This window comes from Tribolium castaneum, chromosome 5 (genome assembly GCF_031307605.1).
Source record: "Tribolium castaneum strain GA2 chromosome 5, icTriCast1.1, whole genome shotgun sequence".
Classification (NCBI taxonomy): Eukaryota; Metazoa; Arthropoda; class Insecta; order Coleoptera; family Tenebrionidae; genus Tribolium; species Tribolium castaneum.
This window is the reverse complement of record NC_087398.1, coordinates 2,958,063-3,506,893: the sequence shown is the minus strand read 5'-3', so window position 1 is coordinate 3,506,893 and position 548,831 is coordinate 2,958,063. Positions and strand designations below refer to the sequence as shown.

General features: G+C 36.4%; 79 protein-coding genes, 4 long non-coding RNA genes and 1 other non-coding gene across 153 annotated transcripts in view; 42 read left to right on the top strand and 42 right to left on the bottom strand.

Annotated features, from left to right (window-relative positions):
- LOC103313241 (protein vein) overlaps nt 1-21,309 on the top strand; it is a 30,218-nt gene extending 8,909 nt beyond the window's left edge. Inside the window, exons 2-8 of one of the 5 annotated variants that reach the window (XM_015980169.2) lie at nt 16,621-16,774; nt 16,874-16,888; nt 16,994-17,268; nt 19,574-19,679; nt 19,772-19,827; nt 20,796-20,815; nt 20,931-21,309. In XM_015980169.2, coding sequence (XP_015835655.1) covers nt 16,621-16,774; nt 16,874-16,888; nt 16,994-17,268; nt 19,574-19,679; nt 19,772-19,827; nt 20,796-20,815; nt 20,931-20,969 — 665 coding nt within the window. In that variant the 3' untranslated portion in view covers nt 20,970-21,309. Of the gene's footprint in view, nt 1-16,620; nt 16,775-16,873; nt 16,889-16,993; nt 17,269-19,573; nt 19,680-19,771; nt 20,484-20,795; nt 20,816-20,930 lie in introns of those variants that run through there. The other 4 variants (XM_015980172.2, XM_015980168.2, XM_015980170.2 and 1 more) reach the window with 4 other exon arrangements.
- Nucleotides 21,310-21,435: 126 nt separating this feature from the next.
- On the bottom strand, nt 21,436-22,326 carry mad2. The gene is made up of 3 exons (XM_962653.4): nt 22,145-22,326; nt 21,950-22,096; nt 21,436-21,900 (listed from the first exon to the last, which is right to left on the bottom strand). Exons 1-3 carry the CDS (start codon nt 22,218-22,220, stop codon nt 21,506-21,508), a joined length of 618 nt encoding a protein of 205 aa, XP_967746.1. The 5' UTR covers nt 22,221-22,326; the 3' UTR covers nt 21,436-21,505.
- Nucleotides 22,327-28,381: 6,055 nt separating this feature from the next.
- Hsp83 (Heat shock protein 83) lies at nt 28,382-31,170 on the top strand. The gene is made up of 2 exons (NM_001313877.1): nt 28,382-28,489; nt 28,828-31,170. Exon 2 carries the CDS (start codon nt 28,828-28,830, stop codon nt 30,991-30,993), a length of 2,166 nt encoding a protein of 721 aa, NP_001300806.1. The 5' UTR covers nt 28,382-28,489; the 3' UTR covers nt 30,994-31,170.
- A 50-nt stretch (nt 31,171-31,220) lies between these two features.
- On the top strand, nt 31,221-32,578 carry PIG-S (Phosphatidylinositol glycan anchor biosynthesis class S). Its single transcript, XM_015980173.2, has 3 exons — nt 31,221-31,352; nt 31,401-32,385; nt 32,438-32,578. Exons 1-3 carry the CDS (start codon nt 31,307-31,309, stop codon nt 32,541-32,543), a joined length of 1,137 nt encoding a protein of 378 aa, XP_015835659.1. The 5' UTR covers nt 31,221-31,306; the 3' UTR covers nt 32,544-32,578.
- TM9SF4 (Transmembrane 9 superfamily protein member 4) lies at nt 32,568-35,186 on the bottom strand. 2 transcript variants are annotated; one of them, XM_008196009.3, is made up of 8 exons: nt 35,029-35,186; nt 34,593-34,981; nt 34,385-34,540; nt 33,840-34,336; nt 33,373-33,790; nt 33,143-33,326; nt 32,859-33,098; nt 32,568-32,792 (listed from the first exon to the last, which is right to left on the bottom strand). In XM_008196009.3, exons 1-7 carry the CDS (start codon nt 35,038-35,040, stop codon nt 32,859-32,861), a joined length of 1,896 nt encoding a protein of 631 aa, XP_008194231.1. In that variant the 5' UTR covers nt 35,041-35,186; the 3' UTR covers nt 32,568-32,792. The 2 variants fall into 2 exon arrangements, with proteins under 2 accessions (XP_008194231.1, XP_968061.1); XM_962968.4 differs by having other exon boundaries at nt 32,568-33,098.
- A 23-nt stretch (nt 35,187-35,209) lies between these two features.
- On the bottom strand, nt 35,210-36,915 carry CstF50 (Cleavage stimulation factor 50 kD subunit). Its single transcript, XM_008196010.3, has 3 exons — nt 36,704-36,915; nt 36,080-36,656; nt 35,210-36,022 (listed from the first exon to the last, which is right to left on the bottom strand). Exons 1-3 carry the CDS (start codon nt 36,787-36,789, stop codon nt 35,372-35,374), a joined length of 1,314 nt encoding a protein of 437 aa, XP_008194232.3. The 5' UTR covers nt 36,790-36,915; the 3' UTR covers nt 35,210-35,371.
- Nucleotides 36,916-37,101: 186 nt separating this feature from the next.
- Pink1 (PTEN-induced putative kinase 1) lies at nt 37,102-40,998 on the bottom strand. The gene is made up of 5 exons (XM_963274.5): nt 40,526-40,998; nt 38,899-40,018; nt 38,747-38,845; nt 37,314-38,694; nt 37,102-37,264 (listed from the first exon to the last, which is right to left on the bottom strand). The coding sequence occupies exons 1-4, from the start codon at nt 40,810-40,812 to the stop codon at nt 38,488-38,490; spliced, it is 1,713 nt and encodes a 570-aa protein (XP_968367.1). The 5' UTR covers nt 40,813-40,998; the 3' UTR covers nt 37,102-37,264; nt 37,314-38,487.
- LOC103313242 (zinc finger protein 346) lies at nt 37,715-38,309 on the top strand. The gene is made up of 3 exons (XM_008196011.3): nt 37,715-37,854; nt 37,898-38,069; nt 38,113-38,309. The coding sequence occupies exons 1-3, from the start codon at nt 37,783-37,785 to the stop codon at nt 38,253-38,255; spliced, it is 387 nt and encodes a 128-aa protein (XP_008194233.1). The 5' UTR covers nt 37,715-37,782; the 3' UTR covers nt 38,256-38,309.
- A 207-nt stretch (nt 40,999-41,205) lies between the features above and the next one.
- LOC100141529 (protein brambleberry) lies at nt 41,206-44,814 on the top strand. Of its 2 annotated transcripts, XM_064356589.1 has the most exons (6): nt 41,206-41,330; nt 41,394-41,531; nt 41,583-41,809; nt 41,860-42,514; nt 43,825-44,214; nt 44,268-44,814. In XM_064356589.1, coding segments are annotated over exons 2-6 (1,632 nt in total). In that variant the 5' UTR covers nt 41,206-41,330; nt 41,394-41,530; the 3' UTR covers nt 44,627-44,814. The 2 variants fall into 2 exon arrangements, with proteins under 2 accessions (XP_064212659.1, XP_001810287.1); XM_001810235.4 differs by having other exon boundaries at nt 41,207-41,330; nt 41,394-41,809.
- An 86-nt stretch (nt 44,815-44,900) lies between these two features.
- On the top strand, nt 44,901-52,291 carry LOC656064 (glycerol-3-phosphate dehydrogenase, mitochondrial). 5 transcript variants are annotated; one of them, XM_008196019.3, is made up of 9 exons: nt 44,902-45,083; nt 47,003-47,120; nt 47,168-47,550; nt 49,514-50,565; nt 51,169-51,378; nt 51,432-51,631; nt 51,687-51,785; nt 51,829-51,930; nt 52,034-52,291. In XM_008196019.3, exons 2-9 carry the CDS (start codon nt 47,019-47,021, stop codon nt 52,166-52,168), a joined length of 2,283 nt encoding a protein of 760 aa, XP_008194241.1. In that variant the 5' UTR covers nt 44,902-45,083; nt 47,003-47,018; the 3' UTR covers nt 52,169-52,291. The 5 variants fall into 5 exon arrangements, with proteins under 5 accessions (XP_008194238.1, XP_008194241.1, XP_975782.1 ...); XM_008196016.3 differs by lacking the exon at nt 51,687-51,785 and having other exon boundaries at nt 44,901-45,083; XM_970689.5 differs by lacking the exon at nt 51,829-51,930 and having other exon boundaries at nt 44,917-45,083.
- An 8-nt stretch (nt 52,292-52,299) lies between these two features.
- Dlic (Dynein light intermediate chain) lies at nt 52,300-54,456 on the bottom strand. 2 transcript variants are annotated; one of them, XM_963435.4, is made up of 6 exons: nt 54,264-54,456; nt 54,027-54,217; nt 53,317-53,956; nt 53,158-53,269; nt 52,926-53,105; nt 52,300-52,712 (listed from the first exon to the last, which is right to left on the bottom strand). In XM_963435.4, the coding sequence occupies exons 1-6, from the start codon at nt 54,311-54,313 to the stop codon at nt 52,458-52,460; spliced, it is 1,428 nt and encodes a 475-aa protein (XP_968528.1). In that variant the 5' UTR covers nt 54,314-54,456; the 3' UTR covers nt 52,300-52,457. The 2 variants fall into 2 exon arrangements, with proteins under 2 accessions (XP_968528.1, XP_008194237.1); XM_008196015.3 differs by having other exon boundaries at nt 52,956-53,105.
- Nucleotides 54,457-54,532: 76 nt separating this feature from the next.
- LOC103313244 (sentrin-specific protease) lies at nt 54,533-58,005 on the top strand. Its single transcript, XM_008196021.3, has 4 exons — nt 54,533-54,792; nt 54,843-54,922; nt 54,974-55,724; nt 56,942-58,005. Exons 1-4 carry the CDS (start codon nt 54,704-54,706, stop codon nt 57,801-57,803), a joined length of 1,782 nt encoding a protein of 593 aa, XP_008194243.1. The 5' UTR covers nt 54,533-54,703; the 3' UTR covers nt 57,804-58,005.
- A 93-nt stretch (nt 58,006-58,098) lies between these two features.
- Nucleotides 58,099-59,006, bottom strand: LOC103313245 (hypothetical protein). Its single transcript, XM_008196022.3, has 3 exons — nt 58,841-59,006; nt 58,435-58,794; nt 58,099-58,384 (listed from the first exon to the last, which is right to left on the bottom strand). The coding sequence occupies exons 1-3, from the start codon at nt 59,004-59,006 to the stop codon at nt 58,119-58,121; spliced, it is 792 nt and encodes a 263-aa protein (XP_008194244.1). The 3' UTR covers nt 58,099-58,118.
- Nucleotides 59,007-59,050: 44 nt separating this feature from the next.
- Nucleotides 59,051-60,049, top strand: LOC100141816 (androgen-dependent TFPI-regulating protein). Of its 2 annotated transcripts, none has more exons than XM_064356592.1 (4): nt 59,051-59,157; nt 59,204-59,368; nt 59,413-59,765; nt 59,824-60,049. In XM_064356592.1, exons 1-4 carry the CDS (start codon nt 59,149-59,151, stop codon nt 60,005-60,007), a joined length of 711 nt encoding a protein of 236 aa, XP_064212662.1. In that variant the 5' UTR covers nt 59,051-59,148; the 3' UTR covers nt 60,008-60,049. The 2 variants fall into 2 exon arrangements, with proteins under 2 accessions (XP_064212662.1, XP_064212661.1); XM_064356591.1 differs by having other exon boundaries at nt 59,413-59,777.
- Nucleotides 60,050-60,427: 378 nt separating this feature from the next.
- On the top strand, nt 60,428-63,314 carry Mo25. The gene is made up of 5 exons (XM_963660.5): nt 60,428-61,045; nt 61,098-61,266; nt 61,317-61,481; nt 62,023-62,127; nt 62,173-63,314. The coding sequence occupies exons 1-5, from the start codon at nt 60,657-60,659 to the stop codon at nt 62,353-62,355; spliced, it is 1,011 nt and encodes a 336-aa protein (XP_968753.2). The 5' UTR covers nt 60,428-60,656; the 3' UTR covers nt 62,356-63,314.
- A 41-nt stretch (nt 63,315-63,355) lies between these two features.
- On the top strand, nt 63,356-64,763 carry LOC657265 (GTP-binding protein Rheb homolog). Its single transcript, XM_963733.4, has one exon. It carries the CDS (start codon nt 63,672-63,674, stop codon nt 64,215-64,217), a length of 546 nt encoding a protein of 181 aa, XP_968826.1. The 5' UTR covers nt 63,356-63,671; the 3' UTR covers nt 64,218-64,763.
- Nucleotides 64,764-70,496: 5,733 nt separating this feature from the next.
- LOC100142493 (leucine-rich repeat-containing protein 15) lies at nt 70,497-102,605 on the top strand. Of its 2 annotated transcripts, XM_064356816.1 has the most exons (5): nt 73,485-73,594; nt 73,656-73,848; nt 100,266-100,866; nt 100,936-101,704; nt 101,752-102,605. In XM_064356816.1, the coding sequence occupies exons 3-5, from the start codon at nt 100,267-100,269 to the stop codon at nt 102,129-102,131; spliced, it is 1,749 nt and encodes a 582-aa protein (XP_064212886.1). In that variant the 5' UTR covers nt 73,485-73,594; nt 73,656-73,848; nt 100,266; the 3' UTR covers nt 102,132-102,605. The 2 variants fall into 2 exon arrangements, with proteins under 2 accessions (XP_008194245.1, XP_064212886.1); XM_008196023.3 differs by lacking the exons at nt 73,485-73,594; nt 73,656-73,848 and adding an exon at nt 70,497-70,671.
- Nucleotides 102,606-133,341: 30,736 nt separating this feature from the next.
- Nucleotides 133,342-181,631, bottom strand: LOC657495 (protein artichoke). Its single transcript, XM_015980557.2, has 3 exons — nt 181,508-181,631; nt 143,970-144,567; nt 133,342-138,167 (listed from the first exon to the last, which is right to left on the bottom strand). Exons 2-3 carry the CDS (start codon nt 144,564-144,566, stop codon nt 137,028-137,030), a joined length of 1,737 nt encoding a protein of 578 aa, XP_015836043.1. The 5' UTR covers nt 144,567; nt 181,508-181,631; the 3' UTR covers nt 133,342-137,027.
- A 4,424-nt stretch (nt 181,632-186,055) lies between these two features.
- LOC657653 (uncharacterized) lies at nt 186,056-209,199 on the bottom strand. 5 transcript variants are annotated; one of them, XM_015980559.2, is made up of 2 exons: nt 209,108-209,199; nt 186,056-187,305 (listed from the first exon to the last, which is right to left on the bottom strand). In XM_015980559.2, the coding sequence occupies exon 2, from the start codon at nt 187,295-187,297 to the stop codon at nt 186,098-186,100; it is 1,200 nt and encodes a 399-aa protein (XP_015836045.1). In that variant the 5' UTR covers nt 187,298-187,305; nt 209,108-209,199; the 3' UTR covers nt 186,056-186,097. The 5 variants fall into 5 exon arrangements, with proteins under 5 accessions (XP_015836045.1, XP_008194252.1, XP_015836044.1 ...); XM_008196030.3 differs by lacking the exon at nt 209,108-209,199 and adding an exon at nt 198,439-198,526; XM_015980558.2 differs by lacking the exon at nt 209,108-209,199 and adding an exon at nt 187,441-187,568.
- Axs (Abnormal X segregation) lies at nt 196,702-205,756 on the top strand. Of its 7 annotated transcripts, none has more exons than XM_008196025.3 (10): nt 196,702-196,839; nt 197,021-197,185; nt 199,835-200,046; nt 200,731-201,124; nt 201,558-201,733; nt 204,020-204,178; nt 204,223-204,430; nt 204,478-204,698; nt 204,743-205,357; nt 205,530-205,756. In XM_008196025.3, the coding sequence occupies exons 2-10, from the start codon at nt 197,038-197,040 to the stop codon at nt 205,596-205,598; spliced, it is 2,202 nt and encodes a 733-aa protein (XP_008194247.1). In that variant the 5' UTR covers nt 196,702-196,839; nt 197,021-197,037; the 3' UTR covers nt 205,599-205,756. The 7 variants fall into 7 exon arrangements, with proteins under 7 accessions (XP_008194247.1, XP_015836040.1, XP_008194246.1 ...); XM_015980554.2 differs by having other exon boundaries at nt 196,706-196,899; XM_008196024.3 differs by having other exon boundaries at nt 196,706-196,923.
- Nucleotides 209,200-212,293: 3,094 nt separating the features above from the next.
- On the top strand, nt 212,294-222,473 carry LOC657966 (uncharacterized protein). Its single transcript, XM_964385.5, has 4 exons — nt 212,294-212,594; nt 220,081-220,761; nt 220,975-221,460; nt 221,514-222,473. Exons 1-4 carry the CDS (start codon nt 212,423-212,425, stop codon nt 221,816-221,818), a joined length of 1,644 nt encoding a protein of 547 aa, XP_969478.1. The 5' UTR covers nt 212,294-212,422; the 3' UTR covers nt 221,819-222,473.
- A 26-nt stretch (nt 222,474-222,499) lies between these two features.
- Nucleotides 222,500-223,364, bottom strand: LOC658045 (uncharacterized protein). Its single transcript, XM_964458.4, has 4 exons — nt 223,140-223,364; nt 222,971-223,092; nt 222,820-222,924; nt 222,500-222,768 (listed from the first exon to the last, which is right to left on the bottom strand). The coding sequence occupies exons 1-4, from the start codon at nt 223,320-223,322 to the stop codon at nt 222,561-222,563; spliced, it is 618 nt and encodes a 205-aa protein (XP_969551.1). The 5' UTR covers nt 223,323-223,364; the 3' UTR covers nt 222,500-222,560.
- A 796-nt stretch (nt 223,365-224,160) lies between these two features.
- Mct1 (Monocarboxylate transporter 1) lies at nt 224,161-230,524 on the top strand. Of its 2 annotated transcripts, none has more exons than XM_964537.4 (6): nt 224,161-224,448; nt 225,755-226,044; nt 228,218-228,337; nt 228,388-229,569; nt 229,616-229,816; nt 229,868-230,524. In XM_964537.4, exons 2-6 carry the CDS (start codon nt 225,924-225,926, stop codon nt 230,014-230,016), a joined length of 1,773 nt encoding a protein of 590 aa, XP_969630.1. In that variant the 5' UTR covers nt 224,161-224,448; nt 225,755-225,923; the 3' UTR covers nt 230,017-230,524. The 2 variants fall into 2 exon arrangements, with proteins under 2 accessions (XP_969630.1, XP_015836006.1); XM_015980520.2 differs by lacking the exon at nt 224,161-224,448 and adding an exon at nt 225,528-225,682.
- Nucleotides 230,525-232,410: 1,886 nt separating this feature from the next.
- On the bottom strand, nt 232,411-237,450 carry Tcjhe (juvenile hormone esterase). Of its 9 annotated transcripts, none has more exons than XM_064356526.1 (10): nt 236,396-236,489; nt 236,166-236,191; nt 234,473-234,690; nt 234,278-234,421; nt 233,689-234,228; nt 233,468-233,642; nt 233,145-233,338; nt 232,934-233,096; nt 232,756-232,885; nt 232,411-232,709 (listed from the first exon to the last, which is right to left on the bottom strand). In XM_064356526.1, the coding sequence occupies exons 3-10, from the start codon at nt 234,680-234,682 to the stop codon at nt 232,499-232,501; spliced, it is 1,767 nt and encodes a 588-aa protein (XP_064212596.1). In that variant the 5' UTR covers nt 234,683-234,690; nt 236,166-236,191; nt 236,396-236,489; the 3' UTR covers nt 232,411-232,498.
- Nucleotides 237,451-238,959: 1,509 nt separating this feature from the next.
- LOC658430 (uncharacterized) lies at nt 238,960-254,234 on the top strand. The gene is made up of 18 exons (XM_008196033.3): nt 238,960-239,414; nt 239,664-240,003; nt 241,537-242,517; nt 242,988-243,114; nt 245,490-245,498; nt 246,461-246,598; nt 246,644-246,757; nt 246,799-247,943; nt 249,608-249,741; nt 249,789-250,254; nt 250,420-251,773; nt 252,079-252,207; nt 252,268-252,408; nt 252,457-252,765; nt 252,819-253,025; nt 253,086-253,238; nt 253,290-253,534; nt 253,587-254,234. Exons 2-18 carry the CDS (start codon nt 239,665-239,667, stop codon nt 253,914-253,916), a joined length of 6,321 nt encoding a protein of 2,106 aa, XP_008194255.2. The 5' UTR covers nt 238,960-239,414; nt 239,664; the 3' UTR covers nt 253,917-254,234.
- LOC658358 (uncharacterized protein) lies at nt 243,271-244,775 on the bottom strand. Its single transcript, XM_964755.4, has 2 exons — nt 244,583-244,775; nt 243,271-244,488 (listed from the first exon to the last, which is right to left on the bottom strand). The coding sequence occupies exon 2, from the start codon at nt 244,478-244,480 to the stop codon at nt 243,365-243,367; it is 1,116 nt and encodes a 371-aa protein (XP_969848.1). The 5' UTR covers nt 244,481-244,488; nt 244,583-244,775; the 3' UTR covers nt 243,271-243,364.
- Nucleotides 248,284-249,495, bottom strand: LOC135266371 (uncharacterized). 2 transcript variants are annotated; one of them, XR_010334380.1, is made up of 4 exons: nt 248,979-249,495; nt 248,768-248,914; nt 248,585-248,692; nt 248,284-248,528 (listed from the first exon to the last, which is right to left on the bottom strand). It is a non-coding gene; the product is annotated as an uncharacterized LOC135266371 (long non-coding RNA). The 2 variants fall into 2 exon arrangements; XR_010334379.1 differs by having other exon boundaries at nt 248,284-248,692; nt 248,979-249,494.
- A 590-nt stretch (nt 254,235-254,824) lies between the features above and the next one.
- On the bottom strand, nt 254,825-256,112 carry LOC658503 (dnaJ homolog subfamily B member 13). Its single transcript, XM_964886.4, has 4 exons — nt 255,979-256,112; nt 255,711-255,932; nt 255,176-255,670; nt 254,825-255,131 (listed from the first exon to the last, which is right to left on the bottom strand). The coding sequence occupies exons 1-4, from the start codon at nt 256,044-256,046 to the stop codon at nt 254,879-254,881; spliced, it is 1,038 nt and encodes a 345-aa protein (XP_969979.1). The 5' UTR covers nt 256,047-256,112; the 3' UTR covers nt 254,825-254,878.
- An 86-nt stretch (nt 256,113-256,198) lies between these two features.
- LOC135266285 (uncharacterized) lies at nt 256,199-256,608 on the top strand. Its single transcript, XR_010334189.1, has 2 exons — nt 256,199-256,340; nt 256,385-256,608. It is a non-coding gene; the product is annotated as an uncharacterized LOC135266285 (long non-coding RNA).
- Nucleotides 256,609-256,688: 80 nt separating this feature from the next.
- On the bottom strand, nt 256,689-263,278 carry Hk (Hyperkinetic). The gene is made up of 8 exons (XM_015980583.2): nt 262,354-263,278; nt 260,433-260,785; nt 260,291-260,387; nt 260,113-260,240; nt 259,844-260,056; nt 259,251-259,603; nt 259,069-259,199; nt 256,689-259,023 (listed from the first exon to the last, which is right to left on the bottom strand). The coding sequence occupies exons 1-7, from the start codon at nt 262,440-262,442 to the stop codon at nt 259,098-259,100; spliced, it is 1,335 nt and encodes a 444-aa protein (XP_015836069.1). The 5' UTR covers nt 262,443-263,278; the 3' UTR covers nt 256,689-259,023; nt 259,069-259,097.
- A 6,148-nt stretch (nt 263,279-269,426) lies between these two features.
- On the bottom strand, nt 269,427-275,194 carry LOC107398000 (uncharacterized). Its single transcript, XR_001574994.2, has 3 exons — nt 275,170-275,194; nt 272,925-275,110; nt 269,427-269,615 (listed from the first exon to the last, which is right to left on the bottom strand). It is a non-coding gene; the product is annotated as an uncharacterized LOC107398000 (long non-coding RNA).
- LOC658730 (uncharacterized protein) lies at nt 269,874-272,240 on the top strand. Of its 2 annotated transcripts, XM_015980498.2 has the most exons (8): nt 269,874-270,046; nt 270,098-270,235; nt 270,301-270,415; nt 270,613-271,334; nt 271,383-271,494; nt 271,541-271,697; nt 271,751-271,865; nt 271,946-272,240. In XM_015980498.2, exons 2-7 carry the CDS (start codon nt 270,202-270,204, stop codon nt 271,853-271,855), a joined length of 1,245 nt encoding a protein of 414 aa, XP_015835984.1. In that variant the 5' UTR covers nt 269,874-270,046; nt 270,098-270,201; the 3' UTR covers nt 271,856-271,865; nt 271,946-272,240. The 2 variants fall into 2 exon arrangements, with proteins under 2 accessions (XP_015835984.1, XP_970185.1); XM_965092.5 differs by having other exon boundaries at nt 269,874-270,235.
- On the top strand, nt 273,329-278,941 carry LOC658798 (uncharacterized). 4 transcript variants are annotated; one of them, XM_008196037.3, is made up of 10 exons: nt 273,329-273,461; nt 274,222-274,634; nt 274,697-274,780; nt 275,886-276,055; nt 276,103-276,276; nt 276,328-276,745; nt 276,799-276,871; nt 277,147-277,210; nt 277,655-278,467; nt 278,621-278,941. In XM_008196037.3, the coding sequence occupies exons 1-10, from the start codon at nt 273,349-273,351 to the stop codon at nt 278,714-278,716; spliced, it is 2,418 nt and encodes an 805-aa protein (XP_008194259.2). In that variant the 5' UTR covers nt 273,329-273,348; the 3' UTR covers nt 278,717-278,941. The 4 variants fall into 4 exon arrangements, with proteins under 4 accessions (XP_008194259.2, XP_970249.3, XP_008194261.2 ...); XM_965156.5 differs by having other exon boundaries at nt 275,871-276,055; XM_008196039.3 differs by lacking the exons at nt 273,329-273,461; nt 274,222-274,634; nt 274,697-274,780 and adding an exon at nt 275,215-275,631.
- Nucleotides 278,942-279,125: 184 nt separating this feature from the next.
- On the bottom strand, nt 279,126-281,852 carry LOC100142561 (zinc finger protein OZF). Its single transcript, XM_008196040.3, has 9 exons — nt 281,697-281,852; nt 281,327-281,647; nt 281,073-281,207; nt 280,876-281,025; nt 280,687-280,830; nt 280,295-280,633; nt 280,011-280,168; nt 279,390-279,725; nt 279,126-279,339 (listed from the first exon to the last, which is right to left on the bottom strand). Exons 2-9 carry the CDS (start codon nt 281,462-281,464, stop codon nt 279,147-279,149), a joined length of 1,593 nt encoding a protein of 530 aa, XP_008194262.1. The 5' UTR covers nt 281,465-281,647; nt 281,697-281,852; the 3' UTR covers nt 279,126-279,146.
- Nucleotides 281,853-282,360: 508 nt separating this feature from the next.
- Nucleotides 282,361-289,499, top strand: LOC657772 (hydroxysteroid dehydrogenase-like protein 1). Of its 5 annotated transcripts, none has more exons than XM_008196043.3 (7): nt 282,361-282,486; nt 288,190-288,374; nt 288,427-288,549; nt 288,608-288,718; nt 288,763-288,983; nt 289,029-289,256; nt 289,301-289,499. In XM_008196043.3, the coding sequence occupies exons 2-7, from the start codon at nt 288,197-288,199 to the stop codon at nt 289,403-289,405; spliced, it is 966 nt and encodes a 321-aa protein (XP_008194265.1). In that variant the 5' UTR covers nt 282,361-282,486; nt 288,190-288,196; the 3' UTR covers nt 289,406-289,499. The 5 variants fall into 5 exon arrangements, with proteins under 5 accessions (XP_008194265.1, XP_008194266.1, XP_015836027.1 ...); XM_008196044.3 differs by having other exon boundaries at nt 282,406-282,491; XM_015980541.2 differs by lacking the exon at nt 282,361-282,486 and adding an exon at nt 283,430-283,546.
- On the bottom strand, nt 289,403-292,974 carry LOC659014 (uncharacterized protein). The gene is made up of 4 exons (XM_008196042.3): nt 292,620-292,974; nt 292,501-292,572; nt 292,091-292,454; nt 289,403-292,038 (listed from the first exon to the last, which is right to left on the bottom strand). The coding sequence occupies exons 1-4, from the start codon at nt 292,679-292,681 to the stop codon at nt 289,501-289,503; spliced, it is 3,036 nt and encodes a 1,011-aa protein (XP_008194264.2). The 5' UTR covers nt 292,682-292,974; the 3' UTR covers nt 289,403-289,500.
- A 1,675-nt stretch (nt 292,975-294,649) lies between these two features.
- On the top strand, nt 294,650-307,117 carry LOC100142155 (uncharacterized). Its single transcript, XM_008196045.3, has 5 exons — nt 294,650-294,857; nt 297,940-300,334; nt 300,517-300,612; nt 300,666-304,593; nt 305,279-307,117. The coding sequence occupies exons 2-5, from the start codon at nt 297,958-297,960 to the stop codon at nt 306,699-306,701; spliced, it is 7,824 nt and encodes a 2,607-aa protein (XP_008194267.2). The 5' UTR covers nt 294,650-294,857; nt 297,940-297,957; the 3' UTR covers nt 306,702-307,117.
- A 627-nt stretch (nt 307,118-307,744) lies between these two features.
- Nucleotides 307,745-309,739, top strand: LOC659178 (uncharacterized protein). Its single transcript, XM_008196047.3, has 7 exons — nt 307,745-308,056; nt 308,128-308,193; nt 308,250-308,357; nt 308,412-308,690; nt 308,744-308,880; nt 308,926-309,169; nt 309,218-309,739. Exons 3-7 carry the CDS (start codon nt 308,274-308,276, stop codon nt 309,452-309,454), a joined length of 981 nt encoding a protein of 326 aa, XP_008194269.1. The 5' UTR covers nt 307,745-308,056; nt 308,128-308,193; nt 308,250-308,273; the 3' UTR covers nt 309,455-309,739.
- Nucleotides 309,740-309,772: 33 nt separating this feature from the next.
- On the bottom strand, nt 309,773-311,908 carry LOC657937 (cdc42 homolog). Its single transcript, XM_961595.4, has 4 exons — nt 311,617-311,908; nt 311,276-311,352; nt 311,005-311,227; nt 309,773-310,387 (listed from the first exon to the last, which is right to left on the bottom strand). The coding sequence occupies exons 2-4, from the start codon at nt 311,338-311,340 to the stop codon at nt 310,100-310,102; spliced, it is 576 nt and encodes a 191-aa protein (XP_966688.1). The 5' UTR covers nt 311,341-311,352; nt 311,617-311,908; the 3' UTR covers nt 309,773-310,099.
- An 86-nt stretch (nt 311,909-311,994) lies between these two features.
- On the bottom strand, nt 311,995-316,129 carry mnd (minidiscs). The gene is made up of 4 exons (XM_965572.5): nt 315,574-316,129; nt 312,936-313,425; nt 312,556-312,880; nt 311,995-312,503 (listed from the first exon to the last, which is right to left on the bottom strand). The coding sequence occupies exons 1-4, from the start codon at nt 315,821-315,823 to the stop codon at nt 312,108-312,110; spliced, it is 1,461 nt and encodes a 486-aa protein (XP_970665.1). The 5' UTR covers nt 315,824-316,129; the 3' UTR covers nt 311,995-312,107.
- A 1,984-nt stretch (nt 316,130-318,113) lies between these two features.
- Nucleotides 318,114-323,847, bottom strand: Tat (Tyrosine aminotransferase). Its single transcript, XM_965638.4, has 3 exons — nt 323,572-323,847; nt 318,328-319,319; nt 318,114-318,276 (listed from the first exon to the last, which is right to left on the bottom strand). The coding sequence occupies exons 1-3, from the start codon at nt 323,744-323,746 to the stop codon at nt 318,166-318,168; spliced, it is 1,278 nt and encodes a 425-aa protein (XP_970731.1). The 5' UTR covers nt 323,747-323,847; the 3' UTR covers nt 318,114-318,165.
- Nucleotides 323,848-325,638: 1,791 nt separating this feature from the next.
- LOC103313224 (uncharacterized) lies at nt 325,639-331,759 on the top strand. The gene is made up of 2 exons (XM_008195970.3): nt 325,639-325,798; nt 328,463-331,759. Exons 1-2 carry the CDS (start codon nt 325,796-325,798, stop codon nt 331,364-331,366), a joined length of 2,907 nt encoding a protein of 968 aa, XP_008194192.3. The 5' UTR covers nt 325,639-325,795; the 3' UTR covers nt 331,367-331,759.
- Nucleotides 331,760-332,402: 643 nt separating this feature from the next.
- On the top strand, nt 332,403-332,728 carry LOC135266269 (uncharacterized). The gene is made up of 3 exons (XR_010334169.1): nt 332,403-332,459; nt 332,507-332,563; nt 332,613-332,728. It is a non-coding gene; the product is annotated as an uncharacterized LOC135266269 (long non-coding RNA).
- Nucleotides 332,729-332,786: 58 nt separating this feature from the next.
- LOC659390 (cGMP-dependent 3',5'-cyclic phosphodiesterase) lies at nt 332,787-335,645 on the top strand. Its single transcript, XM_064356595.1, has 8 exons — nt 332,787-332,856; nt 332,957-333,294; nt 333,392-333,579; nt 333,625-333,802; nt 334,128-334,259; nt 334,310-334,396; nt 334,442-334,614; nt 334,668-335,645. The coding sequence occupies exons 1-8, from the start codon at nt 332,787-332,789 to the stop codon at nt 334,861-334,863; spliced, it is 1,362 nt and encodes a 453-aa protein (XP_064212665.1). The 3' UTR covers nt 334,864-335,645.
- On the bottom strand, nt 334,706-336,383 carry LOC659463 (purine nucleoside phosphorylase). The gene is made up of 3 exons (XM_965767.5): nt 336,224-336,383; nt 336,080-336,174; nt 334,706-335,618 (listed from the first exon to the last, which is right to left on the bottom strand). Exons 1-3 carry the CDS (start codon nt 336,283-336,285, stop codon nt 334,867-334,869), a joined length of 909 nt encoding a protein of 302 aa, XP_970860.1. The 5' UTR covers nt 336,286-336,383; the 3' UTR covers nt 334,706-334,866.
- A 1,210-nt stretch (nt 336,384-337,593) lies between these two features.
- LOC659522 (uncharacterized protein) lies at nt 337,594-339,441 on the top strand. 2 transcript variants are annotated; one of them, XM_965821.5, is made up of 2 exons: nt 337,594-337,959; nt 338,014-339,441. In XM_965821.5, exon 2 carries the CDS (start codon nt 338,026-338,028, stop codon nt 339,304-339,306), a length of 1,281 nt encoding a protein of 426 aa, XP_970914.1. In that variant the 5' UTR covers nt 337,594-337,959; nt 338,014-338,025; the 3' UTR covers nt 339,307-339,441. The 2 variants fall into 2 exon arrangements, with proteins under 2 accessions (XP_970914.1, XP_008194272.1); XM_008196050.3 differs by having other exon boundaries at nt 337,595-337,959; nt 338,007-339,441.
- Nucleotides 339,442-342,255: 2,814 nt separating this feature from the next.
- On the bottom strand, nt 342,256-343,399 carry sicily (severe impairment of CI with lengthened youth). The gene is made up of 4 exons (XM_965936.4): nt 343,259-343,399; nt 342,976-343,207; nt 342,671-342,903; nt 342,256-342,612 (listed from the first exon to the last, which is right to left on the bottom strand). Exons 1-4 carry the CDS (start codon nt 343,354-343,356, stop codon nt 342,264-342,266), a joined length of 912 nt encoding a protein of 303 aa, XP_971029.1. The 5' UTR covers nt 343,357-343,399; the 3' UTR covers nt 342,256-342,263.
- Nucleotides 343,400-343,402: 3 nt separating this feature from the next.
- On the top strand, nt 343,403-349,559 carry Wdr59 (WD repeat domain 59). Its single transcript, XM_008196051.3, has 7 exons — nt 343,403-343,538; nt 343,588-343,738; nt 343,834-343,969; nt 345,442-346,141; nt 347,484-348,489; nt 348,640-348,754; nt 348,806-349,559. The coding sequence occupies exons 2-7, from the start codon at nt 343,632-343,634 to the stop codon at nt 349,334-349,336; spliced, it is 2,595 nt and encodes an 864-aa protein (XP_008194273.2). The 5' UTR covers nt 343,403-343,538; nt 343,588-343,631; the 3' UTR covers nt 349,337-349,559.
- TyrRS (Tyrosyl-tRNA synthetase) lies at nt 349,452-365,996 on the bottom strand. 3 transcript variants are annotated; one of them, XM_015980258.2, is made up of 4 exons: nt 365,863-365,996; nt 350,765-351,426; nt 349,839-350,502; nt 349,452-349,794 (listed from the first exon to the last, which is right to left on the bottom strand). In XM_015980258.2, the coding sequence occupies exons 2-4, from the start codon at nt 351,411-351,413 to the stop codon at nt 349,542-349,544; spliced, it is 1,566 nt and encodes a 521-aa protein (XP_015835744.2). In that variant the 5' UTR covers nt 351,414-351,426; nt 365,863-365,996; the 3' UTR covers nt 349,452-349,541. The 3 variants fall into 3 exon arrangements, with proteins under 3 accessions (XP_015835744.2, XP_015835743.2, XP_015835742.2); XM_015980257.2 differs by lacking the exon at nt 365,863-365,996 and adding an exon at nt 351,703-351,853; XM_015980256.2 differs by lacking the exon at nt 365,863-365,996 and adding an exon at nt 351,644-351,800.
- On the top strand, nt 352,249-365,770 carry kkv (krotzkopf verkehrt). Of its 2 annotated transcripts, none has more exon segments than NM_001039402.1 (10): nt 352,249-352,439; nt 357,625-357,721; nt 358,050-359,791; nt 361,125-361,761; nt 361,812-362,076; nt 362,518-363,236; nt 363,283-363,586; nt 363,994-364,170; nt 364,815-364,982; nt 365,038-365,770. In NM_001039402.1, coding segments are annotated over 9 exon segments (4,677 nt in total). In that variant the 5' UTR covers nt 352,249-352,439; nt 357,625-357,626; the 3' UTR covers nt 365,608-365,770.
- Nucleotides 365,997-366,000: 4 nt separating the features above from the next.
- On the bottom strand, nt 366,001-368,262 carry LOC659857 (histone H4 transcription factor). Of its 2 annotated transcripts, none has more exons than XM_008196053.3 (7): nt 368,125-368,262; nt 367,813-368,072; nt 367,606-367,762; nt 366,992-367,477; nt 366,745-366,943; nt 366,562-366,697; nt 366,001-366,514 (listed from the first exon to the last, which is right to left on the bottom strand). In XM_008196053.3, exons 2-7 carry the CDS (start codon nt 367,948-367,950, stop codon nt 366,014-366,016), a joined length of 1,617 nt encoding a protein of 538 aa, XP_008194275.1. In that variant the 5' UTR covers nt 367,951-368,072; nt 368,125-368,262; the 3' UTR covers nt 366,001-366,013. The 2 variants fall into 2 exon arrangements, with proteins under 2 accessions (XP_008194275.1, XP_971217.2); XM_966124.5 differs by having other exon boundaries at nt 366,992-367,459.
- Nucleotides 367,953-368,686, bottom strand: PolZ2 (DNA polymerase zeta subunit 2). The gene is made up of 4 exons (XM_001812215.4): nt 368,674-368,686; nt 368,335-368,614; nt 368,125-368,290; nt 367,953-368,072 (listed from the first exon to the last, which is right to left on the bottom strand). The coding sequence occupies exons 1-4, from the start codon at nt 368,684-368,686 to the stop codon at nt 367,953-367,955; spliced, it is 579 nt and encodes a 192-aa protein (XP_001812267.1).
- Arl5 (ADP-ribosylation factor-like 5) lies at nt 368,677-370,397 on the top strand. Its single transcript, XM_966188.4, has 4 exons — nt 368,677-369,448; nt 369,501-369,709; nt 369,760-369,995; nt 370,049-370,397. Exons 1-4 carry the CDS (start codon nt 369,403-369,405, stop codon nt 370,095-370,097), a joined length of 540 nt encoding a protein of 179 aa, XP_971281.1. The 5' UTR covers nt 368,677-369,402; the 3' UTR covers nt 370,098-370,397.
- A 54-nt stretch (nt 370,398-370,451) lies between these two features.
- Nucleotides 370,452-373,326, bottom strand: LOC659985 (MPN domain-containing protein CG4751). 4 transcript variants are annotated; one of them, XM_015980255.2, is made up of 7 exons: nt 373,133-373,326; nt 372,881-373,009; nt 372,596-372,736; nt 372,211-372,542; nt 371,983-372,152; nt 371,687-371,935; nt 370,452-371,545 (listed from the first exon to the last, which is right to left on the bottom strand). In XM_015980255.2, the coding sequence occupies exons 2-7, from the start codon at nt 373,007-373,009 to the stop codon at nt 370,620-370,622; spliced, it is 1,947 nt and encodes a 648-aa protein (XP_015835741.1). In that variant the 5' UTR covers nt 373,133-373,326; the 3' UTR covers nt 370,452-370,619. The 4 variants fall into 4 exon arrangements, with proteins under 4 accessions (XP_015835741.1, XP_971342.1, XP_008194277.1 ...); XM_966249.4 differs by having other exon boundaries at nt 372,211-372,548; nt 373,133-373,323; XM_008196055.3 differs by lacking the exon at nt 372,881-373,009 and having other exon boundaries at nt 372,211-372,548; nt 373,133-373,320.
- A 284-nt stretch (nt 373,327-373,610) lies between these two features.
- On the top strand, nt 373,611-380,493 carry Bub1 (Bub1 kinase). The gene is made up of 9 exons (XM_008196056.3): nt 373,611-373,864; nt 373,971-374,175; nt 374,230-374,454; nt 374,507-374,633; nt 376,061-376,261; nt 376,319-376,474; nt 376,524-377,400; nt 377,598-378,211; nt 379,661-380,493. The coding sequence occupies exons 1-9, from the start codon at nt 373,737-373,739 to the stop codon at nt 380,299-380,301; spliced, it is 3,174 nt and encodes a 1,057-aa protein (XP_008194278.1). The 5' UTR covers nt 373,611-373,736; the 3' UTR covers nt 380,302-380,493.
- Nucleotides 380,494-381,882: 1,389 nt separating this feature from the next.
- Nucleotides 381,883-387,471, top strand: LOC660112 (collagen alpha-1(I) chain). Its single transcript, XM_008196057.3, has 11 exons — nt 381,883-382,197; nt 382,360-383,096; nt 383,147-383,452; nt 383,572-383,868; nt 383,916-384,545; nt 384,592-384,943; nt 384,990-385,861; nt 385,932-386,625; nt 386,685-386,857; nt 386,907-387,128; nt 387,180-387,471. The coding sequence occupies exons 1-11, from the start codon at nt 381,990-381,992 to the stop codon at nt 387,324-387,326; spliced, it is 4,638 nt and encodes a 1,545-aa protein (XP_008194279.1). The 5' UTR covers nt 381,883-381,989; the 3' UTR covers nt 387,327-387,471.
- A 45-nt stretch (nt 387,472-387,516) lies between these two features.
- Nucleotides 387,517-393,584, bottom strand: Srrm1 (Serine-arginine repetitive matrix 1). The gene is made up of 8 exons (XM_008196058.3): nt 393,274-393,584; nt 393,087-393,176; nt 392,914-393,036; nt 392,694-392,864; nt 392,305-392,642; nt 390,520-391,044; nt 389,081-389,299; nt 387,517-389,022 (listed from the first exon to the last, which is right to left on the bottom strand). Exons 1-8 carry the CDS (start codon nt 393,286-393,288, stop codon nt 387,645-387,647), a joined length of 2,859 nt encoding a protein of 952 aa, XP_008194280.1. The 5' UTR covers nt 393,289-393,584; the 3' UTR covers nt 387,517-387,644.
- Nucleotides 393,585-394,117: 533 nt separating this feature from the next.
- On the top strand, nt 394,118-397,993 carry LOC100142362 (hypothetical protein). Of its 3 annotated transcripts, none has more exons than XM_008196059.3 (5): nt 394,118-394,386; nt 396,478-396,626; nt 396,692-396,846; nt 397,433-397,602; nt 397,652-397,993. In XM_008196059.3, the coding sequence occupies exons 1-5, from the start codon at nt 394,357-394,359 to the stop codon at nt 397,856-397,858; spliced, it is 711 nt and encodes a 236-aa protein (XP_008194281.1). In that variant the 5' UTR covers nt 394,118-394,356; the 3' UTR covers nt 397,859-397,993. The 3 variants fall into 3 exon arrangements, with proteins under 3 accessions (XP_008194281.1, XP_015835781.1, XP_064212974.1); XM_015980295.2 differs by lacking the exon at nt 394,118-394,386 and adding an exon at nt 396,049-396,246; XM_064356904.1 differs by lacking the exon at nt 394,118-394,386 and adding an exon at nt 396,366-396,401.
- Nucleotides 397,994-398,039: 46 nt separating this feature from the next.
- Nucleotides 398,040-402,229, bottom strand: Nopp140. Of its 2 annotated transcripts, none has more exons than XM_008196061.3 (4): nt 402,069-402,229; nt 400,247-401,857; nt 399,565-399,645; nt 398,040-398,502 (listed from the first exon to the last, which is right to left on the bottom strand). In XM_008196061.3, exons 1-4 carry the CDS (start codon nt 402,168-402,170, stop codon nt 398,350-398,352), a joined length of 1,947 nt encoding a protein of 648 aa, XP_008194283.1. In that variant the 5' UTR covers nt 402,171-402,229; the 3' UTR covers nt 398,040-398,349. The 2 variants fall into 2 exon arrangements, with proteins under 2 accessions (XP_008194283.1, XP_001812538.1); XM_001812486.4 differs by lacking the exon at nt 399,565-399,645 and adding an exon at nt 398,891-399,432 and having other exon boundaries at nt 398,326-398,502.
- Nucleotides 402,230-402,276: 47 nt separating this feature from the next.
- On the bottom strand, nt 402,277-406,760 carry LOC100141954 (sorting nexin-13). 2 transcript variants are annotated; one of them, XM_001812523.4, is made up of 14 exons: nt 406,616-406,760; nt 406,421-406,566; nt 405,815-406,374; nt 405,618-405,770; nt 405,335-405,507; nt 405,172-405,288; nt 405,005-405,125; nt 404,113-404,955; nt 403,701-403,843; nt 403,437-403,655; nt 403,223-403,390; nt 402,964-403,178; nt 402,802-402,914; nt 402,277-402,652 (listed from the first exon to the last, which is right to left on the bottom strand). In XM_001812523.4, the coding sequence occupies exons 2-14, from the start codon at nt 406,531-406,533 to the stop codon at nt 402,429-402,431; spliced, it is 3,162 nt and encodes a 1,053-aa protein (XP_001812575.1). In that variant the 5' UTR covers nt 406,534-406,566; nt 406,616-406,760; the 3' UTR covers nt 402,277-402,428. The 2 variants fall into 2 exon arrangements, with proteins under 2 accessions (XP_001812575.1, XP_008194284.1); XM_008196062.3 differs by having other exon boundaries at nt 406,621-406,753.
- A 140-nt stretch (nt 406,761-406,900) lies between these two features.
- Nucleotides 406,901-409,220, top strand: LOC100141738 (uncharacterized protein). The gene is made up of 7 exons (XM_008196063.3): nt 406,901-407,185; nt 407,600-407,753; nt 407,803-407,959; nt 408,005-408,098; nt 408,145-408,234; nt 408,285-408,668; nt 408,716-409,220. Exons 1-7 carry the CDS (start codon nt 406,992-406,994, stop codon nt 409,002-409,004), a joined length of 1,362 nt encoding a protein of 453 aa, XP_008194285.1. The 5' UTR covers nt 406,901-406,991; the 3' UTR covers nt 409,005-409,220.
- On the bottom strand, nt 409,183-419,359 carry LOC103313250 (uncharacterized). Of its 2 annotated transcripts, none has more exons than XM_064356903.1 (3): nt 418,991-419,359; nt 409,910-410,297; nt 409,183-409,626 (listed from the first exon to the last, which is right to left on the bottom strand). In XM_064356903.1, exons 2-3 carry the CDS (start codon nt 410,285-410,287, stop codon nt 409,243-409,245), a joined length of 762 nt encoding a protein of 253 aa, XP_064212973.1. In that variant the 5' UTR covers nt 410,288-410,297; nt 418,991-419,359; the 3' UTR covers nt 409,183-409,242. The 2 variants fall into 2 exon arrangements, with proteins under 2 accessions (XP_064212973.1, XP_008194292.1); XM_008196070.3 differs by lacking the exon at nt 418,991-419,359 and adding an exon at nt 410,470-411,027.
- LOC659140 (actin-binding Rho-activating protein) lies at nt 409,710-415,044 on the top strand. 4 transcript variants are annotated; one of them, XM_015980296.2, is made up of 5 exons: nt 409,710-409,851; nt 414,120-414,262; nt 414,317-414,488; nt 414,540-414,632; nt 414,683-415,044. In XM_015980296.2, the coding sequence occupies exons 1-5, from the start codon at nt 409,801-409,803 to the stop codon at nt 414,815-414,817; spliced, it is 594 nt and encodes a 197-aa protein (XP_015835782.1). In that variant the 5' UTR covers nt 409,710-409,800; the 3' UTR covers nt 414,818-415,044. The 4 variants fall into 4 exon arrangements, with proteins under 4 accessions (XP_015835782.1, XP_064212977.1, XP_967136.1 ...); XM_064356907.1 differs by lacking the exon at nt 409,710-409,851 and adding an exon at nt 413,077-413,178; XM_962043.4 differs by lacking the exon at nt 409,710-409,851 and adding an exon at nt 413,359-413,518.
- LOC100142428 (mitochondrial glutamate carrier 1) lies at nt 415,371-418,914 on the bottom strand. Of its 2 annotated transcripts, XM_015980294.2 has the most exons (8): nt 418,646-418,914; nt 418,176-418,223; nt 417,958-418,057; nt 417,753-417,902; nt 416,793-416,926; nt 416,558-416,743; nt 416,353-416,509; nt 415,371-416,303 (listed from the first exon to the last, which is right to left on the bottom strand). In XM_015980294.2, the coding sequence occupies exons 3-8, from the start codon at nt 417,969-417,971 to the stop codon at nt 416,162-416,164; spliced, it is 783 nt and encodes a 260-aa protein (XP_015835780.1). In that variant the 5' UTR covers nt 417,972-418,057; nt 418,176-418,223; nt 418,646-418,914; the 3' UTR covers nt 415,371-416,161. The 2 variants fall into 2 exon arrangements, with proteins under 2 accessions (XP_015835780.1, XP_008194286.1); XM_008196064.3 differs by lacking the exon at nt 418,646-418,914 and having other exon boundaries at nt 417,958-418,092; nt 418,176-418,439.
- A 557-nt stretch (nt 419,360-419,916) lies between the features above and the next one.
- Nucleotides 419,917-422,595, bottom strand: LOC100142226 (sodium-coupled monocarboxylate transporter 1). Its single transcript, XM_064356901.1, has 13 exons — nt 422,166-422,595; nt 421,963-422,122; nt 421,849-421,914; nt 421,749-421,800; nt 421,633-421,700; nt 421,427-421,581; nt 421,240-421,380; nt 421,082-421,190; nt 420,742-421,035; nt 420,598-420,684; nt 420,355-420,551; nt 420,085-420,307; nt 419,917-420,037 (listed from the first exon to the last, which is right to left on the bottom strand). The coding sequence occupies exons 1-13, from the start codon at nt 422,423-422,425 to the stop codon at nt 419,996-419,998; spliced, it is 1,854 nt and encodes a 617-aa protein (XP_064212971.1). The 5' UTR covers nt 422,426-422,595; the 3' UTR covers nt 419,917-419,995.
- A 1,577-nt stretch (nt 422,596-424,172) lies between these two features.
- Nucleotides 424,173-425,971, top strand: Cyp4bn11 (cytochrome P450 CYP4BN11). Its single transcript, NM_001130522.1, has 6 exons — nt 424,173-424,366; nt 424,459-424,845; nt 424,890-425,233; nt 425,283-425,351; nt 425,404-425,749; nt 425,796-425,971. The coding sequence occupies exons 1-6, from the start codon at nt 424,210-424,212 to the stop codon at nt 425,969-425,971; spliced, it is 1,479 nt and encodes a 492-aa protein (NP_001123994.1). The 5' UTR covers nt 424,173-424,209.
- A 3-nt stretch (nt 425,972-425,974) lies between these two features.
- LOC103313251 (hypothetical protein) lies at nt 425,975-429,174 on the bottom strand. The gene is made up of 2 exons (XM_008196072.3): nt 429,041-429,174; nt 425,975-428,509 (listed from the first exon to the last, which is right to left on the bottom strand). The coding sequence occupies exons 1-2, from the start codon at nt 429,095-429,097 to the stop codon at nt 426,038-426,040; spliced, it is 2,529 nt and encodes an 842-aa protein (XP_008194294.1). The 5' UTR covers nt 429,098-429,174; the 3' UTR covers nt 425,975-426,037.
- Nucleotides 429,175-430,394: 1,220 nt separating this feature from the next.
- Nucleotides 430,395-435,032, top strand: LOC100141602 (probable tubulin polyglutamylase TTLL2). Of its 3 annotated transcripts, none has more exons than XM_015980667.2 (11): nt 430,395-430,568; nt 430,645-430,742; nt 432,872-432,988; nt 433,033-433,136; nt 433,180-433,357; nt 433,405-433,681; nt 433,726-433,928; nt 434,107-434,264; nt 434,312-434,475; nt 434,522-434,592; nt 434,638-435,032. In XM_015980667.2, the coding sequence occupies exons 2-11, from the start codon at nt 430,662-430,664 to the stop codon at nt 434,929-434,931; spliced, it is 1,647 nt and encodes a 548-aa protein (XP_015836153.1). In that variant the 5' UTR covers nt 430,395-430,568; nt 430,645-430,661; the 3' UTR covers nt 434,932-435,032. The 3 variants fall into 3 exon arrangements, with proteins under 3 accessions (XP_015836153.1, XP_015836152.1, XP_001812872.1); XM_015980666.2 differs by having other exon boundaries at nt 430,395-430,589; XM_001812820.4 differs by having other exon boundaries at nt 430,396-430,589; nt 430,641-430,742.
- A 42-nt stretch (nt 435,033-435,074) lies between these two features.
- On the bottom strand, nt 435,075-452,660 carry Zasp52 (Z band alternatively spliced PDZ-motif protein 52). 4 transcript variants are annotated; one of them, XM_015980516.2, is made up of 17 exons: nt 452,445-452,657; nt 442,398-442,549; nt 442,157-442,319; nt 441,975-442,108; nt 441,619-441,719; nt 441,086-441,269; nt 440,819-440,905; nt 440,662-440,763; nt 440,507-440,612; nt 440,309-440,443; nt 440,081-440,231; nt 439,964-440,002; nt 436,558-436,684; nt 435,809-435,995; nt 435,638-435,758; nt 435,472-435,587; nt 435,075-435,420 (listed from the first exon to the last, which is right to left on the bottom strand). In XM_015980516.2, the coding sequence occupies exons 1-17, from the start codon at nt 452,547-452,549 to the stop codon at nt 435,343-435,345; spliced, it is 2,088 nt and encodes a 695-aa protein (XP_015836002.1). In that variant the 5' UTR covers nt 452,550-452,657; the 3' UTR covers nt 435,075-435,342. The 4 variants fall into 4 exon arrangements, with proteins under 4 accessions (XP_015836002.1, XP_015836003.1, XP_015835999.1 ...); XM_015980517.2 differs by lacking the exon at nt 441,086-441,269 and adding an exon at nt 441,389-441,524 and having other exon boundaries at nt 452,445-452,655; XM_015980513.2 differs by lacking the exons at nt 436,558-436,684; nt 439,964-440,002 and adding an exon at nt 436,052-436,478 and having other exon boundaries at nt 452,445-452,660.
- A 362-nt stretch (nt 452,661-453,022) lies between these two features.
- HisT (Histamine transporter) lies at nt 453,023-458,787 on the bottom strand. Of its 2 annotated transcripts, none has more exons than XM_008196076.3 (8): nt 458,536-458,787; nt 455,857-456,149; nt 455,262-455,486; nt 454,981-455,119; nt 454,730-454,935; nt 454,578-454,681; nt 454,422-454,529; nt 453,023-454,376 (listed from the first exon to the last, which is right to left on the bottom strand). In XM_008196076.3, exons 2-8 carry the CDS (start codon nt 456,115-456,117, stop codon nt 454,112-454,114), a joined length of 1,308 nt encoding a protein of 435 aa, XP_008194298.1. In that variant the 5' UTR covers nt 456,118-456,149; nt 458,536-458,787; the 3' UTR covers nt 453,023-454,111. The 2 variants fall into 2 exon arrangements, with proteins under 2 accessions (XP_008194298.1, XP_001812950.1); XM_001812898.4 differs by having other exon boundaries at nt 455,857-456,140; nt 458,536-458,786.
- Nucleotides 458,788-461,116: 2,329 nt separating this feature from the next.
- LOC100142227 (myb-like protein D) lies at nt 461,117-462,351 on the bottom strand. 2 transcript variants are annotated; one of them, XR_010334322.1, is made up of 3 exons: nt 462,189-462,351; nt 461,243-462,058; nt 461,117-461,188 (listed from the first exon to the last, which is right to left on the bottom strand). XR_010334322.1 is itself a non-coding variant. In XM_001814019.4 (2 exons), exons 1-2 carry the CDS (start codon nt 462,211-462,213, stop codon nt 461,316-461,318), a joined length of 768 nt encoding a protein of 255 aa, XP_001814071.1. In that variant the 5' UTR covers nt 462,214-462,351; the 3' UTR covers nt 461,117-461,315. The 2 variants fall into 2 exon arrangements, 1 of the variants encoding a protein (XP_001814071.1); XM_001814019.4 differs by having other exon boundaries at nt 461,117-462,058.
- A 911-nt stretch (nt 462,352-463,262) lies between these two features.
- LOC103313253 (uncharacterized) lies at nt 463,263-463,923 on the top strand. Its single transcript, XM_008196077.3, has 3 exons — nt 463,263-463,478; nt 463,527-463,606; nt 463,667-463,923. Exons 1-3 carry the CDS (start codon nt 463,379-463,381, stop codon nt 463,889-463,891), a joined length of 405 nt encoding a protein of 134 aa, XP_008194299.1. The 5' UTR covers nt 463,263-463,378; the 3' UTR covers nt 463,892-463,923.
- A 7,374-nt stretch (nt 463,924-471,297) lies between these two features.
- On the top strand, nt 471,298-471,997 carry LOC103313254 (uncharacterized). Its single transcript, XM_008196078.3, has 3 exons — nt 471,298-471,415; nt 471,603-471,813; nt 471,861-471,997. The coding sequence occupies exons 1-3, from the start codon at nt 471,407-471,409 to the stop codon at nt 471,905-471,907; spliced, it is 267 nt and encodes an 88-aa protein (XP_008194300.1). The 5' UTR covers nt 471,298-471,406; the 3' UTR covers nt 471,908-471,997.
- Nucleotides 471,998-474,222: 2,225 nt separating this feature from the next.
- On the top strand, nt 474,223-474,930 carry LOC103313256 (neuropeptide-like protein 31). 2 transcript variants are annotated; one of them, XM_008196080.3, is made up of 4 exons: nt 474,223-474,372; nt 474,437-474,584; nt 474,636-474,716; nt 474,779-474,930. In XM_008196080.3, the coding sequence occupies exons 1-4, from the start codon at nt 474,367-474,369 to the stop codon at nt 474,787-474,789; spliced, it is 246 nt and encodes an 81-aa protein (XP_008194302.1). In that variant the 5' UTR covers nt 474,223-474,366; the 3' UTR covers nt 474,790-474,930. The 2 variants fall into 2 exon arrangements, with proteins under 2 accessions (XP_008194302.1, XP_008194301.1); XM_008196079.3 differs by having other exon boundaries at nt 474,437-474,716.
- A 3,254-nt stretch (nt 474,931-478,184) lies between these two features.
- Nucleotides 478,185-479,284, top strand: LOC100142095 (uncharacterized). Its single transcript, XM_008196081.3, has 4 exons — nt 478,185-478,311; nt 478,389-478,437; nt 478,650-479,087; nt 479,139-479,284. Exons 1-4 carry the CDS (start codon nt 478,306-478,308, stop codon nt 479,156-479,158), a joined length of 513 nt encoding a protein of 170 aa, XP_008194303.1. The 5' UTR covers nt 478,185-478,305; the 3' UTR covers nt 479,159-479,284.
- Nucleotides 479,285-501,932: 22,648 nt separating this feature from the next.
- On the bottom strand, nt 501,933-502,907 carry LOC100141884 (uncharacterized). Its single transcript, XM_001812972.3, has 4 exons — nt 502,768-502,907; nt 502,658-502,706; nt 502,147-502,509; nt 501,933-502,090 (listed from the first exon to the last, which is right to left on the bottom strand). Exons 1-4 carry the CDS (start codon nt 502,771-502,773, stop codon nt 502,065-502,067), a joined length of 444 nt encoding a protein of 147 aa, XP_001813024.1. The 5' UTR covers nt 502,774-502,907; the 3' UTR covers nt 501,933-502,064.
- Nucleotides 502,908-504,212: 1,305 nt separating this feature from the next.
- On the bottom strand, nt 504,213-507,692 carry LOC660177 (hypothetical protein). Of its 2 annotated transcripts, XM_008196083.3 has the most exons (9): nt 507,553-507,692; nt 507,454-507,498; nt 507,375-507,404; nt 507,116-507,328; nt 506,900-507,070; nt 506,649-506,852; nt 505,706-506,602; nt 504,410-505,576; nt 504,213-504,356 (listed from the first exon to the last, which is right to left on the bottom strand). In XM_008196083.3, exons 1-9 carry the CDS (start codon nt 507,605-507,607, stop codon nt 504,310-504,312), a joined length of 2,829 nt encoding a protein of 942 aa, XP_008194305.1. In that variant the 5' UTR covers nt 507,608-507,692; the 3' UTR covers nt 504,213-504,309. The 2 variants fall into 2 exon arrangements, with proteins under 2 accessions (XP_008194305.1, XP_001813059.1); XM_001813007.4 differs by having other exon boundaries at nt 504,410-506,602.
- LOC660238 (dynein regulatory complex subunit 5) lies at nt 507,563-511,235 on the top strand. Its single transcript, XM_064356687.1, has 8 exons — nt 507,563-507,703; nt 507,756-509,426; nt 509,477-509,832; nt 509,879-510,031; nt 510,210-510,313; nt 510,361-510,542; nt 510,592-510,848; nt 510,911-511,235. The coding sequence occupies exons 2-8, from the start codon at nt 509,255-509,257 to the stop codon at nt 511,184-511,186; spliced, it is 1,500 nt and encodes a 499-aa protein (XP_064212757.1). The 5' UTR covers nt 507,563-507,703; nt 507,756-509,254; the 3' UTR covers nt 511,187-511,235.
- Nucleotides 511,236-512,129: 894 nt separating this feature from the next.
- Nucleotides 512,130-514,707, bottom strand: RpL4 (Ribosomal protein L4). Its single transcript, XM_008196084.3, has 5 exons — nt 514,548-514,707; nt 513,699-514,250; nt 512,849-513,219; nt 512,517-512,676; nt 512,130-512,347 (listed from the first exon to the last, which is right to left on the bottom strand). Exons 1-5 carry the CDS (start codon nt 514,548-514,550, stop codon nt 512,219-512,221), a joined length of 1,215 nt encoding a protein of 404 aa, XP_008194306.1. The 5' UTR covers nt 514,551-514,707; the 3' UTR covers nt 512,130-512,218.
- Nucleotides 514,314-514,386, bottom strand: LOC135266421 (small nucleolar RNA SNORD18). The gene has a single exon (XR_010334482.1). It is a non-coding gene; the product is annotated as a small nucleolar RNA SNORD18 (small nucleolar RNA).
- Nucleotides 514,708-515,202: 495 nt separating the features above from the next.
- Sec63 (Secretory 63) lies at nt 515,203-518,063 on the top strand. Its single transcript, XM_966596.4, has 6 exons — nt 515,203-515,504; nt 515,578-516,080; nt 516,133-516,565; nt 516,616-516,909; nt 516,961-517,625; nt 517,674-518,063. Exons 1-6 carry the CDS (start codon nt 515,384-515,386, stop codon nt 517,905-517,907), a joined length of 2,250 nt encoding a protein of 749 aa, XP_971689.1. The 5' UTR covers nt 515,203-515,383; the 3' UTR covers nt 517,908-518,063.
- A 314-nt stretch (nt 518,064-518,377) lies between these two features.
- On the bottom strand, nt 518,378-520,990 carry CycB3 (Cyclin B3). Of its 3 annotated transcripts, none has more exons than XM_008196085.3 (7): nt 520,842-520,981; nt 520,339-520,411; nt 519,778-520,286; nt 519,497-519,728; nt 518,962-519,348; nt 518,737-518,911; nt 518,378-518,684 (listed from the first exon to the last, which is right to left on the bottom strand). In XM_008196085.3, exons 2-7 carry the CDS (start codon nt 520,354-520,356, stop codon nt 518,521-518,523), a joined length of 1,485 nt encoding a protein of 494 aa, XP_008194307.1. In that variant the 5' UTR covers nt 520,357-520,411; nt 520,842-520,981; the 3' UTR covers nt 518,378-518,520. The 3 variants fall into 3 exon arrangements, with proteins under 3 accessions (XP_008194307.1, XP_008194308.1, XP_008194309.1); XM_008196086.3 differs by having other exon boundaries at nt 519,497-519,713; XM_008196087.3 differs by lacking the exon at nt 520,339-520,411 and having other exon boundaries at nt 520,842-520,990.
- A 96-nt stretch (nt 520,991-521,086) lies between these two features.
- Pex1 (Peroxin 1) lies at nt 521,087-525,847 on the top strand. Its single transcript, XM_001813170.4, has 14 exons — nt 521,087-521,418; nt 521,470-521,691; nt 521,741-521,855; nt 521,929-522,816; nt 522,864-523,128; nt 523,174-523,336; nt 523,388-523,535; nt 523,580-523,761; nt 523,809-524,008; nt 524,054-524,113; nt 524,185-524,371; nt 524,419-524,586; nt 525,583-525,692; nt 525,740-525,847. Exons 1-14 carry the CDS (start codon nt 521,329-521,331, stop codon nt 525,804-525,806), a joined length of 2,865 nt encoding a protein of 954 aa, XP_001813222.2. The 5' UTR covers nt 521,087-521,328; the 3' UTR covers nt 525,807-525,847.
- Nucleotides 525,848-537,821: 11,974 nt separating this feature from the next.
- On the bottom strand, nt 537,822-543,051 carry LOC660601 (Sox21a). Its single transcript, XM_966817.4, has 2 exons — nt 542,591-543,051; nt 537,822-538,878 (listed from the first exon to the last, which is right to left on the bottom strand). The coding sequence occupies exons 1-2, from the start codon at nt 542,800-542,802 to the stop codon at nt 538,362-538,364; spliced, it is 729 nt and encodes a 242-aa protein (XP_971910.1). The 5' UTR covers nt 542,803-543,051; the 3' UTR covers nt 537,822-538,361.
- Nucleotides 543,052-548,831: the final 5,780 nt, after the last annotated feature.

Here is a 548,831-nt window from a genome sequence, read left to right as displayed (position 1 = left end):
GCCCCGGACGCCAATATCTTTATTTTGGTTAAAAAAATTGCTCGTAAATAGACGGGCTGCATTTTTTTAAATCAATTGATCAGATTTTTAATTTTCGTCGATTTTTTTTTACTTCTTAAGTTGCTAATTGTTTGGTTAAAAAGTTTTAAGTTGTTTCTATTCATATTATAGAAAATTCACGATGAGTAATGGTAGAAAAAAATGTAAAAATGGCTACTTTTCTGAAAAATTAAAACTTTGTAAATAAATACAGGCTGATTTTTTAATGGATATCTTAGAAAATAAAGAAGATATTTAAAAATCTGGTGGTGACATTACAAAGAATTTTTTCAGGTTTTTGAATTTAGTTTTCAGAACTATCTTGCATTTTTGGAGAATTCGTGTTAGAACTGTTATTTTGATCAAATAATAAACTGATTGAAAAAAAGTTAAACATATTACTGAATTATAGAGAAAATCAAATGACAAAAAATGAAGTTAAAGCAGATACATACAGGGTGACCCAGGGGTGTGTAATCAGTCACTTCACTTTTTTACTATTGAAAATATTGCCGTGCCGTTTTTTCTATCCGATAGATCAACTTAAAGTCCACAAACTAAAAATATTTTTATCGTCTACAGGGTGTTGCGTACAGAGTGCTGAACCAAAGTTATATATTTTTTAATGGAACACCCTATATATTTTTGCATAATTAGATTCTACGTGAAAAAATAATAGAACTTATAAGCTATTATAGGTCTATCTCTTTCTGTTCCGGAATTATTCAACTTTTCGTTCAAAAATCACTGTGAAGATCAATATAAATATTTTCCGACAAATTTGCAACAAAAAAAACTAGAATACTTTGTAGTTTTAGCAAATAGTCTATTAGTTAAAGTTCGCCGATAATGTACAAGGTGAAAATATTGAAAATATTTTTGTAGGTTCTCCAAAAAATATATTTTATTACAAGAAAATTTGTTCCCTTGTCACAACAACAATTTTCCTTTTTTAAGGTCTGTAAATTTTTCGTTTCCTTTTCGTTTTTTTTTGAATTAACCAATAGATATTTTTTTTCGAAAAAATGTTACAGACAGAGACGGTAATGGACCTAAATACGCCACTGCTTAGACTGTTTTGGTTATACTACAGTCAAACCTCTCTTAACGGACACCTCCGAATAACGGACGCCTCCTCACAACGGACATTTTTGTATGAACGTAACAAAACGTATATTAAAATTTCCACCTCCCATTAGCGGACAATTAAAGTTTCCCCATCGGTGTCCGTTGTTGTGAGGTTTTTGTAAAAAATCAAACATTTTTAAATGAAAAATTGTAATGATTGGAGCGTTTGCTGGTTTTGCAGACGCGGGTTGTGTAAGTAGCGTCGCAAACACTAATAAAGTGCACATTTATTGCCTTTCAAGTGGCACTAATTGAAAGCCTCGCCACTTAATTACAAGTTATTACAATTTAATCGGGCGTGTTAAACTTTCCCACCTACTCCCATCTCTTGATCAATATAATCGAGAAGAGCAACATTGTAATCTTCTGTCACTTGAAATAATAAACATGGGGATTATCGCCCATATGATACCCACTCCACAACCATGTGTGTTTATTTGTCAATTAATAACGTTCACTTAAAATAAACTCCAGTTACGCAAAAACGTCTCATTTGAACATCCCGCCCCGAAAAAACAACGAAACGACTCACAAATCTATTTCAAGTGCCAAGTGAGTCATTGTTCAGGTGCTGAAAAGGGCACCACCGCACTTTCGCCCAAAACTGGGCTAAATAGTGAATATTACGGCGATAAAACCCGGATTTATTAGTCGAGTCAGCAAACCCGCCGTGCAGTCTCGCCGATTTTGGCGGCAAATTCGACTTTGACGAATCTAATTATCGGTTACAACCGTAACGTTGTGTTTCGGTTTACACACAGGGGCGGCGCTTCTGTGTGACGTTGCGCACCATCGCGCGTGCTAATTCGATGGCGCCACCCGCAAACACCCCGTTCCTGGTGCTTGTTTTTTACCATTCGGCGATTTTCTCTGCGAGGTCCTTTGTGGACGACTCACATCGCGCTATTCCCTCTGGTCGGGTGGCTAAAGCGTCGCTTTTTCGACTATACCGTAAATCCAGCCTTTATCACTCGTAAACATAATAAAGTTGCGCTTTGACACGCTTTGCTCATCGGTTGGCAAATGAGCTAATAATCGGACACATGCTGTATGTGGGGTCCGGCGATAAATTCCGATTCGGAACTTGTTGAGTGGATATTGTTTGCTACGAAACTAGGTCCTTGTGCAATGAACAACGCTTCCGTAAAGTGGAGATTTGAGTGCTTTGATTCAATGCTGCGACCTATTTTTGCGCTATTTGTATTATCTACAAGTTCCATTGAAAGGTATTGCGAAATCGGATTTTGGCTTCCTAGAAAACGTCTACGCAAAAATTTAAACTGACTTTTTTACTTATTTGCAATGTTGTGGGTTACTTTTAAATATAAGTTAATTTAATTTTATTCCGAAATTTGAGAGGTCATTGTTTTTGAGTAATGACAAAACGGCAACTTTTCTTTAACTGTTTTTCATAGTACATCCTTTATATTTCTGGTAATTCACAAAAAAAACAAATATTATTTTTTTAATAATTAGCATGACAATCTTATTAGATTTTATTCTGAAATTTTTCTAACGAGCTGTTAGAATTTAACACTGATGGTTAAAATCTAGAAATTTTATTGATTATTGCTATAGAAACAACTATTAAAGCCTTAAAACAGTTTGAATAGTACATCAGTCTTATACCTAATAAAAAATAATAAAAACATGGAATTAAAAATAAAAAAATAAATTTAATAAAATAAAAAAATAGCGACAATTAAACATAATGGGCTTTATCTTTTTTTCCTTGACTTATTTTATAAGCTTTGACTGAGTGATTTTTCAATAAACAAAAAACCATTACCCAATATAAAATAAATCAAAAATGAAAGGTAAAGCTCTTTGTGTAATAATCTCAATAACTTTTTTTATTATATTTTCTTCTTTTCTGATTTTTTTTGCTTAATTTTTTTGTTTTTTTTTATACTTATCTGAATGATAAAAATGTGTACTACCTAAGAAGCTTATGAAAAATATCAGTTTCGATTTAAAAAAAATAATAATGGCGTCATGACATTAGAAACGTCATTATGGTGTTAAAATGTACTTTCGGTTCACTTTCATAAAAACCATTGTGGTGGAATTGACTAACCTGTTACCATGACAACTCATATAAAAGTTAATACCAAGAGTACCTAATTTCCACCACAATGTTTTTTATGAAAGTGGACCGAATGTAGCAAGAATCAGTCTGTTCGTGATTTTTTTGAGAAAAGACATAACAAAGCTATGAATTTTGTGCTTTACTTTTGGTTCAGTCTGTATAAACTTTGTCTATACTTTTAATATTTAAAAAATATCAATTCGTTGAAACACTATCTACCTAATAAATCTGCATACGATAACTACAGTTTTCACTTTTCCAGGTATTGATATCGTTGAATGTTTCAGAACAATAAATAAAGTTTGTTTTTTGCTAAATGTGAGTTATGTTGTCACTTCATTTAAAAAACTTTTAAGGCTTTGACGAAAAGTAATCTAAATCGAGAATCGAGAACATTTATTGTTAATTTATTATTTGTTCGAGTTTATTAATACATAGTTGTTCTGACCATGAAACCAACAATAGGTATCAGCAACACCGAAACTTAGAATTTTTACTTTGTTCAACATAAAAAAAAATCCGAACTTTTAACTTTAAGCTTCTAATTTGAACGATAAATGCAAACTCGAAGGTTTTAATTTTAAGTTATTTTCAGCAGGAAATAGTAGTTTCAACCGGTAATAATTCTAGAAAATGATAAACGAGGTTTTACATCAAAAACAATAATCTCTAGAAAAATAACAAATGATTTATTTTTTAACAGTCGATGATTTTTTCGTTTAATCTTGAATTTTTTGATGTAAAATCTATCAAAAGATCAAAACAAGGACAAATTCGGTATCGATAACGAAAAATTGCTCAGAAGAGAAATAAAATAACAAAAAATCAGGGTGTTCAGGGGCCGAACATTTAAGGAAAGAAAATTTTTAAACCAAGGCTAAAGGAAAGCTTAGCACATGCAATCAATTTTTATCAATAAAATTTCTGTTTAATTTTCTTGCTGAATTTATAACTTTAAATTATTGATTCTAATAACATTCTGTAGGACAGGTAAGGTTTAAACAACCAGATTTTTTTGTGTTTTTTGACTGCTATGTTTTACTATTTCAACTCTGCCAATACATCTTGTGCAGACTTTACTTTTAGTTTGACGATCTTCGCTGTTTATCAATTTTTGTTAAATTATTTTGCAATTTTCGAGTGGACCTAATTGTAAGCACCTTTTTATCAATCCTAGTTCGGCTTTTATCTCGAAATCTGATAAGAAGTTTGGCTTATGATGTTGGTGGGATTTCCCGGGCAGTGACTAGAGTTATTTTTTCAAGTAAAGTTCAATGCGAAATTCCGCATTTGAAGCAGCAAAGAGTCCACCTGCGCCAAATAAAGCGCTCTGTGCTGTGTATGGCGAGTCGAGAAAGCATTCGAGTCCAATTACGAAATTAGAAAATATGTTGTGCGCGGTTCTCATCGATTTATTGCGATCAAACCGATGTGATCGCTTCCTCGCCAGCCAGCGACACAGAAACGACTGATTGTACAAAATTTTTTCGTTTTACTGCAGACGTAAACAAATACACGGACGAAAATAAAGCAGTTGATCGTTTTATATAAGCGATAATTGCCCGGTCGTCACTCAAAATCCAACAAGCACTCTCTGTAAAAGAACCACTTAAAAATAAAACGGCAGTTAAAGCCACGGAAGTTTGATACATTACGACCGGGAAAGCTTCCTAGTGCACACGGATTCACATTCCAGCTATTTGTTGGGTGAATTAATTCGCCCACGTAATGAACCTATCTGGGATTATCTCGAGTATTTAAACTTGAACTTATAAAAATGACGAATTGATCTAAAGCTGCGAAAAGTTCACTGTCCCGGCAAGCACTCGCTGACGTCAAAAATGCGAGCAATTTCTAAATTTCGCGGAGTCTTGCATGCTGTTTATTATCCTAGCGCGGGAATTTATTTATAAAAATTATGACCGACTTGAAAAAATCGGCGTTTTCGTGAAAAATATTTAAATTCCGAGTCAACGCTCCTGGCACCGAAATTTCGGAAAAATATTAACGAGCGCTGAGTCAGCGCGTCTCTGTCCCTTGCAAAATCATAAACACGGGATCGGTTCTGGCGCAAATTTTTCGCTAATTTATCTCGGATGCAGTAGGTTGAAAAATAGCCGCAGGGGTATGTGGGCCGTCTGTCTCCGGCATTCATTCACCGGCTGAAAACTGAAATAAGTCATTTGTGGAGTACGTCACATTTACAAACACTTTCAGGAACCACTTAGCCACCGTTTATTTTTATTTAGGCCCGGCCGACTTTTCGCAACCGACGTCCAAATAATTATTACTACACCGGTTTTATGGCCCTTTCGGGCCGTGTTTGAAACTTGTTAAACAATCTCGTTGGATAAATAAATAAATATATTAAAATTATTCTTGCGCAAGGACCAAAGTGAAACCGCGGAGGACAAACAGGGAGGGCGCCACACGAATGCTGCTTAACACGCCTCGAATTGCTTTCGAGAGGTTATGGTTTGTTTGTTTAACGAAAAATAAACACAGCCACTTTGGAAAATGATTTGTGGGGAAGGAGACTCCCGCTGGATAAACGCCGCGACTGGCTCCAAATTCAAACCGTTTTACAATTAGAAAACTAACAAAAAATCAATCTCGCTCACAAATGTTCCGATACATGTTAACTATTGCCATTTTTACTGGTGCTTTTTTCAGGTTTTCAATTTAATTGTGTTTGACTGTAATTTTTTAGTTCGAGTTTATTTAAATTTTTCTTATCCTAGCAACTAAACTTGCGAAAAATATCAATTCGATCTTGCACTGAATCCTGTGTTTTATTGATATTTTGTGTTTTGTTAAAGACGAAAGTACGATAATGTTGAGTTCTTCAAGATTTCGAGTTTTTTGTTTTATTTAAGCAGGTTTATTTAAGTTTTTAAAAATTCTAGATATTTCTATTTATTTGCCCTACTGAACTGTATTCAAATTAAGAAGAGAAAAAAAGGATCAATAGAAAAATTAAAAAAGAATAGCTAATCTGAAACTCAAAAGCCTGAAAATTACAAATCTGAAATAAAACCTACACACTTTAAAATATTGAAATATCAGAGCAACAATCTTACTTCAAAAGCATTTAGTTTAGGTTTTCGTGTTAGTCCTTATTTTTTTTAGTTCTTATGAATAACCTTGTTAGTAAACTTGCGTTTTTGTTTCTTAATTTCTCTCTTATTTTTTAGTTCAAAGAACTCGTATACATTTCAATGTTACTACATGTTAATAATTCTATCATAGCTCAAACATAGCTAAACACTATTAGATACAGGATATTTTAAATATTTTTGCAATTTATTATTATTATTATTATTATTATTATTATTATTATTATATTATTATTATTATTATTATTATTGATGAAAAAGGTTATGGGAAAGTATATGAAATGTTATACCCAAAAATGAGCTTCTCATTACAAAACTTGAACAAAAAAGGCCGTTCGTAATTTTGCGCGCATTGATTATTATATAAGTACAATAATGTTGGGTTTTTCAAAAGTTTGAATTTTGCTTTTTAGGTTTAATTTTTTGTTAAGATTTAATTGGAATTCTCCTGCCTACGAATTTTTAATTTTTAACATTTTTTTTTAGTTTTTCAGAATTTTAAGTACCTACTATAAGGTTTTTTTGCCTTAAGTAAGTGATTCGAATTCATCGGGTTTTAATTTGATTGTGTTTATTATTTGCCAATTTCCTTGGTTTAAAGTTAGTTTTTCAAAATTTTCTATATTTCTGCTTTGTTCTATTTTTTTTATTTGCTCTACTTCCTTGATCTTATACGTGTACAGACAAACTAAACTACAATGTTGTGTCTGAGGTAAAAGTTAAAAAGAGAAAAAGTCCAAGTGTCATAAACTCCTAATAAAAAGATTAAAAAAAGAATAATTAACGAAAAACATGAAAAATACAAATACAAATACAAGACAATCTTACCATGACTTGTAATTTTGCTCTTATTTTTTTAATTATTGCATCTTGATTGGGATTGAAGACTGAAATAACGAATTTCCTTCATTTCTTTATTTATTTAGCATATAGTTTTGGTCTTCGAGTTAGTCTTATATACTGTTTTTATTCTTATTTGGTAGTAAACTTGTGTTTTCATTTGTTAAATTCTCTATCATAGCTAATTATTATTATGTAAGTATAGAATGTTTAAAATCAAGGACCTACTTATTATTATATAGATGGAAAAAGGTTTAATACAAAAAATTTAACGTAAAAGATCGTTCTTTATTTTGCGAAGAATGTTCTAACAATGAATTTTGAAGATTGGCATTAAATTTTGTTTTATTTGAAATATGTTTTAGGTTTTTTAAGTTCTTCAGCTTCTTAGCAACATTTTCAACTCTTTTGACAATAGAATCCAAAATTAGAGAACGGTTATCATGACTTTCAAATTTTCAAAAACTGTTATGGGAACCGAACTTTTCCTTTCCCTCTTTTGTGTTCTTGCTTCTAATTATTCTAAAACGACTTTATTTATATGACGTTTAACTTTTTTTTGGAAAAAAAATAAATCAAAAGATGAAATGAAACATCTTTTATTAAAATGACCATGAATAAATTTACTAGTGGTGGCACTAAAAGTGGAACCCTGTTGTATTTTCTTATAAGTAGAGGTGCATTCTTGTTAGTAGCCCCGGCAGACACCAGACAATAATCTGATGTAATAATTTTTTTAAAGAAAAGAATACATTAACTTCCTTATTTTATTAAAAAAATTAGTAGTGACCAACAATTTAGTAATGACTCAGAAAACTCAAACGTTTTATTCTATTCTTGGTAACTTGTTCTCAATAATAGATATCCGAAGAAGAAGAAAAGAAACGTGCAAGTCAAAAAAAAAACAATTTTGACTGTTATTAAATTTTTCTAAGAGTAGTTGAATAGTTTTCTTTTTTAACTTACCAACAACAAAAGATTGTTTTCAAAAATAAACTTAATACAGACATACCTACCTCCATAACACCATGTCACAAATCAGTTGTCAATAATTTTAGCGATGACTTCAAAGAAACTTAGAAAGTAGAACCAGAAATTTCGTAAGATTTCTATAATATCTATAGTAAACTGCTCTTGCATACACAAAATCATGGACATATAATACTTGCAAGAGATGGGATATTCGAACAAGAAGTATATTTTTTGGAATAATTAACGCAAATTAGACCAGATCTGTTGGCACACTTATAATTTTTTTTGTGTCGTGGTGGTTGTGCCTGGATGAGCGGGCTTAGGACGGCCATGGGCTCGCCCATGTGGGTCCTTTGGTCCATATGTCCAGGTAAAGTGTGTCAGTGACATCACCGTTTTGAATAATTGCATCTGCATCTCACGATTTTAATGATTCCGTCGCTATTAAAACATGTGTTTCGAAGGTTGATCCAGTACATTAAACTCGGAGCACTATTTCGAGCCACTACTATCATTTGCGACAAATGGATTTTTACAATTCTGATGCGCCGCATGAAATACGGCCGACTGATGCCGACGAGATTTACGGCCACATTGCGAAATCTCAAATTTAAAGGCCACCGGCGAGGAAAACTTGGAAAAAATCCGCTGCAATTTTTCCGTGTGCTGCTGCTGCACGCATCTGCGAAGAGATGCGCTGACGGGTTTATGAGGTCGGCGAGATTGCTTTCCGCGTTCAGTTTTCCAAAATTGTAAACAATGCCGTTGGCGCCAGGAAATTTGCGCAAAATGTGCGAAAGAAATTATTTATAACCTTGGAATCGGTGACAGATGTGGCGAAGTGCGTTTTAGCGATTAGCCAACGACACCGTATTGTGGAAATGCATGACTGTTTCACTTCGTGGTGGGTTTTTTGGGTCAATTTTTGCCCCAGTACCCTTAGAGCCCATTAGGACGGGTCTATAAGAACAGGCAGCTAGGCACACGCTGTCTTGTGATATTTCCAGAGATCTAAAAATAGTGGCGTTGCAGCCGGCGATCGCCCCTCGACGGGGAAATCATGTTTCATAATGTTATCAAGCGGCGAAAGATCAATCGACTTCTTGTATTTCTAGAGTTAGTGGTGCGAACGTGATAAGTGCCACTTTGCAGCGGAAAATTTTCACCTATTTTTAAAGCGATTCTGACACGCTTTTTTCACTAGAATGGCATAACACCGAAACCACTTCTAACAAACGATGATTTGTTACGATCAAAATAAAACAGGACATTTGGAATACATAAATTTTTGACGGGAACTAGGGCTTTGTTTTGCAAAACATAAAGAGAAATTTTCTGACCTAAAAAAATATTTTTCTGAAATCGACTTCCTAAAATAACCCAAACAAGGTGTAATCTTGGTTTCTGAAAAAACGTAATGAACACTTCAGCACTGGATGAAGTTACTTTCTGATAAAAAATTCTATTTTAGTGTCCTGGCACACAAATAACTGTTCACTCGTATTTCAAAAGTTTGGGTTTCAAAAGTTTTGAATTTGTTGTTTTTTCATTTTTCTCCTTCATAAATACAGATTTATTGTATTGATTTTGTATAAAAATCATCTTTGCGAATTAAAATATCCTAAGAACGACTTTCTTGCGTTATCTCTCGATTTATTTCCCCGATTTTATTTTTCGGAGAAATTCGGAGGTCAGATAAAGATTGTTTTCCGACCGAAACTTTTCAACACTGAGAGGGCCTTATTGTCCATATACTTTCTAATAACTAAACTAATACTTTACACGCAAAATAATAGTTTTGATCATGGTTTCGATATTTTCAAGACAAGAACAAGACAAAAGCTCGTAATTATTTCAGGTCCAGACGAGAAAGAATCAAGAATTCTTGTTAAAAAATCTTAAAATTTTGATTCTTTCTAGGATTTGTGAGTTGTGGCTTTAATCATGTTGCTAAAAAGATGGCCATTATGCAGAAATTAAATTTAATAGTTAATTGCAATTAACTCTAACTTTGCGAATAAAATTTAGTTTTTTACATTTTATTAGTTTGAAGTGATATTAACTGTTTTTCTGAGCACATTTATTTAGCATTTTAGCATATTCTCATCATCACTTCCATTTTTTTCTAAATAAAACATTTATTTAATTATATTAGACGTCATAATTTTGTTAATTTATTTTGTATCTTCTGTTTCTGCATTAAATAAATAATAAAGGTTTTTACAAGTTTAACATTCACTACCTTCCATCTTCTTCATAGTTTTTTTAACACTCAGTTAGTTTAAAGGTTACAATTTTATGTCATTTTCTACGTATTATTTGAAAAACTATCTAAAACCACAGCTAATACCAGGTATTTTAAAATGATTCTCATCTAGTTAACTCTGAAATTAGATTACATGTAAAAAAATTGTGCCGCTCTACTGAAATGAATCCACCGTCAATAAATGTCAAAATTGTCAGTTAATTGCATTCAAAAGTTTCATTAAAAAAACACTTTTATTATCGAAGTTTTCCAAATTAGAAATTAATAAATTGAGAATGACAACATTCGCTGATTGAATGCCTGCCATTAGTTTTATAAAGCGGCATTTCTGATTTTTCATGAGAAAATCACAGGCGACTACATGAAAATTATTATAACACACCTTGTACTAATTGTAGATACGTTGATATAAAACAAGTGATTGCAGAAAAAAAAAGTTATTTCGTCTTTCCTCTTAATCCATTTCTTGGTAAAAGTTTTGAGCGTTTTCGCAGAATGAAGATTTTCTCTTCATTATATTAGAAATGAAGAAATTTTGAACTCTAAAGTTATTAGCAAAAATTTAAGTTGGTGGCAGTGGTAAATTGTGCAAATTGTTCGTGGGGAATTTCTAGGGACTTCAGTGTGACCAAACGTGTTGGAAAACTTTCATCACAGCGGTATTTATGGAAAGTGGCAAATAATTGAACCCGATCTTGAACCCATTGAAGAAATGCAAACAATTTTTCCTCCCTTTGTTAAAAAAGCGCATACATGTATATTACGAGCTATGTGGGTATGCAGGCATACATTAAAAATAATAATTTCTATTTCAATCTGTCCTCGTTTCTTTCCGCTCCATTATATCATCTCCCCATACCTGCCTTGCATTAATTTTTCCGTTCATTGTCTGCGCTAATCGCTCGGTCCCTCCCAACCTTGCTCTGTTTAAAATTTCCCCGTCGCTTCACCTTGAAAGAAAATCCAAAAATCGTGTCGCGTTTCCGATGTAAACAGAAAAATCGGCCGTCCCACCAAAATTGTCTCGCGCAACATCTGGAGAGAGCGGCTCGCAGCCAGCGCGCGTTATTTAGTCTGAGCTATAAATACAACTATCAATTAATTTAATGATGTTCAAAAGTCACCGAAACTTTTAAAAATGAGGTTATTTCACCGGAACGTTCAATTTATTTCGGCTCATTTTCAGCGAGAGAGGTGACTAAGCGTCGCTTCTTTGGCGATATTTTCGGCGTCGCGCGATTTGTCGACGTCCGAGCGGAGATTCACTCCGATCACGGCAAAATTAAAGCCGCAAAGGAATGGTATTACGGCCCTGCTAAGGGTGATTAAGCGGCCAGATGGGACGATGGGCTCGGAAAGGACCGAGCGCTGTCTGAGCCCGGTGGACGCGAGCCAAATGAATCACGGCGTCGCGACGCCAGGCGAACTGCCAACCGATTCTGGAGTGCACCTGGACGCGAAACGGGGGAGGCGAAAGGTGATTAAAAGCGGGAAAATGGCCAAAAGATGGGACTGATCATCCGGTCCACTTACACAAAATACGGACGCAAACTTTTCCATTTCGCCAAAGCAACAAGTGCAACACGCACTCCAAAAACAAACGCCAAAAACGCCCCAAAACTTTATGATCCATAAAATGATGTGGAAAATTGACGAATTTTTTATATTTATTAACAAGCAGTGTAAGTGTAAGAGCCCCGACAGAGAACATTTTTGAAATTAATTCTAAAAAACTCGATAAAAAAATTCTGAGAAACAAGAGGCGCTTCGTTTGATCTTAAACCTTTATCAGGAAAAGTAGAGTAGTGTTTTTGATCAAACCACAGTATTTTAGTATGTTATCTTTCATCCCAATAACACCAAAATCTCCAAAGGGTCTTATTAGTGGATCAGAAATAATTGAAAGCAAATATTTTTTATTTTAAAATTCATGAGATATTTTGTTACAACTGTTACAACTTGACAAAAAAAAATACATTTGGATAGACGGACGTTTAGGTAACTAATGTACCATCATCACCTACATTTAAAAATTATATAGATAGGTAATTTTCACATAGCTGTAACTGATGATATTACGATAGTTACCGAAACGTCTGTCTGTTCAAATGTAAAAATTAAAAAAAAACGATTAGATGAGAATCATTTAAGAACACAATATAAAATATCCTGTTCATGCTTCATTTCAATTTATAAAATTAATTTAGATTTCTTGATGTCAGTTTTCTTACAAGCGTAATTGGCGCAGTCAGCAGGATACACCTCTTCTGAAAATTCGAACGATTTAACGTGTAATCTGAAGGCTCTAGGGAGTCGACAGTGGAAGAAGTTTTATTTCCTTTTTAACGAGAAATTAAACTAGATTCCATGGTAGAAAAAAATAGCATTTCCCAAGATTATGCGAGTAAAAGCCAATTTAAAGGGTGTTTAAGTGATGCCATAACAAAGGAAAAAATGAAAATAAAATATTTTTGTTGTATTTATTTAAGGTAACACATTTTAAAAACTAGCAGAAAACGCATCAAGGTTTTCCTTTTGTCCTATATGGATGCAAAAACATTAGAAACCTTCCCGTAAAAAAACTGTGACTGGAATATGAATTTCTTATTTAAACAAAAATAATTTTATACAGTGTTGGTTAAAAGTCTAGAACAAAAAATCTTATTTTTTTGGCGAAGTTATGAAAAAAATCCTAGATTTTTCGTTGTGTCTAATCTTTTTTACCCTAAATTTTTCTTAATATAACTCCGAGTAGTATGTTTATGTTTTTTATTCGTTCAGTGGCGTAGATGTGGAGGTTCACAAATATTTTTTATAGTACAAATTAAGCCATTAACAAAGTGCTAGACTCATATTTGAGCCTGTGATTAAAAAGACTTTGTTGTTTTTGATCTACAGAATACAGGAAACCAGACGTATTTTTTACGTGTTTGCCGTAAGAAAATTATTATGAAAGAGAAACTGTCATAAATAATGTAAGCATGTTCTGCTGAAATTAAAGTCTTTCTGAAAAAAAAAATGTTTTACGTTCGTTAACAACTGAAAAAAACAACTTTTTAATCTTATTTTCATATTTTTATACATAGTATTTTACCATTCATTCATCTTTTAAAACTCTATTTTGGCGTAATTTCTGAAAGTAGCAAAATTAGAAAAGTGTCATCCACATATAAAAAAATCTATTTTAACATAGATTATTTTGGTATACAGGATGTTTGCTGTAGTTGTAAAAATAGGTTCAGCAATATTTAGGAACAAGTTAACAAAAAGACCTGTATGACGTAAAAAGTCATAAGATATTTAGGATGTATATAGTAGCCAAGATTTTTTTTACTTTACTCGCACACACTTGTAAAAAATAACACAAGTAGGTAGGTATGAGTACATCACACTTTTTTAAATCCAGAGTGAATGAGTTATTCATTAATTCACACAAAGACTATCTTCTGTAAAATCACCACTTTAGTGGAATCTCTACAGACAACCTTTTTTGTGAGTTAATCCCTGGGATTCTTATTAGAATACGTCACAGTTGTTTTTTAAAAATTGTAATTCAAAATTTTCAAAAAAAAAATTTTCGCTGTTCCTGCTCCAAGTCTTCAGTACGCCTTTTTAGTTTTTTACCAGAAAAATTTTAGTTTAATTTTTGTAAAGTACTAATCGTGGAATTAATAAATTGTAAGGAGATGCCACTGAGGAAATAATTTTTGCACAAATAACTTTCCCGAAAACTTGGATCTATAAAAAAAGGCAGTTTCCCCTTGAGTTATCCGCAGATCCAAGCTTTTGTGCGGTCAGTTGGTATAATTTTTTATGCAGAAAAATGCCGAAAAGGGCATTTTCCTGTGTTGGTCCTCCGTGGGCTTTGTTTTATTTGCGGGCGCCTGTTGTATATTCGTGTCGGTGCTAGTTAACATTCTCCCGTGTCCATCGGTTGATTTACGTCTTTTCGGCATCTTTTCCAAAAATGCGTCCTTCTAGTCGTTCGCGGGGAATCCGTCTCAGCTTCTCGGAATGCATTTTGAAGAGTTCGAACGCGTGCTGAATATTAACTTGGAAACAATGCCGTGGAATTCGCTAATAGTTTCGGGCAAACATGCCGAAAAATACGGTCCGGGATGCTCCACCGGATTATTGTATTTTAATTTCCGTCGAGCGGGTGTAATAGATGGTGGCCGTGCGCTGATTTTTTCCTTTCTTCGCGGCTTATTTATGACGATCACGTTCCAACTAGACGAAGGCCAGACGATCTACAGTTATCCGAAAGGAATTTCGGAAATTTCGGCAAACAAAGCGAATTTTCGCGGCCGAAAATGGCGACGAGGCCGGGACGAGGTATTTCGGTAGCACAGGTAAATGCAAGCGAGAAGTGGAGTAAGGACTTGTATAAATAGGATTTCTCCAGTGGCGTGCCCGAAAAATAAACAACGACTAACCCAATTTTTTAAGGGGCTAAGTTTAGGTGGCACCTGTTGGACGCCGAGTCCAACAAAAACTCATAAAAAAATATTTTTATTTGCGTGATTTGTGAAAAAATAAGGGAAAATTTGCGCCGGCTCTACAAAACACCACATGCACAACAACTGAAAAAGTTGAACTCGGTTTTGCCAAGATATTATTTCACAAGAAATTTAAATTTAGTGCTGTTCACAGTTCAGGATAATTCGGTACACATTTGTTTGCCTTTGAGGTCCGGCAGTGGTAATCGGCAAAAGCAAGGAAAATAAGAAAAATGGAACATTAAAGAGCTTAGCACGTTTTTTGCACAAACAAACTGGTGTTCCAGAAATCGAAATATTCCGGACTTGATTGAAAACTGATTCTTGTGGAAAAGTTTCTCCTGACTTCAGATGCAAAGGTCGTTTTTTGATTTAAAATTAGCTTCATTATGGAAAAGTAGTTTTAATAAAAAAATTGAAAAACTACGACTGGGCAAATTTTATTTTTACGTCCTCATATCTCCTTCCTGGAGGTAGTTAGAATTTTTTTTAGAAAAAGAATGAAAACAGAGAATTACAGTTTACTTTTGAATGAAAATATGAGTTTTTGTATTTAACTCAAACAATTCGTGTTTTTAGGTTTGACGTCGAAACAAATTTGGTTTGGATTAGTTTATGTTAGATTTATCAAACTGTTATGTGGAAATTATAATTTTCAGCAAAAATTGCTGACTTCTCATTGTGGTTAAATTTTTTATAAAAAAATACTAAAAAGTTGAAAGAAACTAAAAGATCGTGAGATTGAAATTGTGAAGAACTAAGTGAAAAACTGAAAAAACTATAGAACTAGAAAAGAGAAAAACTAATAAATTGAAACACTTATATTCTAAATAAAAAACCAATTCACTAAGTGACTGAAAAGCTGAAATACTAAAAAAAAACTAAAAAACAGAAAGCTTGAAATTGTGTAGAACTAACAGAAAAATAAATGAGCGAAAAATTCAAAAAAAAAATTTATCACCACAAAGTTAGAACATTTATGAAACTGTAAAACAGAAAATAAAACTGTGAAAAATTTAAGAAGTAAAAATAAAATACCAGGAAAATAATAAACTATAAAACTGATATACTTACTGAGAAACTTAATAACTGTGATGGAAACATTAAAAAACTATACGATTGAAAGACTGGATGCCCGAGGAACAAAAAATCTCTAAATGTGAAATTAAAAAATCTGATGTAAATATTAATAAAAAACTGAATAAATGTATTATTTAAAATAAGAAACTTTAGGATGTTTAAAACACGTTTAGGATACGGGAAGTTGGTCGGTATAGGAATTTAAGAGAAATAAAAATTGTGTCAAATATTTCTAACGAAGCAGGTTTATTTCGAGTTTCAAGAAAAGTCCTCAAAAATTACGGGTTAGGGAAGTTTTTTAAAATCCGGTCTTTAATAATGAATAATAACGATTTGATAACAAAAATATTGATTTATGGATCGGTTTAGAAGAACGTCATTAATTTAATCCGCAAGTAAATGCCTGATTAACTGATGACGTGACCAAATTGAACCAATCAGAAGCTCTCATTCACAAAGTTAACTTTTAACAGCTTATAAACTAAATTAAAAAAAATAACAAGAACATTTTTTTGGTTGGGTCCAGGTGATCCCTAAATTGATGGGAATAATCAAGAATTTTGTTGTAACATTTCCTTTGAACTTTTGCAGCTCCGAAGCCTGTCAGGATCAACGAGAGCGCCTGCCACGCCAGGCACCGAAAATACACGTGTAGAGTCGAGGGATTCCCCTTGCCCACAGTCCAGTGGAAGCACAACAACACGATCCTCCACAACAGGGACCGCGTCCGCATCATTCAGAAAAAGTAGGTAAAGTTACTTCCCGTTTCGGGAGCTTCTCGCTTTGTAAAACCCCATGAAAAACCCGATTTTAATTGGCATTTTTTCCCGCTGTGTCGTCGCAGTGAGGGGAACGATAGGTGAGTGGATGAGTGAGCCGAGCCACCTCATGATGAAATTATATCGCTTGCATGCGCTTTTGCTTCCGCTTTGCTCCTTCCAAAGGTGATTCTTGCGTTTTCCAGGCGAAAAAGTATTCTGGTGGTCGACAAACGCTCGGATACGGGACAGTACACCTGTGTGGCGATTGCAGCGACTGGAGAGGAGGTTTCCTATGTCGTCCGCCGCAACTCGTCGCCGTCGAAGTCCAAGACACACAACTCCAAGCACAAAATGCACTCGACCTCCAGGCCCAAGACGCACAGGATCTTCAGGCCCAACACACACACGACCTCCGGGCCTTTACAGACACCTGGTACCTATACAAGCGATATAGATTTAGCGACACCAGCGCCTGATAGTGAGTTCGCGGGATACACTTGCTTTAGCTGTACTCACGAAAAAATCAACAACTTATCAGAAACAGTCTCATCTATTTAGTTAAATCGACACAGCAGAACGAACTAAATTTACCTTTTTCTACACAAACACAATATAACAAATTAAAATTGCCTTTTTATCCTACAAAGGATGTTACAAAACAATTTGATCAAATTTCGCGCTGATAAACTGTTTTCAAAGCTGTATCCATACTTTTTTTAATTGGCGGTATTAGATAAAGTGTAGACTGCAGTTGTGTTTTCAACCTAAAATTAAAAAGCAGCGAACTTCGGATGCACCAAAAAGTACAATATTATACAATAAATAAGAATAAAATTTGCAGTCATTTCTTAGTTTTTTAGTTTCTCACAGTTATAATTTAATAATTAGGTGCTGTATGTATAGTTAAAACATTAACTACCAGAAAAAATCAAGTCCTACTCTAAGACAAAAAAATAATTAATAAGATGAGCCGGAAAAACAGGCCAAACTTTTCTAATCGAACCTAAAATTGTCCATTTTTTAGCAAATGCGAGACAAATATTTCAGCAAAACCCAAGTAACTTTAAAATTTCTACTACAAAGATTCGAATTGAGAGTTTAGATACATTTGAAATAATAATTATGTAATTTAGCACAAATCGTAGTACGCAAGATTACTAAAAATACTACTGGCACTTTTCTCATGTTTTCATAGGTTTTTTACCCAGGACAGGTTTTTCGATGTCTTGTCCTGTTGTACGTTTATGTCCTGCTTTTTCATAAACAAACCCAAATGTCCCGATTTTGAGATTTTACTCGGAATAAAGGCATTTTATTCAGAAAATAAATATGCATTTATAAATTGAATCTAATACAGAATAATAAGATGTTTCGCTAAAATACTAGAAAGTTTTTCATCATCCTTAAAATGATCTTTAATTTTATGTCAATATGTATTTTACATTTTATATTTTCATTATCATTAACATCTTAATTTTGAGATTTCTGAAGTTGGTCTCTTTAACTTCCAAAAGTTTTCGAGACCATTGTTTTATTTATCGGTCATTTTCAACGGAATAAATCAAAAAAACTTTGTCGTATAACTGATTACATCAACTCTAAGTATCTTCTTTCACGCAATTTTAAAAGGTTTGCACCTAATGTACGGACCTGAAGGACATAGATATTCTACTGTTCTTCACAGCTACTCTTCGTTAAAAGTTTTTTGCGCAAAATTAATGTTATTTATTCATTAACGTAGATAACATTGTGATTCTGCTAATGAACATTTTTAAAATCTGTCTAGTTTTTACCTTTTATCTTCGTTGTAAAAGTTGGTCAACACATTATTATTGTCACATAACATCAAGAAATATTAAGAACTTAGAAGTATCTAATAAAAACAAGCACCATATGAAATAAAGAATATAGAGTCACATTTCCTGCAATACGATGTTACAGAAAAAATTGTGCCTAGAGTTAGGGTAGGTAAAAGTATTCTAATGTTTTATAAAGGCGTTTCAAAGCTACTTAGTTACTTTACTAATGAACCAGAAATACAAACCAAATCGTACCTACCATTTTTTATAGTTCGTCCAAGCTGGGTATTTTTGCAATAATAGTTAAAATTAACTCTCAATAATTATAGACGGCTCCATTCCAGAAGTAAGTAATTTTTTTTCAACTTTTTGGAAAATTTTTGACCCACTCGTTAATTATCTAAAGGCCGAATTTTTACAGCCCTTAGAACTCAAAGCCTTTTACAGCCTTATTTTGGAAAAAAAACGTCAAAAAATTGTTTTGTTTCTGGAAAACTTTTGACCCACTCGTTATTTATCTAGAAGTCGAATTTTCACAGCTTTTAGAACTGAAAGTCTTTTTTACAGCCTTATTTTGATAAAAAATATTGTCAACAAATTGTTTATTTTTGTAAAATAATGTCAAAAAAAACGAAGGCACGTAAAAAAGCACGTACTTGCGCTTAATTAGTTATTTATTAGATTTAATTTGTCGCTCGACTTATAATAATACGATTAGTGATTGGCACAAGCGCAAAAAGGCGCGAGCAAAGTGTTTGGTCCTTTAATGCGCGCTCGGCTGCCAAAAGTGCATCGCATCGCGAAAAATCCGTGAATAATAATCTCGTCAAGCGCCACCCGTATTACACAATCCTATTGGCACTTTGACAGGTCGTACACACTCCCATAAACAAAATCGGTCGTGTGTACGTTGCCAAAACGCTGCTTTCCTAACGCTGGGTCATCTAACGCTTTTATGTAATCGCGCGAATTTTCTGGTTGCAGGAGAACCCTGCAAGGAAGACATGCGAGAGAACTTTTGTCATAATGGGGGCACTTGCTTTGCCACGAGAATCACAGGCGGCAAAGTACCGAATTCCTATGATTGTGTGTAAGTATTAAGGCGGCGGACGGACAACACCGCCGACAGATGGCGCCAAGCGCCGCCGCCGGCTCGAATTACACGGACTTTTCTGGTTTCAGGTGTCCTCCCGGGTACACGGGTCATAGATGTGAGGGGAAAATGTCCGATCAATCCAGTAGGTATCGACAGACACCTATATTCACTTGTAAGATAGGCCTCTTTACGAAATACGATGATTGCTAGAGAAATTATTCCATTTTTACGAGATGAGAGTTCGTGCTAGACTTGCGTCCGGGAATTAAGCGATTTTTAGTGGATTTTTTAACATCGACGCTGTGTAAATTAACTTGTTACCGTTTGTACATACACCTATGAGGGATGAAAAAAACTCCACTGTATATTTGTAAACTATCCTAATGTATAAGACTGTTGAAAAGCGTACGTTTCTTCTGTTTTTTTGGACAGTCATCGAGCAACCACTAGATAAATAAATGTCCACAATGATCTACGTGGAGTTTCACAGCGTGAACAGAGTTTCATGACTAGAAGTGACGAGCAAGCCGTAGATTATTATCGACATTCATTTACCCACTTTATACCTGATATCGAATTCGTCTAATAAATTTGACCGAAACTCGATTTGGATTTCAGGTAAAAAGCAATGTACCTATAAATATCAGGGACCGACATTTTACTTAATTTTTGTATAAAGTCATGTAGATATATTTATTTATTACATCTATACTCACAACAAAATCTTAAGAATCTTTATTACAAATTCTAAAAAAATAAAAAAATTGTTGTAAACTTATTAATAAACGATGAAAGGAAGGACGTAGTTTTTTTACTATTGGTTTGACCCTATCTGGTACATTGGGGGACAAAAGGACTCTCTATTGGATAAAAAATTATAAAATTAGGTATGTAATCAATTTTGCCTGCTCTCTGTATTAACCAATTCTTTAATAACTGTTTACTAATAACTCTCGAAATTTAATCGACTGTTAGATTTGTTGTGAGTTTCAGATGTCTCTAACTCGCATGTCCCTCTCAAATAGCAATACGTAGACGTAAACCTTAACACAAACCTCTCAACTACCGGGGAAAAACCGACTCTTGTACACGTTCCCTTTTATGTTTCAGGCAAAAAAGCGACCGATTCGGTAAGGTAGTGTTGACTTTGCACGTTTTCGCACTAACACTGTGTAGTTTAGAGGGTGTGTGGTTTCGAAACTCCAGTTGCTAATCACTCAGTAATAATTGTTTGATTTGTTCCAGTATTGTGAGGGAGCGGAAAAGAGCGACAAGGCTGGATAACCCTATACCAAAGAAAATTGCATTACAGAGGATGTAGATACTCGTTTAATTTATTTGATTTGGAGAAAAACGCACAATGTAGTAGTCGATGTGTAATAATTTTTTTATCATGTTAGCAACAATGTTATGTAAATCTCAGTGTTGTTAAAGATACTCGCATATTGTGATAACGATAAATGGCGCTATTAGTTGAGTGAAAACTTAGAAGTTTAGGTCGAAATCTCGAACCATTTGTCGTGACTGTAGTTAAGTTTTATATGCTTGAAAAATAAAAGAAATGTTACTTCTTTTATAAACTTTATTAATTATAAATATATTTAAATAAACGCAGAAAACGTTATCTTTGAGTGAGTTTGCCCCAAGTCCTAGAATACTTCAATGAAGGTTGTTACCTTCAAGTCAATAAAAAAACACAAATGTAAAATCATAATCCTTTTTTTCGATCATTGGTGTTGGAATAAAAATCTTCTGTGTAAAAAAATGTAAATTTATTAAACACACTGAACGCAAAAATCGCTTCCACTTTACACTTAAACCTAGTCCTCATTCTTATAGGTAACGACAGTATCCATCTTATGTAAATTGGTTGAAAAGGACCGCATTTTAACCGACTGTGCATTTTTTACATGGGCTGCTTGGGCCTCAGTCCACTCTCCCGGCAAATCAACATCACTTTTGGTATAAATTTGAATATCAAAGCTACATAAACAGTCCAATAAAGGCAAATAGGCGACCGACGACGCGATTTGTTTCAACACGTCCCTAATCTCGTTTTTAATAGTTTTTAACGGTTTTTCCGACACGGCCCCCCCAGGTTCATCCGCATTCCCCTCATACTCAACATAAAAATCCCAACGTTCCATAACCTCCCGCGTTTTCACGTTCGTTATGATCATTGCAACCCTCGTAACGCACCTTTGTAGTAACCACTCTAAAAATAATACAAAACTAGTCAAAAAAAACTCGCCGGTAACCCAAACCTTTTAATTGCGATAAAGTCGTCGAGAGAAACTCCTTGATCTTGTTGTCGGTAGACATGAGAATCGTCAGACCGTAGTTTTCCACACTTTGAAAGTTCTCGGGTGGGTACAGCCCCCGTTGGAACAAAATCGAGTTGATTCCGAAATCTGCAAGACAGCCATAACCTCATTTTATACAATTGGGGGCAAAATTACTCAAGTAATCGCAAACGATTTCGGCGGAGCCTTTCAGAGTGATCGCTGATTTGTTTTTTGGAGCCACTGCGGCCATTGCGGGGCTGTCTTAACACACACAGATAATTTAGCGGCAAAAAAAGTAACGGTAAAAAGTGAATTCAAACTTTCAAAACTGTCAAACGTCAAGTGGCAGGTTTGCCAATCTCAGCGGATGTAAACAATTTCGAGAACCTTTCCAGAATTTCTACCGGGAAGAGAAATTCGCTGTGTTCCAGAATTTTCCAGGATAACTGTTATGGAAAATTACGCAATGATTTACTAATTTATCGCCAAAAGAACGTTGCTAGATAGGAACCCCAATAAATGACTAAAATTGAGAATGAGACGACAAAAAAATATAAGAATGAATCATCTTTTGCACCCTTTTGACTATTTTTCTAAAAGAATATCTTTGTTTTTTATACTGTTAGGGCGAAAATAATCATTATTATGCATTCTCAATCGAAAATAGATGGAAATCATCCACGAATTTGTTGGAAAAACTAATTTTTGTTAAACCCACGTGTTTTTTTCATAAAACGTTGCTTAACCGATTTATGAGGGAAACAAGGGCAGTAAGACATTTTATAAATTAATTTCCATCTAAATTCAATCAGATTTAGCCCCAAAATTTGCCATTAAACAAAAAGTTTAAAAAATTGGATAATATCTGTTGAATTCACCGTTTTCATCTTTTTTCGTCACGAATTATAACCATTCGCACCCAATTTTTATCAAATCAAATGATATGAATTCGTAGAATTGTAAGGGATGCTTGGGAGGTCCGAATGGTTAGTGTGTGTGAGGGCTTTTAGGGCGAGTGTGAAAGATGGGAAACATGTGTTAAAGATGAATGCCGAATGTCTGGATTTTTAGAAAATAAGTTAGTCTGTAACTGGCTTTTGTAGAGTAAAGTAAAATTAAAAGGTCCTGTTGAGAAGATCGTAGTTTATTTACCCTATAATCCTGACGTAATAAATTATAAACTATAACAATTTATCAGAAGTGGGATCGTGAAAAAAAAAATTATTCGTGGAGACTTAGTTTGGTTTTATTAGTGTTAGTTTGTTAGTGGTCAAAGAAATAAAGGAAAATGACGGACGATAAGAATAAAGAAAGCCCGAAGGAAATCATCCCTCAATCAGGACAGGAATTTTTGAACTTAGAGACAATTTTACAATTAGTGAAGGCAGCGGTGAGCGAAGCGTTACAGGCTCAGACAGGGACAGTGGCGGCGGCGGCGGCGGCGGCGGTTGACCAGGAGGTAGCAGGGTCGCCAGACATACAGGAGTTGTCCAGAGATAAGGAGGCGTCGGGGACGCTGGGGTCGTCTGGAAACGGGGTGGTGTCGGAGACAAGTGGCCTGCAGAACAGTCTTCCGTTGGGCCGGGTGGAGGCGCCTGGGGCGTCGAGAAACATGGGGTATTGCGTAATGCCCGATTTAACGCAAAGTTTACGCGTATTCAATGGAAAAGGAGGTGCATCAGACGCATTACAGTGGTTACAGGACATCAAAACCATGGCGGGACGTCAATTTTGGGGTGATGCAATTTTGTTGGAGGTGGCGCGTCAACACCTCGTAGATAGCGCGTTGTTGTGGTATCGATATCACCAGGATACCTTAACAACGTGGGCAGCGTTTGAGATGCGATTCCGCGAAAATTATACGGATCGAAGAACGCTCGCCGAAAGGTTTAGAGAGATGTCGGAGAGAAAACAAAGAACCAGTGAAAGCGCGGAAGATTATTTTTACGCAAAAATGGCGATGTGTCGCGATTTAAAATTGTCGTTCGCGGAAACGAAAGAAATGCTGCTCACGGGGTTGAAGTCCAGGGAAGTTGCGAGATCTCTGCTGACTGTTCGACACGACGATGAGTGGCAGCTTCTTCGTGATTTGAGGAACAATGAACGGTTGGATTTAATTTCGGTTCCAGAGAGGCGTATTTTGCCAGAGAAGAGAAAGTGTTTTCGCTGTGGAGCAGAGGGCCACATTTCTAAAAACTGTAACACTCCGAGAGTGGAAAATAACACCAAATGTTTTCCGTGTTTTAAGTGCGGGAAAATGGGACACTTCGCGCGCGAGTGCCAAGTACCGGGTCGCGATTCGCGAGAAAGACAAGTAGTAGGGCGAAACGAAAATTCGCAACGGGGTGCTACTGCAAACGAAGTGGCGGCGCAAGTAAAGACAATAAATGCTCAGTCGGACAATCTAAAGTATTTTAAGGACGTGAAAATTAACGGGGTGGAAGTTAGGGGTTACGTGGACATGGGAGCGGAAGTTTGTGTCATCCGGGATGATTATGTACCCAAATTAAAACTTATGTGTGACTGGGACAAGAAGAAGGACGTTACGGGCTACGGCGGTGCAGTTACAAGTGTTTTAGGAGCCGCACAGGTGGATGTAGAAATCGACGGCATCAACGCCCAGATCGAACTCCTGGTGGTGCCGAGGGAAACCCAGGAGATTCCAGTGATAATCGGGCATCCATACACCGAACAGCCGCACATCGAAATTGTAAAAACACCTCACGAACTTATAATAAGAAAATGTGAAGAGAACGGTGCGAATAATGCTCCAAGAACGGTTTTGTGGGCGAGTGAGGCGTCTGTAATTCGAAATAACTTCCTGGGGCACATCACAGTCAGGACACAGACACCAGAAAGTACCCTTTGTGTCGAAGGTGGACTACGCGAGTCGGGAGAGTGGGTACCACGATGTGTAATAAGCACAGACAGGAACGGTGACACGGTGTTACCCATTTTAAATATAAGTGGAAAGGACATAAAAATTGTTGAAAATCAAAGTGTTGCGCGAGGGGACGTGTGTCGAGAATATACACATCGGCGAGATGTTAACACGGAACCTATTGACGCGTGTGAAATCAACACTGATTTGGCCGGGAAAGACGCGGAAAAAGTGTTGGAACTTATAAATGATTATCGAGATTTAGTGGCCCGAAATGTTAAGCAAATTGGATGTACGAATCTAGTAGAAATGGACATTGAATTAACAGACGATAAACCAGTTGTCTATCGACCGTATCGTATGTCGTTTTCCGAAAAAGAACAAGTGCGAAATATAGTGCGCGAATTGAAAGAGGCCGATATAATTGAAGAAACTGATTCTCCATTTGCAAGTCCGGTAATTCTCGTAAAGAAAAAGTCCGGGGAAGTGAGGATGTGTGTCGATTATCGAGCGCTCAATAAGAAAACAGTGAAACAGCACTACCCCTTGCCGTTAATCGACGATCAGCTGGATCGACTTCGGGGCCAAATCTACTTTACCTCAGTGGATTTGTCCATGGGATACCACCAGGTACCAATGTCGAGGGACGCGCGAGGTAAGACGGCTTTCATTACCCCTGATGGGGTCTACTGTTTTAAGAGAATGAGTTTTGGGTTAGCGAATGCGCCCTCGCAGTTTCAAAGATTAATAAACATAGTTCTTGGGAATTTGCGATATGACACTGCGATGGCGTATTTGGACGATATTATTATTCCGTCCAAAACTGTAGAGGAAGGATTAGCTAAGTTAAAATTGTTATTTAATAGATTTAGATACGCGAACTTGACGTTAAACTTGCGAAAATGTTTTTTCTTTATGACAAAAATTGATTATTTGGGTTTTACAATTTCAAAAGAGGGTATTGAACCGGGAAGGGATAAACTTAGGGCAGTGGCTGAGTTTCCGGTACCTACAGACGTACACAAGGTCAGATCGTTTTTGGGGTTGGCTAGTTATTTCAGGCGTTTTGTCCGGAATTTTGCAATTATTGCCCGTCCTCTCAGTGACTTATTAAAAAAAGGAGGTAGTTTTAAATGGGGGGTAATACAGCAAAACGCGTTCGAGTCGTTAAAGAAAGCATTAATGAACAAACCAATCCTTTGCGTTTTCGACACGGGCGCCTATACAGAACTTCATACAGACGCGAGTTCAACGGGGTTAGGTGCCGTGCTTCTGCAGAAACAGAATGACGGAACATTGCGACCGGTGTCATTTTACAGCCGAAAAACGACACCCGAGGAAGCGAAATACCACAGCTATGAACTAGAATGCTTAGCAATTGTAGCGGCACTAGAGAAATTTCGCGTTTATTTGCTAGGGATTCATTTTGTAATTCGTACTGATTGTAACAGTTTAAAATTGTTGGCAAATAAAAAAGATATGCATCCAAGAATAGGGCGTTGGTTTATTAGGTTGTCAGAGTTTGATTATACCGTTGAGTACCACCGGGGCGAAAACAATAAAGTAGCAGACGCCCTTAGCCGAAATGCGGTAGAGGCTGGTCGGGCCGTGCCAGTGGGTGGACTTCCAGATGTCATGGGGATAAAGATAAATACGGATTGGGTAGCGGCATTACAGCGTACCTGCAATGAAACTAAAAGCGTTTTACAGAAATTAGAAGAGGGCGATCAGGCAACGCACTCTAAATTTACGTTATGCAATGGTCGTGTTTATCGGGTAAAAGATGGAAAGTGGCGATTGTATGTACCTGTCGATTTAAGATTTGATATAATTAGTAACGCTCATAGAGAACTTATGCATTTGGGAATAGATAAAACGTTGGACAAAATAAAAGAGAGCTACTATTTTCCAAAAATGCGGGAAGAGGTAGGAAAATATATCAATCGATGCATTAACTGTTTGTATAGTAAGACACCGCGCGGGAGGCAACCGGGAATGCTGCACCCGTTAGACAAAGGCAGTACTCCGTTTCAGGTGGTGCATATCGACCATTTGGGCCCTTTTCCGTCAAGTAAAACAGGAAACAAATACGTATGCGCTATTATAGACGGCTTTAGTAAGTACACAGTATTAAAAGCGCTGCCGGATGTAGGAGCCGAGGGAACTCTTAGTTTTTTGAAAGAATTCGTTTCTAATTATGGAAAGCCCAATAAAATAATTAGCGACAGAGGTACAGCGTTCATTTCGAAGTTGTTCGAAAAATTTTGCGGTGATTGTGAAATCCAACACGTAAAAATTGCAACAGCAAGTCCTAGATCGAATGGACAAGTGGAGAAAGTAAACGACGTGATAATAACATGCTTAAGTACAAGTACGGATGACATAGAAGGTAGTGATTGGGACGAAAAATTAAGCGAAGTACAATGGGCTATTAATAATGCAACCCATTCGGTCACTAAAAGAACGCCTTTTAGTTTGGTCCGGACATACACGCGAGACGGGTTCACTAATAATCCGTTAGCAGCCGAAATACGCGATTTAAATACACGCTTAAATACGGAAGAAGAGCAAAATTTAGTTGCGGATCGGCTGAAAAGAAATGCGGATCGTATGTGCGCGAATTTTAATAAATCGCGGCGTCAGGCTAGGGTTTTCAAGCAAGGGGATTTGGTGTTGGTACGGGCTGAGGTACCGTCGACCGGCCAAAGTCGTAAATTGAGCCCTAAGTATCGAGGACCCTATGAGATTGTTAAATTTATAGGGAATGATAGATATTTAGTGCAAGATATAGAAGGCGAACAACAAAGTAGTCGCTTCTATAAAGGAATTATTTCTGTAGACAGATTAAAATTAGTTAGTAATTTAGAGGAGTAATAATTAAGATAAAGTAGGTTGTACAAGTGTTAAGGGTAATGTTAAATTTTTATCGGAATTTTATTATTAGAAAAATTTGGGGACATAAGTAGAGTGTTTAGTTTCGTTATTTTAAGTTATGGTAAGTGTCATTAGGGGAATGAGTGATTAGATGGTTGGGATGTGTTCTCGAGGACGAGAACATTGTCAGGAAAGGCCGAGTTGATATGAATTCGTAGAATTGTAAGGGATGCTTGGGAGGTCCGAATGGTTAGTGTGTGTGAGGGCTTTTAGGGCGAGTGTGAAAGATGGGAAACATGTGTTAAAGATGAATGCCGAATGTCTGGATTTTTAGAAAATAAGTTAGTCTGTAACTGGCTTTTGTAGAGTAAAGTAAAATTAAAAGGTCCTGTTGAGAAGATCGTAGTTTATTTACCCTATAATCCTGACGTAATAAATTATAAACTATAACACAAATAAAACGGATTTTTCTAGAAAAATCAATAACGGTATTGCAGATTTCGAATTTCGCGCCCGATTTAGCGGAAGCAACTCATGTTCTGTCCTTGTCTATGGAAGGTTTCGAAGCGTCGGAAAGCGTCTAGATTCTTCTCGAATAATCTAGAACGCAGAAGGCTATAAAAGCAACCGAACAAACACGAATCGCTCAGAGTTGAAAAAGCAAGCGCTAAGTGAAGAGCTAAGAAGCGACAAATTTTCCAAGTGATAATTTTCCCAAAGCAATTTTCAAGTGATTTGTTCGTGTGTGCATTAATTTAAGCAAGGTAGGTGCAAATTTTCCGATTTTCCGGCCGTTTTCAGTCAAGGTTATGTCACGCCGGTGTTTGACCCCCAAGTCTGGGAAATCGTACGTTTTTCGCTAGGCTGCGGTTATTTGAGACGAGTTTATTAATCCTTTGACTATTTTTTCGAATTTGAAGACCGTTTTAGAGTTTTCCCGTTTTTTGTGTGGTTTTCTGCCAAGGTTATTCAGAGCGGTCTTTGACATTGCTACGAAATTTAATCAAATTTTCCGGACTTTTCCACGTTGTTCGGTGTCCGATTAGTCATTTTTTAGTGATTCATGAGTTCGGTGAAATTTCAAGGTCGAATTTAATTGCAGATGCCGGAAGAAAACCAAAATGGAGATGTGGAAACCTTCGCCTTCCAGGCGGAAATCGCCCAGTTGATGAGTCTGATCATCAACACCTTCTACTCGAACAAGGAAATTTTCCTTCGGGAGTTGATTTCCAATTCGTCAGATGCGTTGGATAAAATCCGTTACGAGTCCTTGACCAACCCTTCCAGACTCGATTCAGGCAAAGAACTCTACATCAAGATCATCCCTAACAAGAATGACGGGACCTTGACCATTATTGACACCGGGATCGGGATGACTAAAGCCGATTTGGTCAATAACTTGGGCACCATCGCCAAGTCCGGCACCAAAGCCTTCATGGAGGCCCTCCAAGCTGGGGCTGACATCAGCATGATCGGTCAATTCGGTGTTGGTTTCTACTCGGCTTACTTGGTAGCAGACAAGGTCACAGTCGTTTCGAAGAATAACGATGATGAGCAATACGTTTGGGAGTCGTCAGCTGGTGGTAGCTTCACTGTAACACAAGACCGTGGCGAGCCTTTGGGCCGTGGCACCAAGATTGTCCTTCACATGAAAGAGGACCAAACCGAATTTTTGGAAGAACACAAAATTAAAGAAATTGTAAAGAAACACTCGCAGTTCATTGGCTATCCCATCAAATTGGTCGTGGAGAAGGAACGCGAGAAGGAGTTGAGCGACGATGAGGCCGAAGAAGAGAAGAAGGAGGAAGAAGGCGAAGACAAGGATAAAGATAAGCCAAAGATTGAGGATGTAGGCGAGGACGAAGATGAAGACACGAAGAAGGAAGATAAGAAAAAGAAGAAGACTATTAAGGAGAAATACACAGAAGATGAAGAATTGAACAAAACCAAGCCGATTTGGACAAGAAACGCTGACGATATCAGTCAGGAAGAATACGGAGAGTTTTACAAATCGTTGACTAATGATTGGGAGGACCATTTGGCCGTCAAACACTTTAGTGTTGAGGGTCAATTGGAGTTCCGTGCCCTCCTCTTTGTCCCACGTCGCGTTCCATTCGATCTTTTCGAAAATAAGAAGCGCAAGAATAATATTAAATTATACGTGAGGAGGGTTTTCATTATGGACAACTGCGAAGAACTCATCCCCGAATATTTGAACTTTATCAAGGGTGTCGTCGATTCGGAAGACTTGCCTTTGAACATTTCCCGTGAGATGTTGCAACAAAATAAGATCTTGAAGGTCATTCGTAAGAATTTGGTCAAGAAATGCCTAGAGTTGTTCGAGGAGTTGGCCGAGGATAAGGACGGCTACAAGAAATTCTACGAACAGTTCTCGAAGAATATTAAATTGGGTATTCATGAAGACTCGCAAAACCGGGCCAAATTGTCCGAATTGCTCCGTTATCACACTTCTGCAAGTGGCGATGAGGCTTGCTCTTTGAAGGACTACGTGAGCCGCATCAAGCCTAACCAGAAACACATTTATTACATTACTGGCGAAAGCAAGGAGCAAGTGGCGAATTCGTCGTTCGTTGAGAGGGTCAAGAAGCGCGGTTTCGAGGTCGTTTACATGACTGAGCCCATTGATGAATACGTCGTACAACAAATGAAAGAATTCGACGGCAAAACTCTCGTTTCGGTCACAAAGGAAGGTCTCGAATTGCCTGAAGACGAAGAAGAGAAGAAGAAGCGCGAAGAAGACAAAGCCAAATTTGAAGGACTTTGCAAGGTTATGAAGAGTATCCTCGATAATAAGGTTGAGAAGGTCGTGGTATCGAACCGTCTAGTCGAATCTCCCTGCTGTATTGTTACGTCGCAGTATGGCTGGACCGCCAACATGGAACGTATCATGAAAGCCCAAGCTTTGAGAGACACCTCCACTATGGGCTACATGGCGGCCAAGAAACACCTCGAAATCAACCCCGACCATTCAATCATCGAGAATTTGAGGCAGAAGGCTGAGGCTGATAAGAATGACAAGGCTGTTAAAGACTTGGTTATTCTTTTGTTTGAAACCGCTTTACTCAGCTCTGGGTTCACCTTGGATGAGCCTCAAGTCCACGCATCCAGGATCTACAGGATGATCAAGCTGGGTCTGGGTATTGATGAGGAGGAAGCCATGATCACCGAAGATGCACAAGGAGGCGATGCACCCTCTGCTGATGCCGCCGAGTCCGAGGACGCGTCGAGGATGGAGGAAGTTGATTAAGTGTTCGAATGTTAGGACATGTGTTCTAGTATGTTCTAATTGTCATTCCTAGTGTTTTTTTATATTTCTTAATTATTTTTATAAAAAATGAAGTATTATTTTGGCGGCCTACCGCCGCCGTGTTAACACCTGTAAAAGTCTGAGTTCGTTTTTTGTGAATAAAATTGATTTAATTAATTTCTTGGTTTTATTTGAACGCCTTTAACAAATAATTGTTGAAAAGCAAAAAATCCATCACAAATTGGGCTTGGCTTCGCAAAATCAAGTCACGTGACACATTTGACAGATGTTTGAGTGAATCTTAACCTTAAAAATGGAACCGGACGAAAAACACAAGAGCCAAAAGCCGGCCCCTACAGGTAACACGCTCCCAAAGTGAGACTTTTAGTCCAATTTTGCGTTTCTAGACGATCCGGAATGCATTTATCGCATTTACAACGTCCTCTCTTACTTCATCGTCCTCGTAGTGATCGGAATCCCGGTCTGGTGGTACACCACCCGGGTCTACAGGGCGAGTCTGCCCCTGGACCGCATGTTCGACGTGACCCTCGCCAACAAAACCGACAAACAGTTCGGAATCCCCCTTAGCCTCGAATACGACGTCCTTATCACAATTGTAAACCCGGACCCAGAAAACCTACACGTGGAGCTCGCCGGTGAGGACCTTGACGCGAATCTCCAGCCCTTCCTTTCCAAAATATCCCCAATCGCGGATTTCATCGTCAAGTCGCAGTGGCTGTATTTGACCGAGCTGGGGGCCATCCCGCGCAAAATCATCGACAAGTACGTACTGTACGAGGAGCAACTCCCGCACGTTATAACCCCCTTGGAGAAGAAACTCTGGTCGCATCTATCGCCCCGACCGTGCTTGAACCTCGTCTTGTACGTCTCGCACTGCAATGTGCCCCTGTTTATACGAAACAGTCGGGATGAAGACACCGCTAACGCGTTTTTCAGCCCCAGGTGGGGCGGCATTTACATCATAAACCCGGATCAGAATTCTTGCTATGTTAAAAACTTCAAACCCGATGTGCAACTCATCACGGCGACGTTTATATCGCAATTAGGGAAGATGCTGAAAATGGGGGGCACCACAGAGAGGGATGTTCAAGATTTGATGAGACGCAAAGCTGAAGATATGGTCGACTCGACTCGCAGGACGTTAAAATCACTGGCACAGCTTTTATCGGAAATAAACAGTATTGTGATAAGCGATGACGTGGCGCTGAAAATACAAATTGCGGTGGATAATGCTGACGTTGCTGAAGACTTGTTGGGGAAAAATGATGTTGAAAATGCGCTAAATTTTGCCAAAGTTGCGTTTAAGAATGCCGAGGCCGCGTTCAGTGACCCGTCTTTACTGGCTTTGCTTTACTTCCCTGACGATCAAAAGTGAGTCGATTATCTCGACTGTTTGCTCTAATTCATCGTTTTTTGCTTTCAGGTATGCCGTTTACATCCCTCTGTTCTTACCTGTAATGATCCCAGTGCTGATGTCTTTAATAACTGTGAAAAAGTGGTACAAAGAGAAGAAGTTAAAGACTGAATAATTTTTTATTTTAAATAAAACAAGCTTTACACAAAATCATTTTATTAATTTTTATATACAGTTATTACAAAAAAAAAAACACTAACGGAAATAATTACCGTCTGTACAAGGTGCCAATTGACCTATAAAAATATTAATTTCCGGTGTGATAATAAATTAAGACTAAATTAAGTAAGTAAAGTATGTTTAGAATTGCTGAGAATGCCCAACGAATTCGACTCTGAATGTCCCCAGCTATTCGTAACGTCCACTAAAGTGAAAAGATAAGACACAAACTAAAATAATTCGTCCGCGGTGGGTCCATCAAGCCACTCACTTAGTCGATTTTAACAGCTGAATAGATTTTCCGGACGAATGCATAAGCCGCAAAAAATCCGATCGTTCCGGTGAGCAACCAAAACGTCAAAACCATGAGTCCCGTGTATCCAAAATACAACAAAGTCGGTATAAATTCGGTTATTTGTAGTTTCGTTATAAAATAAAACAAGGAATAGCCCAAAATGTGCAAAGCCGAGCCACCGGAAACGATGAAGCTTCGCCACCACCAGTGATAATCCTGCAAAAATTGTTAGGACTTGCATACGATATTTTCTCCATTACCTCGCCGCACAGTTGGAAATAAACCATAACTATGGAGATCTGAGAGCACGAAATGACTAATATGATAAACACCAAAAATAAAAATCCAAACAGGTAGTAAAATTGGTTCTCCCAAATTGCCGTAAATATGAAAAATAGCTCAATAAAGACGGCACCAAAAGGTAAAATCCCGGCCATTAAAGTGCTGAAAAATCAATTCGGGGGATTTATTTCCACTTACCGCTACTTACCACAGAATCGGGTTCATGTACCAATGCTGGTCCGGCACTTGTCTTGGAATTTGATTGGTCCGGACCGGGTGTTGGTAAGGTTGTTTCCTGTACCCGAAATAATACCCCAGGTATACCAAGGGCAGAGAAATGAAACACCACATCGTCAGTAGCGAAATCATCGTCGCAAAAGGGACAGCCCCGCTTGAGGCTTTGCCCCAAATAAAAAAATTCAAGAAAAAGCAGGACGTGGCCACGATAGCTGGGTACAGGGTGGCCGTGAGAAAAGCAGCCCGTTTCCATTCGCGCCCCTTCATGGTCTTGTAAAGACGCGCCGAAAAATACCCAGCAACCAGACCCATGAACATGTAGAGGAAAATGGCAGCTGTGGTTAAAGCCCCCCTAGATGCGGGCGATAGCATGCCCAACATGGCGAAAACTGTAAAAATCTACTTAAAAATCATTAAGTTATGGGTTAGGCATCGTACAAAGAGTGATCAAAGCCATTAGGAAAATCTGGATTCCGGATCCGACAACGGCAGCAAACAATCGCGAGTTTTTCGGTGGCCGGAACACGTCTCCATGGACTAGCTTCCAGCCCGTTTCCTCAATCGTCTCGTCAAAACTCTCATCAGCGTTGTACTTGGCGATGTCTCGCCGCAAAGTCCGCACCATAATCATTGTGAGAATCCCAGAAAGGAAGAAAATCACAACAATGGAGTTTATGATCGAGAACCAGTGGATCTGGACGTCGCTCATTGCAAGGTATGTGTCCCAACGTGACGCCCAACTAATTTTCGAAGGCTCCCACTGGACCTCATACGTGAAAAATAGCTGGGTGCCAGTGGTGGTGTCCACAATTTGGGGGTCAATCAACTGGGGTATCGGCTTTTTGGGGAATGAGCACGTCTTATCGACAAATGTGTACTCATCTATGTGGATCGACTTGGCCTCAACGTGGAACCCAACCACGCGGTAAATCTCCCTAAATACATTGCCTATAATTGGACAATTACCCCTGATGATTACTCACGGGGTCGGGTTGTGGTACAAAAGGGTGAGCTTGAGGTGATTGTTGATGTAGTTGCGATCACCGACCGAATTACCCAGCCTGTAGCCGTGCTCGTACTGGATTTCGTTCGTCTCGGGGTTCAAAACAGGCGTAGCAGCCGGGAGATTGTCCACTAGTCTGGAAACACGTTTTAGGAACACAGTCATAGAAAAAATTAGTGCGGACGTACAAATGCACGAAGTACTCGTGTTGGATCCGATCCACCACAATCTGGGACTCCCCCACGCTCCAATTAATCGGATTTTTGGGGGTATTACACAACAGCGTACAGGGCGTATTCACTGCCATTTTCACGTCGTACGGCGTGTTGACAATCCTGTCACCCCTTAGTACTTCCCCGAGGTTCTCCGATTTGTAGTGTATCGCGTTTAGACCACCTTTAGGTAAACAAAACGGAAGAGAGTAATACTCGTACGGCAATTGCGTGTGGATACTCGTCATTTTCACAGCCTTGACTTCGATCGGATCACCGGCTTTGAAATCAGCCGGTGCCATCCCCGGAACATAAAACGAATAACATCTCGAAACACAGAAACTTATCACAAACAGAAAAAATTGCTAAAAAAGTAAGGTTAGGTCACGTCACTAAACTACCACCCAAATACCGTGCAATTCATTTTGGCGCCACGTAACCGGTGAAATGTGGTAATTCTCAACGTCTGAAATGCTAAAATAGTGTAATAATCATTGTTAATCAATTTAAAACCGTGCCATTAACGCCAATCAACCACCAAAAGTTGTGACAAACGTCAACTGCACAACTGGTTGCCCACACAAACAAAATCATCCTTTTTATCTCTTTATTAACACAAAAATTGCCGCAAATTGTTGTCTCACAACATGGAACGTAATGTTACGCGCAGCCTTAATTAGTTATAATTAAAAAATAAGATTAAAATAAAAAATGCCCGCGCATTATTGGTTGCCTATACAAGAAAGTAACACTTTTTATAATGTTGGGGTTCTTCTGTACCAAAACCTGGCCCGAAAATCGTCCGAGCAGGTCAGAAAGGCGGCCTGCGTGGGGCTGTGCGCTATGAGTCTAACCGCCCCATTGTGTCCCAAAGACATCAACTGCTTCCTTGAAGCATTCCTCGAATTCCAGGCACACAAAGACGTCGTTGCCTCGTCAGGAAACAGGACGTAATCCTCAGTGTGATTAAAAACAGCCTGAGCCTCATATTCCTGCTTTCCGGTCGTCCCAGCTCCCGTATAAGCAATCAAACACCGGCTTGTTGTCAGTTCCCACAATTTGCAAATTGAGTTTTTCCCCGACGATAACAAATATTTGCCGTTTTTCGAAAATACGACCGAACAGACTTCAAGTCCGTCGTGTGCTTTCTGAAACGTGTTTATGCAACGGTTCGAGACCGCGTCCCAAAGTTTAATATTGCCGTCTTTGCTACAAGTGGCAAAAACTCGCGCGTCTTGCGACCATTTGAGACAAGTGACGCTCTGGGTGTGTTGGTGGGAGGGGAAAGCACAGACGTAGCATTGGAGGGTATTGACGTCATACAGTCGGACGACGGGGTGGTTGGTGGCGACGATCATGTGGTCGCCCCCGGGGTGGAAAGACATGGCTCTGATTGGTTCCGACTCCTGGAAATATTTTATTTTTATTAAAAAAGGGTGCTTGATCCTGAATTTTTAACGTACAGATATTGTTTTAAACGCCTTCTTGACGCTGGCTTTCGAGATATCAAACATCTTAATCGTGTTGTCCTTCGACCCTGACACCAAAATGGGCTCCTTAGGGTGGAACTCCAGACAAGTGACCTCCTCCATGTGGTCATACAGCGTCCTAATGACAGGATGCCCCTGTTGTTCGCCCCTTGAGGGATCCATCTCGTCCGGCGCCGACTTGGCCAACATTCTATCAACATCCAGAATCTTAATACTAGCGTCCACACTCCCTGTTGCAATTAATTGCCCATCACTTGAAAAACACCCAGCACGACAATTCCCTTTATGTGACGTCACGTACGCAGTTTCATACAATGCGGGTTCGGGCGCTGGGATATTTGACTCAGTCTCAAATTCGAGATCAAGCCCCGGACCGATATTATTGTTCCCTATGCCGGGGTTTTGGGGTCTCTCCTTACGGTCAGGCTCATGTTCTAACCCGGCCATGACAATATGAAAAAGACGGTCACTGGGGGCACACGGAGGGTCCGCTTGGACTGCGGCCGTGAGATTAGTGCCGATGCTTTGGTGGCCGTCATAGAAGAGTTGGCTTGAAGGGAAAAATTTAGGTTAGGTTGCCGGTTTTGGGTGTTTTACCTAATAATGAGGCGGTAGAGGAACTCGCGACTCTTGAGGAGGTTCGTCGTGTCCACGTCTTCGTCCTTAATGCTTGAGTTAGTCATTTTATTGAGGTTTTTTAAATATTCCCTTTAACAACAAATGCGACCCAAACAAATCTAGAGGTTTCGGATTTGTTACATTGGTAGTTTGCTGTAGTAAAAAATTATTTTTTTTGACCAAAACTCGATAAAAAAATTAAATTCGAGTATTTGGAATGTAACGTATTACTATTTACCTTGATTTAGTTGCTTGGAAGGCAACAAATTATTTGTGAAAATTTCTTTAGGGATATTTTTTGCGTTGGCAAAAAGGAGGCAATTTAAAATTAGCCTTGAATTTTTTCAATGAAAGAAGGAACGTAAAAAAACTACGACTGAAATGCTGAATTCGAAACCTTTATTGAAAAACTCGATAGGCACAAAAATCGTTATTCAGTAAGAGCCATGGAATCGCCGTCTCCGGACCTCCTGCTGCCCAGGTCGTCCGTAGTTGAGGGTTCCGTTTCAGTGGAGATGTCCGGAGTCGAAGCCATGGCAGCTGAAACTTTTAAATTTAGATAAAATTTCCGTTTTTTGTCGTTTCTCACCTAAATCGCCCCCATCCATCAACAATCTGTTGAACTTGGCCCAATAATCGACTCTCAAAAAGTGCAAAATCTTCACAAACTCTTCGACTTGCAGTTCAGGGACCCTCACAATATCTCCGTAGATCAGGCGTACGACTTTTCTCATCACATCCTGGCTGAACTCTTCTAAAGTAATTTCCCTGATGGCTACCTGGTTCTCCAACAACTGGCGAAAATAGAGGCTTCGGGTCATTAAAATAAGTTTATGAACGCACACACTGCCGTGGGCGCAGAGAATCTCAAAATCGAACAATTCTCGACTGAGAGGATCGTCAAAATGGAAATTTTGGACTTGAGCACCGTCGGCGTAAAGACCTGCGTTCATCTTGACCGGCTTTGAAACACTGACGAGGTCGAGGAAGATAAAGTCGGAAAAAAAGTTTGAAAAAGTCAGGTGATAGCGTTTGCGGCGGCATGCGAACGTGCGAAAATGTCCGAATTCCATAATTCGATCGAAGAAGTGCAATTAAACGAGAAAAATGAAGAAAACAGCGATAAAAATGTGAGCCAGTTTGAGGGAAGCAAATTAGTGATTGATTTTTTAGGCCCTTTCGTGCGAATTATGTAATGTTAAAGTCACCAGTGTGAAGATCCTTCAGCGCCATTTGGAAGGGCGAAGGCACAAAATGAAGGAAGAGAGACAAGGAAAAACATTCGTTTGTGAATTGTGCGATGTCGTCGCAAACAGCGAAATTCAGCTAAACATCCACTTGAACAGTAAGTCAAATGTTGAGTTTCGAAATGATGAGAGACGTTACAGGCATCAAACACAAGAACAAGCTGATGAAAAAAGAAAACTTCATTTCGGACGCGACAGGAACCGCTGGCTTGTGGATCTTACTCTTCTGTGTCGTTTGTATTTTTATTAACTTATTGTTGTTGTTTAAAGTGATTTGCCAGTAATTTTGTTCATTGTTACCAAATTTCTATTACCATTAAATTGTTGAACGATTGAAACGACTTTTCTTAAACCCAAATATATATTTCAGTGAGTAATAGCAGTAATGTACAAATCAAGTGTTTTTATTTCTATAAAACCGAATCTATAGAAAGAAACACTAACCATAATCACAATCTAGCAGTCTCATGTGTCTAACTAAAACAGCCCTCGACCTCGCAATAAATAGCCTTAAGTTTAATCAAGTTCGGGAAGATTTTCCTGAATCCAGTGAAGCGCATTTCTAACATTTGCTAACTTAGCTCTACACAAAAAACTAGAAATCAACAAATACTCGGGATACGTCCTCCTCCAATTCCTTGTAAATTTCTCCCCAAAACTCTTATTATTGATTTTGCCCTCGCACAAAACCTTCGTCGTCAAACTCAACAACCACTGCAAAATCTAAAAACAAACGAATGACGATTGCTATTTTACCTAAACAAAAGACAATCACCTCGCCACTTGTTGGTACTTTCAAGCCCGGCTTTAGCCACGTGCTAGGTGCCCACAAAAACAACTGACAAACGTTGGCCGCAACTTCCGGATCGAGACGCTATTTTGAAAAATAATTTACCCTTAATGAAAAACAAAAAAATCATTACCAACCTTATTGGGATTGCGCTTCAGGAGATTGGCCACCAAGGCTTGAATCACAGTTGGCACCTCGTCGGGCAATTTCGGTAAATCCCCCTCCTTGTAATTAAAGTTTTTCAACCGACTTGGGCCATAAAATGGGTTATGACAGTTGAAAATCTCGTAAGCTATGGCTCCTACGGCCCACAAGTCGGCTTTGGAATAATTCAAGACGCTGAAAGTGCCCGGTTTTTGGCAAATAATTTCGGGGGCCATCAATGCAGTGTTGCCACCCTTATCCATCTCATAGCTCGTGTAAGGGAGCGACAACCCGTTGGTTTTATCAGCAAGACAACACCCAAAGTCGCTGATGACTAAAATGGGGCTTTCGGGTTCGCTGGTGTCGAGTAACAAATTATCGGATTTGAGGTCGCGGTGTGCTATGCCGTGAGCTGTCATATGAGCCACGCCTTCTAGCAACTGGGCGAGTAGGAGGAGCGATGTGCGGGTTGATGGAGCTGTTGAGAGGAAACTTTGCAAGTTGCAATCGTAGCGTTTCATAAGGAGGAACAGCGACATGTTCCGGCCTTCGCCCTCGGGGTGGAGTCTCGGGGGCAGAGCCGCGGGGTACAAGTCCTTACTACCCTCCAATTCTTGGATTAAATCAGTAAAAACGGAAAATATGGCAACGATATTGGGATGCGGTGGCAGATGTTTCCGCCGATTGGCCAACTCGATTTCCCAATTGTTCAAATCGTGGTTGCTGTAATACATCCTCGCAGGAACCGTTTCGCGATACATGGCCTTGAGGATTTCCATAGAATTTGATTGGATGTCGTAGTTGAACATCATTTTCAGCGCGAATGGGTATTTGTTGTCGTCGGTTTCGTCGTCTTTCACTTTAGCTGAATAAACCACGCCATTGGTGCCTTTGGCTATCGGTTTGCCCAATGAGAGATCGTTTAAAGTGATCGGGTTCGATTCGAATCGGCTTTCGTCGATGTCGTAATACTGCCATTTGATTTTCGAGATGGCTTCGCGAATTTCCCAACACACACCTTCAAGTTCCTCTTCTTTGGTTAAAATTCCGGTACCGGAAGCTATGCTCACGCCCACTAGGGCAAAAAACGGGGCGGAGTCGCCGAATAAGATCCTGGAAAATGAAAAAGTTCAGACACGCCCACCGTGACCACGCCCACATATAGCATTATACATATGTATAAATAAAGCGTGATTACATAGCACGTTTGATTGTTGCATCAAAGATAAAATTAGCTTGAATAAAAAATTAAAGCTCAAATTCCTAATACAAGTCTTATCAAAATTGTGTTTACTGAAAATGTAATTAAGTTATAACAATAGAATTTTATGTTATGTATCGACGTAACTATTAAAACAAATGAATTACCAGCAATTATCCTAAACTGAATTAAAATCAAAGAAGGCCTTGAAGCCATCCTGCGTTAAATAAAAACACAAAAAAGCACCACTTTTAAATGTGGTTTTTTAAATGATGATAATAAATCACAATTAAATTAACACTCTGCCTTTCGTAAATTGCTAATAATTAAGAAAAAAAAGCAAAAATTCACATTTTTGTTTATGCAATGTCACTGATTGTCACAGCCAACTTTGATTTTTTTAATATTGTTATCCTTACCTTCTGGTGGCCTTCTTCCTCAGCTCGGCCGAAAGGCTGTTGGTGACCCTATTAAGCACATTATCGATCAGAATCCGCCTCGCCTGCAGCCCCAACTGGACCCCCACATTTCTCAGCGCAAAATTCTTGGGTATCTGGGTTTTGGGCAACGAAGACGGGGCTGCTGTTGCTTGTGAAACGGCATTAATTTTGTCGCCAATTGTGGTATTAAGGTCTCTTTTACAGAATTGTTGGATAAGACTTCTACCATGTTTAAATAAGCGGCTGCCGACGGCGCGTACGGACATTTTGTACCGCGTGGAGGGACGGCACCCTCAGCAGGGCACTCGGAGAAGAATCAACACAAAAAACACACGGGAAATTTGATTTTTAGAGAAAAATTCCGCACTTTGACATTTCGCCCCCTTGAGGCACGACTGCCATCTTTATTTTCAAACTCGGGAAATCTGGCCCAATCACCAACAGGCGTCTGCTCAGCGTCTTTGTCTATTTTATAAGCTAAAAAGAGAGAGACGAACCGACGCAAGTCGTAGATACGCCACAATTGCATAAAATTTATTTTTAAACTTTTTGCGTCTTAAGTTATGACTTTAAGATAATTAAAACTTTACTCAAATAAGCCAAATTGGTGTTATGCTTCGGAAAGTAGGGTAATTTATCATAAAAATTATATACTTGATGAAACTGCAAGTCTCGCCCGTAGATGGCGCGTTGATTGTTTGAAAAAATAGTGGTCTATAAATGTTTAGTTTAAATAAATATACACTGTCCTAGTTTTAAATTTAGCCTAAGTTATTAGGAAGGGGTAATTTTAAATAAATAATTGCGTAATAAAAGTCGCACAGTGCCTTATTTTCATCTGTTCTAGATGTCAGCACATGGAAAAAAAAAGAATCAACGGTTATTATTGACAGTTGACACCTGTCAACAATGAATTTAAAATCAGTGATAAAAAGCTAAATTTCGCCAAATACAATCACTTTCCGTTAAGTTTTCCAAATCCCTAGTCATTATTTATTCACCATGAAGTTCCCCAGTTGTACTAGTTTTATTTTAGTGTTAATTTTACTTTTCTTCAAAACTTGGCAAGTTCAGACAGGTTTCACCGATTATGTAAAAACAATAGGAAGTTATTTTACGTTCACCGAACCCGAAAGTGATTCTGTCGGTGAATTCGTCCAACGAATTCCCTACGAAGTGTCCACAGTCGATGAAAAATTCATATCAGAGGCAGCCAAGCTCACAGGTGTAGCTTTATCAGAGCTAGATTCATGCCAGCAAAGAGTAAATATGGTTTTTTGTATTTGCAACCCTTACTAACTTATCTAGAACAGGTGGTACTGAAGCTACGCTCTGATTGCGATAAGATGAACGACGAGCAGCTGGCTAAAATGGCAGTACATCTCCTAAACTGCCAATCGTACGTTGAAGGGCGCCCTATTTTTCCTTGCACCGATGACATGAGCATCCGCGACTGCACCGGAAGCATGGACTCGGACACGTGGACGAGCTACCACCTCATGAGTAACCGTGCAAGAGCCGTCTGCTACACCATCAGACAAATGCAGTTCCGCGGAATGGCAGAACACTCCATAAACAGACTCATGGACACGGCCCGAGACCAACTCAAAACCCTCGGGAAAATCGCGGAAAATCAGCAAGATCTGCACGACATTGCTGAACAAACGCTCAGTTCGTTAGCGCAAGGTCACGAGATTTTGACCAATCAGCAGCGAGATATCCAAAGAGCCCAGTTCCACGGCCAGCTGGTCTTGGAAGATAATATCCGCAAGCTATCACAAGAGAAAGAGTTGATCGTTGATACTCACAACCAATTGGTGCAAATGACGCACAAGATACAGCGCCGGTTGGAAGATTCAAGCAAGAATCTTGAAAAACAAAGAGGCGAGACCCGCCAAAACCACGAGGAGTTGCTAGACGATCTTGTCAAGATTCAAGATAAGGCACACGCCATTTTTGAACGAATCGGTAATTACGATTTTTTAATTGAGTATATCTAGACCTGTGTCCAAAAGAAAGATACCAGAAAATGAACTGCTGAATCACTGGAGCAAACCGTTTTGCTCTACGACTTTTAATTTTTGAGTCATGAATTTTTTTGTTGAATAAAATTTTTCACTATGGAAAATGGCTTAAATTTTTTGTGAAAAATCGATATAAAATGTAAAATGAGTCCTAGAACACGGAAAAATCGAGGAAAACCGGAATAAAAAACTACAAAATGGCACAGGTTTAAAGGCAAAAATTTTTTCAGTTTTCAAACGTCGATTACGGTCAAACTAAAAGAGTTAGGAGAAAACGCTTTTTTTCATCGTAAAGAGCACATCAAAATCTATAAGATAGGATCGGTTTTATTTGGTTTGGAGACCCTTTTATAATTAGCCATTTTTAACGGGGGGGTGTTTTTAAACTTTTTTTAATTTTTTTAAATTTTCTCAATTATGGCTAAACTATTCAAAAAAGTGGAACTTTTTTGATCCTTGCCTATACAAAATGATCCGGGGAATCGATTGGCATCGAGAAATTTGCGAAATTTCCAACAGTTTTTTATTTATGAATTTTTTTAAATTTTACCTATTTTTGCTTTTATTTGCAATTTTCTCAAAAACTATTAGTCCTAGAACAAAGATCTTTTTTGAAAAGTATAGAAAATTAAAAGAGCTTTCCAACGATAATACACTATGGGGTTATCTCTAATAGTTCCTGAGTTATTGCTCGATAAATGTTCCGGATTACCGAAATCGACCAAAATCGCGAGAAAAATTGGAAAAGTCAAACATCAAAAAATCGAACATATGGACTTTTTTTGGACATTTAACAACTCGAGAAGGTTGTAAAGGCACATACAAGTCCATACAACTATGTTACAACGAGTTTAAAAAAACATCTTTTTTTTTTACTTTTTTGAAGGTAAGTGTAAATTTTTGCAAGACAATTCATAACTTTAAATTTTGTGAAAAGCTGGTATAATACAGAAGATGAGCCGCTGAATTCACTGGAACAAACCGTTTTGCTCTACGACTTTTAGTTTTTGAGTTATGATTTTTTAAATAAATAACTTGGCGCATCCACCATTTTTCTTCATGTAAAAATAAGCTTTTAAATGAGTTCTGAAGTAAACTGGTGTTGTAAAAACAGCGACATAATACGTAAAATGAACCGAAGAATTAGCTGGAACCAACCGTTTTGCTCTACGACTTTTAGTTTTCGAGTCACGTATTTTTTAGTGAAGAAGTGAAGCCACATTTTTATCTCCGAGTTCCCCGTGTTTGTTTCAGAGGAGTCTTCGCGACTACTCTTCGAACAGAACCAAAATTTTAAAACCCAGTACGAGGAAACTCTCAGAAATCTAGCCGAAGTCAACCGAACAGTCCACAATTTAGTCACGTTAGTGGGGGGCACCCGCCAGGCGTTAGAGGAACGTCTGATGTGGCTGACCACAGCCCTGGGGGGCACCGATCTGGCCGTGGAGCGCCTTTATCTCATCATATGGCATGCCGCTTTTATCCTAATCTCAATGCTGACTTGTGCTTTTCTCTCCGCACGCCTCACCACAAGATTAATAGTCGCGACTTTGCCCCCCGTCAATCTGGGCCTTGCCCTGTGGGGCAGCCCCAATCAGTTGGGCCCCTTGACCCTTCTAGCCACAATTTTAAGCCTAGTTTTGGGTAAGTCCTCACGTTTTGTTTAAAAAAAATGCGATTTTGTGATATTTGAACAGGTCATGTTGTCATGTTTTGGGCTCTAGCGCTCAAGGTGAACGTTCGGGGGCGCCTCCCGTGGCGCAAGGAGCCGCAGAAAAAGCCGGAGCAAGTCCCCGAGTTTGATTTAAGTACAAATTTAGAATCGGAAGAGTTGGATGATTTTAATTTGAATAGTTTGGGGTCACCGACGCCCCCACATTCCAGGAGCGGCTTTTACCGCCCCAGGTCTCGGAGTAACACTCCTTTGGTTTTAAATGGGAGTGCTAGGGGCGTTTGTCACGCCAAAACAAGGGTTGGCACGCCTTGTAAGTTGGCGAGTCTGCCGGGGCGGGATTTTTGCTACCGCCACCAAACCGGGGATTCCGTCATGGGCTAATCCCAAAATGTGATAATTTCATTTCTGATCGTCTACTTTTAAGCCTGATTTATTCAATATTATTTAATTAATTGTAGTGTACAACAAGTAATTCTAGTCTAGAGTAGGACTGATTTATCGTTTTATTTGTTTTATTTTTTTAATTTCCAAGAGACAGAAGGAAATAAATTATTCTACCAGTCACGTGACAGGGGCTATAATTGTTGCAAAATTTGGCCCAATTTCAATAGATCCGGCGCACGTATTGCCAACGTGAATTAACAATTAACTCTGGAAACGGTTTTATTTCCATGCGTTTCGTCCGTGGAAGTGATAAGATCGATATCGCGCAAGCTTTTAAATTCGCGACGTACGCCACTGGTGTAGTCGTCGCGCAAGTGTGAGACGGTGTGTTCGTTTTTCACCTTTACATAACCTACGAGCGAATCGAGGGCGAAATGGACCGGATTTTTGAACAGTAAGTTTGCAAATTTTGTTTTTTTTTTCGGAAAGTTAGCGTAAGGCGCGCCTTTTTTTAGAACGCTGTTCGAATATTTTACAAATGTGTGGGTGCGCTCCCGCGTGCTTGCATTATCAATGTTTTGCTAAATTGTGTAACAGTTTCGTAATTTATCGGCCTTGGCGCGGGAACAATTAAAGAGCATCAGGTTGATGCATTAGAATAGGACTGCAAAAATAAAGCGGGCCTAAAGTTGCATTTTTGGGACTGGACCCCAAGGCGAAAAAGTTTGCGGGGTTTGCGTAAGCGAAACGTGATTTTAGAATGTAATTAGGTGACTTACAATCTGTAAGTTGATATTAAATAGTGATTTCCGGTCTTGGATGGGTTTTTAAATGGAGTTTTACCGGTGATTGTGATGTTTTATTTAATGACGCACGTGTGTTTACTTGGTTTCCAAGAAAAAAATAGATGAGTTTAATTTTTTTTTTTAGAAAATGTCGCTGTTTAATTTTATGTAATCAATAGTGATTCGCATAGTTTTACTATGTCGCGACCTTGAGATTGTTAGAAGATTGTTACTAACAAAAATTCAGACATCAAGGGAATTCTGCTCTTATCATAATTACAACTTTGTTGATAAAATTAATTAAGTAATAATTCAGGAAATGTACTCATCTTTTTAGATGGAATATTTTAATTTTACGAAACACGACACATATCAAAAATTATTTTGTAAAAAATGAGCAAAAAATCTTCCATTGTACTTACGAAAATAAACTATTTTTAAGAAGTGTTATTTTATTAAATAACCCATTATTTAGATATTGCAGAATACATTGACGAAATTACATTATTGTTTCTGATTAGTTAATTCAAGTACAAATGATGAAACTGAACAAATATCAATTATTTTTTGTCATTTACTGGAATAACTTTCTACAAGTATGGCGAATAATTTAAGATTGACTTCTGAGTGATCACAGGTGAGTAATAATCAAAACGTTGTACGCATTCTAGGTTTTAATTTTTTTATACCTTATACAGAGGATTGGTGTTAGCTTTCCCTATGCCTAATTTTTTGAAAAATTTTGGTTTTAAAATTTTTTTTTCACTTCAAAAATCGATAATTCTGCCCTTTTTTAGAAATCGAATTTGGACAATCAAAAAAGAAAGTCTCTACCTTTCCTTCAAAAAAGTTTGCAAACTCCAAAATTTTTCCTTTTCTACTAATCATAAGATATAGACCTTTTCTTTCAAATAAGCCAAGAAGAATTTCTGAATTTAAAAAAATGCCAGAGTTATCGAATTTTGAAATCAACGATTTTTTTTATTTTTCAAAAAAACCCAAATATTTCGAAAACGACCAAATTTAGGTAAAGGGAAAGCTTAAAATAACTCCGGTAATTCAAAAATGATTTGTTTCAAATTGCGGGTGTCGTTGTTATTGAAATCTGGAAAAATGTTCGACTGATTTTACTAATCCCTTTATTAGGCATTATCTAGCTTTGTTATTTAGATTACATCATTTTCGTCATTGCAATAACATTTCAAATTGTTTTCGCCGCAATCAGGCTTTAGGGATTTTGCCAATTTTTTTATCATTTCGTTCACTCGTGGAAATCATATCTTTTGATATGTTTTCGCAGTGACGTTAACTTATGTTATCACAAGTATATAGAAAAATGTTGAGTCATAAAACATGATAATAAAACAAGTGGTGACGTTGAAGTGCCTTTTTATGAATCCCAGACAAGTCTCTTGAGACACAATCCCACCTTGATTACACCAACGGATCAATGATAGTATTCTAGGTCATTCTGAGACAAATATTTACATTAAACGTTTTTTCCCCAATCAAATAATCATCCGTCACCCAACAATCAAACCCGCCCTTTGAAAAATGTCATTTTTCATCGCTTTATTTCTCCTTCTAGTTTGTAAATTGGAAAAATGGCCTCAACCCTTGGAAAAATCGCACTGGGTGGCCTCACCACCACGCTGGGTGCCGGCCTAGCCTCTTACCTCTTCCTCACAGACGACAAAGACAATCGAGTAGGTATTATGTCTAGTCCCAAGCCAATTCGCTAATTTTTTTCAAGTGGGGCGCCGTTTACGCCCAACACAGCCCCCCTAAGGCCAAACGCAACCTCCCGAGCCGCGAGGAACAAATAAAATCGTTGCAGAACGACTCCTTCGATGTGCTTATCGTCGGAGGTGGGGCCACAGGGGCTGGATGTGCGCTAGACGCCGTCACCAGGGGGCTCAAGACGGCTCTCGTGGAGGCCGACGATTTCGCAAGTGGGACTTCTAGTCGCAGCACGAAGCTGATCCATGGAGGGGTGCGCTACCTCCAGAAGGCGATCATGCAGCTGGATATCGAGCAGTATAGGATGGTCAAAGAGGCGCTGCATGAGAGGGCGTCTATGTTACAGTCAGCCCCACACTTGGCGCATCCTCTGCCCATCATGCTCCCCGTTTATACGTAAGTCCGAGGAATTCACTAATTATTTGGAAAAATACAGGAATGTTGAGCTTGCATTCTCATTAAACTGGGGAAAACTGCCGACTATTTTTTTATTTCAAAATGTGAATGCTGTTGAAAATACAAGAAAAATGGTGGACAGCATAAAGTTTGCTTTAAAATAATCCGCGAGACGATATTTCAGCTGACAGGTAAAAGTGCCATGGATTTTTTTTTGGGCGTTCTATGAGTAGAATACGCAATTTTCTCTCGAAAATTTTTAAGGAGTAGAGAAAAAGTCCATAAATTAGTTCAAAAATAGTAGTTTTGGTTTCGTTATTAACGTATCAAATAAGTCAAAAATTAAAAACCAAAGATTTTTTATATTCTCTTGCAAAAAAAGTTGATCGAAAATGATGTTCTTACGCAAAATTTTTAGTTTTCTTTGAGATTTTGCTAAAACAGACTGAGAAGTCACTAAGCCAAGACAATAAATACACAATTTTTTGCCTTTTTCGAGCGTTTTTTGAGCTTTTTACAGCCAGAAACGCAATTATTTGGCAACGTTTAGTTAAATTCATGCGGTCATTTGACAGTTTTTCATTAAAAAAAAAATGCTAAAATTGTCTAAAAATTCATGAAATTTTACTCGTTTTACTCAATTTTAGTTGCTTTTTAATTAAAATTTCGTTAAAAATTTACCGAAAAAACATAAAATTTAATAGAAAAATGTCTTTTCAAACGTCTAAGCATGTTATTTTTAATGAGATTTTGTAAGATTATGCCAAAAAAAGTGAATCAAATGTGACACTAATTTTGTCTTTTTACGCAGAAAATCGGTAAGTATTTTTTTAAAACACTAAATTCTGATGAAAAGTTTGTTGTTTTTACTTTTTTCGCTTGTTTTAAACCGTTTCTGAGTTAAAAACATAATTATTATTTATAAAAATTTCGCTAAAACTTTGTCCAGCATGTAGATAATTAAATACAATGTTTAGTTTTGAAATTAAAACGAAGATTTTTTTACATACATTGTGAAACAAATAAAAAAAAACTGATCGAAAATGGTGTTTTTATTTGAGATTTTCTTAGAATTGCATGAATCTTGTTAAAAATATGCGAAAATTACAATAATTAGCCAAACATATGTCATTACTTTTGTTTTTTTCATTACTATTTGAGTAATTGTTTATTTAAATTTAGCTAAAATTGGCCAAAAAACACGATATTAGATCGAAATTTGTGCCATTTTATTTATTTTTTTCATTTTATTTGGTAGGTGTATGATTGAAATTGCGTTAAAAAAATAAGTCGAAATTGTTTTACTTTTTCAAAGTCAAAAGATAACTAAACCCTATTTTAATTTTTTGGTAAGATTTTTAGATCGATCGAAAAATCACCAAATCGAATCAAAAATTACCTTGATTTTCTCTTTTTCGAGCATTTTAACGACTTGATCTCGAAATTTTGTAAAAGATAAGCTAAAAAAATCTATGAATTAGTTCAAAAATAAAGATTTTGTTTCAAAAAATCACTAAAATCTGTTGGGAATTACATGATTTTTACCTTTCTCTTGTGTTACGAGACACGTTCGTTAGTTAGAAATACAATTATTTGGGAAAATTTTAATAAACATGGGCCAAAAATGTATAAAATAAAAAAATAAAGAAAGCTACACTAAAAAGTAAAAAATTATGTTTTTGTGTCACAGGAGAATATATTAAAATCTGAACAACTCAAAAATTTTAAATGAAATAGGTACCCAATTTTTTATTTCTTTCCAAACATATCAACATTTCAATGTCTCCTACAGATCAGAACAGTTATTTAACTTTCAACATAAAACAGTTTTTCTAATTGGTAAATAACTGGTCTTTGCTAATAATCCTTGAAATGTTCGAATTTTTCAAATGATTCATTTTCATTTGTTTCATTGATATAATATGTTTTTTGTCCGATTTTTTGAGCCGGCCTCCATTTCCAGGTGGTGGCAAGTGCCATATTACTGGGTTGGCATAAAAATGTACGACGTTGTCGCTGGTCGGAAGACCCTCAAATCATCGTATCTCCTCTCAAAGAAAAACGCCTTGGAGTTGTTTCCAATGCTTCGAGGAGACAAACTTTGTGGTGCTATAGTTTATTACGACGGCCAACAAGACGACGCCCGAATGAATCTCGCCATTGCTTTAACAGCCACCCGTCACGGCGCCACTGTGGCAAACCACGTTTCTGTGACCGGCCTCCTCAAAGAAAAAGATTCTTCCGGCAAAGAAATCGTGTGTGGCGTCAGTGTCAAGGACGAAATCACCGGAAACAAATGGAATGTCCCGGCAAAATGTGTGATAAACGCCACTGGACCCTTCACGGACTCCATCCGGAAGATGGACAATCCGGAAGTGAAAACGATTTGTTCGCCCAGCAGTGGCGTCCATATCACTCTTCCTGGGTATTACAGCCCGGAGCAGATGGGTTTGCTTGACCCCAGTACCAGTGACGGTCGCGTGATTTTCTTCCTGCCGTGGCAGAAGCAGACCATCGCTGGTACGACGGACCTCCCATGCGACGTCACCCACCATCCCAAGCCCACCGAGGACGAGATTTTATTTATTTTAGAAGAAGTTAAGAATTATTTGAATCCGGATGTGGAAGTGAGGCGAGGTGATGTCTTGTCGGCCTGGAGCGGTATAAGGCCACTCGTTTCCGATCCGAATAAGCCGGACACGCAGTCGCTTGCCCGTAACCACATTGTTCATGTTAGTGATAGTAAATTGGTAACGATAGCTGGGGGTAAATGGACCACGTATCGTGCCATGGCTCAGGAGACTATTGATGCGGCGATTGCCGCCTGTTGTCTCAAGCCGGTGCATAAAGAGTGTCAGACTGACGGGTTGTTGCTGGAGGGGGCGCACGGATGGACCCCCACCATGTACATTCGGTTAGTGCAGGATTTCGGCCTGGAGTGCGAGGTGGCGCAACATTTGTCCAAGTCCTACGGCGACAGGGCGTTCACGGTGGCCAAGATGGCAGCGCTGACAGGTGCGCAAAAAATACGATATGCTACTATTTATTAATTTTTTCAATGATTTTGAATCCATTAAAATTTGATATAGTATGCTTAATAGTTATTAATAATACTTAAAAAAAATATCGAACTAATTATATTTTGAAAAATGTTATTTTTTTGCCTCTTTGTCGTCTGAACTTTGGTCAAAAAATAAGTAAATGTTAATAATAATTGTTAAAATAACACTTTAACTGCAAAACCGTTCTAAAAATACTTAACGGTATCCATAGTATAATACGATCCGGTATTGTAAAGAAAATGGACGTTAAGCTAATGCATGTTTATTAAAAAAAAATGATATAAATCAAAGAAATACATTTATTCTGTAACTTATGATCTCTATAAAGACTACTTTAAGGCGCTTAATTATTAACATAAAATTAAAGCAAAACAAAAAAACAGGAATATCTGACATAATTGTTTTGACAAAATAAAATAATATCTTTTTAAAAATTTGCAACATTTTCTTTGGTTTTAATGACGTTTGGCATACCCTTAAAGAATCTGTCATAGTGTTCTGGCTTTTTCTTGTTTCAAACATGTTTAATTTTTTTTTTGAAAATTTTGTGCGTTAGGGAAGCGGTGGCCCATCATCGGCAAAAAAATCCACCCCGAGTTCCCGTACATCGACGCCGAGGTCAGATACGGCGTCCGAGAGTACGCAGTGACTGCCGTCGACATGATCGCACGAAGGCTTCGTTTGGCTTTCCTCAACGTGCAAGCCGCTCAAGAAGCCCTCCCTGAGATTATCACAATCATGGCCGAGGAGTTAGGCTGGTCTGACGGTAATAACCCTCGCAAAAACCCCAACTGTCGCATCTACAGTTAATTTTCGCAGAGGAGAAGCAAAAGCAGCACAAAGACGCCACAATCTTCCTCCAGAACGAGATGGGCCAGAACGTGAACCGCGCCAGCAGAGACAAAATCCCGATCAATTTGAGCAAAGAAGAGATACAGTTGTACATTAAGCGGTTCCAAATTATCGACAAGGACCGCAAGGGATACGTCTCGATCAATGATATAAGGAGGAGTCTCAAGGTAAAATTTCCCGACTTGTGTGTCCGTAGAGCCTTACTCACCCTTTCTAATAAAGTCTCTAGGTATGAAACTAACCGACGACGAAATCCACCACCTCTTATCCGATATTAACGTAACTTACAACGGCCAATTGGAACTGGCTGATTACTTGCAGGTGAGCCCCTTTTCGATTTTTCTAATTCGGTTCGTTTTTACAGCGGGATGATGGAAAGGAGGTTCCTGGTGAGGAGCTCCACGAAATCCTTCGGGAGATTGATACGAATATGAATGGACAAGTTGAACTTGACGAGTATTTGCAGGTTTGGCAAGCTTTGACGTTCACTTGTTTGTTTTTTTTTTATTTAATTTATTATTATCTTTGTGGTGAAAATTCGCACCCGTAACAATCTTTTTTTTCTCTAGATGATGTCTGCCATCAAGTCAGGCCATGTGACGTATTCGAGATTCGCCCGAATGGCTGAACTCGAAGAACAAAAACACGAGAAAGAAATGCTCAAGAAGAAGATTTCGGTCGAGCGCAGCGGTGGCGGCGTGTAAATTAAATTTGTGAATAAAAATTGTGTCAATTTGCTACTCAGGTGATTTTGTCGTATCGTTTGAGTTAATTTATTTTGTTGTAGCTCTCGTTTTAAATAAAATAAAAAGTACCACAAACAGAAACACAGTGAGACTATAGATACGTTTATTACACTTCTTTGAAGAATTAAAGCATTAGAAAATTGATAAAACCGGACATAAGGCCCGGTTTTTTTTAATAATAAGTTATTCGTAATAGTACAGTTAGTTAAATTATATCGCAGAACAGTGTAAAAAACAACAAAATAAATTAACAATCGGAAGCGTTAAAATCGACTCCGCTTCCACTGGCGGGCCCCGACTTCTTGCCCCCGCGGGCCAGTCGGTCCAGTTCAGCTGCAGCATCGGAGCGCATAGTCGCCTTATCCAACGACTCGGGCCCCCCTGATTTATTCACTAGGGAATTCCCCGGACTCGACCCGGTTTTCTTATGCAACAACGAATTAAAGAAATTCGCCAACACCCCTTCCCCACCCGGCGTACTGACGACCTTGGACCCATCCAACTGCAAACAATCGAGTCCAGTTTGCGAAAAAACGCCCCCTTCTTATCCCCCCAAACAAAAAATTCACAAAACAGTACCCAAAAAACTCAACAAATGAAAGCGAATTTACCAGTGGTATTAGTCAACCAATTCCCCCAGTCATGCGGCACTTGTTAAAAACGAAATTAAAAACAGAAATGGACACAGAAATTTTGTTGAATTGTGAATTTTTACCTTCTTTGGGGAGCCTTGACTTGTTCTTACCGTTGCTTTTCCGAGCGGTGACGACCGTATGGGGGTTTCCCCGAGACGCGGCCCTTGGAGGTTGTTACCGCCAGCGAAGAGGATTTGCTGTTGGCGTGCAAGGAAAGCCTGCTCGTCTTCGGCCAAAAGCTCGGTTTCGCGGTTTATTGTCTGGAAATTGAATTGGGGGGTTTTGGGGATTGACAGTTGGCAGAAGGGCTACCTTTCGGGTCGCAGGCTGCACGATTATGTCCCGGAAGTAATCATCAGGCTTGCAAGTGTGCAAATTCTCGTACAGGATTCGGATTTTATTCATGTTATCCCAACCGGCCGGTCTAACAATTAATTTTTTTATCAGAAATTAAAAAAAAACTCGACTTACATAAAAACTGCGTCTTTTTCCACAACTAGAGCTGGCGTCCGGAACGGAAAACCGTAAATGCGATGAGTCAGATACTTGTATAACAAATCGCAGTTTTTATCCTCCTTTGCGCTCGTATAGAACAAAGCTGCTCCATACTGAAGACAAAACTTCCTAATCCACTGTTGCATAAAATCCAAATGCTCGTCCCTATAATCGTGCTCTTTTTCCAAAGTTTGAATATAATCAGTCTTTGTGACCACAACCACAATATCCAATCCCAGATTATTGGTCAAGGTGCCTTCCGGCAACGACGTTTGCTCCTCCAGACCGTCCTCCCCGTCCCCAAAATTCCGGGAGCTCCGCTTCATAGGGGAGGCCGGGTCAAGTTCGTCCCCCGGCTCCACGTACTCTTGCCACATCTTCACGATGTGTTGACGCCGGTTTTGGCGCAAGTCAACGTCCAGTTTTAACTTATCAAGATGGTCGGCTAAGACAGATGCCCAGTGTTGTAGCTGCTCGAGGATGCTCCAGGGCGCTGTCATGGTCACAGTGAGTATCACGAGGGTGTGCTGGAATGTCTCTTCATTCAGGGCGAACTTGAGGAGATCAGTGTGCCCCGGATCGCCGTCCAGCACCCATACGCTGAGACGGGTCTGATCTGGAAAAAATTCGAAAATTCAATAAAAAATGACCGGAATCGACACAAAAAAGGAGTAAAAAGTACAAACCATCCCTGTAATCATCCCGGACGTCAATGTAGGCGTACTCCAGCCCTGACCCCTTTTTGGGGTCCTCCACCCCTTGCAACTTCGCAACAATCGTGGTCTTGCCACACTCATTGTCCCCCAAGACCAGAACTTGCTTACAAGAGGGCAATTTCGGGTTACCGTTGTTCTGAACGTCACTCAAAATTTGGGACCTGGAAAGTTGGGTTAAGACGGTTCGTCACTGTCTGGACAGCTTGCCATAAGTTCTTTTTGCTATCATCGGTCGGTTTTGCAACTTCTTCCGGCATTTTCAACACTTTTTCCTTAAAATTATAACGGGTTTTGCTTGCAATGAACTGTAAACCGACTTGACAAGCTGACGTTAGTGTCCTTGAGGGATGACTCACTTGACAAAAAAATTTAATGCAAAAAACATTAGCGTTTAATTAAAAAATCAAAGGAAAAAGGTAATTTTTGTGTAAAACCCACATTATTTATCGTAAAATACATTTAATTCTCTGTGTTTTAAATCGTGAATTGCTGATGGCGAAGTGCTAAAGTGAAAGTAACCAGATTTTTGACAATTGACGTAGTGCGTACGATTTTTTGTTTGGTTAAAAATGTTATCGGGTGAAAATAGCTTTCGTGTGTAGTTTTTCAGTTTTCAATGTATTTACGTTGCGTACTTTTTGCTAAAAATGATTCTTGATGCACTTTTGGAGTACATCAGGGCTTGGTTTCCTCGAGACGAGTTGCCCCGCTCGGGTGGCTCTTCCCGCAAACGCAGGTAAAACAGCCCCATTGGTTTCCACCCCAGGCCTAAATCCCCAATTTCAGAGGTTCTGACACAAACAGTAACTTTAAAAGCCCCAAACAGAGAAAAATCCTTTCACCCATGGCCAGTAACATTTTGGAGGGTAAGTCCCCCGACAATTTGTTGTGGTTAAAATGACAGGTTTTGATTGAAGACGAGATTTTCACCCCGACTTTGCGTCCAAGACGGCACGAAACCGTGGTTTTGGACGACGAAGACGACATTCACGTTGCGAGTAAACCCATAGATATTAAAACATCGCGGAGAGCGAGCGAAAACCGGTGGGAAACCAGCACAGACGACTTGCGTTTCCTCAAAGCGATCAAGAGCACGACTGAGAAAAAATACGACGCGAAAAGGAACAATATGGAGTACATCACGCGGTTTTCCTCCAGTCATGAGCCCCACAACGGGGCTAAAAGCAAGTCGAGAGTGTCCTCCCCGAGACACAGGTCGGGCCAATCGACCGCCAATAACAGTTTCTCCACTCCTACCCTGAACTATTCGTTTAGATTAGACGATAAGAAGCGATACGAATTGTTGTTGGATAATGTGGCCAAGTTACAAAATTCCTGCTCGTTTAATAGCTCCTCCGCTTACGGGACTCCAGCCGGGTCCTTGTTTAATCGGTCACGGAGGCTGGTCGAACTGGCTAAGTCGCCGAATAAAAAGCCAGTTGAGGTGATTGATTTGACCGAAAATAAGAGGAGGCTTTCAACCAAAGATACAGTGATTAAAGTTTTGGATGATTTCGAGAGCGAAGTTATTGAAGATTCCGATTCTGATGTTGAGATTTTGCCAACTCCGCCGTCACCGAAACCTGATATTAAGGTGTCCCCAGTTAATAGCCTCAAAACTGTTGTCGATACGTCCAAGACAACAACGTCCAAGTGGCTACAGGATTTGTAAGTGTTTTTTTATTTAAAAAAATTGCGCTATTACATCAAAATTTTTACAATTTATTAATTCGGACGAATAATTTCATCAGATGTAGAAATTTCTTCACGCGATTTTCTCGGCATATTTCAATTATTTAAAATTTTATAAAAATCGCTTTCTTCATTAAGAAATTATTAAAGACAAACGAAAATAATTTTTGAACTTAAATGCTTCCTTACTAGTGGTAAATTTTTTAGTTTAGGGTTTCTTTTTGTCCCGATCTTTTCGCTACACTTTACTATAGATTTCAGATTTTAAATAAATCAATTTTTTATACGTGTACACGATTTTGCTATTCAAAGACACATTTTTAAATGTTTAGAATCGTATTTACCAACAATTTTATCGATTACTATGCGTTTACACAACCTCGACTTTTTTCTGTGAATTACACAGTCTGAAATGCTTTCCAAACATAATGTATCAAAATTAAAATAGTTATGTAATTACATTGTGTTTGTTATTATGTTATGATTAGCTGTAATTCTGCAGCGTAATCGTACTTATTGTTATTGCGTCTTTAAAATTTGCGAATTTCAAGTTCAGAGCGTTGTAGAAAATATTTCAATAGTCTAAATATAAAAACAAAATAAATATTCGGGGCTTCCCCATAAAGATACATTGTTTCAAGGTGCACTTCAGGTGCTTTTTGAATTGCGTTTTCTTCAAACACATGCTAAAAATTTCAGTGTTTATTGATATTTATCGTGTAGATCATTCTGCAACACAATAATGTGAAATAATGTCTCGAAAAATTTGCTTTATTGAAACGGCAAATTAAAAAAAAATAGAATTTTTTTGCTCCAAAATAAAGCTATTTTTTAAGAAATTGTTTTATATTATTATTCTCCACAAACATCACTTGATAAATAACAATAAATACTGAAAATTTAAGCTTGCATTTGAAGAAAATTCAATTCAAACTCTGATAATTTCCGAGAAAATCGCGTGGGGAAATTCGATTCTTTTAGATGTTATTTTTGGTAGTGGTGATATTGTTGTCCTGTCGCATTCTATATGTCAATACGCGCAGACAGTTTATTTTTTTTACAACTTTTTGGTGCTTTTTTGTGTCAGTGTCTCTCAATCAGTTCGCACGATGGGTAACATCTTCAGTATTTTTCTGTACTTTGGCCCCTCTCTCTGCTTTCCCCTAACCCTCTCTCTTAATTGTTTCTTCCAGTACCAAGAATCATGAACGCTTCCTCGAAGACAAATCGAAAGAGATTGAAACGTACGCGCAAAACTCATCCGCGCTGAACGAAATCAATCGCAATTTATTGATAAAATCCCTAACTAAAAAAGTCCAAGACTCGCTTGCCATCAAAGATGCGATTCTTCCGGTCGAGGTAGAGGAGGAAGAAATCGAGTTGCCGCCTTTGAGCGAGGAGCAGCTCCGTTTGGTAAAGAAGGCCTTTTCAGGCGACCCGAACGAAGTGCTCACGAAGAAATTCAACCTGAATGTGACCCGACGAGATATGCAGACGTTGTCCAACTTGAATTGGCTCAACGACAATGTGATCAATTTCTACATGAATTTGATTATGGAGAGAGGGACTGACTCGAAATGGCCGCGGACTTACGCCACCAACACGTTCTTCTACCAGAAGTTGTCAAGAAGTGGGCCGGATTCCCTGAAACGGTGGACGAGAAAAGTGGATATCTTCTCGTATGAGTTCATTTGTGTGCCCATACATTTGGGGATGCACTGGTGTATGGCGATAATCAATCTCAAGGAGAGGACGATCAAGTATTACGATAGCATGGGGAAATCAAATAATCAGTGCTTGAGCGCGTTGAAGAACTATCTCGAGTTCGAACATATGGACAAGAAGGGAGAGCCCTTCAGTACCGAGGATTTTGTCCTAGAGAATGTACAAGATATCCCGCAACAAATGAACGGGAGTGATTGTGGCATGTTTTCGTGTACCTTTGCCGAGTTTGCGACGAGGAAAGCGAGGTTTACTTTCCAGCAAGAGGACATGCCCTACTTAAGGAAGAAAATGGTAGTTGAAATAATGACTGGACAGTTGTTGATACAGTGAGGATCTTTTTACTTTTGTATACTTTTAGGCTTTAGATTGTTATATACAATTCACTTCATTTAATTAAAACTATAATTTATTGCCGTATGTTTTTGTATGAATGAACGAATGGTAAGTCTAAGTTTTTCAGTTATAATTACCTAAACCTATTGCGTAACTGTAAAGAAAATCTGTTTTTTAAATGAATAAAGTGTAGAAAATGTCTGTTCTTTTGATACCTAAATCCCGGAACAAGTTTAAAATACAATTCTGCAAGATTTTATGCATAAAAAAATGGTTTGAGGGGCAGAAAAAATCGTGTTTTAAACGTTTTATTCAAGAGTTGAGAAAAATGGTCAACTTTATTACAAGCTTATCATCATGTAGGTAGTTCCTTTCTTGCAATTTCGCGTAGGGAACCTTGTACAAGGCCTCATAGCTGCCCACGCCACCAAAAACTTGCGAAACTATATCCGTACTCCCATCAAAATGGTCCAAAATTGCGAATTTGTGTTTCTTGAAAAAATTGCTGCTAGGTCTGAGCTGAATGGCCAAATAATCGGGTAGGTGATTCGGGTAAAGCTGCAGACACAACTGGTGGCCTGAAAAAATCAAAATCACGAAAATAAATCAGAAGAGTGTGTGAAATAACCCAAAACGTAAAAATCGGCACTTCTGATGTGGACACCATTTTTGGGCAAGATAGAGTCAATCTCGGGGATTTCCCAATAATAAACGAACAGTTTTTCGCCTTTGTGGACATGAATGGTGTTGTTTAAATGATCGATTTCTGTACGAACCCACGAGGAGGTGTGGAAGACCTGTTCGGTCACACTTGTAATAGGATCATCGGTGGTGGAAACAGGGCCCCCAATTTTAAGACTTCTCTCTTCATAGTCGTAATAATCGTTTGTCCTGACTGTTTTACCGTCGCCCTCCAGTAGTTGCTTAATTATGCCCAGCTCAGCCAAAAGCTTTTCCTCCAATTCTTGGAACTTTAGTTCAATTTGCTCTAGAAAGCGCTTCTGATAGATTGCAAGAAAGTGTTAGAGACTTACTATAAGTGCAGACGCCCTTCAATTGCCTCTTAACCGTGGCATTTGCCGTCGTTTGCACCTCAGTGCTGTTTATCTGGCAAGTGGCGAATTGTGTGTCTTCGACCACATCGTCTTGGGTGAAAATGAGCGAAAAAATCGCGCTCAGAACGACAATACAACGGATCATTTCAGACTAGTGTAAAGTCCGGTGTTTTGTAATTTCCACCTAAAAATACCCCAGTTTGTTATCTTTCGAGTCTTCGTGGCCCAATTCCTAATATAAAGAGTGTTGCGTCAGGCGATTATGTCACTGTCAAAATTCCCGTGGGATGGACGAAGTTGAATCAGTTGAGATTTTAAACACAATCACATCGTATTTTGCAGCACAAGAAAAAATTTCTGGGACTGGGTGTTTACACACCCGTCTGGCTGTTCTACTACTACGTCTCCAAACAGTACGATTACGTCTACAGTAACAATTCATCAAACTATGAGGCTTTCGTTAATTTGAAACGCTTTGGAAGCTTCTATTTCACCGGCTGGAATTTTGTAAAAAATCAGACGAGTTTTCGAGTTTTTACCGATTTTTTCAGTCGGCTCAAGTTTATTTTCTGGTTATTGCAATCCTAGACGAATTGGCGCATTTGCTAGGAATCCCCCAAAGTGTGGATAAATATTTCGGGCTAGTTCGCCACTACCTTTTCACTGCCATTGTCTTCCCCTGTTCCATGATGGTTTCAGTCATGTTCTGGGGCCTGTATTTCGTAGACCGCGAGCTGGTTTTTCCCCGAACTTTGGACGAATTTTACCCGTCATGGATGACCCACAGTGTTCACTCTTTTATTATTCTACCCATCGTGACCGAAATTAATCTTCCAAAAAAACACGGTTACGAAATTACCGATTTCAATCACGCCTTTCCCGTGCTCACAGCTTTTATTGTCTCGTACGAAATCACGTAAGTTAGGAAGAAAAAAAAGTTTGATTTAAACACTCATTTGCAGATTATTAACCATTTATTTCGTATACGGGGTCTGGTTGTACCCCATTTTTAAATACTTGACGTGGCTGCAAAGACTTTCTTTTCTGGTAATCGTTTATGCGATTACAGTTTTGCTCCTCTATTTGGGAATTTTGATCCAAAATTTGAAAAAACCAAAGAAAGTCAAGATTGGAGACGGGGTTTAAAGTTTTGTATTTATTAAATAAAGTTTTTACTTTAAGATGTGATATATTTTGTTTGGTACTTTTGCCGATTTAAAAAGTAAATCGAAAGTAAAACAACAATTTTATGGGTGGGCCAGCGATTTTTTTGGTTGGTTCTCGAGCCCACCCCTAGTTCCGCCACTGTTGCAATGTTTTTTACTCCGTGCAAAAATTAAAGCTAGTGTTTGAAAGTGAACTTTATTTCTTATAAAGTACATGGAAATGGTAAGTTTTTTGTAATTAATGTGATTTAAGGCCGTTTGTTCGGTCTAATTGGAAAGAAAAAGAGGTCCAGTTGCGTATTTTTTGTTTGGGTTTGAAATGTGCGGGTCGCTCTGCCGGTAACGCGGTTTGTGCAGAGTCGCCACCACAATTCGGGCAAAACGTAACTTTTCCCCCGCTTTTGCGTCACACTTGTGTTGGCACCCTTTTCTCGCCCTCAGTCCATCCCTTATGACTGTTTCGTTCTGTCAAATGTGTCTAAAAGTGGTCTGAATTTCTCAAAAATAAACACTTTTGTGATGAGTAGTGTAAAGTTTTGCTAGTCCCCGGTGAAGGCACGCTCGACAACCTCAAAAACCGCCTCTTGACCTCAAAAAACCCGCGAAATCTGTCACTGTTCACCCAAAAAATGCCTCTGTTTGGAAAATCGCAAAAGAGCCCCACCGATATCGTGAAAGCCTTGAAGGAGGCGGTGAATGCGCTGGAAAAAGGCGAGAAGAAGGCGGAAAAGGCGCAAGAGGAAGTCAGCAAGAACCTGGTGCTGATCAAGAACATGTTGTATGGGACGTCCGATGCGGAGCCCCAGACGGACATAATAGTGGCCCAGCTGGCTCAGGAGCTGTACAACAGCAACTTGCTGCTGCTCCTGATCCAGAATCTGAATCGGATTGATTTTGAGGGGAAAAAGGACGTGGCCCAGGTGTTCAATAACATTCTGCGAAGGCAGATTGGCACGCGGTCTCCGACCGTGGAATACATCTGTACCAAGCCTGAGATTTTGTTCACGCTGATGTCAGGGTTGGTGTCCAGCGCCAAGGGGGCTGTTTGAGTGATTTTGCCTTTTTTCCAGGTACGAGTTGCAGGAAATCGCCCTGAATTGCGGGACGATGTTGCGCGAGTGCGCCCGCTATGAGGCCTTGGCCAAAATCATGCTTTATTCCGACGATTTCTACAATTTTTTTAGATACGTCGAAGTGTCGACTTTTGATATCGCCTCAGATGCGTTTTCTACGTTTAAGGTTGGCGTGTGGTGGGTTTTTTGGCGCGTTTTTCTCATCTCTGATTGTAGGAATTGTTGACGCGTCACAAAATCTTGTGTGCGGACTTTTTGGAAGTTAATTATGACAAAGTTTTCAGCCATTATCAACGACTCTTAAATTCCGAAAATTACGTCACTAGACGTCAAAGTTTGAAATTGCTCGGCGAATTACTTCTGGATAGACATAATTTCACTGTGAGTCATCATTTTTTTTCCGACTTTGTATCTTATCGTTTTTATCGGAACGAGTGCGGATTATGATATCAATGGATGAGTTTGTGGGTCAGTTTCTCCTCAATATAGAACGCAGTGTTGCCAACGTGCGATTTCTAACGCAAGTCGACCATGAAAAAGCTATTGATGACATGAACGGTTTTTTGCTGTTTTTAACTTAGCTTCTGCTAGAAGCCAAAGCACTAATGCTTGGTCATGAGATTCCAATGTAAAAGATTTTTTTCCAACATTTAAAACGTGTTTAAATCCCAGAACTTACAAAAATAATATTTTTGAGATAATTTTGTGATTTATTGGCTCACTTTTTAAGAAACTGGGCGCAATCATTGAGTTTTCCAGTTAAGCAAATGTTATTTAAAGCCAACAAATTTCCAAAACAATTTTTTCCTATGTCTGACTGCTCTTAAGTATGTTGCTTATCTGTATTTACTGAAATTGGTCTAAAATTGTTTATTTTTTTTTTTGGGCAAAATGCTGGTGTTTGGAAGTGTTGTTTTTGCAGGTGATGACGAGGTATATATCCAATCCAGACAATCTTAAACTTATGATGAATATGCTTAAGGAACGATCTAGGAACATCCAATTTGAAGCCTTCCATGTATTTAAGGTAGTGTTACACTTGTTGGGGGCCACTGACTGTTTCCTTCCGCAGGTGTTTGTGGCAAATCCCAACAAACCCAAGCCAATTTTGGACATTTTGCTCCGCAATCAAGACAAATTAGTAGACTTCTTGATGAAATTCCACACGGACCGGGCGGAAGACGAACAGTTTAACGACGAAAAAGCGTACCTCATTAGGCAAATTAAAGAACTAAGGCCGATGGCCGGGCATTAACAATTTTCCTATTAACATTTTTATTAATTATTATTGTTAAATATATATTTTTAATTTCAGCCGTTACCAAGATTTAAGCCCCAAGGACTCCCGTATCATTTAATTTCATTGACGTCCATTTTATTTGATTCTTTTACCTGAGCTGAGTTTCGCGCTCAAGCGATAATAAATCGAGTGATTTCGTTTGTAGTTGAGTTTAGGGTCGGTAAAAGTATAACTAAGTGTATTTATAATAATATATTTATACGGAGGAGATGTTAAGTGTTTAGTTTGGTAGGGAGCAGAACACGAACTGACTTTGCCTAAATCAAACCTGATGTTCTGCCGGTTGTCGTTTGTTTCGTTCCCCTTGCCCCCTTTTGTTGGCTTGTAGCAATAATTTCCGACTTAAGTGTACTTTGTTTTTATAAAAATAAGTCTAGTGGTTAGTTAGTTTAGTAATGAATTCTGTAAATCTATTAATTCAATTATAAAAACATAGTGGGGTGCCTATAAATGCTTATGGGTAGTTTTAAACCAATTAATCTTATTAGAAATTAAATGACCATCCATTGGGGAGTGGGCCGATTTTCGCCGGTTTTCGCGTGGGAAAACCGGGGAAGTGGCCAACGGCACTTGTGTAAATTAATGGAGGGCTGTAATTACTAATAGGATCTATTCTTAGCATACTTAAACTTAAAAAATGAAAATGATAGGATACCTAATACAATTCTAAATCTTATTGAAATTGAATAGTTTTATAAAAGAATTTCTATTCGAGGATAAAATTACTAAGGTGGATTGTTGTTTCGTTCCAGGAGGTGCGTTAGCGTTACATTTAGGCACTTGTTCAAATGTTCAAACACGAGTTGCGAAAGCGAAATTCTCTTTTTTCTACACGTTTTAGTTATGTATGTTATTGTATTTATTTTAAATTATATGATTTACACAGAAATTGGAAATACATTCTTTTAGATGATCGTGGTTTGAACTCGGCGCCCTTGTCACGCCACTACCAACCTGCGCGCCGCAACCTCCCAAGCACGCGTTATTTGCGTCGTTTAAAAAACAACAAAAATAATTCACGTGTTTGCCCAAGTGGGGCCCAAAAGCCGCGTTTTGTGCGCCCTCCTAATTAATCCCAGCGCTGATTGTGTTCGTAATCCCGTGTTTCGTCCCAGTGTTGTTAAATGCGTAGCAGGCCGTGAACTTTGCTCAGCAAATGGCTGTCAAAAAATCGCACCATGTTGTGAAGAAATAAAAACAATAATAATTCCGATTGCGTAACGCGTTGCGAAATAATCGTGTGAGTCCCGAATGCGTGAAAAGACGTGAAAATGCCTGCCCCCAAGCAGAGGAAAATCGCGCTGATGGGCTACCGCTCGGTGGGCAAGTCCTCGCTCAGCATGCAGTTCGTCGAGGGCAAGTTCCTGGAGTCGTACGACCCCACGATCGAGAACACGTTCAAGAAGTCGCTCCGGATCAACTCCACCGAGTACGAGCTCATCCTGGTGGACACCACCGGCCAGGACGAGTTCTCCATGTTCCCCTCGCAGTACAGCCTGGACGTGCACGGCTACGTCCTGGTGTACAGCATCGAGAACATGAAGTCGTTCGAGGTGGTCTCGGCCCTGTACAACAAGCTGGTGGACATCACCGGGAAGACGTACTTCCCCTCGGTGCTGGTGGGGAACAAGTCGGACATGTTCCAGTGCCGCGAGGTCTCGGCCGAGGAGGGCCGCAAGCTGGCGGAAAAGTGGAAAGCCACCTTCTTGGAGACCTCCGCCAAGCACAACATCGCCGTGGCCCAGGTGTTCCAGACGCTGCTCAACGATATCGAACGGGCCGACGGCAACGAGAAGCCCAGCTGTAGCATCAACTGATTAGCTAATTCAAAGACTGTTGTTATATTTTTAAAGTGGCATAGTTTTCTATCTATTTTTTTATATATACACTAATCTGGTCTGTGTTGAGGTGCACACCTGTGAGATTTGTCTATTAACCGATTTTTTTTCCTAGTTTAAGCGTAAGTGATGTAGGTTTTTAAGACGAAGTTCCCTTCATTCTATTGATGTACAAAATCATGTTTCGCAGATTTGGCGCCATTTATTGGGGGTGAATTATTTGTAGATTTTAAGTGTTAGCTCTGTTTGTATTTATTTCCGTTTATTCTAAGTAAATGAATTTTTTACGGTTTGAGGTTGACGTGCAATTTTCGGGACCTCAAAGATTTACATTTTCCCAGTGCTTTGCTTTTGTGCAAGTTGGACAAAGTTGTATTGGAAGGGCCGGGATTTGGACGACTTTGCGCAAAATGCAAACTAATTATCACTTTTTGTATAAATATAATTTTCATCTGTTACTGTGGTGTAAACTTAATTGTTTGTATTAATGTATGAAATACAGATATAAATGAATTGGATACTTTATTTCACGTGGGTTTTATTTACCAGGTCAGTCGTGACCAATTGACCGGAAATGACCTAACTTTAGGTAATTTGCTCACATCTAAATTGATTCGACTAATGATTGCACAATTGTGAGCATTTCCCAACTTTAAACTAGAAAAATAACATTTCCTGGCGATTACCGTTTGGCTAATCAATGATTCCATAAATTTCATCGCCTAAGTAGAAAAAACTGGACGAGTTAATTTAACAAAGTAAACACAAAGAGCGATAATAAAACTGATTTGTTGTCTCATTTAGGTCAGGCTTTATTGACGATTAAACCAAAGGTGATTTCATTAGAACCTTTTTATCGCTGACAATCACTTCTTAAATTCTCAAAATTCGTCTCAAATCATAATTTCAAATTAATAATACTTTGAAAAAGGGATCTACGTCGTTAAGAAGTGAGATTCTGGTTAATACTGCGCCGATCCACACTGAGATGGCGCCGCAAGTCAAATTTATTTGAATATTTTCGGAAAAACGCCAAAACACACGTTGCTTTGCTGGCACGATTGTGAAAGCATATTAAGCGCTAGATAAATGATGATATGCAAATAAAATCGTCCTAATTAATGCAATTATCCCCCCGACACCAATTTCCATAAGCAGCACTAAAATAAAAATTAATTAGACCGAGCGGCAACAAGCAAAGATTCCCTCCGTAATATGTTGTCCGTTATCGTCCCACGATCTCTGCTTTAGTGCTTATCTCTCCTCATTCATTTTTACAGCTGAGTTGTGAGTGTCCATTCATTACGCATTTTTCCCCTTTATAAAACGTAAAAACCGGTCACTACAGGGCGCAGATCCGGTCCGGGGGTTCACTGACTGAAACTCTTCTTCCTCGGAGGATCTTGTTATGCGTGCGGCGATTCGCACGTTTCCTGTTCGAAATGGTTTTATAATCAGCCGCATGACGGAGCGATCTTTAATTGGACTTGGGAAGCGCCGCTCTTTTTGCGAGCGATCGCCTAAGCCATAAAATTGGAAATTTATTTGCACCTCTTGCCTCGCAAAGAAATTTCCTGTCGGCTAATATCAAGTTTGTGCTTGTTTAGTTAAGGCTTGTTTTGTATGCACGCTGATCAGTCCGAAATCCCCGTTCCCGAGGGGCTGAACTGGCCCTCTACCGCAACCGACACGTGCGCCTGACGGATGCAGCTGCTCCCTGAATTTTTTTCCTTGCTCCTTGGGTTGCAGCAACCGTCAAATGCCGACATGGTAAAAGGACGTGATGCTTGTTGTTCGCAACCCCTTTTGTAGTCTGGCACGTGCGCGAGTGCCGGGATTCAAGGGCATTGGATTAGATCAAGACGCAGTAAAACAAGTTCATTTTATTTTGGAAAGTCCGGAGGTCAAATAAGCAAAGCAAATGAGCGGTTTAAATATTCTTTTGGAAATACAACACAAAAATAAACATATTAAAAAATAGGCGAATAACGAAATTGTTGTCTTTTCCTTGTGTAAATAAAATTATATAATGGAAAATATATTACAGAGTTTCAATATACTATCTACCTAATAATCCTTTAAGAATAAGTTTTGCAAATAAGTTGCAGTGCATTTTTTGTACTTAGTTTACACTGAACTCCAAAATTACGCAAAAATGCACCCGATGCAACCTAAAAGACACTTATTTGCTTAAATAACTTTATGAAATCGAAAAACATTTATATTTAGAAGTTATTTCCAGTGTAGTGAACACATAATACTATAGAATTAGTGTGACGTCAACAAATCCCAACGATCAATCACTTTGTTGTTTTCCTACTCAAAATTCATTTTATCTTTTAGACATGCAAGCAGTTTTAAGGTTAAACACTGCTGGAAATTGTCAAAAAATGAACAGTTTTTACATTCGAAAGGACAGATTTTGATGAGTTAAACTACAACAAAACAAACAAAAAAAATAAAAAATAGTATATTACACTCGTTTTATAAGACTTAATTGTGGCACTCATTCTACTGGAGTACTCCTTCGTCGTGCTCCAAAACCATTCGTGCCACAATAGAACGTCTTATAAAACATGTATAATAATATACTATTTCCTATCTCTCTGCTTTTCTTAACTGAAGCCAGACAACTTCTGATAATTTAAATTAGCTTCAATCTTCATTTTTTTGCCACACAAGATGTAAAGTTCAAAAAGTCTTCTAATTTTATTGAATACACATTAAAAGGAGGATTTTTTACAATTTCTAATAAAATTAGCCCAGTCGTTATATTAAAAAATTAAAATTATTTGCCTTTGTCAGATTTTATGCATTGTTTCGAATAGAAAGTGTCTCAAATGTTCACTTTTAATTACTATTTATTTAAAAAAGTGGACTTTGTTGCTGTTGATACTCTCAGGTCAGGTCAGGTCATAACAATAATTTCTGCAAATATTATTATATTATTATAATATCTGCAGTAGAAATTTTGTCGAATTTTTTTTGTATAAAAACAGTAAAGATAATTTCTTTATTTAGGTAACTAGTTAAGTAATTACTGCAAATTAGTTTAGATCAGAGGTTTGTCTAATTCATCGAATGTGTTGCTCATTTTAAAATAGGTAATGAAAAATCTTGCAGTTTGCTAGATTTTATAAGCATTGTTTCAATTAAAAAGTGTGTCAAGTGCTGACTTCTAATTATTAGTTATTTTTTGGAAAAAATGACTTTTTTTACGCCATATTTTTCTATTTCCACCTTATTTCTATTTCTTCATTCCTTCCCTTCAAAGGATCTTTAAAAAATCGTGTTTTTCTATTGGAAAAAGATTTTTTCCACACTTTTAAAAAAGCAGTGATTTCCGTTTTAAATTTATTTCAACTATCAGTACTAGAACAATTGTTATTCTAATTTATTGTTTGGGTTGGGTAAGTTCGGGAATGTTTATTAGGTCTATTCTATGTAAACGAACTTTTTCGAGATAAGTTGTGAAAAATGTGTGGCATCTGCAACTTGTCGGCTTTTTCCTTGCGCTCCAAAACTCGATCCACTTCACAAGTGGCAACTCGTGTTTTACACGTTTAACATAATCATGACTTGGGCACTCCGTCATTCGATCCGCCACCAATTTACGCAACCTTATACTTGATCCAAACTTGTCACGGATCCGATTTCCCGATACATCCAAAAGTCAATAATTGCAATCCAGCTGTCGACAAGTCAGGGGACACGCCACTCGCTATAAATCTGATTGGAGATGCCAGCAGTGAGCAGCTGCTTGTTCCAGCCAAAAAGCAACGACCGGAACGCTCCCAAATTATTCCTCCAATATTTTAATTGATTTTTTCTTCGGCTCGTTAATAATTCATTGTCAGCGGTAAAAACAACAGTTCGTGATAGTGTTTGTGGAGCTGTTATTATTGGTCCGGTGATTTGTTGTGCGGCTCGTACGCCTTGCATCCGGGCCCCAATAATTCCAGTTTGCCTCCTGAGGTTTCTGAGATACGACCATAAATACATACTGAAGGGTTCCTATACTATCCCTCCATTACTTATTTAAGTGGCTTCCAGCATCGTACGTGTCTATATTAATAATAATCTCGGTAAAAACACGCACATTTCCTGTATTGTCGGCTAAATTTAGACGTTATTGAGTGATAAAGACCCACTTGAGGCTCCAACAAACCGCTCGACCATAACACGAATCGTTCAACGTCACTGGCCGTTTCACTGTTATGGAAATTGCAGAGGGAGTGCACCGGAGATAGAAATTAACCGTCGATGGCCCAAAAATTCGACACTTGTTTTCATATTCAAATCAACCGAAAGGAAAGGAAAGTACTCCGGCGGTGAATATTCATGCCGGAGCTTAGAGGAAAGCAAGAGAACCGGAGATTTATTAGCGAGGAGATTTTTACGACGAATCAAATTGTGTTGCACAGTGCGAGCTTTAAACGAGTTAAACTAACTTTTTAAATCGAATCTGTCGACTTAAATGAAATCAAATTGGGGGCGGTGCAAAGGTGCTGAAATCGGGGGCAGGGGAATCCCCGGGGAAATATAAGGTGCGGCTAGTATGTCTCCCGACTTGGCGTTTAGTGGGTTTTAAGAAACAAGCTGCTCCCACTCTCAAATTGGGGAAAACACCGGGATTTATTTTATTATTTCAGCAAAATAGTTTGGATCCATATTTTATTTACAAGGTGAAGGAAGATGATTTATAATAATCACCTTGTACATAAATTCAGAAAATGAGTGTAATTTCTTTTCATTTTTTCGGAAAGATAATTTTTGGCGGAGGAATAAAAAAAAATAAAAAAAAACATTAATTTTCAATTCACTAAAACTTTATTTATCTACTTCTTAAACCAAAATTTTAAATCTCCAAGGCATCTTCATTTGTTTACAGTAAGACCTGACCTGACCTGACCTGACTTGGCAATTTAATTTTCCATATTCCAATGATTATTATTAATTATTATTAACAAACTTTTGTATGGTCCTAAAAAAAGTAATTAAATACAGAAATAAAGTCAGATTTTTTTCAAACTACTTTTCTATATATTTTTTAATTTGTTTTCTTTGGCAACGGTATCGATTGTTACTCTTTTGTTTCCTGAGATAACATTACAACACATTAATTGTTGATTTTTTAACAGATATTTAACTAATGTTGCAAGAGCTCTCGTTTCCGCTAACTAAAAAAAATATTATACGAAGCATCAAAAAATTAACTTAAAAATTTAACTCAAATAATTTTTTCTCATAGGAAATTTTAATTTGCTTTCATGTCTTTTACCAGCACCCAAGCGATTGTACGGTACTTTTGAAAATCATCCTGTATATTTTTTTTTCTTGAATTAAAAAAAAAAACTCTGACTTTATTTTTAAGCTTAAGGACATCTCTCATACGTGAGTTGGTCTGACACTTGAATAAATTATTATTTTTCAACTAAAACGCTTTGTCGCAGCAAACTGCTGTTCTCAAGGAAACAATTTTGTTTTCAACAAAAATAAATTCAAACGTCGATAAAACTGCTTTGTGTAAAAATGGATACAGAAAATAGTAAAAATGAAATAACACTGAACTCTGGTAGCATTTATTCTCTCCTTGTCAACCATATAAGTCTGAAAAATATAGTTACAGGGTGAATCATAAAAAATAATTTTTATTTGATTTATTAAGAAATTAAGCTAATTTCGTCCGACTGCTGTACAAATATTAAAATTTGAAAGAAACCATGACTGTTTATTTACGTAAGCACCATACATGTGTAATACTGAAACCATGGCAATGACACATTAATAACCCCACTCTTTGTAAAAACATTAAAACAACAAATCCCCTTGACTGTCGAAACATTTGCTCGAGAGGACGATCTCAACCCTGAATCATAAAAATTTGCCTCCCCTTTATTAGTCACTGCTTAAAATGCGTGAATCCCCTAATTCAAGGTACAAAGTTTGAGTGTGGGCCAAAACTTTTTTTGAACGTAGCATTGGTTACAATTATTTTTCCCTAAATTATCCTCCAGGTTTTGTCAAAAAAATATTATTAAAGACCGGTTTTTGATTTTTCGTTTGCCAACTTATCAGGACTGCGTCCTCCGCACCCACCTTTTAGCCCCCACATTGCCACCCTTGCAAAGGGTTGCAGATTAAACACGTCAGCGTCAATTTAAAAGTGCATCTCGCCCCTTGAAAAAAACTCCGACAATTGAAAGCCCGCAAAAGCTCGTACGCGTGCGCTCCGGCATCGAGCGGGCTTTGAATGCTGCATGCGCGCTTCGAATGTCTTCCAGTGCTTACTACGATGCAAAGCGGTGTAGTGGGTGTTTTTTTTTTAAATTAGAAGTGCACGTGGTTTAATTTCGTGGCCTAGTTGACCTCCACTAGTGTACCAAGTGTTGCTGAATGATTTTTGCTTAATTACCACCCGTTTCCGGTGTAGGTAAGTGTCGTCCGTTTCCGTTTTTCGTCGCGAATTTTTTGCATTTGTCCAGGATCATGTTATCGTCATAGCAACAAGGGATGCTGGGCGCTAATGGGTGCGTTTACCTGTTGCCCTCGGCCTACCTGGACCGAAAAAAAATCAAGGGGTGTATGCCCCAAGGTGCCACTTTCGGCACTTGCTTCGCGCTTTAATTAGAAAATTTCATTATCAAACAACGGAAGTAATTTCATTAATTTAAACAAGCTCTGTTTGGTGTGCAACCAAAATAAACTAGGGAATTATTAAGTTTGCTAGTTTCAACTTGCTCTAACATTATTGTAAACATCCGCGGAACAATCAGTCGATGTTTAATTGAGTGTGAAGTCGGAAGTTTGGGGAAAAAATTGCTTTTCGCTTCATTTTCGGTTCAAAGGAACAATGAAAGGTCACACTGTGATACATTTTGCTTTTTTAAGAGAAATTTTGAAGCAGCGTTGATTGAATTGCTGCGTCATATTCATGTAGGGTCCACGAACCCAGCGAGGGTTGCCAAAGGGACGTGGTTCTTCCCCTAGCTACTGGATTCTTTTATCTGGGCGGATTAACATTTTTGCACACGTGGGGCTGTACTAAGAGCGATTTGAAACTTTATAGAGGATCAATTGTTGATTTTGCAAGGATTAAGCCACAATAGGGAGAAACCTATCTGATCGGTGACGAATGGAGCTTCTAATTTTACCTTTAGAAAGCTTAGTTTTGTTAAAACTTGCATTTTAATTCATTATTCTCCTGAAAATATAAATTGCAGACCCTTAATGCCGAAATATACAAATTTAGCAACAAAAGTTTTTGCCACTCCTACTGACTGCGCCAGTTGAATTAAATAAAAAGCTTAATTTGTTAATTAAAAAAGTAAAACAGAATAAAACAATATGCTCGAACAATGAATTTGAAAAAAAAATATTATAAAAACTAACTCATCTATTATTATTATTATTATTATTATTATTATTATATTATTATTATTATTATTATTATTATTATTATTATTATTATTATTATTATTATTATTATTAATATTATTATTATTATTATTATTATTATTATTATTATTATTATTAAAAAGTATAAGAGCATTACACAGGGTGATTTTTTTAGGGTCTACGTTAGGAACTTTTTAACTTTAAAATTTTAAATGGTAACCACCCATTTTTTGTTAATTATTCGTTAAAAGGCGAATTCAAAAATGAAATAAAAATACATAAAAAAAGTTCAAAGATTTCGCCAAATTTCCATACTTAGTTAGTTAATCTCAGAATAGTCGATTTGGGTTCAGTACAAAATTTTAAAGCTCTAGCTATATTAGAAGTTAAAAAGTCTCTAAAAAATCAGTTTGTAATTCAAATAATTTCAGTTGTTATTTGTGGTATACGAAAGCTAGTTTTTTCATTGTAATAGAAATATCACTCATATGTCAGACTGGAGTAGTTGGCAAAAATAAAAACCCTTGCTCGTCTTTAGGGATTTTTTTCCAGTATTGACAGTATTCCCGGCCGAGTTGAACGAATAAAAATAAAAGCATTTCATGAAAGATACACAAATGCAAAACCGCAGTAAAAAGTTGAATTTCGATCTAAACAGCGAAAAAGTTTTAAAATTAAATGTCCCTAAGGCTGTTTGATAGAATGGAATAAAACACAGTTCGGTTGCTCTTTATTTTAATAAATAAAAAGTACATGGTGGCGAATTGGCTGACCTGACAACTGTAACAAAATCCCCTAATTAATTAACACTGACAAGGCTAAGATTTATAGTTTGGTTTTTCGTAGGCTGGTAATCATTTTAATTTGACATCGCCAAGTCGTTATTCTTCATTGTTTCGATGATTTGGAATAAAAATCGCTCATTCATCCTAATTGTAAAACCCTCTCATTCATCCCTATTGTTTGTCCTCCCCAATCGTTCTAAAAAATCTCCGGCACCATATGCACTCACCTGGCCCTAACGCAATTAACTTTGATTTATTCCTTTTGGCCTCTTCTCAATCCGGACAAAAACCCGAGCTCGAATCGGACCCAACATTCATTAAGATCCATCAGATTTATTATAATTAGTCTTGTCCCACCTGTGTTATCATCCGGTGGCTCACACATGTTGTGTCGTGAAAGATGAGCTCGAGACGCGACAGATTCACCGGAGCTTGAAGTTGCCCTTAGCCGGGGTCGCGACCTTTAATCACTTGGACCTGGAATTATAATTGTGGAGGTAGCAAATGTCGGAAATAATTGGTCAATAACCCGCAGACGTGTATTCCAGCGGGCAGTTAGGATGAGTTAGTGGACTTGTGCGGTTCCGGGGCAATTTAGCCCGGATTTTCCTCCGGCGGTGATTTCCGGACGTTTTTTCGGGGAAAATGCGTGCGAACGCCTCGCTGTTTATTAATCAAGCGATGCTGAGGCCGGGGAATTTAATCCCGGACAAGAGCATCTCTATCGAAATTATTGCTGAGCGAGGCCTTCGCGGAATTATGGCGTTGAGCAGATACATATGTGCTTTTAGCGAAATTTTTCCCACCCGGCTTGGCTAAAAATAGCCGCGAAAATTAGCACATTGTCACCAAGTGTCAGTGCGGCGTTTTTGTTGGTGTTTTTGTTATAAATGTGTTTTCACCCATTTTTGGATGAATGCCGTGTCAAAATCGGGCCCCCGAGGAAAATCTGCTGATTTGTTCCATTTGTACCTGCCATCCGTGGCAAATAAATAGCGCCTCTTTCTCCACCAAAACAAAACACTTACATATAAACATCAGCATTAAGTAATTTTCCGGCTGGTGAAAGCGCGCCCCATCAATCACAACCCCCGTAATTAAATACCTGGCAGTTGGCGAGCGTATTCTTTCCAAGGGTCGCAGGACACGTGCTTGGAAAGCGTGGGAATATTTGTATGTTTTAGTGTTAATGGTATGTTTCCTGTGAATATTAAAAATGGAAAGGGATGTTTAGATTGGGCCGACACCCTCGCTCTATTTCGATCCGATTTTTTATTCCGGAGAGGTAAAGTGAACATGTGCTGCAAGTGATGGCGAGATTCGAGCAACTTTGTGCGGTTGTTGTCAACGCAAAACTGTTATTGACACTTTGCACAAAGAGATGGCGAGCTCTGAGGGGAGAAGAATACAAAGAATCCATGCAAAAGGTGAGCATTTTGCATGGTGGTAGCGAACAAAGACACGTCAAGGTTGCTTTGTGCCAAAGTGTGTAGTTGCCGGAAAGCAAATAAAATTAATTTTTTTATTACGACAATTACAAGCGACGGTTTTGGAACAGAAACCTCGTTTGGATATCAAATAATAAAGAACACTCAAAGTAAAAATTTAACCCGGTCTGTGGATTTCAGTTAAAATTACAATTAATTTATTAATTATTTTTCGCTCAGAAACGAAAAAACCCATAGAAAATACAGATAAATTTTACTTTAGTTTTTGCCTTAATTTAGGTAAAAACGATATATTTTAGACAATTTTTGTTTTAAATTCAGACAACTTTGTAAATGGTAGCTGAAAATAGCTTACTTTGGACGGAAACACCAATTTACAGACAATTTTTTGCTTAAAAGCGAGAAAACTTTTAAAGAACACACAAAAAAAGCTTTATTCTAGTTCAAAAAAAGACTTAAGTTTTGGCTTAGAAGGTAATGAATCTTTTTTGACAGTTTTTCTAAGTTCTGCTTAGAAGCGAACAAATTTTATGGGAATTGCCCAAAAACTAATAATATCCGAAATATGTTTTCCTTTTATTATTATTATTATATTATTATTATTATTATTATTATTACGTGTACAACTGTAGTGGAGATCGCAATGAAAAAAAATACATGTAAAGTTACTAAGAGTAAGAAAGTGAAACTGAAGAAACTTGATAGATATTAAAGGTACAGTGAAGAAAAAAAAATTAAAAAAATATAATTTTGAATTCCAGCGAATTGACTGTTGACCCCTAATTTTAAAACACATAATACAAAATTAATAAATATTAACCCCTTGTCTATCTAAAATATTCCCTAGGCCTTAATAAAATTAATTTTTTTATTACGACAATTACAAGCGACGGTTTTGGAACAGAAACCTCGTTTGGATATCAAATAATAAAGAACACTCAAAGTAAAAATTTAACCCGGTCTGTGGATTTCAATTAAAATTACAATTAATTAATTAATTTAATTTCTGCTAAAAATGGCCTATTTTCGTCGAAAACTTCAATTAACTGACGATTTTTCGCTCAGAAACGAAAAAACCCATAGAAAATACAGAAAAATTTTACTTTAGTTTTTACCTTAATTTAGGTAAAAACGATATATTTTAGACAATTTTTGTTTTAAATTCAGACAACTTTGTAAATGGTAGCTGAAAATAGCTTACTTTGGACGGAAACACCAATTTACAGACAATTTTTTCTTAAAAGCGAGAAAACTTTTAAAGAACACACAAAAAAAGCTTTATTCTAGTTCAAAAAAAGACTTAAGTTTTGGCTTAGAAGGTAATGAATCTTTTTTGACAGTTTTTCTAAGTTCTGCTTAGAAACGAACAGATTTTATGGGAATTGCCCAAAAACTAATAATATTATCCGAAATATGTTTTTCTTTTATTATTATTATTATTATTATTATTATTATTATTATTATTATTATTATTATTATTATTATTATTATTATTATTATTACGTGTACAACTGTAGTGGAGATCACAATGAAAAAAAATACATGTAAAGTTACTAAGAGTAAGAAAGTGAAACTGAAGAAACTTCATAGATATTGAAGGTACAGTGAAGAAGAAAAAAATTTAAAAAATATAATTTTGAATTCCAGCGAATTGACTGTTGACTCCTAATTTTAAAACACATAATACAAAATTAATAAATATTAACCCCTTGTCTATCTAAAATATTCCCTAGGCCTTAATAAAATTAATTTTTTTATTACGACAATTACAAGCGACGGTTTTGGAACAGAAACCTCGTTTGGATATCAAATAATAAAGAACACTCAAAGTAAAAATTTAACCCGGTCTGTGGATTTCAATTAAAATTACAATTAATTAATTAATTTAATTTCTGCTAAAAATGGCCTATTTTCGTCGAAAACTTCAATTAACTGACGATTTTTCCATCAGAAACGAAAAAACCCATAGAAAATACAGAAAAATTTTACTTTAGTTTTTGCCTTAATTTAGGTAAAAACGATATATTTTAGACAATTTTTGTTTAAAATTCAGACAACTTTGTAAATGGTAGCTGAAAATAGCTTACTTTGTGCGGAAACACCAATTTACAGACAATTTTTTCTTAAAAGCGAGAAAATTTTTAAAGAACACACAAAAAAAGCTTTATTCTAGTTCAAAAAAAGACTTAAGTTTTGGCTTAGAAGGTAATGAATTTTTTTTGAAAGTTTTTCTAAGTTCTGCTTAGAAACGAACAAATTTTATGGGAATTGCCCAAAAACTAATAATATTATCCAAAATATGTTTTTCTTTTATTATCATTATTATTATTATTATTATTATTATTACGTGTACAAGTTTAGTGGAGATCACAATGAAAAAAAATACATGTAAAGTTACTAAGAGTAAGAAAGTGAAACTGAAGAAACTTCATAGATATTAAAGGTACAGTGAAGTAGAAAAAAATTAAAAAAATATAATTTTGGATCTCAGCGAATTGACTGTTGATCCCTTATTTTAAAACACATAATACAAAATTAATAAATATTAACCCCTTGCCTATCTAAAATATTCCCTAGATCTTTTGCAAAGTAAAAAACACCGTGCTGTGGGAACTATTTGTACAACAAGATGGGAAAAGTGAATTTTATGAAATCTTATGCTGAACTCATCACGAAATCATTCACAACGTCTTGCTCTAACAAATCTCACGTCAAGAAAGTAAATAATAAATAATAAAAAATTAGTGAATTTTCCACTGAATATTATTACAGATACTTGTAAGAAAATCTGGGAAATAGCCAACTAAGAGAAAAAATTTAACTACCTATTGTTTTCCGTAGTATTATTTTTAGCAGATCTCTAGACATCTATTTGAGATTCAAAAAAAAAAAACTGCTGGACCTTTACCTTCCTTTGAACTGAAAAATTCAGTTTCCAACTCTCTCTTTTTTTGATCGTTTGTTAATTGGGTTATACCTATTTCTCTCATTCTTTTTCGGAAAACAGTGAAAATTTTATAATAGATTCAAAAAAAAACTGCTGGACCTTTACCTTCCTTTGAACTGAAAAATTCAGTTTCCAACTCTTTTTTTGATCGTTTGTTAATTGGGTTATACCTATTTCTCTCATTCTTTTTCGGAAAACAGTGAAAATTTTATAATAGATTCAAAAAAAAAACTGCTGGACCTTTACCTTCTTTTGAACTGAAAAATTCAGTTTCCAACTCTTTTTTTGATCGTTTGTTAATTGGGTTATACCTATTTCTCTCATTTTTTTTCGGAAAACAGTGAAAATTTTATAATAGATTAAAAAAAAACTGCTGGACCAAATTTACCTTCCTTTGAACTGAAAAATTCAGTCTCCAATTGTTTTTTTGATCGTTTCTTAATTGGGTTATACCTATTTCTCTCATTTTTTCTCGGAAAACAGTGAAAATTTTATAATAGCAGTGAACGCAAAAAACCTTACGAATGCAAACATTTCTGTGTTTCCTGCAACCAAACGCCGACCAGGTGCTGCACTATTATTACATACCTAGCGTAATTAAACACAACACAAAACAATCAGAGTAAAGAGTGATGAGTTGAGACACTTTTCCAATTAGGTATTCCTGTTTCGTTGTCAAAAATCGTCATCTCCCGGCAGGCCCAGTAATTCAAAGCCGTCAATTAGTCTTGCGGCCTTTGTTGCCCTCGAGCCGGATATTAAACACGTAAAACATGAATTTCTATTATAACAACGGCCTTCGGTTAAACCGCCACAAAGTATGTCGTGTACATATTTTCCGTGCCGCCCCCGAAGAGACACCTGCCCCTCTCGACAAACACGGGCCTTTATCGCGATGGGCCACCTCCTGTAAATACATTAGCTCGGTTAGTGGGTTTCCCTTGCGGTTTTTGTTGTGTCAACCGTGGATCGCATTTCCAATAATTGATCGACAAGGCCTGAACGACACTCGATACTTATGGGAAATCGCCGGACACGCCCAGGAAAATCGCAGGAAATGGGAATTAATTGCCACCTCTCCGGGGGTGGCGATCAAATTTGCAAAAGCCCGCTATAACTCAGTTTTATTGTTCTTCAAATAATAAAAACTGGAACGAATCGAACTAAAGTAAAATTGATGTGGAAGCGTTCGTAATTAGTTTAAGTGTTCAAAGAGATGTGGAGCTTTGCAAATTTACTCTCTTTATTTAAACACTCGACGTTTCAAACACAATATTGCGGCGGAGGAAGTCTGTGGTCATCCTGAATTGATATCAAGGAGAATAGTAGACGAGGAGTAGTCGGAAATGGAATTATTGAAGCAATATTGAATTTCTCGCCTTCGAAAGACTTACAATAAAGCCATCACGGACCCTTTATTAAAATTATAATAGTTCTCTCGAGGGAAATAAAGCTGGAGACTGGATTTCGCCTATTTTGGGACAAAACATAAATCAAACAGCGCGTCCGTCAACAACGACGCCTTTTTCACCTTTACTATTTTTCAAAAATGCCCAATTACTACGGAAGTAGTGAAATAGGCCTCAACTAGTTTGTGGGGTAATTTTTACCACTACAAAATAGTTTTTATCAATCCGTGATTATAAATCATAATTGAGATTTTCACAACATTATAAACTAATGGTATTCAAACCGCTGGTAGAAAATGCTACGAGCAATACTTTACTTCCAGTAAAAATACGCGGATTTGAAAATTGGCTGTAAAATGACCAAATCGTGGTGGAATACATACGGATTTTTCAATTTATTTCGCAAAATATGGAAACAGAAATTAATGTAAACGACTTTTTACTAGTTATAATTATCTGATTCTGAGCAAAATGTGCTGACAATTTAGTCAAAATTGTGCAAATAACTTTGTCAAAATTTTTACTTTGTTACCTATTATTAAAAAAAATGCCCACCGTCCAGGCACTGATTTGAAACTCAATTTGTATGAAAAATAATACACAAAACATAAAAATACTCTGTATTTTAAATTCTGTCTTAAACATTCACCAAAAGTCTGTCTAACTACGAGCTACAAGTGTGTTCTTTTCCCGAAAAAGAAAAAAAATCCACACCTGATGTACCTACCTTTATTTTTACTTTAACGTGTTCCTCACAAGAGTGAGCGTTTGAAACTCATTTTTTAGGAAAAATAATACACAAAACCATTTTTTTACAATTGGATGATGTTCCTAGGTTCTCTTATTACCTCACAGAGTATTTCTCATCTTGATTTAAATATTTGTAACGGGGTAAACAGAGTAATAATCTTAATGTTTTTATGGAAAAACCTAGAGTTCAAATGGCATGAAAAAAATATAGAATTACAAGACCTATACAAAAAATTATCAAAAAACATAGTACCATTTTTTAATGAAAAAATAAAATGGCTAAAAATTGAGGTTTTTTAATTTTATTTTTAAATGACACTAACAATTTTTTTCAAATTTATGTATATTGTTGCTAAGGTTCTCTGAAAATCACCGTATTTTTTTCAAGCAATTTGAACTTACAGTTTTTTTAATAGAACAACGAATTAAATCGACTTTTGAATGCGTTTAAACTCGGTTACAAATACTTAAAATGAAATACAAACTGACCTGTGAGGTAGTGACTGAATTTAGGAACAATATACAATTGTAAAGAGAGCATTTTGTTTATTACTTCTCTTAAAAATCCAATTTCAAATTTTGCGTTCACGCGCTTGCTCTTCGGACGTTCTGAGTACAGTTCAACCTTAAGGAGAACAAGATCTCAGATTACCTTCTTACCAGCACAGGCTTTTGAAGTTGTGCATAATATTTGCTTTCTTTGATTAATCACATTTCTTATTAATAGCTTAGTGAAACCCAATTCTCCGTTTTTGGTCATTTTTTTAAGTTTTCGTCTCTTTTAATCCTCCTCAAAATTCAGCTTTGTGATAACTTTCCCATACAAATATTTACGCAACGCTAAGAAAAATAAACCTTTCCTCCACACATGTTGGAGGAAACCGGTCGCTTTATCTGCCAGCATCGCTCAAGATTTGAATTGTTTGCTGAAAAGGCGACGAGATTAGCGCATTTGGAACGTCCCAGCTTCCATTATGCCAGCTTTGTGCAATTGTGACATTGACCTAAACCTGGCTTAATCGAGTTTGATGAGGGCCGATTCTAATCTCGTTGTCGGTTGTTCGAAAAAGGTGGAGCCTTGAGGACTATCACTGGCACGTTTCCGTATGCAGGGCACGACTCCTCGCAGGAAACCGAGTCCATCGACTTTAATTGCGCCTATTAGACGACTCAAAACGCATCTATTATGAAAAAATCTGGCCCTTGCTATTAATTAGCCCGCGCGCAATTTGTTGCGTCCTTTTACGGCTGCGACCCTTGATTATGGGGCAATTATGCTAATTTTATTTGGGCTTAAACGGCGGAGTTTTTCCCCGAACTGGGGGCAAATTAAAAACGTCTCTTGCCACACGTGTGATTTATCACGCCGTTCTCACGGTGACCCCAAGACTGGCTTAATCGATTAATTAGACGAGAATACGGCCGTTTAATGCCCTTTTATTTGACGTAATTGGCTCTCGGTGATAATTTCGTTGAAAGGATCAGGGCATAAAAAATACATCTTGTAAACTGTGGGAGAGACAAACAAGGCCACATGGGCGTTTCATGGCGATTGATGAAATGTGCCTGTTTCGACTTTTGGAATTTTTTGATTAACGACAGGATTCCAACAGGAAAGAAATTGGGTTTGTTTGAATGCGAGGCTTTTAATCAATTATTACGTGTGGAATACAATGGAACGAGGATGAAAGGACGGGAGAGATTAAACAGCCGCAATACACTAAACACGATTACAGATGAATTATGGATTAAAAGAAACTGATCGGGTACAAAACCCATAAATTACGGCACTGACAAATTAGAATTTTTTCTTTGTTCAACGTATTCACGTTATTCTGTGTTTTGTTGGATAAATAGGGTAAAAATTAGGAGCTTGCTTGAGGAATTTAATATTTTAATAAATGTAACACACGCTCCAGGACTCGAGCATCTGCTGCACACAAAAATGTTGTTTGTGCAAACTTTTCAAAACCCGAACTTCTCAGACAATTCTTACTTAATTTGCAGTTTTTCGAGGTGGAAACTTCCCCGGAACGAAAACAATCTCCTTTGAAACAAAACAAAACCATAATAGTTTGTATAAAAGATTTGTGTTTAATTTCGAGCTATTTATTCTTTGCCGTCTTCAAATTTATGAAGGAGCGCCGGTTTCTGTTGATTTTTAATCGAAAGGATCGCCGGATCTTCTTATCCCAACAAATCTCGACCGGGCACATAAAAAGAGATCGAATTTTGCGCATTATTCGTTTTTTTTTTGGTTTGAGCAAAAATGGGCTTTTTCCCCGATCCGAATTTAATTTGCCTTGGGTTGTTGAAACGGAACCAGTAAAACCGCTTATGGAAATGCGATTAAATTAATACTTGCCGCACTTGAAATCTCAGCAACTACATCTCTCTTCGGCTCGGCAAATATTGTCCGAGCAAACAGATGTTTGTTTATTTTGGTGGCGTTCGATGGGTGGCTACATGGATTTATTGGGCCGTGCAGGTGCCCAACCCAACGCGAATTTATGCAGATTTACGGCCGAAGCCGCGATATGAAAAGATCGACGCGCGAGATTGCATCGAGGTTTTAATTTTCGAGTTGCGGTGGATGCAGTTTGAATGCGAATTGATTGATTTGGGATGAGGGAAAACTTCAATTAAAAATGGAACACACATCCAGGGGCGGAGTGCTGGCGGGTGATTTGCGAAGGCCATTTCAAAGATGCAATATCGGGAAAAAAGTTTAAACTACGGATATTTGAATGTTAGGATAAATAAAACGTTCCCGGTCGCGATAGTTCTGTTAGTGGCGCCAGAGAGCGCAGTTGTTCTATTACCGTCTAAGTTTTCAGAGCAATGACTGAAAAAAATTGTTGTATTAGTATAACGGCTAACACGTAGCAAACAAAAAAATTAAGGCAAATAGAGACTTAAATTCTCAATAGTAAGACATAAACATAATAAAAAATATTATCGTAAACTATATTAAAAAAATTTCAAACTTTTTCCAATTTGCACTCTGCCCCATATTTTTCAAAACGCTGAGAATACGGTTACAGATACAAGAAAAATTTTAGAAAGAAAGTTGCAGAAAATTAAATTTTCTACAAAAATGTTCGCGAGACCATATTTTTATCTTCAATCATTTAGGCTCTAAAGCCGTTCAAAGGCGCTCAAGCGACGGATTTGCTTCAATATACCGGTGGTCAAGTATTGAAAAGTTAATTTGTACTTAAGCCGTGGAAGATAGAGACATGGTGTCGCGTACTTTTTTGTAGAAAATTTAATTCTCTACAACTTTCTTCCTTACACTTTTTTTTGTATCTTCAACCGTATTCGCAGCGTTCGTAAAATATAACGTGGAACGCAAATTAATAACTCTAAGCGATAATTCTTTGCGCACCGTCGTATATTTATCAAAACGCTGGGGATACGGTTGAAGATAAGAAAAAAAGTATAAGAGACAAAGTTGTAGAGAATTAAATTTCCTATAAAAAAGTCTGCGACAGCATATTTCTATCTTTTACAGTTTAGGTATAAATTAACTTTCTGTTACTTGACCACCGGTAAAATGAAACGAGTCCGTCGCTTTAGCGTCTTTGAACGCCTTTGGGGCTTAAACAGTTAGCGATAGAGATATGGTCTCGCGGACTTTTTTGAAGAAAATTTAATTCTCTACAACTTTCTTCCTAACATTTTTCTTGTATCTTTAACCGTATTCGCAGCGTTTTGAAAAATATGGAACGAAGCGTAAATTTTTAATTGTTAAATATTTTTTTTCTCATATTTCTTATAAAAATCTTAGCCGTTAGTTTTTCTCAGTTTCTTAAGAGTGCAAACCTTAATATTTCTGCATTTTTTCTAAGTAATTAGTGAATTGGTTGGATTTATATTAATTTAAAACGGTTTGGCGTTAACGGTATATCGCTCCAAGCGCCCCCATTTTTACTCTGTCGCACTATTTTTTTGGGTTCAGAAAATCCTGCTTGTTTCGCCTTCTAAGTTATAGTCCTCCGTAGCTCCAACTGCATTTTCTCGTGTACAATATGCTGTTTTTCTTGTTATTTTGTTTTAAATTTAATATTTGAATAACCTGAAAAAGTTAAATGGAACACCCAATTTTTTGTTTTTGCTTTTAAAAGATTATTAGATTGTCTAAATAAAAACATAATTCATATATTTCAAATGCCCAGGTTAATAAATAAAAAGATATAAAGATTTTTGACTCACAGTGTTGTAAACAGTCTAAATATTTTTTTGCTGAATGAGTTTTTTGTATTGACAGTGTTGACTTGATTTTTTTTTTTTGATTAGTAATTCAAGAAAGGTAAGTTAATTAAGTAATTATGTAGTTTCTGTGTGGGGAGTTTTATTGCTTTGGTGGACACAAAAATACTTTCGGAAAGGTAAATATCGCCAGGCGTGTTTTGCGAGTTCAGTGCGGCATGAATTTTTATCTTTCGATGTAAAACTATTTCGCCTTGGAAGTTTTAATGATGGAAAGTTTCCCGGTGGCAGAATAACACATCCATGTAAAATTCGCCGGTGAAACCAGGTCGATCGAGTCCCCGTTTCCCATTTATCATCTCCGTTTTTCCTCTCTTCTATTTGCGGCTAACGTAATAAAATCCCGAAGTGGTCTGCTGGAGATGCTTTATAATTCACCGGGTCAATATGTGGTTTAACTTGTAATAAATAGTAGATCTTTGGGTATCAGTTCCGGTCCGGTGCTCATCAGCCCGTGCGGAAGGAGGCAAAACTCACCTCTTCCTCGTTTCATTACCTAAATGGTTTTTAATTAATCATCTCGGGGTTTCACGGTCATCAATTCAAATTACGAACCTCCCCACCGATTATTCTAATCATCCCCTCTTCGGCAGTTAATTAATAAATCGATGCGCTTCATTTTTCGCGTCAGTGTTTGTCATACTTGTCAAAATTCCTGTAATGCCTGTGCAAGTACTAACAGTCCAACCGTTGCAAAATGACCAAGACCTCGTCTCACTTATGGAGAATCTCAGCTCGTTAGTGACAGCTTTGACGGGGCTTTGCCTCAACTTGCAAAAATCGATCGAGAAAAAGGTTGCAGGACGACGCAGAAAAAGCAAATGTGGATGTGGACAGCGCAAAGCAAGTCAACAACAAAGCGTACCACAAACTAAAACAACTCAACCACAAAACGTGCCGCCAAATATACCACAAATCGTTGTGACTGATTTCGATGAAGAACAGAAACAGAAGGCGGAAACACCGGCGGCCGAAAGCTCCAAAAGTGCACCTGAGGTAGCAGCAAGCAAAAGCAAGGCTCAAGTCTGCCCCAGAAGGATGAAGGAAGAAGGGGGCGATCCCGCGGCATTGGAAGGCAAAGACTTTTCCTGCAACTGCAAAAAGAACTGAATGAAACCTGTAACATTGAAACGAATAAAGGAATTTTAATAGTTCTTTCTGGGTTGACTGTAGACTGGAATTAAAATGAGCAAGAGTAAACAGTAATTTTAACATTTAATGCTGCCATTTTTGCAGTCCTGTGTGTATCTTAAGGCAAATACAGGCGTTTTTTTTTCATCGTAAAGAGCACGTCAAATTTTTTAATTTTTTTATTTTCTCAATTACGGCAAAACTGTTCGAAAAAGTGGAATTATTTTGATCCTTGCTTATGCAAAATGATCCGGGGAATTGATTGGTGTCGGGAAAATCGCCAAATTCGCAATAGTTTTTTTAGTTATGATTTTTTTTTAATTTTACCTATATTTGCTTTTTTGCTTTTATTTGCGATTTTCTCGAAAACTATTAGTCGGAGAACAAAGGTTTTTTTTGAAAAAGATAGATAACTAAAAGATCTTTTCAACGATAATATACTTTATGGGGTTACCATTAATAGTTCCGGAGTTATGGCTCGATAAATGTTTAGGGTACCTGGGAATTGACCAAAATCGCGACAAAAATTAGAAAAATCAAACATCAAAAAATCGAACATATGGACTTTTTTGGACTTTTAACAACTCTAGAGAGTTGTAAAGGCGTATGTAAATACGAAAAAGTATGATAAAACGAATTTAAAAAAAAATTTTTTTTTTAATTTTTTTGAAGGCATGTGTATTACTCAGGAAATTTTAGCAAAAAAAATAAATTTTTTAAATCTCATGAAAAGTTCGTATAATACAGAAAATGAGCCGCTGAATTCAATGGAACAAACCGCATTGCTCTACGACTTTTAGTTTTTGAGTTATGAATTTTTTTGTTGGATAAAATTTTCCACTATGACAAATGGCTACCCTAAATTTAGGCAAAAAATTTTAAATTTTTAATTCTTGTGAAAAATCGATATAATATGTAAAATGAGCCGTAGAACTCAATCGAACAAACCGCAATGCTCTACGACTTTTAGTTTTTTTTTTATGAAATTTTTTAGTGAAAAATTTTGATCGCTTCTGTAGCCGGAACCGTTACCCGGAGCGGCTCCGGGTTTAATCGAAAAAATAGAGAAAATTAAGCGCTATCAGATGATTTTTTGTTCGTTGCTCTAAGTCTTACAGTTTCCGAGAAAAACGCAAAAAAAGGTTTCCATTTTCACTTTTTTTCAATTTTCGATCGCCAATTACGACGAAACTATTAAAGATATCGAGAAACGGAAAAATGGAGGATAACCGGAATAAAAAACTCTACAAAATGGCATAGGACTCAAAGCGATATCTCGCAAAAAAAATTTTCAATTTTCAAACGCCGATTACGGCCAAACTAAAAGAGCTAGGAGAAAACGCTATTTTAGATCGGAAAGAGCACATCAAAATCTATAAGATAGAATCGGTTTTATTCGATTCTGAGACACTCTTAAAATTGACCATTTTGTAGGGGGGGGTGTTAACTTTTTTTTAATTTTTTTTATTTTTTCAATTACGACTAAACTATTCTAAAAAGTGGAACTGTTTTGATTCTCACCTACGCAAAATGATCCGGGGAATCGATTGGCATCGAAAAAACTGCCAAATTTCCAATAGTTTTTTAGTTATGAATTTTTTAAAATTTTACCAATTTTTGCATTTATCTGCAATTTGTTCAAAAACTATTAGTCGGAGAATAATAATTTTTTTTGAAAAAAATAGATAATTCAATGAGCTTTCAAACGATAATAAACTTCATGGGGTTATGTTTGATAGTTCCGGAGCTATTGCTCAACAAATGTTCCGGGTACCCAAAATCGACAAAAATTCGACGAAAATTGAAAAAATCAAACATCAATAAATCGAACATATGGACTTTTTTTGGACTTTTAACTACTCTAGAGATTTGTAAAGGCATATATAAATACGAAAAAGTGTGATAGAACGAATTTAAAAAAAATATTTTTTTTTCATTTTCTTGAAGGCATTACTCAGGAAATTTTAGCAAAAAAAATATTTTTTTTAAATCTCATGAAAAGTTCGTATAATACAGAAAATGAGCCGCTGAATTCAATGGAACAAACCGTTTTGCTCTACGACTTTTAGTTTTTGAGTTATGATTTTTTAAATAAATAATTTGGCGCATCCACCATTTTTCTCCATGTAAAAATAAGCTTTTAAATAAGTTCTTAAGTAAACCAGTGTTGTAAAAATGGCGAGATAATACGTAAAATGAACCGAAGATGTGTTGGAACCAACGGTTTTGCTCTATGACTTTTACTTTTCGAGTTGTGAATTTTTTTAGTGAAGAAACAAAAATGTCTCTGGTGGCGGAACTGTTAGCCGCAGCGGGTCCGGGTTTTCATGAGAAGATAGATAATTTCTAAAAGTTCTAAATTTTTACATCTATTGTTTAGGTTTTAGTTGCTTTTGAGGCACATTATTATCAACAATTTAACAGTTTTTCTACAATTACTAGTCAAAAGTTTTAGTAAACACCCAACTTTCTCATAAGTTTAAAAAACAATGAGTAGCGTTAGTGTTACGTCTCCCCTCTACTCGTTGTGTTGCTGGTTGCCTGCCGGCAAATCGTGTCATGTGTCCGTAAAACGTCTATTTCCGCCGCATTTTGAGGGATTACCCTTCGATTCGATTTTCCCTGTCGTTTCATTTTTAATACTTGTTAGCTTGTCAGGGGTCGGCGTTTGATGCTGGCGTTAAAAATGTGCTTTGTGCGTCCGTTAATTAATTAAACTGAATCTGGTCGAGACAAAGTTATTATATTTCACGTTGCCGATTGCTAACCTCATCACACGAAGCTGTCGTCGCTCCACTCGCTATATAATTTATCTCGAGAATGATGAGTTGCCAACAGACGCAACAATGAATTATTGTCGTGATACCGGTGTATATCACCACCCATCCGTTTATGCTCATCTTCCCAGCGTCTTACAAATTATAATTAAACGACCTTTCACGCCGCCACCAGCTCGTAAATTATCAAAATTTTTCTCAAGAGTATCTAGTGAAAAAGCAAGCGACGCAGCAGTCCATTACTGCTGATGCACCACCGCAAATAAATATCGCTGCAACGAATTAGCTAAGGAGCAATTACCGAAATACGTGTCCGTGTCGAAACGAGCTTTTAACATATGGGAGTCGTTGGCGGCGAGGTACGCGGATAAATCAACGTAATTAAAGGAATAAGTGAAAAACACGCAAAAATAAAACTAGGGGAAATACACAAGCAGCTATCGACGGATTTCGCACGGGATGTCTTCATGTTTTATGCATTAGCGTGGCCGCTCTGATTTGTATTGTGCGAACGAGCCAACAGCAAATCAGATGTTTCGGTGAATAAAACCAACGAAAGACGAGATTTCATTATTCCAAAGAGGGAAGATCTGTCACTTATTGCGCGTTTTAGTTGATGAAAATCATCATCGTTATGTGCACTCCGCAGATTTGTGAGTCAATAGGCAGTAATAGACTGTGAGAGAAGGGGAAGCGCTCAAGTGTCCATACCCCTATCAAGTGGTTGGGATTAAGATTTTTGACGCTCGATTAGCAAATTTTACTGAATTGTGCTGAACACTGAGTTTTTCAGAATCTAATGTTTGAGTTTATTAGTTTTTATCTTTTCCAGTTTTATAGTTTTTTCAGTTTCTTAGATTTTCAGTCGCTTAATTTTTCAGGATTTTAGTCCAAATATTTGGTCCATTTTGTAGGGGAGGGGGTGTAACTTTTTTTTTAATTTTTTTTTATTTTTCCAATTACGACTAAACTGTTTGAAAAAGTGGAACTGTTTTGATCCTCACCTATGCAAAATGATCCGGGGAATCGATTGGCATCGAAAAAATTGCCAAATTCCCAATAGTTTTTTAGTTAAGAATTTTTTAAAATTTTACCAATTTTTGTATTTATCTGCAATTTGTTCAAAAACTATTAGTCGGAGAAGAATATTTTTTTTTGAAAAAAAATAGATAATTCAAAGAGCTTTCCAACGATAATAAACTTCATGGGGTTATGTTTGATAGTTCCGGAGCTATTGCTCAACAAATGTTTCGGGTACCCAAAATCGACAAAAATTGCGACGAAAATTGAAAAAATCAAACATCAAAAAATTGAACATATGGACTTTTTTTGGACTTTTAACAACTCTAGAGAGTTGTAAAGGCATATATAAATACGAAAAAGTGTGATAGAACGAATTTAAAAAAAATTTTTTTTTATTTTCTTGAAGGTAAATTTGTATTACTCAGGAAATTTTAGCAAAAAAAATCAAATTTTTAAATCTCATGAAAAGTTCGTATAATACAGAAAATGAGCCGCTGAATTTAATGGAACAAACCGCATTGCTCTACGACTTTTAGTCTTTGAGTTATGAATTTTTTTGTTGGATAAAATTTTCCACTATGACAAATGGCTACCCTAAATTTAGGCAAAAAATTTTAAATTTTTAATTTTTGTGAAAAATTGATATAATATGTAAAATGAGCCGTAGAATTCAATCGAACAAACCGCAATGCTCTACGACTTTTAGTTTTTTTTTTATGAATTTTTATAGTGAAAAACTTTGATCGCCTCTGTAGCCGGAACCGTTGCCCGGAGCGGCTCCGGGTTTAATCGAAAAAATAGAGAAAATTAAGCGCTATCAGATGGTTTTTTGTTCGTTGCTCTTAGTCCTACAGTTTCCGAGAAAAACGCAAAAAAAGGTTTTCATTTTCACTTTTTTTCAATTTTCAACCGCCAATTATGGAGAAACTATTAGATTTATCGAGAAACGGAAAAATCGAGGACAACCGGAATAAAAAACTTTACAAAATGGCATAGGACTCAAGGCGATATCTCGCAAAAAAAATTTCAATTTTCAAACGCCGATTACGGCCAAACTAAAAGAGCTAGGAGAAAACTCTTTTTTCTATCGTAAAGAGCACATCAAAATCTATAAGATAGGATAAGTTTTATTCGATTCTGAGACACTTTTAAAATTGACCATTTTGAAGGGGGGGGTGTTAACTTTTTTTTAATTTTTTTTATTTTTCCAATTACGACTAAACTATTCGAAAAAGTTGAATTGTTTTGATTCTTACCTATGCAAAATGATCCGGGGAATCGATTGGCATCGAAAAAATTGCCAAATTCCCAATAGTTTTTTAGTTATGATTTTTTTAAAATTTTACCAATTTTTGCATTTATCTGCAATTTGTTCAAAAACTATTAGTCGGAGAAGAATATTTTTTTTTGAAAAGAATAGATAATTCAAAGAGCTTTCTAACGATAATAAACTTCTTGGGGTTATGTTTCATAGTTCCGGAGCTATTGCTCAACAAATGTTCCGGGTACCCAAAATCGACGAAAATTGAAAAAATCAAACATCAAAAAATCGAACATATGGACTTTTTTTGGACTTTTAACAACTCTAGAGAGTTGTAAAGGCATAGATAAATACGAAAAAGTGTGATAGAACGAATTTAAAAAAAAATAATTTTTTCATTTTCTTGAAGGTAAGTATTATTGCTCAGGAAATTTCAGCAAAAAAAAATTAAATTTTTAAATCTCATGAATCTTTCGTATAATACAGAAAATGAGCCGCTGAATTCAATGGAACAAACCGCATTGCTCTACGACTTTTAGTTTTTGAGTTATGATTTTTTAAATAAATACTTTGGCGCATCCACCATTTTTCTTTATGTAAAAATAAGCTTTTAAATAAGTTTTTAAGTAAACTAGTGTTGTAAAAATGGAAACATAATACGTAAAAGGAACCGAAGAATTTGCTGGAACCAATCGTTTTGCTCTACGACTTTTAGTTTTCGAGTTGTGAATTTTTTTTGTTGAATAAAATTTTACACTGTGACTTTTTAGTTTTTTGTGTTTTTAGTTTCTCAGTGTTAAATTTTTTTGTCAGTAGATTTCAATTAATTGTGTGGAAGTTCTACTTTTCTAGGGTTCTGTGTTTTTGTGTAATATAAAAAAAGTGTTTTTTTTGTCAAAAAAAAACAAATTATTCAAAAAACTAAACAGAATCAACCATTTTATTTACATCTAAGGCAAAATTCCGTTCTGTGAGAAAGATCGGATCTAAAACCAGTTCACTGGTGTCTCATTTGTCCTAGGAATTGACCAATAAAAATCTAAAAATCACCTCCTACTTGTTTATCTCATGCACAAAAAATTACAAGCCGAATAAAGCATTTGTCATTGGACATGGGAAGAATATTTCACTCCCAACTGTAAAACAGACCAATCATAAAGCGTTGTTTGATTATTTTGTAAATGTCGGCAAAACCAACAGGAATTTTGCTATTTTCTAGAGAAATTTCAAGTTTTCTATTACACTTGGGTTCAAAAATCGTGAATAAATTTTATTTCCGAGTGTTTCTCTGAAGATTTACAAGCTCTTGCAAATTCAAAATTAGCAAATTTTAGTACCTAATTTCTATTTATGCCAACTTTTTTTGGCACCTAAATAACAATGGGAGAAAAGTGCCCTTTCCCGCACTTATCCTCCGCGTATGATAATGAAGTTTTTGGATGCAGACGCTGCGAGATCTCTGTTGCAGCAATATTGTGTGAAAGCTCGTTCCGTCCTGTCATATTTGCAGGAGTAAGCTCCATTTTCCCTTAAAAGGTCCACCATTCCGGACGATTCGTCATCCGAAATCTCGTTATAATTTTGCAGGGGATGTCCCATCAAACGAAAGAATGCCATGATCATGAAATAGATCGGGCTGGGTATCCGTTGCGCTTCCTTTCCTTCAGGTAGCCATTAGAATGTAATCATGGGACCTCTCGACTTTTCCACATATCCCTTTGAGCCTTCGTCTCAAAGGAAAATTGAATATGGCCACATCAAGACCCGCCGTGGACGCTTAATCTAATTCTTGTCGGCACTCGCAGATATAACACATTACGAGCGGGTTCTTAAAACCGCAATTTGTTTGAGGGAAAAATCGGGTTTTCTGTTTGGTGCGAATTGAAAGTACAATGGGAACGGGGCACCTGCATAACAAGGGAATTCAAAACTGATGAAATTGATCGTGTGTAATGGAGGAATTTCTGTTGATTATCTGAATTAGGCCGTTCCCAAATTACTTCGGGTAATTGATGGTCCACATTGCTTGATTTATAAAGGAAACGGATAGATAATTCCAAGTGAAGAAGTTTACGACGATTTGTTAACTTGGTGGGGGCGCCTTTCGGGAAAAATTGGGCCATGGGCTGGAAACAAAGGCCTTTGTTTTGCATTGGCAAATAATCACGATATTAATAAAATTAATTACGTATGAGTTGAGTAAATTGTGCTCGAGGTCTGATCAATAATGTCCCATTAAATTATTACGCGTCATTATTTAATTTTTAAATTACCTAGCTGTGGAGCCCAAAGCGGAAATTTTATATATTAGAACAAAAGAACAAACAGCTTTTGTTACATATTTTTCCTTTGACAACAATTTTAATAAAAAAAACTGGAATAAAAAATCGAAAAATTTAGCAAATTGGTCAAAAATGTTGATGTTGGTATTTTATATTCTCTTCGTATCATCTGCATTTTAAGATTATTTGTTTCTTCTTTAAAATTTAGCAGGTAATTAATATTACGTAAGTTTTTTTAAATTGTTTTGGGCTTGTAACAATTCTAGAGGGTTGTAAAGGCATATAAAAGTCTAAATAATTATGTTAGAACGAGTTTAAAAAAATATTTTTTTTACTTTTTTGTAGAAATTTTAGAAAGAAAACTTAAAATTTTGCGAAAAGCTGGTGTAAAACAGAAGATGAGCCGCTGAATTCACTGGAACAAACCGTTTTGTTCTACGATTTTTAGTTTTTGAGTTATGATTTTTTAAATTATTAATTTGGCGCATCCACCATTTTTCTTCATGTAAAAATAATTTTTTAAATGAGTTTTCAAGTTAACTAGTGTTGTAAAAATGGCGACACAACACGTAAAATGAACCGAAAAATCTGCTGGGATCAACCGTTTTGCTCTACGACTTTTAGTTTTTGAGTTATGAATTTTTTTTGTTGAATAAAATGTGGCCAATTACGGCTAAACTATTCGAAAAAGTGTAACTGTTTTAATTTCTACCTATGCAAAATGATTCGGGGAATCGATTGGCATCGAGAAATTTGCCAAATTCTCAACAGTTTTTTACTTATGATTTTTTTTTAATTTTACCTATTTTTGCTTTTATTTGAAATTTTCTCGAAAAATATTAGTCAGAGAACAAACGCCTTTCTTGAGAAAGATAGATAATTAAATGAGCTTTCCAAAGATAATACACTCTATGGGGTTATTTCTTATAGTTTCGGAGCTATTGCTCGACAAATATTCTGGATACTCTGAATCGACCAAAATCGCGACAAAAATTGGAAAAATCAAACATAAAAAAATCGAACACGTGGACTTTTTTTTTTTGGACTTTTAACAACTCTAGAGGATTGTAAAAACATATATAAGTTCAAAAAATTATGATAGAGCGAGTTTAAAAAAAATCATTTTTCTTGAAGGTGTTAATTAATCAGGAAATTTTAGTAAAAAAAATCAAAATTTTAAATCTCGTGAAAAGTTGCTATAATACAGAAAATGAGCCGCTAAATTCACTGGAACAAACAGTTTTGCTCTACGACTTTTAGTTTTTGAGTTATGATTTTTTAAATAAATAATTTGGCGCATCCACCATTTTTCTTCATGTAAAAATATTTTTTTAAATAAGTTCTTAAGTAAACTAGTGTTGTAAAAATGGCGACATAATACGTAAAATGAACTGAAGAATTTGATAGAACCAACCGTTTTGCTCTACGACATTTAGTTTTCAAGTTGTGAATTTTTTAATAAAAAAACAATTTTTTTTTTAATTTTTAAAACTCTTAGTTGTGAAGCCTAAAGCGGAAATGTTATATATTAGAACAAAAGAACAAACAGCTTTGACAACAATTTTAATAAAAAACTGGAAACTAAGTTCGAAAAATTTTGCAAGTAACTAATATCACTAACTTTTTTGTGATCTTTTTTTGTTTTTTTATTCTTCCTAATTTTTAATTTCACTCCATCATTTACGAAACTCTGGTTGAAGATTTATGAGAATTTTTTATTTCATTTTCGTTTAAAAATGAAACACGTGAGAAGCAGAAGAACAGTTTAATGACAAGAACATTATGAACATGTGAACTGCCTTGACCTAGTGTATCCCCTAGGCGGAAGTCCAGAAATCGTGTTTTTTCTGGTCTACACCGAATGATGATTTTTCCGGGTCCGTCTGTTGAATCCATCATTAAATCCGTGCGATTCCCATCAGCCGCGTTTTAATAACGCGACCGACGCTGCCTGCATTTAAACAACAGTCGCTTTCAATAATTCATAGTGCACATTATCCGGAAACGTCCGTTTTCCGGAAGTCAGGTGAAACGTCACAGGATGATACGTTTAGTCATGCACCATCATCGAATCTGATTTCGCCAACTCTCTCCGGCTTTAATTCCAGATTAATTAACTCGAAAACTTGGCGCTCGCATCAATCTCGGGTAAACAAGCTCGTTTTCATGGAAAACGAAAACTTTTCCACCTTATTAATTTTTTTCTTGTGGATCCGAGTGATTGGTCGGGTAATTAACGATGCCGGGAAAAATTTAACGCTGCTCTGCGATTTAATGAAGCTGCGACGCCCAATTTTCGAGCGATAAATTATGGAAAAGGGCACCGGAAAGTTGAGATTTTATCGAGATTTCTTCGATAAATAACGGAGTGTCAATTAAAAGTACACGTGTTTTGAGCAGTGGAAATGTGCGACGCTGTGCCAGACTTGTCGTAAATCACTTTTGTTGGATTATAATATGAAACATGCCAGACGCGGCGAATGAAACAAATTCTGGATGCACATACAGATAATTTTTCAGTGAGGTTTCGCTAGTTATTGATCATCATGGGCCGAAAATTCCATCAACATTTTTTAGTTATGATTTATTTTGCGTCTTGTCCCACCTCTAACCTGCGGGTTTTTAAATTTGCGAGCTGTCCGAAAGTTGTATATTCCCTTCCTGGTATCAGTATTTTCTATTCGCTCGGCGCAATCGAACCTTCATCTTGATTTACGAACCCGAGTTTCTTTGTATTCCTGCGATTATCCGTCGAATTTCGTTATCTTTTCCCCGACTAGCAAATCTTCTTATTATTAGGAAACTTTCCGGCCAGAATCGCACAAATGTAACGTTGGCAAAGTTTTTCTCCGTGACCTATTGAATTTTTATTGGTGTAAAATTCTCTTCTGCCATATCCCGGCCCGTTTAATTCAATAGTGTGGGTATTAGGCAAAGCTTCGGCGCGTCCTTACGTTAATCCGACATTATTAAACGTCTAAATTAACGGCAAGAGTTTCTTCCGAAACTTGCAGCAAGCCAGAGGATCAATTTTGTGGATTCCGGGACGTGGAGGCGGTCATCTAGGCCGCAGTGCATACTTGTAGAGTAATATTCATGAGCGTAGGTAGATGTTATGTCATGCATCTGTAATTTATTCAACGCCATGGCTCGGGCTGTATGAATGAAACGCACAGAACAAACAGTACAGACGTTAATAAATGTCTATCGCCATAACGGGATCGGCGCGCTTTGAATAAGCGATGCCGACATTATCCCGGATTTTTAGGGGATTTACACAGACAGCGATTCGCGCGTCTTTGGCCATAGGTGTGAATTTATAATCGGACCATGAATGGTAATTAGCGCAGTGGCGTAGCCACAAATGCGCCAAAAACCTAAGAAATGTAACTAAATGAGTATTGAATTCTTTAAACCTTTACAATTTTCCAATATCACGTCCATTGTCAGGTTGGAATTGGATTGTAAACCTGAAGGTGAATTATATTTCTATTCACAATTTCTGAAAGCACGTACAATGGAAGTAAATAAAATCGTTAATTCGTGAGCCATTCCATTTTAACGGACGGGACACTTTGCACATTTTCTTGACAGTTTTTAACAGTAGTGTTAAGTAGAAGTGAATTTTTTTATGGGAACTTAGTACCAGTCGAACTATTTGCAACCTACATTTTTAAATATGAGAAGGAATTTAAAATACAAATTGATGACGGACGGGACACAAAAAAGAACTCACATTTTCATCGTTGAGCAATCGTAAAATTCTGTTTATTGAAAAGGCTCTAATTCTTACAACAATTTTGTTTACACATAACGGATGGGACAAAAAAATTTTGTGCGCGGAAGTAGCTCTATTAGAACTTTACCAATATTAAACTTTGACAGTGGAAATTAAAAATTCTTGGTTTTGTTTAGCAACGTAAAAACTAAGAACAAGATTTTATGTTTGCGATAACGGACGGGACAGCAAAAGTTGTATAGATAAAAAGTAATATGTATTATTCAACAATTTATTTACCGATTTCTATTTTCTAAACTTTCAGAAAGTAGAAATACACTCAGGAAAATGAAATACAAATTGATGACGGACGGGACAGAAAAAAGACCTCACATTTTTATCGCTGAGCAATCGTTTTAAAACTGTTAATGTAAAAGGCTCTAATTCTTACAACAATTTTGTTTACACATAGCGGACGGGACAAAAAAATCTTGTGTGTGATAATAGCTCTAAAAATTTATTCAGGCAGGTTTTAATTATTAAAAACTTTACCAATATTAAAATTAGACACTGTAAATTAAAAATTCTTGTTTTTTTAGCAACGTAAGAATTAAGAACAAGATTTTAACGGACGGGACAGCAAAAGTTGTATAGATAAAAAGTAATATGTATTATTCAACAATTTATTTACCGATTTCTATTTTCTAAACTTTCAGAAAGTAAAAATACACTCAGGAAAATGAAATACAAATTGATGACGGACGGGACAGAAAAAAGACCTCACATTTTTATCGCTGAGCAATCGTTTTAAAACTGTTAATTTAAAAGGCTCTAATTCTTACAACAATTTTGTTTACACATAGCGGACGGGACAAAAAAATCTTGTGTGTGAAAATAGTTTAAAAATTTATTCAGACAGGTTTTAATTATTAAAAACTTTACCAATATTAAAATTAGACAACGGAAATAAAAAAATTTTGGTTTTGTTTAACAACGTAAGAAATAAGAACGAAATTTTATGTTTGCGATAACGGACGGGACAGCAAAAGTTATAAAGACCAAAAGGTAATATAAACTAGAAAAAACACTTCAGTTTAAATGATTATCTTTTCTCAAAAACTTTTTTGCTGCAAAATACATTAATATAAACCGAAGAAACTTAAACACTACTAAAATCATTTTGAAATTTCGGGATGAGGTTGCATTTTTCCTGTTAAATGAGGGATTTGCTGAACTGGTGTTAACACTTTTCTCGGGTGCGCCACTGGTTGTAAACGCCATAAAATATGCGGTATCTTGTTTTCATCACGCGGCAATTTCGCTCGAGCTCCATTATGGAAAGAGTCCGAATTTTGAGTCATGTTATACACAATTATGTGATCCCCGGAGTCGCGACTTCAAAGCTCCGCTCCGGTTAAGTGTTTCAGTGAAGTTAATCGAAAATTAACGAGTGCATAATTAATAATATCTTCGCGAGAGGAAACTTCAAGTGTGGATTGCTTTATTCCAAGACGATGTAAAGACCGCAACATTGTGGCAACTTGTAATCATATTATCGCGCCTCTTTCCTGTGTATTCCTGCTAATGGTAGAACCGCTTCTGATCGCTGCTTTATTAGATAATTACGCCGCTGGTGACTCGAGATTTTTTACCTTTGCCCTTAATTCAATATTCTAAACATGCCTCTAAACAACAAAATTTGACGCATGGGCCTGGCACGTAAAGAGAACAAAGCCGGAATAAAATATTTGAAGCTTCCGACTTAATATTCGTGTCAAACACTGAATTAAATACCATCCTCGATCGATGACTTGTGAAAAATGACGCTTGTATGCAAGTCCGGGAATCGATTTCCGGAAACCTGCAAATGACTTATATAATAACCTGAGCTTCCGACAACAGTCCTGTGTTCTATGGCTTGTAAATAACGTGCTCCTGACGTTACGATAAATCGGACAATGATGGAAAAATTGTCAATTAAGGCGGGGCTGTTTAAAGTGCCTTTAATAGAGCGCTCGTGACGGATTTGGTGTTTTATGGGGAAGTTTGCCGTTGTAAAAATATCGCTTGTTTACTGGGTAAACACCGGGAGTCGAGTTGAGTAATTTTGCAATAATAATAGAGCGAGTTTGGGGAGGAAGAAAGTTCCAAGGCTGTTGTGGCAATTGATTTTCCGGGTTGGAAATTCCGTAAATTTTTTAAACGTTGTCTTTTTGTCGTGCTTCGAGAGTGTGCATTTCCATTCCGCCGACTCGGCACTCTCGAATTTCCCAAATACGCCATCTTCATATTTCCCTCGCGGCGTTATTTTTAACAATAGGTTAAATTTACGATATCCTGCCAGATATTCAGGGTGCAGTCGACCGGTTTGTAAGGAAGTCTCCCGGTGTAAATAGTCTCGTTGCAGGCGACGCACGAACACAATGGCGTATTACAAGGGCGTCTTGTTACTCCCGTGACGGCTTAATAACATTTTTTCAAACCTCCCGGAACGAATCAAGCACCTGACGATAATTTATGGAAATGGATTCGGCACTGTTTGCAGGCGTGCAATAAATTACAGGATTAAACGACGGTTATCTCAAGAATTTCGCGATAACAGCTATTGTCATGTCGGATAGTTGCTGCGAGTTTCGGCCAAATGGAGCGCTGGGGATGAGCCAAAACGGCGTAATGACAGAGTTTACTTTTCAATTTTCGGAGAAGTTAACGGAACTGCACCGAAACTGAAATGAAAGCGCGCTGAAAGCACTAATCTTCAAAGACTTAATCAAGATGAATTCAGACGGGCTAATGGAATCTTGGACTTATCGCAATTCAAATGATTAAAAGTCAAATTTTTATTTCTTCAAGGTGCGATTAATTAGTGGGATGCCAGACAAGCCTATTTGGTACACAGGGTGTCACACCTTAGGAGATATTTTTCAAAGGATTTTTATGATTTTTTTTATGAAAGACGTAGGTTTTTTTTATTTTTTTCAATTACGGAAAAACTATTTGAAAAAGTGGAACTGTTTTAATCCTCAATCTGCAAAATGATCTGGGGAATTGATTGACATCGAGAAATTTGCCGAATTCCCAATAGTTTTTTAGTTATGAATTTTTTAAAATTTTACTTATTTTTGCTTTTATTTGCAATTTTCTCGAAAACTATCAGTCGGAGAACAAAGGTTTTTTTTGAAAAAGATAGATAATTAAAAGAGCTTTCCAAAGATAATACACTTTATGGGGTTATCTCTAATAGTTCCGGAGTTATTGCTCGATAAATGTTCCGGATACTTGAAATCGACCAAAATCGCGACAAAAATTTAAAAAATCAAACATCAAAAAATCGAACATAGGGACTTTTTTTGGACTTTTAACAACTTTAGGGGTTTGTAAAGGCATTTATAAGTACGAAAAAGTATGATAGAACGAGTTTTAAAAAAAAATAATTTTTTCATTTTCTTGAGTGTAAGTGTATTTATTACTCAGGAAATTTTAGCAAAAAAATCAAAATTTTAAATCTCGTGAAAAGTTCGTATAATACAGAAAATGAGCCACTGAATTCAATGGAACAAACTGCATTGCTCTACGACTTTTAGTTTTTGAGTTATGATTTTTTAAATAAATAATTTGGCGCATCCACCATTTTTCTTTATGTAAAAATAAGCTTTTAAATAAGTTTTCAAGTAAACTAGTGTTGTAAAAATGGCGACATAATACGCAAAATGAATCGAAGAATTTGCTGGAACCAACCGTTTTGCTCTATGACTTTTAGTTTTCGAGTTGTGATTTTTTTTGTTGAATAAAATTTTCCATTTTAGAAAATGTTTACCTTAATTTTTAGCAAAAAATTTTAGAATGTTAGATTTTGTAAAAAGTTGGTATAATACGGAAAATGAGCTGCTAAATTCAATGAAACAAACCGCATTGCTCTACGACTTTTAGTTTTTGAGTTATGAATTTTTTTGTTGAATAAAATTTTCCACTATAGATATTTTCTATCTTAATTTTCATAAAAAAACTTTAAAAGTTTACATTTAGTTAAAAGTTGGTTTAATACAGAAAATGAGCCGCTGAATTCACTGGAGCAAACCGTTTTGCTCTTCGACTTTTAGTTTTTGAGTTATGATTTTTTAAATAAATAATTTGGCGCATCCAACATTTTTCTTAATGTAAAAATAAGCTTTTAAATAAGTTCTCAAGTAAACTAGTGTTGTAAAAATAGCGTCATAATACGTAAAATGAACCGAAGAATTTGCTGGAACCAACCGTTGTGCTCTACGACTTTTAGTTTTCGAGTTTTGAATTTTTTTAATGAAAAAACAATTTTTTATTTAATTTTTAAATTACTTAGTTGTGGAGCTTAAAGCGGAAATTTTATATATTAGAACAAATTATTCCTTTGGCAACAATTTTAATAAAAAAACTGGAAACTGAAATGAAAGTGACGTGTTTTGTCCTCACTTTATTTAATTCACGTATGTGTCTTCAAATTATTGCCGATCATGAAGGCTTCATCAATTGTTGGAAAAGGTGACTGCTTTAATACTTTCAAAATTTGAATCAAGTTTTTAACAACAAAATCTAATTTTTTCTTTGAATCAGCCGAGCGATTCGGTTAATCTTTTGAGTGGCCATCTAATTTGAAATAAAAGAAACGTGTTTTAAAAATATATTTTTTATTTGCTTTTAAAATATGTGCATTGTACATTTCGTAACAATCCGTTGAAAAATAACACAGATATAAAGCTTGAAATTCTTAGATGAAACGCGCTGTATAATTTAGTGTCGACGTTTTGCTACATTTTTTTTATTTTTATTTTTTTCTTTGTTTGTTGCAGCATGGTTTTGGGACTGTTGATCCTCGCGTGCCTCTGGGGGCCCTTGTCGGCGCTGTGCCCGTCGCAGTGTAGCTGCTACCTGGACCCCAGGGGGCGCAATGCCGTCCTGTGCAAGGACGGCGGTATCGTCGGCCCTCTCGACCTCTTCAACATGAGCGCCGACACGGAAGTGCTGAAAATAACGGCGCCGGAAGACAACATGAATCAGCTCACCATGAGCCCCATCTTCTCCAACTACAAGAACTTGGAGGAGATTCACATCACGCGCTCCAACATTCCCCAATTGGGAATGCACTTTTTTCTCAAATTGAAGAAGCTGGACGTGCTGGACCTGTCCCAGAACAACATCACGCAGCCGCTCGATCACAACTTCAGGGGATTGATGAGGCTGAAGGAGCTGTACTTGGACGATAACAGGATCAGCTCGCTGCCGAGCGGCACGTTCCGCTTCTTGGAGGAGCTGAAGGTCTTGTCCATTCAGAGGAACAGGATTGCGGAGTTGACGCCGAGGATTTTTCTAGAGATTGGCAAGTTGAAGGTGCTGAAGCTGAGCGGGAATCACCTGCAGGAGCTGAATCCGGTTGTCTTCGAGGACGTGAGGGTAATTAAATTATTGTCAGTTTGTTAAGTAATGAATTTGTTGAAATAATATTTGTTGGGGATGTTCCAGGAGTTGAAATCTCTGGAATGCCGTTCTTGCGGTTTGGCGCAAATCGATAAGCAAGTGTACGAGTTGTTGCCGCATCTGACGCACTTAGATCTGGGTGATAACTTGCTGACTTCAATCACACCCGAGGAGTTTTCGCCGTTGACTAATCTGCGGCATTTGAAATTGGACGGGAACCGAATCACTGCCATAAAAAGCTCAGTATTTCCCAATCAACACGAGTTGAAAAGACTGACTCTCGCACGCAACCGCATCACGAAAATATCTCGCAACGCTTTCGCCAATTTACATAATCTCACCGAATTGGACTTGAGTCACAATAAGTTCGAGAATCCCGAAAACGGCCTGTTAGAACCTGTTGCTGCCACTTTGGAGGTTCTTTCACTCAATGGAAATCATTTAAGTGTTCCCACCTTGAAAAGCTTGCTAAATGACCTCCGAATAAAAGAACTACATTTAGCCGATTGCGGCCTCTTCGAGCTGGGGAAACTCGTTCCAGACACCGTTCAAGTACTAAGTCTCGGAAACAATTACATTTCCTCGTTAGCACCGGAAGCGCTCCCGGAAAGTCTCGCCGAACTCGACATAACCGGAAACAAATTCGTCGGTTTGGATAACGACCTGTTGGCCAGACTTGACCACTTGAAGCGCCTCGAGCTGGACGGCAACCCTTGGGCCTGCGACCTGTGCCACATCGTGCCGTTGCTGGAAAGGGCCAACCGGAGCTCCGCCGTCCGGAACCTCCAGTGCGCCCAGCCCTACTCCCTCAAAGGTACGCTTTCTGCGCTCCCTACGCTCAAATAATTTTTTTTGTCCCAGGCATGAAGCTCGGAGCCTTGCACTTCCACGAGCTGACCTGGTGCACCGTCCCGTCGACGGCCAGCGACGCCAACTTCTTCCTCCTCGGCGACGACGGCCGGCTGGGGCTGATCGCCGCTGGAACGTCGGTGGCGCTCCTCTTCTTCACAGTGGTGGGTGTGCTGGGGGTGCTGCTTTACTCGCGCCGGCACGCCGCCAAGTACTACACCCACGAGGACAAGCTGGCCATGGACGGAGACTCCATCTTCGAGAATCACAGTCCTCTCTTTGGCGACGAGCGCGAGCTCAGCTTCAAATTCCCCCTGGACGGTGAGCGAAAAGTGTCCGTGGCGACCATCGACGAGATAAAAAAAGAACATGCAATCAGTAACGGGACGTGAAAGACTGATAATTCCGTTCCGTAGTGTTTGTGACGAGAGTTTCCTCTTTTGTAAATATCATTTCGACGAGTGGTGCCCAGTGAATGAACGGCTGTCTTCCTTTTTTCGGAAACGTTTGAAACGAGCTGTGAATCGTGCTAAATTAATGGAGATGGAATATTTTTGAGAAACAACGAGTCTGTCAATTTTATACGGCCTATTTTGTGTAAAACACTGCTTTTTTGACATCGTCAAAATAATCATTCCTGGCTGCATTTTGTGTAAAGTCGCGTCAGTCCTGTGACTTGTTCCTGTCACTTTCCTCGATGCGTCGCTAATAAGTACTTAATTTAAGTTAACGTGTGATTTGTCTTAACAATGATATTTTGAGTAAGAAGCTTTTACAATTTATATAATTTTAGATGGTATATATTTATGAACCGCACTGTACAAAATGTGAGATTGTTAATTAAATTAAAATTAATGTTTCGTAAAGCTTGTTTTTCTTGCCCTCCTTATTACACGCTTGATGACTTTTTTACGTGCAATTAAGACGGAATGATGGAAGGGTCGAAATCTTATAAAACTTCCGAGTGCATAATTCAGGCAACGGTTACACTCCAGGACCCGTGATCCAAAAATGGTAATTCCGGGTTTGCTTTGAAAGCTCGTGACTTGTCTAAGGAGTCAGCTGTTAACTGTTAAACAATCCCTCGTCGGTTAAGCTCTAAGGATGTGTCAGTGTCACGGATCGCGCCCTTGATTTATTAATCGGCCGGCTTTTGATGTGCTTTGACAAAACGTGTAATTACAAAGATCAATTGTAATAAATTCGGAATGGCCGGGTTGTCTAATTGTAGGTAATATAGGAGGAATTTGTGTTGTAGGCGAAATCCGGCGCACAAAAGGGGCCCCGAGCGCAAATTTACGTGTTACATATTTATTAGTCTTAAAATAACGACTTTAAGGCATGAATGCGCCGTTAATGAAAATTGTGAATTAGTCAAGAAGGTGCGTTTTGTTCAATAAATAGAGCGATCAAATTAAACCGTAATTAGTTATAAATGTTAATAATGGCGCTATCGATCGGAAGCGCGCTTTAAAACTCCTGCATTAACTTTATATGCGCTTTAACGTAAACGTCGACGAATCTGGAACGATACCCGTATAAACTTTGCTCTAATCTTAAAAGAACGAAGCTTTCGAGCTTAAAGCTTCGATGTTTCAAGCTGTTTGATGTGAAATATTCTTGCCGAATTGCGCTTATCTTTATTCATCTCGTTGTGACATGCTTCCCGGATTCGCCGACCGGAAGTAACGGCGGTTTTACATATTTAAATGATTTATTGTCCGTTCTCTTAACGGCTGTTCCAAGTTTGACCCGACTTGCCACACGGTTTTTATCGCAACTATTAATTAGTCGGGACTTGCAGCCACATAATAAAGTAATCTAATTTTCGACGGCCAGAAGTTGCGAGCTAATTATCTACTTCAAGTTTAAAGGCTGCGGACATTGTAATTACCGAACAAAAAGGACCCAATCTTTGCTGCTCCAAGCCACAACAAGAACAGACCAAATGTAAAAAATTCACGGTGACTACGTTTTCGGCGTTACACCTGCGATTAATGAATATCTTGCGAATTTCGCAGTTACAGTAACGGCATGTCCTCAAGGAGTTCCTCCATCGCATAAATCATGGCGCAAAACCAGCCAATGCGGTATTCCAATCCAGCGACACTACTTGCCGCATCAATTAATTCCGTGTAAATGGCCTTCAGGGGGCTAGTTTTCTTGTAATAGCTTTAAACGTGTTTACTTCTTGGGCGTAAACAGCACGTTTAAAGGTGGTATAAGTGCGAGATTTACCCCGGGAGTGAATAATGGCAGTCACGTTCAGGTCTGGCTCCTTGTTTAAGAAGTGATCACCTAACACATTTTGCTAATGTACTCCCAAAGTTAATGACTCGCTTTCGGAGACTCGTGAATTATTTTTAACTTTGAAAATCTCCAGATCGCTCTTTCATGCTAATTCGAAAATAGCGCCCGATATTTCAGGGTGATTAAAGATAAGGATGCGATTTAGCGGATGTTTTCGCTCAATGCGGCCGTAAATTCGGAAAACGTTGCTTCAAATTCTATTACCGTTGCTATTGTGAGGTGGAATTGCCTCGAAAGTAGCTTTGTTTAGCAATTTCGGGCCGCAACATGCAAATTAAAAGTGTAAGATTTGGACGAGGCACAATTAATTTGTTTGCCGATTTTTCACGCCAATTAGCGCCGAAATTAATTGGCCCTAATTGTCGCCCTCGATCGGGCATTCCAATTAGACAGTCCGGTCTCGTCAAAGCCGTGCTTTCAGCCGAAATTAATTCAAACTCGTCTCAGATTTGTTCCATGACATTCAGGCACTGGTCTTATCTCGGCCATTGTTTCATCTTTTGATGTCACTGTTTATTAAATTAAATTCCGGACGTTCTTATTACAAACACCTGGGACCCGACTTTATTAACTTTTCTGCGGCGGCTTTTAATTTAGATCGGTTTACTCACCCTAATTGGGGCCAAAAATTAGACAACAAGGCGCAAATAATTCTGCGAATATTGAAACGGAATCGTAATTGGATGAGTTTTTTATCTCTCTCCCGGCCTGACTGACGAAATTACTTTTATCCCATCATGTAAATTTGAAGAGCGGTAGTTGGTGCTCTACTCACTTATTTTACAGTTCATAAAAGGGAAAACCGAACGTTTCCGCAACGAAAACAAATTTGCGAAATGGCGTACACTGGGGCGAGTTTCCAGACGGAAATCTGGGATCGAAGGGTGTCATCTAGTGCCCTTCAGAGATGGGAAAAAGCGCCACCTAATGATAGGGTTTATTACGATACGACACGGAAAAAATCGCGTATCACTTTTCATGCCATTTGAAATTATTAGCGAGCGGTTTGCGGAAACGTCGCCGTTTATTCAAGAGGGTGGACGAAGAAGCGCAGGGGCGATATTAAGTTTCAGTTAGTCTAATCCTTTCATTCATGCCGCTCTAATTAAAAGCGAATCGAATTACTGCAAGGTTCGACCGGGCGTCTTTTTCCGCGAGATAACAAGCAACAAACTTTGCGAAATAAAAGGTTTTATTTTTGCTGAAGCATTTTTCCGATTCGTTTTGTTTTTGCGTTTCGATGACTCGGCCGAAGCCTGATTGTAATTTTCCGCTAATCCGGCTCTGCCATTATGAAAAATTCCTGGGGAGCAGGTTAAATCTTAGATAAGTAGTCGTTTCATTAGTGGCTGTCTAAGTTTTAAGCTGGGGCACAAACAAGCCTCCGGGCCCGGAACAAACGTCAACTTGCGCCGCTATCCATTCATCATCGTGTTGCTTTCGAAGATCGAACGAGTTTTCGATGTTTCGTTTTCAAAAATTCACGCATTATTGAAGTGGACGTGATGGATCACTGCGTTATAGAAACTTGATTTGCTTAACTCGGGAGTTCAAAAACTGGAAAAATGCAATTTTCAGACTGTATTCAGTGTAATTAGATTTGGGCTCGCGATTAAAACTGAAAGCGGGCTGTGTTGCTCGCTAGTGAAGTGCTTGTAATCTTAAAAGAGACACAAAACAGGTGCATCTCCATAATCACACTGTATTCTATAATACTCGTTCAAATTTTAATTAATTTAATTTTTAGTCACGTCCAAACTGCATTAAACAAATTGGTTTCAGCACTGGGAGCGCAACAGCACTGTAAAAATGTTAATGTTGTTCAAAATATTTTATCTACCGAGTTTTAAATTAATATAAGGATGATTACATTTCTATGTGTGTGAAAGAGAATTCATAATAAAATGTGATTCGTCAACGCGATGCTTTTTATGACTTGAAAATAACAGTTCTCACTGTTTTTTGATGAGTTCTGTCTCATCAGAATTCAATTATGCATTTTTTCAGTATTGAATCAAGCGCCTGGTTTTACTCAATTTTGAAATCCGCGTGGATATTACGGGAAAATTCTAATGTGTGAATTCAAATTTTGCCCCAATAAGTTGCCACTTGCATCGGGTTTGAGACAAAAAAAAAACATATTTATTGGATAATTCAGAAAATAAGGAGAAATTTCGAAAAAGACAATTTTTATTGAGCTTTCAAAATCTTAAACAGTACCATTCCTCTTAAAAAAATACAAATTATGTCACAGTTTGAATGAAAACGGCATACTTCGGAAACTTTTTGCTTAAAAACGAGTAAACATTTGTAAAACTAACTGAAAACGCTTAGTCTGTCTCTTTAGACAATTTTTTGCATAAAAACAAAAAAGTTCTTGAGAAGTGTCTATACAAGCGGCGAACATTATCTGAAATGTATTTTATTATTATTATTATTTTTTTATTATTATTATTATTATTATTATTATTATTATTATTATTATTATTATTATTATTATTATTATTATTATTATTATTATTATTATTATTATTATTACTAAAAACCGATTATAACTTTCGTAAAGTGAATGATTTATGTACCAATTTAGAAAAAGTGGCTAATCTTAGACAATTTCATGCGTAAAATTCAGAAAATAACTTACTCTGACAGAAAGTATCAATTTATAGATGATTATTTGTTTACAAATTAGAAAACACTCATAGAACAGACAAAAAAAGCTTTATTCTAGCTCAGAAGAACGATTTAAGCCTTGGCTCAGAAGAAAATGATTCATTTTAGACAAAGTTTTGTTTATTAAGAAAAAAATGTTTTGAAAAAAAACTAACATTATCTGAAATGTGTTTTCCTTTATTATTATTACTATTATTATTATTATTATTATTATTATTATTATTATTATTATTATTATTATTATTATTATTATTATTATCACTATTATTATTATTATTATTTTACCATCTGCTGTTAATTTCATTCGTTAGTTGATTTTCTATAAAATTCAGTAATATTCTTAACTTTTTTTTATCAATTTATTTGAATAGTAAATGCAGTTCTAACACAGTTCCCTAAAAATGCAATCTAGTTCTGAAAATTTATTTAAACAACCCGAAAAAGTTCTTTGTAATGACACCAAACATGCAATAGATTTTTAAATGTTTGTTTTTTTCTAATATACTATTAATAAATTACCCCATATTTATTTAAAAAAACTTTTTTTTATAATATTACGTTGGCGTCGACTTTTTCAAAGAAATTTTTCTGAATTTTTGCACAATTTCCTATAATATGAAATGAAACAATTAAAAATGCTTACAATTTATTAACCAAATAATTAAGAACTTAAGAATAAAAAATATTACGAAAACTTATATGATCAATTGATTTAACAAAATGAAACTCGTTTTATTTAATAAATATCGGATCAAAACTAAAATATCCCAGGATTTCCGTCGGAAAAACTGCGCGTGTTTTATCCATCGGTCGAATTAAATCCGCGGCCGTTTGATAAAATTTCATCTGGTGAAAACCCCGCATGCCTTTTGTTTTTGTTGGCGTCAAAGAGTGGCTCAAATCTAATTTGAATGAGAATGAAATGTAATAACGTCAGGAGCGGTCATACGCAATGATTTAGATTGAATTCTGCGAGATGACACATCGCGTTATGCCGGACAAGAGGGATTTAGGGAGTAATTCCAACAAACCCTTTCGTGTGACGTCTATTTGAGGACATTGCATTACCATATGTTTGCGCTAATCCCACGTTAAAATGGGCGTTTTTCCCGTCACTCATGGGGTGTCACAGAAATAGGTGCAGCAGTAATTCACTCTCTGCCACTTTTTCCCTGTTCACGTATCGAATCCGATTTAGTCGTCGGCACGTGACGCCATTATTGGCTTAATTTAATCGCGACAAACGCGCATCTACTCCCCGTAAACTCATTAAAACTGGCCCCGAACAATGAGCAAGAAAAACTCTCGTCGTTAATCAAGCCCGAGTTGCGGCAATGTCTTAAGTTTATTGGAAATCGGATCCGTTTCGCTGCAGGTGATATATCACCGGATCTTTTTTGAATGATGACTGTTTTGAATACCTCCGTATAATATATTTTAATCAAGCTGTGTGATTTAGAGCGTGTCGCTTATGCGACTCCGGGACGTAAGTCACCGGAGTTTCTTCCAGAAGACGTCCTGCATTCATAATGAAATCCCGGCTTTGAAGTGCTCAATTATAAATAAAGCAATATGCACTTCATTACTACAACCTTCGAATTTACGATAATGAACTCGCGACGACGAAAGAAAACTCTTTTCGCACCAAAATGGCTTCATGCGACTACACCGGATTTTTCCGAGGTTCACACGTTTTTAAGCGAAACACATCAATCATCGAGAAAGCTCATTCTTAGCGCCAATAACGACACAATTTGCCTGAAATGGCCTCATTTAACGCAAAGTCGGGGACAAAATTGTAGAAAAATTTCAGTCATTGGACAGTTAAGCAAAAATCTCAACTGAAAAAATCGTTATCATCTTCAGAATAAGGATATAATTGCGTGATTCTAAACTCTAAAGACTGAAATGTGTAGAAAATGAAAAATTTTTCCTCAGCATTTATATACTTATCAAAAACAATAATTTATCCACAGTTTTTGAACCTAACTGTAATAGAAAACTTGTGATTTTCTTAGAACAGCGAAATTTCAGATGGTTTGGCCGACATTTACAAAATAATCAAACAACAGTTTTTTGCTCAGTTATGAACGCCTTATGATTGGTCTGTTTTACAGTTGGGAGTGCGATATCCCTTCCATATCCAATGACAAACGCTTCAATCGTCTTCTAATTTTTTGCGCACCAGATAGACAAGTAGGAGGTGATTTTTATATTTTTATTGGTCAATTGCTCTTTCCTGGGACAACTGAGACACCAGTGAGCCGGTTATAGGGCTGGTCTTTGTCACAGAACGAACTTTCACCTTTTAGATGCGAATAAATTGGAAATAATTTGGTTTTTTTTTGAGTAAAATACCATTTTTTGTATTTATTACGCGAAAAAAGCTGTGTTTAAAAGTTCGTTCAACGCTCACTGTCCAATAACTTTGCACTTTACTTCATTAGCAAGCATTTCTGTAATATGCACAGTATTGAGGATATGAAATGGTTTCTCGCTTCGCACTTTTGTAATAAGATTTTAGGGGCATTTCTGCGGTTATGCTCATGTCGGTGCAGATGTGTGAATAAAAGATCAGCCCTCGTGCAAGTTTATGCTTGGTGTGGCGTTGTTATAAATATTCATCAGCCGGTTGGACATTTACCGTTCGAATTGTTCTTTTTACTGGTGATTCGGGTGAGTTTACCTGTAATATAGGTACCCTTAGCGTCATCTCAAGTCTGCTCGTCGCCAAACTGGTCCATCGGGGAGTCTACGTGCTCTGAATGCTCCACTTTCCACGCTCTATCGGCTAAAATGCATAAGTTGTCCGCTTGGGCAATTAAAATTCGTCGTTTCTTTCCCCGGCCGTTTGTTTGCTCCCGACTCACTATATGATAATTTTTCTTTTATTAGCTCCCATTCGGGTGCAATATCCGCGCTGACAGGGTGCGTGCGGAGCCTTAAAGGAAGTAAGAGTCCTTCGGTGGAAACTCTGCATACACAGCAGCCACGCACCGAACTGTTCTAAAGTATCCTGAGGGGGTTTCTTAACAGCTGGATTTCTCCGGGAATGTTTGTTATATCTCTTTTATTCCGAGGATATTGTTTCGGATAATGCTCCAGAAAAGAATATTTCTGGGATTTGCATATGTTGAGCGGTCCGCGAGGAGCTTCCAGGACTGGGGACCGTAATGGCCGTAATAATAACAATAATTTCATAAACTTGCCAGTGACGCTTTTTTACAACGCAGACCTGAATTTTATACTTAATTTCGCTTTAAATACGAAAGCACGGACAATGAAGCTTGCCTATTTACTAAATGCAGGAACGGAACTGGGCTTTTTTGGATTAAGCTGTGACACAGGAAATGCACAACTCAGCTCTTAAGCGTATCACATATACATGTTTGCAACATTCTAATTCAAACTGACGAGAATAAGTCTACATTTATTTAACTTTTTCTATGAACTAAACTTAAAAATTTTGAAAAATTGGATTGTAATATTGATTTATTTAAAATGTTTGTGTTAAAATATTTGCAAAATACGGTCAGTACCTGGGGCCTCGTGGCCCAGTGGTATAAGCGCCACTTACGACGGGGGAGGTCGCGGGTTCGAACCCGGATCAGGTGTAAAAATTTTTCTGAGAAAAAAAGTGTAGAAAAGGTAAGTGAAACAACAAGTGAACAAAAATAAGAGAGTGAGAGAACACATAGACGTATAAAACGTAAAGTGGAGTATAAAACTGAGAGAAATAAGAAAATAATGCGGCAAAAATGTAAAAGTACGTAAAGGCACCAAATTGTAAACGTACTTTTTGTTTTGAGAGAAAAAGAGATGAACGTAAAGGTGAAATATAACATCAAACTTTAGTTGACTTATACGCCCGGTATCTTTTGATGGAATCTGGTGAAAAATTAGAGAATTAAATTGAAAAAAGTGGAAAAAAATGCTTTTTTGAGCTAATTCGCCGACTTTTGAACTGAAAGTATTTGCGTTTTAGGTGAATTATTGCAATTATATAGTTTGTAATGTTGATTTATTTAAAAAGTTTATGTTAAAATATCTGCAAAACACGGTCAGTTCCTGGGGCCTCGTGGCCTAGTGGTATAAGCGCCACTTACGACGGGGGAGGTCGCGGGTTCGAACCCGGATCAGAGCAACAATTTTTCTGAGAAAAAAAGTGTAGAAAAGGTAAGTGAAACAACACGAGAACAAAAATAAGGGATTGAGAGAACACATAGACGTATAAACGTAAAGTGGAGCATAAAACTGACAGAAATAAGAAAATAATGCGGCAAAAATGTAAAAGTATGTAAAGGCACCAAATTGTAAACGTACTTTTTGTTTTGAGAGAAAAAGAAATGAACGTAAAGGTGAAATATAACTTCCAACTTTAGGTTTGGCACTAGGTTTGGCTTTTTAAATTAATATTGAAGTGCTGTGTGATCACTATGTTTAATGTAATAAACTAAGTACTTTACTATCAAAATTTTTTTCAGGCTCATTATTTCTTGTGGACCAGTTTGTATTTGTATGGTAAATTATTTATATGTACATTTTTGTTTAAAAAGCAATTTGCAAAATGTATTTTCTAAAAATTTTATTGATTATAAATTATGAGTTGTACATTAAGGCAGTCGTATTGTCCAAATTATGTAATAAATATTTTAGATTAATTATGATTATTGTTTGAGCTAATTTGGGTCTGAATAAAGCAAGCGTTTATTTCTTTTTAATTTCCAAGACGGTGTAAGCGGCGAGAAGCCTTAAATTCGCCCTTATGAATAATTCTCGGACTGAGAAACCGCAACAAAGAAACTGAAATCCAACAATGCATCCCATTATTTTTTCGTTGCCATCACGTCGCTATAATTCTTTTTGTTTAATTGAATTTCTTGTTAATTAAATTAGACGCTCGTAGATCCGGCAAGCGCGAGATTTATTAATTCTCTGTTTGATTGTTTTGTTTATCGGCGTGCATTTTCCCGAATTAATTAAAATTTTACGACCGGAAGTTTATTTTCAATTTCCTTAGCGCTGGAAATTTTTCATAGCATAGGTCCGACTTCATTTGCAACAAAAAGCCGCCCTCGCGCAATAAAGCCCTAGTGTTTTTCTCGGGGGTAGTTTTGTTTATTGTCTCGGTTAAAAATCGCCGGCCGCAGGATCAATCATCCTCTTTTGGGACACTGTCGGTGTCTTTTTTTTCGAATTTTTTCACAACTTGGCGAGTTTTCGAAGAACACAATTAGGGGGTGATTTATGGCCGGGTTTAAAGTAGGTCATGTCGCGGGATTAAAAGCTTACAACTCTTCGATTTGCATGGGGTTTTTTGCTTCGATTAACTTACTAGGTAACGATTTGTCATGTCTGTCATTTTTTATTTGCGGTAATAATGGAAAGGGAGGTTTCTTGTTCCGCGTAAACAAAAATATGAACCGAGGGGCTGTAAATGATGATGTATCGGAAATAGAGAGCGCTTCAGACACGTATACAAGGGAATTGAAACGGAGCAGCGATTCAGAGACCTACGGCAACAACGGAAAGGTTTGGCTTGTGTTTTTCAGCGATTTATGGAACGTTCGGGCGGTTCGCGTGTTTGCCCGATTGTTCATATCCTGAAATCGATTATCTGCTCCAATTAAGTCCTCCGGTAAACACAAGGATCCCGTTACAGAGACATTCCAGAGCGACAAGTGATGGGTTATTTGTAGAGCTTCCGAAATCAAACACAGATGAACTTCCTACAATATCCCGATTGAGTTTGAACTCCAATTCAAACTTGACGCAAACTATCCGATGATGAATGTGGCACGTCTCGCTATCTGACTGCCAGATTTTCACATTTCTTTCGCTCGTTTTAAAGGATTAAATGAGATTTTCTTCCATTCATTTTAAAATCAACGATGACAAGAAATACAACGCTCCCTCCCTTTCGAGATTTATAACCTCCGTTTCTGTGTGTACTCCAGAATACAACATGCACTCGGTATTATGTCCAATTTCGAGCGTGTGTGCCGAGGAAATTTATTAAGGCATTATTTGGGTACAGCAGGCAAACCAAATCTGAGGCGCACTAAAAGCGCAGAAAAGCACCCAAATTGCCCACCGAGTAGCAAACTATTTTTACCTCTTATTATCTCTTTGTCACGACTGCAATACTTATTTACCTAACGAGTTTCAAAATTGCATTACAAGTCCGTTTCTAGCTATCTACAGGGTGATCCACGAGTAATAATGAGCCTGAAAAAAATTTGGAATAGTGAAATTATTGGTTTATTTCATCAAACATAGTGACCACACAGCGCTTCAATATTAATTTAAAGAGTCAAACCTAGTGTCAAACCTAAAGTTTGAAGTTATGTTTCACCTTTACTTTTATCTCTTTGTCTCTCAAAACAAAAGGTATTTTTTCTTTATTAGGATGCGCTCTTACGTTTACAATTTGGCGCCTTTACGTACTTTTACCCTTTGTCGCATTATTTTCTTATTTCTGTCAGTTTTTTGCTCCGCTTTACGTTTATACGTCTATGTGTTTTCTCACTCTCTTATTTTTGTTTACTTGCTGTTTCACTTACCTTTTCAACACTTTTTTTCTCAGAAAAATTTTTACACCTGATCCGGGTTCGAACCCCCGACCTCCCGCGTCGTAAGTGGCGCTTATACCACTGGGCCACGAGGCCCCAGCTACTGACCGTCTTTTGCAGATATTTTAATACAAACTTTTTAAATATATCAACATTACAAACTATATAATTGCAATAATTCGCCTGAAACGCAAATACATTCAGTTCAAAAGTCGGCGAATTAGTTCGAGAAAACATTTTTTCCACTTTTTTCAATTTAATTCTCTAATTTTTCACCAGATTTCATCAAAAGATACCGGGCGTATAAGTGGATTCTACAATTTTAAAATTGTTTTTACCTTTTTTGTGACTTTCAGCACGTTTTTGACCGAAAATGGACATCATTTCTCCAAAAATCACAAAGTTTGTGTATTTTTTAGTCTAAAATAGTGGACGTGCGCAAATCCTATTAGATTTACAGTGGTCATAATTTTTATTAACAATGTTTTTCAGGACTTTACTAAACAAACTTAGTTAACTAAAAATTTTTAGAGATAAATTAAATATTTTTGTTTATTTTTTTTTATTAATATAATTAATATAATTTAAGAAGTAAGTCATCTAAGGATTCAACGCTAAAGTTTGAAATTATAATTTACCTATACGTTCATCTCTTTTTCTCTCAAAACAAAAGGAATTTTCTCTTTATTACGTTTACAATTTGGCGCCTTTACGTACTTTTACATTTTTGCCGCATTATTTTCTTATTTCTCTCAGTTTTATGCTCCGCTTTATGTTTTATACGTCTATGTGTTCTCTCGCTCTCTTATTTTTGTTTACTTGTTGTTTCACTTACCTTTTGTACACTTTTTTTCATAGAAAAATTCTTACACCTGATCCGGGTTCGAACCCGCGACCTCCCGCGTCGTAAGTGGCGCTTATACCACTGGGCCACTGGGGCCCCAGGTACTGACCGTGTTTTGCAGATATTTTAACACAAACTTTTTAAATAAATCAACATTACAAACTATACAATGTTTAATTAATTGAAACCAACTATTTTACTATCCACGTAATCTATGAAATGAACATTGGCTGCTTCAAAAATATTTCCAGGCTCATTATTTCTCGTGGACCACTCTGTAGAAGCTATGAGTACAAATAACTATTTTTTATTTTAATTTTTCGTCTTAGTCTTAGTTGTGAGCGGAGTCGGAAAATGTGCCATTTCCTCTTTCGCGTCTTGAAAAGTGCTCATGCTTTGTTTTCTCTCGGGATGTAATGATATACTTTCCGCATTAAAATTGTTCTGGAGTCCGAGATTAAACTCCCAATCCATTTTTCCGGCATTCTTTTTTCTCTTGCGGTTTGTTCTCGTCTCGGGGTCATGCTGCTAAATCCAGGTGTTCTTAATCGTCGCTCCGTCTAAACTTTTACAATTCCAACTCGAATAATAATTTAAAAATTTCCAATTTAACTTTAAATACCCCGAGTCGTTTAATGCAAAAACAATCCCCTCGGTGTTAAAATTCGTTTTTAATTGTGCAGCGATTGCGTTCATTTCATATTTATATTAATTATCTCACAACAAATGGCTTTCCGCTTCCGGGCCTGGCACGTATCGAGGAACCATTCTCTCCCATTTTTCCGCAAATGCCCGCGGGAATTCACAAAATAACGCGCTAATTAGAGGGAAAATGAAGCGATTTTTGATAAATGCGCGGAATAGAATCGTTGTCAACACGCACATCAATTCCGGAAAGTTTTTTCACGACAAAAGTTTTATTTTGTGGGAAAGTTTCGGCGCTTTTATGGCACAAGACACGCTTGGTTCCAGATATGTAGACGCTTATAATCGCGCATTAGGGGCTCTGATTCCTCCCCAATCGGACGAATTTATAATGCTTTTTGTCTATTTGCTCGGAATTGATGAGAGAATTAGTAAGTTTGTTGGAACAAACACCGGGGAAATAAAACATCGGATTTGGAGCTCCAGTTGTTGATTTTCCCGGAGTGAATGAAATCTGTTTTTATTGGGGACGCCTCGATCAAGCAAAACAAGTGTCACCCCGAAAAACCAATCCGACGAAATTGTAAAGTTTCGTAAATAATTGACTTTTTAAGTGTTGCAAACCGAAATAGCACGTCGAATCTATAATAAATTAGGTGTTTGCCCGACCGGACATAAATTCCACTTTCCAAGGTCATAAAACGTGGGCTCTAAACCGTGTTTCAAGACAAGGCAGGTGATAAAAACTCGAAATGTAGACGTACCGAGGTCATGAAGACGTTAAAGTCCGCGATATTAACGAATATTTGATGGAATTACGAAATTACACGGCTTGGAACGGCCGCATCTGTCATACTTTATGACGGAAGAGAGGATTGAAATCGATCGGTTCGAACATACGGCTAAATAAATTTGATCGCAAAAATCGGACCGCAAAAACCGCGTTACCATCTAATAAAGTGGCTTTTAAACAAGAAATCAACGGCAAGGAACTGTTTATTATTGGCTCTTCAAACACGGTTTGAATGCAACCAACAATACGGCAAGTGGGGTTGTTCAGGTTGAATCAGACTGTGCAAAAATCGCGGCGCAGATAACGAGCAATTAAAAATAATTGCATCGAAAGTTGCGTCGTTCTTACAACAGATACACGAAAAATGTTTGTAGGTGCTCTATCCCGGCGCATCCGCCAATATGCGCTTAAACTCGGTTTAATTCCGCCTAATCTAATATCGCAATTCGTGAGTTAGCAGAACCTGTAAATAGCAGTGATAAAACCTGTAATCCGCGCTAAGCGTTCTCCGTGTCGTAAACACAAGTCGTGAAAGACCACACAAGTGTCGAGTGCATTTGCGAAGTGTTCTCCAGTCGATTTAATTAAATTATGCAAAATTTCCCAGCGGCCGTATTTTTTGCTGATATTAAATTCCGGTTGAAAGGGATCTATTTTTGTAGTTGAACAGTCAGACCTTCGGCTTATTTGACCGCTGAAATACGTGCAGCGAATTCTTGAAATGCACAATTGATAGCGCACTCCGTCGAGCCTTGAAATATTTCGACGTATACATTTGTCGATTTGACACGTTATATGTGCTCCGGTGGAAAAACCGCCAACATTCCGCGCCGGAATTTACTCGTCGACGAGAAAAATCGGGGTCTTAATCAAGTGACAACGGCGCATATTGGGCGGAATTTCGGGCTCTAACGAAGGGAAAAATAAAATCGAGGCGAGACGGACGATGGTTTATGCAACAGGAGTGCATACTGCATTCGTATATTACTATTCCACGGGAGTGTTAAAGTTTGCCGGAATGGCTGCGGAGGCGAGGGAAATGGCACTCTTTAACCAAACATTTTGGCACAAAGTCGACACGGGAATTTGATAAAGAGACGAGACACGTCTGCCGCAACGGCCTAACCCGATTTGGCCAAAGTGGAAAATGGCTTTATAGGCTGGGAGACAATAAGCACAATTTTGATTGCGTGCTGAGAGGTGTTTTTGAAGAAAAAATAAGAAAATTCACGGCTAGCCTCGAGACTATTACTTGCCCGGCGCATCCACCAAATTTACACTAAAGTTACACCAATGCGTTTAGCAGTAGAGGAAACTTTTTCTGAGTAGATATAAGTAAAATTAATTTTTAAAATTCGTCGCTTTATGGCTTTAGCGCCCTCCCGAGTTCGTTAGGTTCGATAGTAATTTATTGATAAGTCTGAGGTACGTATTTTTGTTGGTAATTTTTCACTGTTGGCGCGTAGGCCGGGCCATCCCGTATCAAAGCGAAACAAAATTCTTTTGATCGTAGCAAGAAGCTCGCTTTGTTCGCTTCCATTCCTCCATCCATCTCTCGGCTTCCTTTTTTAATAAATTTATACATTTCGCATAAAATATTTACGCAGTACTTATGGGTGCGCTTCCTCGAGCACGCCACTTAAGCCCCGTGTTTGACTTTCGCCTTAAAGGAAGGAACGTCTCGGTAATATACCGGGAACAAGTCAGCTATTTCTTAATCGAGAGCGGAGCCCCGCCTATCGGCAGCTGCATATCGTGCATAGTTGAGATTCGCGAGCAAATCTATGAAATTGGACGCATCGTCTGGAAAATAGCCTGGCACACTAACCTCCATAAAGCCCCATCAGGCGACAGCAGCGCGCGTAAAGTCTCGTGAGTGTCTTTCGGCGTTATGTTTATGTCATCCGGCGGGATCATCGCGCCGAATTATTACTTGTAGCGGCGGTTTTTCAATTGGATTAGAAGCCGAAACGCATAAATCAAGAGTTTTTAACTGGAGACTTGTTGGCCCGGTCGGGGCGAACTGTGACAGCTTTATTCCAGGTCCTAGGTCAGGCGAGGGCGAGAAACTCAATATTGCTTCAATAATCCCATTTCCTGACTACTTCCCGTCTGTTCTTCTTCATATCCATTCAGGATGACCGCATTACATTTTATTTCAAAAGCGCACTATTGCTTTTCGAAATATTACATTTCGAGTGCAAATGTATGGACGGGGCATGACAGGAGTGCACAACCGACGAATTCAAACTATTTAAAACGACACGTGACCCATTTACACGGAGGCTAATGCGACTCAACTCGCCTGGAAGGGGACACTTCTTTAACTAACTACTTGGAGAGTTTACTTGAGCCTTCTTAGAGCATTTTGCGGATTAACTCGACCGTAAAACGTACAAACCCTAGTAACAATCTAAAAGCCGACTCAATTTATAGACGTTTCCAACATTTTTAACCCCTACATACAGGAGCAGCGCTCACATCAATCCGGATCGGAACCATGTGGACATTTTTAAGAACTCGAAGCCGAACACACAGTTCAATTACGTACCCAGAGAAAGAATGCTTCCTTCAAAAATGGTCAAAATTTAACTGAATGTTAACAATGACCTAATAAAAAAAGAAAATATTTCGATATGCCATAGCACGTCTCAAAAGTTAGGCAATCTCAGTGGTTTTGTTTGAAAAGTGGCTTCAAAAGCCTTGGCTTTTATGTAGTTTTTTGGCTAATTCGTGAGAGAGCTGCATCCTGGATAAGACGCGTTCTGGGGTCATAATAATGTTTATCTCAGCGAGCGCTGGAGTACAATGACGAGTAAAATATATGAAACGCTGAAGGCACCGCCACTAGCTGTCAGATTAAGTCTGGAATCCTGAAATACAATATTTCAGTGTCCATGACGTGCACTATTCGCATTTTGTTTCATTTCTCGCGTTAAATATTTTAAGCGCGTTATCAAGCGCAATTTTTTCTTTTGCCACCCCGATATTCTTTATTTTCGCCTTCATGCCGGTTTTTTATCAGCCTTCGCCACTAAAAACATGATTGATAGCGTTTCTTTGAGCTTATTGACAGTTCCGATTCGAACGTTCCTTTGACTAAACCGTTCTGATAATCTTGTTAAAGTTAAAAGTTTGATAAATATTGTACGGTTTCAGGTCGTTGTTTTCAGCGGAAATGTCATACACGTGAGAACAGGCCAAATTGAGACGTTGTTTGTGGCGGAATATCGATGGAAATGCGCGAGCGAATCGAGTTGTGCTAAAAATAAACGTATGTCGAGGTAATTTAAAAAGCACGGACGAAACTAAGAAGTGCTTAAATTGATCGATGAATGTAGACAATTTCAGACGGCTTTTAAAAGTTTTAATTAGAGTTTTAGTTCGCGTTTTGCCAAGAATAATTTTTCCTAGACCTCATTAGGAAGGTAATTCTGCTAAATTTCCACTAGAGCATCCGATGAGGCATTATTGTGCTACTCTATCCATTCTGTTCTCATAACAACTGACGTAATTAAGTCATTTATGCAAATATTAGGTTTCAATACATGTTCGATGCTTGTGTGTATGATAGTTTCGGGCAAGTTTGATGAACACTCACATTTGCTTTCCATTAAATCTCGCTTGGGAGACCTAATTTTTGAGAAAATTTAGTTTCAGGTTTTGAAATTGCAATCGATTAGCGTCGTCTGCTGCTCTCCAAGCCACAACAAGCGCTTTTTACTTCCTCATTTTGTGCGTCTTTGTGTCGGCTCCTCTCCAAATAATAAAATTCTTGAAACAAAGAAATTTCTATTACATTTTCGGTGTCGCATGTCCATCGGCCCCAAATCCCGCAATAAATCTCGGAAAATTTTAATTACCACCCTCCTTAAGCCCTTGAATAAGTGGCCAAATAGCGGCGCTCCAACTGCCACCTAAATAAACTTCTAATCTCCGAAGTGTAATTTTTCGCGCGTCTCTTCTGAATTGGTGGCACATTTTAATTTCCTTCTGTATCGCGTATAAAGAGGTTAAAAATGAGTTATTGTCTCCGTGCTCCGGGTTGAAAGCTATACGGCGCCTGTGTATCCCATTATGGTAAATAATGCAAGCCGCCGTACTGTCGTAAATAAGGACCTGCTCGTGATTTACCGGAAATATCTGATTTTTTCCGGTCGCCAGCGATAAATCGGACATGCACATGGGGGTGCAGCGGCAGCGCTGAGACGGCGTTTCGGCCCAAGCCGATTGCGGACGACTAAATTTTTAACAAATCTCGCCGACACTTTGCCTAAATCTTTCACAAATCGCCCCCGCACGGACAAATACCTGAAATAAAGTCGGACAAAGGGAACAAATCGGACAAGCTCACACAAATCCAGGCAAGCCTGGAGCACATACATACAAGAAAAAAAAATAAGTAAATTAATTAAGCATTTTTTTATTGTCAAACATTTCTGAAAAATAGGGTTATTTATTATACAAGTGAAAAAAAAGTTTATTATCTATGAGTAAATTATATTTTTTTTGTATTTCGATTTTTTTTCCTCAAATAAATGACGAAATAAAATGAACGTAGTTATAATATAATTTTTAGAAAAGGTTGTCCGCCTGCAGATTCTTCAAATTGTCGTTCTTCTGTCCACTTATCATCTCTTTTCTTGCCACATCCCCGATAATTTTTTCCTCAGTCGGGCCAAAGAGTTCATGGAGCCCTCGCCTATATTTGTGTGTCTCCAATGCAAGAAATATCTGTGCTCCAGCCCCCGGCGGTGCTACTGGTGCGGCCAGGACGTGTGCTCCGCATGTGGGGCGTCGGTTCGCGTGTGCCCCGGCTGCCTCACGGGCGCCTTCTTCATCGAGACCCACGACAAGGACGAGCTCCTGGCCAGCGTGCGGCTGCCGTGCCGCCGCCAGGGCTGCTTCTACTCCAGCACCTGCCCCCGGCTGCGGCGCCACGAGGAGGAGTGCCCCCACCGGGTGAAGCTGTGCCCGCTCAGGCGGCGGCTGGGGTGTCCCTGGCAGGGCGAGAGCAAGAACCAGCTGGTGCGCCACTGCCAGAGGGACCACCCCGAGAGGGTCATCTCCGCGAACTGCCACATGTTCCAGTGTTTCAAGTTCAAGGAGAGGATGGGGAGCGGCGTCAAGGACCATTATTATTGTTTTTTCGACGCCTTTAACGAGTTCTTTCATGTTTATCAGTGTTTTGATTATGTGGAAAGTTTGATTAAGTTGAAAGTGTGTTTTAACGGTGACAGGAGAAGGACTAATAAATTCACTTTTGAAATTTGTTTCGCTGATCCTTTTGTCGACGAGGACAGACTCGTTTTTCAAGCAGCGTGTCAGCTCGTCAAAGACCAGGAATTTTATTATGTGGACTTTCTTAAAGTGCCTTTTAGCGCATTCCTGCGATATTGTATAGGTACCCATCTATTTTACAAGATAACAATAAATTTCGCATGATTTTTTATCGCACTTGAATTTTTTTGGCCTTTGTCTTTAGTTTCCAGTCGATTCCGGCGGCGTTTCCGTAACGTCGCCCATTTATCCCTTTGTGAACGCGCGAAGCGGCGCCTTTTAGTCTCTTGGACCCATCGCGAAAAATTTATTTCGAATTTATTCGATTTTTTGTGTTTGGAGTGCTGGCATTCTCTACAGACAGCCGTTAAACGGGAGCACAGCTCGAATTTTAAGTTTGCGTTTTACAAGGTTCGCTGTTAATTAGTTAATTTGGGAGCTTTGAAAACGAGCTTCGTTCCGACTTAAATATCTGACTGTGTGTTACTGAACCGAGGCAAAAACGTGCAAAATTGCTTGATTGGCCTTAAACAGGGGACGACTGCATAAGGACTACTCGACCAAGTTTTTGCTCGATCATGTAAGAACAGTGGCAAGGAGATAAGAAACGCGCACGGAATTCCACCACGATTCCGGTTTTATGGGGAAAGTTAAGTGCTTTTTCATTTTTGAAATGTTGGAAACTGGATAATTATACCGCCTGGGAACACACACAGCTCTTGGGCAGAACGCAAACAAACAGAACTAAAATTTTGCAACAAATTCTGACTTAATAATATTTTTTTAAATTTTCTTGATCTGACCATTTTGTTAATTTTTTTTTAATTTTTTTTATTCACCCAATTACGATTAAACTATTTGAAAAAGTGGAACTGTTTTAATTTCTAACTATGCAAAATAATTTGGGAAATCGATTGGCATCGAGAAAACTGCCAAATTCCCAATTGTTTTTTAGTTATGAATTTTTTAAAATTTTACCCATTTCTGCTTTTATTTGCAATTTTCTCGAAAACTATTAGTCGGAGAACATTTTGTTTTTAAAAAAAATTGATAATTTAAAGAGCTTTCCAACAATAGTAAACTTTATGGAGTTATCTCTGATAGTTACGGAGCTATCGCTCAACAAATGTTCCGGGTACCCAAAATCGACAAAAAATGCGACAAAAATTGAAAAAATCAAACATCAAAAAATCGAACATATGGACTTTTTTGGACTTTGAACAACTCTAGAGAGTTGTAAAGGCATATATAAGTCCGAAAAAATATGATAGAATGAATTTAAAAAAAATAATTTTTTCACTTTCTTGAAGGTAAGTGTTACTCAGGAAATTTTAGCAAAAAAAATCAAAATTTTAAATCTTGTAAAAAAGTTGGTATAATACAGAAAATAAGCCGCTGAATTCAATGGAACAAACCGCGTTGGTCTACGTCTTTTAGTTTTTGAGTTATGATTTTTTAAATAAATAACCTGGCGCATCCACCATTTTTCTTCATGTAAAAATAAGCTTTTAAATAAGTTCTCAAGTTAACTATTGTTGTAAAAATAGCGACATAATACGTAAAATGACCCGAGGAATTTGCTGGAACCAACCGTTTCGCTCTACGACTTTTAGTTTTCGAGTTGCGAATTTTTTTATTAGAGGGATAATAAATAATAATTCCATTAAGCAAAACTAGGTGGGTAATAAACTTAAAAATGTGTTTTTTAAGTTCATGTGGCCAAAGATTAAAAATATCTCAAAAGTAATCACTAATCACACAAGGCAAAAATGCAGGAATGATTTTTTTTTAAATTCTTTAATTTGTTAACAAAAATAGTCCAGGAGTTAAGGCCAGAGCGCTCGCTCCCTTTAAGTACCTGAAAGTAAGTAGCTTTGAGTAATCTGGCGCGGTTTCTGTCGTTCGCTAATTAATTAATAATTTCTCGTCTAATTCTTGCGTAAATGAATTTCACTAGAGTGCGAGTTAAGCCGTTTCATGCGTGCCTCCTTCGGGACATTTGCGATTCCTTTTAACAATCCCTTTTGATCTTAGTTCTCTATTAAGAAGAATGGTTTGTCGCATGAGCTATTAAAGTCCCGTCACAAAGCGAATCGATCCGAATCGATGAAAATTTAATAGTCGATACTCGCGCTAATAATGAAAAAAATATGCACAAGTCGGAGATTGAGTTTTCTTGTCGGAAGAGGTTGAATCAATATTTGCGCTCTCTTCTCGTTTATTAATTCTTTTGTGACGGAGAAAAGCTCCGAGATAATCTGCGATCGTCTTAATTCGGGAAAAAGGTCAAAACGGCGGCAAGGATAAATCATGGGCGCGTCGGCAGTGGCCGTACCATTGCGATCGGATAGGGCTTTGGACCGGTGAGTTATGGGGCTAGTAGCGGGTCGACTCCCCAAAGGGGATCTGTCAATTTTATCTATTTGCACAGTGCATGTTCGGAATTAGCTGTAAGCCATCAGGACGGGCCGCTTCTGCGAGAACTATCTTCGGGATATCCGACGAATGTTCACTTAATTCGATTAATTGCAGCTTTTAGTAGAGCGGATTCGACAAATGCTGACCAGGGCCGGACTTTTAATACTTTCCCAATAAAACGGCCTTTGACACAAAGCGGTGCATCCGACAACCGCCTCCAACACCCATTAGTCAAATCACAATCGAATCTATCGCAAATTGGACGCCGCCAACCTGCAAAATTCCCAAGAACAGCCGAAATAAAATAAATAAAATAAATAAACTGTTACTCAGAAAAAATGCAATAAAAATATTTTTTCAACTGAAGTTTATTTATGTTAAAACTGTGTAGGAATAAGAAACACTTCACTAACGATTTGCGTATCGTAATAATTACACTAAAAACCAGGCTCATCTGCCAAAAACATTCCCTAAATTTCGAAATTAATTTTTTTGGTATAAAAAGTGCAAAGTAGGAAAAATACTGTATGATATCTCGTTTATAAGGCATTTTGGCGCACTTATTATATTCTGCGTGCGATAATATACTATTATTTTTCCAATAAAAAATTTCAGTCATTTTAAAGGATGATAAACGAAAGATCAGACTTCTCTCAAAACAAGTTTACGATTTCTGGTGATTTATGTCAGCGGTTAGATAGTTGGGACCTTGTAAAGGCGCTGAAGAAAAGGGCACCGAAGGTGGACTTTGAGGCCGGCCCTGGCCAAGACCGGCGGCTTGTTTAGGGTTGTACATTAATTGATGGGGGAATCTCCCAATAACACTCCTCCATGAATATTTATGGGGGAATTATTTGCCAACTACTAGACTGATACAGCCTGCATATAACTCGAGAAAATGATCAAATTGGAGACATTTATGTGTTTGCTTGCTCTGCGCCAAATCTAATTGGAAACTGCTTGATAATAACTTGGAGAACTAATCACACATCAGCGAATTTTCATGCCTGCGCGTGAATTGAATATGCCCTTCATCTACGCGTAATTTCCCGTAAATTGCGCCTTTGTGGCGTGTTATTGGCACGAAGGCGGAAAAAATTAAAAGCGGGTGGGGTGGTAATTTTTAATAAATGAGTTTGGATTCCGTGGTAATCAAAGTTGTTATTAGTCGTCAATATTTACGTTTAATTGGGCGGGTTAGTGCCGGAGATCAGAGGAAGTCGATGCGTGTTCAAACATCGTTTTTCCGTCTGTAATTCGCAATCGCGTAAAATCTTCGAGACAATTTACGCGTTGGAGAAGTAATCGACTTTTATTAGGTTGAAAAGATTTCTTGTATTGCGATTTTCCGTCGAGGAAATGCGGTTTTGATTGAAAATGTCACAAAAGAAAGAGATTTCCCGTAAGAAAACATCGGTTCGTAGGTACGTCAGATGCAATCTTAAGAAAATTTCCCGCGGCAAGAATTTGACAAGAATCTTGTAATTCCCGTGATCCACTTTGGGCTTTTGTCGAACAACAAATAGGTAAAGTACCGTTAAGATTTATCCCGACGTAAACATGTCAAGGAAGCACATCTCGTTATCTCCCAAACAAACTATGCTAATATCCTGCAAATGTTAATCTGCGCATTCCTGGCGGAAGTGTGTCTCTCGGCATACGTTCCCAAAATTCGACACCGAGATTTTCCAAACGGCTGACTTAAGAAGAATTTTATTTGGTGGTGTATGACGACGACTGAATACGAAGCAGGGCCGCGTCCAAACTTATGAAAAACTCATACTGCGGCCGGAATACGAATTTTCAGTTTCGCGCCGATTGGGTTTTATTGCGATGCATACGACGGGAATTAACGCAGATTTCTCGGCAGTGGGGCGATCGAGGGCAATTATGGGGGTGAGGCTTGGAGCAGTCACCGGGGAATCATTGGAGACGGACGGGAAGGTGACCACGGGATCACTTAGGATGGGGCTCTCACGAACCGACTATTGATTACATTCATATCGAATTACTCGAATTGAGTCTTTAAGAAACATCAAGCGGATTATTGCGCTCCAACAAATTGAGATCATTCAGGGGTTTAACCACTTGGTTAGGTTTGTACAGAATCAGAGCGATGTACAACACAGGAGAGGAAAAAAATACGTTATCTCAACGAAATTACGCATTAGCTAATTTATTTATGTTAATTTTAATAAAAAAAGATTTTCACTAAACGTTTACAATTAGAAAATTTGGGAACGAAAACATTGTAAATTTAGGAAATTTTAAATAAAACGTGTTAAAAAACATAAAAGAAAACAATCAGTTCTATACTTCTTGTTGGATTTCCTTGGCGTGAGTTTATATTCTCACCTGAGGATGACCACATTGTGGTTGAAACGCGTAGTGTTTTTAAATAAAGGTTTGGTGTGTCGGGATTTTTAAACTTTGTTTTATTTAATCAGTTCTATAATTTTTACCAAGAAAATCACACAAATACAAAATAATCATGAATGAGACAGAAAACAATAAATAACGCCGGTGTCTAGTTACACCGCATTTGAGGAAGGAGCTAGAAATGAGACAATAATTTGAACCAAACGCTTAAAACATGCATCAACTTTGAGCTCATTTTAATTAATTGCACCAAATTTATTGCTAATCTTAAAACACCTTGTAATTCTCCGCAAATTAACTATTTGCTATATAAACGCTCTTTTTTTATTCAAATTTTTGTAGCGAAAAGCTAAAAGTAAGTACAGTTTTTTCCCATGATTGGAGACTGTCTAACTGTCTGAGGACATTTAGAGAAAATAGTATAGAGTATTTGGTTTTATTTGTGTTCGACAACAACGCTTTCAGTTGAAAAAAGTACATCGAAAATTTATAATAGTAAAAACTTTGACAAAATTTTAACGTAAGAACGTGGCTACAGAACAGTCTACTACTTTTTTCTTTTCTCTTTTCTCTTAAAAAATAAGATTTACTTCTATTTTTTTAATGCGATTTCTAAACTTGATTCTATGTTCTCTACATACGTCCATTATTTTGGCAGTGCCAATGTGTTTTAAAGAGAAATTATTTTTTTGCAGTAATTCGATGATCTGGTAGCAATAATTACTGTTAAAGGTGGCAACAAAATTAAGAGCAGTTCTTATCTGGCCGTTTGTAACTTTTGCGAACGATCGTTTTACTGACATTAAATTTTGTTTAAAATAATGACAAGTCAATATAAATTTATCAATTAAGAATAAAATTTAGTGATCACTTTTATTTAGCATGTATTCTGCATGCAATTGTAAATATTTGCATTTACTATTAATTTGTTTAAATTATGGAAACAAATAGGAAATATTTATTTAATTGCTCTAGTTTACAAAGTTTTTTACTCATAGATGAAACCAATGTGTGTCGGTAGAATAATTAGCCTGATACTGAAGTCGAACAAAAATATAAGTAAGACGTCAAGTTTTTAAATATTCCTTATAAAAGTATCAGTATTTGAGAATTTTTTTATAATTAAAATGTAAATCTTGGTGGAAACGTTTACCATTTCTTCGCTTAAGTTTTCCAGGTTTTATTAGGACAATTTTACCACAAACAAAAAAGTGTTTGGGCTTAATTTACATTTATTTGACAACATTTTAAAGCAAATAAAATGTTTAACAATTAGTTGATTATAGAAATAATAAATGTCAATCTAGACACCAAAAAAATTTCGAAACTGAAATGGGATATATTACACTGTTTGTCTTTAAAAAATTATAATAAAATACTTAAGATGAAAAATAATGAACAAATTATTAATAATAATAGTAATATGTCTATGTACTTCGTCCTCAAAACTCATTACTGTTAAAATCACAACTAAGTAAATTTTAGAGAAAAAATGCACGCCAATGTTCTTCATTATCTTAACCAAGTGGGTATATTTCAAAAGTCTTTTATGTCACTGTCAGTTCGCCACCAGATATGGAACAGCCTGTATCTCTGGATAAAAGAGATTTTTTTGTAAACTATGTCATTTGTTTAATAATGTAATCGTACTACTAGTACTATAAACAAGTTACTGGACATATTTTTTAAACTACGTTAATTTTTTTTAATTTTTGAAAATATTTTTTTTCTTAAAATTAATAGCAAATAAGCAAATTTTGGTCCAGGAAAGTAACATTTTCAGAAATTACTCAAAACAAGTGGGTTTTTTAAGTAGGTATGTGCTCAGTATTATTACAGGGAAAAAGTTGGTACTGTGTTGGTTCCAAAAAGTTGGAGTTAAGCGAGAATATTATTACTTATAAACAAAGCATTGCGTCAATTTGACCTGCAGTACTAACAATCGTATCAAAAACTCATACTTGTTACAACATTTGCTCTGTTTTGTGCAAAACTACTGAGTGAGGGAATGATCCGATCTGCTTGCATATTCGGGATTTCCCGGACGTGCGATAAAGGCGGATGTCGTACACACCTGCACAGGGACGTAATTGGGTTAATTAGCCTTCGACTGTGTAATTTTTAATGGTGCATCCGTGCACGTGTGCAAATTAAGACACCTCAGTGTTTTTGGCCACTTATTGCCACAATAAGTTGGTTTATCTTGAAATTTAGTAAGCTCGTCTGGGGGATAACAACGTCAGACGTCAACAAATTTAATTAAATATTGCAAACTTCTCTAATTAAACTAGTGTAAAAGCGTCAGTTCCGTGCGATTCTTTACAATTTCTAGCTTCCTTTTGGGTGTTATTGTATTTCTGCCAAGCGCAACCTCCGACTAAAGCTAATCAACAGCCGCAACTTGGAGAGTTGTAAAATTTTTGGTAGCCGAGAGGCTTTAAATAAACGTTTGACTTGAACTGAAATAACAAAAGGGATCCACCTGCTTTCAATTAAAGTTGAAATGGAAGTGCTTTTCGGGGATGTTTAGGAAACACTGGAATGAACGCAAACGCAATTATGCCGCTCTTGACTACTCTATGCAAGAATGCGAACGCGTTTTATTTATTCGAGCAATATTGTTAATTTTCTTCGAGCGATAGAGATCTCGGGCGGCTTATTTATGCCCCTGCATCATCTGGCGCTCAAGATAAAAGCCGCTGCATTTGTTGTGTTGTCAGAGGCGAAGACAATCGATACTGATAAAATTCAGGGACACGTCGGCATGGCAAAGCCCGATAAAAGCTCGCAATTTTTCGCGAGTGGGCCCGTCTTCGATTAGTACGTTTGCCGAGTTATTATTTCCTCCTCTTTTTCAATTTTCTATTGGCTTTCGCGAGACCATCTTGTTTCGCTCGTGCATTTGCAGCGGGACCTAAATCAAATTTTCGAATACGCGCTGTTTCCTTGCGGATGATGTATGGCCGAATTTAGATGTATCCAGGATTTCGCGACTGCACTCCGGAGAGCTCAATACGGTTACGCGAAATGAAACGGATTGGGCTGCGAAAAACCCGTTTTCGAAATTAATTTTGATTTATTCGGGCTTATCTCTGTTTGCCTGCCTGAATCAACATTAGCGCGCTTTAGGCCTCCTGGAGCGGATGCGCCCAATGCAATTTGAGAATTGTTTGGTGACCCCTATTTGACACACACCGAAATTAATTAGCGACGCTCAAAGACACGTTTGCATCTGTGTTGCGGGTGTGGACATAAATAACGCGGCGCAAATGCTGCTCGTTCCGTGTTCTGCATTAGTTTAATAGAATCAATACAGTCATAAATCAAGATTCAATTTTCTTTCGATGTTATTAAGTTCTCATGCATGGTACGGTCGGTCGTTATCTCTTGCGCCCAACTCGAGGATCCCACAAATGTTTCTTGTAATTGTGGGACTGGAAAACGATTCGGTCGGTTTTAGATTTGGATTTCAAACCAACTCCGGATTTAATCAAATGGGACAATACGCAATGTTTCGATAACATCCGATCATTGTCAGAGATTATTATAATGATGGGGAGGAGAATGAAAAATGGACGACGAGCTTTGGGCACGCGAATTTCGAATTAAATTAATGCGACAGAAGAACTAATCGCCGATCGATCGCCAGGTTTTAATTGCACATTTGTCGCGCGTCCGCTTATGGCCCAAGATAAAGATCGAAACTTTACACTTACACAAAAGCGTACAGAAATAATACAATAGTAACCAAAAAAAAGTCGCTTGCACTTTTGCCATTGTTGTATGGTTAAGCAATTTTGAGCAATGAAATTTTAGCAATAATAATTATTTTGATTTAAATTATTTTTGGACAACAAAATACTTTTCAAAACGCTACGAGTAAAGTTTAAAAGTTCACAACACCATACTCCACCTTCAATCTTTAATACGTCCTAAGGTTGAACTATACTCAGAACGTCCGTTCAAGCAAGCGCGTAAACGCAAAATTTTAAATTGGATTTTTAAGAAAAGTAATAAAGAAAATGCTTTTTTACAATTGTATGTTGTTTCTAAATTCAGTCACTACCTCACAGGTCGATTCAATTTGTTGTTCTATTAAAAAAACTGTAAGTTCAAATTGCTTGAAAAAAATACGGTGATTTCCTGAGGACCTTAGCAACAATATAAATAAATTTGAAAAAAAATGTTAGTGTCATTTAAAAATAAATTTAAAAAAATCTCAATTTTTAGCCATTTTATTTTTTCATTAAAAAATGGTACTATGTTTTTTGATAATATTTTTTATAGGTCTTGTATATGACTTACTTGTAATACTATATTTTTTTCACGCCATTTAAACTCTAAGTTTTTCCATAAAAACATTAAGATTATTACTCTGTTTACCCCGTTACAAATATTTAAATCAAGATAAGAAATGCTCTGTGAGGTAATAAGAGAACCTAGGAATATCATCCAATTGTAAAAAAATGGTTTTGTGTATTATTTTTCTTAAAAAATGAGTTTCAAACGCTCTCTCTTGTGAGGAACACGTTAAAGTAAAAATAAAGGTAGGTACATCAGGTGGAGATTTTTTTTCTTTTTCGGGAAAAGAACACACTTGTAGCTCGTAGTTAGACAGACTTTTGGTGATTGTTTAAGACAGAATTTATAATACAGAGTATACTCCGTAAGTGCAATTATTTTAACCGCGGATTAAATTTTTTTCCAAAAAACACATTTTTGTTTTAGTCGTAATGAGTATCGGTGAATATTTTTAAAAGATTATTTATGGGAGGCAATTTTTTGTTTTAATGGTTTAGTATATTTGTTATATTTAATCAGGGCTTTATTTCTGGTAATTACGACTCAATTAAAGTGGCCCGGACCCTCGCGTAATTTTAAAACCGTCCAATTTGTTGGAAAATAAAGCGAGATAATTGCGTCAAGCAGAAATTTCTTTTCATGAAACAAAGCCGGCGATTTATGCCCTGTTTTAAATCGTGGATATTGTCCCTTCTTGGCTCGATGGCAATTAATAAATCGCGTCCAACGACGTCTGTTCCGGATTTTTATTAGGGTCGGGGCCCGGATTAAAATTCGTTGCAACATTCTTACAACTCGTGTTATGATGAGGCGAAAAATAAAACTGCGGCGTTCGTCTTTTTATTATCGAGTCGTGCTTGTACAGAGATTTATCCGGAGATAAGTTCGGTACATGTTATGGCTTGGCGAGATTGCATCCGCGCGATGTCACCAGCTCAGGGGGCGAAAGGGGACTTTGTGAATTGTGCCATTACGCGTTTAGATGCATTCGCTAGTAGTTTATTTATAGATGCAGGAGCGACGCGAGGGAATTGCGCCAGATGAAAAGGCTTTTTCGAATTTTGTTCGGTTTAACGAGAGATTCTCTCTTAAATAAATTTCTGAGATATGGATCATCTCCAACAAGGTGCTCTCGTTTTCTGAAGGGGTTTTATTAGTATTGTTGATGCGACAAAATTGCAAACTCGGGCTTTGATCTCCCGGCTCTTTCACGGCTTGAAGTAAAAAAATAAACCAGGGAGGAACGCATTTCATTCTACTTATTAAAGGACAAGATGCACCTTACTGATTGCAAATTGGAGGAAAGTCGGGAAAATAAAGCATCACCAGCTTTTCAAGCACTGTTCTAAATTTATTCAAGCTTCAAGAATCTGCAAAAGTGTAAAATGAAATTTCATAAAGTTCATTAACTCGCATACAAACTTTGAGCCAATAATGAACTTATATTGTTTACTACTTTGCGATGCAAATTTCAGGATTAGCTCTTAATCTTTGTTAACAACTAAATATTGAAACAAAAAATCATAAATTAAAAATAGTTAAGTTTGCTTTTAAAAATACCAATTCTTTAAAAGCACAAGAAGAGAAAGGAGGAAAAAAACAACAAGCAGACTCATTCCAATTTTATTTACATATTTATCTCTTTTATCTCTACATTATAAAACGGTTCCGTGACTGATTGACTGACAGACAACGCACAGCCTAAACCACTGAACCTAGAAACATTAAATTTGGAAGATACGTTCTTTCAGAGGGTGTAGAGATCCACAAAGAAGGCATTTTCGAAAATTAATCACTAATAAAGAGTGTGTTAAAGTTTGACTAAAAATTTGTCGTTATTAAAGAAATATTAAAGTTATATCCATGAAAACTGGCGTTTTGCCTTTATGAAGAAACACGTGTTTCCTGAAGGAGGTTAACTGAGGTGTTAACTTTTAAATAAAAATTTGTATATCTAAAATTATATTCATGGGATTTGTTTTAAAGGTGAAAAACGTTTTTTTAGAATTTGGAAATTCCATCTCTAAGAAAATTAAATAAAAAATTCTGATATTTTTAAACTTGTATTTATAAAAATTGTTTTTTGGAGTTTCGGTAAAAATAAAAAAAAACGTGTTTGACGATTTTTTGAAATTCCACCTTCATTATGTATAAAAATCTGTCTTTTTTGAATATATCCATGACAATGAAGAAACACGTGTTTAATGATTTTAGGGAATTTTTTACTCAGAAAGGGTTAAATATAAAAATCCGTTTTTTTGTAGTTATCTTTATGAAAATCGAGATTTAAGTTTTCAGTTAAAAATGACTAAGAAAGGCGTGTTTCAGTTTTCTCGAAAGTTCTAAATGTTAAAATTAAATTTGGGCTTTCGGCTTGAAAAAATGTAATATATGTTTTAAGATTTTTTGAAATTCTATCCTCATGAGGATTGAAAAAAAAAATTGTATTCGTGTAAATTGATATTTATAAAATTTTTGGAATTTTGATCGGAATGGGACTAAGTAGAGGATGAAAATGTATATAAAAATCTGTAAATTTATGTCACACAGGATATTCCCCAAATTGAGACAATGCTTTTAAAATGTGATGGTATTCATTGTTCTTAGTAGTTTTAACTTCAAATATCTTAGTAAAATGTTGATAAATGTTGTTATTTTTAATTAATAAAGCTGGTTCTAATCAAATTTGCAAAATTACAAAAAAAATAGAGGGCCATTAGTGATAAGCACGATCATCTTAATAACAGTTGTCGTTTCTGGTGACCAAAAATTTTACGATTTTCCCAACTTTTACCGCATTATTTGAAGAATATAAGGTTTTAATTTGTGTTTTACATTTTTGTACTTACCTTAATTATGCTTTTGCTTAAAAATAATTTTTATTCGAGAACTCTTTGCTAATTCGGCTCAATATTGCCTACTTTTTCATCAGCACATTTCTGTTCTAATTAAATTTGGGCCACATCTATATAAAACCAAAATCGGCCTAAATATCCTAGAATCCTTGCTCTCGTGGGCCATTTCGCCCCATCCTCTCAATATTTTCGGGCTCGCACCGTCTGTGACAATAATAATTATAAGTTCTAATAAAGCTGATCCTGGCCGGGGCCCGATTAGTATGCATAGTCCGTGGTCTTCTGGCTTGAACGCCCCTAATGAAATTGTCACCAATGTTTAACGGCTGCAAACCCTTTTCCGGACACGAAACTTTCCGCTCCGGTCGTATCTAAGAAGTTCCGGGCCGGAAATATCATTTATATTCCCTCGGCGCAAAAATCGCGATTGTTTCAATTATTCTCCATCGCTGCTTTGCATTACGTTAATTGCGCGGATTTCAGGTGAATTATGGCGATTTTTCCGGTAATTAGGGGATGATAAAGTGCGAGTCATAGTAACAGTTTATTTCGGCTCGACTGTACAACTTATCTTACAAATGACTATAGAAAACGATTTTACAACCAACATCGAATACAAACAAATAATGGTCCCGTTTAAACAAATCGAGAGCAACAAATTTATAAATACTCTATTTATTCTGTTTATTAAATTATAAACCATGTACGAATGCGTCCAATTCGAAATCATTTCATGTGTGATTGGACGTGATTTACGCCACATCAAAGGTCATTACGCGAAATTTAATGCATTGCGATATTTTAATGCCGGAAGTTCGGGCTTTAATTATTTATACACTTAAATTGCACGCTGGACGTAAAACACCGCTGTGTTTATTGACAATAAAAGATAAATAAAATGCTATCCATCTGGAGAGCGCCCCTGCACTCGTTTTTATTTTTCTTTCGAATTCAGGACATTGAATTTTTATCGCCTATAAAGGTATTTAGGACTTTCAAACTGTGGCCTTAAAACAAAAACATCAAACGCCGCCGGAAACATCACTCCATGTCGTAGATTAAACTAATTCGGACTAATTTCAGTAAAAATGTTCCAAAAATTTTGATTTATTTTAGTTTGAGTCAGACGTGCCTGCTAATCAATATTTCAATAAATGTATTAGAAATCAGCAGCGCCGTAGCAAAGTCACGTCTCAGATTGATTCAGACACGTCCGGCCTGTCACTTATATCAATCTGGAAGTTGTGAGTTGATCGCAGCTTCGTTTTTGCACTTTATTCGGGCCTTTTCAGGCCAGCGCCAATAACCGTCTGATTTAATCAAGGAATTGATTTTTTTATTTGATTTGTTGCGACAAAAGTCTTGGATTATTTCAAACTAATGGTTTGATTGGCATTTGCCTTTAACGAATTGGAGTGCTCTCAGCGACCCCAACCCGGAATAATGTTTACAAGTCTCGTTACTTTTACCATCGACGTTCCGTCAAGCCCATCACCCGGACCTTTTTCGTAACACAACCCCGGAGTCGGCAAATATTGACAGTTGTTGTCGCCATGTTGTGCGGCTTCTTTAAACTCGCGGATCAAATCTAAGAAAGGCAAATTCGTTTTTGTGAATGAAAACGTTCGCGAGAGCAAAAACACGAGTCTCTTTATAACGCAGGTATCTTGATTAGACTTCTTATCGGCTTTCGCTAACCGGAGCGCGCCCGGATAATAAAGTGGCGTAAATCCGGCCGTCTCACACTGGTTTGTGCGTGGATACAAATGCGAGTTCGTACATAAGCGACTTTGTAACACAGTTGGAGAACATTGATATTTTTTATTTACAAGTAGGTACTTTGCGATTATGCAAAAATATAGGGGAGGGGCGGCGCCCAAAGTCCGGGTTTATTGCACGTAAAAGGGGAATTTACCAAAATACGTGCCCAAATTTTACTATTTAATGCAATAAGTTGCGTAGAGGAACGCTACTTTTATTTTACGACGAGGATTTAAATTTTTTTCAGGTAAATAAAAGCAGGACTGCGGGTTTTTCAGGTAATATTGCTGAAAATTGCACAATGAGAGGATTCAGGGCACGTCTACGACGGCCGGGTTTATGTTTATCCAATTTGGACACTAAAAAATTAAAAATATACACAGGATGGCCCATACAAAATTTTTCAGTTTCAAGATCTGTTATGATTTAAATTAATCGTAAAAAAATTGTTCGTCTTGTAAAAGACCTTTTTTCTACATTTAATTATGTGGTTGAGAAACTTGAGAAACACAATAATACAAAATAACTGAGCTTGTTAGATACAAGAACAACAGTAATTACACCGTTCTGTCCGTATCCACAATGAATTTAAAAAGTCTGGTAAATTTGCGTTAATAAAAGACAGTAGAATTGATTTAAAAACAAAAAATTCCGACCAAATGTTTTCACTGCTAATTAATTCTTTTTCTAGCCAGTTAGCACAGTAATGTAAATTGTTTACTCTTTCAAGGGGTATCGATTGATGGTTTAATAGCAGCCATCTATTACAGTCCACAGTAATTATCAACTTTCGCATAAATTTTGGTGATTTATTTCTATGAAAAATCTATTAATATCGCTCCATAATATAATTTTTTAATTAGTAATTCTGCTTCTTTTAACTTTTGCATTCAGTAAAAAGATTAGTTCGGAATAAACACGTTCAAAGAAAATGATAATTTATTAATAATATTAAAGAACTACGTGCTTTCAAACTGAAAGTAGTGACGAATGTTAAGCCTATAACTGAAACACGATCCAAAGCTTATGACAAAATATTTATCACTGAATTGTTCTGTTTTATAAAAATGGTGTTCTCTTTTTGATACGTAATTTTTAGTAGTACCTTATTTTTGTTAGAATTTTTGAATTATAATAAAATATTTACATAACATAATTTTTTGTGTCCTGTCCGTAATTTCACTATTTTTCATTTTCGTTATACAACCATAAAAAAAATTAAGCACCTCCAACTTATTTTTGTTCTTTCGAAAGTATTCACAGATCATTTTACTCATTTTAAACTCAATTTTTACTAAGCGCATTTGTGTCCCGTCCGTAATCAATTATTTATAACAATTTTGGGGAAGTTGAACACATTGGTTCTTTATGGATGTTTAGATTAATATTAGTTTAACTATTACTATTTTTTTTAAAGATAAGCTATTTTAAAAATAAAAGTTGGCAGAATTATGTCCCGTCCGTAATCATGAAATGACAGTAGTACGAAAAATCATTTGTAAAATTTTAAAATCATGTGTAGATATTTTAAGAAAATAAGGAAGATAAAGAAAAATTCTAACAAAAAATGGATGTACAAAATTTAGGTTGCGGTTAACCTCAGGGTTTAATTTCAACTTTTTCACTGAGACTAGAAACCAAGCTTTAGAAAAAGGTTTTTTTTGTTTCTATTTATGACTTGTGGACAGGACTTCAAACGTAGAAATTGAGTTCGTACACAATTTTTTTTTGCATCTTAAAACGCAAAAAATTAATTAAATTCTAAAACGTTAGTATATTTTCTAAATTCTAAAACGACAAATTAAACCTTTTTCGTCCTATTGTTCTATTGTTTTTTTTAACTATTTTTTCTGTGATGTTATGACCTATTTTTCTATTAAAATGTCCTATTTTATGTCTTTACTGTCTTTTTAGGGTTCTTTTGTAGCATTTTAAAGTGCTAAAATCCTGTCTTTACAGTAATTACTTAACAAAATGTTGAGTTTTAAATTCTAAAGCAGCACGACTCAGCCTACTAAAATTTTCGCTAAACAGAAAAAATTAACAAAAGAAAATCAAACAGTTGGCTACTTAACGAATAAATCGCTGAAATAACTTGACTAAATTTTAAGCTAATAGGTAAAAAAATAGGTAAATAGGTAAAAATTTGACTTTGAATTGGCTTCAAATTTTTTAATCCAAAATCCAAGAGTTTTGTTTTTATCAAATAGCAAAACTGAAAAAGGTCTGTACTAACTGCATTTAAATTTTATTTGGGCCATTCTACAGGGTGCCAAAAATTTGGTACAAACCGTATCGTTTATCAGTGATTGCAACAATCCTTCGGGCTCATTACCCCGCCCCTCCCTCAGGCACTATAATTCACTATATCCGTTTGATATGGTCTCGATGTGAGCACCTCTCGATATGTTTTCCCCGCGTTCCCACAGACAACACCCCATCCCTCCCATCAAGCTTCAAATTCCCGTTCCGTTCGGCAAACTCTGTGTATCTTTCTTGATCTCGTCGATCGTCGAGACTTCCACTTTCCTCTCGGTCAAATCCAGCGGAAACTTAAAGCTGATCTCGCCCTTGGCGAAAATCGCAATCGGTCGATCCAGCGCGTTCTCCTGCAGCTCCGCGAGTCGCTTCTGCTCCTGGACCGCGTCCCTAGCCCGCCTTCTCATACACGAGCACACTGCGAACGTCACACAAACCAGCGAAAACGAGACCAAACTCGCGAACCCCACCACCAGGCCCAGCCTCCCCGTCTTGGCGGCGTCCTGCGACGGCGGCTTGCACCCGGGCAGGTCCTCCAGGTGCAGCGCGGAGATCTCGCGCCCTTGGAGCGGCTTCGGCGCGGCACACGTGACGTTCCGGAAGAGATTAGTGCGGTTTAGGCGGAAAATTATGGAGCTTAAATCGCACACTCGGCACGACCAGGGATTAGAGCCGAGAGACACTGCATGCAAATCCTCCAGCTTCAAAATGAGGCTCTCGGAGAGGCGCTGCAAGTCGTTGTGACTCAAGTCGAGCTCGAGCAGCTGCCGGGGGAGGCTCCCGGACTCGAGCTCGGTCAGATTATTCGCCGAGACGTTCAATTTCCGGACGCGCTCCGGGAAAAAACCCTTCGGGATGTGGCGCAGGTTCATGTGGGCCACCCCGAGCTCGCGCACGTTGTAAACTGTGTTCAAAATGTTGCGTATCACATTAGGACCGAACGCGTTGCCGCTGATTACGAGGCGCTCGAGGGTGTCGGCGACGGGCTGGAGGGCCTGCATCTCCAGCCGGTCGAGCTTGTTGTAGCCGATGTCCAGGTCGGCGAGGCTTGAGAGGTTCACGAAGGCCGTGTTGGTGATTTTGGCCAAGCGATTGCGCGCCAAACACAGATACTTGAGTTCTTGCTGGCGCACGAAGGTGTGCTCGAGCACCACCGGCAGCTGGTTGCCGTCCAGCTTCAGGCTGTGGAGACGCTTCAAGTCGCGGAACTCGTCCGAGGCGATGAACTGCATCTGGTTGTCGCCCAGATCCAGGTGGGATAAATAAGGCAGCAAGTGGTAGATTTGGGTGTTGATGCGGCGCAGGCCGCACTCGCGACATTCCAGGACACGCAGTTCCTGCAAAAAGGGGGCTGTAAGGAACGGGACTCGAGCTAGCAGTAAATTCATCAATAGTTGCCGGAAAATCGGTGTGTTATTGCTGCGGCGGTAAATCACATTTATTGGCCGATATATGGGGAAACGAATTTATATGGCTTACCGATGAAATTGTATATTTTGGTTATGGGGGCCATTTGGTGGCTGGGGACGTAATTAAGAGAAACAGCCCGAGGGCAGAGGCGGCCTAAAATATTTGGTGCCCTTAGGCTACTAACAACATCTTATAAGAAAAAACTAGTACACTAGCAAATAAATTGCCTTAAAAAGTTTAGAGACAAAACTAAGGATTTTAAAAATTTAAAAGGTGTACAAAGAAGTCAAAAAAACACCGTTTAAGCCAAAAAAGCAATAATAGTTATATAATAATGATAATATTTACTATAAGAAATTGTAGAACAAAAATCGAGTGCATAGAGATACAGAAAAAAAAAGGTGATTGAGACAGAACAAAGAAAAATGACAAAATTCGTATTTTGATAACTTTCTCGTAAACAAATTAAAAAAAAATACATTTGTGATTAGCAAAAAATAAAGATTCGTCGCACTTAAAATATTTTTTATTATAAAAGTTTTAAATTTTTTTTTTTTTTTCAAAAATATGCCAAAGGATATAAAAGTGTTACGTTGACGCAAATGTAATTACGATTTTATTATCAAAACTTTTTTTTCGTTTTCCATTAATAAAAAGATAATAAAAAATAAGTTCCGCACCATCTGACGACTTAAAAACACACTAAAATGTGTTCCTCTTTGACCTTAAGTATTCTTCGAGGTATTTGTGAAAGGAAGAAAAACTATCTAACCGTAAAAAAATATTGCTAATTTCCCTGAATTTTTCTATCTTTACGTGATAAAAGGTATGCTTACTACAGTGAAACCTTTTTAAGTCGAAAATTTTATAAGCCGAACGGATTGGCTGGTCAACGTCATTTTTTATTTAGAATTTTCGAAGTGAAAAATCAACTTATACGCTTAAAAAATTCCAGAATATTGTCTTCTGTACATTAGTTTGGTGTTTTTTTGATAAAATTTAGTAAAAAACTAGAGAATCAAATTGAAAAAAATGCAAGAAAAAGTTTTTTCGCTAAATTTGCCGACTTTTCAACTGATTTGTATAAAATATTTGCATTTTAGGCAAATTCAAGAAATTATAGTGTGTTATTTAACTAAAAAAATTGTGTTAAAATATCTACCAAAGACGGTCACTAAAAAGCTCCAAAAGCTCAAATAGGTAAGTAAAATATATGATGTAAACTCAGCAGAAATAATAAAAAACAACGTAGTAAAATACCTTTCAATCAACGTGATTATCAAGTAAATATAAGAAAAAAGATACAACTTAGAACAGAAACGTAAACTCTAAAATAACTTTCTTCTTGAATTAAAAAATTATGGAGCCACAAATGACTTAATATTTCATTCCAAAAAAAAAAAATATTTAAACTGAAAAAAAACTTTTTTTTAATACAAGATATTAGCAAATTTCTCTCTTTAAATTTTTCGAAATCAATCTTAATAGGTAGCTCGATTTTTTTTATGGCAACAGGCCTTACAGAAGTTCTACTGTATATCATTATTATTACTATCATTTTTCTTTTATAGATAAACCTATCGGTGCAATTTTTTAGCACTAATTGGGTCATTGTTATAATTATAACTAGTACAATGGTTACTATAAAAGTAACATTAAACGACAACTTCGGTATAACTATTAAAGGCCAATAAAGGTCTGAATACAGTAAACTTGTTCTTGAAGAACACGAAAAGAAATTATTTTTAACAAAATGTATTTCAAAAAAACAGTGAATTTTGTGGTGGCAGTTATTGTTTGGACTTGCATTTTTTATGTAGCTTCTGCAGTCCCAGCCAAAAGTATGTATTATATCCAATATTATAACATTAATTTTGAATCGGACTGTTTTGTCTTTGTAGGAAGAGCCCCTGTCTAATTCTCACATTTGTTTGGTATCATGTTCACTTACCTGCGGCTTTAGTAAGTTGACATGTGTTAAAGGAAAAATACAAAAGGAAAAATCTGTTATAGTAAAAACAGCGTATTTTTCTACCCCACTTTAACACCCAAGTCTATTCATAATAGGGCAGTTTGGTAAAAATCCGCCAAATTTAATTATTTCAAAAAATTAAATTAATTAAAAGACAAAATTTTGACTTTGCTAGTTTTGCTTAAAAACAGTTACATGGTTTTTTATTACTTTGTTGTTGTGCACTGTCGAGCAATAAAGCCATAACGCCAGCAACGCAACCCAAATGTTGGGCCATTATTGTTGTGATTGAAAGCTGTCCAATTTATTTTTAATGCGCATCCATCGATGACGAGCTGTTGGCAAACTGAACCCAGTTGTAGAACATTCGAAACACGTAGTAAAAATGCATTTGCAAGTTGTGCGGCGCCGATACAATTTATTACTAATTTAAAGTTCCACCGCAATCGATTGAAACAAGTTGGAGCGGCCACAGAGTCGCAAAATTTGCTCCGTATCGAGCGAACATGTCAATCACTAAGAAAACGACAAGGGAAATAACTTAGACGTCACAAAGAAGTTAATGTCGCGCTTTGTGAAGCGTTTCAACGCTCGCAAACAACGTGACACATTTTTCGAAAAAAGTTTGTTTTAATTGATGGAAAAGGGTCAATATTTCCATTGTGGCGTAGATCCTCTTTGATCGGTTGAAGCCGGAATTCATTCGAACACACGGCGTTTGACACACTTGTCCTTTGGAAAAAAGTGCGGCTGATTCAATTTGGAGCGTTTTATCTCATTCCGCCCCAATCTCTTGGCTAAAAGCCGCAAATTGGAGATATAATACACAAAACCGGCATTAATAAAATAAATTGAATCGCTTCTGTGCAATTTATTACGAACAAAGTGCGCAACGCTTTAGTGTTGAATAAATCAGAGCTTCTCGACGAAAAAACTTCCAACTCGCCAAATTGCTCGTAAGTCACGTTAATATTTTCGTAAATTTTTCGATTTCTCCAACTTCCTAAATTGCGAAAGCCACAAGCAATAAAGATAAAGTTTGGCCCGCGGCCCGGAATTAACCTTTGTCTTATTAAATATTAACCCGTATGTACTCTCTCAAGAGCGATTGTTCACTTCCTAGCCCGTCCCAATCGAAAAGACGCCAACATCCAGTCATTAAAAAGACGTGTTTTATTCATCGGCGTGAATTAAATATGTGGCACGTGGAATTCAAAAATTAATGCGATGGATAGGCTTTCCCTTCCGCCCATGTAAATGAACCTTTCTAATTATTACTTAAAGCCCTGGTTATATGGAGTTATTAAGTTAATGCAAGTTATAAATTCTGGCGGCCATCCATTTCCCCACAACACTTTAAACGTAATTGTAATAACAGATGATCTCTATCTGTACGGAGTGCTTCGTCTACTCCGGATTATTCCGCAAATGCGGTTCGCTAACTTACAGAGTTCTGCAATTATGGAGATTTTTTTTCATTTGCCGAATTATGTATCGCCCACCAGCATGAATCTCGCACACTGAGTAAACAGTTTATTACCTTTTATGAGCGAATTAAACCAAATTAGGCGGAATTCTGCTTCCCTTTCACATCGCAGTTCTGAAGATTGTATTTTTTTCATTTCAAACAACATGGTTTTAACAAAAGTGCGAGCGCACAAAAACAAAAACCAAAACATTTTATTTAGTTAATTAAAAACTGATTTCCGCGTAAAATGAATTAAAAATTGTAGTGGTGTTTTTGGTGTATATCAAATAATTTTCACCTAATTTTCAAAACAAATTTAAATTTCAATAAAACATTCTGAAAAATTAGTTAATTAGCTCAAAAATTAAGTAGTTTAGAGCTGAAGTTTCAATGACATTACTTGCGTTTTTTCCACTAAAATCGCCAGAACAAATCACTAATAATGGTTGAAGGTAACATTATTTTGTCTTTTTTCGTTAGTTTTGTCTTGTTTTTGAGCAAAAAAATTACTCATTTTACAAAATCGTCAAAATAGAGACCAAATACAAGATCGAACTTGACACACTTTGTTAGTTTTGCTAAATTTCCACAAGACAGACCGAAAAAATAATTACTTTAGTGGAATATTCCACATTTTTCAAAGAACGTTTAACGAATCACAGAATAATTTTGTAAAAATAATCTATACTATTGCAGTAAAAATTACATTATTAAAGGAAAAACATCGATGTTAAAGTATTTATATAAAAAAAATTACGAACAGAACAGAATAATGAAGAAAATAAATTTAGTAAACTAAGAATATCAGAAGTATGAATAAAATTGTTGAGAACATTAAACACAAAACAAATGAAAAAGTAAATTTTTCTAAATTCCAACAATGTAAACCCAAATAACTTAAACTGTGAGCGAAATTGTAAAAAAAATTCCACTCTATAACGTTAAGAAATTTTTGCTGTTCAGCCTTAGTTCACTTGATGTATGTTTTATAGAAAGGTTGCCATAAAATGAAACCCTACTCTAATATAGAGCGAAGAAGTAACAAACAAAGTTTTTAATATTGGAATATTTTAAAGAAATTTCCCACATCTTTTAATAGAGTTAAGAACTTTATTAGCGTTTGAGATAACATTTTCATACTAATAGTTAAATGGTAATTTGTTGTCCAAATTTTATTTTATAAAACTTTATCCTAAAAAAACAAAAAAATTAACATTACAGTTTGTACCAATAATCGAAATGGGCTTAAAAGAAAATTAAAAATAAGGTTCAAAAGTTGAAACCTCGAATAAAACATTGAGAATATTTGGCATTAAATTTAAACATGTTAATTTAACGTAATGCCTAAGTGTTGAGAACTGAATTAGGTAATTAATATCACTTCAGATACAAGTACCCACAGATTTTAGGTGAAGTAGTATTTCTACCTGCAAGTTACCACTAATTGGAAACAGTTTTCAAGCAATTTATCTTTTACATAAATACCAAACAAATAAAAAAACAAAAATACAAGAAAAAAATTCCAAATGAAACAAATTTCCTAAAAAATATTAAAATATCCAGCTTTAAAAAACGGTTACGAAAACCAAGAATAAACTATCTAAAAAATTTCTAGGCTTCAACAACGACGCAGAAAGTAGAAATTCTTAAGTTTAAATAAATGTGGCTTTGAATATTTATGGTTTAAAGATGCATAAAAACAGTTCAAAACTAATTAAAAACCACAGAAAATACTTTTAAAAAATTCTCCAGACTTATAAAAGACAACAAAAAAGGACTCGAAAACTTCGCAAAAATTGACCTCAGACAAAGAGAAACTGGACTCTGAAGCTTCAAATTCAGCTTCATTTCAAAAAAAAAAAAAAAGAATTCACTTGAAGTAAAAGAAATGCAAATACAAAAATGCTTACAGGATGCCAATGATATTGAAGACTAACAAATATGTAATTTTTTTCTTTAAATTTAGTTCTTATCTAAATATGGCAGCCTTTTGCAAAATAATTTCATTAATTAATTCAATAATTTCAATTAGGGATTAATTTAAATTTTGTTACTTAGAATAACAGTACAATAAAAAACGACAAATTCTGAGTGTTAATTTTCTTTTGCTTTTGGCTATTAGTGCATTTCATTAAAAACTTTTTTTTTACATTTTTTTATTGTTTGAGGGTCGGTTTGTACTTTCTCTCGAAACACCCGACTTTTGCAATAAACCTTCCCGCGAATAAAATCCGGGAAAACATAATAATCCTCGCATGAGCGAAGAGAAGATCCTTGTCGGCAACTTACTGGAATATCCTTGAACACTTCTGGATTAAGTTCATCGAATTTATTCCCGCTAAGTTTGAGCATGTGAAGTTTTCCGAGTTTTAAAAACAGCCGAGGCACTAATTCGTCGAGCAAATTCCTCTGCAGAGTCAATATCCTTAGCTCGGTCAAATGCTTAAAAACCCCGCTTTGCAAACTTGTTATTCTGTTATCGTCCAAATTCAACTCCACTAGATTCACCAAGCCGCGGAAGTTATGATCGGCCACACCACTGATATTATTCACCGTCAGATCGAGCAGTTTGAGCGAGGGCACGCCCCAGAAGGGGTGCATGCCGACCTGGGTGAGGCCGGAGCGCCGGATGTGCACCTCCTCCAGGCGCTTGAAGCGCTGGAACGTCGGCGAGATGCTCAGCGCGTTCCAGTCGCCGGCCGGCGCCGAGATCTCCAGCACCTCGGTGCCGGCGTCCATCTCGTGCGTGGGGATGGCCTCCGTCATGCCGCCCTCGACGCACTGCACCTTCCGCCGGCCCTTGGACGTCACGCCGCACTGGCACATGGACGGGCAGAGGGCGACGCCGCTGGTGGAACACAGCCCCAGCAACAGCCACCACAGCATCCTGCAGGAAACAGACAATTCAGTCCACAAATATTTGTGGGAACGCCACACCTGACGCAACATAATCTGCCCAACCTGACATTATTATTAACAAATAAACAAGAAATTTTAAACACTAGCCGGTTTTACTTATCTATACACCATTTTCAATTTAGTTAAATCCAATTTTTCCATTTGAAAGCTGTTTTTTCAAAGCTTTTAAACGCTGCGAAAACTGAAACTGTTAATTACAATAAATGGAATAAATATTTATTTTTAATGGAAATTCATTCAGAGCGTTTGAGCACGTACTGTGGCTTATTTGATTTTTAAGTTACACGCTGTACTAAAAGGGTGTTTCCGGGCAAATGGTCCGAACACTGAAATTAAAACTTAGCGAATTGGGTCAATCGGTTCCGCTTTAAAGTTGGTCTTTGCCAATAGTGACTGCAATCACAGAAGTTTTCACATTAGACGATTTTATTAAAAGACGTTTGTCTTCTCCGATTGATTTTTTATCGTTAATACAAAATGCTTCGTAAACAATTAGAGTGGTTGAAAAAACACCAGTCCGGCGTAAGCCCTTAGAACGCTCTTACAGATTTTGACCGATTTTTGACAAATAAACAACTTAAATCTAAGATATCAGTTGTTGAAGTAAATGAAGTGAGTAACATTTGCAATAATTAGTTTAATTAATGACACTTAACTCAATGACGTCTGAATTAGAGATATGCCAGAAGAAGGCAGAAATGTCTTGAAAGTGTTGAGAAGAGTTTCAAGAAAATAGATTTTCTAGCATAATTGGAGCTTTTGGCGGCTTGCTTAAACTGGATCTGTATTTACAGAAGACCTCTAACTTCTATTCAGAAATCGCGAAAATTCAGAAGTTAGTTAATTAACACAAACTTAGTTTTTTGTAATTAAAAAAATAAACTTATCAAAAAAATCACAATTTGTAGATGTGCTAAAACTGGGAATTATTTCCTAGGAAACCATTATATAATTATAATCGTAGCATTATAAAAACACACAGTTATAATGGTTTATAAAATAATAATACTAATAATAATAATAATAATAATAATAATAATAATAATAATAATAATAATAATAACAATAATAATAATAATACTCACTATTTAAATATTGCATACAGGTTTACTCCAGTTCAGGTCAACAGATCGTAATTTGTGTTCAATTCAATTAACTAGACAGAAATTGTGCTAAAGAACCAAAAAAAAATTCTAATTAACCAAGTTTTCAACGAAAATATTGTCTTTTCTATTCATGTTTTCCTGAAATATTTTTTGCACCAAGCTTGATATACTTGTAATAATTTTATGCTAGTTTTTTTGACATTTAATAAAAGTTATTAAATTGTAATTAACTCAAAATCGACTTTCATTAATCCAAAAATTTCATTTTTGAACAAATGAGACCACTGAGGAAATCACTATTACCCTGCTTGTTTCGCAAAAGTAGTTAGAGAATTAAAAAACAAAGCACTTCATTTAACATTAAAAATTGTAAAATATAATATTTGTAATAAATCAAAAGTCAAAAGTTTAAAATAATTATCACATAATAATGCTTGCAGAATAATAGAGAGCAGACTGCTATTATAGGTAGAGAAGGTCAATAAGTTCTTACAAAACAATTAAAAAACAATTAATTCAATTTTACTATTCAACATATTATTCTTCATAAAATTAGTTTTTGCTTCGGTAATAACTTTCTTTCAAAGTTCAAAGTTCGAGTTTTTATTCTCCGACTTATTTCTTCAGATTTGGAAAAAAAATAAAATAGAGAATAGAATAGAGAATTGAATAAAAAATAGAATAGCGAATAAAATTAGGAATAGGCAATAAAATAAAGAATAAAATAGAGAATAGAATAGAGAATAAAATAAAGAATAGAATAGAGAATAGAATAGAGAATAGAATAGAGAATAGAATAGAGAATAGAATAGAGAATAGAATAGAGAATAGAATAGAGAATAGAATAGAGAATAGAATAGAGAATAGAATAGAGAATAGAATAGAGAATAGAATAGAGAATAGAATAGAAAATAGAATAGAGAATAGAATAGAGAATAGAATAGAGAATAGAATAAAGAATAGAATAGAGAATAGAATAGAGAATAGAATAGAGAATAGAATAGAGAATAGAATAGAAAATAGAATAGAGAATAAAATAGAGAATAGAATAGAGAATAAAATAGAGAATAGAATAGAGAATAAAATAGAGAATAGAATAGAAAATAGGAATAGAACAAAATAGAATGGAATGGCGCTGAACATGTCAAAAAATGTAAAACATAAAACGTAATACTTTAAAAAACAGTTCCAAATATAAAATATTATAACTTAACTAATGTTTTTGCCGTTTTAGTATTTTTTTAAATAATTTTCAGTCTATTGCCTCATAGAAAACATAAACTAAAATTGTTATCTCACAGCGTTCGTTTTTCTCGCCACCCGGTGTTTGGTTGCCGCTGGTTGTACGCATTATTTCCCAATCGGCTTATCAGCCAGCTGTCGCCCCACATTCCGATCCACTTTTCTCCAAAATAAATTTGCTTAATCAAATCCGTGTTGACACGCCCTAGTTAGCACCTTATCATTGCAAATCGCCGCATTCCATCCAATTGACACCCTTTTTATCGCTTGCGCCGTCCTTTGTTAATCCTTCCGTAAGCCCTCGCGCATTATTCCCCGAATTTGCTCATAAAAATCCCCGGCATTGTTCTTGTCCATGTTTACTCGTCCGAATTAGACATTCATAATCCCCGCTGCGTCCCAGATAAAGCGCCATACAAATACCCTGCATGCCTCGCCGAGCCACAGTCATGTCTTTGATCGGCGTTTTACTGCTCACCTGTCTGGTATTTGCCGCCGACGGCGAGCATACCTCCGGAGTCAGAATCCGGGTCTCCGGAAACGAGACACTGAAGGACACCGCACGCTACGTCCCTCCGGACCGCGGCGGAAACTACGGAGATCTGATCTACAGGACGAGAGAAAACGGCGACGGTTTGCTCCTGAGGGAGTTGGTGGTCCTTGGGGAGTTATCAGCGTACGAATTGGAGGTTCAGTGGTACGCCAGAGTGGACGCACATCGAGTTTCCTCAGTCAGGGTCCTGAATTTGGGGAGAGAAAGGGCCTTCTGCGAAAGGGTTGATGTGCTAGGGGCGGAGGTGCAAACGTGGCTGAGGGTGGCGCCGAGGTATGATCCGAGGGTGCTTATTGAGATTTACGGCTTTTAAATTGTTGCTAATAAAGGTGGCTCTTGGAAACGATCTACTCTTATTATATCCCGTTCTTGAGAATAAAAGAAATAGGAAGAGGTGGATTAGGGCGTTTATCACAATTTGTGTCTGCTTCGGTGTGATTTCAGAGATTTTTTACTTTCGGAAATGGAGAGGCTAAAATCAGGGTGAATTGACAAGAAGAAGGATAAATAATAAGCTTTTACTTTCTCATATTTGAAATGTGGAACTTGAAATCAATAGTGACCAGCACGATAAGACACGCTGTATAGAATAATATAAACAAAACAAAAATACAAGGTGTTTCAGCTTTATAAAATTGTCGATGCGTGAAAAAAATTGTCAAAATCTCGAATATTAATTTAATTACAAATTTTTAAAAATTTCAATTATTAATCGGAGAACAAAGATGCGAAAAAAAATAATTTTTTCACTTTTAAGAAGGTAAGTAAGTGTAGTATTATAATTCAGGAAATTTTAGCAAAAAAATCAAAATTTTAAATCTCGTGATAAGTTGGTATAATACAGAAAATGAGCCGCTGAATTTACTGAAACACACCGATTTGCTTTACAACTTTTTATTTTTGAGTTATGATTTTATAAATAAATAATTTGGCGCATCCACCATTTTTCTTCGTGGGGAAAATAAGCCTTTAAATAAGTTCTCAAGTCAACTATTGTTGTAAAAATGGCGACATAATACATAAAATGAATCGAATCGAATTCCAACGATAATGAACTTCATGGGGTTATATCTGATAGTTCCGGTGCTATTGCTCAACAAATGATCCGGGTACCCAAATTCGACAAAAATTGCGACGAAAATTGAAAAAATCAAACATCAAAAAATCGAACATATGGACTTTTTTTGGACTTTTAACAACTCTAGAGAGTTGTATAGGCATATATCAATACGAAAAAGTATGATAGAACGAATTTAAAAAAAAATTAATTTTTTTACTTTCTTGAAGGTAAGTGTTATTTACTTAGGAAATTTTAGCAAAAAATAATCAAATTTTTAAATCTCATGAAAAATTCGTATAATACAGAAAATGAGCCGCTGAATTCAATGGAACAAACCGCATTGCTCTACGACTTTTAGTTTTTGAATTATGAATTTTTTTTGTTGGATAAAATTTTCCACTATGACAAATGGCTACCCTAAATTTAGGCAAAAAATTTTAAATTTTTAATTCTTGTGAAAAATTGATATAATATGTAAAATGAGCCGTAGAATTCAATCGAACAAACCGCAATGCTCTACGACTTTTAGTTTTTTTTTATGAATTTTTTTAGTGAAAAACTTTGATCGCCTCTGTAGCCGGAACCGTTACCCGGAGCGGCTCCGGGTTTAATCGAAAAAATAGAGAAAATTAAGCGCTATCAGATGGTTTTTCGCTCGTTGCTCTAAGTCTTACAGTTTCCGAGAAAAACGCAAAAAAAGGTTTCCATTTTCACTTTCTTTCAATTTTCAACCGCCAATTACGGCGAAACTATTAGAGTTATCAAGAAACGGAAAAATCGAGGACAACCGGAACAAAAAACTCTACAAAATGGCATAGGACTCAAGGCGATATCTCGCAAAAAAATTTTCAATTTTCAATCGCCGATTACGGCCAAACTAAAAGAGCTAGGAGAAAACTTTTTTTTTCATCGTAAAGAGCACATCAAAATCTATAAGATAGGATAAGTTTTATTCGATTCTGAGACACTTTTAAAATTGACCATTTTGAAGGGGGGGGTGTTAACTTTTTTTTAATTTTTTTTATTTTCCCAATTACGACTAAACTATTCGAAAAAGTGGAACTGTTTTGATCCTTACCTATGCAAAATGATCCGGGGAATCGATTGGCATCGAAAAAATTGTCAAATTCCCAATAGTTTTTTAGTTATGAATTTTTTAAAATTTTACCAATTTTTGCATTTATCTGCAATTTGCTCAAAAACTATTACTCAGAGAACAATAATTTTTTTTGAAAAAAATAGATTATTCAAAGAGCTTTCCAACGATAATAAACTTCATGGGGTTATCTCTGATAGTTCCGGAGCTATTGCTCAACAAATGTTCCGGGTACCCAAAATCGACAAAAATTGCGACGAAAATTAAAAAAATCAAACATCAAAAAATCGAACATATGGACTTTTTTTGGACTTTTAACAACTCTAGAGAGTTGTAAAGGCATATATAAATACGAAAAAGTATGATAGAACGAATTTTAAAAAAAATTAATTTTTTCACTTTCTTGAAGGTAAGTGTTTTTACTTAGGAAATTTTAGCAAAAAATAATCAAATTTTTAAATCTCATGTAAAGTTCGTATAATACAGAAAATGAGCCGCTGAATTCAATGGAACAAACCGCATTGCTCTACGACTTTTAGATTTTGAGTTATGAATTTTTTTTGTTGGATAAAATTTTCCACTATGACAAATGGCTACCCTAAATTTAAGCAAAAAATTTTAAATTTCTAATTCTTGTGAAAAATTGATATAATATGTAAAATGAGCCGCTGAATTCAATAGAACAAACCGCATTGCTCTACGACTTTTAGTTTTTGAGTTATGAATTTTTTTGTTGGATAAAATTTTCCACTATGACAAATGGCTACCCTAAATTTAAGCAAAAAATTTTAAATTTTAAATTCTTGTGAAAAATCGATATAATATGTAAACTGAGCCGTAGAATTCAATCGAACAAACCGCAATGCTCTACGACTTTTAGTTTTTTTTTTATGAATTTTTTTAGTGAAAAACTTTGATCGCTTCGGTAGCCGGAATCGTTGCCCGGAGCGGCTCTGGGTTTAATCGAAAAAATAGAGAAAATTAAGCGCTATCAGATGGTTTTTTGCTCGTTGCTCAAAGTCTTACAGTTTCCGAGAAAAACGCAAAAAAAGGTTTCCATTTTCACTTATTTTCAATTTTCAACCGCCAATTACGGCGAAACTATTAGAGTTATCGAGAAACGGAAAAATCGACGATAACCGGAATAAAAAACTCTACGAAATGGCATAGGACTCAAGGCGATATCTCGCAAAAAAATTTTCAATTTTCAATCGCGGATTACGGCCAAACTAAAAGAGCTAGGAGAAAACTTTTTTTCCATCGTAAAGAGCACATCAAAATCTATAAGATAGGATAAGTTTTATTCGATTCTGAGACACTTTTAAAATTGACCATTTTGAAGGGGGGGGTGTTAACTTTTTTTTAATTTTTTTTATTTTCCCAATTACGACTAAACTATTCGAAAAAGTGGAACTGTTTTGATCCTTACCTATGCAAAATGATCCGGGGAATCGATTGGCATCGAAAAAATTGTCAAATTCCCAATAGTTTTTTAGTTATGAATTTTTTAAAATTTTACCAATTTTTGCATTTATCTGCAATTTGCTCAAAAACTATTACTCAGAGAACAATAATTTTTTTTGAAAAAAATAGATTATTCAAAGAGCTTTCCAACGATAATAAACTTCATGGGGTTATCTCTGATAGTTCCGGAGCTATTGCTCAACAAATGTTCCGGGTACCCAAAATCGACAAAAATTGCGACGAAAATTGAAAAAATCAAACATCAAAAAATCGAACATATGGACTTTTTTTGGACTTTTAACAACTCTAGAGAGTTGTAAAGGCATATATAAATACGAAAAAGTATGATAGAACGAATTTAAAAAAAAATTAATTTTTTCACTTTCTTGAAGGTAAGTGTTATTTACTTAGGAAATTTTAGCAAAAAATAATCAAATTTTTAAATCTCATGAAAAGTTCGTATAATACAGAAAATGAGCCGCTGAATTCAATGGAACAAACCGCATTGCTCTACGACTTTTAGTTTTTGAGTTATGAATTTTTTTTGTTGGATAAAATTTTCCACTATGACAAATGGCTACCCTAAATTTAGGCAAAAAATTTTAAATTTTTAATTCTTGTGAAAAATTGATATAATATGTAAAATGAGCCGTAGAATTCAATAGAACAAACCGCATTGCTCTACGACTTTTAGTTTTTGAGTTATGAATTTTTTGTTGGATAAAATTTTACACTATGACAAATGGCCACCCTAAATTTAGGCAAAAAATTATAAATTTTTAATTCTTGTGAAAAATCGATATAATATGTAAACTGAGCCGTAGAATTCAATCGAACAAACCGCAATGCTCTACGACTTTTAGTTTTTGAGTTATGAATTTTTTTGTTGGATAAAATTTTCCACTATGACAAATGGCTACCCTAAATTTAGGCAAAAAATTTTAAATTTTTAATTCTTGTGAAAAATTGATATAATATGTAAAATGAGCCGTAGAATTCAATCGAACAAACCGCAATGCTCTACGACTTTTAGTTTTTGAGTTATGAATTTTTTTGTTGGATAAAATTTTCCACTATGACAAATGGCTACCCTAAACTTAGGCAAAAAATTTTAAATTTTTAATTCTTGTGAAAAATTGATATAATATGTAAAATGAGCCGTGGAATTCAATCAAATAAACCGCAATGCTCTACGACTTTTAGTTTTTTTTTTATGAATTTTTTTAGGAAAAAACTTTGATCGCCTCTGTAGCCGGAACCGTTACCCGGAGCGGCTCCGGGTTTAATCGAAAAAATAGAGAAAATTAAGCGCTATCAGATGGTTTTTTGTTCGTTGCTCTAAGTCTTACAGTTTCCGAGAAAAACGCAAAAAAAGTTTCCATTTTCACTTTTTTTCAATTTTCAACCGCCAATTACGGCGAAACTATTAGAATTATCGAGAAACAAAAAAATCGAGGACAACCGGAACAAAAAACTCTACAAAATGGCATAGGACTCAAGGCGATATCTCGCAAAAAAAATTTCAATTTTCAATCGCCGATTACGGCCAAACTAAAAGAGCTAGGAGAAAACTCTTTTTTCCATCGTAAAGAGCACATCAAAATCTATAAGACAGGATCAGTTTTATTCGATTCTGAGACACTTTTAAAATTGACCATTTTGAGGGGGGGGGTGTTAACTTTTTTTTAATTTTTTTTATTTTCCCAATTACGACTAAACCATTCAAAAAAGTGGAACTGTTTTGATCCTTACCTATGTAAAATGATCCGGGGAATCGATTGGCATCGAAGAAATTGCCAAATTCCTAATAGTTTTTTAGTTATGAATTTTTTAAAATTTTACCAATTTTTGCATTTATCTGCAATTTGCTCAAAAACTATTAGTCAGAGAACAATAATTTTTTTTGAAAAAAATAGATTATTCAAAGAGCTTTCCAACGATAATAAACTTCATGGGGTTATCTCTGATAGTTCCGGAGCTATTGCTCAACAAATGTTCCGGGTACCCAAAATCGACAAAAATTGCGACGAAAATTGAAAAAATCAAACATCAAAAAATCGAACATATGGACTTTTTTTGGACTTTTAACAACTCTAGAGAGTTGTAAAGGCATATATAAATACGAAAAAGTATGATAGAACGAATTTAAAAAAAAATTAATTTTTTCACTTTCTTGAAGGTAAGTGTTATTTACTTAGGAAATTTTAGCAAAAAATAATCAAATTTTTAAATCTCATGAAAAGTTCGTATAATACAGAAAATGAGCCGCTGAATTCAATGGAACAAACCGCATTGCTCTACGACTTTTAGTTTTTGAGTTATGAATTTTTTTTGTTGGATAAAATTTTCCACTATGACAAATGGCTACCCTAAATTTAGGCAAAAAATTTTAAATTTTTAATTCTTGTGAAAAATTGATATAATATGTAAAATGAGCCGTAGAATTCAATAGAACAAACCGCATTGCTCTACGACTTTTAGTTTTTGAGTTATGAATTTTTTGTTGGATAAAATTTTACACTATGACAAATGGCCACCCTAAATTTAGGCAAAAAATTATAAATTTTTAATTCTTGTGAAAAATCGATATAATATGTAAACTGAGCCGTAGAATTCAATCGAACAAACCGCAATGCTCTACGACTTTTAGTTTTTTTTTTATGAATTTTTTTAGTGAAAAACTTTGATCGCCTCGGTAGCCGGAATCGTTGCCCGGAGCGGCTCCGGGTTTAATCGAAAAAATAGAGAAAATTAAGCGCTATCAGATGGCTTTTTGTTCGTTGCTCTAAGTCTTACAGTTTCCGAGAAAAACGCAAAAAAAGGTTTCTATTTTCACTTTTTTTCAATTTTCAACCGCCAATTACGGCGAAACTATTAGAGTTATCGAGAAACGGAAAAATCGAGGACAACCGGAATAAAAAACTCTACAAAATGGCATAGGACTCAAGGCGATATCTCGCAAAAAATTTTTCAATTTTCAATTGCCGATTACGGCCAAACTAAAAGAGTTAGGAGAATACGCTTTTTTAGATCGGAAAGAGCACATCAAAATCTATAAGATGGAATCGGTTTTATTTGATTCTGAGACACTTTTAAAATTGATCATTTTGAAGGGGGGGGTGTTAACTTTTTTTTAATTTTTTTTATTTTCCCAATTACGGCTAAACTATTCGAAAAAGTGGGATTGTTTTGATTCTTGCCTATGCAAAATGATCCGGGAAATCGATTGGCATCGAAAAAATTGCCAAATTCACAATAGTTTTTTAGTTATAAATTTTTTAAAATTTTACCAATTTTTGCATTTATCTGCAATTTGCTCAAAAACTATTAGTCGGAGAACAATAGTTTTTTTGAAAAAAATAGATAATTCAAAGAGCTTTCCAACGATAATAAACTTCATGGGATTATCTCTGATAGTTCCGGAGCTATTGCTCAACAAATGATCCGGGTACCCAAAATCGACAAAAATTGCTACGAAAATTGAAAAAATCAAACATCAAAAAATCGAACATATGGACTTTTTTTGGACTTTTAACAACTCTAGAGAGTTGTAAAGGCATATATAAATACGAAAAAGTATGATAAAACGAATTAAAAAAAAATTTTTTTTTTCATTTTCTTGAAGGTATGATGTGTTTTACTCAGAAAATTTTAGCAAAAAAAATAAAATTTTTAAATCTTATGGAGAGTTCGTATAATACAGAAAATGAGCCGCTGAATTCAATAGAACAAACCGCATTGCTCTACGACTTTTAGTTTTTGAGTTATGAATTTTTTGTTGGATAAAATTTTACACTATGACAAATGGCTACCCTAAATTTAAGCAAAAAATTTTAAATTTTTAATTCTTGTGAAAAATCGATATAATATGTAAACTGAGCCGTAGAATTCAATCGAACAAACCGCAATGCTCTACGACTTTTAGTTTTTTTTTTATGAATTTTTTTAGTGAAAAACTTTGATCGCCTCGGTAGCCGGAATCGTTGCCCGGAGCGGCTCTGGGTTTAATCGAAAAAATAGAAAAAATTAAGCGCTATCAGATGGTTTTTTGTTCGTTGCTCTAAGTCTTACAGTTTCCGAGAAAAACGCAAAAAAAGGTTTCCATTTTCACTTTTTTTCAATTTTCAACCGCCAATTACGGCGAAACTATTAGAATTATCGAGAAACAAAAAAATCGAGGACAACCGGAATTAAAAACTCTACAAAATGGCATAGGACTCAAGGCGATATCTCGCAAAAAATTTTTCAATTTTCAATCGCCGATTACGGCCAAACTAAAAGAGCTAGGAGAATACGCTTTTTTAGATCGGAAAGAGCACATCAAAATCTATAAGATGGAATCGGTTTTATTTGATTCTGAGACACTTTTAAAATTGATCATTTTGAAGGGGGGGGTGTTAACTTTTTTTTAATTTTTTTTATTTTCCCAATTACGGCTAAACTATTCGAAAAAGTGAGATTGTTTTGATTCTTGCCTATGCAAAATGATCCGGGAAATCGATTGACATCAAAAAAATTGTCAAATTCCCAATAGTTTTTTAGTTATGAATTTTTTAAAATTTTACCAATTTTTGCATTTATCTGCAATTTGCTCAAAAACTATTACTCAGAGAACAATAATTTTTTTTGAAAAAAATAGATTATTCAAAGAGCTTTCCAACGATAATAAACTTCATGGGGTTATCTCTGATAGTTCCGGAGCTATTGCTCAACAAATGTTCCGGGTACCCAAAATCGACAAAAATTGCGACGAAAATTGAAAAAATCAAACATCAAAAAATCGAACATATGGACTTTTTTTGGACTTTTAACAACTCTAGAGAGTTGTAAAGGCATATATAAATACGAAAAAGTATGATAGAACGAATTTTAAAAAAAAATAATTTTTTCACTTTCTTGAAGGTAAGTGTTTTTACTTAGGAAATTTTAGCAAAAAATAATCAAATTTTTAAATCTCATGAAAAGTTCGTATAATACAGAAAATGAGCCGCTGAATTCAATGGAACAAACCCCATTGCTCTACGACTTTTAGATTTTGAGTTATGAATTTTTTTTGTTGGATAAAATTTTCCACTATGACAAATGGCTACCCTAAATTTAGGCAAAAAATTTTAAATTTTTAATTCTTGTGAAAAATTGATATAATATGTAAAATGAGCCGTAGAATTCAATCGAACAAACCGCAATGCTCTACGACTTTTAGTTTTTGAGTTATGAATTTTTTTGTTGGATAAAATTTTCCACTATGACAAATGGCTACCCTAAACTTAGGCAAAAAATTTAAAATTTTTAATTCTTGTGAAAAATTGATATAATATGTAAAATGAGCCGTGGAATTCAATCGAATAAACCGCAATGCTCTACGACTTTTAGTTTTTTTTTTATGAATTTTTTTAGTGAAAAACTTTGATCGCCTCTGTAGCCGGAACCGTTACCCGGAGCGGCTCCGGGTTTAATCGAAAAAATAGAGAAAATTAAGCGCTATCAGATGGTTTTTTGTTCGTTGCTCTAAGTCTTACAGTTTCCGAGAAAAACGCAAAAAAAGGTTTCCATTATCACTTTTTTTCAATTTTCAACCGCCAATTACGGCGAAACTATTAGAATTATCGAGAAACAAAAAAATCGAGAACAACCGGAACAAAAAACTCTACAAAATGGCATAGGACTCAAGGCGATATCTCGCAAAAAAATTTTCAATTTTCAATCGCCGATTACGGCCAAACTAAAAGAGCTAGGAGAAAACTCTTTTTTCCATCGTAAAGAGCACATCAAAATCTATAAGACAGGATCAGTTTTATTCAATTCTGAGACACTTTTAAAATTGATCATTTTGAAGGGGGGGGTGTTAACTTTTTTTTAATTTTTTTTATTTTCCCAATTGCAACTAAACTATTCGAAAAAGTGGAACTGTTTTGATCCTTACCTATGTAAAATGATCCGGGGAATCGATTGGCATCGAAGAAATTGCCAAATTCCCAATAGTTTTTTAGTTATGAATTTTTTAAAATTTTACCAATTTTTGCATTTATCTGCAATTTGCTCAAAAACTATTAGTCAGAGAACAATAATTTTTTTTGAAAAAAATAGATTATTCAAAGAGCTTTCCAACGATAATAAACTTCATGGGGTTATCTCTGATAGTTCCGGAGCTATTGCTCAACAAATGTTCCGGGTACCCAAAATCGACAAAAATTGCGACGAAAATTGAAAAAATCAAACATCAAAAAATCGAACATATGGACTTTTTTTGGACTTTTAACAACTCTAGAGAGTTGTAAAGGCATATATAAATACGAAAAAGTATGATAGAACGAATTTAAAAAAAATTAATTTTTTCACTTTCTTGAAGGTAAGTGTTATTTACTTAGGAAATTTTAGCAAAAAATAATCAAATTTTTAAATCTCATGAAAAGTTCGTATAATACAGAAAATGAGCCGCTGAATTCAATGGAACAAACCGCATTGCTCTACGACTTTTAGTTTTTGAGTTATGAATTTTTTTTGTTGGATAAAATTTTCCACTATGACAAATGGCTACCCTAAATTTAGGCAAAAAATTTTAAATTTTTAATTCTTGTGAAAAATTGATATAATATGTAAAATGAGCCGTAGAATTCAATAGAACAAACCGCATTGCTCTACGACTTTTAGTTTTTTTTTTATGAATTTTTTTAGTGAAAAACTTTGATCGCCTCGGTAGCCGGAATCGTTGCCCGGAGCGGCTCCGGGTTTAATCGAAAAAATAGAGAAAATTAAGCGCTATCAGATGGCTTTTTGTTCGTTGCTCTAAGTCTTACAGTTTCCGAGAAAAACGCAAAAAAAGGTTTCTATTTTCACTTTTTTTCAATTTTCAACCGCCAATTACGGCGAAACTATTAGAGTTATCGAGAAACGGAAAAATTGAGGACAACCGGAATAAAAAACTCTACAAAATGGCATAGGACTCAAGGCGATATCTCGCAAAAAATTTGTCAATTTTCAATTGTCGATTACGGCCAAACTAAAAGAGTTAGGAGAATACGCTTTTTTAGATCGGAAAGAGCACATCAAAATCTATAAGATGGAATCGGTTTTATTTGATTCTGAGACACTTTTAAAATTGATCATTTTGAAGGGGGGGGTGTTAACTTTTTTTTAATTTTTTTTATTTTCCCAATTACGGCTAAACTATTCGAAAAAGTGAGATTGTTTTGATTCTTGCCTATGCAAAATGATCCGGGAAATCGATTGACATCGAAAAAATTGTCAAATTCCCAATAGTTTTTTAGTTATGAATTTTTTAAAATTTTACCAATTTTTGCATTTATCTGCAATTTGCTCAAAAACTATTACTCAGAGAACAATAATTTTTTTTGAAAAAAATAGATTATTCAAAGAGCTTTCCAACGATAATAAACTTCATGGGGTTATCTCTGATAGTTCCGGAGCTATTGCTCAACAAATGTTCCGGGTACCCAAAATCGACAAAAATTGCGACGAAAATTGAAAAAATCAAACATCAAAAAATCGAACATATGGACTTTTTTTGGACTTTTAACAACTCTAGAGAGTTGTAAAGGCATATATAAATACGAAAAAGTATGATAGAACGAATTTTAAAAAAAATTAATTTTTTCACTTTCTTGAAGGTAAGTGTTTTTACTTAGGAAATTTTAGCAAAAAATAATCAAATTTTTAAATCTCATGAAAAGTTCGTATAATACAGAAAATGAGCCGCTGAATTCAATGGAACAAACCCCATTGCTCTACGACTTTTAGATTTTGAGTTATGAATTTTTTTTGTTGGATAAAATTTTCCACTATGACAAATGGCTACCCTAAATTTAGGCAAAAAATTTTAAATTTTTAATTCTTGTGAAAAATTGATATAATATGTAAAATGAGCCGTAGAATTCAATCGAACAAACCGCAATGCTCTACGACTTTTAGTTTTTGAGTTATGAATTTTTTTGTTGGATAAAATTTTCCACTATGACAAATGGCTACCCTAAACTTAGGCAAAAAATTTAAAATTTTTAATTCTTGTGAAAAATTGATATAATATGTAAAATGAGCCGTGGAATTCAATCGAATAAACCGCAATGCTCTACGACTTTTAGTTTTTTTTTTATGAATTTTTTTAGTGAAAAACTTTGATCGCCTCTGTAGCCGGAACCGTTACCCGGAGCGGCTCCGGGTTTAATCGAAAAAATAGAGAAAATTAAGCGCTATCAGATGGTTTTTTGTTCGTTGCTCTAAGTCTTACAGTTTCCGAGAAAAACGCAAAAAAAGGTTTCCATTATCACTTTTTTTCAATTTTCAACCGCCAATTACGGCGAAACTATTAGAATTATCGAGAAACAAAAAAATCGAGAACAACCGGAACAAAAAACTCTACAAAATGGCATAGGACTCAAGGCGATATCTCGCAAAAAAATTTTCAATTTTCAATCGCCGATTACGGCCAAACTAAAAGAGCTAGGAGAAAACTCTTTTTTCCATCGTAAAGAGCACATCAAAATCTATAAGACAGGATCAGTTTTATTCAATTCTGAGACACTTTTAAAATTGATCATTTTGAAGGGGGGGGTGTTAACTTTTTTTTAATTTTTTTTATTTTCCCAATTGCAACTAAACTATTCGAAAAAGTGGAACTGTTTTGATCCTTACCTATGTAAAATGATCCGAGGAATCGATTGGCATCGAAGAAATTGCCAAATTCCCAATAGTTTTTTAGTTATGAATTTTTTAAAATTTTACCAATTTTTGCATTTATCTGCAATTTGCTCAAAAACTATTAGTCAGAGAACAATAATTTTTTTTGAAAAAAATAGATTATTCAAAGAGCTTTCCAACGATAATAAACTTCATGGGGTTATCTCTGATAGTTCCGGAGCTATTGCTCAACAAATGTTCCGGGTACCCAAAATCGACAAAAATTGCGACGAAAATTGAAAAAATCAAACATCAAAAAATCGAACATATGGACTTTTTTTGGACTTTTAACAACTCTAGAGAGTTGTAAAGGCATATATAAATACGAAAAAGTATGATAGAACGAATTTAAAAAAAATTAATTTTTTCACTTTCTTGAAGGTAAGTGTTATTTACTTAGGAAATTTTAGCAAAAAATAATCAAATTTTTAAATCTCATGAAAAGTTCGTATAATACAGAAAATGAGCCGCTGAATTCAATGGAACAAACCGCATTGCTCTACGACTTTTAGTTTTTGAGTTATGAATTTTTTTTGTTGGATAAAATTTTCCACTATGACAAATGGCTACCCTAAATTTAGGCAAAAAATTTTAAATTTTTAATTCTTGTGAAAAATTGATATAATATGTAAAATGAGCCGTAGAATTCAATAGAACAAACCGCATTGCTCTACGACTTTTAGTTTTTTTTTTATGAATTTTTTTAGTGAAAAACTTTGATCGCCTCGGTAGCCGGAATCGTTGCCCGGAGCGGCTCCGGGTTTAATCGAAAAAATAGAGAAAATTAAGCGCTATCAGATGGCTTTTTGTTCGTTGCTCTAAGTCTTACAGTTTCCGAGAAAAACGCAAAAAAAGGTTTCTATTTTCACTTTTTTTCAATTTTCAACCGCCAATTACGGCGAAACTATTAGAGTTATCGAGAAACGGAAAAATTGAGGACAACCGGAATAAAAAACTCTACAAAATGGCATAGGACTCAAGGCGATATCTCGCAAAAAATTTGTCAATTTTCAATTGTCGATTACGGCCAAACTAAAAGAGTTAGGAGAATACGCTTTTTTAGATCGGAAAGAGCACATCAAAATCTATAAGATGGAATCGGTTTTATTTGATTCTGAGACACTTTTAAAATTGATCATTTTGAAGGGGGGGGTGTTAACTTTTTTTTAATTTTTTTTATTTTCCCAATTACGGCTAAACTATTCGAAAAAGTGAGATTGTTTTGATTCTTGCCTATGCAAAATGATCCGGGAAATCGATTGACATCGAAAAAATTGTCAAATTCCCAATAGTTTTTTAGTTATGAATTTTTTAAAATTTTACCAATTTTTGCATTTATCTGCAATTTGCTCAAAAACTATTACTCAGAGAACAATAATTTTTTTTGAAAAAAATAGATTATTCAAAGAGCTTTCCAACGATAATAAACTTCATGGGGTTATCTCTGATAGTTCCGGAGCTATTGCTCAACAAATGTTCCGGGTACCCAAAATCGACAAAAATTGCGACGAAAATTGAAAAAATCAAACATCAAAAAATCGAACATATGGACTTTTTTTGGACTTTTAACAACTCTAGAGAGTTGTAAAGGCATATATAAATACGAAAAAGTATGATAGAACGAATTTTAAAAAAAATTAATTTTTTCACTTTCTTGAAGGTAAGTGTTTTTACTTAGGAAATTTTAGCAAAAAATAATCAAATTTTTAAATCTCATGAAAAGTTCGTATAATACAGAAAATGAGCCGCTGAATTCAATGGAACAAACCCCATTGCTCTACGACTTTTAGATTTTGAGTTATGAATTTTTTTTGTTGGATAAAATTTTCCACTATGACAAATGGCTACCCTAAATTTAGGCAAAAAATTTTAAATTTTTAATTCTTGTGAAAAATTGATATAATATGTAAAATGAGCCGTAGAATTCAATCGAACAAACCGCAATGCTCTACGACTTTTAGTTTTTGAGTTATGAATTTTTTTGTTGGATAAAATTTTCCACTATGACAAATGGCTACCCTAAACTTAGGCAAAAAATTTAAAATTTTTAATTCTTGTGAAAAATTGATATAATATGTAAAATGAGCCGTGGAATTCAATCGAATAAACCGCAATGCTCTACGACTTTTAGTTTTTTTTTTATGAATTTTTTTAGTGAAAAACTTTGATCGCCTCTGTAGCCGGAACCGTTACCCGGAGCGGCTCCGGGTTTAATCGAAAAAATAGAGAAAATTAAGCGCTATCAGATGGTTTTTTGTTCGTTGCTCTAAGTCTTACAGTTTCCGAGAAAAACGCAAAAAAAGGTTTCCATTATCACTTTTTTTCAATTTTCAACCGCCAATTACGGCGAAACTATTAGAATTATCGAGAAACAAAAAAATCGAGAACAACCGGAACAAAAAACTCTACAAAATGGCATAGGACTCAAGGCGATATCTCGCAAAAAAATTTTCAATTTTCAATCGCCGATTACGGCCAAACTAAAAGAGCTAGGAGAAAACTCTTTTTTCCATCGTAAAGAGCACATCAAAATCTATAAGACAGGATCAGTTTTATTCAATTCTGAGACACTTTTAAAATTGATCATTTTGAAGGGGGGGTGTTAACTTTTTTTTAATTTTTTTTATTTTCCCAATTGCAACTAAACTATTCGAAAAAGTGGAACTGTTTTGATCCTTACCTATGTAAAATGATCCGGGGAATCGATTGGCATCGAAGAAATTGCCAAATTCCCAATAGTTTTTTAGTTATGAATTTTTTAAAATTTTACCAATTTTTGCATTTATCTGCAATTTGCTCAAAAACTATTAGTCAGAGAACAATAATTTTTTTTGAAAAAAATAGATTATTCAAAGAGCTTTCCAACGATAATAAACTTCATGGGGTTATCTCTGATAGTTCCGGAGCTATTGCTCAACAAATGTTCCGGGTACCCAAAATCGACAAAAATTGCGACGAAAATTGAAAAAATCAAACATCAAAAAATCGAACATATGGACTTTTTTTGGACTTTTAACAACTCTAGAGAGTTGTAAAGGCATATATAAATACGAAAAAGTATGATAGAACGAATTTAAAAAAAATTAATTTTTTCACTTTCTTGAAGGTAAGTGTTATTTACTTAGGAAATTTTAGCAAAAAATAATCAAATTTTTAAATCTCATGAAAAGTCCGTATAATACAGAAAATGAGCCGCTGAATTCAATGGAACAAACCGCATTGCTCTACGACTTTTAGTTTTTGAGTTATGAATTTTTTTTGTTGGATAAAATTTTCCACTATGACAAATGGCTACCCTAAATTTAGGCAAAAAATTTTAAATTTTTAATTCTTGTGAAAAATTGATATAATATGTAAAATGAGCCGTAGAATTCAATAGAACAAACCGCATTGCTCTACGACTTTTAGTTTTTTTTTTATGAATTTTTTTAGTGAAAAACTTTGATCGCCTCGGTAGCCGGAATCGTTGCCCGGAGCGGCTCCGGGTTTAATCGAAAAAATAGAGAAAATTAAGCGCTATCAGATGGCTTTTTGTTCGTTGCTCTAAGTCTTACAGTTTCCGAGAAAAACGCAAAAAAAGGTTTCTATTTTCACTTTTTTTCAATTTTCAACCGCCAATTACGGCGAAACTATTAGAGTTATCGAGAAACGGAAAAATTGAGGACAACCGGAATAAAAAACTCTACAAAATGGCATAAGACTCAAGGCGATATCTCGCAAAAAATTTGTCAATTTTCAATTGTCGATTACGGCCAAACTAAAAGAGTTAGGAGAATACGCTTTTTTAGATCGGAAAGAGCACATCAAAATCTATAAGATGGAATCGGTTTTATTTGATTCTGAGACACTTTTAAAATTGATCATTTTGAAGGGGGGGGTGTTAACTTTTTTTTAATTTTTTTTATTTTCCCAATTACGGCTAAACTATTCGAAAAAGTGGGATTGTTTTGATTCTTGCCTATGCAAAATGATCCGGGAAATCGATTGGCATCGAAAAAATTGCCAAATTCACAATAGTTTTTTAGTTATAAATTTTTTAAAATTTTACCAATTTTTGCATTTATCTGCAATTTGCTCAAAAACTATTAGTCGGAGAACAATAGTTTTTTTTGAAAAAAATAGATAATTCAAAGAGCTTTCCAACGATAATAAACTTCATGGGATTATCTCTGATAGTTCCGGAGCTATTGCTCAACAAATGATCCGGGTACCCAAAATCGACAAAAATTGCGACGAAAATTGAAAAAATCAAACATCAAAAAATCGAACATATGGACTTTCTTTGGACTTTTAACAACTCTAGAGAGTTGTAAAGGCATATATAAATACGAAAAAGTATGATAAAACGAATTAAAAAAAAATTTTTTTTTTCATTTTCTTGAAGGTATGATGTGTTTTACTCAGAAAATTTTAGCAAAAAAAATAAAATTTTTAAATCTCATGAAAAGTTCGTATAATACAGAAAATGAGCCGCTGAATTCAATGGAACAAACCGCATTGCTCTACGACTTTTAGATTTTGAGTTATGAATTTTTTTTGTTGGAGAAAATTTTCCACTATGACAAATGGCTACCCTAAATTTAGGCAAAAAATTTTAAATTTTTAATTCTTGTGAAAAATTGATATAATATGTAAAATGAGCCGTAGAATTCAATCGAACAAACCGCAATGCTCTACGACTTTTAGTTTTTGAGTTATGAATTTTTTTGTTGGATAAAATTTTCCACTATGACAAATGGCTACCCTAAACTTAGGCAAAAAATTTTAAATTTTTAATTCTTGTGAAAAATTGATATAATATGTAAAATGAGCCGTGGAATTCAATCGAATAAACCGCAATGCTCTACGACTTTTAGTTTTTTTTTATGAATTTTTTTAGTGAAAAATTTTGATCGCCTCTGTAGCCGGAACCGTTACCCGGAGCGGCTCCGGGTTTAATCGAAAAAATAGAGAAAATTAAGCGCTATCAGATGGTTTTTTGTTCGTTGCTCTAAGTCTTACAGTTTCCGAGAAAAACGCAAAAAAAGGTTTCCATTTTCACTTTTTTTCAATTTTCAACCGCCAATTACGGCGAAACTATTAGAGTTATCGAGAAACAAAAAAATCGAGGACAACCGGAACAAAAAACTCTACAAAATGGCATAGGACTCAAGGCGATATCTCGCAAAAAAAATTTCAATTTTCATTCGCCGATTACGGCCAAACTAAAAGAGCTAGGAGAAAACTCTTTTTTCCATCGTAAAGAGCACATCAAAATCTATAAGATAGGATAAGTTTTTTTCGATTCTGAGACACTTTTAAAATTGACCATTTTGAAGGGGGGGGTGTTAACTTTTTTTTAATTTTTTTTATTTTCCCAATTGCGACTAAACTATTCAAAAAAGTGGAACTGTTTTGATCCTTACCTATGCAAAATGATCCGGGGAATCGATTGGCATCGAAGAAATTGCCAAATTCCCAATAGTTTTTTAGTTATGAATTTTTTAAAATTTTACCAATTTTTGCATTTATCTGCAATTTGCTCAAAAACTATTAGTCAGAGAACAATATTTTTTTTTGAAAAAAATAGATTATTCAAAGAGCTTTCCAACGATAATAAACTTCATGGGGTTATCTCTGATAGTTCCGGAGCTATTGCTCAACAAATGTTCCGGGTACCCAAAATCGACAAAAATTGCGACGAAAATTGAAAAAATCAAACATCAAAAAATCGAACATATGGACTTTTTTTGGACTTTTAACAACTCTAGAGAGTTGTAAAGGCATATATAAATACGAAAAAGTATGATAGAACGAATTTTAAAAAAAATTAATTTTTTCACTTTCTTGAAGGTAAGTGTTTTTACTTAGGAAATTTTAGCAAAAAATAATCAAATTTTTAAATCTCATGAAAAGTTCGTATAATACAGAAAATGAGCCGCTGAATTCAATGGAACAAACCCCATTGCTCTACGACTTTTAGATTTTGAGTTATGAATTTTTTTTGTTGGATAAAATTTTCCACTATGACAAATGGCTACCCTAAATTTAGGCAAAAAATTTTAAATTTTTAATTCTTGTGAAAAATTGATATAATATGTAAAATGAGCCGTAGAATTCAATCGAACAAACCGCAATGCTCTACGACTTTTAGTTTTTGAGTTATGAATTTTTTTGTTGGATAAAATTTTCCACTATGACAAATGGCTACCCTAAACTTAGGCAAAAAATTTAAAATTTTTAATTCTTGTGAAAAATTGATATAATATGTAAAATGAGCCGTGGAATTCAATCGAATAAACCGCAATGCTCTACGACTTTTAGTTTTTTTTTTATGAATTTTTTTAGTGAAAAACTTTGATCGCCTCGGTAGCCGGAATCGTTGCCCGGAGCGGCTCTGGGTTTGATCGAAAAAATAGAGAAAATTAAGCGCTATCAGATGGTTTTTTGCTCGTTGCTCTAAGTCTTACAGTTTCCGAGAAAAACGCAAAAAAAGGTTTCCATTTTCACTTTTTTTCAATTTTCAACCGCCAATTACGGCGAAACTATTAGAGTTATCGAGAAACAAAAAAATCGAGGACAACCGGAACAAAAAACTCTACAAAATGGCATAGGACTCAAGGCGATATCTCGCAAAAAAATGTTCAATTTTCAATCGCCGATTACGGCCAAACTAAAAGAGCTAGGAGAAAACTCTTTTTTCCATCGTAAAGAGCACATCAAAATCTATAAGATAGGATAAGTTTTATTCGATTCTGAGACACTTTTAAAATTGACCATTTTGAAGGGGGGGGTGTTAACTTTTTTTTAATTTTTTTTATTTTCCCAATTGCGACTAAACTATTCGAAAAAGTGGAACTGTTTTGATCCATACCTATGCAAAATGATCCGGGGAATCGATTGGCATCGAAGAAATTGCCAAATTCCCAATAGTTTTTTAGTTATGAATTTTTTAAAATTTTACCAATTTTTGCATTTATCTGCAATTTCCTCAAAAACTATTAGTCAGAGAACAATAGTTTTTTTTGAAAAAAATAGATAATTCAAAGAGCTTTCCAACGATAATAAACTTCATGGGATTATCTCTGATAGTTCCGGAGCTATTGCTCAACAAATGATCCGGGTACCCAAAATCGACAAAAATTGCGACGAAAATTGAAAAAATCAAACATCAAAAAATCGAACATATGGACTTTTTTTGGACTTTTAACAACTCTAGAGAGTTGTAAAGGCATATATAAATACGAAAAAGTATGATAAAACGAATTAAAAAAAAATTTTTTTTTTCATTTTCTTGAAGGTATGATGTGTTTTACTCAGAAAATTTTAGCAAAAAAAATAAAATTTTTAAATCTCATGAAAAGTTCGTATAATACAGAAAATGAGCCGCTGAATTCAATGGAACAAACCGCATTGCTCTACGACTTTTAGATTTTGAGTTATGAATTTTTTTTGTTGGAGAAAATTTTCCACTATGACAAATGGCTACCCTAAATTTAGGCAAAAAATTTTAAATTTTTAATTCTTGTGAAAAATTGATATAATATGTAAAATGAGCCGTAGAATTCAATCGAACAAACCGCAATGCTCTACGACTTTTAGTTTTTGAGTTATGAATTTTTTTGTTGGATAAAATTTTCCACTATGACAAATGGCTACCCTAAACTTAGGCAAAAAATTTTAAATTTTTAATTCTTGTGAAAAATTGATATAATATGTAAAATGAGCCGTGGAATTCAATCGAATAAACCGCAATGCTCTACGACTTTTAGTTTTTTTTTATGAATTTTTTTAGTGAAAAATTTTGATCGCCTCTGTAGCCGGAACCGTTACCCGGAGCGGCTCCGGGTTTAATCGAAAAAATAGAGAAAATTAAGCGCTATCAGATGGTTTTTTGTTCGTTGCTCTAAGTCTTACAGTTTCCGAGAAAAACGCAAAAAAAGGTTTCCATTTTCACTTTTTTTCAATTTTCAACCGCCAATTACGGCGAAACTATTAGAGTTATCGAGAAACAAAAAAATCGAGGACAACCGGAACAAAAAACTCTACAAAATGGCATAGGACTCAAGGCGATATCTCGCAAAAAAAAATTCAATTTTCATTCGCCGATTACGGCCAAACTAAAAGAGCTAGGAGAAAACTCTTTTTTCCATCGTAAAGAGCACATCAAAATCTATAAGATAGGATAAGTTTTATTCGATTCTGAGACACTTTTAAAATTGACCATTTTGAAGGGGGGGGTGTTAACTTTTTTTTAATTTTTTTTATTTTCCCAATTGCGACTAAACTATTCAAAAAAGTGGAACTGTTTTGATCCTTACCTATGCAAAATGATCCGGGGAATCGATTGGCATCGAAGAAATTGCCAAATTCCCAATAGTTTTTTAGTTATGAATTTTTTAAAATTTTACCAATTTTTGCATTTATCTGCAATTTGCTCAAAAACTATTAGTCAGAGAACAATATTTTTTTTTGAAAAAAATAGATTATTCAAAGAGCTTTCCAACGATAATAAACTTCATGGGGTTATCTCTGATAGTTCCGGAGCTATTGCTCAACAAATGTTCCGGGTACCCAAAATCGACAAAAATTGCGACGAAAATTGAAAAAATCAAACATCAAAAATTCGAACATATGGACTTTTTTTGGACTTTTAACAACTCTAGAGAGTTGTAAAGGCATATATAAATACGAAAAAGTATGATAGAACGAATTTTAAAAAAAATTAATTTTTTCACTTTCTTGAAGGTAAGTGTTATTACTCAGGAAATTTTAGCAAAAAAAATCAAATTTTTAAATCTCATGAAAAGTTCGTGTAATACAGAAAATGAGCCGCTGAATTCAATGGAACAAACCGCATTGCTCTACGACTTTTAGATTTTGAGTTATGAATTTTTTTTGTTGGAGAAAATTTTCCACTATGACAAATGGCTACCCTAAATTTAGGCAAAAAATTTTAAATTTTTAATTCTTGTGAAAAATTGATATAATATGTAAAATGAGCCGTAGAATTCAATCGAACAAACCGCAATGCTCTACGACTTTTAGTTTTTGAGTTATGAATTTTTTTGTTGGATAAAATTTTCCACTATGACAAATGGCTACCCTAAATTTAGGCAAAAAATTTAAAATTTTTAATTCTTGTGAAAAATTGATATAACATGTAAAATGAGCCGTGGAATTCAATCGAATAAACCGCAATGCTCTACGACTTTTAGTTTTTTTTTTATGAATTTTTTTAGTGAAAAACTTTGATCGCCTCGGTAGCCGGAATCGTTGCCCGGAGCGGCTCTGGGTTTGATCGAAAAAATAGAGAAAATTAAGCGCTATCAGATGGTTTTTTGCTCGTTGCTCTAAGTCTTACAGTTTCCGAGAAAAACGCAAAAAAAGGTTTCCATTTTCACTTTTTTTCAATTTTCAACCGCCAATTACGGCGAAACTATTAGAGTTATCGAGAAACAAAAAAATCGAGGACAACCGGAACAAAAAACTCTACAAAATGGCATAGGACTCAAGGCGATATCTCGCAAAAAAATGTTCAATTTTCAATCGCCGATTACGGCCAAACTAAAAGAGCTAGGAGAAAACTCTTTTTTCCATCGTAAAGAGCACATCAAAATCTATAAGATAGGATAAGTTTTATTCGATTCTGAGACACTTTTAAAATTGACCATTTTGAAGGGGGGGGTGTTAACTTTTTTTTAATTTTTTTTATTTTCCCAATTGCGACTAAACTATTCGAAAAAGTGGAACTGTTTTGATCCTTACCTATGCAAAATGATCCGGGGAATCGATTGGCATCGAAGAAATTGCCAAATTCCCAATAGTTTTTTAGTTATGAATTTTTTAAAATTTTACCAATTTTTGCATTTATCTGCAATTTGCTCAAAAACTATTAGTCAGAGAACAATAATTTTTTTTGAAAAAAATAGATTATTCAAAGAGCTTTCCAACGATAATAAACTTCATGGGGTTATCTCTGATAGTTCCGGAGCTATTGCTCAACAAATGTTCCGGGTACCCAAAATCGACAAAAATTGCGACGAAAATTGAAAAAATCAAACATCAAAAAATCGAACATATGGACTTTTTTTGGACTTTTAACAACTCTAGAGAGTTGTAAAGGCATATATAAATACGAAAAAGTATGATAGAACGAATTTTAAAAAAAATTAATTTTTTCACTTTCTTGAAGGTAAGTGTTTTTACTTAGGAAATTTTAGCAAAAAATAATCAAATTTTTAAATCTCATGAAAAGTTCGTATAATACAGAAAATGAGCCGCTGAATTCAATGGAACAAACCGCATTGCTCTACGACTTTTAGATTTTGAGTTATGAATTTTTTTTGTTGGATAAAATTTTCCACTATGACAAATGGCTAGCCTAAATTTAGGCAAAAAATTTTAAATTTTTAATTCTTGTGAAAAATTGATATAATATGTAAAATGAGCCGTAGAATTCAATCGAACAAACCGCAATGCTCTACGACTTTTAGTTTTTTTTTTATGAATTTTTTTATTGAAAAACTTTGATCGCCTCTGTAGCCGGAACCGGTACCCGGAGCGGCTCCGGGTTTAATCGAAAAAATAGAGAAAATTAAGCGCTATCAGATGGCTTTTTGTTCGTTGCTCTAAGTCTTACAGTTTCCGAGAAAATCGCAAAAAAAAGTTTCTATTTTCACTTTTTTTCAATTTTCAACCGCCAATTACGGCGAAACTATTAGAGTTATCGAGAAACGGAAAAATCGAGGACCACCGGAATAAAAAACTCTACAAAATGGCATAGGACTCAAGGCGATATCTCGCAAAAAATTTTTCAATTTTCAATCGCCTATTACGGCCAAACTAAAAGAGTTAGGAGAATACGCTTTTTAGATCGGAAAGAGCACATCAAAATCTATAAGATAGAATCGGTTTTATTCGATTCTGAGACACTTTTAAAATTGATCATTTTGAAGGGGGGGGTGTTAACTTTTTTTTAATTTTTTTTATTTTCCCAATTACGGCTAAACTATTCGAAAAAGTGGGATTGTTTTGATTCCTACCTATGCAAAATGATCCGGGAAATCGATTGGCATCGAAAAAATTGCCAAATTCCCAATAGTTTTTGAGTTATGAATTTTTTAAAATTTTACAAATTTTTGCATTAACTGCAATTTGCTCAAAAACTATTAGTCGGAAAACAATAATTTTTTTTGAAAAAAATAGATAATTCGAAGACTTTTCCAACGATAATAAACTTCATAGGATTATCTCTGATAGTTCCGGAGCTATTGCTCAACATATGTTCCGGGTACCCAGAATCGACAAAAATTGCGACGAAAATTGAAAAAATCAAACATCAAAAAATCGAACATATGGACTTTTTTTGGACTTTTAACAACTCTAGAGAGTTGTAAAGGCATATACAAATACGAAAAAGTATGATAGAACGAATTCAAAACAAAATATTATTTTTTCACTTTCTTGAAGGTAAGTGTTATTACTCAGGAAATTTTAGCAAAAAAAATCAAATTTTTAAATCACATGCAAAGTTCGTATAATACAGAAAATGAGCCGCTGAATTCAATGGAACAAACCGCATTGCTCTACGACTTTTAGTTTTTAAGTTATAATTTTTTAAATAAATAATTTGGCGCATCCACCATTTTTCTTTGTGTAAAAATAAGCCTTTAAATAAGTTCTCAACTCAACTATTGTTGTAAAAATGGCGACATAACACGTAAAATAAATCGAGAAATTTGCTGAAACCAACCGCATTGCTCTACGACTTTTATTTTTGAGTTATGAATTTTTTTGTTGGATAAAATTTTTCACTATGACAAATGGCTACCCTAAATTTAGGCAAAAAAATTGAAATTTTTAATTTTGGAGCAATTCCGGTTTAATTTTTCTCTTACACTTTGATTGAAAATGAGGCAAAAGCTTCGACTGTGAAATCTCTTTGAGATAGTTAAAATTTATGTGGCCTAATGATCGCGTTAAATTCCCAGCTTGAGCTCCCGTGTCAGATTCTTTTGATCCATTGACGTGAATTGCGGCCTGCACAGCTCATCCTTTCCAATTCCTCAAATTACAGCGAGCGTAATTTACGAGGCCATCGTGTGATCGGCGACTCGAAAATGCACTTTCATCGCCCAAATCCCGAAATGCATCAGCGTGCCCTTCCAATCTCCGCACATTTTTGGCAAATTGAAAACAGGACCGTTTAAGCAAACTCTCATCCAACTTCCCACGTCAATATTTATACGCAACTATCCGCCTGAAGCAATCGAAATCAACTTGTTTACGCCGACACGAAACGATAAATTTGCCCAAGTAATTATTCGAGAGTCGCGAAAATAATCGCCGAATGTGCAGCACTCCCTTCGGAGCGCGCGCTTTAATTAACTTAGTTTTATGCAAGAGATTAAATTTTATGACTTTGTTTTAAACACTCTCCTATTATTTTAAATTGTAATCGGGCCATTAATGATGTTTCTTGTAGACTCGGAGACTCGTTAGCGAGCACAGCGAGCTTGGAATTCAATAAAATTGAAAAAACTAGAGTCGGATTAATCCCGACGAATAAAAGTCACAGCAGGTTAGAGTGTTTTTATTTCGACCAGTGTTTGCCGAAGAAATCGATGGTTAATGCTCAAAGTTCAAAATTTGCAGAATTGGGTCAATCGCAGTCATTTGTTTCTTTGATTGCTAACAGCAGTGCACAAAGCCCCGGTTTTAAAGACACTGCAGTCGGGATCGCCCAGTTTTCGATTCGATTTAAAACAGGCAAAAGCTTTTAATTTGCCGAACAGCATGCAAGAATTACTCAAAGCCAGCCCATTAATGCAAAAATCGGAAAATAAATCGAGTTGTTCGGCCGCCGAAAGACTTTTGTCCACTTAATTACCATTTAAATTCGTTTGAATCCATTCATCAGACCGTAATTTATTGCACTATATCTAGGATTAGCTCGCTTTGTTTACGCGAATCGGTAATAATGACAAACACAAGCGTATGAAAAATGTAATCCCCGAATATTCAAAATTAATTGAAATTCGGGACTCTACAATAAATCTCGTCCGAGTCCGCCTCATTAAACCCCCGTTTGATTTTTCACGAAATCGCTCGCTGAAAAACTGACGATTAAATAACGTTTTTTCCGCCGATTACTTCCGCGGCGTGTTTTTCACTGATAATCCGCATTTTGATAACCGTGACCCACTTCATTAAACGACTTCATCGAGACTTGTGCAAAGAATCGCAGAACAACAGCAATTAACGGCCGCACCTCGAAAATTTCAACCAAATCGAAACGTCCTGTTTACGATCCTTGATCCTAGAGGAAGACAAAGGCGGGACTATTCATCACCCGGATTCAGTTTCATTGGAATTATTTATCGTCCGAGTAATGCACGGCTCAAACCGCCCCGGGCTGTTTTTCATAACGTTTTATTTATTTGGGTACAAAGCTTTGAATTTTATATTCGTCGAAATAATTTTTAATTCGGAATTTTTATTGGATCGCTTGAAGCCGGACGGGCGTTTTTTTCCAGCTTTCTTGTGTTTTTTGAATTAACGTAATATATGAATTTTATGACGAGACGAGGGAAGTAACGGCCGGCGCATCCGCCAGCTTTACTGCACTTTATTTATGAAGCTTCTCCTGCAGTTTATTGGAAAACCCAACTTTTGATATTTATTTATTACTGGCAGTGTTTTCTTCTTTGATTTGGCGTGGTTTAGCGCTTCGGTAAATGTTGATTTTGAAATATAAATGGCCTTTGGCTGTACTAATTTTATTCCATTTAGATGGAAGAAAAATATTTTAAAATATAACACGCGCAATGTTTTAAAACTAAATGGATATCGATGGGATTTGGGCAAAAGCGGCCGCATATGCGTGCATTGTTGGACCGGCTTTAATTTTACATAAATAATTGCAACTGTGTAAATATTTTTCTTTTTGAATACTGCGTTCCGGTAATCAAGTTGCAAATTAGTGATAATTATTTTGTCGGCGCTTTAATTGAAATTTCTGGAATAATACAATGTTTTACAATACTGAAAAATCCTCGTCTCGACTCTCTATTTCTGTTAAATGTAATACAGTTTGCATTTAGAGTTTTAGTAGTGAGAAAATGAAATTAAATAGTTATCTCGGCGCCTTCACCATTTTGCACTACAATTACACTAATTGTCTTACGTAAGTTTAGAGAGAAATCGTGGCAACGATTCAACGGCTATTGCTCTCTTTGACAAAGAAGCGACAGTTTCGACACAAAGTGCCAAAATATATCCACTTTTTGTCAAAGTTTTATATATCACAGATCGTAACTCCTATTTTTAAATGCCTATTTGCAATGTAACGAAATAAAAATTTATTTAAATGAAATAAAATTAAAGGTAAAGTTAAAGATATTGTTGATAGTAACATTAAAGCAAAAATTAAAAAAATACCTATTAGGATTTTTTTTTATTTTTGGAAGAGTCTAGAGAAGATGAACGGTTTCCTTTTAAGAGCATATCCAACAAGCACACAGACGTAGATCTACGTTTTTTTAGCGTTACACGTTAAAATTTACAACGTTGTTAATTGGTTATATAATTACGTTTTTTTAACGTTTATGTTACATAGTTTAAAAACCATCTTATTTTTTTTATTTTCAACGTTTAAAGTACGCCTTAACTTAAACTTGTCTTTAGGTAAAAATTGTAAAAAACTTAAACGTTATTAATAAACGTATTTAGTAACGTTTGTCTTAACCGTATTATTAACGTATCAAAGAAACTAAATATGGTTTCAATTTGGTTAACCTTTTAATTAAACGTTATATAAACGCCGTGAAACGAAATATAAATAAACGTAACTAATTAATTGTATAGAAACTTCAGAAAATATATACTATAGTATATAGTATATATATACTATAGTAATAATTACTCTTCCATCCATTTTTGACAATTACTATAAAATATAATAATATAAAAAATTTGAAAAATTTACAAAAAAACAGTAAAAACAGCCTTTAAAAAAACGTTATTTTTTACGTTTCAAATAACGTTATTCAACAATCATTGACGTGTCTTTCTATACGTTACTTTAACGTAAGTTGCTTATTAAATAGAGTTTTTTTTGGTTTTGGGCACAATTTTCTAAAAAGAACTTCTTTGCGTTCATTTGGGAAACAGCATATTGTTTGCTGAGTCGTTTTTATTTGCTTAATGGCGTGTAGCAAAGTAATTTATTGAAGCTTAGTTACAAGATCTGAAGTTTGCTGTAGTAACAATACTGTCAGCTGAGGTTTAATTAAGCTTTATTATGGACTAAATAAAGCTGGAATAATTCGTTTTGGGAGAAAATTAAGTTATTTAGGTGTACTTTGAATTTTTGATTTAATTTAAAAAAAAATTTAAACGTGAGGAACAAAAATGTAAAATATTTTTTCAATATTAGAAGTAATTTATTATTTTTTGTCATTTGGCGGTCATTTGACCAAAAGTCTGATATTTAACCTTGTTTTCGTTTCCATTTAGTGCAGGAATTATTAATGCAATGCAAAACTTTGCGCGGTTCCAAGCGGTTTATAATTAATTAATTTTTCGTGTTTTTGTTTCGTTTGGCATTCAGAGTTGGTGCTTTCGTTTTGTTTGACGAGTTTATCTCGAAATTGCAGATTTGAGCACTCACTCGACAATTTCGAACCAATACGAAACTAGACGTATTTTTCTATAACAGCCCTCGAGTTGGTACAAGAGGCCCCCACTGTGGGAGCACTTTGCCGCCCAATTAGTCACGTAAAATGGAAGAACCGCACAAGCTCGAGATGCGTACGAGAGCTTTAGATATTCTTAAGGTTTCCCGTAAATAGCGGATAACTAAAATTTCATGGGTTCTACACTCGGTGATAACTTTTTTATTACGTTTCGGTATTCTCATGTAAAATAGCCGGGAATCTGCATAAATGCATTAATAAAATTCTTCGACGCCAACGCATCAACTTTGCGATCATATGAAACTTTTATCGTAGTGATGAAAACTTGCAAACGGGTTTGAATGAATGGCGAAATTATTTAATTAGTAGGAATGGAGTGCACGGAATATTCCGGGAAAAATGGGAGCGGTATTAAGTTGAAGCTTTTGAAGCGTTCTCGTTACTGTTTATGAATGTTAACTTGCAAAAAAGGAGGGCTTAAAACTGTAAAACCAACATTTGAAATATATCATGATCCTTTACACACACTACTAAACGTAAATCCTGAAAAGGTCAAATAAAACCTTTTACAACTCACTCGAAAGCGAGCTTTATGGTACTTAAAAATCATCTTAGTCACGTCATATGCGCTTTAATCAAAAATCGCAACTGCAAATACCAAACGGAAGCTAATAAATTCCTAAATACAAATTTTCCTCCACAAAGTGCTCCTTTCATGCCGAAACAATTTGATGGCGAATTATTTAAATTTAAATGCTACATCAGGCTGAAAAAAGCATCGAGATCGCGAAAACCGAATTTAAAACATCGTCATTTTTCAAACCCCATTAGAGAGAGATATGAGGGTTGTTTACTAAATTTTCGCAATTGCAAACCCGGAGCGTTCCGGTAAATTATAGCAAATCGGTCGAGAGATTATCCCCGAAAAAAGATACTTCGGGTTTGTTGATTCTACGCTCGATAATAGCAATGAATGTTAAAAAGGAGCGCCCGCTTGCCACGAAGAACCAGCTAATCATGTATGCCTCCAGCTGCCTTAATTGGACGTGGAAAGTTTTAATCGGGTTTTTAGCGAGCATTTCACTTTTTCCGGATTATTTTTAATCTAGTGAAAACACCTGGTAATAAAATTTTACACGCTCGCCGACGACTGTCACGACTGTTTTAAATATGAATTTGTCGCATTCACCACCGACTGAAAGATTATTGCGGGCCTGAGAGAACCAACAGATCGTATTTAGTTTTCTAGTGGATCGGGGGCGACATCGGCGGCGGTAATGGACGATTTAAAGCCGGTGTAAGGCTATTGAAGGCGAAATGGCGGCGGCGCCACCACAAAAATAACTACAAAAGGACTATTCAACACAACATTTATAAAAGATGCGGAGAAATTTATTAAGTCTAGTCGCAGGACTCGATGTTATTGCAGTGCAGCTTCTCGTCTCAATTTGAACAATTTCAGCTAAACAGAACTAAAAATAGATTTTTCAGTAAAAATAATTATTCATATTGTGGTATTTCAGAAAGTAGTAAATGCGATACTCAATTCGCTTCTAAATTTTTAAAACAGTACTGTTTTGTCCAAAATTATTGGACCAAACCAAAGAAATGCCAAAAACTTCTTCTTTAACAGGATAATTTGACGACCAAAATTTATGGCTTGATCAAGATTTAATTTTAATTTAATTAATTAATTTTTAAGACTTATTGTTTCATGCATCATGTCACCGTTTTATAACATTTTGAAATTTCTAGCCAATATTTTTTAATTTTCACATATAATGTAACTAAATCATATGAACTTGTAGAAAAATTAAAAGGTGCTGTTATTCTACCGCAGTATTTTATTTTGCTATTATTATTATTTTATATGCTTATTTTTTAGCCAGTTGATGGTTATTATAAATAAATAAAACGTTGTCAATTTTTTTCTTGTTTAAAATCTTTTTTTGGGAACGTTGGTGTATCCTCGTTAAATTTTCTTCCAATCAAACCGGGGATGATTGCGCTGAACGTAATAAAAAGAAGTTCCCTTTTCCAAAACCGTATTTCCCTAGAAGTGGAAAGTGTGTTTCCGCTTGCCGCTGATCCCCGCTCATCCAGCGTCGAAAAAACGCAATTCTCGCTTTGAAAACGCACTAACACTATTTGCAAATTTCCCATTTCGCGTCGCTAAAATTTCCATAAGAAGCGCTTCACACCGTTGAATCTGCGATCGACGCAGTGTATCGGCGTTAAGGAGCTGTTACGGCAATTTAATTTTCTTTGAACGATGAAATCGTTATCAAAAATCAATGTGGCACGTCGAGGCGAATAGATACGTCCCGGAAAAGATAAGACCACACGCCGCACTATCCCTATGATGGATTATACGTCCCGCGAGTCTGTAATTCCCTTATCGAGAGGACATCTTCCAGCGATCATATAAAACTCGAAGAAATAATGTTGAAGGATAAAAAAGACCCAACTTTATTCTCTCTTGTAATAAAACAGACGATTTTGCTCACGAGAGTTTTCTTCGGCGACGCCTTATTCGACTTGTCACTGTTATTCCGCAAGGAGGGGCTTAGAGTTACGTTAATATTGGCATAATCGGCTTGCATGCATTATGCATAAGGGGGAATATTATTATATAACATACGCTCGATTGCGTGGGAATGAGACGAAACGGTTGGAGGAATTTTTTATTACTCGGAGGAGAAGATGAGACGCGAAAGGGCACTAGAGGAACGGATCATTCCGACACCCACAAACTGTTTTCACTGACAAACTTAAACGATTCAAATTGTTTTTACACCAAGATAATAAAACACTAACAAAACTAGCCGAACAGACGAACCCAAGGCTCAACCAAAAACCTGATCAACTTTAAACTCTTTAAATAAACACAAATAATTTGCTCACACCTTAAACTCGCATTCACTTCAATTCCAAACAACTATATTTTCTTGCAATTTGTTTAAACCTAACCTGAATACCAGTAAGCAAACTAACGTAAAAATAACGTAAAGAAAGAAACATTAATTAGGTTGCAAAAACGTTACTTTTATCGTTAAATCAACGCAAAATTGTCCACAGAAATAAAGTTATTTGTAACGTAAAACATTAACGTTTGTTTTGGTAACTATTAAATTTTGTAACCAAAAATCAAACGTAAAATTATAGAAAATAAAAAACCAAGAAATAACGTCAACAAACAGCGTTTTGAAAAAGTTGTTTTTATTCATATATTTTCCCCAAACAATTGCACTTTTCCAAAACAACTGCACTTTTTTCTATTTTTCGAAAAATCAATAATATTTAAAAAAGGTGTTTTTTTCGTTTTTGTTTTTAATTTTTTAAATAATTTATATTTTCTAATAATTGTCAAAAATTTTCTATACAGTCAGTGACGCTTATCTATATTTCAATTAAAAGGTTACATTAAAGATAGACAGTTCCAGATTCCGTTTTATTGAAACGTTAATTATACGTTTAAAACAAACGCTAATAAATACGATAGGTTACGTTTACGTTTGTTTTTTACGTAAATATAACTTTAAGTTAGAACGTGCTTCAAAACTTAAAAATTAATAAAAAAGTAAGATAGTTTTTAAACTACGTAAAATAAACGTTAAAAAAACATAAACAACCAAACAACAATGCAGTAAATTTTAACGTATAATAACGTTACATCAACCGTTATAACTTAAAAAAAACGTTAAATCTACATCTGTGTGCATTAAACTTAACTAAATTTAACTAAAGCCGATTTAACCACCTTAAGTTACCTGCATTCTGTTAAAAATCAAAGTTTTATTTTATTTTCAAAAAACCAAACAAAAATTTTTTGCTAGAAACACAACCTACAAGTAGTTATATTTTACCATATTTTACGTAATAAATAATTTCAAATCCAAACGTACTAAACATTTTTCTAAAGATTCCACAAGACCTAAAATAATTTTTAATTGTAGGTTTGTGTAAATTTCTGGAGAGTTCACTATTATTCTGGTGTTTAAAATGTACATGAAACACTGAAAATAAATATTTCTAAATACGTTTCTAACTGTAGTTTCAATTAACATTGCCAAGTAAAATAAATACAAAATTGTTTTTATATTAGCCAGCACATAGATTTAATTGAGTTTTTTCTATTTTAAAGTCCGAAGTGTGATCAATAGCGGCCATCAGACGCGAATTAGTCATTTAAATTTTTATTAAGTTGAGTGGTTCGGCCCGGAACCGGGTCGTAAAACTAATTTAAACAAATTGCAAGTGGAGGCCTGTCCCAATATTTCAAAAATTCTGCAGCCAATGTAATTACTTCCAGCAGTCTCGGATTGACTTGATTTCAAAGAACAATTTTCATTCCAATGCTTTAAACGAATCATTCCTTTTGCCCCGATACGAAAATTTAATATTAAAACCGCCCGGGAGAGGCTCATTTTTTCATCAGACACTGCACAGATCCGGGCGAAAAAATTTTAACGGCCTCCAAGTTGTAAAACCGGCAAATTACCAACTTGAAGCTTAACACATGTTTAGTCATTACCGTAAACTATAAAACGGTCTTGATGAAGACGTCGCGCCGCACGAATCACAAACACTATTCCAAAGTTAAACTCGGGTCCAATCGAAACTTAATGACAGTCGTAAAATACAATAATGTGCTTTTAATTAATGCCTGAAGTTTTTCAGCGGTGCATATTTGATTACCCGAGAGTCGGGCGAAAAATTCGAACGCTTCACTGGCGTTTTTCAACAAATTGATTAATTTAGTATAGTACATAATTTCAAAACTTGTGCAAAAATTGAACAGGCTTAAGCCGAATTAAGCTCAGTACACAAAACTTTACATGAAAAGTGTATTAGGCTCAGCAGAATAAAGTTGGAGGTTTTAAGTGCTGATTCGAGCAAGATAAATCTACAATTGAGCAGATGGAGAACTTTTTAATAAAAATGTTAAAAGCTCGCACGGTTTTAATTCTATGGCTTTTGTGTTTTTATTTGTAATACGATATTCATAAAAGTACAGTTAGTGGGATTTTGTCCCGGCGCATCCACCATTTTTGAAATTTGTAAAATTATTGTTTGGAATTTAACCGAATGATCTGGCTGTTTTGGCCACTTATGCTCGCTCTAACTGGCAGTAGTTTATTGCAAACATAATTTATACTAAAACATTACATGCATAAATGTAAATTTGTTCTTTAATATTCTCTGTTATGGTAAACTATGTTAATTTTGGTAAAGAATGGTAAATCTAAAATAAATAAATAAAAAAATAAATATTTATACTTGCGCTTGGGATTGTACAAAAAATCTAATTAATTTCCTTTCTTAACTCGAGGAATTATTTTCGGGCGAAATTTGCGATTAAACGTAAAATTGCTTTTTGATTACTTTCTCTTTTCAGCTTTAGTGGAATCAACAATGCAGTGTAAACAGAGCGACATTGGGCCGAAAATAAAAAAAGTTTATTTAACAATATTATGAAATAATTTCCGATGTTCGAAACCCTCTAACCCGTCCACAATCCTCTTTATTAATTCCGAGTTTTCGTTGATTAAATTTCTCTGGAGCAGACAGACTGCCAATATTTATTTTCCAAAGAAATATCGAAAGCGCTGAAGATTTTATGAATTCCGCTTCCCTTGGAGCTTCTCATTATTCGAGCAAATTCTTAATTGGGCGTTAGTTAAAACGATAATCATTTATTAACGCCGATTCTGGCGAAAGAATAACAACATTCAGGCGCTGCATAAACATTATTTACTCGCAGGATATCACACCGAGAATCCAATATTCCCTCCGAACTCTCCCAGTAATGAAGCACCCGAAAACTTCCAAAGACAAATATCGCAGATGGAGAGAAATGGAAATCATTCAGGCCCGATATTCGATCGGCCTAATTGCAAACAAAGTCGCAAAAATGCAAACAACCCGAAATTTTAATTAAAACCGAAACTTTGCAAACTTGGGCAAGTCTGACTGCGTGTGATTTTATTATTTTTGTCAAGAAAAATTGACCGACCTTCCGGCCGTGGTCCAGGGTCAGCCCCTGGCTGCAAGTCGGCACATTTTCACATCGTTTCAGCTTCAGCACCAGCACACGCGACTTCGCGTGACTTTTTCAGCGGCACATCGAACATGATTCGCGTTTGCGACGACACTGAAACTCGGCCCATTTCAAACCTGAAACTCAAGTTTCAGGGCGCATGTTACCTGCGCAGTGCGCGCGACATTTTCCGGATTTTTGGCGCTTTTTCGAAACGGAGCTCATTAGCTGATTAAGCTCTTGTTTATTCGCCTCGCGCGCAAATCGGATCGTTGGCAGCGGGATTAGCGAGAGACTTCTTCTACATCTGCAATTAGGCGCCGAGAGGGATTACGCTAATTTATGGCAAGTTGCGGTTGTCTTCGAGCGGGTTTTTACGAGAAAGTTTGCTTGTTTTTAAAAGCTTAACATTGTTTTCGGTGTAAAGTTGGGGTTATGGGCTGATAAAACCGATTTTACGGCCGGTTTTCAATAAAGTATATCTTGATTTTAAATTTATTAACTCCTAAAAGCTCACACGGGCGAAGCTCTCAATTTAAAAATGAAGAATGTTCGCTGAGTTAATTTAGCCTCTCGCTGGATGGATTAAATTAAACTTTATTATGGAGTTCCAATGCCGGGTTGTTGTAAAAGAAGTGTTTTAAAACGTCTTCATTTGAGAGTAACAAAAATTACGTAAGACGGTTTTAGCTGGAGAAACGAGATTATTCTGACAGCAGGCGAGCCAACGCAACAGGTGTAATGTTCTGGTAAGTTTAATTTCACACAGTATTTTATTACGAGGAAGAAGAATGCCAGGAGTTAATAACGTGTTCTTTCTGTTTTGCCCTATTTTTCGACGTTTCAAAAACTTAATAAAATGCAATTTTGTAATTCCAGTATTCTAATTTCAGCAGAAAGTAGCAACAGACAAAGGATAACAAAAACATTGTAAAAAGCATTTTTAGTTATTGTGCTTCGTACACTTTCATAACTGCAATATTTTTTAATAAAAAACACACGTGCTAATAAAGCAAGTAGTGTTATTAGACCGTGGCCGAGTTTAAATAAATGCTCGTCCACATTTATAACAATTTCTAGCAATTGCAAAATCTAGTTAGATTTTTATTCTTAGCTTAAGATTCTAGAAAAAAACGGCAACTTAACTCAAATACTGCCAAACTTGACTATAAATAAAAAAATCTAAAAATATGAAATAAATTTAATTATTTCGAGTTATAACAACACAGTACGACGAAATCTAATAAAGTCTAAAAAACTAAATTTAAATTTCTGATTTGGCCAAACTTAGTTAAACCTAAGCTACCAAAATTATGCAGAGTTATTACAGTTACTAAAAAAAATAAATATAAAAAATATATTTAGTAATTAAGTTGCTTGAAAAAATTTGCCTGTTCGTTCTTTAGTTTTCTTTTTATTCCAGTTTTTAAGTTTTTAGCTTTTCAGTCTCCTACTGTATTGGTTTTTGATTCAGAATCTAACGTTTCAATTTGTTAGTGCTTTTCTTTACCAGATCAATAGTTTTTTCAGTTTCTCAGTTTTTCAGTCGCTTAGTTCTTCAAAATTCCAGTCTCAATATTTTTTAGTTTTTTGTGTTTCTAGTTTCTCAACGTTAAAGTTCCTTTGTCAGTGTTTAGACTTTTAATTTTTTTTATTTTAAATAATTTATGTATCTTATAATTTTTCTTGATTTTGGAATAAAAAATTATTTAAGTAAAAGTATCAAAATTGCAGTGTTCGCCAATTTTTAATTTTAATTAAAAAAAAATTATTTAATATTATTATAATTGTAATTATTTTTCTGAACCGACATTGTAAAAGTCCTACATTTTTAGAATTCTTAGTTTTTGTGTATTCAATTTATAAAAAGTGTGTTATCGACAAAAAAAATAAAATTGTTTCAAAAACTTTGCAGAATTTTATTCGTATCCGTTCTGTGAGAAAGACCGGATCTAAAACCGGTTCACTGGTGTCTCATTTATCGCAAGAATTTTTCAACCACACAGTTTTATGTTTTATTGTCAGTATTTCAGCTTATTAGTTTCTTAATTTCTGATATTTCATATTTATTACCTAATTTTTTAAGTTTTTTGTTGTTTCACAATCTTATAATTTCAGTTTTCCAATTTTTTAATGTTATAGTTCTATGGTTTTTTAAAGTATCACTTTTTCGTTTCCAGAATTTTGATCCTTTTTTTTTATTTTTTTTTGTATACCATTTTTTATTTTTTTTAGCTTTTTAGTCTCTTAAAAAAAATTCTAACACACTTATAGTTACATTATAGTTAGTTTAACTTGATCGATTAACGTTAATTTTCCGTTTTGAGTAAATTATATGTTTAAATGGCAAGAATTTCTGATACTTCCCTTGGCTTGTCACCAATTCGCGTTCACCTGTCTAAAGTGTGAAATTTCCTGCCACTGCATTGCAGCTTTAAAAATTTACACAGCTCTCATCACCCGAAAAATCTCAGTCCCAAAAATGTAAACCTTCTCCAATCTCTCCTGATTTTATTATTCTCATAAATAAACATCGAGTCCTTTCATACACACTCCTGATAAATCCAACAAAAGTTGATAGATCGCCTCATTTATTCAAAAAAAGTGAAATAATTTTCCTTGGCGCATTCTTATTTCGTATTCTTATCTTAATACGCTGTGACAGCGCCATTTAAAAATTAAAACAAGCTGCTAGAACAGGATGACGTGGTGTGTTTCACGTCGCACGCAAATCCCTTCCGCAGGAATGATTTTAAAATTTACTCCCAACTCCGAGGCCCATATCCATTAACTTAAACTCCAATCTAACTTCGTTAGACGCCATTAATATTTATAGATGTTGTACAATGGATTCGATTAATGCCGAAACACCGGCACGAAAAACGAAAGACATTCACTCGGATCGGAAAGAGTTAACACGGCACTTAATTAGACACGTTCGTTGACGTTATTTCCTTTAATCCCAGAGCACAAAAACCCGATCAAAAGCACGATCTTCGCTTTCTTACACCGCTGCGAAAATTACCACTAGTTTTCGATTTTCAAACAAGGATGCGACGAAATAATTATTCGCATTCCAAATTTCCGGCCGCAAGCGCTGTCATCTGCCACTTTTATTAACACTACTTTAGGATGCGACAAAAGTGAATTAATTGTAATTCACTTATCTGGTGAAAATTCCGGGAGATTTGTGGATTAGTGGAGGTTGGAATTAATTCGGTTGGAACAGCGGACGGGCTTGTTGCTAATAATTGGCACGCAAATTCACTGCACGCGAAAAATTACGTCTAGGCACGAACGCGCTTTAAAAATGACACTAAATTAAACGCATTTGGTTAAAACATTATCGCTGGGTCAAGATTCTAAATAAATAATTTGCTGAAACCCAAGCCTAAGCCGGAAAAAGCCGGCCCAAAAGTTTGCCTACACTCTGATAATCTAAATTAAAGCGCGTTTTTAATTCAATATGAGCTGGTTTTTCTGGCAACCAGAAGCAGCCAAGAACTGACTCGAAAATGATCTGTTAAATTTTTTTTGAATTCAATTGAAAGTGGTGTTTAAATGTTATAATAATTTTAATTATTATTGATGTGTGCACGAATTTTTTATAACTAACAATTCATATTGATAAATGTTTTATTAGTCGTAATTTATTAGAACGAAATAACGTTTGAAAATTTAGTGCAGACAAGCTTAAAATTAAAACAAAATATTCAATTTTCAACAGAATTAAACCTTTAAAACGCTTTTAAAATTGCAAAATTGCTATAATATTTTGTATTTTTAGAAAATTTTTATGTTCATTCGAACTATCCTACAGAGTGTTCTCTCTAAGCCCCACATTACAAATAGTGAGAGTTCTAATAACGATAGTCATCTGAAAATATAATCTCTTATGTCCTGCTTAATGAAAATATTTTCAAGGTTGCAACACTTATAGCTATATTTTTTTATACGTTTTTAGATTACTAGAGTTATTTTAAGGCAGTTTACGAAATATTAAAAAAAAATCAGTAAAAAAATCGATCTCTTTCATTTTTAAAAATCTGAAAATATTTTTTAGCTCATTTGAAAAAGAAAGCCTAAAGTGCTTTCAAATTTGTAAAAAATAAAAACAAACTCCAAATTTTTAAAGTTAAGTTTGTAGATATTTAGGCACGTATATCTCATTTTTTTCAAATAAAGTGCCACAAGTTTTATTTCACTAATGGTGAAAAATTTAATTCTGTATTTAATCTTATGAATAGGAAAAAATCTGATTAAAACTCCAGAATATCTGTATTAGAACCTTCAATACTTCTAATGTGGGGTTTAGACAGAACATCCTGTGTACCATTTAAACCTCCACCGAATAAATTTCGTCCTGGACGCCACCCAATCCCGCAATTATTCGTAATTTGTTCCGAGGCAAGAGTAATTAATTTATCCGACTTCGCGCCACTATAAACCCATTAAACCTGACACCGCCTTTAAGAGAAAGTCATCAAGCCATCAACTGTGACGTCCGTACCACAAACCACAAAATTCTCCTTAAAACATTTATTCCAAACAGACTAATACATCATACTACGCGAACAACATATCCCTGAGTTCGAGCACGTCCTCGTACAACATATTTTTAAACTTCTCGTCCTTATTATAAGACTCGATAATCCATTTCCCCCGCTCCTCGAACAAGAACTTGCGAAAACTTTCCTCCGACTTCAACACATCAACGTATATTTCATCCGCGACGAAAGTGAAGGCATGATCAACGACTGCGTGCATTTTCCCAACAAGCATGTAATTGTCGCACGACTGCAGGAAATCTCCGCTTGGGGGAAGCCCCTCCGGGCCCAAACACTCTTGCAACTTTTTGTAGTAATATTCGATCAAAAATTTCGAGTTTTTGCCACGAAACGCCCGACTTGTGCTCGTCATCAAGAATTCAGCAACGTCCTGTTCCACGAAACCGGACTTGATAGTCTGGAAGTCCAAAAGTTTGGTCTCGACTGGCTTACCGTCCTTATAATGGTGCAAAAAATTGCTAGTCCAGAGGTCCGAGTGCAAGATTGTTTGGATCAGTCCTTGGGGAGGATCACCCAGCTCGAGAAACTCCCCAAGTTTTTCTTTAAATTCATTATGTGAGATGTGGTTCTCAGGAATCACATCAATCAATTGAAAGAGACCTTCGATTGAGGCTTGGAGCCAGTTTAATGCAAGCGAGTTATGTTCCAGTTTGTCTTCAAGCAAGTCCCGGTAATCGTCACTCAGGCGATACTTTTGGCCCAATTCTTTCGACTTGATTCGTTCGTAGAGAATAGTGGAGGCGTGGAATTTGGCTAAAGCCTCAAGTGAGGTGAGACAGTGGTCAAAATCAAGCAGTTCTCTTTTTTGAGTTCCTTTAAACTCGCTTGATAAGTCCTCAATCACTGTGATGTAAGGCTTGAAGAAAAACCCTTTCGGGGCGAAGGAAACCTCGATTTGGTGTCTCTCGAACTGCTCCAAGAGCCCGAAAAAAAAAGCTTCCTTCTCGTACACTTGCATGCTTTTCGAAAATTCGGCCATGTAAGGGTTGGAGCTTAAAGTTTTGACGAAAAAGTCCTGGCTCCCTTTTTTATCCTGAAAGACGTAAGCGACCCTTAACGTGAAATGTTCGCCAATCAGGCCTTGCAAAGGGTTCCGAAAACTGACAATTTCGAACGAACTTAACTCGAAATTGTCGCTTTTGAGGAATTTCCTCAAAACTTGTAGACAGTCTTCTTGTAATAATTCTTGCCCAGCCATGTCTGCAACTAAATAAATTTTCATTTAAGTGTTTTACTATTTAACTTACCTTTGCGCAAATAACACTAATCTACTTTCGAATACTATTGATACAGTGATAATCTAATCTTGGTGAAAGCGTGTACTAGCGATGTTCGTTCTACCTGAACTGTTTCGGTCAAAATTACACCAACAATTCCGATCATAAACTTTATTCACTTAGTACAATGCGAGTTAATGAGCAATGAGTGTTTAGTTTGAGTCATTCAGCCAAGGTAACGATCCAAGATCGTGAAATATTTTATCAGAGATGACTGGGCGAAAAAAACCTTTATCGCAGAATTATTGGCGCATCCTGTAAACATTTTATTATCAGAATGTCTATCGGAAAATTTAATTTGTGAGCGAGCCTGTGGCGAAAGCTCGTTATGCTTCATTTAGTCCGAAAAAGCCAAATTTTTCAAGCCCTTAGATTTGATCTGGGTCTCGTTCATCCGCCATAAATCCCGTATAGATTATGAGATAAATAAGGATATAAACACAAAGCAATCGTGTACATTAACTTATAGCCTGAGGATATTAATTAGCGTTTAACGTGACTTTAATAACTGAGATAAAGCGTGTAGAATTCGCCCAACTCGAACGCGCAATACAGCGCCACTTCCGATAATTCCGATCGCCCGCCCCCAAAAAATATTCATGTGGTGGCATAATATTTATTCAAACACACGTGTTTCATCAAACTTTCTCGTTGTTGTCAAAAATTCGCATACATAAACTATTGTTATTTAAGGGATGATAGAAGAATAGTTATTTATTTAATGAGTTTGAGTGTAAATCGGACGCTTAATTTCACGAGTGGATTTTTAAACCACGAGTGAAAACGAGGCGAAATAAATGAACCGATTTACACAAAAACGAGTTGAATACAACATTTTATTTCTCGAAATAGACTCAGCAAGGCTTAAAATTTCCAATGCCCTAGTTGATATATAAAAAGATTCTTAAAAATTAAAAATTAAAATTAAAAATTAAATTGAAAATTTTTGACCTAATTTGATTCATTTCTGAGTTTTGTGAGAGAATCTAGCGAAACAATCGAGTTTTTGCTGAAAAAATTGCGAAATGTTTGAGTTTAAACAGGAACTAATTGCGTAAATCAACCTTTAAATATTTAATAAACTATTATTATTATTGTTATTATTATTATTATTATTATTATTATTATTATTATTATTATTATTATTATTATTATTATTATTATTATTATTATTATTATTATTATTATTATTATTATTATTATTATCAAAAACAAATCAACAATTTATCCACAATTTTTGAACCCAAGGATAATATAAATCTTGAAATTTTCTTAGAAAACATCGAAATTTTTAATGGTCTAGCCGACATTTACAAAATAATCAAACAACAGTTTTTTGCTGAGTTTTGAACGCTTTATGATTGGTCTGTTTTACGCTTGGGAGTGCAATCTCCCACCTCATATCCAATGACAAACGCTTCAATCGTCTTGCAATTTTTTGTGCACTAGATAAACAAGTAGGAGGTGATTTTTATATTTTTATTGGTCAATTACTCAATCCTGCGACAAATGAGGCACCAGTGAGCTGGTTATAAAGTTGGTCTTTCTCACAAAACGAAATTTCGCCTTAGATGCGAATAAAATGGTCGATTCTATTTAGTTTTTAAAATAATTTGATTTGTTTGACAAAAAAACACAAAAAAATCTGTAGATTTAAAACAATGAAACTGCAAAATAAGAACATTAATAAGGTAAAATAGCAATATCACGAAAAACTGAAAAATTGAGGATATGAATAACATGGAATAATATAGGGAAAAAATTCGCATACATAAACTATTGTTATTTAAGGGATGATAGAAGAATAGTTATTTATTTAATGAGTTTGAGTGTAAATCGGACGCTTTATTTCACGAGTGGATTTTTAAACCACGAGTGAAAACGAGTGGTTTATCATCCACGAGGCGAAATAAATGAACCGATTTACACAAAAACGAGTTGAATACATTTTATTCCTCGAAATAGACTCAGCAAGGCTTAAAATTCCTTTAAATTTGTTAAAAATAATCTGACGTTTCGTACTGAGAAATGCCAAACAGTTGTCAAAACTTCCTTACACAGGAGAAAAACCGCAAATTTTGACAGTGTCGAAGAATAAAATTTCTTTAAAAAAGCAGTAAGTGGAGGGGCGCTTTTAACAAACTACTTTTAATTCTGGAGATAATGGCGGTATTAAGAATGGGAATCTTTGGGTTCGTTGTGTGCGCATCATATTCGGCAGTGAATCTTTCACGCTCCAGAAAGAAGAGCGCCTCCTGTGAACAAATGTTTTATTTAATTTGAAAAGTTTTGGGCGTTAAATCGCTGCAAGTGCGTACAATATCGCAACGACGATAAAATTACAAACTTCCGACATTTACACGTCATAATCGGGGACAAAAGAGACGGGAAAATTAAATCAGACGCCGGCGGTGTTAGCGCAGCCACGACGAGATATTTTCGGGTATTAGGTGCGATGAAGAGGAGACAAAAGACGGATTGTCGGATGCAAACGTCGTAGGTATGTAATATCAGCACTGGTTTATTATTGTCGGTGAAACAATGTTCAGTATGCTCCAATGACCGCAGACGATATTACAAATGGTATTAAACGGACAAGTTCACGTGTGCTATTGTTATTATGGCCACAAACGCAATCAAGCCGTAATTGCCATGCATTCTTCACATATTATCGGGGGATTGAGCCGATTGGACTTTGTTGCGCGTTGGAAAAAAGGGTGCTTTCGTGTCCTTGTGGTGTTATGAGGTGGCGGGGTGGCCTCTGGTCCCGGAATATTATTCATCAATGGTCATTATTGAACAATTTCATTTACATTTCAAATATGGTCGTATGTTGTGTTTGGCGGCAAAGTTTGCTAGCCACTATGTTAATTTAATCGTTCATGTTAATTTCTATGAAGTTGGTGTCAATGGTTCCGCATTGCCGAGGTTTCAAAGCATAACAAAAAGCTCTACTGTTCCAAACATTAAATCATAAAGTGCAAACACTAAAAAAGCTCGCAAAGTTACAGTTCCTGACAAAGTTCGAAAAATCGCTCCCATCGACCACCGACCACTAGCGAGATGAAAATATTATTAAAGTAAAGCAAAGATAAACAAATAGGTAAATCAAGGAGAGCTTAAAACTCGTACTTTAACGTTTGAGAATTTGTAAAAAAAAAATCCAAACATTATCTATTGTTATGTTTCGGGAATTTCTCTTCTTTTTATTATAAATGTGTAAAACGATTTGTCGAGCACTTCATGAAATACTAAAAAAGTAGTAAAGAATCAAAGTGTTCACAAAATATTTATGTCCTGTTTAATTTTGGAAAGAGTGAAGCCAAATCAGGTTCTAAAAATGTTATTTCGTTGCTTGTTCAGCTTGATTTGGATTGATTTTTAACGAAAATCACTCACATTTTGTAGAACTAATGGAAAGAATCACGCAATTTTGGGTTTTTGCTTCTCAAAGATAATTAAATTGCCTAAATAAAAACATAACTCATAAATTTCCAATGCCCTAGTTGATATATAAAAAAAAATTGACCTAATTTGGTTCATTTTTGAGTTTAGTGAGAGAATCTAGCAAAGTTTTGCTGAAAAAATTGCGAAATGTTTGAGTTTAAACAGGAACTAATTGCGTAAATCAATCTTTAAATCTTTAATAATTTATTATTATTATTATTATTATTATTATTATTATTATTAATCAAAAACAAATCAACAATTTATCCACAATTTTTGAACCCAAGGATAATAGAAATCATGAAATTTTCTTAAAAAACATCGATATTCTTAATGGTTTGGCCGACATTTACAAAATAATCAAACAACAGTTTTTTGCTGAGTTGTGAACGCGTTGTGATTGGTCTGTTTTACGTTGGGAGTGCAATCTCCCACCTCATATCCAATGACAAACGCTTCAATCGTCTTGCAATTTTTTGTGCACTAGATAAACAAGTAGGAGGTGATTTTTATATTTTTATTGGTCAATTACTCAATCCTGCGACAAATGAGGCACCAGTGAGCTGGTTATAAAGCTGGTCTTTCTCACAAAACAAAATTTCGCCTTAGATGCGAATAAAATGGTCGATTCTATTTAGTTTTTAAAATAATTTGATTTGTTTGACAAAAAAAACACAAAAAAAATCTGTAGATTTAAAACAATGAAACTGCAAAATAAGAACATTAATAAGATAAAATAGCAATACCACGAAAAACTGAAAAAATGAGCCTGAGAAAAAAAAATTTTAGATGTAAAATAAAATAAATATGACATAAAAAAATATTTAATGATTGTAAACTAAATACTAATAAAAAAAATTTTTAAATATCTTATTTTAAATTACGATGCAATTCAGTTTAAGAATTTAAAAAAGTAAAAAAGGTGTCAGATATTTTCATTTTTAACGAAACAAATTTATTTCGAGTTTTAAAAAAAGCCCTTAAAAATTGCGTGTTAGGAAAGTTCCTAAAATCTGGTCTCTGATAATAAGCAATAAGACGTACATATAAAATAATATTTGATTTGTTTACAGGTAAACTGTATGAATTTAAAATGTGTGCTCAACTGATAAAAAACCTAAACTACAGGTGCCTATTTATTGTCTTACTTTGACGAGAAAAAATTTCATATTTAATTTTTAATTCTGTTCGAATATAAACGCAGCATATTGTGATGAAAATTGAATTTCGTCAAATTAGGTTTTGCGATAATTTCTCAGGAGGTTTTTCCTACTTTGGCTTAATCCTAAGTTATATCTAAAACTGTGTCACGACCCATTTTCTGCAACACATAAATTCATTTGATAAATCACATTTTGTTAAAATGAAATTCTGTCCAATTGCTACACATTTCTGTTACAATGTGATTGAAAAAAATGGAATTCTATCGCTTGCTCTGGGCAATAAAGACTCAATCTCAGGCATGTTCTCGATCAATTAAATATTGAAATAAATTTTTTCTTGTCGCTCTTGACACTCGCCGGCAAAAAATCTCTTTACTTTCTCTTTAGCCAAATTGGCCCAAATGGCAATCTCGCCATCTTTGCGAACATGCTTTAATAATTGATACTCGTCTCTCGTGTCGAACAAAATAGGGGAAAATATTCAGCGGCGTTAAGCCTTCTTGAATAAGATGTAGCTGGAACATCTATTAAGGTTTATCTGCGTCTTTAAAGCTCGACGGTAGTTTGTTGTAGCGTAAAGTTGTGGTAATTTTTCCGAGGTTTACAGTTACAAACGTAAATCCGACGATCTCGTAGGCGTTTCAACAACGTTTTAGCCAAACAAAATATATACGACGTTCCTCACACCGTCTCGAGCGCTATTTGAATTTAATGCCGAAACTTGCAATTGTTAAAGTTTCTCGCTTCTCCTCAACTCGAAGAAAAACACAATACCGACCGCGATTAATCATTGCTAATGTCACCACTGTAATTGGACAAAAAGCGAAACAATCCCGCGAAAAATTCCATTTGATGCCCGCTTTTTCACTGAATTAATATATAAATCCGTTTACGACTCCTCCTGCTGATAATATTTGCCTTGGGGCTTTTTATCGGGGCACAAGACCAGTCATTCGAATCCGCCGTTTACTGTTTCCAATGAAATCAGCCGGATTTGACTTTCTCGCTCCCTGTCTTTTTTACGGCGGGTTTATAGGGGCACACATCTCGTATAAATTTGACCTTTCGCGATAAATCACGGAAAAATACCGAATTTTAATTAAATAAATTAATGCTTTTTCCAGATTCAAAGAACTCAATCCTTTCAGTACTTGACACGATGTAAAGACATTCTGCTTTGACCATTTTTCATTTGAGATAAAGACCCGATTTGAAAGAAGCGCGCGCTCAAAGCGACCAAACAAATGCTTCCAAGACGTTTTGTTTAAATAATTCGGCGGTCGGCTCAAACAGTGCTAATCGTGGAGACAGGCCGGCATAAAACACAAAGTAATTAGAGTCCTGAAAAAATATTTGCTTTCGTTTTCCGGATGTTTCAAAATGCTGAAAATTTAATTCTTGGCAAACTCCATAATCCTCAATACAACAGAGAAATTTGATGAAATGAAAGCTCGCAAAATACCCACTCGGGCAAAAAACTTAATTGATACATCAATTTTCACGTCGGCGCTGTATTAATCTTCAATGTCGCTGTAAAAATTCAATTCATTTCACTGATTGGAAAATTTATAATATTGATCAAAGGGGAAGCGGTTTTTGGCAAAATGAAACCGAACAAAGCTCGTAAAATATTGATAATGGATCAGAGGAATTGCGTTTTTTCAGGTGCTCGCCAATAAAATTTTTATTATTACAGCTAAGTAATCCCAATACCGGCTTTAAAACGTGGCAAAACTCCATAAATAAAACAAACGGCAAGTGTTTCGAGTTGAAGTTGGGAGACGGAAAATCCCTAGAAAAAAGTGCGCCCCCATGAATAATACATCGGCTTTTATAGTAACCGCACCGTTTGTGAAAATCTCATTTATTCAATCACTTCTTCTCGGCCTGAACTAGCGAAGACGCTTCATTTTCGGTTTCTATGACCGCGAATTACGGATTGATATGGTTATGGGGCGAAGGCTCCACAAAAGCCGTGTCATTTAACTGCGTTTGAGACAAAGCGGCCTTATCTCATTTTTAAAGAAACATATTACACATTGTCTCTCAACAGCCCTTATCATCCACCTCCGCCGTGTGTAAACAGCCAACAATCAATCTTTTGTCCCCGCTTATCAGCTATTGTCACGATGCGGACGTTAAGCTCGTAATATCTTAGAGGTCAAGCAACATTCAGATCGATAACGGCCCCAGTTATTAGCATTTGCCAAGTTTTGACAGTCCATTGTGCCGATTAATACAACAAGAAATACCAATCAGGCGAGCTTTTACGTTTTTGCAGGATTATAGTCTCTGATGAGCATGAGCAGTGGAGATGTAATGAGGATTTCTACCGACAACGAGGCAATTAATTTCGCTCCAAGCACGACAGCTGAGCCATTTTTTTATTAATTGGCTTTTTTGGAAACGATCGCACTAATCGCCCGTTTTGCAAGAGGCGGCTAAGCCGGCTAATACCACTCCAAGAAAACGAAACAACTAATTAAATAATAACTAAACTACGGAGGACTATAAGTTAGGAGACAAAACTGCACCCAAAAAACAGTACGGCAAAGTGAAAATGAGGGCGCTTTGAATGTTATACAGTCTCGGCACCAAATGGTTTTAAATTAATTTAAATCCAACCAACTTACTAATTACTTGGAAAATAAATGCAAAAATGTTGAGTTTTGTATTCTTAACAGAGTGAGAAAAACTGACGGCTAAAATTTTCATAAGAAACATGAAATAAAAATTATTGAAAATTTAAAATTTGCGCTTCGTTCCGTATTTTTCAAGACGCTGCAAATACGGTTAAAGATATAAGAAAAATGCCAGGAAGAAAGTTGTAGAGAATTAAATTTCCTTTAAAAATGTCTGCGAGACTATATTTCTATCGTAAACGGTTTAGGCCCTAAAGACGTTCAAAGATGCTTAAGCAACGGATTCGTTTTATTTTACCGGGGTCAAGTAACGAAAAATTAATTTATACCTAAACTGTGGAAGTTAGAAATATGGTGTCGCAAACTTTTTTATAGAAAATTTAGTTCTCTACAACTTTGTACTTAACACTTTTTTTGTATCTTCAACCGTATTCCCAGCGTTTTGATAAATATGCGACGATGCGCAAAGAATAATCGTTTAGAACTATCAGTTTGCGTTCCACCTTATATTTTTACGAACGCTGCGAATACGGTTGAAGATATAAAAATAATGTAGAGAACAAAGTTGTAGAGAATTAAATTTTCTACAAAAAAGTCCGCGATACCATATCTCTATCTTCAACGGTTTAAGAATAAATTAACTTTTAATACTTGACCACCAGCAAAATGAAGCAAATCCGTCGCTTGAGCGTCTTTGAACGAGTTTAGGGCCTAAATGGTTGAAGATACAAATATGGTCTCGCAGACTTTTTTGTAGGAAATTTAATTCTCTACAACTTTATTCCTAACATTTTTCTTGCATCTGTAACCGTATTCGCAACGTTTTGAAAAATACAAAGCAGAGTGCAAATTGGTAAAGTTTGTTTTTTTTAAATATAGTTTACGATAAAATCTTTTTTATTATGTTTATGTCTTACTATTCAGAATTTAATGCTCTATCTGTATTTTTTTGTTTGCTGTGTGTCATTGCTCTGAAAACTTGGGTAATGAAACACTGCGCTCTCTGGCGACATTAGTGGAACTACGAGGACGGGAACGTTTTATTTGTACGTCGTTTCCTAGCCTTTAGTTATCCGTAAAGTAAACTTTATTCGTAGCCATTTGAAACCTTGGTTGCATTACTGTTTGAAAAAATTAAAACCGTTCGTGAAACGTAGAAAAACACATTTCTTTTTATATACACAATAAAATAAACCCCGGAACTGTCATGTACACAGCTTCAATAATTCACGCGAAATGAGTACACATTTTATCACTCTCTATTTTACATATCTGATCTCATTTCAGCATGGCTCCATTTTCCGCTGAATTTTAAACACTTCTTTCGTAAAAAAAGGAGACTCATTATTTTCAAACAATACGCAAAGTGCATACTTTCCCTTATACAATTAGCATTTTTGCGTTTTATCAGTTAAACAACTTATGTATCGCAACATAAATCTGTTTGTTCTCCGACCTCAGCTCAGTTAAATTACATCAAAAATCTAACTTTCTTCAAATGAAATTACGAGCTTCGCCCCATTTTAATAAGGTCGAGTCGGATTCCTCTTTCAAATTCATTTCCTAACCCTATTATTCCCGGAATTATCTCAAAGTTTAAATTCATTGATCTGGAGTTGGCTCAAGATGAAGAATAGATTAGCCAACAAAACAACTTTTAATAAATCAAGATGAAAAGAAAGAAAATTAATGTAATGGAACACCCTTTCCCCCTTTATTTATGGAAATAAAAAACGCCATGGATAATTTCACTCCGTCATCACAGACGGTTAATTTTTTATTCTTAAATTTACGATTTGTTTACACAACTGCGACTTTTTCCACAATAAAATAAATTCCTCGAACTTCTCAACCCCCACGTCCAAAATCCTGTTGAACAAATCTGAAACGGATCAGTTACCCCACATTTGGCCCAACAACAATTACCCAAAGCGCTCAAATAGACAAGCAGCGAACACATGATAACAAAATAAGAGAAGAGGAAAACGAGCCAATGGCGCAGACTGAACCACTCTGAAAGCTCCATCCCCAACGAAAAATTTCGGTGACGTTCCGGTGACGCCTGAAAATCCCGCTGCTAAGCTACACCGTTTGAGTTTTGTCAAATTTTTAAAGCTCGCACCATCTCAGCGCGAGTCTCCGCAGCAGGAATCCGTCCACTGCAGGAAACTAGCAGCTCCGGCACGTGGCGCCCTCCCGGACCCGATCCAGGTCAGCACTCTTTGGTTAGGAATTACAAGTGCAGCTCCCAAATTTCGAATTTTGCCTCAAGTATGTCGTAATTCGAATAGTTGCGTAAGTAGTTCCCAAGTTTGCGACCCTAACAATTTCATCATCCCGTACTAATAATGGGTTTTTTGGCCGGCTTGGGATCTAACCTCCCCTCTTCCAGAATCCCGATCCTCGAGCATGACATCCCACACTAATCGCTCGAATCTGTCACTGCCGGCGCAACAAATGCCTCCAGACGCGGAATTCGATGCGACTTGGGCCGAAGAGGACGACCCCCACATACACAAACTGTGGGCGATACACAGAACGATCCACACGCTGAGAGGTATCGTTTCCCTCACTTGAGCTGTTTTATCACAACGCTGATAAAAATATTTGTTGAGTCGGCGATTATTTATTGAGTCAGTAATTGGTACAATTTCAAATAGTTCGAAACTTATTTTTAACTCTTAAATCACGAAATGCGACAAGTTATTTTATTTATAAACGACGGCGAGAGGTAAGTTCGCTTTTGGTGGCACTGCTTGAGTTTTGTTTGAGTTTCAAGTTAAGATAATTCAAGCGTTTCGGTCCAAACTGTGGATTCTAAGTTTTAGTTATGCTAACAAATATCGTAACTACTTAAACTGTATTTTTTGAAACCATAATTTGTAAAAAAATTAATTGAAAAATTGCTACGTCGTGACAAAATGCTTGGAAATGAGGCAGAAACATTGAGCATTTTAATGCTTAATATGCCGAAAGAACTGATGACTAAAATTTTTACGACAAACATGAGAAATAATATTAAAAACTTAAAAATTTTCAAAAAATGCAAATACGGTACAATAAAAAAAATATAAGGAGAGTTGTATTTCCAAAAAAAAGTCCATATCATCCCAAATACGTTTAAAGAAAAGTTTAAATGAAACTAGACAGTTGTAGACAAAATTAAATGTTTATTTTTTGGAATAGGCTTATTATTACATTTTTCAAAAAACAGACACAAAAATCTCTTGACTGAAGAAGATACAACAAGGTGTCGAAACGTCAGGACAAATTTGGAAATTATTTTAATTTAATTTTAACCGATTTTTACAACAAAATCTACAATCATTTCAAGGACAAATGTCAAAATAAAAGTATGGCCTTGGGGACTTTTGAATAAAATTTAATTCTCTTCAGCTTTGTCCTTTACACTGTTTTTGTATCTTTAATTATTTTGAAATATTTGGTAAGTGCATATTTTTTGAGTATGTATAGTTTTTGAAAAAAAAACTGCATTACCTTTATCTTTTATCATTAGTTTGTTGCGCTATACTGTAATTTTTTCTTTGTCTTGTACATAGCATTATTTAAATACAAATGTTTTTTATTCCAATGCTCTTAACTGGAACGGGAACGTTTTATTATTTGTATGTCTTGTCGGATTCTTGTATTTAGGTATTTGTATAACTCCTGTCCCTTTCATCCTGTTAACTAACCAACCAATACATCGTAAATTTATAAACATAGTTAATATAACATCATTAACATCACTGTATAAACTTGTATTGCACAATAAATATTTTTCTAAAGTGTGAATATTTTTTGGCTTACCTTTGACAAATTAATTATCCTTTTCCGTACTCTTATCTCACAGAAACACCAAAGAATGTTCAAAAACAAAAAATATGACATCATTATTTGAATGAAAATATCGAAAGGTTATCAAATAATACATGATTTGTAGAACTCAAAACAAGTATACAGTAGTTATTTGCATACCGAGACACTAATAAACCTGATTTTTTTCACGAATATGGAGTTTTATTCAATGTGGCTTTAGATGATTTCAAAAAAATAAATAAATAGTGGAAAGTACTGTTGCACAATTAATTGGATTAAACTAATCAGGAAAAAAATCCTAAACTATGATTTTCTAATGGTAGGTTTATAAAAGCGTCATTAATTTAATCCGCACTTAACTTTTAACAGCACATTAAATTTTATTTGAAAACAGTTTTGGACAATATTTTGGATTACAGTACCCTTTCAAAAACGAAAAAATAAAAAAAAATCGAAAAATGGAGACACTATTTAAGACAATTGACGCTGTAGGTTGTACCTAATGAGAATTTCTGCAAGACGCAGTGCTTGTAGCTTCAAAATCGAGAGCCTTTTCTCGCCTGGAATGAAATCCAGTGCGACAATTTGGTGGACTTTTTAGTAAAAAACGCAAATAAATCGGATTCTTCGATCGTCTGGCTCCACATTCAAATATTCAGCGTCGTATCTCCCCTGCTTTGTATGTATTAAAGCTCCAGTGGCCTCAGCTGCTTACCAAAGCACGTGCTCGTTGCCTAATCCAAACTTTGGCCGCAAAAAGCTCGCCTTTTTCCAGTCAATAGCGCGAATAATCGCCTGCCAGCTTGCGTTACGTTGTGTTTACGGCCTCGTAAATCACGCTTCAGGTGATAAATCGCGTGTGAAAGCGGCTTTACACCTCGTAAATAATTGAATCGACCCGAATGAATAAAGGGACAAAAGATCGAGACACATTGATTCTAATAAACCCGGGTTAAGTTCGAGGTCGTCAATCATGAAGCGATCTTTTTTTCTTTCGCTATAGTTTTAACATGGTTTAATGGACAGTCGAGGTGCAGGACGCGTGATGTTTAATCGTTGGTTTGCATATTTCAGCGCGTTTTTACGATTATGTGAATAAGTAAAATATTTGGTCGGCGAGCGTGCACGGTTTAACGTTAAAAAATTTATGTCTTGACAGGTCCAAAAGGTAATAAGCGGGGCTTGTGGAATGTTCGCCAGGTTTATTGGAATGACCTGCGTAATGGGGGCTGTCTATGCTTGTTTTTTTCACGATTATAATTTCTAAACGGAACCAAACACTCAAATCCACAAGTGCGAAATGTAATGTTATCGCTGATAACGAAAACACAAATCAGTCATTTTCATTATATCAACCAAATTTAAATCCCGTTTTATCCCTGTATAGGTAAAATGAGTAAACAACAATTGGACGCTTCAGACGTGATGTCGGACGAATTCGACGAAAACACCTCCCTACCTCCCACTTATATCGTCATAAAAATCGCCTCGGACATCAAAGAAAACACCCTAACGTGGCTGATTGACAAGATTAGAGGTAAGCGTCGCGACGGCGGCGCCGAACTCATCGTCATGCGACAACCGAGCGATCCCGACGATGTAAGTGCACTTTTCCTCACAAGGGTAGAAATTCTAGAATTTGCACATCGAAGATTTTTGAACCTAGGTGTAATAGAGAAATTGAAATTTTCTTAGAAATCACCAAATTCCGGTTAGTTTGGCCGATATTTACAAAATAATCAAACATTTTTTTTGCTCGCAATTGCAAACGCTAATTGCAATTTTTTGTGCACTAGTTAAACAAGTTAGAGTTATTTTTATTGGTCAATTACTTATTCGTGGCACAAATGAGCCACCAGTGAACCGGTTTAGGGCCAGGCTTTCTCAAAGAACGAGATTTCGCTTTTGATGTGAAAAAAGTGAACGATTCAGTTTAGTTTTTGAAATATTCTGATTTTTTTTGACGAAAACACCCTTTTTTTACTTTATTACTTTATTCGAAAACTAATACTTTCACACAATCAATCAATAATTACAATTAGAAAAATTAAATAAAATAAATTTTTAAAATCAAAATTAACAATTGGCTAAGAGTGCAATTTTGTAAGTAATTTTTTTATTCCAAAATTAAGGCTGATACAAAAATTTTATAAGATTTGATATTCACGCTAATAAATAACAATTCGTTTCAAAAAAATGCAAAAACTTTCATTTACGACATCATTATTCAGAAAAACTACTAATATCTCTAGGCTTTGTGGGTTTAAATAACTGGTAAAATAGGGTTGGATTTTGCACTTGTCGGCGTCTAAGATCAAGTTCCTCGAGACGGCCGAAGAGATGGAGCTGATGAAAGAGGACAAGAGCGGAATGATGCGTGAGTTCACCGTGGGCCAACTGGAGGATTTCCTCCCTGAAGGAATGCACGTGGACGATTTGTTAACCCTTGCCGAGAAGCAGACGATCGTCCGCCACGAACTGGAAAATATCCGAGCATTGGCCGAGGACGAGCACATTCCCGGCTACCCCACGTACACACTATACGAGGGCCAATCGATATTTCAAGTGTGTCTCAAGTACAAAATAATAATGAAGGTTTATCCGTTGCACGATCAAGAGGCGCTGAAGAAGCTGGGGCGGAAGTGGTACATGTCGTTATTGGGCAAGCAGCCGATCGGTACGTAATAATAAATTCGGGGGCGGAAAGATAAGGGCTGATGGGTCGATTAGTCGTCGACATAATGACGTGTTAACACGCGTGAGCTATCGCTATATGAGGCGCATAACGTTCATTAAAGCGGCAATTAGAGGGCGAAAAGGAATGGAGCGTGTCGCGGTTGTAAATGGCGATCTTAGTGCGGGAATTACCGCCGCCAACGACGCCGCCACCAACCCTTCCGCAACGATAATGCTAATGAAAGTGGCCGACTCAGGGGGCAATTAGGCGGGACAGCGAGCCAATTCTCGGGCTGAGTGATGAAGAGAAAACGGAACAAAGGCCGGAAAAGCTCCAAATTCTATCGAAATTGAGATTTCTATCTCAGTGTTAAAATTAAACGCTACCAAGAACGAAGAGTTTCGCTAGGAATAATAGTGGTTTTATTTTGTAGAAGAAATCCGGTTGTACTTTGGTGAAGCTATAGCCTTGTATTTTACGTTTTTGGGCTTCTATACTGCAACTTTGGTGGTGCCCGTCTTCGTGGGGCTCCTCCAGCTGATGATCTACTCGGAGACGATGTCTATGTTTTGTGTCTTCAATGTGGTATGGGTTACACTTGTCTTAGAGGTAAGTTTTTCGTGCTGAAGGCACCTTCAAAATAGTCGGTTCTAAACGATGGAATTATACTTTTTGTCCCTTTAGTTTCAATTTGAAAATTCCGGATATAAATACAGAACGTTTTATTTATTTTTTACGCCAGTTTCAGTGGCACTGGACTTTTTTCACTAGTTTTCATAATTCCGCCGTAATTGCCATTTAGGCCGCGAAAAAACTTAAAATTGCAAAAATATCTTTGCCTTCTTACTGGAATTGGAATCAGGTCATCAACTACTCAATAATTTTATGTAAATTTATTTGGAAGCCAAAAAAAAACTCTGAATGCAGTTGAATTTAGTGGCCCTATTTTTTTTCACTCAAAACGAAAAATGACTAAATAACATTATTTATGATTTTTTGAGCGTTTTAACACGTCATTCGGTGTGAAACGCAATGACTTTCCTCAAAAATAAGTCGGAAAGTTAATTAGTTCAAACCTTGTATTTTTTTCTATTTATAAATAGTGTTGCAGTATTTATTTAAAGCATTTTTTATAAACTGAAAAGAATTAACTGTTATTTTTATTCATTTTTTATTTAATTTATTGTAGTTGTTATAGTATGGAATAAAAAGTCTTTAAAGAGTCTTTATAAGTCCATGGGTACACCTAAGCTTAAGTAAGAATTGAGATATTAAAAAAATATGAAATAAAACATATCTTATTTACGACTACTCAAGATTTCTGCTTTTTTAACAAAAAAATTGACTCATTTAGTGCTTATTATACTGGTCTGCAATAAAATTCTCTTTTTTATGAAGATGAAGATTTATATATTAAACCTGCTGAATTAATATCTCCTTTCAACATTTTGCTATCACGTACCAATCGATTTTTTAATGATTTTTCTAATTTCTCAAAATTTTATGTGTTTTTGCGTTTTGTTATTGCAGTTACGCTACTTTAATCCATTTGAATCGTATCTACAAGTATACCTACCTTCACATATAAAAAAAATAAAAAAAAGGTTTTTTTAGAAAAAAGCTTTTAAAAAGTAAAATAAAAGGTTTTTCTATCAGAAAAAATATTTTTGCTTACAAATTAAGATTCTAAAGTCTATAAAACCTTTGCTCAATTCAAGAAAGTAATTCTGTAATGCCCTATAGTTATGACTTATGAGCTTATAACCGTTCCCAAAACTTTTATAAATTTTTGAATCCTAATTTATAAGCAAAAATATTCTCCTCCGATGGAAAAATAATTGTACAAATGTACAAATTTAAAACTCCCTTGTGAGCATAAGAGCATAAGATTAAGTAAGTATGCAAAATTTCAAATCATTCCGATAACAAGAACCAACCCTTCGAAAATATGAAACAGGCAGACAGACAACAAAGCAAGTTAAAAAATAAAAAACTTTTAAAAAGATTTCACTTGATGGGAAGGTAAATAAGCTGAGAACTACCAGAAAATCATTCGAGACTTTTTGTAAAGGTCTGAAATATGCGACATATCATTCGTTGTTTTAACTCTGTTAGATTTCTTTAAAGAAAATCTAAGCACAGTATCGATAAACATTAGGAAAAGTGTCATCAAGATAAAATGTAAAGAGCGAGAATATCGTCAGGAGCAACGATTTTTGTTGGTTGAAACTTCAAAGGAAAATATGGAAAGGAATAAACAAACAAAAATGCTATTAATATGCAACGCGTTCAATTTTTTTAATGTTTTTTTGGGTTTTGGAACTAAATATAACATTTGTTGTCAGTTATTATCGCAATCAACGATTTATTATTATTTTTTTGTTATTAAATTTCGGTTCAGAAGAACTGAATTTATAATAATTGTCAGGAATAATTTTGGATTGATTTTCCGCTCTTATCGCGCGTTTTTCGCCGCCGTAACCTTTAATATCCTGGAGGTAATCCCGTCGTCCGTATTTTCGCTTAATGCAAACGTCGTGTTTCGAATCTTCATCCCTCTAGTGGTTTGAATAAGGTGTCTCGACCCCGAATAAAACGGAAAGTGATCCATTATGGAAAGTTTCGAAATGTGACGTTACGCCGAAACGAATCCCATTTATCTCTAGCGCGCGACGTCATCCGCCATCGCATTGTATTCGTGCGACGAAGTCTTTTTGTATTTTCGGCCTCTCAGTTTCGACACTCTTATTAAGCCTCGACAAAGACGCCTTTCCGATGCAGCCGTGGCTCGAATTATTTTCGGAGATTAACTCGACGCGCGAGGATTATTACATAAAGAAAGGGCGCCAGAGAGCGGATTTTTATCTCTCGAATCGATTAATAATTAATTCGCAGATATGGAAGAGAAAAAGCAACGAGCTGGCGTTTAAATGGGGCACCATCAGCATGACGAGTCTGGACGAGCCCAGACCCAACTTCCGGGGCTCGATGGGCTACGACGCCATCACGGGGAAGCTCCAGCCACAGAGCCCCAGATATCTCACCTATCTCAAGGTAGGCACGCAGCCACGGAGCCAAAAAAACAGGGAAAATTTCAGATGTATTGTGTGTCGATTCCCATCGTGTTTCTGTGTCTTGTGGCGGCTTTCGTCATGATGTTGGCCTCGTTTTGGCTCGAGGAGTATTTCAAACAGACGCGGACTTCCGACGACTTAATCATACTTCTGCCGAGTATAGTGTACTCGATTCTAGTCTACATAATCAACTGTTATTACCGAAAATTGGCCACTTTTCTGACTGAATGGGGTAGGAAATCCCACTAAAACCGGCAAACTATTCGTAAATCGTTCCAGAAAACCACCGGACTCAGTCCCAACACGACCGACATAGAGTGACAAAGCTGGTACTTTTTGAATTCGTCAACAACTTCATGTCGCTGTTTTACATTGCGTTCGTCGTGCGGGACATGGAAATGTTGCGGAGCCAACTCCAGACAATGCTGATCATATTTCAGTTGATCAGTCACGTCCAGGAGGCTGTCCTGCCACTTGCTGTTAAATATTACGGGTCTAAAGTGAGTCCCGAGTTTGCAAATCTAGTTTTAATTTGTTACGATAGTTCGCCGCGTGGAAAAAGCAACTTTTCTCGTCAAATGGTCGCTCAAAATCCAGGTTTTACAAAGTCCCGACTGAAGACCAACTAGTTCCAGTGCTAAGGTCCCTTCCCCAAATCCCCATCGATGATTACCGTCTGGACTCGGCAAACAAAGAGGGAGAGATGGAGGATTACGAGGGGACGTATGATGACTACCTCGAGCTTTTCATCCAGTTCGGTTACATTTTCCTTTTCTCGCCTGTGTACCCGGTCGCGGCCTTTTGGGCGCTTTTTAACAACATTTTGGAGATCCGAGCCGATGCGTTCAAACTTTGCAAGATCTACCAGCGGCCGATGAGTCGGCGGGTGAAAGACATAGGCGCTTGGCAGCGCTGTTTCGAGATAATCGGCGCCATGTCGATAATGACCAACTGCGGCCTTTTGTGCCTCAGTCCGGAGTTGAAAAGGTCAGCCCCGGAAGTGGGCCCGGTGGAGTGGGTGCTGTTTTTCGTGTTTCTGGAGCACGTTCTGCTCGGCATTCGATATCTGCTGCACATTACCATTTCGGATAAGCCGGAATGGGTGCGAGTGGCCCTAGCTAAGAAGAATTACGAGTCGAAACAAGCCCTCAAATTCGAGGTAAGTATCGTCAGCTGTGAAGGTTTTTTACGACTTCCTTATCGGATTTTCCCTCTTGTAACAAACTTGTTGTCATTTATCGAAGCCTGGATATAGACAAATTGAAAATAAACAGGAACGAAGTTAGTTTTGAAGTTTCGTGATTTGATTATCGGAGTTTGGTTCGTTCCAGAGGTCGCAGAAAAACAAAGGCCTGCTGAGGAGAAAGTTCAAAACGATACACGGGACACACGCCCGTTAATAATTGAAAGGGAGTTTTACGGGATCGATCCGAATGTGCGTGTCTGTTCGGACAGGACGAAAGGATAAGACACACCTGTGGAGTCGGGGTGCCACCCGCGCGTGATGTATTTTTTACAATTTTTTATTGTACAGGGGCAATAAATCGTTTCGCAACAAGTTATCTTTTTCTCATTTCACACCCATACCTGAATAAATTATAAAATCCAACAATGACTTCAGCTCTAAAAGAGTAAATAAACCCGAAATATGTACACGTATTCTGAAAAATTTCAATAAATTCGAGCCAAAAAATTAAAACAATCAAACAGAATTAAACTGAAGACCCGAGGGATTCGCTTGAAAAACTGAAAAAAAATCCGTAAAAGCTGAAATTTTGGCAAACTTTAAGCAAATCGATTATAAAATCCAGCCATGCAACTTTGACTTCAACTCTGAAAGAGTAAATAACTTGTATTCATATTCTGAAAGAGTTGATTAAACTTGAGCCAAAAAAATTAAAACAGTCAAACATAATGCAATTAAAGATCCGAAGGATTCGCTTGAAAAACTGAAAAATGTGCGTGCAAATTCCGTAAAAGTTTAAATTTTGGCAAACTTCAACCAAATTAACAAAATAATGTGAAATATTAATATACAGACTGAACCAAAGGTAACGCCCAAAATTCGTATCTTTGTTTTCAATCATTTCTCAAAAAAATTTTCAACAGGCCGAATTTTTAAATGCTCTGGTAATAAGAAAAAAAAGTCATTGAAAATTTAAAAAAATAATTTAATAAAACAAAAAAAATATTGACAGTTAAACAAAATGGCCACTATATTTTTGTTCTTGGCTTTTGACATAAAAACAGTTAATATGACACTTAAACTCAAAAAAAATAAACAAAAAAACACCCCTTCTAAAATAAAGCAAGAATTAAAAAACGAAAAACAAACTTCTTTGAGTAATACACTCAATAACTTATTCTTTTTATTTTACTTTCACCATTTTTTGAATTTTTTTATGCTTATTAGCTGTTTCAAAACTATAAAGACGCCAACGTCGCATTTTCTATCAAAATCAGCTGTTAAAAATAATGGCTAATGAAATTTATACTTTCAATGAGAGATCTAATCTTTAATAAATATCTTACAATTTTTTCAATCTTGTTTACAAAAATATTTCAGTAAAATGAGACGCTAGTGTTTTTATATTAAAACACTAATCAGAAATGTCAATTGTCATTAAAAAAAATTGTAAATGATGTCATCACTCAAAAATGAATGATGTTAGAAATGTCATTAACACCTAAAAATAAATATAAATATTTAAATATATTTATTTATTTTTTTTAACACCAAAAAATTCCCGGGATAGACAAATAATTTTAATTTAAACAAAATGTTGATTTTTGCCATTTTTAACAGTATTGACAACTTTTTATTAAAAAAAAGATGAGTTAAAATAGTAAAATTTTTGACGAACTGCAAAAATAACGAAGAAAACACGTTTAGTTTTGGTTCCGGCAAAATCTGATGCACAAGAAGGAATGAATTGAATGATTGAAGAAAACTTGGAGGGAATTAAGGATTCATAATTTCCTCCAAGAAGTCTCACAGGAATTATGACTATGTCTTTATGGTTTCCGTTCTTAGTAAGAAATAAAATAATTAAGAAAAGTTTAAAACTGTGAACAAAGCTTTTACTTGTGTACTTGTGATAGTTTTAAATGTTTATACTTTCCGTTACATATGCGGGGTTGTAGTAGTGATTCAGCAAGAATTCACTTTTCGCATTTAATTAAAACGAGATTGCATCTTATCGCTTCGTAACATGGGAATAAAGGCAAGTTACGAATTTTTATTATTTGTTTGTTAATTAAAAAGGATGACCGGCTGAATCGCAAAAAAGGCGGAACAAAATAAAAACAAGGGTGCTGGGAATAATCCTCGATTTTAATTAAAATTGGGTGGGAAAAAATTATTACGATGGGGTCTACACCTGGAGTGGGATAATTAAACCGCCCTCTATAAATTTCGAAGCTACAAAATGGTAATTTGCGATGATGCGGTGGCAACTTAGATATTCAAATGTCGGATTTGACTAGAATATGTGTATGGGAGCCACGTAATGTGGAATATGGAGCAATGACCTCGCGAAAGTGGGATTTTGGGCGTACCTACCATTTATTTTTATAAACACAATGTAAAAATGTGGGGGATTACAGTCACGGCCGATCAAGATAACACGAAAAAGATTAGCGTCTTACTAATTAACGTTTAGCGAAGATTAACGTCGCACTTTACCTTCGTCTCAAATTGTCCATTAATTTGCTTTATAGTCCAATCTATCGCCTCGAATAAATTGCTTCATTATAATTTTTCCCGAACTAATTGCAACACAAATTTCGGTGACGGGCAAACCCACCACAAAATCAGACCTTGAATCATTATTTTAAGTGCGCATTTAGAGACAATGCTTGTGAGTCACGCCCATTTAAACGCTGGAAAGCATCGGTCCCCTCGCGGATCCCTGCGTGAGTGACTGAAATGCCCATTTGTCTCGGCGAAATTTAAAAGGAGTTGTAAATGCAGGCCGTGTATATCGAAAGTTTGTCGGTTAGAAAAGTGGGGATCTAGAGGATCGTGGGGTGACGACTTATCAACTTCTTGGAAATATATATCTGTCGTAGCCGCTGGGAATGCGAATTGCAGGACCGCTGGTGAATCAGGATTTGCAGGAAATGAGCAGGAAATGACTTCTTTCGATTTTCGATTAAGTCCGCAGAATTTGTTTTAGTTAATTGTCGGCGGCTAAACGGATTATGACAGAAAACGATTTTTCTAATTTCACGTTTGTAAAATTCACTGTCCGCTGATGAAAAAGCTCACTAATATTTATTGCAAAAAAATCGAGAAATAATCACTAAAAGTCTAAATTTATGTTACTTTTGCTTTTGGTATAGATTCCCTAAACAGGCCAAAAATCACAAATAAAATTAGAAAATATAATCGTTAGATTTGTGGATTTGTGGCCAGACATCCCTTCGTAGAAACGTCGGCGGTTTCTGGACGATAACATGCGGCCTTTGTAATTCACCAATATCCAGGCCGAGTAATCGCTCTCATATTTCAGAGGTAAAAATGTAAAACAATAAGACAACGGCCGAGACCCTTATAAATTTTATGAGATTTTTCGGATGTTTATCTGCATCGCTTTATCCCAGCAAACGAAAATGTTACAGGTTATTAAATATGACAGGGGAGGAACGAGCTCAGCCACAAACTTTGATATCGAGATGATGACAAAGGAAATATTTCTTTAGGGGAGGTTTACGAAAACAAAACTAAGCCGTAGGCAGTCCTATAACTGAATTTATGGAAAAAATTGCAGTTTTAATCAATAATAACATAATCATTCTGAAAGCCACTCGATCACTGGCCATAAAAAGCCAGAGCAAACACCAAGTGTCCATCAATTAAACCGAGCGTCCCGGCAAACACGAGTCTCGTTTAAAAATTCAGACTCACCTTTGAAACAGCTCGTCTTCCTTCAAACACAAACGCAAATGTCAGTCGACTCAAATCGCGTGTTTATTTTCGCCAAACCTTGAAATAATGCAATGAAAACGCTGAAAACGCACAATTATCGAATCCCAGCGGTCCCAGCCTAATTGGTGCAATAAAAAAGGGTGATTCAGTTGCTGAAATCACCGAAATTTTCCGTCTCTTAACACTTTTCAGGGTTAACAGTTTGCAGACGCTCCGAATAAAAACTCCAATTATTCGAAATTCAAGCTTCACTAGCAATGAAAGCTCTAAATCGCCTCGAGGCCTCCATCAACCACAACTTCCGATTATTACCAAAGTTTGATTTTCCGGCCCTCGCGATAAATTTACAAATGAGGCCGTAACGCATACACTGGGTGTTAAAAGTTTAATAGATTTTTTGGGGAGACTGAGCTTTTAACATCTCCCGGAAGAAGTCATTGCTTCGATTTATGGCTTCCGATCGTAAACTTTGATTACGAAACCTTGAACTTATGTCCCGTAAACTGAATCCGGAAGCCGAGAAATTCTACGTGTCAATTGGGTTGTGGAGGGATTGAATAATTTGATAGAAAAAACTGAGAAGTTGGGAAGCTTTTAAAGGTGCAATCCACCACGAACACGAGACGAGTGTTCCTTGTATAAAAAAATCGGTAATACTCCCAAATTGCGTAAAATCTTACACTTTTTTGTAATTTTGTTTTTGTTTTTTCTTTTTTGTTTTTCAAATTTTTGCTTTCCAGTTAAATTATTATACAACACGTTATCAGAATACATTTTTAAAAAATTTTCACGAAATTTCAAATTAAATGTATTCTAAGACAGTGAAATCTCTATTAAAGGACACCTTCTACAAGCGGACCCCTCTGATAACCGGACATTATTGTTGGTCCTATTTTGAGCTAATGTATTTTAAATGGTATTGTTTCTCTTTCAATCGAACTCTCCAATAAACGGACGCGGACAATAGAATTCGAATCCTTGGAAACAAAATCTCTCCTTTAAGCGGACATCATGTCATACGCGCGTGTTTTATTAAATAGTTAACATTATGAAAATCCATCAGAAAATTCGGGGAATTACATAAGCGAATTATGCAGCAAATATTGTTAAAAATAAAGATGAATTGCCGGTGGAAACATGTGTGAAAAGCAAAGTTTTTTTTAATTTCTAAAAGATCGAAAATATTAATCAATTAACTTATAATTGATTTATCAAACCGCTTAATAAAAATATTCTACTTTCTGGATGAACTGTCGGAAAAAATCAATGTTTTAATTTGTTTTGTGCATAACTTATTATTTCTCGTAAGAGGACACCTCCATTAACCGGACAAAAATCTTGTTATCGTCGGTGTCCGCTTATAGGAGATTTCAATCTAAATATTATTTTTAATGTTTTTGGTGTATAAGTTTTTAAAGTTTTAAATTTTCTACAGAGTGTAGAAAAAACTGATTACTTTCAAATTTTATTCAACTGCTATTTTATTGAAGTGACTAAAAATACTCTTAGGTCTATAATCCGCAAATGTAATATGTATACAAGGTTGTTACGGTTAATGTGTAAATTCGGCTGTTGTTTATAAACTAGCTAGAAACTAGTTTGTAAACTAGCTGGATAATTTGTAAACTAACTAAATTTGTATGTTTTGTTTATCTGTACATATACCTACTTTTCGAAACAGTTTAGAAAAACCCTTTACTTAAAGATTATTCTTCTCCATTAACTTTTATTATAGGTAGATGAATCCGTAAATTCGTATATTTTGGAAGTGGGCAAAAAAATATTCGATTTACAAGTTCTGACTAGCTTTAATTTTTACTTTGAAGAATACTCAAAAAAACTTACTTAAAAGCGTAGAACGAATATCTATCTTCGTTTATTATTACAAATTACGAGCCGTTTAATACAGAAGGTCTAAGAACTCTAGTAAAGCACTGATATGATTTTTTTTTAATTTAATATAAGAGTAATAGTGTTATGTGAGTTATGTGATGTTCAGTAAAATAAAAATCTGCGTGTATATTTTTTATGCTGTTTTAGAGAATCAATTATTTTGACTCTTTCTTCCACAATGACAAAATTGACAACAACGGACAACTAAAAGTTCCCCATCGGTTTTGACTGTATTTTGTTTCTGATTCTTTTTGAGGAATTTTTCAAAGGAGTATTACCCTTTTTCGAATTACACAAAAACCCTTTAAAAAGTTTGAAAAAATTCCCTTTTATAGATTTTGACTTGCTGATTCGAAATATGTGCTTCATTTTCCCGTAGCAGCAATTATTGCAAAGTTGTTGACAATTTCCCTAACGAACCTCTGAGAGAGGGAATACCCTCGAAATTGAATCAGAATAACAATCTGAACCCCTCTCGGGTCACCCCGACCTAAGTCCACACGGTCCATCTCCTCGATTGAAATAACCGTCCGGTTAATATCAGTGGTAAAAATGGTGTAGATGGTCATCGCTGCGTGTGACTGCATGTACAACACATACATACCGAAGGTGTTCCACCGCCTCTGCGGATCGATTGTTGCGCGCTGAGTCCGTACTAGCGGCTAGCCCCTGCCGGTCTACAAATGTTCGCTCAGTCGAAATGTTGCGAGCGAGGTCGGAACAGTACGAACGGAGACCATAACGGACTTCTCATTTCAGCTGGGCTGGTTAAGTCTAAAGAGTTTTCTGAGTATTTTAAAAATAATTACATTAACAATCGGCATTGATGGGCATATTGGAATAGTGGTTTTTATGGAAATATGTTGCGCGTGGCTGGGGCTTCGCCCCAGTTAACTAAAAGGAAACAAACCCCACGACCAATTAAACTCGAAAACGTGGAACTCGAAACGTGGAATAGTGTTTATGTTTATGAACTGTACGCCACCCTAGCTCCATAAAAAAACACTATTCCACGTTTCGAGTTCCACGTTTTCGAGTTTAATTGGTCGTGGGGTTTGTTTCCTTTTAGTTAACTGGGGCGAAGCCCCAGCCACGCGCAACATATTTCCATAAAAACCACTATTCCAATATGCCCATCAATGCCGATTGTTAATGTAATTATTTTTAAAATACTCAGAAAACTCATTAGACTTAACCAGCCCAGCTGAAATGAGAAGTCCGTTATGGTCTCCGTTCGTACTGTTCCGACCTCGCTCGCAACATTTCGACTGAGCGAACATTTGTAGACCGGCAGGGGCTAGCCGCTAGTTGAGTCCGTCCGCCGTCTCTCAACTCCCCGTAGTTTGTTATGGTGCGCCGTCACCGACGGTTCTGTGTCAGTGAGAGTCGCGAGGCCAAGTGATGCCGACCGGCTTCCTTCTGCTGCTCTTGGCCGCCCTCGCCGAGGCCTGCCACGGACTCCTGGAGCTGCCCGACACTTCCGGCATCGACGGACAGCTCACCGCCAACCTCGGCGTCGACCACTTCTTCTCCTTGTGGCTCGTCTTCAACAACGACGACGTCAAGACCTCAGGTAATTGCGCTTCCGGTCGCCTGATGCGCGACCTTCGACCTAACCCCGCTTTCGCTCGCACAGAAGACTATGCACTATTTTTTCTCATCCTACTTTTTTTCAATTTCTTGTGGTGCTTTTGTTACATTTTCCATGGCGATGAGTGTGGCTCGACAAACACAGTTTCAAATTCCCGCAGACGGGGTTTTAAAATTTAATTTCGTTTGACGACAGTAGGCAACATTGTCTCTACTTTAAAAAGCAATTCGTTGGGTGAATTTACACCGCCATAAAGTTCGGTTTTAATTTACTTGTTGACACTTTGTCATTTTTACGGGTTAGTACATGGTGTTCAAAGAAACAGGAAATTTAATTAAAAATTGACCATTCGAAAATTTCGAGACTATCTGCACTTGCGAGGAAGTTGGGTAATTTAAATCCCTATCTACTTACCTTCTAAGCTTTGAATACGGGGAGAATAATAATTATCAAGATAATTATTCACCTTTCCTTTAAGTACGTGTAGATGAAAACTTTCAGTTTTAATGCCGCCGCTTTGTTGGTGGTGATTTACAACTTTGTTGGGGGAAATTTGCCATTTGTGCAAATTGCATCATCGGAAAGTACAAATGCAATTATTATTATCGAGGAATAAAGTTCAGCGATATTTATTTGTAGGTCCAATTATATGCAAACACCAGTCAACTTGTTCTGTTTACTTTTCAAGCGACCTTCAGTGCAAATTCTGCGTAAAATTATGATGACCTATAGGTGAATCTGGTGCTAAATTATCAAGTCCAAAAAATTTTTGGGTATTTTTTAAATCTTTAGTCATCACAAAAAATGCACTTAATTAGCTCGAACTACGGATATCTAAAGGTTAGGATATGGAACGACGTCCAAATAACACGTTCCCGTCCTCTATAGTTCCGTTAATGTCACCAGAGAGCGCACTTTCATTACCGCCTAAGTTTTCAGAGCAATGAATTTGAAAAAATTATTGTATTGGTACAATGGTTAACGCATAGCAAACAAAAAAATACAGGCAGATAGAGCATTAAATTTTCAATAGTAAGACATAAACATATAGCAAAAATTTTATCGTACACTATATTTAAAAAAATTTCTAACTTTTACCAATCTGCACTCTGGCCCTATATTTTTCAAAACACTGCGAATACGGTTGACGGTACAACAAAGTGTGAAGAACAATGTTGTAAAGAATTAAATTTCCTATAAAAAAGTCCGTGACACCATATCTCTATCTTCTACGGTTTAGGTATAAATTAAGTTCATGTTACTTATCTACATGGAAAATGATACAAACTCGTCGCTTCAGCGTCTTTGGGGCCTAAACCATTGACGATAGAAATATGGTCTCCCGGACTTTTTTAAAGGAAATTTAATTCTCTACAAATTTCTTCCGAACATTTTTCTTATATTTCTTACCGTATTCGCAGCGTCTTAAAAAATACGGGACGAAGCGCAAATTTTAAATTTTAAATAATTTTTTCTCATGTTTCTTGTGAAAATTTTAGTCGTCAGTTTTTCTCAGTTTGTTAAGAGTGGAAAACTCAACATATCTGCATTTTTTCCCAAGTAATTACTGAATTGGTTGGATTTAAATTAATATAAACGATTTGGTGCCGAGACAGTATATTGCTTGAAGCGCCCTCGTTTTTAGTCTCCTTTACTATTTTTTTGGGTTCAGAAAATCCTGCTCGTTTCGTCTCCTAAGTTATAGTCCGCCGTAGCTCTACTGCACTTTTTCGTCTAAAATATGTTTTTTTTTAATTTAATATTTTGATGACTATTTCTGAAACTTTTGCGCCGTCAGTGGTATTTCCTATTGAATTTCTGCGAAAATGTGCAAAACCCGTTGCGGAACAAAAGTACTGTCAATGTGGAAATTCCGTAATCTTTAGAATTTCGCGTCATAATAAATCAGCGCAGTTTAATGTAATCAAAAACGAAGGGCGACCAAATCGCCCCTTAACTCCTTTTAATCGCTCCTGTGTCTGGTTTGAGGCAAATTTCTTTCAAAAAATTGCACCGCCACTCCGCTTCCATTAATCAGTGTCTGGTGGCACCATTAGAGCCCCCTTCTTATGCATTTTATTTGCACTCAAACAAACCGTTCCGAAAAAATCCTTCCAAATCTATTAATCTTTTGTCACATTCCTCTCTGCCCACATCACCGTTAGTTTGCACATACCAATAACAATAATTAACGTTTAAATAACGCGAGAAAGCGCCGGATTTCCAGCAGTACGTTGACTTGGAATTATTCATATCGGCTGCAACTTGTTGCGATTTGGCTCGATTTCCTAGGCAAAAATTTCGTCCCTTCTACGCCGCCCCAGGCGACGTTACCTCATTAACGCACACTTACGCAACTCCCGAGTTTACTTACGCAATAAAATAGTGTCTGATACGGCCATGCGGCCATGTAATGAGTTACAGCTGATCTCTTAACGGATTAAATTAAAACTTCCTGGTGCTCCCGACTGAGCAAAGATGAGATGATTGATTGTGCCCGTGGAAGCGTTCAAAACGCGACTTGCTTGAGCGGTGATTAATTCATTACAGGCGAACAAAACTTGAACAAAAATGAGATTTCAAGAGCTTAAACTAGCGACGATTGCTCGAAACAATTGTAAGTTTGGAGCGCGACAAATAAATTTCCTATTAGAAGCGATCGGCTGTGAATTATTGACACTACAGTGTAGTTAAACCCTCGCCGGAAATGTCGATACGAATTTATTACGGATAAGTAGTTATCTGCTATTCTTTATGGACGCTGGAAGAAATTACGAGAGGAGACACTGACAAATTTCCAGAAACTATTTTACACCAAGAGATCTTATTAGATATAGATTTCTCAAACACATACAATCCCAGCACCAAAAACAACAATTGCCTTTTCAGAGGTGTATCAGATAAATCACACCTCTATTGTGCCTAATCCTTGTTCCTTTTTTATTTTTTTTTAATTCAAAACTGAATCCAATTCACTTTGGTATTTCATACAATCATGTAAGTAGCCTAAATTTTTAATAATGCTACAAATTATAAATCTACTAATGGATTAAGGTCAGCTGGGAGTGGTGACCAGTCATAGCAACATTAATTTTTTATTTTATCCAGTAATGTTACCGTACCAATAAAACTGAAATAAGCTGAAAGATTCGCGGTGAGAAAAAAAATTGAGAACTATATAAAAAACAAAAGTATGACAAAAAAGGGACTGAAAACATAACCGAAATTTTGCGTCTTTTCTGTTGGAATTTATGAATTGTTATTGTTGAAACTGAAGATAATAATCTGGGTTACATTCAGGAGAATGTCTAAGAAAACAAATTGAAGAAGTGAATGAAGAAATAAAAATGTAAATGGAAAAGTTGGTAAAGAAAAATGTAAGGGAAAAATGAATCAGAAAACTAATCATCCGTTCAAACTCCAAGCGCTATAATTCTCGCAAAAGGAGGGCACCCTGTACACTTGTCCCTAAAAGTTTGGTGCGCCATCTGTCGCCCCCAAGTTTATCTTTCCGCCTTAACTCTAATTTTCAACATTTCGTAAAGGCTGGCTTTGAATATTTGAGTCGCATCGACCGCTTCTAACCCTTCATGGCTCCATAAAAGTATGAATATTTTATTGCCGGGATTTTATCAACGGTTAATAAAGATGAATAAGTAGCGCGCGGGCATGTCGAGGGTTTAATTACCTCCTAGCCCTTTGTGATTAATAAATAATAATGAATTATCTCCGGCCGGCTAATAAGAAAACAATTCCACGGGGGTGTTCCATTTTTCGTTGAAACTCTCCGCTTGTGACGAGTGTTGAGCATTTGGAACGGCATTACCGGTCAATACTTGTCATTAAAAACGTCCGCTGTAATTACGGCAGGAAAGCGGGTCAGAAATGGACAATATTCGACTTTCCATTAGCATTAGTGGCGATCATCTTTATTTACGTATGAGGAATTTTTACGCAATTAAGTGACTCACGGGAATTACTCACCAAACTCGTCTTCAACTAATTAAAATATACCGTACACCGAAAAATCGAACTGCAAGTATGCTCGAGGTCGCAAATAAGCGCCTTTCCCATCATCGTATGATACGGAAAACAAAATCGAAATGGAGAAACTCGAAACGGAAATGCATGTAATTAAAACATTCCAGAGTTGCGAACAAAGGACGGCTCTAACAGCGCCTTTTGGCAGATTTGCCTTGTTCAAAACACCCCCAGAACCATAAACATGGCAAAGTTAATTATTAGCTGAACTCACACGACCAAATTGCTAACTTCTGGCAGGACTTTTTGTCGTCTTGCAAAAGGACCACGGGGACAAAGGATAGTGAGACCAGTGTTTTAGCAACAAAGCAATACTGGATAAAGGATGAAGAAAATATTTTCCAATATGTTTTAATCATTTTATTTGTGGAAAAAAGCAAGTTTATTTATTGTTTGTAAATTTATCTTGAGGACTTATCGCATTCAATTACTGCACCAAGGAAAATGTATTCGTTATAATTGTCAGTCTTTCCATTCTATTCGGACTCACCTAGGGTTTTCCAACATCCTCTATTTCTATTTTTGAGTCTCGTGGTTTTTTTAAAGGAAATTTAATTCTCAAAATTTCTTTTTAACATTTTTCTTTAACCGTATTCGCAACGTCTTGAAAAATACTGGATGAAGAGCGAATTTTACATTTTAAATAAATTTATTCTCATGTTTCTTATGAAAATTTTAGTCGTCAGTTTTTCTCAGTCTGTTAAAAGTGCACAGCTCAACATTTCTGCATTTTGTTCAAGTAATTAGTGAGTTGGTTGATTTAAATTAATTTGAAACGATTTGGTCTAACGTTCAAAGCGCCCTCCTTTCTACACTGCCGTACTATTTTCTTGGGTTCAGAAAATCTCTTTCGCTTCCTAAGTTATAGTCCTCTGTAGTGTAGATTCCAAACCCTAATTTTGTCGGAGCTTGGTTTGAAACTCTAAAATTTCAAGTTCAAACCACAGATTTACAATTTCACCGTTCTGCTAATTTTATTATCAGGTTTTTTCCTATTTTTTGGTTTCGTGTCTTCGGTACTTCCTTGAGTTTTGACTTAATAGTTCCCTAAGAAATCTGATTGAGATTATCTCGTTCAGCAGCCAGTATTCAGGTTAATAAGCTGATTAGAGCTCGAAAGAAATGAATCAATAGGTTGTGGTAGTTGTCGCTTTTTGCTGGAATTGATCAAAGCCTTGGGCGAAATCAGTTTGGTCTTTTTCCCCATGTTTTTGCCCATCGTCTGCATCGCTAGACAAGTTCATTAGCCACAAGTCGCTGTTTCCCTTTTATCAGTCGACATCTGTACCCCGTATCGCCCCATCTTTAAATCAAGTTGAAGAAGTTAATCAAGTAACCGCATTAGCGTGTCGCTCCCGTCGGAAATGAAGCGTTCCTCACGTCCTCCCATCTTAGTAGTTTCAATTAAAAGTGGCAATTAAGATTCTGCACTAGTCCATCGTGAACGTGCTAACGTGTCTAATACCTGAACGGAATTTCTCATAAAGAGGCCCCCGTTGAACGTCACTAAGAGGATGCTCGAAGCATTCAGCAAATCTCGACGACGCGATTTGAAAATTCGCGAGAATCCTCGTCATTTTTACCGCGGGACGTGACTATGCGATTTCTGCCGCGTAATTGATCCATCACGAAGGAATGCAGACGCATAATTGAAATGTGGCCGAGTGATTGATGAGAGTTTCGCAATTACGGGAGAAGATTTGTCGTATTTTTTACTCCTTTATCCGCTGACGTCAACGCGGATTCCGCCACAGTTCACTCAATTTCCCGGCAATCGCCCGGATTTTATGGACTCGGTGCGTCACCTGACCAATTCCGGACTTAAAACAACCAAACCGACAAATGTCCCTCGCGGATGATTTTTCATTTAACTTCCACCATTTACACGCCACTTTATCATTGTTCGGGTGGTGGCAAGTTTTTGCAAAAATCGATCCCAGCTCGCGCCAGAAAAAACAGCATTATACATGAAGACGAGGGGAACTCGGATGATGGGATTCCAAGTTTTAAATTCGCCGTTGTTGTTTTTTTAATACTCCGGCAAATTTCTGGCGAGAGTTTTAGTTTGCGACAGGTTCTCTCGGACTTTGCTAGTGCTTGAAACTAAAGTTTCAGAGTCGGACTGACGTCACACGTGCGCTGCTTTCACATAGTAAAGGGAACTTTAAAGTTTGTGTTGAATTTTACAAGTTAATTTCCAAGACGGAAGCAGAAACAAACTATATAGGACCGGCCAATAAATGGTTTTTCGCTTTAAAACAAACAAATGACCCCGATTTTCAAATCGCAAAGCGGACAACAAAAAATTGTTAGCGTGTCAAACATTTAAAGTATTAGATACAATAAGGTTCTGAGATAATAACACTTTAGTTGAATCATTTTTGTGCGGTATTTTTTGCATTAAACTACAGCAAGTCATGCAGAAATGAAGAAATGTAATTCTTTATTTATATTTAATGTCGACTTTAACTCACCGAACGAAACGTAATTGAAAGTAGCAGTTGGTCTTCTGAGAGTGAAGATAGTGTTGTTGCAAGGACGAAAAAATACAATTTGCGATAAAATTACTTCGATAAAATCGAAGATGGTTGTTAGCATATTGCATAAAATTCGAGACATTATCGGCCATTGCATCGAAGACGAAATTCTAGTTTAATGGGAAGGGCCAGCACCGGTTCACAGTCTCATTTGTTCCAGGAATGCGTACTTGGCCAATAAAAATATCGAAATTACCTCCAACTTGTTTATCTACCCCACAAAAAATTGCGACGTGTTTGTGATTGGATATTGGGGAACTAATGCACACCCGACCGTAAGACGGACCAATCACAAGGCGCGTAAAAAGTTGCCAAAAAACCGGTGTTCGATTATTTTAAATGACGGCTGATTTTTACCGAATTAATTGGAATTTCCCCATTTGGAACTTCAAAAATTCGTGGATTGATCTAATTGCGGAATTATTGTAATGCTTTAATTTTTTTTATTTATTTATTATTCAAAACTGGACGCCACCAACTTTTTTTTTTTAAATTGGAAAAAAATTATTTGCCGCTGTTATCCTGGTTTACACTACTTAAGAGTGCCTTTCCGACTAGCTTTTATACAGTGGGAGTGGGGAGGTTCGATTTCAATTAAACACAGTCTTTTTTGAGAAGAGAAATTTTTATTCAGTAACCATAACAATAGTAACAACAGATAAAACAAGTAATATAAATTTATTAGTTAGAAAAGCACCTGACCGGCAATTATCTCTGCTAAAAGAGTCATTTTTTTGTGGATTACCTTTATTTTAGATTGTTTTGCATTTTACATTCTACGTTCAAATACGAGTAATACTGTCGTTTAATTTGATTACAATTCGATCTTAAAAACAGTTTCATATTTCCGGCTGCTTGCCATAAAAAAGCAATAATAAATTGTGTCGCAGGTGAGCCTTTTACGATCCTCGCGCCCCAAAATTCGGCAACGAAGCGTGCCGAGACCCTGCTCCAGCAGCCGGAGCTCGTCAAGAAGCTCCTTCTCGACCATGTGGTGCTCTCCCGTCTCGACCTCACAAACCTCACCTCCGACACGTCGTTCCAAACGCTCGGAGGTCGAACAGTCCACGTCCATCGCACGAAACCCGACAAACTGAAGGCTAACGACGCCAACATCGTCCAAAAAGTGGCCGTTCCTAACGGCTTGTTGGTCGTCTTGGACAACTACCTCTTCCCCGAAGAGAAGAAAAACGCCACGCAGGGGAAACTCGTGGACGTCCCTTTCGCTGCGGAGACGCGAAACCAGTCCAACACCACGTTCGTGGAGAACGTCATGGAGGTGCTGTCGTTCCTCAAAAGCGGCGTCAGAGTGTTCCAGCACTTTTTGTCGCGGTCCAACGTCTCCAAGTTGCTGGAGGACGGGGAGGAGTACACGGTGTTTGTGCCGACGGATCACGCCTTCCAGCGGTGGCATCCGATCGATTGGGGGTTTTACCCGTTCAGTGTGCCCGAGTTCACCGAGAGCATCATAATTAACCACTTCGTCAAGGGGCGGCTTAAGCAGGACACGATCAAGGATGGACAGGCGGTTAAGACGCTGGGGGGCCGCGAGATTGTCTTTAAGAAGACTCGTAGGTATTTCCCAACTGGGCACTTGCATGTGGGGGGAAACATAGTTTGCCACTCGACACAATGTTTAATAAAATGGTAATTACGGGTAAAAGTCAGTTTTAATTAAAATTCTTTCGTGCGGAGCATCTGCACGAATTCTTAATTGAAGTGCCATTACATGCAAGTCCCCAGTGGCCCCCCTTGCGCCCCAGTCTCGATTTCCCCTCTTTCAGCGAACTTGTCGGTCAATGGGGCCATGGTCGTCAAAGGGGACACGCCGGTGTCGCGCGGGAACATCATGTTCATTGGAGAGGTGCTCTTCGTGAGCGAGTCGGTTGTCTCAAAGCTGCACCAGCAACACAGAGACAAGGAGACGCCCCCATTGCTGGCGTTCCCCTGGTTTGGGGCCCAGTTCCTCTCGCATGCCTTCCTCGCCTTGGAGAGGGATAAGCGTTTCACACATATCACCCGCTTTTTGAATCTGGCTGACTTGGCCCCGCATGTCTCTGGCACCGGATACACCTTCTTTGTACCCACTGATACGGCGTTTGAAGAGCTGGGCTTGGATAAAATGCCAGACAACTATTTATCGACCGGCGACGGCTTGCAAATCCTTCTCAATCACTTCGTCAAGGGCCGACTCTATGACAAAGACTTGAAGGATGGGACGCAGTTGACGACGTTGGGGAACAAGACGATCAGCATAAAGCGCACGAAAGGTAGGGCAAAATAATCTTTTTATTTTATTTAATTTGATTCAATTGTGTTGCAGACAAGGTGAAAGTCAACGACGCCGTCATCGTCGAGAGCGAAGTCTTCGTCTACAACCTGGGGACGATGTTCTACACGGACAAAGTCCTGTTCACCACTGCGAACAATCTTCCTTCCACGAGCACCGAGGGTGTTAAACCGACGACGGATGTTTTCACCACTGCTTCGGACATAGAGCCAGTTCCGGACGAACTTACCGAAGAGTCCGGGGCTTTACCCGACGTGCTTTTCTCTGACGGGGCAGCGACAACCGACGAAACGTTGCCAACTGATAAACCCACAACTCAGAACGCAACTATTAAATGAACCATGTTCCTAGACTAAATGAGACAGTTTTATCAGTGTGCTGCAAGATTCTGTCGAATGATGTGATTGTTTTATTACATTTTTATCCTAGATGTAGCTCTCTTATCTTATTTTACACATGTATGGCATGGCCAACGAACACGTGGCGTTTTTTTTTGGACAATTCTGGATATTTATTGGCCGACTATATAAACATAGCAACTTTTGTTCGATCAGTTTTTAGTAGGAATAATGTACAATACTATGTGTATATAGTCATGAAATATTTATGTATTTTAGAACAGTATACAGGGTGTTTTGACGAGATGAGTCGCTCTTGTCTGATCAAAATTTCCTCTATAGTTTAGCAAAAAAACTGACTGATGAATGTTAGAAGAGACAATTTGCAAATATTTTGCGAGTTGATTTATATTTCTATAAAACTAATATTAAAAAATCTGTTTACGTATCTAGTAAATAGATATATGTTGTGTATTAGAAGCTTTATATTTGGGGGTATCAATTGAAAAAATTGAATGTTTAGTGATAGGAGAAACATTCCATAGTAGGTGTAATGTTTATTCATTTGTATAAAAGTCAATTGTTATTTTAATACATAATACTGTAAGAATATGTTGTTAATAACAGGGATCCCAACATAAATATGTTTCTTTAAGACTGGGCTTTATTGAAAAAACAGACTGCATCAATAAATTAGTTTTATTAAATAGCAAAAGTATCACAACTGAACAGACTTGGAAAATCACTGAACACGGTGAGTCACATTATCTTGAAGCTTCTCATGGTCGGCTATGTTGGGTCTGGACTCATAAGTACAGATAGTGACCCCATGATGGTGCGCTTCACTATACTCCCCCCTCAGGCCAATATAATAAATCCTAGTCGTATCAGCCCCGAAATTACTTGGGAAATGTAACGTTAAGTGGTGCACGCTATTAAAGGTAACAACCCTGCAAAACAGCATTAATACCTGAAAACCCTGTACATAAAAAACAACCCACTTGGTCGCATACTCCAACAGCCCCGTATTATCGACATGCAACTGAAACTCCTGATCGGCAACCGCGCTCACATCATCGAAAGTCATCCGGGGGCGATTTTTGAACCTGCAACCCCCAATCAGCACCCCGTGATACCCCTAACCTAACTTACATCCTGACTTTATTGGGGTGTGTATCGGCGTCCTCGCCGATTATTATAATACCTTTGAGTTTCACATTGCCCGTGAAGGGAATATTGAAGAGTAATTCCTCGTCAGCGTCCGATTCTACGTACTACAAAGGCGTAAATATTGATGTTTTGGGGACTTAACCTCACTTACGACGTCGAAATTGAGACGCTCTTCCCATGGCTTGAACACAGTCTTACCCGTGCCTTCGGTGGCCTCGTTGAGACACTCGAGGTTGTTTTTGTCGATTTTGGTGTAAAGGCTGTACTCTACCCCCATTTCGGGGGTATCACGGTGCTGGTGGTCACCCTCACAGCATCTTCCATGGGGGGCCATTTTTTATTTGAAAGTCACGTGATTAAAATGGCAACCCTAAATCTACCTGTATTGTTGACTGCATAACCAATTTTTTACCAAGCCAAAAAAACTCAAAAACCGTCGAATTTTAACCCAAAAAATGGTTTTCTAATGCACTAGTGCTTTATTTAATTTAAAAAAAAATAAAAATAAAAAAAATGGTGTTTTTCTTTGAACATTACTCGTATTTCCCATCAACAATGAGTGTTTCCAGCACCGTAAAATATTTCTATTCGTGGATAATAACGGGTAGATTTAATAGAATAGATAATTGTTAAAATTGTTGTTAACATTTTTTTTCTATGGGTTATTGATATTGTTGGGATTACTGGGATCATTTTTTTCAGTTAATATTTTGAAAGTAGCAATAAATTTTGAATTCATTTTCGTGAATTTGTAGTTATTTATTTAAACATCTGGTGTCATAAAAGAGAGGTCATTTACCACCAATGAGCAATATTCATCAATTCGTTATCTAAACTGCTTTTAAAATTTTATTACAAAACGTGTGCTTTTAATAAAATTGCTTCAAGTTTAAATAAAAAAATAGTTTGGACTTGCTGTTTTCATTCAAACTTTTGGCCGATGGTGTACGAAAAAAAATCGGCGATAACTTTACTATGCATTAGAAATTAATGAGCTGCGAAGCGTAATTTTGGCCAACGTACGCGTGCGTGTGATAATATTTTCAAAAGCGTGCGATCAGCTGTGGTTTAAATTGATGTTTAGATAAGGACAGAAAAGCCAGATGCGCAGGACGATATTCTAATCTTTGATTGAGAAGTCGAAAGGGCCGACTGCACTGTACTTAAATCACTCACAAAAAATTATTTTACGAAAAATGTTTCAATCTCTAACGTACAGTTGATGTAAAAAGTTTCATCACTCAAAATGGTGGGGAAAATTAAATCGATTAAAAAATTTTCACCGCATTGAAACAAAAGTGCCCATCTCTAACTGCTCAGATTGAAAATTCGATCTCGTACCTGGCGGCCAGTCGCTCCGCGAATCTGCTTTGCAGGAATGGCTACCGGAACCCGGATTGTGGAAAATAAGGGATTATTTATTATTGATGTTTTCAAAATATTGCATCAAGGATAATCAGGTGAGTAGTGTGTGTTTTTTGTCAACCCTCATTAAAAAGGCACGATTATTAATTTTTTTTGATAACTCTTTTTTAAACAATTAAATTTACTGATGAATTTTGGCTGTTATTAAAATTTGGTGCATACGCTGACTGCTGATAACATTTAATCGATTATAATTTGTTTCGTTATCAATGGTATCTACTTTTTGAAACCTAAATGACCCCAAAAGAGCAAAATTTTATTTGATTTGTATTTTATGTGTTTATTGTAACATTATGTTAAAATTTTTCTCTCGAAAGTAGGAATAATTCAAGGATTGAGATAATGCTTTTAACAACAATTATTTAACATGATTGTTAGCAAGAACAGATAAATGCAATACATGAGGGACAAAGGTCGGATATCATGAATAATTTTAGATCAACGATTTTATGTCGTAACTAAAATAGCCGCAACAATAACATAAAATTTTACCTCCTATCAAATAATCTAAGAGTTTTTTAGATTTTTTTTGAGAATTTATTTGACGAAAGCCTCTTAAATAGTAACTCACAATGAAGGTTACTTAATCTTACATTTTCTTATCTTCTTTATTTTTTGATAAAAGAGAAATTAGCACATTGTAACAACGGAATAAAAGACAGTAATAAAGGAAAGTATTTTTCCTAAAAACTATTCATTAGCCCCTTAAAATAGGAACTAAAAGCTCGATTATAGCTTAAGTTTTCGCAGAATAAAACACACTATCTTAGGCACTTTTGACTATTCAAAAAAATGAGCGTAGCTCATTCTTGTTTCTCTACATTTCTTCTTATTTTGGTGGCTTCAGAAATGTTTTTTAATTTTTATATTCACTATTTCTTTCCAAATATAAGTATGTGTACTAATAGTAGACAGCTATTAATTAAAAATTCAATACGCAATAATAAATAATGCGTTATCCCCAATTAAATTACCCTTTTGTGAAGGTTTTATTTAAAATTTTGTAAATTGTGTGCGTAATGTGGTGCATGAGACGCCCACTATCATGATACTGCAATCTTGTCCTTTTATAAATAAACGTCAGGCTTGACACAGTTTAAAGTCAGATTACAATAATGTCCAAATTGCTTCTAAAATAATTGGAATGGTGTCATTATCGCTGTACAAACACGAAATCAGAATTTTCGAGTTGTTATTGATTCCTACAACATAATTGTAAGATAAGGACCGTACCGATAGCTTTCTTGTGTTTGGTTATCAGGCAATGAGGTATTAAACTGTTTACCTGTATCACAATGGGAATTTAATAACGAATTTAAACAATTTTGTTATTTATTTTAGATACGGCATCAGATGGAGGGGCAGTACTTTATTACCACAACGATAAACATGACAAAATTAGTAGCGGCGTCGGCAACGTCGGTATCAGAAGTAGCAGAGTCCCAAACGCGACACTTGTGTCCAGATCCACGTGCTGCGGGAGTGTTTTTATTTTAGTCCCGATTCGAAAATGTCAGTGGGTCATCAAGCGAAAAGGCAGGAAGATGAGGAAGAAAGCGATGCACCGGCACCCCCGGACGGGGGCTGGGGCTGGATGGTGGTCTTTGGCTCTTTTATGATACACATTATCAGTAAGTGTTGGAAAAAGCATAATCCACAGTCAAATAAATTAAATTTTTATTGTATCTGGAACAAAAACAGCACAATAATCTTCCACGGGATCTATCTGCTTGCGACATTGTTGTCTTATTAGAAGGAATTTGCGCAATGTTTTAATTGAACTTATCAATAGATATTTCACTTTTCCACATCTCCAACATATTTTGTATTAATTTATTGTCCCCATTTTATGCCACTGGCAACAGAGAGGTTCCCATTATCAATGATTTTCCTGGCTGTTTGTTCTATTATTAATAACTGAATTATTAATATGAGTCATGAAACCACGACCTACGTTTAGAAAATGTGCCGAAAATTAGCAGCGAATTCGCAACAATACGTGAAATTTAATTTTGGGAAAATTAAACAAAATTTGATGCAATACTGCCAATTTTCTTAGTTTATTTAGCAATTTTTTAGCACAATTTTTAAAGAAACTGGAAAAAATATCTTATTTTTTAGTAGTTTTTAAGTCATCTAAAGCTTTGCTAAAGTAACTGAATTAGCTAGTTTTGCTTTATTTTTGGACATTGTCATCAGAGTTCATGCCAAAAAAATAAAAGCCTAAGAGGAAATTTGAATAAAAAAGCGCAATAATTTTTGTTTTCAGGTTTAGAAAACATTAAGCAAATTTTTCATTTGTTTGAGAATACTCAAATTTTTTTCGTTGTACTTTATTGAAAATAAAAAAATAAAGAAAGAAAATAGTTTTGATAAACAGTTCTATTTTTCATGTTTTTTTAAATTTATTTTAAGGAGTTTGTACTTTTTGGCGCCCCATACAGGAAATGCTAGCTGTGTTTTTATCTGAATATTGGAAATTTGCCTCGTTATAAATTTTTTAAATTGGAGTATTCGGCCGCTTTTGTTTGTTTGTTTTCAAGAGTAGGTAAACCTGAAAAATTTGTTTTTCTCTCATTTTTTCCACATCAGAGATAGGTATAGAAATCTATTTATTTTTGAATAAACTCTTGGCCCAGAAAGGTATTTTCACCACTTTTATTACGAGTATAATAACAGATAGATCGCTAACTTGTACTCTTTTAAATTTCAGTTTTTAATTGGTACGAACTCAACGTGAAAAGGTCAAAGAAACTGATTTTACTACAATGGAAACACCAGGATTATTAATTTTATTCAGAATTTCGATGCAAAATTTTGTGTTCTATTTCAAATTCATGCAATCTCCAGCTTTATTTACTTTTGCAGAAAAATATAATCTTCAAAATATTTCCGTACTAATGAAGTGGTCGAATAATATTTTTCCAAAAATAGAGACTATTCAGCAATGATTAAAGATCAATAATAATATACTCACTAACCTTTTGATCTCAACGTTCATGGTACATTTAGTTTTTTACTCGGAAGAAGCGTAAAGGCCATTCAAGAATCAATAAATTGCATTTTATTTTTTAAAATAGTCGATGTTTACAATTTTATATCAACGTTCATAACACGCAATAAGTCTACATTTTCGATATTGATTGGTAAAAAAATTAGTTTGATTTTGAACGTCAGTAACTGTAGTATTAGTTATTAAAAAATGAGGAAATTTTTAGTAAAGTTTATGTGTTTAAATATAAAAGTAATTGAAGGCGGTAGCAATAAAGTTTATTGAACTTTTAGTTTTATTTTTGAGTTTTGGATTTTTTTTAATACTAACCCTTTTTTGTGAATAACTTGAGGAATGTCGAAAACAAAAAAATTCAATTTTTGTTGGAAAAAATTTTATAGTTGGACAGAAAAAAATTTATTCTCGTAACATGTACACATTATTTTTAACACCTTGTATGTATAGGTTTGTAAAAGACAAACTTGCATTTACATTAACGATTTTGAATTTTTTATCGCAATTTTAATAGCAGTTTTTGTTATCAGCAGTAGAATTGTCGCGAACCGGAAAAATGATGAGATATTTAGCTCACATGAGTGTCAAACATATTTTAAAAAAATGATGCTATTACAAGCAATTCTTACGTGAGACCCAAATGTCCCATTGAGACACTTATCCTTGAAAACTGTGATAATCAGCTTTCTAGTACTAGTGAAAAATAACTTGTTTACTTCCTTTAACAGTTTTAAGTTATGTAGTTAAAACAGAGCCAAAACGAAGTGGCAGTATATTAATTATTTTACATTTTTTAGCTGATGGGGTAACATATTCCTTTGGAGTTTTCTACGACGAATTCTTAGATTATTTCCAAGAGGGAAAGGCAGCCACAGCGTGGGTTCTTTCCATCCTAGTTGGTGTAACACTTTGTTCAGGTAAATGACAATGAAGATAACAAATTGATGATAAAATTTTGGTTTTTTAGGTCCAATTTCAAGTTCCTTTGTTAACCGATGGGGCTGCCGTCCAGTGACCATCGCCGGCGCCATAATCGGCAGCATTTGCATGATAATATCCGTATTTGCCCAAAACGTCACAACCCTCTACTTCACCATCGGCATAGGAACAGGCTTCGGTTTCGGCCTCATCTACCTTCCAGCAATAGTCAGCGTCACCACCTATTTCGAAAAGAAACGCTCTCTTGCCACCGGCATAGCAGTCTGTGGCTCAGGCTTTGGCACCTTCATTTTCGCTCCTATAATAACCCGACTACTTGTGGAGTACGGCTGGAGGGGCGCCATGTTAATTATAGCCGGCATAGTCCTGGAATGCATTGTCTTCGGCGCCCTGTTCCGGCCTCTGGAGACCGAAGAAGACAAGAACTTGAAACCACCACCAAAAATCACCCTCAAATCGATCGAAGCCAAAGTGGACTTGCACGTGTCCGAACACAACTTGCAGCAGATTTCGACAATGAACGGAAACGGGGAAATACACAGACCGCACAGTTTGGGCCACTTTTCCATGCCGCGAGGCACCAAACTCCTGGAGCCCAGCAAGAACATATCCAATGGGAAGACGTACGAGGCGTCCAGACTTGCCCTAAGCCAGCCGATGCTGGCCCTGGCCGACAGGCCCTTCCAGCACCGGTACGGGAGCCAGAATTTGCGGAAACATGGGCCTTTGGACAAGCCGGATGTGTTCTACCAGGGCAGTTTAATGAACATACCGTCGTACAGGTCGCGGCTTGATTTGAAAAATCGGGAAGAAATGGCTTTTCTGGGCCGACGACAGTCGTCAATTAGTTACAGGAGGCGACATGTGGACACTAACAAGTCGCAAACGACAATGTGTGGGTGCATTCCCTGCTCGCAAGAAACCAAAGACACGCTGAAGGAGATGCTAGACTTTAGCCTTTTCCACGACTGGATTTTCATTCTCTTCATCACGAGCAATTTTCTGACGAGCATTGGCTTTAATATACCGTACGTTTACATCGTGCCGAAGGCCAAATCGATGAACTTGTCGGCGAAAGAAGCGAGCATGTTGCTGTCCATTATCGGGTTTGCTAACACGATTGGGAGGATCGTTTTGGGGTACTTTTCCGATAAGGCTTGGGTTAATCGCCTTATGGTTTACAACTGGTGCCTAACACTTTGTGGAATAGGTAACTGGGTTACTGACCAGCGGCAGTAATAATTTCGTTGTTTCAGCCACGACTTTTAGTGCCTTTTGTCCCACGTTCTACACTTTGGCACTATTTGCCAGTGTGTTTGGTTTTACGATTGGAGCGTACGTTGGACTCACGTCTGTTATCCTGGTCGATTTGCTAGGACTCGAGCGACTTACGAATGCCTTCGGGCTTTTGCTTTTATTTCAAGGGATTGCTTCGCTTATTGGACCCCCCATGGCAGGTCGGTATGTTTGCAAAAAGTGTGAAGTGTGTTAGGGTTTTTTCCAAACAGGTGCCTTGTATGATGCAACGCTTTCGTACGATCCCGGATTCTATCTGTCTGGAATTACGATTTCTCTCAGTGGGGTCATCCTGTTCTTCATTCCTCCAATCCAGCGGTGTAAAGACAGAAAGCAGGAACGGAATCCCACTGATATATAGCAATTACTGAGGCCTCACTTTGAGGAGGATTTTAGATGTTATAATACTATTTAATTTTTTTTATTACATATCAGTCAGTCTAGACTGGATTTGATGTGCCATAATTGTCTGCAATGCAGATCGATACAGTGTAAGAGTTGATTCCGGATAAGTGTTCAGTGATTTCAGGAAAATAGTGTGATTGACATTAATGTTATGTGGATGCATGTGGTGCGAACATTTTTATAATTTAAAACTTGTTATATCCATTTACGCTAGTGTAAATATTGTAAATAATTAAAACATCGGAGACCAAATACATTTTAAAACTTAAGTTTAACACTTTGAAAATTTTTCAATTTCTTATTTTCACTATTATTTTACCTATTTTTGCATTTCTGCATTTTTTTCAAAAACTATTAGTCTCAGGACAATGTAATCTTTAAAAAAAAAGCTGTCTAAACATCATAAACTTAATGAGGTTACATCTAATCGACCAAATCGGAAAAATAAATCTTTTTAAAGCAAACCTGTTGAAGTTTTCTTGCTCTCCTATCAACTCAAGAGGCTTTCAAAGGCAGAAAAGTTCATAAAACTTTACCACAGCTATCAATAAAATATTTTTTGATTTTTTTTTGAAGCAAGTATAATTTTTGAAAAAAAATATTGGAAAAATGTACCCGCTTCGTTTTGTTTTTAACACAAGCTAAATCACAGAAAAATAAATGCAACGGCAATTATCCTTGAATCGAAAGTTCTGAGCTTCTTCAAAGCTTTAGGTGCACCCCCCAGCGAGCGCCCAATCCTTAATTATAATTTTACACAAGGGGTCCCTGCTAGAAACTTTCCTTTTAGTGGAATCCCAAACTGATAACATATGATTTTAGTTAAATTTTTTAAAGTCAAGTAATTTTATCGCTGATTAATAGATCTTTATTTGCATTCAAATTTTAATAAACTATTCGTTAGACATTAAGTAATGCAAATTTCTATACACGATGATTCAAAAGGGTCTGACAATCTTGTAAATAGTGGTATACAGCATTGAAAAAATGCGTTTTTTTATTGTCACTTGTATAATATCTAATTTTTTATATGCTGTCGCCGATAAGAAGCTATCATTTGCCTTAGTATTTTTACAAGATTTAGTTATTTTTAATTTTTTATTTTTTATTATTGTACGTTTATCTTTTAGTGTGTGTCATTAAGAAAATATAAAATAACTTTATTAAATTATGAGAAAATTAATATCCAAAAAGCAACACTTAACAACTTTGACGTTTTTTATTTGCATTTTTAAATGTAACTAAGTAAGTAGTAATTGTACTGTTCTTTTGATTGTGCTATAAAATAAAAATTGTATAAATTAATTTTTAAATAAAAGTAGTCGCCATCATTGTTCTAAGAAAAGCTACCAAACAGAATTCGTTCGAAATTCCATTTAGTTAATCCCCAGCTTAATCTTGAGATGTTAAAAACTTTCTCTTTTCAGGAGAAATGACTAAACAGATTACCTTTTTCAGGTATAATTTTGAGTCTATAAGCAGTACTGTTTGTTTCTATTTTCGCATTAGTCTCTTTAGTGTGCGTGTGTAGTGATAGTATCTGGTTATTAAGTATTCAAATTGAAATGTTTGAAATTTGAAACGGCTTTATTAGTAAGTACAGAAAAAGTAAGTCCAAATCGTTGCATAATAAATTATGTGATTAAAAAAAAAGACACATTCCCATACACAAGAAATCTACCGCCCATTATTTACCTTTACGATAAATTAAAAGTGTAAAGGCTAATAAATATTTCAAACTTTTAATTTTATTCCAAGTATTTTGTAGACGCATATGCGTAACCAATAGTTGTTTTAGTTGGTTTTTCAAAATACTTTTTGTTTAAATTCGTCACAAAATAAAATCTTTTTTTTTCAAAAACTTTGATCTCACTGCACTTACTACATATATCGTGCTAGCATTTTTTAAAAAAGTTTCGGAAATTGATTTTTCCACTACTTTATTTGTGGAAGTGTTCTTTCTAAATTTTAAAACACGTCCAAAATTAAACGGGGTGGTTCTAATGTTTCCTTCTCTGGCTCGTATTCAAATATTCCAAAATATTTTATCTCTACTGGTTTTTTAAAAATTCCAATTCACTTCTTTTTTTGTCTACTAAATTGCTGTCACGTAATTGTCTCAACAATTTCCTTTTTTTTCCCAATTTTTTTTTAAATTTTTTGGGTGTTATTACAGTATTCAGTAATTACTTGTCTAAGCCCTTTGGTAAAATACGTCTTTATTAAAGCTTCGGCGTTATTGCCATTTTCCTGGTGTCTAGTATCAGGGAGTTATTCTTATCCACCCTCTTGCGAAAACTCTTCTATATATATTTACCTAGATATTTTTCTTTGGGGGCAATTAAAAAACTTTTTTTAAAAGAATAATTTTATTGGAATTGTACATCAATAAGGTAATCAATATAAATTAAAAAAGTAAAACACACAGTAGTAAGTAATTAGCCGAAGTCAGGGAAATTTTCAAGAAGACTTTGTTTCGCCCAAAATGCGATCCTGTCAAGAATTTGGCTTTTCTCAACATCAAAAGCAATCTTGCCCGTTTCGTGGTTTCCAGTAATATGCATTATATTCAAATCCGCAACTTTGACGCCCTCTGGCTTCTCAAAATTCAAGCTATTCCAGTTGAGATTTTGATGAGGATCGGGATTTCTGAAACATATTTAAAAAACATGCCACAATAAAATAATTTTTCTACCCATAAATCGCGAAATTTGTCCAAAAAGACACCATAGTTTTGCTCATAAGAATATCATTGTCTTTCTGCAAGTTGGCGAAAAGCCCAGGCGACTTGAATAGATAGAGCAAATCATCACAGTGGCTCACACCTTAAACCAACTTATTATTCAATTTCCAATTAAAAAACAAACTCTCACCCCACGTAAAGTTTACGTTTTTGTCCGTCGCGGCAAACTTATCACCATAACTGTACTGGCCTTTGTAATTGAAATTGTACATCCAAATCGGTTTGTGTCCCTTTCTCAATTGCAAAATAACAGTTTGGTAAATGCCATAATGAAACGCCCTGTCGCCGTATAACTACGATTACAATTATTCAAACCACTGATTTCCCGGTGACGTTATTACATTGATAAATCCTTGAACACTTTTCGGGTTATTTACGTCTATGAGGGATTTCCCGCCGAGGTAAAAGTCGGTCATATTTTTTAAAAGTGAGCTTGCGTTCGCCCCAGCACTGAATTGAAGGAACAACATTTGCGTTATCAGTTTTTCAAAGTTGGAGTTAAGCGTTTGTAAAGTTTCCGGCTGTCTGATCAAAGCTAGAATAAAAATAATTAACCCTTCGAATTAAATTATTCAAAAGGTCCGATTTGTGTCCGGAGTTGATTGACAAGGGTTGGGGCGGAATGTTTTTTTCATTTTACCAAATTTTGGGCTAAAACACTCACGAGCAGCTCTGAGGATTCCTTCATCTTGGACACTACCCACCATCCAGGGGATTTTCATGAAGGCGCCAGCTTTCAGCGACTCCAGAGGATCTTGGACTAGGAAGGGGTTTGGGTTGGCGTCTGTTTGTTTTTCCGTGACCATTGAATACGGAGTCAGCGGTTCGATGGAAAAATACTGAAATATCTCACGTATAATTCGTCTAAACCAACGTTTGGCTCACTTTGAAATTGTCGGCAGTTTCGGCCAATTTGGTGGCTTCAATTTTCCTTAAACAATCAACAATATCTTTACTGCTGCCTATGTGTGCGGAACATCCGGTAAATGCAGCAAGTGCAGCGGTGACATTCGGCTGCAGGGCGTTCAGTGGTCGTGCCCACAAGTCCAAAGCAGCCCCACTTTGACTGATGGCTTGCTGAAACAAGCCTCTCGAGGCTGGACTTATTAAATGCAAGTTGACACTGCCGCTGCCTGCACTTTGGCCGAATATTGTCACTCTGTTGTTGTCGCCACCGAAGCATTCAATATTTTCGTGAACGAACTTCAAAGCCATGACTTGGTCCTTCAGGCCGAAATTTCCAGGCGCGTTGTCGTCCAGTGTGGACAAAAATCCAAACACGCCCAAGCGGTAGTTGAAAGTGACCAAGATAACGTCCTTATCCATGATGTATTCAGGGCCAATGTAGTCGCTGGAGCCCCGGCCGGCGAAAAATCCGCCCCAGTGGATGAACACCATTACGGGCAAAAGCTGGCTGCCTTCAGTCTGCAAAATCGAGTCTAACACAATTTTTATTGTGTGTTTTGAAACGTACTTTTGGGACGTATACATTTAAGTACAAACAGTCTTCGCTTCCTTCTACCTTTGGGTTGCTAAAGAAGTAGTTTTTCTGGATGCAAAATGGGGCGTCTTTGGTTCCGTTTATAGAAAAATTCCACGGTTCTGGTGGTTCAGGCGCCTAGGTGTTAAATTGGGCGTAAATATTTTTTACAAATTAAATAAATTTTACTTTAAATCGTAAGTCTCCGACTGGGGGTTTCGCAAATGGGATTCCTTTGAAGGACATGTAAGCTCTCGAGTTTCTTGAATATTCCACTGATCCGATAACAGAGCCATACTTGGTGTAGACAAGAGGATGTGAAGGAGTGTATGCACAAACATCACAAAATTTCCAGCTTGTATAGAACAGCACTAAGAAAAGGTTTTTAGGAAACTTCATGTTTTGTTCTGAAATAATATTTAAAATTAACCTTCTGCGAGCTAAGGCTTTTATAATTCTTCTTACACTGATTGTTCTGTTTTTATTTATAAATTTGAGTTTGCTCTAACTGTACTTCTTTAAATTATATCTACTTTTTTAAATTTCTTGGTTCAGATTTTTCTAAAACTGGTAGAAAAAGTTTTCTAAGAAAATTTACTGCAATAAATTTTCCTGTTTTTTTTTAAAACTTTGTTCGGTTTTTAAAACGTTTCCATCCATTTGACTGCAATTTTTGGATTGAAATTGAAAAAAAAAATACGAAGAACTGTTATGTTGCATTGTACGTTTGACATAAACAATTACATGGTTGTACACAATAAAAATAAACTAAGAATTTTGTGACTGAATCAAGTTTATATTCTGTGTACACGCAGCACCTTGACATTTTGTGTTCAGAAAATTTAATAAAATTTACTTCAATTTCAACGTAGTTTACGTTACGTAGAACCAAAAACAATTCGTGTTTTTCAGAAAAGTTCTCACGATATTAATACTATGTTTTTATGTGTTTTAAATTAGAACTTGTACAACACTGACAAAAAAGCGAAGGTCACATTATTTGGTTTTTTTGACAAATTTGTAATATTCTGTAATGGAATCGATTACAAAACCAAAAAAAACTAATTTTACTTGCCGTTATTATCTTATATTCTGCACGTGCCACTGAAAACTGGAATAATAAATTTAATCTTGTTTCACTTTAAATATACCTTATGTATGTAACATACAGCAGATTATTCGTAAATTTGTCGTTTTGTTATTGTTTGATTGTTAGATAAGATAATTTTTATGTAGAAATTGTTTTAGATAATGCACTTAATTGAAAACAGATTATTTCTCTCCGTGGTAAATGTGTTAAAAAACTACGAAAAACAGTTTTGTTTTTAATGCATTTAAGTAAAACAGTTTTTTTGACAATCTTTCAAACAATACAAAAGCCGGCACCAAGAAATCACGTAATATTTACATTAAGAATTAAAACATTGTTACTTATGCTTACATTACAACTACACAGGAATTATTTAAACACACCTTTAAACATACAGTGTGGACCAAACAAAAAATTTGTTATCGGGATAGATACAAGTAGGTAGATAAGCAAAAGGTCGATAAAATCTCAGGTGTAATTTCTGTTTTTTTTAATGACTGAAATATTATTAATTGACACAAGTAATTAAAAAAGCATCATATAATTATTATTTCGGATTGACAACAGAACAGAGATAACGTCCCAGCTATTTATAAAAATTATTTAATCCGATTGCATCTGGACAACCAAAATCGCAAATTGTTTGATTTTTTAACGTGTCCACCTACCGTTTTTTGCGATAAGTAACAATAAATAAGTTCCATTTTTTAATATCATAAACCGAAATGTAAATATTATAAAAAAATACGTGTGGAAGTTTTTTCAATAAATTGTGAAGGGTTGGGAACCTACCTTTGTGTAAATTAATAGTTTATTAGCTGAAAATTGAAGAAACACACAATTCACTTCAGACACTAAAAGAGCACACAGGTAAGTAGGTACAAAACATTTTAGCACAAATATAAAAAGAGACGATAACCTCTGATAATTCCGAGGTTTTTGTGAGCAGCGCATTTCATTGCCACTGGCAGTAAATTTATTATTGAAGCTCATTACTAATGACCCAATTATACAAAATATACCTAGGCAAACGGGTTGCTCCAACTTCACTGTTATGAAATTGATATCAGAATCTAATTTTATTTATAATTATATAAGTCTCGTGGTCTCAATCGCAGAACTTTTTTTCTTCTGTCTATTTATGAGAAGTATGAAGCAACAAATTTTGAAAATATTGATTAGACTTTTATGCATCAGATCCTAATTAATTTAAGTACCTACAAGTCTAAACTCCACGACTCCACGTGTGTCTCATAAATTTATTCAAGGTTATTCTTTACACACGTACCGATGATTATTTTCCGAGAATAAAATTAAGATGATAACAATAATGACTGTCTCTGATAACTTGATGTGATCGGCGACCTTGACATCATCGTTTTACTTTCTCCAAAACTTAATTGCAAGCCGACTTTTGCATAATTGCATGTTTATTTATCACGTGACAACGTGAAAATATTTTCGGTTTACAGTTTGCTTCTATGGGTGTCCCAGAAATTCACACACGCTTGTTCAATCTTAAAATCACTGGTCCTTGGTCCTTTCTATTTTTATTTGCCGCCAATTAAAAAAAACAAATATAAATTCATCAGATACCGAACTCAATTATCGAAAATAGTTTCTAAAGATTAAAAGCTTAACTTTTGGTCGATTGTCGCTCGATACTTCAGAAAATAAACAATATTAGCAATTTTTTCTTGCACAAACATTAATATATTTTTCACTAAAAAGATTTGTAAATAAACTTAATTTTGGTTTTCAGGACCATACTGTTCATACTTTAGTGGACGCAAAATTTTGTAATCATGACGTTTTTTTTCAAAATTCGCACATTGCCCCACATTTTAGATACTGATCAGTGTTTGTACACCAAAACATAAAATTGATTTATTCAAAATACGAGATATTTGATTTATAAATAACCAAAACAGACTAAATAACTTACGTTCTTGGAGGAAGACAAGCTAAACTAACGAGAGGGACTAGAGTATGAGCTTGTAATTTATGTGCGATTTATTAACTAGTAATCGTAACACATATTCAACAACAAAACACACAATTACAATAAAATCAGTTTTTGCTATTAACCTACAGAAATAATTATTAGTTCAGGGTTAAGTAAGAAGATATATGATTCAATAAAAAATGTAAATAAATGATTTATCAGCATATTTTTAAGCGGTTAGTAGATCATTTAGTGTTTACATCACAGAGAAAAATATTTTTTGAGATCAGAGCTTGAAAAACTGAACTGTTCTAATTAACACGACGATTTTTTGGGCCGTTATTTCAATGTCAAGTTAATATAAACTTCAGGTTAAAGTAAAAAAAATATTTTCAACCTGGCTCTTGAGTTAACTTAGACATTTTCTAACTCAGACCTAAAGTAATAATTAAAAAAGCCGTCATTATTTAACTATAAGTTAAAATTAAGATTAGCTTGACTCAGAGTTATTTGATTTTAAAGTTAACTAGATATAATTATTCAGAACTTAAGGCTCCAACACTTTATGTTGTCATAAGTAATTAACAATTTTTTTTCGAGCATCAAAACAATTTTAACTGCTTTTGTTATCCAAGTCAGGTCAGGTTAGGTTAATATTTTTTTTAACTAAGTTTCATAAAATTGTTAAATAGTTATTAATAGTTCTTTCTCTTATTGAAACTATAAATTACATTAGCTATTAATTGTTTGAAGTGCACAAATGCGACGTTGGCGTTTAGTTTTGAAACATCTAATAAATATTTAAATTACTATATTTATTTATTTATATTTAAATTAATTATTACGTTTTTCATTCATATTCAGCTAAAAAAAATGTACTATAAATTTAACTTTTTTTATTTTCTGTTTATTCCTAGTCACATGACTGTGACGTCAACAGTCCATGTGACGCCGGCCGACTGATACCGCTTGAGCGAACCTTTTATCTACAATCCTTGCTGTGATTCCCCTTGTATTGCGGCCACCAGTAAAACACTAACTGATACCAATTAATTAAAAGCTTCGATCATATATACGATATATTTTTTTTATTAATTGGGTTGGAATTGGGCAAATAAAAAATATTGTCTTTGTGTTTATTTTTTACGTTGTTTATTTTTAACGCTTAAAGAACATCGATATGTTTTGTTTAAAAAATTGTTTAAAAAAACAATACAAATATTGCAATTGTTTGTAAACATTACAATAAATAAAAAACAGTACCATTATGGGAACTAATTTCATTTCCCGCTTTTTTTGAGGTGGCCCATTATCCTTTAGTAAATTTATCGTTGTTACGTTGGCTGTTCCGGCACACTGATTCAGTAAAAAAACTAATTATTTAACCGATGGCTTTTCCCACCATGTATAGATAGTCCTGGTGAACCAACTTCCCTTATTTTCCATTGTCGGGCGCAAACCAAAATGTGGAGCAAGTTGGAGCTTTTATTTTAACTGACAGATGGCACCAGCGTAGACTGGGACTGTCACAATGTTTACAAGAAAAAAGATACACGCATTACGTTGTTAAAAATACGACATTTATGAAGAACAATTAATACCTGAAGGATGCCCGCACCGAATGGTGGTGGAGTTTTTTTTCTGGAAAGCATTTATTCTGACTTCAATGTTTCGATGTCTTTCGCGGCCGAAAATGCATCGAACCGAAGTTTAGAACTATTCAGAAAATATTATTATTTCAGCGCGAAAAAAGCAGAAGTTGTTACAAGATGACTAATTTGGGTGCTGAGATAACATTTTTTAATTTCGCATCATTTTTTTATAAAAAACAATGAAAATTTATGAAATTGTGACAGTCCCAGTCTACCGTGCTGCCATCTATCAACTTGCTCCAGCGTTAGAATCAATTATAATAGCGAGTTGGTTTACCTGTCTGTCTCTATATCGTGGCTTTTCCTTAAACCACTGCTGCTTTATCTGAAACGTCTGAAAGTACCGTTAAATCCTGTTAAACCGTTAAAAAGAAAATTCAGTGGAATTTTACAGCTGCTAAATACATTGCTGGTTGCTGGTGGACCGAGTGGTGGACCAAATAAGTATGTGGGGTTTTTCTTGTATGGTTATTGGCCATTTTGTATGATTGCTTGTGTTCTGTGTGTTCTAACGGTATTTGGTATTGTAATTGTAACGTTAAAGTGTGAGAAAGAACAACAAAAACTCCCAAGAAGCGAAAGCTCGGCGTCTCCTTAAACTATCCCTGAAGCGTTGTTTGTGTCCATTGTTTGCGTTAATAAGTTGTTTACAAATACGGTGTGTTACGCCAGTTGATTATTTTTGAGTTTTAGAATGTCAACAAAACGGAAGAAGGCGCCAGTCAAGAGAGGGCCAGCTAAAAGGAACAAGAGGAAAGAAGAAAGTGATGTGGATTCGGATATTAGCGACGCCAGCGATACGGAAAATACCACCCAACCTGACGAAGTTCTCATAGCTGGACATGGGGATGCTCTTGACGAACTCACTCAATTACCTCAGGAGTTACTTAAAACTTTAATCAAACCCGCTGGACAACTGCTTATTTTTGGTCTCATCAACTGGGACTACACGTCCAACAAGGTCCCCAAGGAAGTCAAGATTAAACTGCACCCCAATCTCTACAGCCCGCACCGGTTTCTCACAGACCAAAAGGTACGTTTTGTTAACACATTGACCATTTGAACTAACCCATTTTTAAGTAAATAATCTGATAAATTGCAGAGTTATGGAAAGAGAACTGATTCTTTTTACCAGGTGTTTGTAACTAAAATTTATCATATGTGGATTTGCTTGTGGGCATGAGCTTCTTCCCTTTGTACATAAGGACCAAAAATTCAGCTATGTGTGTTAACAAATAGTATTATATTCATTATCATATCATATTTAAATGCAGTTTCAGGTTAGTTATAAAGTATCTTATTTAGTTGAAATTGCGTTTTATGAATAATAGACAATGTTTTGCTTAGTATATAAACTAGTCAAGTTTACACTTTTGCACAAAACTGCAAGAAAAAACTCGATATATCACTTTCAGTATAAGCAAACATTAAGTAATCGTTTTATCATTCATTGGGAAAATGAGAAAGTTTTTCAATTTTTTTTAATGACCTCTGTTTCATTTGCAAATAAATGTGGTTCATAATTGTTCTTATAGGGTAACAGCATGTAAAGTTTTTTAAGAAAGAAAAGAAGATTATACTCAATGCTTTAGGTAATTTGCAAAATAAAAAAGAAAATTTAATCTGCTCTGTTGGATTTTCTTTGGGTAAAAAGAGTTAAATTCAAGAAATACAACAATGGGTATCTTGAATTAATTTTATGTCGTAGTAAGTACGACAGCTAGATGTTGAAAGTTTACTTTCTGAAATACGGTGGAAGCTCTATAAAGAATGCAATTTTTGTGAGCTTAATTCCAGTAGTTTTTGTGCAAAAATGCTTGAAAAACGGCCCAAATATGACGATGATTGGGATATTTTTTATTATTTGTGACTAAAAATACACACATTTGCTTATATTTAGAAGATTTCTGACGAAGATCGGCTAAAAATTTCAGGTTTTTGAGTCAAAAACGTACTGAAAATCATTTAAAAACGGTAAATCGAGTAATTATCAGAAAAAAAGGACTGAAACGTAAGAGTATAAGATAACATAAATAAAAAATATTTGGAGCCCAGTGTTTGTCAGTTGGGCCACGTCAGCAGGTGGTTCAAAAATTTTCGCCATGAGTTCAAGAATTTGGTATTAAGGATTAAAAGATATATTTATTTTTATATTTAAAAACTAGTGCTAATTACTGAATTTTACGAAATTAACTTTTAAATAGATTAAATTTACATCCTATTATCTGACTATTCTTGGCAATTAGTCCACAAGCATTGTCCTGATTATCCTACCTTTGACTATTTATTTCATTTCGAGAAACTGATTTGAACTGAGCAAAGAAATTTTTTTTTTAGGAAATAGCAAGACAAAACATTACAAAAATTCCAAAAAAAAATACTTAAACGTGTAATAGAATAAAAATTTATGTATGTATTTCATGATTTAATCGATTTTCTTTGGTTTGTTAATTTTATAAAAAAATTTGGAATACTAAATATCTTGTTTTTTTTTATTGAAACTTCGACTTATTGAGTATTTGGAAAACTGGGGATTTGTTTTATCGAAAGTGTATTTTTTGTGCAGGTGCGCCTGGCTGTGAGCGGATGTGTGGCCACTCATAGTGTACTTATCACCGAGGAGGGCAAAGCATTGACATTCGGTCGCAATAAGTTCGGTCAGTTGGGTCTGGAGCACACCGAAACGAAAGAGATTCCTACCGTCGTTCCGGCGTTAGAGAACATGAACGTAATCGGTGCAGCGTGTGGTCGCAATCATACGTTGTTTCTAACCGATACAGGTACTGTGTATGCATGTGGTGACAACCGCTCTGGCCAATGCGGTGTCGGAAATCTGCAACCCAATATCCTCACTCCCACTCGCATTAACTACCGAGGCCCGCCAATCGTGAAAGTGGGCTGCGGGGCGGAGTTTTCGATAATTTTGGACATAAAAGGAGGCCTGCACTCGTTCGGTTTGCCCGAATACGGCCAATTGGGCCATAACACCGACGGCAAATATTTCAAAACCAATACTAAACTCTGTTTTAATTTCGAAACTAGCCCCAAACGCATTGTGCTGTACATCGAGAAAAGCAAAGACGGTCATGTTGCTCCAGTAGATGTAACTGAGATCGTTGATTTCAGCTGTGGGCAGAATCACACCGTCGCGATTGATAGCAAAAAGCGGGCGTTTTCGTGGGGATTCGGCGGATTCGGGCGATTAGGACATGCCGAGCCGAGAGACGAACTCGTCCCACGTTTGATCAAATATTTTGACACACAGTCCAAAGGGCTAAGGTCTATACATTGCGGCTCCACTTACAGCCTTGCGGTCACCGAATTCGGTGCTTTGTTTATGTTCGGACAGACTAAGCGTACAGGCGAAGCCAACATGTATCCGAAACCGATACAGGATTTGAGCGGCTGGACCATCAACCATGTGGCTGCGGGAAATACGTCAATTATTGTCTCGGCCGATGAGTCTGTCATATCATGGGGGTCCACACCCACCTTTGGAGAGTTAGGCCTTGGGGAAATCACCAAATCTTCTACCACTCCTAAAGAGGTAAAACTACAAATGGCAATCACATTGATCTTCCGTAATTTATTTAAAAAAAATTGCAAAAAACCCACAAAGAATTTGTGCTCGAATTTCCTGGGAAGTATTCTCGCAAGTACCCGTAATTACGTATTATTAAAAGCCAGATTTTACTTGAAAACTTAACTTAAAAAAATAATTTAAAAACATAATTTTATAAAAGTTTGTTGTTCGACATCATCTGGAGTGTTTTTTGGTGAATCTTTTATTTTAAAGGAAGTCCAATAGTTTCTAAAGTATCAATGCACTTTTCGTTAAATAACACTCAAAGGGGGAAACATTTTATGTACAAGAAAATTTTAAGTACATTCCTCTTTGGATTAAACGTTGTTATCTCCTCAATTGTTTTTAAATTGGGCCCAAAAGAATCAACATTTTATTGTTAAAATCATCGAATGCTTGTGATTTTTTTTCAAAAATTGATAAACGTATTACAGGTCACGAAATTAACCGGAGTTAAAGTGCTGGGATTGTCAATGGGATTCGGACACACCTTGCTAATAGCACAGAACGAGACTCCCGAAGAGAAAACCAAACTTGAAACCTTTGATGTTTTCGAACCCTAATGTGGAAAAATACGAAATAATACAGGTATATCTTATTATGTACTAGAACTTGTGTAACACTACTGCCCCTTTCCATGTTATTTTAGCCGTTAGCATTTATACTTCAGTATTTTTTATAATAATTTATTTAGACATTCTAAATTATAATGTGTAATTAATTGTACCAGGTTTTGTATTTGTTTCAAGAAATCAATAAACATTTATATGAAAAAACTAAAACAGTTATAAAATTTATTGATTTTTGCCCATCATCCCGATTTATTAACTATTTCATTAATGAGAAAAATCTTTGCCGTTTTGTCGTCGGAAGTAGTTAAAACCGAGCCCCCATCAAGCGCCAGACACAAACTCAAGACATTAGCTTTATGCCCTTTTAACGTGTGGAGGTAACTACCGGTCCGAACATCACACAAGTAAACTGGTCCCCTAGTTGATCCAATAAAAACAGTCCCGTTTGACCCCAATTTCAAGACGGTTATCCCACTATCAAGCCTCGCTTGATGCCTTATCACGTGCTTGGCCACGTCCCAGACGCACACTTGCCCACTTAACGACCCAGTGACTAAAAGATTAAGCTCGCTGCTAAAAATGTGAGCCTCTATGTCCGTTTCTCCCTCAACCAACAAGGCACCAAGTGATTTCCCGTTGGAAATGTTGATTAAACTCGAACTTGGGGCAACGGAACACAAAGTCCCACTTGAATCGATTTCAATTGAGGTGACATTGCCTTTGGATTGATCCGCAACTTGCCATTTCACCGTCCCGCTTTTAATGTCCCATAACTTAACCAAACCATCGGCATAACCGGCAAGGATCTGTTTACCGTCCGGCAGTAATTTCCCGCAAGTGCATGACGAACCGTGAGACGTTAACACGTGACAATTGCCTTGGGGGATTTGCCAAACATAAACCTCTCCAGACTGCGTCCCAGCGATCAAAACATTGGCAAACGTGTGCCAACTCAACCACTCCAAATCGTCGCTCTCGTAGCACCAAATCAGTTTGCTGTCTTGGACGTTCCAGACTTGGATCAAACCGGACATGTCTCCAGTCGCTAACAGTTTGTTGTCGTGGTTAAAACAAACCGCAATTACCGAGTCTTTATGGCCCGTGCACGTAAGTTTAACGTCCCCGGTTTGAGTGGACCAGAGATAGGCAAAGTCGTCTTCGCCCCCTGTCGCCGCAAGCTCGCTGTTTTTGCTCAAATCGCCGCAAAACACCGATTTTGAATGTTTGGCGAACGTGGTTTTTGAGAAATCTTCATCGTCTTCCGGTTCTTCACTAAACATGTCTTCATCGGGCACTTCCTCTGCAAAGTCTTCGTCTTCGTCTAAGTATATCACCTCCACGTCGTCCTCTTCCATTATTATTGCTTCAAAACCAAAATTGCAATTGAGGTTATATGACGATATGAGTGCATAGAAACTAGATACTTGAGTACGGACATTACCAAAAAATTAACTTACTTTCAGGTTGTGCTCAATTGTAAAATTGGGGTAAATCTTAATGTATTAAACGATAAATGAACTTAAAACAATTGCTCGGTTTTTTGGTTAGGATAGCCACATGTGACAGCCGATGTTGCCAACAATTTTTATCATTGTATTGTTGGTTGTCTTCTAAGCCAGCTCACCAGAATTTATAACTTAAGATTGATAAATAGTGTTCAAAGGCGATGTGTTATGTGTGTTGAACAACAAGGTAGACATTTTCAACGGTTCTTGTAAATAATAAATAAATATTTTTATGAAAATCTGTTATCTTTTTAATTCAAAAATGTAAGGTAATGAGAGAACGAATTAATCACAGACATCCAAAATAATTGTTTTTTAATTTCAACTTTCAACTCTGGAGTTTTTTTAATGAACACTTGTTAATTAATCTTAAGCTTTTAAATTTAGCGCCACATTACACCAAATCGATTGGCATCAATCCGCCGCCTGGTGGCGCTGCCTACGCTGCGTTCTTCTTCCACTCTTGTTGTTCCATAAAATGGCGGTATTGAGCGAGTTGTGTTATTTTTAGCGCTTTAAACACCTCAAATTCGAGTAATTGGTACATGTGAACAACATAATCCACGATTATAAATCCGCTGCTTTGTATATATCGTATAAATGGAGAGTCCGGTGGACTGTTGAAGCTTTTCCAGCAACTACAAACAAAATATTAAAGTGAGTTCAGTGCCCTGTGCAAGAACACTAATGTTTGGATTGGAAACTTGAGCCGTTTGCGTGAGATATGCACCAAGTGTTAATAATGTATTAATGTGTGTTTTCATCGTCACACGAACATCCAAAGGACAGTGATTTAAGACACTTGCTTCGATGATGATAAGGTTGAAGTCTTGCTGAAAACGGCTGGTGTGACATCAAGATACAAAAGGTAACCTCAAAGAACGTGCGGCGACGATTGTAATAAATTGCTGTACAGTTATGTGCACAAAAGTGCAATAAGATGTTGGGTCTTCGCTACAGACAACAAGGACGAGTGACACGTTTTGTGTCGACTTGACAGTTTTGAGTGCTTATTTGCCAAGGAAACAATGAAATAATCGGTTTTGGTAAACATTTTTCTGTTTGCGGTAGGTTAAAGGACGATAATTTGAATAACTGGTACGAAATTTCCAAATAAAGGCAATGTTTTTGTTTACAAAACATCTAATGAAAGTTTTTTCTTTGTGAAAATAATGTAAACACCAAAGCTGCAAACTGTTTTTCCTTCTTAAATTTATACAGGAAACGTTAGATTCGGTAGAACGTAGTCTTATCAATAACGCAATATTTTTTTCGGTCGTGTAAACATTCGCTCTTCTATGGTATCGGTTGTGCCGACAAAGGAAAAAATACCAAAATAACTTTTGGCACCGCCGCCGTTTTTTTAACATTTTATTTGGAATTGGTTGGCATTGATGACAGTTGTGACAGTTTTTAAACCTTAACAGTTCCGCCAAATTAAAAATATTTTTAAAAGCTCGTATTTAACTTGCTTTGTTGTCTGTCTGTCTGTTTCATATTTTCGGAGCCAAATTTGAAAGGGTTCCTGTTGTCCGAATGTATTGAAATTTTGCATACTTACGTAATCAGCGTAATAATACAATTCTGTATGGTTAATCAGTCCTTAAAGGGGTGTTAAAGTTTTACGAAAACAATTTTTTTCTTGGGATTATGTTTGTTTATTTTTTGATTGACGCTGACAGTTCAAAAAACTGGGTCACCAACTTAATTTGAAATAAAGTCGCATTCAGCAACCAAAATACATTTGTTATCTAAACGAGCGACAGCAAACACAAAGTCCAGGTTATAGGATTTTGTGAACAAAAGGTTAATAATATTAATTGTCTTTAGGGATATTGTTGGTCACGATGTCAAACAGCGTCGTTAAGGTAACAGATTCCGATTCAACAATTGATGACAATTTACTTCTTCTTATTGGTGAAGATGGAACTGTCACACCGAGTAAAGACGTCGTCAAAGCTTATTTAAGTGAGTATTATTTAATTGTGAAGCCAGTGTTTTAACGTATTTTAGGTGGCAAATCGGGCGCCACCAACCTCCAAGTAATGCATATTAATAAATCAGATAATGAGGGCATTGATGTTGCGGTGGATGACATGTTATATGTACCGGACGCTGAAGCTGACGGTAATACTACAAACTGCTTATTAATCACGTAGTAAATTTAGACCTTCCAGATAATAAAGAGACGTCTTTTGACGACATAGCTTACAATTTATACAACATAAAGCTTGATCATGATTACACACCTCATTGTGGGTATTCTGAGGATGATGAGTTGGCGCGAACTCTTAGTATATTAGACGGGGACGAAGACAATGACTCTCCTTCCGTCACAAAACCACTAGAAAGTCGATCCCTTAGAAGCAACGCACATGAAAGCCCCAAACCCAAAACAAAGGTAGCAACACCGCTAAAAACAATCACCAAAGATCAAGCAAAAAAGATTAAAACAAGGACAAAGAGTGAGACATCGATCAAAGACGGGGAAAGTCCGTCAGATGCTAAAAAAGTCCTCAGACCGGAGCATAAACCCAAGGACAATGTTGTCAAGTCTTTGAAAACAATAAAGCCAGTCGAGCCTGAATCACCTAAAGCGGAAAAGCCGCAACCAGTTGATCCCAAGTCAGCTGAAAAGAAACAGCCCAAGAAAGATCGCAAAGTGGCGAAGCCAGTCCCAGACGATTTCGCCCTGTTTTCAACCCCTGATATCATTAGACGAGTGGGAGGGAAGGAACCAATTTCGCCCGAACTTAGCAGTCCGGATCAAAACAAACCGGCGAAAATCGAAACTCGATCGAAGTCAGTCTCAGACTCCGCTCAAGTTTCGCCCAAACAGAATCGCTTGAGTCTCGACGGCAAAGTAGTCGATAAATCCCCCAGTAAAAAACCGACTAGCGATAATAAAGCGAAGAAAATCATGTTTGATAACACCAAAACTGTGGCGGAATTGGAACCAAAACCGTGCGAAAGTAACACGAACGTGGAACCTGCAATCCCCGAGCCAATGATTGCGAATAATGAAGATAAGTCGTTTCCGGCTTTACCTCTCGAAACTCCTGATTTAAGTGGAGGTGAGAATAACATGGCTTTGGACGGGAATGGGCTCGATCTTGACCCAAGCTTGTTGGAAAACATCAATAACGACCTAATATCTGAAGATATTCTGTACCAAGTTGCGCAGTCGTTGGTGTCAAACACGGAGCTACAGAACGCGATAGATAAGAGCTTGAATGAGGAGAATTTGGGCCTCGATTCGAGCGTCCAAGAGGTGCAGCAAGACGACGTGGTTCACAATAATCAAACAGAGCAGGTGAAAATTGTTTCTTTCTTTATATATTTATATGGTAAGCTAGTGTATTTTCGAACCATTAAACGTGTTGCACAAATTTATTTTCATTTATTTGCGCGGAATTCGAGTTTTAACCCTCAACTGCACGTCTAGGGCAACGCATTGCTGAGGTTTACTGTCTTTGTGTTTTAATGCATGGTGTTTTCTTTTCCAGAACACCATCCAATAATGACACGTACACTGTCAAGGACTTGGTGAACTGGTTAAAATAAAGCGTGAAAGAAAGACATTTTATTTTATTTGAAAATAGATTTTTTATTTAATTGGAAATAAACAGAGTGTATTGCAAATAAACTGTACATTGTTTTCTCGTTCCAAACACCTACAAGGGAGATTATTATTCGTACTGAGGAACCAAATGAAGCCACTCGTTTTTGGACACTCTGATTATCACTTCTTAATGAAAATTATGGTGCAGTGAGGGCTTAAAATTGACAAAACGTTGAGTTTGTAGTAAACACGAATGAATGATGGTCTGTTGAATAAAATGCTTCATTTCTAAACCTTATCCTCAATGATTATACAACCACAAAAACCTCAATATATCTGTTCCAAAAGTGAAAAAAAATTACATTAGTTACACAATTTGTTGAAATATTCACTTTAAAAGAAAACGTTTTCGTATCTGTCGGATATGTCCAAGATGTCCGTAAGTATGTATTCTTAACTAAATATTTTGTAAAAGCGGTTACTGGATCTTGTTCCGTTACCTAAGGTGAAAAAAAAATTTCCACAAAAATTAACAAATTGCTAATGATTTTCCCTTAGATGAGAAAAATCCTTACATTTATTTTCCCCGTAACTTGTACTGATAATCAGCCTTCTCTTCAGACTTCTTTCTTGAATTCGACAGTTTAATTGTTTTTTCAGATCGTTTGATTCCCTTGTGTGAATTATGAGAATAAAATCATCTCTCACACACCCCTTGATTTCTAAATGCAATTAAAATAATTATTTATTTACGTCAAAACCTTCTCAGAAATTAAAAATACCTACCCTGCAGCACATTTTTAAGAGCTTTCACAAAATCTAAGCGAATTTACTTATCAGTTTTTAATGTCTTCTAAAAAATCACAGTCTCACTCGACCCGTCCCTAACTAATCCACAGTGATCCTAAACTATTGTTTCGGTTGGCAATTCTGAAGTTTATTTCTAAGCGGCACCACTGAAGTAGACTTCTTGCTAACAACAGTACAACTTCTCGCTAGGTTGCAGTACTGGCTACTATTTGCTAACATACTTTTAAATTTGTCACCAACCGAAACACAATTACACAATCGTACAATTCAAAAAGGGTTTACATTTATCCTAATGAATAAAATGTTGCGTAAAACAGGACTTTTTTATTTAAAAAAATAATTATTTTGCATGAAGATTTACCGGTTGTTATGCTTTACATAGCAACAATCGTTTATTTCGTAGTTTCATTGTTATTACAAAACGTCAAGACGACACTTCTTTGAACGGTAATAAAAGAACTTAAATTATAGTGTTGAAGATGCTTTTGGATTTCTAGTTCTGTCACAACATGACTACGGCTCATAATGTAAAAATAAAGTATCCATTTTTAAACGCATTTCATTCCCTAATTTTCACCAGTGAATAAATCCTTGTTTCTTCGTAGGTAACGTCATCTGTGCCACAAAAAGGAACTCAAATCGTCCGCCCTGACGGTAGGATAGTCGTAATCCCTCCAATAGAACGCCCCACAACCAGGAGTCGAAACAAGAACAAAGATGCCGATAAACCAACCCCAAAGTACAAATTTTTGTAAAAAATAAACCCCCGTTAATTTTTTTCCGTAGATTTGTCCACAAACCCTTGGATGAAGAGCACGTCTCAGGCAACGAACTCGACAGTTCTGAGGAAGAAGAGGAAGAATCGGAGGATGATCCGAACAAACTTTGGTGTATTTGTAACCAACCTCACAACAACCGGTTCATGATCTGTTGCGATACGTGCGAAGAATGGTACCACGGAAAATGCGTGAATATCACAAAAGCGATGGGACAGCAAATGGAAGCGGAAGGAAGAGAATGGATTTGTCTATTTTGTAAAGATCCACTTTTGAAGCGACCACAAGCCGCGGCCAGAAGAATAAGAAAAGCTTCGCGGAATTCGCGCCAGTCTACGGACAGCTCTGGCAGTACCAAAGTACCAGAGACACGGCCAAGTTCAGTCCCGTGTGTCGTTTGCCAGAAACCGTCAAGAACTAATTCGATTTTCTGCAGCGAAAGCTGCATTTTGGCGCACGCACAAGGCGTCGAACGAGTAAGTAATTATTAAAAAAAATCGAAATAATGTATTATTTTTGTAAGTATCTCGTATTGTGGGGTCGATATTTCGAAATAAAATATTTTTAATTTTAAGAACGTTTCTTAGAAAAATAGTTTTTGTTGTTATCTTGGATTTTTTCTTTGAAATCGCACATTTCAGGTGGTCGTGTTCGAGAGATCAACTGGAAACATGTTGACCGGGAACAAGGCCCCCAGTGCTGCCAACTTGGAGCAATGGCTCAAAGAACACCCAGGTTACGAAGTCGTTCGTTCCGCTGGTAAAATAGTAACGACAAAGCAAACGCAAAAAAGTCCGCCATCGAAAATAAAAATTTTAAAAGGTTCCGAAACACCTGCTATGCATTTCCAAAATCGAATGAAAAATTTGAATAAAACCGTACCGAAAAGTCCACAAGTGGTCAAAGTCGGTAATACATCAGGTTTGAAAGTTCTTAATCGACAAATTTCGACGGCTCAGCTGAGGGAAAAGGTCAGTAATTCACTTAAAGAGGCCGCATCACCTACCAAGTTTAAAATCGTTACAACTTCGACCAAATCGAGTAGTTCGCCGGCGAATAGAGAAAAACCCACAACACCTAAAGTACAAAAAGTGCGAAATGCAAGTACACCTCAAGCCAAACAGGAGAATATCAGAGATAATGTCAAGAAAACAGTTTACGAGCAGTTGACCAACCGATTAAAAATGGTGGATGATTTGAAGTTGTCTGAGGAGGAATTGAAAAACATTTCGCTCGAAATTGAATCTCAACTGTACAAATGCTTCGGCGATACGGGGCAGAAATACAGGAACAAATACAGAAGTTTAATTTTTAATATTAAAGACATAAAGAATCAAACACTGTGGAGGCGGATTTGTGAGAAGACCATTAATCCGTACCAACTCGTCAGGTTATCGCCCGACGACTTAGCCAGCCAGGAGTTGGCCCTTTGGCGGGAGCGCGAAACCAAACACCAGTTAGACATGATTAAAAAATCCGAGCTCGAATTACTCCAATGCAACAGACAATACGTGTTGAAGACACACAAAGGTGAACAAATTTTGGAAGACAATCGTCCAACGGACAACCTCGACAACACCGAGGTCATAACAAGTCTGACAGATAACGCAACGGGGGAGAAAACCGATCGTAAAGACGACAGAAAAAAACACAGTCATAGGGATAAAGAGCGGAAATCGACGAAAGATAAGTCCGAAAAAAGTCATCACAGTCACAGATCGACGAGTCGAGATCACGATCGCAGTCGGAAACGTTCGCGCAGCAGGGATAGGAGTTCAAAACATGTGGAGAAACGGAGATCCAGAAGCAGGGATCGACATAGGAGGTCGTCACATAAAAGTTCAAGGCATAAAAAGGAGTCGCATCGAGGGTCGTCCACTGAGAAACTCGATAAAAAATCGAAGGAGATTTTAGAACAGTTGGTTGATAATAAAATTGTGCCTCCGCTGGAAGACAGGCTGTGGAAGCATGTGCCACAAGAGGACGTTTTACCAAGTAAGTGGGCGATTTGTTGCGGGAAAAGTTAATGAAAAAATAAAAAAAAACATACTTTTATCTTTACCTTCAACGGTTAACAAATCAACCCAAAAGTGCAACAATTATTACTCATTCGTTCCACTAAATCTTGAAACTTTTAATATGGTCTTGCGAGGTTTTTGTATGAAATTTAATTCTCTATAATTTTAATTCTTATATTTTTTAACAGTATTTGCAGCGTTTTGAAAATATGGAATTTAAAATTATTAATATCTCTTCTGAAACTTGTGAAAATTTTAAGTCTTATTTACCGGGGTTTACAGATTCGGTTGCTGAAAGTGACAGTGACCACGAACCGACTTCCACTGTCACTATTCCAACTCCACCACGAAATAACAACGATTCGGATGAATTTGCGGCTGGCCACGGTTTATCGGAAAATAAAAATAATGGTGTGTATACATATTCATCAATCGCTGGGACATCTGTATTTTATTTCCATATTTATTCAGATAAATATCCTGTAAAGGAGCAGACTGAAGTGGACCACTCGATGTCACCAGTGGTTAAGCCAAAAGTTGAGGAGATTTGGCGTGGTACCATTAATATGGTAGATGTGGCACAAATCTCGATCACAGCTCACGAAGTGTCAGGTATTTTCTCCCTATTTTTGTATTTTCTTTTCTTATAGTTTTCCTTAGGCGATTGTAGTGGCTTGGCCACTGAACTACCCGCAAATTTGGACATTGTTGGTAGAATTTCCCCCGATACCGTGTGGGACTATATCGGAAAAATGAAATGTTCCAACAGTAAAATCATATCAGTGGTGCGCTTAAACGCAATCAATGTGGAAGAAAAAATGCCGTATTTGGCTCTCTACAGTTACTTATCGAGCAGGAATCGACTCGGTGTTGTTAAAAGTGTGAACAAGGCCGTGAAAGATTTTTACATTTTACCACTGGCCTCTCAGAAACCGATCCCACAGGCTTTGTTACCTCTCAACGGTCCAGGTAGTGTGTTAATATTACTTTTTTACATTTTGTATTTTTTTTAAATTGTGTAGGTTTCGAGGAGGCACGGCCTGCTTTGCTCCTGGGAATCCTTGTTCGAGACAAGAGAAAAAGGCCATATGTTGATTCAGCGTCCAGTGCCCCCAGTGTTAAAAAAACGAAAACAGAGATGCCTTCTAGGTCGTACACACCGCCACCTGTCAAAGATTCCCGGCTTAAATTACCACTTCCACCACCGATAGGCACGGACCAGGATGGAGGTAATTAAATAATTGCTAGTTTTTGCCTTAAATTTTTATTTTTTTTTTTTTTTTTTGTAGATGAGCCGTACAGTCCTGAGGACTCGGACCCCGACAGCATAATTCCCGCAACCACTCGAAGTGTTTCCAACAGTTCGACAATCTTTCTCGACGCTGACGCCGCGGCAACACAAGCCTTTCAACCGTTCGTTAACAAGTTTGAAGAGATTCCAGGTTTGTCCGACGGTGTAAACAACGTCCAGGATTTGTGTTGGTTGTTTTCAGGACTGGATAACGCAACTTTGCCGTCAAGTACGCAAGAAATCCAACGCCAAATGGAGAAACTCAACAAAGAAATCGAAATGCAAAAGTCGGAAATCAACAGTATATCGCAAAACATCGCCACTGCATCGAACGAAATCGGGACTTCGGCTCTGGCGAACATAGCGCTCCCGAGCAATTTGCAGCAAATTCTGGACAGCATTAAAACGATCGGTTCCACTTCGGCTTTAGAATCGTTGGAGACGAAGGTAGTTTTATAGATTTTTGTTTACTTGACATTATATTTCGGGCGTTTGTTAGCCGCAAGCTGTGGACGCGCTGCAGGAAAGTTCCGACTTTACGATTCCTTTGATGTTGCCTACGACGTTTTCGCGCCATTCCGCCAGTTCCGAAAATACCATTCCTTTGAATTTGCCAAGTAAGAAGAAAGTGGCAAGCGACGCTGAGAAAACGAGCGTTTTGAGTTCGCTGTCTGAGGAGGATTTGATTCGAAAGGCGGAAGAGATGCTTGAAGCGTCCGAAACAACAGACAAGCTAGCAATTCCACCGAGTGTTTCAAGTTCGTCACAAATACTGCCCAAGGTTGAGATGAAACAACCGCCAATACCTGGACTGGAGGATGATGTCTAATTTTGGCTGGCTGAAGGAGGTGTTTCACAATGTTTTCGTCATTTTTATAAGAATAGGACTTTATTTGAGTAAAATTGTTGGAACTTTTATGTATAGACTTTAGTTGAAAACTATGGATTCTTATTAATTCACTTACATGTTTTTAATCAGTTTTTTATATTGTAAATATACAATTGTTTTGTTTCTATGAGACATGTAAACTAGGAAAATACTACAGATAAGTGCAAGCGATTATTCCATGTAAATTTTGCGACCTATGTTAAATTCTGTATAGTTACTTTTATTTAGAAAACTTGAAATAAACCATTTCTTTTTGAAGCTGCCTTTTTTTTCGAAAAACCTCAGTTTGACCATCGTATTATTTAGCCGAACGTAGTGAGGCAAATAATTCAGTTGAGTTACATAAACTCACTTTAACTCCGAGTAACATACACTATTTTACACGGAAACGTTTTTTGGCTACTGCCTTTGCAATCCCAATCCCAAAAGCCCATTGCTAGATTCGTAGGATTGCCGTATTGGCAATCGTGGATTTTCAAAACCCTTAGGTTTAAAATACGAATTTTTCATGTTCAAGAAGAGTGAACACTTCGTATTCTTTTTAGTGTGAAATACAATCGTAAAAGAAAAATGCTTAGACAAAAAATTAGAGTTTTGACTATGCTATTTCAGTTCATAGTAGAATTGCAACAGCGCATTTGAATTTTTCGGAGTGAAAAATAAAACACAAATTGAGAGTTTCTATAAAAGAAACGAATTTTGTGTTAAACTAAATCCCAGCGAGATGTTTTGAGCTAAAAAAAAATCACCAGAACTCAATTTGTGCGCCATTTCGTTATTCATATTTAGTTGTCCGTAATTTTTTCTTAACACTTTATTGAGTATTTGGGTGGATTCAAAGTAAAAGAAACAGTTAAAAATATTTATTCTTCAAAAAAAATTGAAATCGTAAGTAGATAACATTATGGTGGCATTTGCTCGTTGAGATCAACGCGAAGAATTTTATCGGCCAAAACCAGCTTATTAACCGTTTCGTATTGATCAACACCACCGCCAATCTTCGCCAGCTGGAATCCTTTCCGTAACAAATGTTTACAAGCCTTTGGTAAATATTTCGGAAAGGCAATGTCGAACCGTATTATCAGGTTTCCCCTTTTGGGATAATCGTCCAAAACCGGCATTCCCTCATTCTCCACGATTTTTTCGTACCCAGGACTACAACACACATTAAAACGTGCCCACCTGTGTGAAAAACCTACAAAATGACGTCTGTTATTGGCACCCGAACTGTGCGATGGTCGATTGTGTTAACAGTGACCGTGGTCCCCATTAGCGCCTCCTCGAGTGTCACACTACACATCATAGCCAAATTATCCTCCTCCCTTTGGAACACTTCGTGGGGCCTTTCCTGAACCACGAAAATAACGTCAGCGGGAACATGATTCGAACTCTGGTCGCCTTCCTCCGGGAAAACCAGCTCTGTCCCAGGCCTAACCCCCGGCTTGATGGGAATAGTGAGGATCTTCTCCTTAACTTTGGTTTTCGTCTTTTCGTCGTTGATGTAAACCAGGCGATGAATCTTCATTTTTTTAATCCCCCCGAAGAAAATCTCGTGGAGGGTCAAGTGCAGAGGGTGGGTAATCGGCGGTTGCTTCTCACAGAAGATTTTCCCGTGCTTGGTCATGCACTCGTACGAGGGGTTGCGCAAATAATCGAGCAAATTGGCGTAGGGCGAAGTGGTACCGAAAAAATCTCTATTAAAAATTGCGCTTGAAACTACAAATCGCCAACTACTTATAAGTGCGCATGGGGTCCCCGTGGTAGCGGTAAGGCTCTATGAAACTATCAGGCCCGGGGACTCCCCGCTTCAAGCCCTCTTCGCCATATTGATCGAACACTGATCTCCGGAGAGGGTCGCTGAGAACGTCGTAAGCCTCGCAAATGAGGCTGAACACTTGCTGGGCATTCTCGCCCTGGAGTTTCTCAGGGTTGAATTCAAGAGCCAAGTCCCGAAACCTAGAGAACAGTTTTAAATTGCCGGAAAATACTCTGGGCTTTGTACGCCTTCTTGATGTCGAGGTTCGTGCTGCTCCGCGGTATTTGCAACACTCCGTAAAAATCTATCCCCATTTTTTGACAGCGATTTCGTCGAAAATTTTGGCGTTGGGACAACTCACTACTAGATGATTGTTTTGAGTAAAAAAGCGAGGCGAGTTTGAATCATTGGACAATGAAATCGGTGTTAACGTGACAAGGATCCAGCCAACGGTGAATTATGTGTTCTAATATCCACAGACTGGCTTAGTGTTGTGTCGACTTTCGTATCGGGTGCACAACTTTCTAATTGATTATCAATGACGGGCGCGATGGTCGTCCTAGCCATCACGTGTATATTTTGTGAAATAACTCAGACAAGGCCGAGAGGTAATCAAATAATTACAGCTTCAAGTGTTATCGCACTTTTCCAGAACTACATTCGAATTACTTGAAGCCAGTGAGCGCTCCTTCGATTAGCTACAAGTACGTGGTCAAGCCCATTCTCCCACAGCAGGACAGTTGGTGGAAGCGAGGGACGCACCACATACACAGGGACGACACTGGATACAAAATAATTACTCCATGAAGGTCATGCTTCCACAAATGCAAAAAACTGTCTGTGTTATTATTATTTATTAAACGTAATTAACCTCGAGGCATTTTTACTTAAAACGCCAACAATCAGTGTTAAGTTCATTGCCAAGGTAAGTGTGGGATTTGGAAAAAAACACCCGATTTACTTAAGTAATAATATTTTTTAAGAAAAAACAAGCTTATAGTTGCACAGACGAACGAGTTTAGTATCTCGAAGTAAATTGAAAAACGTAGTTATTTGAGCCGGTATCAGACATTTCCAAGCGCCACAGCGATTCACTCTTAGCTCTCACAGGAATACTTGTTCTGTTATTAATTTGTGTTAAAAAATGTGACGTGTGATGGAAATGCCTAATTAGCCTAGATTTATTTACACAACAATTAGGCCTTATTACATGCCCTTAGTTAAACTCATTCTGGTAACTACTCATGTTACCAGAGCAAATTTACGTTTTATCACAAGAATGGGACTTTCAAAAATCGCGGACTACTACAAAAATAAATCCAAGCGTTTGTAATACCCAGCAGTGGGATTTTTGAAAATCCCATGGTTAAACAATCCGAAATACTATAAAACAGTAGAAATCACAAACCTAATTGTCTCGTATTTGTTTATAAATACTCGTAGCGAGTTAGTATCGATAAAATTTATTCCTACTGATTAAATCTATAGTATAAATTCAACAATAGAGTTTAGTCTCTAAAAATAAACATTATAAATAGACAAACAGTAACAGATTCGTGAGCATTTATTACGTGACCGCAAGATGTCTATGTCCATAATAAGAAAACAGTTTCCATTAAATGCAATGTAAAGCTTGTGTCTATGTGTCAGAATGTGTTTATAGCTCTCTATAGCCGATCATGCCGAAATGACTACTTTACATCATATCCACGTCGATACATTGCTTTTGGAGAAATATTGCTAAGGTGTAGAATAGACGTATTTTGTGCATTAAAATCGTTTCAATACACAATTTTGAACGAAAATGTCTGAACAAACTGATCAAATACCGCTTCACTTCGTTGCTCCATGGGATCGGGAAATAAACGAAGCAAAAGTGGACGCTTTGTCCTCGATATGTATATTATCTCTAAATTTTTTCAACCAAAAGCTGCGCCAAAAGAAACAAAATGGAAGCGGCAGTGAAACCAAGTTCAATGACTGATGGAAGACTTCAACTGGTTCAATTTTGTAATCCGAAAGCCACTACTTCACCCATTCACTGTCTTTTAAAGTAATCTACTTACTCTTAATTGGTTATACTTGCAGAGTTATTCGAAACGAATGAACTTTGTTTCAACAAAAAAGTATTTTCAAGTTAAAATACGACTCAGCAGTCACTCCAGTATTGATTAATTTTTCTTATCCTAGTCTATAACATGATTATTATACACAATGTACAAAAGAAAGAAGTATTTCTAAAATAGAATAGTTTTCTTCCACGTTTTATTGTTACTTGTAATACTTATGTAAGTGTTGTTTGCAAATTCAAAATAATTCTGTTTTTAGTTTAAGACTGAAAAAAAAAGTAAGTGACATGCGCTCTGAAAGGCACAGTAATACCTAATCAAAGATTTGTTTCTAGTTAAAACATAAGTATGATGAAAAAAGTGCATGCACACATAATTATTCGGTGTAAACTAAAACAATTTCTGTCGCTTTAACTAATTCTTAAGACCAGCAGTGAAGCCTGTTTCGTAGAAAGATATAAAAAGTAGTTATCTCAGTGTTATCACCACGTTAAAACATTCCATTATTACTATCAAGAATCAGCTCAAAACAATGTGCCTTGCCAGCATTCTTACGCTCTTTGTTGTACTATTGTGTAGAAATAAACTCAATTTTAAGTTACTTATGCACATATGCATGAAACGAGCAGCTCCAGGTTTGCCTAACAGATCGATATTATCAGGGATGAGAACATGCAGTGTGGTTGAGTGTGCACAAAATCGTAGAAAAGGCACAAGAAGTTAATTACAATAATAGAAGTTGTTAAAACAGCAAATCAGACAACTGCCTTCCAACCAAAGTGTGACCGAGTGAAGCGCTCGTTTCAAAAAGTCGTATAAAAATCGCAAGCCGATTAGTTCCAATAAATATGGTAGCGTAATGTCCATTATTAAAACTACAAACAAATGGACTCTCAAAAATCACAAACTTCAGATAAGAATTTCACCAACATGTTTCTGTTTATTTCATACTTGCACGGGACTGGCTGTCTTTTTGTCTTTTTTCTTCGTGGAAAAAGTCTCAGTGGTGCACTTGGGCCCTTCGTCGGGACTGTAGCTCCATCTGACCTTCTCCTTGAACGGCTTCTCTTCGGGCGTTTTAATTTTACGAGTTTTTACAAACTCGGTAACTTTTTGTCACTGAATCTCGCAAAATGGTAGTTTCTGACTGTCTTTCGTCTCAGTATCTGCGTTGCTCAGGTCATCCTCCTTCGGACTGTCGGTGTTGCTTGTGCCTCCCTGACTGTAAAAACAATTAGCACTTGATCAGTCGCTGAGTGGACTTTACCCGATAGAGCCAGGGGGGCACATTGATTGTCATCTAAGCGCCAGAGTGGACACCATGGGAGGTCTAGACGGTTTATTTTCTAGGATTCGCTCTATTTCTGCTATCATGGTGGTGTTCAGTTTAGGGACCAACTGCAAGAAAACACCTCAGTGGAAATTATCATCGAGGCAATTGCTACGAACTTGAAGAGACTGTATACTGTCGTAGAGTTGCACGACCGTGCTGGCTCCAAGTAGAAGACATTGCACCGATTCGTTCTTCAGACACCACGCTATTGCTAGTTGGGATAAGGTACAGCCTAGTTTTTCTGCCACTGTGTTCAGCTCGCGGATTCGTTCGGACTGGCGGCGGGTTTCCTCAGGCTGGATGCGTTCCTTCATCCAGTTGTAGCCGTCTTTATTGGCAGTCGTTTCGTCCTCGGTCCAGGAAAACGAACTGTACTTGTTCCGGAAACTCGCCCGGGAGAACAGCTGCACACTGGCGTCCTCTTTGCCCTGCGTCAAGCCCATGGAAATGGGCGACCAAGCCATCAAACCTAGCGGAAATTTGATTAAGTCAAGTGCTTTAAAACGGTTAACACATTTCTAAAAAGACATAGCAAATGGAAAATTATTGAGGAATCAATGAAAGAAACGGAAGTTCAAAAAATAAATTGTAGAAAACTCGCTTAATTCTTTTTAATTACGTTCGTTCTAAAAAAAAATTACAATAATTCAATTTTTTTTTATTGGCACTGTGGTTGGTTAAAAGAGACTTGAGGTTGAATTTCTCTTACCAACTCCAATCTTGTTGTACAACTCCGGCATGTAGAGTTCGGTTTTTTCCCGACAGAACATGTGGTACTCGGCTTGCTCCACAATGGGGGTGACGCAGTTAAACTGCCGACAGTTGGTGTAAGCTTCCATGACCTCAACGGGGGACCACCTGGCTGTGCCCCAGTACATGACCCAACCTTGTGAAATGACATAGTGCATCGCTCTTACTACTTCTACAAGAATCTAATTATTATTGTTAAGTCTGTTTTCCAACCACCACTCTTTGTACCTTCCATTGGACACATGGGATCCGCCTTGTGGACGATAACAACATCAATATAAGAAAGTTGCAAACGGACAAGACTAGCTTTCACACTTTCGATTATATGTTTCCGGGATAAACCTCGTTCTTCCGACCTGAGACAAATAATCAATTGTGTCACAAGACTTGGTGTTGTAACTAATACCTGGTGCTCCAGTATATTTTCGTGGTTACAATGTAACACGTCCGCTTCCACCCGCGCCGTGCCAGAATCCTGCCCAGTTCCACCTCGGCTCTAGTTCCTACAATGATGGTTACATTTAATTTTATTGTTTTTAATACAATACCTGAGTGGGCTTCCGAGAGGTCGAACACGTTGATTCCGCTTTCCACAGCTAGGACGATGATCTGTTCGGCTTGCTCTTCGGTGACATTTGGTCCGAATGTGGGCCAAGTGCCTAGTCCAATGTTGGACACTCTTAAGCCGCTTTTTCCCAGATTGCGGTATCTCAGGCCGGGGGCCGTTGACGTTTGTTTGGCAAGCTGTAAAGCTGCATTTGGTGCTGACTGAGTCAAACCGCTCAGTAAAAGTTGCTCTTTTGTGATTCCGCCGTCACCTGAGCGATCGGTGAGTGCACTGAGTGCGCTTCCAGCGCTAAATTCTTCCATACAGTCTAAACTTGCTATTGGTGCCCTACACCTACAAAAATTTGTTCGGGAAAATGCTAGATTTACGTCTCCAACAGAAATAATATTCAACATTTAGTAGATATGCCACCAAGTTCCAACTTGTAAAAATGGTGGAGGCGCCGGGTTCTAACAAAACATTTACTAAAAGATTCAGGTGTTTGTAAGTCACAATTTTGAGTGTAAAAATATTAAAAAACTACAATTTCCGACAAACAAAAGTATCAGAGCGCAAAAACTAGACGGACTTGTGATTTGTAAACATTTTTTCAAAAGTTTCGAGTTCTTCGCTCTTTTACAAAATAAATTAATTTTTAACAATTTAAATTTAAAAACGATCTGAAATGTTGGAAATAATCTAAATCGTTGTTTATTTATTTATTTATTTTAAAAACATGTCCACGTTCAGTTTTACAGGTTTCGACTGTTAAGAGTAGCTCGATAATCGTCCTATTTTTGTCAAAAAAAAAACAGATTTTTGCACTTGTTTTGCTTAAACTGGTTAATTTTTGCTTGATTATTTTCAAAAAAGAACCAATAATTTGATTGTAAATAGTTTAAATCGCCTTGTTTTTTCAAAAACGACTATTTTTGTAAATATTTTGTGAATAGTTTTTGCTCAAAAACAAGCAAGATTTTAAGGCAAGATTTAAAACACTCAGTTTTTAACTCTTTTTCTTCTAAAAAAAATATTTGCCGGAAATCAACAATTTTTTTCTACGATTTTGAAAAACATAACGTTGAGTTTTTTAACCGTCCTCTCCTAAAAACGACCAAAATCGCTTAAAATAACACAAAAATCGCCCTATTTTGGCTTAAAATGTCAATTTTTGAACTTGTTTTACCTAAATACTTTACCTTTTGAAGGGTTATTTCTCAAAAATAAATTTATTAAACCATCTTTTTTTGCACTTATCGTGTTAAAATATCATCATTTTTAATAGTTTCTTGCCTAAAAACGAGCAAAACCAGTTAATAATAATTAATAAAACGACAATTTTTAAAAACTAGCAGAACGACGGTAAATAATCCATTCGGCAATTTTTGCATTTATTTTGAAAAATATTTGAGGACGTTGAGTTCGCATACCTAAGTTTTTGTGTTGCAAATCCTTCAAAAAACAATTCCTTGGATCTCTTACCAAACGAAAAACTCACTGGTTCTTAAAGTTTTTACTTATAATTTTAATTAAGTTTCACGTTTTTTAAACTGAAAATTAAGTAAGTTTTTTTTTAATTATACAAACAGTCTCGAACATGCAAAATTCCGCCACGAATTACAAACAATATTTTTTTGCAGCCGTCAAAAAAAATTAAGCAACAAGACAACAGCAATTATTTCTAAAATCTAAATCTAAAATCTAGAAAAAAGTTGCTATGGAAAAAATAATATAATTGAATAGTTTTAATAATAATTTGTTGATTTTTTAGCTGTGGAACAAAGAATTTTCATAAATTTGTTTTAAATTAAAAATAAAAATAAAAAGTGGGGTGTTCTCTGTATGAACGTGTTTGCAAGAGCGTCATCATTTTCCCCAAAAATAAATCTTGGGAAGACATTTGTGGGGCTAAAAATATTTACCTATATATGGTTGGTGGTTGACTAGAATCCTCACTAGTGTTGTCATTATTATTGTTGTTCGTATAATTACATAAAGCCAATTGAGACATTTTCGTAAAAAGAAATTGCACTACAGTTTATTATTGTAGGTTTATCACTCGTATATTATTTATGCGTCATGTCTTCGTTAATTTTGTATAAATTGTTAACAAATAATAGGCACTACAAGGTTTCCACCTTAAGGCAAGCACTTAGAAAATTGTTTTTCTTACTCTAAAAAGACAATTTCGTTACTGAATGAATAAATAACTAGCATAAACAGCTAAGAAATTGCCACTTGGCACAACATCACTCTGATAAAAATAATAACTAACCTCTAGCTACCTCGATCGAACATGCATTCGCATTTACGCCAAAACGTGTTTTAAGTTAAGACAACGGGAAATGAGCCCAGAACTATCTATGAAAGATATTTATCACACTATAATTTACGTTACGGAAGATAAATCGATAATCTAAAAATTGATATTGCTCGTTTGAAAGCTCCGTTTCTAAGCTTTTTGCACTAACTACTTCACACTACCCAGCGATCTATCTCAACTATTAACGATTATTTTAAATAAACCTCAGTTATCGTTTCGAAAAGATTTTGACTAGTCGCGGTTTAAGTGTGTCACAACCATCTTTACAAATAAGAAGCAACTAATTCGATGGGATCACAACATGTTTAGGAAACAAAATTAGCCGTTCGAAGGACGAGACGATTGTTAATATTATGGGCAGTTGAGTTTTCGTCATTGCAGGTTAAGCGGAAATTGTCGACTCGCGACGAAAGCTCTCGAAAGCTTTCAAGTTCTCGTCCTGACCGTTATCCTGACGTCAAGGATCGCAGGAAATAAATCGGACACATGCCAGCATCCGTTTCAAAACAGATCGAAATTCAGTGAAAAAGTTAGGGCTTGTTTGTGCAATTAACTCCAATTTACAAAAAAGGGTCACAGCGCTGCATTAAAGCGCTGACGGTTTTTGGGCGAAAATAGGTCACAAGTTGGGAGTTACTTACGAGTGTGAAGTAAAGTCATGTTTGTCGTCCACGAGCAGGAGTTGTTGGAGGTGGTGGTGTTGCTGTTCGGCCAACTCCTTTTCCTCGCGTTCGCGTTCGCGTTCAGAGTGTCGTTGCTGCAGCAAGTCGTTATCTAATTGTCTAATCTCCCACTGTTCTCTCTGAGAACGGTGATGTTCCTGTCAAAAAATTTCTTCAGTTGAGCACCTGTTACTCCGTCTGATACAGCACTAAAACTTTTCACTAACTTTAATTGCAGCGTCGTATTCCAATTGGCGCTGTTCGCGTGTTGCTGGACGCTTGTCTTCTTCGGTTTGTTGCTGCTTTTCTTTGTCTTTGGAACTGGAGGAGCTGCCCGCCCCCGGCGGCGGGTATGATATCCAAAACTGATGGGCCAGTTTGTTTCACTCCCAAAGAGACACCACCAAGATGTTTTACTGGGGGGAAAATTTTCGTTGTAATTTTGTCGCGACATTTGGATTCAATTTTAACTTCAAACCGTTTCGTGGAATGTGATTTTGAATAAAGCTAACTACACAAATCTCAGACATTTCTACATCGTTTGGCTAAGGGTGTAGAGTTACAAAGAGACGGCTGGAAAATTAAAATAAATATTGTGTCTAAAGCGAACCTTTCTACCCAATTTATGTAAACTCGCCCTAGTAATTGTGCTTGAAGGAATTTTTTTTTCTTTATCTCTTGACAGTATTTTTCAAATAATTTGGTAGACTGAAGTCTTCGGTAGCACAAAAACAGTGTTATTTGAATATTTTGATGCAATAATGCCCGAGTTCAGTCAAAAAGTGCGGTCTACATGCCACTCAATTTGCGGGGAACCGTCATATTTTAGCTGAAAATGACCGCCTTTTGGAAAAACATGGATTTTTTATGATCCTTTGCCCATAAATAGCCCGAGAATGGCTCAAAATGCGTTGTTTTTGCAGAAAAAACCATTTTTGTACTTAATTTGCTGAAATACGTGATTCTTTTAAGAATTAAGGGAACCAGATCGACAATTTAATGACAAATTAAATGCACAACTCGCTGAAATAGATCCCAAATCGCTTGGAAAGATATTATGATTTTGATCTGTAAAATACCTTATTTTACCTGATTACGAAAATTCACCAAACCGCTCTTAAAAAAGATTCAGTGGAACAAAAATATGTTTTATTTTTTACATTTTGGTAATTTACAATCGCTAGTTCAATGACATTATTTAATTTTCAAGAATAAATAACGTATTTGGAATATTGCCGGAAGGACTTATTTTTTTTAAAACAACTAATTACACAGATTAATTATTAAAAATTCATTAACTTCTTTATGTTAGATTGATGTGGAAATTCTCGGAAACTCTCACGTTTTATTTTAAAATTGTCGTTGGATTTAGCTAAGAGACAGAAATAAATTCTGTTAGTTAAGATTCTTATTTTAGATTTTTGCGTATAATTTTAACATTTGGCTGAAAAGTTCTGCGCAGATAAATGGCGTCTATGTTCACAATTTTTTTAAAAAGACCTTAAATCGTTTGAAGTTTTTATTTTTTTTATTTCTGAAGGTTATTTATTGTTTAGTCCCAGCATAACCAGTAGATGACTCTAACAGCTTTTCATTTAAAAACTTTCCTCATCTTTAAATATTTTGTAATCTTATTTAGGCTTTAATTCTTTTTTTGGCGTTTTCAGATTTCGAAAAAGTAACAAAACCCAAATTTTTAAGAAGAGAAGTGTCTATAACTCAATTTCTTCGAATGGAATTTCTAAAATATCGATTAGTAAATAATTTTATGAATATAAATATTATTAATTAATTAATTTTGGTTATAATAGGAATTGTAGAAAAATTCTAGAAAAATTCACATGCGTAGTGAAATAATAATAATAATAATAATAACAACCACTACCTCTGTGTGATTTTTCAGATACAGTCAAAATATGTATGCTTTTAAGAGACGCACTTTGCATACTTATTATCCATAAAAAATTGACATTGTCGTTTATTAGCTGAACGAATAAGCCAATTAATTTTACCATCCTAATAAAACTTACCTATTGCCAGTAATTAATAAATTTCTTTAAAGAGTAATTATTTTAGTTACTTAACAAACAATCTGTACTAACAAAGCACATTGTTCAACGATTCTGGAAAAATACCCCTTTTTTCTTGCCCGGCGCATCCACCATTTCGGTAGATCGCCCAATATTTGTTGAAAAATTCTGTTTCTACATTCTCTTTTTTTCTCGATAAGAAAGGCAAATCAATACTTAACATTAACGAAATATAATGTCTGTGGTAAAATAAATTAACCAAAAAATTGCAGAAAAAGCGGTCAAAATTTAGATTGAAATTTGGGAACTTTTTGGTAAATTTAAAAAACGCTCATTCCTTTTTTCTTCACGTCTAAAAGTGTGAATGAGATACAATTCCAACAACGTGAAATTAAATTATAAAAGTGTACCAAATTTGTTTGGATAAATAAACTCTCATGATGTGTTAACTACATGCGTGTTACTATGATGAGTAATAAAAATAATCAATGTTGTTTTAATAGCAATAAAACTGTCAAGCCACCGGAATAATTTAAACATGTATTTGCGAATTTTCGTACAATCATATCCTTTCCTTGTTTCCTCAATAAAATTATCATAAAGATTTGAAATTCTATTATTAAAACTAAACATCAATAAAAAGTTATAGTCTTGTCCTGATTACGCTTTCAGCTGTGCACGTCTTGAGCGACCCTTTATACGTAAATAACTTTTGTAATCTTTGAAAAGAATGTGAAACGTCGAGAAGATAGTTTTTCAGTGTAGATTAGCAAAAGCTCCGCAAAGATTCAATTCCGTTTTTGTCAGTAGAGACAAAATAAAGTACAATGGGCGAGTCATATTCAGACTGTTTTATTCATGCGATAGCATGAAAGCGTCTAGAGAATTTCATGACTATTTTTGCTCATACTGTGCTGAATTATACAGCGGGTACCAAAATTTGGGCACCTTTGTGGGTTTCAAGGTTAATGCTTATTTAGTTAAAAAACATGTTACAATTTGTTGTAAAACGACAACAGAATAACACAAATTAACGAGAAAAAGTACAAATGCAACAAAAAAATTTTTGGAATTTTTTTTAATCTTGAGTAATCATCGTTTTCTGTAGTTTTTTTTGAATAAATAAATTTTTGTAAGGAGCCATTATTTTAATTCATTAATGGATAAATTTTAATTTTCTGCCGACCATGGGTGAAAAATATCAGTGCGAAGTCGCTTAATATGTGGATATTAGACACTTTTATTGATTATTGGTATAAAACTTTTACAGACACGAAGCTTAAACGCTATCACGAGCTTTGTTGGTCTGAGCTTTATGTCGATTACCGAAACTAGAGCTAAATATAATACATCTTGAGGAGGGCCTAGAGGTGCGCTAAACTGGCGTCGGGAAGTCAATGCATAACAACGACTAAACATCTAAACAAAATGCAACAAACAGCAAACATGAAGTTTATTAATACATTAAACAATAAATACATGCCAGAACACTGCAAATGCAATGGTTAATGTTCTTAAAAATGTAATGGAAATGGGGAGGACTCGTCTATCTGATAGAGAAGTTACAACGAAAAAACACTCAACACCCATTATCTACCTTAGACTTGTCCATGACTGACTTTATAGGTTAGAAATTGTGGGTCACGGAGGGTCAAGGTTTTTAAAAATAAACACAAATTTATAACACGGGGGTGCATGGAGCACGACGCGGACGAGCTGTTTGCATCGTGGACTACAATTGATGGAGTTAGAAAAGTGGATACACTAACATGAAGTTTAAAAAAAAACGGATTTGTCTCAGTCGTGCCTCAATTCCTGCAGCGCGTTCTCGTACTGCAGGAGCTAGGAGTGCAGGAAATTGACTGGTGCGTCACGACGTCGACGCATGCCGAATGCCGCTACGGGCTTAAAATATAATTACAGAGATCGCTTTCTTCTGCTAGGAATTTGTCACTTGGCTTAACTCGATTTCACCTATTTACCGAATTAAGTGGCTAGGCTGGGAACTAGCAGTCTTACTTCTCAAAAATTCACAATGTTCCTCCCTCGAAATCTAAAAGAAGGCGTGTCTTTTTTGCGCTAATGAATATCAATTTAAAAAAAATTAAACATTTGCTCTATGAGGCTATTTTTGACTTTTTCAAATGAAAACTTTTTCAAGTTAAAATCTAGCTTTTTTACTTAACTTTTCTCAGTCAGAACAAGAAAAAAAACTGACTTCTTTTACATAAATTTGCTAAAATGGGCCCAAAAATTTTAAGATTTTAAGGGTTTCAAATTTTGGCTCTTTTGCTAGATTTATCTTGTTTATTAGCCAGGAACTCACTTATATGGAGAGAGATTTTATTAGAACACGCCGAAAAACATCCAATTACATCAAAAGTTATGTGATGTTGGTTTAAAAAGTCACTTATTTTGCGAAATTTCGCTCTAATAAGTATGGCGTAAAATTTCCATTAAAATCGAAAACTACGTTATTTCAATGTTGTTTGTTTGAGAAAGAAAAACTAGTTATTTTTTACGAACTTTACCTCACGAAGCACAAAATTGACTTAATTAAAAATTTTATTAATAATTAAAAATGAACTGTCCGTTGTTACCGTATTTCAATACGCGTATTTTTTTAAGACGTTAAAACTAAACGCACATTTCCAAAAAAATTGCTCAAAAAGATACTAATAGAGCTTGTAGACATTTTAGTTTTTCAGCTAAAAATTGCTAGAAGAAGACTTAAAGTCTAAAAATAAATTGTTTTCTTCCTTTTTATTGCATTTATCTTATTTTTAATACGAAACTCATCGCTTGTTTTACGAAATTTTGTCAAAAATAATTACAATATGGCATCTGTTTAAAACAAAATGGTTCCCCTCCACGTTACACGAACGGTTTCCTATTTATTGCCCTGAAGAAGCCCCAAAAAAGGTGGCGAAACGTTGGTAATAAATAATAGAAGCAAAATAAGCATGTCTGCCGGCCCAATAATAATTATTTACTCCACAATAATTAGAATAATTTTCGTAATCACTATGAAAATTATGAGTCCTATACTTTGTGGAATTTTTTTTAGTAATTCAGTTTTTACAAATTAATAGGTTTTAAACGACGGGAAAAATTTCGGAACATTTTTCAGCCAAAAACAAAACTTAAAAGTTCGCAAAAATTTGGAGTGTAGATAATGTGTGATTGTTGCAAAGTGGAAGAAAATACAATTTGAGATAAAATTAATTCGATAAAATCGTTTAAAAGTTTATTGGCATAATGACAAATTGTATAAAATTGGGGATATTATCGGCCATTGCATCGAAGACGAATTCAAGTTTTATGGGAAGGGCCGGCACCGGTTTACCGTCTCATTTGTTCCAGGAATGCGTATTCTACCAATAAAAATAGAGAAATTATCTCCAACTTGTTTATCTACCCCACAAAAAATTGCGACGTATTTGTCATTGGATATTAATGAACTAACCCACATCCGACTGTAAGACAGACCAATCACAAGACGATTAAAAGCTAGCAAAAAACCAGTGTTAGGTTATTTTAAATGTCGGCTGATTTTAAATGGAGTTTCGCCATTCGTAATCGTCTTGAAAATTCAAAATTGCGAAATTAAATCGTAAATCGTATTCATTTAAATTTATTAGTTGGAAAAGCACCCGACCTGCATTTGGGAAAACATTAGTTCAAACCCAAGACGTATTTTTTCTGCTTCTGATAAAAGAGTGATATTCTGAGAGTAAAAGTGACGAAACAATTCAATTTGTGTTAAAATTTACGAGCTTTTTTCAAAGATTTAGAATAACTGCAAAAATACAATGGTTACCAGGTATTAATGAAGAGAAGAAAATTTAGCGAACGAAGTTTTTTTAAAGAAAATGCAAATGCTAATGATAGAAATATTCTAATTCCAGAGCACTTTCCTGGAATGCAGGGTTATAATAAAATAAATGCTAATTATTCTTTAACATTAATTTATTGTTCTTAAACTTTTTTTCATCAGTTTTTTGGTGTTTACAATTTCTCCCTTTTTTTACTCCTTTAACTTATTTTTTTAGTCTTTCCTCTGATTTTTTCATGCTTCTCTTCTAATTTCTAATCACTTCAACTGCGGAATCCAAATCTCTGCTTTCAGATGGTTTCTAGATCCACTAGTTAGGGGTACCCAAAGACACCTGGCAATAAAGGATTTATTTCTAATAACATCTTTGCTTTGCAATTTGAGTGTATGAGAAATAAGTGGCCCAATTTTAGAAGTACTTTGTCTGTTTTCTGTCTCAAGAATCACCTATTTATAATTAGGTAACTGTATAACTTGTTTATAAATTTCCCTTTCTATTTGAATAAAGTGTTGGGTTTTGCTGGTTGTATACAACAATCGGTAAAAGAGTGCAACGAACGGTCACGAAAGACCGATTAGACCTAGAATCCACAACGCGCAACTCGTTCGACGTCAAACCTCTCAAACAGCTGCTCATCTGCTGCTCCTGGTGGTGTTGACAATGTGTGAACACTGTTGCGTAGTTCCTTTACTTTTTTTTCTACTAACAGTACTCTAAAATTTATATGACACGTCCTTAATAGTGCAACAGGTTGTCCTGTTTAGGTAAAATGACCGACAGATCCGATCGAAGATCTTCACTAAGCTCTAATCTAGACGAACCTCCGAACTCACGATTGTTTATAATCGGAAGCAAACTTCTCTGTGAAGATGACTTCCGCAAAGCTTTCGAAGAGTTTGGAAATATCGAAGAGATCTGGATGGTTAGAGACCGACAAACTGGTGAAAGCAAAGGTAATTAATTGAACCTTCCAAAAAAAAAGGGAAATATATTACTAAACTTTTTATTATTATTATAGGTGTTACGTATATTAAATACTCGAAAACTTCTGAAGCTGCCCGAGCTTTGGAAGCCATGAATGGGAAATGTATCGGTAAATTGAACAGGAGCATCCGAGTCATGATAGCTGCGAGGTAAGTCGTTGTCTCACGTTTTTGTCGATTTTACGTTAGATATTTTTTGCTGATAATCAATAATATTTTGTTTATTTAAAGTACGCAGCAGCGTGTTTAAATCCAACTTTGTGGAAAACTGGTTTTTAAAACACTTGCTCTATTTCGAGCACTCCGGCTACGCCGACGTGCTCAAAAAACTAATACACTACTTCCAGTCGCGACCAGGGCTCAAAGCGCGACTCCAACGAGGAGGAGCGCACCCTCCGCCTCTTTGTCGTGGTCCCGAAGTCCATGACCGACTCCGAACTGTACGACACCTTCAAAGAGTTCGGCGAAATCGACTACGCCACCATAATGCGAGACAAGGAATCGCGCGAGAGCAAGGGCTTCGCCTACGTAAAATACTTCAAGTTTTCGCACGCAGCTGCCGCTTTCGAAACGTGCGACAAAAAGTACAAAGCGGTTTTCGCCGAACCCCGGAAACCTAACATGAAAACCGACGAGAAATTCTCGAATTCCTGGAGCTCGCTTAACAAAATCAACTCAAGTGCCTTGCCCTTGCCCACGGTCAGCAACCCGGTCGGTTACACGAAACTGATAGCAATCGTGAGCCCACAAGTCAACCAGGACCAGTTGTGGAAGTTGTTTGATATTGTGCCAGGGCTGGACTACTGCCATTTGCGGCTGGAAGGGCGCCCCAAACCCAACAAGGGCGTCGCTTCGGTGGTGTACAACAGCGCGCAATGGGCGGCCTATGCCAAGGAGAAGCTCCACGGGTTTGAATATCCCCCAGGGAACAGGATTATTGTGAAACCGGACCATGAAGAGGGGAGCAGGTCTACGTCCTCGGAGAGACAGAAACATTCCGATATTTTCCAAATTGCGGAAACTATCGCCCAAGCTTCGAATTTGATTCAAGCAGCGGGGCTTTCACCCGGTTTGTGTTCCAATTTTGTTGGTTTTGTTATTTAAATGTTTTTTCCAGACGTTTTGCAGGCAAGATTAGGGTTAATTCCCGCGAAAGACAGTGGGATTAACTGTAGTGTTAAACTACCAGAACCCCAGCCTTTGGCCCCGAATGAGGAAACGGTGTCCAGGTATTATTATAGAATTCAAAAACAATACTATATTTTATTGCCACAGATGTTTTATTGTCTGTACGCCGAACCCGCCTCCACCTTCCGTTCTCAAAGACGTGTTTTCACGTTTTGGGAACTTAATCGATGTCTACATGTTGAATAATAGGAACTGTGGGTTTGCCAAATACGCAAGTACAGAATCAGCCGAAAATGCAATAAAGGTTTGTCCAAAAGTCTCCAGATTTTTCGTTATGAAATTTTTATTTTCATTTAGACTTTGCATGGGGCTGAAGTTTGTGGTATACGAATCAAAGTTTTGAAAGCGGAAGAAAAACAAGAACATAATCGGAAACGACAAAGAGTGGAAGAAAAGCCATAGAATAATCTAAGTAAGTTCCTAACTGATTGTGATATTTGTACCAAAGACAATAAAAAGAAAATAGTGATAATTTATCCTTTGTTTCAACAGTTTTTGTGACATGGACGAGACGGACGTGGAACTCGTAACGTTTGACAACAACTTTACCGTTTCAGTGACATGGACTTAACATTTTTCAAAAGTAGCTAAGCATCAATTACGTCTGATTTTCATTGTGTATATTTTTGATACTTGCAGCAAACTATTTCATTTTATAAAGTCAGGTGTAATTGATATTTCTCTCCCATCCTATACTTCTCGACATTAATTTACACAAACCTATTATATTTTCGTAAAAAATTTTTGTATGTATTTCCTTAGTGTGATAATATATTTTCAAATTCGTTCTAACTTGTTTTATTTAAAAAATCCATCCCACTCACCTTTCACTCCACATTAATAAAAAAAATAGAGTTAAACAAGAAGGCCAAAAAGACATTTTTAACTTAAAAAATTACACCCAAGTCTATTATATTTTCGTAAATAATTTACAAAATTAAATATACAAAAGTCATAAACACTAGAACCAAAAATACACATTTAATAATTAAATTTTTGGAAACCCATGACAGCAGTTGTCAAACTAATGACTTTTTCATTAATAGTTTTTTTTCACAAACATTTATCATGTGTTCTACCACGTCATAAGTATAATTCTAATCTATTTATCTTGATCACTAACAAACTAAAAACGTACTTTTTGGAGGGGTGAACAAACTAGAGAAGACTATCTAAATTTGTTTTCTTAATTTGTAATCGAGTTCGTATTGGAATATGTATTGTTGGTGGTATTTCACAGGCACAGTATCGTAAAATTATGTGAAACACCATATTTATTTTTAAATTTGCTTTATTTAAAAAATCCATTCGACTTCCTTCTTACTCCACAATTATTTAATAAAAAAAAATACTGAGTAAAACAGGAATGCCAAAAATGCATTTTTAACTTAAAAAATTACACCGAATTCTATTATATTTTCGTAAATATTTTTTGTATGTTCCAATATGTTAAAAAATCCATTCTACTTACCTCTTACTCCACATTTATTTAATAAAAAATTAAAAAACAGTCAGAAAGACATTTTTAACTCAAAAACTTACACCGAAGCCTTCAAGTGCAATATTATGACAAGATCGTAGCACCATTACAAACAAATCTTAAATCATCGAGAACCAGGCCAAGCAAATACGCTGCTCTGCTCCTTGATGGCTATTTCTTAACAGGTGGTTATACCCAAGTAAAATTCCGCTTCTAAAAATGTATTTATCTTGGCAAGGTCAAGCTAGGTAGATATTTACGTCACTAAAAGGTGTTGTTAAATTTCATTAGAAATCTCGTGATCATCTTCATTACAGGTAGAAAAATGTAAATACATGTCTTACGGCGAAACGTATTTGAGTTGTAGTTTAGTGCGTTAAAAAATATTAAAAAAAAAAACGAAAAATTTGAAAAAATGCCATCAGATGTTGTGACAATTGTGGTAACGGCTGGAATTGGAGTAAGTGTGGTGGCGGGTGTTTTGTCCGGAGTTTGCTACATATTAATACAAGGGAGCAAGTCACAAAGGTAAGAGTTTAAAACCTATTAGTAAATTATCGCCAAATCGTAATAATTCCTAGCCAACTCCACGTGTTTTATGAAATAATTTTACTCGATCTAACTAAATGCATTTTTTTTTTCAAATAAAGAACGTAGTTTTCCCCGCATTTTTCTTTATTTTATTTTCAAATCAATTATTCATTTCTAATCTGAAGGTAATTATTTGTTCAATCGTAAGAGATAGGTAATGAATGCTCTTAACTGGGTCAAGTAAGCCAGCAGTTAATGTTAATCGTTATCACTTGACAAAATCCAGTATCTTACCTAGAATATTAAACTAATATTTTTTTAAAACAATTTTTCGCTTTTATCACAGCAGTTGCAGAATTAGAAAACTTGGTGCTTAAAATTTGTAAACCAATGATAGGTAACACTTTCTTTGCGTACTCCTTTTAGCAATAACGTTCACTTTATACACGAGTACAATGACTCTACTTATACTATTTTGGTACGAATTTATGTGACGCATCACTCGCATGAATCGATTCTGCCTTTAAAGTGCCATCGACAGTTAGCGCACTAATATGGTACATATATTTCCGGATGAGTGGTACTCAGATTTTAAACCGTGAATCCGGTTGAAAGTGTCAGTCAACAAAAAAAGTGGCCGCTGATTAGGCAATGTTCCAGATTTTGTGCTACTTGCCCCTTATTTTAAAGAAAAAACGTAATGCATCCACATTTTCGTAAAACCGATATCAATTTTGGCGTTGAAACCCTCTTCCAGGAGCCGTAGTCCAGCCTTGCAGTGGCACTGCGCTGTATGTGGGAGCTACCTTCGTTCGCACTTAACCGAAGACGTAAAAATAGTGATATGTGTAGGGTGCGAAGAAAGGGTTTGCAAGCAGCGTTGTTCCAAGTACGACTGTCGTCGGAAGGGTTGGACGTGTTATGCATGCCTGAAAAGGCCGTCCTGGATGCAAGCCATTCTCCAGTCTCTTCCTTTACGTAATCATAACAAAGGCGTTTTGGCGGATACTGCGGTATCCAGGCGGAGCGAAAATATGGACGAAAAATTTGATCTCACGCGGAAGCGCGAAAAAATGCTCGTGCGGGATTTTATCGAAAATTTAGTCTCTTCGCTGTTGGGCGCGAGTGTGGATGATGCCAGTATTTCCAGAATATACAAAGATAAACACTGTAAGTGCCAACATTTGTGTGAAGCACCCAAACACCAGGAAACGAACGTTTATTTATTTCAGATGATACGCTTTTTACGAAATATCATCAAGAATTAAAAGACACCATCACCAACTTAAGCTCAACACTGCATTCGTCAATATGTGGTAAGTAGGTACAAAAAAAGTTGTCATACAATAAAAAAAATAAGAGCTTTGGAAACAGTTTTTAGAATATATAGAGGGTTTAGCCACTTTACAAAAAATATTTTCCCAATTAACGTTTATAAATTTATTGGTGTGTGCCCACTTTCTCCGCCACTCTATAATTTAGTTCTTCGATCACTTCGAATGTGGAGAGTCAAATTAAGCGGCTTAAAAGTTTCCGTCCAAAGTTTCCGACACAAATAATTAATTATTGTTTTTTTTTTGGGAAAAACCTCTTAATTGATTCGCAACTTGAGAATTATTCGGCCAAAAAAAATTTCTTTACCAATCCTTCAATTAGTTCTCAATAATTAGTGAGTTTAAAAAATAGAGGTCACACGAGTGCCTACCTGCCTTTATCCACCAGTTCACAATGTGGTTCACAATTAAGTCGCTCCGTAACTTATAAATAGCAATTTTCTATAACGTGTTAGAAAAAAGATAAAACATGTAATTGACGTATTTTACTATTTCATCGCAGTCAAGGCTAAATTTCTACCTTTGGCTTCTTTCAACCAGTATTTGCAAAGTTCTATCTTTTGCATACATAGCGCACTTAAAGCGAATTTTTTCATAGCAGTTGAAAACGTAGAATTAAAGTACAAAAGTGAGATAACAAGTTACTTACTGATTAGATTTTATCAGTCATTTTGTGACAATTGTTTAATTTTGGGGTCATTTCCTTTCTGGTCATCTCGATTTATCAAACAACCGCAAAATGCTCACTATTTTGACCAGTGTGCTTCTAACTTTGTGGGTAATTTTATGTGTGCTTGTTTATGGATATTATCACCTTGTCGAGGTATTTTTAGGTAAGTAGACCTGACGTCAATTCATTATTGTGTAGACACGGTGTTTTATGACTTTCCTCGGTTTAATCTACGATTTTTTACATTGGCGCCCCAGTTTTTTTAATTATTGGCACATCTAACAAAGAATTTTGGGAAACATCCAACTTCCTTTAGAGTTTTCTCTAACAGCTTGTTTATTTTATTACGAACCTCAATTTTTGCATCTTGTGCAATAGTTTACAGTTCTACAATTTTTATAGATGCTCCGTTTACAGAAGCGAGTTCGTCCTCATCTCACGCCAAATTAAAACACACGATCCAGCGCATATTTGAGGAAGCTGCCCGCTTACCATCTTTTCGAAAATTGGTGGAAAATCACGCATCTGATTTCAACGAGGGCGAACAAACCTACGAAGGACTACTAGCAACTGCTATTTTAAACAAAGTACGCAACAATTTCGTAGATTATTCCTCCAATCTCAGTAATTCTAGATAATAACGAAGCACGAAAACGAATTACCATCTACCTCAACAGCACCAACTCACACCAAAAAATATGCCTCTTGGGAAACGGAAGCTAGCGACTTGGACCTGGACTTCAGCTCCCTTTCCAGCAGTGACTCCACTCCAAGTTCCACCAAATGCATCGATCGTGTTTCGTGGACCGTTAGTTATTTATTTCCAACATAAAAATCAACAATAATCAAGCGTTTGCAGATACAGCAGAGGATTGAAGAAGAAGGTTCCACCGAAGTGCTGGACTTTGACGACCGGCCCTTGAGCCGCACAAACTCCCTGCTCAGTAACAGCGACTCGAACTGGTACCTCCAAAGGCGACAGTTTCATAGCTCAAATTCACCGGTTCCTGTACCAATGTTAGTGCCCAACTCTCTGATGAATGCCAAAGTTTTGATCGGTGATAAGGAAGCGGCCGAAACTTCGGACCTATCGGACGCTTCCTCCGACTGCGAAAATGAGGATCCAACATTAAAAGACGACCAGGTTTTCGCCAAATTGAACGAATGGCAGCAACAGGTCTCCGACGAAGACAGTTCGTTTGATTCCGGAGTACGGGAAGACGAATTCAGCGATAAAAAGTTTTATGGAAAAACGGAAATTGTCGCAGTTGATGAAAGTAAAAAACAGCTCATACTGTTTAGTTTTTTTTGAAAATATGATTTGTTACAGCCATTGGCGATGAACCGTACGAAGAATCGCCCTTCTTCGATAAATATTCTTCCCTGAGTGAAGCCAACTTACGGTTAGTAAATAAGGAAACCAGACTTTGACTTAATTATTGACTATTATCTATGAATTATTGTTATCGATATCTGGGCTATAGTACACAAATACCTCAATTATCAATCGATAAGATTTCGCCCACAGTTATCACATTCTTCTAGTTTTTGCTGAACCATCTTAAAGAAAATATTATTATGGCTAAAATTGTGGACATTTTGGAAGCCGAACGCATGAAAATTCGAAACCATAGGCAAGTTTTGACCGATTTTTCACACTTGACTTTATTTTTTACAGGTTTGGTCGAGACTATTACACTAGACAAGCCAGTTCGCCCTCCGGCAAAGTGAAAAGGGAAGAGGTAAGTCTCTCAAACCATATCGACCAGTTGGAAGCAAACTATACATATTCGAGCTTGCCAAGAAGTTTGTACACTCCTAAAAACTCTACTAGAAATTTTGTCAAAAATCCCTTGCTTTATTTTCCACAAGAGCGCAGCTCTTCTTGATTAATTGTACGATGTATTTTTACCTTCCCTAGTTTGTTTATTTTAAGTACTGAGTATTGTTGTTATTGTCAATAAACATGCCATCGAATATTCTTTGCTTACTTTGAATACAGATCTAGGTTTGTCGAGCTCAATGTCTGTACTCTCAACGGTAAGTGCGATGCTTTTCTGATAATAATCCGTACTATAAATATACCGTAGTTTGCAATACTAACAATACTCAAAGCTTTTTTAGTGTTATTTTTGCTTATTTTATGTTATTTGTGTTTTTGGTCAGCACTCATATTGTTTCCACAGGACGAAGAAAATAACAATTCGTACGAATTATTCCGCGCCGTTCCTGCAACCGCCGACAACGACCTGAACGTCGATAGCATTTCCCAACTAACGAATAATTCCGACCAAAGCCTAATCAATTATTACGACGTTGAAAACTCCAAAGTTTATTTCCGGGCACCGGACGACAACCAAAACTTTGAAGTGAAGCTCAACGAGAAACAAGCCTCAAACGAGTTTGAAGAAGAGGCAGCGACAGAAACTATCATTTTAAGCGAGCCTAAAGTGCGGCTGCCTGAGTCAAGCCCGGTTAAAATCGAAGACAAATCGCCAAAAAATAACACTGAACCTAGTGTTAAAACGGCCAAGAAGTCGGACAACACCTGGATAAAGCAGATTTATTCCAATCCGACCGTTCGCAATTTCGCGCTCACAAACCGGGAAAAAATCCCGTTTGAATATGACAATGACGAAACTAAAGTTGCTGCAAAACCCAGCGATGGGAACAGTTCAAGTCATTTCTCAATTCAGAGTGCGACTGAGGACACAAACAATTTTAGTTTGGAGTTTTCGGACAATGGGTCGGTTCAAGATCAGGCTGAGGAAGTTAATGAAATCGAAATGCTCAAGGAGCAGCGACTTGTGGCTCATCGGTTAGGTGAATTTTCAAGCTCGTTTCCGAACCTTGCGAAGATCAGTTCCTCGGAGAAGAAGGCTAATAAGACTAGCTCCGGTGTTAGTGAAGTTGGAGCGGCGCCTGAGGCGGAGGATGTTTTGCCGAATACATTCATTGTCTCAGTGAAGGATTTGAGAAAAATTTTCGAGAACAAAGATGTAAGTTTGGTGCCATTTATTTTTTGTTTTAAAAACAATGAATTTGTATAAATAACAAACAAAATTATCAATGTCTTATAATGATTAAAAGTTTTAAATCAATTAGTTCGGGAAAAATATTGCAGTGGTAGTAATATTTCTGTTATTTTCCAGGCTTCAAGTCATAAGGATAAGCCAATGCATAGTTTAACAGCGAGAAGCATTTCGAAAAATACCAAAGAGAAGCTGAAAAACGTCACCAATGAGTAACTTATTGTAATTCTTTTAGATAAGATACTCAAGAAACTTAAGATTCTTCTGTATTTTAATGTAAAAAAGGTAGAGCTAAGTAATTATCTGTCCAAAGATTATAATTATGGTTTACGTAATACGTATGTTTATTAAATATAATGTGTTCTTAGCGAAAAGATTTGTAGAACTGTATTTATTGTATAAAGCAAACTTCTTAATAAAAATATCAGGTGTGCCATTCCATTTAATCTTCAAAAAAAGTATCACAGTTTTTTCAAACGTCAAAGTCAGACAGTAAACAGATATTTACGTAATTAGTTATGAAAAGATCGATTTTGTTTAACGAGCATAATCTTTGCCAAAACGAGTGAGCGCAGCTTAAAAAAAGGTCGCTTTGAAGGTTTTAACGAAATAAAAGACAGCCCAATTAAAATTACTCTTTTATTGTTTACATCAAATCTCTAACTTGCACAGTTTCAATTTTCGCAATCTCGCTTTTATCATCGACGTTCGTATGCGTCGCTAAATGCTGCTGAAACAGAACCGACTGTGTAAACCCTTTCCCGCACAATTTACAAATGAACGGCTTCTCAACCAAATGTGTTTTCATGTGAACCTTCAAGCTGCTGGACCCCGCAAATCTAAAACAAAACAAGTCACTTTTGCCGTTATTACACATCCAAAAACTAACTTCTTTCCACAGAGGTTGCAAATATGCGGCTTCTCCCCAGTGTGCGTCCTCATATGTCCCGACAAATGCCCAGAGGACGTAAAGCCTTTCTTACAAATACTGCAAACGTGGGGTTTGTGGCCCGTGTGAGAACGCGTATGAATTATCAACGTTTCATGCCGACTGAACGCTTTACCACACATGTTACACGAGTACGGTTTTTCCCCGGTGTGGATCCGCTGGTGAATTGTGAGGGTGTTTGAACCAGCGAACGCTTTACCGCAAGTTTGGCAAACGTAAGGGCGAGCGCCGGTGTGCGTCCGCATGTGGATACCCACATAACCAGACTGAGTGAAGCTGAAATGCGAGCGTAGCGAGTGGTATAAGCACACCACAGGCTGACTTTAATAGTTCTGCAGAAGTTCATTTATTAGCTGTATAGGGACAGCTAATGATAAGAACCAAAATTAAAAAAATTTAATATACCATATACAACTCTTAAAATATAAAATAATAAAATACTCCTAGAAAGTAATTTTTTCTTCCGAGTTAGTTAATTATATTCAATTTCTTAAAATTTCTGCATTACAATTAAAATCACTTTCTGCTACCAAAAGCAGTTTGTGAAAAATTGTGACTCACCCTTTGCCACAAATCGGGCACAAAAACGGTTTCTCGCCTGTATGAACTCGCAAATGCTTTTCTAAATTGCAAACTTGAGTGAACGTTTTTTGGCACACTTTGCACGTGTACGGACGTTCCCCGGTATGAGATCGTATATGAATCCTCAAACTGCGAGCCTAATAACACACTTCCACAATAGTATATTAAATTATAAGTTACAGAAGACAGCCTTCTGTCTTCTGTAACGAATCTACCCTTTCTAAACACAAAAAAACATTGTCAAAAATGCAAAAAATTCTTACCTCCACATATTGTTTGCCGCAAAAGTCACAGGATAGCAACTTATGCCCCGTGTGATATTTCATGTGTTTGGAGAGACTTGAGGCCCACTTAAAAGCTCGTCCACACACCGAACAGAGATGAGGCTTGCCGGTGATGTTGCGCAGCTCACCAGTGTGTTTCTTTTTGTGTTTGCTTAAATTTGAGCTTTCTGCAAAAGACATGTTACATTGGTCGCACTGATGTGGTTTTTTATCAAGGTGAATTTTCAAGTGGCGTTTCAAAATTCGGGCTTCGGGAAAGCCTTTGTTGCAAACGTGGCATATGTGGTCCAGGTCCTTTGGATGGGTCATCATATGGACCTGAAATAATCAATTAGGAAACTACACCCGTGAATTATTTCGCAAACATCCACCTTTAAATCCACCTTTAGAGCAAACGCTTCGTCGCATTTCGTGCACCGATATTTTAGTTTGTGCGCTTCATTGTCACTTTTCTCAATTTCGATGCCGACAACCTCATCTGGAGCTGCTTCCACTGAATACAAATCTTGTTTTACCTACATTTTACATTATAAAAATGTATTACAATGTGAACAGCTTACTTCCACTACCGCATCGTTTTCAGTGTAAGTCACAAATTCGGCTGTGATTCCCTCTTCAATAACAACATTGGCTATGTTGTCGGGAAATTGCAACTGTTCCTGTAATTCCTCTTTAGTTTGTTGTTCTTGGAGCGTTTCCGCTAACTGATGCTGAAACGGCAAAATTATGCTAATTGTTAACTGGGGAAATGGCTCACCTGAAATTCCGCACTAATAAATTGCCGTAAAATATTATCCGATTTTTCACATTGCTGCTTAAATGTGTAAGCCCTGCTGCACTGGAGGACACATTGCACGCACATTAAGTTAGGTAAGCCGTCACCCTCCTCCACCTAGGACGAAAAAACACAAAAGTGGGGTTGAAGTACACTTGCTGTCAATGTTGACAGTTTCATTGTCAATTTAATATAGTTATTGACAACGTATGACTATGACCAAATGTGAGCATTACCTGAATTGACGCAAACGAAACCAGCATTTCGTCAAGACAAGCCCCAAACAGAGGCCTCATATCCCCTTTTTCTGTCAAGCATGCTCGACAGATTTTATCTAAACGTAAAGGAGCAGTTAAATAAACACTCATATCCATCCTACTGTATTGTCCTTAGGTGAACTCGAGACTTATCACGAGAGTTTTGATTGCACTTTTAGCTTTTGCAAGTGTTTTTCAACACCAACACAATGGTGAAGCTTCATCACACACGAAGCAGTTTTTAACACCGACTAAGGCATAGCAAATTTTTTGGAACTCCTTGGTTCTCCAGCATTACATCTACAACATAAACATTAGGGGAGACGCCAAAGGACAACTAACTCTCCACCTGTCTTCTAAGCGAGGATAGTTATGTTAATCACACTTGTAGTTTCATGAATTTGTATAAATATTAATTATTTTTTAAATTAAAGAAGCACCATACACAGACCACCAACAACCCTGCTGTCAAAATTGTCACTTCTGAAGACAAAAGTGCGCCTGTGTCAAAATATCGTCAACTCCTGTACACCGGTGTATTGATGGTGGTAAGCAAAAAACTATTAATATACCGAGTGATTAAAAATTAATCAGCTTTTGTCCGAGTGAAACGTTTTTTGTAGCTTAAAATTGATGATTTGATTAGCCAAACAAATACAGACGTCATTTGACGTTATGGCGCTGGAATGGAGGTGCGTCTTATTCAAAAATTATTTAAAAAACACTAATTTTTACTCAACTTGTTTGCTTGTTATTAAATTATAACAATATTTCAATAAAAAAAATACAAAAAAAAATTACCGCTCAAATGTAAAGTTGTCCTTCATAAGTAGAGTATAAAAAGTTACTTCTGGACCAGGACATTTGGCGTCTTAAAAAACAATTTAGCTGTTTACCCAAAAGCTTTGGGTAAACAGCTAAATTTGTAAGATTCTGCCTTGTTTTTTAAGACGCCAAATGTCCTGGTCCAGAAGTAACTTTTTATACTGTACTTTTATAACGAAAATTATAAATAAAATTTGTTATCAAAACTCAAGTTGATATGTATTATCTGACCTGATTATTAAGCCAGTTATAAGTCTTTAGTGTTTTTCCTAAACAAACTACTAAACTAGATGCAAATGGAAAATTAAAAACAGGTAATGTAAGTAAATGCCACAGTGTTATCATTGTTATCATTTTCTTAATAGATACTGTAATTAAGTAGGTGCAGGTCGCCAGCCATATACCAACTCATATCACTCACTATAAGATAACACCAATCGTAAATATGCATTTCTTGTAAAGATATTAACAATGAACAACAGTTTTATTGAGTTTTAATACGACAACTTTCGAGGACACTGAAAAATACGTCAACACAAAGAAAAATTAAACAATATAATTAAAAAAATACAGAAAGGCATTAAAAATAAAAAATTACATCAACGGATGTGATAGATCAATAAGCGACTTGTTTTTACTTATTCGCAAGCTCACTCAATAAGTAGTAAATAAATAAAATAAATTTTAAGTGCTTAAACATTTGTTCATCAAAAGGCAGCTGACAAATAAAATATTTCATAATTTGACATTAATTTAGAAAGCAGGAGAAAATCGAATTTCTTTAAGCATGCAATTTCCCTGTTGTCATATTAACAGAAGAATAGTCCCATTAATTTACATAATTATTACATAAGACTATTTGTTTAAATTTTATCTTCAATTAGGTGGAGTTCTTAAACAATTTAGTTGCTGATTTCCGAGACGTCACGAATATAAAAATAATAAATGCTAATTTTTATAAAACTGAGAAGAAAGATTTGTTTATTTTTCCCTTCTGTGTTCAAGCTTTTTCTTGTGTTTACAATTTTTTTTGCCAAAAATATTTTATAATACCTGTCAGCCATATGTTACCAGTAGTATTTATTGATGGATATTAAATGTTTCCATCATTATTAAATAAAAAAAACAATGAGTGAACATAATGTGAGTAATTGCGTTACGTAATGAAAATTGATGCAGCAACAATGTAAATCTTTACAAAACGCAATTAATTGTATTTTTGCATTTTTTCGAACTGACTGGTAGTAATAATTACAAAATAAACAGCAACAGTTCATTAGTGGTACGAATCATCTGTCGAAAGGGTAATTCCTTACCACGTGTAGTCAAAGTGTGCCAGTTTTTCTTTTTTAATTATTTACCTCTATTTATTAAGTAAGTAGAAAAACGCAAAAAAATTAATTTAAAATAAATAAAATACTGCACAATCAGCAGTTTTTAATAAATATAATCATTAAGTCTGTATTATTAAAGCTTTTACGTATTGTTTGTCCTAGTGCAAATAAGATTTAACACTCGCAAAAATATGACTTGATTAGTATAGTTAATAATTAATTATCTGTAAGAGTAATATGGTTTGTCCTTGATATAGTAAGTAAAATATTTTATAATTGCTTGTTAATAACAAAAATAGAAGTAATGCTGTTTTATAGGCTGTTCCGTCTAAATCCAACATTAGAAGTATTGTGACAATTTGAACACAACACGAATCCGTAAATTAGGTTGTTTTTTATTTTTCATTATGTTTTTGGATGATTTGATACCGCGGGAGTTTTTATTTTCCTTACACCTACAAATTTATGAAGTTTTCCTCAGAGTTGTAAAAGATACCAACCTTCAGGTTTATTTTAAGGTATGTAAACAGATAGGTAAATATAATGCAAAAATAGATTGAAATTGCATGTAGACTAAATTGACTTTAATGTTATTGTTTGTATTTTTAACACATTTCCGCAAATCATTGTTATAATGCATTAGTTAATGCAGGAATAAATACATTGGTTCCTCCAATATTGCTCTCCAATTAGCGAATAATTTGGAGAGTCACCAAAGATCATGTTGAAACAAAAATAAATAACTTTCACTTTATCCCTCCACTAAAAAGACCAACCACGCGCTTTCGTCTCATTTTTGTTCCTGTGGTTCCTCATTGTCATTAGCGGCGTGTGTATTTTTAAATTATTAACCGGAGTCGCGTACAGAGAGGGGATTATCTATATGGGGTCCCGTCGTCTGTGATGGTTCCTATCAATGCGTTATTGTCGCATTTACTTTCATGATAATACGAGCCGCTTTTAATTGACTCAAACACCCGATTGGTGAAATATGTAATTGACCCGGCATTGTGTTCGAAATTATTCTAGTCGCATTGTTTTATGGGTAAGTAACTATTTTTTAATTTTAAATTGAAAAATGCTTACTTTCAATTGAAAAACTTCAAAGTTTTTTTAAATTTCATTTATTGCATTTGCTGATTACTGTGCAGTTAATAGCGCCAATTTCTTTTGCAATAATTTTCAATGGTATTGTGTTGAAAGCACGCTGTAAACAAGCAACCAAATGAAGTAATAACTAAACAAAACCAACTAAACAAACAATTTTGATAATTCGCAAAAATCTTTATTGTAATTGCAAACTACTGCCACAAAAATTTGTGGAAATGTTCAAATCAATAACAGTCAAGGTAAAATCTGATGCAAAAACTGCTAAATAAATTTGCATTTAATGAATCCAAAACCATCTAAAAAATCTGTTCTAATTTCATTCCAGAATGGTAATGGGAAAATGGTTTGTGTTGCACCAGTTGTAATGAAATGCGACCTTAAGAGCGCTTTTTTCAATAGTTATGTGAATTAATTATTTTTCCAGCATTAATTGTATTAGTGCTTTGAAACATAAGTTGTTCGTTTGGCGAGTTTAGATTGCAAAAATTTGACACGCGAGTTCTGTTACACTTGTTTATTTATAGTATAAAGAGTCAGGTTTGTTTGTAGGTAAATGATTTGTTATTGTTAATAATGACTTATTAATTAAGTGGAAGTAAACGTTCCCAGCAAAAATGACTATTTCACAGCTTATTGATTTAATATAGCAATGTTTATAGGTAAATGATTCCGAAGTTCATCTGTGAAATTAGCGGAGTTTAAAATTCGGAAATGCGCCAGACACTCGTTAACATGTAAAGCTATGTTTTTTTTCTATTTTTGTGAAAACAAAAAAATAAATAAATGTAATTAAATAGTTTTCATTATTTTTTAAGAAACTGTAAAAAACCTAATAAAATTCGCGTGCATAGAAAAAAATATGAAGTACTTATTTATTAACAGCAAACGCTGAATTCTGTGATTATTATTTTTTTAAATACAGTAAAAATGTATTACCTACTAGGTATATCTGCGATTGCGATTCATGAATCATTCAAATGATTAATAAACTAAAAAAGCTAGCTGTTCAGTGTAATTAGTATACCTAATTAGTAATTTCCTACTCATAAATTATGTTATACTGTGAAGAGAGAAACATTATTTTAATAAATTTTTAATATAGGACATTTTTTGAAAATAGATAACCTTGAAGACACATTGTTTTTTGTAAATTTATACGTAACACAAAAACTTAATAATAATACTTTAAATAATAAGGAATTTCAAACTTTAGGGCCATGAATTTTTTTTAGACCAGAGCTGTTAAAAAGATTTGAATTTTAAAAACCACATTTAAAGTATTTAGTTGAAAGTAAAGTTAAACGGACTTGATACAAGCATAAGTAGTCGAATTTTGGGAAAACTTTCATCACTTGCTCTTCTGCGCCCACATTTGAATCATCGCGAGAAAGTCACGCTGGTGATACTTTCACAAAAAATAAACAATACAATACCAAAAGTAACCCAAAGGTCTTTATGGGGCATAAATGAAATCAATGCAAACAGGTTTTCCGACCATTATGCAACCAGTCCCCGAAAGTATTGTTTTCACCAAAAAAATCGTTTTAATTATCGAAAAAGGCGGCCCAGGGCTGCTTTCACCAACAAAATAAATCCATGTAGCTCTTGGAAAGTGGTTATTAATGGAACTGATATAAAATTACTGGTGTTTTTATTTTTCGCGACATGTGTCCAGACATCTCGGTCAGGGACTATTTGCCGCAGTTTCTTACAAAACCGCACCACGCGACACTTCCTCCTAAACTATTGCATGTTTTAACTATTCCGAGCCATTACCGCACCAATAATGACTATTTGACTTCGAAGCGTAAATCGGTTACATTGTGCTTAATTGTTCTTTCAGGTTAAATGTCTGGAAAAATCTAGTAATTACATCCATAAATTAGGAACAGAAATAGTAATTTGCAATTTTACAGGCTATCAGAGCCATTTGCAATTGCTAATAGCCGCTTCCTATTACAAAAATTGGCTACTGCGTAAGCAATGAGTTCCCACCTTAATAGCTCGAATGACATTCACCTTACACTAAGCTAAGTAATAGTAAATAGGTATAATGCACTGTTATTATCATGAATGAAGTTGCGACAATGTCAAATCGCTGATTATGAAATGGCTCATTTTCAAGTAAATATGCTAACGGGACACGCAAAAGCTTATTAACGCCTTTTTCCATAAGTGGGCCTAAATTTTGTAATTGTTAATTCTAAGTATTTCCAACTGTTCAAAAAACGTAAGCATAGAAAGAAAAACTCTCGGGAAAATTTCTAATTGAAATGGTGTTTAATCTATCAGTCAAGGCCGCATTAAACAACTGGTTATGGAATTATTTAACGTTTAAATACCGTTTTTTTTAGATAGAGGACCCAACGTAAGAAATAATTGATTTTTAATGTTTGCCGCCAAATGAATGGAAACAATAATTCTCACAATTTTGATATCGATAATACGGGATGTGAAAGCGCTATTAATAAACAAAACAAGTAATGAATTGAATTTTATAAATATGTGGAGATACTTAGTGCTATTCTGCCAAGCCCAAAATAACACTTTCTTCGTTTATATTTCCATAATTTTTCTCGCGGTTGGGATTGAATTTTCCCCAATTTTTTCTCTATTTAAAAGAGTCAACAAATCACAATATTGTGCTTTTCAATTAAAATAAAGGTCGAAGAAATCGTTTATTTTGCACAGAAACAAGAAGACATTTGGTAACATTCTCGTGCAATCGTGTAACGCTTCAGATGGTCCTGCAATAAGTCTTTTTGCAAGTACCGTTTTGTTGCACTTTTTATTTTCGTACCAGAAGAATAAAACCAATCATTTTGCCATGAAAAAATTTTAATCTTCACTTAATGGAAAATTGTGTTGTTTGTTTTGTTACATTAACATTACCTACCGCACTTTTGATATTAAACAAGTAACATTAAGCACCTGTTATTTTCACTTATTATTTAATTTCGACATTGGGAAAAAGAAATAAGAGAGTGCTCGGTAATTGATCATGGATTGAATGAAGAACATTTTGAAAATTTTATTTTCATATAGGATACCTAAAAATATCTCGAAATTAAAACTCAACATAGACGTCAGCGTAATGAGAATGACTCAACAATGCAGCAATCAAAGTATGACTGTTGTTGATTTAAATTTCAAAATCCAAATGATTAATTTACCTCAGAGTCAATTTCTTATTATAATTGACTCTCTACAGTTGCAAAGCTGAGTGCAACCCGTATCTAATTATTAAACCACGAACTTTTGCACAATTTTCACGAGTGAATAAAGATGTGTCAGACTCCTGATTTCAAAGCCCATGGTGCAGAAAGTGATGAGTTAAAAAACTAAAATGCAATCGAAAAACATCGAAAAGCTAAAAATTTGCCTAGCAAGAGTCAAGGTAAAAATTTGCAGAAAAAAGTAACTGGAAGAATTTACATTTGCATCTTATTATTTTCAAACCAAAAAAATGATTATTGGGACAAACTATTCCATATTGTATAATGTTTACGCTTGATTTCAAGGTTCCTGGAGCAGAAAAAAAAATTATCACGTAGATTATTTCCATTTTTTCAGATTTGCAATGTCAGTAGAATGCAGCTTGTCCACTCTGATTTTGGCTGTGTTTGGATGTATTGTGATTTTCTTATTTTTGTTAAACACACTATGGGGACTGATGCAAGCAACTCGTGCCATATTAGCTCCGTTCTTTTTACCCCAGGAAGAAACATCACTGATTAAGAAATACGGTCAATGGGCATGTGGGTACCTGCCCAAAAAACAACCAATTTTTACCACCATTCCCTGTTGCAGTAATTACAGGCAGCACAGACGGAATTGGCAAAGCGTACGCTCATGAACTTGCCAAAAGAGGACTGAACATAGTTTTAGTGAGTCGAAGCACGCAGAAATTAAACAGTGTCGCCAAGGAATTAGGTAAATTAATGTCCACAATTAAAGCATCTCTTTTTTTAACACCTTCAAAATTTTATAGAGACTGAATATTCGATTAAAACCAAGATTATTTCCGCTGATTTTTCTCTGGGGGCGCAAGCAATCAAAATAATTAAACAAGAACTGGGCGTATTAGACATCGGAATATTAGGTGAGAAACACTGGTGTTGTTTATTGACTGAATTATTTTTTCAGTAAACAATGTGGGGAAGCAGTACGACTACCCCATGTACTTGGGGGAAGTCCCCGAGCGCGACCTGTGGGACATCATCAACATAAACGTGGGGGCTGTGACCCTGCTATGCCGTCTGTTCGTTGAAGACATGAAGAGGAGAGGTCGTGGAGCAATCGTGAACGTATCGTCCGGGTCTGAGCTCCAACCCCTACCTCTAATGACCGTTTACGCAGCAACAAAAGTACCAAAAAATCCAAAACCTACGCATCTAAATGTTCATTTTTAGGCCTACATAAAGAGCTTCACGGCTGCTCTTCGATACGAATACGCCAAACACGGCCTTACGATCCAACACCTCTCACCTATGTTTATAAACACCAAAATGAACAATTTCAGCCAAACATTGCGAGAATCCAGCACTTTCATCCCAGATGCCAGCACTTATGCAAGACATGCTGTCAGCACCTTGGGGAAAATGGACGAGTCGACGGGTTACTGGGCCCACGGAATACAAGTACGTGTTCTAGTAATTTTTTTTTGGCTAATAAATGGTTTTAGTACTTTTTCACGAGTATTCCCCCGGTGTGGATACGGATGTACATCGGTGGTTACATGAATAAGATCTTCAGGAATGAATATTTTACAATAAAAAACAAAATGTAATTTGAAAAAAGTTCTTTATTTTCGTGTTATTTGTGTTACAAACAATTAACTTAATTAAAACTGAGTTAAAATAAAATTTAATTTTACTAAAACATTCACGTTCTTCGCTTAGTCTTATGCATAGTCCTGGACCTATTGGGCGTGGACGTGCCCCCACTGCCTATATTAAACATCCCCGTTCCCACAGGAGCTGGCATATTGAACTGCGGCGTTAAACCAGGATTAAACGCTGGGGGTGGATTCCCACCGAAACCTTTCCCAGCATCGAAACCACCCGAACCTGCCGTAAAATTAAACGAAGGTTTGGGCGGTTCTGCGGAACCGAACGAAAAAACAGGCGGTTTCGTACCTTCAGTACCAAACGCAAAAACACCACTTTGTGTAACTGGAGGATTGGCACCAAAAGTAGCACCTCCAAAGGTACTACCACCACCACCAAACGGACTTGCCGCTTCTGCTGGCTTATCAAACGCTGAACTTGAGCCAAAAGTCGAGGAAAAAGTACTATTACTTGCCGAAAAACCGGACGCTGTTGTGGTAAAAACCGTTGAATTCGTACCGAAACTTGCGGTAGTCGTGACACCGAAAGCCGAACTTCCGGGAGTACCAAATGAAGGTGTTGGTTGACTTTTGGGTTCGTTAAATGCGGAGCTTTGCCCACTTCCGAACGAGTTACCGAAGGAAGAACCAGCCGTACCGAAAGTATTAGAACCGCCAAAAATACTACTCGTTGTTGTTGCAACAGCTCCGAAGACGTTCTGGCTGGAGTTGTTTGCTCCAAAAGCTGAAGTTGTGCCAAAAGTGTTAGTGGTACCAAAACTGGAACCAGTGGTTGAAAACAAAGGGCCAGTCGCTGCTTGTTGCCCAAAAACTGGTTTCGCTCCACTAGCACCGCCACCAAAATTCGCAGTAGTGTTAGTACCAAAAACTGGGTTCGAAAATGTTGAAGTGGTCGATGCCACAGTACTACTAAAACTAGTAGTCGGCTTGAAAGCGAAGGGCATTGCGGAAGTTGTCGTTACAGGAGGCAGGGCAAAGCTACTTGAAGTGGTCACTGGAGACATTGTGAATGAATTGGGGGCGGAAAAATTCAACGACGGTTTCGCGGAACCACTTAAGGCAGATTTGGGCTCAAACAGGCCGGGAGTTGTCGAGGGCGTAAAACTTGGAGCAAAAGTTGCGGTTGAAGTTGCAGTGCTTGTACTACCGAACGAAAACATTGACGGTTTGTTGGAGGATGGTGGAGGATTAAACATTGACGAGTTAGCTGTTTGGAGCGGATTCGGCGGGCGCATGAACGTACTTGTGGTTGGAGAACTAGTTTTGTTTACGGAAAACATGGTAGCAGACGGCATTAGGAAATTCTTGCTGGGGGAATCACTCGAAGTTGTTGTTGTTACACCAAACGCAGGCAAAGTAGTCACTGGGTTGGAAGAAGTGACTTGTGCAAGTTGTAACGAATTTGCTGGTTTAATAGTACCGAAAGTACTAACTGGTTTTTCCGCGGGAGCGGACGTGGTCACTGCGGGACTTTTAAACTGAAACGGTGACGATGTACCAACACTAGTAGTAGCGTCCTTTAGCTCAAACTTGAACCCGCCTTTCTGTGTTGGCACAACTGGTTCAGAGAGTTTCCCAAACGTAAAATTACTAGTTGTCACACTAGTTTTTGGTTCAAAATTTTGACTCGGACTGGAAAAGCTTGATAGAGGTGTTTTCTCAACTGTGGGCTTCACTTCAGTTGGTTTAACGGTTGGTAAACTAGTAAACGTGGTTGGAGTAACAGTACTGGAAACACTGAATGTGTTTGTGTTTCCAAAACTTATGGTTTTACTAGCTGGGGGAGTTGAGGTAACGGCAGGTGGAGGCGCATCACCTGCCGCCTTAAAAGTCATAGGAGGCACCTCTACAACACTTGCCGAAACAATCGGAGTACTTATAGCTGTAGAAGTACTAGTTACAGCTTCTACAAGTTTAGTTGGAGTGGTACTTTCACTAAACGTGACCGGGGTAGTACTTGAAACGGGAGAATTTTCCGACTGCGGGATATCAAAAGTAACATGTTTGTTACTCTTGTGGGGGCTTTTGTTAGTCGGTGAGAGGATGGAGACGAGTGGTTTTGCTGATTTCTCGTCACTTTTCGTCTCTTCTTCTTGTTTTTGATTCTTATTTTGAACTGAACCCATCAAAGCTGTGAGTCGATTCTTCCGCATTGTTTCCAGAGGTGTTTCATCGAAAATTTTGAGAGGGGACGCTTTCTTCACCTTGATTTGTGGTCGAGCTTCGTTAACACTCACATTTTCCTTTTCTTCCTTTTGTGGTATAACTACTTTACTGGAGTCTGGGGTGGGTTCAGGGATAATAGTTTGAGTTTCAACGTCAACGCACGTCTTGACGATTGGAGGGGTCTTCAAGGGGGTGACTGGTGGAACTGACAATTTTACTAAATTCTCCTTCTTCTTCTCTTCTTCTAAATATCCATCCATTGACGAATGTGACGCGATTAGTTCACTAATCGACGAATAACGACTTGAAGGACTCAAGGAATTTTGTCTTAAGCGTTTTCTTGAAGCCCCCTCGTTATCATACTCCTTGTGCAACCTTTTACCCTCATCTTTCAAGATAAAGTCCTCCTTCAAATTAATAAAAATAATTACTTTTACACTCCCTGTTTCAAATAAATACCTCACTGGAATGAATCCGTTTCCGCGAAATTTCCTTCAAGGCGTCTAAAACGCTCTTGGTGTTGGTCTCAGTTTTATGCGAAATGCTGTCATTGTTTGGACTACTTTTTATAATTTTTTCCAACAATAATCTGTTCTGTTCGGGACTGTTGAACCTCGACAGCTCAGCCGAATTCATTTGGGAAATGTTGCCTTCACTACCTTTTCTTTTTAAACTTGGTAATTCTTTCTTGAAGAAATGAACAATGGGGAAGCTGCCCAGTTTGTTATACTTGTGCTGGTGGCTAGGCCTGGATCGCCCATGCTCCTCGCTGTATTGCACCACTCGAGTTGTATAACCAGGGCTCCTACTGCCAATTTTGGTGCTAAAATACAACTTGAAAGATAAAAATTTCAAAAAAGTGTAATTACCTCAAGTGATTATTGTACAGCGCGCTTGTCGCTCTTGTTGGTGTCAGAGACGATGTGTCCGCTAACGAATACCTAAAACCACAAAATCAAGCTGGAAAAATGCGTGTATTAATAAGTACCGTCGAAAGGATGCCCGAGGTGGAGTCACAAACGAATTGTTGTTCCTTGAATAGTGTGACATTGTGTGTCTCTCAAAAGATAATCACGGTTTAACACGTTGTTCGATTAAAGTTGTAGTCGCATTTCTGTGAAGTCCTCTTCACATAACCTCCACTACAAGCGCAATAAGGCCGTAATTTTGTTACACAATTCTCAAGCAATGTGTGCAATATTGTAGCGAGAAAAAGTGACCACGACTACACAACGCACAGACTTACACCTTCCCAGGAAAACAATTTTTTTGTAAAAATGGTAAATTAGAAATTTGACGTTAGCGGGTACCGGTTTGACGCCCGCCAATGTCAAATCCGTCAAATGATGCGCTCAAAAGGCGGCACAGTCAAATAACGACGATATCAACTGGTCGTTAATTTCGATTTACGATCAAAATGACTAAAAAAACAGTTATTTTTCTGAAATCGTACTTGTTAATACTCATATGCCGTTATTGAAATAGTTATTTATTTAGCCGAAATGGTACACAAAATCTGCAATTGCGTAATGTTGGTTGCATAATATTCTTTTTAATTTTGACTTTTTTTTGGTTTACAGAACAGCTTTTATAGCTGTTTATTTAGTAATTAATACAAAATAGGCAATAGTACGTAATAGGTAATAGGTGAACAATGAACACTGTAACAGGAAAATGTTTCGTCAATTTATTTTAACGAATTCAGAGACAAATCTCTGATTTTTCCCAGAATTAATTTTTTTTTCAGCGCTAAAATGGCTTTATCTGCAATTACATTTTTTTAGTTTTATCATAGTTAAACTTATGTTAGCCTTTTCGTTTGTGCTTTTTTCTTCGGTTCCTTCTTATTATTTCATATATCTCTGAATTATAGTCAGAACTCGTCGTTTTGTTTTGAGCAAAACACACTGAAGCAATAAATGTAAGCGAATACAAAAATTTTAAATTGCAAAAAAATCAGAAAAATTAAAAAAGCATCAAGAAAATATTCATTCTATAGTAGAATAGAATGTGTATTTTTTCGTGGTTCATTTAACTGTAGTTACAAATTTGTATCTTCAGTAGATTTTTGGTATGACATTCTATTAAAAGTAAGCTTTCGTAAAATGTCCAACATATACCTAAACATTTTTTTACAAAATTAAGTAAAAATTTTTTCAGTTATTCAGTCAGATGACAAAAGTTAAAGTTAAGAAAGAAAATAAAGTAATAAGTTTATGGAAATGAGGATAAACCATCAGTAACATCATAAAGCATATTTTAAAATTCACTTTTTTTAGTGTTATCACGTCATTGAGTATCAAGATTTTTTCCTATTACTGTTGTCCCTAGTATTTTTATCAAAAAAATATCAAATTGCCAGTTTCTGTTTGGGGAGAGTACCTTTTCAGAATTAAAAACTATCAGAAATTATCTAGGAAGTAAAAAAAGAAAAACGATAAATTACATTTTATAAAAAAAAAATTGTCTAAATTATGTAATTTTTAGTATGTAAATACACAACAGATGCACTTATACAAAATTTAAAAACATTTTTGTAACGAATAGTTTTATTTTTGTATCAATATCCTAATTAAAAAAGCTTAACTGTTCGAAAAGAAAATTTGTTGTGTGGTCATTATGAGAGATCTATCAAACCCATAGAAAATGAATCACACTTTGTGGAAAGGGGTGAGGACAGTTAAATGTTTAATAAAGAGAGCCTTTGCTGGGGTGGAAGACCCTTCCTTATTATTTTATTTACAAGAGGCATTTTTTCGATAGAATTTTCAGTTAATTTCTGAACTATTGGTATTTTTTTAACAACAAATATCGCACAGAAACGTAGAATCCAGCTCATTAAAATGAATAATTCGTGTGGAGTGTCAGGAATCCCTTCTTCTCTACCTCCTGGGGTTGGACGTTGCGCTTACGTGTCTTACGTGCTTACGTTCGCGTGCTTACGATCGTTGCCTCTTGCAACGATCAGCTGAAATTTCAGGAATGCGCTTGCTCGTGTGTGTCCGCCATGGGCCGATTGTTGTTCGGGTGTTAACACTGCGCCTACGTGAACTTTGGTGATGATGCCCTGCCTTGTGCTAAATTAATACAGAGTGTATTGTTTGTTGATATTAACCTAAAACGCTTTTCTAAAACTGAAAATGAAGAAACCATTCGGTTTTAGTGCGTGCCTGGGACGCCTTTATATAGTGCTGCACAGATAAACCATGTAATAACCTCATTTCGGGTAAGTGGTTTAAATGACAGTTTTCGCTTTATGTCCTTGGCAGAAGGGTGTCGGTTTTCTCAGTTTTGGGACCGAGAAAGGCTGTCCCAAAGTCTCAGTCGTTTCCTTATACGAAACTGAGGCACTTTAAGCTGACTGATTACGAATTTGGGGATTTCGAGAGAAACGGATTTTTGCTTTTTTTGTTTATTTTTTGGATTTGGTTTCGTTTGATGTTATCGAACTCTAACAGTTTGGAGTGTGGATATTGCACACCGAGCTTTATTCGTATGCAGTTTGTTTTTCGGAGCAATTAGCATCCATTTCTGGTTTCGAATCATTTTATTTTATTGTCTAGATAACTTTCGTGGGTACAACCTTGTAAACGTTGTTTTTGTTTTTCCGAAAAATGGGTTTTATCACCAATCAAGTCGCTTGATTTTCATTTACTGGTATTTTTTCCACTGTAACTAAGGCTTTTACAAGCGAATAAATAAACGTCATACCTGTCAAAAGTAAAATTTTGTGGCGTAACGAAGGTTTTTAATGAGACATTAGAAAATAATTAAACATTGTAAATACTAGGCATGTATTTAGTAAGAGGGGGTCAGCAGAGATTGTTTGAAACTTGTTGAATGTTTAGCAGTTTGTGCAAAAAATTACGTATTCAAAAAAAAATAATAAAAGAAAAAAAGCAAGAATTTCATTTTGTTTCTAGGATTTTGGAAATAAATTATAATTTATTGAAGCCTATTCTGTAATAAAAATGTTAAGGTTTAAAGGCTGTTATTGTTGCTATAGCAATAACCAATAAAATTGCTAGGTTTGCGATTTTATCGTGTAATAAATTTTAACAGGCTTTTAAAAAAGTACTAGAATTGGTCTCATTCATTTTTTTAATGAGCTCGAAGTTAAGTTATACTTAAGGTTTTTCTACCAAAAATTGGCACATTTTCAGCTCTTTCTTTAGGTACAACTACATACCCTTTGTGGTCATTTGCTTGATAAAATTAGAGAATTAGATTTCTTTCTAATTCTGCATTTCTAAGCCTACTTTTCGGGTCAGCGGTGTAATAAATATTATCATAAATTTAAATATAAATCAAAAATCGGAACTGCCTACATTAAGACAGTTTACCATTTCCGTTTAATCACTTGTTCTCGAAATGATACTATTTGTAAAACATTTATTTACTGTCTAAATATGTAATGAAGACATCTAAATTAACTATGTGTATAATAAGTTGTGCAACAGTAATTTAAATTATGACACTCTTTGTTCAGTAAACATTCATGCCACATTCAGGCATTCGGGCAAAAATATGCCTTTCGTGTATAGTGGCCTAGAGTATTAATTGTTTATTATAAGTTTTTTTATCATTCTGTGTTTGATTAACTTTAGCTACAGGCTGGATACAAATTAAAATAAATAAATAAAAAAATAATAATAAAAACTTTCTCTCATTTATTATTCTTAGCATTAGTAAGAAGTAAAGGGGAGTTTTTTCTCTTAATTTTTTAAAATATTTTTAAAGGGTGATAGAACTAGGAAAGAGACCAATTTCTCTAATCTTCTGCTTAAACGAAACTGAAAAATATTTTAACATTGAATTTTCAGAATTGTGTTTTTTTTATCCAGAAAGCTAAAAATTGATTAGGCAACATAGTAAAAAATTTCTTTAGTTACAATGCTATCAAGTACTCAAAATGATGCCAATTTTACCAAATTGTTCTGGTCGATAAATTGACGATAGATTTTTTATTACATTTTTGGATATTTCCTGAAACACAGAGCTTATGCACTATTTTGTATACACCCTGTATTTACTTGTGAAAAAAATGTAAAGAATAAAACTTGTGGTCTTAAAATAGTTGCTTAATTTGGTGATGGATGGCTGATGCTAACGTTGTTTCCACCAAAATCTATAGATAAGAAAGCAGAAAAAACACTAGCAATGATATCGATTTTTCCGTGTTTTAATGGTTTACGAACTCTCCCCCGTTACATTCACAATGTGCATTGCCACGATTAACACCTACATAAAAGTAACGAACTTAACATAACTTTTGACGAAAAAAAGATTAATAATAATCGGATTGTAAGAACATTTTGCACAGTCTATTTTATGTAGGTTGGTACATATTTTTTGTGGAAAAATAATAAATAGAAATAAGGAGAAATGAAGGAAGAGATCACTTAAGTACTCGTTTTTTCGTTCTACGACAGCTTACTAACAGTGTAGCGTTAAATCTTTAAATAAAAAGTTAACTCAAAAATTTCAACACACCAATACATAGCGTGTTTTATCAGAGAAAAAACTTTGTATTTTAATTAATTATTGAAACATTCTTTTGTATAAAAATCTTTAATTGTTAAACTGTGGAAGGCCAACTCGCTAGGGCACTCTCTCAGTTGAAATTGTGCCTAAATCCGGCTCTGTCTGTTCATAAAAGAGCTGTGGATGCAAACGCATGGCCTGGCTTAATCACAGCTCTCGAAGTTTCTACAATCACTTTGATAAATCTGGTCTCCCTTATCCACGTGGCATTTACAAAAACAAGACTTTCCATTTGTGTGTGAATCCTGTTTTAATTAAAAAAAAGTAAAAATAAAAAACTCTTGTCTATCTAACGATTTTTCACTTCGTAACGATTTTATTATTGGAGGTTCTCTCTTAAATTAATTTCTGGATTCGCCCTCGTTTTTTTATTGAAAAAATTTATGATACTTTTTTGCACCTTGGTATCGACATGAGCAACAAATATTTTAATCAAGTGGATTCCCAACCTACATTTTATAATAAAATAATCAACTTCTGACGCAACAAGATTCTTTGAAAGTTTTAACGGGGCAACAGTAGGTAAGTTCAAAGTTGCGTTTTAAACGTAAGCTCATTTTTAAACAACAAAAAGTACCCATTTATCTGATTGTTATAAAGTTTTGTTATTTTTTGTAGATTTTAAACTTTATAAACCCTTGAACTAACAAAAGTTACGTCATTTTTTGATACGAAATTTTATTTTGAACCTTTTCTATTTGAAATGAAACGAGTAGTACATGGATAGTTTTGGAACAACCTTTTTTATTGTAACATTTTTTTAGATAACCAAGCAGCTGTATATGGACTTCACTATGGTAAACAGCAGTTCTTTTGGTTCTGAAGATGGAAACACAGCCAGTTGTATGCCAGCCCATGGCTTGCACACCAACACCCAGTCGACAAGTCCTCTCACAGCGAGCGGTGCAACTCAGTCAAAAAATGATTTTCCCGACACACTCCACGGCAGACAGCTTTGCAAGTCGTTCGCTGTCGAGCCTGTGCCATCGCAGACCGAGTTTGAAGCACCCAAAGCTGCGGACAAGATAGAAGCCAACGAATCAAGGAAAAGTTTATTTTGTAGTGTTCCACTGGAAAAAGTACAACAAATCTTACCTAAGTATACTTGTTCAAAGATCAAAACCACACGCAAGGTTCTGTGTCTGTTTTGCGAACGGACATTTGTTAACGTTAACTTAAGACAAAAACACGTCGAAAGGTGCCATTCTTTTAAACAGTTAAGACGTGTGAGTTTGAGGAAGCATCAGAATGTTCTGACCAATACGTTGTGCAATTATTGTGATAAATTTGGTTCGGCTGAACACACTTTGAACGATCTGTTCAAACACTTGATCGATAGTCACTCTAATAAATATTTCGGATGTTTGTTGTGCGAGGAGAGGTTTCTCAATGCCGCGCATCTTCTCGAGCACAACGTCAGCCAACACAATTTCGTACCCAAAAGTGAGGAAACCCCCGATCTTAACGACACCGTGTCTCAGTTAAACGACGCAAGTGTTGAATCCCGAGTCCAGGAAGAAGTTCCGGTGAAAATCACTCGGAGGAAACAGCGGACGCGGAATGAAAACGCGGGGTCCAATGACACAAATGTGAAAAATCTCCGAAGTAGAAAACTGACTGTAAAAAGTTCAAGGATGATCATAAAGCGAAGCAAACGATTGCAAGCGAAGCTAGGTGAGACGAAGAAGAAGCGCAAGGATGTGGTCGAGAAGAAGAAGGAAAGGCAGGAACAAATTACTAAGGCGCCCCCCAGTCACGTCAATCCTTACCCCGAGTTTGATCACTTCTATCAAGTGAAAAAAATCACCGATCATTCAATAGATAATTTAAAAATCAGTTCGCTCACCTTTGACGACGTGTTCGACAAGGCGTTTTTCAACAGGATCAAGTGCAACATCCAGGAGAACTTACTGCATCACATTGATGGCAAGCTGTTCAAGAACGAAGAGTCCGAAAGCCGGATATCAAACTTCGAGAAGATTTCAAACATTCCCCAGGAAGTTCACAACGTTAATTCGGAAAACTACGGTTGCGAATTGTCCATAAATGCCATAGCGCCGACCACGACATTACTGTCGAATCAATTCGGTGACGATCCCGAGTCACAAATCGAATACGGGTCTAAGCCTTCCAAGAAAAAAACCCAAGTGAAGAAGGACGAAGTCCACTACAAGTACTTCACTCGGCGAAAATACCAAGCGAGCATCTTGGAGCACAAGGAGAATCGCGACTTGAGCAAGCTGGACATGTGGACGCAGTACATCATCAAAAACCGCCAACAGAAGATTCTAAACGATAAGAAAAGCCCCAAAGAGATTCTCGATTACTTCACCGGTGAAGAGTATAAGAGTATCATGAGGCGGGAGGAACTGAACCGAATTTTGGACCGCCGAGGTCCTTTCGAAGATCTGAGAGAAGAAGCGAGCAAGAAGGCAGCTTTAGACAAATTAAACGACCAAAGTAGCGCCCCAGAGGACGACAATTTCGCCGAGATCGGGGAAATCCTCAACGACATTCTAAACAAAGTGTTTGAACTGGCGAAAGAGTCGCACCCTTCGGCCCAAACCTGCCCCCAAAACCCCACCACCGATTTGGACCAAAACGTCTCCGAAATTCCCAGCTATCTCAATTTGAGACCGCGAGTTGGTTCACTCTCCGACAATGAAATAGACAAATCGGACAAAATCGCCCTGATCTGTTCGTCACAAGAGACTGAAAACTTCGAACTTCCAAGTAATACAGTTAGGGGCAAGAACGAGAAAGTCGAACTGACGGGCGAATGGGCGCGTTCACGGATCTACGTGTGCGCAGCTTGCGGTCTCAAACTCCAAAATATTAAGCAGTTTTTGGAGCACAAAAGTGCGTCTCATCAGTACATTTGGGTGCAGCATTACGAGTTTGTGGGGAATCAGAGCGAACTCTACACGCACTTGAGCATACCAGTGTTGGGCAAAGTGGGGGTTTTGGAAAACGTGGTTCAGTGTAAAGTGTGGAAAAGGAGTGACGCGCGTTCGTGCACGAAATGCGGGAAACAGTGTAATAGTTTGGGGGAATTACACCGGCATATCCTCGAGTGTGGCGGGGATTGGACTTGGATGCTGGCGAGGAAGAAGTGCAAGTATAGACCGTTCGGGGCCAAGTCCAGGAGGAAAAGGAGAGGTATTTCAGTTCAGATTTTTTCGTATTATCTTTGTGCGGTCTAAGTGTCTAAAAATATTTAACCAAAATGTAAATGTTCCGAAGTGAAGTTTAATTAAAGAATGGTTTTCTGGTTTAAAGCGAGTGTGTGTACTGTACTTTACCTAAGCTATTGCCTCGGTTAATTTTTGTTGTTGTTATAGGTTTGATCAAGCGAATATATACGCAAAAAACCGAGCCCTCTGAGAAAAAAATATACAAGAAATCGTTTGATATTCCGCGCCAGAAACCAAGCGATGGTAAACCGCTGTCTCATTCAAGTAAATTTTTATACTGGAAAAATTTGTTACAGCTGACACGATTAAACGCATGTTGGCAAATTTACCTCCGAAACGAGCGACTCGCAAAGTTATGTGTCTTAAGGACGGTTTTAATACTTCCACAAGAACCAAACATATAAAACCGGCAAAGCAAACAAAGTACAAATGCGGAAAACTGATTCACGGGAAAACGAAGGAACAAAAAACGGCAAAATCCGAGAAAACTAGCAAAAACCAGCCAAACAACCACAGACGTTCGTTACGAAGCTTAAATAAAGTCCTCACTAGTAGAATCTTGGACACGAATTCGTCCATAATCGCGAGGCGGAAGTACAATCGCAAGATAAACATTGAAAAAAAGACGAAGAAAAATAACGAAACAAACCAACAACCGGAAGAACAACTTGCTAAAACCCCACAAACTGAAGAAAAGAGTGAGGCGAAGTCGAAACGGTCGTCCCCAAGGCTTGAGAAACGTGTCGAGTTCAATGGCGACAAGATGAACATCAAGCGTTTTTTTCCTGTGAAGAAGAAGAAAAACGGCGAAAATGCCGGCATAAAGCGTAAATCGTTGGAGGAATCGCCGGTGAAGAGTCAAATGAAAAAAAAGCCCAAGGCGGAAATTACCGAAACAGTCGGGAGAAAAGTAAATCTGCGCAAAAGGAAAGTCTCCGAAAAGAACAAGCTTGAAAAAAGCACAGTCAAGACGAGAAGATTGCGAAATAATGCCAACGAGTTTGATCGAGTTGATGAGTCTTCGAAACCGCACGAGAATTACACCCAACGCGACATGAAGCATTTTTTTGAAAGAATCGTTCCGAAAAAAGTACCTGATCCGCCCGAGGAACCAATAGAAGTACCGCAAACTCAAGAAATTGAGAACACGGTGGAAACGGTTAAAGATGAAAAATTGGACGAAGTTCAAGCTGTGGTTACTGTCCAAGAAAAATCGAAGAGGAAAATCAGAAAACCTGCAAGGGGTTTGAACGATTGCATCGCGATGCTGACTAGCAAACTGGGCCAAAATTTTGATAGTTTAGCCACTAATGATTTGTTTAATGAAACTCAAGAGAGTAAATGTGAGGATTCAAAAACTGAAAAATCTGAGTTTATATTGAAAGTTCCGTTGTTTAATGAACATTTTGATTTGCATTCCTCGCGGAAGGAAAATGAGTGCCTTGATAAAGCAGTACCCTTAGAAGAAGATGTAAAACCTTTGAGTTTGGATGAGAAATGTGAAGATCTGGAGAAGAACGAATCTGTGTCTAGAGTAGATGTAGAAGAAGCAGTTTGTATTCCACTTGTGCCAGAAAGTACCTTAACAGAACCAGTAGATACTAGCAGTACCACAAGAACTGTTAATAGTGATTCTGAAGATGAAATTCCGCTTTCCACACTTCTGAGTTCCGAGTCAAGTATTTTCGATGAAAGTAATTTGGCCGTTAGTACAGCCATAGAAAAGGAAGAAGAAGAAGAAGAAGAAGAAAAGTGTTACGAAACTCCAGATCTTGAGGAAAATATTTGTCCGAAATTAAGTGAAGAAGTACAGGGACCACAACCTATAGATAAGGAAGAAGTAAAGGTAGAAGAACAAGAAGAAATAAAGCCGGAGGAAGAAGAAGTGAGGATAGAAGCCGCACAAAATAAAATAATGGACGTACTGATGGAAATTAACGATAATTTGTGCGAACAAAACGAGCTTTTAAATCATGTGGCCTCACCAGAGAAAAAAGACCCAGAAATGACAACACAAGAAGTAAATACGTTAATAACTTTGGAGAAATGTTCGGAAAAACTGAATTTTTTAATTAATAACAACCTGGAAAATGTTAGAATAAATAGTAAGGCCAATTTTCTTGGCACAAATGAGACTGTCAGTGCTGATGAACCCTTGCATATCGAAGAGAATTTATCAGCGGATGATTCCTCAGAAAGTAAAGAAAATTCGGCTTCACTGGTCGAGGATTCTTTGATAAAAAATAAGTCGAAGAAGAAGCAGTCAAACAAAAGAGAATTGAAAGACAGTGTGGCAAATAAGAAAAGCGTAAGAAGTGCCAAAGCAAGAGCCTTGGAATCGATTCTGGACGAAGCCTTATTAGAGTTATCTGAGAATGAGTTTTTCGAAAATGTGAAAAAGAACGATTCGGTAATTTCCGACGTGAAACCAATCGAAGATTCCAAAAGTAACTTTCCGGAGGAAAATGAAAACGAATCTGAAAACGCCAAAGAATTGCGCAGAAGCAGACGAAATTCTAAAAAAATCACTTCGTACAATGAAGTTGATTTGGTTGATCCGCTCCTCGACGATTTGGACAGTGATAAAACAATCTCAAAAATACTGAAAGAAACGACGAAAGATATTTTCGGTATCAAACGTAAGAATCGGAAAGTGGCGAAAAAATTGACCAAAAATGGGCAAAACGAGAGGAAAATCACCGGTGATGAATTGTTCGATTTGTTGAAAGCAACACCGAATGAAAATAACGTTTTATCGAAGCCCACAGATTCGATTTTTAATAGTTTCGATGAAATATCGAATGATTTCAACGACGATAATTTCGACGTGTTTGAGGATATTTTGGAGAAGTCGATCGCCGTCATTGAGGAAGATCTATCAGAACAGGCAGTTTCCAGCCTGGAAAAATTCCCACTAAATAATACCAGTTTTCAAAATTGCGCCGATTTGAAACCGAAAGACAATAAAATGATCAATAAGAGAAAAAAGCCGAAAAGAAATAACAAACACAAGGGTAAAGTCGACGAAAAACCGAACATGCTCTCATGTAGTAGCGACGTGGAAAACGTATCGGCTTTGGAGTCGTTGGATAACGATCTGAACCCCAAAAGCAACATTTATTGCGAAATCTGCAACAAGTATTTTTCCCGAGTCGAGAGTTTAACGAAACACAAACGCACGTTGACTCACATTTCGAAACTGTCCGAACTCGAGGCCAAAGAGGCCGAATTGAAGGCCAAATCAGAGAGCGAAAAAGCAGAAATTCCCGAAAAAAACGTCAACCTTTTCGATATTTTGGAAGAATCGAAACTGTTTTCGCCCCCGTTCTCGGTCAGCGTGAACAATTCCAACCTGAAACTGGCCGATATAATCAACGACGTATTGAATAAACCGCTGTCGAAAAAAGAGGACAGTTTTTCCGACATGATGTTGCCAAACGAGGCCGAAATTCCGTCAGAAGTGCGCCGATGCAAAAGCCTAGCTGAACGAAAAAGTTTCGAATCGGAGAATTACGTGAAAAATTTGGACTTCTTCGAACCCGAAATCAACAACGAAGCTGCCGGAAAGATCCTCGAAAAACAGATCACTCTACTGGAGAATATGATCGAAAATCGGTCGAGTTTGAGTTACATTGACGAACTTTCCGTCTCTTCCACTCAATCGTCCAACAAAAAACGCAAAGATAGTGTTAAACCGGCCCTTGAGGACAGTTTCCTGAAGCCGGGTCAGTACGAAGAAATCTCCGAAGATAGCAATCTCCGGAACTACGACGAGCAAAAGTCGCGCAAAGTGTTAAACAGAGACGAGGAGTTGTTTCTGGAGTGTTGCTCGTTGCTAAAGAGCGGCTCCGAAGTATCGAACTATTCGAAAAAGTCGAATAATGTGCGCAAGGAGATGCACAATCTCGAGTCGAAATGCGATTGGGTCGAAAATAATCAGAAGGAAACCGCGGATTTTGTCGAATGTTATTCGGATAATACCAGGATGAGGACGCCGTTAGGCGATGGATTTTCGCAGGATGATTCCAATTCGGCTACGATTTCGTCGCATTGGGACAGGAATAGCTCGAGTAATTTCTCCAAGAGGAAGAATTCCAAAGGGGATGATAAGAACTTGTCTTTCGGGGAAATGTTCAACAACAATAGGGATAAAGAGGTCATATTTCGGGAGGAAGACGAAGGGAAGTCGCCTTTTGATGCCCTTGTTGAAGACACAAAGTTGAGGTACAAATTTTTTTCATAAAATCAACACTTAAAAGACGCTGTCCAACTGCGGACCATTTTTTATTTTTAAGTAATGTTACATGATATTACATACGTTTAAAATAAAATTGGTTGAGATAACGTAATTTATACCTCATTCGGCTTTTTTTTCGACATAATAAGTTAAGCACCTGAATTGATAATGAATGTGTAATAAACAAATAATTATACAGGGGGTCCAGCCCAGCTCTCGTCTTCTGTAGCTCGGTTATTATGTTATTAATAAAGGTGGAATTTTAACATTTTGTGCCCGAAATAGAGCAAGTGTTATCCACGAATACTTTACGTTATTTTTTTATTGCTACACTTTGAAATCATAGATACTGATTTTTTTAACAGTAATCCCTGAACCGATTTGAAATTTTTTTAGGGATATTTAAGAAGTTATAAGGGTATCTTAATAAGCACAAAAAATAGCAACGTGTTATTAAACATCATACTTTTTTGGGACACTATAATTAAAAATATTGTCGTGAAATGCGTCCTAGAGTATAAATAACATCTACAAATATCATCTGCAGAAGATGTAAGCTGGTATCAAAATTAATTTTTTGGTACAAAAATAAATTGTAGGCAGTCAGTTAGGCAGCGCTGTTCATAAGCACTTTTAATTGTTTGTATATGATATAAGGTCAATTTCTTTCAGAAATTTAGAAATCCAGGATGACTCATTAATTAATACATCAAATGAGAAGAGCAAAAAATGCAATGAAATTTCCACTCCTGACGGAAAGAAAATGTTAACGAAAGGCGCGATGAAAGTTTTTGAGGGTTTGAAAGTCTCCATTCCTACAGAAGAATTAAACATCGACAAAATTTTAATTTCCGGTCAATCAGCAAACACCTCAAGCAGTGACGACTTTACCAATCTATCGAATAAAAAATCGTCTTCTCTCAAATCTTCGAAAACGAAGACTAAGTCGAGTTTAAAAAAGCAAAATAGTATGCCTGTGAGTTCAAAAAGCCATGACGTCTACGACTTTGAGGAAACTCAAGACAATTCTGATATTTTTACGAAACCCGATTTTCGGAGCTTTAGAAATAACTACGAGAAGAGTAAAAAGACTGACAAAGGAAGCGATGATGATAGTCAAGATTTTATCGATGCTGTGAGCTTTGATGCATTTTCTTCCAGTACTTCGTCGGTGTCGGAACAGCTTCCAGTCACAGCGAAAACGCAACAAAACATCACGAAAAAGAAGTGCATGATCATGGGGCGAATTTTCAAAAACGCGGTCAAGTCCAAAGACATCGACGAAGACATACGAAGTATTCCCGTGATGGACAATTCAAAACTGGTGGAAGACTTTGTTTTGAGCTGTCCTGATCCCACAGAACGCAAAGTTAGAATGACAGAAGAGGAGAGGAATTTAGCCTTTGACAATTTGTTAAATAGCAAATTTGGTGATAGTAAAAATCAAGCGAAAAACACCGTAACTAAACGCAAAATCAAAACAAAGAGCAAAAAACGGCCACACGCCGGCTCAGAGTCGAGCGACGACGAATTCAAGTTGCAAAAATCGACGAAAAAACGGCCGAAAAAGAAGTGCAATAACGTGGAAGAGAGTTGCATTAACTTGGAGCAGGAGTTGCGGGAGTGCATCGGTGTCGCGAGCAGGAAAAGCCAACGAAAGTGCACCAGCGGTAAGCAGAACGTGTTAATGGAGTATTGGAGTTCGGACGAATCCTCGTTTGAAGTCGCCCTTGTGGACTCCGTTCCGAGCAATGTGATTAAAGAAGCCGAACCAGTCGTGGAAAAAATCCCCGATGCGCCTCCCGTTCACAAGAAGGTCAAGTCGCCGTCGACTTGTAGCTCAAACCGCCGGAAGAGGGCAGCCGTCAACCCGCTTTACCATTGGTCGAGTTCGAGCGAAGACGAGTCGCGGGATTTGATCGAGGTGCGGCCAATCCGGGACGAGATTGACGATGACGAAGACAGGCCGGTTCAGCATGGCTGGATCGTCGGTGATTCCCCGAAAAAGCTGGTCACGATGCTGGCCCAAGCCAAGGGGAAGAAGTGTGACGTGGACGGTGTTAAAGAACACGGGAAAAAAAGGACGTTCAGTTGATAAAACGCCACTAGTGAATATTACTGTAATTAATTGGACAGTGATAGTGTATGCAGGCATTAATTGTATTTCAAATATATACCTACGATACATTAGTCTCAACACAGAGTTATCCAAAGTCTTAGAGAATTACGACAAATTTGTAAATAAATTTGTAGTTGGAAAAGATTTCACGTATTTAAGGAAGCTTTGTAAATAGAAAATGTGAATTAAATCTCTCCGAAAAGTTCGTATTCATTTTTTAACGGTACTAACCAGTTCTGTTTCGTGTTCATATGAAGTGTGGTTGCGTAGAGATCACTTTGCACTGCCATAAGTCACTCAAGTCTTTTGTTTGTATTTTGAAAATTTTATATGTAAAATATATGTTTTGTTAAAATAATTCAATTTTACCAATAAATTAAGGAATGTGTTAAGATGTGCCTTTTTTGCGAACAGTTTGCACAGTGTTTACAGTTAAAACACTGATAAAGATTTTTTAGTATCAACTTCTACCACATTTAAATATAGAGTGAAGATTTGATATTGCGTTTCTGTGTGACAGTGTGCCACACACATGAGTACGTGATATGGATTTTTTAAAACTGAGCTGAAATAGAAGCGTCATTAATTTAATCCGCAATTAAACGCGTGATTAACTGTTGATCACGTGACCAAGCTGAACCAATTTAATTGGTCTATTCGCGTTGTTAACTTTTAACAATGCAATTAATTTTAATTGAGCCTTCTATAAACCGGCCCCGAAAAACTGAAAGCGTATTAAAGAATTGCTACAAATTTTTCTGGTGCAACTAAAAATAATAATAATGGACGCCACTGTTTTTTTCGTACAGAGATCTTAGTAACAAAACGTATTTGTAATTGTTGCCACGTAAGTGGTGATTTAATTCAGTAGAGCAGTGGACATTTTTTTTTAAATAACAGCCGGGCAATTTTATTTGATTTTTTCTCCCTATTTGTTAATTTTTAGATAGTTCATTGCCTTACAATCGTCATATTACGATTGTGAGTGTCAAATTAATTTCCTTTTTTTGTGTTTAGCCACAAAGTATCACCAATCATTTACAAAGTAGTGCAGAAGAAACCATACAACGACCAAAACCAAAAGTTGTATTCAAATGTAGCGCCTTGTTGCTGGTACCGACACATTTCACCAGGTGCCACTAGAAATTTTCTTCGAATTGGACGGGTGGCAGCACAGACAGGCATTTGTAGCAAATTATTTTCCATTTTTTGCGTATTGTTCGTATTTTTGTGCAAAGTGCAGTGATAGAAATTGTGATTACGAGCCGATTCTCTCCTTAAATAAGCGGCAAACGCAAATAAAATGAAATAATGTTAATAACCTGTCCAAGGTATGTTTGTGGAGTTTGTACTTGTCAATCATTTACATGTACTTGATATCAACCGAATTATTTTTGTCTAGTCGCAGTTATTAGGCCCAAGAAACCAACAAAGGGTCATCTTATCGGGTTACCTCATTGATGGGAAGGTTAGTAACAACCTGAAGTAACCCACTCCTAACAACCAGAAACGCGTTGTCTCTAGGTGTTTTAGGTTTCCACCACAACAATGAGTGCACCATTGTTTGCCTGTTCTCGTTGTTTCTCCCGACATCCGTTCGAGGAGTTGTCCGCGGGACAACAACTGTGTAAAGTAAGTCAGTTTGGAGGGTCAAGTCATTTGATTGTGGGCATTTTCCCCCTTTAGGAGTGTCGAGGGGCATTTCCTGTCGTGAAGTGCACCTACTGCCGCTCGGAATTCCAACAGACTTCCAAGGGAAGCACTAGCACAATTTGTAAAAAGTGTGAACAGAACGTTAAGGCATATGGAAAGCCCACCGCTTGCGAATACTGCAATATTATCGCTGCTTTCATAGGAAATAAGTGTCAAAGATGTACTAACTCCGAGATTAAGTATGGACCCCCAGTCAACTGCGAACAGTGCAAGCAGAAGTGCGCGTTCGACCGCCACGACGACGATAAAAAGGTATATTTTCGAATTGAAAAAATTCAGATTAAACTGGGTATTGTGTTTCCTAGGTCGACGGAAAGCTTCTGTGTTGGCTGTGCACGTTATCTTTCAAGCGAGCGCTAGCCAAAACAAAGCAAGGCGACGCCGAAAGGCGAGCCCACATGAAAATATCACAATTACACAAATCCAAGCACAAGGAGGGAAAGTAAGCCTTCGAGTTGCAAATTCGCGAAATAAATTTTTCCCCCAGATTACGCGGTCACAACAAGCGGCCGCATCGCGTCGACGTAACAAAGCTCCCAGCACTGGACAACGACAACGGCATACCCACGAAGGTGTCGCGCAACAACGCTAGCCCCGGCTTGATTCGGGCCGAACTTGACCCCAACAGTTCCGACCACGTGGTCGCAATGACTCAGTTGAAGGAAAAAATCGCCACGTTGCAAAAACAGCTCAGTTTGAAAGATACTCAGTTACTGAATAAAGATAAAATGGTTTGGGGTCGTATTTTGTGGGGGCTTGTTTCTGTAGTGTGATTTTAGATAACCGAACTGAAGGCGAAGCACTTCACTACGGAATCCGAACTGAGAACCAAGATGAAAAATTGCCAGAAGGAATGCGACGACAAGATTGAGGCGCTGAATAAGCGCATCACCAGTCTCTTGAAGGAGGTGGCGAGTTTGTCGAAAAGCGCCAAGAAAAATAAGTTTGTTAGCGCTTCAGCGGCCGAAAATTCGAACAACAGTGGCAGTGGCACCGACAGTCCCAGCCTTCAGTAAACGGTTTTTTAAATAACTGTTCGTAAAAATGTATAGTGCGGTTTAACGATTCGGGGTCGGCTGATAGTCAATTTTATTCTTCGGTTATTTATTACGGAAATTTTAATATTTTATGGGTCGGTGACAGTAAACGGCCCTTATTGGCTAATGTAAATTCAAACGCCCCTTTGGAATCGCACTATATATCCGTTTGTGCACACACATACATATTTAATTTACGTCTGTTATTATGTATATGTCGACCATGTGAGTCTTAATTAATTGAATAAACTAGTTTTATTAAAATCTGGTGGTAGGTTTCTCAGCCAAACAACAGTCTTATATAATAAATGATTTATTTACGTTATGCAAATTATTGCCGAAAGAACATAACAAAATGTTAGAAAAACACAAAAGTTACGAAAGTGGTAAATTCGCAGTCCTTGAAGCCATTTGGATGTAATACTGACTTGTTCCTAAAAGCCTTTACATAAGAAGAAGTAATGATCTCGAGTGTCGTTTGAGCTTCAATAAATGGAAGAAGTTATATACCATACAATTGTTTTTAATATTTAAACTGTTAACAAAAAAAAAATAAAATAAATATATAATTTTGTCCTTAACTAGTATAAAAATTGTAGTATTCCAATCGGGTTGAATTACTGATTACAAAATAACACACTTTTTACGTTTAATTGGTTCTGGTGGTTCCAACGCGGCTAGAATAGCTTCATCGAAAACATTTTTCAGACCTTTTTGCGTTAAAGCCGAACACTCGACATATTTGACCGCTTTTAATTCTTTAGCTAACTTTTCTCCCTGTTCCACTGATATCGGCTTCTGTTTGTTTTTCGCCAACTTTTCAATCGTAGCACCATCATCGCGTAAATCGACCTGCGTTCCGACTAACAGGAACGGCGTCTTCTGACAATGATGAGTTATTTCGGGGACCCACTGAAAGCAAAGCGAGCATTTCTTAACATCGTTGGAAAAACTAACGAGCATCAGTGCTCCAATACTTCCCAGTTTATTAATTAAAAAAATAACTTCAAAAACATATATTTAACTAATGATACGATGATAATTTAAATAGCAAAATGAGAATCGTGGAAAAAACGTGTGAGAAAAAAGCCATTTAAACTTATCTTTGTGGTTGTTAGAGGAAGTGGTTCTCCAGTTAACAAAACGAGATTGTTTCATCAAATTTTGTTTACAATTTACTTTACCTTTTTCTCGGGTGTCTATGCACTCGCATACGCTCGTTGGATAACGACCTATAGTTATATGGTAGCACACATTTTTTAAAATAGCCCAGGGCTTTACAAAAATTGCCTTAAAACTTGTCTTAACAAACTTGTTTTTTTATATTCTATTTGTTCACTACTGTTCGCTTGTTTTTATTTATTTAGTTATGATTTATACAGTGATATGTTTGTCATACTTTAGATTGAAAGTACGGATATTTTTCCGGTTTATTTAAGTTCTAAAAAGCACGTGCTTTAGAACCGGCTCTGGCAGAAACACGTGGGACTTCGATTGAGTTACAAGAGGCTCATACTCAAGTGACTTACTTTTTCCTTAACATTTTCAAACGAGGACGGACTCACTACAGAAAAGCACACTAAGAAAACGTCAGTCTGGGGATAACTAAGAGGTCGCAATCGATCGTAATCTTCTTGTCCTGCAGTATCGAACAGCCCCAATGTGTAGGGCTCGCCCCCTATCATGACAGTGACCGCATAGTTATCAAAGACTGTGGGCACATATTCCGATGGGAATTTGTTAGTAGTGTAACTGAAACAAACCATTACCACCTCAAACAGACCAAACAGGAGCTGTTACCTTATCAGGAGGCAGGTTTTACCCACTGCGCCGTCACCCACCACCACACATTTAATTGTTTGCATTCTTCGTCCTTGCTGTAACAACAATTAATTATTAGGACACGGAACACTTCCGAGAATTGACAATGGCGTTCCTTCGCTCTCCACGAGGCTAGGAACGGTTTTAAGTCACGAGCGGCGTTCAAAAAGCAGCAAATTAACACAAACGCCCGAATTGTTCCAGGAATAAGGATATCAATCATAATGATCTGCCATTTTGAGTTGTTGGCGTCATTTTTTCAACCAGTTGATACCACTAAGCTATTTTAACGCTAGTAAAAACGAGATTAGGGGGATTACCTATTCAGCTTGAACGTCCTATAAATGTACAATAAACCTTTATTTTTATATTCCTAGAATTTTTGGGTTGGGCTTATCCTAAAACACCACAAATCACACCAACTGACGAATGACCATAGAGTGCGCACAAGTCAACTGTCACGTTAAAAACTGGGAAAAATTAATACGGGGCGGAAAAGGACTTCCCGAACCCGAATTTTTGAACTAGTTTAATAAACGGAAAAATTGTCGATGATTACGAGAGGATTCTATTTAATTTTGATAAAAGTTGTCTCATTGAGAGCGCCACCATCGATTTAGGTTAGTTCAATTGGGATTTTATCGCGGTGTGGTTGGAGGAACTGTCCTTTTTTTGAATTTAATTTATGGAAAAAAACATCTTACAAAACATGTTTAATGAATAGTAATATACAAATAAATATTTCTTGTGTCAAAGCATTCGAAAACAATTAATACTATTTAGATCATTTTTACATATCATATGTCTAACTTTAGGACTCCTTGTCTTCGTATTCCGTAACACACAGGAAGAGTTTGGCGCAGCCGTTGTTAAACTCGTTGAAAATTTTATTCAACCAATCTGGTTTATTCTTCCAAGCGATCGTAACTAAATAAACAGGAATTCCGCAAAAAATGAAACCTAAACCTACCCCTACCTCCAGGGGACTAACATAACAGGGAAAAATGACAAGGAAGCCACAAATTAACAAAAATATTACAGGAAGAATAAAACTGATTTTAATCGGCCGGTGCATATCGGGCCTCTTCCACCTCATATACAGCAGCCCCGTCACACTTATCGTGATAAAAAGGGCCTCAACGAACGAAACGTAGTTAATAAGAACGTACACATCTTCAATCATTACAAGGGCTAGCGTAATGATGCACTGTAAATACAATTAATGTAAAATTAGTGTTTTATTACGGAATTATGGTTACCATAAAAATTAGAGATGGTACAGGGGTCAGTCTTTTCACATCAATGAGTGCGATAGCTCGTGGCAAGTGTCCAGCACGAGCCCCCACGAAGAAAAGGCGTGACGATGCAAAAATAGCACCGTTTAACGAACCAAACGTGGAACAAGCCACGAAAAACGGAATGAAAAACGAAAACGCGCCCAGTAACTTATCACCAAAAGTAACAGCAACTGCATCTGACGCCAGAATATCATCCCTGCTCAAGACAACAAAGTACGCAAGGTTTGTCACAACGTAAATGACGGTGACCACTGGCATCGATATACAAATTGCGCGAGGAAGGTTCCTGGAACAAAAACAATGATAATAAACATAGCTGTGTTAGGGATAATAAAACCCACTTGTAGGGATCTTTCAGTTCTTCGGTAACATAGTTGAGGTAATTCCAGCCCGAGTAGGAGAACAGGCCGGAATAAAAGGCCAAGGCAATGTACCCGGGCTGCCAGTTGGTCCCTTCCATGGGGTCCCTGAAATGCTCGACGTGACCAATGCATAAGTAGTACGCTCCAGCTGCCACGATAATGCACAGGGCGAAGATTTTGGTGGCGGTGAAGATGTCTTGGACCCGTGTCACCCACTTGACGTTGTAGCAATTAATCAGAGTTAGTAGACAAACGGCAGCGGCTGCCAGTAATCGCACGGCTTCGTACGGAGGGTTACAGGCGCCCCAAAGCGGTTGGAGGATGTACTGGGCGAAGGTTATGGCCGTGATGGCGTTTCCGGTCGGGACCAGGATGAAAAGGGCCACCCAGAGGTAGAGGAAGGCGGGCAACGGCCCGAAAGCCTCGCTGATGTAGGCGTAGTCGCCCCCCGATTTCGGTATCATTGTGCCTAGAATTTGAGAAAAATAAAATGTAATTATAGTGCCGAATAAATTTTGAAGGTCAATTTGTGTCTTTTTACAATCAAATAAGAAAAGAACTACTTGTCTAACAAAGAGATGTGGTTTACTCAAAGACGATTATTCTATTGTTGGGATTGCTATTTGAATCGACACAATCACCACAGTGGTTCCTAGAACCCTCTAATAGAAAAAATTAAAAGGAACGCATCTGAATCAAAATTATTCTCAAGGGCAGTTTTTTAAATTTTTTCTTAGTGATCGTAACCATTCCACGCCAAAGACCTTGGCGGTGTGATGAGTTGATGACACTTGTCAGTGCTTTATTAGTTTATTACAACCAAACACACAAACACGAAATTGTTCACAAAGCGTTATTTTTCGATAACAGCTAATTCAAGAAATATTGATGAGAATTGTTGTGGAATAAGTGGCCGTTACACCAATTTTAATTTTCCTTCCATAAAAAATAATATGCTTACGCAAATAAAACGCAAATGTTATTTAATTGTAACGGCTTGTACCTTTTTTATTTTTCATGGTAATGAAAATTAAGTGCATCGAACTGCTATGCATAATTGTGTTGTTGATATCACCTTATCGTTAAAGAGATATCTAAACACATGGTGTACATATTACCTATACGATATACAAATCGTTTTTACGGTCTCTACACGTTTACATTGCAATTTTTAAGCCGAGATATAGCGCGAAAATTACTCCCACGGTGTGATTTCCACACTTACAGTGGGTTTAAATGTCTTTCAAATAAAATAAATTATTTCGCCCAACATTTCTTATTATTAAATAAAAAATCGAGAATAAATTGGTTTGAGGTGGGTTAACGACAAATAAGTTAAATTATTGCTCGTATCAGAGAGATAAGTGTAGGTAAACAACAAACGAAAAGTTTTGAGCCATAATTTTTGAGAACAAGTGATGTAATAACGATTTACAAAATACTCCAGTTTGGTATATTATTGTAGGAGACTTAGAATAAAGAAAAAACGAATTTTACAATTTTATATTCATTAGAATAGTGTTTATCAGCTTTGTAGCGGCATGAGGAACTACGAACTAAAGTCTTATCTAGAAAATTACGGTAATGAGACACTATACAGTAATTTATACACAAATGAAGATTACAGAATTACGCGCATGTAGTCCATTGAATTATTCTATAAATAGGTGAATCATCAGTCATTAGATAAGTGTAAATAAACAAAAGAAAAGAACAATAACGTTATCATGTTTTTGTGGTATTAAGAGCATTCAGGAAAATATTTTCCTTAAAAACTCCGAAAAAATCTTGCTGGGAAAAATTTTGATTTACGATTTATTTGTTGTAAAAATCTAAAATGGAACTGTTCCTTTCAACATTTAAAACAGAAATGAAGCATTTTTGGTATTGGTATGTCTGAATTATTTTTTCAGCCTTATTCTCCTCATTATTATTCTGACTACTGTTTAGGAAAAAAATATTTATAAATTAAAAAAAAAATATTTGGCTGCTAAAAGTAAATTTTTTTCTATATCTCACAAACTCATTTACTTACAAAAAACAATTTAAAAGTTAATGCTAGCATTCACTTAAATATAAGAGATAAAAATAAAGACCTATTATTAAAAAAGCATTTGTACCTTTGAACCTGTTTTAAATTATGAAAATAGTCAAAATACAACCACAGAGAATTCGAAAAATGATGGTTATTTGTGTTTCTAAACGGAAGTAAATTGAGCAAAGACACTTCCCATATCCTGATGAATGATGATACTGTTTTAGTTAACGAAACACGTGGTGACATTTTTCATGTTTATTTGATTTTCTTTATTTTTTTTTACCTTCTTTTTTCTCTTCATTATTATTTTCCCTCTCGTTTACTGAATAAAGCGTACGTTTTTAATGAACTTCATTTTTAATGAATACATATTTATTTCAATCACAGTTATTAGATTTTTAATAATTATTTAAGTAGTAGTATTTTGAAAAAAAAAGTTGTTTTCTTTATGTTTTTTAAAAATGATGTAACATACTCCGACCCCTCACCAGCTGGCTTTTATGAACTCTTGCGTTACTACCGTAATAACTGAGTGATGCAATTTCGGTAACCTGAATGTCAGCAACAATTAAAACTCACCTAATTCAGCGTAACATAGAGCCCCGATCATGGATAAAATTCCTGAGAGGATCCATACGATGAGAGCCTGCCCCACCGAGCCGGAGTTCCGGAGCACCCCCTTGGGGGAGACAAAAATCCCCGAGCCGATAATCACCCCAACAATAATCGCAACGCCGTCAATTAACGCCAATTCCTTTTTCATTTTGACCTCAGAATGTGTGCTTTGGTCCGCCCCGTCCCCGTTATCACTTTTCTTTAACTTTGCCATTTTGCAAGAACTTGTAATTTTTTTAAAAACTCGAAACAAGCATTCCGCTGCACGCACCACGTGTTTTTAACCTGTATTTTAAAACTAAAACATTGGCCACCGTTCCGCACTTTCGTTGTGCGCCGTCTCGAACTCGCGGTACGTGTCGTACATCCTCCTTGTAAGCGACTTTGTATGATATTTACATTTCCATTAGGGTTAAGAGAACTTGAGGTAATGCAAGCTGAATGGAGCGTGTGCGATTTTAGACTAGGATAGCGACGGTGCTGTTACGATACTCGACACTTCAACAGTGCCTACCTACATCCTGTAGAAAATTATTGGAGTAATGACTCCAATAAAGACCTCCGTAAGTGTTAAACTACCGGATGGAAAATCATAACATTGGAGCAACCGAATAACAAAGGACCTCTTTGTGCGATTTGAAGCCAATGGTTACAATAAAAATTAAAACAGGAGAAAAATCAAAAAGAGAACAAATTTCGTCCTTAAATTTTGTTTTTTGTAGTAGTCTGTCTATAATATCGACTTACATGTTCTGACAACTAGAGACCGGATCTTAATAAATTTCCTATCACGCAATTTTTAAGGGATTTCTTAAAACTCAAAATAAAGTTATCTTAAATGAGTTTTAAACATCCTCCATTTGTGGTTAACCTTCCTAATTTAATATGAGATACTATTTTTAATTTTTTTATTAGTAGTATTTTTTATCAAAAGATTTTTTGTTTCTTAGGCTTTCAATTTTTCAGCTTTTTAGTTTCTGAATTTTTCCATAGTAACTCAGTTTTTCGTGGTTTTAGTTTTATTATTTATTAAAGTTCTTACCTTTCTGTTCCATAGTGTTTTAATTCTCACTCTTTCAGTCACTTAGATCTACAGAATTTCAATCTTTCTATTCAGAATGTAATGTTTCAATTTATTAGTGTCTCTTTTTCAGTTTCTCAGTTTTTCGGTCGGTTAGTTCTTTAGAATTTCAGTCTCAATATTTTTTAGTTTTTTGTGTTTTTATTTTCCCAGTGTTAAAATTTCGATGTCATTTATTTAATTCTTAATTTTTGATAATTCTATGTATACATACGAAATTATTTTTTGATTTTAAACAATTTTGTATCTTATAAAATTATTGATCAGCCTTGATTTTGGAATAAAAAATAATTTACGTAGAAGTCACAAAATTGCAATGTTCGCCAATTGTTAATTTTGATTTAAAAAATTTTTGTATTTTAATTATTATAATTGTAATTATTAATTTTTCCAAACCGACAGTGTAGATTTTAATTAGTTGTGTGAAAGTCCTACTACTTTTTTAGGATTCTTAGTTTTGTTTGTGTAATAAATTAAAAAAAAATCAATTGAAAAACTAAGTAGAATCGACCATTTTATTCGCACCTAAGGCGAAATCCCGTTCTGTGAGAAAGACCGGCCCTTAAACAGGTTCCCTCTCATTTGTCCTACGAATGAGTAATTGACCAATAAAAATCTAAAAATCACCTCCTACTTGTTTATCTGGTGCGCAAAAAATTACAAGACGATTGCAGCGTTTGTTATTGGATATGGGAGGGATATCGCACTTCCAATTGTAAAACAAACCAATCATAAGGCGATTAAAACCGAGCAAAAAACTGTTGTTTGATTATTTTGTAAATGTCGTCCAAACCAACTGGAATTTCGTTGTTTTCTATGAAAATTTCAACTTTTCTATTACACTTGGGCTCAAAAATCGTGGATAAATTGTGGACCGATTTGTTTTTGATTGATTGATTCTCGCAATTAATTCGTGTTCGAACTCAAACATTTCGCAAGTTTTTCGGCAAAAACTCAATTGTTTGGCAAGATTTTCTCACAAAACTCAAAAATGTACCAAATTAGGTCAAAAATCTATATATTTTTCTAGTTATTAGTTATTATAGCCAAATGGTGGTTTCATCTCCTTTTGTATTTTAGTACAATGTACAATCATACTTTGATAATCCATGAACTTTCCTAAATATCTCCACAATATCCTGCATTCTTATTTTTTGATAAACAATCTATCGGTCTGTTGTAATGAAATAAATAGAAAAAAAGTCGACCAGTATTAAATGATACAAAAATAATAAAATAAAATAAACAAATTGTCGAATCCTGTAGTACTCTGCACTCACCAAAGAACTTTTTACGAGCATTTTTTTATGTGCTGTTATCAGTAATTAAAGTTAGCAACTGCTGAAAATTACGTAGGTGTTGCGTCTTGTTTGCCGCCTGCTAATTCCATAAATACGATAAATGGTCAAATCATTAAGTCAAGTAATTTCAAGTTTATATTTTTAGCGCTTAAACAATAGAAACAAAATTGCAGCTTATTTTATAATATGGCGCTTGCAAAACTCAGAAATACGTTTGCAAGCTTCCAGCAGTAAGTCTTCAGGCACAGTCAGGACAATCCTTATGAATCCAGAAATCTGAAAGCACTAAAACCCAAAAATCACTAAATTATCAGTCACTTCTTTGCCAAAACTTACGTCTCCTGGCAAACAGAAAACCGACTCCTCTTCCATCATCTTAATAACAAACTGCAAAACATCACTGAAGGGAAACCTGTTGAAGCAGAGCTCCACCATCATGTACATGGTCCCCTGGGGCATGTAGGGCACAAGCCCCTCAATATTCTGCAACATACTGTAGGCCAAAATGGCATTCTTATGCAGCGTGTTGATCAAATTATCGTGAAAACTTTGGGGCGTTTTGAATAATATGGCAGGCAGTGCTCCCTGAACCAGAGTATTGCTCCCAATAATCCTCTGGCTCAGACTAATCAGCGCCTTGCGCACATTGGGCTCGAAAGCTCCACCTTCATCACAGATCGCAATCCAACCTAGCCGCCACCCTGGCGCCAAAAACCTCTTCGCCAGCCCCCCACAAATCAAGAGGGGAACCCCCGAGTTCAAAACCGCCGTCGAGTGGAACGAATTCCCGGGAAACACCAGGCGTTCGTAGATCTCGTCGGCGATGACGGGGATTCGGTGGGTGAAGGCCACCTCGAGGACGTCCTTCAGGTGCTCGGCACTGTACACGGACCCGCAGGGGTTGGACGGGTTGTTCAAGACGATGACTGCGGTGTTCTGGTCGATTTGCGAGCGCAAGTGGTCGACGTCAATTTGCCAGTTTTTTTCGGGGATTAAGTTGTAGTAGCGTACGGTGACTCCGATGGCCTCGGCTAGGGTGCGGTAGATGGAGAAGCCGGGCCGGGGCATGAGCAGGTTGTGGTTCTTTTTGGCATCGCAAAGGGCGGTTATGCAGATTTCGAGCGATGAGGAGCAGCCGCTGCAGAGAATTATGTCGTTTTTGGTCAGTTTTGAGCCGTTTTGGTTCAAGTAGTTTGCGACGGCTTCGCGGGATTTGTCGTAGCCGACGCAAGGGGCGTAGCCGTTGCAAGAGCCCTCGCGGATGACGTCGATGACGGCTTGAGTGGTTTCTTCAGAGGGTTTCAAGTTGCCGTAAACCGTAGGGTCACCTACGAAGGGATTTATTTTGTTATTTTGTCAATTACGGCAAAACTATTAAAAATTGTGGAACTGGTTTAATCGCTACCTATGCAAAATGATCCGGGAAATCGATTGGCATCGAGAAATTTACCAAATTCCCAACAGTTTTTTAGTTATGAATTTTTTAAAATTTTATCTATTTTTGCTTTTATTTGAAATTTTCTCGAAAATTATTAGTCGGAGAACAGAGGTCTTTTTTGATAAAGATAGATAATTAAAAGAGTTTTCCAACGATAATACACTTCATGGGGTTATCTCTAATAGTTCCGGAGTTATTGCTCAATAAATGTTCGGGACACCCTGAATCGACCAAAATCGCGACAAAAATTGAAAAAATCAAACATCAAAAAATCAAACATATGGACTTTTTTTGGACTTTTAACAACTCTAAAGAGTTGTAAAGGCATATATAAATACGAAAAAGTATGATAAAACGAATTTAAAAAAATTTTTTTTTTCACTTTCTTCAAGGTAAGTATTATTACTCAGGAAATTTTAGCAAAAAAAAATCAAATTTTTAAATCTCATGAAAAGCTCGTATAATACTTAAAATGAGCCGCTGAATTCAATGGAACAAACCGCATTGCTCTACGACTTTTAGTTTTTGAGTTATGAATTTTTTTTTGAATAAAATTTTCCACTATAGAAATTGCTTATCTTAATTTACAGCAAAAAATTTTAGAATGTCAGATCTCGTTGAAAGTTGGTATAATACAGAAAATGATTCGCTGAATTCAATGGAACAAACCGCATTGCTCTACGACTTTTAGTTTTTGAGTTATGAATTTTTTTGTTGGATAAAATTTTCCACTATGACAAAAGGCTACCCTAAATTTAAACAAAAATTTTTAAATTTTTAATTCTTGTGAAAAATCGATATAATATGTAAAATGAGCCGTAGAATTCAATCGAACAAACCGCAATGCTCTACGACTTTTAGTTTTTTTTTTATGAATTTTTTTAGTGAAAAACTTTGATCGCCTCTGTAGCCGGAACCGTTGCCCGGAGCGGCTCCGGGTTTAATCGAAAAAATAAAGAAAAATAAGCGCTATTAGATGGTTTTTGTTCGTTGCTCTAAGTCTTACAGTTTCCGAGAAAAACGCAAAAAAAGGTTTCCATTTTCACTTTTTTCCAATTTTCAATCGCCAATTACGGCGAAACTATAAAGATATCGAGAAACGGAAAAATGGAGGACAACCGGAATACAAAACTCTACAAAATGGCATAGGACTGAAGGCGATATCTCGCAAAAAATTTTTCAATTTTCAAACGCCGATTACGGCTAAACTAAAAGAGCTAGGAGTAAACGCTTTTTTAGATCGGAAAGAGCACATCAAAATCTATAAGATAGAATCGGTTTTATTCTATTCTGAGACACTTTTAAAATTGACCATTTTGTAGGGAGGGGTGTTAACTTTTTTTTAATTTTTTTTATTTTGCCAATTACGACTAAACTATTTGAAAAAGTGGAACTGTTTTGATCCTCCCCTCTGCAAAATGACCCGGGGAATCGATTGGCATCGAAAAAATTGTCAAATTCCCAATAGTTTTTTAGTTATGAATTTTTTAAAATTTTACCAATTTTTGCATTTATCTGCAATTTGCTCAAAAACTATTAGTGGGAGAACAATATTTTTTTTTGAAAAAAATAGATAATTAAAAGAGCTTTCCAACGATAATAAACTTCATGAGGTTATCTCTGATAGTTCCGGAGCTATTGCTCAACAAATGTTCCGGGTACCCAAAATCGACAAAAATTGCGACGAAAATTGAAAAAATCAAACATCAAAAAATCGAACATATGGACTTTTTTTTGACTTTTAACAACTCTAGAGAGTTGTAAAGGCATATATAAATACGAAAAAGTATGATAAAACGAATTTAAAAAAATTTTTTTTTTATTTTCTTGAAGGTACTCGTACTAAGTGTATTCTCAGGAAATTTTAGCAAAAAAAAAAATTTGTAAATCTCATGAAAAGTTTGTATAATACAGAAAATGAGTCGCTGAATTCAATGGAACAAACCGCATTGCTCTACGACTTTTAGTTTTTGAGTTATGAATTTTTTTGTTGAATAAAATTTTCCACTATGACAAATGGCTACCCTAAATTTAGACAAAATTTTTTAAATTTTTAATTCTTGTAAAAAATCGATATAATATGTAAAATGAGCCGTAGAATTCAATCGAACAAACCGCAATGCTCTACGACTTTTAGTTTTTTTTTATGAATTTTTTTAGTGAAAAACTTTGATCGCCTCTGTAGCCGGAACCGTTCCCCGGAGCGGCTTCGGGTTTAATCGAAAAAATAGATAAAATTAAGCGCTATCAGATGGTTTTTTGTTCGTTGCTCTAAGTCTTACAGTTTCCGAGAAAAACGCAAAAAAAGGTTTCCATTTTCACTTTTTTTCAATTTTCAACCGCTAATTACGGCGAAACTATTAGGGTTATCGAGAAACGGAAAAATCGAGGACAACCGGACTAAAAAACTCTACAAAATGGCATAGGACTCAAGGCGATATCTCGCAAAAAATTTTTCAATTTTCAATCGCCGATTACGGCCAAACTAAAAGAGCTAGGAGAAAACGCTTTTTTAGATCGGAAAGAGCACATCAAAATCTATAAGATAGAATCGGTTTTATTCGATTTTGAGACACTTTTAAAATTGACCATTTTGTAGGGGGGGTGTTAACTTTTTTTTAATTTTTTTTATTTTGCCAATTACGAGCAATCTATTTGAAAAAGTGGAACTGTTTTGATCCTACCCTATGGAAAATGATCCGGGGAATTGATTGGCATCGAAAAAATTGCCAAATTCCCAATAGTTGTTTAGTTATGAATTTTTATTAAATTATACCAATTTTTGCATTTATCTGCAATTTGCTCAAAAACTATTGGTCGGAGAACAATAATGTTTTTTGAAAAAAATAGATAATTCAAAGAGCTTTCCAACGATAATAAACTTCATGGGGTTATCTCTGATAGTTCCGGAGCTATTGCTCAACAAATGTTCCGGGTACCCAAAATCGACAAAAATTGCGACGAAAATTGAAAAAATCAAACATCAAAAAATCGAACATATGGACTTTTTTGAACTTTTAACAACTCTACAGAGTTGCAATGGCACATATAAATACGAAAAAGTATGATAAAACGAATTAAAAAAAAATTTTTTTTCACTTTCTTGAAGGTAAGTGTTATTAGTTATTACTCAGGAAATTTTAGCACAAAAAAATCAAATTTTTAAATCTCATGAAAAGTTCGTATAATACCTAAAACGAGCCGCTGAATTCAACGGAACAAATCGCATTGCTCTACGACTTTTAGTTTTTGAGTTATGAATTTTTTTGTTGAATAAAATTTTCTACTATAGAAATTGCTTATCTTAATTTCTAGCAAAAAATTTTAGAATGTCAGATATCGTTGAAAGTTGGTATAATACAGAAAATGAGTCGCTGAATTCAATGGAACAAACCGCATTGCTCTACGACTTTTAGCTTTTTAGTTATGAATTTTTTAAAATTATACCTATTTTTGGTTTTATTTGCATTTTTCTCGAAAACTATTAGTTGGAGAAGATCTTTTTTGAAAAAGATAGATAATCAAAAGAGCTTTCCAACGATAGTACACTTCATGGGATTATCTCTAATAGTTCCGGAGTTATTGCTCGAGAAATGTTCCGGGTACCCGAAATCGACAATTATTGAAAAAATCAAACATCAAAAAATTGAAGAAGTTGACTTTTTCTGCACTTTTAAGTGATAAATATGGGTTTAAAGACATAGAAAAATGCATAAAACTTTGTTAGAGCGACGTGTTTTCAATTTTTTTTATATTTTAAAGGTAAGTGATACTATTTTTTATATTTTTGTTAAAAATTGACTATGGGTTAAAAATAAATTTATTTCATCGCTTCTACGCTCTAATTGTTTTGTTGCGAAAAGTTCTACAATTTGAGCCTTCAGTTACGCCTTCAGTAAAACAACCAATAGTCTTTTGGCGATTTATTAGTCACCACTAAAACTCAAACTTTACAATTTCAATATGGTACATATTCATACTTAAGCTAACTAGAAAGTTACTTAAATTAATTGAAAACGAATCCGCGACTTCTAGAACGTTCCTTCTCCGAATTAACTATATCCGGACGCTGCATTAAATTATAATAAAAATGAAAGAAAAAAAGGATTCTGAACTTTTCCTTAATTAATAAAGATACGAACCTATGGAGAGCGCGATCACGGGCTTTTCGGGGTTGGGCTGGAGATCTAGGGTGTCTACGATCTCCCTTATGTAGTTTTTGCAATTTTTGGCTGTTGTCGAAGAGTCTACTTCCCACTTTTCGGCTTTTCCTTGAAAAATGATCGATTGTTTTTCAGCCAGTTGGTTATCTAACATCGTCACACAAGATTTTTGAAAATTTTCTGGAAACTGCTTGGTACTAACTATTCTTTATCAAGAAAAATACAAATCTGAACGACCTCGATGTGGGCAGGTATTTAAATATTATTCTGCAGAATGAGTTGACACTTTTCAATATCTATTTTTTATTCTCTAACTGGCCACTCGATTCAGTATGTTAATTTTGTTTATCTCATTTTTGCAGCGCGTGTGTTAGGACGTATATTTCTGTTTGAGAAGAACCATTACCATATGGAATAGCAAACCGGATTAATTTATTAAATATGCTAATTTATAAGCGAAAATACGAGTATCACTCTTAGATCTGGTCTAGACTTCTGGAGAATTCACATACTGTATATATTTTCTACTGCCTACTTACTAGCACCATTGCCTTCTCTTCGCTAGATTGGTACAAAGTCAAATAATAATAAAACAATTATTCAGTATTAAGCAGCGTTTGAAAAAATAAAAAATAATAAAGTTCAATCAAAAAAATTTTTGGATCTTTGTCCAGAACCAACAGTTAGAACCAATTATTTTCCAAGACTGTCAAAAAAAAAAATTAAAAAAACCCTTATTTTGTGTGCTTATTTCTTATTTGTAAAAACCAACATTTTTCGCGATTTTAAAGGTGTAGTCTCGCTGTTTATGTAAAACGCCTTAGGGAGTTCAAGTTCGGAATATTTCTGTTCGTTTGTAAATTGTTGATAAATATTTTAAAATTCGAATAATTTTATTTTTGCAATCACTTTACGTTTTTTAGCACAGTTAAATTTGAGCTTAGGTCATACTTGGGACACTTTGTGTATGTAGGTAAATGATTTTACCGTTCTGTTTGAGAATGAAAAAATGAGCGTTAAGTTTAAATTATTGCTTACAATTGCCAATTTCATTTGGGTATTTTTTTAATTAAAAAAAATGCAAAAATTTCGTTTGATTTGTAAATTGAGTTGAAATTAAATTGGTTAAAACTGAAAGTATGCAACCAAAACTTCTCACAAGGCAAAAAACAAGTTATATAACTTATTCTAATTTTTAAAATTATATATATTGTTGGTTGCAAACCAAGAAATTAAAAATCGAGTTTGGTTTTTGCAATTACAAATATTATACAAATTAGCATTCATGACTTAACTTTAAGCTGTTTGTTTTCTTTTGATTTCTTCGAAGATTTTTTTTGAAAAAAAAATAGATTCAAATTTTAATTTTGTGCGCTACTTTTGGCTCAATCTGTATTATTTCATTTGTTAAATAATTATAAGACATTTATTCTTTTAATTTTTGGTTATTTTTTTCTTTAAAAAACTTAGGAATTTTTTTGCACTTGTTTTGAACCTTTCTAAAACCGTTCTTAAAATTGTGGGCATTGTTTTTCGTAAGAAAAAAAAGACTGCACAATGACCTTTCTGGTCTCTCGGTCTCTGTTCATTACAAAAGTTTGCTTTTCTAATATAATTTTAATAGAAACATCCTAAATAACGAAAAGGTTAACCTTAATCATGCTCAAAGATATTCATATTTATACTTTTGTTAGTAATTGCAAACAAACAGTTAGTTTGAATCATCAAAGTTCAATAATAGGGGAAAGTGAGCTTTGCAAGTTTTCAATGTCTATTCTATTAGCAATTCTGATACAGGGTGCCAATCGACGAGAGTTTTTTTTAACGCAACACTTTATATTTTTTGTTTTTTTTTGGTAAATTTCTAATAAATTTACATTTTTTTAAATTATTAGGTATTTAAGCTTTAAAGTATTTTTTTTTGATGATTTGAAGAGTTGGAGTCAATTTTCACGCCACTGTCGTAGCTGTGGAGCAGTCTCCTCACATCACACGAGCCGATGAATGAGATGAGCTCCGTGAGTTCGATAACATGAAAGTGGTGGCAATATTTCGCTGAAGATGTGTCTTCACGTAGGAGGATAGTTTTGCAACTTGATTACCTTCATATAGATAATATAAAAACCCTCCTTTTACAAAATACAATTATTAATGTCTAGTGTTTAGTGCAGTATCCTTCCATGTAGCAAGACATGATCGCAGCATGGTATGGTTAAAATTTAATTAGCCCAATTTTTAATTTTCGAAAAAATTTAACTTGCGAATCCAATGTGTGCTTAATTAATTAAATGTCTTTTTCTAATTTATCTAATCGCATGTACGTAATTGTTGTTACAACAAAACTTTCTCTCTTACTTCAAATTTACTGAAATCACATCGGTGTCAAATTATCTTGTAATCATTTAGTTATTTGCTACTGTATGATTGATTAATGTTTTGTCCCCAAAGACTGACAATTTTTATTGCCTATTAATGTCATCGCGAATGGAAATTTAGGAAAAAATTGTTTGACACTGGAAAACTGTTTTTTGTCTTGAGAACAAAATTGTAGGATTTATATTTAAATTGTGCGACTATTTTAATCATCCTGAAAAGAATAAGTTATTTGCACTTCCCCTGCTGTAAACGTGCTTGCTTAGCTTGAAAACGTTATGTAACTGTAGCCATATATTGCTGAAATTGTCAGTTATATTAATTATTTAAAAATAACCTATTGATATTAACTGCTTTAACATTTAAGCTCCAAAGGTTATCTCCAGTGCAATTATTACAAATATTGAATGGGTATAACACAAAGCGACACTAGTAACTCATTGTCTGATCAATCAAAATTTTAATTAGACGTATTGTAGAAATTATTGAATTAATATAATATAATGTATGCTGCAAGTTTGTAAATTAGCATAAATATGCTGTTTTTATAATGAAGTGCTGAATGTAAATCGGCAAAGTACCCGATCGTCAGTAAATAATTGAATGAAAGTTCTTTTTTTAAAAACAAGAATGCATAAGAAAGGAGTATAATTTACAACTTCGATTAAAATAGACATAACGTATACTTAAGTGTCTTGTTAGTTTGGAATTTTTTAATTGTACTTTGAAGATTCTTCAGGGTTTACACTTTGACATTTATCGACGGGATTTTTTAAAAACCGGAATCAACCTCAACGAAAAAATTAAGAATTATATGGTCTTTACATTAAATTCGCGAGATTCTTTTCTTTTAATAGATGCTATTAAGTTGGCGTAACACATAATTTGCCTTAAATTTTGGAGTTATCGAAATAAAATAGATGGAGTAGTAGACATTTGAAAATGCAAATTTTTTTAACAAGTGTACCATCTGTACATTTAAGTTGAATTCCATTCGAAAGCGTTTTCGTTGATATGAGGGGAATCCTTGACATGTCAAGGAAATAAATTATTGCTTTATAAAAATATCTCCTGGATTATTAAAATATTTGGATGGTACATTCTGACCTTTTGTTTTTGTCTAATATATTATGCATATTAGCTCTTTTGTAAAACCCAATTTAGTTTCATTGACAGCTAACATGTTGGAAAATACAATCATTTAATTTTAACAAAAGTAAATACTTTCACGTTGATATCCTTCAATCGAACGATGTGTACATCGTTTTTTGTTTGGTGTACAAATTATTTTAAATTTTGCACAAACGGTAACCTTATTCAAATACGGTGTCAAACAAATTCTAAGGTAGTGAAAACCATGACATTTCCGCTAACAATTTAACAAGATTAGCTTAAACTTTAGCATATTTTTTCAGATTTAAATAAAATTACATCAATTCAATAATGCATAAAACAACCATCCGGAGAGTTCAGCATACGTAATGTCACTGTCATGGTCAAGGCATAAGTTAGTAATAAAAATGTTAGGTATTCGTTTTCTCAATTTATTATTTATTTTATTTGGTATTTTACCATGTTACCAATTAAAAAAGCTATGAGATCCAAAATCACTAAAGAAATAAGTTGTTTACTGTTTAAAACCTTGAGAAAGCTCTTTTTAAAAATGGTGGCATCGAAGAGTTTTAAAGTGCAATTTTATAACTCTACAATTATAAAACAATAAATTATAAAAGAAATCTTAATAACGCTGCGCTGTTATTCCACAGATGCGTTAGTTGTACAATACTTGATCAATGATTAGGTATTTGATGAAGCAATCAAAATATTTATTTGCCTTGAACCACATCTTTACCACATCACACAGTATTTTTTCACGTGTTCTACTAATTACCAATTTTGTTTACCGATAATAATTAAAAACTAATCTACAGGTGTTTTGGATAATGCAATGCACATTGTGGAACTTTTAATACTTCTAATTAGAAAATTATATTAATTTCACTAAAAATTAATTAATTAATTCGGTTAAAACAGCCATTTATGTGAATAATTTATAGCTGTTTGTGTTAAGTTCTATAGATGAAATATTAATCAAGATAGTAGTCGAAGAAGCGGCATTTTGTTGCAGGTGCTAATTAACATTTTTGCGACCAAGGTGTTGTTTAACTCATTCTGTACGACTCATATATCAATCAGTAATATATTGTCGAACAATTATGATGTAATGCTTTAGTAGTTTAGTATATCTTGAGTCTTCATCTTACATAAGAAAGAACGTCGAATGTGTAAAGTAGTTGACATTTACTTACGCGTCTGTGACCTTTTAACATTAGTATTCATTATTTATTTTATAGTTTATTTCAAGATTCCGCTACCTGTCTGTTAGCTATCGTAAAAATGACGTAAGGAATCATTTTTGGTTAAAGGAGTTTCATTGACTAGTCCCGTACATATTAATTTAATAATCATTTACAAGAAAAAATTTTTTTTCTTACAGAGGAAGGCCTTTCTCTATTTGTTAGTACCTCTGGTACTAACATCAGCACAATTTCAATATGAACAATCACCAAATGTATCGACTGCTTTAAAAAGAATCCGCCGTCAAGGGTATCAATACCCTAAACCTTCCGTCCCATTCGAGGAAGGAATTGCAATAAAACCAATTTACAAAGCACCGTCTACAACTCAGCGTCCCTACCAACCCGTTTCTGTAACGGTACCTGTCAGGCAACCAACTTATAAACCCATTCCAACTCAGCCACCCTCTTATACGATACGGCCGACTCAACCAACGTTTAGGCCGCAACCATCTCCAAGCACAACATTTAGACCAACGACAATTTACAAATCTCCGTCGGTCTCAACGACATTTGGTTATAGTTATCCGAGACCTTCCACTTCTATAGAAATTAAAAGTACGACAAGGGCTCCGGTTACGCAACGTCCTTTTACTTTTACAACTCCGGCGTATAAACCACAACCTACAACACCGTCCCGAATCTCATACACGCCAGTACAAACCCAACGGCCCTCAACTCAACCGCCGTTTAAATTTCAACCCACTTCACCACCGTCTCCACCAGTTCAAACTGGATACAGTTATCCACGTCCTTCGATTCCTTTTGAAATAAGTACTACTCCGAAACCATTTACTCAACCGCCTTACCGGCCGCAACCGACACAACCGCCGTTTAAACCACAACCCACACAGCCTCCGTACCGACCCCAGCCTACACAACCACCGTTGAGGACTCAGCCTACACAGCCTCCATACAGACCTCAGCCTACGCAACCACCGTTTAGACCGCAACCTACCCAGCCGCCGTTTAAACCACAACCGACACAGCCGCCGTTTAGGCCACAACCTACTCAGCCTCCTTTGAGACCTCAGCCTACTCAACCCCCATATAAACCTCAACCTACGCAGCCCCCATACAGACCACAACCTACCCAACCTCCCTACAGACCTCAGCCTACGCAGCCACCATATAGACCACAACCTACTCAGCCTCCATTAAGGACTCAGCCTACCCAACCTCCATTTAGACCTCAACCTACTCAACCTCCATTCAGACCTCAACCCACTCAACCGCCCTTCAGACCTCAACCCACTCAGCCTCCTTTTAGACCTCAGCCTACGCAGCCCCCATACAGACCACAACCTACTCAGCCTCCATTAAGGACTCAGCCTACCCAACCTCCATATAGACCACAACCTACTCAGCCTCCTTTCAGACCTCAGCCTACTCAACCTCCATATAGACCTCAGCCTACGCAACCACCGTTTAGACCACAACCTACTCAGCCTCCATTTAGACCACAGCCTCAAGGTGGATATGAATATCCTCGTCCTTCTAAGCCATTTATAGAACCACAACCTACTAGCCCACCAAAAGTACCTGTTTATAGACCTCCTCCACCCCCTTCTCCACCACCTCGACCTCCAACACCTCCTCCAACAAGACCTCCAGTATATACACCTCCACCAACCCCAAAATCTCCAGTATATACTCCACCTTCTCCAAAACCACCAAATAAACCAACTTATCTACCACCTCCACCACCTCCTCCGCCATCTCGGCCACCACCACCTCCATCACCAAAACCCCCAGTATACAGACCACCACCACCACCACCTCCACCAAAACCTCCCGTGTACAGACCGCCTCCGCCTCCACCACCACCACCTCGTACACCTGCACCTAGACTGCCACCCCCACCACCCCCAAGACCTCCAGTAAGTAAACCCACTTATTTACCACCTCCTCCGCCAACTAGACCACCACCTCCAAGACCTCCAGTATATACACCTCCACCGCCGCCACCACCTAAACCACCAGTCTATAGACCACCACCACCGCCCCCCCCAAAACCCCCAGTATATACACCACCACCAGTACCAAAACTGCCACCAAGCAAACCAACATACTTACCACCTCCACCGCCAACTCGGCCACCACCACCACCGCCGCCGCCACCACCAACTAGGCCTCCACCTCCACCACCAAGACCTCCAGTATACACACCGGCCCCATCTCCCAAATTCCCGGTTTATACTCCACCCCCCACAAGACCACCAACAAGCAAACCCACATACCTGCCACCACCACCGCCGCCTCCGCCATCTAGACCACCACCGCCGCCACCGGTATACAGACCAACACCGCCACCACCAAGACCTCCAGTATACACACCGGCCCCATCTCCCAAAATTCCGGTTTATACTCCACCCCCAACAAGACCACCAATAAGCAAACCCACATATTTGCCGCCACCGCCACCGCCTCCGCCATCTAGGCCACCACCGCCACCGGTATACAGACCAACACCGCCACCACCAAGACCTCCAGTATACACACCTGCCCCATCTCCCAAAATTCCGGTTTATACTCCACCCCCAACAAGACCACCAATAAGCAAACCCACATATTTGCCGCCACCACCACCGCCTCCGCCATCTAGGCCTCCACCGCCGTCACCGGTATACAGACCAACACCGCCACCACCAAAACCCCCAGTTTATACACCTGCCCCATCTCCCAAAATTCCGGTTTATACTCCACCCCCAACAAGACCACCAATAAGCAAACCCACATATTTGCCGCCACCACCACCGCCTCCGCCATCTAGGCCTCCACCGCCGCCACCGGTATATAAACCAACGCCGCCACCACCGAAACCTCCAGTTTACGTCCCGCCTTCGCCAAAACCGCCAGTACCCTCACTGCCACCACCACCACCAAGACCTCCAACAACGCCGCCCCCAGTCAAAGTCTATACTCCATCAAGAACATCGCAAGTATTCGTCCCGACCAAACCACCAATCAGCGACCGACAATACTTACCACCCAAAAGTGATGGATATTTTTACCCAAAACCAGCTGTCCCTTTCGTTTTTTAGAAACCAACTTTTTGCATAGTAATTTGTAATTGTACTTATGTAAATATTTAGGTAGCATTATTTTATTATAAGTAATTATTCTAGGGTAGGTACTTTTATACGTTATGTTGTCGATGATGAAACCTTTTCTAGTATTTAGTTATTGTCTAGTTTGTAAGTATAGTTGAATTCACTAGTACTTTATAAGATACAAAACTTAAAAACACTGTCAGATTTCAGTCTATACCGTGTATAGTAAAATACTGACATTTTTGTAAATACCTGCAAGTATTTAACACTTTACCTAAGATTTAAGACTTATTAATGGTACATTTGGTAACAACATTTTATGTCGCAAGATTTTTAGTAAGTTGCTGTACAATTTTCTTTTTAAATAAACAATTACATGAAATACACCAGCAATTTTATTTCCGACTAGTTTGCATGTTTCCATAACATCAGATTCATTTTTGTTGATTTTTGTGAAACTCGTGTTGTGTCGTCAAACCAGTTCATCAAAATTTTCAGTGATATTACTAATAGACACCAATGGAAACCCTCAAGCTGCCCCTTTTGTTTACACCGCCCCCATACTGCAGACAATTTGAAAAGCAAAAGCACGAAATTGAAGTCATACCTTCCCTAAATTTAACTGTTTCAAATCCCTCCAAACTGCTCACACTTTATGAAAAACTACACGACAATGCCAGCAAAACTATTGAAAGGAAAATAAATTCTTATGTAAGTTTTCAATCATTTGACTTTGTCATTTCGAGACGTTTACAACAATCGAATTAAACAAAATAGTGCCAATATCTTTGTTCGCTCCCACTTTTTTAGTTAATGAAAGAAACAGACAGCGCTTCCACCTTCTTAATCCACCTGTTACCAGTCCCCGAAGAAGCTCTTATTCAAACAGTTGGTGCTGAAGAACTCGAAGACACTTTCCGGTTCCCTCTCTCAAAAGACGTAATGGCGCAATTAATTCAATGTGAAAATGAAATCCTAAAATGCGACAACAGCTTAAACCCCCAAATCGTTGCCATCTTCGAGAAAATATTCGATAATACGAAACTAAAAATCATCACGGTTCCAATTTTAAAGAACCAAACATGTAAATGTTCCTTGCTTAATTTTCAATTAGAATAATCTCGTCTGCAGATTACCAATGTTCGGCTCAAAATATAAAACCGGCATTGCTTGCATGCTTTGTCGAAAGTAAAAAAGAGGACAATTTCATAGCGAAATTAGTCAATGAATTATTTAGGTTTTGTCTACCAGTTTTGTTCAATACTCTCGCAACTGAAGAAGAAGCACGTCAAAGGAAGCAGTACCAGACATTACTTGACGCAACTCGGAAATTTTACTCACACATTGACGACATTCATGAATTAATTACGGTGATAACAAACGAAACTAGACAATTAATCAATGCTAGAAAATGTTCCCTGTTTCTGGCAAACCTGGACGATCTTCTCCTAATTTCGAGAAAGTACAACACGCCATCGGAGGTTAAAAAAAGCAAACCTTGCGTGAAACTCGCTCTTCATTATGCCATCCCAGGTATTTCCAGTTTTTTGAAAAAATTAAGTTTGTGATTTTTTTCGCTAGACCACGTGGCCAACACTGGCACACTGATCAACTGCCACAGAAACCAAGAGAGTGCGTTATTCAATGAGAGTTTGATGGAATTCAACGAGTTTAAACTCCAAAATGTTTTATGTTTCCCGGTTAGAGACGAGGATAAAATAATAGGTGCCGTACAACTTTATAACAAAAGAAAAGGAAATTTCACCCGTTTTGACGAAGAGATCGCCAATATTTTGAGTGTCCATGGTGGCTTCGCCCTCAGCCAGAGTCTAAAATTCACCAAAATTGAAAATTTCAAAATCAGAAATCAACTAGCTGACAATTTAATGATCCGCCACGAACACGTAAATATGGACGAAGTGATGAAAAAAATAGCTTGTCCTCTCATACACCAATATCCCAACGTTCTCACCACGAAGTATAGTTTCACTCGAAACTACGTGTCTCGTGTTCAAGATGTTCGAACGATTGGGGTTTTTTACAACCTTTGGTATTAAAAGAGAAGTGTTTGCGAAATTTACAATGACTGTGAAAAATTGTTGCCGGGAAGTTCCGTTCCACAACTGGATGCATCTGTTTTCCACAGCGCATTTTGCGTATTTGTGCTTGACACATTTACAGTTAGTTGAAGATAAATATATTACGTGAGTAGGTTCAGGGTTTGGAAATGTGTTATGGCGATTTTTCAGCCAACTGGAGGCTCTGGCTTATTTCGTGACTTGTCTATGCCACGATGTTGACTACAGAGCGGCTAATAGTTCCTTTCAGCAAACGCCAAGTGACGGTTTGTGCACGCTGTACTCCAGTCCTGGGTCGGTCATGGAAAGGCATCGTCTCTCACAAATTTTGAGGATTCTCAATTCAGAGGTATCGGTGTACTTAATATTTTTTTCTTCATCTGATTGTGATTTAACTTACAACGTGTTAAAATAATTAAGTTAATTTCTTCGCCTAAATTATGACTTGCCCGGCGCATCCACCATAATTGCATTCCACCCTAAATAAAAATTGACGAGTATTATTGGCTTGCAAATAAGTTAATCTTAAAATTACGATCACAAATCGAAAACGGTCTTCAAAATTAAATATTAAACTAATAAAAAAACTGAAAAAAAAAATCTGAGATATTTTTGTTTCTTATTCTTAGTAATTTATTGTGTAGGTTTGGTGGGTTATTGGTATTTGTTTCTAGGGCTGCAACTTTGTAGATATTCTGAATCGAGAAAATTATAGACTGTTTTTGGATTTACTGAAAGACCTAACACTAGCTACGGATTTATCAATTCACTTTAAACACTACACGAAAAAATTCATTATGACAAAGGTAAGTCGTAACAAACGAATGTTTTATCTATATTTTCACATTTTTTGAAGAATGGCTATAATAGGAATAATCCAGAACATCGGTATGTTTTTACAAGTCTGTTAGTTACATGTGCTGATTTATCGGATCATACAAAAGTGAGAAAAATTATTTTAAAATTTTTCTAAACTTGTTTGTTTTAGGACTGGACAGTGTCCAAAGACGTGGCGATACAACTTTTTCAAGAGTTTTTCACACAGGGCGATTTAGAGGTCAATTATTATTCAAATCCTCTACAAATGAAAGACATTGAAGTGGTTTTTATGCCAGATTTGATAGTAAATTTTTTGAGAGATGTTTGCTTGACCGCATTCAAGTAAACAAAAGTTGAGTTTAGTGGGAATTGTTAGTCGTAATATTGGTTTTCAGGATGTTGGCAGTGATGTTTATAGAAATAAAAGAACTAGTTCAAGCAATTAAACGAAATATTCTTTATTGGGAGACTTCGAAACACCTCTTTTTGAAAGCATTGGACAGCGGAAAGCCCAGTTTGGAGCTCCTCCAGTCCGAGGAATTTGACAAGGACGTGGAAGCTGCAATACAATTAGTAGCAACGAAAAAATAATGTTTAGTTTTTCTTGAGCATGTGTGGCACCAAGTGTTTGAGAAAAATCTTCAAATCTTGCTTTCTTTGGCTCGCCACGGCCAAAATATCGTCACAATCGGGCTTATCCTCCGTTTCGTAGCTCATAACACCTTCGTTGGTGATCAGACTAAAGGCGAAACATCCAAGCCCGCAATGCCTGGCTGTTATAATTTCATGCACAGTGGACATGCCCACAGCATCACACCCTAGCACCTTCAAAGCCCTCATTTCGGCCACCGTTTCATAACTTGGGCCCCCAACACAACCGTAGACACCTTCATGGAAGCCCTTCAAGCCCAGTTTCTCCACCAGGGTTTTGGCGTCTTTGATGATGCTCTGGTCGTAGGCATTGTTCAGTGCAACAAATCGGGGGCCGAAGGAGTCGTCGTTGGGCCCCCTGAGGGGGCTGTTGCCGGCGAAACCGACGAAGTTGATGTGGTCTTTGATGATCATGATGTCGCCGGCTTTGTACGCAGGGTTGACGCTTCCAGCGGCGTTTGAAACAATGAGAGTGGAAACTCCGAGGAGTTTCATTAAACGCACGGGCATCACACATCGGGACAGGGAGTTGCCTTCGTAGTAGTGGAAGCGGCCTTGCATGCAAATCACGGAGATTTCGTCGATTTTGCCGAAAATGAGGCGGCCTTCATGGCCGATAACTGTGCTTTTAGGGAAGTTGGGGAGGTCAGTGTATTCGAATTTTATGGGGTCGGTCAACAGTTCACCCACAGAACCTTAACAAGAATAAAAAATCAAAACAATTGTATTTTTTTAATACCTGCCTCCAACAATCATAATTATTTTGTGAGTCAATTACGATACTCGTAAATAAGTGCTTGTGTTAGATAAACGTTAGTTATCTTGTTTACGTTAAATATACAAATTGATAAATAAATAATTATGCACACGGACTTACTATCATGAATGTGAAATTTTCGCGATGAATTAAGTAGATCAGCTCTAAATTACAATTCTATTTCAGATTTCCAGGCAAATATATTATAAAAAATTAATGCAGCTAGTGAACAAAAATATCTGATAAGGAATAATGTCAATATAATAATATTGACAGATTATTCCTGTCACCTGAATATTATCACTTATCAGTCATTCGATCCCAATTTTTGTGGGTGTGACTTTTTGAATTTATTTCAAATTTGATTTCGATTTGCATTTATCTTATCAAAGTACTCACCCAAACCTGATCCACAAATAATACCAATTTGTGGTGTAATTTTCACCCTGTCTTTCAAATAGTTGGCAATTGCTTCGATTTCTTCATAAGTGTAACTAAGAATTTTTTTTACACAACATGTATATTGTGTGGCGTAATACTTACTGTTTTTCTAACACATTTTTCTTGCACTTGCAACTAGAACTCATATTATCGCAATCAAACATTCTCTTACCGCACCTAATAACGGTAATAACGATTATTTGGTCAACGCCAGGTTTTATACCGTGAAAACTTATCAGCGATATTGTTGCTGGGACCACTAAACACACAATTAATCAAACTGGAGAACTATTTTTTAATGAAAAATAACAAGCACCAAAAACTAATGTTTAGAAAGGTCAGGCATTAAAAAGGTAAAACAGTTCAGTAACGAAGACGTTGGGAATATGATTTCACAGAAAGGAATTTTTTAAAACTTTGAACATAGGTAATTAAATAAATCTTGTATAATTTGTTTCCTTTATTATTTCATTGTTCACTACCCATTCAAGTAAATTTTCCGTTCACATTTTGTATTAAATAGAAAAAAAATATCATTCATTGAATAAAGGTTTTGAATTTCGTAACAAAAAAAAATTGTGAAATGAAGTAAAGGGAATTTTCCTGTAAAAAAATTGATTAATTGGATTAATGGAATTACTGTTATCACAGGTTATATCAGAAGTGAGTGTATCAATTTATTTACTTATTTATTTTATTATTTATTTATTTACAAATCTAACTTATTTTAAATACAAAGCTGCTTTTACTGCGCTTTTGGATGGTTCAAGTTATTCCGAGAGAATTAATAATTATTATAAACCTTCCCTATACCTAAGTTTAGCCGTTTACGAAAGATTTCGCGTTTTTAGAAAACTTTCTAAGCCTGATATTGAAAGTTTTTCTGAAAAAAAATCATCTGAAAATTAGTTTTCAGCGATAATCTGTTAGGTTTTGCTCCAAGGTGGCGAAACATTCTCTTTTCTGAGTGTGTTAAAAAGTGGACAAAAATTAACAAACTCCAAAACCGAAATGGGGAATCCCACAATTTTTTTTTCACTATAAATAGACAAGAACTTATTTCGGTGTTTGTGTTTCGGTTTACTGAAAAAAATCTTTGGATTGCGCCTTTCAGGAAGCGTTTTCCATAGAAAGTTGTCTGCAGTTTGAACTAAGAAATCTTTCCCCAAAGACTTTTAACGATTTTTCCGAATAAAATTTATACCTACCACACGTTTTTTTTTAAATAATTGGGATGGCTATTACTATTTTTCGTATAATTTACAATCAAGTAGGGATTTTTACCGACATATAATGTTCTAGGTATAGTCTCTTATTTACACCAGAAATAAAAACACTGTTTACTTTAACAAAGTAAAATTACTCCAAAAAATGATTTTGGTGCGGCTTTTAAGCAATGTGTGTGTCCTCTTATAGCCCCGCCATTTCCACGCTCCGCCACTGGTTAAGTCATCATGAGATCACCTTATTAAAATGCAACAACTTGTTAATTCGCAATTGAAAGCCATTACTTAAATTCTGCCGAGTTTTCCGTCGAGTTTTGCGTGAAGTCAAAAATGGCTTTACCAACCTGTTTTACCTTATACCTCCTCCATCCTCGTTAATACCTATTTATAATCCCAGTGTTGTATGCATCTCTGATATAAATACACATTCTAAATATAAAATAGTCCCAGCTTTCCGTCCGCCGTGCTCGGCAAACGACCCGTCCGCAGCATCAATCGAATAAAATTTCCTCAAGCCCCAAAGCCCTCAAAATCAGCGCTCGCACAACCGATTTCCCCGATCGAAACCATGCAACGTCAAGTGTGCGCCCCAACCTTGCTTTACCAAAATTGGTGAGTGCGTGGTCGTCATTACTCAAACATTGTAAAGTTATTTACAGTGTTTAGTGCGTGTGCGAAATGTCGCAAGGAACGCAGTTAAAACGCAGCCAAAAGACGGAGTTTTCGCCGATTGTGACCCGCGAACGCAGCTTCGTTCGCCCAAATAAAGACCCGCAGAAGAGGCGCAGCCACACGATGGCCACCATCAAAGGCAAGCCCACGATGGAAATCTACAGGCCGCCGAACGTGCGGACCGACATTCCCAACTCGGGGGGAAAACTGAACGTGCACGCGAAGGAGTTCACAATGAGCCCGCACGAGCTGCAGCCGTCGAAGTCGAGCGGGAACCTGGCCGGGAACTTCGACGCCATCCAGCTGCAGCATTCGAAATCCAGCGGGAACATCCTGAGGCACCCCACCTTGATCCCCATCATTTCCACGCCCTTGCCTCTCCCTCTGCTCCACTCGACGTCCTCCTCGCACATTTTGAACCTCCCGAGGGTTAACTACCAATTCGGGAACGAAATTCTGGCTCATAGTATCTTCGCTCCGAAGCAAACTCCCGTCCAGACCAACTGGAATAACTACCAGCAAAGCAACAATCTGGCCAATTTGAAGCGTTCCAAAAGTCTAGGCGCCTCAGATTCGCACAATTTGGCCGCGAAACTCAAAGAAATGGCGAAGGAAGACATCGATGTTGGGATTTTCCCCAGCGAGCACCAAGCTAACTTGAAACTAGCCATGGAGGACCCCAACCAGATCTCCTCCCGGGTCATGATGGACCTGGTGAAAGTGATAATGGAGCAAGTGGTGGAAGGGATGCGGTTTTGCGAAGCTGGGGCCAAGCTGTGTGTGGCCATCATCGAAAAGGAGCAAAACCAGACGTTCCTGGAATCCCTGCTGAACATGTGCCAGCAGTGGTACCAGGAGCGGGACAAAATCCTGCGGGGGGTGAAGGCCGGAGACGGCACCAGGTTCACAGCGTTCATGTGGTTCCTGACGGAGATGTGCGGCCAGCTGAAGCGGCACCACATCCGGGAGCAGTACGAGGCGCTCCAGCCCGACCTGGTGCTGCTCTCGGTGCTGGCCAAGTGCTGCCAGGCGTGCGTCAGTTTGCCCATCAAGTGTCTGGCGGAGACGGAGTGCCTGTTCTTTGTGCTGACGTCCATCGGGAGGGATCTGGAGACGGAGTTGCCCCAGCAGCTGGAGCAGCTGCTGGCAAGTGTGAGGGATGGGTTTCTGGCCAGTGCTGGGGCGCCGGCTGTCAGACGCACGCTTCTGCAGCTGATTGAGTTGCATGCGTCCAATTGGCAGCTGCCGGGATCGTCGGTTCTGTATTATTATCCCAGGATAAAGTGAAGGAGGAAATTGGCGGGACGTGGACCAAGAGATTGTGTGCGTGTGTGTGTGTGGAGGTGAAAGTTTTATTTATGTGCTGTAACATTTATTCACAAAACACTGTAAGAATTTTTAACAATAAAATTTTACAAACCACTGGCCACAAGGAAATTTTTATTTTATAGCTCCTGCAAAAGTGCACTGTATTTTTTAACTCCACTTCGGAGGCCGACGAGAGTCGGTTAAATTGTTTTGACTTTTTTTTATTTAAAATTTTAAATCGACGATCCTCGCAGGCATATGAGAGAGTTCAATTATTGCAGCTACTTAATAGTAATTATTAATTAATCCATTTTAATTATAAGGAATTGTAAAAAAATCATAGAGTATTCTCTATTAATACTTTGTAAAATGCCGAATTCTGTGTGACTGTTAGTTTTTGAGATGAAACAGTCAAGTTTTGATTGACGTTATCTCACTGTAATGGACGAAAAATAATTTAGATGTGCAAAACCTGAAATAAAGATGAAAAATAAACTAACTTTGCAAAACTAAACTATCTAAAGCAGACTGTATTTTGTATTTCCGATGTTATATTTTAAAACATTTAGTAGCTACTTGTAAAGAAAACTCATAACTGTTTCAAAACTATAAAACTATCGCATTTTACCCAATTATTTTTTTGAATAAGGTTGACAAAAATGTAAAATGGTTATTAATCATGACAGCTCTCATTTATTGAAACTACAAATTACATAAACTGTGAACTTTATTTATTCGTAGTTTTGTGTGCGAACATTACCATCTATTAATCTATTAATAAATAAAATAAAAGAGAAACAAAGATATTTAACAGTTTTAACGTAAAAACATGTATTAACCGCCGTTCTAAACCGCCGTTAAGGTTGAACTGTACTGGGCCCACCGTCCAGGCGGGCATGCGAATGCACTAATTTGAAACTCATTTTTTAAGGAAAATAATAGACAAAACCATTTATTTACAATTGGATGATGTTCCTAGGTTCTCTTATTACCTCACAGATCATTTCTTATCTCGATTTAAATATTTGTACCTGAGTTATAACGGGGTAAACAGAGTAATAATCTTAATGTTTTTATGGAAAAACCTAGAGTTCAAATGGCATGAAAAAAATATAGAATTACAAGTAAGTCACATACAAGACCTATACAAAAAATTATCAAAAACATAGTATCATTTTTTAATGAAAAAATTAAATAGCTATAAATTGAGTTTTGTTTCATTTTATTTTTAAATGACACCAACAATTTTTTTCAAATTTATTTATATTGTTGCTAAGGTGCTCAGAAAATCACCGTATTTTTTTCAAGCAACTGTAACTTACAGTTTTTTTAATAGAACAACAAGTTGAATCGACTTTTTAACCCGTTTAAACTCGGTTGCAAATACTTAAAATGAAATACAAACTGACCTGTGAGGTAGTGACTGAATTTAGGAACAACATACAATTGTAAAAAAAGCATTTTGTTTATTACTTTTCTTATAAATCCAATTTAAGATTTTGCTTTTACGCGCTGGCTTAAACGGGTGTTCTGAGTAGAGTTCAACCTTACTACCTTTTCTTCTCTCTCATGTATCTTGTCGGGATTACCTTCGCCATCCTTGGTAGTGCTCTTATTATCATCCTCATCATCAGGAGTATTAGTAGATTCAGATTTTTTAGGAGTTGTATTTTGAGGAGAAGGTTCTTTTTGAGGACTTTTAGGTATATCATTGTTTGTAGTGGGATTGCCATTAGGTGCACTACTAGATTCTTTAGGAGTAGTTTGAGATGGTTTATCATCAGGATTTTTTGGTGGATGACTATCAGAAGTATTGTTAGGCTTAGGTTCAGGTTCCTGCGGACGATTTTTAGAGGTTGCTCCTCCATCAAGAAAATTTATTTCATCTATCCAATTGCTGCCAGTGGAGTTAATCAGGTAAAAGAAACTTGGATGTATCAAATTTGTATATCTGAGCTGCACCTCAGATTCGGGCTTCAACACCCGACATTTCTTCGCACAATCGAAAACACTCACTTTGCTGCAGTAGTCTCCACTCACCTCCGACAACAGCCCCACAACGTGACCGTTGCACCGTAAAGGCAAACCGTTATCATACGGACAGACAGTTATTTTGTGGTCGGAATGGACACTGACCGTGATATAAAGTGGGTACATACGAAGCTCAGTCACTGTTTCCCCAGTCCAGGTGTCATAAATCTTGAAGTTTTTGTTTCTCATGTTGTGAGTTATCACACACGAATCGGCGTTTGGGGTCAAGGGAGGGGGGTGGAATCTGAACAGGGCCATTGTTATGCCGAAGACTTCTTGAACCCCCGCCATAAATTCGATGAGAGAAAGGTCCAAAATTTCAGTGCTGGACGAAGTGGTGTTCGTGTCGATGATGATCCTTTTCACCCCGAGACAGGTCTTGTTCTTGGCTTCTTCACTGAGGAATTCCGTGAAGTGGGCGTTCGGGAGAACGCACAGGAGAGGTCTTGGAAACAGGACAACAGGAAAGCGAGTCGTCATACAGTACGAGGTCTGGATGTAAAGGCAGTTGGATATATGCAGCATCGGCTCCGAAAAAGTGAATCTTCTCCGCATAACTGTCATCAAAGGGTTGGCCCATGCCACCCCCAAAGTGAACACAAGACACCAAATTTGGACGCGCATTTTGTACTACCAGCGTTTTCTTGTGTAATTGTTTTATTGTTTATTTACTCACACGAACTTGATAAATTGAGAAAACATGAATGATAGACACCCACTTGTAAAAAATACCAAATAAGTTTTTTTTACATTATTTCGTTATTTTCCCCTTCCAAACAAGTTCAACTGATCCCAAACAATAACTCATACCAGTTGCATTTTTACACAAAATTAGCAGTGAAAATGCAACTTGAAATAAACAACCAAAAAATGTGATAAAAGGGTCAATAAAAAACGTTTCACTTTTAATATTTATTTTTAAAATTGCTAAACCACATTTTGAACAACAAATTCCACGGTCTGGCCTTCAACTGTGGATGAAATATGTCATAATTCACATTTTCCAGTCTTTTTAAGAACGCAAACGTCGCCACCGCTGGCAACAAAACGCTCCGTCCTTCAGGTGGAACCTTTTCTTGTAAACTTCGTGCTTTCATCAAATGCTGATGAGCCCTGGTTGCTACTTCGTAAACACAGTCACTTAAAGGCTGCGACGATTTGTGCCGAAGCAATTCTTCTTGACTCACGTTATTTTTGACTAGAATTGATTGAGGCAGTGGCACAAAGTTTAAATTTTTACACTGTGGTATACACCTAAAAAATTAAGAACGCTGATGATATTTAATAAATAAATTATAAGTGGGACATTTACCGTAAATTTTGGACAATTCCTTGCGCTTTTCCTAAGTGAGAAGCTGCGTGATCTGCATTAATATTTCTTATATCGCACCCTTCCAGGATTAAGTAATACACACTTGAAACCGATCGTTCTGAGTACGTTTCCATATCCTCCAATTTATGAAAGGTGTTTAAGTTAAAATGTTCTTTCCGGGAGAGAATGAGGTTCTTTAGGTGGCGTTTAGATAATTTATTCCGGCTTATGGCCTAAAAAACAGCCGTAAAAATTGGCGCTTATAAGCGAACAGAGAATTCTTTTCTGAATTTCTTTTTAATTACGTTGAATAGTTCTATCGCGACTGGATGTCTGGGCACTTTGTCACAATTCCCCGAAAAGCATTTCTCTAAAGCGTCTTCCCAAAACTGCATCCTCATTAACCCCGTTTCTTTGGTTGAGACTTGCTCAGCCACACGAGCAACCTCAACGTTGAAACTCCTAACAGCGAATGCACATGATCTCGATTTGCCTTTTAATAGAAGTGTACTAAGAAAATTTTCGTAATCGTAACTCCTAAAATTGAAAAAACTTGGTAAACTGCAAGTGGTTCCCAACACGATTTACTTTACTAAATTCATGCAATAATTAGCGGTTGTCTGTGAGCTGCTATTTCTCACGCCGATGTTCTTCCGAGTCATACGAATCTGTTTGAGGAGATTCATTTCTTATAAAATTAATTTTTTTCATTGAAAAAAAAATGTTGGGTTAGGCGAACTTAACCTCACATTGCCACATGACACCAATAAATGACAGCTCAAAAAATAAATAATCCTCGAAAAGTGCATTTTCTATCAAATGTAAACATCAGATGTGACCCGCTATCGCCTGATTAACCCATTTTGTGGTATGCAGAGTGCCTAAGTCCATTTCTAATAACAGAGCGTGTCTTTTAGGGTGTAAATTAGTTTTGAAATAAGCATACAAATTGAGACACACCATGGCTGCGACCTGGAACAATGAGTATTACATCGCTTTGGAAGGAAGAGATTTGCAAGCAAATGCTATGGCTGTTGATAATTCAGGAACTTATGTTTTATTAGCAGGGTATGCCTCTTTCTAACGTCTAAATATGACATAAACCCGAACAATTGTAACATTATTCTTTGACCTGGTAGCATTTTTAATCTGTATTCCATTAGGCGGAGGTATATTGCAATAAGAAATTTAGATGAAGATCTGGAAGTTGTTCAAAAATTTCCAAGACAGAGCAAATATGATGTTGGAGCCGCTGAATGGAACCCTACTAATCACAACCGGGAGCTTTGTGTGATATCGGTAGGTTTTTTTAAAGCCAGAAAATGCTATCTTTTTGTTTTTGTTTTGTTTTGGGAGATTTTCCAGCCAGAAACGCAAGATTTTGTTAAATATACGCTGTAAAATCACCCAAATAGGTCAAAAGTCAAAATTTTTTAAATAAATTCTGGTCAAAAGTAATGTTATTCTGCTTTTCTTGAGCATTTAAGCACGTTTTATAGAGCTAAAGTGTCAGTTTTTTTCCGAATTTCCGCTAGAGGAGACTGAAAAATCACCTATTTAAATCCAAAATTATCAAATTTTTTTTGGCCAGAACATAATTATTTTGAAAAATCACCCACTTACATTAAAATGGGTTTTATTTTAGCCTTCGTCAAGTCTTTGTAGAGGTGAAAACTTAAGTTTTTTTTCGAAAAATTTACCTAACATTGGATGAAAAATAACCGATTAGATCGAAACTGATGTTATCTGGTCTTTAGCACAGTTTTTTTAGCCAGAAATGGAAATATTTGCAAAATTTTATTCAAATCAAACCGAAAATCAACAAAATTACACCCAAATTGAGTTTTTTCACTCAAAAAATTTCGCTAAAACTCTAGCTACAGCTGAAAAATCCCCAAATTTCTGTCAATTCAATGCGTTTTTGAGCTCGAAACTCATTTATTTTGTAAGAATTAGTCAAAAAAACGCTTCAAAATCTCAAAAATAAAATACAACTGATGTAACTTTGTTTCATTCGATTTCGTGTTTTTGGGCGAAATTTCGTCAAGAATAAGCTAAAAAATGACGAAATCTGGCCAAACAAAGGTTTTTCGTATTCTATTAAAGCTAAAACACGTTTTTAAATTTTTTACCTTAATAAACCGAGATGAAAAACTCATTTTTTTTTTATTTTGTGCATTTATATGCTTGTTTTGTTATACAGCAAAATTTAATCGCACATTAAAACTTATTATTTTGCATCAACCGAATAATTAATTAATTAAATTCGCAAAGAAACATTTTTTTTCTTCTCTCAAAGTGTCAAAACGTCACATAATAGATCTGAAAATTGTAGGAAAAAAATAAAAGAACAATTTTTGTAGATAATTGCATGATTTACAACTTTAATGTCTGACCTATTTATATGATAAGACTTACCGTTTACGAGAACAGTGCAAAAAAAAACAATACTTTTCAATTTTGATATTATAAAATTTTTAGCGCACGTAGGATGGGTGTGAATTTTTGATATTTTATTTATTATTATGTTGTACCAATTTTCTGCGAATTATTTATATATCAAAATGTTTTTTTTTGACCGGACTGTTATAATAACAACGAATAATAATGAGAAATATACACTAGTGTGTTGTAAACAGATTTTATTAACCATTTTTGCTGGTTGGAGTGACTTTATAAGAAAAAAACAACTTTTTTCATGAAAACATTGAAGTTTAATGAGCACTTTACAAATCTCCACGAATATGATAAGTTGTTGTACGTTTTCTTAGAGCAATCAGCGCTTGGAGGTCCTGACTTGGCGTTCGCAAGAGCTAATCCAGACCCACTCCCTCCGTGCCCACACTCGCGTCATAACCGACTTAAACTGGCACCGCAGCGACCCCAGCCTTCTGGCCTCCTGTTCCGTGGACACTTTCATCCACATCTGGGATTTGCGCGACGCTCGCCGTCCCTCACTATCCCTCTCTGCAATAGCAGAAGCCTCTCAAGTGCGATGGAACAAAATCTCATCGCATCTGCTTGCCACTGCACACGATGGCGATATCAAAATTTGGGATCAACGCAAAGGAACCGCTCCAGTCCAGTACGTGGCGGCGCATTTATCGAAAATCCACGGCCTGGACTGGAATCCCAACGTCGAGACGCAATTGGCGACGTCCAGTCAGGACAATACTGTGAAATTTTTCGATATGAATAATCCACGAAGGGCTGAGTATGTTCTGACGACGAATGCGCCCGTGTGGAGGGCGAGGTTTACGCCGTTTGGGAACGGGCTGGTGACGGTGGTGGTGCCGCAGCTGCGAAGGGGTGAAAATAGCTTGTTGCTGTGGAATACGGCCAATAGGTCCACTCCCATGCATACGTTTGTGGGGCACAGGGATGTGGTTTTGGAGTTTGAGTGGAGGAAGCAGAGGGCGGGGTCGTTGGATTTTCAATTAATTACGTGGTCGAAGGATCAGACGTTGTTAGGTAAGGGAATTTTTATAGGGCTCAAAAAGTCACCCACCAACTCAGTGACAGTTTGTACAAAAAATAAAAACAATTATTTTACTTAAAATCTGTGAAAACAATGGATATCAACTAAATAATATTCTAAATAAAATATTGTAAATTCTAGGTGAAAAATCTAACTGTTAAATTTTTAAATCAGATTTGCTAAGAAATAATGATACTATACTTAAAAAACGCAGTACCTAAAGCCCGTTTCAGAGTGGTCAAAAAATTTGTTCAGTGAGCGCCAAAATTATGGCAAATTTTCCTAAATCATTCTGAAAAAATCACGTTTTATTAGCACGTTTTTCACCCATAAACTCAGTTATTTTTAAAATTTTCGTCAAAAATTGACCCATAAACTCTTTTCGAGAGTTTAACCAGGTTTTTCAGTCACAGACTTAATTATTTCGCGAAATTTAGTCCAAAATTTCGTAAAACATGGTTCGTTAATGGAGCTCTTTTGTCGTTTATGAGTGTTTAAATAAGTCTCTAGAAAAAAAGCATTAATTAGCCGTTTTATTTGCACGTTTTTCAGTCATAAGTTCGAATATTTTGCGAAATTTTGGCAAAAATTAGGCGAAAAATTGGCAAATTGTGTTTCGCCATTTTCGAGAGTTTGAACATTTTTTTTTCGGTAATTAGACACTGATTTATTACGCTAGATTAAAAAAAAGTTGAATAAACACCAAATTGGCTCCAAATAAACTTAAATATTTCATACAATTTCATCAAAAATGTAAGCCAGAAAAATTCTTAAGTTTAGTCAAAATATTGTTAGTTTTGTCTTCTTTGGAGCGTTTAAACACAAAACTCAGTTATTTTGCGAAATTTCACCAAACATTAATCAAACATCGTCGAATTGGTTAAGAAAAAATTAGCAAATTTGGCAGAAAATGCTATTATTTTGCTGTCTTCCTTCGGCTACAAATTAAATTATGTAGCGAAATTTGGTAAAAAAAAAACGGAAATATCACTGAAAATGTTCTTTCAGCGTTTAAAGACACTCCATTATTGTGCAAAATTTCATCAAAATATCGATCTTCAAGCACTTAAAACATATTTTTTTGTTTTAGCACAATTATTTTTAAGATAATTCCGTAAAAAAATAAGCCGAGTCTGTTCGAAAATTGTCTATTTTTGCCAATTGCTATTGCAATTATAAACTGAGAAGTGCTTTTTACAGTTATTCTGTTATAAATATTTTATCTGAAATTTTAAAACCAGATATTTGCTAACAATCTCGACAACCACTGAGTTAGAACACGAGTTTTTGAGCGCCTTGTATTAGTATTCCAAAATTAATTAAAAAAATCATTAGTCTGGAAAATCGAGCCGTTCCTGCAGAAGTTATGCGGCCACGAGCCGGACGAACCCCGCGAAGAAATCGCCATCAGCAACGAATCGTCCGAAGTGGTCAAAATCAAGAAAAAAACCTCACCAAAAATCCAGCCCTTGCAGCAGGAATTCTCCCTTCTAAACGTCCACATCCCCAACCTGGAGGTCACAGCCATGGACCCCGTAAACCGCACTTGCACCGTCTTCGCCAACGTCTACAACTTCTCCGTTTACTTGCAAGTCTCATTCCCCAACGCTTATCCCCACGGCGTTCCTCCAACGTTCCAAATCCTGCACAACTCATCGGTGACCGAAGCTGCAGGCGCCCAACTCCTCCAAACCCTCAACCACTTGGCCCAACAAAGAGTATCAAAAAACCGCACTTGTTTGGAGTCGTGCCTCCGCCAGATGGTCACAACCCTCGAACAGCTTTCGGCGGATTCGGAAAACGACCGAATCTTTGATAATTCGTACACGGAACCGAACGTTTTCGGCGGTTATAACGACGCCTATATTCCGTTTCCGCGCACTTCGGGGGCTAAGTTTTGTTCGGTGGGGATTTTAGTGTGTTTTGGGCGCGCTCCGCACACTAGGAGGTTCTCAGGGAAGGTGGAGGCGACGACTCCGAGGGCCTTGTCGGCTCTGGAGACGGTGTTTTCCAAGAGGTCGAGTGATCATGTGACCGTGTCTGCGTATTACTACCAGAAGCAAAGGTTGAGAGTGAAGCAACATTCGAGGAATGCCTCCAAGGCGATTGTACATGTGTATGATGTTTCCGGGCTGTTACTGACGAATAGACAGTTGGCAGAGGAGTATATTCTGGATGGGGATATTGCCACGATTTGCAAACATAATGCGGCAAGTGCTGCGGTTGTGGGACGCTGGGATTTGGTTCAGGCGTGGACGCTGGCTGAACTTATTGCCTGTACAAGGAATAAGGACGAGGAGTGGTACAATCATCCGTTTGGGAATCAGCTTTCGGAAGCCCTGTAAGTAAAGAATTAACCTCAAGTTTAATAACAAATAACTTTTTTCCATAATTATTTTGTGTAATTAATTATTATTATTAGAGCCGAGCTCATGCCACATTAAATAATTGGACATTTATTAATAGGAACTTTAAAATTAAATATTTACAGAATTTCGCATTATGCCCAACACTCTGATATCCAGATGGCAGCCATGCTGTCGTGCATATTTGGGAAAAACGAAGTCAACTCTTCTCACCAATCAAAAAAATCGCTCAAATATACGGTACGTTTAATTTTTCTCGTGTTATCATCTGAGTTTAGTGTACAATTCCAGAACGACACATCCCCCTATCACGCAATTCCCCCCATGGACCTACCTTCCGACGAATGGGTATTTCCCACATTGAAGCACATGCGCTCCACATCACTGGACAATCTTCGTCTAAACGAAATCAAAAACCTTTTACCAAAGAAAAATCCGTCTTCGTCGCTACACGAATATTTCAAGCTCTCGTACGCTGAAACCCTTCACAGGTGGGGTTTCTTGTACAACCGTGCCGAAGTCCTGAAGTACATGTGCGGGCCTCCAGACAAACACGAAGGGGTTGAATTTTTCACCCATTGTAAGAATTGTCTAAAGCCGGACTTGTACGGCAAACATTGTACGTGTAGTAATTGTAAAAAATTTTCGCTGAATTGTATTATATGCCACTTGTCTGTCCGAGGATCGGCGAATTGTTGCATCGTTTGTGGGCATGGGGGACACACTAAACATTTGAAACAGTGGTTTGAGAAACGCGATGTTTGCCCGTCGGGCTGCGGGTGCAGGTGCCTTACAGAGACAGCCACGATTTTTGCCACTTAAATATTTATTTTACTTGTGAACGTAACAAGTCCATTAACTCAACAAAAACATAAAGGACTCAATATTCTTGAAAATGCCGTTTTTAATTCGAATTGGATCTTAAATGAAAATCTACTTGTTTGTTGTTCACTCATTGTATTTTGAGAGGCAGTTGTCACTTTGTAACTTATAAAATAAAAAATTGCGTACAGCAAAGTAAAAAATGCTATTTGATTAAAGTATCGGCTAGTGTTTTACTCCGTACTACATCACCCGCCTTTGAAATCAAATTACTACTTTTCCACTGCGCGATACAGTCGGAATTAGTCCGAAAATCGGCTTGCAATTTCTCCCAAACTTTCTTTTTCGGGTTAAGGACGGGTTCAGGCGTTCCATCTTCGTAATTTTCAAAAACTAGCTTATCCCCAGGACTGCAACTTTCAGGTGGGATAAGTGTTTCAACTTTTTTCGGCTCATCTCTACAAAGCAAAATTAAAAAAAATCGAGGGCTTGAACCACTTACGTTGAAGCACACAAAACCATTCCTGTGGACTCAATCCCTCTCATTTTCGACGGTTTTAAATTACAAAGCAGCACAACCATGCGATTTAGCAATTCTTCGGCTGAATAGTAATTAACAAGACCACTTATCACAGTCCTTGGAGCGTCCTCTCCCACCTCAATCTTGCTAACATACAGAGAATCAGCGTCTGGATGTTTGGAAATTTCCACAATTTTCCCCACTCTGATATCCAGAACGTGTGGTTTAATCTCATCGTCCACTTTCTTCACAACAGGATAGGCTCTTTCGGCAAGTTTTTTCAATTCGGGGTCTTCAAAAGTCTTCCTTACAGGGTCCAATAACCGATTTAGATAAATCTCAATACTGGCTTTGAGATCACCAGGGTGGACTTCTTGATTGGCAAATGCCGTTTCCAGTTGTTTAAACGATTCGAAATTAATATCGCCACCGTAGTCAGCTTTACGCGGAACCACGAATTTTTCCTCTGGCTTCAAGAGTGGAAATATTACGTGTTTGGCAAACGATAAAATCCCGTTATTTTCGATATTTCCAGGTTCGCAAAATGCTTTTTTCAGTTTCTGTTTCACAGCTGCGGGAGAATCGAGCAAATCGATCTTGCTGTCTTCTTCCGAAGACGACATTTTAACGCCCGTTAAACCTGGAACTGAAGGAAGCTTTCAGGAATATAGTGTGGAATTATTTGGACTAAGACTAGGATACGACACGACTACCGAGACGAGATACAAAATCGTAGAATTTTCTGAACGCAAAAAATAGTACGCCAGAGTAAAAATTCAATTGTTTAAAAATTAACTTTCCAATACTTGACCACTGGCAAAATGAACGTCTTTGAAAAAGTATAAAAAAGCGATGGGTTTGGATTTTGTTCTCGTTTCGGTTGCTGGTAGACATAATGGGGAACCAACCCATTGGGTTCATCAGATGTGCCCGCTTCTGGTACCCCAACTGCGGGAGGTACTTTTCGGCAAAAGTGAAGATCTTCCTCTGGTCAACCCCACCAAACTGTGCGTCCACTTTCAGATACTCTTCATCCAGGGCTTGCAACCCGGGGTACAAGAGTCCGCTGACCAAGGGGTGATCCACTTGTTTGACCACTTCAGCGCCGGCTTTTTTGGCATCGTGTTCGGTTATAATCGAGCTCAGGCGGTACACGTCCAAGGTGTATTCCTTGGACAGTTGGTAGTTGGTCCCTTTTTCGAACCGCAGCTTTTCTAAGGGAACTCCAATCGATTTCAGCATCGCTTGAATCGTGTGTTCGTAATATTGCACCCGGAGGGCTAACAGCTCCCAGGGTGCCTTCATGTTGTCTAGATAAGCATGCAGATCGGCAAAAAGAATGGTGACTTCGACACCGGCGCGCAAAAAGTCGGCGATTTTCGACATGGGGACGAAATAGGCGATGTGGGGTTTACCCGTTGTTGCCGTTCCCCAGTAGATTTTTAAGTCACGTTGCGATAAAATCGTTTTTATTTTACTTTCGCCCAGGACTTCTTGTAAATTACGAGTTATTAACTCGTATTTTTGCTCAGGCGAGAGGTGTGTATTACCAGCCATGGTGTGAAAAAATCTAAAATAATTATTGCGAAAGTGAGGTTAAACACATTGACATATTGCACAAGTTTTTATCAAATTATGCTCATATTATTGAAAAAACAGCTAGTAAGCGGGCTAAAAGGTGTAATGTAGCATTATTGGGGCCACCTTAATTCAAGAAATAGCCAAACAAACGATATACAGCAACCACTTCATGTCTTTATCAAAGGAAATTTTCATGTTTTAATTACCAATTTTTTTATGGAAGTAGTATAAGACACTGTGGGATCACAAGAGATAATTTCCTTACACAAAATCGAAGAGAATTCTTCGTAATTCTGCTTTAACATGTGCTAACACTGACAGCTGCCAAAACTGTCAGCACAACTGTCAACAGTCACCAACCACGTTTGACACGTGTTGTCGTGTAAAGTTGGTCATCTAGCCTCCAGGCGTCCAGAATTACAGCTCAAAGGTTTCATTTCTTATCATCTTATCAAACGATAAAATTAAAATTAAAAAGTATCCTGAAATAATTGTAAGGACTAACAGTATACCTACAAGGTGGCCGCTAGAAAATTGTAAAAAAATAGATAGATAAAAAACTTGTACAATGATTTTTTCCAAAAATATTTTTAGAAAAAATAGATAAATAGAAAAATAGATTTCCGTAGTGTTTGCTGTGTTGCGGCGCTTCCAGGCGCCTCATTTTTGAAAGTGCAGGAACCCACACATTCTTGGAGGTTTTGCAATTACCTGGAGGTCTTCAGCAAAAGAATGAACACCTACAAGACATTCACCCATACATGCGCTTGCGCATAACTTAAGTAAAAGGAATTCAACTTCTTGGACTGTCAGTTCTTGACCGATGGTTGTGAGGTATATACAAAAAGGGGCTCTATTTATCTATGTCAGTGTACAAAATTTCTTTTACTGAAACTTAAAATGTAACATATCATTATGAACGTGTTTTTTATATTTAGTTGATTTATGTAAAAGTGTTACTTCGTAATTGGTAAAAGGATACACCATCACCCTCAATTTCGAGTAAGTAGGAAGATTTGTATAATTTTTTCACACCTTTTTTGAAATCATAATTTGGACTAACAGTAGCTAAAATCGTAACAAAACGGCTGCGGGAAATTAAAAGAAAAGTTAACTGTGTCACGTATTAACAACTTTCTTTTACTACTAGATATCTATTCCGAAATGCGCTTTATTACAAATTGGTAAAAATTGTAACAACGTTTATATTTCATAGCCTGCGGTAGCATTGAAATCACCGTTCATCAAAAGTGAAATCCTGAAATGTTTCCCTATTTTTTGCGCACAAAATTCAGATTCTTTCACACGTTGACAACTAGAACTCAGTGAAAGTCGCCAGTTGGCCAAAAAAGCACCAAAATTTGCAAGGAGGGTCAAAGTAATAACCGCTCTCTAAAGTAGCGTGATACTAACTGAATCATGTTTAATTCATAAACTTGAAGATTAAAACTATTATAATTAGACATTACGGCATCGGTTATTATAACTGTAGGCGTATCTATAGTGTACCGTAATAATAAATTTCGTAACAGGATTTTGCGTATAGTGGGAGGATTGACAAAACTCTGCGTTTTTACAATAATAAAAATAAAAACAAGCAATGGATTATTCAATACACTTTCTTCATTATGTCATAAAGTCTTTATAAAAGTTAAGGTAGGTGTTGCGTCACCTTTTTATAAGAATGCAGCCTTGTTATTTCATGATGATCTTTATAAAGAGTTGAAAACAATTTGGAACAAGAATTTTAAGTGTTGTCGGATGTTTTTTTATATTTTTTTTAATGTAATAAAACAATAAATAGTGGCAAAACTTCAATTAAAAGTTAGCATCACGGTCAAAGAAGCTAGAGAAATCCTGTGGTGCTAGCGAAACGCTATGTATCCTGTTTCAGCAACTTTAGCTGTTTCAACCGCAATGGTTTAACATTTATCATTTATTTACGGCCAAGTAAATGGTTTGTGGTGAGCATACGAGTTAAAGGAAATATCAATACACATTTAAAAAAGTAAATATCTGAATATTACTCCGATAAAGACCTTCTTCAATGTGATTTAAACGAAAGACCCATTTTTTATTAATCAGCTTTCGAATGTACAAACTTTAGTTAATTAACTTTTCAGTTTTAGGAAATATTGTTTTTCTTTCTAAATTTAAATATGTAATCGAATTATTTTATCATCTAAGGAACTGAAAAAAATATTTGCAAAATTGGCACCAAAACAGTTTTACCAAAAGTAACAAAACAAAATAAAAAAAATATTAATACGCCTAAGTTTGTACAGCTTCAAGTAAAGTTACACTTTGATATTAGCTTGTCTGAATAAAATTTCAGTTTTTGTTATTTTTGATACAGATATTACAAATAATTCTTTTTTAGGAAAAGAGAAAACTGCAATACTTCAACGGAATATTTCACTTTCCGTACTTTCTAAAACAATGACTATTGTCCATTTTTAGAAAAAATGATTAACAGAGTATTTGTCCCATATTTGAGTTGAATGTAAACTAAAACTGTATCTACAATATCATAACAATGAATCAAGCTGAATTATCGTTACCGATCTGTATGAAATAAGGTGAAAGTGGGTCACTACTATCCGTTATAAGATATCGTTACTTTTGTTTGAATTGGCAATAACGTATCAAAACGTAAGTAGCTCAAAGCTACCAAAAATTTTCAAAATAAGTAAGCATTGGGTAAACCCAAGTGTGATTCACCTGATGACACCGCCAAACTGATTTCCGATTCTCCCAACGTTTTGGGTACAATTCGAATAATGAACCATGTAACACTTGGCTCAAACTGGCGTGGCAACGAACAGATTTTTGAAAGGAATTTGAAATTAATTTCCCCACTTTCCACGTTGTTTCTAATCAATAAATTTAAAAATAAGCACGTACAAGCCAGAAATTTTCTAATCCGTTTCCCAACACTACGTCATAAATAGTTATGTGGTCTTCAAAACCTTGCAGCTCCTGTGATTTGATTAAATCAACCGTAACACAGGAAGAATCGGATTTCTGCAATTTAAGACGTAAATTGAAAACATCAACTGGCTGTTAAAAATCTCAAAACTATGTGAAATTTTGTCCGCAAACCGCCGAAAACAATGAACATTTATCGTTGTCCCAATTCACACGAAAACTTTTTAATGATAGAATTTAGCTGTTCTCAACTACCGGCAGTGAAAAGTCCAATAAATTGTTACACTTTCAACATTGCTAAAAATAAATTCCCGAGTTTACAACTCTGCCAGTTTTGGACTAGATGCAAATTAGCAAGACAACACGATTGTGTGGTGTCACCTCCTGCGATACCAGGAGGAATGACCCCGACGAAACGACCTCAAGATCACTGCAGAATTTTATGTGATGGTCGCTGAATACGAGAATAGAATCTTTTATAGCTTAATCAAACCGATACACAAGTCCCGCTGATTTTTGCACAAAATAAAGAGAAATTTAGAAATTCTTCAATTTGTATTGACTCAACTTTCCTGGTTTTAATATTTGAAGAATTGTGATTTTGTTGAACTTTGGAGCAAAAACACCGTTCGCATCCCACATCGGACGCCCATGAGTCACTTTCTGATTGAAACAATACGAAATTACGTAATTGCGGAAACATTGATGTACCGAACAGCAATTAGATTTTTTACACATAGGCGTCCCTCTTTTTTTATACGCACATTTCGTTAAAATATCTTAACCTTGGAACGCTTGGAGCGAATGCAAAAAGGATAAAATAAAATTTGCCTTAATAATCCTGCAGCTGCAAGGATCTTGACATGTGTTATTGTAAAGATATTTAAATAAGGCACCCCATGCGGTTCAAAAAAGAGCAAGTAGCACCAGTCGAGAAGACCATAAATTAAACATGTAATCGGAAAAATAAAACACGGGATGCACAACGGGGTTAAAACGATGACTGGAACCAATTTTTTTATTAATTATCAACCGTTATAAAAAAAATTGTTGATTGAAGCGTGTTAATTAAATTTTCGCTACAATTCTAATTTGAGTGTCGAATTGTTAAATCTATTTCTTTCCTCATATATTTGCTTAAATATAGGCATGCGAGTTGTCATATAAGGTGTACTTTCACTTTTTTCTATAAATATCAGTGGTTATTGCCGTGTATCATTAACGAGTACCTTGTGGTGACGTACCGTTTAAAAGTTTTTTCATAATCCGTACGACAATAAATCTGTACGACAATAAAACTATTGTCTGTTTTCAGCATAATAACAGTGAATGAAATTAATCCGAATGACCTTTACCTTCACTGAAAAGCTGTTGACGCCCAGTTATTTAAAACAGTTTTCAATAAGAATTTTATTTTGATTCTTTTTTTAATACAAATGATTATTCAGTTTAATACTTTCATTACACTAAATCAAATTTCAATAAAAATTGAAATTAGAGTGGCTCATTATAATGTAAATTACTTATTTATTATTTATTGTAAAGAAAGTGAATTTAACATTTTAAATAGTAATTGTATTCATATGGGCCAAAGTGGCAAACAAACGTTACCCAGTTCAGTGAACTTTAGTGGTGATTGTAATTTTATTATGATTTGATACTTAATTTAAGCTTGGTAATTATACACTACAAGTTATTATACATACAAAATGTCAAATTCTGAAATAAATAAGTAAATCATTAAAACTTTTTTTTGAATGAGAAAAATACAGCAAACGATTTTTTTCTACATTACGTTATTATAATAAAAGTTACGACAAACTGACTAAAACTGAAAAATTTCTTCCAGTTTTTATTAAAACCAGAACAAAAAAATCACCAAATTTGGTCAAAAACGACCAAAAATTTACCTCTTCAAAGTGTTTATTCAGCAAAAATACAATTATTGCGCAAAGTTTCTTAAAAGTAAGACAATAAATCATAGAATTATGTCAAAAAAACATTATTTTTGCAAGTTCTGATGCTTTAAACACGTTTTTAGACCAAAAATCAAGATTTTCTTCCTGTTTTTATTAAATTAGAACGAGAAAATCACCAAATTTGGTCAGAAATGACCAAAAATTTACCTTTTCTAAGCGTTTATTCAGCAAAAATCCAATTATTGCGCAAAATTTCTTAAAAATTAAGACAATAAATCAGAGAATTATGTGAAAAAAACATTATTTTTGCAAGTTCTGATGATTTAAACACGTTTTTAGACCAAAAATCAAGATTTTCTTTCTGTTTTCATTGAACTAGAACGAGAAAATCACCAAATTTGGTCGGAAAGGACCAAAAATTTACCTTTTCTAAGCGTTTAATTAGCAAAAACTCAATTATTACGCAAAATTTCTTAAAAAGTAAGCCAATAAATCACAGAATTATATCAAAAATAAAGTCTTCAAGTCGGAAGAAATGTTTTATAAATAATACCTTTACCAAGGTAGACAAATTGCTGGCAATCAAAAATTGAGTGAGTAAGAGATAATTTACAACTCCCACATAAAAAGTAACCGCAAACAATAATCAGACATAAACTTAAAATAAAATTTATGATTTTTCCCGGCGGTACAATCAGATGTTGATTTCAATTTTACTTAACTTAGTAAAACAAACTAAAATACGAAGTAGAAGAAAAAATGCGGCGTGAGTAAATGATACTTGAGTATTTTTGGGAACAATAGCATTTAGGTTTCGTGATCTTTACACCCACATGTCCGTTATCATAATGGTATCTATCCTCGCCCACAATTTTTGTAAATTACGCAAATTATGATCAAATGGTCCATAAAAACCGATTTAACGCCAACATTGAACTTTGGGCGTTGACTGCGTCCTCGAAAATTGATTTTGTGAGTGAACAAAGACAAAAAGACACCAAAAGACCATATCCGCATTGGCTGCGCAAATTTATTTATCATGCCACTATTGGGTGCGGCAATATAGATTGCCTTGATTTCTTTCCTTCTTATAGCGTAACAAATACTTTGACCAATTCTATAAACTGTACCCACCCATATTGCCATAAATTCAAATTTTCTGTGGAAATTGACCAAAACCAGCAGGAATGTGTGGAAACACATTAAAACGAAATTATTTTCTAATTTAATTTAAAAGTTGTTTTCAAAGTCTCTGATAAAACGGCCGGCTCCTGCTGTTTTACGGCCAATACCGGGATGACTCAATTCGCAAACATTTTTATTTTTTATGTATCTTCCAGACATGACATCCGGGGGGCTGCGGAATGATACATACAGCGATGACAATTTCTCGGATGACGAGAGCTCCCCTCTCACCGAAAACATTTATGGAGGAAGGTGAGATATTGCAAAGTGCCATTTTGTGTGAACTGGTAGCGTTTCGGACATAAACTTATCCACTCGGAATATGAAATCAAAAGTAAATGCCAAGGAAAACGACAATTTCAGTGTCTGCACCGAAATGTTAACGGTAGACAGAGACACGACGTGCGAGAACAGGACCGCGTTTAACAAAAATTATGAAAGCCACCTTTCACTTTGCTATAATTAAAACTGGATCTATGAACGACCTTGCATTTCCCTGGAGGCTTTGTTCCGTGATGTGTTATTAAAATAAAGATACCAAACTTTTTACTAGCTTAATACAAAAGCGCTTTAATTGCAGCACCCGGACTGTGCAAGAGACCAAAGGATGGGACGTGTTCAGAGACCCCCCGATCAAGGAAGAGTCGGGTTCGATGGCGAACCAAAAATGCCTCGAAATCACCGTCAAAATCCTCAAAATCGTAGCGTACCTCGTAACCTTCGTGATAGTCCTCGGCTCGGGCGTCATCTCCAAAGGCACGCTCCTCTTCATGACATCCCAGCTCAAACCCGACAAAGTCACCGTGTTCTGTAACCGGGACCTGGGCCGCGAGAAACAATTCATCGTCAAGCTCCCATCGGCCGAGCGCGTGGCCTGGATGTGGTGCTTGATCTTCGCCTTCTGGGTGCCCCAGCTCGGCTCCCTGTTCCGCTCCTCCAGGATGTGCTTCTTCAAATCGTCCAAAAAGCCCGCCTTCTCCCACTTCCTCATCGTCTTCTTCACCGAAACGCTCCACACCGTCGGCATCGCCCTCCTGATATTCTACATTCTGCCGGACTTGGACGTGGTCAAAGGGGCCATGCTGACCAACTGCATTTGCTTCGTCCCGGGGGTTTTGGGCTTGCTGTCCCGCAGCAACAAGGAATCGCAGAGGTTCCTCAAAGTGATAATCGATTTGTTCGCAATTGCGGCGCAAGCCACGGGCTTCGTCGTCTGGCCCATAATTGAGCAAAGGGCCGACCTCTGGATCATCCCAATTGCCATCTTCCTGGTCTCGCTCGGCTGGTGGGAGAACTACATTTCCAGGCACTCCCCCATCCCCTTTATCAAAAAACTGGGCAAAATCAAGGAGAACCTCGAGCAGAGTCGCTACTTCATCTACATGTTCGTCTCAGTCTGGAAATGTCTACTGTTCTTTGTCTCCGTCTTGTTCATCCTCTTGGTCAAAGAAGGAGAAGTCGCGTTCTTTTTCACCCAGTTTTCCGAAGGCTTCAGCACCCACCAAATCCAGGTCCTGGAGATCAAGCCCGTGCTAGGCGGGACGGCGCTTCCCGACATTTCCGAGATTATCCCAACTGGGGACGACACCACAATGGACTCAAACGACATGACTGCGATTTACGTCCTCCTTATCAACATTTTCGCCTCGTATTTCGCCTACATTTTCGGGAAATTCGCTTGCAAGATCATGATCCAGGGCTTTTCGTACGCTTTCCCCGTAAATTTAACAATCCCAGTCTCGATTTCGCTGCTGATCGCGGCTTGCGGGCTCCGCAACGGCGATCCCTGTTTCTTCCACGACACCATCCCTCCGTACCTCTTCTTCGAGAGTCCACCGGTCGTGTTTTTGAACGACTTCATCTCGCACCAACACGCCTGGATCTGGCTGCTGTGGTTGCTGTCCCAAACGTGGATCACGTTGCACATTTGGACCCCGAAATGCGAGCGTTTGGCTCGGACTGAGAAACTTTTCGTCACCCCGATGTACGAGGGGCTGCTCATTGATCAAAGTTTGGGGATGAATCGGAGGCGCGACGATGAGGCTGATGTCAAGACTGAGGACTTGGACGAGATCCAGAAGGAAAAAGGGGATGAGTATTACGAGACCATTTCTAACCACACGGACGCTTCCTCGGCCAAAGCGGTCAAAAACTCCGACCATATCACACGGATTTATGCCTGCGCGACCATGTGGCACGAGAATAAGGAGGAAATGATGGAGTTTTTGAAGTCGATTTTGCGACTGGATGAAGACCAGTCTGCCAGAAGGGTGGCTCAGAAGTACCTCCGGGTGGTCGATCCGGATTATTACGAATTCGAAAGTAAGTAGTTTTTCTATTGTGAGTATATTCTTGAAATGCGCGTATTTATAAAGAGATAAAATTTCCAAAAAACATTTTCGCTTAGCGAAAGACTTAGCAGAATATGTAGTAAGTATTGTCGAACTTTTTATGCCACAGCAAACTCGCATTAGTAATATTGTTTTCACAAACCACAATATCTAGAGCAATAGCCGAAGTAACACTGGTTTTAAATCATCCCCAATTTTTTTTTGAATTGGAGTAGTTAAATGTTTTTCGGAATAAGTGAGTTAACTTAAGTGAAAAATATTTTTTTTGAAAAGGTTTTATGGAAAATTTAATTTTCCTGAGATTATTTGATGCATTAACCAACTAAATATAGTTTCACCCAAAAAAAAAATGATCTCTATATCTCTATCTGACTTTACTAGTTAAATAATAAAAATAATGGTCTTTTTGTTCAACTGTTGCTAAGCAAGATTATTTAATTTTTTTTTAATAATACCCGGGCAATTTTATTTGATTTCTTCTCATTACTTGTTAGTTTTTAAATAGTTTAATGGCTCACAATCGTCATATTACAGTGGTAAGTCAGCCATTCCAGGAAAAATGCAACCTGACTCCAAAATTTCAAAATGATTTTAGTAAGTCCTTTTCAAAATACACGATTTATATTTTAAGTATATTTGCAAGAAAAAAAGAACATAAAATACTGACGTAATATCTACAACTGTTGAATATTTTTTTTTTTTCTAGTTTCTCACCACAGTTATAGCAAACATAAAATGTACTTATTTCTTACGTTGTTAAACAAAGCCAAGATTTTTTTTATTTCCACTGTCTAATTTTAATGTTGTTAAAGTCTTTAATAATTAAAACCTGTCTGAAAATATTTTTAGTGCTATTTTCACACACAAGATTTTTTTGTCCCGTCCGTCATCAATTTCTTTTTTCTGCTCGTATTTCAAATTTTTATTCTAATTGAAGGTTGCAAACAATTGACCTGGACAAAGTTCCTATAAAGAGAAATTCGCTCTTTGAGAATGTTTACTATTTCTTTATAATAATTTTCTTTAGCGCGTATTTGGTAATGAAACCGTTAGAATTTAAAGGCAGTTAATCATTGCTGCTATAGGAATAACCAATAAAATTCCTTGATTTGCGATCACTTCACTTCACTTTCTTATTACTTGATTTTTTGCCTTTTTGGGGTGTTTTGCTTGGGAAAAACTGGGTTATTTTGGGTTTCAGTAGATTTATCACCAATTTCTTCCCCTTGTTTTTTTTCCCGTCTTCATTTTCAAAATTAAATGTCGAAACTGAAGAAAATACCCCAAGTGATATCATTTTTTAGCTCATATATTTTTCGACGACGCGTTCGAAATCTCCGACCACAACGACGACGAAACGCAAGTCAACCGCTTCGTCAAGCTTTTGGTGGCGACCATCGACGAAGCGGCGTCCGACGTGCACCAGACGCACATGCGCATCCGTCCCCCTAAGAAAATCCCGACCCCGTACGGGGGTCGTCTGGTGTGGACGCTCCCCGGGAAAACGAAAATGATCGCCCATTTGAAGGACAAGATGAAGATAAGGCACCGGAAGCGGTGGTCGCAAGTCATGTACATGTACTACCTCCTGGGGCACCGGCTCATGGAACTGCCAATTTCCGTGGACAGGAAAGCCGTGATCGCCGAAAACACGTACCTGCTCACGCTTGACGGCGACATCGATTTCCAGCCTTCGGCAGTATTGCTTTTGATTGATTTGATGAAAAAGAACCGGAACCTGGGGGCTGCCTGTGGACGCATCCATCCGGTGGGCTCGGGACCTATGGTGTGGTACCAAATGTTTGAGTACGCCATTGGGCATTGGCTGCAAAAGGCCACCGAGCATGTTATCGGCTGTGTGCTTTGTAGTCCCGGTTGTTTCTCGCTTTTTAGGGGAAAAGCGCTGATGGATGATAACGTTATGAAGAAATACACCACTTCGTAAGTGATTTTTTGAAGGGAATTTCGACTTGATTTTGTGTTTTATTTAGCTCGTCGGAAGCCAGGCATTACGTGCAATATGATCAGGGAGAAGATCGTTGGTTGTGCACTTTGTTGCTCCAAAGGGGCTACCGAGTCGAATATTCGGCCGCGTCAGACGCCTACACCCATGCACCTGAAGGTTTCAACGAGTTCTACAACCAGCGGAGGAGATGGGTGCCTTCGACCATCGCCAATATCATGGACTTGCTCATGGATTCAAAACGAACGATCGAAATTAACGACAACATTTCCATGCCTTACATTGGCTACCAAGTAAGTTTTTTCCATCACTCATTCTACTCCGAGAGAAAAATGGTGGATGCGCCAGGATATTACTTGAAGTAATGGTGAACACAAATGAGCCCACAGAAAAATACACAGAATAATGCTCGCAAAGAAAAAACTGACAAGAAAAAAAGCACAAAAAAAAACCCACTGATAAAAACTCACATGGAAAAAAGCTCACAGAAAAATTCTCACCAAAAAACCCACAGAAATAAACTCAGTATAAGTTCAATTTATCGATAATAAATTCATCCACGACAACAGAGATTGTTTTCTCCCTGTGAGTTAATTTTCTGTGAGCTTTTTTTTTGAGTGGGTTTTTTTCTTTATGGATTTTTCTTTATGGGATTCAAAAAAAACTTTTTGTCCCACTTTGAGATTTGCAAAAATGGTGGATGCGCCGGGATAATATCCACAAAAATGTTTCAGATTCTTTTGATGGGTGGGACCATCCTGGGCCCCGGCACCATCTTCCTCATGTTGGTGGGTGCCTTCGTGGCCGCGTTCCAAATCGACAACTGGACGAGTTTCTACTACAACATCATCCCGATCCTCTTCTTCATGCTGGTGTGTTTCACGTGCAAATCCAACATTCAACTAATCGTCGCCCAAATCTTATCAACCGGATACGCTCTGATAATGATGGCGGTAATAGTGGGTACAGCGCTTCAGTTACGCGAGGACGGGGTCGGTTCCCCCTCTGCGATATTTTTAATAGCAATGACTGGGTCATTTTTCATCGCTGCTTGTCTCCACCCGCAAGAATTTTGGTGCATTGTCCCTGGAATTATCTATCTGCTGTCGATTCCCTCCATGTATTTGCTACTGATTTTGTACTCCATTATCAATCTTAACGTCGTATCTTGGGGTACTCGTGAAGTCGCGGTGAAGAAAACGAAGAAAGAACTAGAGGAAGAGAAGAAACAGGCCGAGGAGGCCAAACGAAAAGCGAAGCAAAAGTCGCTGCTTGGGTTCCTCCAAAGTGGGGGCACTAGTGACGATGATGAGGGAAGTATCGAGATTTCCTTAGCCGGGCTTTTCAAATGCATGTTGTGCACGCATCAGAAGGCCGGCGATGAAAAAGCGTCCCTGATCAACATTGCCGACTCGTTGGAAATGCTCAACAAGCGCCTGGACCACATTGAGAAGTACTGCCTTAAAACCGGTCGTAAAGTGTCTAATTGTTTTATTCAGGACCATTGACCCCTCCGGTCACATTTCGAGGAGAAGGAGCATGTCGGCGTCGTCAAGAGGTGACCACCACCACCTTGGAGCCGTGACTGAGGAAGGGGGCGACGAATCAGCCAATGAGACTGATTCGGAAACGGTGTCCACAGTCCCACAAAACAAGCGCGATGACCTGGTCAATCCCTACTGGATTGAAGACCCCGATGTGAGAAAGGGCGAAGTGGAGTTCTTGAGCAGCACCGAAATCCTCTTCTGGAAGGATCTACTCGATAAGTACTTGTACCCCATTGACGAGAACAAGGAGGAGAAGGTAACAATTTTGGTGGACTTTAAGTGGCGGATTTACCCAATTTAACGGGGTAGATCCGCCACTTTTGCCACTTGTCCAATCCCTCAAAACTGACCGCGTTTTGCAAAATTATAGGCCCGTATAGCCGCCGACTTGAAGGAATTGCGTGATCAATCCGTGTTTGCTTTCTTTATGATGAACGCTTTGTTCGTGCTGATAGTGTTCCTGCTGACGTTGAAAAAGGACTACTTGCACATAAAGTGGCCTTTCGGTGTAAAAACCAACATAACCTATGACGAGAGCACCCAAGAGGTAATTAAAGGGGCTCCACGTGTTTTCTTTCTGTTTGTTTTTCCCCTAACAGAGCCGAAAGGAATCATGTGCGCCCCCTGTGACTATTTTACTCATTTTGTTTTAACCTTTTACAGGCCAGGATTGCAAAGGAGTTGATCGAACTCCGAAATAAGTCGGTTTTTGCGTTCTTCATGTTCAATGCTCTCTTTGTCTTAGTCGTCTTCCTGTTGCAACTTAATAAGGATCAGATCCACGTTAAGTGGCCGCTAGGTGTACGAACTAACATTACGTATATTGAGGAAACGTCCGAGGTATTTTTTTGCGTCTTCTGTCTGGATTTTGGATACTAATCAGTGTCTTGGTCGGGGATAATCATTCCCAAGCAATTCCACGGACTTGTGGCACATTATGTGTATTAATACACTTGTGGTCCTTCTGGCAGTAATAACCTGACGTGTACAAATGTTAGGTAGAGGTCTCTGTCTCTATTTCTTCTACACCCTTTTAATACGACTGTTAAAGGGTTAATTTACGTGCACTATACATAGTTACACACTGATATGGTCATTAACTACTAATACATGTTTATATTCCAGAATGTTTCCGGTCCGGTCACTATTCCTTAGTCTAGAAAAGTTTGTTCTACTTCACTCACTTTCCCACATGTGTGAATAACAATATTTGTGGTTTTATTTCTCTCTAATGTGATAATTCGGTGCTGTAAAGGCCTAAACAGCTACAGGAGTAACAAACCGTTAGCTTTTTGGTCGTTTACCACTCACCTATATTATGTATCTATGTAAATAATTATTTAATTAATTCAGTGGCGATTCGTTGTGTAAATTTTAATTTTATATTAAACACGAGCCGCCGTTGATTTATTTTCCGCTAATAACTAGTGTATAAAAAATCAACCGCAATGTTTGTGCGAACTTTAACCGGCCCCTTTCCTTAGGTCCACATTAGCAAAGAGTACCTCCAATTGGAACCGATCGGTCTAGTCTTTGTCTTCTTCTTCGCCCTTATTTTGGTGATCCAGTTCGTTGCAATGTTGTTCCATCGATTCGGAACAATCGCCCACATTTTGGCCTCGACAGAGCTCAACTTGTGTTGCACCAAGAAAGTAAGTTTCCCACCCTCTCACTATTTCCACCAAAAATTAATTTTTGCATAACCAGAAGGAGGAATTGTCCCCGAACGCACTACTCGACAAACAAGCCGTGGAAATCGTCAAACAGCTGCAAAAACTGCAAGGCATTGACGACGGCGACTACGAGAACGACTCGGGCTCAGGCCCGGACCGCATCGGCCGCCGCAAAACCATCCACAACTTGGAGCGCGCGGCTCAGAAGAAGCGCCAAATCGGAACTCTGGATGTGGCTTTCAAGAAGCGATTCGCTAAACTTAACGCCAATGGGACGAACGCCGGGACTCCGGTCCTGAGTCGAAGACTGACCATGAGGAGAGAGACGATGAAAGCGCTCGAAGTCAGGGTGAACTCGGTGATGGCCGAAAGGCGCAAATCACACATGCAAACACTAGGTGCCAAAAATGAGTACGGGAATAATAATGTGGTGGCGAGGAATCACAGGAACAGTGTCGCTAGCAGCATTCCGGCCAAGGATGTGTTCGAAAATGGACATGTGAACAAGGCGTTCGAAGAGGACAATTATGACCATCGCAGGAACTCGCTACAAATGCAACAAAGAAACAACGTTACCTGGAAAAGCAGCAATAGCAGGATGTGAAGCACTGCCAAACGACTTTGTAATACTCTTCAAATACTGCCTTTTTCACTAATGATAAGCTCAATTTTTAAGTAAAGACAGGTTTTTGCCCTTACGCTATTATTACTTTTATTTATTGTGAGGTATTGTGATATTTAAGACAATAAAGTATTTTATAAAACGGTTTTTTCGTGCTAGAATACGAGTTAGCCTCTGTGACGAGTAATTAAATCATTTGTGAGCGAAAATAAAAAATTTAAATTGAATAGAACTTACTTGGGTTAGCTGAATTTTCAGGCGTCTGGACGGCTTCATCATAACTGGACTTGAACTCTTCTTCAGCGGGTGGCCGGAGCACAGTAATTGAGTATAAAAATAGTCTAGATAAAAAATTGGGAATGAAATAAAACACCGTTGGCACACCCAACTAAACTTCATTCGTTTTGTCCCCTATAGCTACAATTTCTTTGCTATTGCAATCACTAATCTCCTCCAAATCTGCACAAATCGAATGTATCGTCTGCGACTTGACAACTTGTCCTTTCGTATCAAGATCATCGATTTGAATCAACACCTCCTTCGCGGCTTCACTCTCACTCTTTGTCTCATCTTTCTCCGAAAAAACCACCTCGAAAGTATGCAACGAATTAGAATCTTTCGCCGTTTTCTTCACCACATTGAAATTCAAAGATTCCTTCTCTGAGGGAGCTTGAACCGTTTTCCCTTTGATAATTTCCTCAGTCACGTCAAGTGTCTCATATCGGACCGTTTGAAGCCGATAAATCCCGTCCGCATCTTCCTTGTAGCGAAACCTCGAGTGACCCGACGGCCAGTGGTAATTGTGGACTTTCATCAAATGTTTAGTCAAGAAACCCCCACGCATAAATTGTTTTTTACAGTTGTGGCATTCGTACACGTTAGTTAAGTCCTTGAAATGACGAAATCAACTCAAGTCATTGATTTATGAGCACTTACTTTTCCGTGGGCTTTTTGATAATGTCGGTCCAAACCGAACTGAGACCGGCATTCATAGCCACAATCAGAGCACTTGTATTCACTCTCAGGGTCGTGCGTTTTCACATGGAAATCCAAATTGTGCTTCGAAACGCATCTAAAGACACTTAATTATTATCGTTATTTATTGTTTGAGTAACTTACTCGTAATCGCAGTAGTTACATTTAAACGGTCTCTCGCTCAAATGTTTGTATCTGATATGTTTGGCAAGGATTGATGGTTTAGGACAGGTCATTTCGCACATGGAACACTTGTAATGGTTAATATGCAGTCTCATGTGATCCCTCAATAAGCGTTCACTTGGGAAATATTTCGAGCATTGCGAACACAAATAACTTTGTACTAAAACAACACAAACAATTTTTTCACCTAATAAAAACCCAAACGTACGATTAATCGGCAACTGCCTCCGTCGATGATCACAAAACTTCGTTACATTAGAAAATAAGTTACCACAAGTCGGACACGCCACCATTTTCTCCTTTGTGTGCATCCTCATGTGCTCAGCTAACTTACACTGAGTGCGAAATTTCGTTTTATTGGTGCACCCTTTCCAGCAACAAGTGATATTGCCCTGTTTGTGGTTTTTTGGATTGTGATAAATGTGAACTCGAACATGTTCAAAGAGTTCAAATATCGTCTCAAATCGCTCGTTACAGTACTCCCACTCGCAAAGATACCCATCGGGAGTTACGGGAATTACAAAGTGCTCGGTTAGGGTGCATTCGGGCAAATTAGTGCGGTATAAGACACTCTTGCCACGACATTTTAATTTGGTATGGTAGGCGTGATAGCACAAGTGCTGGTTTAGGTCCGGTATCGAGTTGGCGACGTAAGTGCACCCCGTCCAACAACAATCTGCAAAAAACGTGCACACTTTTTTGGGATTAAGCTTGGGAGTAAACTTGTATTTTCAGCAAATCGAGAAATCCAAAAATAGTTTGAGGGTTTTAAACGAAAATTTTACAACTTAAATTTAAAAAATAGTGATTTAAAGTACACACCCCCATCTCCGACTAAACTGTAATTGTGCAAATGTTGCTTCAGATGGTCGACAAAGGGGACAAATTCCGTAAAATCCTGATAACACGAATCCCATTCACACGTCAGAAGCAAAGGGTCAGAATCTAGTTTAACAATCCGATTTCTTCTTCTTGATTTCTAACAAACAAGCGGAACGTTACGAAAAAATAACCAAGAAAAACACTTACGTAATGATCATTATGCGAACTCCAATCGGAAGCCGATAAAGAATCCTCCAAATCGCCCCTTTTAAAAATTCCTTTCACAGTTCTGCACGTTTCTAACGAACTGTTACGTTTCCGCTTCCTTCTATTACTATCACACATTTTTACGACGGTTTTTCGACAAGAATTTGAAAATGGACGAAACCGGTGTTAACACTATGCAAAGGCGCTATTACGGGAAACGAACTATTGTCATATTCGGGCGCTGCGACCCACAAAAAATTCTGTAAAATTAATTTAACAAAAAAAAAAACACAAAGCCAAAGTTGAACACACTTCATTAAGGGGGTCTTGCTTGTACTCCAAATGCGCAAACTCTGTGACTTGTAATTGAATGGTAAAAGAGGCGTCTTCTGGTAAATTATCAAGCTTATCAAGGCTTGAGTGTAGTTTCAAAAAAAACGTACTTAAATGCTGTTCCAGTTTCACAAGGAACGGATCGCTGCAATCACACGTTATGACATGAATGTGTTCCACAGACACTACCTTTCCGAAACGGCGTTAAGGTGCAAAATTTGAAAACTGTACTTCTCTAATACTCTCTGGTCTGAACTAAAGCACAGAAGGATATTTTTCAACTGGTTGTTCCGCAAATGGTAACTTATTGCCTTAATACAATTGGCAATGTACTCGTTTAAGCTAGGGTACACAGAACGATAAACAACCACCCCGTATTTACGCTTGCGTTCGAAAATTGAGTCGGGGTACAACTTGCGAGCAAACAGAACGTTGTGAATTGCGATTTCCAGGAACTCGCAAATTATGTCTGAAATGTAACGCAGTTACAACCACCTCGCAAATACCAGGCAAACTTGCCGATATTACCCGCCTCTTGCATTAAAAACTTGAAACATCACCAAACAAGTCAAATTGGAGGTTGTGTCACCAGTCAGCTGACTCAACTTGGCGCGTTTTTAAGCTCGGGTGAAAAACAATCCTAAAATGCGCAATTTTGCACAATTGACCCAAATAACACTAGTTTTTGCCAATTAGGACACTTCTTGAGTTGTTTTTTTCGAAAAAAATATTTATAATTTTCGGGGACGATTGGTGGGACTGGTTTAGGTGCCAATCCGAGTCGAAAAACCCCAACTAATTGACAAGTCGTTTGACACCAATAATTATCGTTGCAGCTGCTGTTCGTTTATTTCCTTTACAAGGCGGAATAAGTGTTAAACTAAACAATTATCAGTCGTTTTATGGTTTTTTCCTTGAGTTAAGTGTCTCGTGTGCGTCATTGTGGCTCGGACGTGACGACTCAACGCTTACGTCACTGTGAAATGTTCTCCATTCTCTCGTCGAATTTCTCCTTATCATATTGTGAGTGTTTCATGTGATGAACGAGCTATGAGCTACTATGAACTTTGGCAAGATACGGAGCAGTTCCTTTTGTTTATGACGACTACGAACCTAGTGCGTAATCTCTAGTCGATGCGTGAAGAGAAATTGCTTGTCTTCTTTTAATTATTCGTTAACATATGATTGCAAACATCGAACGTCGAGTTTCTTCCAACAATTAGAAGGAAATTACGGTACCTGATTTACTTTAGAACAATGGGTTTGTTGTTTTCCAAACTGTGGAGCTTTTTCGGTAACGAAGGTGAGTACCACAGTGCGAACATATGGGGCAGGTGTTTACTGTGCTTTTCCAGAACATAAAATAGTAATAGTTGGACTAGACAATGCAGGTAAAACGACTATTCTATATCAGTTCTTAATGAATGAGGTTGTTCATACTAGCCCCACAATTGGTTCAAATGTTGAGGAAGTTGTTTGGCGTAATATTCATTTTATAATGTGGGATTTAGGGGGTCAACAGTCATTAAGAGCAGCTTGGAGTACTTATTATACAAACACAGAAGTACGTCCAAAGCCACACCTTTGTCTCGTTTACTAATTTTTCACTTCTAGTTTGTGATACTAGTAATAGATTCAACGGATAAGGAACGGTTGAGTGTTATTAGGGAAGAATTGTACAAAATGTTGGCGAATGAAGAACTGTCGAAAGCGGGAGTGCTCATTTATGCAAACAAACAGGACGTTAAAGGGTCAATGAGTGCGTCTGAAATATCCAAAGAATTAGACCTAACTTCAATTAAACAACAACAATGGCACATACAAGCTTGTTGTGCGTTGACAGGCGAGGGGTAAATACATAATTTTGTCTCCGAATTTGTAATTTTCCATTTCTCTTCCGCAGACTTTACCAGGGTTTGGAATGGATTGTCAGTCGCTTGAAAAAGAAGTGACCGGGTTTTCCGCAAATTACTGTTATTTTCTCATATTGAGAAATGCGGTTGTGTAACATTTCTCATAATTCATGCTTGTGGTATAATTATTCGAATTTTTATTAAGGCATATTTACACAAAACTTACGTGCCACAAGTAAATTCTTGTTAAGCCACTAATAATAATAAATTGAGTATTTAAGTTTCGGTTTCATCTTTATACATATGTAACGGCAAACCATTTTGTAAACTAATTGTATTTTTTTTATAATCACCATCTAATTGTACAGTAACTATAAGGAGAATAAATTTTTCTGTTAATATTTTGTTTCATTTAATCCAAACAAACAGTCTTGGGGGAGTCAAAAATTGTAATTTACTGTTTCATGTAATTGTTGCCAATAAATTTACATTTAAATGGGATGCGGGTCCTAGTTATTGTATAAATATATAAAAAAGAAAACTTACATAACCAATCACTGGGCCAGAGTACAATTTTCGTCAATTATAGACTAGAATAAATATAGTACAAATAAAACAGCTTCAATCGACCACCAAATTGAGCGGTTTCTCTTCACTCGTCTTCTGCTCGTTCGAAATGCTCAAATCCGTGGCTTCCGCCTCCGAATTTTTCCCCGAACTCAAGTCAAACACATTAAAATCATTTTTTGGCACTTTCTGTGGCCTCTCTCCCACCTCCGCACTTTTGCTCAAATTAAGCGAATAATCCATGTCACTTTTGGGCAAATTCAATTCAGGCGCGATAAAGTCGAGCTTATTTTTCAAATTGAGCAAATCAGCCGCGAAATCGGACTTGCCCTTGATGTCTGACGGTATCTTCAAGGCGTGTTTCTGCTCTTTCGTTTTGCCCAAAATAGGGCTACTTGTCGACAACGGCTTTAGCAGTTCCTGCATTTTGAATAAATTCGTTGAGAGAAACATGTTATTTGCCGCTAGTGTGCTCTGAGCCATCGGGTCTGGAAGCCCTAAAAGACTGCTAGCTGTTGGAAATTTGCCCGAATTGAAGAGAATGTTGGAGATGTCCGTTGAGAGCATCACGTTCGAGGACAAACTGGGCAACATTTGTGACTTGGAAATGGAGGGAATGCTCAATAAGCAGTCGTTTTCCTCAGTTTGGAAGCCTAAAATCTCGCGGATGAAACGCCAGAGGGTTGTTTCGCTTTCGTCGCGGGGGAATTTCGATATCAGGGTGCTTTTCAATTTGTCGATGTAGAGATTTGTGTTCAAATATCTGTCGCTGAAATTTACGAAATCTGACTCTTTTTTGTAATAATCAACGCATTTTTTCATCTCGTCTTTGATGTTTTGGGTAATGAGAGAGTCCTGAATCACACTGTAGGACATGAGCATTGGACGGCCGTATTCGTTGGGTTTGGTCTCAGGGGGCGGTACCACCCAGTAGGCCACGATACTCGACTCCAACGAACTGTTGTCGTAATTATAAGGCGCTAAAAATAGCTATTTTCAAAAAGTAGGAATAACTCAAGAGGTAGTGAAGTTTTTGGGATCGATTTTCGAAAATGGTGTAAAAAATTATTATGTTTACTGAACAAAAAATTCAATATAAAAATAATAAATAAATAACTTACATATAATAATCCCAATGCACGGAGTGTAGTTATTATCCGAAGTGCCCTTCATCCGAATTTGATAATCTAACTGAGCGTCAACATCTCGTAAAGTGGGTGCCGCTGCTGCGAAAGGATGCGAGTGGTACCACCCGACTAAAGTTAAATTTTCTTTATCTATGGCTCGGGAAATTTCCGTTTCCACATTTTGGGCATTTTCACGATCAGATTTTGTGTTTCGGCAAGGAAAAGCGCTGGTTATTTGCAAGTCTAAGAAAGGATAAGCCATTAAGCGGTTTAATTTTTTTTTAACTTACTGTGGTTGTTAACGTCCCAATGACCGGCCAAGTATCCACACACTTCTGATTTCATTAAATGGCAATGGAAGTCCATCAAAAGTGCAGCATTTGTCGATAATGACACTAGGAATGGTTGGATTTTACCGATGTTTGAAAAGGGGACGCATTCGATTAAGGTGTTAGCATCACTGCAAAAATACAGCTTAAATTATTATCCAACTTCTAGGTTGGATTAAAAAAACGTACTGGGTCAGCGTCCTGTTGGCAATCGTGTTGTGTTTAACAATCATCCTGTGATACTGCATTGTGTTTTTTAAAGCCTTTTGCATGAAAATCTCCAATTCAGACGTTCCGTCAAACTCCTGATTCCTCTCTTCTTTCTTTTTTCTATACCATATATTCTTATAAGCGTCCAATTTTTTTCCGCGATATTTAACAGACGCCCAACCACAGCCTGACTTCTTTTCCGGATTAATAAATCTCTTGCATGCTATAGCCCAAGCGCTCGGCGAGGCAAAGACAATATCGGTCTCTTGACTCCGTATTTTACCGTCTTCTAGCAAATCACCGACAAACCTCTGCCCCTGTCCACAATTTTTAATTAAAAAAAATATTTTTTGGTGAAACGTACCAAATACTCTATTGTCATAGTCCCATTACCAGGCTGTAAGATATCAGCGGCCAAAAGCATCTGAAGCGTTACAGTGCGCGAAGTGGCCGAGGGCCCTGTGGACAGCTTTCCGCCCCGAGAGACATTCTCGCCCTCTAAATCCTACACAGTACAAAAAATTACACTCCCGCTTGCGGACACACCGAAGAGAAAAGGTCTACCATGCAGGCTAAGAATTAGTGAGACAAGCAACAGTTATGGGGTCTTTTGCATATTAAAAATTGGTGCAAGGGAACGAAAAGAGACCTCGTCAACATAATCTTCAACCTCGTCGCCGTCATCGTCGTGGAAATTGTTTTCGTCGTCATCTACAGTGGTAGAAGTATTTACATTAGAGCTGTGCCCTAAAAGGGCCGCTTCGAGCTGCGACTGCATCTTGAGGAGAAAGAGGCGTTAATTGAAGTGCAACACTCGACTAACACCTTAAAATAAAAGCCCAAAGACCGTCCCCCCAACTAAAACACCTAACCCCTCTAACCAAAATTAAGCTGGACTCACCGAAGATGCCCGCTTTCCTACAATGGTTAAACATAAAAACACTACTTCTACCAAGTTGTACACGCACTATTGTCTAATAGACACCACAAACACTTTTTTGTAAATTATTTAAAAACATTCATATAAACAAAAACTGACAGGTGACGGTGACAGTTACGAGCCCGTTTCAAACGAAAAAAATTCAAGCGTGGGCTCACAAACAATTTTCTGATCTGGAAAAAAGTGTTAGACGGAATCACCGCATTATTCAAAAATCACCAGTAATCATCATCAGGGGGTCGTAGGGGGGCGCTAATTTTTTGTAAATTTTTGGTGGTTGAAAGCCAGTTTCACACGACACTGGGCGGTCGTGGCTAAAATCCTCAAATAATTTTTATCCGAAGCAAATAGAGCCAGGCCACTGAGCGGTAACAGTTCCTGTCCGAATCATTCAACAAATATTATTTTTGCTCAAAACTCGGGAAAACATCAAGGTTTAGAGCTTGTGCCGAATTGTGCTTTGGTGGAGTGTGGCGCGTGCACGCCTTCTCCATTAATTTTGAGTTTGACAGTTGTGTCTCTTGAACTGTACTTATCATAACCGAAAACATAATTGTTCTGTTAGATGGATTTCGATATTAGTAAGGAAAATATTCAGCCACTTCGTGGCGGACGCAACGCTTCTCAGTTAGGTGTTGCTTTGCAAGCACAGACCGATATGGATCATCAAAGAGAGTTGCTGCAACAGCAAAGGTGACAAACTTACTACCTTCCCCAGTCTGTTCTCGCGTTTTTTTGAGGGAAAAAACCGCGTCTCCTGACCGTGTTTGGTCTCTAACGCCCCCACTTTGCCTTGCAGTGAGTTCGAGCGCCAAATCGCGACATACACCGGGGATGATCCTCTGGAACTTTGGTACCAGTACATTTCCTGGGTTGAGCAAAGCTACCCTAAGCAGGGGCACGAGGGGAATTTGGGCGCGCTGCTGGAGCGCTGTTTATGTCTATTTGAGAAGGATCCACGGTACAGGAACGACCGTAGGCTTTGTAAATTATTTATTAAATATGTGAGTCACTGCTTGGGAAAATTCGATTGGGGGCTCACAACTTGGCCATTTCAGATCGATCAGCACCAGAACCCCTTGGAGTTGTACCACATGATGTACGCCTCGGAGCTGTGCAGAGGGTGTGCCGACATGTACAGAGCCTGGGCGTATTATTACGAAGCAACTGGTGATTTCCAAAATGCTCATATTATATTTGAGTATGCGAAAAAGGAACTGGCACAGCCTTTTAGTGATATACTCAGGGCACATGAGAGTCTTGTTTTGGCGGCGGGGCGGCACGTGTGTTTTTTCAAACAACTTTTTATATTATATTTGATGAATTTTGTTTAAGATGATTTATGGACCAAATGAGCGGGATTTATCAGAGAAGCGGCAAGCACTGACCTCTCTGCAGACGTTCAAGCCGGGACAAGTTGGCAGTGTTCGCAGTGCCGCGAGCGAAAATCCACTCACATTGGGTAATTATGACCTTTGCATTTGTATTTCTTTCAAATAAAGAATTCTAAGAACTGCTTTCTTCAAAATAATTGATGCGGTTCAATTGATTGAAAATATTTTGCCTTCACAGGAGTTTACTAATTAAATGCAATCTTGTATCGTTAAATTTGGCTTCTGAAATTGTCAGACCCCTTATGAAAATTAAAAAAATAATGGAAATTTGCTTTTTGTTGTTTATTGAACCACGAAAACCCGAAGTTTTTCCGAGTTACAGTTCTCGTTACAAAGGCTTTTTAATTTTAAATTTACTCGAAAACGTGGTTCTAACGAAATTGTTGTTGGGGCCTCTGAAGGCACCGGCATTTTTTATAATTTTGTGCTGTAATAATAAAAAAAGGATAATTAAATTATTGTTTTTTTCCAAGTAAAAGTGTTTTTCTATTTGATACGGAAATAGTCTAAAGGTATTTCTCTGATTTTCAATGTTAACATTAATAATAAAAATACGTACCCTTTCACACTGCAATTTTAATGACTTTTAGATTTGTCTGAAATGGATGATTTTTAAATTTCCAACCCATTTTTAACCACTTCCTGCTATGATTTATTAAATTTAATTTTTAACAGGTATTTTGATTCTGATATAGAAAAGAATAAAATTTTACACACGGCAATAATTTTTCCTTACAACCTTAAATACAGCCAATATCGAAGACTTTTTACTAAAGCAAAGAGAGAAACAACATCAGTAAAAATCTTGGCAACAGTTAAAACACTTAATCGCAACAACAGAATTTTTGCTTTATGACTGCAAACTAAAGTTTCTTTTAAATGATTTAGATATGATCACTTTTGTGACGTTTGCGGATAAATATCATTACTACCATTACACTGGTCGTAATTTTTTTTGTTTTGTTTCATTTTTCTATATTTACCAAATGTTACTTTGTTGGTTTCGTTTAAGATATTTTCGTAATTTTTTTTTTGTATTTTCCGTTGATTTCGTGCATTTATATTTTTTTACTTTAAAAAATTTGGCTCCTGATTGAGTGGGGCTTATATTTATTTTCTCTTGTCGATTGACTTATCACGTAATCATGATCCTGCTCGTATTAGTATCAAAACAATGTGTCATATCACAAAAATGCATATAATCTGAATAATTATTTTTAGATTTAACCAACATTGTTTCTTATTAAATTACACCATTATCCAATCTGATTAAATGCCTCTGATTCATAAGTAATTTGCTTCGAGAATAATACAAGGTTTAATTATTATTAAATTGTAGACTATATGGGGTTGCGGAATAAGTTTTTATGACTAGATAATAAACAGAAAGTGAATCCTTTTGTTGTGGCTTTAGTTATCTCAATAAATAATAAAGTTGTTTAGTTGTGCCTGTTTTTGCGAGATTTATTTTTGAATATATTTTGATAATTCAAAGGTGCCCCAATCGCTGGTCGATCTAATGCCTGCATTCCGGTATATGAGGACAAAGGACAAGAGGTAAAAGGTGCGGAGGCAGGCCCTATTAGTATTATAGCAGCAGCAAAACGCCAAGAAGTTCCCAAAGAAAATACTCTAAAACCTGGGCAATGGACAACCGTAGTATTAAAAAGCAAATCTGGTCAACGAAATTGTGGAGGTTCGTTTCATAAACCTGTGCTAGAAATGCACTAACGTTAAATATTTTATTCTTAAGGGAATCCTGATCGAGCATCAATTCCCATATATGAAGATCAGGAGGAGGGGCTAAAGGGGGCCGAATGTAGTAGTTTTGTGTCAACTGGACAAGAACTTCCAACAGACAAACAAGAACTGGGGAAACTAAAACCTTTGGTTCAAGGAAGTGGTCCAGGTTTGTTATTAGTTGCAAGAAATAACTCAAAGTAATAAAAAAATCCCAGATTTAGTTTCAATTCTTGAGGGCCGTAAACGAACAAATGATTTCGTGAGTAAAACGTTCGAGAATTACTCCGATTGGATAGTCAGTTTGACGATTCCCGAACCGAAAGACGACCGAATAATTCCAATGTATCCCAAAGCAAAAGTCTATTCTGAAGTGAATACCGAATACAGTCTTGAAGAATTACGCGCTGTTCGGTATCTACCAGCAAAGAGTGAACCGGTTCAAAATCTCTCGTATCATGCGTCATTACAAGAACAAATGTCCTACCAGCACAATGAACAAACACAAGCTCCGGCTTTCTGTATCTGGGACTCTCCCCAAAATACCGAAAAGAACGAGCGCTCAATGTTGAACTTTGACTTGTGGAATTCCTCGAAACACGAGGCTTCGGCCGTTTCGTTGAATGTGCGAAAGTCGCCAGTACGGAAATTTTCCATTTACGAACAATCGACTTTAGCTTTGCAAGAGCAGATCGAGCCGAAAGGCAGTGCGATGAAGACGCCGTTCAAGAATTTGAACGCTGAAGAACTGGCAGAGACCGGGTCTCGGGGTGGAATGGATGTTGCGGCTGCAGCGCCGGTAGATAGCGCCAAAAGACTGCCATTGTACGATGATGACAGCAGTTCTTCGTTTGACAATATAACAGAAAGTGTTAATTTCAACGATCTCACCTGCAACACACAGATGTTTGGATTCAATTTGAACGTTATGCAAGTGAGCACTCCGCAGAGCAAACAGCCGTTTGGTGCTAATATTGAAGCCAACGCTGCCAAATTAACGCCGAAACAACTCTTCGCCGAACAGACTTTGAAGGGTGAAGGCGACAAGGTCGAGAAAAATCTCTCCACGATTTTTGAAGAAACCAAAAGCTACGGGTAAGACTTGGGCTGAGAATTTTGAGCATTAAAAATTATTAAATGTAATAATAATATACGAGACCAAAAATCAAGTTTTTCTTCCTGTTTTTATTAAACTAAAAATAAAAATGATCAAAGACTTGCTTTTTCTAAGTGTTTATTCAGCAAAAACTCAATTAATGCTTTCTTTTTTTATTTGAAAGCTTTTTGTAAAGTTCCAGTTCAAGCTCGAGCAATGCCGCCACGAAATCTTCGCTCTTCGGCAGCAATTTCAAACAGAACACCATGGCAAAAATTTCCGAAGAGCACACCAGTTACCTCGCCCAGAACCTCATGGTCAATGCGGCTTTGCGTTCGAGTTCGTTGGGCGAGTTAATGGATTTCGATCAGCATGCGAGTCCAGCTGTACCATCAATGCAAAAACCAACACCCGAGCAAGTGGTCCCAGCACCTACAAAAATCACACCGCTGGATGTTGTGCCATCTGATCCATTTAAACAAAGTCTCATTGAGATGCTGTTGCGAAGAGTGAATTTTCCAGGACCGCATAGGCACGGTTATTGTTATCTAAGTAGCATTCCGAAGTTGGTGGTCCGTAAGGAAGTGGTTAATTTAGGATTGGATAAATACGTGATTGAGAAACAGCTGGGGAAAGGGACTTATGGAACTGTTTTTCGAGGGATTGATCTCAGGACGGGGAATCCCGTGGCTGTGAAGTTTCAAAGACCGGCCAATAGATGGGAGTTTTATATTTGTAGGGAGTTGAGGTCCAGGTTGGCGCAGCATCCGCTTAGGGAACGGTTCATGGATGTGACAATTGGTTATTTTAGTAAGTATTGACAATTCTGGAGCACTTTTGTTTTTAAACAATGAACTTGCTTATTTTTGGTAATTAGTCAAAAATAACCAGATTACATCGAACTTGTTTTTTTTTTGACCTGATTAAGGTGATCTAACTGGTCAAAACACGCTGAAAAATTATGTTATTTTGATCTAAAAACTTCTCCATTGAAGGTCGAAAAGTGCCGTTATTTTCATTAAGCTTCTAAATTAAAAACTATACGGCTTTGTTCAGGTCAATGTTGCTATCTTGTGAAAATTCGTCTAAAAACGACCAACTTAGATCGGAATTGATCTTCTTGTGCTTTATTAAAATGATTTCACTATTTTTGAAGAAAATTCCATCAAAATTCGCCGAAAAAAACAGCTAATTACCTTGAAAATTACGTTATTTTGAAATAAAATCTTATTTTTTTACATCTTTTTATAAAAAGGCGAAAAAATTCCAAAGAAGCTCAAGGAGAACGAAAAACATGTTTGTGAGAAAATGCCGAACAATCACGTAGCTGAAAATGTTATCATTTTTGCTTCTTAATCGATTAATTTTGATTTTCAAGCTAGAAATTCAATTATTTTGCTAAATATCATCAAAACATGACCAAATTATATGAAAACTGATATTCTCTTAGCCTATTTTAAGTGATTTAGCTCATTTTTGAGCAAAATTTGCCGAAAAAAACATCTAGTTACCTTGAAAATTAATAGCCGGAAAGGTCGATTTTGAAGGAAATGCATCTTCTTGTGTCCTATTTATGGTGATTTCACTAATTGTTGAAGAAATTTTTGTCAAAACACTCCGAAAAAACATCTAGTTACTTTGAAAATTACTTTATTCTGAGGAAAAAAACTTTTTTACGAAATATTTTTATTAAGAAGCGACAGTTTTCCAGTGAAAGTCTAAAATTTTGGCCTGTTTGCTAGATTGAGCTTGTTTTATGAATGAAAACTGTATAGAATTGCATTGTCACGCAGATTACGTAAGTATGCAAAATTTCAATTCATGCGGACAACAGAAATTTCTCAAATTTGGCCCGGAACTACTCGAAACATATGAAGCAGACAGACAAACAACACGAAGGAGGTTAAATAAAAGCTTTTAATGACATTATTTCAGCTGCTTTTGGTCAATTAATTTTTTTTGAAGCAAAAAAATCGCCTATTTTGCTAAATTTTGTAAAAAAATGTGCCGCATTAGGTTGAAATTGATATTATTTAGGCCTTTTTGAAGTGATTTACCTTATTTTTCAACAATACTTTAGCAAAACGCGCATTTAATTACGTCGAAGTTATACGTTACTTTTTTTCTTTTCCCTGAACATTTTAGTCGACAGTTTTTATCAGCTTATTGTTCAATCAAATTTTAACCGCATAAAAATGAACGCTGTTGTGGTTATTTTCCGTTTCTTTTTAAAATTGTAATTCTAAAATTGTTCTCCAGGTGACCAGGCCTCGGTGTTGATCTCAGAATTCATGCCTTGTGGCTCACTACTGAGCGTCGCAAACACAGTGAAGCAGAAATCTGGTCGTCCTATGAAAGAATCTCTCTGTATTCATTTTTGCTTAGAAATGCTGAAAGTGGTGCAAGCGATGCACGAAGTGAAAATCATCCACGCCGACATCAAACCCGACAATTTCCTAGTACAACTAACAATGAACGACGCCATAGTTTTACAATTGATTGATTTCGGCTGTAGTATAGACATGTCCCTGTTTCCACCAAATGCGAGTTTTACTCGGAAAGTTACAACTGAGGATTTCATCTGCTGCGAAATGCGTGATAACCGGCCGTGGAACTACCACACGGACTTGTTCTGCATCGCTGCCACAGCGCATGTTCTCCTCTTTGATAAGTACATGCAGTTGCGGAAGAACGACGGTCATTGGTCGATTTTGAATCGATTGCCGAGATACGCCCGCTTGGACTTGTGGAATATGTTCTTTAGTACGTTACTTAACCAGCAGGAGGGACCAGCGAATTCGGCGGCACTGCAAGCGATGCTTGAAGACAGCTTGAATCATAAGTTCGATGACTATCACAATGAACTGCGATTTCTTACCAATCTTTTGAAAAACCGATAGCAGTTTGGTTGAGGCACTTGGATTTATTTCAGATAGATGTTTAAGTTACTATTTATTTTTAATAAAATTATGTTAATAGATTTTTTCTGTTAATTATTTGATGTTTTCTTTTGTTCACGTGAATTGTACACAAGAGTTAGGTTGTTCCGATTTTTTGCATGCTTTTTGATTCAATTAAACGATTTACTACAACATGACTTTTATTGGAAACGCCCCACGCGAAAGCGACTCAAAGTTTTGTTTGGATCCAATCCCCTTCCACAATCCAAAAATTATTTTTTTATTTACCAGAACTACTTAAATGATACGTGATACGAAGCAATAAAAAGTTGTCAATTTCGGAAACGGAGGGAGCGAAAGATTTTGAAAAAGCCACACGTATTTGTAGATGTTTAAAAAATTTGGTTACAATAATGTATTAATAGCGTTAATTTGTATGAAATCGTTTCAGTTAAACAGTGCTTATAAATTAATACTTCTAATTAAGTCTGCTGCACATCGTATATTCAAAATGTTTTTGACCTATCAACTTTATAAGAGGTCTTTATAAATTTGTCCGGGATTCTCATTATAAAGTGGTATTGCGTCATTCTCGCATCTGCTTCGAACATACTTCCTTGTTTGTAAATTGGTTTGTAATTTACATTACGCCCAGAAAAACTGTCATTTATTGGAAATGCAACGCGTTCTTTTAATAGCTCAACTCCGCTGAAACCAGGTCATTTCGATATTTTTCTTTTAAAATTGAGGCGTTTGGAGAACACGCCAACTAAGGATTTTTTAAGTTTTAAAAATAGTTTTTTTTCAAACGATATGATATTTCAACAATTAAAAAAATAAAAGAAGGCACTACTTTGCATATTATCACTTCAGTTAACTCCACGTCTAGAAGGTAATAATCCCTTCAAATAGTTTTTTCTAGTTTAAAATTGCAAGAACAAATGTATGAAAGAAGCTCGGAAACAAATAACCAACTGAAAAGTTCTTTTGTAAGGAAAATCCCTCTTTATTAAGTTAGCAATTTATGAAATACCTCTAGTAAAATTTGAGAAAAGTACCAACAAAGTGCCTTATAAAAAGTACTTGTGTTTGTTTAAACACACTGCAATAGAAATGATCATTGAGATCATTGCAAAGGTGGTTTTATATTACAAACTAAGTTGTAATTCTTTTAAATATTATTTTAAATAAAAGATAATTTTAAAGTAGTGGTAAAAAAAAGGATTATTAAAGTTACGTCGACTCGTACTACATCTATCATAAATGAATTCATAAAAGGCTATAAATTAAAAGTTAGATATTCACATTAATTTAGGCTATTATTGTAATTTATTATCATAGAGCTTGTTCCAACTACACTGTCTTTAAATTTGTTTAAATTAATTGAAGCATTCAAGCACACTCTTCTAAATAATAAAATAATACATTTCTGAAGCAACAAAACTCATAATAATTTTTCTAAAACTTTGGAATTAGTGTCAATGTTAATTTTCCATAAAAATCGGTGGTCTTATAATTTATAACACACTGAGTGTTCCCCCGCCCCCCGCACCCGAAAGGATAAATTAGGAAGAAATCTCTTCGGTTCTGATAGTCCCGATTCTCGTTTGGGACTATCATCTACCAACAGTGATGCTGCTCTTTATTTTGTGATTACTACAAGTGTCTATGTGACCACTAAAATTACTATGGATTTGTTAATTTATCTAAGGATTGCGCTTTTAATGCACGTGATTTCAATTTCTGAGAGTCGGATTAGAAGAAAAGCGAAGTCTGTGGAATCCCAAAATGTGGAAGCGAGCGGAAAAATATCGCAAATACAGAATCAACAGCCGGTTGCGAATTACGACGATTATTCGTCGGAATACGATTATGTGGATGAGTACGACGAACACGGTGAGATATTTTTTTAATACTGCTAACTATTTTTTTCTACTTCTTATCCACATACATTTTTTACAAACAAAATGACCGGGTTTGTGTAACAGTTTTTGCGAATTATCATCGTTTGAGCTAAATGAAATATTGCCATGTATTTCAATTTTTTATAAAATTTAGCTACATCTACGGAATCCAGAGCCCGTATCACGACCCCCCAGCCTCCAGACGAGCGTCCAATAAACGAATTCACAACCGAAAGATTCTCCCAACCTAACAACGAGCGTCCCACCCCATCTCTACTAATTCCCACTGGAACAGTCGACATCCACATTCTGCACCCCACCAAACCCCCAACTGACAGTCACGTGGGGGCGTACAGTTGTCGCCACAATGGAAAATTATACCGTGATGAGGAAAAATGGAGCGTCAATTTTTGCACAAACTGTACATGTGTACGAGGAACCGTCGAATGTAAAACCGACGAAGATTGCAATAAGGGCATTAGACCAACGCGCGAGCCTCAAGGCTTCGATATTCCGGGACCTCGTGGCGAGGCAGGATATCCGGGAGAACCTGGACGGCCGGGAGAGTCAGGAGCGCCTGGATCTCCTGGTACTCCCGGAATTCCAGGACTGCCTGGTCCCCCAGGCCCCCCTCCGGACCTCTCAGCCTATTACCAACAACTGGCCCTTTCGCAAGGGAGTCAAGACAAAGGGCCGAGTTTCCCGGTTGAGCCGTTTCAGTACTTGCAAGCGCAGGTTGGACCTGTGGGTCCTAGGGGACCTCCGGGACCGTCTGGATTGGCGGGACCGCAAGGTTTTCAAGGGACGAGGGGAGAGCCGGGCGAGGCGGGCCCTCAAGGACCGCCGGGGCCTCCAGGACCTAGAGGATTACCCGGTCCTCCGGGAAAAGATGTGGGATTTTATTTTATTTTACTAATTTTTATTATTGGACTGTTGTTTAGGGAGTTCCTGGAGAAGATGGTGAAGCTGGACAACCGGGTGCTAGTGGTCCTCCGGGACCAAGAGGATTACCTGGAATGCCAGGCTTACCGGGGGTTAAGGGTCATCGGGGTTTTCCCGGTCTTGATGGGATTAAAGGGGAGCAAGGACCACCGGGTGAAAAAGGGATTCCTGGAAATCCGGGACCAGTTGGGCCTTCGGGTCCGGTGGGGCCGTCAGGACCTAGAGGAGAAAGGGGGAGGGAAGGGCCTCAAGGATCACCGGGGCTAAGAGGAATGGATGGCATTGCTGGACCACCTGGACTACCTGTGAGATTTTTTCTTTTCGCCAATTCTGGTCCTCTTGAGTCAAATATTTCTCTATAATAAGTTTCAATTTCATAATAGTGACACCCAGGAAAGAACTAGATATTAATAATTTTTGTTAGGGTGAAATGGGCAAGCCTGGTCCTCCGGGATTTCCGGGAATACCAGGTGCGAAAGGCGACCACGGAAGCCCAGGTCCCAAGGGAAGTCAAGGATTGCAAGGACCGCGGGGAGAATCGGGCCGTCCAGGCCAACCTGGTGAAACCGGACTTCCAGGAATTCCTGGAAAGGATGGTTCTCCTGGAGAGAAGGGCAATCCTGGGGCGCCTGGTATCTCAGGTCCCCCAGGATTCCCAGGAGTTCGCGGACTTCCGGGTGTAAATGGTAGTCCGGGGCAACCTGGAGCGAAAGGCAATACGGTATGTCCTAAGTTTACGGTAAAAATAATATTACAATATTAATTTAGGGTAGTCCGGGTGTTCCGGGATACAAGGGAGAAAGTGGCGCTAAAGGAGAAACCGGCGCTCCTGGTCCTAGGGGATTACCTGGAGTGCCAGGTTCGGAAGGAAAACGCGGAAAAAGGGGAATGAGGGGTCCACCCGGTCCTGGAGGCCCACCTGGTGAGAGAGGGATGCCGGGAGCCAGGGGACTTCCTGGTCCCGATGGAGCCGTCGGTCCTAAAGGCCAAACAGGCGATAGAGGTTCTGCTGGGCCTCCTGGGCCCAAAGGATCGCTTGGTGAACCTGGACGACCTGGAGCTGTGGGACCTCAAGGGTTGCGTGGGCTAACGGGCAGGCCTGGTCCTCAGGGAAGATCGGGACCGCCGGGTGAAAGGGGAATGCCAGGAGCGGACGGAAAACCGGGAGAGACTGGACCTCAAGGTCTCCAAGGATTGCCAGGACCTTTGGGACCGCCGGGTGATAAGGGTTTGCAAGGCGAAGCAGGAAAAGACGGCGAACCGGGACTACCAGGGCCACCAGGACCACGTGGTGATAATGGGAAAGATGGGGCAATGGGACCACAAGGAGCCCCAGGTCCTCCGGGAGTTGACGGGGAGAGGGGACCACCTGGAGTTACAGGTCCTAGAGGTTTTCAAGTAAGTTGAACTGGACGTTTGAAATAAAAATAATTATTGTGTTAAGGGTTTACCGGGAACACCGGGAAATCAAGGAATGCCCGGAAAAGATGGCGAACCAGGATTGCAAGGCCCACCGGGAGTTCCCGGAAATATTGGGCCACGAGGCGAAAGAGGATTTCCCGGTGAAAGGGGACCGGTTGGACAACCGGGAATACCGGGTCTAAAAGGAAATGTGGGATCACCAGGTCCAGATGGTGTTCAAGGTCCACCAGGACTTCCGGGAGCAAAAGGACATTCAGGGGCGCCAGGTCTAGTCGGTCTGCCTGGATTGCGCGGACAACCGGGCCCTCAAGGAGAAAAAGGCGAACGAGGATCGATTGGTCCTGTAGGCCCTGAGGGACCACCAGGCCGTCAAGGTAATCCAAATTCGTGAAAAACCGTAAATTTTAAATGGTTTATTAGGTGAAAGAGGCCAACAAGGGCTAATGGGTCCGCCTGGACCCCCTGGTGAACCTGCAGAAAGGGGCGAACCTGGTCCGCCTGGCTTACCTGGAGAATCGGGAGCTCCAGGCGCTCCTGGCGAGAGGGGCCCTGTTGGCTCTCCAGGTCTACAGGGTTTCCCCGGTCCCCAAGGATTAGTTGGTTTGCCTGGATTAAAAGGCGATAGGGGAATACCCGGTTTAAAAGGAATGCAAGGAAATCCAGGTCATGTCGGCAAACCTGGAGAACAAGGTCCACCCGGCCCAATCGGTTTAACGGGTGCAAAAGGTGCACGAGGAGAAGCAGGAACACGTGGAGACGCTGGTCTAATGGGACCTCCTGGACGTCCGGGAGATTCAGGTCCACCCGGCCATCCTGGAAATGCTGGTCCTCCAGGTCCGGCAGGACTACCCGGAATTAAAGGAGCCACAGGCGATTCTGGAAAGATGGGACTTCCGGGACCACAAGGCTTACCCGGACCACCTGGACTAGAAGGAATGAAAGGTGAAACTGGGGCTGAAGGACCTGTAGGACCATCTGGACCTCCAGGCCCCGCTGGCTTGGCAGGTGACCGAGGTTTACCGGGACTCCCCGGTCCTCCAGGACCACCCGGTATGAGAGGAATGAGAGGAGCACCCGGTGAAGTAGGTACTCCCGGAAAACCCGGAAGCGAGGGCGCCCAAGGTCCTCCAGGATTAACCGGACCACCAGGCCCACCTGGACCCACTGGAGAACAAGGGCCAGAGGGACCTTCGGGAAAACCGGGAATGCCAGGTGTGGCAGGAAGAACAGGAGATAAAGGCCCCGTGGGACCGGTAGGACCCCCTGGTCCATCCGGCCCTCCTGGTTTGCCGGTAAGTATTCAAATAAAAATTAAAAAAAAATAAAAATTAACGTTAATCAATAATTTAAAAAATATTAAAGGGCCCCCCCGGGCCACTTGGCCCCATCGGCCTAACCGGCGAGAGAGGCCCTCGGGGCGAAACCGGCCCTCAAGGCGCCGAAGGTCCCCCAGGAGAGCGGGGAAAACCAGGAGTCCCTGGCCTAGAAGGCAAGAAAGGAGACCGTGGCGAACCAGGACCTGCAGGCTCCAAAGGCCATCGCGGTTTAATCGGCCTTCAAGGTCTCCCCGGCTCTCCAGGTTTCCCTGGCGAAAAGGGCTCACCAGGGAACCCTGGGCCCCCTGGCAAAGACGGTGAAGCCGGTTCTAGAGGTCCGCCAGGGAGAGATGGAAGTCCAGGACCACAGGGAGTTCCTGGTCTTGTCGGGCCTCGTGGCGGTAACGGTAACGACGGTAAAGCTGGCCCTCCAGGTCCTCCGGGTCCCCCAGGACCACCGGGGCCTCCAGGAGACGGTCTAGGTTACGATGCGGCTAGTTTAGCAGCATTGCTTGCCCAAGGACAGGTGAATAATCAAAAAGGACCGGATCCACTCGGGGACGAGCCAGCAAGGATTTCCGGAAAATCGATGTCTGAACAACAACGAAGAGAATTCGTAATTAAGGCCTACGAGCAGTTGAAGACCTCTTTCGAGAAGTTTAAAAAACCAAACGGGGAGAAGAATAATCCAGGGAAGACTTGTAAAGACATTTCCAATGCTTATCCGGAATTAAAAAGCGGTAAAATAATACATTTTTTAAGCGTATGGAAGTGTTATTTTAATCAATTTTATTGTCAGGACAATATTGGGTCGACCCGAATGAAGGTGACCCCAAAGATGCGATTCTAGTTTACTGTGATATGGAACAAAAAAGTACTTGTATTGTCCCAAAACCGGAAAAGTCGCCCGAAATTTATCACCAAGGAAAAGAATCGGAAATATGGTTGGGAGAGATTAAAGGCGGTTTAAAGGTAGTAAAAAAATGCAATGTTACATAAACTTTATTCAATATTATTTCAGATTTCCTACAAAGCGCACAGTAACCAGATTGGATTTCTGCAGCTCCTGTCCTCACACGCCCAACAAAACATTACATTTAACTGCAAAAACACAGCAGCGTACTATGACGTTGCTAGACATACGTACAAAAAAGGGATAAAATTAATGGCTTGGAACGACGTGGAGTTAACTCCCAGAGGTAACGCTCGTTTGAGATATGAAGCACTGGTCGATGAATGTAGAGTAAGTAATTTTTTTAATTTAACAAAACAACGAAAAACGTAAAATTTTCAGCTTCATACAGACACATGGGCAAGATCAGTCCTCTCTTACCAAACAGATAAAACAACGAGACTACCAATTATAGATGTTGCAATCAGAGATACCGGAAGATCGAACCAAGGGTTTTCAGTGGAAGTTGGCCACGTTTGCTTTTCTTAACAGTTTAAACACAACACTTACATCACTGCCATTGTAAATACAAGAGTATTATAAATGTTGTAAAATTTTATATTTTCTATTGATCTGAATAAGGTGCTATACAAAATGTATATTAATATTTTAGAATAAAATTCTCGATTTATAACCGCATCTTCACCCACAATTAAAGGAGTTAAATAAAACAAAGAAGTCCACATACATATCAACTTTATTAAGACAGCAACATACGGAATGAATGACAAAAAAATTACAGGTCACTCAGAAAAGCTAATTACCTAATCATTCAAACTAAACAAAAACGTTTATTTATTTTACACGTTACTCCGACTTATCGCTCGAATTTTGCCTTTTCATTGACTTGAGAGCCTTTTCTCTCAACTTTTTCTCATCGTCATTAACAACTTCGACGTCACTATTATCAGAGTCTTCACTTTCTACCTTTTTCTTCTTATGTTTCTTATGTTTTTTCGAGTGCTTCTTCTTCTTTTTATGCCTCTTGTCTTTCTTGCGTTTCTTCGACTCAAGTTCTTCATCAGAATCGCTCGCCGATTTCGTAACCTTCTTTTTACGTTTCCGCTTCTTCATATCTTCCTCACTGTCTGAAGAGCTGTCCCTTCTGTGTTTCTTTGACTTGTCTTTATCGACTTTCTCAACTTCAGAATCATCAGAACTCTCCACTTTCTTTTTGCTCTTACTCTTAGGGACATCACTGTCACTCGAATCATCTTTTTTCGATTTACGGCCTTTGTCGGAACTATCAGAACGTGCACGTTTCTTCTTAATCTTTTTATCATCTTCCGAATCGGAACTCTGGTGACGCTTTTTCTGCACTTTATCCTCGCTGCTGTCGCGCCTACTTCTCTTACCGTCTTTGCCTTTCTTACTCTTGACTTCCACTTCGGGACTACTGTCTCTATCCTTCTTCTTAGAAGTATACTCCACTTCACTATCACTGGAACTCGAATCGCGTTTCTTCGTCTTCTTCTTCGCCTTTATCTTCTTCCTCTCCCTCTCTCTTTCTTTCTGTCCCTCACTATCTGAATCACTTGAGTTTGAATCAGTCTCACTCTTTGAAGGTTTCTTCGTAACCTTCTTAGTTTTCAATTCAGCCTTTTCTTTGAGTTTCTTCTTATCGTCCTTCGCAGCAGGAACTGTCTTAGTTTTAGGCGGGAATTCGTTTGCTTTTATGAACGGCGACGGCGTTCTAGACAAGCTTCGCGAATATCGTGGCGGGCCGTGAGGAGGAATCAAATTATTATCCTCTGGACTGATACTCCTAGACTTTGACTTCTTCCTATCCTTGGATTTGAAGTCGCTTTCAGTTTGACTATCAGAAGTACTAGCCTTGCGTTTCTCTTCCAATTTCTTATCCGATTTGTGAAGATCTTCTCTTTTGGAATCGTCAAGTCGACGGAAAGATTCCTCTTTCCTGTCGTCCGGTCTCCTAACAGACGGTCGAGACCCACGTGACTCGTCCCTTTGGTCCCGACGATCATTTCTAGTCACAGGACTCGGACTAGGCTTGCGTAGACGTTCCCTAGATTTACCTCTAATTGGTGACTTCCTCCTCAAACTTCCCCTATCACGAGACGACCTCCTCCTCGACCTCGACCGCCTATCCCTAGACCTGGAGCGCCTTCTCTCCCGGGAAAGTCGCCTGTGGTTCCGGTCACGGCTTCTACTGCGTCTAAGCCTCCTAATTCAAAACATAGGAATATTAATACCAGACAATAAAATAAATTAATAATACTAACCTATCCCTGCTGCTCCTCCTTCTGCTAGGACTGCGCCTCCTCCTGCTGGGACTCCTGCGGCTTCTGCTGCGTCGTCCCCTTCTGTTCCTGCTCAAGCTCCTCCTCCTGCTATAGCTGCGTCTCCTGCGAGGGCTTGCTCTCCGCGGGGTGCTCCGCCTTGAACGTGAGATGCTCCGCCTTCGTCTACTCAGACTCCTCTTGCTTCGCGATGGACTACGTCTGGAAGCAAAAATCTATCTGTAATTTGAAGTAAAAATTAAAAACTTACAACTAACAATTTGCATTAAAATCTACGACAAGAACTGTATCTTACAATCCGAAACAGTTTTTGTATCTACTTTTGTTTGTGGTTCAGTTGGCAATGGCGTAAAGTAGGCTATGTTCTCAAATGTCGAAAAGCGGCCATGGCCAACTGAGATAAATTCTGTCCTCCAACAAGGAAGAACAACTTGATATATCTTCTAGTTATTAATTCAAATACAGTCTAAATCAATCGATTTTTCTATGTATCAAGTTTTGTTTTTTTGATGTTAGCGGCCTTACAACGAAAAATCAATTGATTTAATACAAAATAGCAGATTCTGTTCCCATAAGTAAAGTAACAAGCGCCTAAAAATGAATGACATCGTAGGGTGTGTTGGCCAGGCCAGCGTATATCTAAATGAGGCCTAGCCAAAACATACTACGATCTCATTCATTTTTAGACGCTTGTTATCTCATCTAAAAAAATTACTCAAAAAAAAATACACATTAATTCACAAATTAGACAGAAAAAAAAAACAAATATCTTAGCTGAGATACGCCGGATATAAGATTTAAGTGGATCTCGACCAAACAATAACGGTAAATTGTGGAATTATTGGTGACATAAAGCAAAATTAAGTAATGATACGGCCGATAAATAATTTGGAGCGGCAATTCACCACTAGGGACAAGATTTATCGATCATTTTGCACAAAAAATTACTGTTTTTATAATAGAAATTCATTAGCATTACTGAGTAGTTACAAGAGCCTCATAAATTTGTGTCAGTGAGAATATATCGCATATTTTCCATGATTATTTATTTATTATAAACCGAATTGAAAAACTAATATTTTTTTCTCGTCTCTGACATAAATCTACAGAAATTCAAAAACACGAAAAATTACAAAACACGATTTTAAATTAACAATATCTTAAAAAAATATATTTAAAATAAAATATTTAAAAGATCTCTCTTTCATGCAGTTGAACGGTCGAGTTCCCCTTAATAAAAACAAAAAATCGAATGCTAGTTTCAAATAGAAGATAACTGTTTACGTATTGCAAATTTAGAAGTATTGAACCACTGACACAACACTGTTAAAGAAATGACTACATACCATGTCATAAACTGACAATTAACTCTGTATCCTTGTTTTTAACGGTAAAACACATAATAGAAATAAAAATCCCACCTTCTCGAAAGACTCCTCTTTCGGCTTAGGGACCTCTTCCTGGAGCTGCTCCTCTTCCTGGACAAGCTCCTCTTGCGTCTGGGACTCTTATCCCTGCTGTTTTTCCTGGCGCGTCGCGGTGACTTCGACAGTGACTTCTTCCTCTTGCCCTTGTCCTGGTCCGGTTCGCTGTCGGAGCTGTCCTTGTTGGATCTGTAGTGGCGTTTCTTCTGGACGCTGTTCTCCTTCTTCCTGATCTCGAAGTTGTCCTTGGATCCGTCCGAACTGGAGCGGGAGCGACGTTTCTCCTTGTCCTTGGAGAGGGAGCGCGACTTGCGATCCTTTGATGCTCGTGGACTAGACGACGAACGGGATCTCGAATGCGATTTGCTGGGTGACTTGGAGCGTGAAGCCGACTTTGAACGGGAGCGAGATACTGATTTCGAACGGGAACGGGAGTTACGCTGCTGTTGCTGCTGTTTGCCGTTGCCGCCGGCCATGGACATCAGCTTCGCTTGAAGCTTTGACACGGGCTGGGAACTCTCTCTAGACAGTAAAGCCAACGTTAAACCTGCCCACATCGTTTGCAAAACGGGCAACAAAAATAATGGAATCAAGACGAAGCCAACGATGCATTTTGATTACACAAAATGTCCGAACAAACATTAAATACATCGGTACAACCCATCACATACAAAAAAAAGGTAACGCTATTATTTAAACTGTTATTCTTCCTTACAAGTGGTTTTTAATTTTTGTAATTATTTTATACAATGGACGATAAAGTTTTATAAAACCAATAAGACTGAGGTATTTATTTATAGCCATAATATAGTTTATATAACTGACTTTTTTTAATAAAAGTGCTTGGACGCAAGCTAAGACAAAAAAACTTTAAAAATGTTTTCTTGGCAAAGAAGAACACCGGGAAATAAAACTTCTAATACAAATATAAAAAATCTATTAATAAATTCGTGTTTACCAGGCACTGGCACGATAATGATTAGTGTGAAAAAAAAAACAAAATAAAAAGTGATAAATACCAACGTAATTTTGTAATAAAAATAACATTTATTTTAATACATAATTAAAAAATGTTTTAATAAAGCTACAGAAAAAATATTGTACGTTACTCTTATGAAAACACAACGTATCACTCACCCACGTAATGCAACATATCGTTTTTAATCCTTGTAACGTAAATAACCGTTTGCATAATTTTTCGACGTAATTAAAAACAGATTACAAAAAACCTGTAAACTAATATCTATTCGAATAATTTTAAGAAAATTATTTGAATCACATAACAAAGTCAACTTGCTCACACAACTACGTCCATTTCCAATATAACGTTCCATCATTAGATGATTAAAGCTGCATCATCAATGCATGTTGACAAAGAATGGTTTTTATTAAATACATACAAAATCACAAAAATTAATCCACAATTATTTTAATACGTTAACAAATAAAAATAAAATCAATCCCAAAACGTGCCAAAATAGCGCAAACCTTAGAAAACTTATTAAACAAAAAATCCACGCAGTATTAAAATGTGCAAATTTTTTCACTTGCTTAAAATACTTTTAGCCAGTGATATAATCAAGAAAGAAACCAACTTTCTCTAACGTTCTTTATTTATTTATTCAACGAATTTTGCGCGTCATAAAAATAATAACCATTTTTAGCATCTTGCTGAAATTGTGTCGTAACACGAGTTACTGAAGCAATTTACAAAACTCACCACTTACCACAACGTGCAATTAATTTCCGCAACAAATTTAATCTATCAGTAAACAAACTTACGAATTATGTTTAGAATTGGCAGTACTGCTTTCCAATTTGGCAGAATCCTCTCTGCCATTATTCTCCCGTTCGTTGGGACTTGCGTTGCCGTTGTTCCTCAAATCATCAATCTTGATCCTGGATCTGGAACGGCTCCTTGACCTCTTGTCCTTCCCTCTATCGTTGTTCCTGCTGGACCTTTCAACCGACCGCCTCCTGGGCCGCGACCTTGACCGTGATCTCCTCCTAGACCTGGACCTGTCCCTATCCCTGTATTTCTTCTCCTTGTCGGACTTTTCGCGTTCGCGCTCTTTTTCTCTTTCCCGGTCCCGAATCTCACGCTCTTTTTCCTCTTTCTCCTAATATAACACAAGCGGTGATACCACCAAAAGTATGTAATTTATGCAAACCTTCTTTTTTATGATTTCTTCACGCTTCAAGTCCAAGAGTGAGTCGGGGATTCCGGACGGGTTCTCCTGTGCTGAGATCAAGAGCGCCCACAGCTCGGCCATGAACTCGCGCGCGTTTTTCCCATGCAGAAACCCCGTAAGATTGATTTGGATCTTTTTAGGATCGGGAAACTGCAACGTAAATATTTAAGCAAGCGAGTTTCAGTTGGCAATGTTGTACCTTCTCATCTAGTTGATTATAAACAAAATCGACGACGACGTCGTCATCAATTTTCAAGATTTCCGTTAATTTGTCTTGGATCCACGGCTTGATGACATCAAGTTTAATTTTGGACATATCAACCTGCAATTGAGCGCTGCTTTATCACGGTACCTACGCTTGGCTTAATTTACCCTCTGACTCAAACAATCGCTGAACTTCATCTGCTTCAGGAGCTTTTTTTCCTTATCGCTGAAGCGATTGTCTTGCTCGGTGGTTGTGCCCTGAAACGAGTTGTTTACAACAATAATCCCTTAAAATATTTGACAGTTCTATTAATAAACACCAAGGGGGGACGTAATCCACTTGCAAAAAACTCACCGTATACATCATCATAGAGTCCGGAAATGGTCCTTTCGTTGCAAACTAACAAAAACCACTCAAATTACTAAATCAAGAAACGAGGAACTGTAGCACAGACGCCGGTACTTGACTTCACGATATACACATAATTGAATTCTTCACATGATTTACTATAACACTAAACTACAGCGGTTAATGCAAACTCCCGATTAACGCGACTCACAATAAAAAAATCATCGTTTTTTACAATTAATCGCGCACTAAATTCTACAAATCCATGTTGCTTCCAACAAAATGGCGTGGCGTCATGGCGTCAAATTTGTTGATAATTCCAGATTCTGCCTTACCACCGCAGCTCTACCGCACCGACCGGGCCAAGCGCGACTTTAAAATCTGAGAACTCATTCAAACCTATTTTAATAAAAGCCGCTTTATCGCAAAACTACAACAACGCCCAACCACGTATTTTACTAAAAATGAGGCAAAAACGCTACTTTGTGCAAAAATAGCACACAAGAGCAGCCCAGTTGTAAAAAATAAAATTCCGGAAAAATTCCCAAATGAACTGCTTTTTGCCGGTCATTCACTCCCAATCAAACGCTCTAAACATAAAGTGCTAGTCAAAAAAACTGTTTTGTTCACGAAATCAAATCCCAATTGGTATTTTTCTTAGAACTCGAGAAACAAAGTTGTCTTCAGCACAACATAATTGGGGGCCCAGATGAGACAGGTAGCCTCCATTGAACCGTAATGGTCCGTCGACTATTAGCCAGTCATCTGTTATAATAGGAAAACAGGGTGTTCTCCCACTTAGCAACTGTTCTTGTTCTTTAATCCCTCCCAGGTACAACATTATATCATTTCCGTTTCACAAGTTCAAGAACAACCTGGTCTTCAGTCTACTGGCACACTTCAAAGAAATTATTTCGTGCAGCACCCGACCAAAGTGCACCAGTGACCACAGTGCCAGTTAGTGAAAAAATAAAGTAGAAAAAAGGTGGTTCAAATATGGATTGGCAATTTTGAGTGAAACGCACCGAAAATTATTGTTTGCTAGATTTGCAATTTTTCGAGTCTCATAAGTGCCAGAGTCAGGACAGGATGGCCATTAGCAAAAATACGGTTTTTGCGGTAAGTTTGCAGGGGCGCAGGGCTCAATTCGCGCGAGTATGTAGATTTACCGATATTCAAAATATTTGCCCTCTGCAGCCCACATAAACGCCGAAGAACAGTTATATGATGAGGTCAATGATCAGGTATCGCTTTGAGTAGGTACGTACTGGACAGGTGGTCAATGTAATGCACGGGACAGTGTCGGGTTTAGATGATTTTACCCATCATTGACGGTTTTTTGGAAAACCGGTGATGTCATCATCTTGTTGAGTATTTGGTCAGGTATTTCGTATTGTCTGAGATGACTAGCCTTCGGAATGAGGTTGAGATGGTAATTAAACGGTACTTTTCGTGATTAATTTTTAAAAGACCTACAGCCGAAGACGAAATTCATGTCACGAAGTTTCCGTGCTTATCGAAGGCTTAATTAGACCTCATCGATCGCAATTACCTCTTCGAGGGTATAGTATAGTTGAAAAAAGCCGCTAATTTAATTATGTCGTGCGACTTTGTTCGTGAGGTGGGATAAGAAACCAGAAAATTATAATACGAGGTACTTGAACCGCACGACGAAATTGTAATTATAACAGGACAATATAAACAAGTAAAATTTAAACAAGTTTTGAGAAATTGTAAATGAGTGAAAATGCGCACTTTGTATTTCTTTTATCGCCCCAAGTCGTTAACACGAAATTTTAGAAATTAACTTATCACCCGGCTATCAACCAACATAATGTATAATTTATTGCATTTTACTTTTATTAACCATCAGCTAGTCTAGACATAAAGTTATCAATTAATTTCTCTAAATGCGTTATAGCTTTGGAAATGCATAATCACGTTATTAGTTTCTCGTAGAAAGTTCAATACCATCCGACAAAATATTTCGTTGAACCTGACTTTGGAAACACCTGTTTAATTTATTTAAATGAGACGAAGTGTAACAGTAAATAATTCGTAATGGGCACCTGGTCACGCAAAAATCCGCCTTTTTCTCAATGTTTGGTCCAAATAAAAAAGTAAAGACATTACTTTAACAATGAAACAACTTGTAATTTTTTAAATTGGTGGTCCAACCAATTTAATTACGAGAAATAACAAGCTTTAGAAATGGTTCAACGAATTAACGATTCTTTGCGCTTGGAACAGCCATTATTGGTAATCACGTCGCTCAAGGCGAAAAAGTATTTAGGTAACCTACTTAAAACTGAAGCATTTACCTACGATTTTCAAAAATGTAAACTGTTACACCATTTTTAGCAAAATAATAACTACTATCTTGAACAATTTCTGTGGTTACACCAGTAACTCAGCGGTTAATTATAGTTTGTAGTGAAAGAAAAAATATAATTACAGATACAAAATAAGCTCGGTCTTCAAGGCAAGAAAACAGCAATTTGTGTTTCACGGAGTAAAAAACATTTAAAAACCTGTAAATTCAACATTAATTAGGAAAAATTAAACTGCTCGGAAAAAATCTGAGCTTATTTCATGCTTAGTTGAACGTCTTTTATCACTCAAAAGTGGAGCCGATACTTAAATTTTTGATTTTGTTGCATGAATATTTGCATTAAAAAACCTGCTGTGTTTTTAACATTTGACCATCATATCTTTACGAGCCGAGTTATTTTGCAAATAAGAAATAAAAATTCCTTTCGACAAGTTTCTTTCACCATAAAACCATGAATAAGTATTGCACTTATCTGAATTACTGAAACGTTTTAAAGTTCATTCAAGCTGCTTCAGAGGTGAAGCGGAAAATGGTGCTATTTTATGGCCAACAACTTGAGTATAATGACCAGTGACTAATGTATTTACATGGTTTTTTACAAAATCGACAAATTATTTATTGTGGCTTCAAAGACAGGAAGTCAAAAAGTTAGTGGTACTTTATTTATGGACAACTAAGAGCGCACAAACCGCATCATTAGTCCTTTATGCCGTCACGTGCCAATCATTCATTATACACCAGCCAGACAGACAATAGAGAATAATAAATCTATTTCTTTATGATGCTGCTTTATCGCTTGCCAGTAATAATAAATAAACCCAATTGAGGAAGTGACTAACTGATTTTTGAAAATCGACAAAACTGTGTTTTTTTTTCAGATTATAACAGTATTAATCTCTTCTGTGACCACAGCCTTAGGAAAAATCCCCACTCAGTGCCAGGGAAGCGGTGGGCTTAAGTACCTTTGGGGCGATGCCTTGACGGATTCGCCCAATTGTTTGGGCCCCAACGACACCCCCTATCCAACGTAAGCCCGAGCGAACGAAATTAACAATAAATAACCTACTAAATAGTGTCTTATCCATTGTCCAGATCGGCCATCGAGCGGTCGTTTAGGAGCTCAAATGCGTGGCCTGGGAGCTCGAGACAGGGCAGGGCCCGAAAAACGATCGACCCGTTTATCACCCAGAAAGCCCTACTTGCCGCTCATGAATACAGTTTCGATTCAGCATCGATTTCTAGGACAGGTATGTTTGAGATTTATGTAATTTTCTGAGACGGATGTGAAAAAACCGACGTCTATAAATCCGCGCTACTAATACAATTTCTGTTACGGTTATTCTCTCTAATAAATAACCACGGAATAATATCAATTAAGCGGCTGGCGATAACGGAAAGGTGAGAACTTGTCCGGTAACTGAACTAGCCATATTGTTAACTTCATGAATATCTTTGAGTACTGCAAGCTAACCCAAATATTACCGCAAGCGACACACTTCGGTTTTTCTTTGCACAGCAGACTCGGCAAACTTTAGCTTTCAAATTCGTTGGATCAATTAGGATTTATTGTCGGTATGGACGACTTTTTAGTCTCATTTCACGCCATTATGCGCGGCAATTATTCTAGGACTTCCTCCCGACGTGAGAACATGTGCACGGATTGTTACTTTTTGCAATTATCATTAATGAACGTGACATGATTTTCGAAGCAACGTAAAAACAGTGTCACGCACCGCTAATATTCCAATTATTGCCAAAGTGTGTTTTCACTTTTCCTTTCTTACGCACAAAAAATTAAATCAGTGATTATTTTTCTGTGAAATTTGTTTCCAGCGAGGGCGGCCAACGTGTCCCCCGCGAGCACCTGCACGGGGACGCCGTCCCGCTTGTGCAAGACGCGCTACAACACCACAGCCCCCATGTACGGGGTGTCCCTGACCTCGGGCCAGCCCGTCACGATCGTGCAAAAGTTCCCCGATTTGCTGCAACAAGTCGTCTTCGAGGTGGGCAAATCGGTGATCAGTTTTGGAGAGAAATGAATTATTTTTTCAGGTTTGCGAGAGTTCGGAATGTGACGTCGTTCGAGGCGAATGCACCCAAACCTACGTCCCTTACCTGTTCCTGGTTATCCCGCTAGGGCCGGTCACTCTGACGGGACAAGATTATGTGTTAGTTGAAAGTGGGTGCGTGTGTAGACCGAAATACGCCTCTCAGAATAACCAAGAGGCGAGTGCGATGGCTTCAATACCGAGATTGTAACGAGGGGTGGATAAGTGCTATTACAAACAAAATTATTCATGTGCTCATACTTGATTTTTACTTGTGTAAGATATTTAAGTAATTAATTTATGTTTTTATAAATATTTATAACTATTAATAAAAGATATATTTTTATTCGGTGTTTTCCTCCGGAGAGAAAGGGTCGAAATGAAATTCGGACTTTCCTATGAAATATATCATTTTTTGACGAACAAAACATTCTTACAACATAATGCCTAATAATACAGGACATTCAATCGGAACGCCAAAAGAAACTGTTTTTACAATGTACACCATAGTAATATTAAGGTCAGACATGGACAAACATATCCCAAAAAAATTGCAATTTATTTATGACATCACAGATTCAGTAACTTAATTATAAAAATTGCCTCCAATCAACTATAAAAGATTGATTACCGTCAAACAAAACGAAATTTGTTTCAGATATTTATAACATTGACTGATACTGTGTTGAAAAAATTCTAGATCTATTCAAATTTAATAGAATTAACAGATGTATCAATGACACCACCACGATACGATCCGCGCTTTTTCTTGGTTTTTTCGTGACGGAAGGATTTTCCCCGGGTATGTTTTAGGTCCATATTTGCTCTTTCCCCCCAGGATCCTCTCGCATTACGCTGTAAATAATTACACCATGCAGCAAAAATCACACAAATTACGAAAATAAAATAAAAAATAATAAAACAAGTGTAAAAACCGCAACTATGGTATTTTTTCTTAAAAAACCTGACAGCATACGATTTTATTTATATCGCTCTTATTAGCGACCAATTACAGGATAGATTACTCTAATTGGTGGATTCAAGAGCTTGAGAGATTAAGGTGACCAAACTTAAGGAAATTAAAAGCCAGAACATTGAATGATTTTTTTTTTCGTAAAGAACAGAAAGAATGTAAAATAAATCTAAATCAGATGATCTTACATTGGCAAAATTACGGAAAATAAATAATTAAAATGCTCTTACACGTCTGCTCACCTTACTCAAGACTAAATTAAATACTTACAAATAAAAAACCTAGTTGTCAAAGGTAATTTTCTTATTTTCTGGTGTTTTGGATCCAAAACTGTTATTGAACCCGCCTCTGCCCCCGCCCTCGCTAAACGATTTCCGGAAGCCCCCACGACCCCCACCCCTATCATTGTCACCCCACGATTTACGGAACCCTCCACGACCGCCCCTATCGTTATCACCGAACGATTTTCGGAATCCTCCACGACCGCCCCTATCGTTATCACCGAACGATTTTCGGAATCCTCCACGACCGCCACGGTCGCCTCCACCGCGTCCGCCTCTAAAACCGCCGCCTCCGCGGCCACCCCTAAAATCGCCCCCATCGCGGCCACCTCTAAAATCGCCCCCATCGCGACCACCTCTAAAATCGCCCCCATCGCGGCCACCTCTAAAATCGCCCCCATCGCGGCCACCTCTAAAACCGCCCCCACCACGTCCTCCTCTGAAACCGCCGCCACCGCGGCCACCCCTCCCACCACGATTACCGAATGAATCGCGTTTATTTTTGTTCCAACTGTCTTCGTTTCCTTCATCCTAGTGTTAAAAAAAAAGAAAAAATTAGTACAACTGGTACGCGAGCTATCTACAGGTAACGTGCGAGATCAAATTGTACTTTTTGAAAGAGAGGTCGCGTACCATTTGCACACAAGTGAAATCGCACGTTACCTTTGCTTCAAATGAATTGTCCCGCAGTCGGGAATCGACAGCCACTTGGTCTTCCTTTACTCGTCGGAATGGACTCGGGCGCTACAATAAGTAGAAATCCAGACAATTTATTTTGTTCTGTGTATAGTCGTTATATTTATATTAAACGCCACTTTATAAAAACAAAAATAACACAATTTAAGAACCCATTCGTAACGTGATAAGATCGCAAATTTTTTTTTGACCCAATGATTGAGTAATTATTATTGACGAAATGTCGCATACTAATTTTATTGGATATATGAAAAAGTATTAATTATTTCACTCATTTCTAGATGAAAAAATGTGCTAATAAAGCGGCTCCATTTGCGAAATAACTTTTTTGTTTAATTTTAACTCCTTTAAACAATTCCGTAGCTGATTAAAAAAAATCTAAAGAATTCCACAATGATAACATAACGTAATTTTCGAACCAATCTTAGAATTTTTCAGCCTGATTCACCAGTTATGTTTAATAACGGCAAAAATTCTAGAAAACAATAAAAACTTCATTGCCTATTTAGTGATTTTTCAGCTATTTTTAAAAACTTCGCGAAATAATTGCTCTGACGAACAAGAATTTTTACGAAAAAAATCACAAAAAACACACGCATCTCCCTTGTTATGTCAAATTTTATTTAATGAAAATTTCGCATTTTTTTACCTTATTATTTCCATTGAAGCTGTTATTCTGTCCCGCCTTAACGAAATTATTATAATTCGACTTCTTGGCAACGAATCCATCATTTTCCTCATCTTCAGCTTTCCTCTTCACGCCTTTAGTCATTACTTCAGCCGGTTTTTCATCCTCTTCTTCCTCTGATGATTCCTTATTAGCCGCTAGTTTCTTCGGTGCTGGAGTTGAGGCAGCTTTTGGAGTTTTATTCTTGGGTGTCTTTTCTTCCTCCTCTTCGCTACTGTCATCAGACGAACTTTCCTTCTTCGCTACTTTTTTCGCATTAGCTTGTGGCTTTGCCGGAGTTTTAACCGTCTTTTTCTCCTCTTCGTCGCTTGATTCCTCAGAACTATCTTCAGTCTTTTTCACAGGAGTCGGCTTCGCGGAGGCGGTCTTTTTAGGAACTTCTTCCTCCGAACCGTCTTCAGAACTACTTTCCTTCGATTTTTTAGCGACTGGTTTTTGTGGAGTTTTAGCAACGGCTTGTTTTTTCTGTGGCGGTTCGTCGTCAGATGAGTCATCAGAACTACTCTCAGGCTTCTTCTTGGCTGGAGTGGCTTTCGGTGGGGCTTTAGCCGCTGGTTTTGGGGCCTCATCTTCAGAGGAGTCTTCCTCTGAGCTGCTTTCTTTCTTCTTTTGGATTGGTTTTTGTGCCGGGCTTGGTTTTGTTATTTTTGCCTTAGGGGCTTCTTCTTCGGATGAGTCTTCAGAACTACTTTCCTGTTTCTTGACCGGTGTTTTCGTTACCGGTTTCTGGACTGGTTTTTTCGTGGCTTCATCTTCGGAAGATGAATCTTCCGAACTACTTTCCTTCTTTGCTGGTGGTTTTTTATTCGCAACTGCTTTAGTTTGAACTTTCGGTGCTTCGTCCTCTGAACTATCTTCAGAACTGCTTTCTTTCTTCTTCAAGGCTGGTTTTGCAGGTGTTTTGACGATGGGTTTAGGTGCGGCCTTGACTGGTTGTTCTTCTTCAGACGATGAGTCATCTGAACTCTCCTTTTTCTGTGGAATGACTTTAACTGTGGGTTTAGCCGCAACTTTCTGTTGTGGCTTCGAGGGTTCGTCATCTGAGTCTTCAGAACTGTCTTCCGAACTATCTTTTTTGCTCTGGACAGGTTTCGCAGGTGGCTTCAAAATCGACTTAACTGGAGCTTTCTTGGGCGCTTCTTCCTCCGAAGAGGAGTTATCGGAGCTACTCTCCTTCTTTTGGGCTGGTTTAGCAGCAGGTTTAGCCGGTGTTTTCTTAATAGCTTGCTTTGCTTTCGGTGCTTCGTCTTCAGACGAATCATCTGAGCTACTCTCTTGTTTTTGTTTTTGTGGTGGTTTAGCTGGTTGTTGCTTGGCAGGTGTTTTAATAGCTGGTTTCTTCGCGGTAGCTTCTTCAGAAGAACTGTCGTCGCTACTCGACTCAGCTTTTTTCTGTCCAGGTTTTGTTTGTTTAATTACGCCATTGACCACCTTTTTTGGAGGCTCTTCATCCTCGCTACTACTTCCATCACTTTCGGCTGAATTTAGTTTCAATTGCTTCGATTTAGGTCCGGTTTTCAAGTAATACGAAACAATGTCAGTCAACGTGGGAGAGCCTTTTTGCAAACCGGCCTAAAAACAAGACACGCATCAGTGGTTGTGACAAAAACGATGAACACGTGTTTAGATAATCAAAACGCTAAGAAAATCATTAAAGAAACGGTTTAGACACGTTTTAAATTCAAATATTGGAAGCACGTGGTGCGGCCTCATGTACGCCAACGAAAGTCTCGGAATTTACGCAATGAAGTGCGGTTTTTTCTAGAAATTTGGAAGTACTCACCGTTTTATGCTTTTTTTGGAACACATTGGCCAAGTTTTTATCAATACCGGACAAAAAATCGTACATTAACGCGGAGACCACACTTCCCGTGTTGTCCGCCATGTCTGCCGATAAAAAAGGAATTTACAATAGAGGCTGCTTCACAAGTGGGCGAATGCGCATGTTAAGCCACAGGGGCGCCCCCTCACAAAGAAAAAAAACACCAAGAAATAATTTAAATCTTTATTCTAACAAATAATACAACAAGTTAAGCACAGTTAAAGGATAGAAACCAGCTATAAAAATAAACAAACTCTTTGAATAAATAATACAATGAAGAGAACGCGATGGCACCCGATACATTTACAAATAAATAAGCTATCACCTAACAGTTTGAGTATTGTGTTTATCTTGAATTCGCTTTGACTTAGAATGGAGTTTTTGAAATAGTTTGAACATGTCTTTTTCTGGAAACAAAGTACACAAAACGCCCTCCAGCAGGACGTAAAATAGCCTACGGTTCAAAATTGGTCTTTGAAACAGTTCGAAAATCGTTAATAAGCCTCTCCGTGTGGTCTCGGATCCTATTATATGCTTGAGTTCATCTGTAAAATAAAGTAACAATAAATTATATTATATCAATCAGGGGATTATGAATGAGCTCCAATCATTAAAATTAATTAAAATTAGAGACATATTAATACGGTTATGGCCTTTTTTTTGATATAAGATTTATGACCCAACTGACAATTACCTGATAGGCAGGACAGGAGAGCAACTTTGGCGGCCACTCTCGTGCGATTGCGCGTATCTTCGTCTCGATCCGCTTTCTTCTCATATTTCATACCATTTGGCCAAAAAGATTGCCTAAATTTAATGAATTTGTAAAAAAATCGAGCAAAAGTAAAAATCTTACTTGAAAACATATAAATAATGCGCTACGTTTTTCGGACTTGTAATAAACGAAACATAGTCCAATATCCTACGATTGACAATATCACCGAACATGGTCCGCACAATTTGCCTCAACAAAGTCACTATTCTCCTCCTTAGCCATTGATTTCGTGACTTTAAATCAAAAACTTCGTCCATAAGCAGCAACATAATCCTCAGTGGAATGTTATCATCAGTCTGCGAAAACGAGTTAAAAAAACAAACAAGACAAAAATAACAACCTCTTCAATTGAAGCCCCAACTTTACTAGCCTCAGGTAGGCGTCCAGGCTTGGCATGAAAAACTTTAGTAATGCCCCCCATGACCTCATCAACAGTGTTAAACAACTGTTCCGGCATGTTTTTGATCGTTTTCATGCCGGATTTCAACGGATTCACTAAAGTATTGATCTGGAAAAAACTCTAAAAGAAAGAAAAAACACAAGTGAGGGCGTACAGTGCTGGAAATCGGGCCCCCAGTCGCTTTATCGTAATCCCCTTGCTCCAGGAACATCATCAACAAGTCTTGCAATCCGGAGTGAGTCGTTAGCACACTGGGGTTACATAATTCGCTCATGTAAGAGCCTAGCATTTTCATGCGACGCTCAAGGACGGCTCTGTCCATGTTATGGAATGTTTTTTTGCCCGGGAATGATAGTTTTGAAAGATCCGGAAACTGGTAAATTTTATTAAACGGCGATTACACCAAGCTAACTGTTACTTTATCCTTGACTTTGCTGTACAAATCGTAAAAATCGCTATAGCGCCGGTAGATGTGCCACTCTTCCAGAAAGCCGGTCTCGTATTGGCGGCTCACTCGAATCGCGTAAATGCCGAACATTTTGCCCTTCTCACACACAATCCCTATTTCATAAAGAATTAATTACAACACAAATTTTATTATTTCAAGCAACAATAATAATTGAAAAAGCTAAAAATGACACAACTATTACAATTTTGTAATTGGCGCAGTCAGTAGGATTTTTTCAACACGAATTTTTTCATTTCAACCAACAATAATACTCGTAATTGTAGAGGTAAAAAATTACAAACTGCATATTACAATTTTTCAATAATTGGCACAGTCAGGAGGATTTTTTTCCTACTGTTTACAATCTTCAATGAATATTTACCTGTTTCGATAATATTAACGTTAAGGACAAACTCTCCAGTCTTGAGGCTCTTCTCCAGCACGCGTTGGTCCTCCACCGTCAAAACCTCCTCCGTTTCAAACTTTGCAAAGTCGTTGCCATTCGCCCTTACTTCGCTGTTATTCTTGCTCATAAACATCGTCACATCGCTGAACGACCTGGCATGCTTGACGTTTTTCCCGGTGCTTTCCGGCACCAAAAACAAATTATTTGCGTGCTGTTGTGGCGTACTTTGCTCCGATTTGCTCTCCGTATTTATAAGTTCGATCGATTCATTGCTGTTCAGACTAATCGCGTCTTCTTCGGTCACGTTCTGTTGCACCAAATCCAACTCTTGGAGGAGTTTAAAGTACGCTTTGCTCCTCTTAAATGCTGGTAAATACTCGTCATCGTTTTCCATTTTGTCGTAAATCGCTTGTTGGACTTCGTCAAACCACAATTCGGAGGGAATTTCGTTCAAATTGCGAATTTTGAAAAAGAGACTTTGGGTCAAAGCTGGTTTAATTACGACACGTTGGTCGGATTTTTCGCCCAGGTACTGGTTGTAAATGCTCAAGGCGGTGGAACGGATTTCCTCAAACACAGCAGATGAGTTGTCACTGGCGCCTTTGATCTTGTTTATGTGCAAATCGGACAACTGCTGCTCCACTGAAACCTTCCAGCCTTCAATGGTTAAGTAAAAAAATAAATCCAGGTGCTTTTTTTGGCTCGACACGTAGTCAATAAAGTACGACAAAGCGACGTTATTTTTCAGTATCTGGTGCAGCTTTAAGTCGATTTTTTTAATACTCTCCAATTGGACGTAATCAAGGGAAGTTGGAGTGTCTAAAGTTAAAAAAACTCAAACGTTTTGTAACATTTGAGAGAGGAATACCTAAATTTTCGGCATCTTGCATTTTTATTAGTCGACTCTCGATTAATTTCAAAACGTAAGACAGACTGCTCAGTTGCTGCTTGATTGCGAGATCACTGTCGCCCCCAGAATCGCGTGATCTCTACATTTTTTTTGTAAATTACAATTGAAAAAATTACACAACTCACCAATTGTTGTACTTCTTTCTCAGCTAGGTTTTTAGTACTTTTTAGTTCATCACAGTTGTCTGTAATTCTCAAAGTGGTTAAAAAAATGTCACTTGGTAAAGTACCATCACGCAAACACTGAAAATCGTTAGTTAGGAAAAACAAAACAGATCAGTTAACCCACCAGCCAAATTATCGCCTGATTAATGTAATCGGGATCAGACAACATAGCAAAAAGCGGTTGAATCACACAGTTGGCGAAGATCTCACGCAAGACGTACCGCAAGGGCTTACAATGGAAATCTTCATCAGGGAGAAGAATGTATAATAATATTTCAATAATTTCGCACAAGAATTCTGCAAGGATTTTTCTGAATAAATTTTAGTTTGGCGTAGTTTCTTTGATCAATGAAAGAAGTATTTTAAACACTCAGTGATCAAGAAAGCTGTGACTATGGGTAAAATACCTTTTTCTTTGGCCACGTCCATACTAACTACGTCTCTACAAACTAAGTAATTTTCCATTTGACACTCTAGATCAAAGAAGTGGTCTTCCAAAGTGGTGCTTTTCTTGGAATCGTTCAGATAAAACTTTGAATTTCCGACATTCACCTCAGGTTCTATTAAAAAATGATTTCTCTTTCACAATGAAATTTTAAGTTACCTTTCTTAATATCATTGGCTTTGCCATGGTACCAGCCCACGTCCGTCTCGCTCTTGTTCCTCTTGTGAGTTTTTCTCGGCGAGTTTTTCTGGTCTTTGAGCGGTGACTGTTTTGGTGTTTTACTCTTTTCTAGAAATTTCATCCGAGCTCTGGCTTGCTTAAAAAGCCGCAAATGTGTGGCCGCATCATCGACCAAACGTGTGGTTAAATACGGGATCCAGTCAATCTCTTTCACCCTGTTTGAAATGTTGATAGCAAAAGTTTGTGCAGTTTTCCTTATCGTAATATCAGTAAATTCGGTGTCTCTTGATATCAAGTTGTACCATGGTGAGATGTAGTCTCTGACTATGTAGCCTAATATCTCTTGCAGTGAGTTGTCGATTAGCTCACTGCCTGTTACCCTACTGTCGGTTTTTTGTACTTTTTGAGGACTTACAAGTTGCCTAACCACCTGTCTTAAACCACCTTCTGGGAGAATATTAACTGTGAGGGGGTTCCCAGCACAGTGGTTGTGGAACTTGTCAATATCACCCTTCCTTAAATATACCAAAGTAATGAACCTAAAATTGAATATTCAAAAAACAAGTCACTGGGCCAGTAATTTACCCTAGGATAAAAGTCAGTAGTCCTAGGGCCGTTGTAAGAAACGAAAACAACCCGAAAGAAGTTAAGAACAAAGTAATTATTAAACCCATCCATCCTAAAGCGTTTATATCCATTTTTCGTTCGAGGAAATAAAATAAATCGCAGCTCTAAAAAACCACTTGATAACATAAACAAAAACTATAATTAAACCCACACTTTACGAGATAACGTGTGACCGACTTAATCCTATTTATAATAAATCACATAATTATTGTGAACAATTAAATCACTATTAAATTTCTTCATATTTACGATTTGCCAAATGTCACAACTTTGAGGTTGGTTTACCCATTTAAAAAGCCCCACCTCGAGATGTCGCCACAAAAAGTGGCGCAAAGCTTGAAATTGGGGTAATTATTTAAACAAAAACAATACTAAAAAAAAACAATTTAAAAATTACGATAGTTTAAACAAGGGCTTGGTTAGTATAGAGTTTAAAAAATGGGCGCCGCTCAATCAAATCGCTTTTCTGGTGCATGCGTAAAAAGGGGTGCAAGTTTGAAATGTGTGTTGTTTTGGGGTAGACCAGAATATGGCAAAATTTATCGCAACTATTAAGGCAATAATCACGCGGTTGGTTTTTGCGCTGCACGGGTTTGTGGCCATTTGGCAAGTGACCATTTTTAAGAAAAACTATTTTTATTGGTATTTGAGCTCGCCGATTTTGTTGCTCTTTTTCGAAGGGATATTCACCCTCACTATCAAGGAAAACCAAGAATGGAAGTGGTGAGTGACTATAAAAAAATGTTTAATTACTGGTTCAAGACCTTAAAAAAATAAGGCTCTAGTACAATAAATCCTTAACTATTTCATTTAATTCCAAATAGTTGCGTTTGATTGTTTCTCCAATTTTTTATAGATTTTTTTTTATTTTTTGGAAGGAAACAATTCATTTTATTACTTATTCCCGTGTACTCGTCTTCAATTGGGCTTTCCACCTGACAAACGCGACAAATAATGAGGGGTTGTGACGTTGGCGAAAGCTAAAGTGGTGAATTGATGGTTCGACTTTTCATTTCCGCACAATTTACAAATGTATTGTTATGATAGTAATCTGCACTTAGTTAGGTGACCTCGTTTGATACTGGAAGGGGGAGAACGCACATTTTAATTTAATGACCACCCTTAATATAATTTCAGGTTCTGTCCTTCTGTTTTTCTCTATTTGGCGAGCATTGTTCCTGCAATCTGGCTCTTGGAGCTGGACAAAGTCGATCGAAGATTAAGAGTAAAGGAAGAGACGTTTAACTTGACTTCAAACACAAATCTAAAAGAGCTAAACAGCCTAATTGGGGTAAAATGTCTTATTTTTTAGACATATTCCCAAAATTTTGCTATTCAAGGTCCAAATAAAACTGCCAGAAATCCCCCTAAGCACGGAAACTTGGATCACTCTAATCGAGCAATTTTTAATGCTAATTCTGATAATCGGGCGTTGGATGTTGCCGAAGGGTGACTTGACACGAGACCAACTCAGTCAGTTGCTTCTAGTTTACATTGGTTCGTTAAAACCCAATAAAAAATTATTTATAATAATTTATTTAGGTACGGCGGCCGATATAATAGAGTTTTTTGATTCTTTCAAAGACGATAAAATCGCATCGGAGCCGCTTCTAGTATTGTTAACGTTAGGGATTTGGTAAAAACACAAAATTCGTCGCAATAAATTAATCACAAAGTTTCAGGTCTTGGAGCTTGATGCAGTTTACTGTTGTTTTGACGGCCACAAAGTCAAGAAAATCGCGACTTACGTCGACCGGTTCTATAATTAATCAGTTGGTGGTTTAAAATTTGAAGTATTCCAAGCCATTTGAAATAATTTTAGGTCCGACAGTTGCTGCACCATCGATGTGTGGGGAATTGCACTCAATATCACGCTTCAGGACGCTCCATTTTTGGTGTTCCGCCTTTTATTAATAACGCACTTCCAAATAATCTCCTACATGAACGTGTTTTTCACGTGCAAGAACACCCTAGTCATTCTTTTGCAGCTGTACAGACTCTACGTCGTCTACAGCGAGCATGGCAAACGCCGGCGACCAAAAGACGATTTCGAGTTGACCAACATTTCGATTATTTCCAAACCCGACATGTACGGAGGCCGGAAAAAGCACAAAGAGAGAACTAAACCGAGGAAAAATCGGGCGAAGAAAGTCCAGTCAGAGGAGACCGAAGATTCGAGCGAGGAATCGTCCGAGGACAGGAAAAAGTATTCTGGACTGTAATTGTTAACACAATTAAGTTGTCCGCTTTTAGAAAAATTAAAAACTGTCGGAAGGACACGGGTTATTCGACTGGGAGTTCCCACACCAGCGTCCGGGGTCACAAGAAGTCAAAAAGTCGGGAAAATAAGAAACTGAAGAAACTCAAACGTTCCGACCAGGAGACCAGGGGGAAAAGGCGGCTAGAAGAAGCATTTTCCGAGGAAAGTGAAAGCGACTTGTCGCCGGTCGAGAAAAAGGAGGAAAAACGGGCGAAGAAGACCCGAAGTTATGAGAAAGAACCGACAATTTCGGTGTCTACAAGCGACGCGTCATCGGAATGACGCCACCAATTGGCCATAATGGCTATTTTTTGCCTTTACTTATTTATTTTTATATGCTGTCTATTTTTTATATATTGCGGGATTAATTCCGAAGGTCTAGTCATAGCTAAAGTTTACAAGAAGAATAATACTCACCACTGAATAGTACGTGTTAGGTGTGGGTAGGAAAACTCGTAAATATTTAAAGAAAAATTTATTTTGAATAATATTAATAACAAATAACTTTGCACATTTCTAGCTATAACTCTGTTACAATTTTTGTTACTAAATCGTCATCACTGTTGTTCGCAACCGTTAAAAATTTGACTTGTTGTTTAAAAATGTTAATAGCGTTTGTAGTTCTATCACGTTCTTCGTTTTCTTGAGTTTTAGACACTGTTCTCAAATCTTTGATGTAATCTCTTAATAATAATAAATTGGTTTCAAAAAGCGGTTTTAGTTCTTTCAAAGGCACTTTTTTCTCGTCGATTTTAGCAGCGCTGTTGGCTTTCCGTTTTCGGCCGAGCCTGAAAGGCACTTTACGTTTTATCACTTTTTTTCGGGGTTTGCCTCTTCGTGGCACCGACTCGAATTTCCAGTCTTCCGAGTCTTCTTTTTTTGAAATGCACGGCTCGAAAACGTCCTAAAAAGATAATAAATTCGGTTTTTCTAAAAATTTCAGTTTAAAAAAATAAAAAAAAATAAATTTTTAAAAATTATAAATCAAGTGAGTCGTGCCAGTTGTCCATGTCACCCATCAACACCTGTCATTCAATTGCGGCTTTATTTATTGCAATTTTGGCCCAAAAACGCCCAAATGGTGGTGAACCCAACGCAAAATCGCCCATTAGTGCCGTTTCCAGCCCAGGTGAGCCATTTGCCCATTTTTGGTCGCAATTTTTTTCGAAAATCTGTCAAAATCTTACCAAAGCCTCCTCGTCCTCCACCGAATTTTCCACAAACTCATTTTCGTCCTTGAAGCGCCTGCTAACTCGTGCCTTCCTCACCGGGTTCCTCCGCGGGGTGCCCCCTTTTTGCCCGTGCCCCCTTTTAGCCCCCCCGAATTTGTACTCCTTGACAAATATGACATCATCGTCGCTCTGGTCACTGCAGCTCACATTTTCCCCCGACGTGGGCGAGCAGTCGAGCACGGTGAAGGCCTCAAAAACGGTACCATTCAGGCAAAGGTTCAAGGGTTCCGTTTGCTCGACTTGAAACGTGGCGGTGGTACCAAAAAAACTCTCGTTGGGTTCCATAACGTCAGTTAGGAGCACCACAGGTTGGAGAGAATCGCACGTGGCCATAGAAAATTCGCTGGAAAAATCAAAAAGTTTTGCGCACTTTTCAAAATCAAAGCTGTGTTGACCGAGCGAAAAATGCGATTTTGGCACACATATGTACCAAAATTTCGCCAAAATTTGAACGTGACGGTGTTTTTTCCAAGAAGGTAGCACTAAGTGTGAAAAAATGACCAAAAAAGACTTACCCAAGCCAAAAAATCAAGTAATTGTTAACTGTCAGTGGAAAGTTTTTAACAGCGACTTGTGATTGATTTAAGTGATTGCCTAGCAACGGGCGGAGGTGTATCAGGGGTGGATTAACATTTTTAGCGCCAAACGTAAAAATGCACTTTTTGATATAATACGGGCCTAGGCGTATTTGCTCATAATTTTTCGTGTCGGCTTGAAATTAGAAATGGCTTTGTTACACGTGGCGTTGGGGAAATATTTGGCAAGTCGTTTAACGGCTTGCCAACTCTCCAATTTAGTCAAAAAAAATCAAAGTGACATTTCGGGAGAGCCCCCAGGACGTTTCCCAATTCAAAGCGAGCGAAAATAGCGCGAATTTTGGCGTAAAAAATTTGTTGGTTTTGCAATTTCAGTAATAAAGCACCAGGATGTGCCAAATTAGAACCAATATTAATAAATCATTGATTTGGAAGGTCTAAATTTATAACTGCACGCACAAATAGCGCGAAGCGTGGATTTATTTATCGATATCTCGCTATTGACGCCTTCGTATTAAACGCTTATTATGTTTATATTTTGCGTGTCGATGGTGTTTTCCGTTTGCGAAATTTTAAATTAGCGCTGAGATCAAACAGATCGTAAAAAATTTAAAGCGGTTTTTGAAATTTTTGCCATCACGCTCACAAAATAACTCTATTTTTTTTAAATCGCTGCACCTGCTAGAAATTCCAAAATATTTTTAGTTTTGGAGATACAATGCGGCGACGTTAAGCCGAGAAAAAAATCGTTTAGCAAAAGTTGAACGGTGAATCACTCAGGTTGGACGATAAATATCAAAAGATGTCAGCTTGTCCACTTCATTTAATTACGTGAAGTAGTAGCTGCCAATTTCTGGACACGTAGCGATGTATAAAGTGACTAATGAAGTGTCAATTTCATAGTATTTTAGCTATTTCAAAAATTTCGATATTTTTTTTAACGTTGAAAGTTTGAATTTTGAAATTAATTAAGCCGACAGTCTGGTGTTAAAATAGATCTAAATTTATTAAGGCGAAACTATGAACTTCTTCCAATAAATTTTCAGGAGCTTAATGTCTACAAAAATATGTAGGTACTGTTTGGGTTAATGATAAATTTGAAAAAAAAACCTAACTATTAATTTTTAGAGTAAATGTTTTGTTTTACGTTAAAATTTTACGGAACCTTTGAAACCATTCAATAAATCATAATGAGATTGGAATTTTAAGAATATTTAAAGTAAAACACTATAAATTAAACCACAGGTAGTTTTTCTTTCAACACTAAACAATTTAAACAATGGAAATATGTCCGTAGGTAACCATCGCCTCAATAGTCAATAGGCAATAATAGTAACAATATTTTTACGCTTATTTATCTACCCATAAAATAAAAGTCAAAAAAACTCGATTTTGAATGAAATATTCCTGTTAAGTTATTAGTTTATCCTTGGCTGTATTTTTGCGTATCCTTTTGGGGAAATCGGCGACTCCGAATGAGCCTAAATTAGATTTCCTGTGTTTATTTTAATCCGAACGTCAATGAAGAATTGTTTACGAATTTACTACATGAACCATAAAGCTACGTAGTGGCTCTAGTGATGACTAATCTCCATCTTTCCGTTCAAAATTTGAAACTTTTCCCGAGGCCGTTTCGCCAATTTGTAAATAAAAAGCTCACATTTATGAAACATGCACTGGAACATATATTTTGTATCAATTAAAATTCCTTCACTGCCAAATACTAGCAGCTATTTTTAAATTTGGATAAAAATTCCCCGAGGCCAGGACGTCGTCGGCAATCCTTCCTTGATAAGAAAGGATTCGAAACGGTTCAAGATGGGTTGTGTAAATAATAAAATAGGTCAAGTTGAACACAAAAAAATGCGTGTTATGTGGTCATAACAAAGCGACATTTTTATGCGAATGTGGTTTTATTTTTACCGATTTTTGAGAAATTGAAAATTGACTTTCTGCTCAATGAACTGTTTCTGGTAATTTTAGCACACATTTTGGCGAACAATGTTGGTGTAATAATGTGATTCATGCAGTGCTTACATCAGCAAGAAGTGTGAATGAAATCACTTTTACGTACCTACTATTTGCCCCTTCTAGAAGAAAATAATTAGTGAATTAATTTACGCGTTATCTTCCTTGATCCTTGATTGATGGAAGGTTTCCCTGTCCTGTCCCTATTTTTAGACCAGAGGCCCGTAGGAGAAACAGTAAAAAAAGCCATTAACTCATTCCCTCATCGTAACAAAAATTTTTCATCGTTTTAATATGGGAAATCAAACACGTGGCAAGATGTTAGCGCCGTTTATCTGTCGAAAAAATAAATTACACGGCGCCAGCCAATTCCGACAAGTGTAAATAATAAAATTTTTAAGACGCGACGATTTGAATGAAATTCGAATCACGAATTGAAAGATTTACGTTTCGACACTAAATCGGTGCAAACATCTCAATTTAGAGTTTGAAAAATGCGAAAAATATAACCGATTTCTATTTTAAACGAGCCAAAATAAATAAAATTTTCAAAAACAGGAAATACTAAATTGGAATTAAGTTATCTCTGATTAATTGCTAGAGTGCATCCTTCAAAACTGTCTAACTGCCAGAAAGTGTCACCTTCACCATATGTAAAATTCTTGTCATTTTCATCACAAAGTCACCGAAATGTATCTTTTTAATACAGTTTCAAAATTGGTGAGTTGAGAATGAATTCAAAAAAACCCTTATCAAAATTATCAAAACAGTTCACAAAATAATGAAAATATTTTTCGAGTGAATAAAAAAAAATTGAAACAGCTCATTCTGTGACGTATTATCCTGCGACGCCCGGCGTCGCACACATTCCTACGGTAGTATAATAAGCGTCGCTCTCCCAAATATTTGCTACTTTATTCGCAAGAATCTTAAAAGACACATCGAGTAAATTACTTGTGAAATAGATCGCGAATAAAAGGACTGAAGCGAGTGATTTGTCTTTAGTGCTCGTATTTTCCGAAATTTGAAAATGTCTGCTTGTGTTAAAACTGCAGCATTTGTAAGTATTCCTCTGCCTTATTATGCAGAATTTTATTGGTGAAATAGTCGCTGAAGATTTTCACTTATCAATCAATGTTATCAATGTTTTTTTATTTTTTTATTATTTCATCAATGATTTAACTGTTACTTTAATTTTCCATTTTATTTGGAGTGGTTCAGTTCTCAGCCCATTTTAATCAAAATCCTTGTGAAGGAAAATAAAAATAAAAAAATTAAAATCTAAAATTATTTATAATTATTTTATCAATAATTTAACAGTTAAATTTGCTTTTCGATTTTAGTTTTGCAATGGTCTCAAAACCTAAATTTTAATTAAAAATCAAAATTTTTATTATTTAAAAAAAAAAGGAAAACAAATTCTCATAAAGTGAAAGCCATAAATCATAGAAAAAAATGACGTAACTCTGACGCCCGGTACAAAAAACAGTAAATAATTTGGCGGTCATCCAGTGAAACATCCGCCAAAAACGCAAAATATACATTCTCTAAAAATACTCCGAATTCATTGTTGAGTTGCATCAAGAGGTCATGACCAAATCTGAACGATGGAGACGGTAGAAAAAATTTCTATGCAACTAAATGCAAACTGTGTGTTTCAGGACTCACCCCTGAGCTCGAAGGTGGCCCTTTTCAATGCTGTGGCCAACAAACACATCCAAAGTCAAGCAGTGAACCCATTTTCAAACGACAACAAAGCTGGGGGTTTACCCAGACCGAAAATTTCCAAAGAGGAATATGGACGGTACGTAAAAATATTTACTTTTAGATTTTTTTTTAATTTTGTTTGGTGTTGTAGACCTGCCAGGGGGTCTCTGTCAGAAGCCAGAGGGTTTAAAGCGACGGCACAAGTCTGCAGAGAGATTTTAGAACTCTGTGAAATTATCCACGAACAGGGGGAGCCGTTGTTCACCCCCGAGGAAAAAGCGGACGATCCCAGGATAGTTATCAGTTTTGGGGAACTTTTTTCGGTTGGTTAATCAATTGGATTATGGAGTTGTGTTTAACTTTGTTAATTTCAGCTCTACACTGTCATATCAAACAATTTGGTGGGAATTTTGCTTCGAGCGAGAAAACACAAACTTGTCGATTTTGAAGGGGAAGTTCTATTTCAGGTAAACTTGCTCTTTAAAAATATCGAGCGATATTGACATTTGAATTTTAGCGAAGGGATGACCATGTACCTATAATTCTACTTAAACCAATTGCCGAAATTAGGAAAATATTCCGAGCGAAGATTGACGAAGCCGTGAAAGCCCAAAAAATAAGTGAAGAGGAACACAACAGTGATAGCAATTAGGGACAGATAAATTTAGCCAAAGGACCAGTAGCGTTACTTTCCAACTTATCTCGAAAAAAGGATTCGGAAATTTTTATTTATGAAATAAATCGTTTTTTTATATTTTAAGTTTGTATAGGTAATATAAGGTAATTTAAGACGGTAGAAATGACAATCCCTGAGGCACAATTTGTAATTAAATTTTGTATAATAGCTGAGACCAAATAAATATATTTTCATAGTCATAACGAATTGTTCGCTCTCACTTTTTTCGGTATCATACTGGAGTGAAGCTATTACATAATCATGTTTTTCACAAAGCGCAAAACACCGTTTTCCTGTGACGCAAGTTTGTTTCCGACGACCAAAATATACGACAAAATACGCGAATAATTATAATTTCCGGTCAAGATAGGTATGTACCTTTCATTTGAGTTTTTACAAAGGAGGTTGTGCTACAACTTTGGAAAATACACAATACAAAGGTGTCCCCCTGGATATTTATTTAAAAATAAAATTAGACATGGAAACACTTTGCGCTAACTTTGAGGAGTGGATTTGTGATAAAAACAACTTGTTTTTTTACAGCATCTTTATTCCTGAACTTTACAATATTTGAACTTACATAGAGGAATTCCAACCGACTGTATGAACATTTCAAAAGTTGACAAAAATAAATGGAATGCCACACAATCGGTTCTTACAACAACGAACAACTACTGTACTTTAATATCATCTCTGGGGAAACTGAATATAAAAATAAAAGTTTAAACAATAAATATTACTTTGTGTGATATTTGTTTTATGATTTTAAGCCAATGGTAGGTCTCTATCTAAATCCTAAGAATCTATAAGCTAAAATTGTATATTGTCGTTCACTAGATAACAGCACGAATCTTTGTAGAAAAATAAAGCAAAAACACTCAATTAAACTTAACGAAAAAAATTTTCGTTTTGTCAGTTTTGTAACTTCAAATTAACTCAAAACTGGGTAAATTTAAAATGTTACAAATTCGAAAAATCCTTTCGTTTAGTTTACGAGTGCCCTAAAAATTGTAAAAATATTGCTGCAAAAAATAAAAAATGCAATTTGTACAACGCAACGATTGCATAATTAATACTGAATAAAAATAATGCTGTCATAACATTCCTAAAAACCGAATTATTGAGTAAAACAATCCATTCCCTCAAGCCCTAATTGACTATGTTTTGGTTTTAGGCAAGACGTAGGACAGTGTTCATGTTTTATTTAAATAACAACGGGTTCTATAACGAACCAAAATCAAATAAAATATAATCAAGAGTAAACGATAAAATGACGATTATTACTTAAAAAATTGCTACATCAAATTGAGAAATATTTTCTTAACGTTTAATACCTAAAAGTGCCTCGGCCACGCCTAGATAGTACACCATTTGGGCGATACCGAACAGCGGAGCGATTACAATCATCCGACACGCGCCCCCTTTGAAGAACGCCAAGGGGCCCTCGTATTTCATAGTTTTGCTGAAAAAACACGTTTAGAAAAATTAACAAATGTCAAACAATTAATTACATTATTGCGTCGGAAACCCCACTGTAGGCCCTTTCGCCCTCGGCTTTAGTAAGCGCCTGCAGCCGCGTCTTCACCACGTCCAAGGGATTGACAAAAAGGGCCGCAAACGACCCTGCGGCACATCCCGACAGGAAAGAACACCAAAACACCGCCTCACCTACAGCACTGTTAATTTCTCCCTAGTAAAAATAATTATTTTTTATACCAGAACCGTCGCTTTTTCTAGGCCCCAAGTCATTCAAAGTTGCAAAAAGGGGGAAGTACACTATCGAGAACGTAACGTCTCGCAGCATTGTTGCTCCGATGCCTTTGTATAACCCTAATATTCCGTGTTTTTTAAATAAGTCTAAAGCTATTTTCGTGGCGGTGGTTTTAGGAACAACTTTGCCCGCTGAAAACGTGAATTCGTGATTTGTGATTGGGGGTTTTCGGGGAATTACCGCTTTTGGCAGCTGCTGCTACTCGACCAGCGTCCTGCATTTGGATTTTTAGCAGCTCCATGGGGGTGGTTATGATTATTTGGCAGAAGCCGGCTAAACCACCGGCTGCCATTTGACGGAACATTGGAAGAGTGCTGCAAGTCGGCATTGTTATTTTTCAAATAAACACCAACAATTTAAAAAATAACGCAATAGTAATCGATAAAGTAGTTTCAAGCTGAAATTTTTAATAACACTTTGTAATTCAAAGCAAATAAAAAACTAATCCAAATCTTAATAAGTGTAAATCTAAATCGATCGTCCAGTTGATTAAAATTTTCTGTTTATTGCAATAAATTATTCAAAGTTCCATTGTGTTAATCTTAAAAAAAGATTGCCTAAGTTCTTATATTATTTCTAAAATATATTTTTACTATAACTCAAAAACTAATAACGGCACAGTATTCAGAGTTTGTCATTAAATGCTTTCTACATTTTTCTATCCCTGTAAATTTTTTGAATTTTTTTCTACAATTTCTTGTAATTAAAATTAATTACCAATGTATTAATTATAAAGTTAAAGATACTTTTACCTGACTCACCCCGCACAAAAATAATAACCATTAGATAATATTTTTATTTTAAACATTTGACCTATAATTAAAAAACCAACTCGCTGGAACATCCTCTATATACTTTAAGAAAGTTAAAAAATAAATAAATAGGTTGAGAGAGGACTGGTAAAAATTAAAAGTTTTAGGGCAACTTAATATTTCTAAATTTCCATTACAAGGGTTATTATTAGCTCATGGCCGATAAGAGTCCATTAAAACATTTTTATCAGCACAATAATTTAACCGTAAAAGATTGCATGTTATCATTATCACTTATTGATAAATCTTACGATTTTCAACACATCGTAAGTTCAATGGGATTGTTTCGATGGTAACAATGAGATAATTCGAGTAATAATAATTTTACCCTTCTTTGGTTTGTAAATGATGACGGAAGAAGTCATTGGCAGCCAACTTAATGGCCTTTTCGGGAGTGATCAGCAGAATATTTACCGCTGATCCCCGATACATTCCGAAGTACCCTTCAGCCTTGTACGTTTTCTTGAAACAATCGAACCTAAGACAAACACTAGTGAGTAAACAATCGGTGGCAATTTGCTCGAATTACGAACATCGAAGCATACATCCGTTCGCCATTAGGTCCAATTTGTTGATTCTGCAGTCGGGTTTTAACAAGATCGAGGGGAAACACACAGGAGACGCCAATAATACCTGCAATACCCCCATTGATAATTTTCGGAAGGAGTCTGTAACAATATTGACTCGGTGCTAATATGGTGTGATCGCGATTTTACAAATAAGGAATATGTTAGTAGGAATGGAAACTTACGAAAATTGTTGTTTATCGCCCATTGACACTTTCCAATAAAAAACGACCCTAAAAACAACCACAACACTTAAGTCACACCACACAGAATTGGTTACGGAGGATTTTACAATATCAGTTGCTACGATAAACGAAACACTGTTAATTGATAAAGTGCAGTACATATTACATTGTGTCACGTTTTTATTACTGATGATTTGGAAATGCGAGATTGAGTGATTCAGACATTTCACAACTGACGTCTAAGTTTGCGAATTTTGTATAATTTTGACCTTCGCAAGATAACTCCTGGGTGAAAAACAGCATCGTAAATTAATTTTCTAATAAACCAATAAAAAAAATTGCGAAAAAGCGGCCACTAAAAATAGTTTTCTGTCAATTTTGACCCAAAAAATACACAATTGTTGTGCCAAAAATGTATAAGAACATAAAATAAAAAAAATAATCAAAGATAAAATAATCAAAAATAATACCTTCGGTGTGGGTAAACAGTTGTACCAAACTGTCTTTTTTGAAAACTAGAGCAGTGAACTGCAAAGATAACTTTCGCACCTGTAATTTTGGAAAACGCTGTGTGGAGTCTTGGCTGTGTGTCACACCAACATTACATAATATGAATTTACTATGAGCTTGTTTAATTTTGCAAATACCGACGTATCTTTTTATTACTACATGCGAAGGTCGCTCAAATTAATTTTTTCCAACTTGACAAATTATGCAAAACTATTCCAACAGTACCGCTAATTTATAAATTAGCATTTTTGTGGAAAAAATATAATAATTTATCGACCAGTTGTGAGTGTCAGAAGTAAACTAACCTTATTGATTATTCCACCGGCGGTGATTTTTTGCGAATTGTTCAGTGATAATAAGTTCACGATTACACTACTACACTTCTACAATGGCTCGTATATTAAATAAGGTTACATTTGATTATGGCAGTTATCACTTTGCAAATTTTTAAATCAACTCAAATTATTTTTAGATTCTGGGTGCCAGACAGCTGTTTTTGACAATTATGTCAATGTCGGTAACTTTCTGATAGAGGTTTCTGCAAAAAACTGACGAACCGCTCCCCAGAGGGCAGCCTTCACACTCAAAATTTTGTATTTTACTGGTTGCATACAGTTTTACAATTAATTTTGCAAATAGTACATAATAGTAATAATTGTCTCTACAATTAATAAAGTAATTGAAGTTACCCACAAACAAAATTAATCTCATATTAAAATAAATTAAAAAAATAATGTTTTCTGTTTTTATAACAAATGTGCGTTTTAATTTAATCTCATTCAACGGAAGTAATCAATTTCCGTTCCACTTCATCTACCTAAAATTTGTAGGTATACCTACTACCCACCTCTATCTAAAATAGTAGATAATATAAAAAAATCTTTGAAAAAATATAAAAGTACCCATAACATTTACATATTTTATTTGATCCTTTCTTTCACTTTCACCCTTATTCCTTATTTTGTCCTTTATTTTGTCGATTAGCATTTTGCAATATAATAAAATTTTTTGCTCAAAATAGTTATTTTGTTAAGTGCGCAAAAATCCAGTGTGAGCCAGATGATAGTTTTCCACGTAATAACTATTTTGAAGTCTAAATTAATTCCGAAATAAATTATAAACCAAATTACTACATTCATTTAAAACTTTTAATGGATTAAATTTGTGAGAGCAAAAGTTAGATGACTACAAACAAGTAATTACTAGATAGAATTAAATAAAACAAGGCAGCAAAAGTCTTGCGTTTTATTGCAATTTACAAAATTTTATAATGAGACATTTTAGATAATTACGAATTTTATTGCTTGTCGTTACTCAGGCTGTGAAATTGTTTGAAGTGGCACGTTTTTTCTCTGCAAGAAAAACCACCAAATTATTATTACTAAAAAAAATATTTTACCTCAGGTGTTTCAAAAGCATAAATTATGCCGTCTCCGGGTTCGTTTGGAAACTCACGTGGCTTTATAATTTTTTTTAAGATCGGCGCTATTAGAGCCGGATCGACATCACGTGGATCTAAAGGCTTTGTAATAAAACTTGCTGATAAACCAATAACGACCGAAACGAAAGTCCCCATTAAAGTGTACCATAAATACGACACATGATGCAAAATAAACTTTTCTCTAAAACACAGTCTGATTTATTTGATTTGTTCCCAAGTTAGTCGTACTCAGGATGCACGAAATCAGTGGCATTGATGTGAATATTAACAGCAACAGATTGTTTGGGAATAAAGTGGTAATGGCAACCCTCAGTTGTTAGCGGTTTTTCAGGAAATGATAAATCGCCGGCGGCTATGGAAGCCTGGGCTTGGAAGCCCACCCAACCCATGAAAATTAAAGACGTTGTTCCTCCTATTAAAGCCCCCTAAAGTGTTTTATTAACCTAAGTATAAGACAGTTTGAGAAAATACTTTGGCATTCACCCATGGAAGGAGGATTCCCATTGTGAACATACCTAGTGATGATCCGCTTGCTATTGAACCAATACTCATGCTTATCTATCAAATTTTTTTACCAATTATTCCTAGTGTGACAAAATATTTATTAAATAATACTTGTAAAACAGCCCCGAGATGTTCAATAATGTAAACTAAACCGACACAAATCGCCCCAAAAATGATCACTGTTAGTTTCATTACAACGGACGACTGCTCTTCGGTTAGTTTCCGCGTGAAGAAAAAATGATAAAAATCTTCCAGGATCACAGCAGCCATTGCGTTAAGGCCGGTTGATAGCGAGCTCAGAGAGGCACTTAATATTCCTGCAATAAAAATCCCCGAAAGCCCGGGGTATTCCCCCAAAACTTGCATAACTAGCAGGGGCATAAGTTGGTCTTTTTCCCTAGCAAGCTACAATAAACATTCACAAATAGTATAAACACTTGTTTTCGGTTACTTTGGTTGTTAAAGGGTCACAGTTGTGAAAAGTGGCATAAATCAGAATTCCACAATAACTGCAAACTACGACAATTGCACACAAACCCAAAGCAAAAAACCAAACCGCTCTAAAATTAGAAATTAACACTTGAAAAATATGACACGATGATTTGCTACTTTTTGGCACATTTGAGCGAAGGTAGAGCCAAGTATCGTTGAATCATGTTTTGATTAATGGCAGCTACTTGAAGGAAGTAAAAACATCCGCCGATTGTCAACGACCAGAACGTATATCTCGTCGAAAGACTAAAGTCTAGACTAAATGATTTTTTATTAAATATTTAATCGGAAAAAAATATTTTACTTTGGTCCTTCGATGCGTCCACTTTCTAGACTACGTGTAATGACTGTGTTTAAACCGCCAATGTCTAGCGTTCCTTTCACTGCAACCAAAATCATAGCTCCGAACATAATCACAGCTTGGATCACGTCGGTCCAAACAACTGCTTTAAGACCACCCTGGAAATAACACTTAGGTACGGATTGGCACTTAATAAATAATAAATGTACCAGAGATGTGTAAAAAATACAAATAATACACAGTATGGGTGTGATAAAATGGACGTTGACTCCGGTAACTACAAAAAAATTGCACGTGCTCAAAATTTAATTTTTCCGAAAAATACCTTGGTTGAAGGCCAGTGCTGGTACGTAAATGACTATTGGTAACCAGGCTGTCTAAAATAACGAATTTTACTTTACTAGTTGTGTAAAGTCACTTTTTACCATGTTGATTGTAAACAACAGTGATCCAAATAAACGAACGTGTTTGTCAAATCGTCGTTCAAGGTACTAGAAAATCAGTTTAAAAATTTGAACTGTAACCGAAATGGGCTTCACCTCGTAGGTGGAGGTGAGAGTCAGGCCATAAAAGACCGGGAGATAAATGTAGTTCATTATTAGTGACATTACCACGAGTCCTATTAGGCAATAAATGTACTGCACTCCGAATAAATACGTTTCGGTGGGAATTCCCAAAATTGATATTCCGCTCACGAAACTACAATTTTTTCAAATATTGCCAAGCGTTTAAGATAATTTACCTTGCAATTAGCGACATGGTGATGGGGAAAATCTGCATATTCCTGCTCCCCATGAGGTACTCTTGTGCATTAGTCGAAGCGTGATAAAACCCGAAATACACCCCAATCACCATACATACCATCAGCATGATAACAAACATTACGTAGTCTTGCCACACAAAACGCTGCATTGTCGCCACGACGTCCTCCAGCCCTGGCACCACCACCACCCTCTCGCCCATGTCCATGGAAAGGATCCCGTCCAAAGCCGTTTCCGCCATATTTTTATAAATTACAGTAGGTCAAGCGCCAGTAATAGACACATTCACTAGATTGGGGGTAATTAAGGATGAGTTTTAAGCGTTTTGCGAAAATGCGAAGGCACCTCATAATACATTATTGTCATGAGGACAAAGTTTAGTGAGTAAATGAACCCCATTTACAGTTCGTTTGTGGGCTTTTATTAGTATGTGGAGCGGTTAACAAGGCCCAAGTTACGCAAATTAGGGACCCACTTACGTGAAATTAAATTGATTTAATAATGGATGCTGGAATTGTAGCGTTCGTGATCTACTTATGTGTAGAGACCGGATTTTTGCATCGCAACTCGAAATAAATTTATTTTGTTAAAAATTGAATTATTTAACATCCTTTTTATTTTTCCTAAATTCCTAAACCGAATTGTATTTTAAATGAGATTTAAACGTTCTACAGTTTACAATTTAAAATAACAAATTTTTTAAATTTTTTTATTAGTATTTAGTTTAAAATCATTACATAAAATTTTTCGATTTCATAGTTTTCTCAAGCTTCCAGAATTTCATCTTTTTAGTTTATTTATTTCCCATAATATTTCATATTATTTATTCCTTCAATTTTTTATGGTTTTACTTCTTATCGTATTAATCTTTAAAAAAAAAATTATCACTCTTTCAGTCGCTTAGATCTACAGAATTAATTTTAATTTTAAAAATTTATTTATTTTAATTATTTAGAATTGTATTATTAGTTTTCCAAACCGACAGTGTAGATTTCAATTAGTCGTATGAAAGTCTTACTTTTCTATAAATCTTTTAGTTTTTGTGTAATACATTAAAAAAAATCAAATAATTTCAAAAGTAGAGTCGACCATTTTATTTGCACCTAAGGCGAAACCCCATTCTGTGAGAAAGACCGGCCCTTAAACTCCAACTTGTTTATCTAGTGCACAAAAAACTGCAAGCCGATTAAAGCGTTTGTCATTGGACATGGAGGGGATATTGCACTCCCAACTGTAAAACCCGCCAATCATAGAGCGTTCAGGACTGAGCAAAAAACTGTTGTTTGATTATTTTGTAAATGTCGGCCAAACCACCTGGAATTTCACTATTTTCTAGGAAAATGTGAAGTTTTCTGTTACACTTAGGTTCAAAAATCGTGGATAATTAAGGATCGATTTCTTTTTGATAAAGTTAGATTATCGTAATTAGTTCGTGTTCAAACTCACACATTTTGCAAGTTTTTCAGTACGAACTTAATTGTCTCGCAAGATTAAACTCAAAAATGTACCAAATTAGGTCAAAAATCTGTATTAAGTTACTAACTTAGCCATTTGAAATTTATGAATTACCTAAAATAGACTGTTCCATTTTTCAAGTTACTCAAATTTTATCAAACTTATTATTTTTTTACGTTCTCAGGCTTCCAGTTTTTTAGTTTTTTAATTTCTCATATCCATTTCCAAAATTTTTCAGTTTTCACAAAAAAAACACATTAACGTAGGAAAATATGGATAAATTGAGCTAATTTATTTATTTGTTTTAAATACAACAACTCTATCTATTAATTCTAAAGTTCGTATAAACAATACAACTGCTGTATCTCACACAGAATGCTCGCTACATGCGAATATGGTCTCAGTTGTCATTCCTTTTTTATCTTTTTACAACCTTGGCCTTGTAACTTTCGAACAAGTTCGGCAAATAAAAATGCATTTCCAGAATTCCATGACACAGTAATGATAAGTGATTTATCTACTTTAGGTGGAGTGCAAAACTTAGTCTAGACACATTTTGTTTATTGTGAGATGGAAATATTATTCACATTGTTTATATTGTTACTGTGTTTATTGCTGTATTTTTACAACAAATATGTTTACATTTTCGACAAAAACCTGAAAGATTATCCTGCTCCTCCCCAAGTTCCTATCTTGGGACACACCCTGGATTTTGTTTCAGGAAAAGGTAAGTACATTAATTTGTATCCCATTCCAGGAATCACTGCTTGTTTGCTTAGTGTTTAAACAACTTAAAAATTTTTAAGCTTATTTTTTTAGGATTTTTGGACGTTTTGTTAAGCTACACCCACAAATATGGCGACATAGTTCGCATTAGACCTGGCCCAATACGCCAGTTACTGCTAACATCAAATTACAAGCTCTTTGAAGCAGTTTTATCGAACGCAAAAATCACCAAAAAATCAGCAGATTACAAGTTCTTCCACCGTTGGCTGGGCACAGGTCTTCTAACATCAGATGGGGCAAAATGGAAAAAACACCGACAAATCATCACTCCCACATTCCATTTCCAAATTTTAGAAAACTTTGTTGACGTTTTTGAAAAAAACGGAAAAATCTTGACCAAACAGCTGGAAAAACACTTGAACGAAGACTCTGTTAATGTTTATGGTTTTGTTAATTTGTGCGCCCTTGATATAATTTGTGGTAAGAGAGTAGCTTCTAAAAAAATTTTTTACATCGGTTGTTAGAAGCGGCAATGGGGACTTCAGTCAAGGCTCAAGAAAACATGAATTCAGAATACGTCCGAAGTGTCAAAGATTTGTTGGACACGTTAATGGGGCGAATTTTCTCGCCGTATAAAATGATCGATTTTATTTATTTTTTCACTGAGGATTACAAGAAGGAAATGAAAGCGTTGCAAGTGATTCATTCGTACACCAGAAACGTGATTAAAAGCCGCCAGGCTGCAATTAACAGCGGAGAGTTTGAGCAAAAGACGAAAAAAAATTTTTTGGACCTCCTGCTCGCAGCCAATGAACAACAGATGACGCTTGAAGAAATTCGAGAAGAGGTCGACACTTTCATGTTCGCTGTAAATTTACCAAAAATTATGTTAAAAATAATCTTAGTAATGTTTGAAGGGTCACGACACTACAGCCTCGACCATAAGCTTTGCCTTATTTTGCCTGGCAAATCATCCGGACGAACAAGTAATATTTTTACCACAAGTCACTAAAGTTTTTATTGTTTGTCCCTATCTAGGCTAGGGTTTATAGGGAACAAAAAGACATTTTCGGGGACGATTTCAAACGCGCTGTTACTTTCCAGGATTTGAAAAAAATGAAATATCTGGAATATGTTATCAAAGAAACGCTCAGACTCTACCCTGTTGGGCCTTTCTTTTCCAGAGAACTGGACAAGGACGTGCCTTTTGCCGGCAAAGTCCTGCCGAAAGGTCTCACTATAACGTTGTTCATCTATGCTATGCACAGAAACCCGGAATATTTTCCAGACCCGGAAAAATTCAATCCGAGTCGATTTGAAACTTTCGACGGAAAAATGCCTTTTGCGTTCGTACCTTTTGGTGCTGGACCTCGTAACTGCTTAGGTAAGAGTTACTATGTGTTTATTTCTTCCAGTTTTTGCAATTTTAGGGCAAAAATTTGCCATGTTGGAGATGCTAAGTGTCGTATCACGGGTCGTTAGAACTTACAAAATTCTACCATCGATTCCTCGGCACGAAATAAACGTAGCGGCACAAGTGGTCCTCATTTCGACAAACGGCATGCGTATGCGATTTGAGAAAAGAAGTGAATTTTCACGAAAATAATAATAACATTTAATAAATTTATTTGTTATCTTTCTTACAATTTTTAATAAAAACACTATTTTTTATTTATGGTGGTAACGCTCCTTTCCCGTCCATCTTGACCAGAGGATCAAGAATCTTGATACTTTCCTTAATTTCGGGAAGAACTGTTGGGGACTCGACGAAATACTTGAAAAGCAACTTCATAAACTCTCCTCTAGTTTTGGCTTGGTCCCAGGAATCGAACTTGGACATGGCGTCCGGTTTAACTTCGGAAATGTACTTAAAGAAGTTTTTAAACGCCCGTTTTTGCGGAACTGTCAGGGTTTTAAGGTCCAAAGTGTCGGTGAAAATTTCCGTCAGTTCGAACTTTTTCTTAATCTCCTTCTTGGTCACAAATTCAAGCGGTTTCAACTTATGAGCTATGTCCAGGTAGTACTCGAAAGCGTCCCGAATGTTTTGCTCCAAATTACTCTCCGTTACTGTTTTAAAAACAAACTCGAGAAGGTGTTTACTATCAGGGAACACACTTAAATCGATTCCACCCAACATCGGGAACGCCCTTTTGCTCAACAGGAAGCTTTTCACTGTTTCGTATTGTTGTTTTTCAATGTTGGACTTGGGTGCTGGGATTAGACCGATAACTTTCTGCTGTATGTTCTGGTAGAAGACTTGCAACCGGACGTCATCCAACACACTTGCTGCTGCTTTAAGCACATTAGCATCAGTCGATTTCTTTTGGATGGTTTCAAGAATCAGGAGTAACTTATCAACGTTTGACAACGTCTTCAGGCTTGGCAGTGCCAGAATTGCTTCAAACTCAGGACTGTGGAAATAATTACTGAGCAGTTGAACAAACGCCCGGTTCTCTTGCGTCACAGGAATCAAGTTAAGCAAGTCGTAATAATTAAACCCATACTTGTTAATTGCCAGCTTGTTTCTGTAATACAAGGCAGCGTCTGAATAATCACCATGCTGGTTGATCAAGTGGTGCAGAACGATTTGTAAAAGTTGGGCCGGAGTCAAGTTATTCAAATTGTAGTTTTTCATCAAGACGTACAACTCGTTACTTGCCAGAAGATTCTTCAACACATCCAACTGTTTCCTCTCAACGTCGTTCACTGGTTTCGGTAACAAAGGTATCAAGTTTTCGAAGTGAATGTTTGCCCGCTTTCCCAAAAAAACCGGCAAGTAGTACTGAAGCGCCTCTCTAACTTCCCCAGGAATTGTGTTAGTTTTGAGCAGTTCTTGCAGCAAAATTATTAGCTTGTCGGCAAGGTTTGGGGCTTGTCTGAAGTTGGGACCCAAGTTTAGGTTGTACAGAGCTCTGCTGAGGAGCAAGTGTTTGGTGATGTTGTGGTAATTTCGCTCCTTCGAGCTCTTCGGTGGCGGTAACAAATCTAACAAGTTGCCAAAGTTGAAGCCAGTCCGTGCCGCTTCTCTGTACGTTTCAAAGAAGGCGAAAACTTCTTGTATTTCCTCAGTCTTGAGAGTATGCAGAACTGTGGTTATGATGATGTAGAGAATTTCGTTCGGTTTGTACTTGGACAAGTCCAGGTTTTTGACAAGGTTTTGGACTTGTGGCTTTTGTAATAGCGCCTTAAATTTCTGATACATCATTTTTTCTTTCGGGTATTTGGGAAGAGGAAAGTCTTTAAGGAGATCCTGGAGGACGTCCAAGTTGTTTCTGGGCACAATTGGAACGTTTAGTCCCGAAGTTTTGGGATTGCTTCGAAACCGTAATGAGTCTGAAGGTGTTGATGTTTTGTTGGGTTGAATTCTTGTATTTCTGCAAGATTGGTCGGTTGTTGGTTGTTTTCGTTGCCTTTCTAACGCGATTAATCTGTCTAACAACATTTCAATCACCCTTGTTTGGCAAGCACACCCATTGGCCTGGTTGGTCGGTAAAGCTTTGCCCATGACGTGCTGAACCACTGGAGGAACATAACTAGGAGCAGCCTTTGGATAGTACTTGATAGGAGTTTGAATTAAAACAGGAATTTGGGACACAAATGGCTGTGAGATTCTACCAACTGGAGCCCTTAAATAATCATTCCTGATGGGCGTTTGAATTAATATGGGGGTTTGCTTAGGCCTTGAGAAAATTCCGCCGACTTGGGGCTTCGCAGCATCGTACTGACAAAACCCTTGGCGTGATTTGGAGTAGCTATTGATCTTCAAGTACCGCCTCTTGAGCAAATAAAAGATCTCGTTGCTGATTTCAAGCTTCAAGCTGGGGTCAACCGTTGTAAACTCGTTAATTGCCATCAAAGTGGTAATTAAAACATCGTATCTGTTCAAGTTTTTCATTTTTTTGAGATTTGCGATAACAAAGTTGATATTTAACGAGCCGTGTGATGCCAGTTCGATTAATTTTTGGTGTAGGAGGTGAGATTCTTGCGGACAAGTGCTGCAGGCCAGTGGTGCAATGATCGCTTTTAGAGCATTGACTGGGGACGATGTTTGAATCGTTTGGAAGAATCTTGACAGGTTTTCGCAGCCGTCATATTCACTTGCAGGGATTTGATAGAAAAGGTGGAAAGAGCCATCGCATGCAATCTAGACCAGAAATGGAAATCAATAATGATCATGTGAGGCAAGCAGGAAAACAAATTTTTGGATTAATTCGAACAGAACAAACAATTTCGTATTCGTTGGTTTAATTAAAAGTGGACGAGAATATTTGCTTTACATAAAAATAACGCTCGGAAAACTAATTAAAAACTCACGATTTGTGATGGAAGAGTGAAATAAAAGCAATTGCTGGTGAAATGGCTTTTTAGTTGAGTAGAAAATTAACATCGTTATCAATTTTGTTTATTTGCTGCTTGTAATTAAAAAATTGGGAAATGTAGTTTTCGGAAAACAGTTTTATTAATATGGCATTTAAACAAGCAATTTGGACCCGTAGGTTCACTGCATTGTGTTATTTAACAACAAACTTGTCGTTACTCTTAAAACGCCTTGCTTAGATAATATTTAATTGTCCATTGTCAAATAATTGTAGCTAATAGCGGAAAATTATATACAAATCTGTGTTCTCCAGTTCTTGTTGATTTTATGTGAAGATTTGTTAATTAGTTAACTTACGATTTTGAACAAGCAAAGCACGAAAAGTGCCCTCACACTGTTAGCCTGACGAAACATTGTAACCAGCACTAAGTCTACTCATAACTGAAACAATGTTCAATTATGATTTTCAATTTTAAACGATTGATCACCCACTCTATTGCATGTAATGTAATTTACTTATAGCACCTAATTATATCAATACAGCAAATTGAGCAAAATGTAACATTCCGTACTTGACTAAGAGACTTTTGTTCGAATTTGTGCTCTAGCACAAATAGCAAGTGCAAAAATTACATTTTAAGTGTGGCTAATATTAATTATTTACTATCGATGCTTGATTTACTTATTAATCTAATTTGTATCAGTTTGAATTATCACTCTTAACGCTTACGCTACGATTGCGTTTTATAATAAGCAATAATTTGTCAACACATAAACATTGCTATAAATATGAGTATAAAAGTATAACGGGCGTAAATTAATTTTGAGCGTTTTAGCATAAAAAAAATAATTCCTTTATAATCCAATTAATTTCAGATTGTACAATATAATTTAGTGCCTTCTGAGCAAAAATCACCAAATCAAAACTACATGAATGCGTTCGCACATAAGTAATTATTTGGTAAATTGCGTCCATAAGTGAAATGGGAATTAATTAAATTAGACCTCAATCACTTGTTCACTGCTTGGAGGTAATACAATCAAAAGGAATAATTATAAAAGTCAACATGTTTATTTAAACGGCCAATTGGTTGTAAAATCAAAATTTATTTGGTGATTGGAAAACAACAACGTATACACAGGATGTTCCAACGAAAGCTGTATTAAAAATTTCGTTATTGCGTGCACAAAAGCTGTTATTTTGATAAAATTTGCGAATTCAATCAACTGTTATAGGTGTGCATCATTTTGCGGTTCAAGTTTGCTCTGCCATTTAACCTTTGCACTGTTTTATTTATAGCGACACAAGTTTATAAATATTCTTAATAAATCAAATTGACAAAATTTAATCATTTTTTTTTTCGTGAATTGAAACATTCTCGCCGTTGCTTCATTAAAAAAACGGAATGAATTGGATTCGTGTTGGAAATTAAGACATTAAAGAGTGTGAAACGAAATTCGACTTATCGGTGTTATAATTGCGACTTTTAACCAACTTTTCTCGAGTGGTGTATCTAAATTAAAACTCAGTGAAGCATACGAGCCATAAATCGGCGAATCTACGTACTCCAATAACATTAAAAATTGTTTACTGTTTGCGGTTTAGAGAATCGGGAATAATAATGCAGTGTCAGCGTTTGATCGACAACCGCCTGCCTCTGGCTTCCACGCCTGCCTCTGCGTCTATATAAGAAATTCCTGCTTCCTGCAAGCAGCATGAATCAGGCGAATGTCTCCGTTGACAACGACTGCGTCTGGTTTGGCGTCACGACGCTGAGAGCTGAATTTTCTAGTCAGTGAACTCGCACACGATAGACCGCGTGCTTGCCCGAATTTTAATTTTCTTTATGGATTTCCCTACATTTAGGTTAAAAGTGTCCGAAAGGTCGTGATTATTGTGCAAAAGGTGCACTCCACCGCAAAATCCCAATATTTCTGAAACGTTGTTTTGTTGTAGACAGGCGCCAAATTCGGAATAATGTTCGAGGAATGTTTCGGAGACGGTCCTTTCATATTCAGGCTGAACGAGAGCGGCACAGGACCACAACTCCTCACTCAGGTGAGTTGCGAAGAGGTAGATGGTGACATTTCATGCATACGTTGAACACACGCGAACTGAATGGTCTAGTTTTTACTTCCGGAATTACATGAGTTATCTTCACTGACGGGAAATTGCAATAATAGAACTCCCTAGTGTGACACAAATTTGATATTTACACTCGATTCATGCCAGGATGTGATCATTCTGCCAAATTTCTTGTAAAAATAAAACGCAAATATGACGAAAAGTTTCCATGCGGCGAACGGGTTGGGAAATGGGGAACAAAGTTTCTTCAAGACGATAACATCAATCTGTCAGAATATGAGCGATGCTATCTAAGTTAATAAATTTCAAAAAAATATAATAATAAATTCGCGTTTTATTCGTTTTGTAAATACTTGTGCTGTTTCGTTAGGAAGTTAATTGATTGACAGAAATCAGTGTGGTTGCCGTTTCATTCATAAATTCACTTAACATTTTATGGGACTGCTTTATTATCTTCTAAACCTAGAATGCTGCAACGTACACCTCGAATTAATACAAAATTTAATAAAAATCCCAAGCTAGAGTTTAATAAAATTAAAACAGTAAAACAAAACCCTTGTTGCGAAGAATATTAATTTTGAAACGACAGTTTGTTTGAGATAATAAGCAGGTCATTCAAGTGAGATGGCTAGTCTTACACAAATAAAAATAACACACAGTACAACCTCCACGTAAATTTACACGTATTTTGGGCTCAATTTTCTTTTTGAAATACTTGTTATCTTACGTGAACCACCTAGTACCTAAATGAAATGGTGTCAAAAATGAATAATTGTTTTGTTGTTACTTTATATTTCTTAATATCTTGAGCTGGTGTCGAATAATTTTTTTAATGTTATGGAAATCCAAAAAATTTTTTTTTCATAAAACTTACAGGAAATTATAAAGCGAGTGAATAAGTGAGTCGAACGGTTACATTTAGGTATTTAAAATACTTACTTTTGAATACTTTTCTGCTAAAAAATAAGTAGTACCTAATGTTAAAGGTTAAATCCCGTCCATACCGAAATAGTTTCAAATCTTTGATAACTACTTGCTATAATTTGACCCAATTTCAGTTGCAGCACAATTATGCCCCCAGTGCATGCAGATACTTTTCTAAGTTTATGATTTATTTTAGTTAAAGTAATTCACTTGCATGTATAATAATGTTGTTATATGACTGTCGCAATATGCTAACGAAACACCAGGCTTATCAATAGAATTGTTACATCCAGATTAATTGGTTCAAAAGTTTTCATTAGTTCCACCTCATCAAAACGTCATGATTTCAATCGAAAGCCTCATCTTCAATATTGATCGCTATTTAGCTCGTAATTTCGAACAAAAATTTACTGGATTTGCTAGATATTATTAAAATAAATGAATTGTAGACCTGGGTAATTTGTCATTGTCTCAACTGAATTATTAATGTTATTATCCAGTTGCATTTAAAACGAACTTGCGATTGTTGGAATAAGTGCCCCTAAATTTCCATTTTTAGAAGACAAATTTGCATTTTTATTGATTTGTTATTTTTGGAGCTCGAAACTTTGCGTTCAACACTTTTCAGCTGTGGTAACGAAACGGCAGTCGGAGATAAATGTCGTGTTAATAAAAATAATAAAGATACCGCAATGAACTTAACAGGTCAGGGTTAGATAGAACCTGAATCTATCCCAGTCGCGTGCAGATATCGAATTCATTAAATACTACAAGTTATATTTATTAGGTTGTGAATAACTGTGGTGCTTGCGTGATTTCTGTTAGCCTTTATGATGCGCAACCTCTTTAAGAATGAATAGATAACATTATGCCGCAGATCCTAATTCCGTCAGACTTTAATGTTACCAATCAAGCAACATAATTATGGATATGTAAACTTGAACATTAACTTTGTTATCAAATTAAATTTGGAAGACATAAACCCATCTAATGGAATTTTGATTTATTCCCAGCCAAATTAGAACCTTAAAATAAACTGATACCATAACGGAAATCCATTACGGAGGCAGGAATATTGATTAAACAATAAACGAAACAACTAATCGGAATTTTTCCGATCCTGAACTACTTGTTGATCCCGCATGCTATTCAAAAATCAGCCACTAATAACTTTCTAGGTTTGTCTGGAGAGGGGCTGGCGCGAGTTTAACTCGGACAGCGGCGACCAGTGGAACCTCTGGTGGCGGACTTCCGGGTTTCCGGTCAGCCACCACCGGAATCTCTACGCCTGGCAGGTGACCACCACTAAATTTTTGACCGTGACTCAAAAAAATTTCAGTACATAAACCATATACCCAAAGGCTCTGCCATTTGCCGAAAAGACAATTTAGTCCGTTATTTGCGCTGCATGCGAAAAGTTTACGGCTCGATTTACGATTTTAGGTAAACGATGCTTCAATCGTATTTTTTACTAACTAATTTCTAGCCCACATGGGTACAACCTCCCCCTTGAATACACGAAACTAGCGGCAGAATGCAGCCGAGGCGGGCGTCCATTCTCGAGCAAAAATGACCCGCCCCATGATAAACTACTAGAAGATAAACCAATTTGGATTTGCAAACCTGTTGCTCAAAGTCAAGGACGCGGCATTTTCCTATTCAGGGTAACAAAAGCATTGTTTCCATTCAATTATCGAAAACTTATTTTTAGAAACTGAGCGAACTTAGCTACGATTCCAATACGATTGTGCAGAGATACATCGAAAAGCCGCTGCTGATAGGGGGGTACAAGTTTGACTTGAGACTTTACGTCTGCATCCCTTCTTACCACCCTGTGACCATATACATGTACAGGGAGGGCTTGGCCCGCTTTGGCACCGATAAGTTCAGTCTGAACGATTTACGGAACCCTTTCCGCCATCTCACCAACTCATCAATCAATAAACTAGGGCCTGGATATACGGAAATGAAGGACAGGATCGGGTCAGGTAAACAAGCCCGCCTGCTAACTCACCCTGAAATTTTGGAACAGGGTGCAAGTGGACGCTGAGACAGCTCCGGAGGTACTTCCAGCAAGCGGGAATTTCCGACTGGCTATTGTGGCAACGCATTGCGTCTCTTGTTATTTTAACAGTGCTAAGTCACGTGAACCAAATTCCACCCACAGTGAATTGTTTTGAATTTTTCGGGTTCGACGTGCTAATTGATAGCTCGTTGCGGCCGTGGCTACTCGAGGTAAACAGTTTAACAGGGACATTAATTAATTATGCAATATTGATCAAACTCAACTCTTTCACGACGTTCCAATCACGAACGTCGTAATTCCAATTTATCTAAGTTTTATTGGAATCTTAACGAGATCACAGGACAATAAAACTTTAATTTTCGAAAAATCGTTTGCTTGCTGTTTTAGGTGAACCTGAGTCCGGCCCTTAGTAACGACTGTGACGCCGACAGATCCGTGAAAAAGCCTATGCTGCATGATATGTTCGACCTGCTAGGTCTGCCCCTTTACAACACCGGCCTTTCCGTCTTTGACATTTTCCTAGACGAACCCAATGAAAATAATAAGTGAGTGCTAGTTTCGGGAAAACTGTAAATCACGCTTAAAATTTAAGCGAGGAAAAGCCGAAAAATGTGGCGTTCAAGAGCACTTTATCCGTGCTGAACGCGGCGGGAAGATGGCGCCGGAAGCACCGGAAAATGTCCGCCAAACAAATCAGCTCCCGCTCCAGTTCGGCAGTCCGGGCCAAAGTCCGGACCGTTTCAGCAACCTCTCCGAGTAACTCACCACGAATTAATCACACTTGACTCACCGTTCTTTTCAGAAATTGTAAATTTGCCAAAAGTTAACATTCACTTGCCAAAAACCAAGCCAAATTATGATCTAAACAAAAATGTGAGTTTTTTGAACTTTAGGCGGCCTCGTAAACGACGTTTTCAGGACGAGGAGGATTTGAGGAAAACTGGAATTGCGAAGAAGTGGGGAAACGGTCGCGATTGGAATTTCGCCACGAGTAGTGAAGGCGGTTGGGTGCGAATTTGGCCCATGACCATTGAACAGCCCAATAAAAATTGCTTCCTGACCGTAAAGCAAATGGTTTCGAAAGTGATCAAGTTTACGAAGTCGGCGAAAGAACTGGCGAAGAATCATCCGACGGCGTCCGAGTGTCAATTGAACGAGTTCCTGCAGCAGGAGATGGACATGTCCGGGGAGATTTGGATACCACCGGTTTAATTCATTATTAAAAATTGCTGATTTTTCCTCTTTGCTAAATTTTCTCTTGTTGACTTTATCACTGCCTCGAAATTTGTCTTCAATAAACTTGTCCGAAAAAACTGTGTTTTATTTTATGTCAAAGGGTGGAATAAAACTGCAACTACATCTAAGATATTTATTTAAAGATATTTCGCCAAACAGTCCATCTATCATTACCTACTTCATGGCACTTAAAATAAAATATCTACATTTCGTAAACAAGTATATTTGCGTAACATTATAAGACTAGCACTATTAACAATGCCCAATATACAGTGTATATTAGCGTATCTTTTGGTAAGTCATTAGGGTCAATAGTTTAAGTAGATGCCTATACATTTATTTCGGAGAAAAAGCACGAATAAATACGGTAACAACAACAACAACATCTTAACGGGCGTGGTTCTTACAGAAGGGGCGGCCGCCCTTAGCAAAGAAGCTTTGGCCTTCCAGATTCTTTTTGCACATCTAGAATCAACAAAATCAATTTTGAACCTTGCTCAGTCACTCGTGACTCACCGTGCAGTTAAAGCACTGACTGTGGTAGTTATTGTTCAAAGCCTCCACCCAACGATCACCTGCTTCGACCGGGAAGCCGCAAGCGAAGCATTTCGTAGTGAAAAGTTCGTTCCAGTCTGAAAAAAAATGTTATTTTTCCTAAAATGTATAGTCCTGGTTTACGCACCAGCTTCACAGTAGGGATTCCCATCCTCGAGGAAAAACGGCGAGTTGCCAAAGAGTTTTCCGCAGTAGACGCAATTAAAGCACTCTGGGTGGAAGTTCTTTCCAATGGCCTTGAGGCAATCCTGAGGCAAAATCATTAGAGATAAAGTAAAGTTAAAAAAAGAGCTATTACCCCTTTGATTTTTGAGCTGCATTTGGCGCAAGGCGGGGCTAAGTATTGCTCGAAACAGTATTCACAATACAACTGGCCTTGCTCTTCCACAAAGCCCAGGTCTTGGAGCGGGCGTCTGCACGACGGGGTCGCGCAAATGAAGTGTTCCGGGCACCAAATCTTACCAAGAGCGGTGATAAACGGCCCTCTGTACTCACAAAACGGTTAAAAATGTGCAATTTCCGGGAACCTCCATGCAATTACCTTACAATTTCAACGTTACACTGACAACAAACCGGGGTAGCATTTTTAGCTTTGTCTTCTGTTAGTGCGTTAGCAAAGGTTAGATTATCCGGTAGGTTCAAGTCCGGCTCGGACCTGGTGAACTCTTTGGTGGTTTGGGGTTTGGAAACGTGCGAGAACAAGGGAGACGAGTTGTGGAGCGAACTTTCGTTTTTTTTCGCTTCAGCGCTCCGCAACTCGCTTAGAAACTTATCACGTGCAATATCAACGTTTTGGGGGTTTTTGGAACTGGACGATGACTGGGAGGAGTAGTCCGACCTCGGCGACGATCCTTTCGAATCTAACTGTGGCGAGGTGGAAAGGGGTATGGTGATGTTAACTTGGCCATAGCTGGGGGTGCTATCCCCGATTTGCAAATGCAGTTCGCTACGTTTGGTGTTAGCCTGGTCTAAAAATGCAAAAATCACATCAAAAAACGGCAAAACTGGGATTAGTCGCCACACAAAACCGCTTCACACAATCGCTACCTGATCTGCGAATGGCAGGACGCGCAGAGCGGGATTCTGGTCCCACCAAGGGCTGCAGCGTTTAGGACACCGCGGCCGCGTTTGGGCGCGACACCGATCGCTCCGGCTTGACGACCACCACCTGAACCTGCACGGGTTACGGGAATATTGGACTTGTTTACACTAGGTTTTGGCGCTGAACCCGAAGGGGCGGACACGTGCTTGATGGGGGAGGCGGTGGAGGGGGCGGGCACGTGCTTGACGGGGGGTTTAGGGCACGAGGGGGCTTGCTTGAGAAAGGGCGAGGAGAGGGGTTGGGGGTTGGTCACATGTAGGCCGACGATGCCTTGCGCCTCAATCTGAGGGTTCTTCACGTCCCTGAAAGGGTGCGTTTTCGTGGTGGAAACATTACGTTCAATTTCCACGGTTTTGAATTTCTGTGAGCGCTCAAATTCCTCCGTTACTGTTTTCTTCCTCTGTACTTGAATTTGCCCACCTGACAGTGTTTCGACACTTTGTGCTTCAGACTTTCTCATTTGCTCCAAATGATCTGAATGTGACTGCTCTCTGATAGCTGTTGAGGCAGTTCCTTGGGCGAGTTGTTGCGACATGACTTGCGTCCTCATGGCGTCTTCAACTTGTCTATGTTCTCTCATCATAGACTGTTGAGCCAAATCAACTTGCGCTTCGGCATACGCTGAATACATCTGAGGAGCGACTTTTTCCATTTTACTCTGGTACTGGGGAATATAACTAGCGACACTTTTTTTTGCTTCTTCGATTTTAGTGTCTCTGGGTGTTGGTAGGGGTTTGCTTGATTTCAAGGGATTTGGGGGAGGTCCAGCTGCCGGTGATTTGGCTCTAACTGCAGCTGCAGCTGCAGTAGCAGCGGCCCGGAATGGGGAAGGACTCCTTCTACGTTCTGGACATGGGCTTGGAGATCGCGAAATTGCCGGGCTTGTGGGATCCAGTAAATTAATTTCTGCCGCTTTGTGTTGTTGGGCCACTAAATTTGCTTGATAGTAGGGAAGTGTGGGAGGAGGTTTATTAATCATACTTGGGGTAATAGGTCTCGGACGTGGCGAAAATGTGGAGCTTGGGGGCCGATCATCACGCACAGGTTTAAACGATTGTTCTGGCTGATGAAGTTGTGTGTCTCCTGGTTGTATGGTAATTACGGGTTTTGTTTGAATTTCACGTGGAGGTTTGGTGGGAGGAACGGTTACAGTTTTTTGTTGTTCGTGACGAGCTCTCGCAGCTTCAACTTTCTGCATCATTTGCAGATCTGCTTCCACATTTTCAGAGAGACTGACTTGGTACTGCGGTAAAGCTTCAGGTTTGTGCAAAGATCCCGCCAATGGTAGAGGTTTCTTCAGCACGACTTGCTCCGCTTGCTTCTCGATAGTTTTCTCTTTAGTCTCCTGTTTGAGTTTTTCGCGAGTTTTGGATTCTTCGGTCATTGTTTCAGTGACGCTTTCACTGCTTTCGCCAGTACGCGAAATTTTGACACTGGGTGTTTGCGACCGCTCGGTGTTTATTATAGGAGGGGTTGTAGATATTTCGATTTTAAATTGCGAGTGTTCAGATTTGTTCTCAAAAGAACAACTGAAACCCTTAAAAAGTGGGTACATTCCTTGTGGGTTTTCTTCGGCGTTCTCAACCGATTCCTCCGTAGTGGAGTGGGTCTGATGTTTTTCTATAGTGGTGGATTTTTTCACATCGGTTTGTTTTTCTTCCTCACGTTCTTCTTTCTTCTCGTAGATTTTAACAGGGAAAGGTTTAGGCGCTTTCGGTTTCTCTTCAACTAAAGGTTTTTGAAACGAGGCTGGTAAATTAGCGGGTTTTAACGGTTTTTGCAAATTTTGTTTCTCAACTTTAATTTCTTTCAAGCACGATTCGTCGATTTTGACATTTTCCATAGACAGTGGTGTATAAGGCCGGTCAGAGGCAGTAGTTAATGCCTCTCTCATTGATAATTTACCTTGAGGTTTTGGGAGATCTTTAAAGAATTCATCAGTCGGATTTTTCTTTTTCTTAACAGGAGCTGCACCGACTGGCGTAAAAGGTCGTTCGGGAGCTGTCTGTAAAGCCTTGACAAATTTACTGTCAGGTTTTTCAGGCTTTGGTTCTTTAGGTTCAACTAAAATTGGGTGTTCGGGTGGAAAATACGGTACCGTTTCTTCAGGCAACGGTACTGGATCTAAGTGAGTTGACATTGGTGCTGTGAAAGGTTCAGCAGGAGCTATGGCAAGGGCAGACGCCAAAGCACTCGATGAGTGTTTTTTAGGTATTTGTTTGAAAGGATCTCCATCAGGAACTGTCCTAAGAGCCTGTACCATGGGAGACTCCCATTGCTGGGGTACAGCATTCTCAACCTGGCTTTTCAACTTACATTCAACAGTATTTGGTTTAAACTCAGATAACCGTTTCAATTCGCAACTTTCTTTATTTAAACAAATATTCGATTGGGAACAATCGGCGCAAGGAACACTACCGGAAGCTTTCTTCACTTCTGGAATAACAATATCTTTGTCTAACGGAGGAGGAGATGGAGGCCGATTTTTTAAAACACTTTCAACTAATCTTTGAGTCTCCAAAGTCTCAGTTATAGTTTCAACGCACTCAACAGCACTCCTTCTTCCCGAGGTTATTTCGGAAACTTCCTCGGAACAGAGTGACAATTTAGGTTCTTGAAACTGTGCCATTATGTTGATTTCCTCAAGTTCGGAATCTTTAGTGTCAGAAGTCGTGTCGGAAAATTCGCAATCCTCGCGCTTGAGGAGTTTGGGAATCACTCTGAGGTGGGTTTCAGGAGGGACATAGAGAGGACAAGCGGTGGGAACTTCAGGTTCTTCGGGCGGAGGCGGCCACACAATACTTTGAACACTACGGCCTTTTAGTTAACAACCAACAATTGCAAAGGTGAGAACAAGCAACGGTAGGCAATCACATCAAAACAAACGAAAGGAAAAGTAAAAGAAAAAGAAAATATTAGTAAGCTCCAAGCAAAAATCGTTACATTTCTACGGTGTTTGTGAAATAGTATAACTATGGAAATATCAAGAAAACTCTATCAGGAAGTGGGCAACACGACAAAATAATTTATTTACATTTTTATAAAAAAATAAAAAGAGAAACGTATTTAGGAACTTGTAAGCCATGGTTTGATTAGTCACCTAATTTTCTACGACTATTACGAAGCTGGCAGCATTCTAGTTATCTAACACAAGGGAGAAAGGTCGAGGTTTGGGATTAAAAGACTTATAATCTGTAAAGAATAAATAAATGAGAGAGACAGAAAACATAACACTAAGCACAGAAAGGGAGGGAGCTTTCTTGATACTGTACTTCTACAGCAAAATGTTATACTACTTGTCACCCAAAGTTAGCACCTAATTTGAAAAGCGGCTTCAAACTGCGATTGTACCTTTAAAAACGGAACCGACAGGTTTAGCAGGAAGACGTCCTAATTAGAAATAATTGTGTTCAATTTGGATCTAGATAGGCTTCAGGGCGACGTTTTTCTAACGAATTAAATTCTTACCAGTTGATGAGACAGGACTGTACGAAGCTGGAGCTGGAGCTGATGCAATGGGCGACAGTGGGGCAGTTTTTGGCAAAGTGTTGAAACTTTGGTTTGAGGTTGGTGCACTAACGCTTGCGAAGGGTTTGGGCGCAGTTGAATAATTCCCAGCCTTCGGAATAAAACATTTATCATTTATCTCCAGTAAATAAACACCAACTGTGTTGTTAATCGGTGTTAATGACTCACCTTGTTTAAGTACTTGGAGTATGAAAGCGGGGTGGCACTGCTTAACAAATTATTCGGTTTATTAAGGCAGTTAGGATCAGAGTTTATGCTTAGGTTTTGTAAAGACGTAAGGTTGGTTTCCTTGTCCTGTGAAGGCTAAAAGAAGGTGGCATGCATCGACAACACAAAACTCAACATTTAACATTTAACAAGCAATACCTGGAAAGGCTGAGCTAGATTTGTCTTTGGGGAGAGCGGTGATGGTGATGGTAGCGAATGGGTGGCTAGAGCTGTCGAAATGGCACTAGCTGGGGCCTTACCACCACTGCAAAATTTCTAAAAGTTTTGGATTTTTTTCAAAAACTGCGACTTACGGTGGAACTGTTATTGGTACTAAGTTGGGAGCTGGAGGGTTGGTCCTTGCAGCTAGCTTAGCATGGACGTCACAGTACAACTTATTGTTGATATTGTAGTAACTGTAAGATTGTGATGGGTTTTGTTGCCGGCAAGTGTGAGTAAGTGCTCACTTACCCAACATTCTTCAGTGAAGTTCCGCAAGTGGAACACTTGAAGCACTCAACGTGCAAATTTTTATCCTTGATGCGCACAAAGACTCCGCTGCAAAAAAACGCCTTTGTCAGTGTAATTAATATTTTTGGAAAACGCCACACGACGATCAAAGAGTGAGGAGAGACTAAGTCGTGAAAGTCATGCAGTTTGTACGAGTTCGAGAATTTCTACAATGGAAGGGCCACTATCGAGGAAAACAACATCGATCCAACATCAAGTCGGACTTACACGATGACCCTTTCGCACTCGGTACACTTAGTGACCCCCTCCTGATTAGGGATAGTGTTTGGGTAATCCCCCAATCGACTGCTTAGCCGACTGTGGTCGTCTGGGGTATTAGACCTCGGTGATGTCGCTTGCCGACCACCAACAGCGTGGCTGTGAGTTGCGTAAAAATCGGAACGAGGACTTACTGTTAAGCACAGAGAAAACAGAAAAACCGTCAAAACATGAGCAACTACAGAAAAAAGCAACCCTTTTCCGAAACGACGCCTGCACCCTTTCAATCTCCAACACTGCAAAGTTACTTACACTATCAATCGCTCGCAGTCCGCGCAAATATTTTGGCCCGGGGGAAGTTGGGGGTTTGACGAAGGAGGGCGGTTTTCGGGCGCAGAAACGTGGCGTAAACCCGTTATGGCCGATGGGACTACTGCTGTATCTGGCTCTGGGTTAACATTAATCAGACATTCACAAAAATTTGAAATCAATTTACTCGCACAAATAAATTAATCCCAAGACAGTTAAATGAATTTGAGTACCTGCTTCTGGAGTCTTTGGTTCCTTTTCTGCCTCTTGGAGCATGCGATAGACCGCGCTGTTGGAGGCGTCATAGTTTTTCTCGTTTTTCTTAAAATTAACTCTGAAATTTGGAAAACAAAGTTGCAGCAATCGGAAACGAGTTATCTGTTTCGAAATGCGTAAATTTGGCTCACCACCCAATTTACATTTTTATAAACATTAGATAACTGTGTGGAAGAGAATATGCAAGTTTATGTGACGTATTGGATATTTTTAGCGCGCTGATACTCGACATGGCTTTAAAATTAGTTATTTGGCACAGTGTTAGTTCTGGAAGGAAATGGATCCGTGTTGTTTCAACAAATACATTCCTTACCCTAGGGCCCCGGTTGACAAAACTTCGGTCTGTGCGGAGAGAGTTTCAGCTATACTTTCTTCAGAGTACAGTTTCAGAGGAGAATTGTATTGATTATTGACTAGCTTTGGTCCACCATTCACAGCACCATTTAACTAAACACAAATTGAAAAATTGGTCCCTTAGTTTTATTTCAAATTTACCTGTGCACTGAAGGGTTTAGCTGATAAGTTATGTCCAGTTCCGATGCTCCCAATGTTCTCTTTCTTGTTCGCGACCAAAGAAGTTTTAGTGATAGGGCTAGTCGGTGATGCTGTGTGTATCGTTCCTGTAGGAATAACTGATGGTTTCCACACTGATCCTCCCCTTCAGGATTAAAATAGTCACGATTTGGGCAAATGATCAATAATGCAAATCAAGGCTAATTTGTTTACTCGAATTTACCTTTGAACTGTAAGCTCGAACGCAGGGCCGGCTCTGATGATCACATCCTGGGCATCCTTGTGTCTCAGATTGAAAACATCAGTATTGTTAACTTTGATAACAGAATCCCCAGCCAACAATCCAGCCCGCTCTGCAGGGGAACCACCGTTCACCTGGAAATCAAAAATGATCGTGACAACGTCAGCCTTCAAAATGAACCCGAAAATATACAAAACTTTGTACAAATTGTTCCAAGAGTATTATTTTAGAAAAAATGTGAGCGGTGACGAGTTCATTGAAGAGAAATTACTAGCCCCCGACTCGCACCTAACAGATGAAGAAATCGAAAAGTTTGTTTTGCTTGTCACCCATAAAAAGTTCCTGGAAGCGATCAAAAATAACTTCGTCTCGTTCCACAATCTCCGAAATTACAACGACGTTCGAATGATCATGATCATATTTATCCTTCTGTTTGCCTCAGACAATGTTGCCCCCAATGAGCTATTCGAGGTTTTCAATGAAGTCAAATGTGCCTTCAAACACAAAATTTTGCAGTATTTCTTCAACGAAAACAACATCATTCAAACTGCATTAACCGGATGCAAGTTTTTCGAAGACGAATATATTCTAAACCAAATTATTAACCCGCTCCTTAACAAAACCGACGTCTTGAAAAAAATAGAAAGGTTACTCTATCAGGAAAAAATCAAACAACGGACCCCAAAACCACCAACGGTTCCGAACCAAATGGCCCTGTTACAAAGAAAAAAAGTCGCTCCGACTGTCCCACTCAACACCCCTGCGGAACCAAAATTCTTTCAAGCAAGGGATGTTCCTAAAACTCTCTACCAACCTGATACCACCGACAAGAAACTTGTGAGTGAGTTTGAGAAAAATAAACTAAAGGCCCAGAAATTACTAGCACAAGCTAAAGCTTTGGATAAGAATTATTGTAAGCCTAAGCAAGCGTTGGTTGTTGAAGAAGCCCCAAGAAGAATTTTCCGGGCTAAAAAAGCCCCTTCTAGGAAAACGAACATTGAGACTAGAGGTAACGTCGCTGCCGTTTTACGGGAAGCTAGTGTTTGTATAAAAGAGCAAGAGAAGGAAATAAAAAATATCGAAGTTTTGCTAAAAGGCGGTGCGACTTTAGACAAGTACAGAGAGTTGGAGGAGAATCTTCGTCAAGAGGAGCAACAAAAATCAATTGAGGAAATTGAGCGAAAGCATTTGGAGGGGTTATTGACTTTTGAGGACGCCATTTTGGCCAAGAGAAAGCTGATTGAGTGTAATAAAGAACGTTTCAAGGAATTTATGGAAGAGCGGGACGCGTTTTTAAAGCAGTTGGAAGACTGGAAGGAGAGACAGCAAGAGAGAATAAAAATGACGGTAAAAAAGTGCCAAGAAATCGAACGAAATGCCAGAGATTCCGACAGGAAACTCAAAGAAGAGAAGAAGAATCTAGTCGTTCAGTTTAAGGAAGAAAAGAGGCAAATGTTGCAAAATGCGTACGAAAAACAGAAGGAAGAGCTGGCTAAGAAGATCAAACTGATTGAAGAAATCAAAGCGTTGCACGAAATGAAGACTCTTCATTCTGTTAACAAGGAGTTTGACAGGACAGAGTGTCCCAAGCTCGGTTTGCTGTGCGAAATGTCGATTGGCGATTTGCAGCAAAAGCTCGCCGAAATGAGAGACAAAATGGAGCGTCAGTTGGAGCAGAAGCGAAAGTGTATTCAAAAGTACAAAGAGAGACAGAGGCTGATGATGGAAAACGTGAAGAATTTTATTACGCAAACTCGAATGTCAAAGCCGAAACAAACAACTGTGCCAAATCGTCCAGCAAAATTAGCACGAAGTTCTGATCTAGATAAGCTGAGAGGTCAGTTGGAGGAAGCAAGGGAAATGAGGAAAAACCACGTCCAGCTTGATGCAAAACCGTGTCCTCAGCATTTACAGAGATACCGATATACTTTAAACATATGATTGTTAAAAAAATTGAAAAATACACGTTTTGTGAGTCAATTGTTGAGACACACTCCTTTTTGGGAACTGTTATCCGCATTTTTCAACGATTAAATGGAGGTGTTGATGAGTAAAAAGAAAGTTTACTCTGACCACACGCGCGGTTCTTGGAGATTATTACTAAGTGGCTTTTTCCAGCTTATGTAGGTCTCGAGATGCACTAGCCGGTGCATGTTGGAAAAATCAAGCGCATTATATTTAAATGAAGCCTTTATGTAATTTTTACCTTGGAAATGTAACGCTCCAACGAAATTTTCAGATACGTTATCAAGGCAAATAAACCACTTTCATTGTACAAGTTCATTGAATTATTTAAATGTGACAAAACTTGGAGAACAAACACAAAATAGGCGTCTGGAAAATAAATGTAAAAGGCAGGTGTAGGCTTATGAATAAATTCAAACGCCACTTAAAAAATAAAAGACTTGGCAAACAACGAAAGCAATAACATATCAGGCGCATCCAAAACAGTTTATTTAAATAAATCTAAATATGTATTTACAAAAGAGTTCGCAGACGATGAATATTTACGACAAATATTTAACTACAGACTTTGCCTCAGGCTCTGTACATACAACAGAAATTAATTACTAACGGCGTTGATAAAAATACGATATTCTCATAATTAATGTTACATTAGTTATGGCAGCTAATGATTTTTAACGGCGCAGCATTCTTTATAAAGCCTGGCCAACACATTTATCACATTTTTACGGTTTCATTGCTAATAAATGACCATTACCACGTTTGACACTCAAATAAAGAAGAAGCTGTGGCTTATAAAGCCGTCAATTGGTGCCCGCGCACAAAAGCTCCTCTTTGATATCAAATTACATAAATCACAACCAGACGAATCATTGAACCCAAAATTTTCAAAAAAATTGTCATTTTTAAGTGGGAAGTGACGTTGGTGCTCGCAAAACGCCTGCAGGATGAATCAGGCCGCTAAATATAGAAATTTTGGGAGGACATAAAATCTGTAGCAATTGATGCTTTAATTACGCGACTTGCAACACGTTCGTACAAATGGCCTATATTTAAACATTGTGCCATTGGATTGAATCATTAAGCAAAGACCCGGAATTTGTACCGAGTATGTCTTTCCAGTGCCATTTTCCATTGAAAATAATTGTGCGCACAAGTAAACAAAATGAGTGCGTCGTTGTTTATGACTTGTTGCATTGTTTGCATTTTTGTAGTCTTGCTCGTCTGCAGTTTTTGTTTTATAAAACCTTGTCTGGACGGAAACCCATTTACCTTCGAAATATTTACGATAAGTGCAACAAAAAAGCAGAGAAACCTGCAACATTCCTGCGAACAATAAAGAACAACGCGAATTGGAACTTAAGGCCGGCGAATTGTCTATTTGAATGTAGTTTTTACGGCTACACATCCATTCAATTAGATGCGACCATAACCGCAGACCATGAACGGAAATCCGGCAGACTCGGTTCTTAGAAGGGAAAATGCAATTTCGCAAAGCGGCTGGGAGTCATCGCGAAACATTTTCTTCGAGGTGGAAGAAGAAAACTGTTATTTAGTTCTTCCGCTGTTAATTAGTTAACACCCGGTGTGGTCCAATGACGTCTAAATGGCGTCATCAACCATTTTTGGCACCACTGCCATGCAATCAAAAACAATTGTCCAATATTTTAACGACAGTGTGTACAGCTACTTTACTAAAAACAAAATTAGTCATCGCTTTAAATTTAACACGCTTCATGAAAATTTTACTATTTATTTTTACTTCAACCTACGTGCTTTATTGAGAGATAACCGCTTGGCGGTTCCAAAAATTTAATAGAATCGATTTCCTGGATGCAACCCACTTATCTACTCCAAATATGTAACCATTACTAGTTAATTTTCCCGAATAATTAACGTAAAAATGTAATACAAAGTCCAACATAACAAAATTTTTGGATACATTTTTCCATTAGTTATTAATAGGTTTTATTTTATAACTATTGCGTTTTTCCAATTAAATCATCGATATCTAAAAGTGACAAATTCTCATTCAAAAGTATATTTGTAATTTCAATCTAATCTATTGCTTTTTTTTATTTTTCTGATATTTTTGTTTACTGCTTTCGATGTATTTTAACATTAAAAATAATAAAATACTTGTAAAATACATTACTGATAATTAGACATTATATGGTTCTTGCTTTATTTTATTTTATTTTTTTAAATAATTAGTACGAAGGAAACTATTTATTAACAGAAGGAAAGAACAGAATGATTGTATCTTTCTATTTTTTTTGTTTTTTTGCTTTATTTTTTTACTTATCAGATGGTTAAAAAAGTATATAAACAGTAATAAAAAATGTTGGTGGTAATTAAAAAAATTACGTTTCTATGAAATTAATTATAATTACTTTGGATGACAAAATTCCAGCGTGATTTGGAATCAATTACAGAAAGACGGCAAGTCTGGTCCAGCGTTGGAATTTTCCAAAATGATAAATCTGTTTATAGAAGCGAAAGAATTTAAAAATTTCGCAGATCTGCTAGCCTTGACCCCACACATCGATTTAAAAATATTTTGTTAATATTATTGCACAATCAAAGATAGCACAAACCAGTTTCACTGCATAAACATAATTATGCAGTTGTTGAAATGTAAAGAAGAGAATCTGGTTTAAAACTGTTGCTAATTTGAATAATAATTCGGAGTAAAGCTTGCCGATTTTTACGAAAACCGAGAGTCGCTTTTCTGGAGCGTAAAATTATTCATATCCTAATTAACAGATAAATAGCTAATCAGTTCCAATGCTTGATGGGTTACAAGGGTCGTGCTTCAAAACGCTATTTACAGGAAGAAAGCTGAAAAATTTTCCGTTTAACTGACACCATAGAAAGTTATTTATATTACAATTGGTGTAAAAGTGTCAAACGAGCTCTTCCTGCTTTAAAATGATTGCGATATTTATTAAGTGATAGGGAATGTTTGTTTTCACGCCTTTTCTTTCAATTGCAATCTGGAGCCGAACCCAGACGTTATTGTTATTGTTGATATTTTTATTTATACCGAGAGGTACCCACATTTCTCTTTATGACTATGCATGCATTTATGTAACACGCCTTTCGCTGTCTTTAAGTTTCTAATTCATGAAAAATGCACGAAAATAGAAAAGTAGATTATAAAAATTTATGTGTTCCTCTCGCGGCGCAAAGATGCGAAAAGCGTCCGTCGTCTCATCCCGGGCGTCTCTTCTGCGATTTGCTATTTATAGGCCAACGTTTCAAAATCCGTGCCGTGTGCACCCAAGAGCAGGCCGACTAGCCGTTGGCCAGCTTCGCCAGCGGCACACTTCTGCCGCAGAGCGCCAGACTTTGCTCTAATTTTGAATTTTTGGCGACCGACACCAACAACACGCAACTCCCACGATTCGGTAATTTGACACCGAATGATGGGTCATCGCCGAAGTGACGGTTGGATGGCAAATGTCGCATCTCTGAGGTGTAAAGCAATGATGCAATGGACCTGAATGACGCCTGAGCGTCAAGGTGAAGCTGTGATTAATATTTTTTCGGGAGATACCTAGGTAATTTTTATTTTCGACGGGTTTGCAAGAAACGCGACTCATGGGCTGATAAACCGAATTTATTTCTTAGTCTATATTGGAAAATATGTCGCTTTGATTTAGTCTTTCTGGCCCACACATACATGTTAAAATGAAGGAAGTGTTATCACTTTCCGGCCAGCTCGTTTTTTAAGCTCGTAATTCCTAGCTATGAATTATTATTTTCTGTCGCACAACATTTTTATATTTAGGAAAGTATCCACATTTTAAAAATAAAAAAAATTAAAAAAATATCTTGCTAAATTCCACCACCATCTGAAATATTTTCCATATTTGTGACCCCATTTCAAAGTTTTTTGATATTTTTTTAATCTTGACATTTTTAGGGTTCATTTTGCAATGTTCAGAACATTGTTTTGTTAAAATCTTTGAACTTGTGCTTTTTCTGACAAGAATAACATATCTAATTTTGCAAATTTTACGGCTTTTTTGGGTTTAGTAAGTTTTCGGTAAAACACGATTTAAATTATTTACATAAAAAATAAATAAAACCGCGAATTGTATTACGACTAATTTTGCAATTTTCAATAATTTTCTGTTTTTTTTTTCAAGTTTTTGTTGTTGCTCCAAATTCATGAAAATTAACAAAAATTACAAAATTACAATTATAATTTTTGAGTTTCTTGGTACGTATTCTTTTTAAGATTATATAAAATCAAAAAAATCAATTCATTTTCATCTCAAAACTAGCTCCTTTCAGAGGCATTTCGTTAAAATATTTTAAATTTTATTATTTCATTGTAGAAATAAAATCAGAAAAAATTAAAATGTTGCAATTTTTTTGACAACTTTTTTTTAATTTTCAGAATGTAAAATGATTGCAGAGCCTAGAAACAAATCTATTTTACCAATTTTTATAACAGTATTATAAGTACTTTGAGGTCCATTTTCGCAATTTTCCACATTGTTTTACCAAAATCCTCCTGGATATTTATTTGTGTTGTTTTTCTGTACGAGTAATTTTTCAAGTTTAGAAAAAATTGTCTTAAATTTCCAACAAAAATAACGCTTTTCTTGGTCTCAATTTTCAATTTTTGGATTTAATTTAAGACTGTGATTTTTTTTGTTAAATTATAACTTGTACTTTTTTGATAGCATGAAGGATTAATTTTTTCTTAATTAAGTGACACTTAAGAGCCAGTTTTTAGAAGACGAATTAAAAATTAATTTGCTGTTAGAAGTTAATGCAGAATCTAAGTGTTTCTTCACTTTACCAGTTTGGTCAAGTGTTGTGAGCTTCTAGAAACTTATGCAGAGTTTCCACCTTCGTCTTATGACAATTATAAGGAATCAGAAAATGATACTAAGGAATGTTTTTTTTTATTTTTTCTGTCATTGTTAAATATTTTGGTATTTTATTTGCTTTAAATACAAACATACATTCGCTAAATTACATAAAAATAATGCTTTCTTTGGTTAGTCTTAAACAATCCAATTGCAGTTCAGAACACTGCATTTCTCATTATCTAAATTTTAAAAAATGTGTTAATTTTACAAATTTGCAAAAATCTTTTAGTTTGGAATTTTTACCAAGTAATTAGAACCACAAAAAAGGTGGTATCAAGGTTTGTTTTTGTATTTTTTTTTAATTAATTATGAAACAATTTGGTTTCCTACATGTGAAAAAGTGTCAAAAAAATTCCATGTTGAATCTTCTACTATCGAAATATTTACGTTAAATTATTTTTATTTTGAAGTATTTAGTATTTCTTCAAAAAACATGTTGTATAATAGCTACTTTTATGAAACATCTAGCGATTATGAACTTTTATAAATTGAATACAACATACATTAAAGTTTCAGTTTGTTCAAACCAATACTTTTTGGGTTGAAAACATCATTTCAGTGAACCTCCCTTTTATCATTTTCCCTGATTTTCCTCTCACAGTAGAATTTGTTAAATATCACTTAAAAATTGATCTGATTTAAAGAATAAAGCATTTACGAACGTTTAGTTCCACCGAGAAAAAAATACGAAAAGATTATTGCTTTACAAAACTCGAATTTACTGATAGAAAGAATAGTTCGTCTAACGTCCAATTTTTTGGTATCGGAAACTATTATCACCGGAAAAGTAAATAATCGTGACTTATTTAAAGATAAGATATTTTAAATTAAAAATTTTCGTTGTTTAATGTTTGTCATTCCGCAGCTGCAAGCTGCTGTTTATTGGCATCCTTTTTCTGCTAACCTATATACCCACATTTGGGTGCCTGTCTTCCAAATCTGTTGAAACTCGTTAGTCATTACAAATCCATTTTGGGTTTTTGCGAGCATCCTCGGTCGTTAAAGTCGTGCTACCTATGAAGCGATTTACTGAGAAAAACAGCAATATAACCAGTTGATAATTGAAAGAACGTCCGTCCATTCTTCGTGCAAGTCGTCGACATGAGATGACGGCGACAAAAAATGGCAACTAATTGTTTCAGCGTTATTTATGGGTTAGATAGGATGTTGAGGGGCATAATATCTACACGGCTGAATCTTGCAGGTATCTTGGGTATTTAAACAGCTGCAGGTGGTTGAACAACCGGAATACTGGACTATTTATGTGGTTATTAACAATTCCAGCAACATCTGCCAAGGATGTTCTCCGGAGTGCAGCGGCGAAGCCGCCACATTTTCAAAAGTGCAATCGGAATTTGCCAAATATTTTATTAATAGACTTCAGCGTGACCGGATTCAGAATTTAACGGAACATTCCTGAAATAGCGCGATGTGTGCCAATAAATCCGCCAGGTATAGACCAAGTTCTCACACGTGCGTTTAAGAACAATGCCATAATAAAACCATTAATTACCCTGCATCAATTTGCCAGAAAAATCCGTTTTGCTGTTACATAACCAGGCTATTTCTGACTATCCAGAAGAAAATAAAACCGTCTCAAGAGCAATTAATGTTAATCTCAATGTGCATTCATTTACATTGGACCTTATTGGATTGATTATTGCATCAGAAACAATTAATAACAATAATTTCACAATTACGAGACACTTGTCACGGCTCAATCAACAGTCTATTTGAAGAATTGAAGCCAAAGGTTGCGTAACAGATTAAATACTTTTCTGAAATCAAAGAAGCGTCTTCCTGTGTTTTGCGATCCAAGTTTATGTGTGCAAAAATAAAGTAAACCGAGTTCTTGCGGTTATTTTTAATTAGGTTTATTCGGAACGTGTTGAAAAATTGTAAAAACACGCACGCTTATAAATATCCCATTGTATTTATTGGAGGATAAATTGATTTAAAAAATTGCAAAAATATTTAAACCGCCACACTCAACTGAAAACAATGCCATCATTCACCAGATTTAATTGGGAATTATTATTCATCCATAGCCAGATTTGTGACTAACGCAACATTAAACTGGTTAATAAAGAACTGAGTGATTTTAAACGAAAAATTTCGCTTGATATTATTGATATTTTATTTTTAAATCTTATTCATTTCCAATTACGTGGACTTGGAATATAAAAATGAAGTCACGAGATTAACTGATAAGTGATAAATGTGTCAAAATTGAAAATAAGCACCTACATAATAAAATATTTAATGTTCTTTAGTTGGAAATCACCCTCTAGATAAGATAAATTCGCTTCATTTGTTTACAGTACCGATAGGTACTGTTAATTTACTGAAAGAAATATATTGGTATCAAGTAATTAAATGCAACCTTGACTTCCTTATCACTGCACATTTAAAACACAAAGACAGTGGTGATAACTCAAAATAATGTTTTCGTTTATGTATTTTCCTTCATGCACCTGAGGCACTTGCTACTACATGAGTTAAAATCGACAATTACATTACGGGTGATTTATGACCGTTAGTATTCGGAGAATTTCAAAAATAGTACAAACAGGATTAAAACAGCAAATGAAGTAGCACAAGCAATGATACGTGCAATTAGTTTCAGTCCAAATTCAATTAAAACGGAGTGTTTTAATTAATTACTAGTCAGGTGTGAATGGAAATGCCGTAGCCGGGACGGTCTCATAAATACGTCCCATTTTCCTGTTTATGCAATTTGATATTTTGAGTAAAACAAAATCGTGCAGTCTATAATTTATTTAAATATACATTCTGTCTTTCCCTTTGATTTATTGTAATTGCGGTGGTCATAAAACGATGTCGCTGTCATAAAACTGTAAACTATTATTTCCCATCAGAGACAAAATTTGGAGAAAGTGCCACCGGTTGAGTTATTAGGAAAAATTAGGAGAAATTCTTCATTTTCCAGATAGGCGCTCGCTCGACCAACACCGTATGCATTTGGGTCACTGGAGTGAATAATTCGGAGCCCATTGATACAATCTCAAGAAAACAACACGGAAATATTCCAATAGTCTTCCATGTTCACACAATACTTGAGCAAAATGTGCGAAAAATACCCGCTCTAAAAATAGCGGTCTAATTTTGTGCGTTTATGTAAGATCCGCGGGCACAAAGGGTGGGTGAGGGTTACCTTTTGGATGACCAGTGGCGTGCCGAAGTCCTTCCCTCCCTGCAGCCGGAAGCCCAGGCTGGGGGAGTCACCCTTGCTGAGACGCACAGTGATCAGAGAGGCCATTTCGCACTAGATTTTTACGCACCTTCGACTCACCACCACTAACAATTATTTACTTTTCGACCTCGCAAGAGTTTAAATGAATATTGTTGTAGAATTTGAAATAAAGTGTATAAGATGGGTTCGTGCTCCGTCGCTGCATTTCGCGGCCAGGAGAGGGGGCCTGGTATTAATAGGCTATACTGTATGTTTACGATTTTATTGAACAGGGGGGCTATTTGCAAATTTGCTCGGGTTTGGGTTTTAATGAAGAGGGTTTCACTTTCTCAATTGTGTACAATTAATTGAATTATTTTCACGCTGGATTGTCGTATAACCATTTAATAGTAAATGTTTCGCAGCGGAAATGGGAAAATAGAACGCGATAAATAAATTACTGTAGTAGAAGTTTATTCTGGAAAATATTTCGCCTTGCTTGCAAAATCGGAAAATCGTTTAAAAGGGAAATGATGTCACTGGGGCCAATAAAACGCAGATTCGCTTCCAAAAGCGTATACATTACCATATAGGTGTACTTTATTGTCAAGATCTTCCAATTGAGTACAGTTTAAACAAGGTTGGCGTCTAACATTTATTTAAAACTTTCACTGGCTCTGCTTTTAACAACATTAACTGCGAGATAAATCTCAACCAAAAAAGTATCACATTTAAAGCGTTTGTTTGCGCGCTTTTGCGGAATCCAAACATTTTTAGAATCTGATGAGACTGTTAGGCAACAAGAAATACACTACACGATTGCGATTGTTAACAAGTGCGACAATACATTCAATATGCTTCCAAAAATATCATCTATTCCTACAACAGCAAACAATTATATTTATCTGATGTTCACAACAAATACATTTTAGTCCTAACAACTATAAAGCTACTTCAGTATCACTACAATTTACCATGCAGCACCAGTATCATAACACTTTGAATTCAAATCGTTGAGCAACACGGTAAAACAGTGGCGTAACTCAATTTTATAGTTAAAAATACTTTAGGTAATCTCTTAGAGATGTGCCACTATTTACGCAACACTGGGAAAACTCCTAAGCGCCCCTAATACATTTACATCTAAAGACTAGAACGTTCATTTTTCTGAATTTCAAACTTTGTGTTTTTCCAATTTGGTGGAAACATTTCTACCCCTTTTTATTTCTTGATATCATCATTCTTTAAAAATATATTTAAAAAGGTAAAGTTATTTAGGCAATAAGTTGCTTTTTTATAAAATAAATGCACGATACATGCGAAATCTTTGATAAATACATATTGTCGTATTCACAGTCGTTCATGATAAAATTTGTGTTGCAAAATACGTGTCATTAGTAAAATACGTAGGACGTTAAAACTAGACTAAATGAGTGTGTAATAAAATCTAATGATAGCACGTGTTTAAAACTTGCGTAAAATGGAAAAAAATCTTAGAGCAAATACTTATTGTCTCGTGTGTTGTATAAAAATCCCTACGAACTAAACTCTTGTTTCCACTAGAAACTAAAGCCTATGGAAGTATAACTTACTATGTTATCACATTTTGTGTAAAATCATGAGATATTTTTCTTGGTGTTATAAAAAACTTATTTGTTTTGAGCGGCCTGTCGTCGCAGGTCCGACTTTATTAAAGCTGTCATTATTGTACCAATGAGAAGCATTACGGACATAATGGAATTCGCCCAAATATCGTTCAAGTTATTGAAAATGACTGAATAAATGCTCGTGAAAGCGATACCAAAAACTTGGCATGAGGCATTTAAAAGTCCGGCTGAGGTGCCTTCCGGCTCTGGATACGTCAGCTCGGCCCCAAATTCGAACCCAACGGGCAGTAAGCCGGTCATAAAAAAACTAAAAAAGAGAGAATAGGGTGGAAAGCACTCATTACCGCCTTACCCGAGTAACGCTGAAGTGAAGTAAACAACGCCGATTCCTTCATTGAGGGTGAAAGTGTACACAACCATTCCCACTAAAGACAAAGCGTAAACGGCAAGAGTGGTTTCCCTGTAATGTTTTGTTAAAATTTTGTAAAAATAATAATAAGTTGTTTACTTGAATTTGTGGGACCAGTCCAACACAAAACCACAAACAACCGATCCAACCATTCCGGCAACAACAATCACCAAGCCGATCCTTCCGGCATCTTCCCCATTATTCTAAAAACAGAACTATCAAAAATACAGAACGCAAAAATAGACACCAACCGGGTAATACAGCAGGATTATTTGGTTGAGGAGCGTCGAAATGGCGTAAAAAATCCCAGTGTTAATGCCGTACGAAACCAACAAAAGCATGTACGAGCGATTCGAGACCAAACTCCTGAGTGATTGGACAAAATTAACGTTTTCCTCGTTTTTGAGTTCTTGGGCTTGGGCGTAAGACGGCGGTGTCGGCGGCTCGCTTTTGAAAACTAAAAATGCGTCGTTATTTGCGAAAAATTTCAAACAACACTCACAAATCAATATCAGAATTAGTAAAACCGAAGTATAGATTCCAACAGCGATGAAAAGCACGTACAGATCGTGGGTGATTTGCTCCTGTGTCCCGCCACTGACAATCATCGGGGGGATCAAAAAGCCCAGCGCAATGCCTAGCTGTGAAAAATAACTACTCCAATTGATCCACATTATCAATGAAAATTTATTTAGTAAGTAGGAGATTAATGACATAATGGTGTCTGTCGCGGGCCCTTGCGGATGTCCTCATATAACACATGACAAATTTATTCAACAATACCTGATTGCCGAAAACTCCGATGCTGCAAGCTAGCGAGACTTGCGTGGGTCCGAACCAGACGGCGGCCAGTCGTGCTGGTACTGATAGGACGAAAACTTGAGATAAGGCCACGATGCCCTGACCCAGAAAACCCACCCAGAAGCGGTCAGGTGCGACGGAGGCCACCTTTATCCAAGCACCGGCACAGGTGCCCACCATTCCGATGATAATCGCCACCCTCAAGCCCTAAAATCAGGCGCAGAAACATTGCAAATCCAATCTGATGACTAATTAAAACTAATGTTTGTTCTTTTACATTTAATGGATGTTGCAGAAGCTCGCAGCAGTAGGTTTAGCAATTAGACAATTTATCAGCGATAAGGCGAGTGATAATGATAACGAAATAGTGCGGGAGTTTTTTCACCCAGACACGGTAAAATAAATACAAACAGAGATTAAGCTTTTGTTGAACTATGGAATCATAAAGTGGGATTTTGTTAATTCGACTTGGTTTAAAAAATAAAATTGGCATCAGTAACACGTTTATTAATTTAAACAAATCGGTTGAATGTGTGAGTCAAGGCCGAGGTCTCGCTGAACAATTTGCGACACTCACCAGTTTGTCCAAGAGGTAGCTTCCAGGGAATATGAACGGGATGTACAAAATCATGTAAAGCATGGAAGTCCAGTCAACCCACGTCGTCGAAACCCCGTAATAATTTACAATCACGTCGGCTATAATAGAGTATTGGATCCATTGCAAGGCGTTTGAGGTCGAATAAAGAACGAAAATCGCCAAAATAAACCAGCGGATTGGATAGACTTTCAGTTTTTCGATTTCAGGCAAAGCTCCGTGCTTTTCGGGGTCAGGCTGCATCGTCGACGAAAATCACGGTGAAACTGCAAGGTCTGTTGTTCTAAGGTTGCAAGGCTTTGTGCAGTTTACAGTTAGAAATTGAACAAGAGATAATGAGATCGGTGCAAGACTGCAAACCGAAGCAAACATAATTACTACAAACTATCAAAAAACACGTCCTTGGTTTTTTTTCAATAATCATTACATAAATTCTGATTTTTGCGTAAAAATTGTTATTGCTTCATAAAATGAATACGTAAAAATGGAATTCCATTGATCGAGCACGTAGTTATGTGATTTGTAAGTGAAAAAAAAATTCCACAGTGATTATTGATTAGAACTATTATCAAGACAAAATCTTATCAGTCGTCTCTTGTGTCAAGTTATTAAAGTTTTTAATCTAGCTGACGTCTTATAGTCAAATGTTAAAGATCTCTTCCTCAAAATTGTTTGTAGGTTTATTTATTATTGTAAAAAAAGTACAGAAATATCACAAAATGTAAAGAAATTTTAGAAATGAAGAAAGTTTAAATACAGCAGTAGGTAACAGCTTGATGCATATTTCTGGAACTCAGTGCTACATTTTGTGTGTTAGCTTGTGCATTTGTGTATAAAATTGCAATTTGTAAATCTTTTATTTAATCATGTTTATAAATTTATTATTTTTTATTTTATAAATTGTGATTTTTGCATCTTAAAATTTTTTTGCTTCATAAGATGAAGCGTAAAAATGAATTTCATTGATCAAACATGTAATCAAGCGATTTGTAAGTGAAAAAAATTCCCCAATAATTAGTATCAAGACAAAAATCTTATCAGTCGTCTCTTGTGTCAAGTTATTGACGTTTTTAATCTAGCTGACGTCTTCTAGTCAAATGTTAAAGATCTCTTCCTTAAAATTGTTTGTAGGTTCATCTATTATTGTAAAAAAAAGTACAAAAACATCAACAATTTTAAAGAAATTTTTGAAATAAAGAGAGTTTAAATACAGCAGGAGGTAACAGCTTGATGGCATATTTCTCGAACTCAGTGCTGCAATTTATGTATTAGCTTATGTATTTGTGTATAAAATTATTATTTTGTATTTTTTTTTAACATGTTTACACTCAAGTTCTTCTACCCCAATAAATTTCTTCCAAAAAAATACTAGGAATGGCTATAATGTATCCAACATAAGAGTGACTTTTGCTCCTTTCCCACTTGGCGCTTGTTTCACATAACCGATGTAATCTATTTTTATCTTTCTTTTTTATTGTTTCTTAATCTTTTCTTCATTCATGATTGATATAAATCTCTAAAACATTCTTAATAAGACCTTAGAAGTACGATAGGTCAACATAAACTCAAAGATATTTTGTATTAGACGCAAGACAAATAAAAACAAATTTAATTACTTAACTTTCAAAAACCATCGTCATAGCCTATGTATTATTGAAGTACTATGTGAGACACCTTGTACACCCGCTGAAAGTAGTTTCCAGTTTTACGAATTTATATTTACAAGAAATTTATAAACATTCATCTAATAACAAGAAAACTGACATTATTTGTTATCATTAAACATAAAAAACACAAATGTCATGAACTTTTGAGGCCAAATAAAAATTCGTACAATGTAAGGTCTGTAACTTTGTCAAGGAATTATTTATGCGTCGCACCATTGAACAAATGCAAATCTTTATCAACGCAAAATTTAATTTAAAAATTTTATAGTTGCGTGAATTTTGTTGCAATGTTGTTATTATTATTATCTCTACAGATTATTTATGCCAAATTTTTATGTAAAATTCATCTAAAAAAATTATTATTTTTAATTAAATTTATCAGTGTTACTCTAAACAATTCGTACAACTTAGCCATTAAACAGATAACAACTCACAAAAATACATGCACAAAAATTTCCAGTTCCTGAATGTGTAGTTAAGTTTCGTTCAGAAAACAATTAATAAAATTGCCACAAGTTTTCACAGCGACTCATAAACTAATTGTTTTGTTTAAACATTTATTGGCATACAGTTATGACGACGTTAATTTAAGTGTAAATAATGAGAGAGTTTACAGATGTGATGAAAAAAAAAATCAGTTTTATGAGGAAGTTCAACCAAGTCATGTGAAACTTATTATCAATTGCAGTAACATATTTATCCAACTTTTTCCCCGTAATTTGCAATTTAGAATTGAGACTTGTTAGCAAGCTGTCAACAGGTGTAAACTAAGGATAATGTCCATATGAGGGCCACCGTTGCGTAATATAAACAAGACATCTCAGACATAAATTACAATAATTGAATTAAACAATCACTTGCTCAAATAAAACAATTTAAGTCAATGTCAATAACAAATCCGGTGTTCTGGACGTGTACGTTCATGACTCTATCTAATCAAAAATTGCACAAAATTTTCTCATTGCCGACGGAAAACTCCACCCCTAAAACTCACCACTGTGCTGTTGCAAAATCGATAATAATCCCGTATTCAACGTGTTTTCGTATGGCAACAGCCGGAGCGACTCTTTTGGCGGCACTGTGTTTTCTAACTAGTCTGGCACTGTATGGCCAGTACCATGTGAACTAATAAACGATAATGTTATCACTGAATCACCATACTACACTTATCCTCAGCAGGAATTTTAAAAATGATCAACTGGCGAAACAACGACGCTCCAACACGCGCTAGCGGTGCGCGCAAGCCCGGAACAGAAATCTATGAATGAAAATTCGGATTCCTGGACTGTATTTTGGGATTATCCGGGGACGCAAATGAGCTTTAGCGCGGGATTGAGGGGATTTGCTAACTGCGGAAGTGGAGCTTTAAAGCTCGGGCTAGCTTAATAATAAAGATGGAAGGAAGTGAAAATTGATTTGAAAACAATCTTGTTTTTATATTTTATCTAGAAAATTAGCGTACACATCAAACGTATCAGACGTTAAGTGTTGCCACTAGAGATTAATTTACGGCATTATATTGTACTACAATTAGTATTTTTTTAGGACATGTGGCAATATTGTCCCTTTTAATAATATTAGAGGTAAGTGCTACAAAAAGTCAATAAACAATGGAAAATATCTATACAGACTTAGTCTAGATACTAAATCGATGGTAAAAGCTTTTGCTAAATTTTCATTCTACCCGTTATTTACACGTAATTGTAAAAAAAACTCATATGTACCACCAGATGTAGCATATGTCTGTTTAATACAAAACCTTGTTTATTTCCTATTAAATAAAATAAAAAAAACTCGTAAAAAATCCATTGTTCAAATAGTCAATTTTTGTCAATTATTTACAGCATTCGAGTTTTTAAAAGTCTAGTGTCACAATCTGGAGTAAAATTTGAAAGAAACAAAACAAGAAAGGTATTTAACCAAATAAAAGCCGTATTGATTTTGTCATTTTTTATGGAAGGTGGTTAAAAATAGGAGGACAACGGCTCTTTGTTATTGTTCGTTCTCGTTCTTATCGATCAAGGATATACATAATAATTTAAATTGTTGACTATTTAACAAACTGCGCAAACAGTTTTTGTATTTTTTAACTCGCACTTCAACTGACCTCACGCAAAGTATTAATTTGTTAAAACGATCAAATATTTGCTAAAGCATTTTGATAATTTGTTCTCGATATATCTAATAGAATATTTTCCAACGAATTAATTTTGATAGAGTAATGAAATATTCCTGCTTGTAATTGCGTGGTGGTTATATTTTAGAGCAATATTTTTTATTTTAACGATAATCCTAAGTGGGTTTTTTGTTCTTATAAATTAATCCTTAAGTTCGGTAATAATTCGATCATTTTTTATAAAAAGCCGGATAAGATTTTTAAGAGAAATTAGAACTGTGTCTCCAACTCACAGCTTTGCATTTTTTTATATTATTCAGTGGTAGAAATATTTTATGAATTCTTAAAAAAAATCGAAAAAAAATTTTGAAAAAAACGTTAAACTTTGATGAAAGACGACTTGTTTCAACATTAAACGTCGACTATATACGTAAAATTAGACAAAAAGTCTTGTCCAATTTTTAAAATTCGAGAAGAAATATAAAAAATTCCACAAACTGACCTTTTCATAAATAAAATAAAACCAAAATACTAAAGTATAAGCACTTTATTATTTAAAAAAATACAATACATTTACAGAAAAACGCCAGGCAAAAGAGAATGGTGGAAAAAAATCGAAGAAAATTATTTGTAAAAGTTTAGGGTGCAGTTTTCCCCTCAAAAAAACGTACAATTTTATTTCCATAAGTAATATTACACTTAAACAATATATTAATACTCCATTAGAGCGTTATGTAATTGTTTGTGTTTTTGTTGTATCATACAGGGTTGGGAAAAAATATTGAACCACGCGTTTTTTTCTAAACTAAGTATAAGTTTACGAAAAAATTATTATGTAGTATTTCTCCGTTAAAAATGTGATCATTTTTAATAAAGAATTTTTTTTTTTAAATTTGATTTACTTCCCGAGTTTTACGAAATTTTATTTCATTAATTTTTTCAAATGGCACTCTTGCACTCTACCGTCACAATATTTTTGGTTGGAGTTTATGCTTTAAAGATGAGGTTTCTTTCGTAAAATATTCATTATGCCCCCAAAAAACATAACAATGGATAAATGGCACAACCGTGTATAACTTGTTGCCTATCTCAGAAACTTAAAATTGAGAAAAAAGGTCATTATCAAGAAATCTATGTGGTGTGCCGCATGTGAAAAATAAGTAAAAAGCTAATCAACCTATAATTCGGAGTTACCAACTCAATTTCAAAATCACAGATCAGAAATTTAATTGAGAAACATATTCCGAAGTTGTTTTCACTGACCACTTGCAGTAAAAATTAATTACTTTTACTTGACACCAGATCAGTGTTTTGCGTTTTTGTGGGGTGTTTTTTATTAGGATCAGGACAAATTTCAAAAAAGCAGGTTACACTAAACTACCGATTAGTTAAACAAAGATCATGTTCATTGATAAAAAATCACAAATGTAATACCTAAGAGTAAGAAAAATAAAATATATTCTAATCAAGTAACCGTTTATTTAGGTATAAAACCGCTGAAATAAGAGCGGTCAAACATTAAAAGTAACTCCTGAAAATGAATGTTGAATTCCATTAACAATAAAACAGCTGAGAGTTCACTCACTTTTTTCAGATCCTCAAAAAATGAATACTGGTAAATTACCAACGTTACGCTCAACTTTACTAATAAAAAAAAACTACAAGTTAGTGAACCTCTCATGGAGAGAAACGCCAGTCACATTTGGTGTAACAGGAAACGGAAAAATGACCTGTTTGTCTTTTCTCTTTTGTTGAATCGTTTTAATTGCCGCTTGTGTCTTTGGATCCAGTATCATTTTAAACCGTTCAATACATTTGTCGTCGCTAATTTGGGCTCCTGGGTTGAAAACTTCAACAGTAATGTCCGTGGCGTCAATATCTTGAGTGTCATTAAGGTTCACTGTTGTCTCAGGAACAACATTTTTGTGGATCACAATTTCGTCCTCTTGTAGACTATTATTCCTAATCCTATCCATCCTGTTCTGGGCCAGGTTAAGGTTATTGGTAGTATTAACATTTTGGTAATATGGAGTCCTTTTGTCAGTCCACTTGCGCTTTGGACCACCAGAACCTGACCAGCCCTCGTTTGGCCTCTTGTTACTATATTTCCGTGGGGAATTGTTTTTCTCACCATCTTGCGTATCACAACTTGGATTAGTTTTTGTGTAGGAATTATTCCTCTGTCCTAGTCTATTGTACACCGGTTTGTTAAAATGTTGACTATTATTGTTATTTAGCGAGTTATTGCGATTCGGGGGGTTCTTATCATAAGGGTTACGGGAGTAAGCAGTGCGCAAAAGAGGGCTGCAGTCCTGGAACTGTCTTGGCCTTGAGTAAAAACCGTTGGGTTTGGTTGGTAGTCCATTACGAGGGGCGTCCGTGGACACGTCTTTCGTAAAGTCTAAAATATAGGCACTGTCAGCAAAAAATAGGCAAAAAAACGCGATTTAAAAGCACGGCGACATTTGGAAAAAAGTATGGTTATGTTTACAAATTTCTCAAGTGTCAAGCAGGAAAATCAGTGAATTCACCTGGCTTTGGATATTCGAAATTCATGATTTTCAAAATTAATAATAGAATGGATTTTTCACTTCAATAATTCACCACATTTATGTAGGAATAATGAAAAAAATTGAAAGCTTGCATTTAATCTTTATCGCTTATGGCGACCAGATGGCGTCAGTGATTTATTTGTTGCCAACAGCCAACCTGCTAATGTCCCCCAGAAGACGAAGGTTTTGCCGCCAAAAAATTAGAAATTACCGCCAAATTTTTTTGTATGCACGGGGTGAACTAATTGTGGCGAATCTATGAAACTTAGGTACACGTACAACCAAAAATACTAACTGCACTTACCCACCACTTGATAAATAACTGAAACAAAGCTCTAATGCAATGCAATCGTGGCTTAATTTTGTAATTTGTAGAGAGATCGCGTTTTAAATTATCTATCACTGTTTCAAAATTAAATACCACTGTAAATGTAAAAAACATTGTGCTTCTCGAGCGAGTTTTTCAGTGGTCGGAAGTAAAGAAAGAACTCAGACCTAATTTGGTACATTTTTGGAAGAATCCTGCGAAACAATTGAGTTTTTGCTGAGAAACTTGCAAACTGTTTGAGTTTGAACACGAACTAATTGCGCAAATCAATCTTTATCACAAACAAATCGATCCACAATTTATCCACGATTTTTGAACTCAAGTGTAATAGAAAACTTGAAATTTTCTTAGAAAACAGCGAAATTCCAGATTGTCGGGCCGACATTTACAAAATAATCAAACAACAGTTTTTTGCTCAGTTGTGAACGCCTTGTGATTGGTTTGTTTTACAGTTGGGAGTGCGATACCCCTCCCATATCCAATGACAAACGCTTCAATTGCCTTGCAATTTTTTGTGCACCAGATAAACAAGTTGGAGGTGATTTTTATATTTTTATTGGTCAGTTACTCATTCGTAGGACAAATGAGAAGGAACAGGTTTAAGGGCCGGTCTTTCTTCTTCGCCTTAGAGGCGAATAAAATGGTCGATTCAGCTTTGGAAATTATTTAATTTTTTTGTCGAAAACACAAAAAATACGAATTAGTTTGGAAAAAACCAATAATTGATGTAACTCTAGACTCTAGTTGACTATGAATTCGTAAAATCTGTCAGTAGCACATGTAAATCTGTTCAAAATTTTCCGTTAATTTTCCAAGAAATGTAACAAATCAACCAAAGATAATGTCCGTTGTGAAGAACCACGAAGGTGTTGTGGTCCCAGTAACTCCAATAAACTCCTCCGCCCTGCAAGCCCACGAATTCCAGCGCGTCAAAGAAAAAGGTTCCCCAGTCCCAATGCTTGAAACCCCAAATTAAATATTTTGTTTAGCCCACAGTTGGTTGGTGGCTGGCAAGCCAGTCCTTGGCAAAGAAATGGACAGTGTCTTTTTCAACGACGACCGCTTTGAGGTAGGTAAGTTTCCGCTGCCAAATAATAAAATAAAATACAAACCTCCAACCAACGTTTAGCTCATGGTCGACACTCGCGGCTTCAGACCTGAAGACGTCAAGTGCACCGTGAGCCCCAACGGGGTCGAAATAGTCGCCTCCAGGCAGGAAGTGCAGGCCGGAACCCAGCGCAGCATGTCCACCACCAGAACTTACCAATTACCCCAGTTCATACAGCCGCAGCAGGCAATCTGCTGTCTGTCGAGAGAGGGAATCCTGCTAGTTGCCGTACCTTGGCAGAGATAACCTTTCACAGGAAATAAAAATAAAGCAATTAAGTCCCGGCCTTTTATTTGATGATAGAAAGTCACTTTGGGTGTAATACAAAAAAACCAAAAATCGCGTGAATAGCATCCTTTCATTGACCAGAAGTGTTGCGTAAGATCGAAAATTGTGTTCGTTGAACCGTGGAAGACCTATAATGCCGCTCTGAGCGGCGGAGAAAAATGCCGGTCTGTTGTTAATCCGGCGTTAATTATTTAGGTTAGTTACCCATCGCGAGTTTACCGCACTTTCGTTTTGCAAATGCCGGGTGATCCACATAAATGCGGCCATTAAATCGCGATTGTATAATCGGCGCAAAAATGTCAGTCACCGACCAAGAAGTGAAAAAGGGTGCATTTCAATGATTTTAGCGACTCAAACCTTCGCTAATTCTCCAAGGTTTGCGAGTCATCAGTCACTCAAATTGCAGTTAATCACAACCGTTTCCGTTTTCGGCACTGAAAGTTTCAGGCAAGGTCCGAGATGTTCGTGATTTATCGCGAGGTTTTTCAATTAACCTGGCATCCGAATTATGATGGAAAAGCGGTTTTTTCTAATAGGAATTTGAAGGTGAGGTGGATTTTACCCAGCATCATAAACAAAGTAAAACTGTTACGAAATCGGCGTATCTCGGCCACGAAGATGAAATACAGGTGGTCAATGATTCGTTGCATAATTGCAGTCATTATTTTTAATTCAGCAGCAAGTGCAGGATTTTGCATGTGTCGTGTTAACGTTCGAGTTATTGGGCGGATAAAAATCGCGACAACTTAATCTCCTTAAAGAAAAGTCAGATTTAAGTATAGTCTTATTAAATCCGATAAAATCTTCCACTGGTTGTATTATGCGTAACGAATATTGCGGTTTCGAAATAAAAATGGGATGTTTTGCGAATGTGGCAACTGTGGTGTGGCCAAATTATATTTTATTCACCGCAAGGCGCAAAGATTTGAAAAATGTGTTCGCGTTTAGATTGATGCAATAGATCGCAGGCATAAATCTGGCCCAACCCACAATTTTTTTCATACAAATGTGGGTACACAATACACATAAATAAAAAATATTTAAGATGTGTGTGCTCAACGGTTCAACTTTGAATAAGTAATTCGCAATAAAATATATCTAAGTATTGTATTAAATAAAATAGATTTTTATTTACATAATAAAATGCTGGAAAAGTGGTGTAACTATTTTAATTTTGTTGATAAACTTTCCCAATTTGGACATGAGTGACATAAACAATTTTTTTCTTTGTTATTGATATATCTACCCATATTATGAAAACAGGATAATTATTATGGTTTTAGGTTTGCTCAACATCGATCACTAATTAATTGGTGGAATAGTAAACGTAATTTTCCTTCAGATTCGTGCACCAATCTAGAATTCATTATTACTACAAGTAAAAATTAGTTAGATGATTGACATAAGAAGGCCTTTAGTTTAAATCATTCCAGATGTTGCAGCAAGTGTTGAAAGATGATTGATAGATAACAATGTGATAACAGTATTTTTCTCCTTGAACTGGGATGCTTTGTGAGATGATGAAAATATTTCCAATAGTGATTACTTCACAACTCCTACTTTTATTATGTTCAAAATTTTCCATGGTTTTTAATTTATTTTTCGGTTAAACTATTTCGTTAGTCGTTAGTTTCAGTTGAAGTGTAATCTGATTACCTAGATTAATACTATTTTGTTAAACAATAAAAAAATAAAAAGTTCAAAAATATATTTAAACATATTATTTCTAAAAAATCCACAAACGTTTAATATTTAAATATTTATTTTAAAAAATTTACAACGAAAAAAACAATTAAAAGAAATACAGGTAATTTCGGCTGTTGACGTGCGTTTCTAATGCCTGTAAACTATAGGTAACTAAAATAAAAATTATACATACAAAGTTAGGAAAAAAGTACTTTAAAAATGTAACAATTTTCATTACAATTTTTTTTTAATTTTTCGAAATACTTTTTGTTTTCGAGATATTTAAGAAAAAAATCTTTTAAGATGATACCCCACTTCGGCAATTTTTTGGTAAAGAATTATACTCTAAAATTAACTTTTAACTTAATAGCATTGTTTTCAAACCAGTGTTTTTTTAAATAAATTATTAAAGTTGGGTTCAGAACTCATTACAAAGATTTTTTGTGGTAAAACAATAAAAGCTAAAAAAGAAAAGAGTTAAAAAAAGCGCTAGAGAAACCAATAAAAAAAAAGTAGACCTCTGAAAAAGCTTAAAGCTTGTGAATGAAAGAGCTAGAGAAAATAAAAGCTCGATAAAAAATAAGACTTGTAAAAAAAGAAGTAGAAAAATGTTAGAAAAGTAAAGAGCTAGAAAAAAATCTAAAAGCTAAAAAAAAAATGCAAAAATAAAAAACTAAAGAAAAGAAGAGTTAGAAAAAAAAACTAGAAGACTGACACGAGAAAACTAGAAAATGAAAGTGCTATAGAAGAGAATAAAAACTACAAAGAAGAGCTAAGAAATCATTATTAACAGTAGAAAAAAAGAGTAGTAAAGCAAAGAATAATAATTTAAAAAAAAGCTTGATAAGACAAAAGTGCTATAGAAGAGAAAACTAGAAGAAAAAAGCAAAAAAAAAGATAACTCGATGACTTGATATTAATAATATCTGTGTTCGAAGATTTTTTTATAACATTGAACAAAAATATGATTTTTATGCATTATTTTGATTCAATCTGCATAATGATCATTGATCAATAATAACTAGTTTGTTAATGAAAACAGTAGCGATTGCTCAATGAGTTCGTCATTTAAAAAGTTGCAGAACTCAAAAAATAGGTTATTTACGCTAAACTTTGCAATAATTGTCAAAAAAACTACAAAAAAACTCTGTTCTTTAAATTCCAATCCCATAATCACTTTGACCAAATTTTATAAAACCTTTGTAATAAGCTCGGAAAGCAACTTTAATAGTTTATTTAAAAAAAAAACAATGTAAATAAATCAGAAGCCATTTTTAGTTTTTTACCAAAAAAATATTAGCAACATCATTTAAACCTTAAAAATGTAGTAAGAATGATTCATTAGCAAAAGCTCTCTATGTATGTTTGAGATAATGATGATAATATCCTGTTCATTTCAAAAGGACATCCTTGATGCTTATTACGAAGAACCTGCAAAATCCAAGGTTTTGTTCGCCCATAAAATCCTGAAAATGTACGCATATTTATGCAATGCGTAGAAATCTCCGTGTTTGCTTGTGACCCAGACATCTCCAGCCTTAAACTTTTACACGAATTCAAAAAATTCGCTTCTTACCATCATGATTTATATTTTTAATAAAACACAAAGAGATGCTAGTGAAACCTAGTCAGGTGTCCGTTTCCATTGTTGTCGAATTACAATTATTAATACTCATCACAAAGTTGTAAAAATAACAAGAACAATACGATTTAAATTCAGCCATTGCTCGGATGACACGCCGTTTTTTAATTTCAGCTAGAACGTGAAAACAATTACGATCAAGTCGCACTGATTAACATTATGAAACTCTTCTTAAAAATTACGACACGTGAAATTGTTTGAAGTTGCTTTGTTTGGCTTTAAACTGTCACATAAAAAATACACCGGACTCATTACCCTGTTTAATGGCTCATCCTCGTCGGCAATTACGCATGGCTGTTTGATAATGGCTAATACTACCTTGTTGCACATGATTATTATTTTAACTAGGATTCGGAAACAGAATAAACACCTTATAGTGAAAGTGTTTTAACCTTGTCTACTCCGGCAATGACCCGCGCTGATCTTACATTACTGTAGTGAATCTTTAATGGAGTGGTCAGAGTTGCAATAGATTGCTCCATAGGAGCTGTATTAGACGAGGAATAGAAAAAAAGCGGAAAATTTATGATGTGGTTTTAAGGCGGAGGCCCGTGCAGGAAAATATTAATTATGATGACACCACTTCGTTCCCTCAACCTTTAAGCCGCAATTACACTTGATTAGCTCTCGATTAAGTTTCAGAGCAGGCCGCAAACTTGAAAACTCAAAACTTATAGTCCAGTGAACGGCTGCAAATTTTGCACATAATGAATTAGTGAAAGGACAATGCAACATCTTACATTTGTGAGATTAGGTATTATTAAGCCTGTTTCATAATCAAATACATATTTATTATATTGTTGTCTCTTGTCAGGAAGAATTTTTCGGTCTGGTTTAGTCATGAGAAGTTGACTAACCGATTTTATTGTTGAAAAATCTGACGAAATTGCTTGTTATGTATGGGATCTGAAAAATGAGTGACTGGAAACCACTGCAAACATTGCACGTCGAGATTATCGCCAAGACGTGCAGATCGATAAAATACGTGAAAGTCCCAACAATAAGCTGTGCAATTATTTTCGGGGGCTAACACTTCTTCCTGACTTTCTCAGTCCCCAATTTGATGGCGGCTTCTGGTTCTAGATTAGGTTACATAACGCGTGGAACACTTTTATAACACCAGCGATATCACAAAAATAACTAATTAGTAATATTCAAAAGCATCATTGGTTCTTTTTTTAAGAAGTAGTTTTATTTGTTTTCTACTTGCCTTTCCATTATTAATTTAGGACAAGTCTAAATATACGTAAATATAAAAAATAGAAATGGATTAATGGACGATTGTCAAGAGCACTTCGTTTTAGCATCGCAAATACAGCTAATTAAATTGCAATGTAAAACACGTCATAATAACACTGATTACGTGTGATAAAGATTTAAGCAGCTAGAAGTATGTTGTAAAGATATGTTGACAGTAATTGCACGTTAGAATTTATTAACAGAATTCAGTCATTGTTTTATTGATAATTTGCCCACTCTTGACGGTAAATTAGACTATAATCAACGTTAGTCATCTCTGTGTGTTACTACAACCAAAACAATAAAGATAGGAAGTCAAATCCTTTATTGTTAGATCAGCCAATTAGTAAAATGCAAATTCACTTTATTGCTTATGCTAATCACCACTTGCATCAAAACAAACAATCTTTTTTCACATCGTTTTAGCTAAAAGAGAATTTTGCAATAAATACGATTCACGACCAACAAAATAAACCACATTGTGTAACGTAATAATTATTATTGCCACGAGTTGTAATTTTAATTCGCTTATTGATAAGTTTTACTATCCACGTACTTTTGCAATACCCACATTTTCTAAATGGAGCAAAATATGCGAGATAATAGCGTCCCATTGTGACCACCGTTCACTTATTCATTTTTCTGCAACATTTTCGCATAAGTTACATGTATCACTGGTTTAATTTATTATAATGGAGGAATTTGGGCTATCAGGTTTCTCCACAGCTGGTGTGTGTAAAAAATCGTGAGATTAAATGGATCACTTGCATAAGAGAGCTACCGGTGTATTTCCTTGTTGATGGCATAAAATCAAAGGCAAAGGAAAGGTTAACTTCGGTTTAAATCGACGTTTTTACGATCAATTTTACTACAATTACTGGAATCGTATGATATGCGATTTTCTCTTAGAAATGTTTTTTTATTAGTTTTAAATGGCTTGGGAAGAATGGAATTGCTTCAGTGAACAAAATACTGAAGTAGCGTCGGTATTTATGTCATGGAGCTAGGAAAATCCATACATTTTTTTAATTATGCAAACCTGGTTGTTTTCCATATAATTTATGTATGTAAATTGGTTTTATAAATTTAAATCCATTAGCAATCTTTTAATTTAGTATAAAGTTACAACTTAATTTATTGGAGACTTATGTCGAATCAAAATTCAATCATAGTTACGTACAGATTATGGTAAGAACTGTCGGTAATAATTTGGGGCGTTTCTTTTGATAAGTGATAAGTTGAAAACAAGTTACCACATTTATTCTATTTTTTGTTGTTATGTAAAAGGTGAATGACTTGTAAAAATCTTATCGGATTTGTAGTATAAATTAATTAATTATTAATATGAATTAGTTAAATTTGCGAAAATTAAAAATAAAATGACAGATAAATTTTATACTAAAACTAGGTAAAAAATGTCGAAGTGGAATTCTAAATCTTTTCAGGCTAAAAATTGAAAATGTTTGCAAATTAAATCTACTCCCACCTTTGTTTATCAATCTATTTTACTCATATATTTTTTTAACAAGACAAAAATACTTGTCTTGCAGTTAATTTACTAAAATATTAAGCGTATAGAATAAGTTGTAACCATTTATTTCTTCTGTGTTTTAATTATAATTATTAGTGCAAAAGAACTGAAACTAAAAATTAAAAACATAAAAAAATTGCAAAAAAAATCGGTAAATGTGTGTAAACAATGACTCTTTTGTAGTAACTATTTGTTTTAAAACAGAACAAATAAAAATAACTAGCATTTCAAAGCATCAAAATTTTTATATCAAACAACATAACAATTTTGAAGCCAATAAAAACATTAAGTTTCTGTTTTGCTTATTTGTTTTTGTTATATCAAGTAATAAGTATTAAAATGTTTATGGTTTGGAGTAAAATTTCTATGTTCCAACTACGAACCCAGCGCATCCACCAAAATTGAACATACTTTTAAGCTGAATAGCTGTGACACATTGATAAGTTCCAATCACCTTAAAACATTTTGTAGAATTATTTTTATTTATTTCTAATAATAAAATTAACACAAATCAAGACATTGATAATTTATTATGAAAAACAACACAAAATATTTGTTTGCAAATAAATCATCAATTCACTAATTTATGTTTTTTAAGTAGGTATATTATAAAATAACATAAAAATTCAATTTTATTTTTTCGTATTTCACTTACCTTTAGAAATTCCTACATCGAAGATAAAAACCACTGATGTACAAATTTATAAAAAACATTTGATCTGATTAAAAGTGGTGAAAATCTCACTTGAAATTTTAAATAAAATAATAGTAATAATACATAAATAAAATCTTTGGTAATTGTGTTTATTTCCAGTTTTAATAACCTTTGCGTAAGCTGAGAAGATATAATTTATGTAAAACCATCTGCCAACAAAATTTATGACAGACCACGTGTGAAACAATTTGGGTCAATAATGCACCCAGTACAACAGAGAATTAACCAGATTTAGTGAAACATCATTACGACCTGACAATTAGAACATAAATAATAATTTGAAAGGAGCCAGTTTAAAAGTTAAGGATGTAACCTCGGCCGTTGAAAATTTCTATTAAGCGTGGGCGATTACCAAAATTTTCCATAAAGTCCGATGCAATCTAATTAATAACTGTCTACAAAAACACAATGGTTTAATTAAACACTTTGCGACTTTTACACATAATAAAGGTTAATGTTTATCAAATTATTTAAATTATTTACGAAAGAATACGTCTGAGAGCTCATCAGACAAAGCCTGGCAATTAATAATTATTTCAGATTAATCTTTTATAATAGGGGGGATGATGGGCCCGACGAGACGGGAGTTTCAAGGTTTTATATAACTATATAAAGTTGCCAAGTTGGGGTTATTATCCAGTTTCCGATTTTGCACCAATTATGAATAAGGTAAATAGCCCCGCATTCCTAGTGCCCCCAAAAGTGGAGTGATATTTGTGCTGATTAAACTTTTTTCATAAATCATTCCTTATATTGAAAATACCAAGAAAATGTCAGCCAATTATTTGCCAACATTTTGACCTAAAACGGCTGCACTTTCTTGCCCAACCTCACAATAAAATTTTCATTCTTGCAGTTGATCATCTGCCTCTTGATCGTGGCTATTGTGGCCACTTTGGCCCAAGCCGGCTATATTAGTTACGGTGGGGGCGGTTGGAGGTCCGGGGGCGGCTGGCGGTCCGGCGGAGGCGGCTGGAGGGGTGGTTACGGCGGCGGCCGCACCGTTCGCGTTATAAGAGTTCACGGCGGAGGTGGATATGGTGGCGGCTACGGAGGCTGGAGATCAGGTAATTTATAAAAGTCTGAGACAAAGTGACGACTAAGCGAATTTTAGGTGGAGGTGGATGGAGATCAAGTGGATGGTCCAGTGGGTGGTGGTAAAGTTCTGTCCGTTCATCGAATTTATTTTAAATTTTCGTGTTCACAATGTTTGTGTAAATATTTCATCAATAAATTTATATTTTTTCAAAATGGGTTTTATTGTTTCATTTCTCATAAAAATTGAATGAAAGGTTGAGAATACAGGTAATTTCTCAACTGTTATTTAATATCTGCTTAAACGAAGATACTATATCATAGTTTCAATATTTGGTTTTTAGTTACCGGAAAAAATTGTTTGGCAACTGAAGTGTCTTTACATTCGTTATTTTTGGACATCCTGTATAAACAAAAAGACCATATGTTTTACATATTGAGTAATGAGGCAAGGTTATACCTTTTATGATTTCAATAAAATTTTAAAATTAAAATTTTAAATTTTAAAGTTAAATTTTTTTAATAAAAATCTCATAACGTAAATATTTGAAGAAAACCAAACAATTAGTTATTTGAATTTGCATTATATTTTGAAAAACTTTTTGTACATTTTAAACAATAGATAAAATAAATAAAAAATAAGTCATAAATAATAAGTCAATAAGAATAAAAATGAGGTTCCAATTTATTAATTTTTCTTAATTGTCTGAAATTAAATAAATATTTGAAAATAGTTATTAATAATACAAGTGCGAAGACGTAGATACTCGAGAACTTTAAGCGTTTTCGTATGTTATTATTTTTTTTTGTTGGAACATTTTACTTTAAAACACTATGGGAAGCTATGGGAAGCGTATTTTAAAATAGTGTTTATAATCTAGAATTCAGATATAAGAAAGCATAAAATATTACTAACAAAAAAATATTATTGAAATTACAGCATAATTATTATTAATTTTTAATTTTATACAAAATCAATTATTAATCTATTTTTTCAATAATGTTGACAAAACCTGATTTCTTTTGAGTTATTTCCTTTATCAGAGAATAGTAGTAGCAATAAAAATCACATGTCTATATATTTTATTATGTATTCAATATTTGTGTTTTTCCTAAATAAGAGGAGAATTTTTCAACAATCAATGATGAAAAACCCTCTCCACCACATTGTTATTTATTACTACTGATCGGTCGACCTCACAATAAATTACAACTATTACGCCCAGTAAAAGCCGCTGGAAACTCAGCATCACTACACTTAAGATTTTTATGTTAATTATTAACCGCATGAGAAGATCAGTTCTTCCAGTTTCTGTGCTTTTATCGGTGGTAATTTGAATAATATTTCTCACGATGTGTTTTCCTAAAGTTGCATGTAATTGTAATTTTTATTAAAAATTTTTTAAGTCAATGGGAAATACTGTTGGTACTAATCGTAATTTCAAATAAACTAGCTTACCATTTTGAGGTCAAAAAAGACAACAATTTTTATGAAATTATCCCGAATCGTCACTATAATCTTGTATCTTTACAGATTCATAAAATTACAATAATGTTTAAAACGTGACGACTGAAGAGCATCTAAAACCAAACAAGCTCAGCTTGATATTTATAAAGAAATTCACGAAAAAATATGGTCATCAGTGTGCCAATTCGCATACCATTAAAGCATATGTTACATAATAATTGTATTTAAATATGAAAACATAAAAATAAATTTCATTACATTATGCATATTTTCTTTAGAAAATCCCAATAATCATTATCCTTGAAGTCACAGTTTTTCGAAACTGCTTTCCAGAATAAATAAATCAATTTTAGAGCAAAATGCAAACAATAGATGCATTGCATAAACAATAATAATTTGAATGCACGATTTTTTATGCCTGGGTGCTCAAATAAACAACATAAAAGAATTGTTATTGTAAATCAAGCTTTAGGGTTGTTAAAGCAAAAGTGAGGAACAATTGCTCAAAACTCTCGATTTCTTCAATTAGTTATGTTAATTCGTAGATAATTAAAACAATTTAAAGGAAGCCTTAATTGGGTACAGCGTGTATTAATTCTTATCAACGCATAGTTTCTTGAATAAAGTTGAATTAATTTATGATAATTAATAATTGTGACATATTGTACATGCATTCAATTCCCATAATTTACGTACTTAATGATGTTTATTATCTCCCAGTAATTACAAATTTTGTCAAATTGCAACATTTTTTTGCGACCTTTTCGATAATGAATTATGCAGTGTGGTATTGTATTAACACAGTCAAAAAAATTAGCTAATAACATAAAATTTGTTGCAAAACTGGTCCCGGGATGGATGCAGTTTTGGTGTCGCTCTTTGACCAGAAAATGAAGCAACGATGTGAATACCCGATTTCTTGTTGTTTTAAAGTACAGGGTCAGGCCACCGACGACATATCTTTGTGTTTGTGGCTTTTTTATGTAAATGGATTTATGGAAATAATCAATCCGCCTTAAGAGGGGATGATTTCCACCAAGGCTTTTTTACGCTGGTAGGCGCCTATATAAGCTCTTCTGACTAGGGTTTGCTATCAGTTTCGTGAACTAAATCAATTATGAAGGTAAATACGGTTGTGTGCACAATTTTCCAGTCAGTGTAAACAATTTTGCTGTCATCTTTTCCAGGTCCTTATCGCTCTGTTGGTTCTAGTCGCCATCCTTGGCTTGGCCCAAGCTGGGTACTTGGGAAGCTATTACGGAGGATATGGCGGTTATGGCGGCGGATATGGGGGATATGGTGGTTACAGAGGGTGGAGAGGCTACGGAGGATATGGTGGTTATGGTGGTTACGGTAACACAGTTAGGGTTATCAAAGTGGTTTCAGGAGGATACGGTGGTGGTTATGGCGGATATGGGGGTTACAGAGGCTATGGCGGGTACGGAGGATACGGGGGATGGAGATCTGGTGAGTTAAAAGTTTAAACGTTTAAACACTTGTATAATATATTTTTTTGTATGATTTATTAGGCTGGTGGTAGAGAGCGCGCGCTTTTGCAACTACCGTCATGGAACGAAGATAAACAAACTGTCGATATCTTTATTATTTTCACAAAGTATTAAAATTGTACATACATTTTTGTACCTAAATTTGATGTGGATTAAATTTTGGTTTTATAATACCTTCTTGTTTTATTTAATTGAACTGTGGTTATTTACATATTACAACGATTTCACTTTGCATGTTTGTATTCAATTTTTAGCAATCTTTTGTTGTGGAATTGCATTGCAATTTTACTTAAAATCCAATTCGTGTTTTTCCAGTTTAGTACAAAATAAAACCACCCATTGAAAAGTTTTAGTTTTGTAATCGAACAACTCAACTAGAGAGTGAGGTAAAACTACAGCTTTCAGTTACTTCGCAGCTTTGTTAAGTTGGGGCAAAAAGTTTAGTTCTGATAAGTAAGTATTTTTTATTTTTGATATTATTTCTTGACCACAGAATTAAGACTGGTAAGTAATACATATAAAAAATACGCTTACAGAAAAAGTTACAATAAAAGAGCACGCTTAAGAAGATATTTTTACTAAAATATCGTAATTTATTTATAATTTAAAATTCCTTACGATTACAACCGAAAAATTGTGTAAAAAACATAAACTCTTGAAAATTAAATAATTTAACACAATTTTGTTACGCATTTTATTTATTTTTTCCTTTTGTGAAATACATAATAACTGAACTGCAGCTTTAAGAACATTGAGTACAGTATTTAATAATAATTAATAAAAAATTAGAAGTTTAGAAAAAAACTAAATAATTAGTAATCATAATAATAATTCCCTAAATATTTTTGGTAATTCTTTTCTCTTAATTTGTCAGTATTATCATTAAATCATTTTCACCTTTGTCGAAACAAAATTTTATTTAACAGAAAAAGATATAGGTATTTAATATTGCCTAAGAACTGTAAATTTTTTAATAATATTCCTGTTTCCAATTCCACCTTAAATGTTTACGTGACTTCATGTAAAGTGTCTTGGATGTATTATGTGTTTAAAGTATAGAGGATTTGCCTTCTTTTCCTTTACCTAATCATAGCTTTTTAAGACTAAAATACAATGAGCGTAAAGACTTAAGAACAATACAGAACATGGTACAGCAAAGACGTTCTCAAAACTTAAAATTTGAAAACAAGAAAGTTTTTGTAAACAAACTGTAATTTAGCAAAGAATTTCTCATTAATTGAAAATACTTTCAATACACGTGACAATAAGAAGTGACGTACATATCTAGTCTATTGTATTTTTTATTTTTGTTCTAAATTTTTATATGTACGAGTTTATTGGTTTAATATTTTTTCAATTTCTTAAACATAATTATATTTATATTAAATTAGTGATAAATAATAATTAATATTTAATTAAATTTTACTACGTAATGTCTTGCGTGAAGAAATACTAATTGATTTAAGATGCTCACTTATATGGAACAAAAAACACTTGAAAGTAAACGTAAAAAAATAAATTCTTTGTGAGAAATAAATATTCCTCCTACTCGGACAATACGGTAAAAATCGCAGTCCATCAGCCGAGTGAGAATCAAGATTTAAACGACGACAAATTTAAATAAAATGGGTTTGTTGCTTAAATACATGCCATTAATTCTGCAAAGAATTTCACTCAACCCAGTTTTGTCACTGCATGCAATTTCATTATTAGAAATCATCTGATAAACGAATTTTATGTCTTACTCTCCACATCCAAACTTGTTCCGTCATAAAATTAAAACTAGATACAACTTAGTTATTATGTTTAAGTTACACTGGAATTTAATTACCAAATTAATTAATTAATTAAAATTCGGTGCATTAGATTATTATCATTTACAATTACAAGGTCTCAAAATTATTAGACCTATTAGTACAATTACGCAAAGTAGTCATAATTTTGACGATAATTTTAATAATTATTTCTTGAATTACGATAAAACCCGTAAGCCATTCACTCAGTAGGTATCACATCACAAGCTACATCTCAATTTTTTCCAGAATAAACAATGCTTGCGGGTACAGTTGCGTGTTGAAAATCTAGGACAGTAGATCTGATGTATTACAAGAGTTTTTCGGTTAAATGAAACTAAAAATTAAAGTAATTTTTATGGGAAACAAAAGTATCAATTACTTTCTAATATTATTGCCCTTTTCATTTATAAAATATGACCGATTGTCGTTCAAGATTGTGGTTAACGCACTTATCAGGCATGAATCTGACAAGTTCATGATCCCGTCAAGAGTTTTCTAATAGCCATTTAAGTGTCTTTATTCTTTGTACAATTCATTGCTTGTAATTACTCAGATAAATGACACTTTGTGTAACAAACTATTTTGGCCAATTTATAACTATTACGATTAGTACTCGTAAGTAAAAGTGCAGTTTTCCAAATCTGTGTCTATAATAATAATTGAAAAAAATTACCCATTGTAAATCGTACGCTGTTTGTTTTATGGTCACTTTGTGCATAAAATACAAGCCATAAAACAATTAACTAACAGGTGAAAACGTATTTTATGTTCATTAGACATTAGTAGATACAAATCAATATAAATTCGTTTCTCCCGAAATGGGCAAAAACTAATTTAATCAAAATGCAAATGTAAACCACATTTCACACGTTACGTCTGTAATTTACAACTAATTTGTTTATAAAATCGCCAATAAAAAATCTGGATGATTATATCAACTTAATCTTTGAACGAATTGTCGTAACTTTCAGCATCAACATTCACATTAATTTGTGTACCAGCATCTTTGTAAATAGACAAGGAAGAAAATTAGTGTTATTACAATTAAAACGTTAGGTAACTTTCAAGATTAATTAATTAGCAGTTGTGTTCAGGTTGACGCAAAATCATTAGAAGCAGCTGTGATTAGCTGTGATGCCACTGCGAAGTAAAAGCACTAAAACATGCCATTTTTTTTTGTTTTGCTGATATTAATTTGGCAACTTTCACTGCATTATGCCTTTTCAATCTAACGTGATACAGATACAGAAAATTGGGAAGAGAATTTAATTTATTTATTAGTTGTCACAACTTTTATCTCTTTTAATGGACTGCCACCGGTTGCATCACACAAACACTTCTTCCGAATACGCAAAATGAGGATTCTTCTTTACATTAGTACAGAGTCACAAGATGATTACTTATAAATTACACACCGCACGTATTTGATTTCGTGTATGACATCATGTGTAATATCCTCAAGAGTGATGTTCTTCGTCAGTGTTTGGAAGTCTACTGAATTACTGTTATCTAAAAGCAGTTAAATTACGAAGCAGGAAACCGTTTTTGAGTTACATGGTCAAGAAGCGGAGGTGAGATTTTTGAAATGAATGAATATAGTGCAATTACGATTTGGTATTGTGTGCTGGAGTAAGAGGGGCTGAACCACCGAGATGAGTTGAGGGATTAGAAAGGGGGGTCCAAGGCTCCAACTATTACTATATAAACTCGCACGTTGAGGGTCCAAAGTCAGTCACCTTTTTTGGATATAACATGAAGGTAACTAACTCAATTCTTAAAACTGCAGTCCCAAAAAATTTGATTTAATTTTTAATAATCTTCTAATTTTATTCCAGGTGTTTGTCTGTCTTTTGGCTGTGGCTGCAGCCACCAATTATGCCCAAGGTACGTAACACAAAAAATTCTCCCTCACGATGATAAATTTTCGAAAATTGGAACAAATGATGTAACCGCAAATAATTTAATTAAGAATGATGACCGTCTGATTGAAGTGAAACGCCCAAGAAAACCCAAAAAAGCAAAAAACACTTTATTGAGAGAGAAAGTCGCCATTCACTCATCAAAATCGTGCCCTTTGACATTCCCCTTATTTACAGCCGGCTACATTAGCAGCGGCGGCTTCGGCGGCGGCGGCGGCGGCTACGGCGGCGGCTCCTCCGGCTGGATCAGCAGCGGAGGCGGCGGCGGCGGCTGGAAGTCCAGCGGCGGCTGGATAGGCAGCAGTGGCGGCGGCTACGGCGGCGGCTCCTCCGGCTGGATCAGCAGCGGCGGAGGCGGCGGCTGGAAATCCGGCGGCGGCGGTGGCTACGGAGGAGGCGGCGGCTTCGGAGGTGGAAGCACCGTCAAGATCATTAAAATCATCGTTCCCAGCAGCGGCGGTGGATTTGGAGGCGGCCACGGAGGCGGATTCGGAGGTGGTGGCGGATATGGAGGCGGCAGCGGCTGGAAATCCGGCGGCGGTGGATTTGGGGGTGGTGGCGGATATGGAGGCGGCAGTGGATGGAAATCCAGCGGTGGATGGAGCAGTGGAGGAGGTGAGCCAGATTTCGAACTAGTGTAATGTGATGTTGACTGTTTTATTGCAGGAGGTGGTGGATGGTGGTAATTGCATCACACCGTCACTTTGAGAGAAGGACCGAGTCTAGTGATAGTTCCCACCACAGTTGTATCCAAATTCACAGTGTACATAATTTTTGTATTTTTAAGTAAATAAATTTTTTACAAAAATTTACGTACGGTTTTTATTTATTCGTTTTAAACACAACAAAAGGGAAAGTGGCAAAAATTTTTGGCATTATTGCTAATTTTAAAAGTATTTTAATACGAATGCTACTTTTATTCTTATAAAACTCATCATATTAAAAAAAAATCTAATATCTGAAATATTTACAAATTAAATCAATATCGAAATTTACACTTTTTCGTCTAAATTACAGCGATAATTTATTTATTATTTATGTAATAAGTATGTACATAATCTTTCTTTATGAGACGAGATGTTATACACGAATTACATCATACACGTTTTAATTTCAGACAGCTATACTGAAACTTTTAGTAGTAAAACTTAATTTTATTTTAGATAAAAAAATTGGAATTTTGCTTTCGGGGGGTTTGCTCCCGCCCTTTAAAAAAGCAATAGCATTACACTTCATTACTTTAGAATGTTTAGATTAAAAAATTTTAAATTGTATTTAAAAATATAATAATACAAATTATCGACTAAAACTTCTATCAATACATAAAACTGTAGAAATTTTAGTTTTAACTTCAAAGTATGACTCAAAAAAAAAGAAATAATAATTATTTATTTGAATAATTCATATAAAATTTGTTGTTATATCAAACGACCTTATATTAATACTAATACTTTTTTATTAGTTTAAAAAAAACCATAATAATAATATTAATATAATAAAAATTACAACGTATTTTACTCAGTTGCTTGTATTGATGAAAAGTGAAAGTATATGTTAATATACAACAGAAGTATATAGTAAGTTGCATAATAACTGTATTAACTGACTTAGTTCTTGTTTCTTAACAGTTTATTTTTGAGGAAAATTGATTATGTTCAGTCTCGTAGTGTAAACAGTAAACATTTTCTCGTAGTGTAGCCTTAATAATGTAATTTGTTATTTGTAGTCACGTAAACCTTTATAAATATCGTGAAAAGCTGTTACAGTATAGAAAATAAGCCGCTGAATTCACTGGAACAAACCGTTTTGCTCTAGGACTTTTAGTTTTTGTATTACCAATTATATTACTCAGAAAAAAAATTTAAATTTTAATTCTTGTGAAAAATTGATATAATATGTAAAATAAGCCGTAGAATTCAATCGAACAAACCGCAATGCTCTACGACTCTTAGCTTTTTTTTTATGAATTTTTTTAGTGAAAAATTTTGATCGCGTCTGTAGCCAGAACCGTGGCCCGGAGCAGCTATGGGTTTAGACAAAAAAATAGATAAAATTAAGCGCTTACAGTTTCCGAGAAAAACGCAAAAAAGGTTTCCATTTTCACTTTTTTTCAATTTTCAACCGCCAATTACAGCGAAACTAAAAGAGCTAGGAGAAAACTCTTTTTTCCATCGTAATGAGCACATCAAAAGCTATAAGGTAGGATAAGTTTTATTCGATTCTGAGACACCTTTAAAATTGACCATTTTGTAGGGGAGAGGTGTCAACTTTTTTAAATTTTTTTTTCTTTTCCCAATTACGACTAAACTATTCGAAAAAGTGGAATTGTTTTGATCCTAACACATGCAAAATGATCAGGGGAATCGATTGGCATCGAAAAAATTGCCAAATTCCCAACAGTTTTTTAGTTATGAATTTTTTAAAATTTTACCAATTTTTGCATTTATCTCCAATTTGCTCGAAAACTATTAGTCGGAGAACAATATTTTTTTTTGAAAAAGATAGATAATTTAAAGAGCTTTCCAACGATAATACACTTCATGGGGTTATCTCTGATAGTTCCGGAGCTATTGCTTGACAAAAGTTCCGGGTACCCAAAATCGACAAACATTGCGACGAAAATTTAAAAAATCAAACATCAAAAAATCGAACATATGGACTTTTTTTGGACTTTTAACAACTCTAGAGAGTTGTAAAGGCATATATAAATACGAAAAAGTATGATAGAACGAATTAAAAAAAAATAATTTTTTCACTTTCTTGAAGGTAAGTGTTATTACTCAGGAAATTTTAGCAAAAAAAAATCAAATTTTTAAATCTCATGAAAAGTTCGTATACTAGAGAAAATGAGCCGCTGAATTCAATGGAACAAACCGCATTGCTTTACGACTTTTAGTTTTTGAGTTATGAATTTTTTTGTTGGACAAAATTTTCCACTATGACAAATGCCTACCCTAAATTTAGGCAAAAAGTTTCAAATTTTTAATTCTTGTGAAAAATTGATATAATACGTAAAATGAGCCGTAGAATTCAATCGAACAAACCGCAATGCTCTACGACTTTTAGTTTTTGAGTTATGAATTTTTTTGTTGGAAAAAATTTTCCACTATGACAAATGGCTACCCTAAATTTAGGCAAAAAATTTTAAATTTTTTATTCTTGTGAAAAATCGATATAATATGTAAAATGAGCCGTAGAATTCAATCGAACAAACCGCAATGCTCTACGACTTTTAGTTTTTTTTTTATGAATTTTTTTAGTGAAAAATTTTGATCGCCTCTGTAGCCGGAATCGTTACCCGGAGCGGCTCCGGGTTTAATCGAAAAAATAGAGAAAATTAAGCGCTATCAGATGATTTTTTGTTTGTTGCTCTAAGTCTTACAGTTTCCGAGAAAAACGCAAAAAAAGGTTTCCATTTTCACTTTTTTTCAATTTTCGATCGCCAATTACGGCGAAACTATTAAAGATATCGAGAAACGGAAAAATGGAAGATAACCGGAATAAAAAACTCTACAAAATGGCATAGGACTCAAGGCGATATCTCGCAAAAAATTTTTCAATTTTCAAACGCCGATTACGGCCAAACTAAAAGAGCTAGGAGAAAATGCTTTTTTAGATCGGAAAGAGCACATCAAAATCTATAAGATAGAATCGGTTTTAGTTGATTTAGAGACACTTTAAAAATTGACCGATTTTAAGGGGGGGGTGTTAACTTTTTTTTAATATTTTTTATTTTCTCATTTCTGGCTAAACTATTCGAAAAAGTGGAACTATTTTGATTGATTCCTATGCAAAATGATCCGGGGAATCGATTGGCATCGAGAAAATTGCCAAATTCCCAATAGTTTTATAGTTATGAATTTTTTAAAATTTTCCCAATTTTTGCATTTGTCTCCAATTTGCTCGAAAACTATTAGTCGGAGAACAATAATTTTTTTTGAAAAAGATAGATAATTTAAAGATCTTTTTAACGATAATACACTTCATAGGGTTATCTCTGATAGTTCCGGAGCTATTGCTTGACAAAAGTTCAGGGTACCCAAAATCGACAAAAATTGCGACGAAAATTGAAAAATCAAACTTCTAAAAATCGAACATATGGACTTTTTGTAGACTAAAAACAACTTTTGTGGGTTGTTAAGACATGTAGAAGTCCATAAAAATTTACTGGAGTGAGTTTAAAAAAAATTTTTTTTTTCACCTCTTTGAAGGTAAGTAAATATTACTCAGGAAATTTTAGCAAAAAAATTGAAAATTTTAAATCTCGTGAAAAGATGGTATAATACAGAAAATGAGCCGCTGAATTCAATGGAACAAACCGCATTGCTCCTACGACTTTTAGTTTTCGAGTTATGAATTTTTTTAATGAATAAAATTTTTCACTATGACCCTAAATTTAGGCAAAAATTTTTAAATTTTTAATTCTTGTGAAAAATTGATATATTATGTAAAATGAGCCGTAGAATTCAACCGAACAAACCGCATTGCTCTACGACTTTTAGTTTTTTTTTTATGAATTTTTTTAGTGCAAAACTTTGATCGCCTCTGTAGCCGGAACCGTTGCCCGGAGCGGCTCCGGGTTTAATCGAAAAAATAGATAAAATTAAGCGCTATCAGATGTTTTTTTGTTCGTTGCTCTAAGTCTTACAGTTTCCGAGAAAAACGCAAAAAAAGGTTTCCATTTTCACTTTTTTTCAATTTTCAACCGCCAATTACGGCGAAACTATTAGAGGTATCGAGAAACGGAAAAATGGAAGACAACCGGAATAAAAAACTCTACAAAATGGCATAGGACTCAAGGCGATATCTAGCAAAAAATTTTTCAATTTTCAAACGCCGATTACGGCCAAACTAAAAGAGCTAGGAGAAAATGCTTTTTTAGATCGGAAAGAGCACATCAAAATCTATAAGATAGAATCGGTTTTAGTTGATTTAGAGACACTTTAAAAATTGACCGATTTTAAGGGGGGGGGTGTTAACTTTTTTTTAATATTTTTTATTTTCTCATTTCTGGCTAAACTATTCGAAAAAGTGGAACTATTTTGATCGATTCCTATGCAAAATGATCCGGGGAATCGATTGGCATCGAGAAAATTGCCAAATTCCCAATAGTTTTTTAGTTATGAATTTTTTAAAATTTTCCCAATTTTTGCATTTGTCTCCAATTTGCTCGAAAACTGTTAATCGGAGAACAATAATTTTTTTTGAAAAAGATAGATAATTTAAAGAGCTTTCCAACGATAATACACTTCATAGGGTTATCTCTGATAGTTCCGGAGCTATTGCTTGACAAAAGTTCCGGGTACCCAAAATCGACAAAAATTGCGACGAAAATTGAAAAATCAAACTTCTAAAAATCGAACATATGGACTTTTTGTGGACTAAAAACAACTTTTGTGGGTTGTTAAGACATGTAGAATTCCATAAAAATTTACTGGAGTGAGTTTAAAAAAAATTTTTTTTTTCACCTCTTTGAAGGTAAGTAAATATTACTCAGGAAATTTTAGCAAAAAAATTGAAAATTTTAAATCTCGTGAAAAGATGGTATAATACAGAAAATGAGCCGCTGAATTCAATGGAACAAACCGCATTGCTCTACGACTTTTAGTTTTCGAGTTATGAATTTTTTTAATGAATAAAATTTTTCACTATGACTCTAAATTTAGGCAAAAATTTTTAAATTTTTAATTCTTGTGAAAAATTGATATATTATGTAAAATGAGCCGTAGAATTCAACCGAACAAACCGCATTGCTCTACGACTTTTAGTTTTTTTTTTATGAATTTTTTTAGTGCAAAACTTTGATCGCCTCTGTAGCCGGAACCGTTGCCCGGAGCGGCTCCGGGTTTGGTCGAAAAAATAGATAAAATTAAGCGCTATCAGATATTTTTTTGTTCGTTGCTCTAAGTCTTACAGTTTCCGAGAAAAACGCAAAAAAAGTTTCCATTTTCACTTTTTTTCAATTTTCAACCGCCAATTACGGCGAAACTATTAGAGGTATCGAGAAACGGAAAAATGGAAGACAACCGGAATAAAAAACTCTACAAAATGGCATAGGACTCAAGGCGATATCTCGCAAAAAATTTTTCAATTTTCAAACGCCGATTACGGCCAAACTAAAAGAGTTAGGAGAAAATGCTTTTTTAGATCGGAAAGAGCACATCAAAATCTATAAGATAGAATTGGTTTTAGTTGATTTAGAGACACTTTAAAAATTGACCGATTTTAAGGGGGGGGGTGTTAACTTTTTTTTAATATTTTTTATTTTCTCATTTCTGGCTAAACTATTCGAAAAAGTGGAACTATTTTGATCGATCCCTATGCAAAATAATCCGGGGAATCGATTGGCATCGAGAAAATTGCTAAATTCCCAATAGTTTTTTAGTTATGAATTTTTTAAAATTTTCCCAATTTTTGCATTTGTCTTCAATTTGCTCGAAAACTATTAGTCGGAGAACAATAATTTTTTTTGAAAAAGATAGATAATTTAAAGAGCTTTCCAACGGTAATACACTTCATAGGGTTATCTCTGATAGTTCCGGAGCTATTGCTTGACAAAAGTTCCGGGTACCCAAAATCGACAAAAATTGCGACGAAATTTGAAAAATCAAACTTCTAAAAATCGAACATATGGACTTTTTGTGGACTAAAAACAACTTTTGTGGGTTGTTAAGACATGTAGAAGTCCATAAAAATTTACTGGAGTGAGTTTAAAAAAAATTTTTTTTTTCACCTCTTTGAAGGTAAGTAAATATTACTCAGGAAATTTTAGCAAAAAAATTGAAAATTTTAAATCTCGTGAAAATGTGGTATAATACAGAAAATGAGCCGCTGAATTCAATGGAACAAACCACATTGCTCTACGACTTTTAGTTTTCGAGTTATGAATTTTTTTAATGAATAAAATTTTTCACTATGACCCTAAATTTAGGCAAAAATTTTTAAATTTTTAATTCTTGTGAAAAATTGATATATTATGTAAAATGAGCCGTAGAATTCAACCGAACAAACCGCATTGCTCTACGACTTTTAGTTTTTTTTTTATGAATTTTTTTAGTGAAAAACTTTGATCGCCTCTGTAGCCGGAACCGTTGCCCGGAGCGGCTCCGGGTTTGGTCGAAAAAATAGATAAAATTAAGCGCTATCAGATGTTTTTTTGTTCGTTGCTCTAAGTCTTACAGTTTCCGAGAAAAACGCATAAAAAGGTTTCCATTTTCACTTTTTTTCAATTTTCAACCGCCAATTACGGCGAAACTATTAGAGTTATCGAGAAACGGAAAAATGGAGGACAACCGGAATAAAAAACTCTACAAAAGGGCATAGGACTCAAGGCGATATCTCGCAAAAAATTTTTCAATTTTCAAACGCCGATTACGGCCAAACTAAAAGAGTTAGGAGAAAATGCTTTTTTAGATCGGAAAGAGCACATCAAAATCTATAAGATAGAATCGGTTTTAGTTGATTTAGAGACACTTTAAAAATTGACCGATTTTAAGGGGGGGGTGTTAACTTTTTTTTAATATTTTTTATTTTCTCATTTCTGGCTAAACTATTCGAAAAAGTGGAACTATTTTGATCGATTCCTATGCAAAATGATCCGGGGAATCGATTGGCATCGAGAAAATTGCCAAATTCCCAATAGTTTTTTAGTTATGAATTTTTTAAAATTTTCCCAATTTTTGCATTTGTCTCCAATTTGCTCGAAAACTATTAGTCGGAGAACAATAATTTTTTTTGAAAAAGATAGATAATTTAAAGAGCTTTCCAACGATGATACACTTCATGGGGTTATCTCTGATAGTTACGGAGCTATTGCTTGACAAAAGTTCCGGGTACCCAAAATCGACAAAAATTGCGACGAAAATTGAAAAATCAAACCTCTAAAAATCGAACATATGGACTTTTTGTGGACTAAAAACAACTTTTGTGGGTTGTTAAGACATGTAGAAGTCCATAAAAATTTACTGGAGTGAGTTTAAAAAAAAATTTTTTTTTTCACCTCTTTGAAGGTAAGTAAATATTACTCAGAAAATTTTAGCAAAAAAATTGAAAATTTTAAATCTCGTGAAAGGATGGTATAATACAGAAAATGAGCCGCTGAATTCAATGGAACAAACCGCATTGCTCTACGACTTTTAGTTTTCGAGTTATGAATTTTTTTAATGAATAAAATTTTTCACTATGACCCTAAATTTAGGCAAAAATTTTTAAATTTTTAATTCTTGTGAAAAATTGATATATTATGTAAAATGAGCCGTAGAATTCAACCGAACAAACCGCATTGCTCTACGACTTTTAGTTTTTTTTTTATGAATTTTTTTAGTGCAAAACTTTGATCGCCTCTGTAGCCGGAACCGTTGCCCGGAGCGGCTCCGGGTTTGGTCGAAAAAATAGATAAAATTAAGCGCTATCAGATGTTTTTTTGTTCGTTGCTCTAAGTCTTACAGTTTCCGAGAAAAACGCAAAAAAAGGTTTCCATTTTCACTTTTTTTCAATTTTCAACCGCCAATTACGGCGAAACTATTAGAGGTATCGAGAAACGGAAAAATGGAAGACAACCGGAATAAAAAACTCTACAAAATGGCATAGGACTCAAGGCAATATCTCGCAAAAAATTTTTCAATTTTCAAACGCCGATTACGGCCAAACTAAAAGAGTTAGGAGAAAATGCTTTTTTAGATCGGAAAGAGCACATCAAAATCTATAAGATAGAATCGGTTTTAGTTGATTTAGAGACACTTTAAAAATTGACCGATTTTAAGGGGGGGGTGTTAACTTTTTTTTAATATTTTTTATTTTCTCATTTCTGGCTAAACTATTCGAAAAAGTGGAACTATTTTGATCGATTCCTATGCAAAATGATCCGGGGAATCGATTGGCATCGAGAAAATTGCCAAATTCCCAATAGTTTTTTAGTTATGAATTTTTTAAAATTTTCCCAATTTTTGCATTTGTCTCCAATTTGCTCGAAAACTATTAGTCGGAGAACAATAATTTTTTTTGAAAAAGATAGATAATTTAAAGAGCTTTCCAACGGTAATACACTTCATAGGGTTATCTCTGATAGTTCCGGAGCTATTGCTTGACAAAAGTTCCGGGTACCCAAAATCGACAAAAATTGCGACGAAATTTGAAAAATCAAACTTCTAAAAATCGAACATATGGACTTTTTGTGGACTAAAAACAACTTTTGTGGGTTGTTAAGACATGTAGAAGTCCATAAAAATTTACTGGAGTGAGTTTAAAAAAAATTTTTTTTTTCACCTCTTTGAAGGTAAGTAAATATTACTCAGGAAATTTTAGCAAAAAAATTGAAAATTTTAAATCTCGTGAAAATGTGGTATAATACAGAAAATGAGCCGCTGAATTCAATGGAACAAACCACATTGCTCTACGACTTTTAGTTTTCGAGTTATGAATTTTTTTAATGAATAAAATTTTTCACTATGACCCTAAATTTAGGCAAAAATTTTTAAATTTTTAATTCTTGTGAAAAATTGATATATTATGTAAAATGAGCCGTAGAATTCAACCGAACAAACCGCATTGCTCTACGACTTTTAGTTTTTTTTTTATGAATTTTTTTAGTGAAAAACTTTGATCGCCTCTGTAGCCGGAACCGTTGCCCGGAGCGGCTCCGGGTTTGGTCGAAAAAATAGATAAAATTAAGCGCTATCAGATGTTTTTTTGTTCGTTGCTCTAAGTCTTACAGTTTCCGAGAAAAACGCATAAAAAGGTTTCCATTTTCACTTTTTTTCAATTTTCAACCGCCAATTACGGCGAAACTATTAGAGTTATCGAGAAACGGAAAAATGGAGGACAACCGGAATAAAAAACTCTACAAAAGGGCATAGGACTCAAGGCGATATCTCGCAAAAAATTTTTCAATTTTCAAACGCCGATTACGGCCAAACTAAAAGAGTTAGGAGAAAATGCTTTTTTAGATCGGAAAGAGCACATCAAAATCTATAAGATAGAATCGGTTTTAGTTGATTTAGAGACACTTTAAAAATTGACCGATTTTAAGGGGGGGGTGTTAACTTTTTTTTAATATTTTTTATTTTCTCATTTCTGGCTAAACTATTCGAAAAAGTGGAACTATTTTGATCGATTCCTATGCAAAATGATCCGGGGAATCGATTGGCATCGAGAAAATTGCCAAATTCCCAATAGTTTTTTAGTTATGAATTTTTTAAAATTTTCCCAATTTTTGCATTTGTCTCCAATTTGCTCGAAAACTATTAGTCGGAGAACAATAATTTTTTTTGAAAAAGATAGATAATTTAAAGAGCTTTCCAACGATGATACACTTCATGGGGTTATCTCTGATAGTTACGGAGCTATTGCTTGACAAAAGTTCCGGGTACCCAAAATCGACAAAAATTGCGACGAAAATTGAAAAATCAAACCTCTAAAAATCGAACATATGGACTTTTTGTGGACTAAAAACAACTTTTGTGGGTTGTTAAGACATGTAGAAGTCCATAAAAATTTACTGGAGTGAGTTTAAAAAAAAATTTTTTTTTTCACCTCTTTGAAGGTAAGTAAATATTACTCAGAAAATTTTAGCAAAAAAATTGAAAATTTTAAATCTCGTGAAAGGATGGTATAATACAGAAAATGAGCCGCTGAATTCAATGGAACAAACCGCATTGCTCTACGACTTTTAGTTTTCGAGTTATGAATTTTTTTAATGAATAAAATTTTTCACTATGACCCTAAATTTAGGCAAAAATTTTTAAATTTTTAATTCTTGTGAAAAATTGATATATTATGTAAAATGAGCCGTAGAATTCAACCGAACAAACCGCATTGCTCTACGACTTTTAGTTTTTTTTTTATGAATTTTTTTAGTGCAAAACTTTGATCGCCTCTGTAGCCGGAACCGTTGCCCGGAGCGGCTCCGGGTTTGGTCGAAAAAATAGATAAAATTAAGCGCTATCAGATGTTTTTTTGTTCGTTGCTCTAAGTCTTACAGTTTCCGAGAAAAACGCAAAAAAAGGTTTCCATTTTCACTTTTTTTCAATTTTCAACCGCCAATTACGGCGAAACTATTAGAGGTATCGAGAAACGGAAAAATGGAAGACAACCGGAATAAAAAACTCTACAAAATGGCATAGGACTCAAGGCAATATCTCGCAAAAAATTTTTCAATTTTCAAACGCCGATTACGGCCAAACTAAAAGAGTTAGGAGAAAATGCTTTTTTAGATCGGAAAGAGCACATCAAAATCTATAAGATAGAATCGGTTTTAGTTGATTTAGAGACACTTTAAAAATTGACCGATTTTAAGGGGGGGGTGTTAACTTTTTTTTAATATTTTTTATTTTCTCATTTCTGGCTAAACTATTCGAAAAAGTGGAACTATTTTGATCGATTCCTATGCAAAATGATCCGGGGAATCGATTGGCATCGAGAAAATTGCCAAATTCCCAATAGTTTTTTAGTTATGAATTTTTTAAAATTTTCCCAATTTTTGCATTTGTCTCCAATTTGCTCGAAAACTATTAGTCGGAGAACAATAATTTTTTTTGAAAAAGATAGATAATTTAAAGAGCTTTCCAACGGTAATACACTTCATAGGGTTATCTCTGATAGTTCCGGAGCTATTGCTTGACAAAAGTTCCGGGTACCCAAAATCGACAAAAATTGCGACGAAATTTGAAAAATCAAACTTCTAAAAATCGAACATATGGACTTTTTGTGGACTAAAAACAACTTTTGTGGGTTGTTAAGACATGTAGAAGTCCATAAAAATTTACTGGAGTGAGTTTAAAAAAAATTTTTTTTTTCACCTCTTTGAAGGTAAGTAAATATTACTCAGGAAATTTTAGCAAAAAAATTGAAAATTTTAAATCTCGTGAAAATGTGGTATAATACAGAAAATGAGCCGCTGAATTCAATGGAACAAACCACATTGCTCTACGACTTTTAGTTTTCGAGTTATGAATTTTTTTAATGAATAAAATTTTTCACTATGACCCTAAATTTAGGCAAAAATTTTTAAATTTTTAATTCTTGTGAAAAATTGATATATTATGTAAAATGAGCCGTAGAATTCAACCGAACAAACCGCATTGCTCTACGACTTTTAGTTTTTTTTTTATGAATTTTTTTAGTGAAAAACTTTGATCGCCTCTGTAGCCGGAACCGTTGCCCGGAGCGGCTCCGGGTTTGGTCGAAAAAATAGATAAAATTAAGCGCTATCAGATGTTTTTTTGTTCGTTGCTCTAAGTCTTACAGTTTCCGAGAAAAACGCATAAAAAGGTTTCCATTTTCACTTTTTTTCAATTTTCAACCGCCAATTACGGCGAAACTATTAGAGTTATCGAGAAACGGAAAAATGGAGGACAACCGGAATAAAAAACTCTACAAAAGGGCATAGGACTCAAGGCGATATCTCGCAAAAAATTTTTCAATTTTCAAACGCCGATTACGGCCAAACTAAAAGAGTTAGGAGAAAATGCTTTTTTAGATCGGAAAGAGCACATCAAAATCTATAAGATAGAATCGGTTTTAGTTGATTTAGAGACACTTTAAAAATTGACCGATTTTAAGGGGGGGGTGTTAACTTTTTTTTAATATTTTTTATTTTCTCATTTCTGGCTAAACTATTCGAAAAAGTGGAACTATTTTGATCGATTCCTATGCAAAATGATCCGGGGAATCGATTGGCATCGAGAAAATTGCCAAATTCCCAATAGTTTTTTAGTTATGAATTTTTTAAAATTTTCCCAATTTTTGCATTTGTCTCCAATTTGCTCGAAAACTATTAGTCGGAGAACAATAATTTTTTTTGAAAAAGATAGATAATTTAAAGAGCTTTCCAACGATGATACACTTCATGGGGTTATCTCTGATAGTTACGGAGCTATTGCTTGACAAAAGTTCCGGGTACCCAAAATCGACAAAAATTGCGACGAAAATTGAAAAATCAAACCTCTAAAAATCGAACATATGGACTTTTTGTGGACTAAAAACAACTTTTGTGGGTTGTTAAGACATGTAGAAGTCCATAAAAATTTACTGGAGTGAGTTTAAAAAAAAATTTTTTTTTTCACCTCTTTGAAGGTAAGTAAATATTACTCAGAAAATTTTAGCAAAAAAATTGAAAATTTTAAATCTCGTGAAAGGATGGTATAATACAGAAAATGAGCCGCTGAATTCAATGGAACAAACCGCATTGCTCTACGACTTTTAGTTTTCGAGTTATGAATTTTTTTAATGAATAAAATTTTTCACTATGACCCTAAATTTAGGCAAAAATTTTTAAATTTTTAATTCTTGTGAAAAATTGATATATTATGTAAAATGAGCCGTAGAATTCAACCGAACAAACCGCATTGCTCTACGACTTTTAGTTTTTTTTTTATGAATTTTTTTAGTGCAAAACTTTGATCGCCTCTGTAGCCGGAACCGTTGCCCGGAGCGGCTCCGGGTTTGGTCGAAAAAATAGATAAAATTAAGCGCTATCAGATGTTTTTTTGTTCGTTGCTCTAAGTCTTACAGTTTCCGAGAAAAACGCAAAAAAAGGTTTCCATTTTCACTTTTTTTCAATTTTCAACCGCCAATTACGGCGAAACTATTAGAGGTATCGAGAAACGGAAAAATGGAAGACAACCGGAATAAAAAACTCTACAAAATGGCATAGGACTCAAGGCAATATCTCGCAAAAAATTTTTCAATTTTCAAACGCCGATTACGGCCAAACTAAAAGAGTTAGGAGAAAATGCTTTTTTAGATCGGAAAGAGCACATCAAAATCTATAAGATAGAATCGGTTTTAGTTGATTTAGAGACACTTTAAAAATTGACCGATTTTAAGGGGGGGGTGTTAACTTTTTTTTAATATTTTTTATTTTCTCATTTCTGGCTAAACTATTCGAAAAAGTGGAACTATTTTGATCGATTCCTATGCAAAATGATCCGGGGAATCGATTGGCATCGAGAAAATTGCCAAATTCCCAATAGTTTTTTAGTTATGAATTTTTTAAAATTTTCCCAATTTTTGCATTTGTCTCCAATTTGCTCGAAAACTATTAGTCGGAGAACAATAATTTTTTTTGAAAAAGATAGATAATTTAAAGAGCTTTCCAACGATGATACACTTCATGGGGTTATCTCTGATAGTTACGGAGCTATTGCTTGACAAAAGTTCCGGGTACCCAAAATCGACAAAAATTGCGACGAAAATTGAAAAATCAAACCTCTAAAAATCGAACATATGGACTTTTTGTGGACTAAAAACAACTTTTGTGGGTTGTTAAGACATGTAGAAGTCCATAAAAATTTACTGGAGTGAGTTTAAAAAAAAATTTTTTTTTTCACCTCTTTGAAGGTAAGTAAATATTACTCAGAAAATTTTAGCAAAAAAATTGAAAATTTTAAATCTCGTGAAAGGATGGTATAATACAGAAAATGAGCCGCTGAATTCAATGGAACAAACCGCATTGCTCTACGACTTTTAGTTTTCGAGTTATGAATTTTTTTAATGAATAAAATTTTTCACTATGACCCTAAATTTAGGCAAAAATTTTTAAATTTTTAATTCTTGTGAAAAATTGATATATTATGTAAAATGAGCCGTAGAATTCAACCGAACAAACCGCATTGCTCTACGACTTTTAGTTTTTTTTTTATGAATTTTTTTAGTGCAAAACTTTGATCGCCTCTGTAGCCGGAACCGTTGCCCGGAGCGGCTCCGGGTTTGGTCGAAAAAATAGATAAAATTAAGCGCTATCAGATGTTTTTTTGTTCGTTGCTCTAAGTCTTACAGTTTCCGAGAAAAACGCAAAAAAAGGTTTCCATTTTCACTTTTTTTCAATTTTCAACCGCCAATTACGGCGAAACTATTAGAGGTATCGAGAAACGGAAAAATGGAAGACAACCGGAATAAAAAACTCTACAAAATGGCATAGGACTCAAGGCAATATCTCGCAAAAAATTTTTCAATTTTCAAACGCCGATTACGGCCAAACTAAAAGAGTTAGGAGAAAATGCTTTTTTAGATCGGAAAGAGCACATCAAAATCTATAAGATAGAATCGGTTTTAGTTGATTTAGAGACACTTTAAAAATTGACCGATTTTAAGGGGGGGGTGTTAACTTTTTTTTAATATTTTTTATTTTCTCATTTCTGGCTAAACTATTCGAAAAAGTGGAACTATTTTGATCGATTCCTATGCAAAATGATCCGGGGAATCGATTGGCATCGAGAAAATTGCCAAATTCCCAATAGTTTTTTAGTTATGAATTTTTTAAAATTTTCCCAATTTTTGCATTTGTCTCCAATTTGCTCGAAAACTATTAGTCGGAGAACAATAATTTTTTTTGAAAAAGATAGATAATTTAAAGAGCTTTCCAACGGTAATACACTTCATAGGGTTATCTCTGATAGTTCCGGAGCTATTGCTTGACAAAAGTTCCGGGTACCCAAAATCGACAAAAATTGCGACGAAAATTGAAAAATCAAACTTCTAAAAATCGAACATATGGACTTTTTGTGGACTAAAAACAACTTTTGTGGGTTGTTAAGACATGTAGAAGTCCATAAAAATTTACTGGAGTGAGTTTAAAAAAAATTTTTTTTTCACCTCTTTGAAGGTAAGTAAATATTACTCAGGAAATTTTAGCAAAAAAATTGAAAATTTTAAATCTCGTGAAAAGATGGTATAATACAGAAAATGAGCCGCTGAATTCAATGGAACAAACCGCATTGCTCTACGACTTTTAGTTTTCGAGTTATGAATTTTTTTAATGAATAAAATTTTTCACTATGACCCTAAATTTAGGCAAAAATTTTTAAATTTTTAATTCTTGTGAAAAATTGATATATTATGTAAAATGAGCCGTAGAATTCAACCGAACAAACCGCATTGCTCTACGACTTTTAGTTTTTTTTTTATGAATTTTTTTAGTGCAAAACTTTGATCGCCTCTGTAGCCGGAACCGTTGCCCGGAGTGGCTCCGGGTTTGGTCGAAAAAATAGATAAAATTAAGCGCTATCAGATGTTTTTTTGTTCGTTGCTCTAAGTCTTACAGTTTCCGAGAAAAACGCATAAAAAGGTTTCCATTTTCACTTTTTTTCAATTTTCAACCGCCAATTACGGCGAAACTATTAGAGTTATCGAGAAACGAAAAAATGGAGGACAACCGGAATAAAAAACTCTACAAAATGGCATAGGACCCAAGGCGATATCTCGCAAAAAATTTTTCAATTTTCAAACGCCGATTACGGCCAAACTAAAAGAGTTAGGAGAAAATGCTTTTTTAGATCGGAAAGAGCACATCAAAATCTATAAGATAGAATCGGTTTTAGTTGATTTAGAGACACTTTAAAAATTGACCGATTTTAAGGGGGGGGTGTTAACTTTTTTTTAATATTTTTTATTTTCTTATTTCTGGCTAAACTATTCGAAAAAGTGGAACTATTTTGATCGATTCCTATGCAAAATGATCCGGGGAATCGATTGGCATCGAGAAAATTGCCAAATTCCCAATAGTTTTTTAGTTATGAATTTTTTAAAATTTTCCCAATTTTTGCATTTGTCTCCAATTTGCTCGAAAACTATTAGTCGGAGAACAATAATTTTTTTTGAAAAAGATAGATAATTTAAAGAGCTTTCCAACGGTAATACACTTCATAGGGTTATCTCTGATAGTTCCGGAGCTATTGCTTGACAAAAGTTCCGGGTACCCAAAATCGACAAAAATTGCGACGAAAATTGAAAAATCAAACTTCTAAAAATCGAACATATGGACTTTTTGTGGACTAAAAACAACTTTTGTGGGTTGTTAAGACATGTAGAAGTCCATAAAAATTTACTGGAGTGAGTTTAAAAAAATTTTTTTTTTCACCTCTTTGAAGGTAAGTAAATATTACTCAGGAAATTTTAGCAAAAAAATTGAAAATTTTAAATCTTGTGAAAAGATGGTATAATACAGAAAATGAGCCGCTGAATTCAATGGAACAAACCGCATTGCTCTACGACTTTTAGTTTTCGAGTTATGAATTTTTTTAATGAATAAAATTTTTCACTATGACCCTAAATTTAGGCAAAAATTTTTAAATTTTTAATTCTTGTGAAAAATTGATATATTATGTAAAATGAGCCGTAGAATTCAACCGAACAAACCGCATTGCTCTACGACTTTTAGTTTTTTTTTTATGAATTTTTTTAGTGCAAAACTTTGATCGCCTCTGTAGCCGGAACCGTTGCCCGGAGCGGCTCCGGGTTTGGTCGAAAAAATAGATAAAATTAAGCGCTATCAGATGTTTTTTTGTTCGTTGCTCTAAGTCTTACAGTTTCCGAGAAAAACGCAAAAAAAGGTTTCCATTTTCACTTTTTTTCAATTTTCAACCGCCAATTACGGCGAAACTATTAGAGGTATCGAGAAACGGAAAAATGGAAGACAACCGGAATAAAAAACTCTACAAAATGGCATAGGACTCAAGGCAATATCTCGCAAAAAATTTTTCAATTTTCAAACGCCGATTACGGCCAAACTAAAAGAGTTAGGAGAAAATGCTTTTTTAGATCGGAAAGAGCACATCAAAATCTATAAGATAGAATCGGTTTTAGTTGATTTAGAGACACTTTAAAAATTGACCGATTTTAAGGGGGGGGGTGTTAACTTTTTTTTAATATTTTTTATTTTCTCATTTCTGGCTAAACTATTCGAAAAAGTGGAACTATTTTGATCGATTCCTATGCAAAATGATCCGGGGAATCGATTGGCATCGAGAAAATTGCCAAATTCCCAATAGTTTTTTAGTTATGAATTTTTTAAAATTTTCCCAATTTTTGCATTTGTCTCCAATTTGCTCGAAAACTATTAGTCGGAGAACAATAATTTTTTTTGAAAAAGATAGATAATTTAAAGAGCTTTCCAACGATGATACACTTCATGGGGTTATCTCTGATAGTTACGGAGCTATTGCTTGACAAAAGTTCCGGGTACCCAAAATCGACAAAAATTGCGACGAAAATTGAAAAATCAAACCTCTAAAAATCGAACATATGGACTTTTTGTGGACTAAAAACAACTTTTGTGGGTTGTTAAGACATGTAGAAGTCCATAAAAATTTACTGGAGTGAGTTTAAAAAAAAATTTTTTTTTTCACCTCTTTGAAGGTAAGTAAATATTACTCAGAAAATTTTAGCAAAAAAATTGAAAATTTTAAATCTCGTGAAAGGATGGTATAATACAGAAAATGAGCCGCTGAATTCAATGGAACAAACCGCATTGCTCTACGACTTTTAGTTTTCGAGTTATGAATTTTTTTAATGAATAAAATTTTTCACTATGACCCTAAATTTAGGCAAAAATTTTTAAATTTTTAATTCTTGTGAAAAATTGATATATTATGTAAAATGAGCCGTAGAATTCAACCGAACAAACCGCATTGCTCTACGACTTTTAGTTTTTTTTTTATGAATTTTTTTAGTGCAAAACTTTGATCGCCTCTGTAGCCGGAACCGTTGCCCGGAGCGGCTCCGGGTTTGGTCGAAAAAATAGATAAAATTAAGCGCTATCAGATGTTTTTTTGTTCGTTGCTCTAAGTCTTACAGTTTCCGAGAAAAACGCAAAAAAAGGTTTCCATTTTCACTTTTTTTCAATTTTCAACCGCCAATTACGGCGAAACTATTAGAGGTATCGAGAAACGGAAAAATGGAAGACAACCGGAATAAAAAACTCTACAAAATGGCATAGGACTCAAGGCAATATCTCGCAAAAAATTTTTCAATTTTCAAACGCCGATTACGGCCAAACTAAAAGAGTTAGGAGAAAATGCTTTTTTAGATCGGAAAGAGCACATCAAAATCTATAAGATAGAATCGGTTTTAGTTGATTTAGAGACACTTTAAAAATTGACCGATTTTAAGGGGGGGGTGTTAACTTTTTTTTAATATTTTTTATTTTCTCATTTCTGGCTAAACTATTCGAAAAAGTGGAACTATTTTGATCGATTCCTATGCAAAATGATCCGGGGAATCGATTGGCATCGAGAAAATTGCCAAATTCCCAATAGTTTTTTAGTTATGAATTTTTTAAAATTTTCCCAATTTTTGCATTTGTCTCCAATTTGCTCGAAAACTATTAGTCGGAGAACAATAATTTTTTTTGAAAAAGATAGATAATTTAAAGAGCTTTCCAACGGTAATACACTTCATAGGGTTATCTCTGATAGTTCCGGAGCTATTGCTTGACAAAAGTTCCGGGTACCCAAAATCGACAAAAATTGCGACGAAAATTGAAAAATCAAACTTCTAAAAATCGAACATATGGACTTTTTGTGGACTAAAAACAACTTTTGTGGGTTGTTAAGACATGTAGAAGTCCATAAAAATTTACTGGAGTGAGTTTAAAAAAAATTTTTTTTTCACCTCTTTGAAGGTAAGTAAATATTACTCAGGAAATTTTAGCAAAAAAATTGAAAATTTTAAATCTCGTGAAAAGATGGTATAATACAGAAAATGAGCCGCTGAATTCAATGGAACAAACCGCATTGCTCTACGACTTTTAGTTTTCGAGTTATGAATTTTTTTAATGAATAAAATTTTTCACTATGACCCTAAATTTAGGCAAAAATTTTTAAATTTTTAATTCTTGTGAAAAATTGATATATTATGTAAAATGAGCCGTAGAATTCAACCGAACAAACCGCATTGCTCTACGACTTTTAGTTTTTTTTTTATGAATTTTTTTAGTGCAAAACTTTGATCGCCTCTGTAGCCGGAACCGTTGCCCGGAGTGGCTCCGGGTTTGGTCGAAAAAATAGATAAAATTAAGCGCTATCAGATGTTTTTTTGTTCGTTGCTCTAAGTCTTACAGTTTCCGAGAAAAACGCATAAAAAGGTTTCCATTTTCACTTTTTTTCAATTTTCAACCGCCAATTACGGCGAAACTATTAGAGTTATCGAGAAACGAAAAAATGGAGGACAACCGGAATAAAAAACTCTACAAAATGGCATAGGACCCAAGGCGATATCTCGCAAAAAATTTTTCAATTTTCAAACGCCGATTACGGCCAAACTAAAAGAGTTAGGAGAAAATGCTTTTTTAGATCGGAAAGAGCACATCAAAATCTATAAGATAGAATCGGTTTTAGTTGATTTAGAGACACTTTAAAAATTGACCGATTTTAAGGGGGGGGTGTTAACTTTTTTTTAATATTTTTTATTTTCTTATTTCTGGCTAAACTATTCGAAAAAGTGGAACTATTTTGATCGATTCCTATGCAAAATGATCCGGGGAATCGATTGGCATCGAGAAAATTGCCAAATTCCCAATAGTTTTTTAGTTATGAATTTTTTAAAATTTTCCCAATTTTTGCATTTGTCTCCAATTTGCTCGAAAACTATTAGTCGGAGAACAATAATTTTTTTTGAAAAAGATAGATAATTTAAAGAGCTTTCCAACGGTAATACACTTCATAGGGTTATCTCTGATAGTTCCGGAGCTATTGCTTGACAAAAGTTCCGGGTACCCAAAATCGACAAAAATTGCGACGAAAATTGAAAAATCAAACTTCTAAAAATCGAACATATGGACTTTTTGTGGACTAAAAACAACTTTTGTGGGTTGTTAAGACATGTAGAAGTCCATAAAAATTTACTGGAGTGAGTTTAAAAAAATTTTTTTTTTCACCTCTTTGAAGGTAAGTAAATATTACTCAGGAAATTTTAGCAAAAAAATTGAAAATTTTAAATCTTGTGAAAAGATGGTATAATACAGAAAATGAGCCGCTGAATTCAATGGAACAAACCGCATTGCTCTACGACTTTTAGTTTTCGAGTTATGAATTTTTTTAATGAATAAAATTTTTCACTATGACCCTAAATTTAGGCAAAAATTTTTAAATTTTTAATTCTTGTGAAAAATTGATATATTATGTAAAATGAGCCGTAGAATTCAACCGAACAAACCGCATTGCTCTACGACTTTTAGTTTTTTTTTTATGAATTTTTTTAGTGCAAAACTTTGATCGCCTCTGTAGCCGGAACCGTTGCCCGGAGCGGCTCCGGGTTTGGTCGAAAAAATAGATAAAATTAAGCGCTATCAGATGTTTTTTTGTTCGTTGCTCTAAGTCTTACAGTTTCCGAGAAAAACGCATAAAAAGGTTTCCATTTTCACTTTTTTTCAATTTTCAACCGCCAATTACGGCGAAACTATTAGAGTTATCGAGAAACGAAAAAATGGAGGACAACCGGAATAAAAAACTCTACAAAATGGCATAGGACCCAAGGCGATATCTCGCAAAAAATTTTTCAATTTTCAAACGCCGATTACGGCCAAACTAAAAGAGTTAGGAGAAAATGCTTTTTTAGATCGGAAAGAGCACATCAAAATCTATAAGATAGAATCGGTTTTAGTTGATTTAGAGACACTTTAAAAATTGACCGATTTTAAGGGGGGGGTGTTAACTTTTTTTTAATATTTTTTATTTTCTTATTTCTGGCTAAACTATTCGAAAAAGTGGAACTATTTTGATCGATTCCTATGCAAAATGATCCGGGGAATCGATTGGCATCGAGAAAATTGCCAAATTCCCAATAGTTTTTTAGTTATGAATTTTTTAAAATTTTCCCAATTTTTGCATTTGTCTCCAATTTGCTCGAAAACTATTAGTCGGAGAACAATAATTTTTTTTGAAAAAGATAGATAATTTAAAGAGCTTTCCAACGGTAATACACTTCATAGGGTTATCTCTGATAGTTCCGGAGCTATTGCTTGACAAAAGTTCCGGGTACCCAAAATCGACAAAAATTGCGACGAAAATTGAAAAATCAAACTTCTAAAAATCGAACATATGGACTTTTTGTGGACTAAAAACAACTTTTGTGGGTTGTTAAGACATGTAGAAGTCCATAAAAATTTACTGGAGTGAGTTTAAAAAAAATTTTTTTTTCACCTCTTTGAAGGTAAGTAAATATTACTCAGGAAATTTTAGCAAAAAAATTGAAAATTTTAAATCTTGTGAAAAGATGGTATAATACAGAAAATGAGCCGCTGAATTCAATGGAACAAACCGCATTGCTCTACGACTTTTAGTTTTCGAGTTATGAATTTTTTTAATGAATAAAATTTTTCACTATGACCCTAAATTTAGGCAAAAATTTTTAAATTTTTAATTCTTGTGAAAAATTGATATATTATGTAAAATGAGCCGTAGAATTCAACCGAACAAACCGCATTGCTCTACGACTTTTAGTTTTTTTTTTATGAATTTTTTTAGTGAAAAACTTTGATCGCCTCTGTAGCCGGAACCGTTGCCCGGAGCGGCTCCGGGTTTGGTCGAAAAAATAGATAAAATTAAGCGCTATCAGATGTTTTTTTGTTCGTTGCTCTAAGTCTTACAGTTTCCGAGAAAAACGCATAAAAAGGTTTCCATTTTCACTTTTTTTCAATTTTCAACCGCCAATTACGGCGAAACTATTAGAGTTATCGAGAAACGAAAAAATGGAGGACAACCGGAATAAAAAACTCTAAAAAATGGCATAGGACCCAAGGCGATATCTCGCAAAAAATTTTTCAATTTTCAAACGCCGATTACGGCCAAACTAAAAGAGTTAGGAGAAAATGCTTTTTTAGATCGGAAAGAGCACATCAAAATCTATAAGATAGAATCGGTTTTAGTTGATTTAGAGACACTTTAAAAATTGACCGATTTTAAGGGGGGGGTGTTAACTTTTTTTTAATATTTTTTATTTTCTCATTTCTGGCTAAACTATTCGAAAAAGTGAAACTATTTTGATCGATTCCTATGCAAAATGATCCGGGGAATCGATTGGCATCGAGAAAATTGCCAAATTCCCAATAGTTTTTTAGTTATGAATTTTTTAAAATTTTCCCAATTTTTGCATTTGTCTCCAATTTGCTCGAAAACTATTAGTCGGAGAACAATAATTTTTTTTGAAGAAGATAGATAATTTAAAGAGCTTTCCAACGATAATACACTTCATGGGGTTATCTCTGATAGTTCCGGAGCTATTGCTTGACAAAAGTTCCGGGTACCCAAAATCGACAGAAATTGCAACGAAAATTTAAAAAATCAAACATCAAAAAATCGAACATATGGACTTTTTTTGGACTTTTAACAACTCTAGAGAGTTGTAAAGGCATATATAAATACGAAAATGTATGACAGAACGAATTAAAAAAAATAATTTTTTCACTTTCTTGAAGGTAAGTGTTATTACTCAGGAAATTTAAGCAAAAAAAAACAAAACAAAAAAAGACGTTTAGTCTTTGAGTTATAAATTTTGTTAATGTAAAACTTTAATCGCCTCTATAGCCGGAACCGTTGCCCGGAGCGGCTCCAGGTTTAGACAAAAAAATAAATAATTTTAAGAAAAGGCCATAAAACTTTTGCTAGAGTAGGTTTAAAAATAATACGAGTACTTTTACAAACTTAAACTTGCCTACAAAAAATAAATAGGTAACGAAAAAAAAAACTCTTATATAAGCAAATCAAATTTATTTACAGCAATGTAAGTAAAAAAAATATTTACAAATTTACAAAAGTACAAAAACCAAATGCAAAACGTTGTGCGGACTTGATACACTTGATTGGAGTTGTTCGGGGTAGATTACCATCCACCACCACCACCTCCTCCTGCAAATCCGAATTAAACAGTTTTACCAGAAAAAATATATTTTAAAAAAACTTACCGGATTTCCATCCGCCGCCACCGCCTCCGAAACCGCCACCACCTCCGTATCCACCGCCGCTACCTCCATGACCTCCACCGCCTCCGCCATTGGGCACAATAATTTTAATAATTTTCACAATTGGAGCTCCGCCTCCGCCGCCGCCACCGCCATGGCCGCCGCCTCCGGATTGCCATCCACCGCCGCCTCCGCTAGATTGCCATCCGCCTCCACCTCCGCCGGACTGCCAGCCACCGCCGCCCCCTCCTCCGCCTCCAAGAGGTTTCCAGCCTCCATTACCGCCGCCTCCACCAGACTGCCAGCCGCCTCCCCCTCCGCCAGATTGCCAGCCGCCGCCACCGCCGCCGCCTCCGAGGTGACCACCTGGATAAACAAAAATATATTAAATTATTCCGGCTTGTTAGTTTCATTTGCAATAACTTGCAAACTTTCACTAGTGACAAGAAGAGGTGCTAATTAATTAATATCTCAAAATACAATGTAGTAAACATAAAAATTCGAAAAATTATACCTTGGGCAACGTTAGCAGCCACGCACACTACCAGAGCGCAAACGAACACCTGAAGAAAACAATTTTTATTAAATTTTTGTGTTAATTATTATGATTGTTTTATTTTTTACCTTCATGATTTGTTATCAGGAGGTGACTGACTAGGGCTCCCTACAGCTGAATTTATATAGTAAAAGAGTTAGTCCCCTCTTTCGACTTTTAATTGATTTTAACACTTTGGCCCCTCTATTTGCACAAACACAATAACAATATTCTATTGCAATTTTGTTTGTATTTGTTGCCCACTTAGAAAAAAAATTATTACATCAAATATAACATGAAAGTTACTTCCGGACTCTTGAGTATGACACTATGAGCCATCATAAAAGTGAAATAGATGCTCAAAAGGTATAATAGTTTTTGTAATTTTTATAGTAACTTTAAGGAAGACGTTAATTAGGAACTTAAAGTCATGACTATCTTTAAAGGCGGTTTTGCAAGAAGGTCAATAGTATTGACAATACATGTAACAATTTTTAATTTTTTAATGGACTGGGTATAGCAATGAACCATTGATTAAATTAAGGTAGGTGTAGTAAATAATGCAAATTAGTATTCGCATCCTTTGATGTTCCTTTCATTTTTACATAAAAAGACCTTAAACAGCAATTATCCCTCTCAATTTTTTAACAATTTTGCCTTGTAGCGTAAATAAATGTAAATAAATCGGCAAAACATTCTTCGTTGCTGAGAATGCCATTTGTTTCAATTAAAAAAATAAGGTAATTACAATTTTTGAGGAAGTAGTCATAGTTTTTGCTGCAATGATAAAACACTTCTTAATTTTTAAGAACCATGTAAAAATAGTAGTAGGATATAAAATGTTACTTCTAGACCATGTGGCGTCATAAGAATTAAGGTTGAATCTTACAAATTTAGCTGTTCTCCCAAAAGTAACAACCGAAAAAGGCCTAAAACTTTTCAAATAGCATTATTTTTATTGACCAAAAGCATTATTGCGGTGCTTGTTAATTCTTTTGGACTTTGCAGTAGCTTACAAGATTGAAATGTGTAGATAGCAAGGGCAACTGTAAATAAAATTACTAAATGGTGTGAAGGTCCCATAATAGTTTTAAAACACTTCGATTTAGAAGAGCTTGTACGAGAGCAAGTCAAGTGTTTTTAAAGAAGTGACAAGTCATTCTCGTACTACTTACCTAATATAATATACTTATTTATTTAATTTCTGCTCAGAGTGAGTAAAAAATTTTTATTATGTGACAATGTACTATAAAAAAATTAATTTAATTTAAAATAATTGTAATCCTATTTGTCAAATAATTTTAGATGTACCTACTTTCTCATTCATCAGTTAGTTGTTGATATCATTTATTCAGTATTTTTATTGAATTCGTAGTTGCAATTTCAATATTTACTTTATTAAAAAATTAAGAAAAAGAAGAGAGTAAATTTTACTAAAGGGTTCATTGACTACTTAATTTTTGTATTTATTAATAAACTACTAAATTTGTGTTTTTGTCGCATACAACATTCAAGGCCAAATAAAAAACAGAAATTATTTTTTTTCATATTTATTAAAAAAATCACATACAATAAAAAGTTACTTATAAAAATAATATTCACAGATAAAAAATATAATTAAATAAGAGTTATTAATAATGTCCCGCTGTATATGAACCAGAGCTAGCGCCTGCAAAGCCTGAAAATCAAATTTTAATTAAATTGAAACAATAGTTACATTTGGTAATTTACTTGAACTTCCGGCAAATGAATGTGATTTGGCAAAAGAGCCAGCTCCTGACACTCCCAAATTCCCACCCAAACCATGTTTCCCAAACAAATTTCCAAGCAATCCGGAAAAACCTGTTCCTGCATTACCGCCTCCTCCTAAAGAACCCGATGCTGCGAAAGCTCCACTTTGCGAACCTGCAAAGCCGCCAAAGTTTCCACTTCCAGCCGCCCCCCCAACTGGACTTTTCACACCTCCGGAGCAAATCCCGCAGTTCCCGGACGATCCAAAAGAACCACTTCCTGCGTAAGCACCACCATCTTTTCCGCCGGTAACCGAACCGTCGGGTTTAAAAATCTGGACATTCCCGGTGGCAAAACCGTCACCTCCAGAACTTGCACTTCCATCAAAGCCTGAACCCGAACTTGAACTACCTGGAGCATCTTTTCCTCCGGTTACTGTCCCATCAGGCTTGAAAATATGGACGTTTCCTGTGGCAAAACCATCGGCTCCAGTGTTAGAACCGGAATTACTTGATGTAGCTTTGGTTCCTCCAGCTAGATCGTTTCCTCCAGTGACGGTACCATCGGGTTTGAAGACTTCAACATTTCCAGTTGCAAAACCACCACCAGATTTGCTCCCAGAACCAGAAATTGAGCCTCCATAACTTCCAGAAAAGCCGGGTCCAGTGGTACCGTCGGGTTTAAAAATGTGCACATTTCCAGTGGCAAATCCGCTAGTTGCGCCATTTTCACCGCTGGGTGAATCTTTTCCTCCGGTAATTGTCCCATCAGATTTGATTATTTCAACATTTCCAGTAGCAAAGCCGCTATCAGATTTGCTTCCGGTACCAGAAATGGAAGAACCATAACTACCAGAAGCGCCTGATCCTTCAGGCTTTGTCTCAGGTTTTTCAGTACCAGCAGGTGGACTTGTGAAGCTGGCATCTGAAGAGGATACACTTGTTGATGTTCCGGAGACACCAAACGATGAAGGTTTGTCGTTTTCTGCAGGTTTTTGCCCAAATACGCCAGCACCCGAACTAGGCGTTGGTGAAATTTTGTCTTTTTCGGAATCAAAAATAGGTGTTTTTAAAGTTCCATCAGGTTTTTGAATTGTTACGCTCCCCGTTGCAAAACCTGAGCCCTCTGTAGCAGCTGGTGAGCCAGAAGTTTCTAAATTTGTTTTTCCTACGAAGATGAAATCGGGATTTAACGGATGGTATCCAGCAACTGGTTTTGTGTAAACTGTTCCAGTGATTGGCGGGTGTAGATGTATTGACGGTTTTGGAATAGTGTAATAGTGTGTGTATCCATTACCTGCAGTATAGTCTTTGCTCCAACCAGAAATTCCGGATTGAGTTGTAGCTTGAGATCCGGCATTTATTGTAGAAGTTATCGAAGTTGAAGGAATATTAGCGGAAATGCTTCCGACAGCTACTGGCAAAGATCCGCCTGGAGAAACGGAAGATGCTGGAATACTATGATGGATACTTCCGTTAGGTCCTGGAAAAGGTCCCTTGCAACATGGTCCTTTAGATCCACCTGATGGGTGACTTGGGACAGGAACGTGACCATAATAATCTCCAGTTACGTGGTGGGATCCTGTACCATAACTACCACCAGTTACGTGAGATCCTGTCGGATAGTAGCCACCAGTCACGGGTGATCCCGTAGGATAGCTGGGAGCGCCTCCATGGTGCACGGGAATTGGAGGAACAGAATGAGCTGGTTTACTCTCATGGATGCTTCCGCTAGGTCCAGGAAATGTTGGTTTCACATTACTAATACTTCCGCCAAATCCAGCACCTCCTGTTACTACAGGACTCCCAATGCCGGGTACTGGAGGTACGGAATTAGCTGGTTTACTCTCGTGGATGCTTCCATTAGGTCCAGGGAATGGTCCCTTACAGCAAGGTTTTTTGTAACTTCCAGTTCCAGTTCCCGTGGGATTAGCAGGAAATCCAGTTCCAATTCCTCCAAAAGTACCAGATGTTCCACACCCTGGCCCTCCGTAACTTCCGCAAGGTTTGTTGGGATAGTAGGTAGGTGCAGGTGGTTTTGCAAAAGTAGGGCCAGGACCATATGAAGGTACCGAAGGTTGGGATGGATATGTTGGAGTAGGGACGTACCCTCCACTTGGTTTGTTGTAACTACCGGAAGAACTAGTACTGGTAGTTCCCCCATAACTGTTTGATTGACCAAAAGTACCACCTTCTAAAAATACGAGTATTTTTTAAATAATTACAAATGCAAGACTAACCATTAGATGGATTTAATGGTAAAGGCTGCACATTTGTGGTTCCGCCAAAAGTACCAGTAACTCCAGTTGAACCACTGATGGCGTTATTATCACTAGTACTTTGAGAAACAGACCGATTGGGACCTTCGTCTGTACCAGAAAGTCCTTTCAAAACTTCGCCACCTGGCGTAGCCGAAGTACTAGATGTTGCAGTACTGATTTCGCCTTAAAATAATTGTAAATAAAAAAATTACCAACAGTCAACAATTCACCAGTTGCAGTACCACTTGAACTTGAACACGATTTATCCCCAAGTGCACAGGTAACTCCACCAGGGCCACCACTTCCAACATCGACGTTAGAGCCAACTCCCACGCCCCCACCAACCCCAAGACCGGACCCGGACTCACAATTCTTATTAGTCAGTCCACAAGAACTCCCACCTGGAAAATTCATTCAAGGCCGATTTTTTTTTACAATTTTACTACCATTTGAACCACCCGCAAAACTTCCACTTCCACTAATAGCACCTCCGCCGCCACCGGAAGTCGTTTTGTAACCGGTAAAACCGCCTCCACCACCCACGGCACCAGCCGCAGCTCCTGCGTGGGCTAAACTCCCAACCAAATCCTTCAAACCGGCACCAATTTCGTTAAGAGAACCGGTACCAGAGAATGAACCTGAACTTGAACTGCTAAAAGCTAAGGACACAATAATTAATTTTGCGATTCGCGACACTAAACCTACACGACGATTGCGATCCTGCCGAAGAAGTGCCTACAAAAATATGGTAAAATTTTGACTGCGAAAATAATTTTTTTCTTACTGAAACTGCCGCTGAAGCTGCCTCCTTTAACTCCATGCTGTTGCGCTGCAATTAAAGCAAAGGTTTGATTCGAATGCAAATTTGCACAGATGCACTTACACAATTCAACCGACACTAAAGCTAAGAACAACAGTAAATAAAAATGATGTTTCATGGTCAACAGCGTAGTCGGAACAAAACAGATCTACAGGTTCTCGATGACTACGATCCCAAAGACGTTCAGCTCCTATTTATACAATAACGAGTTTGTGTAGGTAAAAAGTGCGAGAGTATAATCCGTGATGACAAAAAAATCGTTCCAGCAAATCATCTCCGCGTACCATCAAACACACTGATGTGATTACCTTTCAGGCGGTTTTTCTCCGTATTGCAAAGTTCAAATTAATTGGAGATTTCCATCAGCGTCTTCACGCAAAAAATACTGCATTTAACAGTAAAATAAGGTTTAATAACCTTGGCGATTGAAGCTGAAGCTTCTCCAATAAATGACTCCGTCAAAATCTAGCAGGATTTATTTTGCTGCGACAAGGTGACAATACCAAGAAGCCCACACCTTAACCTTCCTGTAAATCCAAATTGGTCAATAACATAAATATGACATTTGGCTCCGAAAATAGCTCGCGGTAGCAGCTAGTGGCAGAATTATAATAAGATGATCTAAAGATTTATTAAGTGACGCGTGGAGGAGATTTACAATAGAGGATGTGCCCTCACTTATTAATTACCAATATATCAGTTAATGTGTTTTAAACTCGTGTTATTACCATATTAGGCAAGAGTCGGCACGAAATCGTGATATTATTTTAATGATCGCAGCGGTGGAAACTCCGACATCCTTTTTTCTGTAGACGAGTCAACCGGTATTACACCTCTTTGTCACGGCTGGAGGAACATAATGAGGTCTATACTATCAAAATGAGCATTAACTGCGTCCTTACACATTTTATTAGCATCGGAGGAAGTATTATTTTACCATCAAGGCACAAAAATCTTCAATTTGCAAAATTTATCAGTTCCTCCAAAACCACGCGTCTTTGATTAATTGGATGGTTTTCCAGCAACTTGTTTACAATATTATACCGTATTATGTAATAGCTGATGACAAAGTGCGGAATTGTTCATAAAATAACAATTGTGAAGATTTGTGGGCAAATATTCGATAATGACTTAAATTCCCCAAAAATCCATTTTCCAGAAAACCTAAACGATTGAGGCGAAGGTTAACGATGTGGTTGATAGTAAAATTTCATGAATAATTAAAATGTCTCAAAATGTGGATGGCTCAAACAATAGGAGTCAATCTGCAAATTAATTGCTCACGAAGTGATGAACTGTTGGCAGGAAGTAGCAAAAAGTAGAAAAACAACTTTGTAACGTGTTGGTAATTGCGCTAGTTGTTTTTAAAAAATTTGAGGTATTTTCTGCGACCTTTTGTCATTTCGCTTTATTTGGTAACGGGTGGTTCAATCAGGCATTCTTTGATTTAATTATCACATTAGTCATCGGGAAAGTCCGTGTTAGGTCAACAAATTAATAATTTACCAAACAATGAGAATAAATTTCATTTGAAGGATAATAAATCCAAGTCTAATCTGTAGCATGTGATGACTGGAACAGTTATTTTTATTTGGACGTTTGAGCAACAAGGCGAGCTGAATAAATTATAATCACGGATCTTGGATATTTGCCTCATTTGCATTGCTACACTAATTAGTGGAAATGGTTGGCGTCATTGAAGAAATTGTGAGAAACGGATTGTGTTTCCCGTAACGAAAGGGAACGTTTGATCGATTGACCAACAATGCGTATTCCGGTCACTGTTAATCCAAACACTTTGAAAACCTACAATTGTTACAATGAACGCAGAATTGAGAAAAATACTCTACGGAGCGATAATCTGTCAAGCTGGGATCAAGCCATTCCCAAGACCTTGCAGGAACTTTGCTTGGAATCCATCGCAAAAAACTGGCAAGGTACCACTTCCCCTTTTACAATTTCACCAGTTTCAAGTTATTTTTTTAAGAAAAACCGATTTTGGACGAGATCATTGTAACAATCGATCGCTGCTTTCTGTTAAACATTTTACCGACCGATCTCCCTTTGGCTCTAACAGTGCCAAAAATCCATGACGATATTTACTGGAAGCGATGTTATTTGCAGCGATGGCCAAAAGTAATTCCCGAAAACGTTTCACTAGACGTCCAGATAAACGAAATCGTGAAAGTGAGCAACAGCAGGAAAAGCAGTGAAGAGAGTGAAAGATCGCGAAAATCTAGCGCTGAAGCAGGTTTTAAGAGGACTTGGAAAGAGTGTTTCCTTGAAATACATATTTGCGAATATTTGGAGAAACTGAAACCTGAAAAATACGACGCTGAAAAAGTCACTTGCCTACGAAATTTTGCAATTGATTAATTTGAATTTTTAGATCAAAGAACTGGCCGACTTGTGCACTGACTATGTTAAAATTTTGGATATACGGGAATTGCAGTGTTCGGAGAATTCCCCAAATCGAATTCCTCTAAACGCGATTACTTCGGGGTTGGGGAATTTAACTGAACTCTCGATTTGCTTCAAACAGGTGAGGAATGTTTTTATTTTTAGAACAAATATCCATTTCTCTAATTGGTATTTTGTAAATGTGGTCGACGTAAACCAAAGTAAACACATTATTTTAAATGTTAGGTTTTTTAACCACTGATTTATTCGAAAACTGACGGATGCAATTTAACATTTTCATTAATTTAATTGTGTAATAGACCTACGTTGGAGAAAAATTCACTTGGGACACAGTCAGGACCTCGCTACAGGATATAAAATTGTTGGCAAAAGGACTAGAAAAGTGTAAATTAACAGTTTTCAGGTGTGTACCCACACAATTAAAATGTGGGTAATAGTTTTCAATTTTAGACTAAGAAATTCTGATATTGATGACGAAAAAGCCGTGGTCATTTTAAAGTCTCTTCTGAAGCATGAGTTGGAAACGCTGGATTTTTCCCACTGTCGAATCCGGGACTACGGTGCGGTGGCTATCAGTAAATTTTGCTTAGAGAATTCCGTCACTAATTTAATTTTGACGAACAATCGTATCGGTAAATCATTTCAGAATTTTTTCCGAAAAATGTTGTGTGTGTTTAACAGGAGCCAAAGGAATTGAGGCCATTTCTTACGCAATTTGTAGCCCCACTTGCAATTTAAAATCTCTCGATTTAAAACTGAATCCAATTAGTCAAAGAGGCGTCGAAATTTTAATGAAACCTTTAACACTAAGTGCACGGAAGCTCAAAATTTTGCATTTGAACGCTTGCGGAGTGGGGCCTATTTCTGCTTTGGGCGAGATGATTGAACACAATTCGCATTTGGAGCACTTGGATTTGAGTAATAATCCTTTCGGAGAGGTAATAAAACCGGCCTTTCCAGCTGGGATTTCTTGCGTAAATTGATCGGACTGTTGTTTTAGGAAATGGGTAAGATAATTATGAGGGGTTTGAGATACAATACGACTTTAAAAAAATTAGATGTGAGAATGTGCAAGTTGAATTCAGCGGACGAATTCGAGATTCTTCAAAGAATTAATAAAAACAGGATTGCGATGAAACGACCGAGAACCGCCAGAAAACCTATTATTATCGAACCGCAATATAAATTTGAAATATCGGATGAATTGTTATCGGAGATGGAAAATGTATTTCAGAGTAATAAAAGTGACGAGACAACAAATGAGCTTATTGAATAATAAATTGAAGTCGCTTTTTGTCAATTTTATAAATAAAGTATTTCACGTCTGTGGATTTTCATTTATAATAAAAAGTTCAATGGCATCATGAGTATAATGAATCACAATAATAAATACTGCATGCATATTGTTGCAACAATTTGTCATGCTCATATGTGGAAAATGATTTATTGTTAAAAATTGTTGCATTAATTAAATTAGTCACATTATTATACATTACGCGATTAGCGACAACGAAGTTAAATCACAAGACCATTTTTATTTGAAATGTACCTATTATCATATTATTATTGTAAATGCGTAAAATCTACAAGTCTTGAAAAAACAGACACCTTCCGGTAATCCAAATTCTCATAACATATTTAAGAAAACTAGGTATAATTACTTGCTTCACGCTCATTACATATTTATCAAACCATGTCTTACGTCAAATGTTTAAATTAGGAAGGCAAAATTATAAACATAAAAATGCTTATTTATTTGTTTATTCAAACTAAAATATCAATTAAAAGTATTCTTGTGGGCATATTTTTAGATTTTGACAAATATGATACCGACTTCACAATTTTAAACATAAAAACAACATTAAAAGAGTAATAAAATATTTAACTTTTTGAATAAATTTAGAAAATATAACGTGTGTTCTTCTAAAATAGGCACTAGAACAGTAATTGCAATACATATTTTTTTTTAAATCGCTGTAGGTAAGTTTTGATCTTTTTTTCTGTCTTCAGAACAATCTAGTATAACAAAACGTCTATAGGTTCGATTTTAAAAGATGTGATTTTTCCAATTGTTACGAGATTTTTTTCAATGCTTATTTATCAAAAACTAGCAGTACTTATTTACCTGTTTAGGAACACTTCATAAATGTATCATTCATAAGTCTTTAATTTTTTTATTAGATATTTTTTTTTTTTGAAGGAATAAATAAAACAAAATGTAATCCACAACTTTTTTATTTTTAATTACAAATAAACCAAGATTATGGTAGTCCCAATATAAAATTATACAAGAACTATCCTAATCTCTTTATTTTTTAGCGGGAGCTTTCTTTGTTGCTTTCTTCGTTTTGCCAGATTTGGCCTTTAGAATAGCTTCTCTTCTTTTAGCTTGCAATTTGGCGGATCTGACCACACGTGACGTATCCGGAAGAGTTATCTGCAAAAAATCAGTTTAATTAAAAATAAATAATAAAAAAATACATAAAACAAAATTTAAAATAAAATCAGAGCTTTTGAATATAAAATCATCGTTCTTCATAAACACGGACCAAAAGCAAATCATCACAGAAAATCAAGTAAAATAATTAAATTAATTCGTTACTTACTTTCCTTTTCTTGGCCAAAATTTCATCCCTACTAGCTTGACGCTTTTGAGATGACAAAATCGCTTGGCGTTTCAATACTGCAGCGTAAGGATTGAGACGCAACATAGCCCCAGTGTTGGCCAACGGGTTGAAACGACGCACGCGACGTACAACCTTCTTCCTATAAAAAAACACAAACATTAGAAAAACAAAAATACAACAAATAAAAATTCTCATAAATAATTAATTCAATCAGGTGTCAACAGGTAATCACGGATTATCATAACCCAGTGCTCAAAAAGTTCTCATCATACAAAAGAAAAATAACAATAATAAAAAACAACAAAACGTACTGTGGCACACGCAAAACTTTCTTGATTTCATCAGCCTTCAACAAACGAGCCAGATCGGTATTAGCCATTTTGGGTTGGGGCAAGTTGTAGCCCTTCTTCTCAGCTGATGGAGTTTTCCAGCTTCCGAAGAGTTTGTCCAGTCTCTGGAAGGCCGACTCGGTCCAGATGACGAAACGGCCAACGTGACCACCCGGAGCCAGTTTCAAAAGGTTGAGCTTTTCAACGCTGATTAAGTCAATTCCGGGGATGTTACGGAAGGCGCGGCGCAAGCCCTGATCCTTGTGGTAAACCACCAAAGGGCCTCGGCGTTGGATGCGGCGCCTGTTGCGCATTTTACCCTTTCCAGCACGGAAGCGCTGGCTCTTGTAGACCTAATTTAAATAAACGACAAATCAAACTCTGACCCGAAATTTTTTTAGCAAATATATTTATTAATCAATCAGAATTTTGCGACTGTAATCAGGGTTCAGCACGCTAGGACCAACGCAAAGTCATCATTAATTTCGATTTCTTAATTTTTCGAAAGCAATATTTTTTTATTTTCTCAATTACGGCAAAACTGTACGAAACAAAGGAACTACTTTGATGTGAACTTGTGTAAAATGATCCGGGGAATCGACTGGCGTCGAGAAAAACGCCAAATTCTCAATAGTTATTTAGTTATTTTGTTTTAGTTTAATCTATTTTTTCTATTATTTGAAGTCCTCTAGAAAACTATTAGTAGGAGAAGAATGATCTTGTGATTTAACCCTTTGGTTTTCCATTTTAAGTATTAAGCAGCAAAACTAAATCAAAAATAAAACTGGTATTTGAATTAGAAAAACCATATCGCTAGTGTTACAATAATGACCTTTTGGATATCAGCCCAGGCCTTGATGCGTCTCAGAAACTGCACGGCTTGCTTGGTCTTGTTCATCTCTTGGACCTTATCGGAGACCACCAGCGGCAGCTCTGGCACCTGATCGATGACATGCCCCTTGCTCATGACCAAAGCTGGGACCCCACTGGCGGCCACAGCCGAAGCCAGAGCATACCGACGTTGGTTAACATTGACGCGTCTGTGCCAGCGACGCCATGGTTTGGTCGGTGCGAACATGCGCCCCCCGCGACACATGTTCCCGAACGCACCCTGTCCCGAGCGGTGGGTGCCGCCGCCCCGGACACGGGGAATACGCGCCACGGCACGGCCAGTGCCCCAGGACTCGGCAGAGGTCTGGTGGCCGGCTTTGTCACTAACGCAGTAGGCCTGGCGATGGTTCATGGAGAGCTGTTGGTGCACGAAGTTGACGACATCGGGCCTAATGGGGGCCTTGAAGACGGCCGGCAAGACCACGGTCTCGCCCTTCACCTCCTCGGATTTCTCATTGTACACGCTCACTAAGGGGCGCGCGGCGGCCAGCGACTGAAACAACCCCTTCTGAGTGACAAGTTCGGGAAAAATTACCAGGGTGTAAAGGGATAAGGGAGGGTCAGAGCTTTTGAGAATATAATCAGTGGTTATCAGAAACACGGACCAAAAGCGTTATTCATCACTAGTTAACAACAAATATTTCTATGGGGAAATGTTCGGACACGTGGTCGCGTCATATGTACACCAAAATTGAGTCAAGTACGCTTTTTTGGGCAACAAAAACATGATATTAAGTTCGGAAATTGATAATTTTAACAATAGTGACTAAAAAAGACGGAATATAATTACCATTTTTTGTAAAACTTAATTCTACTTTTCACTTGTCTCGCACATCAAGCGAACACAATGTCCGCCATATAAAAGGAAGTGGCCTTGCCTCGGTCGGTAAAAGCGAGAATTGTCGGTGTTACAGTCAGGCGCTGAATTTGAAAACGCAAAAATGGGTACCCTCCCAGCAACTTTCTCTTTTTACGAGGATTTGTTTAGATATTTATAGCATCTGTGGTGCTCCCCATCGTTTATTTCAGTATAAAAGTAAGTAAGAACTATTAATAAATCAAAATTTCTTTACTTCTATGCCTTGAGTTGTTGTTTTTCCGTTTTCAAATATAGTCAATAATCAGTGATCATGTTATGCTTATTGATTTACATTTTTGACACAGCTTTTAACTTTTTACAATGGTGTTACGGGTAATCACCGTAAGAACACATAAAGTTGGCAATAAAGATCCAAAATTGGGCGCCACGTGTGTTGGGAATAATGATTTAAAAAAGTATTACTAGCCGTTATTTGTTACGATGTATTTGTATGTGACCTCTTTAAAAAAAATGAGAAATAACCGGCCTAAAAACATTCAAAAACGACGGTCTTTTTTCGAGACAAATGAACTACCAGTAGTACCGGTCGCAAATGATCGAATCAATATCTTTTATGGAAACTTGTGATACAATTTTAATGCCTGTTAATTGTCCTAAAATCGGGTAAAGTCAATTGAAGGTGGAAAGCCTCCACATAACTGTAAACACGCTTGGCTCTCACATGCCACATGCGCAACAATTTGAAGTAGGTTTCGAATCGAATTGTCAAATATTACACGTCGTCCAATTTTAATAAATAAGAGGAAATGGGGCAAAAATTCCAATATGATGAAAGTGGTTCGACGTTTTTCTACTTCTTACTATCATTTTTAGCCTTAATCTTAATCCCAGCGACGATATACTACTGGCCGAGAGAAAAAAAGAGAGGTTAGAACAGTTTAATTTATATGGACCTTTACTGCATGTCCAGACGTTCAGTTTCTGAAGCCGTTTGTTGCAGACCCCGAGGAAGAGAGTAAAAAATGCCACTGCCCCCCATGTATCAAGAAAAGGGAGTTCCAAAAGAACGCGGATCCTTGGAAGGGCCCCAAGAATTTTTTAATAAAGCTAGTGATAATAATTGGGTGGTTGCTACTACTGCTGTTAGCGTACAAAGTATCTCAGTTTGATTATGAAATGGCAAACTTTGACCCTTATGAAATACTGGGGATCCCCCTTGGGGCGAGCCAAGCCGAGATCAAGAAAGCCTACAGGAGACTCTCTCTCATCCTTCATCCTGACAAAGATACCGGCAATGAGAAAGAATTCATGAAGTTGTCGAAAGCCTACCAGGCGTTAACTGACGATGAAGCGAGAAAAAACTGGGAGAAATACGGAAATCCGGACGGTCCCGGAGCCATGAGTTTTGGGATAGCGCTCCCGTCGTGGATTGTGGAGAAGGAGAACAGCGTGTGGGTGCTGGGGCTGTATGGGCTTGTCTTCATGGTGGCGCTTCCAATAGTGGTAAGTATTTTTCTACCCGTCTGGAATTTTTCCCACTTTTTTGCTTCTCCAGGTCGGGACGTGGTGGTACAGAAGCATAAAATTCACCGACCAAGTCTTGCTAGACACAACCCAGATGTACTACTACTTTTTCCATAAAACTCCCAACATGGTGCTCAAGCGTGTAATTATGATCCTAGCCGCTAGTTTAGAGTTTAACAAAAAACACAATTCGGAGATAAAAGAGCGAGATTTGGACAACGAGGAGGTGCCCCAACTCATCAAAAAATTGCCAAATCTGAGTGAAAAGAATAAAGAAGCGCCCTTGTGTTACACTTATAGTATTAAGGCTCGTGCTATCATTCATGCTCACCTGTCCCGCATACCTCTAAACCCCAACACTTTAGAGGAAGACAGGCGTTATATCATTGCAAAATGCCCAACTCTAATCCAGGAACAGGTCAACTGTGTCAATCAACTCATAGTATTGGCGTATAATCGCAGAAGTGAGCTCACTTATTTTACGTTGTGCTCGTTTCTATTTGTTTTCTTGCAGTACAAAGATTACCTACAATTGAGACAATAGAAAACTGTATGAAACTGTGCCCAATGATCGTCCAAGGCTTGTGGGAATTTAAGTCGCCTTTACTTCAACTACCTTACATTAATGAAGACAACTTGAAGTATTTTATGAATAAGAAGAAGCCCATCAGGTCTCTACAACAGTTTGCCCAACTAAAAGGGGACGAAAGGAGGAATATTTTGCGAAATTTCAGCGAGCAGGAGTATGACAATGTGATGAAAGTTTTGGGAAACATGCCTTACATTGACTTCCAAGTCAAATACGAAGGTTTGTTTGTTGACAAAAAAACTAGATAAACAATTAATTTCTTTACTGTAGTTATGGATGATGAGAACCCCACTGAAGTGACCGTTGGGGCGATCGTGACCGTCATAGTGACCCTAACCCGCAAGCCAATGAGCACCTTGTTTGGTGACGAAACTGTGAAAGACAACAACCTGATCAACGAAAACGGCGTTGACGGTGACGCTAAAGAAGCAGCTGCTGGTGACACTGATCCTCAAGTCCCGGTAATAAAACGTCCAGCTTGGCTGAAGCAAAAACGAGGCGGTGGAAAAAAGAACAAAAAACCTGTCAAACAACCGAAAGCCACCGCCGCAGTGGTTAAACCCAAAGCGGACGAGTCTCCAGTCCCATCGTCCGACAAGAAGAAAGTCAAGGAAGAGAAAAGTAAAGAAGAAGAAAGCGAAGAGTCGGATGTGAGCGACGCTGAAACGAACGACAAGTCGTCAGAGGATGACAGTGTCCAGAAGTCGCAGAATGAGGATGATGATCAAGAGTGGGAGAAGTTCAAGAAGTTGCATGAGAGGGAGAAGGCGTTGCAAGGCAAATCAAAGACTTCGCATCCAGTGCATAGTCCTTACTTTCCTAACGACAAGCAGGAGTATTGGTGGACGTATATTTGCGATAGGAAGTCAAGGACGCTCTTAACAGTGCCTCATTATGTCACCAGTTTAATAGACCAGGAAGTTGTACACTTAAAAGTACGTGTAATTGTTTGTTTGGATTAAAATTTTCAATTGTTGTTTCAGTTCACAGCTCCAAACTGGGTAGGAGTTTACACTTTCACCGTGTGTCTGAGGTCGGATTCGTATATAGGGTTTGATCAGCAGAAAGATATCAAATTAGATGTGAAAGCTGCGCCTGCTGAAATCACAGAGCACCCGCAATGGGAGGATCTGGAGGAGGAGGAGGGGTCGGCTAAGGAGGACGCCCACGAGTCGGAGTATACAACAGATGAAGACCTTTCAGAGGATGACGACTGATTTTTACAATGTAATCAAAGAAAGACTTAGAGATAGCATTTATGTAGTAAAATATTAATTCTGGTCATCTCTCTTTAACTGGATTCGACATTATTTTCAATGTTAAGGTTTTGGGCTGTATTTATATTTGTACCATAAAGTGAAATATTTACTTTGTTTTCGTCCATACATCCCCGAACTACAAATAAATCTAACGTAATTAAGCTAATGAAAGGATGCAAGGTGAAGAAAAACCATTGACATTTGTACCAATAACACGAAATGTTTTATTCAATTGAACGAGCAATTCTCCTGATGTAACTTCTTACGTAAAAACGGCGCCTAAAGTTCAAACGTTAGGTAATAATCATTCAATGCTTGTGTAACTTAAATTACTCATTATTCAACATAAATCAACAAGTACAAACCATATCTTGTCGATGTCTTCATCAACCGTAATAAAATTTGACGAAAATTTACTTAATGCCACACACGATAAAAATTAATATAATTTTAAAACAATAAATACATCTAGACAGACCTGGACTTAAATAATGCGAATAATCAGATATAAAAACTCACTTTACGAACAAGTAAAGCGTCAAAAACTACAGACATTTACCCATCAATTGGCCTAAACAAACAATTCTTCGTTACTTATTAGTGGAATCTTGGCTACTTCAAAGAATATCTTATGGGAATACTTATTTCTTACAGTCATTAGCGGACTTTTCGGCTTTTTGTGTAACCCGTCGTTTAGTAAAATCACAACTTCTTTAAAATCTTCAAGTTTGTAGCCTGAAACAACAAAATGTAATACGTATTTTTTTGAATTAAATAAAATAAGCACCTGAATAAAACTCTAAGGCGGTCGTCCACCCACTAATTTTCTTCATCTTGAGCGCCAGATACAGTGACGCTGAGGCCAATTTTGAGTCGCGTACAGTAACAGTGGCATAATCCATCAGCGAATATTCTAAAATAAATCTTGCGAGGGTGAGCACAGGCATTGTGATTTTGGCACACTGAAAGTAAAGTTGGGGTAAAACTTTAGGGATATGTGACGAGTTGTTACTCTAGCGTATCTCCTGAGAAATCTGTAGCTGATTGGAATGCCCAGATTAAAATCACAGACTTTTAAAATATTTATTTCCATTCGGACGAGCTCCCGGCACGTGTATGCCCCATCACAAATGTACAAAAAGTCGTTGATGGCCGGCGGAATTCTTTCGTCGTATTTACTAGCTATGAACATGGAAGCTGCGCCCACTAATTGCAAGGTCTCTTTGCCGACAGTCATCCGACTTAAGTAAAAATCCACTAATTTTACTCCTAAGTAAAGCGTCTCGTGGTTCAGTTCGAAACTTTCTTGCACTTCAACCATCCAGTCCACCAGAAGCGACCGCATCCAGCTCGTGAGACAGACTTGTCTGTCCATGTAGTCGGCGATTTCAAACTGCGGCTAAAACACGTAATTTTTTCTACCAGCGGCCCAAAAAATAATTTTAACACTTAAATTAAATGCATTAAACACCGAAAATATGCAGCCTTTCTTTGGATTTTTACAAAAAAAAAAATCTGACAACAGTTGATTTGTAATAAAAAAGTACCTCTCGACTCTTCATGTAATTGAAAATGTCCATGGCGTAGTGGGACACCTGGTGCACGTCGTCCCAGTTCTCCTTATCAAAGTCGGGCACTCCCTCGGGAACTTCATGAATGCCCAGATTGAGTTTGTTCTGGAGCTGCTGGGCCACGATGGACACCACAGATAGGTTCGGGGATTTCTCATCACTGGGGGGCGTTTTCGCTTTGGCTCCGCTGGAACTAACGGAATCATTGCTAAAACCATCCCTCATTACGCGAAAAAATCTGCTTTGGCGCGACTTACAGTTCCTCCAACGCTGACGAATAGAGAGATTCTTCAGTCTTTTCAAACTCGTTGCTCAGTCTTGTCTTGATGCGAGGATTAGAGATCTCTTTGAGCGCTTCTTTGGGTTTGACTGCCGTCTGGCCAGTCGTCACGTTTTTCACAGCAGCCCTAGTCACCACCCCGTTGAGACAGGGGGCTTGCGGGGGCAGAACATTCTCGTTCTGCTTGGGCTTGAGCACGGTTCTCACCGAGGGCAGTGTTTTGACTTGAACGATCGTCTTCTTCGCGGGCTGTTTTAAAGTGGCTTTCTTTTTATCATCGAACTTTTTGTTGTTGGTGATGTCACCCATTGCTGATCGTTTAACATTTTCTTTGACGGGGGAAAAGTCGGCTTTTCGTTTTGGGCGGATTTGGGCGTTTGTCAGGACTGATGACCGGCTTCGGGTGGAAACTGAGGCTTTTTGGTTTGTACGGATGGCGCCTGTGACGGCTCTGCTTAGGGGCTTCAAGGGAGCCATCGCAATGTTCTGGAAAAAGGGACCTTCAACAGGGGGCTCTCAAAAATGCACCGTTACGTACCTCACTCACAACTTTCATTATTAATTAACAGAAATGTCTCGGGTTATTTGTGTATGTGTGTGATGATGAGTCCCTTTTGAATAAAATAAAAATTTGGTGAAGAAAATCAAATGTCAACTCCAGGACCCCATAACCCATGTTAGTTTTACGCCCCAAAAATGCTATTTATCGAATTGATCGCTAATTGAGTAAAGCATTCGCTACGTTTTCTCTAACTTTGCAGTATTGTAAACAAAACTACACCCTGTTTTATCTCATCTGCATTTTACCGCCTTTTTTAACCAAACCCCTTTCATGCAGAAATGTGGATTAATATCCACATTCGGATCGTTCCTAAGCTTGCAATCACGAACAAATTTCAGAAAAAACCGCATAAAAACTGTTCAAGCAAAAAGTTCGTTAATGTCGCCGCTTAGAAAAACGTTAGATTATGAATTAGAATGGTGTAAAAACTAGTCAATGAAACAAGTACCCCCAAGAACGAGAAACTAACGACCACTTACCTCCTTAAAACTTGTAAAATTGCTTGTAGAAAAGTGTAGAAAAGCTTGTAAAAATTCACATGTGAAGTTCGTTGATGTTTAAAGCTTGTCGGCTTGCAGTTGTTTTGAAACGTTTCACTGCTTCGTCCCCATTGGTAGTTAAATAAAATAGAAGGGATGAAACAGTGGTGGTAAATTTGAATCGTATATATTGATAATTTATTTGCACAAACTGGAGTCGATTCCACACAAAAAAGTTAACGAGTGGTTAAAGTACAGTAACACTTGGTTCAAAATTGATAAGTTGTGTTAAACAGGATTAAAATTGTAAATCTTTTTGCATTTAAGTTGTACGACAGACGAGGCCTCTGCTGGTGACTTTCAAAAACGCGATTTGTAATTTATGGAAAAGGTTTAATTTATTTATTTAAGTGAAAAGTGTTGATTTTGCCCAGATGTATAAATTCCTCTAATTTTTTTGCATTTTTTTATGGTACTCAACTAAAAAATGTTTGAGGGATTATTAACTGTCAGATACGTAACCTCAAAAAACTGTTTCTGTGTCTTGTCTGTTAATAATTTCAAACATTTACAGAATGTAAGTATTGTCTCGTGTCCGCTAAATTAATATTGTCACGACTGATTGAAGAATGTCCTCAAATTGTCCTACAATGACAATGAAGCAATCCACGTGTCCGTTGACCCTTTATCAGGATCAGTTGATGACCAAAGTCTTGGTATTAATTCGTTATATGCGAAGGCCTTGGGCCTTGAGGACAATTCGTTGGTTACTGTTTCTGAAATATCAAAACCTCCAACAATTCAGAGTGTTACAATAACGGCCGTTGATAGTAATGACCATTTAGTTTTGGTAATTACTTCATCTTCTTATCTTGCATTTTATAATCATGTAACTTCAGGAATCATTAGCTGAAAATGTTCAGTCCACTTTGCTTGAGCAAATTCGTGTTCTCACAAATGGACAAAAATTTGTCATTTGGATTGGGGCAACAATTCATGTAACTGTTACTGTCTGTAAGTCGCTTACAGTCACTATAATAATGTGCCCATTCCTCCCTCCTTATAACTATTATTCAATTAATTGTAGGTGATATTAAACCAATTTCTCCCGGCAAAATTGATAATCTGACCGAAGTCGTAATAATAGCACCAGAAAAAAAAATTCATCCAATTTCGAACAGCAATGAGTCTAAAAACACAGACAAAACATCAAAGTTTCTGCCTGAATGTAAAAACAATGATGAAAATTTAATTTTGCGTATCGTGCCTTTTGAAGAAATAGTTTCGCAAATGCGCGATTTAAATTCTCCATTTAACGTTTTTGTGTTGAGGGCCAATGTCCCACAAAAAATAAAAGACACAATAAATAACACCACATTGTTTTTACTAAAATTGTTGAGTAACGAAGACGTCGACAAATCGCTTTACGTCAGATTAATTATTGTCGAGGACGTTTTAAGCGATTTTGTCCAAAATAAATTGTGCTTAGAGAATGTATTTGTCAGCAATACACTTTTTACTCATTTGAATTGTGAAGTTGGGGCACGAATTCGACTAGAACCCCACATCAGTACTTTGCCAGAAATCAAAGAAATAGAAATTTACACAAAACGGGATTATTCAATTGATGTGGTTCAAAAGTTTCAGCAATACTTAGCCGACAATTGCAAAAAACACGAATTTGTTTTAAATTCTGACGTAATATTGGAAATTGGCAGTAATGTGAGATGTTTGGTACGATTCCAACCTTGCCAAGCAAAATTTTGTGTGGTAACACAAGACTTGGTTCGAGATTGCAAATTAATTTTTATCAACGAAACAATTCCTCAGCGCGAAATTTTCGATAAAAAGGAATTTTTGGTCGACGAATACGCAACGGATGTGGCTAACTATAACGAGATTATCGACAGTTGTGTATTTTTGTGTACCTACAAAACTAAAAGTTTTAATAAATTGGAAAATGTATTAATAACAGGTGAACACGTTTATTGTTTTGATTTTTTTAATCTAACTTGAGTTTAGGGAAACCTGGTACTGGTAAAACAACTTTGGCTACGATTATTGCACATAAAATAAACTCTTATCCCTTTTTTATTCATACAAAAAAAATTAATTGCAAGTCAGTCAAAGGAAAGACCGTCGAATCGTTACATAAACTCTTGTCTACAACTTTCTTCGATTTAATTCACCATCAACCCTCTGTTTTAATTCTCGATAATCTTGAAATTTTGTGTGAAAACGTTAACGAAGGCGACGCCCTGTCGCCAAATACGGTTTATTTCAACAGGTAGGTCTTTTAAAAATTGAATGAGCGATTGATTTTTGTACTTAGAGTAAGTGAAATGTTGGAAACGCTGTTTGAACATTTTTGCGAAAATAACGCCGTCGCTGTAATAGCAACAGCTGAATCAGCGTCCAAATTACATAAAAATATTTATGCAACGAGAGGCCACCACCTTTTTAAACACGTTTTTGGAATCAATCAGTTAAATAAAGTGAGTTAAAAATATTTCTGTTTTATCCAATCGTTAATTGTTTCACTTTAGAATGATAGGAAAAAATTGATCGAATTTTTTTTCGCTAATTGTAACTGCGATGTTGGTTTGGAGCACTTGGTTGAAAAAACTGAAAGTTTCGTCATGCAGGACCTTGTTGATTTCGTTAATAAAACTTTATTTGAGTCGTACCAATACGGTAATTACTCGATTGAATTATTTGGTGTTTAATCAGTTTTGTAGATTTTGATAAAGACACAATGACAATCACTGAAAAGTGTTGCGAAACGGCTTTGGAAACAGTAACTGAAACGTGTTTATCAGGCGTTAATCTTCTTCCATCTGGTGATAAAAACTTGGACGATATTGGGGGTTTATCCAGTGTCAAAAAACTCCTAATTGAGACAATGCTATGGCCGGCGAAAGTAGCACGAAACCACAGTTAGGAACGAAGTAAAAATCAGTTTTTTAGTATCCTAATTTGTTTTCAAACGCGCCCCTTCGTCTGCCATCCGGTTTGCTCCTTTACGGTCCTCCCGGTACAGGTAAAACTATATTGGCAGGAGCAGCTGCAAAACACTGCGGACTTCGCTTAATTTCCATAAAGGGACCCGAACTTTTATCGAAATATATCGGGGCTAGCGAGCAAGCCGTTCGGGATGTGTTCCAAAGGTGAGAACGGGCATGTAATTGGCGATTTATTCGTCTCGTTTTTAGAGCACAAAGCGCCAAGCCATGCATATTGTTCTTCGACGAGTTCGACAGCCTGGCTCCCAGGTTAGTGTGTGAAAAAAATCAAAACCAAATTATAAGACCGTTTAACTGTATGTGTTAATTCTTGCAATTAGGAGAGGCCACGACAACACGGGCGTAACAGACCGGGTCGTAAATCAGCTTTTGACCCAACTTGACGGCATCGAAACCCTTTCAGGGGTGTTTGTTTTAGCAGCGACTTCCCGACCTGACCTTCTAGACCCGGCTCTTTTACGACCCGGCCGTCTCGACATCCACCTTCATTGCCCTCTTCCCCAGGAAGTATTTGTTTTAAAACTGCCAAATCTTGTTGCACCAGCCTGTTGTAGAATTCCAGACTCGAGATTTTGAAAGTTCTATCAAAGTGTTTGAATTTTTCTAACGATGTGGATTTAGGAAAAATCGCCAGCGCTACTGAGGGTTTTTCCGGGGCTGACTTACAGGCCGTGCTCTACAGCGCCCAGCTGGACTCCGTCAAGGAGCTCCTGCAGGACGAGGTATGAGCGAAGCAATTTCGCATTAAGCCGTTTTCTTAGGCTTTATTAGACAAGTTAGTGAGATAGGCGTCTTGGTTTGCCGCTAACTACTCTAGGCACATTACACGATAACAATATCATTCGGATTATACAGCGCTAGGTAGTATCTTGATTGCTTTATAATGAGAAGCAAGTATTGAGCCTGCCGGCACAGTCGTTTCCTTATTGACGTCACTTCCGTTGATTCGGTCTCAAGATGTTTCGTGCAAAAACGCCCTCATCAATCGATCAACAATTGCCGGTACTGCAACTTTGTTGCAAGAAGTGGCACTTTGAGGGCGCGAAACGAATAAATTCATCAGCTATTGCTCAAAACTGCGCTCCCTTAATGAAGACGGCTAATGACTGAGGCAATTATATTGCGCTAATAGGTGGCGCCCCCCTGCCTTGTTTTAGGAGCATCGCCTCGCAAATATTCGCATTTGAAACTACACCCAAAACGCTAATTGATTTTTATTCACAAAAAACTGTCTTTTCGTTCATAGTTTCGGGAAACATACTTTTATGTCTCGTTTTTACAAATCTTTGATTATTATATTAGCTGATAGTTTCGGGAGCGGGGCCGGTAATGGCTGGAGCAATTATCGTGCGAAGTGATGTCGCCCTCAAAGTATACGCACTTAAAAGAGCGAATCCCGCGAGTGCGTCGCATTCTCCGTAATTAACTACAATATTTGATTCGAGTTCGTTTGTTAGGGCCGTTTTAATTTCAATATGGAGTCGCAATTAACGGCTGTTAAATACATGCTTATATTTCGTTTAATTTAATTTGTGTTTGAATTGAATGGGCTTTGATTGTTAATTTTACCTTCACTTAGCCTCGTTGCCGCATTGTTCGCAACCATATCGAATTTGTTACTTTGAATTAGTTTCAATGCGACTAATTAACGATTTTATGATTCGCATTGTTTGCCGAGAAGAAGTAATTATGGTGCATTTATTTTGTAATTATCGCAGGCAAACATGCAAGAATTCCGCTGCGAGATTCAGCAGGTCCAGCTAATGGAAGCCGTAAAAACCACCAGGCCCTCTTTAAGTAAAGCGGAGCAGTTGAAATACGAGCGAATGTGAGGGCTTTGGCGGTTTGTGGGCTGTTATTTTTGGGCTTTTTCAGATACAGGCACTTCGAGGGCGGCGGCAGCAGCGACTTCACGCCGGGAAGCAGGGCGACACTAGCATAGTGAATTGTTTTTGGGCTGGTTTTAATAAATTATTGATTTTCTTGGAGTTTTTATTTCCCGGTTTAAGACCCATAAAAACGCGAACATTCGCGTAACAAAAGTATTGTCGTTTCACAATATGCCGATAAATAGCTTTGTGTTTAAATACAATTATGTAGCTTTCTACAAAGGCTATTGCGCGTCCATTGTTGACTGAAGTCCTCCAGAATGTCCAATTCATCAAATTCAATTATCGCTTTTCAGATGATGCTTTCTTTTCATTACAAAGCTATATTTGGTTTACAAACACTTGCAGCATCTCATAATGGCACCAGCAGACTTGTTGTTGGTTTTTGCAAGTGGTGGTGCTTTTTCCGAGTTTTGTAATTATCCGAAAAAATTGGCATTAGGTTCAAGACGGTTGCGTGGCTCTCAAAGAGCCTCGCTGTAAGTCTTTGCGCGTACGAGCAAAGGGTATTTGTATATCTTTTATATAATAGTTTATTCGGATCCTTTCGGAGTTGGGGTGCGGAAAATGTAAACGCATAACATCAATTGAATCTCAGACGAAAGATTTATTGAAATTTAATCCACACTTTGTAATTTATCCATGCGTCCATGCCGCAGTATAATTTGTTTAAGTTATTAGGGATTATAATCTTTTCTACATTCGTCGGATTCGATTCGACGTTGAGAGACCGTCTCGGAAATATTCAGAACGAGTTTCGTTTTGTTGAGAAATTCGAGCTGTGGCGAAACGACGTTTCTCTGCAGTATTCTTCCGTTTGGATATTTTTTGCTTTATTTAACTTGTAAACCAATGCGTACATTCAAGCATATTGAAGGCGCGTCCCGCTTACAATCGCTTTATCACAATGCCGAGGAGCAGACCGGCGGCGAATCTGGCTCGTCTCAATCGAAAATAAGTTGATATTTTTACAAATTACTAAAAAAAATACTACAATAGGTAATCAATAAGTCACTTATTGTTGTCCGTGGTCTAATAAAAGTAGCCGAAACGGTTTCGGCTTTTGTTAAATTGCCGCAAAATGTCATGCGGAAGTAACGGTAATCTAATAGACTGTCGTCGCGTCGGGGGCTCTCAGCCGTTAAAAATTACAATCATCAGAGGAAAAATAGAAAAACTCGTCATCACAACGCCATCAAAATTAGTGCAAATTGGCAGAAAATACAGACCGGCCTCTCTCTCATCATTTGCAATATTCATCATAACTGGTGCAGCGCAGAGAGGATAAAATTCGTTTTACCTCGATCTCTCCTGCTTAAAAGCCCCAGTTGAGACTGAAACAGGACGTATGGCGCAAGTTGGTGTGATATTACCACCTGGAATTACGGTCGCTTCCTATTGCCAACACCACAATTGCTAATTTGGACGATACAGGGCCATTTAATCGATCCTGTCAGTGATCTTGTGTGGCCGCTAAAAGTGCGATTTTTGGTTTGGCTCTGGGGGTTAACGCTTTGTCGCCCATTTCGATCGAAACAACATGGGAGTCGCGAAATTGTTTCGCCTCTCCTTAAATTGTTTCATGCAGGCGATTAGAACTCGGCCATCTGTAACTTAACACTGTTATGTTGAAAATTGTCGTTGATGGAAATTTGTGTTAGGTGCCAATGCTTGAAGAGAGCCCCCGGCGATATTTCGTGTATTAAAATTATTTTATAGGTCAGCAGTTTTTGTTTGTATTAACGTTTTCAGGCGTTTTTCACCCGAACAATGGCACTAACGAATACGTCCTTAAAAATGCACAGTTACAAATGAACACAAATAAGAATGAGCGTTCCTTGTAAACTTCTTCAAAAGCCAAACTCGATTATACTCAAACTCAGTTATAAGAAAATTAAAAGTGAATTTATAAAACTTTTATGTTCTCGCAAACACATTTTTAACACAGCTTCATAAAGCTTCGACTCAGCGCTTCCAAACATGTTACTTCTGCAATTATCCCTCCAAGTTCCGAATTTTACCACCGGGACAATTGGGACAAATTTTCTGAAAATGTTCCAAAGTCAAGTACGCGAGTTTGCATTAGTTGTTAGTGTTTATTTACGTTTGGGGAGAAGAGTTTGGGTTCGACCGTTTGAGAGTCGCTCGCAACACAATTAGTTTAAAAATTGTTGGCTGAAAAAATATAAGCGGCAATTGGGCCCTGCTTCAATACCATCTAATTCAGTGTCTGCAAATCCCGCGCGTCGCTTTATTAAAATTTAAGGGAAAAATCTTTTACAAGCTAAGTTTTTTCAAACTCTTTTAAAAGTTAGATGAATGCAGCATAACTAACGTCATGAATATTCATAAATTTAATTACTTGATTTTATTTGCTCGTTTAGGCAGCAGGATTCAGAAGGTGCACTCTGCACCAGATTGGCGGGATAATTGGCCCGATAATTGCACATTTGTCCAGCCGCAACATATTCTAAATACAACCTATTGCATTATCTCCTTGTTTTTATTTTTTGCTTATAATAATACCTAACAATTTAGTTATTTTCAACAAAGGAAACGTGGTGCATGTAAACTTAAAACAAATATTGCTGAGAAAAAAACTAACAATAAATTTAGCCTAATACAAAAAATTAAATACAGAGTTTGGCAAAAGTTTGGAATCAAGCGTTTTGTGCCTAAACTATGTGTTTTACGAAAAACTAATTCTTACATCATCAAGTACATTTTTATTTTGTTTTTATTTCATCATTTTACAAAAACTGATTTTTTCGAAATTTTTTTAAGTTTTCGAGTTATTGAAAAAATATTTTTAAGAGCACTAGTTGGTCGCACTCTGTTTCAGGGTAAGTTTTAAACGAATGTGTCATCAGAACATAAAAAAAAAATTTGTAAAGATTTAATACGAATTATTATGTATAGAGGATAATGGTGACCAAATGATCGCACAATATTATTACTTGGGGCGTACAAGGGCAAAAAAAGAGTTTTAGGGATTTTAAATTGATCAACTCTCTACAATTACGATATAAATAAATGTAAATAAATCATAAAGTTTTAAACGCGCTATTAGCAATATAAATTTATTAAAGTATTGGTCTACAATTTGATCGCTGGGGCACTTCCAAATGTTTATTTTACGTGTCTGAAAAATGCAATCTTTATGCTCTATTTTTTTGTATAATATTTTTTTGAATGAATAACTCAAAAAAAAAGCTGTAAGATAATGCAAGGCTTAAGCAAAAACTGAAATAACGGAATGCGCTTAAAATTATTATTTATTTTGTTTTTTTTATTTTTTGCACAAAATTAGGGTGCTTATTTTCCAGAGGCAGATTAGTTTTTTGTTAAAAAATTACTATGAATTTTTTTTCTACGCCAATCTATTTAAAAAAAATTTTAATGAATGCGATATACACCAACGGATATTTCAAAAAATATTTACGTTATGAGAAATTTTCAAACACGAAAGTGTGGGGGACATCAGTTTTAATGTTGTGTATCGTTAGTTGCGTGATAACAGCTATCGTTCTTGAGTTACAATCGAAGAATATTTTCGCACCTGTAAAAATGGTGGATGCGCCGGGATAGAATAAATTTTATTTGGCTTGATAAGTAATTTATTGGTACAAGTTGTGTTTTGGCGAAAGAATTGGCATTTGGCTAATCCGTAATTGGGTGTTGGCGTCGATTGAGATGCTTGAAAGCCGCCATCGTTAAAGTGTTTGGGAGAGAAAACTTCCATAAATTCATTTAGCGACATCCTCGAAACTCAATTAACAATCAGCGTCGATTGTGTTAGACAAAGGAGTTGGAAAGAAGCGCGGTCTAAACACAAAAGGCATAAAAACCCGCCAGATAACATTATATTCGCATTGTGGCGTGGCGTCGCGGCGCTGATATCGCACAGGTTCGTTCATTTCCGGGAGCTCGCTGCGGCAACACTGATAACTAGATATCGCCAGTATTCCAACATTTTATCTCAAGAAAGAATAAGAAAACGGCGCAGAATGGACCATTATGTTACGTATAGTAAATCCTATTATACAGTGGGCGTTATCACGGGAGGCAACCCGTATACTTTATCACTATCTCTCGCACGTGCGCGGCCTGCTATAAATTGCCGGCTCTTCGCAGCTCCAGGAGATAGCGCGCAGACACTGCCGAAATTAGCGCCCCACAAAGGGGCACATCACAACGCCCGGCTAACACATAAACATACTAATGCTTCACTCACTTTATATTTTCAATTTATTGCCCTCGACTTGTTTCTCTGAATGGAAGCGCGACGATGCTAAAAGCTCTTATTAGACCTCTCACGCTTATTATGGCGATTTATCGGCGACATTTATCTGATGTGCTGCCGAGATATTGTCGCTTCGCCTCACTGCTTACACCTTAACGGCCAAACACTGCATTACCTGACACAAAGACGCTGCTCGCTTCAAAATGATGCCCCGAAATGTTTATTTTTATTTATTTACTTGTTTAGATTTGTTATTGGAAATTTTAAATTATGGGTTTTATACCAAAAGTGGAAAATTATCAAAACCAAATACTTAATTCGAGCGAGCTGACGAAACTCAAAAATCGTTAATTAATAAAAATATTTTTTTCATTATTAAAAAATTAGGCAAGCATTATAGAAGGTACCACTGAGATTAAGACATAAATCTTAGGTTTAACTCATATCTAAAGCTTGTTTGACATATACAGGGTGTCCGTTTTTCAAGCTCCACTGTGGGGATCTCAGTTATTAAGTATAAGAGATACGAGTTCGGTTAAATTAGTGCAGAGTTGCGCACAATTTAATGCTGAAATTGTCTGAAAGAAAATTTGAAAATTTTTAGTTTTTGAATTATGTAAAGCGAAAAATAGAAAACCTTTAGTTTTATTTTTTTAAGCGAAAATTAAAAGAACTAGAAGTTTTTAACTAGGACTTTCTTTAGGCATCATTTTTTTTAGAAGAAATCTAAATCTGTCATCGCCTTTTCCAAGGCGTTCTTGATGTTCAAGGTTACAACACTCAGCTTTGCTTTTTCTTATAGACGCCATATTTGACACTTGTATTTTTGAAAAGTCTTCTTGTTCTTGATTACAATAATGTATTACAAGATATAATCATAACTTACATGCTGATTAAAATTAAGAAAACAGCGTATTTGCAAAGAGCTCTTTGGAAAAAAACGCCAAAAATTTTGTTTAACAAACTACATTTTGACAGATCTATTAAACATGCGAGCCAAATTTTCATAACTTTGTTATATTGTTTTGCAAATAAACTTCTTGCTTCTTAGTTTTTAAATAAGTAGGCTTGGCGGAAAGTGAATTTTTCAGATCCAAATTCAATTAAACCTCCAAAATCTAGTTTGTTCAAAAACAAAATGGTTGGCGTTTTTCCCAAAGCACTCTTCGCAACAAGGGTTTTTTCTATTTTGATCAGCATGTAAGATTAAATTATATTATGTGATATATCATTGTAATCAGGAATAAGAACACTTTTTAAAAATACAGTAAGCAAATAGGGCCGGTATGTTACATTACATTTTAAGATGGTATTTTCTGTTTAATCCCGATGGTAATTCGAGAACTGGCAAAATAAAATACTCCATATTTTTTTTCTGGAATAGTTTTGGCTGGACGGGTACATATTTTAACAGCAGGGATGATTTAAAAAAAATGTATAATTTAGTTTTATTGCTTGTAAACCGGATGATCGGCAAACCTCTTTGGCGCGTCTCCCTGCTCCAGCCGTGGACAATGGAATATCTGTCAGCGATCCCCAGTCTGTGTCAACATGAATTAAAGCCAACAAATACCGCAATAAAATGGATCTGAATTTAATCACATTTTTCCACCAACAATTACCGGTTTTAATCATGCAGAAGTAATTTCAAGTTTTAATTTAACCGCGTCATTGTCGAGAAATGAGGTTTTTAATTTGTTTGTTGTTAAGTAAATGGTTAAATATTTGGTCTATTTTAATTTTCTATTTATTTTCCACCCGTAAATCGCAAATTAAACCGCATCCTCTCGATCGTGTCGGACTTTTTTCACCGCGTCGTCATTAAACATTCATAACGTGCTCTTGCACTTGCCATTGTATATAACCCTATTACCAAATAGATCTTCAATCCTCAAACAATGAGTGTGTGAATGCTAAACACCGAATATTCAACCTGAATACATTTGATTCGTGCGACATCTCGCGTTGTATTTGCCTCAGCCACTCTAGATCACGTGCAAATGCGAGCTTTTGTGCCCTGATTGGGCTCACACGTGACTTGAATCATTGCTTTATGGTATGACGCCCAGGTCGTCTTCAATCCTGCGTTTTCTTCTACATGCGGTGATACACAATTTGCATTTGCCAAATCAACCGTGTGATCGAAAAAATTCCTTTCTGCGAAAGCAGCTACCGCCTTTTTTGTACGACAGTGGACGATGTGTGTTTGCTGTTCTGATTGAGTTAGGTAGCATAATTTTTTTCGCTTAGCCCTCGCAGTGGTCCCCCAGCGTTCTTATTTCGAAATCTTTGTCACTCCCCCCTAATCAGTGTATATACAAATGTAGCCCTACCCCTCATTGACTGGCACGACCCTCTGCTAGATGAAATTGATTTTTATGTGTGGGTACTTTCAATTAGAACTTATAAATGTAGAAAGGGGCCTATTTGCGTGTTGATTAAACGGACATTTATATGGATTTGTTCACTTCGATAAATACAATTTGAAAACAAACATTGCAACCATTTCATCATAAAAAATTCGGAAATACCCTAGTTTTTAACTGGATTCGGGATTATTTAGATAATAAAGGTATAATTCTACCTGCTGCTACAGTGTGCCTAATAAAGGGAATAGAGCTATAAATATGTCATTTTATTTTATTAATACGAATATTACACAAAAGATGTCAACCCAAATAATAAAACAAAGAATTTTTGTTATTGTATCAGTAAAAGTAAAACATGACATAGAATGTTCGATGGTTTTTCTCTTATGAGTGTAATAACACTTACTTGTAAAGTAAATAACAATTATAACGTACTTTTATAGGTGTATGACAAATTAAGAGTCATAATTCATTGTGGTCTAATCTGAACAACTGTTTTTGTTATCAGAAGAATACTCAAACTCTTGCCAACAAATAATACCTATTATTTCGTTTATTTTACGGATGATTTAAAAAGAATTAAACTTGCAAAACTTTTATACTGTTATGTACATACGTGGTGGTATTTTACACATTCAGCTGTAGGACAAATATTGAAATATTGTGTAAATAAAATCTATCAAAAGATTTCCTGTACTATTTTTGTTTAAAGTATAAACCTAGAAGTACATGACAAATTCTTATCTGTTGTAAATCGAAAATTGTATTATTTGTTTAAGTAACAGTGTGCAAATTGAGAAACAAACTACCATAGATAAAAGAAGCGAAAGTACGGAAATCAAATCATCTCGATTTTTTTTAATAATTATAGATATAAATAAAACAAAGTGAGTTTAAAGTATAAGGCATAAAACTCATATTTTATTATGGTTTTTTAAAAAAAGCAAAAAAAAAAACAATCGTCTCTTATAAAATAAAGCAATATGTAAAAGATATTATATTATATTATACAAGTTTTATAAGACGTTTTATTGTGGCACTAATGGTTTTGGAGCACGACGAAGGAGTGCCACAATTAAGTTTTGTAAAACGAGTGTAATACACTATTTTTTCTACTTTTTATTTTTGTTTAGTTTAACTTAACACAATTTGTTAAAACTATTTTTTCTTAATTTTGTTAATTATATTATGTGATGACACCCAGCTCAGCAACTCCTAAAAACTTACCAAAAAGAGTTGCACAAAAGTTCTCTTTGTGAAACTACTTCTAAGTTTCACAATTAACAACTTGTGAAACCAAAGTAGAAAAAGTTTGTCATGTGTAATTATCAACAGATTTTTTAACTTATTTACTTTATTTTTTTACATTTATTTTACATTATTATTTTTTTACTTGCCAGAAAAATAAGAAATATACAATCAAAAACAGTAAAGAATAATGACGGTTGCCATTAAAAAAAATAAAAATTTTAGGACAGGTTTTTTAATGTTCTTACTTTGTGTTTTTGGAAAAGTCGTTTTTTTATAAAAATGGTTTTGACGGAGATTATTTTTCTAGTATGCTCTAGGTGTTTTGATGTTTTTTAGGTGTTTTTTTATTATTTTCGTTTTGTTTTATTTCTAGCATTATTAAGCGGCAAGAAATAATTGTATTAGAATAACATTTATTTACTTAGAACGTTTTTTCTGGAGACATCGGGCTGAGTAAAAAAATCACTATCCTTATTTAATATGATTTAGACATATGTTGCACTAGCCATTATCTTGTGTTTGGTGTTGAGGCTCTTATTAAATAGTCATGGAATAAGAGCGTGCCAACAACGGCCGCACAACAGCCATGATTCGGTGAATTGTCCTCGAATTGGCTAGCAACTCCAGTGAATGCACCCTAAAGACCACTCAGCTATTGCGTTATTCCATTCCTGTAGTGCCTTTCCCTTTGTCGCGATTTTTCTCTCTCTACACTGATTTCCGCTTTTCTTGTAACCCTTTACAATCGGTGCACAGCTTCGCTTCCATATCCTATTGTTACAGATAAAGTCATTTTGAAGGGAAAATATAATAGACTTTTGACTCATTTCAAATTACATTCTTGACTTTGTTTTTTTCTCCACACAAATTGATAATACAGCAACGTCGGTTAAGTCGACGACAAGCGTCATGACGCGATAAGGGCGTCTTCAACCCCACCAACTGCGACTATTTCAACGCAAATAATAAATAAAGGGTTACTTAGCAGTGCAATAAAGCCATATGGACGCTCTATCAATAAATCTGTTTGTTGATAAGTGTAATTCGTTGTGTTTATTGAGTTTATTTACTACTTATCATTTTATTGTTAAGGCACTAGCGATAAACTGTGGCAGAAGCTGTACATTAATAACAACATGTAGATAAGCCGCGTTCATTCATATGATCACATATTCAGTTTAATTGAAGAATTTTTCTGTAATCGATGAGTCAATACGAAGGGAGTAACGCAAATTGCTGGCGGAAAGCGCACTATTCAATATTTAAAATAGAGCGAAAATATTTATTCTGAAATATCTTTGTGGTATCGCCGAATACATATTTCCACACATTTCGGGAGGCTTTCTATTTAGATAAACATTTGGCGGTCACGAATATATGAGCGTCTTTTGGTCAACCGCAGGAAATACAAGATGACTATCATATGACGTAGTGTCATAACTGACCACTTGCTTCCTTTTATTTACTTACCCCTCGCCATTTATTTCCACACTCGGCCGAAAAAATCGTCAAAAGAAAAACGTTTATTTTTCTAGCGGCAACGCCGCGTTTTATTTTGTATGTGATAATACACCCACTTTTGTTTCTGTTTTCCACTTGAGTGCAGATTGAGGGTCTTTAATGCTCGATGGGGGCTGTGTAAAAATTAAAAAATAATATTTCGTTAAAAATTAAGTGCACTTGCGATTTACAAGCGGCGATATTAAAGATCGATTTTCTAATTTTTGTTTTAACAGGATTAAAAACAGCTCTTGAACGCATAATATGTGAAGTTTCGCTCGTGTACAAGGAGTTGTATCTGGAATCGGTAATTGAGTGTTGGAAGAACCTAATCCCCAAAGTTTGTTGATAAAGTGAACAATATTAAATGATGTGTAACCCAATTATTCGCATGATAATTAAGGCATCTTAAACGTATCAGAACGTCATTAGGGTCGCTTACAAAATTTAATAAGGAAAACATTATCAAGCGCATAATCAAGGATTTAATAGACTACACTGGAAAGTGTAGCCATTCCTGAAGTTCGCAAATTAAAAATGTAATTCTGCGAGCGAATAATTAGTTAGACCGAAATTCGCGCTGGTTGTAACAGTGTAGGAGCTCATATCAGTCTGCATATATTCCGGAGTGAACAACTGATTCCACTTAAACTTTTCAAAGTAACGGAGATTTATAGTTCATTTAGCGGGTAATTAAGTATCATTTCCTAACAACGCCAACTTATAATTAGCATATGTAAACTTTGTACACTGTGGTGTATCAGATGCCAAGATGCAAACAAAACTTTTTAATTGTTACAAATTACCCAAGTTGTCGCAACTAATTAACTTACAGAGCGGTTGGGAGTGCGAGCTTATCGTAACAATTTAAATGCGGATTCTGAAACAATTCGGAGAAAAAATAATTCGTTTACCCCTACCATTGATTTTTCCAACAATATACACACGAACTCGACATGTGTGAAAATAATCCTATTTTATTTGTAACGACCGAATGGATCGGTACAAAGACTATATTCATTGGGAATCTCTAGCACACATTCAAGAGTTTCTATTATGGGGCGTATTATTAGCGCGCCGAGCGCAAGGAAAACGGACTGACAATATTTTTGCCGCAAATATGGAACGGTATTTCTGCTTTGTTTAAAATTGCACAGTTTAATACGTGGGAAATAAAGTTTTACAACAAACACATTAAGGACTAATTTTTCTACTACTCTTATGGTCAAAGTATTAGTATTATCATTTATCAGTACAATTAAAAATTATTATTGTGAATATTTTTTTTCAAAATAATTTATTTTTTAATATATTATAAGTATGGTTTATATTGAAAACAGTTGAATCGGCAATTAAAAATTTTTACTCGTTCTCGAATTTATTTCTTTTTAATACGAAAAAGAAACATTTTAATAACAAATTTGTTTTTTATAAATTAAAAGAATATTTACTTGTATTGAAAGTATTGAAAAAAAACACAAGAAACTTTTTTTCGACCTAATTTGTCGACTTCTGAACTAATTTCTGCAAAATATTTTTTAATCAACTTGTAAGTATATAAGGAAAGACCGGAAACATCAAAGGACGTAAATGTCAGAGTGTAAGAAAACTTTTTTCTTGATTAAAAAAATATGTGGAGTCAAGTGACTTGACAATTTCATTTCCGAACAAGAACTGAAGAAAGATAACTTTATTTTTTATAGAGCAGCAATTCCAAAAATTAGCAAATTTTAATTTTTTTTGTACAAAACTTTTTGTCTGATGGTTGATAAGTGGTCTAAAATTTTCAAGAAAAAATTGTAACTCAAACATCTAATTTAAAATTGGCCACTAGATATCGAATTTGTCTTTGCATGGATATACATTAGTAATTAAAAATTTGTTGCTTTAGGGGTCAATTTCATAAGCGAATTTAAAGGAGCATTAAATTAATGTTGTGTATAATGTGTTGGTAACTATGGATTTGTTGACAAATATTTCACATTTTAAACAACATTTAATTTAATGCTCTTTTAAATTCGATTATGAATTTGGTCCTAGGCGTTTAAAGTCTACATTATGTTTAAGGTTTTTGGGCTCTTTTGACAAAATTTTGCGAAATTAATCAGTTTCTAGCTTGAAGATGAACAACGATTTACTAAATTTTGGATGAAATTTTGCAAGACATTATTTGTACTTCAGACTGAAAAAATTTTGAAACGATTCGAAAAAGGAATTTTTTTTTGACTTTTTTATATCTTGCGAAATAGGTAAGTTTCTAACTGAAAAATACAATGGAACTGTGCAGAAGTTGAAAAATAGTACTATGGTGATCTTGATTTTGTAGTTTTTGAGCAAAAATGTGTTAAAAACAGCTCAGATTTTGCGATAGTTTTTTATTATTTTTGATTTATTATTATCATATATGTTTTTTTTTGACAAAAAATATACAAAATTTATTGTTTTTTTATGAGATTTATGATGATATTTCGAGTTTTTTTTTAATCAAAAACGTGTTGAGAATTGTGAAAAACGGTAAAACAATATTTTAAAATCGACATTTTTGGATTAATTTTTTTTTACAATTTCTCGTAATACTTCGACTGAGAGAGATTCCACTGTATTTAACTTGAATTTTTGGTGGAGGTTTTGCTCTTGGAATACTACATGTAATTAATTGGATACTAATTTATTAATATTTTTTTATAAATAAATAAAAGGCAAAAGTCTTGAAAAAATGTATTTTTTCTAGTACGTAACAATTTTATTACATTCATTTAAATGATGCTACACTATTGGGACCGAAAGAACAAAAATAACAAACATATTTGTTTCCATCTTGTGATAACAAATTAATCCAAACGTAACAACCAGGAAAAACCGCAATAAAACAAAATCAGTTCGGCGTTCACCTCAATGATCAACATGAAACCGTTCATCTAAATAAAAAGTAATTGCACCATCCCTGCAAAATACTAAAACCGCACAATTATCTTAATTCTCATATAACACATAATTATATTTCTATTATCTTTAAAATTCAATAAACTCCGTAATTAGACACCGTATCACACAACAAACTCTCAGTTATTATAAGATCCGATTTTGTCACTCAGCGCTCCCGGACTGCAACTGTCCCTCCCGGAGGCACCATCCTGGCCCATATTCGTCGTTTGTGGTGCTGATACCGAACTAGTGGCTAAATTCGCTATATCACTAAACCAAGTTCCCAGGTTCAACCTTTCCGGAAGAACCGGAAGTGGTTTTCATATAACGTGTCCAGCGGGAATGGTTTCGTTCCGGAATTCGTCGTTTTTCATTATAACGCAGACGGGTCGCTTCATAGCCTCCGGACTCGGGGTCCGGCGGGGGAACGCTGGAGGGCAAATGTTGCAAGGGCCGTTGACGTTGCTCGCCAGATTGTTGATGGGCCAGTTGATGCTCGGGGGGTACAGGTGGCTGTTACTGTACAGGAGGGCCAGTTCAGCTGCGAATTTTGACTCTTCGGGGTGTCGGAAGGGGTACAAGTAGGGGAGCGGGGGGAAGAGGCTCCGGGGGATTTTCAGGGGGTCTTGGTCGGGGTGGTGGTGCGAGAGGAGGGATGGGAGGGAGGTGGCGACTGAGATGGGGGGGACCATCGATCTGGGTATGCTCTGGCCGTCCATGGGTGGCGAGATTAGGGGGGAAATGGAGAAGCCGAATTTGGGTTCTTTCTTCAGGAGGGGCTTGGGTTTCCTTCGTGGACGGTATTTGTAGTCGGGGTGCTCCTTCATGTGGAGGGCTCTGCAAGCAAATGCGCTTTCAGAAAATTGTGTTTTTTTATTAAATAAATTAATATATGGGGATTTTTTTGGTTGGGTGCAGGTCTAGCGTTTTCCGTTCGGCGTAACGTCGAGCCATTGTGTCGTTCTGGGGCGTCGGTGGAGGTAAATACTCCAATTGCTCGGATAGAACAAAAGGAGGTGGCGCGTGAAAGAGGCATTGTAGTTGAGGGGATTGGAGACAGAGCGCGAGCCGAGACAATCTCCCTATGAATAGGATCACAGGAGGTGCTCAATGTGTCTTTACAATGGAAGCATTATCTTTTGTCGCCAGCTGAATATGTTGGGTTAGATAGTGTATTGTTAGAATTCCAAGCTTCGAACTAGTGTCCTATTACATTTACAAATATTTTTATAAACGCGACAAAGAACACTCTTTGTTGAATAATTTACGGAAAAATGGGAGATTGTGATAAAAAACCCGCAGTATGAAATTTACTTAAAAAATCTCGCTCTTCCATGGAGATAAAGAAAGGGGCATAAACAAATATCCGGTGTTTTGGGGTGGCTTGTGAACAAAACGACTTTTGGTATATGTAAATAGGACTGATAACAAGTTGCGTTTTATATGCTTCTTAAGAGGCCCAGACCCGGAAATGAATTATGTACACTTGGATTTCGTTTTCATGCTCTTTCGGGGCTGAAGATGTGAAACGGTTTTATTTTAATAAATAAGTCTAGGTTTGTTTGAATATAAAAACTGTTGTTTTTTCTGAATAAATAGTGGACATGTATTTGTTCTGTTCGTTGTTTAAAAGGGATTTTTTGTGTTAAGGCAATTATAGATTGTAATGTTGATTTTATTAAAATTGTATTAAAATATCTGCAAAAGACGATCACTAGCTAGGGTCTGGCGGCCTAATTGTAAAAGCAACTCTTTGAAAGGACGTAAGAGCGGGAAAAGTAAAGAACCAACAATGTAGAAAAATAATACAGCAACAAAAAGTTACTAAATTATAAACGTAACGATAACTTAATAGAAGTATAAATACCCTTTAATTAACTTGAAAATATATAAGGAAAGATCGGAAACACTAAAGACGCAAACGCAGTGAGTAAGAAAACTCTTTTTTTGAATTAAAAATATATGCGGAGCCAAATGATTTGACTGAAGAAAGAAAACTTATTTTTAGAGTGTGAATACCAGTACAAAGTATTAGCAAATTTAATTGTTTAAAAATTGGTAGATACAATGTGTTCAAAATGGTTGTCCTTCAAGTCGACTATGGAATTCAATGTGCCGCTTCGTCTAAATGACTTTTGTACTTATTTGAATTTCTGTCAAATTTTTGAATTTTCCGTTTAGTCACTTCTTTGCATTTCTTGGCAAAGATGTTTTAATTACTGTAGAGTTTGTCTTGATTTCTTTTTTATATTGTCATGATTTTTCTTGTTGTGTATTCTTTCGTTTTCAGATTCTAAACCTTTTTGCAATATTTTGACAGATCTGTCACTTTGTCGGCATTCACAATTTAATTAAGCGGCAAATTACGTTTCATAGGTGACTTGACTAACAATCAATTTTGAACATTTTTGTATATGTCCTAAAATTTTCGAGAAAAAAATTATTTTTTTTTGCATTAATAAATAAGTTCAGGTTTGTTTGACTATGGAAATTGTTGTTTTTTTTTGAATAAATTGTGGAATGTATTTGTTTCCTTCGTTGTTTAAATTTTTTGTGTTAAGTTTGTAACTTAATTTTATTTCGAATTTAAAAAAAAAATAGGTATTGAATTTTAAAATTATAATAGCATAATAATAAAATGTAATGAAGTCGATTTTATATAACAAAGCTGTTATTTTAACAGGTCTTTAAAATTTATTGTTAAACAATAACCAATTTTGTGCTCTTTGTTAATTTGTTAATCCAGGCGATAGTTGAGATTATTCATTCGGTCTAACGAGTTCATCACAACATTTTTTCATTGAACGCAAATTTTTATTTTGATGACGGAATTTGAAATTTCTACCAAATCAAACTAAATTCATCTTTTTTATCGTACGTTGTTTGGCATCTATAACTTCAATATCAACTTTAATTGCTGTCATTTAAAATTACTGTGAATTAAATGCGAAATAAAGCGTGGAAATTTGGTAATAATCAGTGATTTAAAAGTGAAAAAATTTAACGTGTCTGACGTAATTATTGGATTTTTTTAAGTTGTTTTTTGTAAATGTGTTTAAGAACAGGGCGCCAGGAGTCACGGTAATTATTGTACCATTAATTCTTTTTTTTTGTAGACAAAATCATTTATTAATTTATTGTCAGTCGAAAGGGGTCAAAGAAAAATAAATTTAATTTTTTATCTTAATATAATTAAAAAAAATGTAGGTAATTAAGTTTAAATTAAATAATTTTGTGACCAAACGAAAAAACCAAAAGCAGAAAACATGAGGTTCAACTATTGGTAATACTAGTCATATTTAATAAATTCTCGTTGAAACAGTTTGTTTAGGATTTACTGAAAATATTCTAAGATCTGGTAGACTTTTAGAAATTGGTACGGATTGAATAATTAAATGTTTCGACCAATATCTGTGATGTTCGGAAATATAGGTAGATTTATAGAAGTTAACTAAATTATTAGAAGTTAATTATTATTTTTTTTTGTTAGAGAAAATCGTTTTTCCTAACAATTATACCATTATTAGGTAATTATTTAATAATTTTGTTTAAATTAATTTGGGTTAGACATTTGGTTTTAAATACCTAAACCTATGTAATTTCTCCGCATTTACAGGTACCTACACCTATGTACCTATTATTTTACCTAAACACAATTTTAATGCATGTAGGAATAATGTACACGATAAGCAATAAATATGTATCTACCTAGGTGGTGTGTTTCATTTCTTTAATCTAATACCAACTCTAAATTTTCGTTTAAATATTGACTGACTTAAATCGATAAGATTCGTTTGAAACCCCCATATTGACAATTTGGAAGTGAGAAATATATGAGACGCTTCTTTAAACAAAGCAATCATCTCTATTTACATTCGAAACCTTCTATAGTGTTAAATGAAATTGATCTAAACCTGAACAAATATCACTAAGTACTTTATCATCGCGCCCAACTACTGATAACCATTTCCGTATTTATATAAACAAACCTGAAATAATCGTTGATTCAGGGTTCCTTGTAGGTACAATTTTGAAAATGTACAGAGCTTGTGTGTATTAGATAATAGTCGTCTTTGTAAGATATATAAATGTTCATTCTTCCCTTTATCACTCAACAAACACCTTGTCTTGGGAATACACACAACAAACACAATGTTATTGTTGATTTCCTAATAATAAAAAATACACAGAACTTTCACACAGCGAGTTTAACTCATTCAATGAGGAAAAAATGTTTACTTTTGATTGACCGATTAGGTTCAGCTCACCCTAGCGTTTACACAGGCATTGTTTAAATTTAATCCGTGAAATAGAGAGATGCCACCCTATAATACCTCGTTATGACTTTATTAATATGCCACGACTTAATCCACCCCTTATAAAAGGAGGAATAAGGCTGGTTTTCATAGGGCACTCTGTTATCTTTTGTAAAACAGACGACCTGCTTTGTAATATCGAATCTCCCGATTATTGAGATGAGGGGGCGGTTTTATTCACCCCCTCAATTAATACATGTGGGAACCTCCACCTTGAATCAAAAAATTCTCACCTCAACCGCTTGGCCTCGTCGATGAAGGGCCGCTTCTCTGACTCACTCAGCAGTTTCCATTCTGCGCCCAGCCGTTTCGAAATTTCCGAATTGTGCATTTTCGGGTTCTCTTGGGCCATTTTGCGGCGCTGGCCGCGTGACCATACCATGAAGGCGTTCATGGGCCGCTTGATGTGCTCCTGGCCGTGGTGGATGGGCTTCGGGGAGGACATTTTTGGACTCACTTGTAGAATTGTCACGACAATTCAGGGCATTATTTTGGCACGAGAAGATCGGTTTCTAACTTGCACTGGGTTGTGGTTGAGATGAACTGACACCACGCTGTGATCTGAAAACACTTCCCCGAGCTTGTTGATTTGGGAGGGTGGAGGGAAGTGCATGAAAGGGGGCGTGTTATGCGCGTGAATTATACAAATTTTGGGCCCCAATCCCGCCGCAGATAATAGATAAACGATACAATCAAGCGAGGAAAGTGACCATTTGTGCGAAAGCACCCAAAATTTTTTGAAAATAATTTTACAAAACAACTTTATTTTTTATTTAAGATTTAATGGTGTCACTTATTTAATTAGATATGAATAGAGAAATAGGTAAACATTGCGGAAAAAAGTGTTAGGGACAGATAGATGGGAATAATTGTTCACGTATCGCTTAAGGAGATTGGTGCGAGGTTAATAACCAAACGTTGTGTGAAATTACAAACGACGGTTTAATTTCCGTTTAGCTAAATTGAATCTGGCACCGGATTTAATAGGCCTCGAACACAAGAATTGGATTAGTGGTTTATTTTCTCAGGTTTGAATTCTTGAACACTTGTTGCTGTCGCCATAGGATGGTCTCCCACCACTCACATCGATTGTTTAAACTCCGCCTAGTTTGTTTCGGATTGGTTGAGATATCTTCTAATGATATCAGTATATCTTATAAGACTGAAGTCTCCTTAAAATGAACTTTCAAACAAGCTTGATGGGGGTAGTTAGTATAGGGGATAAAATAATGCATTTTACGATATTAACTTTTCGCATGAGTTTAATATTCTCATTTATTTTAAATAGATTCGAAATTATCCACCCTTTTAAGTAAATATGTATCTCTTTGGCTTTAAATATTTATTAAATGGCAATAATTTCTTAAAAATTACAATATATTCAAATAAAACTGTCTGATGTAAAGTGGGCGAAATATACCTACTTACTGGTCAAATTTGAAAAATTGAATACAATAATACAGGGCACTCAAAAACTGGTGCACCAATTCGGTGGTTGAAAAATTCTTAAGAAAATGTGTAGATTACGAAAAAAAATAAAAATAAAATTTTTTTTAAAAACTGCAAAGTTATGTCTTTAACACCTTTCTGAAAAAAAAACATTCTTTAACAAATAAAGACACCATAACTTTGAATAAATGGATTTTGCTGAAGTGACCAACCGTCCTGCTGATTTAGTCAGAACATCAGGTTTAGATTTTTACAGTTCCGTCTTTTTTATGTTCATGTTAGGATTTGTCCCGATTTTGATATAATTTGATCCAAATGTTTCGGCTTTAAGATTCTTTAAGTTGTACGAATGCAAAATGTACCTATTGCTTGACTTTCCAAAAATTCTCGCGTTTTTAAGAAATTTTTAAAACTTAAACTTATTAATTTAACAAAGAATAAAATTTTCATCGTTTTTAGATAACGAGAAAATTGTTCAATTTCTATTTTTCGACACTTTATTGGTCTCGAAAGAAGACCAGAAATCTTGCTTTGAAAAGGAAAAAATTTGACCAGAAATTTCTAGGTACACTTAATAAGGTTGTAAAAATCTTTTGGTTGCATGAAAAATTCAGTTAACACAAGTCACAATAAACAAATTAAATGTTAGTGAAAGGATAAATTTTTGTAATTGTATTATTATTATTATTAATTCTTAATGTCTTGATTTTGAATTTGTATTAGAAGTTGGTCATCTCAATTTTTTTTACGTGGCAAGTTAGAAATTTTAGGGGAATTATACGGTTTGGGAGAATGTACTTACCTACAAGGTAGGTATTTTTATTGGAATTACGTTATTATTTTTATTGAGAATTTTTTGTAATTTTGAATTTTAAACTCTGAAATACATTGCATTATACTGTTTTAAAACAGATGATACTTATAACCTGCTAGGTAATTAATAGTCACTTTCTAAGTAAAATATTGTAGGTAAATCCTAAGTGAAATAATTTAAATAGTATGCTAAAAATTACTATGTAAAATAATCCAAAAATATAAAATTATTAGATTTGCTAGACATGGACTAAAAATAATTTTTTACGTGAACATTTAATTAAAATCCATTTTTTTAGAAAAACTAAAGGGTTTTTAAGAGATAGAATGGACAAATCCTTTAGCGCATTTAGTAAGGGAAATTAAAAAGTATAGTTGTATATATTATTATACTATTATTAGACGAAGGAATTATTATTTATACTTTTTTTGTCTTGAATTTAAAAACATAATCTTTAGTAGTATACTTACTGTTTTCAAGTAGCGTTTATTTTTTTCTTTTAATCTGATAAATTACTTTACTGTCGTAAAGATCTCTCAACGCGTATACCAGCCCATTTTCAGTGCAAATTACAGAGAGGAGATTTTATATAAAATGAGTATGAAAGAGGAAAAGGCATGAAATGGTCAATTAAAAAAAATATCGAAATTATAAAATCTTATTTTGTTGACAATTTTTTAATATTTTCTTGTTTCGTGTCACGAACATTTTTTTGAGATTTAAAAAAGACGTTCTTCATGCTTTAATGCACGTTGAAGAGCTAAAGTAAAAATGTATAGTACCGGACCAGGTAATAAATTTTCGATTTTTTTTGGTAGATATGCTCAAAAATTTACAAGAAAATAACTTGATCATTACCCGTGACTGCAGTTGACGTGGTTGTTAATTGTAGCAAGTTAATAATTTTAATTAGCTAATAATTAAAAGAAGTTGTCGTAATGGTCTGTTACTGTTATGATTTCGCAAGTTGCCACTTTTATGATAAGCCCGACCGTCCTGCATTTAAATCGCTCCAATAAATCTGGATGGCAGTATAACTAGCATTTCTCTTTTTTCACGTTGGCTCAATTTTTCCAATACTCTTTGAATGGTTTCTTTTGAAAGGCCAAACTTGGCGAGATCTTGATAATACTTTCTATAAGTGAGAATGGCGCAGGAATAATATCGTAAACTTTACAAATCCCATTTGGAATTGTGACTTTTATGTCGGCTGAAAGCGGATTTGAGCTTTTGGCTTCTTTTTGTTAACCGCGGAGCGCACTCGTTTATTACCGCCAAAAGCACTGATTTTTCTGTTTCTAATTACCATTTCTTTCATCGAAGATTTTTCTTCGGAAAATTATTGACAAGCCGATAAGCGCGTATAGAGCTTTTATTTTTTCATGCTTTTTTGGCTAATTGCAGATACTCGGTGTATTGTATTTTTCAATTATGCCTCGACAGGGGTGGAACAGGGATTGATCTCGTCGGGTGCCGGTATATGTGAGATCCACCCTTTACCATCCTCCACGATTAAATAGGCATTCAATGCACAATGGGGCTTGATTGGTGAGACAATTGACGGTTTTTGCAATGTCAATTTGTTTTTGTATCGAGCACAATGCAGTAGGCTGTGACAAACAGTACAGCCCAGTGACGACAATTTACAACCATTCAATTGCTCACACACGGACGGAATTTTGATTTTACATTATTTATCGCAAATAGAGAATCAATTTATTGCCTTCATTTGCGGAAGTTGCAATATTGGGTCTAGTTGGGTTTAATGTTACGTTGTGAAACACCCGAGGAGAAGAATGCGAAGAAAAAATCTTGAATAATTGTAGCGATGAGGATTATTGAATGTCGATCAAGCTTTATTAGGACGGACAACAGTAAACAATCAGAAGTAAGGATAAATGATCAGACAGTGATATATTAAGTAATTCTGTATACAATATTGTTCTTTGGAGGTTGCACTTGCCGCCTGAACAACAATGCCAACTTTACAATAGAGTTAATATTAACTAAAAGGATAATGATAGAATTATGCGTATACAATCAAGCGGGCATTGTTATCAAAATGATTATTTTTACTGATGCTGCATTTTTTTATTGGAAATAAATTGCTGATCCATTTTGTTCGTTGTTGCCACAAACTCAATTTTTATGCAAATAACTTAGCGAAAAATTATAATTGTATTTATTTTTTTTTCGTAACATGGGGAATCTAAACTAAATTGCAATAAAAAAATTATTACTTGGTTTATTTCGGGGAAAAAGACAGTGCGTTCTTTTGAAAGCGTGCTACAATTGCCCATTCTGCCACTTCTCAGAGCGCGAGAAAAGTAATATTTTCGGTGACAAAATCCCGATCAGTCCGCTGAAAAGCACAATGGTTATTCGCCCAGGGCCAGCCTTATTGACTGGAAAGAATGAATCAACAGGAGGCGGCAATAATGTGGTTGCGTGTGTCCAGAGTCAACAAAACAGTGTCAGTCACGGGTGTCAATGCCAAATAGCCTCGGGCCATCTGCTTGTTCTCTTATAAAAATACGATCTGTTTTTGGGTTATTGTTCGCCGCTTCTGAGATGAACTTATCAAGCGCTTCCTGCCCAAAACGCCAGCGTTCCAGCTTAGTTTAGGAAAAAATTGCTTTTTTCATATATAAAATGTAGGGGCAATTGCTATAATGCAGAATAATATAAACGAATCGTTCGATTTGCAAACTTAGGGGAAGGGCTTGGAAAAATGGAGTGGGCGCCGCGTCCTTATAAAGATCCACACATTCGCATCTATTCAGGATCCAATATACCATTTGAAAGGATTTAGTTACAAACTGCGAGCGTCGCTTTACACACTGCACACAAATCCTAAATACGTGAATTTATTGATGGACTCAATAATTCGAGAACGACGCCACATAGCGATTCTTCTTCTGTAAACACTGAGCCGATTTTTGCATTATACTTTTCTCGGTTTACTTCACAGAGAATTCGCTTATTTTTTATTAGTTTTGCCCATTAATCCATCCAACTGAAGCGATATTAACAGATTTTCATTAAAAAAAACTCTTTTCTAATTTTTATACCTATGTAACATAATATTTACACGTACGTAATGTATGCATCTGAGATGAATATTTAATAATTTCTACGTTATTTTATTATAAATTATAACATTCAAGACTCTCGTCGCTTTTTTGTGGAGCTTGTTATCTTCAGAAATTTGAAATGATTTGTAGAAATCATTTAATTCCCACTACAGAATGCTGCTTTCTTTCCGTGAATACTGTATGGAACAAAATCAGGAGTCTGCTGCTGAAGCTGTGATGGATGCTAGATACAGTGCAACTACTGCCTACTAGAGGGCGCATCTAGACGCTTGATCATGTTTTATACTTTTAAACCACGTTTCACCCTCAACTTGTATCAAAAAAAATTTTTGTAAAGTTTATTTATAAAATATAAATAAAGAAAAGTGGTGATTTTTACTGAAAGCTGCCTCCAGCTTGTAATGAGGCCATTTGATACTTGATGAGTTTATAGTTTAAGCGAGTTTTTAATTTTTAATGACTATTCGTCTTATACCGGAGCTGTTGCATCCTTTTGAATATGAGAAATATTGCGCATATTAAAGCATAAGTTCTTCAGTAAATTGCAAAGATTACTTTACGAATCAGTGGTGTATGAAACGTATTAAGAAGAGGCGGCTTACATAGGAAGTGCCCGACCACTCGAAATATACGGCGTCTCTCATTAAATGACTCGAGTAGCAATTAGTTTTATATTAAAGTGAGGTTGCCATTCGACGGCTGCTTTTTTAAATCACAGATATTCTAAATTGCTTCATTTTTATTAATGTGCAGGGGGTGTTTTGAATAGCTTCGATCTTTTAACTTTATACAGGCTGATTAATGTTATACCTCGATCAGTCACATTTTATTGATTCATATTTGGACATTTTTCAAATCTTTGTTTTTTTTTAATGCAACACTATGACAAATTAAATTATTAGTTGCAACTAATCAAGTTAACGATTATCACTGGTTGTATTCAAAGCTTGTCAGACTCGTAGTTTTATGTGAACAAGCCTGTATCTGTCAAGTATCACTCAAAAGGAGAAAATTAAATAAGATTTTATAATGGTTTTTGCATCTAGATTGTTGTGTGATAAAAAAATGGGATTTAATTTTTTAACACCCATCTATAATTAAAAACGTTGACGTTTA

Bases quoted from the DNA above. Each gene is read 5' to 3' on its own strand.
- LOC658503 (XM_964886.4), bottom strand. From the start codon at position 256,046: ATGGGGATAGATTTTTACGGAGTGTTGCAAATACCGCGGAGCAGCACG. The intron at 255,671-255,710 runs GTAGTTGGCGAT...AATTTTTAATAG, and splicing joins GACCCCATGCGCACTTATAA to AGATTTTTTCGGTACCACTT. The intron at 255,132-255,175 runs GTAGGTTTTTCA...TGTGTGTTGTAG, and splicing joins CCAATAACAGACGTCATTTT to TCCTGGGTACGAAAAAATCG.
- LOC659522 (XM_965821.5), top strand. From the start codon at position 338,026: ATGTCGCAAGGAACGCAGTTAAAACGCAGCCAAAAGACGGAGTTTTCG.
- LOC103313244 (XM_008196021.3), top strand. From the start codon at position 54,704: ATGATTCTTGATGCACTTTTGGAGTACATCAGGGCTTGGTTTCCTCGA. The intron at 54,793-54,842 runs GTAAAACAGCCC...CCCCAATTTCAG, and splicing joins GGCTCTTCCCGCAAACGCAG to AGGTTCTGACACAAACAGTA. The intron at 55,725-56,941 runs GTAAGTGTTTTT...TGTTTCTTCCAG, and splicing joins TCCAAGTGGCTACAGGATTT to TACCAAGAATCATGAACGCT.
- Dlic (XM_963435.4), bottom strand. From the start codon at position 54,313: ATGCCGGAAGAAGTTGCAAAACCGACCGATGATAGCAAAAAGAACTTA. The intron at 54,218-54,263 runs GCAAGCTGTCCA...CCAACTTTCCAG, and splicing joins GATAGCAAAAAGAACTTATG to GTCCCAAATTTTGAGTGACG. The intron at 53,270-53,316 runs GTAAGTCGAGTT...ATTAATTGTTAG, and splicing joins GAAAAAGACGCAGTTTTTAT to ACCGGCCGGTTGGGATAACA.
- LOC660238 (XM_064356687.1), top strand. From the start codon at position 509,255: ATGCGTATTCCGGTCACTGTTAATCCAAACACTTTGAAAACCTACAAT. The intron at 509,833-509,878 runs GTCACTTGCCTA...TTGAATTTTTAG, and splicing joins AAAAATACGACGCTGAAAAA to ATCAAAGAACTGGCCGACTT. The intron at 510,032-510,209 runs GTGAGGAATGTT...ATTGTGTAATAG, and splicing joins TCTCGATTTGCTTCAAACAG to ACCTACGTTGGAGAAAAATT.
- LOC100142155 (XM_008196045.3), top strand. From the start codon at position 297,958: ATGGACTTCACTATGGTAAACAGCAGTTCTTTTGGTTCTGAAGATGGA. The intron at 300,335-300,516 runs GTATTTCAGTTC...TTGTTGTTATAG, and splicing joins GTCCAGGAGGAAAAGGAGAG to GTTTGATCAAGCGAATATAT. The intron at 304,594-305,278 runs GTACAAATTTTT...AATTTCTTTCAG, and splicing joins GTTGAAGACACAAAGTTGAG to AAATTTAGAAATCCAGGATG.
- LOC103313245 (XM_008196022.3), bottom strand. From the start codon at position 59,006: ATGATCCGTTGTATTGTCGTTCTGAGCGCGATTTTTTCGCTCATTTTC. The intron at 58,795-58,840 runs GTAAGTCTCTAA...AGCGCTTTCTAG, and splicing joins GAAGGGCGTCTGCACTTATA to AGCAAATTGAACTAAAGTTC. The intron at 58,385-58,434 runs GTTATTTCACAC...TGATTTTTTCAG, and splicing joins TGCCGATTTTTACGTTTTGG to GCCACCAGTTGTGTCTGCAG.
- Tcjhe (XM_064356524.1), bottom strand. The intron at 234,229-234,277 runs GTACGTTTCAAA...TCGATTTTGCAG, and splicing joins TAAATGTATACGTCCCAAAA to ACTGAAGGCAGCCAGCTTTT. The intron at 232,886-232,933 runs GTGAGAGTTTGT...AGTTGGTTTAAG, and splicing joins AAACGTAAACTTTACGTGGG to GTGTGAGCCACTGTGATGAT.
- Hk (XM_015980583.2), bottom strand. From the start codon at position 262,442: ATGTCTCAATTGGCTTTATGTAATTATACGAACAACAATAATAATGAC. The intron at 260,786-262,353 runs GTAAATATTTTT...AAATTTTTGTAG, and splicing joins CAACCACCAACCATATATAG to GTGTAGGGCACCAATAGCAA. The intron at 259,200-259,250 runs GTTCGTAGCAAT...GTTTTCTTGCAG, and splicing joins ACAGTATACAGTCTCTTCAA to TTGGTCCCTAAACTGAACAC.
- LOC103313242 (XM_008196011.3), top strand. From the start codon at position 37,783: ATGTCCGAATTCCATAATTCGATCGAAGAAGTGCAATTAAACGAGAAA. The intron at 37,855-37,897 runs GTGAGCCAGTTT...TTGATTTTTTAG, and splicing joins AAGAAAACAGCGATAAAAAT to GCCCTTTCGTGCGAATTATG. The intron at 38,070-38,112 runs GTAAGTCAAATG...GAGACGTTACAG, and splicing joins GCTAAACATCCACTTGAACA to GCATCAAACACAAGAACAAG.
- Sec63 (XM_966596.4), top strand. From the start codon at position 515,384: ATGGGGCAAAAATTCCAATATGATGAAAGTGGTTCGACGTTTTTCTAC. The intron at 515,505-515,577 runs GTTAGAACAGTT...CGTTTGTTGCAG, and splicing joins GCCGAGAGAAAAAAAGAGAG to ACCCCGAGGAAGAGAGTAAA. The intron at 516,081-516,132 runs GTAAGTATTTTT...TTGCTTCTCCAG, and splicing joins TGGTGGCGCTTCCAATAGTG to GTCGGGACGTGGTGGTACAG.
- LOC659463 (XM_965767.5), bottom strand. From the start codon at position 336,285: ATGTTTGATTGCGATAATATGAGTTCTAGTTGCAAGTGCAAGAAAAAT. The intron at 336,175-336,223 runs GTAAGTATTACG...AAAAATTCTTAG, and splicing joins AAAAATGTGTTAGAAAAACA to TTACACTTATGAAGAAATCG. The intron at 335,619-336,079 runs GTGAGTACTTTG...ATTCTTGTTAAG, and splicing joins TATTTGTGGATCAGGTTTGG to GTTCTGTGGGTGAACTGTTG.
- Mo25 (XM_963660.5), top strand. From the start codon at position 60,657: ATGCCTCTGTTTGGAAAATCGCAAAAGAGCCCCACCGATATCGTGAAA. The intron at 61,482-62,022 runs GTGAGTCATCAT...TTGTTTTTGCAG, and splicing joins TGGATAGACATAATTTCACT to GTGATGACGAGGTATATATC. The intron at 62,128-62,172 runs GTAGTGTTACAC...TTCCTTCCGCAG, and splicing joins AAGCCTTCCATGTATTTAAG to GTGTTTGTGGCAAATCCCAA.
- LOC100141884 (XM_001812972.3), bottom strand. The intron at 502,510-502,657 runs GTATAATTTTTC...TTGTTTATCCAG, and splicing joins GGCTGCTAACGTTGCCCAAG to GTGGTCACCTCGGAGGCGGC. The intron at 502,091-502,146 runs GTAAGTTTTTTT...TCGGATTTGCAG, and splicing joins TGGCGGCGGATGGAAATCCG to GAGGAGGTGGTGGTGGTGGA.
- LOC657966 (XM_964385.5), top strand. From the start codon at position 212,423: ATGCCGACCGGCTTCCTTCTGCTGCTCTTGGCCGCCCTCGCCGAGGCC. The intron at 220,762-220,974 runs GTAGGTATTTCC...CCCCTCTTTCAG, and splicing joins GATTGTCTTTAAGAAGACTC to CGAACTTGTCGGTCAATGGG. The intron at 221,461-221,513 runs GTAGGGCAAAAT...ATTGTGTTGCAG, and splicing joins CAGCATAAAGCGCACGAAAG to ACAAGGTGAAAGTCAACGAC.
- Cyp4bn11 (NM_001130522.1), top strand. From the start codon at position 424,210: ATGGAAATATTATTCACATTGTTTATATTGTTACTGTGTTTATTGCTG. The intron at 425,352-425,403 runs GTAATATTTTTA...GTCCCTATCTAG, and splicing joins CAAATCATCCGGACGAACAA to GCTAGGGTTTATAGGGAACA. The intron at 425,750-425,795 runs GTAAGAGTTACT...TTGCAATTTTAG, and splicing joins TGGACCTCGTAACTGCTTAG to GGCAAAAATTTGCCATGTTG.
- LOC658045 (XM_964458.4), bottom strand. From the start codon at position 223,322: ATGGCCCCCCATGGAAGATGCTGTGAGGGTGACCACCAGCACCGTGAT. The intron at 223,093-223,139 runs GTAAGTGAGGTT...ACGCCTTTGTAG, and splicing joins AGCGTCTCAATTTCGACGTC to TACGTAGAATCGGACGCTGA. The intron at 222,925-222,970 runs GTAAGTTAGGTT...TGGGGGTTGCAG, and splicing joins CACCCCAATAAAGTCAGGAT to GTTCAAAAATCGCCCCCGGA.
- Srrm1 (XM_008196058.3), bottom strand. The intron at 392,643-392,693 runs GTTTGCATAAAT...GTGTTATATTAG, and splicing joins AAGAAATCATAAAAAAGAAG to GAGAAAGAGGAAAAAGAGCG. The intron at 389,300-390,519 runs GTGGGATTTTTA...TTTTGCTTCCAG, and splicing joins AAGAGGAGTCTTTCGAGAAG to ACGTAGTCCATCGCGAAGCA.
- LOC659390 (XM_064356595.1), top strand. From the start codon at position 332,787: ATGTTCCCTGTTTCTGGCAAACCTGGACGATCTTCTCCTAATTTCGAG. The intron at 333,295-333,391 runs GTGATGAAAAAA...CTCGTGTTCAAG, and splicing joins AACACGTAAATATGGACGAA to ATGTTCGAACGATTGGGGTT. The intron at 334,260-334,309 runs GTAAGTCGTAAC...CATTTTTTGAAG, and splicing joins AAAAATTCATTATGACAAAG to AATGGCTATAATAGGAATAA.
- kkv (XM_008195966.3), top strand. From the start codon at position 357,627: ATGACATCCGGGGGGCTGCGGAATGATACATACAGCGATGACAATTTC. The intron at 359,792-361,124 runs GTAAGTAGTTTT...ATCATTTTTTAG, and splicing joins GGATTATTACGAATTCGAAA to CTCATATATTTTTCGACGAC. The intron at 364,983-365,037 runs GTAAGTTTCCCA...TTGCATAACCAG, and splicing joins ACTTGTGTTGCACCAAGAAA to AAGGAGGAATTGTCCCCGAA.
- Wdr59 (XM_008196051.3), top strand. From the start codon at position 343,632: ATGGCTGCGACCTGGAACAATGAGTATTACATCGCTTTGGAAGGAAGA. The intron at 343,739-343,833 runs GTATGCCTCTTT...GTATTCCATTAG, and splicing joins ACTTATGTTTTATTAGCAGG to GCGGAGGTATATTGCAATAA. The intron at 346,142-347,483 runs GTAAGGGAATTT...AAAAATCATTAG, and splicing joins GAAGGATCAGACGTTGTTAG to TCTGGAAAATCGAGCCGTTC.
- LOC657937 (XM_961595.4), bottom strand. From the start codon at position 311,340: ATGCAAACAATTAAATGTGTGGTGGTGGGTGACGGCGCAGTGGGTAAA. The intron at 311,228-311,275 runs GTAACAGCTCCT...GGTTTGTTTCAG, and splicing joins AAAACCTGCCTCCTGATAAG to TTACACTACTAACAAATTCC. The intron at 310,388-311,004 runs GTAAGTCACTTG...CTTTGCTTTCAG, and splicing joins TTGAAAATGTTAAGGAAAAA to TGGGTCCCCGAAATAACTCA.
- Tat (XM_965638.4), bottom strand. From the start codon at position 323,746: ATGTTAGATAACCAACTGGCTGAAAAACAATCGATCATTTTTCAAGGA. The intron at 319,320-323,571 runs GTTCGTATCTTT...ATCCCTTCGTAG, and splicing joins CGTGATCGCGCTCTCCATAG to GTGACCCTACGGTTTACGGC. The intron at 318,277-318,327 runs GTAAGTTTTGGC...TTTGGGTTTTAG, and splicing joins TTTTCTGTTTGCCAGGAGAC to TGCTTTCAGATTTCTGGATT.
- LOC659140 (XM_015980296.2), top strand. From the start codon at position 409,801: ATGGTGGTGAACCCAACGCAAAATCGCCCATTAGTGCCGTTTCCAGCC. The intron at 414,263-414,316 runs GTACGTAAAAAT...TTGGTGTTGTAG, and splicing joins TCCAAAGAGGAATATGGACG to ACCTGCCAGGGGGTCTCTGT. The intron at 414,489-414,539 runs GTTGGTTAATCA...TGTTAATTTCAG, and splicing joins GTTTTGGGGAACTTTTTTCG to CTCTACACTGTCATATCAAA.
- LOC100142362 (XM_015980295.2), top strand. From the start codon at position 396,187: ATGGTTTTTTACAAAATCGACAAATTATTTATTGTGGCTTCAAAGACA. The intron at 396,247-396,477 runs GTTAGTGGTACT...TTTTTTTTTCAG, and splicing joins CAAAGACAGGAAGTCAAAAA to ATTATAACAGTATTAATCTC. The intron at 397,603-397,651 runs GTGGGCAAATCG...TTATTTTTTCAG, and splicing joins TGCAACAAGTCGTCTTCGAG to GTTTGCGAGAGTTCGGAATG.
- LOC660112 (XM_008196057.3), top strand. From the start codon at position 381,990: ATGGATTTGTTAATTTATCTAAGGATTGCGCTTTTAATGCACGTGATT. The intron at 383,453-383,571 runs GTGAGATTTTTT...AATTTTTGTTAG, and splicing joins CTGGACCACCTGGACTACCT to GGTGAAATGGGCAAGCCTGG. The intron at 383,869-383,915 runs GTATGTCCTAAG...ATATTAATTTAG, and splicing joins CTGGAGCGAAAGGCAATACG to GGTAGTCCGGGTGTTCCGGG.
- LOC657495 (XM_015980557.2), bottom strand. From the start codon at position 144,566: ATGCTGTGGTGGCTGTTGCTGGGGCTGTGTTCCACCAGCGGCGTCGCC. The intron at 138,168-143,969 runs GTAAGTTGCCGA...CCCTTTTTGCAG, and splicing joins AAGTGTTCAAGGATATTCCA to GAACTGCGTGTCCTGGAATG.
- CycB3 (XM_008196085.3), bottom strand. The intron at 519,349-519,496 runs GTACTTTTTTAT...TACGTGTTTTAG, and splicing joins ATTACATGAAGAGTCGAGAG to CCGCAGTTTGAAATCGCCGA. The intron at 518,685-518,736 runs GTGCTTATTTTA...TTGTTGTTTCAG, and splicing joins CGCCTTAGAGTTTTATTCAG to GCTACAAACTTGAAGATTTT.
- Zasp52 (XM_015980513.2), bottom strand. From the start codon at position 452,549: ATGGCCTCTCTGATCACTGTGCGTCTCAGCAAGGGTGACTCCCCCAGC. The intron at 441,720-441,974 runs GTAAGGAATGTA...TCCAAATTTCAG, and splicing joins TTGTCAACCGGGGCCCTAGG to AGTTAATTTTAAGAAAAACG. The intron at 435,996-436,051 runs GTAATTGCATGG...TTGTGAGTACAG, and splicing joins TGTAACGTTGAAATTGTAAG to AGGGCCGTTTATCACCGCTC.
- Arl5 (XM_966188.4), top strand. From the start codon at position 369,403: ATGGGTTTGTTGTTTTCCAAACTGTGGAGCTTTTTCGGTAACGAAG. The intron at 369,449-369,500 runs GTGAGTACCACA...GTGCTTTTCCAG, and splicing joins GAGCTTTTTCGGTAACGAAG to AACATAAAATAGTAATAGTT. The intron at 369,996-370,048 runs GTAAATACATAA...TCTCTTCCGCAG, and splicing joins TGTGCGTTGACAGGCGAGGG to ACTTTACCAGGGTTTGGAAT.
- LOC100141954 (XM_001812523.4), bottom strand. From the start codon at position 406,533: ATGGATATAAACGCTTTAGGATGGATGGGTTTAATAATTACTTTGTTC. The intron at 406,375-406,420 runs GTAAATTACTGG...ATTCAATTTTAG, and splicing joins CTACTGACTTTTATCCTAGG to GTTCATTACTTTGGTATATT. The intron at 403,844-404,112 runs GTAAATATTCAT...TTTATGAAATAG, and splicing joins CGTTAATATTATCGAAACAG to GGATTGTGTGTGAGAAGGGC.
- LOC656064 (XM_008196019.3), top strand. From the start codon at position 47,019: ATGGCCTCAACCCTTGGAAAAATCGCACTGGGTGGCCTCACCACCACG. The intron at 51,632-51,686 runs GTAAAATTTCCC...TTTCTAATAAAG, and splicing joins ATATAAGGAGGAGTCTCAAG to TCTCTAGGTATGAAACTAAC. The intron at 51,786-51,828 runs GTGAGCCCCTTT...TCGTTTTTACAG, and splicing joins AACTGGCTGATTACTTGCAG to CGGGATGATGGAAAGGAGGT.
- LOC103313250 (XM_064356903.1), bottom strand. From the start codon at position 410,287: ATGGCCACGTGCGATTCTCTCCAACCTGTGGTGCTCCTAACTGACGTT. The intron at 409,627-409,909 runs GTAAGATTTTGA...TTATCTTTTTAG, and splicing joins TGGAGGACGAGGAGGCTTTG to GACGTTTTCGAGCCGTGCAT.
- LOC657265 (XM_963733.4), top strand. From the start codon at position 63,672: ATGCCTGCCCCCAAGCAGAGGAAAATCGCGCTGATGGGCTACCGCTCG.
- TyrRS (XM_015980258.2), bottom strand. From the start codon at position 351,413: ATGGCTGGTAATACACACCTCTCGCCTGAGCAAAAATACGAGTTAATA. The intron at 350,503-350,764 runs GTTGGTTCCCCA...AGCTTCCTTCAG, and splicing joins ACATCTGATGAACCCAATGG to TTCCAGGTTTAACGGGCGTT. The intron at 349,795-349,838 runs GTAAGTGGTTCA...TTTGCTTTGTAG, and splicing joins ATGGTTTTGTGTGCTTCAAC to AGATGAGCCGAAAAAAGTTG.
- LOC657653 (XM_015980559.2), bottom strand. From the start codon at position 187,297: ATGGCTGGGCAAGAATTATTACAAGAAGACTGTCTACAAGTTTTGAGG.
- LOC100141816 (XM_064356591.1), top strand. The intron at 59,369-59,412 runs GTAAAAAATCAG...CGATTTTTTCAG, and splicing joins ATTTCACCGGCTGGAATTTT to TCGGCTCAAGTTTATTTTCT. The intron at 59,778-59,823 runs GTAAGTTAGGAA...ACTCATTTGCAG, and splicing joins ATTGTCTCGTACGAAATCAC to ATTATTAACCATTTATTTCG.
- LOC100141602 (XM_015980667.2), top strand. From the start codon at position 430,662: ATGTTCGAGGAATGTTTCGGAGACGGTCCTTTCATATTCAGGCTGAAC. The intron at 430,743-432,871 runs GTGAGTTGCGAA...ATAACTTTCTAG, and splicing joins GACCACAACTCCTCACTCAG to GTTTGTCTGGAGAGGGGCTG. The intron at 433,358-433,404 runs GTAACAAAAGCA...ACTTATTTTTAG, and splicing joins GCGGCATTTTCCTATTCAGG to AAACTGAGCGAACTTAGCTA.
- LOC659014 (XM_008196042.3), bottom strand. From the start codon at position 292,681: ATGTCACACTATTCAAGGAACAACAATTCGTTTGTGACTCCACCTCGG. The intron at 292,455-292,500 runs GTAATTACACTT...GTTGTATTTTAG, and splicing joins CTGTACAATAATCACTTGAG to CACCAAAATTGGCAGTAGGA. The intron at 292,039-292,090 runs GTATTTATTTGA...ATTAATTTGAAG, and splicing joins AACGGATTCATTCCAGTGAG to GAGGACTTTATCTTGAAAGA.
- LOC660601 (XM_966817.4), bottom strand. From the start codon at position 542,802: ATGTCCTCCCCGAAGCCCATCCACCACGGCCAGGAGCACATCAAGCGG. The intron at 538,879-542,590 runs GTGAGAATTTTT...ATTTGCTTGCAG, and splicing joins GACGAGGCCAAGCGGTTGAG to AGCCCTCCACATGAAGGAGC.
- LOC103313251 (XM_008196072.3), bottom strand. From the start codon at position 429,097: ATGTTTCGTCAGGCTAACAGTGTGAGGGCACTTTTCGTGCTTTGCTTG. The intron at 428,510-429,040 runs GTAAGTTAACTA...TTTCTGGTCTAG, and splicing joins TGCTTTGCTTGTTCAAAATC to ATTGCATGCGATGGCTCTTT.
- LOC103313254 (XM_008196078.3), top strand. The intron at 471,814-471,860 runs GTAATTTATAAA...AGCGAATTTTAG, and splicing joins CTACGGAGGCTGGAGATCAG to GTGGAGGTGGATGGAGATCA.
- LOC659985 (XM_966249.4), bottom strand. From the start codon at position 373,009: ATGCAGTCGCAGCTCGAAGCGGCCCTTTTAGGGCACAGCTCTAATGTA. The intron at 372,549-372,595 runs GTACGTTTCACC...AATTGTGGACAG, and splicing joins CTATGACAATAGAGTATTTG to GGGCAGAGGTTTGTCGGTGA. The intron at 371,546-371,686 runs GTAAGTTATTTA...AGCTATTTTTAG, and splicing joins GTGCATTGGGATTATTATAT to CGCCTTATAATTACGACAAC.
- Axs (XM_008196025.3), top strand. From the start codon at position 197,038: ATGACATCCCACACTAATCGCTCGAATCTGTCACTGCCGGCGCAACAA. The intron at 204,179-204,222 runs GTAGGCACGCAG...GGAAAATTTCAG, and splicing joins GATATCTCACCTATCTCAAG to ATGTATTGTGTGTCGATTCC. The intron at 205,358-205,529 runs GTAAGTATCGTC...GGTTCGTTCCAG, and splicing joins AACAAGCCCTCAAATTCGAG to AGGTCGCAGAAAAACAAAGG.
- LOC100142095 (XM_008196081.3), top strand. The intron at 478,438-478,649 runs GTACGTAACACA...CCTTATTTACAG, and splicing joins AGCCACCAATTATGCCCAAG to CCGGCTACATTAGCAGCGGC. The intron at 479,088-479,138 runs GTGAGCCAGATT...GTTTTATTGCAG, and splicing joins TGGATGGAGCAGTGGAGGAG to GAGGTGGTGGATGGTGGTAA.
- RpL4 (XM_008196084.3), bottom strand. The intron at 513,220-513,698 runs GTCATTATTGTA...TATTTAAATTAG, and splicing joins CCTGGGCTGATATCCAAAAG to GTCTACAAGAGCCAGCGCTT. The intron at 512,348-512,516 runs GTAAGTAACGAA...GATTTTTTGCAG, and splicing joins TTTTGGCCAAGAAAAGGAAA to ATAACTCTTCCGGATACGTC.
- sicily (XM_965936.4), bottom strand. From the start codon at position 343,356: ATGAATCTCCTCAAACAGATTCGTATGACTCGGAAGAACATCGGCGTG. The intron at 342,904-342,975 runs GTAATTAAAAAG...GCTGTTTTTTAG, and splicing joins TCGCGATAGAACTATTCAAC to GCCATAAGCCGGAATAAATT. The intron at 342,613-342,670 runs GTAAATGTCCCA...TTAATTTTTTAG, and splicing joins GGAATTGTCCAAAATTTACG to GTGTATACCACAGTGTAAAA.
- PIG-S (XM_015980173.2), top strand. From the start codon at position 31,307: ATGGAACCGGACGAAAAACACAAGAGCCAAAAGCCGGCCCCTACAG. The intron at 31,353-31,400 runs GTAACACGCTCC...TTGCGTTTCTAG, and splicing joins CCAAAAGCCGGCCCCTACAG to ACGATCCGGAATGCATTTAT. The intron at 32,386-32,437 runs GTGAGTCGATTA...TTTTGCTTTCAG, and splicing joins TACTTCCCTGACGATCAAAA to GTATGCCGTTTACATCCCTC.
- LOC100142428 (XM_008196064.3), bottom strand. From the start codon at position 418,336: ATGTACTGCACTTTATCAATTAACAGTGTTTCGTTTATCGTAGCAACT. The intron at 417,903-417,957 runs GTTCGTAATTCG...TGTTTGTCTTAG, and splicing joins GAACGGATGTATGCTTCGAT to GTTCGATTGTTTCAAGAAAA. The intron at 416,510-416,557 runs GTATAAAAAATA...ACAGTGCTGTAG, and splicing joins TAGAAAAAGCGACGGTTCTG to GTGAGGCGGTGTTTTGGTGT.
- LOC657772 (XM_015980540.2), top strand. The intron at 288,719-288,762 runs GTGAGAAACACT...TTATTTTTTCAG, and splicing joins ATTAGACATCGGAATATTAG to TAAACAATGTGGGGAAGCAG. The intron at 288,984-289,028 runs GTACCAAAAAAT...GTTCATTTTTAG, and splicing joins CCGTTTACGCAGCAACAAAA to GCCTACATAAAGAGCTTCAC.
- LOC100142227 (XM_001814019.4), bottom strand. From the start codon at position 462,213: ATGAATTTCGAATATCCAAAGCCAG. The intron at 462,059-462,188 runs GTGAATTCACTG...CCTATATTTTAG, and splicing joins TTTCGAATATCCAAAGCCAG to ACTTTACGAAAGACGTGTCC.
- mnd (XM_965572.5), bottom strand. From the start codon at position 315,823: ATGGCAAAGTTAAAGAAAAGTGATAACGGGGACGGGGCGGACCAAAGC. The intron at 312,881-312,935 runs GTGGGTTTTATT...TTTTTGTTCCAG, and splicing joins GAACTGAAAGATCCCTACAA to GAACCTTCCTCGCGCAATTT. The intron at 312,504-312,555 runs GTAACCATAATT...TTGTATTTACAG, and splicing joins TACCATCTCTAATTTTTATG to TGCATCATTACGCTAGCCCT.
- CstF50 (XM_008196010.3), bottom strand. From the start codon at position 36,789: ATGACTAACTCAAGCATTAAGGACGAAGACGTGGACACGACGAACCTC. The intron at 36,657-36,703 runs GTAAAACACCCA...TTTCCCTTCAAG, and splicing joins CTCTACCGCCTCATTATTAG to CCAACTCTTCTATGACGGCC. The intron at 36,023-36,079 runs GTACGTTAAAAA...AAATATTTCCAG, and splicing joins AGGCGTTTAAAACAATATCT to GAGTCGGAACCAATCAGAGC.
- LOC100142493 (XM_008196023.3), top strand. From the start codon at position 100,267: ATGGTTTTGGGACTGTTGATCCTCGCGTGCCTCTGGGGGCCCTTGTCG. The intron at 100,867-100,935 runs GTAATTAAATTA...GGGATGTTCCAG, and splicing joins TTGTCTTCGAGGACGTGAGG to GAGTTGAAATCTCTGGAATG. The intron at 101,705-101,751 runs GTACGCTTTCTG...TTTTTGTCCCAG, and splicing joins CCAGCCCTACTCCCTCAAAG to GCATGAAGCTCGGAGCCTTG.
- Bub1 (XM_008196056.3), top strand. From the start codon at position 373,737: ATGGATTTCGATATTAGTAAGGAAAATATTCAGCCACTTCGTGGCGGA. The intron at 374,634-376,060 runs GTAATTATGACC...GATAATTCAAAG, and splicing joins CGAAAATCCACTCACATTGG to GTGCCCCAATCGCTGGTCGA. The intron at 376,475-376,523 runs GTTTGTTATTAG...AAAAAATCCCAG, and splicing joins GGTTCAAGGAAGTGGTCCAG to ATTTAGTTTCAATTCTTGAG.
- LOC100141738 (XM_008196063.3), top strand. From the start codon at position 406,992: ATGGCAAAATTTATCGCAACTATTAAGGCAATAATCACGCGGTTGGTT. The intron at 408,235-408,284 runs GTTGGTGGTTTA...AAATAATTTTAG, and splicing joins ACCGGTTCTATAATTAATCA to GTCCGACAGTTGCTGCACCA. The intron at 408,669-408,715 runs GTATTCTGGACT...GTCCGCTTTTAG, and splicing joins TCGTCCGAGGACAGGAAAAA to AAAAATTAAAAACTGTCGGA.
- PolZ2 (XM_001812215.4), bottom strand. The intron at 368,291-368,334 runs GTAGTGTCTGTG...GTGTGATTGCAG, and splicing joins CTTAACGCCGTTTCGGAAAG to CGATCCGTTCCTTGTGAAAC. The intron at 368,073-368,124 runs GTGTGTTCAACT...TTAATTTTACAG, and splicing joins AGCAAGACCCCCTTAATGAA to AATTTTTTGTGGGTCGCAGC.
- LOC103313253 (XM_008196077.3), top strand. From the start codon at position 463,379: ATGTCCGTTGTGAAGAACCACGAAGGTGTTGTGGTCCCAGTAACTCCA. The intron at 463,479-463,526 runs GTTCCCCAGTCC...TATTTTGTTTAG, and splicing joins CCAGCGCGTCAAAGAAAAAG to CCCACAGTTGGTTGGTGGCT. The intron at 463,607-463,666 runs GTAGGTAAGTTT...ACCAACGTTTAG, and splicing joins TCAACGACGACCGCTTTGAG to CTCATGGTCGACACTCGCGG.
- LOC658358 (XM_964755.4), bottom strand. From the start codon at position 244,480: ATGGAAGAGGACGACGTGGAGGTGATATACTTAGACGAAGACGAAGAC.
- LOC100142561 (XM_008196040.3), bottom strand. From the start codon at position 281,464: ATGGATATGAGTGTTTATTTAACTGCTCCTTTACGTTTAGATAAAATC. The intron at 280,169-280,294 runs GTAAGAATTTTT...GTGTGTTATTAG, and splicing joins GCGGCAAACAATATGTGGAG to GCTCGCAGTTTGAGGATTCA. The intron at 279,340-279,389 runs GTTAGTTTTTGG...GTTTTGTTTTAG, and splicing joins TGCAACCTCTGTGGAAAGAA to ATTTGCGGGGTCCAGCAGCT.
- LOC659857 (XM_008196053.3), bottom strand. From the start codon at position 367,950: ATGTGTGATAGTAATAGAAGGAAGCGGAAACGTAACAGTTCGTTAGAA. The intron at 367,478-367,605 runs GTGTGTACTTTA...ATCCCAAAAAAG, and splicing joins CAGTTTAGTCGGAGATGGGG to TGTGCACGTTTTTTGCAGAT. The intron at 366,944-366,991 runs GTACGTTTGGGT...GTGTTGTTTTAG, and splicing joins GAGGCAGTTGCCGATTAATC to TACAAAGTTATTTGTGTTCG.
- LOC658430 (XM_008196033.3), top strand. From the start codon at position 239,665: ATGTCAACAAAACGGAAGAAGGCGCCAGTCAAGAGAGGGCCAGCTAAA. The intron at 242,518-242,987 runs GTAAAACTACAA...AACGTATTACAG, and splicing joins CTTCTACCACTCCTAAAGAG to GTCACGAAATTAACCGGAGT. The intron at 252,208-252,267 runs GTGTGTATACAT...ATATTTATTCAG, and splicing joins ATCGGAAAATAAAAATAATG to ATAAATATCCTGTAAAGGAG.
- Mct1 (XM_964537.4), top strand. From the start codon at position 225,924: ATGTCAGTGGGTCATCAAGCGAAAAGGCAGGAAGATGAGGAAGAAAGC. The intron at 226,045-228,217 runs GTAAGTGTTGGA...TACATTTTTTAG, and splicing joins TTTTATGATACACATTATCA to CTGATGGGGTAACATATTCC. The intron at 229,570-229,615 runs GTAACTGGGTTA...TCGTTGTTTCAG, and splicing joins CCTAACACTTTGTGGAATAG to CCACGACTTTTAGTGCCTTT.
- Nopp140 (XM_001812486.4), bottom strand. From the start codon at position 402,170: ATGGCGGACAACACGGGAAGTGTGGTCTCCGCGTTAATGTACGATTTT. The intron at 401,858-402,068 runs GTGAGTACTTCC...TCTTGTTTTTAG, and splicing joins TCCAAAAAAAGCATAAAACG to GCCGGTTTGCAAAAAGGCTC. The intron at 399,433-400,246 runs GTAAAAAAATGC...TTTTAACACTAG, and splicing joins GCTTCAATGGAAATAATAAG to GATGAAGGAAACGAAGACAG.
- LOC100141529 (XM_001810235.4), top strand. From the start codon at position 41,549: ATGAAGTTCCCCAGTTGTACTAGTTTTATTTTAGTGTTAATTTTACTT. The intron at 41,810-41,859 runs GTAAATATGGTT...TATCTAGAACAG, and splicing joins TAGATTCATGCCAGCAAAGA to GTGGTACTGAAGCTACGCTC. The intron at 42,515-43,824 runs GTAATTACGATT...TGTTTGTTTCAG, and splicing joins CGCCATTTTTGAACGAATCG to AGGAGTCTTCGCGACTACTC.
- mad2 (XM_962653.4), bottom strand. From the start codon at position 22,220: ATGGCCGCAGTGGCTCCAAAAAACAAATCAGCGATCACTCTGAAAGGC. The intron at 22,097-22,144 runs GTAATTTTGCCC...GCTGTCTTGCAG, and splicing joins AATCGTTTGCGATTACTTGA to ATTTCGGAATCAACTCGATT. The intron at 21,901-21,949 runs GTTTGGGTTACC...TATTATTTTTAG, and splicing joins GACTTTATCGCAATTAAAAG to AGTGGTTACTACAAAGGTGC.
- LOC100142226 (XM_064356901.1), bottom strand. From the start codon at position 422,425: ATGGCGGAAACGGCTTTGGACGGGATCCTTTCCATGGACATGGGCGAG. The intron at 421,915-421,962 runs GTGAAGCCCATT...CTGATTTTCTAG, and splicing joins CTCTCACCTCCACCTACGAG to TACCTTGAACGACGATTTGA. The intron at 421,801-421,848 runs GTAAAAAGTGAC...TCGTTATTTTAG, and splicing joins TGTTGTTTACAATCAACATG to ACAGCCTGGTTACCAATAGT.
- LOC658730 (XM_965092.5), top strand. From the start codon at position 270,052: ATGACCGACAGATCCGATCGAAGATCTTCACTAAGCTCTAATCTAGAC. The intron at 270,236-270,300 runs GTAATTAATTGA...TTATTATTATAG, and splicing joins ACAAACTGGTGAAAGCAAAG to GTGTTACGTATATTAAATAC. The intron at 271,698-271,750 runs GTTTGTCCAAAA...ATTTTCATTTAG, and splicing joins CAGCCGAAAATGCAATAAAG to ACTTTGCATGGGGCTGAAGT.
- Pex1 (XM_001813170.4), top strand. From the start codon at position 521,329: ATGTTTGAGGGATTATTAACTGTCAGATACGTAACCTCAAAAAACTGT. The intron at 524,114-524,184 runs GTTAGTGTGTGA...TCTTGCAATTAG, and splicing joins TTCGACAGCCTGGCTCCCAG to GAGAGGCCACGACAACACGG. The intron at 524,587-525,582 runs GTATGAGCGAAG...TAATTATCGCAG, and splicing joins AGGAGCTCCTGCAGGACGAG to GCAAACATGCAAGAATTCCG.
- TM9SF4 (XM_962968.4), bottom strand. The intron at 34,337-34,384 runs GTGAGTAATCAT...CAATGTATTTAG, and splicing joins TTGTACCACAACCCGACCCC to GGAGATTTACCGCGTGGTTG. The intron at 33,099-33,142 runs GTAATGGAGAAA...CAATTTTTGCAG, and splicing joins ATTTCCAACTGTGCGGCGAG to GATTATCACTGGTGGTGGCG.
- LOC658798 (XM_965156.5), top strand. From the start codon at position 273,349: ATGCCATCAGATGTTGTGACAATTGTGGTAACGGCTGGAATTGGAGTA. The intron at 273,462-274,221 runs GTAAGAGTTTAA...ACCCTCTTCCAG, and splicing joins CAAGGGAGCAAGTCACAAAG to GAGCCGTAGTCCAGCCTTGC. The intron at 274,781-275,870 runs GTAAGTAGGTAC...CAATTTTTATAG, and splicing joins ACTGCATTCGTCAATATGTG to ATGCTCCGTTTACAGAAGCG.
- LOC660177 (XM_001813007.4), bottom strand. From the start codon at position 507,607: ATGAAACATCATTTTTATTTACTGTTGTTCTTAGCTTTAGTGTCGGTT. The intron at 507,071-507,115 runs GTAGTAAAATTG...TGAATTTTCCAG, and splicing joins TTTTGCGGGTGGTTCAAATG to GTGGGAGTTCTTGTGGACTG. The intron at 506,603-506,648 runs GTTAGTCTTGCA...TCGTATTTTTAG, and splicing joins ACCATTAAATCCATCTAATG to AAGGTGGTACTTTTGGTCAA.
- Pink1 (XM_963274.5), bottom strand. From the start codon at position 40,812: ATGTCCGTACGCGCCGTCGGCAGCCGCTTATTTAAACATGGTAGAAGT. The intron at 40,019-40,525 runs GTAAGGATAACA...TTCATTTTCCAG, and splicing joins AGGAAGAAGGCCACCAGAAG to GATCTTATTCGGCGACTCCG. The intron at 38,695-38,746 runs GTGATTGTCTTT...GTTTGTTTTTAG, and splicing joins AAGTACCAACAAGTGGCGAG to ATTTTGCAGTGGTTGTTGAG.
- HisT (XM_008196076.3), bottom strand. From the start codon at position 456,117: ATGCAGCCTGACCCCGAAAAGCACGGAGCTTTGCCTGAAATCGAAAAA. The intron at 455,120-455,261 runs GTATTGTTGAAT...TATTTTTCACAG, and splicing joins TCGGAGTTTTCGGCAATCAG to CTAGGCATTGCGCTGGGCTT. The intron at 454,377-454,421 runs GTAAGGCGGTAA...TCTCTTTTTTAG, and splicing joins TTCACTTCAGCGTTACTCGG to TTTTTTTATGACCGGCTTAC.
- LOC659178 (XM_008196047.3), top strand. From the start codon at position 308,274: ATGAGTGCACCATTGTTTGCCTGTTCTCGTTGTTTCTCCCGACATCCG. The intron at 308,358-308,411 runs GTAAGTCAGTTT...TTCCCCCTTTAG, and splicing joins CGGGACAACAACTGTGTAAA to GAGTGTCGAGGGGCATTTCC. The intron at 308,881-308,925 runs GTAAGCCTTCGA...TTTTTCCCCCAG, and splicing joins TCCAAGCACAAGGAGGGAAA to ATTACGCGGTCACAACAAGC.
- Hsp83 (NM_001313877.1), top strand. From the start codon at position 28,828: ATGCCGGAAGAAAACCAAAATGGAGATGTGGAAACCTTCGCCTTCCAG.